The 576716-nt window shown below is 38.0% G+C and overlaps 1 protein-coding gene across 1 annotated transcript; it reads right to left on the bottom strand.

Annotated features, from left to right (window-relative positions):
• Window positions 1–131574: 131574 nt before the first annotated feature.
• FSTL5 (follistatin like 5) lies at window positions 131575–524545 on the bottom strand. The gene is made up of 16 exons (XM_063310578.1): window positions 524109–524545; window positions 485673–485813; window positions 420278–420311; window positions 370080–370328; window positions 291285–291481; window positions 280395–280515; window positions 238787–238953; window positions 212902–213022; window positions 190128–190289; window positions 186440–186574; window positions 177045–177071; window positions 172048–172166; window positions 162231–162380; window positions 154756–154863; window positions 153020–153144; window positions 131575–132946 (listed from the first exon to the last, which is right to left on the bottom strand). Exons 2-16 carry the CDS (start codon window positions 485793–485795, stop codon window positions 132244–132246), a joined length of 2541 nt encoding a protein of 846 aa, XP_063166648.1. The 5' UTR covers window positions 485796–485813; window positions 524109–524545; the 3' UTR covers window positions 131575–132243.
• Window positions 524546–576716: the final 52171 nt, after the last annotated feature.

Raw genomic sequence — 576716 nt, 5'->3', positions numbered from 1 at the left:
AATCATTTCCCGGTGTTATTACTGTCAGAACCAAGCTTGCCTCTGACTCAGAATTAGTTTCACTTTCTGAGTCAGAGGAGGAATTGGAAACTTACTGGGCTGGAATCGTAGAAATGAAACTCCAGCATGACTCAGCAGAGCGGGAAGAAGTTGCGACACTGATTGGGCGAGATCTGGAGGAGGAATTGAATGAGCCAATCAGTGCATGCCAGAGATGGGCTGAAAAACATATGAAGGAGAAGGGAGCCCAATTGGCTACAGGAGACTCAAAGTGCGCCAAAGATCAGGATAAAAGGCAGCCACTGTCCTGTTCAGAAAATGCACCAAACCAGTTCTCAATTAAACTCTTTATTAAGAACTATTTACAATCAATATGTCCTCACATGATGAGGCTGGAATAATCAAGATTAAGCAATGTAGCAAGTCCACTCTAGATTTTAATTGGAAGTAGGCTGAACCACTTGGGACACGAGCATTGGAGACAGCAGATCTCAAACTGGAATCAATCTGGTACAACACGACACCGGAAGGCTGGCTCAAGGAATCTGGAGACAAGGCTATGATCAACACACAAGAATACACTGAAGCTCAGGCATGAAACTTGAACTCAGGACAAGGCTGGACTCAGCTGGAATCACCGGACCAGACTGGATCTCCTCAGAAGATGAACTGGAGCAAAGCTTGGAACTAGATACTGGGCTGGACTTGGCTGGAATCCCTGGACTGGACTGGATTCACTGGATGGAAGACCTGGAACAAGGCTTGGAACTCTGAATTCAGCTCAGATTGGCTGGAAGTTTCAGACTGGGCTGGATTCTCTGGGTGAGAGACTGGGAACAAGGCTTGGAACTTGGAATACTGCTGGACTCAGCTGGAAGCCCTGGACTAGGCTGGATTTGCTGGGCAGGAAACTTGGAACCAGGCTTGGAACTCAGAAAACCTCTGGACTTGGCTGTAGATACCGTGTGGAGATCCTGAGCAAGGTGACCGACAGTCTCTAAATTCTGCAGGGGTTTGTGAAGCATGCTTACAGTAAGCTACTGATGGGCAATGGCACAGAAAACCCTTGAAACGGTTGCATGGCTGAGAGAAACAGTAACTCTCCAAGCTAGATGCTAAGTGCTAGCTACCATGCTCGGGCGATGCCAATTCCTCAAGTGCAGTGGATGCGAAGATTCCTCCCTCAGAAGTCAAGCTGGGCACTGCTTCCTCTTCGAGCTCAGATGCCACTTCTGAAGCCAGTAAGAAGTCTTCTTCTGATGCTGCAGGTCTTGAGGAGTGGTTGTCTCCGGCAGCACGCTGTCTGAGCTGCTGCCTTTTATCCCGTTCCTTGGCATGCTTGGAGTCTCTTGCAGCCAACTGGGCTGCCTTTTCCTCCACGTACTTTTCAGCTCTTCTCTGGCATGCACTGATTGGTGTTTTCAAAATCCCCTCTGGATCTCCCCCAATCAGCGTTGTGGATTCTTCCCGCTCTGCTGAGTCATGGTGGAGTTTTGTTTCTTCAACTCCAGCATGATAAGTTTCTAATTCCTCCTCTGACTCAGAAAGAGAAACTGAATCTGAGTCAGAGGCAGGCCTGGTCCTGACAGCTGCACCGAGAGTGAGCTGCTGGAGACAACTGATCCTCTAAGCCTGCAGGGTTGGCAGAAGAGTCCTTACTGGTGTCAGAGTCAGTGTCTGTGGCCGAAGAGGAACCAACGTTTGAGCTCCACTCTGAAGATGAATTGAATTCTGCATCTGCTGCCAGCGAGGAATCAGCATCAGCCATGCCCAGCAGCCTCTGCCTTGCTTCCAGTTGTGATACTCCACAATCTCCTCAGCAGCATGGGCAAGCCTTGATGTTCCAGTGCTGTCATTTGCCTCCAGTCCTGTGAACCCGCACTTCACATGCTCCATTGTGTTCAAGAATTTCACACCTATTGTATTCAGGATCTGCTTGCCAGCTTAGTCCAGGGCTTCCAGCTGAGTCCAGCTGAGTTCCAAGTTTCAAGCCTTGCTCCCAGCCTTCAACCCAGAAAATCCAGCCTAGTCTGGGGCTTACAGCTGAGTCCAGCCTAGTTCCAAGTTCCAAGCCCTGCTCCAAGTCTCTAATCCAGAGTATCCAGTCTAGTTTGGGGGGTTCCAGCCAAGTCCAGCCTTGCTCCAGTTCTAGGCCTTGTCTTCAAGTCTTCAGTTCAGAGTACCCAGCCTAGTCTAGAACCCACAGCAGAGTCTAACTTTGCTCTGAGTTCATCCTACTCCAAGTCTTCAGTTCATCCCTGTCTGTTTTTTGTAGTCCTGATCCAGTGAGTAAGAGATTCAGTGTCAGTGTCATTCCAGTACTATTCCAGTACTGTTCCAGTTCGAGAACTGTTGCCTCCAGCCTTAGTGTTCCAGTTGGATCCAGTCGGCCCAGTTGGGCTTGTTTAACCCAGTTTTGCATATCAAGGACTTACTTGTTGTAAATAGTTATTAATAAAGAATATTCTTTGAGAACCTTTCTGCTGCTTAGTCTGAACAGGACAATTACTTCCCTTCCCACCCCAAGCGAGGTGGCAGAACCAAGTCTTCAATTGTTTTCAGAAGGCTGCAAGAGATGGAATCTGTCTTATCTCTGGAGGAAGAGTGTTCCAGAAGGTGGCACCACTACAGAGAAGGCCCACTTCATGGACCCCACCAGATGGAATTCTCTTACAGACAAGGTCCGTAACATGCCCTCTCTGCATGATCAGGTGGGACTGGTTGATGCAATGGAGATGAGACAGTCCCTCAGGTACTCCAGTATAAGCCCCAGCAGGTGTTCTGAATTTGTATTATAAGCTCTTTATAATACAAGTATTATAGGACTGAGTGTTCCACTTTGTTTCTGTAATTACTTTTGAACTATACTGCTTATCTGAAGATAAGTGAGGCATTTCTGACAATTCACCCCAATTTTTTTTCTAAAAAGATCATCTTTGTTTGATTTAAAAAAGAAATCTTGCAGTCTACACAGATTATTTCTCTAATGATTATTTTTTTGTATATTTAGCTTCATATGGAGATATGATCCATCTGTGATCCAGATCAAACAACTGGCTTGATAAGATTTTGTTTAACCAGCCTCCCAATTCTCTCCTATTTTGCAAAATTCTTAATTTAATCCTTGGTCTTTTATTTGACCAAAGGAAGTTAATTATTTGTCTTTGTTATTCATTCAATACCTTTTTTTTACAATTCTTGTAAGAATAATTTGAAATAGAAAGCTGACCTTGGTAAAATATTATTTATATTGTTGTTATTCTTCATAACCTGGACTTTCCCTTTTTCTATCTTAAAATATCTGTCATTATTCTTTTTAAAAAAATCTGTGAATAGTTGTTCTTGAATAAATTTTTATTGTATTTTCTTAAGAAAATTTCTAGGTACTTAATCAATTTAATAGTGATATTAAACCCTGTTTGTGAAGGAACTATAACATTTGCTACAAGTATTGTTTTTCCTCTTCATATAAATTACATGTAATCATCCCTACTGCATTTTCTCGCCCCACTGCAAATACAGATACAGGTGTGAAAAAAATATGTGTGTAATCCTTCCAGGATGGATGAAGGGAGGGAGGGGAGAGGGAGAAGGAGAGACATATTTTTATATAGGCTTTGGAAAGCCTATATATGCCAAAGCAACTGCTTTTGCATTGATGATGATCTTGTTATAGATCCTTCACATATTCCTTATGGCCCTTCACACATTCCATATATCACTTCTTACATTCAGAACATACTGTTATATTGGCCTTGTAACAAAAAACATAAACAGCCAGCTCACAGGTGTGAAATGACTTAGCATTTAATAAATTTTATTCTTCAGTTTCGCTTGTACATTAGTAGAACCAGACAGAAAATATATTCTTTCAGCTTATGTTACATCTTATGGAAAGCCTTCAGTGCAATATCTATTAACCATTTCTCCATTTGTAGGATTCAACCCAACATGTTTCCCCCCGCACTTGGTATAATCATTTAGCATACTATAAGCCACCTAATTTCTTCTGCGCTATGAAAAATGCCCCTTTTCAGCATTTCTGTGCAACTATAGAAAACAATGGGTATTTTAATTTTTAATCTTGCTCTCTACACAGATTATTATTTCTACAATGATTATTTTTTGTATATTTAGCTTCATGAAAATAAATTTTAGTACTGAAGCAATAGTGCAATAGTACATATTAATGAGCACACAGAAGACTTTTTTTCCCTTTACTCTTTATTATCTAGTGTTTGCTGATTTCATATTCAGTGTTTGCATATATTATCTCCTCTATTCTTTTGTTTCATCATTCCTTTTGAAGATTAGAATATGCTGAAAGGAAAGGCAATGAGAAATTGTCTCTGTGTGTATTGTGTGTTGTGTGTGTGTGTATTGTAGGGAGATTTGCCAAAGTAATTTGAATGTTAAAAGTGCCTTTCTAACAAGGCTGTGACAAATTTGCAAGTAGGAGTATTATTTTCTATAATAAAAACCTGACAGGAAAATAATACTGTTTGGAAACAGATGCCTATAATACTTGGCATTAATATATAAAGCATACCATAGTGTCTTTAAATTTTACCTTCTTCCCCTTTTTTATCACATCTTAGTCTATAGAAAAAATGAAACTACAGCATGGCAAAATGATAGAGTCTGATGAAGTATGTCAGGCCAACATGATGCAGTGCCAGGTGACATTAATCAATAAGACCTTAGCAGAGAAACACAACAAAAGGTATTGGACATGATTTTAATATGACCAGCTTATAAGGAAATGTAATGCTTTGATATGCCAAGAAAACATAATTTTTTTTAATAAGAGGGTTTGATTTTATCAACAAACAGAAGTGTTCAGCTTTGTCATGACTGAGCATTAGATTACAATATAATATTGCATTACACAACTCCTATTTTCTCTCACTGATGAATAGGATGGATACTGCTACCCAAGAAAATTGCCTGGGAGGGGACAAAAGAAAACATGTGTGAGGGGAAAACTCCAATTCATGAAAAAGGTCTGGCCTCAAATGGCTTTCTAAAAGGGATAAAGGCTGGCAGGAGGGGAAAGAACTCAGAGCTGCTACCCAACTCTTCAGTTCCCCTTGAGTGACTTCAGCTATTTTTTCTTCTCTTTTTGACTGGCCAAAATTTAGGGGTTTTATACTCCATCTATCCAATAAGGCACAGGGGCAAGTTCACAACAAGTTATCCAGTTCATATTTTCCTAAAAAAGTAGCTATCTTCTTCCTTTTGTATTCAGGATAATCAGCACAGATGAGATAATCTACTTTTTAACAGGATCCAACATGCTTGGTCCATCTTTCCATAATGGAAGTTTCATTCCTAGAAGTAGCACTAGTTTTAAACTGAGCACTGTGTGGTTCCCCAGGGCTCAACATTCCTGCTATTCCTGTTCAATATCTACATGAAGTCACTGAGTGAAGCCATCAGATCGCACAGGATCAGGAATCACAATGTGCTGAACATATGTGTGTATATATTTTGGCTATAATAAAAGAAGAAGTTAGATCAGCAGTCCAATCATTACCAAGCAGGAAGGCTACAGGAACTGATGAAATATCCTCTGAAATATGGCAAACAACAGAAGAGGTAAAGATTCTAACCAAGCTATTTGCCAGCAAATCTGGACAATGACATAGTGGCCAACAGATTGAAAGAGGTCAGTCTACATTCCAATACAAAAAAATGGAGAATTAACAGAGTGTAAAAGTGTAATGTTATTGTACAATATCTTTAATTTCACATGCTAGTTAAATAATGCTTAGGATCATCCAATGCTGATTAGAGCCCTACATAGAAAAAGAAATGCTATATGTTCAAGCTGGGTTTGGAAAAGTCTGAAGGACACGAGTCAGTATGTACTTCATTGATTGTAGAAAGGCCTTTAAATGTGTTGATCTCATAAAGTTGTGGAATATGCTTAGTAAAATGGGAATTCCAGAACATTTCATTGTCCTAATGAGAAACCTATATACAGGTCAGGAAGTCACAGTAGGGACAGGACATGGAGAACCAGACTGGCTCCAGGTTGGCAAAGTACTGTAAATTCCTCCCTTATTTATTCAACCTATATGCTGAATATATATTTAGGGAGACTGGATTGGAAGAAGATGGCTATTGTTTTAAGACTGGAGGAAGAAGCATTAATAACCTGTACCATGCTGATAACTTTGATAGCTGGAAATGCAAAGGATCTGCAAGCTCTAGGAATAAAAGTTAAGGGGCACTGTGAAAAACATGGCACTAAAATTAAATAGAAAGAAGACCAAACTAAGGACAACAAATAGAACAATCAGCCTTAGAACTGACAATGAAAATGTTGAGTGGTAGATACTTTCTGCCTTTTAGGATCAACCATCAATGGTAAAGACCAAGCAGTCAAGAAATATGCTGTTTCTGTTTCCCAAAGTCATTCCCCCATACCATTACACAAACAGCCACATCTGCTGTTTGGAATAGAATCCCCCTCAGGGTTTTTACTGCAAGAACCCTACTGGCCCCCTTAGAAGGTCATTAAAGACTTGGCTGTTCCCACAGGTATTGGCTTAGGGACAAAGAGAATCTGACTAATTATAATTTTAATTGTAAACATGATGTTATAGAGGTTGTTTTGCTTCCCTGACATGGTTGTTTTTATTGTTAATTTGTTTCTTTTTATCATTGTTACCCTCTGGAAAATTGCCCAGAGTCATTGGTGGGCAATTTTGGCTGGCCTCAGCAATTTATCAAATAAATAATAAACTAATGCATTTGATGTGAGAGGAGCAGAGTAAGGTAAGGAAGACTTTTCATAAGAATTGCCCTGTAGCTACCCCATGTCTCAATTCATAGCTTATTATGAAGATTTTTCCTCCTGTTTAAGTCTGCAAAGGTGCTGTGCTGGGATTTCAGCCAGGAAAATCTCTCAGGAAAAGCTGAAAGGGAGATTTTTTTTAAAAAAAATCAGACTGGAAGCTTCATCACAAAAATGAAAGATGGCTGTAGTATATGGTGACTGTGTTTTCTTGGAAAAAATGAAGGACAAACCTGAAAAGGGGGAAATCTGAAAAGAGGTTCAGAAGGATAAAAAAATGTAATTTTGTTTATAAATTTGACAGCAAAACCAAGAAAAAAAATTATAAAAATACATATTCTAATAAAAATATGTAAATTCAAAGAGTATATGTAAATTTATTTTAAAAAGACAATTCAATTTCCATATTTTTCACATGAATGTGAAAGACTGTGCATTAAGTGACACCATTTGTATGGTAAAAGTTAAATGACAAAGTAAAGGACAAAAGTGAGTTTTTGAAAAATAAATCTAAGGGACAGCTTTCTGAAATAAAAGACTCTCCTTTGTAATAAATGATGTATGGTCACTGTAGTGTAGTAACAATCTCAGACTACATACCTGTTTCTTCAGAGAAAGTACAACCCCCTGCAGAGCAGATTATCTTTTCTAATTCTTGCTTCAAGAAGCCTACTTTTATACCTTATTGGCCCTCTATAATACAGTATGAACCCTGTCTGTTCTCATATGATGAACCCATACTCTTCACCAGAAAGTTCTCTCATGTCCAGCAACCAAGAATGGTCAGGTTGGTGGATATTCAGCCGGTCCTTTTCAATAGCAGAATCCTCATAATGGAACTTTATGTGGAAGGAGAACAAACTGAATTTGAGATAGACATTAAAATCTGTATAGTTTAGTCATAACTTTGATGGGTTTTATTGAACTTTCAATATGACTGATCTTTAGTCTCTACACTTCCTATTGAGACTTCTTTTCATTCCAGTTACCTGAAGCAGTTGCAAAAATCCCTGATATATTTACTTTTGGAGATTATGGTATAATGATGTCATAGCAATATGTAAACAATAAATCTTTATATGGCTTACACATAGTTTCACTAAGAGAAATGTGCTAAGATTAAATCAAGAAAGTACAGTTTCACATGATTTCCACACAGACTTGTCAGTGCCTCCTGTCATGTGCATTGCTATTTAAACAGAATAACTGTGAGTTTAAAATATGAACCAATAAAAGATTCTGTTCACAATCTGTAGCCAGCAACTGCCAGTAAACAAGATTGCCAGCTTTGAAGAATTCCAACGATTTGTTAATATACAAGAGAAGGAGAAGGATTTCTCATGAGCAGAAGGGTATTTGATCAGTATGCACATACACTGTTTCATTTTGCAAAGTCAATTAAAGGATGTTGTCACCCCAACTGATCTAACACTGGCATTAATTGGAATGCAGCTTTAGCAACATAGAAAGAAACCTGATAATGTTCAGCATTTTCATTCTGACAAAGAGCTAAGTTGTGCACAGGAGAGAGAGGGAACTGTGGAATGCATGTGTTAATTATACTGCTATAATGAACAGGAAGAAGTTAATAGTAACAACTTCGCCCCAGTGAGCCAGGCATTTTGTATAAAGAACTTTCTGAATGCTTAAAATAAAATATTTCCCACCCCCATATTTATTCTTTTGTACCCACACATTGCTTCCCCTCAGCTGCACCAGTTGTTGACAAATGTGATGTTCTCCAAGTTGTCTGAAAAACAGACACTAGCATTAATCTCACAAAAAAGCAGCTTTGTTAGGAATAATCCAAAGAATCATAACTAGGTGACGTAGTGGACTCTGCAGCAACATTAAGATTCAGAAACCATGCTCAAATTATTCCTGCTTTCAGAACTTAGTCAAGGATAAAAGGAAGTTTTGAATGGAAATTGGAGGGGAATTGTTTCATATGAAATATTCACTCCTGTTAACAGCATATATGTAGTTACACTGTCCCAGGAACATTTGGTTAAGATGAAATTCTAGGGGAATGTGATGTGTTCTTCAGATGAAATGCCTAGGGGATTTTAAAGAAAACCAATGGCATGTTGATAACTGTGGATTTTAAGATTTCTGTGCAGGACTAGGTAACATTTTGGGGCCAGTGGTCTTTTTCCAATTTCTGAGTGCATATTCTGGGTGCTGTCACAAAATGGCTGCCATGGAGAATTGCCTATTCAAGTAGTGATTGCCACCTATTTATCAGAAGGCAAACTCCCAAGGATACTCTCTGCTATCCCTCTAGCTTACCTTTGACATTTTCAGCAGGTGGGCACACTTCTAAACATAGGGATAAGACCATCCATCCTTTTATTTTTCAAGAATATCTATGGAAACAAATGCAGTTTCCTTTTCAATTGTTAAAAATAATAAAACAAATAAAATAAAAAAGGTTAAAACATTAGGCAGGGCAGATAGGTACATGCAAGCTAATTTCTAATCTGAAGAAAAAATCAGATCTAGGGTGATCCTTTTCTTTAAGGAGGAGCAATTCATGTTGTCTTCTGTCCAATATGTACAATCACACTTGCAGTGTTTAAGTCTGAAGTCAGCAGCCATAGCTACTCTGTCCTTCTGCCATCTTCTTTTCCTTTTACTGGTGTATTATCAAGCTCCAGCTAAAATGTGTCCACTTCTGCATTTCATGATAATGAGCAAATCTCAGGAAATCTTCCAGTACCAGACCTCTGCAGGAATGGTTTGGGCTTGCAGAAGGGCTCAAGTTACAGAGGAACAGAAAAAGGCAATTTTTATTATTATTATTATTATTTTAAGTGACTATTGGGTAAAGCTTTTAGAAAGCCATGGGTGACATGATTCAGTAAAATTGAGACTTGAGACTCACGAGCTAGCTGCTGGCTGCACAAGGATTTCTTCCCAAGGTCGTGCATGGCAGTTTCTTCACAACACTTGGGGAAGATGGCCTCACATGCCAGCAGCTGTATCTCGAAGGGCCAGGGCAGCATGCCACAGCAGCAGCAGGAGCAAGAAGTTGGTGAAGGTCAGCTGGGGTGGTGGAAAGCAGGACAGCAGGGTCTCAGAGTACAGGGCAGCAAGGGTGGCTGGGCTGGGGTGGTTAGGACTTCCTGGGGCAGCTGGGGCTTTGTGTCATGCTGCTGGAACAGCTGAGACTATCAGAGCCACAGTGTGCCAAGAAGCCCAAGACGCAGAGTGGCAAGGAGCCCCAGTTCAGGGGCTGCTTGCCACTCCAAAAGGCAGGGTGCAGGGCAGCCAAAAGGGTAGAGATGGAGGAAAACCGGCAGGTGGGGGGAGTTGAAGAGGGGGCAGTCCCTACCCTACCGAAGCCCGGGGCTGGGAGGGACCAAACCTGGGATGGCTTGTATTGGAGTGGGCCCTCCAGCTAACGACCAGTGGAATTCAGTTAATGATGGCAACAGAGGGTGCTGGGATTTTTGTTGCTAAGCAATGCAGTCATGTGACATCATGCTTTATGACTGCATCGCTTAGTGATGGAAATTCCAATCGTAAGTCAAAATAGTGGTCGTAAGTCAAGGTAGTACAGTTCATCGGTGATGTGGTTAATGATGTAGTTAGGAATTGGGATATAACTTGCTTTTGAATTCTTTAGGTGGCTACAGGGAAATGGTTTCCTATCTGATGGCTGGGTGCTGTCCCCAGGGCTATCAAATATCAGAGTCTAATATTTTTGATAAAATAATCAGGTACCTGGCAATTTACTTTAGAAAAAAACAATAAAGATTATGGAAGAAAAACTAGTCACAGACTTGGAAAAACATAATGACTGATATTTTAAAATACATAAAGTTAAATTTCTGCTGGCTAAGAATATCAGCTGTAAAAAGGAATATTTTACCACGGCTCAAAATTTTGTTCAGATAATTCCTATATTAATTGAAGATAACATATTAAATGAGAGAAATATAACCAATTTTTTATGGTCAAACAAAATACCAAGATTTACCCTTAAGAGGTCACAAGACCTAAATGAACATGGTAGATTGATAATAACAAATTTTAAACTATATTATCAAGCCAGCTGTATAAATCTGGATTACAGATTGTATTATATAACCTTATGGCTGGGTTACTTCTATTGAGGGAGCAAGAATCCCAGATGATTTTCTATAAATATATTTTGCTGGATAAAACCAGAAAGTATGAGAGAAAGACAGAAAAATAATTAGCTCAGACTTATCACCTGCACTTTAATATAAAATATTCATTTTTATGAAGATTAATGTGCAAAATAATTGATCAGTGGACAGATAAATCATACAGATTGCAAGACTTCTTCCTTAATAAAATAAAGATAAAATCTTTAGAGGCTTTCTCTTTGAATGGTCGGAATCGCCTCGCTGGTTTCAATATCTTCAAATAAGTACAATAGTGCAAAAGAAATTACAAAACAAGGCTGCATACTTAGAGACTTCACTGAGTTAAAATAAAACACATTATAATACATAATTTAGAACATCTCTTGAGACTTATTCACAAGTTGTTTTTGAAATGTGACTCAGTAACTGAACAAATTAAAGACTGTATGATTACATGGATGTAGACAAACAACAAAATTGATATGTAATGCCGAGAATATTAATGGAAGACAAATATTACATTTATCATTAATATCATGCTTAGAAAAAACTGGAACAAGGTTATTTTTACCATTGCTGCATTACTCCAGGACTGATTGCAAATATACGTAATTCATTTTCTAAAAACAGTTGGGAATGCAATAATCAGGTCATTATTTCACATTTGGTGGCAATGTCATAAAGATCAATAATTCTGGAATTCCTTCTTTTTGAAGGAAACCGAATTTAAAGATGGAATTTTCTTTCCTGCCAGGTGTTTTTCTGTTAAACATCACTAACCCCATATTCCTACAAAGTATATGGAACTGGTTCTATATATGACAACAGCTATCAGGGTATTTCATTCCTTACCTTTAAAATGTGAAAGAGTTATATGATCTGAAGAAGATAACCACAATATTTAATATATGTAAAAATCGCAATGTGATATTGAATTATATTCCTAAAATATGCAATTAGTTATCTTATGAAGAGCTTGGGATTTACTGAGCTTGGGTAGAGGAAAGATGAAAATTTATCTAACAGGAAAGAAAGAAAAAGGTATGCAGCACCCATTTGGGGGAAAAAAAAAAAGAACAGTGCCTGAGAAAATGGCATGGGTGAGGAAGAAACTCAGGATTGCCCCCCACCTTGACTGTCCTGGGTCATGAGTGAAGGAGAAACACTGTCAGCCTTTTAAGGTTATGTTATTATAGCCTATATAACACAAGAGTTGCTGGGTGTTGGGTGGCATATAAATTTAATAAATTATTATTATTAGAGATCTAGTATTTCTTAATGGTATTTCCCCAAACTGCTTTCTGCTCCTATTTCCATGAGTTCTCCAGTGCTGGTATCCCAGGTGGCTACAGGGAGAGAAGCTGAGGGTGACAATAAAGCCTCCTCCCCTTACCATTTCCTTAAAGGGCTGATATCAGTTTTGCAAGCCTCAAACTCTCTTCTGGAGAGGCATTAAATGGCCTTTGATTATGGTGCCGGCATCCAATCATTGTGACATCCCACTGTCCACTGAACCACTTGCTGAACCATATTATTAGAACACCAACAGCAAGTGGATTTATACACAACAAATTTGCACAATGCCATGGTACAACTAATACAGTATTTGGGACAAGGCTTGCTTCAGCCAGCAGCAGTACAGGAGCCAGCAGACCAGTCAATGTTTCTCTGCTCTCATGGGAATGTGCCAGAGAAGTTCAGAAAAGCCTAGGATCAGTTCCTGGCTTTCGTTACTCAGTGTGAATTGTTTATGGTGGGTTGGCCAGCAGAATTTCCTACAGATTGCACTTTGGTTCTGAGTCTGCTAAAAGAGCAACCAAACAGGTGATGCCCATCACTGAAGGCAATGATCCATTACCAATATTTCTTGCAAAGATTTAGAGCTGCATTTTACAATTCATCCAGAAAAGCAACAACAAATTGAAGATTCAGAAACTGAAAGAAATAAGTGTAGTTTGTGAATACGTATCAGATTTTCAATTATTTGCCAGAGATGTGGAGTGGAATGATTTCACTCAGACTGACCAATTTAGAGAACTTACTGATGAACCGGGATATGGGTTAGTGAGACAAGGCACCCTGGAAAATTTGGAAAAGTTCGTTCCAACATTGTGTGTTAATTGATTGGAGTTTGGAAATGTCGAGGCACAGAGGAAATAGCAAGAGCAGAAGATTTTACCCCTTTTCATTATCCCCAGGATCCTCCATGGCCTCCTCAGAATCCAGTGCCAAGAAAACCTATGCAAACAACAGCAGGAAGATAAAATAACAAGTACTTTTGTGGGAAACTGAACATTTTTTGGACATTTTGCTGAAAATGGGAAGAGCTAAAATTATGATTTTTAGACTGGATGATTGAAAAAGCTTTAAATAAGGGAAAGACGAGATTATGGTTATGTTTAAGAGGAAGGAGGGATAATAAATTTGACTGTAACTGCCATAATGAAGGTGAGAAGTCACTTAATTTCCTTCCTTCCTTCCTTCTTTCCTTCCTTCCTTCCTTCCTTCCTTCCTTCCTTCCTTCCTTCCTTCCTTCCTTCCTTCCATTTCTTGCACTTTTTCCTTTTTTTCTTCTTTCCTTTTATGTACTTCTTGTTTTTCTTTTATTCAAGTAAAAATTCCCAATAAAAATACTTTAAAAAAGGAAAATTGGTATAAAATGTTCTACAGATGGTTTACAAGACCATCAATATAATCTAAGATAGACAAACCATATAGTAGTAAATGTTGGAAATGACACAAAACAGAAGGAACATTTTATAACATGTGGTGGACATATAACCCCCCCCCAAAAAAAAAAAGTACTGGAAAGATATACATAGTATAATGCAAAAAAATTTGGAATTTTTTTTTTAATTATTAGGCATAATCTCAGAAAAAAACAAAACAAAAGAAACATAATTCAATGAGTTATATGCTTTCAACAGTGAGAATAAATTTTCCTCAACATTGGAAGAAAGATAAAGTTCCAACAATATCTGGTTGGAGACTTAAAACTTGAAGGATATGCAGCAATGGCAAAATTAACAATACACACACACATTATGTAACTATACAATGGAGACTTCAACACTAAATAATCAGCTCAAGACCAATACCTTATTGAATAATAAATACTTTGATGAAATCTGTAGCAGTTCCTTTTTTCTAATGTTATACTTAACTTTGAATGAAATTCCCAAATAGTTTTATGCTTGTAATATTGACATCCTAAATTGTAATTAATATTGATAGAATATTTCTTTCTTTTTTCTTCATTTTCAATGCTCAAAGCTATCTATATAATAGAATGTTAATAATTTTAATTAATATTGTATAAATATCACTGTATTGAACTAATATAATGTATCAAGATTTACAACAATATAATTAAAAGGAAAAGGAATAAGTCCTTCTGAAACCCTAAGATATTTTAGAAGGTTTGAAACAAATTCTCTTGTTTTTTTTTAATTAGTCATGAATAATGAATACATACTGTATGGATGAGAAACTCCATCCTAAATACATATATTCATTAGATCATGAATAATGAATGCTTGTCAACACCCTTTTCTGGTTTGTGTGCATTCATTTAAATATGTAGCACAGTACTTCTCTATCAAGATTTTCACAGATTATCCAAGATGATTAAAGGGTGAAAAGGCTAGCAACCCTCATCAATAAAGGGACAAAGAAAACTAAGAAGTCTATGTAAGCTATAGTATTAATCATGTGAAAATACATAGTTTTGTATATTAAACCTGCATTCCTGTAATACTTCCTTCCCCAATTCAGTATTTGTTTGTTTGTTTATGCCAGGTTTTATGCATTCTGATCTCCTATATTCAGCTAATAATTTGAAATTGGACAGTTTGGCTAATGTTATCAGTAACTGAAGAGAAAGAGTATCACTGTTAAGGAGCAAACTTGCAATTTCTTACAAACATGTTCTTTATAATGAGCAAGGGCATTTGTTTCACTGGGAGCTACAGTCAGTGTGTAAAGTGTGCACATAAATTGGGTCAGAGCAATTTAGTTGTGTTCATTTATCAGTTAATTAAATAACTGTTTGAAACAGCATGCAGCAGTAGTAAGCAGAGAAATTAAGGGCACTATTAAATATCTGCCTCAAAGTTAATGTGCATGCTGTTTGACTAAAATCAGCATTCTGGATCAGTACATATTAGTCACCTGCTGTGAAGGAAGGGAGATAATTCTAAGATTCTACTTGAAATGCTTAGCATCAAACCCACATGTCAAGGTTTAATTTTATGTTAAGGGCATGAAATTTGGAGTCACTGCTAAGTAAAGACATTCTATATAGATTACTTTCTAAATGAATGGATAGGAAATAGGGTGTGTTTAGGCTTACGCTTATCCACCCTGGAAATAGTTTAAAAATAATAGTTGAGTTAAAAAAATAAAGCTGCTATTTTCCAAGCAACATTTACCCAGTGTGATGCAAATAAAATCCATTTCTAAGTTTGCAATTGTGAACATATAATAACATTTCTATACTACTATATTTATTCTACTTGCATTTCAATAAACTTCCTACTGTTCTAATATTTTAGCTATGTCCCAGGCAATTCAAATAACCAAGGCTCTAGCTCTTTTCGTTGTCAAATAAGGGAACACAAAAATATTTTTTTAAAGGAAATTGGATACAGCTTGCCAGATATATACAAAATGTTATGCATACAATTGTTAATCACAAAGTTAATTCTGATTAACAGTTCTGACTGAATGACCTTACCTTCTCATAAAGGTCAAAAAAATCAGTGCTGCAATGAAAGAGTAGGATATTGAACCCAACTATGTACCAGAGTTTAGTACAACTCAGTTTTCTTAAAGAGATGATTATTAGAAATATTCCTTTGCTACTCACAAATGCTCATTCACCCAAGAGAGTTGGTCTTCTGTAAGCATATGGTGAAATATATCAAAGCTCAGAGCTTTTAGTTTAAGTCCCATAAACTTTAATATATTATCTTATAATTGTTAAAATATGCCGATTACCACAAAGTGAAATATTTTGAACACAGGATGCTGTCAGAGTTGTCTTTCATGCCTAATATTGCCTATTCTTTATTGAAGATAGATTTCTAAATCTAGGAAAAATATCTTTACTATCATTCATTATTTGAACATGGCCTTTCTTAGGATGGCTGTTGGAATTTTTCAGAACTCAACTCTTTGCTTTGCATCCCCCACTTCCTTTCTGCCCAGACTGTTCTGCTTCATCACTACATAGATTTCTTGAAAGTCAGTCAAGTCAGTGAAAGCCTTGGTGTGAAATCTTACTGCCTCCAAGTCTCATTGCATCAGATGTCAAGGTAGTGGGCTTACCATACTGCTACCAGGGAGCAATAATCTGGATGGCAGTAAAGATATATAGAAAATATTAGCTGCCATGTATGGTCATCTGGATCTTTTCTGCCCAAATCTGGTAGCCCTATGGGAGAAGAGAGAGAAGCAGGGCAGACAAACATAGTAGAGGTGGACCAAGGGCAAACTTTAAAAAATCTGGACTGTCCACAGGGTATGGTCAGAAAAAAGTAAAGATCATGAATGTGGCCAATTCCTTACCTCTTTTTATATGTATGCAACATATGTGGCACAAGAAAAAAGGGATGGCGTGGGAATTGTGTAGTTGTGCCCATCATCATGTTTTTTTGGCATCCCCCATACAGATGACTCTATTACCCAATATTAGAAGAGAAGAAATATCTTATGAAAGCAATAGCAATTAGTTGTTCTCCTTGAGGCATGATGTTAATCAGTAATAATGCCTAAATTAAAATAAAAACTAAATTAAAATAATGAATAAATTTAATCTTCTCTATAAGTCTCAACAGTTACATCACTCTTAAGTAATGTATTCCTGTATGACAAGTCACACAACACTTCCAATGACAAAACGTTTCCTTAGCTCTTGTATCCAGTTTAAATTTCACTGAAGGCCCTCAAAGGTTAAAACAGCATTCCATTCACCTTTCTTACTTACTGTACATTGTAAATAGAGATAGGATTCCAATAAACATATCTAATCATTAACCCTTTGCTGTTCTTTGTCAATATCCAGTGACTTGACTTTACATATTTTTATGCCGTATTTATGATAAATCTTCCCAAATGTATGGCAGTTCCAAGGCTGATATAGTGTTCTCCCAATGGCAATACAGACTTTCTGAATTGGTTATAGGTACCGTTTTTTATCATTTTTTCTCAGGTTTAAAAACTTTTATAGGGCCCTTTCATATTCTTTCCAGTGATATGTATTAAATGCAACTCCTTTGAAGATGTTGATGTAATTGCCATTTTCTGCAGCTTTTTTTTTTTTGTTGTTGTTCAGCAGAATGACATATATAAATGGCTTTTTCTAATGCATGCAGGATTTTCTTTTATTCAGCTCATCCTTTACATTTAAAACAGTCTTAACTTTCACCTTTTTAATCACCTTTTTAGCCAAATTCACACTGCTGATTTTACGTTTGAGTTCTGTAACTAACTTTTCTATACTGTGTTCTGGAGTCAGCATGTGGTTCCTTAACAGTTAATGTTCAAACCCAAAATTCCTTCAATGTGTGCAGTATGTTCTAAATTTCAGCAAAATCTTTTTGTCATCTGGAACCACAAGATCTGAAAAAGAAAAGAAAAAGAAAAGAAAGGAATGGAATGGAATGATGAACTGGGGGGACTTCTTCTCTCTAACAGTGTAACATGATAGCTACTTGTCAGTTCTTACAAACTTCCTTCAAACCAATTTTGGCTAAGTAAATATGAAAACTTTGTTCCAAGCATTTCCAATTCTGGAACATATTATTTGGTAATACAAGTACTGTAGAGGAAGAGGATTTAAAGAGTCCATACTCACAGACTCTACAGCACTGAGTTCCTGTTAAAATAAAATAAAAAAATCCAAACACACTTGTGATCCATATCATGAGGTTCAGTCATTAAAACTCAAATAAATGCTGAAATAAGAAATATTTATTTCCAGGAGACACATACAGACAAGGGTGAATGGTGAAGAAATGAAGTAGCATAAAACAAACAAAGTTGATATATGTATAAATACTATATCAGGATTCTCTTATAGATGTATAAAGATAGGATTCAGATGCATTTTGAAAACAATTCAATCAAATCTATGAACTGCATTGACTTTCTAAATCAAGTGCCTCCAATTTATGAAATAATTCTACTGCCTTTTGTACATATGAGAAATGTTCTTTCTTTCAGATCAAATTGGCCTTCTGAGTTGGATCAAGTCAATTCAATGATTTGAAACAGAGATTTGAACTGATGCAATTATTCTAATCAGATTGCTTCAATAATTTAGTCAGATGACTGAATCAGATTTTACCTGATTATTTTGGAAGACAAAACCTTCAAAAGATAAGATAATTTGAAACTGTCAACAGTTATGCAAGGTATCCCTTTAACTTATTTTCTTGCATGCGTTCAATTCCTAACAGATTCAGAATAACTTCCTGATAATAAAGTGAACATTCAATTTTGTGCATGAAGAACGGCTACCCAGTTGGGACAATTTCTTTATCTGTGTCAGAAGTAGGTTAATTGTAATCACCCATTCATTATCTGATATGTATGTATGTATAGCATTTATAAAGCCACCTAACTCAAACAGTGAGACTCTGGATGGTGTGTAACAAAAACAAAAACAAAAAAGAAATAACCATATGTCATTAGAAAAAAAAAATACTGCAATGATGAATTGAACAAAATAATCTAAACAACCAAAAGGCAACTCTTCTCAACTAGAACCAAACAACAAACTTCATTTATGTTACCTTTTCAAATCTCCCAATCTGGAAATCTCTTCTGTATGACAATGCATTACCTGTTTCACCCTTTATCTTTTGTCAATAGGTGAAGACAATTTTGTTTTTGTCTTTGTTTTGTTGTTTAACTTGTTATTTGAGGCTTCTTTTGATTTATTAACTGACTGCCAGGTTGTTTCTGGTGGGTTTTTCTTTGTTTCTAATATTTCAGTAGAATAACTATAGATAATTATTTTATGTTCCTTGAAATACCATGTGCTGCCTTGAATACTGTTCTATTACCTTTCAGTGCTCACACTGAAAGAGATTGAATGTCGAAAAGCCACGTGGATGCTCCAGTGATTTTAAATAAGAACTGAAGACAATTCAGGAAAGTTGGAAAAATATATTAATATTGTTATAATTGTTATTGTAATAATAATTTTCTCTTTGAAAAGGAAGGTATGAATACAACTAGAGCAAAAAGTTGAGTAATCAAATTAACACTTTTATTTTTCGGAATGATTTGGCTAGGCCCCCTTCCCAATCTTCAGAAGCATTGATTTATGAATCCCGTAATTGTCTTCCAAGGACATGCTGTTTAAGATTCTAAACAGTATAGCTCTGCATATCTAGAGAGTATTACTCTGTAGAAGGATGGGAATCAAGTGAAAACCTTTATTGCAATAAGCTTATCAACTTACACTAGTAACTTTTCTGATATATACAGTAGATATACTGAAAAATGAATAAATTAAAATTCACAAATTGACTTAAGAAGGTGTAGATGTTAAAACCATGAGGAAAATTTCAGGCAACAATAAGACACATTTTGTTATTATGTAGTGTCATTTACATTTGGGAGTAGAATTTCATAGCACTTGAAACTTGAATTGCTTTTCAATATGTTACATTAGCATATTTAATGTATGAAGAAATAAAAAGGAAAGCAATATGGAGGAAGCTCTTGAATTACTTTCTAAAGTGGGATGAAGTGGAGGCACACGAGAACCAGTACTAATACATTTTAATTACAGTTCTTCTGAAGAACAAATAACTATTTTTAGCACTGATTAATTCCATTTAAAGCAGGTGATTAATTTATTTCTTAGGCAACCATATTTTCATGGAGGCAGTGCACAGAAATGTTGCAAATTACTATTACTTTTCTAGCTCTCCCAAGCATTATTCTTAATTGTGAGACCTTTGATCTGCTATCCCAATGCATTATGAAGATTGCAGTTTCTGAATTGTATTTTCCAGAACCAAGGGAAAGTCATATGATTTTATATTTTAAACAGGTGACAGAACTGATCATTCAATAACTCTTTAATCTATACAGTACAATGCAGTTTCATCTCAAGCTAACTTACTTTAGTAGCAATGTTATATTTATTAACCGCTCATGGTAATTGAGTGATATATATTCATTACTTCAAAACTGAAACATTTTATGTGGAAATGGGGGAACTCAAAAAGTTCCCTTGATGAATCATCTTATTCTGTATTTATGTTGAGCACCATCTGGTACAATATGTTTGTAAATGAGTCATATGCATGGTGATTCATGGTTGACAAGTATTGGTCATTGGACAGGAATGGAAAAAAAGACACTCATTGGTGTCCTAGATGGGTTCATTCATCCTCCATGGTGGATGGTAAAAAAATTAAAGATGGTGTCTGCGATTGTGCAATAGCACTTTATTTTGATTTGTTTTTTTTGTTTACTTATTTATAAGGTGAAGTAGAATTGTACGTGGTGAGTTCTGGGCAAGCATCTGAATATTCCTATTGGCAGGAAATCTGTAATTCCAAATCCTGGACACAAAAAAAATGTTCCATTATTTTCAATGTAGATACATCATTGAATTTTATACAATAGATCAAAGACTTACACAATCTGAAGAGAAATCAGAATATGTATTATAGATTTATGCACATTTGGGAATAGAAATGTACAGATATATACATATCCCTTTATGATCTAACATGCAATTTGGGTGATATTGGAGAAGCAGAAGCAGTGTATACATAAAAGTTAGTGCAGACCTTTGTCTAGAAATGTATGAATCAGTCTAAATCTATTCTGCATCAAGTTCCTCATATTTACTTATTCTAGCAAGTGGAATATTAATTATTTTGTCCTGACAATTAAAAAAAATCAAGGAAATCAATATTTGTTTTCATATGTAATATTCCCTAACATTTATTTCTTCTGTATCTTGTACAGAACTATTATAAATGTTATTTCTATGGAACTTTCCTTAATATATGCAATTTTTAATAGAGCTACCTCAATGTATTTTTTTCTTAGTCATAAATACTGTTCAAATATTGCATATGCTGTTTTCTGTGAAAAGTTTAGGCTGAGAGCAAGGGATGTTAACATGCCCAAACATTATGATACTCTAGGATACAACCACCTATATTAGAGAATGTCTCTATATGGTACCTCTTAAAATAAATCCTTTATGGATTTCTTTTACATCTTTTGTTTAATCTGTCAGGCTATTATTTCCTGAATGGGACTCAGCAAGGGAGTTCCAGAAAACATTGCTTCTTCTGACTAGCTTCTTCCTTAGCCCCTACAGCAGTCAAGACATAAAGTAATTCATGACATTTTCTGTGGAAGTTCTAGCAAGACTCTGTCTCTCCCAAAAGTTCACATTATCATCACAATAGGAGAATTACTCAGTAAATAGCTGAGAGGTAATTTTCTTTTGTAGACCAAAACAAGAAAACAAACAAAATAAAAGCAAAATAATACAAAACCATATGACTTAACCAGCCACCAGCATCTATTATATTTAAATTAAAAACTCTATTTAAAATAGCTGGATTACTTGCAAAGCATTTTCATATTCCATAAAAAAAAAAAGTTAATACGCTTGAATGAATGAATGATGTGCTGCCTTAATGGGAAAGCTTGCTATCATGGGAGGTGATATAACAAATGGATTTTACTGCCAACTTCTACTGAAATAGTATTTAAGCCTTGGGAATATGTATAACATTAAGATTTCTGGTGGTGGTGTGCATAACTGAAAGTTCAGCAATTTCTTTAACTGAAAACTATTATAATTAAGGACTATTGGAATTTTTCCTAGTAGGAAAATTCTCTTTGTGATGTTTGATCTGCAACTGCCCAGTGTCATGACAGACTGCAAATTTTATAAATAAGTAAAGCCAAATGAAAGTGGGAGTCCTATTCACATATTATTTGCTTAGTGCCTTCCTAGTGCCTTCTTTCTGGACATATTTTTGTCCTTTAAGTATAGATAAACATTGTCACCCATCTCACTATTTCCTTTCAGAGAAAGCAGTGTTGTATTAAGCACAGAAAAGACAAGAAGTAAACAAAAGATTAAAGATAAGAGATATGGAAGTTTTCCTGGTTTAAAAGTATGTTTAGAACCTGAGAAAGTTCCATTCTGAATGGACATTTCCCTCTTACCATTTAAAAGAATGCCATCTTTGCCAGTGCACATCGAAGGTGTGGTTAAGAGAAAGTTCTCACCTGAGCAGGCTGGGAGATAAAATGGCCCTTAAAAGTAAATAATGTGGAGTTTTTGAGATCAATGTCAACATGATTCCAGAAAACTTGTTGAATCAACAGATGAGCTAACTCAGGAGAGCAGAGGAGGTGATGAGAGGAAATTAAATAAGCCATTTTAGAAAAATGGTCAACTACCAATAGAATGTCATTCAGGCCCTTGAAGACAGATAGTAATAAAGTCCCAAAAGACTGTGTTCCAAGGCCTAAGGGAGAGGAGAAGTTGCAGTAATTCAGCTAGCAAGTTGATGGGAGGTTTGGTACAGTGACTAGAGTGGCCTGTAGAAATTAAAGCCTTGATATCTGGGATGCTCTAAGAAAATGTCACCAAAAATTGTGGAGAAGGAGATGAATCATTTTAAGGAGTCCAAAATTATTCAGCTGGCTGGTTGTTCTGGCAAAGTGCAAGACTTCTTCTCTCCAAAGAAGAAGAATGCATAGTCAGTTGAGATAGAATTGCCCCCATTCCCAAGAAGAGGAAGAGGGAAAGGACAATTGGTCCCTCCTGAAGTTCATCTATCTGAGCATTCACATATGGCTTCTGCTTTTGCTGAGTACAGATTCAATACGTACTCAGGAGATTTAGTCAGCAAGAGGTTTCCATTCTGTCCACAAGACTTTTCATGTGGACTGACCTGGGGCTTACATCTTTTCAGGGGAACAGACTTTTAGCTGTTTTGCTACAAATTGAGACTGAAATGCATTTGCTCCATATTTACATTTAGTTCTGTCTAGATGGAGTCCTGATAGATCTCACCTTAGTAGCTTTAGCCTTTATGATTGAAAAGCATTTCATCCTTTATCTATAGTCAGAAGCTACTCTAAGACATAGCTTTGGCAGCTAAGTATAGTTTGAATTAAGTGATATTTTTCAGTGGCCATTTGGGAAACTAATATAGAGTCAGGGCAGAGATATTGTAATTCCTGGTAGTGCTATGCAAATGTTTCAAAAGGGATAATATGGGAATGCATACAGAGTATCTCTTTTCCAATTGTTAAAGCAACCATATCTTTTTTCATGCTTTCACAATGCATGCACAGTCATTTTGCATTGTATTTCTTCTTGTGTATTTAAAACATACCTTTCAAAAGATTTGCAATCCCTTAATGTCTATATGGCAGATTCTCCCTCTTTCTCTTTTTCTTACATATACTCACACATTTGCCCACACAACAGCAGCAATAGGACATTGCATGGAATCATGCAAAAATCTCAGGGGAAACAACAGTGCAGCAGATAAAACAATATGTCAAACGCAACAGATGGGGAACATCTGGATGTCAGTTATAACAGGAAGAATTACATGGTGCAAAACCAAGCATTTGATATGTGATAAATCCAGCAGAAAGAACGCCACACAACAAGACATACATGATGAGGGAAGTATCAGAATTTTACATGCAGCAATCAGAGTGGCAGGTGAATATATACAGTACATCAGCTAGAATGAGTACTGGGTACAGCATACAAGACATAGCAACAATAATGACAGGAACATCCATAGCAGTATGAATAATGATAATGAGTGCAGACAACACTACTCAAGCAACAGAAACAAGAACAAATGAATTTGGGGGCACTACATGCAAATCAGAAAATATGCCACAAACAGTAATAGAAATGATGGGTGCAGCAGGATGTCATCAACAAAAACAGAAATGGTAGGGGATTGTATTTAGTACTTCTGACCAACACTTTCTCTTCTTCCTTGTTCTTCACATTATAACTAGAACTGTTCTATCTCATACCATATTGTTCATGCAAATGAAAGCTTATTGATGGTAGCATCATATATTTATATTTATATTTATATTTATATTTATATTTATATTTATATTTATATTTATATTTATATTTATATTTATATTTATATTTATATTTATAGTCATGCTCATTCTTTCTGTTGCTATTTATTGCTTATGATGGTTTAGTTTTAGTCAAGAATGATGAACCTGTGGTCTTCCAGGTGTCCAAGTACAACTTTCAAGATTCCCACATCACCATCATTGTGGAGTTTCTGGGAGTGGTAGTTCAGCAATATCTGGTAGACCATTCATTCTCTACTCCATCTCTAAAGGAAGAATAAGGGCATCATTGTTATTATTTACCCTGCATCATCACTTACAATGTAACTGCAGAAAAAAATAATAAGTTTTAAATGAAAATGCTAATAACACACTCTGTTGGAAGTGGAACTCTGTAAAGCATGGTCTTTTGAATAACTTTTTGACTTGACTTGCTATCAACATTTTTGTTCAGAGGGTAGAGGAAGGCACAAGACTGTGAGTTGTTCTTGACTTGATACTAATCAATAAGGAAGATTTAAGTAAGAAAGTGGTTGCAGCAACATAGCCAGAAATTCACCGTGTAATGTTTGAATTCTTGAAGCTAAGAGAAACTGAGAGTAAGGGAAACATGAATTTAAGAAAAAGCTGAGCAAAAAGGAATGTATATCTCTGATTTCAAAAGGGTGCATTTTAAAAAGATTAAATTGTAAAAGAAGCCAAAAGGGAAAGGAACTACACACAAAGTTTAGCAATAATCTAAAAAGAAAGAAAAAAAAGTCACATGTAGGAAATGGAAAAGGAGAAGGATCAGCCAGGCAGCCTGACATTGCGTCAGAAATTCAAAGCTCAGAATGATTTGAGCTTGATGTAGGAAGCTAAGGGCTTCTTCAGATATGGTCAGAGTAATAGGAATTTAAAAAGAATAATATCAGTTGCTAAGTGAAGATAACAAAATGCTGAGGTATAACAGCAACCCCAGAATGACTTAATTCCTGTTTTAACTTAGTGCTCTCTAAAAAGAGTAGTTCTACTAGGCAACTGTGAAGACTGAAATTTTAGAATGAAATGAATTTAATTCTCCAGAGTCAGATAAATTACATCCTTGTGTATTGAAGAAACTTGCTAATGGCATGGTTGATCTTTTACTGTATATACTATCTGATCCTGGAGAATGAGTGAATTGCCAGATGACTGGAAGAGGACAAATGTTGTTCCTGTCTTTTAAATGGCTTAAAATGAAGATTGAAGGACCACAGATCAGTCAATCTGATATAGGTATCTGGGTAGATTGTAGATTAGATCATAGATTGATCTGATTGAAACAGTGCAGCAATTAACAGAAGTCAGCATGGATTTATCAAGAATAAATTTTGCCTGGCTAACGTAATTTTTTTTTGATCTGATAATTTTCTTAAGGGAATGCCATAGACAATATGTATCTTGATTTTAGCAAAGTATTTAACATTATCATTACCAAGGTAGTTAGTGTAATAATAAGTAAATGGATGCATAGTTGGTTCTAAAGTTGTACTTAAAAAGTGATCATCAATGGTTTGTCAGCAAATTAGAGTAAGGTATCAACTGAGTGTTATCAATTTCAATAAAGGGCCTGTGCTCATCAATGTCTCGATGATTGAATGAAGATGTAGAGGGAATGCTTGAACAAGATCAGATATATCAGAGGCAGAACAGGTATGAAATTCTCTCAGCTTCTAACCAGCTTGGATGTGGCAACAATTGGCTGACATTCTTTGCAAAGTTCTCCTTCCAAAAAGATAGACATGCCCATTAATATAATACTATGAATGTAGATCATGAAAGGTAAAGATAATTCATAAATATTTCAGTTTTACATGTTGTAAAGGCTTGGGAAGAAAACAGGTTGATGATCTGGAAACTTCTATGTATTTTTGGGATTTCATTTTTCTTTTTAATATTGAGGTCATATTAATCTCTCTTTGAATGTGAATGTGATTTATACTTCTTTTACAAAAATATTTTACTAATGAGTATTTTAATTATGATTTTCCTCCCAAGTATTATTCTCATTATGAAACAATAGAATGAATTCAAGTTTGATTCATTTTCCATAACCCTATTATGTATCAATAAAATTGTCATTAAAATAAAATCAGCAGGCTTTGGAAGTCCTCCAAAAAAACCACTGCTGAAGTATGATTAGAAGTTGTATAAAAATATATGAAAGCTTTCTCAAGAGTGCATACTTCTGATTTTGCACAACCTTTCTTGTGCTAATTGAGACTTCATATGGGTAAAGTCACAATGTATTTTGAAACAAAATGGAATGTAGTGGTAACTAGAACAGCTTCCCGTTGTTTTGTAGACATAGTTTAGAAAAATAAAACACTTCTACCTAGATTTTACTTTGTTAAATACATACCTTATTGTCTAAATTCATAAGAACTATGCAAGCAATAAACTAAAATTATTTATTTATTTATTATTTATTTATAATTATTTATTTGTTATGGTTAAAAAAGTAAAGATTAATAATGAACTCCAATATGATACAATGATTAATACATGTTTTTCATTTTGAACTTTTGTGTACCTTCAAGTTGTTAATGATCTTGTACAAAGGAGAGGAGTACACAGTGAAGACAACCTTTGTTGATAGGTGATATTATTACCTGGCATGTCTATGATGGATTCACCTCCAAACAGATTATTATAGTAATTTACATGTGATTTAAACTGCAGCTTGTTCCTGTCACAAAAGGTAAGGATGAGTAAGACCTTGCTATTCAGTAATGAAGTTATAGTTATTGTAATTAAACTGTACAACTTTTCAAGGGAATTTGCATTACTAGAATGCTAAGTGTTTACAACAATGGTTACACATTTGAATAGCTAATAGGCTTCCATGTATGACCTACCTTGAAAACATAGGATGGCACAAAACTACTTTACAGAATCACTGATAGGGTGGAAAAAATAAAGTTAAATTATAGTTCATTTTACTTTTGCCTTCATTTTTTAAACCTCACCTTCTTTTAATTGTATTTGCGTAGACATCTGTAAATTTGTAAAAACTTTATATCAAAATTTCTTTGGATGAAACCTGGAATTTACCAATGTCAATGCCAGCCCTTCAGGGTACACCAAATGAGGAAATGGAATCTACTGGAAGACTAGAATTATGTTATATTGAGATAGGCTGCAATAAAAGAATCTTACTTCCTCTTATATCCCAATGAATCAGGATGGAGACAGTCCAAGTCTCTTCAAAAAACCATCTTGTTTCTCATGTTTCAGTTCTCTTTGCTTATATAACAGTTCTTGCCCATTTCCCTCAAGGTCATCTCCCTGATTCTCTATAGTGAAGCAGCTAATGTTTTTCTAAAAGTTCAGAGTGGATCATGGAAACCTGGAGTAGCTTCTCTAATTTGCTGTTCAGTTACTATAAATAAATTCTTGTTGTACTGTGTGAATCTAATACTGCTAGATGTGGTAGACGTGGAACTCAGACAGTCAAGAGAAACCCAGTCATAAGAAGTCCCTTCTTCTGCTGCTGTATCTAAGACTGCCTGACAGAGACATACTACATGTTACATTTATTACACAACTTGTAAGCAATTCCCTTCCATCTTCCTTTACTTCCTGGGTGAGGAACTCATAACTCTCTAGATTTTGCCAAACTGCAAACCAGAATCCTCCCATTTTTAACCATGCTACCAGCTAAGACTGTTGGGACTGGTGATTTAGCAGCAGTTGGAAAATCAGAGGGTCCTTCCATGGTCATCTGCAGCAAGTACAATTTTCATCAAAGTGATGAAACATGTTCTGCTTCTTATAAACATGCACACAGTACCATAATGCACAAAAGAGCAAAAAAGTATGTTGCAGTATTACAATGCACATTTGTCATTCTTTCTCTGTCCTCCTCCTGCTGACTGTGGTGGTTCCTTCCCTTGACCTAAACACATTGTGTAAGATTTTTTGGGGGGAAGGGGGAATTGTTTCAGAGCTCTAGGAATGGCTTAATGCAACTTGAGTTCTTTCAGGGTTCTAACTCAGTCCTCAGCTTCCAAACAATTTTCAGAAAAATAGAAAGCTGTTCTCTCATATTCTAATAAGGTTACAAAAGTTACAAAACTATGAAACTTTTTTAGGCTTTAATGAAAACAAGATAAAGCTGCCCAGAATCTCTTGTTGAGATAGGCAACTATAGAAATTAATTAATTAATTAAGTATAAATAAATAAATAAATAAATAAAATTAGTGGACTCATTAGTCTGTTATGTAGGAAAGAAATTGGTCAATTTTCATAGCTGTTCATGTAAGTTTTTAGAACTATACTTGTCTAAAGCAGTATTTTTGAATGGCTTATACTTTGTTTTGGGACATAATGAAAATTGCACAATAACAATATGTATGGCCGAGACAATCCATGACAAATTTCAGAAACATCGATTTGGAAAGCTTTTGTGAAAATGGAAGGAGTATTTATATAGAACAAGGAAGTCTCTTCTGAATGTAGCAGAGCTGATTGTCAGAGTTTCAGTGGAAGTATAAAGAATGAAATTGTGGGGTTTGTGTTTTGTTTTTTTCATAAAATTGGTCACACTAGGCCAGACGAGATCAACTCATATAGGTCATGAAGTTCAGAAAAAGGTCAGATTTAGAAACAAACAATGAACTAGAAGCAAATGTAAGACCCATTTCTCCCTCTCTCTCCCTCTCTCTAATTTTTTAAAATAACTTTTGATGATGTTGTATTTAGGATTACCAAACACATTGAGATTACCATCAAATCACAAGGTACATTCTGATTTGAGGGCAGACCTGTCAGCTATTGAAATGTAATTTTTCTCACTTACTTCCCTCCTTCCCCCAACATTGCATTTTATGTTAAAATTTGTTGTTGTTTTGCCACTGCTGCTCTATTGCCAGCCTAGTTCCAGATAACCAGATTGGCACTAGAGGTTACTTGAGGCTCAGAATTGGAAGATAATGGATTCACACTTTCCTCTTCTACCGAGGGATGTGAACATCTATTCTGAATTATCCTGCTCCACTTTGGGATTTCAGCTTCAATGAAATTAATGAAATAATAGATGCAATAATAATAAACCCAGCCTACTTTAAACCTTTGTTAGCAAAATTTAAACAGGGAAAGGGTGTTTTAATTTCCCAGTCCAACCTTACAACCCTGGAATTTCTGGGTTGACATGCCTCCAAGTACTAACCAGGTCTGACTTAGCGTAACTTTCTGAGATCAGCCAAGATTAACTAAGTACAAAGATCTAGAGTGTGGGATACAATCTATGGTATGCTCTTGCTACTAATCTCATCTAGCTCCTACCTGGCTATCTTTTTCTATAAAACTAAGACATTTTTCTCATCCAACACATTTTCAAGTTTATTACTTATTTTTTATCATTTTCAATTCCTTTAACTTTATGGCAACTTTTACATATTTTTAATTTGCTATTTATCCATCTATTTATTAACCTGTCCAGATAATTTTTGTTATTAAGAACATAATATGTACATAAATAAAATTAATATTATGTATCAGTGTTAATGAAAACTACTCAATTCAACTGCAGGAATTAATTAATTTAGTATGGTAACCTAGACTATAATTAAAGTAGGAGAAATCCATGCACGTAATATTAGAGTTCATCAGGTTGGCTACATATCTCTCAAGCTATCACACTTTTAACATTCTTTTTAAATTTAAACATAAATCATAATTGTCACTGTAAGTAACACAAGGCATACACTCATTAAAGCTTGTCAGATCAGGACCATCAATTTTAGTATCACTTCTTATACAAAAGGTCAATCTACTATATAAAATTATGGACACTATAAATACAGTGAAACATGAACTTTCACTTGTCAACATCCTTTGGAGAAATTCCCTTTGCTTCAAACACTGTTACATTTATATAGCCATAAAACTCAACTGACTCCAAATATCTAGCCTCAAATGAATGACTTTGGGGCATATCTCAATTTTTTTTTTTAGTGCCAAATTGAAGAATATCTTATATAGTTCACATTTTTTCCTATGTTCCTTTTTTTGCCCTTCTTCTTACAGCATAACCTCATTTTTGGTAAGTGCATAAAAGAGTTATTTAACTTTTTCATTTGTCAGGTTTTCATTAAGCAGAATATAGTACAGTTTTAATAACATACTGAACTTCTGAACAAAAACACCATACCATAATTAACCATTTTTTTTCAAACAGCATGCATTTATGTTTTTAATTTGTTTTACTCAATAATTAAAACACTTATTTATCATTATATTCATATATATGGGAGTGGATGTTCTATTTGTATTACTTTTTCATTAAATATAGGGGAAAACTTTGCTGAAGATAATAGAAATGCATTCTGTATAAATAAAGCCCAGTAGCTTGGATATGAAATAATGTATAAAAGTTCAGTTAGAATTATTCCTAAAATAAATTTTGTAAGAAGTTATTATTGTTATAGTTATTATTACTATTGTCTTGATTAAAAACAAACATGGCAATCCATTAAATAAAAACTAAACTCTCCCTGTGATCATAGAGAACATTTGAATTGGATGGAGGAACACCTTTTATTAATGAGTCACTCCAGCTCATTATTACATGGTCATTCATTGTAAATTTCAGAATTGTTAATAGATTGATTTTCCTTTTTGTTGTTCAAAAAAGTCCCTGGCATCATTTAAGGGAGAAATTTTAGCTTTGAAAAATTAACTTAGAAAATAATTGCATAGTTTAATATTTTGAAATACTTCTGTTTTAATTCACTCATAGACTAATTGTATTTTAAAAGTTATTTGTTTATTTTTCATTGCCACTATGCTAAGGTATTAAAAATGTTAGTTCTATCCTAGTATTGGAGAACAACTAAATTATAATTTGAAAGTAGATTGAATGTGCAGATTCTATTCACAGATGGAACTTATTAAAATTAATTTCAATTTTACCTGGAAATGTATCCAGGTAATCTTATCAAGTGATTCTCTAAACCAGGGGTGAATATTTGGATTTCTGGAATTACATTGTGGTGCATCAATCATTGCTGGCCATGTTGAATAGGAGCTGCTGGAAATTGAAGTTCAGTGGCATCTAGAGGAATACAGGTTTATTTACTTGTCTCTATCTCTCTTCCCTACCCCACCCCCCACATTCATTCAACCATCAGCATTTTCCATTGTGAATGTTGCAAAATTGTCTTCTTATAGTTCTTTCTGCTTATCTGCTTTGTATTCTAGGATTCCAGGATCTCATGCCCAGACCATATGCTTCACTGCATTTTAACTCAGAGCATGTCATTATTCATCTGTAGTGCTCTGGGAAAGTCAAACATATTTTTAACTGGGATTGGTAACCTGGAAAATATTTAACCTTCACAGGTTAACCTTGCTTAACCTTCACAGAATAAGGTTAAGCAAGGTGTTTCAGACAACATATTTTAGGGAGATAGCTGAATGCATGGATTCTGAATAGTACAGGCGTATAGGTGGAGTAGGAAGGCAACATTTGAGAGAGCGAGCAAAATGTCTTGGCAGAGATGTTCGTTACTCACTGTGGTGCTCAGTCTATATCTATACATATTCAGGTTGGAAGAAGGCCTAACACAGCTCAATACTTCTTCCAAAAAGATACAAAAACACCTCCACAAAATAAACTTCCATGTGAAAAAGGGTCTTTTTCTGACATGTCTATTTTGTGGAATTTATTTACACAACTGAAGAATTTAAGAATCTGTTTTCCCAGCTGCACATTGAAAACAGAGACAGGTTTCTTGTTTTAATGGAAATTAGGTCTCAAAGAATTTATTTATTTAGTTGTTTTTTAAATTTATATCGCTGCCCATCTCCCCCAATGGGGGACTTACATGGATCAGTCATCCATGCAAACCAGTTATTTGAAAAAGTCTCAGAGGGTCTTTAACTGGGGTCATTTGAACAGCATCAGTGTCATGAAAGGCAGGGATATGAATAAAAGGATATTTATTTGAAGTTACAGTACATAGTTCTTGTAGAACTTCTAGGAATCTGATGGTAAATTGCAGATGCAGTGATGGATTTAAATTCTCTTAAAGTTCTGATGAATAATGAAATACATTGTTTCTGATAAGTTATTTATAGTAACTTATATATTTATAATATAGTATTTCTGTTTTCCTGAATTATATTCTCCCCCCACCCTCCTTTTTTGCATGATAAATACAAGAAAGAGGCTGTAGTTCAATGTCTTTGAACACCTTTGAAATTCAATTTCTGGCATCTTCTCATAGGATTAAAAAAGATATCTACTTGAAATCTTGGGAGTTGTTCCAAATCAGAGTAGACCTGGTTAAAGAAACTGATGCCTTCGAAGTATTTTGGTCTATGATTCTCATAACTCACAGGCAGTATACTGGTATAGAGAACAGCTGAACAAGTAATCACCACTGATGGACCGAAATTACTGTCTCTGTGTGTGTGTGTGTGTAATTTTGTTGCTTCCTGCTTTTAAAACTGCAAGCCCCCTAGAGTTGTATGAATCAGATGGATCTGAATCACATACATAAACAAGCAAAGAAACAAATCTATATAAGTCCCAATCGTTCATGCAACCAAGAAGACAGATTTCCTCCTGTTTTGAGAATCAAGATTTGTCTGCCATTTTGCATTACAAAGTAAGGTGCATGGGCCTGAAAAATTCTGTACATTCTGTAAATAAATGACATATAATTGAAAATAACTCTTCTAACCTATGGTTAGTCTTCCCAACATGAGGCCATCTAGGTTACGGTACCCAGATTTCTTAATTTTTGCATATGATGGGCATCTTGCCATTTTGGTCTCATGTCCATAAGTTTGTTAAGATGATTTTGGAAAAAAAAAAAAAAAAGGTTTAAAGATGTGATGCGATTCTGAACAATATACCCCAAATTTAGTACTATCATTATATTAATAAGTTTATATGTTTATAATGAAGAAGTTTATATAAGTAAAAAATGTTTACTTTTTTATGATGAAAAGACCATGGAACACCAGATTTACTCTATTAGATTAATACTATGTGTTCACTTCCTCCCACTGAAGATTAACCAATGTTACTCTGTGTGGTCAAGTTTTAATGCAGTGTTCATTGAAAACTTGCCAACTTTCTCTATTTTTTATAAAGAGAAATATTTATTATGATACAATATTTTTGTATTATAAAAAGCATTCTGCTTATTTTTCCTTTTTCTGTATTTTTTAAATTTCTATATATGCTTTAGGTCATCTGGAAATTGTTGTATAGTCAGGAAGTTATAACAACATAATGGCAGAATATCCTTTTTTATTATCTAGTCTGTCTTATAATTGTACCACCCAAGATGTACTAAAACCTTTGTCAGACATACAAAGCTTACCTCTTATCTGCTCAGTGTGAGATTTTTCTGTAACTGCTTCCTTTTATGCTGGTGAGAAAGGTAACACAAATGAACCATAAACATAAAACAGTTTCTACCTAAATCCTTTGTGCTAACCGGCAGCTTTTAAATATCAGCAATACTAACTTGAGCCAGAAAATAAACAAGAAATATATATATATATATATATATATATAGAGAGAGAGAGAGAGAGGGAGGGAGGGAGGGAGGGAGGGAGGGAGACATTTTGTATGAAGATGACAAGAAAGCAAATTAAAAAGTTTCCACATGTAAAACAACATATCTATATGTAAACATGCTTATATTTTATTTCTAAGCTGCTCAGAGTCACTTTTATAGTGATATGGGTGGTGTATAAATTTAATAATAATAATAATAATAATAATAATAATAATAATGTAAGCAACACTGAAAGTCACAGGGCCAAGTGATGTTTCTTATATCACATTTGTGTCTGTCTTTCTCTCTCTCTCTCTGTGTATCCATCCTTCAAAAGACTAGCCTTAGGAACAATATGTTGGTAGTATACTGCTCCCATTAGATTTCCTTAAAATGCTTAGGAAAACATTTAGATTTGTTCACAGCCAGCACAGCTTTCAGAAAGAGCTAGTAAATATATCCAATGACTTGTCATAAACTGTGATTGTTTTCAGTTACATTCTGTGGTTGAACCCCAAAGCTGAGTGAATATCTATAAAACAATGCTCACTTAGCACCTATGGGCTACTGGAAAACTGTTTCTGGGGTTTAAATTAATGAAAATGCCCACATAAACTGAGAAGATGGTAATGAAGTGGTTATTTCTTGGGGTTTGGGCTGCCTGAAATGAGGATAATGTATAAAGAAAAGAAGCAGACATATGCAAGAAGTTGAACATACTTAAAATTGTTCAAGAAAAAGAGAACATTTTCTTCTCAACAAAGATTCAGATCTTGCCTTATATGAGTTTACAGCTGTATAACTGTCTAGAACTTTCAAAAAGTCTGAATTCACCAACCTAAAAAATCTACAATTACTGCATCTAAATTTCTATTTTGTTAGATGTATTATAGTTGACCTAGAAATTATAGAACAGTGTTATCTTTCATAGTTCAGTTGTAGTCATATTCTTCCCATTATCTCCCACCAGCAGTTTTTTAGGTTTTGTTTTCACCATTAAAGATTTGGTGCTACAAGATACGTCCTTTGGGCTGTTTGTAGCTGGGAGATTGGCATCCACCTACCACTTACCCATGTATACACTTCCATGAAGCCTCCAGATTCTTTTTACTAGTTTCCAATGGCTCTATTTTGCTCTAATTCTCTCAGCAATTACTAGTCCAATTTGTATTTGCAGGATTGATACTATTTACTATTGTTACCATGGGCTTTCAGTACTGTTTCTTAAAGATCTGTCTTTCCTGAAGGATTTGGATTGTTAGTTCTGAGGGTGAATATTCAGATAGTTAGTCTCTGTGCACTTTAACCAAGAAAGGTCATGAAGTTCAATAGAATTTATTACCAGTTACATTTCCTCAGCACAGAATATTGTCTTTTGGTTGCCACAAGAAGTAGGTGTTTATTGTGGCTATGGGCCACAAGAGATAGGACAGTATGCTTATTTCTAATATACACAGTTTTTTTTTAATCCATTCAATTGTGTCAGATTCTCAGAGACTGCTTGGACAAGTCCCTGCAGTTTTCTTGGCAAGGTGTTTCAGGAGTGGTTTGCTATTGCCTCCTTCCTGGGGCTGAGAGAAAGTGACTGGCCCAAGGTGACCCAGATGGCTTTGTGCCTAAAGTGGGACTAGAACTCACAGTCTTCTGGTTTGTAGTCCAATGCCTTAAACACTACATCAAAGTAGCCTTCCTTAGTCAACTATAGATACATTTCTTTACATATACAGTATTTCTTTATAAAGCTTTTCCAGTTTAACTGTATTCCCCCTTCTCCTGATTCATACAGATGTTCCTTTTCACAACTCTGATTTTCTCACTCCATTAGATGTTTTCAGTATATTTACTGCTTGGGCTTGCTTTTAGTCTAGAAAGGAGAACATGGAAATAACTCTTTCCTGAGTTGCTTGGAATTTCACAACTTTCTCAGGCTTACACCTGCTCTGTCTTTTATAAATGCAGAGGTCTTTTTCACCAGCCAGTCCACTCTGCTGATTTGTCTTTCTGATTGTGCTTGTTCCTGCTGTATTTTCAGCTAGATTCCTCTTCTAGTTGTGCCTGTATTCACAGAACACAAACACAACACCAGCAAGATACCACAGCCTCTTCAGTTCTGCTCCTTTATAAGTTTTCACCAAAAGACAGATGTGCCTGCTCCCAGACATCTTTACTGGGTGAGAAGTTATAGGTGTTTGTATAATACTTATGTGGTTTTAGCAAATAGACCCCCCCCAAACCCCTCATCCCCTTAAATAAAGGAAAAAACAAAACAAAACAAAATAAAACTGTTTAACCTTGACACCAGCTTACAAGTCAGTACCAATCAGGGCATTTCACTCTGCCACAAACACATAAAGGAGGCAAAGGAAAAGAAGAATTCTCTGGCAGTTAATATCTATAAGTGAAAATGTTCCTGTAAATGCTTCCCGTGACATCAGCAGTTTAGGTGTCAGACTGACATTTTTTAAAACAATGTTCTATGATACACTCCTATGACAATGCCCAGCATGTCCAACTGGAGATTACTAGACTGCAGTTTTCTGAAGAATAAAGGAAAAATAAGAGCAAAGTGAATAACCAGGTACTGGTGTTATGGAGTGCAGAAATCAGCCATTACTCAGGTAAGTAGCTCACTAGTTTTTTAATCAAATAACATAGAAATATTATGTGAGGACTAAAAATGTAATAAAATCATCTTAAATGAGTGAACTTCTCTTTAAAGCTAGAGAAGCTCATTCATTTAAGTTTATTTTATTATATTTTTGAATATTATATTTTTTCTTTTTCTGGAGTTCTATACTACATAGGGCAGCAGATGTTTTGTTTTCATCTGTTACAGGCAATCCCTGGGGAAATGCTATCTATAGTTTGTAAATATCAATCATGACTGCATTTGGATTATGTATGACTTCAGCAGAACAATTCATGCATATCCTTGAATATTTTTTCTACTTAAAAAGAAATCTCTTTAATGGGATTCAGCGATATCTACCAATCTACCCACCCACATTTGCCATGAGAAAATTCTGACTGTAGGATTTTTTTAAAAAGATAATAATATAACCATCTGTTTTAAAATGACAGTGTAAGACAAAACTCATCTACTAGTCTAGTATTCTTTTCTCCCCTCACTGACCAATAAGATGCTCCTGAGAAGCCCATAATCAGGAAAATAAAACCAAGAACTTTCCTTTAGGTGTTGGCTGCCTAGCAATTTATTCAGTATCATACTACCACCTAAGATAATGGTTTCATTTAGTCATTCTGCTAATGAAATGAAAACTGATTATTTTTTAATTTCATTACAAATTATTCCAAAAGATAATTGCATATAATTTCATTTCCAAGGGAACTTCAGTTTAAAGCAATAATTCCAAGGAAACAATAATTTCTATTGAATCCCTTTCTTGTGTTCTAGGTAATAATTTATGTATCATGGGTTAAACTTGCTCCTATTACAAGGCCAGCACCTATGCTTTTCTTGCCATGCCAGCCTGCACATTGATTACAAGTTCTCCCTTTTATGGAGGTTCTCTACATGTCTATATAAAGTATGTCTAAGATCCTTTTTCATTTTCACCAAATGTGGCTGATTGCAGATATGATGAGTACAAAGTAAATGAGCATAACTATCAAACAACCTTTTTTTCCCTTGTCAATGCATGAATGATGTTTTACTGAACATTTCTCTAAGCTAACTGTGAAAATGCATGTGTATAGCATTCTTCTCATTGAAGCTTATGTGTATGAAAAGCTTTGCCAGTGCATCAAAATACCTCACAGCCTTGATTTGTAGTTAAAAATAATTTTAAAAAATAGTTAAAGATTCATGTCACCACCAACATAATATACTGTATCTAGTTAGTCTGAAATAAATGCAATTACTGAGAATGCTACTGACCATTTTAAATAGTTCCTTTCTTTACTAACTGGTGTTGCTAATTTTGCAACCACACAGATGGTGCATGAAAAGAATATGATGACTCCTTGGTTATTTGTTAAAAAGTGGAGCCAAGGAGATTTTCCTACTTTCTTCAATCATGTATGTAACTGTGATCTTAGGGCAAAGATAAAAGACAGAGAATTTTCAATTCCCAATGGGTATTAATAGATATTTTAAATGCAAAGCTTTCATTTTACTATGGCCTAAGGCGATAATAAATCATTTTCAAACAGTGCTTTGAATAAAAGATAAGTATAAATATCCCTAGGATCAATAGCCTAGGGTTTTATCATTGTACTATAATTGCCAACATAATTTAGCTCAAATGCTACCTAAAACTGAGTTTAATTGCCTAAAGAGAACTGAACAATAGGACATAGAACATAAGCTAAAAGTTATTTTTTGACAGAATACACACACAGCTGGAAATATTTGGAAATCTGTCTAGGACTTTTTAAGAGCTACTTGAATTCACAATATTATTTTCAAAGCACAAATACTACAAAGGCCAAGGAATTAGCAACAAAATGTTAAAGGTTTGTAGAGACAAATATTAACTGCATCTATACATTTTATATGTAAGAATAACCACAGCATTAGTTTGTGCAAATTTCTGAATGTTACATCTTTAATTTTCACAGCATTTACTGGGAATGATTGTATACTTCTGTTACATATTTTAATATAAAAAGAATGAATACATCAGGTTTCAGTCTATGTTGCATTCATTTAAGTTTGGATGCTTAAATTATGTATTTAATGTTGCAATGCAATTCAATAATGCATTGGATTGCGCATATACTGAGTTTGGATGCTGTAGCAGCTACACAGAAATGCAAACATTTAGGAAGAGATCTATTGCCTTTATATTTGGTCAGATTTATAACTGATGGATATAATTATTTCCAGATTATAGCTATTTAACCATAGTTTTCAGATCTGAAATCTAAGCAAAAATCTTAAAGTATAGCAGTTTGAACAGAATGCCATCTTACATATACCGATCCACTATTATTTTGTCTATAAAGTTCTCATATACCTATATCATATTATTATTAATATTGTTATTTATAAAACAGGAGTACTCATGGTCATAAGTAGGGTCGGCTAAGATACTTTGCTGCCTGAGATCAAGATGGCATTCCCTCTGCTGTTTCAAGTATAAAAGCTGACTGGTTTGTCAATTCAATCTTATTTCATTTCTCGTATGGAACTAATATTCACCACTATATATGAGCAGAATATGTTGTTCATCAGTCTTCTCTTCTAACAGAAGGGAAGTCCAGAAATAACTAGAAAGGCTATAATTATTTCTTCTTCAGCTTCTGTATTTCGAGGTAAATGCAGAATTATTGTTAGGGTTACCTTATTCTGCTTAATGATAGGGTGAGCTCTGACTGGGACCAAGGCAGGATAAGGAAGAATATCTTTTTGGGATTTCAGAGCTAACCAAATTTCCTTCTATGGAATCTTGTTCTTGTTGGCAATACTCCCCATTCATCATGATCCCAATCCTGCTTTTACTGCTACTTAAAAAAAAAAAAACATAATTGCAGATTTAAAGTAATATGTAGCTTAGTCCTAAAGCAATACAATTATGAATGAAAAGAAAGCAATTGTCTAGACATACATATTTGGCACTGAAATGCTGTTCAGAGACACAGCATGATTGAAATTCTAAAGAGTACCACAGCAACATGATTTAGATTGTGATTATATGTAATAGAGTTTTCAATGGCTGGTATTTTCTGCTGTCTACTTGCTTGGCTTAAGGAAGCCTAGGTATACTGAGGAGACTTTGTAAAGTATCTCAAAAGCCTGCTACTCTAGTTTCTACCAAGTATATGTATATAATACTAAAGTTAACAGAGACATGCTTTATGACACATCATATAGTATACCTCACAAATACACTCTATAAAATCTAGATCAGAAAAAAGCAGCTGTATGTTCTTTATAACTTTGGATTGCAATTCCCACATTGTGGAGAGAATCCTGATGCCTGCAGCTTATGACATTTATAGTTCAAATATCTGGAAGTCATCAGATTGTATAGTTCTTACCCAGTTGCACCATAGCACCTAAAATAAGAATTTTCCACTTAATATGGGAAAAAATAACTTTCAAAAATTATAAGGAAATGGGAGGGAGATTTTTATGTATTTTTAAAAAATATTACTTTAGTTTATAAGTTACTGATGGAAATGAGAGATTAGGGTTCCTTTTTGAACTGTGATCAACAACCTTAGATAAATATTTTTTTAAATAACTTTTATTGATTTAAAAAATAATAATAAAATACCATACAAACTAAACTCAGAAAGGAAAAGAAAAATAAAGAAAGTAGAAAGTGCAAGAAAAGAAAAAAGAAAGAATAAAGAGGAAAAAAAAGAAAAATAGAAAAGAAATATTTAATGAAATGACTTCCGATAATCACAACAATTACAAACAAACGTAGTAATTCTTCACTCCCTATAAGGTTAGATAAATATTGAACAATACTCCCAAAATGTAATATCCACATTCAGTTAAAATGACCCTTTCTATGAAATTACAAATGATGAGCTGTTTTCCAAACTGAAAATATTCTCAGTTTACTGATATACATTTAATATAAATTGAAATATACAGTATGTTTCATTTTTGTCACCAAAATATTAGACATTTCATCTGAAAAGAGAACATGTGATGTACATACTAGTTTACCTTATTACTTCATATACATGAAGGAGAAAGATGCACACAATTTGCATCAGCTCTAGGTTAACTGTTACTTCAAGAACTTTTTTTTTCAAGGTAGGTCATCTTTATCAGGAAAATAATTTTAAAAGCTCTTACTTTTTAAAACATGCATTCACCTATAAAATGCTCCATAGGAGGAAAAATCTGCCTTTTTCATTTCTCATGAGCACAGATGGCTGAAAGCTTTAAGTACATCCCTAGACAGACACTAAACCCAACCAAATGGTCCATAACTAAAGGGCTGAGGTTGTCAAATGCTGTATTGTCATAATACCTTCACAACCTAAGATTACAACAGTTATGTTATTGCACTAAAAAAAATCACCATGGAGAAATTCTTTGGTTTATTATTGGAGCAAAGGCATAGTCAGATAAAAATAATCTGATCTAATCATGAGGACAGAAAAAAAAAAAGACTTTATGGAAGCAGAGTAAGACCAATGAGGAAATGACAGTAAAACAATGAACCTCATTCTGAATAAGTTTTTTCTTGTACTCTTCCACTTCTCTGCTTCACAGGTATATCTGTGGTGAAAATTAAGGTTTAGAACTGAAGGACAAACCAGAAAGGACTACTTTTATATATACATCCATAGTGAAAACTTTAGTCCATGATTATCTATGTGTTTAATCCAAAATCTGATTCTATTCATATTATAGTGTACATGTTAAAATATAATAGGAGTCAAAATTGAGTTGATAGCACATAATCAATCAATCAATCAATCAAATACTAATATGTATATTATTATATTATAAACTATAGTATAATATAATAGTATACATTTTATAGCATAGTATATGTATATACTCATGGGGTGCAGAGTGGTAGGTGGCAGTATTGCAACCAAAAACGCTCCCCATGACCCGGGTTCAATCCCAGCGGAAGCTGGATTCTCGGGTACCCGGCTCAGGTCAACTCAGCCTTCCACCCTTCCGAGGTGGGTAAAATGAGTGCCCAGCTTGCTGGGGAAAGTGACGACTGGGGAAGGCAATGGCAAACCACCCGGCTATAGTCTGCCAAAAAAAAGTTGTGAAAGTGGCATCCCCCTAAAGGGTCAGACACGACTCGGTGCTTGCACAGGGGACCTTTCACCCTTTTTCATATATATATATATATATATATATATGCTGTAAATTGCTAACTTTGAGAACAATGGCAAGGAATTATTGCTCTTGGAAGGTTAAGATCATAAGCTTAGCAAAATGATTTAACTATAAATTTTATATATTTTTTTAGCTACAGGAGATGTAATTACAGCTATTAATTTTCTCCATCATCACCATGAAAATTATTTTACAAGGTCAAGTTAGGGACTTTTCCATATAATGCACTTTTTTGGGGGGTGCCTACACAAGCTCGAAACATTTGATTTAAATCTGTGAGATGAAAAGTTAGCCTATAGTATATGCATAACATTTTTTCTAATTATCCATAACCAATCCATGGATTAATTTGCTATAATGAGTTAATTGATCAATGAATTATCAATATAATAAATATTCAAATCATATTGCAGTTGCTAGTGGAACTAATTGCATTTTAAGGCTGTGAGGAATAGTTGCATTGCTTATGAGAAATGTACAGAAATTTACTAGGAGCCTCAGCACGAACATGAATTCATAAAAACAACTTGCAGGACACCAATGTTGGCTTCATCAGACTTAAAGGAAGATATATTTGGAATATATAGTACTTTGTAGAACTGTTAGCAGTTGTTGACTTTCAGTGGCTATAGCTTGACTAGTATCTATCTCTGACTTTTTAATTATCACACTGACCTTTCATCTCTTGACTTTTAGAAAGACTTGTCAGATCATGCTCCTGGCTATTAACTTTTATATTGCACAGTGCAACTTTGTCTCAGAAGGCTTACTCTGTTCATCAGTCAGGCAGTTTGCTGTCTTAATATATCATCTTAATTCTGTCCTCTAACAATATACATTCATGCCAATCATATATTCACAAAATATCATTTAACTAGGTTTCCAGTTGGCTTTAGATTTTTAATGACCATTCCTACTGTGCAGTTCATAGTCATATTTTTCTGCTCTAAATTACTTTTTTCTGCATAAGCACAATGATCATAGCACAGAATGAGTCCTTTTAACAAAATTAAGTCTCCTCCAATGTATTTCCTAGATGAATATAACAACTCTAGCTGTATTTTATTTCATAAAGAATGAAAGAAAAGTACCTGTGTGCACATGCACACACAGTAGTCTTATTTTTTTTTCCAGACAAATATGCCCTGATTACTGTATAAATTAGAACCAGATAGATTATCCAAAGGTCTTCCTCAGTATCAAGATGAAACTTTTCTCAATCTCTGTAGTTACAATAAGAAATAAGATGCTACAATTCCTCTACTAATTATAGATATAGTTGTTTATTATGGTTACTGGCCTGGATTCTGCAGGTTAACGTGGTAAATAAAAGTTTCTGTTTCAAAGAAAAGAAAAGATGAACATAAAATTGTAACTATATCATTGTGGCTATCAAGGCATGACAAGTGTTAGAGAAAGTATAACAAAAGGTTGCCACATTCAAGGAAACATGTTACTTTAATCACTAATTAACTCACACATTAAAAGTTTGAGTTTTTTTTTTTTTTAGCAAACTACATCTCAGTCACCTGCAGATTAGAAATACCTCATTTCTGATTGCTTTATTCTTTTACCTTTTAGCTAAGAATTAAGTCTATACCTTACAAAGAATGGTCTAGAATTAATATTTCCAACTTGCTGGATATTTCTCAACTCTATTTCTTAATAATTAAGATTAATGCTTACTTAGAGCAGTGTCCTATGTTAATTTCAGAGAATACCATGGTTCCTCTTTAAAATGTGCTAAGCTACCTGTACATTTGGAGTCCATTGAGGACTAGGACATGCTGAGGTATAACATCAAAGATGCATAGTTCAGTTTTGGCTCTGCCATGGACTTACTGGATGGCATTAAGGGAATGATTATCCTCACAGTCTTGACATTTTGAGATTTGTATGTGTATGTGTGTGTGTATGTGTGTATATATATATATATATAGTTCTGCCTTAGGCACAAAGCCAGCTGGGTGACCTTGGGCCAGTCACTTTCTCTCAGCCCTTAGAAGGAGGTAATGGCAATCCAATTCTGAAAAATCTTGCCAAGAAAACTGCAGGGATTTGTCCAGACAATCTCCAAGAATTGGACATGATTGAACAGATTAAAAAAAAAAGTAATTCCAATATGCTTAATCTACCTGGGATGAATGTCACCTAACTTTTCCTTAATTAAAACTCCCAAACCCTTCCCTGTTATTTATATAAAAAAATGAAAGACCCCTTCCTTCCTCCCTCTCTCTCCTCCTTCCTGAACTTTATGCCACATGCCACTCCAAAGAAACAGTTAGAAGTAGACCATTATAAATGCTTAAATGTGGAAGAAAGTGAATGAAGACACATCCATTCTCTTGCAGGTAAACAACAGTCAATACAATTAATATGTATCTGAATCCATCCTGTAATCAAGACTTATTAAGATCCAGTGCACATCCCTATTCTATTTTATTTATCCCATCCTGAAAACTGATGGGATATAGTAATGGGTCCAGATAATCTACTTCCTCCAGAGCTCTTTGAAGCTATAGAACTACCAGCTTCTTAGCAATCTTCCCCATCACAAAATATGACCACCAGATACATTTTCCTGCTGTGGTTTGAAAGTATTGCTTTCTCCTTATGTCACCTTGAATGCTGCTATTTGTTTCAACCTCAGTACGTTACTTCCTTACAGGCCAGCTCATTCATTCATTCATTGATTACTTCTCAAAGGAAGAAACACTCCTTCACTAAATTTCCAAAGTGTTTCTTCAAGAAGGTATTTTGCTGCCTCTGCTACAATCTTTGACCCAGCAGATGTTTTCTTTTTAAAACTACTGTTTTTCTTTTCCTCTTCTGCCTAATTTCCCTTGGCCTTTTTTTCTTTTTTAGTAAGTCAAATAGTACATGTGAATCAACAATAGTTGTCGTCATCATCATCGTCATCATTATCAGTATGTCATGTTTTGTCAGTAACCTATATGCTAGGCAAGGGTCATAGCCACTGCATTATTTAAGCACTGCTATTAAGGGAAGCTCCAGAAGATAGAGGAGACAAGAAAGGATTTTTTTTATTTTCAAGGTGATTGTTGTACTTCTGTATATGTATATGTTGATGCTTTAATTTTCTATTTGTAAACTTAATTTTGTACATACACACACAAATATTTAATTATTCGTCAAATTTGTATGGTGGCTGTGGAAGAGCAGGCTGTGGAACAAAATTGCAGGAACTTGTGTTGCCTTCTTTCCCTCCCATCTGAGCCTTCCCCCAGCATCAGCACAGCAGAGTTGCCAATAAAGCTGCAGCCTTGATACAGGTATGGGGAGAGAGGGAAGGAAAACAGAGGAGATGTGTTTTTTGGACCTCTGCAGCCACCAGCAGACAGAGTACAGCAGCCAAATGAAAGAAGGTGTTTTTCCTTCAGAAGAAGTAGATGGTCCAAAAGAGAGGAGAAGTATAGGGGCCAGGCAAGACAAAGCACAACATAAAAAAGGTTCAAGAGCTCTACATGCTGGCCATTAACATAAAAATAAAAGAAATCTCAGAGAGCGAGGACTTAAGAAATAAACATTGATGCATACTAGTAATTGTATAGAGCACGTATATAGGTAATGGTAATAGGTAATAGTAATAATACAGTAATTATCATAGTAATAATGATAGTGATAGAATAGAATATAGGAAGTACTCACATATCACTTTTATATGCTTATTTTTACAAAACAAACATATCTCCAACCCTTATAGGAAGATATAAAGAAACCACCTGTCCAGGGTCCAGTGCTATTATGTCTCTCTTGAGTCTGAGTCAATCCAATTGGGTATGGTTTAAAAAAAAAAAAAGGACTTGTGACAGCCACCCATCTCACATGAAGTGACTCTGGGCAGTATACAATAAAACCTACAATTAAAACATACTACAAAACCAATTAAAACAATAAAGGTGAATAAAAACAAGACCACAAGAGAGAAGCTATTACATACAATGGAGAGAACATGTGGGCTCTCTACTACCAGGAGATCTCCAGCTTGCTGAAAAAAATTGTGTTTTGAGGGCTTTCTGGAAGGCCATGAGGATTGGGGCTAACCTCACCTCAGGAGGGATGATGTTCCAGAGGGTGGGTGCCACAGCAGAAAAGGCTTCTCTCCTAGTTTCATCCGATGAAACTCTTTTGCAGACAGGGCCCACAGTTCGCCTCTCCTGCCAGACCTGATGGGATGGGTATATGCAATTGGGAAGAGGCAGTCCCTCAAAGACTACATACATACATACATACATACATACATACATACATACATACATACAAACTGCCTACAATAAGGAAAGCAATTGGCAATTGCAGAAAGGTGGGAGTTCACAGTAGCAAGGAAACTGCCAAATGGGAGGACATGGTAGCCTGCAGTCCAGACTGAAGACCTTGAGAGCTTGTCTGGACATCTTAGTCCCAACAAGATTTTCTTAAGATGACTTAGAGCAAAGGACAGGAGCAGTTTAAAGATACAGTGTGGATATGCTCCTAAAAATGAAATTCTACTGTGATCCACAGAATATAGCATTGTGGATTGTGAAAACAGAAGGAATATTAATAATCTGGGTTAAAAAAACCCAAACCATATTGAAGAATACATTGAATTAAAATTGTACCAAAAATGGATTTTGTTCCTGCAGATAACATAAAATATGACTGACCTGAATTAATACAAGTATAATATTACCCTCAGGGTTATGTACCCTGTTTCTACCAGCAACACATAACCAACAGTGATATCTCTTTCAATATAGGATAGCTAACAGTCTGGATAGTGCAGTCCACCATAGAATAATAAGATAATAAACACTGAGAGAGAAAGAGAGTGAGAGGGGGAAAAACATTCTACGGCATGAGCCAGCAAATAGTTAGAATCAAAGAGGGACATCTTCTCATAAAATAATTATTACCAAATTTGACATTGAGCCACAACAGTTAAATGGCAGAATAAATAGGAGTCAGAGGAGCAATGTGCTGAGAAGGGAATGAGGAACTATGAAAAATTAAAAATCTAGTAAGCTTCTGCAAACCCTTTATTTTTTTCACACTTCAGTTTCCATTGTGCTATTTTGGCAATAAATGTTTTAATATTCAATTTGGATATTTTAACCTATTTTTCTCGATTTTTTTTATAATACCCAATGCAGTATAAACAAACAAAATAATTCATACATGACTATACAGATATGAAAGAATTATAAGCCAGATATAGATGCAAAACTATAAAGCTATATATTGGTCTGATATCTTAGACGTTTCCTGTGTGTTTGTGTGTGTGTGTGTGTGTGTGCATAAATAAATAAATGTATGTATGCATGTATGTATGGAAGAACATGCCTTCCTCAAGTTTACTCCAATTGGCAGAACAATCCCACTGCCTAGTTGATGTGCTGTGAGGATAGAAGGCTCCAGGAATTCCAAATGCCCTGCTGGCAACACAACAAACTGAAAGGGTCACAGTAGGAAGGAACAACATTAACTGACCTTCCCAAGTGCTATAAAATAAAATTCATCCCATTTGTGTGATGGGAAAATAAATTTAAACTGGCACTCAAGATGGACTTAATTATTTTGGCATTTCAGGGTGTGGTAGAAAGCAAAGAGACTTTGTGTCAGGTTAATCTTCAGCCTCAGTTACCATGCTGCTGCCATGCTTTCAACACCCCCACTTACAGATTCAGAACTGTAGGTTATCAATTTGATGTTATAAGACTGTGCTACATTTCTCAAGGGCAGCATCATTGCTTTCACATCTTAATGCTCTTAATCTACTGTATACAAGGTAAGCACCACTGCTTGAAATACATTTCCATTTCTTCTGCCCAGAGCCACTGAATAATTTTCTCTAGTTAGGGTTTTTAAAACATACTGTATTTTATTCCTGTTTAAACTGTAACAGAAGAGAAAAGAAAACAATAATTCATGATACTATAAGAAGTAAAAGGATACCAACTAGATTATGTAGAGGGGAAAAAAAGAAAATGAAAACATTTGTTTTAAAGTAAAGTTAATGCATATTGGAATAATTAAATATGTGTTGGTAGTCAAATCTTAAACACTAAAATAAATTTTGACAGACTCATGTTGATCAGATTTCCCAGAGTATCAAATCAGTCTATGTAGTGTAATCATGTCTTCCAGCCAGGGTTTTAAGTAAGATACACTAGATTCTTTCCACTGAAATAAACAGTCTTCTTAGCTGCTGCCTACATACAACAAGTCCAAAGTACAATTGTAATTTATTGTTTATCTGTAATTGTATTTTTAGATATTGTAATTGTATTATATATTTATTGTTTTATTGATTATTTTGTTGTAAACCACCCAGAGTCCCTCTGGTGGGAGGAGATGGGTGGTGACAAATTTGATCAATCAATCAATCAATCAATCAATCAATCAAGTTCTTGATAGGTTGTACCTTTTAGGAGTATGATTCACATTTTGTTTTGTTTCATGAGCACCCTGTTTATAAATCTATGAGTATTAAAGCAATGTCAACACAGAAAGGAATGGCCACAGGGAGGTCAAAAATTCAAGATAGCAGCAACCACCATGTGACTACAGTTCTGCCCCTTTTGACATGCATCACATGTGACACACGTTAAAAAAGGGACAAGGTTACAATTGTGTGCTCAGGGCTGCAAACATGCCTGTTTGCAAACCCTCCCCCCACAGACTCCACTGAACATAAGCAGACCAAAAATATATGAGCCAGACACTTTTTCAGCATATTGTACTTCCAACCCAATCCTTCCCACTGGTTATCCAATATATTCAAAAAGAATAGTTTGTTGAATTAATGTCATTTTTAAGATCATATATTAATGTAACATTATTTTGGACCCTAATCCTAATAAATTATTTAATAAATACCTTAATTTATTAAAACAGGATATTCCAATTTCTTATTCCAAATCATCCCTATATATCTTAATATATTTATTCAGTTGTGAATAAAAATTAACTATAGGTTTAGGAACTTAAAAAATACTTCTTCTAGTATTAGTACTTTAGAAATTTCAGTGGCAGCTAATGCATCAGGTCCAAACTGTACAGCCAATACATGTTTTATTTGGCTTATATTGCTACTGGACAATTATAAGTAGGTCAAATTGGTTTTACAATGAGCTGCAATAAAATATGTATACCTTTATTTCTCATGAATTCCAGTTCTTGACAAGAACCAAAGGGGCTTCATATTGCATCAGCAAACAAAAAAGGAACAAACCTAAGAGCAATGTAAATGAGCTCAACAGCTGGCAAATACTTTATTACAACACTAACAGTCATTGTGCAAACAACACTAACATCCCTTGTATTGCTTGCTTTTCTCTGGGAGATCACTATTTAAAGTGCCACAGGGAAGCTCTTCAAATGCTTTTCAGAAAATATCCCTATGTCAAAACATTTTATTAATACCTGCTTTGGTTTGGTGCTTTTGTAGCTACAACTATCCCAACCAAAAAGATATCAGTGCTTCTAAATGTTACGGCACTGAAATTGTCCTCGTATTGGTTACAGCTGATGTCAATTGAATATAGAATTTTAAAGGGACATATTCTGTACGTCCTGTAATATTAGAAAAGCTCAAGGCCATTGAACATAAAGCTTTGACCCAACCCAATTTAGTAGCAGTGGCAGCAGCCATAGGTAAAGGCAAGGGCTCCCAAAATGAAGTAAGTAAAGTGAAATCCCACCCCACTGCTCATACACTGAAAAAATGAGGGGAGGGGAAAGGATCTGGAGGCTGCGCTACAGCAAATCTGGCAAACTTCACTCATTCTTAGTCCATTTAAAGTGTGGCTGAAGCTTCTTTTATTTATTTTAGTGTCAGCTACCAATTTCTTTCTTTTACAATGAGGCATGTAATTTCCTTAAGTACTTTCATCATAATAGTATGGTCAGTATTGGCACTGAGGACCTTGAGCTCTTGTCAGGAGAGGGATGCAGGAAAAAATTGTGACCCTGATCCCAAATTCAGTTGAGAGTAATTTCTCTCTCACCTGATTATGGCAGCTAAGCATGTTATCTGTTCAGGTGGAGGGGTGCTCACAAACTATCAAGAGATGTTCCTAGCTGTCTGGTGGAGATTAGGTTTGCAGCCAGCAGGATGAATGGCAGTGCACAGAATTGGGATCCAAGTCCAATGTTGTACCAACTTTGCTCTAACTCATAAAATTAAGGTCAATCACTTTTCAATTCTCCTTGTCTTCCTCCTCTTCCTCCCCTCCTCTTCCTCCTCTTTCTTTGACATGTAACGTACTGATATTTCTTTGCACACCCTCAGATCCTAGCTGCATTTAGTCTGACCCTTCATAAAATATTAGGGCCAAGGGTATATTATTATTATTATTACTATTACTATTACTATTACTGTTATTATTATTACCACCTTGCTGAGGCAGAGTACCTATTAAAAAAAAAAACACACAATAGATGTGGATTTATTTTTCCAATATTGTATCACAATTGTTTTGCTGCTCACCCCAGGTATGAAGGCTCTAAAAACTAATCTTAAGAGTATAATTACAAGCCCCATACTAACTCACTAGTCAGATAAAAGTCCTTAATCTCCTTTTAAAGGCCATCAAATTTTCACATAGATGAAGGGAAGAAGGGAGCTACTTTGAATCATGCTGCAATTGGTGACATACACAATTTATGAATAAATACATGCAGTGGATTCCAGAGTCACAAGGCATGGTCCCCAAAAGCATGGAATCTAGAGTCCATGACCCTGGAATCTGGGACAAAAAGAAGACTCTGACCAGAAGGATATAAAGAACAAACATGATTGTAGGGAAAATGAGGATTGACAGATACTGAGATTGTTACTGAAGAGTTCCAAACACAAGGACCAATAGTTTGAATTGGGCTCTGGTTTGAATAGGATGCCACTGAAGAGCCCTGCAGTGTAATAAACCATGGAAATAGCATGCAAGGTTCAGAACAAGGATAGACAAAGATCAGAGAATGAAGAGAGGAATCAGGAACATCATCCAAGAGACTATTGCACTACTCTAAGTGTTAGACCACTAAAATATATGCCAATAATGTTGCAGTTTCCTCCATCAAACACTCCTGGATCCTATGAATACTCATTAGATAAAAGTCTGTGACCCTTGCTGAAGATCAATAAATGAGTGAAAAGTCATCAGTCAACCCCTTGATTATGGGTCTTGAGCAAAGGTACCTGGAAAAAACTAGAAGCCCTGGAGACATAGAGGAGAAATCCAAAAGAGAAAAGAGAAGATTTATCAGGCCAAAACATGACAATCTCCATCTTATTCATATTCATCCCGAAATGATAAGAAGATCTGAGATGAAACACTGAGACATTCCATCATGGTTGACTGTGCATCATCATGAAGAACCATAAAGGACTTAAGCAACATTGATGTAATAAAGGGTAAACAAAATAGGAGCAAGGACTGATCCATGACCAACACCTAAAAGGTTGGGGTATATACATGTAATAACTCTGAAAGTCCTCTGTACATGAAATGCATTAATGTTCAAATCCTAACAACTGTTCACTAAAAGATCACATACTCAATTTCCCTTCATTCTTTTTACTTTATTTTCATGCCTATAGACAGAAACAAATGTATGGCAATTTGTTCTACTATCCTTTTCTAAAAGGCAAGTCACATTAATATGAGTCTCGCTAAAAAAAATCAGCTTTATGTGGGCAGACATTATTTTGCTGTCAGAATGTGTTGCTTCTATGCCTCATTTGCTGTTCTGTATCAGACTGCTCAAAACAGAATCTATGGCCTTAACATGTAAATATTCCCATACTAAGCTTTTTTGAGGATTATTTGATTTCTCAATCTGCTTCTTTATTAAATGTTTCTTCTTTTCCCTCCATAACAGATGCCTTTTGAACAAAGTTGCATCATTATTTGTTATACCACAACAGTGTATGTTGCTACTAAATACAATATGGACTTTCTTCATTCCTGAGTATGGTTAAAGAGAACCCTTCATTTAAAAGTGCTGAGTCCAAGAATTGCTTATCACCTTCAAGTATTTTGCTTACACAATAGAGGAAAAAGAAAACCAATGAGTTTTCTTTTAACCTGTTATATTTGATACCTAGACTGAAAGTAAAACTAGTAATAGTTTAGAAAAGTATGAATGAGACTACAAAAGTCTTGGGTGCATGGACTTTCTCCCTATTTTGCCTCCAGTCCAATTAGAAACATCAGTTTTGTATTTACCCTAGGTATACCTCAAAAAGACAACATTTTGCTAACATAAACTTTGGCTTATAAGTCATGGGGGTCATGAAACATAGTTCAATCCTGGTTTGTTTCAAAAATCTTATTTTACCTTAAGCAGAGTTTCCATTTTTTAAAAAAACAAAAATACTCTTATATACAAAAAAGAGAAAGAAGAAGGAAAATGGGAGAAGATTAAAAAAGAAGAAAAACTTAAATACAAATAGAAAAAAATAAAACAAAACATTCTGTATTATATGCAGAGAAAACCATTTAGCTCAATTTTTAAACACATATTTAAATCTTGATTACTCTTTCTATTGAAAATGTGAGGTCACAGAATGAAAAAGCTACATTACTTTGTACAAGCAACTCCTAGCCAGATGGTTGTACCCATGGGGGCATTAGTATTTTAATTCCATCTAGACTATTTGCCAGTCTTTACTTGCCTATTTTTCCACAATTCTAGGCATTACCTATAGTATTGAAAATTGTTGCCTTAAGTTTTTGCTAATTAATAGTTATCTTCCTCTCTACATACTTCAGTCTCAAACTAATGACACCTGGCATCTGTTTGAGGAAGGACTGCTTGGCTTGATAGGTTAGTATTAAAACTCCAAAACAGTTCTACAAGGTGATTCTAATGCCTGGTGGGGGCAAATGATAAATCTCTTTTCTGGCATTTTAATATCCCATATTTTTACTGTGACAATCCATTCCTCTTTCTATCGTCTGTTCTAAGAACCAAACCATTAATATTGGGGGATGCGCAGTTGGTTACCACATTTGGGCTACTGATTCCAAATGATCTGATATCTTTCAAGTTTAAGGAAGAACTCACTTTCTAAGGAGGGAAGGATAACTTTATAAATGTAATAAATTTTTACTATTGTTATTGTTAACATTATTCGTATTAATACTTGATTGCATGCTAATAGCTCATAAACTATTAACTATTTCTGTTCTTCAGTATACAGATGACATCATCATCTTATCTGTCCCTAATCAGACTCCAGTGAAGTTTATGTGCACTAGCATCATACTGTTATAATATAAAATTAGAAAGTAATCTAAAATGAAGGTGATTGTATTCTATAAGTATTGCACCAAGAGTTCCCACAACTGGAAAATTTATCAGTCAAATGGAGTAGGCTAAAGCCTTTAAATATCTAGGCATTTACTTCTAATTTTCTACCAGTTGAAAGAGCAAACCTGTGATCTTACAGTATGGGTAAAAAAGGCTATTAACATGATAATTAGATATACACATTATAAAAGCAATAGCAATGTTCCTGCAGCCAACTATTTAAGGCGAAGGTGGTAAGCCTTCTACTTTATTATGTTAAAAACAATGCACTAATAATTCAGAAGGAATTTGGTTACGGTTCTTGAGGATTAAGCTCCATGTCCCTTAGTCAGTAGCAAATGCATTGTTTCTGCTAGAGTCAGCTATAACCCTGTAGGGATCCTTATGGGACTCTGTTGTCTGAAACATTGGTTGAAATAATTATTTGGAGAGCAAACCCCTGGCTCATCTTATTCTGGCAAATACATACACCCAACCTCAAAGAAGCATTGACTGTCTCTTAGATCCAGCCATTCTCACCCTGTATTATAACCAAACTGGCTTATCTCACTTTGGGGCTTCCAGAAAGACTGTTTCTAGTACTACCAACTGAAAGATATTGTGTAATTATTTTATCTTCCCATCCTTTGTGTTTAATGGAAAAAAAAAATCCTCTACTTACAGCCATTGGTCCCAAACTGGATCATTTTACAGAAAATAACAAAAAGAAAGAACACCAATTTTTAATGCAATATAATTCGCTCCACAAAGCTCTATTTTTTTAAGTATTAAAAAAGTCACAAGAAATATACTCCTCCATTTAGCAGTTTCACAGTGATAGTATGGTAAGCCTGCAAAACAACCCCATTCATCCTCTGAAGGTCTTTTTGAAAGTCTCATTTGCTCCTCACTCAAGAAATAACAGGAAAAAAGAAGACTCAAGTCTTCTATGCTTATCACAGCTTTCTGCATTGTCATTCTTTGTGTCAACTGTCAAGTTATATTAACTCCACATTCTAGCAGAGCCACTCCACATGCATTCTTGTATAATGGTACATCACACACACACACAAACACACACACCTCAAATGGATACAGTCCTTTGGGAAATGTGCTTGGTTCCTTGTCTCTCCATTTTTAGGGATGATATTGAAATATGTCTCATCAGCTAGGCTTTATGGGATGGGTTAATAAAGATTTTAGATTTTAACTCAGTTTTAAATATATTTTTTTGTTTTGTTAATTGGCCACCTTGAGCATCCTAGAGATGAAAAGACAGGATGCAGATTAAAATACTAAACATATCTCCTCTCTTAGAATGGAATTATTGCTACAGTGTTTAGCACATACAAACCCCATCAGCAATATTGCAGTAATTTTATGGAATCCAATCCATGACAGAATGACACAGTAACAATACAGTTGAACTCTCTCTTTCCTCCCTCTCTCTCTCTCTCTGTCACTCACTCACTCACTCTGTATGTGTGTGAGAGAGAGACACAGAGACAGAGATTAAAAAAATAATAATGCTATCCCTAAAGGTAAATCTGAGTTCTCATTCTTCTTCAGATTAGTAAATTGGAGGATTAATGTTTATATAATATTTATTTTTTGTAATAGGCTTGGACTTATTAAAAACCAACACCAAGTATTATCATTAAAGAAGAATATTAATTGTCTCTACCGTAGGTATTAGATCTCTTTCTGCTTAACTAGGATAGTCTTCAAAGAACATGTCTGCAATAGTTCTCACTTCCAATTCCATCATCCAGCTATTTCAAAAGTGTAAGCTATTTGTCATGTTAGAAATGAAAGCAGACACCTATCAAACACCCTGCAAGTGGAACTTTGCCCCCAAGTCTTTCATTTCGGTTTTTCAATCTGATTTTCTAGTCTTGTACCAGTTTTGTGTTAGCCTGATTTTCATTGCACTGTGCAAATATCAGGCATACCATTTAAATAGCAAGTCTGCCATAAAATCATCAGCTTTAGGCACTCTGCAGCTATGTTCCACCTGTACAAACTGTTCTGTTTCTATTTTATATGAGCAGCTTGTAAGCAGAAAGAGAATGAAAAAACAAGAAAATTGAAAATGTAGTAGAAAGAAGGCTCTATCTTTCCATAACATTTGAAGATTATTATTGTATAACATTTTAACATATTAACCACTGAATGTTCATTATTATGTTAACATAATATATAGTATCATATCATAATTTGAATATGAATTCCATTACAAGCTCAGTATGAATACACTGGATCTGAGTACTAGATATTTTTAACCCTGGGCTGAAAAAAAGAATAGGAAGTAGGTTTCTGGAGTGTGCAGCATTTATTATAGAAATTAACTTGCAATGTTACATTATTCTATTATTATTATTTAATAAAAAATAATATCATAGTCCATTGGGTACCCCTAAAATAGTTCTGAGAAATTTATTTTGAATAAGTATCATAAGGGGTAGAAATTCCCCATAACTCTGCTGTGTATGAAAAATAAGGAAAACTTGGTTTTTAGGAGAGTTAGGATTGGGAGAATTTGTTGGTTACTACTTGTATGCCAGAACTTTATTATTCTTGTCAAAGCTTCCTCAGTGTTTTTTTTTTTTTTTTGGGGGGGGGGTTGCCTGATAATGAGAACACCAATTACCTGGAGCAATAAAAATAATGCCCAAGTATCTGTAAAAGAGAACTTGCTCTATATTATGTTCTCCAACTCTCCACTTGTGCCTTTTCCTTTGTCCCCAAATACCACCACCTTTGTTTTTTCAGCATTCACAATTAGACAATTTGAGGAGCCATAGCTGTCCAGTCTTAACTGTCTGCACAAGCCTATCTGAGAATGGGATATAACAATAAGTCATCTGCATAAAGTAATATAGACAAGTTCCTATTTCTCACCTTTACTGGAAAAAAAATCTGCTCAGGGCTGGAAATATATTAATTAATAAAATAAATAGTAGAGGTGCATGCACACATCCTTGTTTCACCCCTTTAAAAAAGTCTTGATGTTATGTGTCAGGTGTTCTAATGAAGTGCACCTAACCTATATATACAAATATATAAAGCCATGATTAAAATCGATAACCTTTTATCCAAATTCAACTGATCTAATTTAGTCCATAGCTTGTTTCTATTTATGAATCAACAGCTACACAGAAATCCACAAAGGCAACAACAGTTTCCTGTTGGCATGTTTTATATACTTATTTATCAGATGAGCCAATACAAAACCATGATCAATTGTTGAGTATTCTGCTCTAAACCCTGCTGATTCTTCTGAAGGCACACTGTTATCAATGACCCAGTCCTCTAATTTATTAGCTAGTGTTTTGCACTATTTTAGCCATGATGTTAATCAGGCAAATCGGTCTATAGTTCTCTGGGTGTCTATGATTACCGTTTTTGTATATTGGGATTGCTATGCTTGTACTCAATCCCAGGGGACGTTTACCAGAGGAATTAATGTTATTAAAGAGTATAACCAAAATAGGTTTCCACCAAACAATATTAGCTTTCAATAAATCACCAGGGATATAGTCTCCTCCTGGAGCTTTGCCTGATGACTCCACCAGGATCTGAGATTCAATTTCTTTTAGAGAGAAGGGGACCAGGTTGTAGCATCACCAAGATTTAGATTAATTAGAAAACTAACAAGAGTGGATAGGTAGCAAACAATCTAGTATAATTACCCTATGGACATTGTAGCTTCTAGGATGTTGTTATGTTCGCCCAAATCAGCATTTACCAGTTTCCAGAATAATATATCTTTAGAATCTGTTAGTCATGAGTGAGTACCAAAGAGTAATTTGATTACTCTTAATATGGCTACATCCCCTCATTGCTGCACAATATTGTGCCAATAATATTCCTTCACTGAATAGCCTATTAACAATTACGGCTCTTCCAGTTTGTAAGTATTTTATCAGAATGAGATTCTTCTGTCTCCAGTAAAAAAGGAACATTAAGCAAACTTGACGATCAATAATATGCTTCCTACTTTGTATAGTAATATCAAACTTATTCCAAATTCTCTACCCTATTATTTAACTAAATTTCTACACCACAAGTCTTCCATCAGGAAATATGTTATATTGCAAACTGTTCTTCTCAACAAATATCCCCCCCCCCAAGGGAGAACTAAAAATTAAGTCTGAGAGTCAAGCATACATCTCTTTTCTGTTCTTTCATATCTTCCACTAGTAAGCAATATATGTAACTCAGGGTTGAACTGTGGAGTCCTTGGTGTTCTCTGAGCTGGGTTGTTGGCTTGCAGATAATCTTACCTAGTCTGGTAATGAAACACTAGTGCCAGTTAGTGTGGGGTTTACTCCCTGTTTATGTACAGTAGCTTGCCCTGCCAGTGTTGGTAGACGAATGGTTTTCTCCTTGGTAGTTTCTTGATTATGGTATGTCAGAAATTTACATTAAAGGAGAAAAGAAGATACAATACTAGAGTAAAACTCAAAATCAATAATCAAATAATTATGCTTTCTCCATTTCCACAGGGAGAATTGGAGGTAAATGCACCACTATGATATTCCGTAGTCTGGAGCTACACAGTAGAGGGCTTCTACTGCACAGAGAATAGAATAGAATGAAATTGAATATTTCTACATAGAATATTCCCCTTATAGCACTGGCAGGGTATAGACCAATAGCCTTGTTTAAGATATGAATTTCCTTTAGATGAAAAGGAAGATTCCACCACCACTACCACCATCATCATCACCAGTGAGCTGCTGTTAGCATTCTGCAGAACATTTTCCTGAAAGTCACTCAAATTTGCCAAGGGCCTGACTCTTCCCGAGCAGACTCTGATCTGGTGCCTAGGACATCATCTAGTTCTGTTATCTGGGATTCCTTTTTGCCTGTAGACTCCCAGAAAAAATAAAGAATGCTCTCTGTGAGGATCCCTTAAACTTGTTGGCTTCACCTATGAATTTCCTGATTCCTATATAGGGTGGGCTAGTGTCATGTCCTGGATCTGGAAAATTATCAGGAGAAAATAATGCTAGCAAGCCTTAAAGGAGGTTGTGGTATGCCCCTCCTTAAGAAATCATCCCTGGATTAAGTGGTGTTTGTTAACTTATCACCTCCTGGACTGGCTACAAGAGTTAGGGATTGTGGGCACTGTTCTGCAGTAGTTCCATTCCTACCTCATTGGTTAGTTCCAGTCATCTGTAATATGGGAGGAGAGGTTGGCCCAGTGACTACTCTCTTGTGTTACAAGGTGAGATATTTTACTCCTGCTGTTTAAAATGTATATTAAACTGCTGTAAGACTTCATCCAATAGTTCTGGGTGCAATACCCAATATGTGCATGTGCACAGACACACACATATGCACACATACTAAAGCTGTGCATGCTTCAAAAATTATTCAGAAAGTTTCAGAACCATATCTCTGTTTTTTTCCCCCATGGCTCCTTTAATAGGGCTAAATGGCTGTTTTAAGAGTCACATTTTGCATGGAAGCCTGAAAGGAAGCTGTAGCTGCTTTAAGAATAGAAAAGTGGTGCTGGACTCATGCTTGCATCAGTTCAGAAGCACTTCCAGATATGTATATTGCTGCTGATTGTTAATTTTTACATTCAAATAGCAACTCACATTTATATATTAGATTCATCAGTACTATATGTAATCTTTAATCCCTGATAGCATCACTAGCACTGTAAAATCTGATGATACTTAGGTTTAACCTAAGTATGAAGAATTTGTCAACTGTATACATTTCCTAAGGTTAAATGCACAAACGTAAGAGTGTAAGAAACTGGACAAAGAAATCCTTGTAAAGTTGTGTTGGATAAAAATATTTTACTACCTTAAACTTCTGGATGAATTATGGAATACTAATATGTTTTATAAGCATAATAGCTACAGAATCCTTTTTTTACTTGTCATAAACAGCAGTTATGAGTTGTTATTTTAAATCACTCAATTCATGTTTTAATCAATTCATTTCCAGTGATTAAAATAACCTCTTTAAACAAATCTCTCACTTGTAGTTTACCAAGAACTTGCAAAGTAGAATTAGAAAATGACAAGTCATTGAAGTGAGCTAAGGAGAGTTCCACCATTCTTTCCTAAAATGTGAAGAAACATATTTTGGATTTCTCTTCAATGGAGTAATTCTTCTAACATTACTGTCATGATCTGGGAAGCAGCTGAACTGTAAGGCTTTTACAGTAATGATAGCACAATGAATGCTTAATGTGATATAATCACATTTTCTTCTCCTCTCAAAAAGAAAGATCAACAATTTCAAATTATGTTGCCTTCATTTTAATACAGTTGACACTCAAAACTGTGTAGCCATGGTTGTGACGGGTAAGTTATAGTTTAAAACTATATTTAAAAAAATGTGAGAAGGGAAAACATATTGGTTTACTGTCTTCCTTACCTGGCGATTTTCAAATAAGTTGAGCTACAGTTCTCATAATCCCCTGTCATCAAAGAGGCATCAAGCTGGAAAAATTGTTTTTATAAGTCTGAAGACAGAGTATTTTCTAGCCATTCTTACTGTTGATATTTAGTCAGAATGTGTTTTACATTATCTTGTTTAAGGGATTAGAAGCAGTTATCAAAATGAATTTAAAGTAGGACTGTCACATTACACTAATCTCACAATTAAAAAAACCCGACAACTTTGATTAGTTTACTTTTCTTATGATAATAATTTCCCCTAACACTTTTATTAATTATAGAATGTTGACGACCGACAGGAAGCTCTGGCATGGGCTGGTCCATGAAGTCACGAAGAGTTGGAAGCGACTAAACGAATAAACAACAACAGAATGTTTGGGAACTGTTTATCCAAAAGGACTTTTCTTTCTTTACAGCCCATCTGTTACTCATTTCAAAGCTCCAGAAAATGTAGACATGATAGGTTGTTGGTTTTTTCCCCCATTTAATTTAATTTATTTTATTTTGTTGTCTTTCAGTGAAAAAGAGTCTGCTGCTAAATTAACCACAGCTTCCAATTATTTTTTTGTACGGCCCATGATAGAATAGAACTATGTTTCTCAAACTTGGCAACTTTAAGACATGTGGACTTCATGACTTCCAGCCAGCCATGGAATTCTGGGAGTTGAAGTCCACACATATTAAAGTTGCCAAGTTTGAGAAACTGGTATAGAACGTGATCCCTTACAAAATGCATATTGATTCTTCATTAAGAAGTAATTTCTGCAGGAGTGCTCCTCCCACAAATTTACAGAGAAAAGGGAAACATGGCAGCTGTGTCAGAATTTTTTAAAATATTATGCCACCAATGGAAAAGAATAAAGTAGGTTACAAAATTTCCAGAGGGGAAACAGGATACCCGAAGTCTTAAATGTTCTATGAAATGCTATACTTCTTCAAATGCTTTACAAGGAAAAGGAACTCTATTAGGGAGAAGAATCCCTAGCTTAGAGAATTGCAGTGCACCATCTCCTAATTGCCCCTCTTTCCTTTGCTTCCTTTGAAAAATCCTCAATATTTCCTCAGTCTTTTAGCCTCCTTCAATATTACTTAGATGTTTGAGATTAGAATTTTAAAGGCAACATTTCCATGATATAATTTCAAGATAAAGCTGTTTTCATTTAACAAACAGGAAATTATTGTGGCATTTAACCAAAAATAATTATTTTTTTATCTTTTTGTATAAAATTGTGGAGCCTGATTTATCCAACTTTTTTGCAACATTTCTACAAAATATTTTTTTTTGTTTCTTTTCTATGTAAATATTTCTAGAAAACCTAATCATCTATTTCATCAATGATTGATAGTGTAATAACAGGTTATTGGAATATATTACAGTTTGTTATGATTTATGTCACTATTTAAGGAAGAAAATGCCGCTTTCAGGAATATGAAATGGGATTCATATGAACTGGGATGGTTGTGTGTTGCTGTATGTCTTTCTGATTTACTGCTAGAATTAAAAATAACTTTTTCTCCTAAATGCTCTGCTTTCTTTGAGAAAATTAAATAACTGTCTATTTCATTTATTGTAGCAACATGGTGTTGTAGATCCCATATATTTCTCTACAGTAAACATAAGATTGATTTATTTAAAAGATAAAATAAATCTGTAATTTTTAAGGAGGCAAGTCTACTTGCATGTTTAAATACAGAATGCTTCACTTTTAACAATGTTTATGGAGTAAAGTATTCTTACTAAGATACCTATATTACCTTAGTCACCTTCCATATTGCCTGACTGACAGACTGTGCAGAGATGCTCTGAACCTGCAAATGCCTTCACAAAAATAATGTCAAGTCTATCTTTCAGATGAAGCCAAAATAGCTTTGGAGAATAATACTGGAGGGAAGAGATGTCTGACCATCACTATATCATTACCAAGATTGTGAATGAGGCATTATCATTCCTTCATATACCAAGAGCTTTGTTGGGAGATTTAGCCAACAAAAAATATTTTTATTTATTTAAAATCAATTTTAAAACAGAAACAGGTAAGGATGAATTTAAATTGCCTACATGGTTGGGTATGAGACAAAGGTGTGTTGTGAGACATCCCATCTAAAAATGCTTAATTTTTGTACTTGTCATGCGCTGCCTACCTCTGAATAATGCTCAGACATTGGTTCGGTGGAACAGGCTCTGGTTTATTCACAGCGCAGGTACAGCATTGGAAAAAAGCTGAGAGTGACAGGAGCGCGCCGGTGCGGGGTTTAAATACCCCGCGCCGGTCAGCGCCCCCTCACTCGCGGTCACGTCACCCCCCTTTGTCCAACACGTTGACCTGCCGGTGGGTGAGGGGTTGCGAGGCCCCGCTGGCGTTCCGGGATCGCCCATCATCGGTTTCTCTATTCCTCCGGTGATTGCTGTCAGCTGGGCGATCTCCGTTGTATTAGCGCTAATGGCTTGGGTGTGCTCCGCGATCCGTTTAGCTATTGTTTCTTGACCTTCAGTCGTTGTGAGTTGATGGCTACTTATCTTGAGCCCCTTCCCCTGTTTCCTTGCTATTGTCATGTGTGCCATTGCGCTGATGACTTCAGCTCAACGGCACTCATGACATACTGCCCCCTGTCTGAATAGTGCTCCCCCCCGGTTTTCTGGTTTTTTTTTTTTTTTCGTGGAGCTGTCAAACGGAACTTTTTTTTTTTTTTTTTTTTAAATTTCCCGCCGGAGTAGTTCTCTCCCCTCCCTTTGCTCCTCCCTCTACCACGTGCCTTCCCAGGGTGTGTCCTTAGTACGCATACCCAGGTCACGCCCTGGCGTGCGCATGCTCCGGCCACACCCTGTTTGTTTGGCTCAGTTCGGCGAGGAGAGAGGCGTGGCTGGTCGGGAGCTTATCAGCTCCAGGTAGGGCCCTTCTTTTTTATTCAAAGTGCGTCGCCTTTGTTATTTGTGCTCCTGGGCGTTGCCCCCAGGTTGCCCTGTTGACTTGCTTGCCACTCCCCCGTGGGCCCGGGGCGGGGGGAGGGTGCTGGTGAACTCTTGTTACTGCCTCGTGGGCCCGGGGCGGGGGGAGTGAGTCCCGGGGGGGGAGGTCCACCCAAGTCGCGGGCTTGGGGGGGCCCTTTCCCTTGGGGCACGGTAGGCGGGGGGGGCCCGCGGGGGAGGGGTTTTGCAGGGGACGGCTTGCTAACCTTGGTTTTGGCTTGTCGGGGTATGCCCGGTGAAAAGCCCGGGTCAGGTCAGGCGCGTTAACATTGTGCGCCGCCACCCATTCCGGGTGGGGGAAGTGTTTCCACCTGACCAAATAGTGTAGAGTTTCTCGTTGCTTGCGGGAGTCGAGTATGTCCCTTACGTCAAAGTGATGTTGCCCGTCGATCATCACCGGTGAGGGCTGTGGCGTGCTTGGGTGCCATCGAGAGGTGGTTGCCAGTTTCAGGAGGCTGGTGTGAAACACCGGGTGGAGTCTCCGTAGGTTGTGTGGCAGGTCCAAGCGTATTGCCACCGGGTTCACTATTTGCGTGACTCGGAACAGCCCGATGTACTTAGGCCCCAGTTTTTTCGAGGGTTGGGGTGACTTTAGGAATTTGGTGGATAGGTAGACCATATCCCCCGCCTGGAACATTGGTTGTTGGCGCCGGTGCTTGTTGGCCTGCTCTTTGTAGGCTGCCTGTGCATCCTTCAGTGCCGCCGTGATTATTGGCCATGATTCCGCGATCTTCCATCCCCAGTCGCTAGCGTCCACCTGGGGTTCCGGGGGTTGAGGTAGCTCCGGTATGGGGATGAAGTCGTGCCCCGAGACTACCTCGAACGGAGTTTTCCCCGTGCTTGTGTGGACGGCGTTGTTGTATGCGACTTCGGCGAACGGGAGCAGTTCAGCCCAGTCGTCTTGGTGATAGTTGGTATATGAGCGTATGAATTGCTCTAGGGTGGCATTGAGGACCTCTGTGGCTCCGTCCGTCTGGGGGTGCCAGGCAGTGGATAGGGCCTGTTGGGTCCCCGTCAGCTTTAGGAAGGCCCGCCAGAATTTAGAGGTGAACTGTGTGCCCCTGTCGGTCACCACACGTGCGGGACATCCGTGTAGCCTGTACACATGGATGAGGAAGAGTTTGGCTAGTTGTTGTGCGGACGGGACCGACGTGCAGGGGATGAAGTGGGCTTGTTTTGAGAAGTAATCCTTCACCACCCAGATGGCCGTTTTCTTCTGGCTGGGTGGGAGGTCCACTATAAAATCCATAGAGATTTCCTCCCATGGGCGGGAGGGTTCTGCCACCCGTTGTAATAGCCCCGCGGGTTTGCCTGGTGCCCGTTTGGCCCTAGCGCACGTTGGGCAGGACGCTACGTATGCTTTCACGTCTCGCCTGAGTGCGGGCCACCAGAATTGACGCCGTGTTAGGTGTAGGGTCTTGAGGAACCCAAAGTGTCCCGCTTGCTTGGTGTCGTGTGACCTATGCAAGATCGCTTGGCGTTGCGAGTCCAGGACATAGATTCTGCCTTCCCCCCATGCCAGGTCCTGTGCCATCGTTACCTTGTCGGGGTTTGCCAGGAACCAGGGGTCGGTTTTGAGGGCGGCGGCGATGTCCATGCGTATTCCCCCTGGTAGTTGCGGTTGGCTTCGTCTGGTCGCAGGTTGTCCCGCCGTCGGTTGCGCCGTAGAGTCGAGCTGTCTCCGAGCGCCGCTTCGGGTGGTCACGGCCATCCCCAGTTGCGAGGCGGATAGGACCGTCCCAATGGTGTCTGGGGCGGGCTCTTCGTCTTGGGGCAGTCAGGAGAGAGCGTCGGCCAGGAAGTTCTTTTTGCCCGGCATGAACTTCAGCTGGAAATTAAAGCGGCTGAAGAATTGGGCCCATCGGACCTGTTTTGGGCTGAGGCGTCTGGGCGTTCGGAGGGCCTCGAGGTTCCGGTGGTCGGTCCAAACCTCGAATGGTTGGGTGGCTCCCTCGAGTAGGTGTCACCATGTTTCTAGCGCCGATTTTACCGTGAAGGCTTCTTTCTCCCAGACATGCCATCGCCTTTCTGTCTCGGAAAACTTCCTCGACAGGTAGGCGCATGGTTTCAGGAGTCCCGTGGGGTCCTTTTGGAGTAGGATGGCCCCCAGGGAGAAGTCTGAGGCGTCGGCTTGGACCACGAACGGCCATTCTGGGTCCGGGTGCGCGAGGATTGGCTCCGTGGTGAACAGCGCTTTCAGCTTGTTGAATGCGGTCTGGCACGCGGGAGTCCAATTCAATACTGTGCCCGGGTTCTTGGCGCGTCGGGTGTCCCCCACCCCTTTGGTTTTGAGGAGGTCCGTTAGGGGGAGGGCTATCTCTGCGAACCCCCGGGCGAATGACCTGTAAAAATTCGCGAAGCCGAGGAAGCTCTGGAGTTGGCGTCTGTTGCGGGGGCGCTCCCAGTTTAGCACCGCCTCGACTTTTGCGGGGTCCATTTCTATGCCGTCCCTGGAGATTCGGTCCCCCAGGTAGTCTAGGCGCGCTTTCTGAAATTTGCACTTTGTAGGTTTGGCATAGAGCTGCGCCCTTCTGAGCTTGTCGAGGACTTGCCTGACTAGGGTCACATGTTCCTCGTGCGTTTTAGTGTAGATAAGGACGTCGTCTATGTAGACAAGGACCCCATTGAACAGGTGTTCATGCAGTACCTCATTGATGAGCTGCATAAACACCCCAGGGTCCCCCGCGAGTCCGAATGGCAGCACTTTGTACTGGAAGGCGCCTAGGGGGCAGTTGAACGCAGTCTTCCATTCGTCCCCCTCCCTGATTCGGATGCGATAGTACGCCTCGCGAAGGTCCAATTTGGAAAAGACTTTGCCCGTGGACAGGTGGGCGAGCATGTCCTTCACCAGGGGTAAGGGGTATTTGTTGGACAGGGAAGCCGCGTTTAGGCCCCGGTAGTCGGTGCAGAGCCGTAGGGTGCCATCTTTCTTCTCCCGGAATAAGACGGGGGCTCCGACCGGTGAGCATGCTGGCTCTATGAATCCCCTGTCTAGGTTTTTATCGATGAACTCCCGGAGGGTTGCCATCTCCTTCGGGGTCATCGAGTAGATCTTCGGTCTAAGTAAGGGGACGTTGGGCAGCAGGTCGATCCGGCAATCCGTCTTGCGGTGGGGGGGTAGTTGGTCAGCTTCCGCCTCTCCGAAGATCTCGGAGAAGTCGGCGTATTGTTCCAGTAGGTCTGCTATGGTAGCGGCGTTGTCCTGTGTAGTCGCCTCCGCTCGTCCCACAGTGGGGTTGGTTCTGCCCACTGGAACTGGTGCCCGATACTCGCCGTCGCCAAATGTGAAGGTGCGGGTCTCCCAGTTGATGCGCGGGTTGTTTGTCGCGAGCCATGGCATTCCCAGGACTGCAATGGGCCGTCCAATGTGAGTGACGACGAACGATGTGCGTTCGGTGTGAGTGCCCATTTGCAGGGTGACTGGCTCGGTTTGCATCGTAGCTGGTTTCCCTCCCGCTGTAGAGCCGTTCAGCTGGTGGAATGCCAACGGCGTGGGGAGGGGGAAGCAGCGGAGGTCGAGTTTGGCAACTAAGTCGGGGTGGATGAGGTTTTTTGAGCACCCCGAGTCCACTATTGCCGCGGCCGTGGTGGCTCCGTTGCCGGCAGAGAGTTTAATTGCCGCCATTATTACGGAGCTTTCGCCGTTCCGTCGAGGTGGTCTGCGCTGCTGTCCCACCGCCTGCCTCGCAACGCGTTTCAGGGCAGGCGGGGAGCTTTTCCCGCCGGCTGGTCTGGGTCTACGTTGTCCTCTTCCCCCCAGTAGGCGTCCCAGCCTTTCTCTGGTGTCGCTGTGGCTACGGTCATTCGGCGGTGAGGGGGCGGCACCGGGTTAGGTGGTTTGGGGCTAATTTTCGGGGTGGGTTTAGGCACACTGGTCGGCAGTCGGTTGGTGAAGCAATCCGCCATCTTGTGCCCTAGTTTGCCACACCTCCCGCAGGGCTCCCGATTGAATTTCTTCTTTGGGTATGTGGGGCCGGCCGTCCCCACGTGTGGTGCGGGTACCTTTTTGCAGGTATAGTTCGTGTCTTCCGTGGTTGTCATGAGGAAGGTGCGGTGCGCGTGTTCGGCTTTCCCCGCGAGGTGGATCCACCCGTGTAGCGTTTCTGGGTCATCGCGGTAGAGGGCCCATTGGAGTACGTCGCGGTTGAGCCCCCTTTTGAACATTTCCAGCAGGGTGGTCTCGGACCAGTCGCTGACCTTCCCCGCGAGGGCTTTGAACTCAAGGGCGTAGTCTGGGACAGTGCGTGTGCCCTGTTTAAGTCTTTGGAGTGCGCTTTTCGCCCTCACTTTGGCTAGTGGGTCTTCGAAGTAGTTTTTCATCTCATTGATGAAGGCGGGGAAGTTGGCGAGGGCGGGGGAGCTGGACTCGTACAGTTGGACGTACCAGTCCGCCGCCCTGTCTTGTAATTTGATCGCCACGGCGGCGATTTTGTCCGCTTCGGAGTCGTAGGAGTGTCCGTGCCTCCCCATGAACTCCCTGGCGTTCGTTATAAAGAACGACAGTTTCGTGGGGTTCCCATCAAAGAAGATGGGGAAGTCCTTTGGGGCCCGGGCGTTTTGCGCAGCCCTTCCTCTCGCTTCCCGGCCTGTGGTGTTGTCCGCCTGGGCCGTCTGCTGACCTTCATTTGGCCCGTGGGGGTTCAGTGCTTCGCTCGGGGTGTGGGCCTGTGCGGGGACGTCATTGGGCGGCGCAGGGGGCATGAGTGACTGAAGCATGGTCCGGAGTTCCTCCAGTTGGGTCCGCATGGCCGCGAGTTCAGCTCGTGCTTCCTCGTCCACGGTCCGCGCCTCCGCTGAGGCCGGTTCCGTCGGTGTGTCGGCGGGGGTGGGTTGCCGGCGGGGTTCAATCTCCCTCTGCCATTGGTCCGCTTCCTCCGCCGTCTGCTGGGTGTCTCCATCGTCCTCCTCCGTGCTGACCGCCGTTGGGCTGTCGCTCCATGCCCGTTGCTGGGGTGCGATGTGGGGTGCGGGGTCCTCCGCTGGTTTCGGAAGGTATGTTGCTCCCTCCCATGGTCGGGTTGCCTCCGTCGCCATCTCCCCTTGGGGTTGGAGTTGAGGCTCGGGTCGGGTCGGGTTGGCGTCCATGGCTCCGGGAGTCCGCGGTGCCTCTGGCCTCGGTCGGTCCTCCTCTGTTTCTCGCCATGCGGCTCGCCCTCCTTGTCCGCGTCGCTCCGGCTTCATTGTTCTGGTCTTCTCGCCGTCTATTCCTCCCGCGGCTCGTTGTCGTCCGGTGGGGCTCGGCGAGGCTGAGTTTATGACTCTCAGCTTTATGTCTTGCGCTGCCTACCTCTGAATAATGCTCAGACACTGGTTCGGTGGAACAGGCTCTGGTTTATTCACAGCGCAGGTACAGCATCGGAAAAAAGCTGAGAGTGACAGGAGCGCGCCGGTGCGGGGTTTAAATACCCCGCGCCGGTCAGCGCCCCCTCACTTGCGGTCACGTCACCCCCCTTTGTCCAACACGTTGACCTGCCGGTGGGTGAGGGGTTGCGAGGCCCCGCTGGCGTTCCGGGATCGCCCATCATCGGTTTCTCTATTCCTCCGGTGATTGCTGTCAGCTGGGCGATCTCCGTTGTATTAGCGCTAATGGCTTGGGTGTGCTCCGCGATCCGTTTAGCTATTGTTTCTTGACCTTCAGTCGTTGTGAGTTGATGGCTACTTATCTTGAGCCCCTTCCCCTGTTTCCTTGCTATTGTCATGTGTGCCATTGCGCTGATGACTTCAGCTCAACGGCACTCATGACAGTACTGCAGTTAGCAGGATGTGAGCATGAGCTGCCAGTAATAGCAATCAGCATTTCAGGAAACAGAAGAGGCATCCAGTGAGGGTAGAGACACAAGGACACAACCTTCTTAGATCTCAGATTCCTGCAGGCTTTAATAGAACTGTCTTTCTTCATGAGAGAAAATACTCCAGCAACTCCCTCCTGTCTTATGTTGTCTGAGTCCTGTCTTGTAATCCTGACTTTACCTGATGTGGCCCTGCTGTACATTATTGATTCCTTTTCTCCCTGAACTTTGAGTCAAGCCAGAACACAAAAAGGACTACAAACTGAACCACCACACATTCTGAATAACATAACTAAGGACTGGATGAATCTAAGAAGTAAGCACTTACAAGATTTCAGGTTCAGGTTTGTACCTCAGTGATGTTGATAATAAAATGTTAGTAGCAGAGAATATTGAGAATAGTTCACACATATGATATAAAACTGAATTTGTGGATTGCCTTTAAGGGTTGGTATGCACTTGACCATGGATGGTTGGACATTGATTGTGTTTCAGAAGTTCTACAGTCAAATGTTTGAGGAAGATTCTTATAAAAGTCATAATGACTGTTTGGGAACATATTTTTTCTCCTTACAGTAAGCCTTTTGTACATTTCCAGCCTAAAGTAAAGCTCCATTAAATGTGCTTGAATTCAAATTCAGCAGAACAAAAAGAACTTCCACTGCTTTAATAGGATGCCTTCTACTGTATAGTTGACTTGTCCAAGCCTGCTTGGAATTGCTGAGATAAGGCACTTCAAACCATAAACGTGATGGAATGTACCTCAAGGGTGTTGAGGATCAGACTAAAGAGATTAGGGAAGACCCACAGATCAGCTAGATATGAGCTCACTAATATTCCTAAGGAATATGCAGTGGAGGTGAAGAATAGGTTTAAGGAACTGGACTTAGTAGATAGGGTCCCGGAAGAACTCTGGACAGAGGTTCGCAACATTGTTCAGGAGGCAGCAACAAAATACATCCCCAAGACAGAGAAAACCAAGAAGGCAAAATGGCTGTCTGCTGAGACACTAGAAGTAGCCCAAGAAAGAAGGAAAGCAAAAGGCAACAGTGATAGGGGGAGATATGACCAATTAAATGCAAAATTCCAGAAGTTAGCCAGAAGAGATAAGGAATTATTTTTAAACAAGCAATGCACGGAAGTGGAAGAAGACAATAGAATAGGAAGGACAAGAGACCTCTTCCATAAAATTAGAACCATCGGAGGTAAATTCTAGGCCAAAATGGGCATGATCAAAAACAAAGATGGCAAGGACCTAACAGAAGCAGAAGAGATCAAGAAAAGGTGGCAAGAATATACAGAAGACCTGTATAGGAAGGATAACAAGATCGGGGATAGCTTTGACGGTGTGGTCAGTGAGCTAGAGCCAGACATCCTGAAGAGTGAGGTTGAATGGGCCTTAAGAAGCACTGCTAATAACAAGGCAGCAGGAGATGATGGCATCCCAGCTGCACTGTTCAAAATCTTGCAAGATGATGCTGTCAAGGTAATGCATGCTGTATGCCAGCAAATTTGGAAAACACAAGAATGGCCATCAGATTGGAAAAAAATCAACTTATATCCCCATACCAAAAAAAGGAAACACTAAAGAATGTTCAAACTATTGAACAGTGGCACTCATTTCACATGCCAGTAAGGTAATGCTCAAGATCCTGCAAGGGAGACTTCAGCAATTCATGGAGCAAGAATTGACAGATGTACAAGCTGGGTTTAGAAAAGGCAGAAGAACTTGGGACCAAATTGCCAATATCCTCTGGATAATGGAAAAAGCCAGGGAGTTTCAGAAAAACATCTATTTCTGTTTTATGGACTGTTCTAAAGCCTTTGACTGTGTGGACCATAACAAATTGTGGCAAGTTCTTAGTGGTATGGGGATACCAAGTCATCTTGTATGCCTCCTGAGGAATCTGTATAATGACCAAGTAGCAACAGTAAGAACAGACCACGGAACAACGGACTGGTTTAAGATTGGGAAAGGAGTACGGCAGGGCTGTATACTCTCACCCTGCCTATTCAACTTGTACGCAGAACACATCACGCGACATGCTGGGCTTGAGGAATCAAGGCTGGAGTTAAAATTGCTGGAAGAAACATTAACAATCTCAGATATGCAGATGATACCACTTTGATGGCTGAAAGCGAAGAGGAACTGAGGAACCTTACGATGAAGGTGAAAGAAGGAAGTGCAAAAGCTGGCTTGCAGCTAAACCTCAAAAAAACCAAGATTATGGCAACCAGCTTGATTGATAACTGGCAAATAGAGGGAGAAAATGTAGAAGCAGTGAAAGATTTTGTATTTCTAGGTGCGAAGATTACTGCAGTTGCTGACTGCAGTCAGGAAATCAGAAGACACTTAATCCTTGGGAGAAGAGCAATGACAAATCTCGATAAAATAGTTAAGAGCAGAGACATCACACTGACAACAAAGGTCCGAATAGTTAAAGCAATGGTGTTCCCCGTAGTAACATATGGCTGCGAGAGCTGGACCATAAGGAAGGCTGAGAGAAGGAAGATCGATGCTTTTGAACTGTGGTGTTGGAGGAAAATTCTGAGAGTGTCTTGGACTGCAAGAAGATCAAACCAGTCCATCCTCCAGGAAATAAAGCCAGACTGCTCACTTGAGGGAATGATATTAAAGGCCAAACTGAAATACTTTGGCCACATAATGAGAAGACAGAACACCCTGGAGAAGATGCTGATGCTAGGGAGAGTGGAGGGCAAGAGGAAGAGTGGCCGACCAAGGGCAAGGTGGATGGATGATATTCTAGTGGTGACAGACTCATCCCTGAGGGAGCTGGCGGTGTTGACGACCAACAGGAATCTCTGGCGTCAGCTTGTGCATGAAGTCACGAAGAGCCGGAAGTGACTAAACGAATAAACAACAAACTGTCCACTCAAACTGTCTTTTTATACAGTATATTTGGCACATAAAGAATCTCCTGCATTAGTCCATGTGCTATTTAGGCTGAATGAATATCACCAGAAATGGGAAAAAAAAAAAAAGCAAAAAACTCCAGGACCCCATTATTGGTTTGAAAATCTTTTTAATATGGTGGCACAGCATGGTATTTGTTTTTAAATTTCTTGCCCTTGGTTCTTTGTATAAATAGGGAAGTATGTACAAAATAATAATAGGCCTGGGAAATGAAAAGAAGGTTACATAGTGACTCTAAGATAAAAGAAAGGCATATTTGTAGAATGCTAAAACAGAATGAATATCCAAGGTTTCCTTAAAGTTGTTTTGTGATTAATTTGATTTATGTGACTGCTCAAAGTTGCTGTATTCATTTGTTCATTGGAATCCTTTTTCCAACGTAGCAGCATGTTCTTTCAGTGCTGTGAGACATTTGCAACTTTGTTTTGGTCAGCCATACTTCATGCTTCTGTTTATTCAGAAAGTCCCAAACCTTATAATAGGCTAAAGAGCCTAGTGAGTATTACTATTCAATATATTTGTTTTTAAATGTGATTTTTGATGTGTAACAGCCAGCCATTCTTGAATAGGAATATATTCTGTCAGGTCATAGCTGATGTAATATTTTAAAGCAAAGTCTTCCTTTAATTAACTGGCCTCTTACATGGATATATCCATTTTGTTTTCTCATTAACAGTAGGGAAAAAAAGCTTATTGCTGCTCCCTTCCCTTCCTTCTCCCTCCCTCCCCCTCCCTGTCCCCCTCCCCTTCCCCCTTCCCCTTTTCCTTTCCATAGATTTTTGTTTTGTTTTCAATTTCTCAGTGTAGCACCCTGTAATTTTGCATCTAATTTAGTCTCTATCTGTGTACAAACCAAGTCTGTCCCTGCTTAGCTTTTTTGAGATTAGGCACGGTTGGGTTGGTGCTACCGATAATTGCAACATTTTCTTTAGATGAAGATAAATGTTTTTCTCACCATCTTTCTGATGCACAAGAGATGGGCAAACCCTGTGACATTTGGTAGGAATAAATGGAGCATAATGCAAATGTGATCCAAAGAACAAAAAGCTTCATTTGTGTCTGTCCCTTACAAATTTCCTTATATTTTATTCAAATCATTTATAAAGGCAATAATAAAACTGGGCTTAGAACAGAACCCTAGGGCAATCAGTATGCTTTATCTCTTGGTTGGCATGGAGGCTGTTTGGAAAAAGTCTATTAACGAACTGCAGATTCAGTTAATGTTAGCATACATTTAAAGTATATTTTATCTACGTGTCCACAAGAATATAAGTTGGAACTTGTTGAAAGCCTTTCCTTGATCTACCAAGCTAGTAATTATTATGTAATGATATAAGGATAGCTTAGTCATTAAAAAAAAAACAAAAAAAACTATGCCAGCTTTTTATAATTATACATTTTTTAATACATGCTAAATATTGGCTGCTTAATAATATGTTCTCACATCATGCTGGTAGCTACACTGGATCTCCCCACTCACCCATACTTTGTTGTAGTTTTTAAATTGGGAAAAATATTTGTCTTCCTCCAATTTTTAGGTATTTTATATGTGATAAATGTGATTAATCTAATAGTTGGTTTATCTCATTCCTTGTGAAGAGTGAAAGTGGGTGTGCATACGAGTGTGCTTTTGTTCACTTTGTTATATCGAACTGAGAAATGGGTATGTGAAGAGATACATAAACACTGAATGCAATAGGAATGGGGTACTTACATGTACCTATATGGTCATATAGAGAGATGGAATGAAGATCAAATATATGAAGAGATAGTCAATGGGTTGGGAGGAAGAGGAAGACTTAGAAAGTCATGGCTGACTACAGTTAATTCTCAAAAGTAAAGAAGTGAGAAGTTTTAAGAAGTAAAGGTAGTGCATGAGCTGGTGTATGGATTTACAGAAGCAAGGATAAAAAGAGGTGGAGAGGTATAGTGAATGGTATTTGTGTAAACTAGATTTAGCTACATTTTCTTAACTTGTCTTTAATTTCTCATGCCTTTAATTTCTTTGAGTTACTATTTCTTACTCCTTTTCTATGCTTTGCATAACACTGCTTATCCCAAACAGGAAGAGCATGTCGGGTTTGTATGTATGAATTTATTTCAAGAGTGGCTAGAATATCCTGTAACAGCACTTTTGCTATTTTAGGTTCTGTTATTTGAACTATTTAAGTCATATCAAAGAGTTTCATTTGGGGAAAATAATAAATTCAAAGTGTTAGAAAAAATGTTTTTGTGGGAAATAAGATCAAAAGAGCATGTTCAGACAGTACAATATTGCAGATGTCAAATAAGGTTTTGTGATCAAAATCAAAGTTTTTTATTTATAAAAAGGGTAAACTACACAAACTCTTAATAAATATCCCATATGAATGCATTGCTAAGCCCTCTATTTTGCCAGAAATCCTAGTTTAACTAGCCATAACTGATATCATGGATAACATTTTCTCTTGCCACACTTGGAAGTCCCATAATGCGTACATTTTTCATAAATAATTTGCAATAATGCACAGTTGCTGTAATAGATGTTTATGCATGCCTGCAATATTAAGGGTTTATCTTTTGATTTATTGAAGTTTATACCTAACAGGGAATCATATTTTTACATTTAGTTAAACTGCTTGTCATAGTATTTCCATTTTGTAAAAAAAAAAAAAAAGCATTTTCTGAAAGCTAAATATCATAGAATTGATTTGTAGCCCTAGTTCTGGAATTAATTTGTTTAAGGCAAAAGGGGACGAAAACAGTACCCAAAAGACTCTCCACATTGATCAAGTAGTCATAAAGCTAAAAGGTTTAACAGCTTTGATTTTATTAGTCAATTCAGACTACATAAAAAGTTCAATTTAATCATGGTATTTTTTGAAAAATGTGTACAATATTATTAGAATGATGGTGCAATCAAATCATCTCCAATTCACTGAGTTAATTCTTTAGGCAGGATTGAATGTCTTTTTGGAACAAAACCATTAAACACTTTTTTTTTCTTAAAGCCCATCACAAAAGGATCTGAATAAACTTAGCAGTCATGGCCCAAGAGGACAGGTTTCTGGTAGAATTAACAATTGTTACGAATAGGAAATTGACTGTGAGGTGAATGAAACACATTTTTGCTTCCATTGTGAGACTACATTCCTTTTGCACTTCAACTTTTATGACTTTCTTTCAGTGGATATTAGCTGGTAGGCCTCACTGGTGATTGTGCCTACTGTATCTTCCATTTCCTATACATGACCCTTCTAACTCATTTATTTATTTATTTCGATTTATATAGCCACCTATCTCACGTGTGCGACTCTTAGCCCAGTCAAAGGCTCCCTATGCATTCACAGTGTTTTCCTAAGTCCTTCCTGTTTTGTTTTGTTTTGTTTCTTCTTATTGAAATGGTGTACATCCAGTACCTTATTTTTGAGAAGTTCCCAAACCTCCTGTACTCCCTTGACCTAAGGATTTCTGTTTATGGGATCCTCCTAATCCTCTGTAATATGTTATCCAGATAGACACTTTTATCTGCCCTTTACTGTGCAAATCACTTACCTTTTCCACGGCCAAGCTTTACTGCAGCTCAGCAATGAGACCAGCCCATAGTGCTGACCTTACAATTTTTAATATGGGGTAATTCTGGGCAGGAATGGATGCATTTTCAGCTGTTCCTTTCCCATTCAGCATTACCTACCAGTGGGGAAAAAATACTACCAGTAATGTGTAAGGCAGCAGGGTTTGGAGGACTCAGGATCTTCCCTTCCACAGCAACTTTTTTTTGTGGGGGGGAGGGCGCAGCTGGTTTCTCCCATTGGTTTATCAGTTTCCTTTAAATCAATAGTTTGGGGAACGGGGGACAACAAACACAGATACAGAAAAAATTGAAAAGCAAAGCCCTGCTTGCCAATATAAGAACATGATTGAATGGAAAATAGTGCAGATGCTTCAAATGTCTGGAATACTTCCCCAGCCTCCTTTCCTATTGCTCCCCTCATTTTTTGTTTGTTTATCTTTATTTGTTTTCTTCGAGACACCTTTTTTTTCCTACTTGTAGCATTCAAGACAATTATTTAGTTTTGTGTCTTTGGAAACTTACAATGGGAGAATAATAAATACTCCCCCTCTCCCAGTTTTGACAAGAGTTGTTTTAATTAACCAGTGAAGGGGTAGTTTTTCTACCTTGTTTTCCTCATACTTTCCCTTTTATTTTTATCCAGGTCATTATCTGACCACAGCAGTTAAAATTTTCTGACCAATTTATCTGTCTATTTCTTGATCTTCCACCCTTCCTCTTCCAAACAAAACTTTTTTTTCCCACTTGAATAGTACTATCAATTAGCAAGAGACGATACCTGCAATTAGCCTGCAGCAATACCTATGAAGCAAAAAAGACACAAGCTGCTATCAGAGAGGATAGGGGGAAGGAAATATATTCAGTAGAAATACAGAATCCAGGTCCTTTACAAGCTGCCAGTCTCTCTCCACCTTCCCCTTTCTTATAGGTCTTCCTGTGCAGTAGATAGCGATAGTTTCAGGCTGCTGATTCATCAACCCTAGCAACAAAGACATACCCCTTTCTCCCCTATGCCAAATTAGACTGCTGAAACCTTGAATTAATCAGTTTTCAGTCCTCTTACTCAAAAGGAATCCCAGCATTCAGAAGCATCAAAATATTTCAGTCATCAGTCATGTCACCCATCCCATTCACCAAAAAAAAAAAAAAGCACACACACACACTAACCAAAACTATATTGATAGATAGCTAGAGAGAGATGATAGAGAGATAAATATCCTGCTTGAAGCCAGTATTCTATTTAAATATGAAACATGACACTCCACCATGAGATTGATAGACCTATGTTTCAAAGGAAAAAAAAAAAGGGAGAAGGGAATTTAGTACCAGTATAAAGCTGTTAGCTAGGGATTTCATGGGAATATTGACCCCTGTTCTGATCACCAAAAGTTCAATATTCCCATTAAAAAAGGAAAAGAAGAAGCTGACTGATCTCTTTCAAAGCCAAGGAAAAAATGTCAATATCACATTGCAGTGTTCAGTGACAGCAGAGATGTATGGTTAATAGGATTCAAGTGAATCACTGTCCCATACCAATTCATCCTCAGGCCTATCACCATTGCACTCTTGATTGCTTTATGGCAAGTTTTATGTTGGAAGAAGGGAAGTACCATTTTTATATTGGAACAATTAACGACACCTCTATGCTGCCTGCACAGCAGGGTGAGATAAGATGAAGGCAACATCATGAGAACATGCCTTAATATAATTGCTGAATAATCTTCATAGCACTATTGTGACAAACACAATGGATGTCTGGTTCTAGGATATCTTTTACTGACATTGGAAATGTGACAAGGACTGAGTCCAGCTCCCCACTTTACATAATCCTATTAAACATGAAGGAACAGGTGTAAGTCTTAGACAAAGCTCCCATTTACCCCTCTGAGCCAAAGAACAGGAAAATATTACTTATCGTTCTGTACAGGCAGGATGACAAAGGTGGTGGAGATTCCCCATGAAATTGCCTGAGGCAAGTCTTGATAAGGGGAAAGGCAATAATGTAATAAGACCACGAATGTTCCTTTGTCAATTAAGGACACAGACCTAATGACATCAATGTTGTACCCCTCATTAGCTAGAGATAATGGCTATTTCCAGCCTTGCTGCCACCACAGAAAAGTGGTTTCCTCAAATAATAAAACAGTTCTGTTTTTCTGCTTGCATAGAATAAAAATAACCCAGTTATTGACCCCAAGACCCTAACAGCAAATCAAGCCCTAGAAATTGCAACTCTACAATTCAGACTTTCTGTATAGAATCCTATCTTTCTATTAGCTCCTCCTCCTCCTCTTCCTCTTCCTCCTCTTCCTCCTCCTCCCTCTTCTTCTTCTTCCTGGAACACAATGTGTGCGATCTTCCTTCTCAGAGTTGTGCTCCATCTTTCACATCCACAACAGTACTCTGATCTAAAAGTTCTCATCTCAATCCTAATGCTTAGGTTCCTGGATCTGTATATTTATGCACTTTCTTCACATGTAATACCACGCCTTCCCCTTTGTTTCACCTATTTCTATTGAATAAGTTATATTCAACAATCAAGCAGAAAACAATACCCTAATCAAGGAACTACCATGGAGAAAGCCACATGCCCACCAACACTAGCAGGGCAAGCTACTGTATATAAACAGGGAGCAAACCCAGAACCACAACTAGGGTCTGTGTCACCCAGGGCAAACATGGATTCCATGCCCATTTTGGCACCCTGCTTCCCCCCCCCCGCCTAGTTGCAGCCCTGAGCAAACCCCACACTCACCAGCTCTGATGATGTTACCTAGCTGAGTAATGAAGCATCTGCAAGCAGACAACCAAGCTCAGAGAGCACCAAGGACTCCAAAGTTCTATCCTGAGCTACATATATTCTCTTCTATTGTAGGTTATATCTTTAATCCTTGCTTTCTGCTTGTGAATTTTGTCTGACAGGTTTTAATAAAGGGAACTTAGATTTATGTGTAAACATTGGTCCAGTCATGAAATTATCATTTTTTATTAAATGGTGTACAATGGATCTTTCAATAGAGAGTGCACCTCTAGAAGCACTATTTATGTGGGATTAGACATGGAGTACAAGTCTATTTACACTTATTTGGATTTAAGTCTCACTGTGTTAAATGGAGCTTAATCCATAATAAATTCTTGCAGCTTAAAAGAAACACACACAAATCTTTCACTGAAAAGCTTGACAAATACCAACATAATTCTCAAGGAATTTAGAAAGGACTAGTGCCTTATGTGATAGCACTTATTGGAGAATGAAATGAAATGATGCTACCTATACAAGTACCCATGTATCTTATTGTGTGCTTTGAAATAGAACAGCAAATTCATTACACAGAGTTTATAGTATTTCTTTTTCTTTCTTCTTTAAACTTTCTCCTCAAAACTAATTTTGTAAGTTCACAACAAAAATATATGGTGTTTTAGCTACAAACAATATTTGGTAACATGTAATTCTTGCTTTTCAAGAATTCAGTGGTCAGGTCTGAGTGTAAGATAGACACCTCAAGTGACGGCAATGGGGAGGTGGCAACAAGGTATTAGAGGAGATAAACAATCCCATTTTGGCTTCTGGAGATAGCCTTCAACCTTCTGAAGGGCTGCCCTACCAAGAGTATTGAAGACATATTTAACCACCAACAAATTGGCTTTGACTCATTGAATGGGAGAGGCAACAAAACATTTCTGGGCTGGCAGAGCACACTGTAGCAAGTGATCAAAAATCTTAAAGTCCAGTGGCTCTCTAGGCTGAATTAACATTTCAGTAAGTTAATGAGATAGAACAGCTCCAAGAGTAACTACAATAAATCTCCTTGCTGTCATTTCACCCAGAAAGAGAAAAAAAATCCGCTATAGAGATGTCCAATTCATTTATCTGGCCATTTTCCTAAACACCTTAGTTGTTGGCATAAGAAAAGAAAAAAAAAGGCCAGTCATCAAGACCACATTCTTCCTGTACATAAATTGCCATTGGAAGTTGAGATGATGGCTTGGCACCTTTAAAGATAGTGATAGCCTTGTATTTTCCCCTACAACTGCAACCATGGTTTAGATCCTCCATCTTTTTTTAGGTGGGCCAGAAACTAATGGCTTGCTTAAGCACAAAAGTGAGGAGCCAGAATCAGTAAAAAATCAGTCTGGGCTGCTTATATAAACAAGGAAAAAATTCCTAAATCCCAGAAAGCTCTCATCTTCCATATAACAAAATACAAATTTTGCAACAAGAGCTATACCAGAGCCAATCCTAGGGCTGCCAGTCAGGTCATTGTTATGAGAACATAGAGCACAACACTAATGCCACAGTATTTTGATAACATAACAGAATAGGGCACTAGAACTGCAACAAAAAAGGTAAGGCTATAGGAAGTCCATGTACTGTGGATTGCCCAGCCACATCATACATTATACACATTCTTTATGACTCTGTCTTCTAATTTCCTGAAAAAGCTTTTCCATATTTTCAACTTCATTCTCTAAATGTTTAGAATTTCTTTAAAACTTAACTAATATACTTGATCTGATCATGCCCCACACATCATAATTTCATTGGCAGTTTCTCTCTCTGAAAAATTATTACCCAACAGATGGTTTTTTGTCAAACTGAATGAGAACAGTAAAAAGAAGTGCAGAAATACACCTACATACCACAAAGGCATTGTATACTTTATTGTTCCACTTATATGTGCTGTACAACATTTCTGTGACACAACTTTTAACTCTACATATCAAAGGGATGAATTATTTTTGTGTTTTTACATTTGACAAGTAATACCAAGTGAGAACAAAAGCAAATATGTGCTAGAGAATAAAAGTACCTGCTTGTGAAAAGTGCTTATGGGAGAAGAGTCTTTTTTAGATCTGAATCTCCTTTGTGTGCTGAGCATGTCAGAAATAAAGCTCTCTTGTAGGATTGTGGAGTTGCTCCCTCATTCCCCAGTTAGCAGGGGTCAAAACTGACAACTCACTTAACTTCTTATGGAGACAGAGTATCTCTGACTCTTATAACTAAAAGAAAGCCTTCTGGCAGCATATAGAAGACAGGATCCACCAGGAGACCAATCCTTTCCTACCTACCTGATCTCTCTCTGATGCAAACCTTCAAAAGTGGCAAGATGAAAACAGATAAAAGAAAATTCTCCCTCCGGAGCTTTCCATCCCATGAATAGAGGCAGACCATAAGCTGAATCCCACCTTTGATTCAAGTATGTAGCCTCAATACCTGAACGAAAGAAGGAAGAAATAAATTATGTCCTTATAGACTATATATAGCCTGAACTGCAAGAACAATATCTGGTTAGTGACATTTACATATACACCATTTACTAACATAATGTTTTAATATGGAAGAATTCTTTCATTATTCTGTCTCTTTACATATAGAGCAAGATTAGCAATTTCTCCAGAGGCTGGCAAAGACATTTTACTACACTCTAGAGAGTTCCGTCATTAAAAATGATGTAGATTTGCAGTTTTATAGAAACCATTAGGAAGAAATGATTGCCAATCAGAGTCATCTGATGAGAAGATGGCATATCAATCATATTTTAAATCTTTCATGAAATTTAAAGAGTCATGCTCTTCACACTCCTGCATTCATCTTATAGACTTTATTTTGGAAGTGTACCTGACTGGGGTTTATAGAACATACTTCATTTTAGGGGTCATTGTCAGCCTCACTAGATAGCCCAGACTAGGAAATAAACTTGACGGGAAGGCTAATACTACTTTTATTTAGAATAGCTATAATAAAAGAATCTTGCACGTCTGATTTTACTGCACTTTTCCCCTTTACTTATATGCCAGTGAATCAGGGAGGCATCTACCTGAGCTGCTTATCCTGTGGCTCTGGGCTTAAAAAATCCCTTGAATCCCTTTTGCCTAGGTAATGATTCTTGCATATTTGCATCAAGGCCATCTTCCTTACTCTCTATACCACCACCCCTGTTAGCCTCAGTCCCCCCCTTCAAGTGCCGAGAGAATTCTGGTTCAGGGTTATGGGAACAAACTAAGGACTCACTGCTCTCTTCTTCTGCTAGCAACTCCCAGAGATCACTAGACAAGTCCTATAATGCAGCTGTACAGTGAATGGTTACTTCCCCCCCCCACACACACACACACTTCCTGTTGCTGTTTAGATTGAGTTTCTTAATTCCTTTCTGGCTGTTCCTGCATCTTATCCACCTGTCTTGCAATCCCAAAATAGATGGACCTGGGATCCTGATTCTGCCCCCCAACCTTTTACTCTGGCATTAAAGCAATTCTGCCAGTTGAAAGTTAATGAAACTTTCTGAAAAATATTTAAGTCAACATCACATAGAGTATTATTCAAGTGCCTTCCATGTATGCTTTAATGTGCCCTAGGAAAGGGGGATGAACTGAAAGTTACTGACTCAAAATCTCCCAGTAACTCTTGTGGTTAGATGCGGATTGATTTTTCTCACCTACAGCTGTACCTTTATGAGTCAGAATACATCAACTGTTTGGTTTAGGACAAGATTGTCATTTACTAAGTGGTATAAATTATAACCCGGGACTCTGCAGTTTGGTTCAGTTCAAAGATCAGGAATCTGGCAATTTATTTTGTCAATTTTATCCAGTTGTGAATTCTACCAGGATTTTGTTTTACACAAAGAGAATCATACAAGGAAATAAGCTGAAATCACAATTCTTCTCTGTAGCTGATATAGCTATCTAATCAAGTGCTTCAGGAATAAAGGCCAAAGGGAATTCAAAGAATTGACTAGATTTTCAAACAATTGAGTTAGCTTTACAGTGGAAAACAAGGGGAAGAAGATGGAATCATGAAAAGGTATTATCCCCTTTTCCTAGGGCACATTAAAGCAAACATGGAAGGCACTTGAATAATATTCTATGTGATGTTGCAGTTTTTCCACAGAGAAATGCAAGAAACAGTAATGACCACCACTATCTTTTGGGAAAAAGAATTTCTCTAGACAATGGGAAAATAAGTCATCTTGTCAACAGTGTGAACTGTTTAAAATGTTAACTTCTTTATGATAATTGATACATCATGGCCTTCATATACACTCTGCTTTGTGAGCACTATACTTTAAAAATAGTAGAATACTTTTATCTTAGCTGGTTTTCTTTCCACGGTGCATTCTGTACATTTTGCCCCCTGCTGTAAAAGGTGTGCCCCTTAATCAGAATTTTAAAAAGAACATTGCATGTACTATGGGAAAAATGCCACAAGGAAGCCTTTGAAATTATGTATTCCATCTGGGATATTGAAATATATTCTTTAGTTGCTACTTCCTTTCTGTAGTAAAAAAAGGGAAAGCAAGAGAGAGCCTATCAATATTCTGGAGAGGACATTGCACATTTCCATCACGAAAATTTAAAGTTTCAGTAGAATATATTTCAATACCAGCTATTCAGTCTTTTACAGGAAGAAACACAATAAAAAGGAACTCCAATTGGTTTCTTGGCTGGAGGCAAATCATTTGAAAAGAGATTTTAAAAAAATAAAGGAAAGAAAGAGGTCTTTAAATTTTAAGCCCAAATAGATGCTACTTAGGAATAGCATAGCCATGTCCAAGACCACTCACAATAATGGACCAAGGTGTTGTTGTAATGAAGTGTTATAAAGAATCAACTACAAAGTGTACAGTAAAAATAAAAAAAAAAATTGCTTTGAAATCTTGGAAGAAAGGGTCTTATGGAACAGTGTGTCAGCAAAGAACATTAAGTACATTGTTGTTTTTAAGAGAGAAAATGCTGCTACCAAGTTATGTCAATAACCTCAGGATTAGGATTAAATTGAGTTATAATTCAGATGTCGATTCTGTTAAATTCACATGAAATAAAAACAAGTATATGTCGTAAGTTTGACTCTAGGTGAGCTTCACGCCTATCACCAGGGATTGTTCAGGTTTTTTCAAATCTGGAACCACTTGGCATCTGCCTCTTTAAAATGAGAACCATGTTGAGTTTATGGTTCTCCACCCCACTCAGAACACATGCATTTACACAAATACTTTGGAAGACTTTAAACACATTTTTGTAGATCAAGAAATAGCTTTTCCTTTAAGAAAGAAAGAGGTCCTTGTGGGGTCAGAAGATAGGCTACCAACATCCAACTTGGATAAACTTAAAACAGCATAAAATACAGCAACAAAAATATTTTTTGTTAATCAAAAGGAAAGACTGCAGTTGCAAAGGCTGGGCTTGAAAGTCTCTTAAGAGAGCCCTCAGCTCCTCTTCCAAAAAGAAAAGGAAAAAAAGTGAACTGTAAAATTATTATACCATATCTTTTCAAATCAAATCACAATTCATTTAAACTCTTGCCTTCCTCTGGTCTCATGATGTTACAGAACATTCCCAAAATATTTATTACAAATTATTGTTGTTTCTTCAACAAGAAAAGGTAATCTCTTCTGGTTATCACCATAGCCTTGACATCCTGTCCCTCAGTTCCTTCTTTCTAAACATTCTAGCCTTGAATAGGAATCCTTTTTCTTCACATCTCACTTTCCCCCAATGTTGTCTTGATTAGGCTTTTCTCAAAAGCAAATTTGTCATTGCCATTTCTTCTATTTCATGACTTCATTTTTTCTTTTTTCTTTCTGAAGGCACAGATTACAAAGCCAGTCAATGTAAGGCTATACCAAACACTAGGACAGTGTCCTGTCCTGGTCTGTAACCATGTTACTGCAGTAGAGAAATATTTCGTTTTCACCTCATTCTACTTCATGCCTGCCTATTTACTGAACATACGTACAACAGAACTAGAGCTTGTAAGGACACAGCAAGAACATCATTAACAAGTATCTGGGAAGACTATATTGGATGACCTATATTAGTTAAAGGACAACTGAAAAGAGAAGAGATGGCCATGAGTAGCCATCCTTGAGCAGTTGGCTGCTATTTTATGGAGACCCCAAAATAAGGGAAATGTCATTGTTCTTGATAATTAGATTCAAGTATAACTCTACCTACTTGAAAAATGATAGAACAGGTAGGCATGTGGCACTTACAGGTACTAAAGATTGCTTCTGTTGGTTTCATGAGTGAGGATGGCGAGCAGGGGGCTCCCATCCAGGCTGTAAAGCGCATGCGTAGCACTGAGGAATTAGATGGCCATTCAAAGAGACACAGACTGGGCCCGCCTTAGTCTTTGGGGTTTATATGTCAGGGTTTTCCCACGCTTCTTCAGTTTGTTAGAATTCTCTGTTATGTAGCAGTAATAAACACTAGAGACCTACTCCTTGTCTCAGCGTGGTTCCTGGCGGTTAGGACAGTTGGCTATATATATGGAAGAGTTTGAAACCTTAATAGAAACTACAATTGAACAAATGATATATTGTATATTTTACTGATGATGTTAAAGAGATTGGAACTCAGAAGATAATGTATGGACACTGGACTATGGACATTGAACAGTGGATATTGTATGGTTGTTTCTTCCTTCATTCCTTAATTATTCTGTCTTAATAGTTATTCTTTGTGTGTGTGTGTGTGTGTGTCTCTCTCTGTGCTTTGTATGATATTGCTTAAACCAAAAACAAATAATGTGATAGCTATGTATGTATGGAGTTGAGAGTTAAAAGGAAAAATATTGGAAAATTAGGGCTGCGTCTGAAGATTATAGTCTTTTACTACCAACAAAGATGTCATCAAGTTAGAACTTTGGGAAATATATTCAAAAAATGTTCCATTCAACAGAATGACCCAGCAGAAGCTTTAATGAATCAACATAGCAGACATTACACTTCTTAGTCTAGTCTTTTCCAAGCCTTTACAGTGACACCCACTGATTATTCATAAAGTATTGGATGAAAGGAGATGCTAAGCAGTCAACATTAAATAGTAAAAGCCATCATACTTTATTAATTCAAAAGAAAATCAGTCAGACCTCCTGTCTAGCATTATAAGCAATTTAATATTTGCAGACATTTCTATAGTCACTCTATAAATCTGATAATTCTTCCCCAAAAAAAGCATAGGGGAGAAAAGCACTATGTTCCATCATCCAGCAATCATAAAAGCTCTAAATTTCATTATATATTCTCTCACCTTTGTACTTACATTAGATATCCTTTTTCCACCTGCCAATATAGTTATGGAGAACTTGGATAGTCAGGATATTCAGCTCTTCTTTGAGAAGAAGTTCTTTTTATTCTCTTTGTAAATATCACCGTATACAATGATTGAAACAAAGAATTATAAGGCAGATGGAGAAAAAATGGAAATCAGAATTTTGAAAGCAAAAATAGAAAAACGAAAATTAGAATTAGGAAAGCAAAAATAGAATCCTTAGTATAGGAGACAAAAACAGTATCTATGAGTGAGTAAAAGAGGCTATTATAAATTTAAGTCATACTATTAAACTTTGGGATAGAAGAAAATTCCGAAGGACACATTGGAAGCTTGTCTTTGCAAATAGGCATTTCTTAATTAATGATGTGAAAGCCCAGCATGAAACATTTTTTTGGGTGTCCAAAAGTTCTTGTAAAACTCCCTGGCAGGCAGCTTCTGTAAAGATAGATTCTCTTCTTGTCAACTGTATTACAGTCTCTCTCCCTGCTTTTCTCTCTTTGAATACTGAACATATACAGTATATTTTTCTTACTTCAGAAGAAACCATCTGCTGATTCCAGCTACTTTAAGGGACTATCTTAACTAATTGAAGGACATGGAATAAATCAAGAGTACTTATCTGTTTACTTCCTTTCTCTCTGCCTCAAAATTTAACTTCAGAATTTGTAGAAATTATTACTCCATGACAATAAGAGTCCTTATATATAAGAACAGAATTTAAAATACTTAACTATATCCTCAACATTACAAACTCTTCAAAGACAGGAGCAAGTTGTAACATAGCATGCCTTTCAAAAATCTTCCAATCCAAAAGTTATTCTCAGGTTTTAAATTATCTGATGTCATTTTCAGAGTATAGAAAATATACTCTCCTTCCCCCCTTCCACTTTTAAATTATTCAATGTCATGCAAAGTATTGTGCAATATTTGCACAAAGCATTACAAAGCATTGTGCAAAAGATGCTGTTTTTCAAATTCTTTCTATGCATTTGTATGCTTTCCTTCTTTATCACTATGTTAATATTGCAAAACTGAAAAAAGATCATGCTTGCATCACATTTTTCTTTAAGAATGTCAGTAAAATACTACATAAAAAGAATGTTGATACAATTGCAGTAGATGTTCATGTTCAGAAATGGATCTTGTAGGTTTAGGAAAGTCTTCTCAAAGGAAATGTAAATTTCAAAAGTCCATAAATTCTCCCTAAATGCAGGAAAATCTCAGTTGGCAGTTAATGCTGGGCTGTGACTTGCATAACACAAACTTTCCATTGGGTCCTCTGGCCTTCCATACCAGCCTTGCATGGCTTCCCTTCCAAGCATAAAAGTAGGAGATAAGTTTCCTTCCATACAGGAAGGTGAAAAGTAGGTTTTCTTCTTTTACCTCTCAGAGCAGTAAATGCCGGTAACTGATGAATTATGAACTTCTTCTGAAGATTGTTATAACTGAAGCAAATCTAAGCTCATGTTCCATCAGCCACAGCTCCTGAGAAAACAATACATCTTCATCTTCTACAAAACACAAGTTTTATACTCCTAGAAGCTGCTGATATTTTGACTGGTTGGTAGGTAAAGAAAGATGGTGGGTAGAGTAGGCCCACCTACCCATCTCAGAATAATAAGCAGGATTTTCTTTGGAGTGGCAAAGATCTCAGATCACTTCCACTAAACGAATAAAGAATATCTGGAACTTCACCTTTCTAATCACAGAAAATATTCATAAATAATTAAGTCTTATTATATCCTTTGGGGAGAGATGGGCAGTGATAAATTTGATTAAATAAATAAATAAATAAAGAAAGAATAAATTTAGAGGGTTTACTCCAGATAACTTTATATAGGAGTACAGCTGTACCACAGTAATTACTAACCATCCTATGGTACATCTTAAAGTGACATTCAGACTACAATTTTTCACCCTTGCAAAAAATTATCTAGTATCTCTGTTTTACTTGTGAACCATTCTTGCCCTAACAGTCAGAAATCACGCTGAGACGAGGAGTAGGTCTCTAGTGTTTATTACTGCTGCATAAAACAGAATCCTAACAAACTGAAGAAGCGTGGGAAAAACCCAGACAGATAAACCCCAAAAGTTAAGGCGGGTCTGATCTGTATCTCTTTGAATGGCTGCTTAATTCCTCAGTACTACGCATGCGTTTTCCACCCTGGATAGAGGCCCCTTCCAGCTCGCCATCAGTACTCATGACAATTCTGCATATTTGGAGTTGTTCTTATTCAAACCTCTGCCAGTGCCACAAAGGGAAATCTTATGGTTATATCCTTGCGATCTTGTACATATCACTGTATAAATCTCTAATTAGTAGTAGCTTTCTGATATATGTTTGTGGTTTTCACTAATAATAAACAAGTTGTATTTTGAAAACAATGTTTTTAATCAATGTGGATGGACATGCTTGGAGGCTAGAAATATGGGGTCCTTTGTATGGCTAATTATTTTTTCAGCATTGGAATGTTTATCTCTAAGGAACACACTTCTATTTTCAAGAGATCTAATTTTATAAAGTAATTTCTGACAAAACATCTAGACATTAATAATTATATGATATGGGAATAATAAACAGCAGTCCTTTTCAACAGATAACTAACATATTTTTAGCCATGCCCATATTGCCTAAACTTTTATTCTGATAAAAATTGCAATTGCTTTAAATAAAACTTAGTGTTTCATTTTATACTGCAGTCACAAAATGTATTTTGATAGGTGTCTTTTCTGGCAAAAAATATAGGAAACAAATTTGTCTCCAAGACAAATGCAAGTTATGCAACTGATCATTTTGGTTAAATCAGAGAGATTTTCTGAATGGCTTGTTCTGATCTCAATTTTTTTTTAACACACACACACACACACATACATGCATGCATGCATGCATGCACGCATGCACAGAGAGAATGAGAGAGAGAGAGAGAAAGAGTAACTTGCCTGCTATTGGTCTTCGAAGTGCATTAGTTTAGAAGGCTATAATATAATTAATGAAATCTGTCATGCCATTAGTCTTCTCCTTTGCTATGCATTGTTATATGTTAAAACCAACCATATTTAAATCACTCCCTCAAAAGCTGTCAGGTTAAAATTTGCAAACTGTGTCTTTAGCTTTTACAAAGGGTAAAGCTGTCTGTGGTTTTCACTTCATTTAGGCCTTACTTGAATCCATATAGGATTAGGATTGGGGTTAGGGTTAAGTTAATCAGTCGGGCTGCTGTGGTTTAAAAAGTTCTTTTCTCCTGCATTTGAGGGAATGATTTTAAAACTGCATAGAAATTAAAAAGAAAAAAAAAAATGAAAAAGGGGGCAAATGCAAACTGTGGGCTTCATTTTAAGGACTCCTTTTCCTGCATTCAAACTCTAAAAAATCAAAAACATCATTAGGCTATTATTTATTTCACAATGCAAAGATACATTGCATTGATCCCAAATACAGCACAGCCTAGGGTTCTGTTAATTATTCACTTTACTTAGTTTTGGTCTGAATCCACATAGGATTAGGGCTAAGGTTCAAGTTAAGCTAATCACACACTATTACCCATTTCTTGATGGGCTTAGATTCAACAAGTCATGTGCAGGAGGTCTCATGACCTTGTGACTCCAGCGTCATTTGGGGCAGGGGTATGCATGTTATATCCAGCTAGGGTCATGACGTGGTGACGTCTGCATCATGAGGGGTTTGTTTACTTTGATGACATCACTGATTAAACAAACAGATAAGCCACTGTTAAAGTTAGCATACTCTACTACTACTCTGGCCTATACAACATGAGAACCTCAGTGTTGATGCTGAAATTGGGAAAAAAAAACAACAACAACAAGGGACAAGAATAGAAAAGAAGAAATACAGCACTGTTCTCTTCTTTTTGCCCTGCTGGGACTAGCTGGGAGATCTTTGAATAAAGTGGTTGTTTCATGTCTGGAACAAAATGCTGCTATATTTTTTTTTCAAAGTTGCAGCAGACTGCTAGTATTCAGGATTCCAACAATTCCATTCCCCAGCATTTCATAATCATCAAGCCCAATAGGTTCTCACTAGGCTGCTAAAGGTGTTTTATTATTGTTGTTTATGTTTTTGTTTTGGTTATTCATGAGATTTCTTTCCATCAATGAAGAGTGCTCAAGTTTTAGAAGTTAGGCTATCCTGTTACTCCTTATTTTCCTTCTATACAAATCATTTCAAGTAGTAGATGGTACAAGGCCAGTCATTACAAGAACATGAAACTCTAGCTGTTCCAGCCCAGCCCTTTGCAAGGCAGCTGCTGGCCACATGAGGCTTTCTTCCCCAGGTCACACATGGTTGTTTCCTCACAAGACCTGGAGAAGATGGCCTCCAGTGGCCAATAGGTGCCTTGGGAAGGGTCAAGGTGGGCACGTCTCATCAGCAGCAGGAGCAAGAAGATGCCAAAGGTCAGCTGGGGTGACAGAGTGTAGGGTGGTGAGGGCAACTGCAGCTGGGACTGGGCTGGGGTGGCTGCGACTTCCCAGGGAGCAGCTTTGTGCCACACGGCAGGGCTGGGGTTTCCTGGGGCGGCTGCGGCTTCACACCACACTGCACTGCACTGCACTGCACTGCACTGCACTGCACTGCACTGCACTGCTGGGATGGGATAGGCCGTCTGTGGATTTGCACTGTGCTGTGGCTTAGGGGCTTCTTGCAGCCCCAGAGCTCCAGCACACCAAGAAGCTCCTGACCTGCAGTGCAGCCAAGAGACTGGGAACCATGTAGTTCTGGGGCTGCTTGCCACCCTGCAAGGCAGGGTGTAGGGTACCAAAAGGGCAGAGAAGCGGGGGGATAGACAGTTGGAGGAGTTGAAGACTGGTGGAATTTGGTTAATGATGGTGACAGGGAGTGCCAGGATTGCTGTCGCTAAGTGATGCAGTTATATAATATCATGCTTTACGACCGCATCACTTAATGATGGAAATTCCAGTCCCAATTGCCATTGTAACTCGAGGTCTACATGGAACAGGGAATCAGTGGATTTTTTTTTCAAAATGTATAGCTGAAATTACTTTAGAATAATGAGTAGTTCTAGCCTCTCTGTTCTGCTTCATAGCTAGAATGAGGAGATAAGCTACATAGATATATAGTATATACACATAAAAAATCTTGTGGGGATAAATATGTATTTTAGGGATCAGTTGAAATCACCTTACTACTGAAATAAATAATAATAAATGTAAGTGTTAATGTTGAAATGACATGGAATGGTGTTGAAAACAGATGAATGATGACTATAAATGGATTATTAAAAACAACAGATTGAAATTAATCTTTATACAACAAAATATAATTTCCATCTGTTCATGAAAACCAAATAATAGTGAAATGAAGCTTGAATTCAAAAAGGTTTTATTAGATTTCTGGCTTGGAAAAAAAAAATGCTTAATTGAAAAGAGGATTGAGCCAACCCACAGAACTCTTTGTTGTTAATTCGTTTAGTCACTTCCGACGCTTCATGACTTCATGGACCAGCCCACTCTCAGAATTTTCCTCCAACAACACAGTTCCAAAGCATCACCTTGATCATAAGGCTCCTCAGTTCCTCTTTGCTTTCAGCCATCAAAGTGGTATCATCTGCATATCTGAGATTGTTAATGTTTCTTCCAGCAGTTTTAACTCCAGCCTTGGATTCCTCAAGCTCAGCATGTCGCATGATGTGTTCTGCATACAAGTTGAATAGGTAGGGTGAGAGTATACAGCCCTGCCGTACTCCTTTCCCAATCTTAAACCAGTCCATTGTTCCCTGGTCTGTTCTTACTGTTGCTACTTGGTCATTATACAGATTCATCAGGAGGCATGCAAGATGACTTGGTATCCCCATACCACTAAGAACTTGCCACAATTTGTTATGGTCCACACAGACAAAGGCTTTAGAATAGTCAATAAAACAGAAATAGATGTTTTTCTGAAACTCCCTGGCTTTTTCCATTATCCATCGAATATTGGCAGTTTGGTCCCTAGTTCCTCTGCCTTTTCTAAACCCAGCTTGTACATCTGGCAATTCTCGCTCCATGAACTGCTGAAGTCTACCTTGCAGAATCTTGAGCATTACCTTACTGGCATGTGAAATGAGTGCCACTGTTCGATAGTTTGAACATTCTTTAGTGTTTCCCTTTTTTGGTATGGGGATATAAGTTGATTTTTTCCAATCTGATGGCCATTCCTGTGTTTTCCAAATTTGCTGGCATATAGCATGCATTACTATAATCATCTTGCAAGATTTTGAACAGTTCAGCTGGGATGCCATTGTCTCCTGCTGCCTTGTTGTTAGCAATGCTTCTTAAGGCCCATTCAACCTCACTCTTCAGGATGTCTGGCTCTAGCTCACTGACCATACCATCAAAGCTATCCCCAATATTGTTATCCTTCCTATACAGGTCTTCTGTATATTCTTGCCACCTTTTCTTGATCTCTTCTTCTTCTGTTAGGTCCTTGCCATCTTTGTTTTTGATCATGCCCATTTTTTGCCTGGAATTTACCTCCGATGTTTCTAATTTTCTGGAAGAGGTCTCTTGTCCTTCCTATTCTATTGTCTTCTTCCACTTCTGCACATTGCTTGTTTAAAAATAATTCCTTATCTCTTCTGGCTAACCCCTGGAATTTTGCATTTGATTGGCCCTATCTCCCCCTATCACTGTTGCCTTTTGCTTTCCTTCTTTCTTGGGCTACTTCTAGTGTCTCAGCAGACAGCCATTTTGCCTTCTTGGTTTTCTCTGTCTTGGGGATGTATTTTGTTGCCGCCTCCTGAACAATGTTGCGAACTTCTGTCCACAGTTCTTCCGGGACCCTATCTACTAAGTCCAATCCCTTAAATCTATTCTTCACCTCCACTGCGTATTCCTTAGGAATATTAGTGAGCTCATATCTAGTTGATCTGTGGGACTTCCCTAATCTCTTTAGTTTGATCCTAAATTGTGCAAGCAGAAGTTCGTGATCTGAACTACAGTCAGCTCCAGGTCTTGTTTTTACTGACTGTATAGATGTCCACCACCTTTGGCTGCAAAGGATGTAGTCAATCTGATTTCGGTGTTGTCCATCTGGTGAAGTCCATGAATAAAGCCGTCTCTTAGGTTGTTGGAAGAGAGTGTTTTTTATGCCGAGTGAGTTGTCTTGGCAAATCTTATCAGCCTATGTCCTGCTTCGTTTTGTTCTCCCAGGCCATGCTTACCTGTAATTCCAGGTGTCATTTGACTGCCCACCTTAGCATTCCAGTCTCCCATGATGAAAATAACATCTCTTTTGGGCATGTTGTCCAGTAGGTGCTGCAGATCTTCATAGAACTGCTGTACCTCAGCTTCTTCAGCATCTGTGGTTGGGGCGTATATTTGGATCACTGTGAGGTTAGATGGCTTGCCCTGAATTCAAATTGAGATCGTTCTATCGTTTTTTGGATTGTATCCGAGCACTGCTTTAGCCACTTTACTATTAATTATGAAGGCTACTCCATTTCTTCTGTTGTCCTCTTGTCCACAGTAGTAGGTCTGGTGGTCATTTGATGTGAAGTGGCCCATTCCAGTCCATTTCAGTTAGCTGATGCCCAAAATGTCTATCTTTAATCTTGACATCTCACCAATAACCACATCCAATTTGCCCTGGCTCATAGAACTTACATTCCAGGTTCCAATGGCGTGTTGATCCTTAGAATATCGGATTCGCCTTTCACCACCAGCACTGTCGGCCACTAGCCATCCTTTCGGCTTTGAGCTAGCTGCGTCATCATGTCTGGGGCTTGTTGAACTCATCCTCTGTTCCTCCCCAGTAGCATTTTGACCATCTTCCGACCTGGGGGTCTCATCTTCCGATGGTATACTGACATATCTCTGTTTGTACTGATCCATTTAGTTTTCATGGCAAGAATACTGGGGTGGGTTGCCATTACCTTCCCCAGGGATCACATTTAGTCTGACCTCTCTGTCATGACCTTCCCGTCTTGGGTGGCCCTTCATGGTTTAGCTCATGGCATCATTGAGGTGCTCAAGCTCCAGCACCACGACAAGGTAACGATCCTTTGCTGAAGACAGAACTCTTAAGAGATTAGAATATTAGTTCATTAAAGTAGTATTTGAAAACTGCTCGTACTTAAATGGTAGCTTCAAGAAAGTTGAAGAAAAATTCCAGAATAACATGCATTGACAGATATTTATGTAGTTCACATAAATATTCATAATGTTAGCATCACTTTAACAATGTTAAACGTCATGTTAATATTCATAATGTTCCTTTGGGACAGCCAATTTGAGGTGTAACAGGCATTCATATTCAGAAGAGAGTTCACAGAACCACTTTGTGTAACTTCGTAAAAATCCATCTTAGTACTTGGAGTATTATTAATCCATAATGCAAGGTAGAATAAAAACGAATGCCTCAATCTCCATAACTTGGAACAAGTGTTTATGTTCCTCTACAATATATATTTTGTACCATGCTTTATATTTGTAGAAATGCAGTTCTGGAATATACATACTTTTAATGCCATTCCTTGATTCAAACTGAACTAATTTACATTAGACAGAGATATTTAAACCAAGAAAACAGGCATCCTATAAGGCATTTTGCATTGTAATTCCTTTATAGGATAATGTTTGCTCATCTCAATTCAATTATGCATAAACTAACAATGATCAAAATTACCTATAGAGATATATAAATAGTTATTCTAATTAAGTGCTTCAGCAGGGATGTAGAGGAGTTAAAGAGCAAGGCAAATAAATTTTGTCAACATTTGTTTACCCTTATATTCTTACTGTCTAAAGTCACTAGGTTATACATATTTTGCAATTCAGAAAATGGATGAAAACTCTTCTAGGTCATTTTTTCACCACTATATTTTTTGGTTTACAATTGTTGGATCAGGATGGCACCTGATCTCAGAAGAGTGTCAGGTTACTGTGGGATTAAGAATCTGACTGATACTGTATACTAACATATGCCATCCCTCTTAACTAGCAGGGGAGAGGTAAAACTGTATATATAAATTGGACCGACTGCTATCAGAATTCCAGAGACAAATTTTCAAAATTAGTCTATCAGGATCTGTGGAAAATGAGAATATGTCACGATAAAAGCTAAAATTATGAACACACACAGGCACACACAGACCCACACAGACATATAAACACTAGGGACTGAGTTAAGGAGCATTCACAAAGTGTGACAAGTCATGCCCAATTCACATTTGTGGAACTAAACAGATCTAAACTAGAATGATTTGTGTGTGTCTGTGTGAAGTTGTCATACCATATATATGCCCCTTAATTTAAAAACATATTATCCTGGGAATTCATGGAATATCATGTGAGCCCAGAAAATGTATGACATGTTTAAGTAGGTGATGACAAGTGCACCAGTCATGCCAATGCCCCCTCTGAAGTATCTTTTCCAGTTTGAATCCAATAGCTGCACACTTCTAATTAGAATCCATACTTACCTTCCAAAGCAGTACTCATTAAATAAAATAGTAATTTAAAAGATAATCAGGTTCTGTCATAAAGATTATTACCAAAAAGGTAACAAACTAAAAGGAAACAGGAGATAAATTCTTCAACCAGAATAAAGTAGTGAACCATACAAATCATTCATATTTAGTTCAGATAATTCTAATCTTCTTTTCTTTGCTAGAATAATAACTGGTAACTTTGTTTTCTTGGTTATCAGATTAAGACAGACATTCCTTCACTTCAGATACTGAACCAAAGTTAGTAGACACTATTTCCATTTCGTAATTGTGATGTGCTCTACTTAAAATCTTGATCTTCTGCCAGTTTAAGATTTTTTTTCGCTACCTTAATTTTTTTAATTAATAAGCAGAGAAGTCCTTTTGTCTTTATTTAAATTACTCCTGTTTGATGATAAATTATGGTCCAAAGTTGAAAAGACAGAGAAAGCCAGAATCATGCCTGTCTCTTCATCTGAGAGTGTACAGCTTCTCAGAGGTGACTACTCAAAAGTTAAATTTACTTCTGATCCACAAGAGAATGTAAAGCAACAGAAGAATAAAATTATGTGCAGCTGCTTATCTCTTTAAAAGTTGTTTCTCATGATGTATACATGACCATGTTGGTCATCTAGTTGCACCATTCAGGAATTAATAGGTACTATTAAATCTATAAAAAGAGAAAAAGCTCCTGGTTCTGATGTTATCCTAGTATAAGAAATATATTGAACTTTTTTTTCTTCCTTTATTGTTGGAGATTTATAATTATGCTTTTCTGACTTTTGGGTTTTTCCAATGTCCTTGAATTATGCCCACTTATATAATTGTGATTTTGTAGGCTTGTAACAATTCTGATTGTATAAGCTATGATCTGATTTCCTTATTAAGCATTTATGCCAACATTTTAACAGCAGCCCTGGCACATAGAACACATACAATAGCACTTTTAATTATCTACTCTGCCCATCTGGCTTTATAAAATGGTGACCAGTCTTCAATAATATTAAATTGCTAGCTGATATTTTTGATATGCATTAAAAAAAAAAAAAAAAAACTGAAATGATGAGTAGTGGTTTTGTAAAATGTGAAGAATGTCTTTGATACGGTGCAATTCAAATTTTTGGAGCATGTTTTGACCAAATATGAATTTCCATCTATTTTCTATAAATTAGATTACAACATGTACTCTGATCCCTTATGTAGGGTTACAATATATGGAATTATTTATTTACATATCAAAATGTCTTGTGGCATTTAAGGATGTTCTTTATCTGTTCTTATATTTAATTTGACATTTGAATCCATTGTCAGACTTACCAGGCAATGGAAGGATATTATGGTCATAAAAGGGCTGCTGCTGACCTCAAGTCATTACATGTGATTATTCTATAATATATTATTGATAATCATGAATGTCTTTCACCATAATGTAGTGACATGCTCCCACAATTTGATCAGGTTACTCATCTAACTGGCATATGTCTCAACTACTTCCTGTATCCTCTTTTGTATCTATGAAAACAATAAAAATTGGGACTTTGAATTATTTAAAAACATATTGGCATGAGTATTGCAGTAAATAAATAATTTATTTGTAGATGTAAATATTTTAAATTGCTTGTCTCACATGAATACTGATATAAATAGATGGTTAAAAGTCCATGTCATTTTATGGGGAAAGATCAATAATATAAAAAATGAACTTTATTTCAAGATTGATACATGTATTTGAGATTTGCATGTTAATACCTTTAAGGTATTTCAAGCAGACAGATAAATTATTATAAAAGTCATTAAGTACACCTGTTCCTTCTCTTGAACAATAATATAAGTGACTGGATTGGCATTCCCATTCTATTCTTTTGAGGAGTAGGAGTATAGCCTTCCAATGGCCCTTAATTCTTAATGTGTTGCCTTTCACACAATCATGACAGAACTGCCACTTCTTTCTCTCTTTCTTTCCACTTTAAGATGTTTTGGAAGATAAAATGTCTGATGATAAATGGATTAATGGAATATAAAGTACGAATGAATGATTTTTTTTTTCATAAAAAACTTTAGGCATATTCCAAATGGCATAAATGCAACAAAAGGCAGATTAAGATAGCTGAAAAAGTAGAGATAAATGTAAGAAGAAACTAACAACATACAAGGTTTGGCATTTTTACTGAGGCTTTTTTTTTTTTACTGTTGGAGAAACAATGTGTTATTTTTAAACTGCACTGAAATTTGAAATTTTGGGGCTATAAAATTTACTGGGGTGTTCATAATTCTATGCTGATATGTTTATTCTCGTCAGGGATCTGATTACTTTTATAGGGATTTTGAAACGGCCAGGACAAGGAACATGAATGGTGCTAATTGCATATCCTTGTGCTATGTACATGTGTTTATAATCCCCACTATGTTGCATACCTCCTGAATTTTGCCAATAAAGCAACTGTGTATTTTTAAGTGGCATTATTTTCATCCTGCTTCCTCCAGAGTTGCTGTCAATACTGTCTTCCCTTTGTCCCTCAGCTTGACTATTTTTCACTTCAGTATTCTGATGTTTATTGTTCTCAAGTCATTGCACTTATTGCACAAGATTATAGTTAATTTTCTTTTTGGGCAGCAAATGGATTTCATTTTGCAAATGAAAAATAAAGCCATTCTGTCTCAAGAACCTTCAGCAGAGAAATACAGTGCTTTTTATTATACATTCAATGGACATTTAATTAAAAGGTAGAAAAATTACTTCAGATTTAATTATGCGGGAATAAATTAGAATGAAGCCAAGCCAACAGTGATAGATCTTTGCTCATTTTGGATCTGCAAGATATATATCAGATATGATCATCAGGAAGATTAAAAAATAAGAATAGTAATAATCTAATAGTAAACGTATTTTTATTTCTTCATCAAGAAAAATGTAATGTTAATTTAGATATTGCAGTTTTTCACATGCTGATTCTAAATATACTAAAAGAATTTCAGTTCACATCAGGTTTCTATTAGAAAAAAATCTGCCAGGCCTGTCAAGTGTAGCTCAATTGGAGGTGTTCATGTGGGAATAATTTTTCCATATTTTTAAAAGCACTGATGCAATCAATCATACACAACGTATGAGTTGACTAGTGAAATGGACAACTGAAATAATATATATGAAGGAGGAAATATTCAGATATTGGCAATGAGTTTTATAACAATGATGGGTTTCGTCAGATCCCCCCAATCAAAGGATTTGCAGAGCCCCTTATTGGGGCATCTGCCATCGTTTTCTTCTTAATGGGTGTAGACTCTGTGTCGCCAGAGGGGAGGGGGTGCGAGGTTGGAGTGTGAAGTGGATTATTATGGCTATGGAGGACATCAAGGACAATGACTTGAGATACACCAGAAACACCACCTGGATGGGAAGGGGGGGGGGTGACATACTTTCGTGGGAAAGGGAACCAGTTAAGGAAATGTGGTTTTAAATCTAGGTTTGAGCAGGAACTTTCCCTTCGCAGCTTGACCTCTGTACCATTCATTTTGCTTCATTAAAACAGTTAAAGGAACACAGCCTCCTGACTGTTATTGTGTGAATGCTCGAATGAACAGGTGCTGACATTAAGCTGTGAATCTCTTGTGTTCAAAAACTCTTCCTGAGAAAGTAACTCAGCTGAGAGTTAACGAAGCATGCTGAAACACGGGAAATCCCGAGCAAAGCAGCCATCACCTCTGCCATCATCAGAGAGGACAGTGCTGCATGCAAAGGTGGAAGAAGAAAAAATTGAGTCGGAAGAGAGCTCAAGGAGTGGGGAGAGTGAGAGTGAGATAGAACCCTGACTCAATACTATGGAGTTGGAGAGCGCGCTCCTCTCACTCAATTTTGTGCAAGACCCTCAGACTCCAAGCATGATAATAGAGGAACCAGTGATGGGACCTTCGCAATCAGGTGCCAAGGAAGAGGAAGGAAGGGCCCCTTCACCTCTAGATGCACAAGTAAGGGTGCTGAGCCTGGGTCAGACCACAATGGGGCACCACAGGAAATGCAGGGATTAGAGGCGAGGATGACTGCTATGGAAGTGGTGCTGCAACATGTATCAAAAACCCTTGAGTCCATGGCATATCCTCTAGCAGAGGTCTCGATCCAGCTCTCCAGAGGGCATCACCTGACTTGCAGGGAAGTTGCCGCATGCTAACCCAACCCAGGGTTTCAAATCCCCTGTGAAGTGCCAATGGAGTGGAGGCCACCAGGAGAGTGAAGGAGAGTGGAGGAGAGTGGCAACCAGCAAGACACCTGCAGTGGCTCCCAAAGAGATACAAGTCAAGTTCATTGGTGACCACCGGCAGCTGGCATTCTTTTTAACCAATGTGTCCATCTACATGAAGGAGTAATGGTCCTGCTTCCCCACCGAATACAAGAAGGTGAGCCAAGGGGGGGGGGCGAGGCTCCTCAGAACCATGGTGGAGTGGTATGTGCAGCTGCACGACTTCATGGCCCTGGAGCTGAACAACCTGCAAGATTTCATGAGGGCACTAAAAAGCGGTTTGAAGACCACTTGATAAGATGAAGGTGAGGGCAGCCATCCAGCAACTTAGGCAAGGGGGGAAAAGTGTGGCAGAATATGCCATGGAATTCAAAGTCCTGGCCAGAAAAGTTATGGACTGGTCGGAGACCACCAAAATCGACTACTTCAAAGGGGGCTTGCAGCCAGGGGTTTTAAGATGGGTGCTCTGCTGCAGAGGCCCCCCTACTTTGGAGGAGTGGATCTGCCTGGTGGGGGAGGTTGAGAATATGCAATACCAATTTCATAGACAACTCCAAGTGCAAGCGACAGGGAGAAATACTGGAGCACCGAGGCCATTCCCCTTTGCCCAGCGAAAGCTATTTTGTGACAAGGAGGATCCAAAAGACTGCAACTGGAAGAAAGGTGGTTGTTTCAAGTGTGGCAAAGACACCCATCAAGCAGCAGAATGCCCCCTGCGGAGACCCCAACGCATCCAAGGAAGGAAACAAGTAGACCAAAACCCCTCTGACTAAATGCAAGGCAACCGCTGTGACAGTGCTGGCATGCCGAGACCCAGATGCAAAATCGCTGATGGAGTCGAGCGAGGACTCTGACCAGGAGGAGCAGAAGCCAGCGGGAAATGAATTTCACCTGTTCTAAATCACACCCGCAAGCAGGTGGAAATCTCTGGGGGCAACATGCCTACTTCAGAAGAGGAAGACAAAGAAGACCCTCTGGTGAGTGATGGTTGCCCCACCTTGTTGGTCAGAGTAGAATTTAATAACTTAAGAACCTGACACAAAGCCAATTTGACAGTGATGTTAGACATGGGGTGTACAAAATGCTTAATACACCTCGCTTTAATTAACACACTAAGCCTCAAAACTAAGAGACTTAAGCAACCCATTGTTTTTACCCAGATGGACGGTTCTATTGCCCACAGGGGTCCCGTTGAGTTCTGGACTAAGACTGTAGCCATGAGGTTGGGGGGCATAAATTGCACTTCATTGTTGCCCCTATTGCCAACTACTCCATCATACTGGGACTACCATGGCTAAAGAGTCGAAAGCCACAAATAGACTGGGAGTCTGGTGCCTTATTGTTTAAAGATCATGCCAGCAACCTGTCCCCTGTACCACAGGGTGAACACATGTGGCTGGAATACTCCTCAACCAAATTCCAAAGGAAAAACCTAATGCACAATTAGACATTCCAACCGATTATTCCAATTTTCTTGATGTGTTTGATGAAAAGGAATGTGACCAACTGCCTCCTCACAGAAAAAACTGATTGTGCCATTGAAATTGACCCGAAAGCCAAACTACCCAAACAAAAATGTATGCTATGACAGAAACTGAGAAAAAAGTCCTCAGAGAATTCATAGACAAGAATTTGGAGAGAGGTTTTATTGAGCTGGCTAACTCCTCCTTAGCAGCCCCCGTACTTTTCCGGGCAAAGAAGGATGGCTCTCTTAGACTCTGTACAGATTACCGCAGAATAAATGCCATCTCAATAAACAATCAGTACCCTCTCCCCTTAATGAAGTACATGCTAGCCCACCTATCAAAGGGAAAGGTGTTCACCAAGCTCGATCTTAGAGAAGCATACTTTAGAATTAGAATTTGTGAGGGGGACGAAAGGAAAACTGAATTCAACTGCCTTTTGGGCTCCTACCAATACAAAGTGCTCCTGTGTGGGTTGGCTGGGGACCCTGGTGTATTTATGGAATACATTAATGAAGTCCTCCATGAACATTTGTACAAGGGAGTCTTGGTTTATTTGGATGACATTTTAATCTATTCTGACAGCTTGAAAGACCATGTTCCCTGTCCTAACAGCCAGGAACCACGCTGAGACAAGTAATAGGTCTCTAGTGTTTTATTACTGCTGCATAACAGAGAATCCTAACAAACTGAAGAAGCATGGGAAAACCCTGACATATAAACCCCAAAGACTAAGGCGGGCCCAGTCTGTGTCTCTTTGAATGGCCACCTAATTCCTCAGTACTATGCATGCACTTTACAGCCTGGATGGGAGCCCCCTGCTCGCCATCCTCACTCATGACATTCCCCTTGTTAAGAAAGTGTTACAAAAGCTGAGAAATGCCAAACGGTATGCTAAGCTCTCTAAATGTGAGTTTCACAAGTCACAGTTTGATTATTTGGCCTAAGCATTTCCTCAAATGGCATCGAAATGGACCGTACCAAAGTACAAGACACAATGGAGTGGGAACCTCCTCGTACCAGAAGACAACTCCAAAGTTTTTTTGGGTTTCACGAATTTCTATAGAAATTTCATATCCCAATTTGCACAAATTGCCTTGCCTCTCACAGATTTGCTCAAAACTAGGGGAAGGAGGGAAACACGAAAAGTCACTTCCCCTGGAGCTAAGTTTGCTTGGACTTCTGGATGTCAAACTGCATTTGATAGTTTAAAGCTCCTTTTCACCAGAGAACCTATTTTAGCTCACCCAGACCCCAGCAGACCCTTTGTTGTACAGGCTGATGCCTCTGACTCAGCTGTGGGTCCAGTCTTGGTGCAAAATGACAAAAACGGCTTTCCCACCCATGTGCACACCTCTGTCACAAATTTTCAGACTCTGAACACAACTGGCCCATTTGGGAAAAAGAGGCTGTTGCTGTAAAAACTGCTCTCACACATTGGAGGCATCTCCTAGAAGGTGCTGAAAATCCCTTTGAAGTGTGGACTGACCATAAAAACCTCCAAGCTTTACAAACTTCCAGAAAGTTAAATAGCAAACAAATTTGTTGGGCTCAATTTTTCAGCCGCTTTAACTTTACCCTGAACTACCTCCTTGGCAAGAGGAACTTTCTGGCTGATGCGCTTCCCGCCTTCCACAATATAATACTGCCCAAACTGAAATTGTAGACACAGTCTTCTCTCAAAAACAGCTTGGACTGGCGTGTGTAACACACAAACAAGCAGTAGCTGGGAAAGTGAAAGTGCAGGCAGACCTAAAAGAGGAACTGCTTCAGGCACTCCCTAACGATTCTTGGCTACAATGTAACAAAGCCCAATTAACTGAAATTGACAATGTCTGGTATTGCAATGGTAAAATCTACGTTCCTGAGTCTTCACCATATGGTTTTACACCATTCTCATGATGTTAAATCTGCAGCACATTTTGCCTTCACAAAAACTCTACACTTGGTAAGGTGCCAATTTTGGTGGCCCTCCCTTCATTCTGATGTACATTCATACATCACCTCATGCCACGTTTGCACCCAGGCAAAGAGGAAGGGGGGGGGACCTCAAGGACTTCTGCAACCCGTTGCCTCCCCCAAAGCCCCATGGAAAGAAATCACCATGGATTTTATCATTGATTTACCTGAGAGTAAAAATAAAACAGTAATTTGGACTGGAATTGATTTATTTTCAGAACAGGCACATTTTATACCTTGTGCCAAAATCTCAATGGCTCAACAACTATCAAAGCTGTTTCTTACTCACATCTATAGGATCCACTGGGGTACCACCCATGTAATTTCAGATAGGGAGGTCCAATTTACTTCCAAATGTTGGCACACATTTTTAAAATTAATTGGACTCCAACAATCCCTCAGCTCAACAAACCACCCACAGATGAATGGAGGGACTGAACGGGCTCAGTCTACTCTAGAGCAATTCTTATGCTGTTACATCAGCTTCCAACAGGATGATTGGGTCGACCTCCTCCCCTTTGCTGAGGTTGCTTATAATAATGCTGTACACCAAAGCACTGGATTTTCCCCATTTCACATTGTCTATGGCCAAGACTTTGTTCCCATTCCAGAGCTGCAGCTGCAATCTCTGCCTGATTCTTCAGTGGCTGACTGGGCTACCCAAATTGCCATGGACTGGCCTGCCATTTGCCAGGCATTAGATCATGCACATTGCACTCAGAAGAAAATTGCAGATCGACATAGGTGCCCTGAGTGGAAGATGAAGGTGGGAGACTTTGTTCATTTCTCCACCAAATTTCTCCGCTCCCAACAACCTTCCAAAAAACTTGATTTGGTCTTTAAAAAAGAAAGTGCATTGTGTTCTTCAATCATTAGTTCTTCACATTAACTAGTAGAAAGAAGCTGTGTCATATTTTTATCTTTAAAACAGATAAGCTCAGCACTGAAATCTAACAACTGCACTTGTTTTAGCATTTGGAATAAGAGTTGGGCATCAGTTGCCAGTCAAGAAGTAGGAATATTGAATGTGATTGGTGTTTTGGAATTTGTTGATAGTAGATCTCACCTCCTCATATCCATCTCTTTTCAAATTGGACATCCATAAAACTAGCAGCTAAATAATAGGGGTTATGTCTTTTGTTGTTTCTTATTTTTGTCATATTTATTAATATTTTATTTAAATATTTACATGTTAATATTCCTTTAGTAATCTAGAATGAGTGACCAGCTAGTACTCAGATCCATACAAATTTAGCTTCAATAAAGCTGCATAAGTGAATATTCTTAGAAGTTACATGTATGACTCTTTACTGACAGTCTGGAGTATACTCAGATAGGCAATCTCCGCCACTATAAATATTGGTGAACTACAATTTCCAGCCACCCCAGCCAGTATGGTTAATGATTAGAGAAGCTGGGACTTCTAGTTCAAAAATATCTGCAATGGTACAGGTTGCTTTCTATTGTCATACGATCCAAGTAAATTCAAAGTATTGGTTTTAAACTTTAAGGTCCTAACAGGTTTAGGACCAGATTAGTTTAAAGACTATTTGCAACCTTATTATTTTGCTGGAGTGGACCTTGAGATTGGTCATGAAGGTCCTACTGAGAAATCAATTTGAGTTGGCATGAAATGAGATGTGACATCTTTTTATGGCCCCTCATCCAAGAAACTCTCTTTTCTAAGAGATATAGTTAATTTCCTTTTTATTATCTTTTTAGGAAGTCCTGAGTTTATACTTACTTTAGTCTATATTTTGGGTATATATGGACTAGTTTAATTTTTATTGCATTTTTGTTAACTATTTTACAATATTTTATGAATATGAAACAATCTGGTAGTTATAATGTTCTTGATATTGCACTTTTAATCTATAAATTTTATAATAAAATATAACTATTTTAGTGCTTTGTAAGTCTCTGAAAAGTCTTATAAGCTTAAACAGTGGCATGCATATGCTTAAAATGTTTTTTTGTTTGTTTGTTTATTTGTTTGTTTGGTATCTTCAAGTCAGTCTTGACTCCTGGCAACTGGCTAGACAAGCCCATACAGTTTTTTGGGGCAGCATTTTGCCATTGCCTCCTTCCTAGGGCTGAGAGAGAGTGATTGGCCCAAAGCCACCCAGCTGGCTTCATTCCTAAAGCAGGACTGGAACTCACAGTCACCTGCTTTCTAGCCCAGTGCCTTTAACCACAACACTAAACTGGTTCTCCTTAAATGCTTTTAATCTAAACATAGACTCACATATTGTAGATTTATTTCCCTTATATATAAATACCTTTCAATTTCTGATCTCTTTATAGATGTTCTTTTGTATCTGAGCTTTAAATTGCTCATAAATGGGAGCTTACTCAGTTCTTATCTGGCCATTTATATGAAACAAAAAGCAGCATTGCTTTAAGCCTCTAGTCATGCAACACAGATATCAGTCCTTTATTAATTGAATCTAAAATTACATCATAGTTTGGTTTTGCCTTCATATAAATTCCCTTCTCACAAAGTTTCCACAGGACATTTTACACACACACACACACACACACACAGAGAGAGACACACAGACACAGACACAGACAGACACACACACACATATTTATATATATAAATCCCTTCTCACCCCTATGGGTGGCATGTGTCTTCCTCAGCCTTGGGTTCTCTACCAGAGGCCTGGGAGTTTGAGGGTTCTGTGCAGTATCTTAGCTGTTCCTAGCAATGCGCTCTTCTGGAAAGAGAGTTCTGATGTTGTTCTTGGGATCTGTTGGAGCCACTCTCCCAGCTTGGGGTCACAGCCCCAAGTGCTCCTATCACCACTGGGACCACGTTGGCCTTCCCTTTCCACATCCTCTCCAGTTCTTCCTTCAGGCCCTGGTACTTCTCCAGCTGCTCATACTCCTTCTTCCTGATGTTGCTGTCACTTGGCACTGCTACATCTATCACCACTGCTTTCTTCTAATCCTTGTCTATTACCACAATGTCCTGTTGATTGGCCAGTACCTGCCTGTCTGTCTGGATCTGGAAGTCCCACAGGATCTTAGCCCTGTCATTCTCCATGACTTTCTATGGAATCTCACATCTGGACTTCAGCGGGTCTAGCCCACATGCTATGCAGATGTTCCTGTACACAATGCCAGCTACTTGGTTGTACAGTTCAGTGTATGCTGTTCCTGCCTGCATCTTACACCCTGCCACTATGTGTTGGACTGTCTCTGAGGCCTCTCTGCACAGTCTGCACTTTGGGTCCTGTCTAGTGTGGTAGACCCCTGCTTCTATGGATCTGGTGCTTAGTGCCTGTTCTTGTGCTGCTATGATCAGTGCCTCAGTGCTGTCTTTTAGTCCAGCCCTTTCCAGCCACTAGTAGGATTTCCCAAGGTCAGCCAGCTCAGCTATCTGTTGATGGTACATCCCATGCAGGGTCTTCTCTTGCCATGACACTTCCTCTGCTTGATCTTCCTTCCACGTCTGCTGCTGCCTCAGGCATTCTCTCAGCAGCTCATCTTTATGTGCCATCTTAATGATGCACCCCTGGATGCTCTGGGTCTCATCCGGGACAGTGGCTTTGACAATCACTAGACCCTGCCCTCCCTCTTTCCACCTGGTATACAGTCTCCGGGTGTTGGACTTGGGTGGAAGCTTCCGTACATTGTGAGGAGTTTCCGGGTCTTCACATCAGCAGCCTCCATGTCCTCTTTTGGCTAGCTCGCTATACCGGCAGGGTATCTGATGATGGCAGGGCATACATGTTGATGGTGTGGATCTTGTTCTTCCCATTGAGCTGGCTCTTTAGGACCTGTCTTATCCTTTGGTGGTACTTGGATGTTGCTGTCTTCCTTGCCTCCTCATCGTGGTTCCCTTGTGTCTATGGGATACCAAGGTACTTGTAGCTGGTCTGTATGTCTGCTATGTGGCCTGCTGGTAGTTCCACCCCATCAGTCTTAACTACCTTCCCTCTCTTTACTACCATCCAGCCACACTTCTCCAGTCCGAATGATATCCCAGTGTCCTCACTGTAGATCTGTGTCAGGTGGATCAGTGAGTCAATGTCTCATTCACTCTTAGCATACAGCTTGATGTCATCCATGTAGAGGAGGTGGCTGATGGTAGTTCCAGTCTTAAACTTGTATCCATATCCAGTTCTTGTGATAATCTGGCTGAGGGGGTTCAAGACCATGCAGAACAGCAGTGGGGACAGTGCATCACCTTGGTATATGCCACACTTGATGGCCACTTGTGCAAACTGCCTTGAGTTGACTTCCAGTGTTGTCTTCCACAGTCCCATTGAGTTCTTGAGGAAAGTACTGAGTGTCCTGTTGACTTTGTATAGTGCCAGGCATTCACAGTTCCATGTATGTGGCATTGAGTCATAGGCTTTCCTGTAGTCAATCCAGGCTGTGCTCAGATAGGGCTGTCTAGACCTTGAGTCTCGGGCAACTGCTCTATCTATGAGCAACTGGTGTTTGGAGCCTCTGGTGTTGTTCCCAATGCCCTTCTGAGCTGTGCTCATGTACTGGCCTATATGGTCCTGCACTTTGGTGGCTATGATGCCTGATAGGACTTTCCATGTTGTGGGGAGGCAGGTTATTGGCTGGTAGTTGGACGGTGCTGTTCCCTTTTTGGGGTCTTTCATGATTAGCACTGTCCTACCTTGTGTTAGCCAGTCTGGATGGGAGCCTGCTGCTAGCAGTTGGTTCATCTGTGCTGCTAGGCGTTCATGCACTGCTGTCAGTTTCTTTAGCCAGTAGGTGTGATCATGTCTGGGCCAGGTGCTGTCCAGCTCTTCATGTTCTTGAACCACTATTGGATGTCTGCTACTGTGATGGTGACTGGTTCCTGCTCTGGGAGATTTCTGTGGTCTGTTCTCATGTCCTGTAGCCACTTTGCACTGGTGTTATGTGTCTTCTCTTTCTCCCATATGTTCTTCCAGTACTGTTCAGTTTCTGCTGTTGGTGACTCTGCTGTTACTGTGTTGTTGCACTGCAGTTGGGAGTACACCTTGGATGGTTCTTTGGCGAACAGGGCATTTATCTTCTTGGACTCTGCTTCTCTAGTGTATCTCCTTAGCCTGGTAGCCAGTGCTGTGAGCCTGTGTTCAGCAGTCTCTAGGGCTTCAGATAGAGTCAGACCCTTGTATTTTTTCAGTAGCTGTGTGTTATCCTTAATCTCCACACCATTCTGTAGTTCAACCAGCTGACTAACTTCAAGTTGCCTCGATCTTAGCCTCCAACCTCATTTTCCAGGGGGGATATGTACTCTTGTTCTTCTTGATCATGTAACCAAGAATCTCCAGGATTACAGCAGCTGTAGCATATACTAGTTCATTGGTTTGAGTTATAGTGGTAGTAGGGATTGTCGCGAGGGCTCTATTGGCATCTTCTAGCATACTATCTGATGGTACTTCTCCACTGAGCCTTGGTAATCAGTCTTGAGAGTTGACTGTAGCTAGTTTATCCATGATCTTTTGCCTCAAATCAGCTGCTGTGTTCTTTAATGGAGGGGGTGGCAGTGATGTTCCAGCTTCAGGTGTTGGCTCCACCTCCAGTTGCTCTTCTGGGTCTTCTTGAGTCTGGGATGTAATGTGTAGTTGGTCTATCTCAAGTTGTAAGAGCAGCTTCCTCTTCACTGTGTTGAAGCGTTGGGTAACTAGTTGTTTCTCAGTTAGTGTGGATGCAGGTCTTCTGTCCACCCACAGTTCCCTCATACATTCCATATATCCCCTCTCATTAGGTCTGCTGTTGTAGTAGCACTCCATCAATTCCAGGTTCTCTTGTCTCATCCATGTATGTTTGTTCCAGTAGCCCACTTATCATCAGATTGTCCTGGTTCCCCAACATCTGGCATGGACCTTGTTAATCTGGGCGATGTCCGAGCTGGCATGACTCTCTTAGTTTGTGTAACTCTCATATTTGAGGTAGGCAGGTGAAGTGTTAGGGGGTCTTTGCCCAAGGACCCCTACTGGTAAGGTTGGAACAGCTGGGATCTGAACCCCGGTCTCCTGCTCCAAGGGCAGCATTCTAACCACTACACTATCCAGCCACTCCAGCCATATTACTCCTTCTAGGTACACTAATTAAATTATATAATTTTCCTAGCTTTCTCTTACGACAGTTTTCTTCCATTACTTCTGTTCTATTAAGGAATTCTTGATCTCCAAGAACCAGGAACTTAGCACTTACAAACTGCTGAAATAATGTAGATTTTCTCCAAGAGCCACAAGAGCTCTTCAATGTGTCAAGCACTGTCTTTTTATTCTGCTGCAACATGAAGATAGGAAGAATTTTATGCTGTAATATTTCTCTATTTTTTTTTTTTTTAATTTCTATCTCTCTGCTTTTCACAAATGCCTCACTGTTGTTGGATTCCTCTTATATGGCTTGATCTCATATCACCTTGGCAAATACTGGAACAAGATGGATAGAACAGAAAGTTATAGTTCTATGAAGTTATATATCTGGTGAGAAGAAATCATATAGCACAAATAGAGCTAACCTTCTGAATATATTGTAGAAGAATGAAAGAAAATGCAGAAAAGCAGTTCTCTCTTTGCTGTTGGAACTACATAATCTGTGCTAAAAGTCAAAGTTGTGTGATCCAAAACCTATATGATAGGACATTCATGTGGCAAATATTAGGGCACTCTTGTAATATAAATTGTTGGACTTAAGATGGTTGGATGTCGATGCCCTCGTATGATTGCATGAAGTATGAAACATTTTTTGGGTGTGTGATATGCCATGTCTCTGCTTCCCACTATCTATCTGAGTCTCCAAAAATGCTGTGTGTTTACAGATTGGCCCTAAAGAATCCAATAATTATATCTTTTAACAGGATATTTATTACTAATCACCAGGTAAAAATGACTGAAGCAGCACTTGCTGCCAACCTGCTTAAAATGAAAATCAATAGGCAAAATGAAAGAGAAAGGGGAGATCAATAAAGCTTGAGAGATTTTCCAAAGAAGGCTATTTCTTCATGTGAGAAGATAATAATGATACAGTAGATTGCAGCCAATAGCTGGTTTACAAGTTAACTTTGAAAAATCCTCTGCTGTGTTAACATTGATAAAGAAACTGCTTCCATGTGGATTTAGATATTTTGGAGTATTTATTATAAAGAATTGGCAACAACAAAATAAACCATTTTTAAAGATCATAGCTGAGTTCAAATGACTTTCTGTAATCTTAGTTTTATACAGTCTCAAGCCCGCTGGCATCTACTAGGTTTCATATGTCAAACATGTTTTTCCCCTTATTTATACATACTGTACCTATACAAATCAAGGATTAGGCATACAATGTAGCATCAACAAAAGCAGGATAGTGATTTCAGCATATACATTATTTAATATTATTTTGATGTGTTTTAATTAAGGTAAATCATACCATTAGGAACTCTAACAATGTTTAATGACCATTAAGTTAGCACTGGCTTTCTTATCAGCTAGGATAGTAACAGTAATCCCTGATAATAAGACATTAGAATCTACTAGTTAAACAACATATTTATACTTTCTTTAGCAACTTGTGGAAAATGTGGGTCATTTTTTTCCTGTTCTCCCATTCTCAAAGTATTTTCTTTTTAACAGTGTGTGTGTGTGTATTATATATTTAATCCATCTTAAATCTTATTATAGATCTTCTGCTGAAGCCTTGATGTTAAACAACAAAGCTTTTCAAAATTGTAGGTTGCATTAAAAAAAAAAAAAAACCTTATCAGCAACCAGAAAATCAACATAGAAACTGTCTCATTGTCCGGGAATTGCTAATATAAGGAGAGAAATAAGATTTTGACGCAGTGTCATATTGAACCAGAAATGTAAAAGAACATGAATTATTGATTCTACTTCTTATGTGCCATAAGGGTGAAGATGATGAGCCATTGGGAGTTTGCAATATCTACTGGAACAGTTCTGAAGGAAGGACATTACAACAAACCCTGATAAAAGCCCAGTGATAAGTTGAATTGGTCAGAGAGTATATATAGGAAGCCATGCCTCTTTAATATTGCTTTTGGTAAACTACAAAAACTGTGTAGTCAATTCAAATGACATTATAGCTGAATTTTGAATAATTTGGGGGCAGAGTTTTAGCCTGAGACCAACCAAGTTTGCATAAAATGGTCTGAGAAAGGCCACATAAAAAGGACTTTCTTCCAAGTGGACTGGACAGTCTCAGGGAGTTGGGAGGTGTACAAATTTGCTGAGCTGTCGATCGGAAGGTCGGTGGTTCAAAACCGCGCGGCGGGGTGAGCTCCCGTTGCTAGTCCCAGCTCCTGCTCACCTAGCTGTTCGAAAACATGCAAATGTGAGTAGATCAATAGGTACCGCTTCGGTGGGAAGGTAACGGCATTCCAAGTCATCATGCTGGCCACATGACCCGGAAGTGTCTATGACAACGCCGGCTCCAAGGCTTAGAAACGGAGATGAGCACCGCCCCCTAGAGTCGGATTCGACTGGACTTTTCGTCAAGGGAAACCTATACGGAACTAAGGAATTTGGCCTGAACAAATTCCAGAGCACTTAAATTAGAATATGGAGCAATAACTGCTCCAAATAATAGTTGTGCTAAAGCCTTTGCCTGGTAAAATCTAATGGCTACAGGTAGATACCTATTGCCTTAGGTATTGTGGGACCACTGCAGTAGACTGGTAGCATAATCAGCATGAGCAGCCCTTCTGCTGTCAGCTTGACATATACAATATAAATATAAATGTTTATATTTAAACATTTTAATGTGTCAAGTTAATATTGTCAAGTTAAACATTTTAACTTGAAATATAAATATACATATACATGTTTATATTTAAACATTTTAGCTTGTCCTATCTTATGGCCATTAATGGTGCAACTAAGGTTGTTTAGGCTTTTTAAAAATGATTATTATTGCTATTATTATTTTGATAATTAGCTGTCAGATGTTCCTTATGACAGTGTTGGACCAGGACAATAATGCATTATTAAGGCCAGTACTTGAAAGAGAGCGAATGACAGCATCAGCCTCATAGACAAGGATTGAGAGGTGTCTATTCCTCATCTAAGGAGCCAAAATACCTATAAATCTAAGCCCTGAAGAAGAGAGTTAATATAAATATTAAACAAATTTGGTGCTAATACACAACATCGGCAAACACCCCCGAATGTCAAAATTGGTTTAGACGTAAAAACAGCTTGGTCGTATTGAATTCATAAAGAAGACCCTTCATGTAGCTTGTAGACAAGGAGCAGAAGGCATTTGTCAATTGAGGTGTTACTCAGTTTGGACCATAGCAAATTGTGATAAATAGTGTCAAATGCTGCTTTAAAATCAAGAAAGGTGGTAAACAACTGATTCTTATGTTTAAGGGCATATATCTGACTGGCCTAAATCCAGTTTGCTCCTCTTCGAAAAGGTCTTACTGAATGATCCAGTCTGTAATGATTGCCTATTCCAATAAAAGGAGTCTCATCAGTAGTTACTAGAGAAAACTAATTTATTGAATGAATAGTATGCAAAGTACAAAGACAGCTGAGAATGAGCAAAAGCGCGCCAATTACAAACTTAAAAAGCCTTGCTCCTGTTGCAAACCCTCCCCTCAGGCTAGCATAGCAACCACCCACCCCAGATGCTAGCAACCGTTAGAATCAGCCTGAGAAAGTAACCTTGAACAGCAGAGATAACCCAAACATACATTCCAGAAGATCACAAGTCAGCACAAAGGAAATTTACCAGCGTGGCCAGGCAGGCACAGAACTGCAGATATGACATGTGAAACGTTACGAGGAACCATAAACATCAGAACGGGAACATGACATACTGCCCCCCCACAAAGAAAAAAACTTAATTGTTAAGGCATGGGTTTATCAGGGTAAGCAGCGTGAAACTGAGCAACCAAGTGGGGAGAGCGCACATGCCATGCAGCGACCCAATCCGGATGAGGGAAATGCTTCCATCGAATCAGATATTGCAGAGTGGAATGGAAACGTCTAGAGTCTAATATTTCCTTGACTTCGAAATGTTGTTGACCATCAATCATTATGGGGGAAGGTGCAGCCGGCTCAGGATGCCAATAGGTAGACTCCACGAATGGTTTAAGCAAACTACAATGAAAAACAGGGTGTAAGCGCTTGAGATTGTGAGGTAAGTCCAACTTAAAGGTAACAGGATTAATCTGAGCAACAATAGGAAATGGACCTATGAACTTGGGCGCCAGTTTTTTGGATGGTTGAGGGGATTTGATGTATTTGGTGGAAAGGTATACTCTATCCCCTATTTGAAAAACAGGTTGTGGTGCCCTTTTTTCGTTGGCATGTCGTTGATAAGTGGCTTGAGCATCGGCTAAAGCTTGCTGTATTTTTGGCCAGGAATCTGCCAATTGTGAGGCCCAATCGGTCAGGGAGGTGGGTGAGGTAGACGGTGGAGGCAATTCAGGAATAGGGACAAAGTCATGCCCAAACACAGTACAGAAGGGCACCGCCCCAGTACTTTGATGCACAGTATTATTGTAAGCAACTTCAGCAAACGGCAGGAGGTCTACCCAGTTGTCTTGTTGATAATTAACAAAAGCACGTAAATATTGCTCCAACGTGGCATTGATAGCCTCAGTATTTCCATCTGTCTGAGGATGGGAAGCCGTGGATAACGCCTGTTTAGTGCCCAATAGCTTCATAAATTCCCGCCAAAAGCATGAAGTAAATTGTGTTCCTCTGTCGGTCACCAAGCGGGCGGGGCTACCGTGTAATCTGTACACGTGAACTAGAAAGAGGCATGCCAGCTGTTGTGCAGATGGTAGAGACGCACAAGGGACGAAATGAGCTTGCTTCGAGAAAAAATCCTTAACAACCCAAATGACAGTCTTTCTCTGGCTAGGAGGTAGATTGTAATGATTGCCCTAGCCCAAATACTCAGACTCACAAGAGGCTGCTATATGAAATCTGATTTATTAAGGAACTAAAGGCAAATACAGAGAAAGCTGAGAATGAGCAAAAGCGCGCCAAATACAAACTTAAACCCTTGGTGCAAACGTCTCCCGCCTCCCTCGTAACAGCCCCGCCCGGCACAGGTGCAAGCAATCGTCAGAGTTGCTAGCCTGGGAAAGTAACCTTGAGAGCAATAGATAATGCAAATACATTCCAAAGCAAAGCCAAAAGATAAGTACTCCCATCCTTCCGAGAAAGATGAAACACGCATCCTGCTAATGACATGCGAAACGTTACGATGTATCAAAGACATTGACATACCGCCCCCCTAAAAATATCCCTAGGGACCCGGCTTAGTGGGATAAGCAGAGTGGAAATGGGCAACCAGAATAGGGGAAGCCACATCGGGTGCAGCAACCCACTCTGGATGAGGGAAATGTTTCCAACGAACTAGGTATTGCAGAGCATTGCGAAGGCGTCTAGAGTCCAAAATTTCTTTAACTTCAAAGTGTTGCTGACCATCAATCATGATGGGGGTTGGAGGTGGAGGTTGGCAATGCCAGCGGTCAGAAGGAATAGTCGGTTTGAGCAAACTGCAATGAAAAACAGGGTGTAAGCATTTGAGGTTATGAGGCAAGTCAAGTTTAAAAGTCACAGGGTTAATTTGAGCGGTAATTGGGAAAGGACCCACAAATTTAGGAGCCAGCTTCTTGGAAGGTTGTGAGGACTTTATGAACTTGGTGGAAAGGTAAACCGAATCCCCTACTTGAAACGCCGGCTGAGGAGCACGCTTCCGATCAGCATACTGTTTGTAATCCAATTGTGCCTCAGCTAGTGCCTTTTGAATCATTGGCCAGGAGTCTGCCAGTTGCGACGCCCAATCACCCGCAGTGGCCAATCCGACCGAAGGATGCGGTAGATCAGGGATAGGTACAAAGTCTTTGCCTTGGGCCACCCGAAATGGGGTTTGGCCGGTGCTTTGATGCACTGCATTGTTGTAAGCCACTTCGGCAAAAGGGAGGAGGTCTACCCAATTGTCCTGCTGGTAATTCACAAAAGCTCGAAGGTATTGCTCCAGAGTAGAATTTAAAGCCTCTGTGGCCCCATCCGTCTGGGGGTGCCAAGCCGTGGACAGGGCTTGCTTCGTTCCCAACAATTTGAGGAACGCCCGCCAAAATTGTGAGGTAAATTGTGTGCCCCTGTCCGAAATTAAGCCGGAAGGACATCCGTGTAGCCTGTACACGTGTACTAGAAACAGGCGGGCCAATTGACGTGCCGACGGAATGGACACGCAAGGGATGAAGTGGGCTTGTTTTGAGAAATAGTCTTTGACCACCCAAATGACAGTTTTGCGTTGACTGGGTGGTAATTCAACAATAAAGTCCATGGAGATTTCATCCCAGGGTGAAGAAGGGGCAGCCACCGGCTGCAGCAGTCCTTGGGGCTTCCCCACCTTGCGCTTAGACATTGCACAAACAGTGCAGGAGGCAATATAGTCTTTGACATCCTTACGTAATGTGGGCCACCAGAACTGCCTCCTAACAAGGTGCAAGGTTTTTACAAAACCGAAGTGACCTGCCAGTTTGTCATCATGTGAACGTAGTAACACCTCTTTTCTGAGGCTTTCAGGGACGTAGAGGCGGTCAGATTTTCAAGCGAAGCCTCGGTCAAAAGTAACATTGTTTTTATTTGCGAGCAACCAAGTATCTGTTTTCAGTTCTTTTAGAAACTTTTGTTGCAACTGGGAAGGAATTGACAAAGCGCTCGGCTGGGCGGCGTCCGCAGCGGGTGGCTGCTGCACGCGCATTTGGCTACGCGTCACAGCCTGCATACCCAACTGGGGCGCTGTCCACAGGGTGCTAACCACTTCTGGCGCTGCCCCCGAGTCCTGAGGTTGCCTTGACAACGCATCAGCCAGGAAATTCTTTTTCCCTGGAATAAACTTCAAATGAAAATTGAACCGATTAAAAAATTGAGCCCAACGGACTTGTTTCGGGCTCAGTTTTCGAGGGGTGCTAAGAGCCTCCAAATTTTTATGGTCAGTCCACACCTCAAAGGGGTGATTCGCCCCTTCTAACAGATGCCGCCAGGCTTCCAACACGGCTTTTACTGCGAATGCCTCCTTTTCCCATACATGCCACCGTCGCTCAGTCTCGGAGAACTTGCGGGACAAGTAGGCACATGGCTTGAGGCATCCTGTCCCGTCTTGTTGCATCAACAATGCCCCAATGGAATAATCGGAGGCATCCACCTGCACCACAAATGGTTTGGAGGGATCAGGATGTTGCAAAATGGGCTCTTTGATAAAAGCTGCTTTCAGCCGCTCAAACGCCGTTTGACAAGCAGGCGTCCAACGCAACAGCGCCCCTGGATTCTTTACTCTCCGAGTATCTCCTACACCCTTGGTTCGGAGCAGTTCTGTTAGTGGCAAGGCAATTTCAGCAAATCCCCTTATGAATAATCTGTAGTAGTTGCTGAACCCCAGGAAACTTTGAAGTTGCCTGCGGGTGCGGGGGCTTTCCCAGTCCATGATAGCCTGCACCTTGGCAGGGTCCATTTCTATGCCTTTATCTGAAATTCTATATCCCAAATAGTCAATTTGTGTCTGGTGAAATGCACATTTAGACAGTTTGGCATACAATTCTGCTGATCTGAGTTTACTCAGCACTTTTTTTACCAGAGACACATGCTCTTCCATGGTTTCAGTATAAATCAATACATCATCCAAATACACCAATACCCCTTTAAACAGATGTTCATGCAGTACTTCATTGATCAGTTGCATAAATACCCCAGGGGCCCCAGCCAAACCAAAAGGTAACACCTTATACTGGAAAGCTCCCAACGGGCAATTGAAGGCAGTTTTCCACTCATCGCCCTCCTTGATGCGTACACGATAGTAGGCTTCTCTTAAATCAAGTTTAGAGAAGACCTTACCCTTAGCCAGATGTGACAACATGTCCTTGATCAATGGCAAGGGATATTTATTGGAAATTGAGACGGCATTTAATCCGCGGAAATCGGTACAAAGTCTCAATGTCCCATCCTTTTTTGGGCGAAAAAGAACCGGCGCCCCCACCGGTGAATTCGCTGGCTCGATGAATCCGCGCGCCAAATTTTTGTCCACAAAGTCTCGTAACAGAGTCAGTTCCTTTTGTGTCATGGAACAAATCTTTGGCTTGGGCAATTGGGTGTTGGGAAGCAGTTCGATGGCACAGTCCGTCTTTCTATGGGGGGGCAACTGGTCGGCTTCCTTTTCGCCGAACACATCAGCAAACATCCTGTAATCTGCCGGCAAGCCTTCCAGAGGAGGGGCCGGGCAATGCGGAGTCGCAGCTGCCGCAACCCCCACCATCTCCTCTGGGGCCCCCTTCCCCTCAGTCGCTTGGTAAAACCCATCCCTAAACGTGATAGTCCGGTAAACCCAGTTTATTTGAGGGTTTTGCTGCACCAACCAAGGCACCCCCAACACCACCAAGGGACCCCCTACTGGAGCCACGACAAAAGACAAACCTTCCCGATGGCTGCCCAGCTGCAAGGCTACCCGCCCTGTGAAATGGGTGACCGGTTTGCCCCCTGCCATGGACCCATCTAGCTGTGTAAAGGCGATGGGTCGCTGTAAAGGGAAAGTAGGTAGCTCCAAAGCCGCTACCCCGTCGGGGTGCATTAGACACCGGGAACACCCCGAATCAATCATGGCCCATACTTCTACAGTCTTGGATTGGGAGCCCAACTTCAATTTCACCGTGAGAATGCGGTAACTACCACTCACCGATGAAGGCTCGCTCCCTTCTTCCACCACCTGCCCTGCGGCGCCCTTTAAAGCAGGTGGCTGGCGTTTCCCGCCGGCTGCAGGATTTCGGGCTCACCCTCATCCTCGTAGAACATCGCATCGTCTCCCTCGGTTTCAGCCACCGCGGCTTTCTGCTTCCTCGGCAGGGCAGGGGACTTCGCCGGCGGTTTTCTGAGCCGTTCCTCTCCCTTTGCCTTCGGGCACGCCGCCACTCGATGCCCCTCTTTACCACATCTTAGGCACAGGCCTTTTGCATACCGCTTCTCTCGCTCCTCGTCCCAGGGTCGTTGTCCTGGTTTCCCCCCGGTGCTCGATGGGCGGCTGGGCTTCACCTCCCACCCCGATTTGGCGGTCTTTCGATGGGCGAAGATCTCATGGGCATGTTCAGCCCTTCCCGCCAGCAGGATCCATTCGTACAGCGTATATGGGTCGTCCCTCCCCAAGGACCAGCGCAGCACCTCTGTATTCAGGCCATCCTTGAATAGCTCGATAATGGTGGCTTGGGACCAGTCATCCACCTTCCCAGCCAGCGCTTTAAACTCCAAAGCATAATCCACCACGGATCTGAACCCCTGCTTAAGTTCCTTCAGGGCTCGCTTTGCCCTCTCTTTCGCCAAAGGGTCCTCGAAGTGTTGTTTCAATGCCCAGAGGAACTCATCGAATTTTTCCAGTTCAGGCGCTTCCGACTGGCACATCTGGACATACCAGTCTGCCGCCTTCCCCTTCAGTTTGGTGGCAATGGTGATGATCTTTGCCTTTTCCGACTGGAAAAGCGACCCCCATTCCTCCATGTAGGCTTTAGCATTCGTCAGGAAAAATGAGAGTTTGGTCGGGTCCCCATCAAACTTGACCGGGAAGTCTCTCATCCCGCCTCCCGCCAGGCTGCGCCCGCCACCGGTGCTGCAGGGGTTTGTGCTTCCCTGGCTCGCGGCGGCGCGGGGCCCCGGGGCGGTCGCCCTGGCGATGCCGCGATTTCCATCTGGACCGACTGGTCCCCTTCGCGCCTCCGCACCGGCCGTCGCTGCTCCGGGGACTGCCCATGGGACGAAGGGGTGGAATGCCGCTGGCTTGATTCTTCCCGGACTTCCCGCAACGAGGTCACATCTAAGCTCAGCTGTTTCAGTATAGCTTCTAACGAGTCCATTTTTGACTCCAGCACTCGGATCCGATCCGGGGTGGGGGAGCCCTCCGTTGGCTGCACCTGCACCACGTTGGGGGATAATGGGTATCTCTGCCTCCAGGATGGGCCCCCTGCCACCGTGGCATCCCCTTGGGTCTCACCCCAGGTGACCAGCTCGCCTGGAGAATTTACGGTAGTCTCCGGTGCGGTTTTCAGACCCTCGGCTTCACCCTCCGACTCGGAGCTCACCTCTTCTAGGATGGCTGACAGCTTCCCCCCCTGGGACGGTCGGTCGGGCCGCCTCACGGTCGAGTCCGGTTCCCCTTCCTCCATCATCACGATGTCGGGTTCGGTCATCGCTGGCGCTCTCCCTCACAGGGTTAGACAACTTGTCTTTTCCTGGACAGGGGCCAGCGGAGTTAGGATCTTAGATTCTCAGCTTTATGTAATGATTGCCCTAGCCCAAATACTCAGACTCACAAGAGGCTGCTATATGAAATCTGATTTATTAAGGAACTAAAGGCAAATACAGAGAAAGCTGAGAATGAGCAAAAGCCCGCCAAATACAAACTTAAACCCTTGGTGCAAACGTCTCCCGCCTCCCTCGTAACAGCCCCGCCTGGCACAGGTGCAAGCAATCGTCAGAGTTGCTAGCCTGGGAAAGTAACCTTGAGAGCAATAGATAATGCAAATACATTCCAAAGCAAAGCCAAAAGATAAGTACTCCCATCCTTCCGAGAAAGATGAAACATGCATCCTGCTAATGACATGCGAAACATTATGATGTATCAAAGACATTGAAACGGCGAACATGACATAGATCCACAATAAAGTCCATAGAGATTTCCTCCCAGGGGTGGGAGGGATTGGCCACTGGCTGCACAAAGCCCTGAGGTTTCCCCCCTTTTCGTTTTGCAGTAGCACAGACAAGGCAAGACTTGACATAGGCTTTTACATCTCGCCGCAGGGTTGGCCACCAGAACTGTCGGCGCACTAGATGAATAGTTTTTGTAAAGCCAAAATGCCCAGCTGTTTTATCGTCATGAGACCTGAACAGCATGGTTTTGCGCAAGGTTACAGGCACATAGAGGCGATCATCTTTCCATGCCAAACCTTGCTTCAAAGTAACCTCGCCCTGGTTGTTTTGCAACCAAGTATCCGATTTCAACTCTGCCAGAAGCTTTTGTTGCAAATCTGCAGGAATGGATACATGTATCGCGCTAGGACCGGCAGAAGTGTCAGGTTGCTGCGCTCACATCTGACTGCGAGTGACTGCTGCTAGTGCCATTTGGGAATCTGTCCAGAGGGTGCCCACCACATCTGGGGCTGTTCCTGAATCTTGGGGTTGCCGCGACAGTGCGTCAGCTAAAAAGTTTTTCTTTCCTGGAATGAATCTGAGTTTAAAATCAAAGCGACTAAAGTACTGAGCCCATCGCACTTGCTTAGGGCTGAGCTTGCGAGAGGCAGTAAGGGACTCCAAGTTTTTATGATCAGTCCACACTTCAAAAGGGTGTGCCGCCCCCTCCAATAGATGCCTCCAATTCTCCAAAGCGGCTTTAACCGCAAAAGCCTCCTTCTCCCAAACATGCCAGCGTCTCTCTGTCTCAGAGAATTTACGTGACAGATAAGCACAAGGCTTTAATTGTCCTTGCTCATCGGCTTGCAATAAGAGGGCACCAATAGAAAAGTCTGAGGCATCGACTTGCACCACAAATGGTCTGTCAGGATCAGGGTGTTGCAAGATTGGTTCAGAGGTAAACAGTCGCTTGAGTTGGTGAAACGCCTGTTGACAAGCAGGCGTCCATTTTAGGCGTGTCCCTGGATTCTTTGATTTGCGGGTGTCTCCTACACCCTTTGTTTTGAGTAATTCAGTCAGGGGTAAGGCAATCTCAGCAAAATTTTGTAAAAATGGACGATAGAAATTCGCAAATCCGAAAAAAGATTGTAGTTGTTTGCGTGTGCGTGGGGGTTCCCATACCAAAATAGCCTCAATTTTGGCAGGATCCATTTCAATGCCTTTATCTGAAATCCTATACCCCAAATAATCAATTTGTGTTTTATGAAATGCACATTTGGATAGCTTGGCATATAATTCAGCATTTCTCAATTTGGTTAGCACCTGCCTAACCAATTGCACATGTTCTTTCATGGTTTTTGAATATATTAACACATCATCTAAATAGACCAAAACCCCATTGAATAAGTGGTCGTGCAAGACCTCATTTATCAATTGCATAAAAACCCCAGGTGCCCCAGCCAATCCAAATGGTAACACTTTATACTGAAAAGCCCCAAATGCACAATTAAAAGCTGTTTTCCATTCATCCCCCTCCCGAATGCGAATGCGATAATACACCTCCCTTAAGTCCAATTTAGAGAAGATTCTCCCCCCCGCCAAGTGGGCTAACATTTCCTTGATGACTGGGAGGGGCGATTTGTTTAATAGGGAGACTGCGTTTAACCCACGGAAATCTGTGCAGAGTCTTAAAGTTCCGTCTTTCTTTGATCTAAAGAGTACTGGAGCACCCACTGGTGAATTGGCTGGTTCTATGAAGCCCCGTTGTAAGTTTTTGTCTATGAATTCATGAAGAGTAGCCAATTCCTTTGGGGTCATTGCATATACCTTTGGTCTGGGCAACTTTGCATTGGGAAGAATTTCAATGGCACAGTCAGTTTTCCGATGAGGCAGCAGCCGATCCGCCTCCTTCTCCCCAAACACATTGGCAAAGTCCTGGTATTGGTCCGGTAGCCCTTCCAACGGTACAGCGAGGGTATGCAGCGTTGACACTGCTGCCCTCCCCACATTGCTATCCTCCTCCTCATCATCCCCAGGAGGGGCTTTATAGAACCCATCTGCAAAAGTAACAGTTTGGTGTACCCAGTTTATACTAGGGTTCTGTTGAACAAACCAAGGCATCCCCAGAATGACCAAGGGACCACCCACCGGTGCCACCACAAAGGGCAACTTTTCCCAGTGGCTACCCAGTTGCAAAGCCACTAACGCTGTAGACTGGGTGACCGGTTTTCCCCCCGATATAGATCCATCCAATTGGGTGAAAATCATGGGACGTTTCAACGGGAAGGTGGGTAACTCCAAAGCAGCTACTACATCAGGATGCATTAAGGAACGTGAGCATCCCGAATCAATCATAGCCCATAGTTCCACAGTTTTTGTACGGGAACTGAGCTTAAGTCTCACGGTCAACGTTGGGAAATTTCCACTCACCGAGACATGATCGCGCCCCTCTTCTTCCACCTGCTCCTTGGCGCTTTTTAGAGCAGGTGGCTGGAGTTTTCCGCCAGTTGGGAGGCTTCTTTTTCGTCTTGCCCACCATAAAACAAGTCCACATCCTCCACCAGCTCTGCTACTGTCGCTTTCAGCTTCCTTGGTGCCACTGGTGATTTCCCCCCCGATCTGTCTCTCCGTTCCTCTGGTTTCCTGCGGGGACATGCAGCTGCCAGGTGCCCCTCCTTTCCACACCGCAGGCACAATCCTTTGGCAAAACGGCTTTCTTTTTCTTCTTGCCATGACCGTCTCACCGGTTTGCTAGCAGTAGCTGCTGGCCTTGTAGGTTTTCCCATCGCTTGTTGTTTGGGACCTCTTTTAGTTTGAGTATACTTAGCTTGGGCTTGCTCAACCTTCGCAGCCAATTGTATCCACTCATACAGTGTTGCTGGGTCGCCCCGTACAACTGCCCATCGTAGTATATCTGGTCTTAGTCCATCTTTGAACATCTCTACAAGGGTGGTGGCAGACCAATCCTCTACTTTGCCGGAGAGTGCTTGAAACTCCAGCGCATAATCCGACACTGATCTGGAGCCTTGAACCAACTCCCTTAGGGCTACCTTTGCTTTTTCCTCAGCTAGTGGATCACCAAAATGCATTTTCATTGCCCACATGAAATCATCAAAGCAATCCAACTCCAAAGCATCCATGTCAACCAGTCACACAAACCAGTCTGCTGCCCTCTCCTCTAGTTGGGTCGCGACAGCATTAATCTTAGCCCACTCAGAACGAAACACGCTCCCAAACTCTTCCATATAGCTGTGTGCATTAGTCAAAAAAAATGACAGCTTTGTAGGATCCCCATTAAACTTCACATTAAAGTCTCGATATCGGACCCGGGTTGGGCTATCGTGTCTCTTTTTTTGCTTAGCCTTTCATGGCTGTGGTGGCTCTTCCTCCTGCACCTCTGGCGCTATTTATTGAGCCTCTGCCAGTCGAACTTTCACACGTCTTCCCCCCTCCCAGCTCCGTCCTCTCTCCTTCTGCTCCCTACTTGGGGAAGGTAAAGAGGCTTTCTTTGGAGGCTTGCTCGGCGGGGGCCCTCCCCCCCAATATTTCCATGGCTTTCCCTGTTTGTCTACTGGGGGGGGGGTTGGGGATGCGGAGGTGTCAGGAGAGTCACTACCTTCTTTACCTCCCGTCTTTTTCTTTTTCTGAGTGTCCCTGGTAAAGGTTAACTTTGCCAACAAATCCTCTATGGATTTCATCCTCGCCTCCAGCTGCTGGGATTTCTCCATCTCCATATCTGTTGGTGTCACTGCTCTCGTCCTTTTGGTGATCTGCATGGTCGGAAACAGCGAGGAATACACCGGCTTGGCTGGGGCTGGTGGCGACCCATACAAGGGTCCCTCCGTCTTCTTGACTACCACTGACTTCACTGCCTTCTCCGTATCGCAACTGGAATCCGTTGCCTCGGAGAGGTCATCCGACCCTGGTGTGAGAGTCCCCTCTCTCCGCAGTCCCATGGGCTCTTGTTCCCCACCTCTGGAGAGCTGACTTTCCCCCGAGCCGGTGGTTGAGGTTGGGGCAGTTTCAGTCATCGCTAATTAAACTCCTCACAGGAAACTGGATGGATGCTAGCAGACTGATATTAAAGATTCTCAGCTTTATGTAATGATTGCCTATTCCAATAAAAGGAGTCTCATCAGTAATTACTAGAGAAAACTAATTTATTGAATGAATAGTATGCAAAGTACGAAGAAAGCTGAGAATGAGCAAAAGCGCGCCAATTACAAACTTAAAAAGCCTTGCTCCTGTTGCAAACCCTCCCCTCAGGCTAGCATAGCAACCACCCACCCCAGACGCTAGCAACCGTTAGAATCGGCCTGAGAAAGTAACCTTGAACAGCAGAGATAACCCAAACATACATTCCAGAAGATCACAAGTCAGCACAAAGGAAATTTACCAGCGTGGCCAGGCAGGCACGGAACTGCAGATATGACATGTGAAACGTTACGAGGAACCATAAACATCGGAACGGGAACATGACACAGTCTTCCATCTTAGTTACCAGATGCATGACATACATCTTTACTGATTGTGATGAGCAAAATAATGGACTTATAATTAGTGGGGTCATTCCTGATTCCTTTCTTATAGAATAGAACAATAATGGCTAACCCTCTGTCACTGAGGATAGATGCTGTTTTATTGATATATGTAAACAGCGAATCTAGAACTGGCATCCACCAAGAGAAGTTTGATTTAAATAAATCACAGGAACGCTGTCAGGCTCCAGTGCCTTACCTGAGGTCAAACATTTCATTATCTGTTCAACCACATTAACTGAAACTGGTGGCTATTGCTGTAAAGAATCAAGTACTACATCTAGTGAAAAGGAGTAGGTGTCCTGAATTTCATAAAGAGTGGTAAAATACATCTCCTTTAAACCCTTTTAAATATATTTCAACAAGTTATTTGGAAATGACCATGATTTCAGTAGGTAAAGCTATTCTCTGTTATAAATTTGTAATTATGTTGCTCGAGTTATAAGAAAATTCACACATATTACAAACTTTGGTGCTAATGCCCAGCTAGCCAGTCCCTAAATTGCAGCAGCCTCTAACTCCACCTGAGCAGAGCTCAGTTTTTCTTTGTTGGGCTTGCAGAGAAACAAAACACTTTCTTGACTGATAACTCTGAAAAGTCTAAACTGGTTATTTCATCTTAGAAGGTCAGTAGGAACCATGGACTACTTGGTCTGTAGGCTAGACTTGGAATTATGGCAATCTGCATCCATACTGTTGCCAAGAAAATTGCATGGGCATATCCATGAAATTATGAGTAGTTGAGCTCAGTTTGAAAGACATCTTAAAGCACATAGTGTGGCTATGTCTTTATTTTTGTTTATTATTCCCTTTAATTGCAGCATTTAATAAAAACTGACAGTGTCTTAGTATAGTTCTGCTGTAAATTTCTAAGTCTGAGATGCTGATTACTTCCAAAATTTCCCAGGCAGGCTCTTTTTCAGCTCTTATAGAATTTATTTTGATCAAGCCTGCTGGCAAAAACTTCTACCACTAAGGGGTCTCTAAGGCGTGAATCCTCTCCTTCCTGGAGCATCCAATAAGAAACAAAAAAAAATCTAATTTCTTCTTACAGATTTACTTCCACCATTAGCAAAGAGTATGCAGAAACATGAATGGTATTATTGTTGGAGGTTGAAAGATTCCATGTTTGTGTGTGAGAGAGAATTACTAAGAGCAGGAATCCCACCTGAGCAATGATTAATCAAGCACATGTTATAAGTATAACAGAAAAGATATTTATTTACAGGAAATAGATTTCTAGGCAAATCATAGCATGTAGCAAACTACATGCTAGCAGGAGAAGCCTGGGAAGCAAAACAGAAGTAATTCAGGCTAGTTATTCTTATACAAAGAACAGGCAGACTGATAAGCAAAGGGGGAAGCAAAGGATTAATCTTTAAGATTTTATCAAGATTTTACTAGGTCATAAGGTCTAAAAAGTCAGTGCCATTGTATTCATACATCCAATAATAACAAGGTAAAGTAAGAACTTTAAACAACATTAAACAATAGATTTCAGTAGGGAAAAAATCCTCAATGTCCTGAAGGGAGAAATGACTTCAATTAGAAGTTATCTTCTCATACTACAGACTGTGGCCTCTCCTTAAAGATGCAGTACATTTCAAAGCCCAATATATGTATTAAACCAAACCATCTTACTACAGTCTTATGCACAGAGTCTCACAGAGCTGTTTTCCCTTTTTACTAGCACCTTGTTCCCTTTTACATGAGTTTGACTGCCTTCCCTCTGGCCTTACTGAATTCATTCTCCTCCTGGCTATCCAAGCCTTGATTCAATCCCAGTTGATTCCTTCATGGGTGAAATTTTTTACTTCACATGCTCCACATTGGCTAAACTCCAAAATACTTTGTACCCCATGCCTTTTCCTTAATATCTCTTGCTTAAACACAATAGTCTTGCTGCTAGGTGTGTGGGGGGTTGGGTGGGGGAGAGATGAAGAGCAGGTGGCAGCTGTGGCCAGGAGGGCCTTTGCTCAGCTATGTGTTGTGTGCCAGTTATGCCCCTTCCTAGATAGGGAGGCCCTTCAAACAGTTACTCATGCCCTTGTTATCTCTCATATAGACTATTGCAATGCACTCTGCACGGGGCTACCCTTGAAAAGTATCTGGAAGCTTGGTCCAGAATTCAGTTGTGCGGGCTGTCTTTGGTGCCCCTTGAAGGGCACATGTAACACCACTGCTGCGCGAGCTGCACTGGGTACCAGTTTGCTTTTGGGTCCAGTTCAAGGTGTTGGTTATCACCTTTAAAGCCCTATATGGCATGGGGCCAGGTTACCTGAGGGACCACCTCTTCCCCATTACATCAGCCCGTCCCACCTGAGTGTGCAGAGAGGGCATGCTGTGGGTCCCATCTGTAAGACAATTCCGTTTGGTGGGGTCCAGAAAGTGGGCCTTCTCTGCAGTAGCTTCTGCCCTGTGGAACATGCTACCCCTGGAGGTGAGACTGGCCCCATCACTCCAGGCCTTCAGGAGGAGTCTGAAGACCTGGTTCTGCTGCCTCACTTGGGGCAGAGAGGGGAATAGTCCTACATGGGGATGGCTGCTATAGACCACTCCTCCCATACTTGGACAGTTGTAGATTCTCCTGCCATTTGGACTTTTTTACTTTTTTATTCTTATTTATATTTATTCATTAATTTTATATTTGTATATTTCATTTATTCTATGATTGTTGATTTAATTAATTATTATAAACTGCCCAGAGTTCCCTGATCAGAGGAGATGGATGGGGACAAATTGAATGAATGAATGAATGAATGAATGAATGAATTTCCAGTGCTTGCTTGCTTCTTCTCCCACACCTAGTTATGGTGCAGCATATAGCTTTTTTTCTTTCATTCTGTCACTCTCCCCCACCCCAGCCCGTTATCTGACCTCCCCAGGGCTGGATAAACTATAAGTTGGAGAAGCTGGTCTAGGAGGAGCTTTCTACCTCTTCCTACATTCTGCAGCGCCATTTACCTGCCTCTTTGAGGGTTATATTTCCTGCTTCCTACAACTTAGCTATTTATCTTAATTTTAATCTTTCATGCCCTGCACCAGCTTTGCTACAACCAGTGGGTTGAATCAGTACTACAGAAAAAATATAATGGTACTTTGGGGTGTTAGCCTAGTTTAGTAAGCAGTCTGCTCCTAAAAGAAAGTATTATTCTAGACCATGGTGACTGGAGAGATGTTCCGTGAAGTTTGCTTGCTAGGTGGTAAGCAAATAATGGAAATATTTCATTAACACAACAGTGGATGTTGTTGACAAAGAAATGAGTGATTGTTTAGGCAATCCTGTAGGTCCATAACACCTACTAGTGTCTTGAAGTAAAGAGAACTGGGAGGAGAATAAGTCTTCCATGAGCCAAGAAGCAAAAGAAAGAATGGGTTGGTGTGGGTATAGAATAAGAATTTTAGAGCCCAAGGATGTGGATGAATTTTCTTTTCTGTTTATATTAAGGGGAGTGATAAAATAAACATGGAAACTAAGAGCAGTATATCATCTCAGAAGACTGATTACTTCAGAAAGGGAATAAAAATATTTTTAAGAAAATATAATCTTGGAGATTTAGACATATGAAATCTCCAAGATTAGAGTTGACTGTAAAATAAAAATGGAACCCTAGAAATTTTACTAAGCAAAAGTCAAGATTTCTGTATATTAACAGTAAAATAATGGACTAGAAATGACATGAGGTACTCTGTGGCAACACATAGGGATATCCATATTGAATAAATTTTTGTAACCCTTTCAATGATAGCTGGCTAAAATATTTTTCTCTCTCCCAGATATAATTGTAATAAGCAGGTATTTGTTGCTATAATCAAGAAACATATTACAAAAATAAATGACTGAATAGTAGATATATAAGCAATTTCAGATTGAAGGATAAGTTTGAAAAGAAAGAAGCAAGTAGTATGGAAGATTCAATAGCCCTGATACATAACTAACTGCTTTGAAAGGGGGGAGTTTTGATCCTTGATTCATCTGCTCAGATGAACAGCATATGCAGTTCATCTGAGCAGATGAATGCAATTCATTCCAATCAGATGACTTTGCTACCTCATTTGGGTTTTGTTTGAGCTTACAGGTCCTACGAAGTATTGTGTTACCTATGGGCCACTCATGCCTTCAGGTACTTCGAATGGATGTGTATGTACTGTGTATGGTTGGATTTGAGAGATAGTCAATGCACCTTTGAGTGAGGTCATATTATTGACTGACCTAATGGAGTTGAGAGTGTGTTTCCTTCTGAAGAATGAACATCTTGGTTTAACCATATTGGATAACTTTTGTCTGTTCTCCAATCTTTCTTCCGGGATAAAGTTTTTGGAAAAAGTGACCTCTCCTATCGTTGAACATGAAATGCGAACTGTTCTGAAATAGTCACTTGTCAGTTCAAGATGAGATACAATTTGTATGTATCTACATACATCCATATAATATTCATCTATAATCTCTGCCCTGAGATGAGCTGTAAAGCCAGTGGATGCCCTTACTTAACCTAATATCTTGAGGCAATGAAATGGAAGTGGTAAAACGAAATAAAACTGAATATGAACAAAATGGAAGTATTATTCTTTCAGAAACTATCTGGCTCCTGGTTAGTTCCTGCTTACAAACTGGGGGTGGGGATGGATGTCACACACCTTATGAGCAGTCAAGTCTACAATCTGACCACCAGGTAGGACCACATGCCCAGATTCATGTAGTGCATTAATTATGGAATGAAAGGCTAGCAACACTAAGTTATGCCCTTATTGTTTCAGGCTAAACTACTGCAGTGCACTTCATCTGAGGCTGTTTTAGAAGATCTTCAATTTTGAAAATCTTCAGTTTGCATAGAATGTGACATTCTATACATATGGCTTCCTGGCATGTGAGAACAACTTCAGCAGTGTAACACCTATACTATGGATGTTACATTGGTTACTAGTATGTTTTCTGTTAAAACTTAAATATCTACTTTTGACCTATAAAGTCCTATGTAGCTTGATTGCCTGTAACATTCAGGAGTCACTTCTCTAAACGGAATCTGACCATCCTATACATTCAGTCTGGGAGAAAATTCTTTTGATCCCCAGCTAGAAATTTGGGTGGGAATCCAGAGGCAGGTCTTTGAGTGACTGTCTCATCTCTATGGAACACTTTACAACTCAAAGTGTGTGCAGGCCCCATAGTATTAGGATTTAGAAAGGTGGTGAAAATGGGGAAAAAAAATCTACCAGGCAGTTATGGTTTAAACACATCTTAACTAAATTTTAATTTTAATTTTCAACCCAATTCTGGTTTTAATTTATTTGAATTTTAATTTGATGTTCAACTATATTTTTAGATTGTTATATGAACTATGAATATCAATAAAGGTGTACATCTGAATGGAGAGTCAAGTGGCATGTCTGCAAGTATTTAGAAAGGAATAGTGCTCAGGAACCAGAGGGATTGTCAAGAACAAATCATGTTGGGTAGCTTTATGTACTGTAGCTTTCAGGGGTACAGGAGTGCTCCTTTCTGGTTGTTTGGGAACTGGCATGATGGGTCATCTGTGGGAGCTTTTCCTTCCAAGTTCTGGTCTGTTTTCCAATTAATTCAGTGCCATGAATGCCTCCATCCAGGTACAAAGAGTACTCTCTGTCTCCTCCTGGGGAAAAAAAAATCAAGGGTGAAGGGGAAAAAAATCCAAACTGCAGATGGTTTTCTTAAACAATTGAAACAGTTTTATTAACTATCACCCTGTCAAAACTTCCTCATTCCCTTCCCAACAAAACAGGTCTCCTTGCTCACATATTAATATCTATTCCTCCACTCCTCTTTTGTGGGGCTGTGTTTTTGTTTTCTGATAGAAACACTTTGAGTTGTAAAGAGTTCTCTGCTCCAATTAAAATCCCTTCTTTTTACACTTTTCCTGGATATTTCTTTCCTCTCTGGTTTGTATTTTTAGGTTGTTCTGAGATCTGTGAACCTTCCAGAGCCTTTTGAATAGAAAGGATATCATTTTTTGCCATTAAAAAATATTGCAGCAAATTTTCATTATGGTTCTGAAAACAACCTTTCTGTACCTAATGTTCCTTTTTAAAAAAAATCATACTGTAGCAAATTTAAATCATTGATAAATTTTATTTATGTTCCAAAGCAAAAGGAAGATGGACATTAGAGTAGTACAATGACGTTTACACTTTTCTTAACTTAAAGTCAACCAAGAAGTCTATCTAGGGTTCTTCCCTCCATAAATAGAATAGCTGGATTGCTCAGACAGATCAAAGAGATGAGACATCATTATCATTTTGGAATTATGGTTAGATTTATAAGCCTCTAATCTCATAACGTTCAATTGTCATGTGAAAAAAGCTTCTAGATAGCTACTGTTGCTATAGAGAATTTTGCTGCTATATAGTCATAGAATCATAGATTTAGAAAAGGGCATTTAAATCTTCAAGTCTAATCCCTTGTCCAATGCAGGGATCCAAATTAAATAATCTCCTACTGATAGCTATCAACTTCCACTTGAACACATCAGGCAAATTGGTTCCATTTCAAACTCTTACTGTTAGGAAGTCTTCTTTACAGCATTCAGTTCAGATTCACCTTCCTATACTGAAAATCAAGCATTCCTTTGGAATGATGGAAAATAGGTCTTGAATTTGTTCTGTGTGACATCCTATTAGGTATCTCAGAAGAGCTATCATATTTCTCCTCATTCATCTCTAAACATTTCTAATATCTTTCATTCCTCTTCATAGGACATAGTTTATAGTCCTCTGATTTTCATCAGTGACCCTCTCTAAATGTGTTCCAATTTGTAAGAATACTTTTTAAAGTACTAGAATTGGACAAAACACTTGAGAGAGTTTGACCAATACAAAGTAAGGGGGTACTGTTCTTTCCTATGATTCTGAAACTATACTTCTGTTGATATATGCTAAAAATACATTTGCCCTTTTTTGCAGTTATTTTGCACTGTCGACTTGTATTTTCAAACAAATCAACTCAGAAACATTTCTTTACAAATAGTATTACTAAATGGTAGAATTATACGGTTGAATATGCCAAGACAAATACCTGCTGTTTGAAAAAACACAGGGCAAAGCACTAACCATTACCAGCTATTTTCTGGATATTTAGCTGGGGTATTTTTTTCTGAAATTTTAGCCAGAACTATATGTGCAATTTGGAACAGTAGAGAAACATGTTTTTTTTTTTAAAAAAAAATCTTTTTCTACTATATAGTGTTACATATTTGAAGATTTCTTTATAATTACAGAGACTTTGATACATAGCAGTGTAAAAGAATGTCATTAATGTTACTTGTAGGACTGTATTAGAGTTTTACTTTAATTCATTGAGAGGAAATAAACAGTGGCCACTAGGAAGGAGGTATTCTTCCATCCCCCCCCCGCCCCATCTCCTTTTAGTTTAGATAAATATAGAGCTACTAAGTACACTGAGGACTGTTTTTCAACTAGTAGTGGATTCATATAATAATACCTAATTATTATTTGAATTGCTTTTCAAAATATCATAGACATATTTGTTTAGCTTTCAACTGCCAACTGAAATAATTTCCTTATCCAATGAAAAGGTATTTGCTACATGGATGCATTGGGAAAAAAAGGGTAACTTTCTTGACAGTTGTTCTACCAAGCTCCTCCATATAAGGAGTTCTTATTAAAAACCTCTTTTGGAAACAGTCTAAAATTCTCTTTGTTGATATATCAACTGAAACAACAGTACTGAGTTTATTGTAAGAGGTTTATTCTCCTTTCATCAAGCATTTTCTACATACAGAACATTCACATAGTGTTGGATAGATCAGAAAAATGTAGAAGAGATGAACCACTGTAAATCATAGAATAACAGGCTGTTCACAGAGTCTTTTATTTTGTAGTAATTACTGTTATTTATCACAATGGGGAAAATTGTTAAAATGATCCAGAAGTGAGAAATTTAAAGTCATTTTTGTTGTTCAGTTAAATCTATCTGCCACTTTCCTTAATCTAATGAGAACTCTGCTCTTTCACAGTCCAGGATACTAATGACACACAAGAAAAATACAATGCTAGAAAATTTCAAATTTCTAGTTAGTTTTACACATTGGAGAAGATGTTTGATTGCATTGAATAAAGAAAGATAAATTTAATAGTTTCAGGTACAGAAACCCAGATTTTAGAATTATAATAATAGTCAAACCCATCTATATCTTTCCTGAAAATCTGAAGAAAAAATTACTACTGGGTACAGGTATCCTTTTCTCCTTTTTTAGTGGTTACAATGATTCTAAATTTTAGAACCTTAATTATTTCTATATAGACATATAAACAATATCCCTAACTAAAGTGGCAGTTTGTAAACTAAAATAAAAATACAGTACCTTGAAATAGTAAGCTAATGGCAGAAATAAGCTAAAAAATTACTGACTTTTATCAAAAGTATTGACAAAAGGCATATATGAGAGACATGTAACATCTAGCAAGATAATCCAAAAACATTTATTTAGTTGTGAGTTTTATTGATTTCAGTGGACTGTACTTCCAGTAAGGGACTTGGAACATGCAATCTGATACACAACTAGGAGTAAGAAAAGATTGAACTCAGTGTGATTTACTTTTCAGTAGACATAGTACCATTATTCTCAATTTTTAAAGGCTGGAGTTCTTTGTCTGCTTATCTAGAATAAATCCCTTTGAGTTCAGTGGAACTTACTTCTGAATAGACATGTATAGGATTACCATGTAAAGTCTATTGTTAAACAGATGGTTTTAAAATGAACTTCTAGTAAGACTTTTTAAAAAAAAAAAAACTTTTTTGCCAATTTAAATAAAGTTTAATATTGATTTAAAAATAAACGTATTCTCCTAAGCAGCTAGATATTGTGTTTCTGTGCAACAAAATGAAACTATACCTATATGCTACGTATAGGTATAAACTATATGCAACTGTCTTACAGATGGAAAAGTAAGGATTAAAATAGATGAACAGCTAACAAAATTTTAACTTTAAATTGTAATAAAAATAACCATATCTTCAAGCTGTAGTAATAAAAATGATAGCACAAGATGTTGCAAATAAACTTTTTCCTATGACTTAAAACCATGCCTTACAATCTGATGGAGATGGAAAACTTTGAGATATCAAAAAATTTTCATAAGATAAACAGAACTTATAACCACAACAAGAATACATTTACATGTATTGTAGGCTTCTCTTTCCTTATGAGAAATTTCCCTTCAAGGCACAAAAATATTAAATAGTTGTCAGGACAGGGCGAAGTGTTTTAATGTAGAAAAACTAACTATGCACATGGTGTGTAATATTAACAATTCAGTGAAACTGATTAAGTGTTGTTGTTGCTGTTGTTATAATGAGGCATCATTTTGTCATCTACCCAATGTGTATATCATAATTTAATATTGTCACAAATTGGCCACTCTGCCCTGTGAAGGTTACCAAGAGTACATAGTATGTTTTCTCACAATTTCAGCATCTTTTATTTCACCAAAATTCCATTTCAGTCAACCACACAACATGTACAGAAGGGTCTAACATTTTTTAATAAAATAATAACAATTTGGAGGATGAAGATAAGTGCAATGTACTGTAAAACTATCCACTTGGGTGTTATCTAATATGGTTCCTTATGCTTCTCCAACCCAAATTACTGTGTTTCCTCTCTCAACTTCAGTGATTTCACAATTAAGCTTATTTAGTCGTCCATCTAGAATAAACAAGGATTCCTTGGAAGGTGTCATCAGGTATTGACCAAAGAGCCCACTGCCCTCAATTAATCGGTTCTTATTGTTCCAAGGCCATTCATCTGGTTTAAGAGGTTCCTTAAGATTCTTCACCATCTTCACCTTCCCAGAGAACAGTTCTACAAAAAGGACATCAGTCTGTGTACTAGAACTACCAAAGACATTATATTGATGGGCTTCAGTAAATGATGCTTGAAAAGCCACATCAGATATGTGCAAGTTTGTGTGAATGTCAAAGGCATCTTGTATTTCTCCTTTTAGTGTAATTGTCTGGACCCTCATGAGACCTTTCACATCATCAACGCTGACTATATAGTGACCATCTGGAGAAATATATGGAGATCCTGTTACATCACCATTATATCCAATAACTGAGTCAGTAACACTATCTACTATTATTTGCGGTGGAATAGCTCCAGTAGTGTCAGGCTTACAGTTGACAAAATAATATCCTCCAAGATGTGTATATGCCAGAGTCTTTGGAACACAGTTGTAATCCTTTAAACTGATTGTCTTGATGTATGACATCGTTTCAAGATCAATTTTCTGGAGTACAGGCTCATCCTTGTGAAAAATAAATCCAAATCTAGATGAAAGAGAAGAAAAAAAAATAAATATATACTACAGCAATTATACAGGAACCATGCATTCTTATGTGACTATACTCTGATTTGGAGATACATTAATTTACTTGTTTAGACCATATACCAGATGAATTATATTTGGATGTATGAAATCAATGTATTTAGGGAAAATATTCTGTCTTCAATATCATATCTGTATGAATCAAATAACAGGCAAGTTATGCTTTGGGGTTATAGTCTTAAGAAATGAGCATAGACCCAATTTGGTGTAGTGGTGAAAGTGCTGGCCTAGGAACCAGGAGACTGTGAGTTTAAGCCTCCCTTAGGCATGAAAGCCAGCTGGGTGACTTTGGGCCAGTCACTCTTTATCAGCCCAGCCCACCTCACAGGGTTGTTTTGGTGGTGAATAAAATAAATAGGTGGCAGGAATATTATGCTTCTCTGCAATTATACTCCACAATTATACTTTAATTCAAGGATAATCTTTTAGATTTCAAAGGTTGTTTTCAAGTTTAATTCAAGAATGTGTTTACCATACACTGTAAATAGAAGGAAATATTACAGTGTTTCTGAGGCATATATTTCCAATGAGATTCTGTTTATTTTAAACTAAATAACCTTCATAAGTTAGATGACATAAACAGCTTCAATGACTCACATCGTTTTATTCATTGCATTCTTATTCTTTTCATGAACAGGAAATGATAGTAATTATTTATTACTGTTTATATATTCAATCCTCATTTTAATGCAGACAAATTAAATTCCATAAATATTTAGGATTATGTCTTCAACTGTTAATGCATCATCCTTTATGTTCTGAAAGTACCTTTACACATAACAGTAGAGGAATTGATCCCAGAAATTAACTATATGGATATAAGTGAGAAAGCCTTGTACAGCAAGGCTGCTGTTAGTAACAGAGTCCTATACTCCATTTTATTAAGTTAACTGGATATCAAGCATTATAAGCATCCATCTAAGAACTTATAGGGAATGCTAAAGGACAATTGTCTGGATGTAGCTGAAGTATATAATCAATCAATCACTCAAAATGATGTAATTATTAATTTTAACAAATCATACTTGTCAGAAACCTCTCTAATATACATAAATTGGACACGAAAGAGAAAGCCATTCAGGATTTATCACTGTTTCAAAGAACAGTTGATAATAACAAATGCATCCAAAATCAAGCTGAATTGGAAAAGGAGGCAGTTCATGAAGCATGAGTATCTGGTCTAAGAACAGCTGAGCAAGATACCGATAAATCACTCTGTGAACCAGAGCTGGAAGAATCTGGGATGCCTCTAAGTTCACCAAAGTAAAGATTTTTTTTTACATTAGTAGCCAGAAATGGAATCTGAGAATTCGTCTTAGAGAAAAAAGAGGAAGGCTCAGACATCCTGAAATTACTCATAACTGAATGAATTGGAATGAAGTAAGGACAAGAGAAGTTATAAATACTTTTCAAAATTTGATTGGATTACTGGAATTCAAAAGAGTATCCTGTTATTCTAAGAATCAAATCCATTGACATTTAAGGTTTTGATCTATGTCTTGGTCCCTTTATCTTTTTCCTGTTTTCTGTTGGTCTGTTTGTGTGATCTTAATAACAAGTGATATAATAATTAATATAATGATTTAAAAAACAAATGATTCATTATTTTCTATACTTAAAGTACAATATTATTCTCACGGTCCTTTTTCTTAGCTATGTACTTCAGCACATAAATGGCTATCATTTTTAATCCTAACCCTTTGATCCTCAATGTTGAATTTCTCTCTATTCCTTCCTTATACATTTAGATATAGTTAAATATTGATCAATAGTGTCAATATTTTATAACACAAAATAAAGACTGGGATTACAATTTCATCATGTTTAACTACAATTGGCCATGACACCTGGACATGATGTATAACTGAAAGATTAGAGAAATCTGAATTATATAATTAAGTCCTACTGCAATGAACTGTAATATTATTGGAATTCTCTATTCCACAAAGGATCACAGTAGGATATGTGATTATTACCCCTTTACTGGATTATTCAAGGAGGTTTGATTGTATTAACACTGAGTGACCACTTCTTCACACGCAAAACATTTCAAGGCAATGGGTTAACACAGTTAATTATCTCTTTTGAGCCTGGGTATTTTCCAAGGAAAATATGTTTTTAAAATATGGATGTGAGACCAATAATATTTGGATGACTATGGGAAGAATTTAATTATGAAGGATAAAATTGCAAAACTTATTAATTTTGTGGATGCAAACAATTTTAGCATTTTCCCCCTTTCTTTCAGATTTAAGCCTTTCCTTTAATGTAGTACTCTTTTTCTTTCTTAGAACATTGCTGAGAGTTAATGAATTATTAAAATATGTTATTTTGAAACTGATAATTTTCACAAAAATAGAGATCTGAGAATTAATAAATTAATAGACAATAAAGAGTTTGGGAACCACTCATGTATACTTTTTAACCCAATAACTGTATAAAGTAATGATGTACAGTACTGTGTTGATTGATTGGAAACCAGCAAAACATAACAGTAGTTTAACTTTTCCAGAAAATGACCTTTTAGTATTTCAGCTAGGACATTTGTGAGCCAATGTTTTACTGCTGTCTGGCATTCCAGAACTTTGTAAAATATGTATTGATTTGTACTGCTTCTGAGAGTGTTATCTATAACCCATAGGTGAACATAAATTGAACCCTTCATGGATCATCTTAAACATTTCAGTCCTTGATTGAATTGGCAAAGATTTCACTGCTCATAACGGTTAACAGTCTTCTATTGCAGTTACAGCATGATACATACATGGGTATTTTTAAGAAGTCTCTGCATGACTGTTCATGCTTTGACTGTAGTTTTAATTGAAGGCTTTACATTTTCAGAACTATTAATCTGGTACCTTTCATAGGAATTTAATTTTTAAAGATTGCACAAATTTTCTTATATACTCATAATTATGTCAGGAAATTACCTGTGATCTCAGTATAATAATTCTGTTTTATGACTAAGTCTCTAGTAAAACAACAAGCAATATAACAGAGTGATTCTAATTTTTGCTGGTGATTTATATATTAGATGTAGCATGTTTAATACAAAACTCCATTTCATGCAACTGCTTATCAGTGGCCACCCAAAATTCATTACTCCCTAACTAATATTATGAGACTTCTAATTCACATGTTTTCTCTGTACAATTATGTCATGCACAGAGCCCGAAATGGAATAATGAAAATGATCTTTGACAAATTAATATCTGCTTCTTTTCACTATTCAGATAGTGAAATATGGGGATTCAACTCAAATATATATTGTGAAAAGTAAAACAGGTGAAAATGTTATAGACAATTAAATACATAAAAAATGTATCAAAAATGGCAAATGGCATTGTGTTCACTACCATGCCTGCTGAACTACAAAATAACATTACTATTTTTTTAAAGTAATCTAAGTATACAGTGTTGGTCTAGAAGACAGACTATGCACTTGCACTTAATAGCTTCTCATGGAATACCTGACAACCACATGATGGAATTCTCATCCTTAGAAACAGAGGTTCCAAAAATATTGAATTAACCCTATTTCAGCTGGACGATTTCCTAGCAGAAGCTGAAAATTAAGCCTAGATTTGCTTCTGAGAAACAAACTGGATGAAGAAACCCATGTTTCATCTCCTTCAGTCTTGTCATTTTCCTTTTGTTTTGCTGATGTGGACCAAGCGAAGGATCTGACTAAAGAGTAGTGTCAGCAAAAGTATGGGGGAGGATGAGGAGACATATATAGTGTATAAATTTCAGATGAAATAGGAGAGAGAGAAAGAAATGGCAAGTAAATCATTCAGTTCTACTGAGAAGCTCTGTAAGTCAAGGCTTCATCAGGAAAGGTAGCAGAATTCAGACAATTGAAGACTCTATGCACTTCTACAGCTTCCAGATTATAACAAAGGATACTACCTCACTCATTCAACTGCACAATTTATATCCAGCCCAGGGCAAATATAATTTACTTTAACTGCTAAGAAACACACACATTAATCTGGCATGCCTATGGATATTTTGTCCCACTCATTTTTCCTTTGAAGGATCTGAGTTACTCTGAGCAAGACTGCCAGATGGAAGTCTGAAGACAAAAGAAACATAGAGAAGAATATGTGTTTAATTATTGTCATAATAAATGTTATTTACAATGGTATAGGCTTTCATGACTGGTATCTGTTGGGCAGTGTTGAGCTTCAGGATTTCATTACTATGGTCTCGACAGCAGATTTTCTGATGTTTTGTCAGCAACTATGGCTGGCATCTTCATCAGTCTGAGCCATCAGGAACCAACCCCACCAAAATGACCAGTCAGGATTGGGCACAAACAAAGAACCAGAGAGTTGTACAATAATACTTTTCCCCCATGTAATCCAAATTTTGTTCATGAGATTTATGAGCTTAAAGGTAGATAGTCTGAGATCCTCAGCAAACTATAGTCCTGGAATCTTTATTTTGTGACTTCCATTCTGTAACTGCATTCTCAGAATTTAGTGGCAAAGTAAATCTTAGTGACAAGGCTTTATTTTGGTTTTGGTGTGAAATTATATAACTATTGCTTAATATTAGGCTAAAAATATAGATACTTCCTAAATAAGATCCTCCAAATCCTGTAAAATCTTCTCTGCCTACTGGAATTATTACCTGATATTGCCTTACAAGCTCTTTATTCACTAAGCATGCACTATTAATTATAGTATGCATAACCATTTAATATATATATATATATGTATATATATATATATATATATATATACACACACACACACACACACACACACCATCATTTTAATTCAGCTAGTTGCTCATTCTCATGAAGGCAATTGTGGCTTATATCACTACAAATAAAATTAACTGTAACTAAAATTAACCAACTAGTTGGGGAGGGGGGGGTAGAGGTTGCACCCTCAGCTCCTTTTATGCAGGATGCCCAGGGTCAACATTTTCTCTCCTCATGTTCAACAGCTACATGAAACCACTGGGGATGGTCATCAGTTCAGAAACCAGTATCATCAATATGCTGATAATACCCATCTCAACCCTGGGCTGGTCAAGCAGTGTCATCAGTGTCCTGTCTCAATGTCTAGAGGTTATGTGGATCTTAATGGGTAAATTGAGGCTCAATCTTTCCAAGACTGAGTGGTCGTAGATCTGGGGATTTTCCATCTTTAGTCTTGGATGGGATTGGACATCCCACTCAATATTGGTCTGCAATCTGGGGTACATTTTGGATCCATAGTTCCTACTCGAGGAACAGATGTCCTTTGCCCAAGTATAGTTGCTGCACCAATTGTGCCTGTTTCTGGATCAAAAGACTCTAGTCACCTGATAGTTGGACTATTGTAATACACTCTATGGGGCTGCCTTTAAAGACTTGGTTCAGAATATAGTGGTGTGGGCAATGTTTTGCCTTGTTATGTCCATGTGACATCTCTGCTCTGCAAGCTGCAATGGTTGCCAGTGGGCTTCCGGGTACAATTCAAGATGCTGGTTATGCCATGACCTATGCTATAGGTCATGGCAAAGGGTCAGGTTAACTGAGGGACCACCTATCTCCCATGGTTTCTGCCCATCTGGCAAAATCAGGCAGAGTCAGTGTGCTTCAGGTCCCCTAAATCAAACAAACCTATAGGTGTCTATAGGTACCCAGAAAGTGTGCCTTCTCTGTTGCAGTGGCTGCCCTCTGAAATGATACCAACCACCCCACCCCAAAATCCTTGTCACTCCCATTGTCATGAAGTTCCAGAAAACTTTAAAAACCTGACTGTTTTCCCAGGCCTTGGGGTAGGGTGGTTATGGAGGGCTGTGGGCAATGCTTTTGTTAGAGGAAATGTGTTTATTCAGAGGCATGGGATTTACATTTTTTTTTAATTGGGGAGAAGGGAGTTTTAATTATTGCTTTTATTTGATGTAAGCCATCCAGAGTCATTTTGGCATCTGTCAGTTTCTAAAACTCAAAAATAAATAAACGAAGTCCCATACTTACCAATATTGATATACAGCTATACATTTCATTTGTTAATTCCATGTGTCTCCCTTCAGTAAAGTACACTTTTTGCATTATATCGATGTCACTTTAATGTACCAACTGACAGGACTGTTAAGACACCCAACAGTGTAACTATCAAATACTACTGTGTAATATTGGAAATCTTTTGTTGTTGCTGTTGCTGTTACAAATACTTCATGTAGGTGTCAGACAATATCTCCATGCCTGGAAATACAACAATCTGCTATAAATCTATGCACCCAATTTTCCCCTTTTCTCAATCTACATTTCTAGTATTGTTGTGTTTTTATTGTTGCATCTTATAAAAGGAATAATTCAGTAATGTTTTCCAACAAAGAGCTAAAGAAATGACTGTTGAACTGAATGTTACATGGAAGGTGAACTGAAGAACAAACTGTTCACATAATATACAAAGAAATATAAAGAGAAACTCAAAAAGGCACAATGATTATCACTGCATACCTTAAGCTAGCATGTATTCTGAGTACTGATTAGGCTCTCCTACAAACATTTCTGAACCCTTCTGGTCTCCAGAACCCAGTAATCTAGACAACTTTATATAATTAAAGAGAGACAGACAGACAGAGAGACGTTAAAGAGTACTCATTGTCCCTGAGGTTAGAAAAACAGAGCGTAAGAGAAAAAATAAACTGATTGGTGTAGGTGATCTGAAATTAGAAACTCTGATTAGAAATGATGGAGAATAAAGTTGGAAATGCTTTTTGACAAGAGATCCAGTTAAACACATGATAAGATTTTGCTCTTAGCACAAGGAAATCAGAAGATAACAGACATGTTAATACCCTGTGAAACTGCTGAGGAATCAACTGAATCAATGCATAGCTCTTTTTTCACTGCAATTCTGTAAAACAGAAGAAGCCCACTCAGACTCATGATCTGAGAAATCACACTCAGTTTTCTTATCTGGAAAAAAGCTCATAATTTCTTATCTGGAGAAACACATTCCTGTGGGAAGTGTCATTTTCAGGCATACCTATATAAGTGGCACTGGTCAGTGAAACCCTATGCTGCTGTTGTACAATACTTTCAACTTTGGGGGTTAAAATAGCAATTTTTGCAAAACGAAGGGGACAAGAATATACAGAACTTGAAATATTTAAGCTTCCTAGTTCATATTTTTTTTCAGCAGCGTTCTGAAAAAAGCCAAATTGATGACCAGTGGAGCAGACTTACTATTTCAAATATAATATAAAAACATGTTTAAAAGCAAAATAATTGGTATTCAGAAAGGCAAACAGCAACCATGGGAGCTTTAGCTATGTATGCTTGCTTTTTAAACCCACTGAATCTAAACTGCCTTCAGCTCGTCTTGGCTCAGCTGAGTTACCTGATCTATGCAGTGGCTTATGCTTCAGTTACCTTACTTTTACATTCCAGGAAAACTAACTTTAACCTATTGTAATTTCCTATGGGTCAATTCTTCCTCACCTTTATCCCGACTCTAAGTATCACAAAACATTATCTCAGCAATTCTTAAAAATATTCTCAAGATGGCTAAGGGTTTCTTCCAAAAGTGCTGTAGAAGAGGCATTTACACAAGCATTTGGTTATAAGAACAACTCTGTACATTAATATTACAATAGGGTCTTTGGTGATAATGGAGTTTTCCATACTAGCACACTTAAAAGAATGATCTATTTTAAACATAGACACACAGAAAATGCAGATTCCAGCAGCCATCACAGTTAAACTAAGCACCAAAGTGACCCTATAGTTTCCCCCCAAAATATTCTATACTAAGAGACTTTGTGTTTTTTAAAAAAGTACAAACCACTATCTTCAGCGGTATTTACAAGAAATCATCGAATGACCTGCAGCTTTACAAAAATCAACATTCAAAGTTTGGTATGGGGTTTCTATTGACATTTGAAAGACATGCTGAAGGCTGTGTACCAAGACTAGTTATGTACTTTAAAAATAAATGAAGCTATTTCTACTGTTTTGTATTAAAGGAAAACCCATGGCATTTGTGCAAAATATAAATTCAGTAAGCATCTGTTTCTTAACAGGCCAGTGTTTCTGACATGATGACATATATTCACTTCAGAAGCTAAATAATGCAAAGAATTGCACAAAAAATGGAAACTATTTATTCAACTAGTAGCTTCATTTTTAAGCAACAATATTAAGCCAGTTTGGTCTAGTGGTTAAGGTGCCGGGCTAGAAACCAGGAAATTGTGAGTTCTAGTCCTGCCTTAGGCATGAAAGCCTTGGGCTGGTCACTCTCTCTCAGCCCAACCCACCTCACAGGGATGTTGTTGTGGGGAAAATAGGAGGACAGAGTATTAGGTATGTTCACCACCTTGAGTTATTTATAAAAATAATAAAGCTGGGATAAAAAAAATAAACTTAAAAAAATAAATAAATATTTCATAATGTGTGAGTTATTATTTCATGCAATAAGGCTTTTCAAGAATGTTCAGTAGCCTTAGGAATGCTGGGAAAGGGTTCTTCTACCCAATGCTCTCAAGTGTGTTAGAATATAATTCTCATCACCCTAACCAGCATGCCCATACCAGGTGGGGATGACAGGAATTGTACTCCAACCCACTGAAGAGCACTAAACTATTCTAGAATATGTTATCTACTCTCCTTGGGATTTGGTTTAGGATAACACTGAGTTCCAAATTAATTGGTTTATTTCAAATGGTTGTCTGAACAATACCACAATTAGAGCAGTACAGCAAAATAACCACTACCTTGTTTTTTAACCTAAATCACTTACTGCACTAGCTTAGATTCATCTATGCAAAAGCAAACACTATGTTTGGTTCATAGTGTTCATTCGGAGCATTATTACCTATCCAGTTAGAGGGAATCTCTGATAGAAAGTAAAACTACAAATGTTCAATGAAACTGGAAAAAAAGAAGATACCTTTGCATAGGCATGCTATTATTCATTAATGTTTTGTTATAACTGGTTTTTGCTGCATAAAATGCTTTCAGCTTTGAAATATTTGTGAAGTATGATAGACTGCTTATTTTATGACTGTTGAATATCTTCTTCAACGCCATCTCCTTCTCCTCTATGGGTGGGTTCCACAGAGGAGGTACAGCAGCAGAGAATGGGAGGAATCAGGTCAAGATCAAGATCTGTGCCACTTCTCCTTCCCTGCCTGGGTATATCATCCACATACTGACAATGCCTTAGCCCAAAATGATAGATGATCTCTCCCAGTCACTTCATATACCGTAGATGTTTGAAAGAATAATGGAGAGTTCTGAATCATGATCAACCTCCTCCTCCCTCTCCCCTAACTGATACCATTTAGAACTGCTCACTGGAACCATTGCAGAACAGTGTCCCCCAATCTCCAACCCTTGTAAGGTCAAATTTCCTTGAAAGATCAAACAGAACTAGAAAGACTGTCTAAATACATCCAGGTCCTGCTGCAGGTCATCTACAGGAATGCCCAATATAGTTTCCCGCCCCTGTTCAGGCTTCAGTCATGACTGGAAGGGATCGAGAAAATCTATCTTCTGTAGAGCTGTCCCTAAAACCTGATGCTTTCTGAAAGAAAGGACATACCATTGCCTTGTTCAAGGCCAGTGGCATCATACTCACCCCCAGAGACATGTTCACTATCTCACATACTCAGCCCATCATTCACTTTTTGAGCATATGTACAAGCCAAGAGTGTGATGAACGCCTACCCAAGTTTCCAACCAGACTCACACAAGAAGCTTATGGATATCTGATTTATTACTGGATAGTATGAAAGTTCAAGAGCAAAGCTGAGAATGGCAAAAGTGTGGGTCTTTCAAACAATTAAAGCTTAGACAGTTCCAATCCCTCCCCACAGAGTCAGAAAGAGTCCACTCCCCGCAGCCTGCAGGTGTTCCTAACGGTTCCTGCCAGTCTTCGGGAAGGTGTCCTTGAACAGGTGAGATAACCCAAATAGACATTCCAAAGTCTCTACATCAGTGCCTGGTACAAAGAACAAGAGCAGCGTCCTCCCGAACAGTAACATGTGTCAGCACCAGCATGGCATGGGAACTGATTACGATGTTCACAGGAACATTGAAACAGGCAATGACAGACAGGCAGAAGACTAGAAGAGTGCATCCATGAACACCAGCTGGCAGTCAGAAGACATGATGAAAATTCCCTAATCTCTCCACACATGGACAGACTCAACCACAGTTTCAACTGGGAAATGGTGAGCATCCTAAACATTGGAACAGGAACCATGACAAAAAGGGCCACAGATCTAACTTACAGGTAACTGAACTCATCCCAGCCCTTTCTATTTCCCAGGTGTCACAGACTTGAAAGAGTCACAGATGACATTGCAAGGCCTTACTTTTGTCATTTCACAAAACACCGCCCATTCAGTATCCAGCTTTGACTAGATATGAGCAATTGCAGTGAGGGACACAAACCTCACTCTTAAGAACCCGGACTGGACTTAATATTCATATATCACTATAGCATCATAGGGTATTAGGCTTAACACCCTGGCTTGAAAAAGTACAAATGCAGTGAGAACGTAATCATTTTCATGGTAATTGGAAAATCTAATTATTCCATTGACTTTCTTTTGCATGAGTTGAGATACTTCTACCCACACCCCCTTCTAATTATTAGAGGATCAGAACACAATTGCTAAATATTAAAAGTTTTAACTTGCTTAGTATGATTGCTGTTAACTTTCCATTTATGAAGGACATTAACACAACGTTTTGTAAATACAACCACTTTTTTTTTTTACTCTTGGTGACTGCCTAGACTAGTCCCTGCAATTTTCTTGGTAAGATTTTCAGAAGTGGTTTGTCTTTGCAGAATTTTAATTAGAAAAAAGAAAGTTTGTTACCATAAAATATCTCTTTGTGATGAAATTTCATATATACAGTTATGTATGTATGTATGTGTGCATGTTTATGTGTATGTGTGTATACACACACACACACACACATGCACAAGCACACACATATTTTTATATTTTAAATAATTTGGTTTATATCTGAATAGAAACTAAGATTCTAATGTTCTAATAACTGCTGTTCAGGAAGTTAGCTCAGTAGAACTCAAGAGTTACATGCACAGAATGATGTTGTAAACATGTGAATTCAGGTTTATGATGATACTGAAGATTGCATTTCAAGGGTTCCATAAAGTGAAGAATTGGTATTCGTCTAAATGTTTTTCTTCTATATGAATTATCAGTATGTTGGCTGAGATAGCCTAAAATTTATTTTGAAAAATTATCCTCTACATCTGAAATTCTAATGGTAATGATAAGACAAAATTATTAAACCATTATTTAACATAAACAAAGAAGACTTAGTTTTGAAAATACTGAAAGGAATTACATTTTTAATTGTTCGTGAATTAATATGTTTCCTATGACCAATAGTGCCTCAGACAAACAGAATGAGCTACTTCACAGATAGTCTAATTAATTATATTTAAATTCTAGGCTATCACACCAGTAAGATGATTGTTCATTCTTGTACATGTGAAGGTAACTGCTGTGTGATGTTCAGAACATCTGCCATAAATATTAAAGGAGCTGAAGATCAGGAATGAATATTTTACAATTGTTTAATTTAACACTGCTTTGAAACACTGTATAACATTATAATTACAGGCTTTAATTTATACCAATTATCTTACTTAGTTTTATGAACTGTGGTGCTGATTTCTAAAATATTTTTCTTTGGGTATTGTTTTCTGTCTTATTCCACACAAGGAATATATCCTTTGTTAAAACATAGGCTCTTTGGATATAATTGAGGACCTCCTGCTGTTTTCACGGATCTAGATTCAATCACTTTAATATACTGCCTGCATTAAATTAGTGGAAATTAGAGATTATTCCACACAAAGAGAAAGTTCAACAAACTTCATACCCATTTTTTCTTTTTATTCAGTTCCTTTAAGCTCCTTCATTAATCCACGCAGCATAGAATTCCTGTAACAAGTTATATCCCCTCAGTCAGAGTTGGATGCTTGGTTTTGACAAGTGAAGATGATTTTCTGGATTCCTGGGATTCTTTTTTTTTTTTGCATGGATGGGAGGAATGCAAGGTGCCTTGCAGTGGGACAGGAAGTACCCAGAGTACAGTGTTGAACTGGGGACTGCTTACCCCAACCAGAGGCCCACAGTGGTTCTGGCTTATTTCGTTTTGTGCTGAGGTCTGGGCCCTGGCCTATTGGTATCTTTCTCCTAAATTTGGGGGCTGGGTTTTTTGTTAACCTCTCAGATATATGTGATCTTATTGTCTACCTGGATGGGAAGCAGGGGTTGTTGTGGTCTGACAAGGTGTGATAGGAGCTAGGCACCATACCAGAATGAGAAATTCATTCATTCATTCATTCATTCATTCAAATTAATTTAATTTATTCAAAAGGCCCTTTTGAATATTTTGAGCAAAAGATGTTCCTCTGCTCACTTACGTAAGAAAGCTGGGTCTTTTATTTTGCATCCCTTTTTCTGCAATCTTCGTCAATGAAATAGAATGGACCTAAGACCTAAACCAGTCACTGGTTTAGTCTCTGATTGACCTGATATCAAGAACAGTCATTATGTTTTATAAGGGAAGCTGGATTGTAAGAAGATGAGCATGGTTTTAAAACTGGAGGAAGAAGTATCAATAACCACTGCTATGCTAATGACAGATCTAGATGCTCTAGTAATGAAAGTCAAGAAGCATGGTGAAAAAATGGGATTAAGATTAAATGTAAAGAACACCAAACCAATGTCAACAGATACAGCGACTACCCTTAGAACTGACAATGAATAGATGTTGAAGTAGTGGATACTTTTTGTCCTTTTGAATCAACTATCAACACTAAAGGAACCAGCAGTCAAGAATACACAACTGATTATCACTTGGTAGGGTAGCAATGAAAGCCTTCAAAAAGATATTCAGATGGTGTGATATGTCTATACTTACAAGGATCAGAATCATACAGGCAATGATTTTCTTCTGTAACACTATGAAAGCAAAAGTTGGACTCGAAGAAGTAGAATAGAAACAGTATGGAAGCTTTTGAACTTTGCTATTGGCAAAGACTTCTGAGAATACCATGGATAGCCAAGAAAACAAACAAATGGTTTATTGAACAAATTAATCCAGAATTCTCACTTGAAATACAAATGATCAGGCTCAGATTATCATATTTTGGACACATTAAGCAAAAACACAGCTCCATCAAGAAGCCTATAATATTGGGAAAGTAGAAGGAAAGTGAAGAGGATAACCAGAAGCAAGTTGAATGGGCTCAATTAGATGAATTGAGAGGAATTCGACTGGACTTTACGTCAAGGGAAACCTTTACCTTTACCTTAGTAATAGTAATAGTAGTAGTACATACATTTTAATATATTTCTTAGCAGTTGTTTATCCATACACATACCTTATCTTAAAGTATTTGTGTATATTTAGTTACTGACTTTATGATATCCCACCTTTATTCTGAACAACTCAAGGTGGAGTACATGCTCCCTCCTATTTTATCCACAACAACTCAGCCCAACTGCCAGGTGGGTTGGGGTGAAAAGAATGACTAACCCAAAGTCACCCAGCTAGCTTCTATGCCTAAAGGACTAGAATTCACACTGTCCCAGCTTCTAGTTCAGCCCCTTATATACTACTATATAAGCATTACTATACCAAACTGGCACTCGTATATATATATAAATAAAATTACTCAGGAACAAACTGACTCATTTCAAAGCAAATGCTAAGGGCTAAGTAAATCTGCCATGATACACTGTAAGAATGTAAGAAAATGACCTTAGCTTATGCATGTTAGGAAAGAGCTGAATATCTGAAGGATGCATGGATCAGAACAGCATTATATCAACGTGTTTCAGAGAAGGAAAAACATGTTTCAGAACTTCTCATTTTCTAGAGTATTTGCTGGAACCTATGGCTGATAAAGCACATGCAGTCCTTTAGGACCTTCATGCAGCCCACAAGGTGCTTAACCTACCAATACTGCCTCTTTTGTCTAGCATTATCATCAAGCCCACCATCATCATCAAGCATCATCATCAAGCCCACTCTTGATGCTTGATTTTTCTTGTGCAGCCTATGATAAACTTCTTCTGAAATTTCTTATGTCATCCCCTTTTGCCAATATATTTCTGTAGAAAAACTATAAAGCTGACTTTCCAAATATAGTTTCTAGAATGTTCTTTATCATTTGATTGAACCCAAACAGCACAATGTGAATTCTTTACTGTGGGATGGACAACTTGCTCAGTTTCATTTCACATATTCTGTTATTTGTCTATCCTTAATAAAATCTATCCCATTCCCCAACATTTTAGATTTTTAAAAGGTATTTGTGGGTACCTTTTCTTAACATAAATATTTTTCCATACACTTTTGGTTAATATACTTATATTTGTACACACTTTGTCTTAGGACAGATCTATCTTTTAGCTGAAATCAAAAGTGTGGACAAATGTGTGGATTTTGACTTATAATTGTGTTATGATTCATTAAAAAGTATCAGATGCATAACTTGGCTTTGTATTAGAATCTTAACTAAGGTGGTGGTGCAGAACGAGCTGAAGCGAATATATATATATATATATATATATATATATATATATATATATATATATATATATATATATATATATATAGTCTCTCTTTTTTACTGGAAGAAAAAGTCAAAGAAAAATGATGCTTTTTAACATTGCTCTACTTTTTATGACTGAACAGACATGTGTTGAAATGGGGATAATTTTGCTTCTTGTCATTTTTATCTCATGGTGATTGGGAGAGAGGATCAGAGCCATAGAGAAGTACTGTTTTTTATGTTTTTATATATAGGAAGGTAAGATGTTCCTTAATAAAGCCTGTCCGTGTATCAGAAAAGCTGAATTGCAGACCTGGGAGATGTCCCTCTTGCTTATCAGGAATGGTATGGGAACTAAAGGCAATTCAGAAGCTGATCTTACAGATAAGAAGGCTACATTTCAAAATGTCAGTGATAGACTCTTTAATATTCCTCAAGTATTTCTATGTTATATCTGTACTATGTCCAAAATCAATAATTTATGTGTTGCTATGAAGCTTTTTTATTTGCTATTTTATTTCCAAGTTTAGCTTTATTAAAGATTAGTGTTTTGTTTTGGTAATTTTAATCCATAATGAACAGTCATCACTTATTATTAATTCTTTTAATTTTTTTGTATTGTATTATTTGTTATGAGTGTCACATATAGTGATGGTAAGTGATTTTATGCTTCACATATTATTATATTTTAGAAAAACGGTACTCAAAATGAACTGTTTAAAAGGAAAGCCACAGTTCATTTCTTGGCTTTGCAAGTAGTCATACACAATCTAAAGTCTACTGTGTTTTATAACAGTGAAGGGAGTCTTAGAGAACCATGTATTTTGCTATGCGGTATTACTACTAGATGGCATCCAAATACTTTGATCCAACATTGTGAACATACAGTAGGTTCTCAATTGTTTATTAAAATAAAAAAAAAGAATTATTTGTTGAACATGGATGTTTGCTTTGTAACATCCTTTCTATGCTGATATTTTAATCAATGACAGATGGTAATCTACAGGTTATTCTTGCTTAGTGACTACAACTGGGACTGGCAACTCTGTTGATAAGTGCCACAGTCACTAAGTGGAAAATCATATGACCATGACAGGCTTATGCTGTCACTTCCCATTGGGTCCTTAAGTGAATCGCTGCTGCTGTTAAGTGAGACGTCATATGGTGACTTGTAATTTCACTTCTGTGTTATCCATTAATTCTGCTTGTCAGAAGCTGGTTGTGAAGCACACAAATGGTGATCACATGACTGTGCGATGCTGAGATGGTTGTAAATGTGAGAATTGGTTGCAAAGCTGTTTTTTTTACACCATCGTAATTTTTAATGGTCGCTAAACAAGGCAGTTGGTAAGCGATGACTACCTGTAGTCATATTTTGCCATACTTCTGCAAATAAAGCTGTAGTTAATTTAAAACATTATCTGCTGTGGTTAATTTACATTTCCTAATGTATTTCCCAAATGGTTCATATTTAATTAAACCATGAATAAAATTAGTTTAAGTTATAATTTGTGAAAATGGAATTTCCTAATTAGTGAATAAGTTGAAAAATTAACTATATAAAAACAAAAGTTCATAATTTAATTTAGTTTAGTTTATTGTCTAAGGCTAGTAAACTGATCTATAAGCAATGCAATACAATGCAACATTCAAGCATGCTTCTCTGGAAACTGAATTATTTTCTGTAAAAATGAGACCAAGGACAATATATATCTGACAGAATTAGCTATACTTTTTCCTTGTATAGCTGAAACTAATCAGAAAGATAATTATTATAAGTTGACATATTCAAAATAATTGCAAAAAACAAGGAACATATTTGTAAGAACTGAATTCTGAAAGGCAAAGCAAGAATGATGGTCAATTTCTTTGCATATTCTGTTAATTAGGGACAGATTTACTTAAGTGCTCAGATTCTTAACATGAGAACATTAATAAGACTCTATAGAAGTACTGTATCTATAGGCTTGCAAGGGACTATACATTCAGAAGATAAAATCTTATTTTAGGTTGGTTCTCTTTATTGGAGCTTAAGAAGAGGGCAATTATTGTGCCTAGGCCTTATTTTGCAAGCAAAAGATATATTCTGTGATTGAGTATTGAATCATTTAACCAAGCATTCAAAATATAATCACACCTCAAAATAATAAAGCCTGCCTGCAAGAATTGTCATCTTCAGTACAAAGGAAGTATACTAAAATGACTAGCCTGAATGCAATAGCCTCCAGTTCAAATTGAACAGTATTGGAGAGGTATTAAGGTAGAAAGCAATTTACAATAAAAATCATTTCAGTTCTATTCAGCAGTAAGTTATATCACATTTGGAGGTCCAAATGTATATAGGATTGCAACTTTAATATTCTCTAGCTAAAACACTCTTTGTTCCATTTGGAGTTAGTGGTTCTGTTAATCCTTTTTTCACTCACTTTCATGTCCTCATATTCTTCCTCCTATACCTAATTGTGCAGATAAAATCTGGTCTACAATAATAATAAAACATCAGGGGGAAAAATTAAAACAACATGCTTGTTTTTCATAATGGTTTTTACCCCAGGCCATGCTGTACTGTGCCTGTGCTTGGGTTGCAGAGCAATTGATCATTAACTTGCATTACAGCATGTGGAATAACAATATTATTTAGTCCTAGCTGTCTTTTTTAATATGCTCACAATTACTGAGCTTTGGGTGAAATGTTTGTGAGAGGAGGGAAATAGTCCATTTGTAACTAAATTCAACAACATCAAATACAGTGTTCCGAGACTGTAGAAGTTTTAATAAGTACCATGGCCTTGAATATGTGCTAAAGAAAGTATGAAATATGCTAAAGAAAGCATAGACTGAATCATATAAGAATAGGATTGGCATACTGACTTTGAAGAAAAAAAACATTATATATGTTGTCACACTTTTTGCACAACAGTAAAAGTCCTGTGAGCATGTCCAGTGTACTATTTGTAGTAAATAACTTAATCCTATACCCCCAAAGGTATTTTTGTCTACAAACTGAAGCAAGCACCATGCCAAGCTGTACATACATATCTTCAAATTCATGGATGTGAGTAAAAGATCAGCAAAAGGTCAGAGGTAAAAGAGTATTGAAAATATAAAACTCTGAACAATATCCATTTTCATTAGTTTATGTCACAGTAAAATATTTTTTTTTCTTATGAATGTCTTAATTGATTACTATGATTTTCCCCTGAAGTATAGGCTGATAACGCTACAGACCCATTGTTGTTGTTTATTCGTTCAGGCACTTCCGACTCTTTGTGACTTCATGGACCAGCCCACGCCAGAGCTTCCTGTTGGTTGTCACCACCCCCAGCTCCCCCAGGGATAAGTCCGTCACCTCTAGAATATCATCTATCCATCTTGCCCTTGGTCAGACCCTCTTCCTTTTGCCTTCCACTCTCCCTAGCATCAGCATCTTCTCCAGGGTGTCCTGTCTTCTCATTATGTGGCCAAAGTATTTCAGTTTTGCCTTTAATATCATCCCCTCAAGTGAGCAGTCTGGCTTTATTTCCTGGAGGATGGACTGGTTTGATTTTCTTGCAGTCCAAGGCACTCTCAGAATTTTCCTCCAGCACCACAGTTCCAAAGCATCTATCTTCTTTCTCTCAGCCTTCCTTATGGTCCAGCTCTTGCAGCCATATGTTACTACTGGGAATACCATTGCTTTGACTATGCGGACCTTTGTTGTCAGTGTGATGTCTCTGCTCTTAACTATTTTATCGATTGCTCGATAAATATAGTATCATTGCTCTTCTCCCAAGGATTAAGTGTCTTCTGATTTCCTGACTGCAGTCAGCATCTGCAGTAATCTTTGCACCTAGGAATACCAAGTCTTTCACTGCCTCTACGTTTTCTCCCTCTGTTTGCCAGTTATCAATCAAGCTGCTTGCCACAGCCTTGGTTTTTGTGAGGTTTAGCTGCAAGCCAGCTTTTGCACTTTCTTCTTTCACCTTCATCATAAGGCTCCTCAGTTCTTCTTCGCTTTCAGCCATCAAAGTGGTGTCATCTGCATATCTGAGATTGTTAATGTTTCTTCCAGTGATTTTAACTCCAGCCTTAGATTCCTCAAGCCCAGCACATCACATGATGTGTTCTGCATACAAGTTGAATAGGTAGGGTGAGAGTATACAACCCTGCCATACTCCTTTCCCAATCTTAAATCAGTCCATTATTCCGCGGCCTGTTCTTATTTATTGATTTATTTGATTTCTATAGCTGCCCATCTCAGCAAATGACTCTTACCGATGCTACTTGGTTGTTATACAGAGCCATACATCCCTTATTATAAAAGACAGTCCTTTATTTCAGTAAGCTGTTCTTTAGATTTATTTTTTTTCAAAAATTCACTTTTGTCCTTTATTTTGCTCATTTACTTTTACCATGCAAATGGTACCACTTAATGTAGTCTTTCACATTCATATGAAAAATATGGAAATTGAAAGGTCTTTTAAAAAAATAAATTTACATATACTGTTTTATTTTAGATATTTTTATTAGAATATGCTTTTTTGTAAAGTTTGTTTTAATTTTGCTCTTGAATTTTTCTTTGTAAAGCAAAGTTATAAAGATAAACAATTTTTTATCCTTATGAATCTCTTTTCATATTTCCCCCCTTTTCAGGTTTGTTCTTTGTTTTTTTCCAAGAAATTATGGTCACCGTAGTTTAAGCTCATGTACTGTTTGTGATATAGATTAACAAATCAGGCTAAAAATAGCTAGAAAAATACAACAAACTCAGTGAATGAATTAACTAGAAAGAGAAGGATTCAAGACTTGAGAAGGACTTTAATTTATGTTTTTATATTTTCTTAAATTTCATTTATGAGTTATGGAGAACAATACAGTCACTACATTTCATAAGAATTCAAGAGAGATTTTGGATCGGAAAGAGTCCCATTTTGTCCATCATCCTATTTCACAATGTCTGAATATGCCTATGCAAACCTGGTGAACAACGCATTAAATAAAATAGCATTTTTATACAACTCCTGTTACAGTAGGAGAAATACTAGCTCCAGGATTAAAGATAATATACAAAGATAGAAACCACTGAGTGGAAGAGTCTACTTGAAAACTTAAATCACTTTATGTAGGAGTAACTCCCACTGAGCATTGGATTAGATTTCTGTAAGATTGCATTAAAGAAGAGTTCAAAACTTCTGACACAAACATGAATCTAATAAGAACAACAACAAAAGTAAAATTCATATTTATTCTAATACCCATGTGTATAGTATAAAGTATATGATGCTAACCTTAGATTGATTTGATCAGCCATGAAGCTCACAGAATGACCTTCAGCCTGATAATATTCTTAATGTTATGAAAACAAATGTGACAAACTGTGTCCTCCTTAGGAAGGATGAGTTAATAAGTACAAATAAAATGTCTGGTTCAATTTCTGACACCCGACCGCAACAATATTATAGTTTGTCACCTACCTTATGTGGGTAATAAGAAGAGTTGTAGAAGGAATGAAAAAGTCATCTACTCTGTCAAACTGCTTCCCCACTGGTTGAGTGTGAATAGTATGATGAGAAATACTTCCACTGGCCTGGGTTATCACCTGGAAAACATTTTGTACATTTCGTTACATGTTTGGTAACTTTAGTTATCATTTGAATGTTAAAATTATCAGGAATAAAGCTAGCTAGCCTTGCAACTCTGGAAGTCCCCAAACAGAAGTTTTTAGAGTGACAGCCCAAACACATCTGGAGGACAGCATATTGGGAAATGCTTTATTACTGCCATATTTTCATTATTGTGATCCTCTTACCCCAAATGACACCATAGCAATCTAAAGCCTTAAGTGGTTTAATTTTTGATGAAATAGTTTATTGCATAATAGAAAGAGTCTTATTCAGACACCTAAACAAATTTAATATATGGATTTCTGCAACTGGTAAAACTTCCCTTCATTCTTGTAACTGAGATAACTTTGATTTGAAACATCATCTTTGGGTAAGTAGAAGTATGAATGGAGATAGGCTACTGTTAATTAATAATAACGTGCTAAATGTTGATGTTTAAAAGTAATGCAATAATTTCCACTAAAGTGAATAAAACACGTATTTGTACAAAAACAGTATTCCTATCTAGCACTTTTCTAAGGGATGGAATATTACTTAAAGTAGACCTCAGATACATCTGTCCTACCATAAAAACAGAATTAACATAAATATGTCTCTATTGTTCAACTTCTGAGATTCCAGTCATGGAAAACTTATATGCATATTCTAGTCAGATCTTTCCATTCAGTGCAAGAAGGAATTAAGGGCAGGTGAGGTAACCAGGGAACACTAAACAAATTACCTGACCAAATGGAAAAAAAACCCTGGTTAGATAAAAAGCTTGAACAGACTTTTTTTTAATCCATTCAATCATGTCCAATTCTCGGGGACTGCCTGGATAAGTCCCTGCAGTTTTCTTGGAGAGGTTTTTCAAAAGTGGTTTGCCATTGGCTCATTCCTAGGGCTGAAAGAAATTGACTGGCCCAAGGTCACCCAGCTGGCTCTGTGCCTAAGGTGGGACTAGAACTCACAGTTTCCCAGTTTCCAGCCTGATGCCTTAAACACTACACCAGACTTGCTCTCATGAACAAGGCTAGTGATATACCAAATATTTTACTCTGGAACAAACTATGTGCAGTATAAGGAAATTGAGGTTATGGATAATTTCAGCTGAGAAGCTTATGATTAAAATTTCCTCCCTCTAAAAGTGGTCTCCCCCAAATAAGGGCCATCTAATTGTAAACAAAATAAACAACCCATTTTTTTAACACAATTGTTAATTGATAAGGTACTTTAATTGGTCTCATGTATAACCTGCATCCGCATAACCAAACTGTTTTGCCCCCCTTTCCACTTTGCCTCACCCTAATTTAAATCCTGAATCAATCTGGTCACTCTATGCATCTGTTGGAGTGAGCTGATGCCTTTAGTAAAATTTGTTAGTTGGAAAAGGTGTCACCAGACTCCTCCTGATTCTTTGCCAACATAGACTAACATGGCTCCCTTCCTACTATGTCAGTGGTAGTTTCCTACAGATTAAATGCTCATGTTTTTATAACTATCTTCCTGACAGTTTTGTATGTGAATATGAAGTTGGGGTTCTGTCAAAGAAGCAATATTTTTCTAGCCATTGTACATGTCTGTATTTTATAGAAAAATAAACTTACCTGTAGTGTAGGAGAACTCTTATCAAAGCTTCCCCAACTGAGCACCCATACTTGATCATGTGATTTGTCATAATGTAGTTTCACTGGAACTGGATCTGTACTTACAGCCTAAAGAACATGAAGAATTAAGAAAATAGTTACTAATTTAAAATGGTGCAAATGTCGCAATAGGTATTTACATATTCATTTAAATACAAATGAATATTTTTAATACTTAAAATATTAAACAGTTGAGAATTAATTTGAAGCCCAAATTACATTTGTTTAAAAATGTGTTTGCTCATTATCTGGACAAGGCATGGTGCATCACGTACCTTATTAAATTTTATGTCACAGCAGAGCTACGAAGAAGCTCAATCATTTATTTGTCCTTTTAGTATACTGTATGGTTCTAAATTTGGGGAAAATTCTTGTTTTGTACAATTAAGAAAAAAAGTTGAACATATGAAATTCCTTGTGAACAGATGCATTTCATTTAACAGAAAAGAAACATAATAATTTTTGAAGTTTTCAAGATGCAATCACATAAATTAATGCAATCAGAATTATACACACACACACACATGCACACAAACACATAAAAACGCATACACACAAAAGCATACGTATACATTTCATTCCAGCCATTTATTTATTTATTTATTTATTTTTGCTGTTTTGGTCACACTATTACAGAACTGTGAAGCACAGCTTGTTTATCAGTTTGACAGAAAGAGTACCAGCTGGCTAATTAAGTGAATCTAAGTTAAAGTAATGATGTAGATCCTCAAGATAATGTGCAAATGGCTGGCAAAGACCACTGGCAATGTTTAACTAGACTCCTGAGGTGTTACAAAAGCCTCTGCATTCCCTAAAGCAAAAACTGTTTTTCTTCCAGATTCAGAGGCCAGTTGTTTACTACTACTCTTTTTTAAAACGTTAGTAGAAAACACTTGCAATAGGCTTTTATGCATGGATTAACTGTATATTGTAAATATCATAATAAAGAATTAAACTAGGATATTTGATAAAGAGTCACAAGAAATGCGAATCTAGATATTTTAAAATAATTTTATTGAAGAGTACATGTATAGATAAAACTAATACAAAGTATAAGAAATAAAAAGGTAAAAATAAAAAAGTGCGGGGGGAAAAAGAAAAACATTAAAAGAAAGAACAAAAAAAGTAAATTCCCCTTTCATCTTAGCAAGTATAAGCAACTTTAACAACTTATCACCATCTCTTAAAATACAACAATCTCTTCATAGCTTCTCATCTTATTTTCTATCATTAAACATATCCCCCAAACCTTATAATTCAAATCTAGTCAGTAAAAATCTAATAAAAGTTACCAGAGATAACAATATAACTATTTTAACCTTAATCAGATAAATTTAAAATACAGCAAATGAACTCTTTCTCACAAAACTCATATCTATAAACAAAACCTTAGAACCTTGTCACCCAGTCCTGGTCAAATTTCCAGAAATAACAATCTTGGTCAAATAAACTAACTTTATATTCCTTCCCCTTGCTCCCAACAATCTCAGTCTTCAGTCCCTTTAAATAGTGTCAATATTTGGCACTTCGGCAAGCTATTTTCCAGAATATGTGTATGCGCAATTATCAAAGAAATATACATTCCTTGTGTATTTTGCATTTTGATTTGGGCATTATTTAAATACAAATCCTGTTGTTTCACTATATGTGAAATGAATTCCCTATCACAAGATGCAGCATGTCCAAAAGCAGTGATACTAAGTGAGAGGTCTAAAATAGCTACTTCTACAAGACTGACAACACTGGATTTATTTAGCAGGAAAGGAAAGGAAAGGAAAGGAAAGGAAAGGAAAGGAAAGGAAAAGGAAATGGAAAAAAGGAAAAGGAAAAGGAAAAGGAAAAGGAAAAGGAAAAGGAAAAGGAAGGGAATTTTAAAAGTCTTTTGCTTATATAACTAAAGAAGAGTTTTTACATATGGAAATAAAAAACAAGGGTAGATATATTTATTGCTCATTATAACAGGAATATGAGTTCTCACAATGTCATCATACCAAAGATTAAGTGAAATGCCCATTAAGAGGATTTCTTAAGTTTTCTTGGCAAGACTTTCGGAAGTGGTTTGCTATTGACTTCTTCATAGGACTGAGAGTGAGTGACTGGCCCAAGGTCACCCAGCTAGTGGGATGAGAGCTCATGGTCTCTCGGTTTCTAGCCCAGTGCCTTAACCACTGCACCAGATTGGCTCTCATTAAGTGTTGTCTTAATATTGAATAGATGGAAATCCTAGTTTTGATAAACCAGTCTTATTTACAGTCAATTCATTATGTCCACTTCCACATCAGTTCAATAATTTTATCATCAAAATGGTCCAGTGAAAATTTTCATATATGCATTTTTGTACATATTTTTATCAAACACAGATATTTTTGCAATCGTTTTGTGTATTACTTTAGCAGAGACATTCAGTATTCTTTTATTCTTTACTTTTATTTATATTATTTATTACTGTGATTTTATATTGTGGTTTTTATACTTCTTGTTTTAATTGATTACTGTAAACCACCCAGAGTCCCCCAAAGGGAGGAGATGGGTGGGGACAAATTGGATAAACAAACAAACAAACAAACAAATAAATAAATAAATAAATAAATATTGTGTACACTTCTTCTTTTCCTCTTGCAATAGTATATATGGAGAAAGATAAACTGTGAAGATAGAGCTGGTCATGTCTAGCACAGAATAGTCACAGAGACATCAGCATGAAACAGAGCAGAGTCTAGATAGGGCTGCTTTCAAAACACGGGTAAATATATTCAATGTATTCCTGCTTCAAATTCCCCAATGAACAAAACAAAGCATCACCACCATTTCCCACAAGAAATAAACAGATAATAGTATGAAACAAAGAAGCAAACCAAATAATAGGAATTTACATACAAATATACAAAACTGTAAGTTCTGGAGCAGTATGTATTAATGCATGTGTCACCAGAGAACAGGTTTATATTCAAGCTGCCCAAAGTGTATTATATGTATCTGTGTATTTTGCAATCAAGATGTTTCCTATGGAGTATTTTTTTTCAATGTATTCCTTTTGAGTTCTAAGTATACACAGCATAAGGCTAGATGCACAGGTCTCATCATCTGAGCTGTAGTCTTTCTGTGTTATATTCTGCAGGGAGATAACCATGCAGCATATATATATATTCTCCAGTGACATGGCAGGATGGTCATTGACATGAGCGAAGTTCTTTTTCTAAAAGATTTATTGCCATGATGGAAAATTCTTTGGGCCTTTTTGGTGCTGGTGTAAAGCTGTATCATAAATAATGGAATAGCCCACTACATCACTCTTTTTCAGCTCTTAGTCATATTTTTTCTCCATAGCAGTATTTTCACAGACAAAAAGCTCCCATTTTGGTATGATCTACCAGTTCATTTATGTGTTCCAGTGCTTTATAGCTATATGACCATTGTTTTTATTTTGATGTAATTGGATTTGGATTTTATAATACACCTATCTAAGAATCTGGGAGAGATAACTATAGGGTAACCCTGAATTTAATCTGGCATAACAAGTATATTGCATTCTAAAACATACTTTCTTATGCATTCAATTATGTTTTCACAAGATCACATCTTGTAGTATTAATTAAACGTGTTTGCCAGGGCATGCAAATTTGGGGGTAAGTTTCACTTTCACAGTAATTTGCATATTTGAAACATTTTGCCTGCCTGTACTAAAACATGTTATGTGGAAAAGGAAAATACATAGTTCTAATCAAACTGGACTAGAGGAAAATAAATTAATTTATATATCAGGACTACATATTCACTGATTTAGATCTAAAGAAAAAGTTCTCATTCTTGAAAACTAAATGCCATTGGATATTATTTAATGATAAGGGAAGTTTCTATGATATTACAAATAATGCTGAGCTAGCTTTTTCACTGAAACTGCTAAAGTACTGCTGAAACTTCAACTATAATATGGCAAAGACAAATTGATATTTCTTCCATGGCTGGCAACTTTCTATAGAAATTCTACAATAGATTTTATCAGCCCAGGGAGAGAAAAATCTTAACACTCTTCTAGTTTTCATATAGAAATTAATTTAGTGTGCCAGAATGAAAAGTACATCATACTATTTTTTAATAAAGAAATCTCTCCACCTTTGAGAACTGTGCATGCAAAAATGTGGTGTGCCATTCAGGCAGGGAAAAGCTGTGAGCACAGCCAATGTGAACTGCAAATAGATGGTATTAGCCAACCCATGACCTGTTAGGTCATCCTTTCAGAGATATTTCTTTACCTAAACAGAAAAACAGAATGACCAAGGGTGGGCAAAAAAAGCGGTGGGAGTAGAAGCCACTTACAACTTCCTGCTGGCTTCTCCACTGACTTTCCTTATGGGAAACTGGTAGGGAGCATTGGAAATGACTGTCACATGACTGCGGCTGACTGCAGTGGCATGGCAGTGTGGCAGCACTGAAGCAGGCACAACTTTGCCAAATTTCTATCCCGTTTCTACTGAAAATGCATTTATATTTCTTTCTCTTTTAAATCTTTTATTGTAATAGTCTAAACTGGTTCTGAGCAGAAAAAAATTCTGTAGTTCTTTTTATATTAGCTTATATTATATTATAATAGTCTTTGCTTTAGAAATTATTTCAAAGGAGAATGGGTATAATGTGGTGTTCTGACATTTGATTAGCTGTGAACTGGCAAAGGAGTTATATGAATGGCCAGTTTTCAATACACAGTTTTCTCTCACACAGCCTTTCTGGTTTCCATGCTTCCATTAAATCCTAAAGGAATAGATCATTAAGGATATTCTACCCCTTTAAGATCTCCCTTGAGCTTAGCTACTGTCAATGCTAAGATAGAAGTTTGCCCATGAGAAATTGCTGGAGAATTTTGTCCTTTCCATGGAGAGTTGTCCACACAATTTCCCTGGTCCACAAATTGGTTAGACAATTTCAAAAGGCCACTTATGTCCAGCAATTTGTTGTGCCCAAAAAATTTCACATGCTTCCAAGCTACTATCAAAAGCAAAAAGTGAGTTAGTGTATTTTGGTGGTGGTGTTTCTTTCCAGTTTCCAATGTTCCAATTCATCCCAATTTCGTACTAATTTTAGATTTATTTTTTTTTAAATGTTTGATTTCTCTCAGTGTATGCATTTTGGCTGGCAATTGCCTAACGTACTGTAAAGAGTAAGAAATATGACTTTGATAAAGATCCGAAGGATCTGTTGCCTAGGCAAAAGGAACTAAAACATTTTTTAAGTACTGAAAATCAACATAATATTTGGAAGCAGTTCAGGCAGATGCCTCTCTGATTCACAGATGTATAAAAAGGGGACAAAAGGTAGAGGGATGCACCACACAATAAGACTTGCAAGATTCTGTTACTATGATGAATCACAATACAAAGTAGTTTTAGCCTTCTTGTGCAGTTGATTCCTGGTCTGGTCTACCTAGTGGGGCCGACATATACACAGCTTTGCAAAGCATTTTCAGTAAACTTTTTATGATTGTTACCACACTATAAGTAGCTAAGCAAACTTTTCCATAAGACTAAGGTTGCTGCTTTAATAGCAGAAGTGCATTGAAGAAAGGTGTAAATATCAAAGGTTAACTGAGTAAGAGTTTGAGTGTTAATTCAGAATAATGATAAATTAGATAAATTGATACACAAATATGAAGTAAATTATTTTCTCCTTAATCCATAGTTGATATGCAGTTCTATACATTTCTATACATATATAAGCCACACTGAATTCAGTAGGATTTACACCAAGGGAAAGATGAAATGGTAATTTAATTTACATTTTAATGCAAACTGAATTCTACAGCAATGCACAAACCAGTCATAATACTACTGTGCCATTTGTATTTTCTCCAAATTTTGTGATGCATTTCTCCATCAAAAAACATCACAAAAATGCATATATTCAGAGAAATAATATGAAAAACTATTTTCATTAGAAAACATTTTTCAAGATACAATACACACACAGACACACAGACACATACATACATGCACACACATACATACATACATACATACACATATACATATATATACACACATACATACATACACACACACACACTGTGTGTGTATGTGTGTTTGTGTATGCATTCAAAATGCATACCTTACCATAAATAATCACAAAATAGAAATTAATTTTAACAGTGATTTTCAAAAGTTAAATTGATGGGAAAATGGAATCAAACATAAAGTTTTGACAAATCAAACTGTTTTGTCACCCAAAAAGTTCACCTGTCCCCACTGACTCCCAGGAAAACATAGATTGGTTGCCTAAAACAAATATGTGCGCTTTGACTCATTATGTCCCATTTAATCACATAAAGGCAATTGATAAAAGAGTTTATCTATTATTCTTATAGCAGGATAATGTCCTAATGGATTTGCCAAAGCATGTGAGCAGCATTTTGTCATGAGTGGTTTGTGTATATATTTTAAGTCTGCACAACATCTATGCAATTCTCCAGGCATTTGTGATCCCTTATCAGGAGGCTTTTATACTTCCGTTAGGGATTAGAAGACTGGAGGGATTACTGTAGAAGCATGGAGGGATTAGAAGAATGGAGGGTTCCTAAAACTTGTTGGTAAGTCGCAATATATGGCTGATGAACTGCACTCAGTTTGTTAGGTTATAAAGTAGAGGGGTGATTTTTCTTAAACCATTACATTTGCATTAGGCCTGAGTGAAATATAGAAAATCTAATCATTCTTGGCTACTAGAATTAAATAACTGACTTGTGAGTATAATTCCAGATTCCTAATAAGCATGACAAAAGCAATTTTAATGTTCTTTATTTTAAAATCCTGCTTTACCTAATATAAATCAAATCAATAATCAATGAAGACAAATTGTCTTGTCTCTCACAATAAATACTTGCAGGTACTTACAGGAGGCTATTAGTACACTCTCTACAGAAAACAGTATCAGCACAATACAATAAATGGAGTTAACTCTGAAAGATATAGGATCATTTGCACTTCTCAGGCCATACTGGAAGCCTTATGACAATACAATAATAAAAACTCTTTGGAATTTCACAAACCAGGTTAGTCTGATGAAGCAGCCACTCCTTAGTCATAGTATACAAGCTTTGCTTGAAAAAGAGCCCCAAATTCAACCCAAAATATCTCCAATTAAAGCTGTAAAAAGTCCATGGTATGACTTAGAATAAAAGAACATTTTCCAACCCCAAATGTTTGAATCTACAGCTCTCAGAAATATTTATATTGGCTGGAAATTCAGAGTCTCAAACATCTGGAAAGTACCAGGTGAGATAAGCATTTCTGGGCAGACCTGACTGTTTCTTCTTTTGAATATGGGTATATACTGTGCTATATTATCTGAATAATATTTTGAATGCTACTAGTGCTTTGTGAGAAGATACATTTCTTTAAAACTTGGCATTTTAAATTAGTTAATTACTATACAATAAGATAACTTACCTGCACAACCTTCTGAGACTGTACATCAACAATTACTACTCTGTCTAAAGTTGGCTGAGTTACATATATGAATTTATCCTTTACATTGACAGCAGATGCCCAGACACATCGCTGGACTTCATCCCCATCAGTTTTTGGACAGACTTCATCCTAGAATTAAGATAAAATTTGAGGTGAGGTGAAGGAAGAGGCAGTATATAACTACTTTAGAAAGCAATCATTTTGAAGGAACTCATATATCTAGAGAAAATGAACTCATATCTGCAACAAGATAAAATGAAATTTAGCTATTATTATTCTAGTTGCAAGTACAAAATTATGTTTCATGCAACAGCATCAGGATACCTTCCCTCTTTAAACAATCTAGCTTTCTTTTGAAATTACTTTTAAAATGTTTGTGAAATCATGTTCCTTTTTATATGAATAGATTAGATGTAAACTCTCTAAGATTGTAGATATACACAGAATACTACCTTATAGTTATATGTTTATTTCAGGTAACAAGATGTGAAAGTTACTAGAATTATTTGCCAATAACACCAGGCAGAATATGAAAAAAAACCCTGCTAGATTCCAAGAAGTATACAAGTTTCTTGTATTCCTGGAATATATCTGATGTTCTATCAATACATTTTAATCATCTTTATACTTCACTTTATTAAAAAAAGTTATAATGTCCTACCTCTAAATAAAAACACAACGGCTTATAAAATATTAGTAACCTCAGTGCGTTGGATTTAAAACAACATTATGCTCAGGTGAATACACAGAAATGAATAGTTCAGTTAGACATTATGACTGAATTTCTTTTTGATGTAAATGAGTTTACTTAAATATGACAAACATGTTCCATGTGGCAGCTTTAAGCTGGAATTTAACCTAGCTTAAGAAATCACTGTCCAGATTTCAAGTTCGTCAGATTCTGGCTAGACATTCAGTCCCAACAGTGGCTAGTGAAGCCCATGATTGATGAATATACCTGCTTCCTTACCCAGCCTAACCATGGCAAGAAAGCAAGTATTGATTGTTTTCTTTTCTCTAGCAGATCTTTGGGGACAGGTGGTTTCTATTTGCATGAGCAAGCAGCATTGAGCAATTATAGTATCATAAAATTGGAAAGGACTTCAGAAGACTTACAGTACTAACATAGGCTGATGAGCACATTAGCTGCTTGCTCACAGTGAATATTTCACAAGTCTGCAGGTGGACTGGTAGAAAAAAGGCCACACTGCCTCATTTCACTGTTCTCTCTGTCAGCTGAGCTAGAAGGGGAAACTGGCAAACACTTGCCAAGTTCATCCCAGCCTTTTTGCTCTATCAAAATATCTTATCTGAGCATTTAGCTTTGCAAGCCTATTACAAGAACTTCAACAAGCCAAAACATTACTGGATTCTAATCCAGGAGATCTGGGAGGTATAACTGCACTAGGAAAGAAAGTGTGTGTGTTTGTGTGTGGGTGTGGGTGTTTTCTTCCTCTGGTTTATGATTGTCAGGAACAAGTTTGGGGTTGCTTGCTGTACTTGCCCACCCAAGAACATCACATAAACACACAGGATCCTTCCCTTCCCAAATCCCTCTCCTTCTTGAAGCCTTCCATTTCTTCCTACTAGCCACACCCAGACTCTTGAACCTCTATCATTTTTCTGCTTTTAAGACATTTGTTAGACACTATTTAAAAATCCATATTTCACCAGTTCACTGGATAAAAAGAAAAATAAACTAATGCCCACTGCTTCACTCTTCCACCAGTCCAGGATGAAATAGCCATAAAGACCGGCAACCAGAAGCGAGTGGCTGTGCCCACCATAACACACACTGTCCAAATGAAGCACACACTTTGCCTATGTTGACATGAAGGCAGACAACACAGCATCACTGGCAAAGGTTGAAAAGCATTACCCTTGACACAAGCAAGAAAAGATGGCCAGAGTTACCCTTTATGCAGGCTAGGGGCAGGTTCATAATAATCTTGCATGTTCATGTTAGGGTTGTCCTTTCACCAGGGCAAGCAGGATGAGCTCTAATCCTGCATTATTACAATATTATGAGATAGGACTATACCTATCTCATGCATATTACCAAATATATAGTCATGTTTATTGTATTTGTACAAGTAATGCTGAGAATGCTTTGCAATTATGTATGTCATTCTTATTAATGAAGTAGCAGGAACCAGAAGAGATCCATTATTTTAAATTGAAGCATAATATTAATAGAGTTTTCATGTTGCTATATATTCAAGAAATACAAAAAAACTATTTTTTAAAAAAAAATCCCAATTGTGTACAGTTCTAATTTAATGACTAGTATGGAGAGAAAGATACTACCTAACAATTCATATATGCAGCATTGGATCTGTATGTATGTATCTGTGTGTGCGTGTTTGAATGTATACACACACCCACACACACATATGCATTTGTTTGTTTGTTTGAAGGCAAAAATATACTTTGGAATTCATGATTCTAGGAAAAGATAACAGCTACGTTATGGCGAAGGCCAGATGCTCCATGAACATCCCTGCATGCTTCTAAGAACCCTTTTAGTTTCCAAATCTAAAGTGCTGCACAGATTTATACAGTATATTCTCTTTTGGTCATTAGTAAATATCAAATTCCTAACAATGCATTTTAAGCTATTCAAAACCAAATATGAATAGAAATAATTTAAAAATTCTGGTGCTAATAAACAAAGAAACACAGACCTGTACTACTGATTTAATTTTATGTTGAATAATGCAACATTTTAGAGCAGTTTTAAAGAATCCTTAATGCCTATTTTTTTTTTAAAGGTTAATTCAGAATTGTGGCACATATGTATGGATTTCTCTTCATCATATTCTTAGGGACAGCTCATCAAAAATATTTCAACATAGATATGATACATATTCCTAATATAACAACTTCTATTTGATGTATTCTAGCAAGGTGCTGTAACAGCACTTATGGGGTGTCAAAGGATTATGATTTCTAGTGAAGAATAAGCAGCAGGCACTGATGAGTTGGTAAACAACTTTTTTATTTCCATTCACAGGAACTTCTTTGATATAAAAAAGAAGAAAGACACCTGTCACATGCAGAATTGAATATTTTAAGAGACACAATGTATAGTTTATTCTAGCATTTTGTAGACTCCATGTTTGTCAGTTTTGCTCTGATGCACAGTGTAGGCACAATCTGAATCATCACATGTCAAAATGAAATACAAATAAATTTTCTAGCCCATGGGGTATAAAGAGAAGGCTGGCATTAAATATAAATTTATTTATTTATTTATTTAATGTATTTATTTATTTATCGGATTTATCACTGCCCATATCCCCCACAAGGAGGGATTCTGGGTGGTTCACAATAAAAACATTCAACCACAATATAATATACAATAATATACAACAATATCAATGACATAAAAATATTAATATATTAATATAATAATATCCAGATGGCTAAGATATTCTCTCTATCTGCAAGCAAACAGGGCAATTCTGTGGAGCTAACCATCCTCAAGAAGAACTATTCTCTTTCCCACCCCAGGCATGTTGTCAGAGCCAGGTTTTTAATTTTTTTCAGAAGTCCAAGAGCGAGGGGACCTGCCTCAACTCCTGGGAAAGAATGTTCCAAAGGGACATTTATATCTCAGGATAACAGCTATCAGTTAGAAATAATTTTACATTATAGGATATGTCCTCTAGATTAACTTTATACTGATTGATTTGATTAAGCGTCTATAGAAATCATTCATGAGTAAAAAAACAAAATACTTGTGTCTTATTGTTGACTCTATGCTAGGCACTTCTCACATAGACAGCAGTGCATCATTTGTCTATATTATATTAATAAAGAAGTAAAGGAACATTTTTTTGTGTTTGTGATCAATTGACAAACATAGTGGAGAAAACTTTTCTGAATCTGTCATTGACCTTATTCAGAAATATAACCCTGGCATGAAGATTTAGGAGGACAGAAATATTATTATTGGGCAATATCAGAGATGGCAAGCTATATCAAGGTATGAACAACAAAGCTTACATGATTACAGCAGCAAGACTTTTGTATGCCCAAAGATGGAAGGAACCACAAATTCCTACAGTGGAGGAATGGATGATTAAATTGATGGAAATGGACTAAATGGCAAAGTTAACAGTGTTGATAAGAGAAAATACCATCTATCTATCTATCTATCTATCTCCATCCATCCATCCATCCATCCATCCATCCATCCAACCAAAATACTGGATTTGTTTCTATTTGGCAACCACTTTTAGACTATTTGCTTGTGTCAGAAAAAGATGAAGTTTTCATTTTGGGTTTTTATGATTAAATGGTTTGATTTGATAGAAATAATGTTACTAAGGTTTAACTAATAGTAAGAGATTGTATTTGTATCTGTATTGGAGAAGATTGGAAGTCACTTTCTCTTTCTGTTTTCTCTCTATTTTGCACTTTGATATTTTTTTTTCTTTTTTCTTTAGCCCTGTATTTTAGCTTTCTATGCTCTATTTTAACTATACTTTGAAAATTAATGAAGTTGTTTTTTTCAAAGTATGAACAACAAAACTTATCCTGTGTGATGAATATTCTCTGAACTTGATTGGGAAAAAACAATATGAATTATAGCCTTCATGCAGCGAAGTTCTTCAGTATGGTTTACATATTTTCTTTTCAGCACCTACTAGAAATAGAAAGTGTTTCAAGAGAATATGAAAGATCACCTTTAAAAAATTATCACCTTTAAAAATTTATTGCAAACAAGATGGCTTTGCAGAGTTGTCACCAAATACTAGTTTCGTACTAGGATGGCATTTTGGAGGAACTGAATGATGCTGTGAATGATTCCAAAGAGAATATGGTAGTTAGAACCAATAAAGCCAGTTAAATAAAGCTGAAACATAGAAAATGATTTTCAGAGATAAGACTGCCAACAAAATCTTGCAAAAATCAGCTTTGTTGTGTTAGGAACTACTTTCTTCTCTCATCACTTTTTGTAACACGTTTGTGTGTGTGTATGTATGTACATATATATACTATACACAATATATAGTGGACTGGACTCCTAGCTTTCCTGAGGGCATAATGGGCTATAAGAATAACCTTGAGGAGCAAGAGCTGCAACCAAGACAACATTCATATAAAAGAAATCTGAGCCCAAAGCAGGAAGGTAATCTAAGAAAGCGTCTCAGATGTGGCCCTCCCTGGTTCTCACAAAGATGGAGAGGAGAGAAGTGTATTCAGACTTGCAAGATTCTGTTACTGTAACAATATAATAAAAGTAGTGTTAACAGTCATAACTTTGATTTTCCAGTCTGGACTGCTTTGAAGGGCTAACAGTACCTGTAGGAGGGCAAGGAAAACAAATGATGAAATGTCATGATACAAATTCTGCCCCTTTGTATATGCATTGTGACTTCATATGCCAGTGTGTAAGGAGCAGGGCTTGCTTTGCAACTTTGCAATGTGCATTTTGTCATTTGGACAAAACAGTTGCTCTTCCGATGCCCCTGCATGAAGGAATCTCCACTCACAAAAAGATGCCATCTGCCATCATATACTTTTTCCAGAAAAAATCTCTTTTTGCTGGTTTATTCAGGAAAATGAAAGTGGTAAACCTCCTATTCTTTTATAAGATTTCTTTAAAAATTTCCCTAGTATTTGCATAATGGGATAAAATCATGATTTTTTTTTCCAATCCTTTTTTGCTTTTTAATTTTTCAAAATAAGAACATATGATAACATCCAATAATATCTTTATTGTATATAAATTATATAATAATTCCTTAAGCAAAGTTTATTTATTTATTTTATTCATCACATTTTTCCACCACCCATCTCAACAATGACTCTGGAAAAATTCATTTCATATTTTTTGAGTTACAAATTCTTCACCCTTAAGGTGGGGGGGGGGGGAGGTTCAGCCTCATTCAGCAGATTAGAATGGTTTACTTTATTTAAGGAACTGGAGTCCTTAAATAAAGGACTCCAGTTCCTTGAATAAAGTAACCAATTTATTTTATTTCAATAGACTTTTTTATATTATAAACTAGCTTATATAACTTGTTAAATAAATGGACTACTTCTGTTTAGAATATAGTATCAGAAAAGTTAGAATGTTAGACATTTCTATTCAAAGAAGATGCCATAGCTTTTGTGTTCAGAGGTTTTGTTAGAAAGGTGCATCAGATTTAGATAAAACCCAAATCCAGAGGCAACTGCAAGTAAACTTAAGATATCTTGCAGGGACCCATCTGATTTGGTTACTGCACTGTTCTGGTCCCATCAAACTCTGACCCTGGCCTATAATCACTTATTCTTTACACCAAGGTTTTGTTTTGTTCTCTCTCTGATCCTTAATTAATAAAGAATAAATCACTCCATAGAAGCACTTAAAAAAACAACTTTTTCAGACAACTGATAGGAAGGTGATGTTCAGATTTCACTGACAGGCAATGTCATTACAATTCAAATGCGCCCAATACTAACAAGATCGACAGAATTTCATAGTGATGGACATAACTCTCTCTTAATTAACAAATTATCAAAGATACTTGTTTGTTCCAGCTCAGGCTGGCTATTAGCTATTTTGGCTTGCTTAATTAAGTAACATTTAAAAATGTTAAATTGATTGCTTCTTCTGCTGTACAGTCCCTCCCTAATTGTTTGATTATAGTTGCCCATTGAAGATATCCTGTAGGAATATTTCTTCTTGTTCTTTTAGTCAAACATATTTTTTAAAATTTCTATTATCATTGCATTATATTACTATTGTTATTTTTGTTGCTACAGGAACTGTCATTTTATACAGACTTTTTGGCCACACAGTTTAGGTTTACAGTTTTATCTGCCTTGAGTTTTGTTCTAATTTTATTCTAAATTTCTGTGTATTGTGTATAGCTATGTATTTCATTCATTCAGTCAGTCAGTCAGTCATCACTATCATCATTATTTTTTATCTATAATAAAGTCAGATTACTGAAAAATAATGAAAACCAACTTTAGTCTGATTGTGTAAAGAATGCAATTATATTATCACTATAAATATTATATTATATTTAAAGTATTATATTATATTATGAAATATAAAACAGTTTGGTCTAGTTGTTAAGGTGCTGGACTAGAAACCAGGAGACTGTGAGTTCTAGTTCCACCTTAGGTACGAAAGCTGCCTGGATAACCTTGGGCCAGTCACTCTCTCTCAGCCCAACTCACCTCACAGGGTTGTTGTTGTGGGGAAAATAGGAGGAGGAAGGAGTATTAGGTATGTTCGCCACCTTGAGTTATTTATGAAAATAATAAAGATGGGATATAAAATAAAAACAAACAAACAAACAAATAAATAAATAAATAAAAATCCAGTTAATTCTCCTGCTCTAGGAATAATGTCACTTCTAAGATGCCCCAAATACCCCATTTTACCCTATTAAGAAGTTCAATATTTCTGGCATCAATCTGTTTCCAACAGCAGTAGACAGAGATATATTTGAAGAACATGGTTGGCACCAGGTCTTCATTTTATAAGTTATAATTTGCAGACAAAGCATATAATTGCCTATATAGGATTAAATCTCATTAAGTTTATATTGGTGTATTCCTATGTAAGGCTATAGAGAATTAGAGGCTTGAGAGTATTTCTGTATAAGGGATTAAAGGTTTCTGGTTTTAATCTCCAAGGGTGAAAATCTATACACAGTTATCTAGGAGTAAATATTATTAATTTCAACAGGACATCCTTTTAAATTGACAAAACTGTACACAAAAGAATCTGAGTAAAAAAAAGTTATGTTTCCATATCCAACCTTATTTATTTATTAGATGAGACAGAGAGGCAGAATTTATCTGGCTGCACAATTCAAACATTATGACTCTAGGTAGTTTACAGCAATCCAGAAATCCAAACAAAACAACAACTTGAATTAAAAGCAAGCAATCATTCATAGATTCGCAGCTCACTTTAAAACCCTTTCCCTCCAGATGGGAACTCTACTCATCCCATTCCTCAATGCTTGAAGAAAAGTATGGTTTGTTTAAACAAATGAATACATTAAAAGTATATATTTATTAACTAGGTACTATATTTTACAATGTGCGGCAGTATGTGAAGCACCTGCCTCTGAATCATTAAATTGACCACATTTTTTTCCGGGATCCTTGGCTGTTTTGAAAAGCTAAGTCCTAATAATTTTTGTATGTGTGCAGATATACTGCTATGTCACTTTGATTTTTCTCAAGGACCTAACTGGCTCTGCATGCAAGAATATGTGGAACTGGTCAAGAACAGTTTCATGAGCCTGGAAAAACATGTGGATGCTTGGGTCACTTGAAGAGGAACATTATGTATTATTGCCATGTGTACGAAGTAGGGCTGTGAAGTGCTTTGGATTGATTCCAAAAAGGTTCTTCAGAACACTGCTAATCTTTAACACAGCTGTGTCTTTCCATGGAACTCCACAATGGCACTCTTCATAGGAAAATCACTTCAGAATATGAGGCTGCTTTAAAAGAAGTTGCAGGCAGTTGCAACATCTTTGCTCCTATGAACCTTTAAGCACCATTTTGAAATCAGATCTGAAGTACTACACAGCATTATTGTGATGCACCTCATGAAACACTTGTATTGCCCTATTTTCAGCATTCTTTCTTCAGTAAAACATACATTCATATGTAAAAAAGAAGGAGAACAAGGCTATTTTAACTTCTGGTGTGCTTACAGCCACATAAAAAATCATTCCTGGTATATATATTCCTTTTTAGTAACTCATTTCTGTGCAAGCTTTTTGGCTTCCCATTTCCCATTTCCCTTTCCTCCTGTATATGATTCTGAAATCAAAAGCTTTCATTTTGTTAAGTGGAGAGGGTTTTTTTTAATGTTATATATGGGGAAATTGTTGTAGTTGAAATTATGGTTTGTTCAAACAAGCCAGAATAAAATTACTAGATCAGAACTATATAATCTACAGTAGTTAGTAATTTGCACATTAATCTAATCAATAATTGGATATTATATTTGGTTTAAAAGTAGATGCAGACTCTTCTAAGTCCTTTGGGTCACATCAGATCTGAGAGAGGGACTGTGTAAATTCTTTCCATATTTAACATAATTTGTATTGAAAAGTGCACTTCTCAGTAGGTACTTTTTGCACCTTCTGCTATAGCCTGGCATGATAAAAGTCATGATCTATCCTTTTATTTGTGCTAAAGCTGCCACCAATGTTTGTATAATTTTTGTTAATTAGAACAATAATATTGCATATAAAACCTTGTTCACTGATGTATAAATCAACCATGTGCTTATTAATGGTGCAGTTTCTTCTTTCTTCTTCCTTTCTCTTTTGTTTTTGTTTTAAAAACAACAACAACAAAAAAATGTTTCTTCTTTCTTGAGGCCCTTGGCCATATCCATATCCATACCCATACCCAAACCCATATCCATATCCATATCCACATCTATGCACAGAAACCTGACATGTCATTCAAAAGCCAATGATAGGCCTTAATGCTACTCCAAGTTGTGCTCCCACCCTTTAACACTATCTGATGATACAACGTTTTGCTGTGACACATTATTTGCAAGTGCTTGAGGAAGCCATCATAGAACAGCATTAATACATCTATTCTGTTCTCACTTATTTGGGTCCAAGATTTTCTCCTGGAGAGAGAACCATTGATAAAACCCCAAGCAAAGCCAACTTCAAATAACCTTAAACAAATACAATGGTAATTATTGTTTTATCAGGATGTTTGAAAGAACATCTTCAGTGTTTGGCAGAGTTCGTTACTAAGGTAAAAAAATAAAAACCTACTACTGTATTTTAAGAACACTTGCCTGAAATCCAAGGAGCTTTTCATTGGGCTTAATGTGTCTCTGGAATTCACACTCTACTGGTTGTATCACTTTGATTCCATCTTCATAAAACACATAGAACATATTACCAATTCCCAGACCTTGGGAACAAAAAACATGTTAAAAGTACATTAAACCACCTAATGGATAGTGATTAAATAGAAGCCTTGATTATTTTAACTAGAGGTTGATTGGTTAATGCATGAGAAGTAAATATGTCTTATTCTATAGGGCTTTTATTAAATGTAGAATCAAGAGTTCATGTAATATCCTTAATGAGAAACAAATGACTTCATGAATATCACTCTGAAACTATATGTCACACTCAGGAATTAATTTTTAAGTAAAATGGAAATAAATTCCTTATACCTATCACTATCCCATTTCTGAGACTAAAAGAGATTAAATAGTTCTGTGATGTCATAGAAAAAATAATGGAAGAATTGTGCCTTTTTAAAATAGCATGTTATACACAAACATATATTATGTATTGCAGCCAGTGTTGACTTTATTTTAGGAGAACACAGTATTGCCACTATAAGTATTAAGGGACCATCTGTATAACTGGATAGGTCAAATCTGAGAGCTAGAGTTTCAGGTATCATATGGTTTAAGATAATATATCTGAAAGGATACCAAAATGATGACTTGAGCAGGTTGAGCAGGCCATATACTTTTAGGAGTGGATTTCTGACCTGGTAAGTTTTTGTACAACAAAGTCTTAGATCAGATCCAGCAATGGAAAGGAACTGAATTGAATTTGTCAGATGGCTATAGAAAACACCAAAAAAGACTGCTGTAGCTGGATGTAACTCAGCCTTTTTAAATATTAAAGACAGATGGAATATACCTCCTGGTCACAGTGCATTTTAGGAGGTGCCACTTTTTCTATGGAATGAAAGATATTAGATACAATTCCTTCTGACTAGCATTCATTGGGTAACATATACAGGGACAGTGACACACCAAATCTACTTCCCACAAAATCTTATTTAACCTCTTTTGGTGACAGGATATAATGGGAACCTCCTGCTTCATAAATAGATTTACTTTAAGACAATATTTGTATTCAGTTCTATAGCCATTCATAAATCTAGCAGAATGATCCAGCAGAAAAATAAACACTCAAGCAATTTTTTAAGGAACAAAGCAATTTTATCATCATTTGGAATGACCAGATTGGGTTCTTGGTATTCTCTGGGCTTAGATGTTTTTCTGCAGATGTTTCATTACCAGGCTAAATAATGTTATCAGTTCATGATCAGATGTTATTTTATTTTCTCTCAAATTTTTATAAACCACTTCCTTATTCAAAGATGATAACAAGGTGCACTTTCAGAAACATGTATAATCCCTACCATTACAGTAATAAATAACTGAAGCAGAATTAAAACACAATAATGTGATATAAACTGTCTTAAAGAAAAAAAAATATCTCAAAAAGTAATAAGCCTTAGAGTTTATTGTGAATCCTATAAATCAGGGTGCAAATTACACCAGTCCCATTCAGAAATCCATACATCCCTATTTTCAATCCAGTACCAAAATATATTTAATCCTATATTCTATTATAGCCCTTTATGTTCAGTCTGCATATCCAGTATTAAACGGATTCAACTCATACCTCAAACATTTCTGGCAATTTGACATATTGTCCCTGTTCCAGACTCAAGGAGCAGTAAAGCAGGTTTATGACAGTAAACTAACTGCATTCAAGTGAACAAGATTACAAACTTCTCTCAAACCTTGCCATGAAGTATTAATATATGTTAAACCCTCAACAATTTAACCAAGAAAACACAAATCACAAACAAAGATGAGTGGCAGATAAAAAGTGGTTCACCATGCTTCTATGAATGTCTAAAAATCCACAAGCCCAACATAACACTTCATCCAATCATATCACTACCAGGGCCTCCAACATGCAACATAGCTAAAAACTCACCAAATTTTTTGGACTCCTCATAGATAGGAGTGAATATTCTATCAATTTACCACTACAGTGCCTTCAGAAAATCAAAGACCTAAGGACAGAAGAGGATGAAATTATGTTTGTTTGTTTTTTAAATATGATATCCAGCACTCTTCATGTCCATAGATACAGAACTAGCAATAGGATCCATTGCAACATTACTATACAACACTTCCAACCTAACAGAATACACTAAGATTGAAATACTAAGACTCATGGAACTCATAGACTGACCTTTGCCTCACCACCTATTTTCAGCTCGATGGGCAAATATACCTACAAACAGAGGAACACCCATGGGATCACTACTTTCAGGATTCATAGCTAAGACCATGATGCAATGTCTAGAAGCAATAACACTTTCACACATACATCCAAAAATATGGTTCTGCTATGTAGATGACACCTTCATAATAATAAAAAGGAACAATTAGAGAAGACACATCAGACAATCAACTCTTAGTTAAAAGTATAAAATGTACAGGAGAAGAAGAAAACGACAATACACTACCTTCCTGGATATTCTCATCAGCAGAGGAAATGATACCAATTAGAGACCCAGGTTTATTGAAAAACAACTCACATTAACCAAGTACTTCACTAACAAAGCCACAACTTAACCATCCACAAAAGGAACTATCTAAGAGCAGTATTCATACAAGCACAAATACATTGCAGTAATCTGGAACATCAAAAAAAGAATACAGATTTTGCAATGTAATGGATACCCACACAGCTTCGTCAAAAGTGCCTAATTTCACAACCCACTGCAACACAACCATTACGACCTACAAAAAGGGTAACACCCTGTATATCAAAAGCTGGAATTATAGTCTACTTGAATGGATGGCCATAAAAAATTAATGAAATAAATAAATGAAAATAACTGTAAGACAACCAACAAACTATTACAACCATTCAACATTACTGTAGCACACAAACCAACAAACTGCCTCCAAGCAAACCAAACTCCATCTTAAGCAAACCAAAAGATTCAGTAAAATCTTTAGTAAAAACCATAAAAACAGGACTCATCTACAGCATACAGTGTAAGAACTGTAACAGCCATTATGTAAGACAGATGATTAAGATGAAGGCTGGCAGACTGCATCCACACCAACTGGCAGTAAGGACTCATGATGAAAACTTAATCTCGCAACAGACGGACAGGCTCAACCAGTTTCAATTGGGAAACTGTTAACATTTTAGATCAAGCCAAATCCAAAGTGTTAGGGAATTTCTAGAAGTTTAATATTCAGACAAATCAGTCATCAGTAGACACATAGAGGTAAACCTCATTTACATAACATTTTAAAAATACAATCAAAAACATAGGAAGGAAACAAATAGCCCAGAACACATCCCAGCCCCAGCCCCCTCCCCCAGCAGCCAACACCCAAATAATCAGGAAACAGCACCAGATAACCAATCAGGGGGGAAACCATACCCTAATCAAGGAACCATCAAGGAGGAAGCCTTACCCTCATAAGATAGGCAAGGCAAGCTACTATATATAAACATCCAGCAAAACCCACTCTCCCTCACACTGATGGCATTACCTAATCTGGTAATGAAATGTCTACAAGAAAACAACCAAGTTTAGAGAACATTAAGAACCCAACAGTTCAATCCTGAACTACATATGTGCTCTTCTATTGGACTATAAAAGTAGAAAAAAAATCACCAACAGCAGAGACACATGTAAAGGTAGAATGTGCCCTCAATCTTTCTCCATGCTGCTGTGGATTCATTTTAACATATCCAAGTCTTATATCAAATGTAGAAATTAAATTAATGCTTTAAATTAATAAAATGCTATAGTTAAGGACTAGCATGGGTTGGAAGACTCTAGGCAGCTTCTATAGCTTTATTCAAAGAAATCAGCAAGTTAATATTTTCACACCATGGAATAGTGCAAATAATGTCTGCAGATCAAACTGCTGATAAATACAAAGGAGTAGGAGATAATAAAAAGAAGATAACCTTATGAATGTGTCTCACTATTAGATTCAATAAAGCATGACATTTCAAAATCACAAATCTCTTAAAACACATCTCTTAAAATGTTTTATTTGTGTTACATAGGTTCTATGGTTTATCTCTATCACTTTCACTGTTATTTAAACTTCAGTCCTATTCATCAGCTTTTTGGAATCTGTTGTTCCAAAATTTTAACTACTCCTTTACTATATTGTACGGTAGAATATTGATGCTTAAAATACTTCATTGGGAAAATCCAAGTAGGTTTTGCACATGAGAAACACCTATTTTAAATTTTTAGAGATAACAATTATCATCTGACTCTCACATATGAGCAGAATGAAACTTTAATTTAAAATCTTAACTAATTAAGATGCTAGCACACTTTTTAAAAAGGAATAAATACAGAATTTGTTATCTCTAAGTTTTAAGTTAATACATTGCAATACGAATACAAGAAATATTCTGTTATTTTCTATTTTTAAAATAATAATTCTAAGTTTTAATTCCATTCTTATATGTCATCTATCAGAAACAATAGATTTAGCCATTAAGATTTCTAACTTCATTGTTATCTAGTATTTGCAAAGTTTGCAGGCTTTAAAGATCTACAGGTTTGTAAGTTCAAGTTATCAGACAACACAAATTCTGTGTTACTCTGAAAGATTCACAAGATAGTGTTCTTTTCAAAATAAAGATGATTTATATCCCTCAGTCAACATTCTGACAGTAGATAAAATGATTAGCTGGATGATTTATGAAAGCAGCAGGACAAATTTAGGGGAAAATCCTCCATTGGAATATTTAGCTGTGATAATGCTTGTAATATGGTCCATAGACCATGCATTTTTCTCTGAATGAAAATAAACATATTTCATTATTTGCAATGACAAGCTATTTAAACTGAAGTAGTGAATGAGACATAATTAAAAAAAATAGTAACTATAGCTATAGTCTGCTTGAAAGAAATGTAACATGTATGTGAGACAAGTTCAGCATTACAAAAAGGAGAAAAAGTTAATAGTACCTTCCTCTCTCCATAATATGTTTGCAACTGCCGCATGTAAGGGACAAAGAACAGAAGAAATAAATGAGTATAAAAATTAAGTGCAATAGTGCACCAGTTTTTAAAATAATGACTGATATGCATATTTTTAAATAATACACATGAATAAAATGTATATCAGACTCATTACTGTATTTTAAAAACTGTATATTGTTCATTATTATATATATTCTTTTTTTACTTCATTCTGGCAATTTTCAGTAGAGATTATATTTTGTCAAAATAACATTTATTTAGTTATTTTTCAAGCAAACACATAAACAATAGGATTAGAAACTATATGCTGCATCTTGCTTTAAAATGACCAGTAGAATTTAGAAAGGAAGATTTCATTACAATTTAGGGAGATAACATTTCTACCTATAAAATTATAGTTCGAATTGTTGCAGATGAATAGGATTTATTTTAAAGTCTTTGGATTTTTCTGATTCAAAACAACTACAGCAAAATATTTTTATCTGTAAGTGTGTGTGTGTGTGTGTGTGTGTGTGCATATACACAATGATCAGATTTAAGCTGTAATTCATAGTGTTTGGGTTTTTACATTTAACAAAAGGAAACAAAATAAATCTCAATTTAACACACCATATATTTACTTTTCTAATCTGAAAGCATAATTGCTTCTATCTATCTATCTATCTATCTATCTATCTATCTATCTATCTATCTATCTATCTATCTCTATTTGGTGCTGCCCAAATACAAACAACTTTGGGCAGCTCACAATACAACAGATAACATAAAAACTATATAATAAGAAACATTAACAACAACAACAACAAAAACTAGAACAGAAGAAAAAAAGAAAAAAGATGAATAGTATTTGAATATTTATTTAATATTGTTTAAATACAAACACACATACATGCATGCACAGGCTTAGGGAGACTGCTTTAGAAACTGTTGAAAATAGTGTATAACTACTAGGAATGAACAGCTAAAGAGACAATGAAATAAATTGATTGTCCTTGACATCCTTCTGGAAGTTCCTTAAAACATGGCTATGTCAGCAGGCCTGAGGATCTCAAGGAAATGGCAATTTGATGAGATGGCTGCATTGTTTTTAACATAAGTTTTCCCACTATCTTGCTATTAATAATATCGTTGATGTCTTTTAATTGTAGTTTTTAACATTTAAGTTTTTTTTTTAATGATGGTCTTTATTGTAAGCCACCTAATATCACTTTACTGTGAGATGGGTGGCTATATAAATGTGATTAAAAATAAATAAATAAATAAATAAATAAATAAATAAAACAGATAATAATGCAGTATATAATTCATTTTTATTACATACTAGTCATATGAGCAACTCTAACCAAAAGGATAATGGGTATCAAATTAAGACTACAATCCTATGTACTGTATATTTATTTATTTATTTATCTATCTATCTACCAAATTTTTATCACCGCCCATCTCCCCCAGATGGGGGACCCTGGGCGGTTCACAATAAAAACAATTTGATAATTTATTTTCAAACAAATATTCACAGCAGTCAGAAATATACAACATAAATGTACAGAATGCTATGCATGACCTATATAATGTATCAGATAAAACATAATCCTAAACTCCTGTCACATAACATAAACTTAGGCCAACGAATAAGCAAATATACTTGTATTAAAGCACACATATCTATCATTCAGAATACATAATGAAACCAGCTGATATTTCTTTTTTATCAGGAAGGACTCTAAATCCTTGTTTAGGATAGGACTTTACGTAATGATATTGCTCATCTTTGATGCACTAATATCTAAATAGTAGGATCCACTTAGCTTTATGGACCAAGAATTATGCAGCTTTGGTTTAGGATGTATACCACTGTAATACTATGTTACCAGCATAGCTACCATATCTCGGTTGCAAAAAATATGCATAACTATTTGATGACAAAAAGGAGAATCGCCTGTACCATTTTGCTGCCATCTAATATTTATCCAGATTTTAGCAACCCAAATTTGGTAGTATGTCTAGTTACTACTGGGACATGCAACATCATATTGTATCCAAAAGATGATGAAGGATCCAACTTGCCTAAGCAGGTGTAATGCTTTTTGAGCCTCATAAAGATTTTCCAGGTGGCAAAAAAGGGATACCTGCTACCATAATATAATAAAACAAAAGGTTGGGGCTAGCTGCCAATCCTGAATCTGAAGTGTTGTATCTCTCTATCTCTATCTCTATCTCTATCTCTATCTCTATCTCTATCTCTCGATCTTTCTTCCTTCAATTTTACAGATATCTGTACTTTGGTATACTTCCTTAAAATGTGCACTTTATAATGCAATTTCCTTTGTTGTGGTCTCATTTTGCTTTTAGAATAGAATTCTCTACAAGAAGAAGCAGAAGCACATGCATTTTTGGAATTAAAAAAAGTCATATCATTTAGGTTTCTCAGACTCAGGGTAATAATGATGTTAATATACAGAAACATATTTAATTAGAGTTACTTTGGAATAACATTTACTGAAGAAGATTTATCACTATTTCCTGACTGCTGCTTTAAATAGCTGTTCAACTGGGCAAATTTGCATCTGTTGGGATTTGATGTCAGGAAACAATTATGATCCCAAGCATACTACAAGAATGAATTTTCATCAACCTCACTCGGATATAATTTATAACTTAAATATCTTTCCATTCAAGGTTTAATCTAATTTTAGTTAAGACTGATCTTCTAGTCTTTACCAAGTCAATTGGTAAATGAGTGAATTGGAATGTTCCAGATTGTGAAAAGAAGAAGAGAAGCCAACTTTGAGCAAACATAAGACAGTAAGAAATATATATCCCCTAAAATAGGAAGAATATAATTTTAGAGTAGCCTAGACATTTAAAATGCATTATAAGGTGGTAAGAAATATTCTGGGGAAAAAAATCCGCATTCAGCAGATTTCATGGAAACTCAAATCTTCACAGCCAAACAGATGATAAGGGAAAGAATTAAATATTGCAAACAGAAGAATTGTTTGAATCTGCTGATGTCTTGGAAATAGGGGCTTGTAGTTTTCTTTGTTTTTTGTTTCTCCAGAAGCAGCTTCTGGGTGTACTGAAATTGCCCTCTCTTTATAGCATTATCTGGAAAGCTGATTAAACTATAGGAAAATAGAATCAGTTAATGTGATTGATCCATTTTCAGTTCTGGGTCTATTGTAAATTAAACCAGAACTAATACTGGATCAGTTGCAGTTAGCAACTGCATTTTCAGTTGCTGGGCAAGATTGGGGAATTGATGATAAAGTGATAGAACTGGCAGATATGGTATTTCTGCTTCTGGCCATCTGTCACTTTGGTTTAATAGGTATGCAAGAGATGTACACTTGGTATACATCCTAAACCACAGCTGCACTTCCCTTGACCGGTGAAAGAAATCTGTGATACTCTGTGATATATAATATTTGATATCATTAATGGATTTTAGCAGCTTACTATAATTTATAAAGTAATCACTTTATACTAATGGTATATATAAAGCAATCACTATAATCACTCAGATTTAACAGTAAAGACGTATGGATAAAATCCATTTTCTCTTAAAATTCTATAGATCCTACAATAATAACTCATGAGTTATTCCTAGAACCTAGGACATTAAAAGCTGCTGTTTACAGAAATCAGTTAGCGACCTCAGAGCTAATCCTTGTTTAGCTCTGCTTATTTAGACATGACATCAAATTGGCAGCCCAAATTATTCCTTCCTGAATGAGACAAATAAATATTGTTGAAATAAGATGCAACAGACAGTTTATATATATATATATATATATATATATATATATATATATATATATATATATGGTAAAATACTTTCAGTACATGCTACAGAAGTCACTTATGCACTAAATGAATCAAAATAGCTCTTAGCCTCATGCTGCATTAGATGAAACAAAGGGTAGTTATAAACCTAGAGATTCCTAGCATTCAGATCACATAACCTCTTCCTAGGTGATAAGACTTTGGGATGGGGGAAAAAAAGCCTTTCTATTAGAAAATTATCTATTGAATAGAATGCAGGAAGTAGATAATTTCTGCAGTGAGCGAACAGATGAAAGGATTTATAGAAGCTACTTCATTAATATTACAGAGTCACAGTTGCTGAATTGGGCAATGTGAGGAACCAAATGTAATAGGTGGTAAAAAGTAAAATATGTACGATCAATATTAATTCAACATCAGATATTAAAGCCATCTAGAAATTAATGCAAAAGTTTTGCCCAACTGTTAGCAGGGAAATAATTTGAACTGTAGATAACCTATATTAAAACAAGGCCATAAAAGTTAAAAATAAATGTTTGAACATTGCCAAAGTAATAGACATACCCATAGACTTATAAAAAAGAAAAGCTCAGTGCATGCTACAGCTCAGTGAATATTGTGTAACATCAGGAACCATACTTTGTCATTAGCATGGCAGGTATATTGAAAGTTCTGTTCTCATACCTATCAAGCTGGTACTTCCAGACATAGGGCTGTTAAGACAATCAAAGTTATTATGAAGCTATTACCCAATAAAAACCTAAACTAAGAATATCCTGAATGTGAACAGTAATAATGAAACAGTATAAATAAATTGTAATTGTTTAGTGTATAAGATCTATCTCATGTCTTCACATGATCTAGATTATTTATATTTTAGCCATGTGATGGAAAACATGATTGTTCGGATAATCCTTTGGAGACTGACATTGGCACTTTGCCTGTCATCTGTTTGATGGTATGCTTTCTTTTTGGAGGGAGGGGATATAGATTGTTTTAGTGAATTTTATGATGTGGCTTTATGGTTTTACTATTTTACTATTTTGGTTTGTGAACTACTATGGAAGTGCACCCTGTGCACAAGTGCTAAGAAAGAAAGAAATGGGTCAACTATGGAGTGTAATGGTTAAGGTGTTGGAAAAACTAGATTCAGGTTCCTAATTCATGTTGAAACTCACTGAATGTTTTGGGGAACTCACATTTTCTTGTCCCAAACTTGTAGGTCTATTATAAAATTACAGAACTCTCTCATGGACACTGCCTTGAATTCCTAGATAAAAAGTGGTATATAAATGCAACCAGTAAACAAACAAATAAGGTGAGATTATTCTTGATCTTTTAAAGAATACAAAGTAAAATTTGATATAGAGAAATGTATTCATGGGATATCTTAAAAAGATTTATCAATTACAGATTAAAGCTTACTTCTAATGTCATTTTGATAATCCATTGTTTCTCCACTGCTACTTCTGAAACCACTGACACTTTGGAGGAATACACATATATCATCCCTAGAAGCTGTGTGTTTGATGAGAAGTCATAAATTCCTTTTCTCATCAAACCTCATCAAACAACAGAAGAACTATGAACCACTAATGAATCATCATTTTATGTTTTGATTAATATATTACTTGGGAGCACTTGTTAGGACTATATTCCCTTCTGTGATTAAATTAAATTATATAAATGCAGCATCAATATATACTTCCATTGATAATGTGTGAGTGTAATTAAAAACATGTTAGTCAAGGTTATAAGACTGTAGGGGTTCATCCAATGTGGTCTTCTCATTTATGACAGTGAGGGAAGAATATGGCTTTATAATACTTTATTGGATGTGTTTTTAGGCTTATAAAAATAATAGTTTACTTATTTACTTATTAAATATTAAAAGATAATATTTAATTCAAACTTTACAAATAATTGCAATTTTATTTTGTTAACTCAAAATCTGTATATTAAAATATTTGATTGTCATTTAGTCTAGGAAGATTATCTTTGTAGTCAAAGGATTGACAGAAGATGCATGTTCTTTTTGAGGTAAAATGGAAGTCATGATTAGTCAGATTAAACCAAGATTAAAGTCAAATTAAACCCACATTTAGATCTGAGTCTAAAGATCCTAAAGTTTGGTGCTTACCAATAAACTTTTTATATCATTAATTATTATACTTCCAAATCTCAAGTTATACTATGATTTCTTAAATTGCATATGTGTTATTCCTAGCTAAATAACAGCTTGTTACCTGTCTATGTAGATGTGTTTGTGTAGTAATAATAGTGTCCAAAAGGTTTACCATATTTTGTTAATATTCTACAAAGCTGACAAATAAACGGCTGTTCAGAAAAAGTGCTTTAATGTTGTTATTCATTTATTTTAATCTGAATAATCCATTTCTTTGGATGATGAATCATTGTCATTTGAGGCACATTGGATTATTCTTGTGGACAAAATTTGTCAGTAATGTGTTTTCTACAGGAAACTTTAAGTTTGTATCTGTCTTTACTCAACCAGAACCACTGCTAGCTAGCCATCTACAACTTACCTTGTTAACAGCAACAAACATTTTTATGTTGGTGTTATCACCTCTCCCTTTTTTCAGACTGCTATGAAACATTGTATATTAATCTCCCAACAAGCAACTCTGTAGTATATTATTAAGCCTTAGAAATCTAATCTCAACTTTAAAATTTAACTTTAATGTAAATGCTTCAAAGATTTGTGTTATGTTAACAGATTCAATTATTGAAGAAATCAAAGGGATAAGAAATTGAAGTTTTATATCTTTCACTTCAGTAAATCCCAGTGAAACATACTGTAAGAACCTTTATCACAGTCAGCAAAAGCTAGCTTTCTCATGACCCACTTTAGTAGCAAAGTGAATGATCTCCAAGCTCTGGTGAGAATGTAAGTAAACTGGCACTCTGTATTGGGAAAGATTTTACTATAGTGCATTCTGTAGTAAGAGAACATTTCAAAGCATCAAGATTATATAGTTAACATGCATTAATTTGCCAAGCAAAGTGGATAATTAGGGCCAGTTTTATAGAAAGGGCTCTCTAATAGTGGCAGGAAAAAAAATGTGACATAAAAGATACATTAGTGATTTGTAAGGCAAGATGGCCATTAGTGTTGATGGCTCCTGCAAGTACATTGGGGAACTTCGCAATTGTCCCAAAGTGCTGATGAGAGGCCTATGCTGTTGTTTTAACCTTGTACACTGCCCAGAGTGTTGTGAGATGGTCAACAATATCAGTCACTTAAATAAATAAAACAAAACCTAAGATTAACATTTTTTAAATCTGCAATGTTATCTATTCAGGAAGGCTGTAAATCAATATTTGATAAATACTTTGATTGCAAAGCTACTGAAAAGTTAATTTCTATGGTAACTAAATAATCCTACAACTTTCTATACAACAATCCATTTCTTTAAGATGCTGACATAGCAAGAAGAAGTGAGTAGCTGGGATTTATAGTTTATCTTGAGTTAGTCACTATGAGATATTACCATTTTAGACAGGACATGATGTTGCTTCTATGAAATTTCTGTGCCTGGAATGTGAGTATGCCTTGCCCACTTTGGCTAAGCTAAGAAAAGACAAATACCCACACAAATAGAAGGGGGCGGGAATGCTTGCCTCATCCTTTATGTCTTATCACAAGCCCTCAACAAATACCAAACACTTTGGAAGAAGCTTGTCATCATTTTATTTCATTTGTCATTTGTTTCATTCTGATTCTAGTGGAATTTTGAAACATGGGGACTATACTTTATATATTCATAGTTTTGAATTCAGATTTAGGCATGATTTAGTCCAGTGGAAGCACACTTGTTTCTCTCCTAGTTTCCACAGAGGGGCAGTTTTAGTGGTTCTTGAGCTTTTTCCTCAATCTCCTGCAACACTGAGCCAATTCAATAGGCTCTCCAGCCCTCTGTACAATACGTGGAAGGTCAGGGGGGCTGCTGACAATAGGCAGGAAAAGTTTGAATCTGCTAAATCCATTGCTCATGCCTACATTTGGATGCAACACATTGCCTGTATCATCTACCAGGTTAGATGGTGATTATTTTATTTAGGATAGAGCAGGCAATTTATGGCTCACAGAGTACTAGCAAGTACCAATACCTTTTTTGTACCTCCTTAGTGGCTCCCACCGTTTGACTACCATTATCTGGGGCAAAATGCAAATAAACAGCCAAATAATTTTCAATGTTTTTAAACCCCAAAATTATTGTACATGCCTCTGAAACCCTAGGAGGAAACAAACAAATAAATATGTTGCAGTAGCAGCAGTAGCAACAGCATGCAATTGCTGAAGGAAAAACAAAAAACAAAGCCCAGCCAATTTGATCAAGGATATATAATTTTTGGAACACGATTATTGAAAGAGAACTCTAAAATAAGAGATTTATTGTGAATATTGGTGAAGAGACTCAGAAAATCATGTTATCATTTGTTAAGGAAAAACGTTTTAAGTTTACATTATTGCTCACCATGAGAATAATCTAATTTGACTTAACTAATGGGAGAATTAAACATATGTAAGTGGGAGCACAGACTCAGCCATGGCTGATTACAAAAAGCTAAGCAGGGTCAGGTGTAGTTAATGGGTGGGAAGCCAGGTAGAAATCTCAGTTCTATAAATTAGATTGGGAACTTGAAAAATACCCTGGAAGGCAGCCGTGGCAAACCACTTCTGTACAGTTGCCAAGAAAACAAAATGAGTACCACCAATAGTTAAATTTAACCCAGAGGGGAACTTTACTTTTTAAAATTCTCTGTGAAATCAGTTGGAATAAGTTTAAAGCCCTTGGCATAACTGGACTATATCACATATTTACAATAAATTAGAAATTCTGCCATCCAATTGAACAACAACAACAAAAAGAGTAAATAAGCAACTGAGACAGTTGGCGTGATTAACAAGCATGTTTTAGCAAATGGCTCCTTTAATCAATAATACTTTTCAGATTTGCAATCTGTATTTTAATCATTTGCCATAAAAGTCGTTATGTGACTGACTTCCACTAACAAACAAGTAAGTTAATATAAAAGTTTGAAATTTACAGACTGAAGTTCATCTGCTAAGTTCTCTTGGAAACTAAAATACTGTGACAAAATTTTTAATGTTATCAGGTCTGAGCTTTATAATTACAGTCATCTGTACAGGAAGGTCCTTACAGCTGATTTATAGTGTATATGCTGACTGGTGATGCTTCAAATTAGTTTCATATATGGATAGAAAATGTGGGATGGAAGTATGCCCCATATCCACAACTTTCTACTATGTTCTCTGGACTTCAGGGGTGGGTGGGGGGAAATCAGTGCTCTTACTTTTTATGGCCTGAACGTATTGAATTAGTTATAAATTTAGACTTCACTTAAATTAATAATACTAGGATAAGGACTATATTCTCTTTCTTTTATCATATTATTAATTTGTATTAGTGAGAGCCACTGAGAGAGAAGCTTCTTAAATATTTCTTTCTGAATCAAACAAACATAACATATGAAAGAATCTTCTGAAACAATGCATATTGTTATATATCCTTCCTTGTACATAAAATGAAACAAGAAATACTACATACGGGTCTTCCGAGCAGAATCCTCTACAAAAAGGGAAGATATGTCTTCATCAACTCCTGCTTCATTCTTTGCAATACAAGTATATGCTCCTGTATCTTCATAACGTACATTGCTAATGTGGACCTCACTGCCATTTGCTGTAAACAGAATTAAAAATATGGATATACATGAGCTATTATTTTAGTCATGTTATTGTGGTTACAGTATTAAATGTATGGCTTTTTGCATAATCCAACCCATTTAAACTGTTTCCACTTCTTATACATATAGTCTTCACTTAACAATTTCAACTGGGATTGGCCACTCCATCACTAAGCAACACAGTCCTAAAATGAAACATCACATGACCACACCCAACTTATGACATCAGTTAATCAGTTCCAGTTGTGGTCATTAAGCGAATCATCACAGCTTGTTAAGTGTGAAGTTGTGTGACCATGACTTGTGATTTCCTGCAAGCTTCCCCATTGACTTTGCTTGTCAGAAGCCGGCTGTGAAGGCTGCAAATGGCGATCATGTGTGTGATCATGGAATGCTGTGACCATCGTAAATGTGTGCCAGTTGCCAGGCACCTGAATTGCAATCATATGACTGTGGGGATACTCTGATGGCCACAGCTTTGAGGACAGAAAGTAAATCTCCTGTTTCAGAACCACTGTAACTTTGAACAGTCACTGAATGAGTGGTCAGTAAGCAAGGATTACTGTATTTTGTTTTGGGGAATACAAAATTTGGCTACAATATATGGTTTGTTGGTGAAAATACCCTTTCTCTTACTATTAGGATTTGAGAATAAACATAAATACTGTACTAAATCAGTGCCAACATGCACATTTCAACATAATTCATCTAAGTCCTAACCAGATATATTATTAAAAAGTGTAGAATATTTCCCTAGCCCTGACAATATTTTTGAGGTAATAAAATACTGTAGTTCCTGAATGATAATATAATTATATGTATAACCCATGGTTACAGAAAGAAAGCTGAATTCTACTATCGAAGTCTGACTGAAGGTGTGGGCATTTTCCCCGAGTTGTGACTCATAACTCACTGCCTCAATAAAATCAGATATTGCAGATAATGTCACCAAGGTTTTTGCAAGAATTTTAGTTATTTTTGTTTCTGAGATTTAAAGCAGAAATGGGAATAGGAATCCTTTGGACAAGTATTCCAACTTCTATCCTTCAAATTTCTATAATCCTCATATCTAAATTGAAATACATGGCCTTTCTGTGCCACTGAATGACCTTGGCCAGCAGTTTCATGTAGATGTTAAAGGTGAATGATGAGAGACCTGAACCCTGAGGCACCCCACAAAAGAGGGTCCTAGGTTTGGGCATCTTTCCCCCCACCAACACCAACTGGAACCAGCCACTGAGGAAGAAATAGAACCATTGCAAAATGGTGGCCCCCCACTCCCACATCCCCAAATTGGTTCAGTAGGATACAATGGTTGAGGATATTGAAAGGCATCAAGAGATCCAGGAGGGCAAGGACAGTCGCACCACACCCATCCTAAGATTTCCAGAGGTCATCCACAAGCATGATCAATGCCATCATAATACTGTAACCCAGCCTGAAACCAGTCTGAAAAGGGTCCATGCTACTATGATTTGTGTTTAATATTTTTTTTGCTCTGCACCTGTACATGCCAAAAATATTTCATTTGAGTTAAGTTCAGTTTTTTTTTTCCTACTCTGACTTAAAATGCATGAAGGGAGAGGAAAACTTGATTGCTTTACACTCACAACTGAAATACTGCAATATGGTATGCTACCCTCTCCTCAAAAGGGCATTGTTGGACCCAACCATTTTCAGTGACTACCAACTAGTGTCCAACTTTCCCTTTCTGGGGAAGGTTGTTGAGAAGGTGGTTGGTCTGCAGCTGATGAGAACCTGGAGGAAACAGATTGCCTAGACCCATTTCAGTCATGTTTCAGGCTGGGATTTAGTACTGACACAGCTTTGGTCATGCTTGTAGCAACATCTACTCTCTGGAATGAGATTTCCCCTGAGATCTAAATGATCCCCACTCTGCTGTTGTTCAGAAGAGTGATGAAGACCTGGGTCTTCACCCAGGCCTTTGGCAAGGGAAAGTGAGGCCTCCTACTTTATTCCATCTAGTCTCTCATGCTTGCCATATTTTATAATTTATTGATTTTATTGCAAATTCTTTTTCTAATTGTTTTGAGCCACCCAGAGTAGTTGGGAATCAGGAAGCATGCAAGTTTAATATGTTGTTGTTGCTTGTTGTCATCATCATCTAAGGAGAACAAGGATGCCTAAGAAGTTAAGGCCCAGACCTTCTGAGTATCTTGTGTTAATGAAGAGTGTGTAGTGATCTGCATTCATGTGAAAGTGCTGCTGCTCTTATGGATTGGTAACTCTCTATATGGGAGGCTGCATAATTAAGTACTGTTATTTCCTTATTCTTCATAACGTTGTATAAAAATGTAATTGGTAAAAAACAAATCTATTTTCCTATGCTCAGCACAAATTAGTTGTGCTCAGTAATGAAAGAGTTAAGAAACTTTTCTAATTTCCTAAGAACTGAAGGGCTATCAAAAGTGCAATTAAGTCTACAAATGACAGAGAAACAGTAAAGGCACTGTTAACTCTTTTAGAAAATCTATAGATTCTAAAATGTATTCATCAGAATGTGTCTCAAAAGGTTTCCCAGGCAAGTTCTCTATACCTTACCTTTCTGTAATACATCACTAAATCTCCCTAAATCTGACATTTTGAGATTTAGCACTGATTTTTTTCTGATAGCAGGGTAACTCCTAGTACTGTAAGTATCTTCAAGGTTTTTAAGTGGACTAAAATGTTAATTAAAGGGGAGGGTGTGTTTGTTGATAAAACTATCCAAGTAAGATATTTCTGTCACTTATAGTTTCACTGAACTGGACTTCACTCTTAAATAAATGCCATGCTTGAAGCTATAGTGTTCTAGATATTCTGTATATGCTAATACTTTATTTTTAAAAATGTGGTTATCTGCATTTTTTGTCATGCATCTGAAAATGGGCATATGTTCAGCCCATGCTAAGAAATGTCCCAAAATGGTTATGCTAGCACAGGAAATATAAGAACACTGAATTTTTCTTATGATACCAATAGCCGGTGTAGCATAGAGGTTTAAAGTGCTAGAATAGGACCAAACCCATGTTCAGGTCTACTTTCAGCCATGGGCAGTCAGTTTAAGACAGTCACTATCTCTCAGCTAATTCTATGCCACAAGATTATTTGTATAGGGAAAAAAGGGAGGAGTCGCTCTGTATGCCTCCTTAATTCCTGGAAGAAAGGTATGCTTATATCCATCAGTCAAATAAACAATAAGTAATTCAAGTAATTGAGTGCAGAATAAATTGAAGTAAAATAAGCTCACTGGAGGAAAAGTATCAGTATGCTCAACTGAATTCTAAATACCATGCCATTCTAGAGACCATAACATACAGTATGCCCCTAAAGAACTATGGGGAAATAATTAATAAATGTACTTGTTTAGCAGACCCACAAAGTGCCAATTTTACTTCTGAGGTAGTAGATTAATTTATCATACCTTATTCAAGGTTGTACCTGAATTACATGAAAATAAACTTTCATATTGCACTCTGAAGCCTTTGTAATACATATTAAAAATACATGTCTTTCTTATGACAATAATATTAAAACATGTTCCTTTACCTTGAAGAGTTAACTGTTTGGATAACTTTGGGGTTATATCAATTCCGTTCTTCAACCAACCAAGCACTGGATTTGGAATTCCCTCAGCATGGCATCGAAGACTAGCTGTCACTCCTGGCTCCCTAGCTTGGCTTTCAGGGAAGACTCTTATGACAGGTGGAACTGTATAAGAAAAAAAAAACATAATTCATCAAATGCAAAGATGATGATTAGAAATAGAAATATATCCTACAATAAGCAATGGTAAGAATAAGATTCATATATCATGTCAAAGACAGGAGCAATGGAATATTTTTCTATATGATAATTAACCCTAGACAGCTCTGTCAAGCAATCAGATATATGATTTTTAGGTCTGCAAATCAGCCTTGATTTGATTCAGATCAGAGATTCATGATTCAGGTTTATGGCTGACAGTATATATATGTTCTTGATCTGAGTTCAGATTGGGAAAATAATTCTTAGAATATAAATAGCTATATACTGCATCATTTCTGTCATTTTGGGACAGAATATGATGAAAAGAGCAATGATTATTTATGCAAACTTCAGCTAAATCTCTAATAGGTTCCTAACAGTAATTTTGATACATATCCTATGTACTTGCTAGGGAGAGCTAGTAGAAATGAGAAAAGAATAACACAGCAGCCCTCAAATTGTTCAGGAAAGAACCTAAATCATGCTGAACCAGTGTAGGAAGTTTCCTACTCCAAAACTGTTTAAGAAGTAAGATTTATCACCAAGTAAGAATAACCACTGACATAACCCCTGTGGGCCAATGTGCTGTACTGCCTCTGTTTATTGGTTGGTGAGCTTGGTCTTTCTCATCATTACTTCAATGGGGCAATATTAACCATTGACTCACTCTTATGCAGTATGGAGCTTTGCAACTTCTAGTAGCTGGTTTCTTAGTGACAGGGGAGTTGATGTAGGTGGTTGGCAAACTTGACCCCAATTGAAGCAAATATTTGAGCACAGGGTTCAACTGTGGAGTCCTTGGTGCTCTCTGAGCCTTGTTGTTTTCTTGCAGATGTTTCATTGCCAGACTAGGCAACATCTTCGGTGCAAAGAGAGAGCGGGCCTTGCTCTCAGTTTATATACTGTGGTTTGCCCTGCTTGTGTTGGTAGGGGTGTTGTTCTCTCCTTGGGAGTTCTTTGATTGGGCTGTTGTTTGCTGCTTGGTTGATTGCCTGAGTTAATAGTTCCTGATTAGGCTGTATTGTGCTGTTTGGTGGTTCATCTGGTGTTAATCCTAGTGTTGATTTTTGCATATCTGGGTGTTGATTGCTGGCAAGGGAGTGTGCTGGTCTTTTCAGTCTTAATGCACACATTAAAAAAGTTGCACAACCACCCTACAAGCAAACTACCCCCTTATTTTAACATTTCTCTTACGCCATTTATATTTGCAGCCCTACATCTTTCAACATTCTCATAGCATTTCTGACTTCCTTTTAAACATTTACTTTTTTCTTCCTGACTAGTATTTATAGTTTATAGTTTTCATTCCAGTTCCACCCTTTGTCATATCACTACAGTCCTATAGAAATTTTTAAAATGTGCTTTCCACATTTCCTCATTTTAGTGTTATCCTAAGTAATATAATTATTTTTTATTTTTTATTCCATTCACTTAGGTTGAGTGATGAACCTTCATCCTTACCCTGGCCCTGGAGATTCTTCGCTTGGACCTTTTTTGATTCCCATAAAAATCATTCTGTATTTCTCTGCCTCTTTAAACCATTCTTGCTCTCTTTCAATACATTCTTTGCAACTATATTTTTCTCTCAACTGTTCACCATCCAATATCTTTCTCTCATTGCCATCTTTTTGCAGCAATATCATTTTACATACATTATTTTTCATCCAGACTTTTTCACTTCATAATTCCACTTTATTCTAGTTTTGTTTACTTCTTTCCTTTCCATCCATGTCTTTTATTCCCCATGGTCCACTCCTGACACTGCCAAAGAATTGTCTGTCCCATATTCAGAACCTATCATCACTCTTGTATCCTTCTCTAATTCTCCATTTATTTTCATAATAAATGCTCAGTTATGTTTTTAAATTCATTACATTGTCAAATGTACAGAGGAAATGACTTCCAGCTTTTTTTCTAAGCAGCTAATCATCATTCTCATTCATTTCTAGGTTTCTGGAGAGTAAAATAATGTTTAAAGTAATAAATCATTTATTTTGGTACTTTCTCATTTTGTTTCCATTCTTCCATTCATGTTGTCTAACAGAATGTTCCCTTCTCCCTGTATATTATATAGGCTATAATAACATAATCTTGAAAGCCTGACAGTTCCTCTTATACCAAAGAGAGTCAAGGCAGGGCAATCTTTAGTTTCTTTCTCACACTTTCATGTTTCTCCACAAATCTGAAGACTACCTTGCAAGCCAAGGTATTGTTGCTTACATTCCAGAAATTTGGTGGTACTGGCACCTAATTATAATGACAGTGACAATGACAAGGACAACACACCATGCTTTACATCCAAAAAGTGATATTGATCAGCTGTATTTGCCAAGAGCTGAAGTGGGTAGAGGTCTCCTGCAGGTGAAACAAATCGTGGAGACAGAAAAGCATGGCCTGAGTGACTACATTAAGAAAAGCCAAGAACCCTTGCTGAAGGAAGTCAGTCAAGGAAAGCTCTTGCAAACAATGAAGGTGAAGGCTGAGTATGGAAAAGAAACAATTGAAAACCAATTTGTCAACTGGAAGAACAAGCCAATGCATGGTCACTATTTGAAGGATATAGAAGGAAAAGCCAATAATAATAATAATAATAATAATAATAATAATAACAACAACAACAGCAACAACAACAACAACAACAACAACCCGATGGAACTAGTTAAGATCAGGAAAGGCTTTATTTTAGCATCTTGCCAACTAATTGCATGAAGGTGAAAATTCAACATGTAACAAACAATAGCAAATGTCACCTTTGTAGTGAAAAGGATGAAACAGTTGACCATTTGATCAGTGGCTGCAGCAAAATTTCACAAACTGACTACAATCACAATCTTTCTAAATTAAAATAATTAAATATCTACTGAGAAAAATATTAAAAAAAAGATAGTAAAAGAAATGATAAACTGTTCAATAGTAGCTAAATGCTTACTGTCAAAAACATTTACTAAATTTTCTGCTCATTGCTGTAAATAAATATATAATTTAACAAAAGTAGCTTATTAAAATAATTGATAAGGCATACTTTAGTCCTAAATTACACTTTTAAAAGCAGAAAAAAATGTTGGCATTAATGATAAGTTCATTAATGAAATATGTCTTTCCTTTTCCCCAAAGCAAAGTGCCCACCTTCCATAGAGGAGCACATGACACTGTTACATGGAGGCAACTTCTAAAAAAGCCCAGTTGTTGATATTTATTCAGTTCTGGAAATGTTGTGCTAGTCACACATTCAGCTCAGAAGTACTAGTCTATTTTCCCCATTCAAGGCCAAATGCATTTGGAAAAGTGATTTGCATGCTGCTAAATTTGTTCCAGTTTGTTTTCTCCAAACCTGTCTCTCAATAGCAGCAACCAAGAGTGATTCTCCTTTTCTCCATCTCTTAGATATGCAACACAATAGTCAGGAATTGTGCACACTTCCAATACTGTATCCTCTACTAGCATTTGCTTTCTGCTAATAGCCTGTGCTGTGCTTTACCAGACAGGACTGTGTTCAGTGAAAGTACGGCAAGTATCAGTTTGTTAAGTGGTAGTTTATAGTAGAATTTGTAGGAATATTGCTCTCTAGGCTTGTATGAGTACATTAAAGTCTAAGATTCAAAGTCAATACAGAGTTATTGAACAAAAAATCATCTCATTGCTGAGTGGTAATCAGAGGATTAATCAGTATTTAGTTCTTTATGACTACACTGTTAGAACAGCTGCTTTCAGACTGAATGACAAAGCTATTGTGTGATATAACTGTAAAGTACAACTTGTCATGTACAAATGAACCTCTGAATTACAATGAAGCTTCCTAATTAAAACTGATGGTTTACTCAAATGAAAATCTAACTTCCGGTGTTATAGTTTACAATATAAAACAGGGATAAAGCACTTCTGGCTACTAAGTCATTCTAGCTCTTGTCCCCTCTACAAACCTCATCTTTCCCACAGCTAATGGAAATAGTGCTGAAGTGTTATGCAACAGACTGTGCCATAAATGAGGCTGCTTTCTTCCACACTCTTTATTAGCCGAGGAGGGAGCTTTAGCTGATACCCTATCTCTGATCCATGGGATGTTAACATGTACATATATAGTTCATTGCAGAAATTCAGAAACTTACAGGCCTTGCATCAGACAGAGCAGGAAAACAAAAATCATGGATTATAGTGAGAAGGGAAATCTGGCAAAGTCAGGCTTATCTCTTAAATTTTATTTACGCATCTGTGCACATACACATGTGCACACAGACAGACACACCAATGTATGTATTTGTTGTGAGCCATTCACATGGTTCTTAAATTCTATCTAATACTGCATATTTTTGGAAGTCCTGAACTGACAAATTCCCACTGGACTATGGGTGACTTTGGGCCAGTCTCTCTCTCTCTCTTTCAACCCAAGATATCTCACAAAAAATGCTACTGGGGGGACAAAATTAGAATAAATCATCATGTACATGGTGAGTTCATATATCAGTTAGATTCTGATTATATTAAAGTTTGAATCAATGTGGCTTGAAATGTACCAAAAGGATTTATTATTCTAGGATCAAATTCCTTTGAATTAAGAAGAAAAGCTTGTAATTGCTGCCAGGTAATATGTTTGGTGTCATGAGTACTGATGGCGAGCAGGAGGGTGTCTCTATCCAGGGGGGGAAATGCATGCGTAGTACTGAGGAGTTAAGCAGCCATTCAAAGAGACACAGATCAGACCCGCCTTAACTTTTGGGGTTTATCTGTCTGGGTTTTCCTACGCTTCTTCAGTTTCTTAGGATTTTCGGTCTTATGTAGCAGTAATAGACACTAGAGACCTACTCCTCATCTCAGCGTGATTCCTGACTGTTAGGACATCAATCCTAACAAACTCTTACTCCCATCGAAAGAGGGAGGAACAAAGAAAAATAAAGGAGAGACATTTGGAAAATGTCTTCGGAAAACCAGGAAATTCGGCAAGACATCCAACAATTGGGAGCAGCCCTGCAACAACACCAACAACAAGTAGATCTCCAGATCAACACAATACAAGCAGCCATGCTACAGCAGTTACAACAACCAGCTCCGATTAACCCACAACCGGTGCCAGCAGCAGCAGCAGCTCCGCCAGTAGTCTTGAGATCCAGGGCAGTCTACCAGAGAAGTTTGGAGGAGAAGCAGGACAGTTGAGAACCTTTCTCACACAGTGCACAGTGTTTTTCGACAGCAGACCAGCAGAGTTTCCCACAGACAGAACCAGAGTCACCTTCATTCTAAGTCTGCTAAAGGGCCCAGCTGCCAAATGGGCTATTCCCATGGTGGAGAACAACGACCCAATTCTCAACGACTACCAGAATTTTCTGGCAGGGTTCCAAGCAGACTTTGACGACCCAATCAAAGAGGCCGGGAAATTTGGAAGCTCAAGCAAGGCAACAAGAGAGTGGGAATCTACATTGCTGATTTCAAGGTGTTAGCAGGAGATTTGGATTGGAATGAGAGTGCTTTGAAAGACCAATTCAAACAGGGGCTGGATGAAGAAATTAAAAATGAATTAGTGCACCAGGGAACACCAGCTACCCTAGAAGCCTTATATCAGTTGTCTGTGGTCATAGATGCCAGGCTAGAAGAGCTCAGACAGATGCAGCCGGGGAGAGGCAGGGGCCTCAGGATGCTTCCAGGATTTCCAGCTCTCTCCACAGCATCTGCTTACTCAGGAGTCGATGCAAATCAGGGTAGGCAGGAGGCTTATTTCTGAGGCTGAGAGACAGAGAAGGAGAGAGAGAGACCTCTGTTTCTACTGTGGAGTCCAGGGGCACATGGTGAGAGCTTGCCCAGTGAGAAGCCAAGAAAATTCCGTAAGAGCCCCAGGGCAAGCAGCTGAAACAAGAGCTGCCTCTGCCTCTACTTCCAACCAGGGAAACTCCGTTGGTCTCCCTCCACAGAGCTCAGCAGGGAGACCATCAATCAATTAAGAACGGCTCATTCCGAGGATTCCAGGCAATCCTTTTACTACATACCAGCCATAATGCATGTAAACCCAGAGCATCAGGTCAAGCTAGAGGCCCTCATGGATTCCGGAGCTTCCACCAATTTTATTGGTGTACAGACCGTACAAGACTTCAACATCCTGACCATAGAATTGCCATGTCCCATAGAAGTGGAGACCATTGATGGCCAGCCCCTCAAGGCAGGGCGATTAGAAGGTTCACAGAACCTTTGCAACTAACAACGGGAGACCACACTGAGTGGATCCAACTTTATGTTGCGGCATCACATAATGTGCCTATAGTCCTGGGCACACCTTGGCTGAAGATCCACAACCCATTGTTGAACTGGACTATGGGAGCAATCTCCTTCCCAGCTAAGGAATGCCAGCACCACAAGATTCAAGCTGCTCTCCTCTCTCCAGCAACCAACAAAGCCATGGAAGCAGGGGGGGTCCAGTTGCCAGCCAAGTATGCAGATTTCGCAGACATTTTCAGCAAACAAGAGGCCACAGCACTACCGCCCCCCCCACAGGGACTGTGATTGCACCATTGAGTTGATACCAGGAGCCAAGATTCCAGCAAGGAAACAATATCCCATGTCCCCCAAGGAACTAGCCACCTTAAAGGATTACTTGGATTCTAATCTCGAAAAAGGTTTCATCCGACAATCTACTTTCCCAGCGTCTGCTCCCACCTTCTTCGTACCAAAGAAGCCTGACCCATTGGCACCGGCAAACCAGGAGGCAACCATGAGAGTGGTCCATGATTTCAGTTCTCTAAATAAACTCACAATAAAAGAAAATTATTCCCTCCTGCTAATTTCTGATCTGCTGGATTGCTTACAGAAAGCACACATTTTTACTAGGTTGGACCTCAGGAATGCATACAATCTGATCCGGATGAAAGAGGGGCATGAATATCTGACTGCCTTCGATACCAGGTTTGGTAAATTTGAGTACCTTGTTTTGCCCTTTGGCTTGTCTAATGCAGGAGCCATATTTTCCTGATTTATGAATCAAATTTTCTCTGATTTACTAGATAAGTATCTAGTCATTTATCTAGATGACATATTAATATTCTCTGAGGATGCTACAACTCATGTCTTACAAAGACTGAGAGAGAACAAGCTGTTCGCCAAGCTAGAGAAGTGTGCCTTTGATTTAACTGAATTACATTTCCTGGGCTATAGAATATCAACAGAAGGCATATCCATGGATCCTTCCAAGGTCCAGGCAATTCTCTCTTGGCAACCCCCCCGAAATGTGAAAGATGTAAAAAGGTTCCTAGGGTTCTGCAATTTTTACAGGAGGTTCATAAAAAATTTAGTGATAGGGCTAAACCCCTCACACAGCTTTTGAAGAAAGGATCAAAATTCATTTGGGGGGAGAGGGAGCAAGCAGCCTTCCAAGAATTTAAGCAACTCTTTGCATCCCAGCCACTGTTAAAGCACCCTGATCCCACAAAGCAATTCATAATGCATTCAGATGCTTCCAATATTGCCATTGGGGCAGTGTTATTGCAATATACAAACAAAACCGAGAATACATTGTTTCCTTGTGCCTTTTTTTCATGCATGCTCTCACCAGCAGAGAGAAACTATGATGTTTTTAACAAGGAGTTGCTAGCAATTAAAGCAGCATTCCAAGACTGGAGGCACTGGCTAGAAGGTGCAACCTTTCCTGTGAAAGTTTGCACCGATCACAAGAATTTACAGCTTCTACAAAACGCCAGATCCCTCACCCCACACCAAATCAGATGGAGCCAGTTTTTATCCCATTTCAATTTTGTTATTTCTTATGTTCCCGGGGCACAGAACCGTTTGGCAGATGCCCTGTCTCGATCCATTCAGGCAACTCCTGCTACTCACCAGGAGGTACAGGCTACTATATTACAACCTCACAACTTTGATCAGTCTATGAGGGGGAACCAGACAGAGATTTTAGCAGCAGGCAGACAAGCAGAGGACCTATTTACAACAGTCAGAGCTCAGCAGCAACAGGACCCGTATGCCAGGGCCAGGATGGATGACCTCCAGAGGAACCTGCAAGACACTGCCCCCCCATTCAATGTGGAGGCAGGAATCCTCTGGCATAGCGGGCGATTATACATTCCCCCCTCATTGAAGGAAGAAGTACTGAGACTTTGCCATGACCATCAAGCGGCAGGCCACGGAGGTGTTTTCAAAACTCTCCATAGAGCTCTGAGAGACTACTGGTGGCCTAAGGTGACTGCAGACATAAAGGGTTACGTGGCTTCTTGTCATAACTGTAGACGAGCCAAGCCTCTCCCAGGGAAGCCCACAGGACTCTTGCAACCCCTACCCACCCCCAGTAGGCCTTGGGATACAATCTCCATGGATTTCATCACTGATTTACCCCCGGTCCAGGGGCTGACTTCATACTAGTGGTGGTGGACCTTTTCACTAAAATGGTGCATTTTATTCCTTGCAAGGGCCTCCCATCTGCGCAAGCCACAGTGCAGTTGTTCATGGACCATGTTTTTAGGTATAGAGGCATGGTAAATCACTTGGTAACTAACAGAGGTCCTTAGTTCACTTCCAGGTTCTGGAGGGTGCTTTTCCAGTCATTAGGGGTCCAGATCCAGCTATCATCATCTCATCATCCAGCTAGTAATGGGCAAGATGAGAAAATTAACCAATGGTTACAGCAGTATCTCAGGTGATACACCACTTATCAGCAAGACAATTGGCCAGCCCTGCTCCCCATGGCAGAATTTACCTATAACAACTCTGTGCAATCCTCTACTAAGAAGTCTCCTTTCCAAGCACTTTACGGGGTTAACCCTCGGGTGTTGCCCACCTCCTCCCAGCAGGGAGCTGTTCCAGCTGTGGCTGATTTTCTTAAAGAGCAACAAGCCACACAGGAGTTGTTAAAGGAGCAGCTGAACAGGGCAAAGAGTGCTTACAAGAGAGCTGCAGATGCTCACAGACAAGAGGGGCCAGTGATTGCGGTAGGAGACAAAGTGTGGCTCTCTACCAAGTTTTTGACCTCTACCAGACCCTCCAAGAAGTTGGACTCTAAGTTTGTGGCCCTTTCACTGTGGTACAGCAGATAAATCCAGTGGCTTATCGCTTAAAGCTGCCAGCATCCATGAAATTCACTCAGACTTTCACAGAGCCTTGCTAGCCAAAGACCCTCCCCCAAGTTCCTTGTGATCGCAAATGCCCCCTCACCTCCAGTAATTGTGGAGGGGGAGGAGGAATTCGAAGTTGAGGTAATTCTGGACTCTAGGAGGAGGGGAAGGGGCATCCAATATTTCACACACTGGAAAGGGTACCCTGAGGAAGAGTGCACATGGGAGAATGCCAGAGATGTGCATGCACCAACGCTGGTTCATCGATTCCATCAGCTTTTCCCTCACAAACCCAAGCCTCACACTCTACCAGAGATTCCTCACTTGGCTGAGCAAGCAGAGGAATCCCAAGCAGAGGAGTTCGTAAGTTTGCGGTCTCCACCCCCGCCTGAAGCCTTGACACCAGCAACAGAGGAGGGTGGAGAGCCACAGCCCTCCACCTCGGGCTTGCATTTCCCAGGGGGAAGGGTGTCATGTTCTCATTTCAATGTGCTGTTAACATTGTAACGTTTCACATGTCTTCTTCTGTTCCGTGTTCCTTCACCCGGGGGTTTTCCATTCCTTCACCCTCCGTTGTTTTGAGGGCTTGGAATGTATGTTTGGGTTTGCGCTCCTGCTCAAGGTTACTTTCCCAGGTGCGTCTAACGGCTTCTAGCACCTGGGAGGGGGAGCGTCCTGACGAGGGATGGGGCGGAACTTGCTTACAGGCAAGGCTTTTAAGTTTGTATTTGGCGCGCTTTTGCTCATTCTCAGCTTTCTCTGTATTTGCATACTATTCCTTTAATAAATCAGTTATCTTTAAGCCCGAGCTTGTGAGACTGAGTATTTGGGATTAGGCAACCGTTACATAAAGCTGAGAATCATTTCATCCATTTTCCGCTAGCGCCATCCAATCGTTGGATAAGAGGGAACACTAGCGATGACAGAACCTCAGCTTCGCGCAAGTGAGGGAAGCGAGGAGGAACGGGAGGCGGCCAGAATCTGGCCAGCGCTAACCTCGAGAGCGCAAAGAGCAGCACGTCGGGAGTTGCGAGATATCCAATTAGACGAACTGCTGATATCCATGCAGGAGAGTCTCAGGAGTGAACATAGAACTGTTATGGAAAGAGCACCGGGGAGGGGGTCTCCACAATTGTCCTGGGAGCCCGAAGTCCCCTTGTCACCGAGGGTGGTGGTAACCAACCAACCTCTGGAAGAGCCGGTCACTCCAGCCCGAATGAGGGCATTAGAGGATAAAATGGATTTAATAGTGACAATCCTTAAGGATCTACCCAGAGAGGCAGAGCCCACCCCGGAGGATTGGGAGGAAGAGCCGTCACAGTACCCCAGGCACAGTACCCTATTAACCCGGGGGAGAAGCAAGACTCGATCAGCCCGTCAAGGGGGGGAGCGAGAGGCAAGACCTCCTAGGGATCGACCACCCATGGGGGCTCGGCGTACGCTGACATTCGCGGCACCGCCACAGCCAGCTGAGCCGGCGAGAACCTTCCCACCATTTGGAGTGAAATTCGATGGGGATCCCACAACGCTCTCCTTCTTTATCACTAATGCCAAGCATTATATAGAAGATTGGGGTTGGAACTTTCGGTCAGAACATGGCAAGATCAATTTCATTGCCAACAAGCTGAGAGGAAGGGCAGCGGATTGGTATGTGCAACTATGCCAGGCTGAGGCAACTGAGTTAGAGGACTTCGATGACTTTTTGTGGGCACTTAAACAGCATTTCGAAGACCCCCTAGCTCAAGAAACAGCTAAAAATGACCTGCGGAAACTCTACCAAGGGTCCCTCTCAGTTGCCAAATATGCGTTGGAATTTAAAGCTTTGGCAGGAAAAGTGGAAGACTGGTCTGAGCCAACAATAATTGAATTGTTCAAACAGGGGCTAGAACCCGAAATCCTTCGATGGGCACTAGGAAGAGATGATCCCAAAACGCTATATGGGTGGATTCAGTTGGCGGGCAGCGCAGAAAATGCCCTACAAACCTATGCCCATACCAAAGAGCTTAGACAAACGTGTCTTGCTAGAGGAGCGCGCACATCTGGACTTGCCAGCCGCCCCAAACCGAAAACCTGGGAAGAGGAGAGGGAGCGACGGTTCTCCAAGGGTCAGTGCATCAGATGTGGGAAAGAAGGGCATCGAGCCACGTCGTGCCCGAGACGCCGTCCAGAGGAACGACAGACGAAACCTACGGTAAAGTCGCCTGCTCCTGCTCCACCGCGGAAACTGAAAGCAGCCGTCGCGGAACTGGACCCCCCAGAACTACCCTTTGGAGAAGAGGAAGAAGAGTTGCAATTCGAGCAGCCGGCGGGAAAAGCCTACCACCTGCCCTGAAGGGCACCCTAGGGCAGGTGGAAGAAACCGGGCGTAACCACGATTCGGTGAGTGGAAATTTCCCCACACTGACTGTTAAAGTTAAACTGAGCTCAAAAACCAAAACTGTGGAAGTGTGGGCCATGCTAGACTCGGGTTGCTCCCGTTCCCTTATGCACCCTGATGTCGTAGCGGCTCTGGAACTGCCCACGTTCCCTTTGCCAAGACCTATGATTTTCACCCAATTGGATGGAACTATGGCGGGAGGGAAAGCAGTCAATCATTCCACGGGACTGGTCGCCTTGCAGATGGGCTCCCACCAAGAAAAGCTGCCATTTGTGGTAGCTCCAGTGGGGGGTCCTCTGGTAATCTTGGGGATGCCTTGGTTTGTACAGCAGAACCCTTTTATCAACTGGCTGCATAGAACTGTGACTTTTGCAGATGGATTTTACAAAGTACCCGAAAAGGACCTACTGGAAGACATGGAGGGTGGAGGGGTAGCGTATACTAATGTGCAAACGCTTCAACCTCTTGAGGGACTACCCAATCAGTATCAGGATTTTGCTGAGGTATTTGGGGAAAAGGAAGCGGATCGCTTGCCACCCCACAGAAAAACGGACTGTGCCATTGAGTTTTTACCAAATGTAAAATTGCCTCACCCAAAAATATACCCCATGTCTCCCAAAGAGCTCACTACGCTAAGGGAGTTCATTGACAAAAACCTGGCTAGGGGTTTCATTGAGCCGGCTAATTCCCCGGTGGGAGCCCCTGTCCTATTCAGGCCAAAAAAGGATGGGTCATTAAGACTTTGTACCGATTTCCGCGGGCTCAATGCGGTCTCAATATTAAATAAATATCCTTTGCCCCTGATCAAAGATATGTTATCACATCTGTCCAGAGGCAAAATTTTCTCAAAACTGGATTTGAGAGAAGCTTATTTTCGTATTCGCATAAGGGAAGGGGATGAGTGGAAAACAGCATTTAACTGTCCTCTTGGGGCTTTCCAATACAAAGTCTTACCATTTGGTTTATCCGGAGCACCTGGGGTTTTTATGCAACTAATCAATGAGGTCTTGCATGACCACCTATTTAAGGGGGTACTGGTATATTTGGATGATGTATTGATTTATACTGAAACCATGTCAGAACATATCCACTTGGTGCGTCAGGTACTGGCTAAATTGAAAAAAGCAGAGTTGTACGCAAAACTGTCAAAATGTGCATTTCATCAGTCACAAATTGATTACCTAGGCTATCGAATTTCATCTCAGGGCATTGAAATGGACCCTGCAAAAGTAGAGGCTATTGTGGCATGGGAGCCTCCCCGTACCAGGAGACAATTACAAAGTTTCCTTGGATTCGCCAATTTCTATCGGGCATTCGCCCAAAATTTCGCAGAAATCGCCCTCCCCCTTACTGAACTGTTAAAAACTAAAGGACAGGGGGATACGCGACGTTCAAAGAACCCAGGCGCGCTCCTTAAATGGACTCCTGCCTGTCAGCGAGCGTTCGAAGCGCTCAAACAAATATTTACCACAGAACCAATTTTACAGCATCCAAACCCCTCTAAACCCTTTGTTGTACAAGTTGATGCTTCTGATTTCTCCATAGGAGCAATTTTGTTACAATCTGACCAATCTGGCACCTTAAAACCCTGTGCCTACCTCTCTCGCAAATTCACTGAAACGGAGAGAAGATGGCACGTTTGGGAAAAAGAGGCTTTTGCTGTAAAAACGGCTTTAGAAACATGGCGACACCTATTGGAAGGCACTTCAAGCCCTTTTGAAGTCTGGACCGACCATAAAAATCTGGAAGCTCTAAGCACCAGTCGAAAACTCAGTCCCAAACAGCTGCGCTGGGCTGAGTTTTTCAGCCGCTTCAACTTCACCCTTAAATTTATACCAGGCAAGAAAAACTTTTTAGCTGATGCACTCTCCCGCAGACCCCAAGATGCTGGCCCAGGGCCAACGGTCCAAGGCACCGTCTGGACCGACAAACAATTAAGTTTGGCAGCAGTGACTCGCAGCCAGACCCGAGTGCAATCAACGCAACCTCCAGCCGCTCTGCCTTCCAGCCGCTCGCCGCACTTGTCAATTCCCTCCGATTTGCAACAACAGTTGCTTTCCCACCTTAAAACAGATACTTGGTTGCAAACCAATAGACACATTTTAACTTTCACCGACGATCTTGCCTGGCGCAACGATCGCCTTTATGTACCCGATGCTATGAGAAAAACCATACTCCAGCGCTGCCACGATGACAAGCTGGCTGGACATTTTGGCTACGTAAAAACTTTGCACCTTGTGCGCCGGCAATTCTGGTGGCCAACTTTACTCAAAGACCTGAAGGCATATGTGACTGCGTGCCCTGTATGTGCGGCGATAAAGCGCAAACCGGGCAAACCCCAAGGTCTCCTTCAACCCGTTGCCACCCCATCTGTCCCTTGGCAGGACATTTCCATGGACTTTATCGTTGATCTACCCCCTAGTCAACGCAAAACTGTCATTTGGGTGGTCAAAGACTTTTTCTCCAAACAAGCCCACTTTATCCCATGCGCGTCTATCCCCACCGCACAACAGCTGGCACGCCTCTTCCTCACCCACGTGTACCGCCTCCACGGTATCCCCGCCCGTTTGGTGAGTGACAGAGGCACACAATTTACGTCACAATTCTGGCGGGCATTTTTAAAACTTTTGGGTACAAAACAGTCACTTTCCACCGCCTCGCATCCGGAAACGGACGGATCTACAGAGGCGGTTAATTCCACACTGGAACAGTACCTCAGGGCTTTTGTTAACTACCAACAGGACAATTGGGTCGACTTACTCCCATTTGCTGAGGTCGCTTACAACAATGCCGTTCATCAAACCACTGGTCAAGTTCCTTTTAAAACAGTTTTTGGACGTGAGTTTGTTCCTATTCCTGAACTTCCTCATCCTCAACCGCTACCAGCCTCCCTTACTGACTGGGCGGACTCTCTACAAGACTCATGGTCTAATATTCAACTGGCTCTCCTCCATGCCCAGGCTACCTATAAACGCCATGCCGATGCAAAGCGTTCCCCAGAACCATCCTTTGCTGTCGGGGATAAAGTCTACTTATCCACTAAGTTTATCAAGTCCCCACAGCCCTCTAAGAAACTTGGCCCTAAATTTGTCAGACCTTTTCCAATTATTGCTCAACTCAACCCTGTTACGTTTAAACTTGATTTGCCTCACAACCTTAAACGTTTACATCCTGTTTTCCATTGTAGTTTACTCAAACCCTGCCTGTCGTCGGACCGCTGGCATCCACAACCCATTCCACCACCTCCCCTCATGATCGACAACCAGCAACACTTCGAGGTGACATCCATCCTCGACTCCCGACGCCAGCGCTCCACTTTACAATACCTCGTCCGCTGGAAACATTTCCCTCATCCTGAATGGGTTGCTGCTTCAGACGTCCTTTCCCCTCGACTCGTAGCTCAATTCCACTCTGCCTACCCTGACAAACCTGCTCCATAGTTTTTTTTTTAAGGGGGCAATATGTCATGTTCTCATTTCAATGTGCTGTTAACATTGTAACGTTTCACATGTCTTCTTCTGTTCCGTGTTCCTTCACCCGGGGGTTTTCCATTCCTTCACCCTCCGTTGTTTTGAGGGCTTGGAATGTATGTTTGGGTTTGCGCTCCTGCTCAAGGTTACTTTCCCAGGCGCGTCTAACGGCTTCTAGCACCTGGGAGGGGGAGCGTCCTGACGAGGGATGGGGCGGAACTTGCTTACAGGCAAGGCTTTTAAGTTTGTATTTGGCGCGCTTTTGCTCATTCTCAGCTTTCTCTGTATTTGCATACTATTCCTTTAATAAATCAGTTATCTTTAAGCCCGAGCTTGTGAGACTGAGTATTTGGGATTAGGCAACCGTTACAAAGGGGGGACGACTCTTCTAATTAACTAGCTATTTTTCAGCAGCAGCCACCTGGGCCAGAAGCGTTATCAGACCTGGAGAGCAGCACTGATTCGTCCTTGGAGGAGTTTTCCTTTGAAGAATTTCCATCGTTGCCCAGTTCCCATGGGAGCTTAGAAGGAGACATGGACTCTTATCAAACCTCTGGAAGGGAGGGGGCTGAAATGGAATGTGTATCTGGAGGGGAGGGTGATGTCATGAGTACTGATGGCGAGCAGGAGGGGGCCCCTATCCAGGGGGGAAAACGCATGCGTAGTACTGAGGAATTAAGCAGCCATTCAAAGAGACACAGATCAGACCCACCTTAACTTTTGGGGTTTATCTGTCTGGGTTTTCCCACGCTTCTTCAGTTTGTTAGGATTTTCGGTCTTATGTAGCAGTAATAGACACTAGAGACCTACTGTCTTCTCAGCGTGATTCCTGACTGTTAGGACATTTGGATATTCCAAACCATCTGCTTTAGTTGACCTATAGGTAGCATCTGATACTCTATATCATTTATCATATCTATCTATATCTATATCTATCTACAGTATATATATTTATCATTGAAAAAGTCACTACTAATTGTGTTTTAAAAAATAAGATTTCTAGCAGAACATTTATTTTTATCACAGACATTCTGTCAAGATACAATATTATTAACTGAATCCAGCTTGCCAGATCTTGTTTTACTTGCTGAAAATGTTTGTTGTAGCTAATATCATAGTAATTTTCAGACTGGGTCCAATCCAAATATCTAGATATCTTATTGGTGCTTCTCTCCAGGGTCATAAAGAAGCTTCTGATGTTCTAAAGTTAATTTTCTTTTCTGTATTTAATCCCTTCCTTTTAGAGATAGATATAGTTTTAATTAGAAATTTGATCAAATGTTTAAATAGGCTACTCACATTAACAAGTATCTTTCAGGTTTGCTTATAAGCAGAACTACCATTATCTGTGTATACATTACCTTAACCATTTCTTGTCATCTTTGAATTCATTTTAAACTAACTTTTATTGCACATGACCTATAGCAAGCAAAATTGCAACTTAGGCTAAAAAATCAGTTTTGTTTATCACCTCCTGTTACTGCTGTGGTAGGATTTTTAAAGATACATTTTATTGTGCAATAAACAGTACATTTCTCTAAAACCCACTTTATTTTAAAAGTTTAGTATAAACAGACAAGAGGGTTAATCAAATACTGTATGAGAAGAATTTTGCAAAGAAAAACACTTTGTTCAAAGAATAATTTCCTAATTATTTTATATTTATTTTGCTTTAAACAGACAAAGATTGCATTCCCGATTCCAATTCCATCTTGCAACTCAGTTGTTGACATGTGACAATATGAATGATAAAAGATAATAATTAATACTGTCTATATTAAACAGAATCTTCAGATCTTTCCCAACTGTTTAAAGGAAAAGGGCTCAGCTTGATGCCTACTTTAAATATGTAGTTTTAAAAAAGAAATTAGTTTGATGTATTTTGAATCCCAAAAATAATTATACACTAAATGATAATAATTTTTGAAATACAAAAATAATGAACTTTAATGCTGATTTTTACTAGCTCTTACTAATTACCTGGCAATGGCATTGTTTCACTGTCTAGAAGTTACATTTCAAAGTAGGAAGTAGTCATTTGTAAAGCAGTTATAGATAAGTGCTCTGGTAGCATCAAATGCTTTCTTTGACATTTCATCTTATGCTGAAATGGCAATATGTATACTGAACTTTCGATTATACATGTTAGGATAAATATTTTTCTAGTATATCCAACTACATCAATGGAAGAAGTACAGTATACATGAGAATAAATTAGTACATTTACTAATGTAAAATTTAGTATTTTACAGAATGTAAAATACTAAATTCACCAACATGTGTTTTATAACTTTAGGAAATCAATATCTTTAGCAGCATGACTCATTTTATTTTATTTTTTTCTTATAGTATAGTGTTCCTTTATATTTTAATACTTAATTTGTACTGTATATATTCTTTTTATGGTTAGGTTCAGTTCTGTTATACTGTTCTCCCCTGAATTCTATGTACAAGAATGGAGGAAAAACATATTTTAGGTGTCAATCATATTGAATGACTGTGGACAATTTATATTGAAAAATACACTGAAGGATTATTAATTGAAGAATTCCAACAAAGGAAATTAATAGTTTGGGAGATGGGAAGCTGATATGCATAGAATTTAAATTAATGGTTTTATGTTGTTCTTTTTTTGCAAACACAATCCTCTGTTACCAAATTTAAGAACAGTGGAGTGGTAGTCTGCTTACAATATTTAATAAATCCTAATCTGAAATCAGATCAAATGAAAGTATTAAAATACATAATTTCTGAATTAAGATGCAGGAACTAATCTTTCATTATCTTTGATTATCTTCAGAAAGTAAGACATACTTTACTTATTGGATGAAACAATTATTTGTTTTTTACTTTAGAATATCAGATAGATTATTGATCTAATCAGGAATTAACTTAAACTCTCTTTACATGGAAGGGTTAAAATCTGTCCTTTACTCTAGTGAAGGATTATTAGAGCTTCTGCATTTCTTTGCTGCTTTAACTGTGCTCCTAGGTAAGTATCATCTGTATTTTTGCAGACCTGATACAATAGTCCTGACAACAGTACATTTCTGAAGAATATGAAAATTATTATGTCCTGTACCAGTCATTGTGATAACTACCCAGACTGGGAGATTTTTCCTGTTTACATAGATTTAATGGAATCTAGTATTTCTAAGAAAGAAAGAATTGTCATGTGTAATCTTAGAAAGAGATATATATTATAAAAAATTATTCCCCTTCCCTGCCTGATTACATTCAGTATTATAAAATAATGAGTAAAAATTTGAAACACATTTATTTTTTGAGTCAGAATTATTTTATCTTAGTTATTCTTAACTGTAGAGATAAAATTACCTTGTTGTAATTATTTTAGCCTAGATGTTAGTAATTTTCTAAATATTTTTTCTCACTCCCAATATCTTTGCTTTATATGATTCACTGACTATTCCTTTTCAAACATATAAAGGGAAATAACTTGCCACTGTCATTCATAAAAGCTTTAGATACTTCTGATGCAGGTCATCTTGTGCTCAAAAGTTCCTTAATTCCCATCCATCCATGTTTTCTTGTTTAACTTTTGAATGTTTGCATCACTCAGTTCTCTGAGCTCGGTATTTGGGTTGCAGACATTTCATTCCTTACTAGGTATCATCAGCAGTGCAGGTGATTTGGTGAAGTGAGGTTAATTGGTTAAGTATGTTTATGCACTTATTTTATTTATTCATCAAACTTTATCACCACCCATCTCCCTCCCAAGGAGGGACTCTGGGCAGTTTACAATTAAAACCAGAACAGTTATAAATGCAGTAAGTACAATGAAAGTAGAATGAGATTGGATCTAGATGGCCAAGAGTTCTTTATCAGACCGTGAGTATAATAGGTCCATCAGAAGTCACTGTAGGGTGCTAACCATCCCCAGGTATGGCTGTTCCCGCTCCCATTCCAAGCCTGCTGGCAAAACCAGGTCTTTAATCTTTTTCAAAAGTCCAGGAGCGAGGGGCCCTGTCTCACCTCTGGGGAAGGATGCTCCAAAGGGCGGGAGCTACTGGTGGGATGGTCATATAGATGGATTTTGCTTTGCTTTTTGGGGAGGTAAATTATTTATCTGGCTGATAAGTTGGACATTCTGACATATCTCTGTTGATTGTTTCCTGTGTGATTAGTCGTGTTGATAGTTATTATTTTTATTGTTTCCACAATAATTTTTACTTTTACATGAAGCATAAGCATGTAATAACACTGTGTGTGTGTGTGTGTGTATCAATGAGTGCCATAAATCCACACCAAATAATACATCTGCAGAATATGTATTTGTAAGAGAAAAAAAAAATCTTAAAACACTTGTTCCTTTTTTTTTTTTTTTGTAAAAGTGAATCCTTTAATGAGGATGCCATCTAGAAAATTGGATGTCAAAGTTTCCTTATGCAATACAGTGGAAATTTCTTAAACAAGTCTAGTAAAATACGAATTTTCTCCTTTTTTATTACTTATATCAACATGCACTACTTTACTTCCTTTGCTAGGGTTATTACAAATTGAATTACCTCTTCATCTATGAAAATGTATCATGGAATTTATTAAAGATGTCTTTTAAGTCCTAATATATTTAACATGATGCTTGCCCTGTTTTATTAGACAAAGGACAACACATTATGGAACACCTTACCTCCTAAGATATGGGAACCCTTTTATAAGATGATGAAGACATTCTATTCTGAGGAACATTTACTATGAATAGTGGACCTGGGCTGCCTGCTTACCCACCTATTAGAAATGATGTTACTACTATGTTAGAAAGTTGTTACTATATGGTGATATATATTTGATTGATGAGAGTTATTGTCTATATACTAGAACATTCTAGCCAAAGAACTTGTGAGTTGTGCATCTTTAAAAGATTTTAAGAACAAGCTGTACATCAACCTCTCAAGAACAATTCAAATGGTTTTCCTGCATATTGCAGAGGGTTGGACTAGGTGATCATTGTGGTCCCTTCCAACTTCACAATTCTCTGTTTCTATACTAAACATAGTTGGTATATGGTGATATAGTGCTGATATAGTGCAGTGCTTTATTTATCAGGTTATTCAGTTAATTGGAATAAGTCTCATTTAATTTCTATAGGCTCAACATCTTTATCTTGGGAAGAGAGGTTAATTGTGACTTACTTTATTTTAAATATCTGGGAATAGTTATTCCAAAGGAGTTTTTTTTTCTTTTGTAGATGTAAATATACCAATTTTTAAATCTCTGAGAAAAATCAAATTATTACATAAAAATTGATACATTTATGGGCAACAATAAATATTGTAAAAGTGAATATTACTTCATGATTCACATATTTACACAGAATATTTATATGCTATTTAAGTATATTTATCATTTATTACATTTTTTTTAATCGACAGAATAAACCCAATATTTTTTAAATATCAAAATTATGACCATTGAATGATGGGAGAGGGGTGTAATTTTTCTGGTGTTCAGCTTTATCACTGTGCTGATGTATTACAGACTACCAAGCCTAGAAAAAAAAATCTGGTTAATGTCTTTTCTAGACTGGGTTACAGGATTTTGGAAGATTTCAAGTAACTGGACATCCATTAGCAAACCAAATTAGCCAAGACTGCAAGATCTCCAAAACTCCTCAGTGGTTTTGCTGACCATTTCATTTTCTAGAAGACCGGGGAAGAGACAAGTGGGTTCGCTCTCCCACATCTGATCCTAATGATTTATTAAAAAAGATATTTCAAATTTGGGCAACTTCACATTAAGGAGGTAAGTTTCATTCTTTATTTTTAGTTTAAGAACACTGCTAATGCATATATGCAGGATTACACATGAAACAAATAAAATAATTTTGTAACTTCTGGCCTATATTTGATCCTGAATGTGCAGGGGTTCCCTGGGGCCTGAAAAATATTTCAAGGCTTCCTCCAGGGTCAAAAGGTTGAGAAAGGCTGGCTTGGAGGCTATAAACTGCCTGGTTGGATTAATTCCAATTTAGTACCAGAATATAAGAAATACCACATATCAATGTTCTTGATGCAAGGAGTCATGTTGATTCTATCTGCCTTTCTTTTGTATGTCAATATGATGAAGTGATAAGCAAAGCCTGTAGTGAGAAGAAATCAATGAGAAAACCTCTTTATAGTTTACCTTTGCATTATCTCTTATCATTACCATTACCCTCTATGTATATGGAAGCTAGTGGAGAGTTCTGGGTAAATATGACATTTCTGCACTTTTTGTTTTTGTTTTAATCAGAGTTAATGTTAATATTTAATGAAATTAAATTTACACTTTTTATCTCTCATGTATCTTATTATTGCTCACATATATTCCTGCTGAAAAGTTAATATTTCATTCAATATTTTGATTCATCATAAAAATATAAATACCTACTGTAACCTACACTGAGATACAAGAGAATATAAAGTTACAATACAGAGGGGAAAATATAGAAAAAAAAGGTAACAATGAATGACAAAATATTAGTATTCAAAATCATAAAAATGGTTGCTGATTCATATGAATCAAAAGATATATATACTGACAGTGCTTACAATCCAATCTAGTCATTTTAAAAGTATACCATACTAGATATTAAAGATCAACTTAACTTTATTAACTCATTAATCTTCTACTGACTCTTCTATTACATAAATGTCATTACATTAATTAATCATTTTGATTGGAATAAGTACTGACTTACAGTACTTGTCTGGCTTCAGAGGCAGAATGGCTAAATTACAAACTCAACCCATTTAATCACCTTTATCTGAAAAAATCACTGATCTTCCTCTTGTGGTCCCTTTTAGCTTGATATATAAATCTTTTTAAAAAATCTTCAATATGCAAAGTGTTTTTCAGAAAAATATTAAACCAAATAATTAATAAATGATAACACTGTAAATTGCAACCTGCTTACCTTTGTATTATTTTTCACACTTTTTTCATCAACAACTATTTGGGTGGCATACAAAAAGGTAAATGAGTTTGCTTCTTTGATCTAAGGACAGGTAATGACATCCTCTTCTTAGCATTCCTTTAGATTATCAAATTCCAAAGTATCTAATGACTCTTGATTGCTTCCTGCCTTTATAGGAAATTACAGTGATTCTGATCATTTTATCTAGGAAACTAATATGCAAATTAGATAATTTTATCTTCTGGGAAAGATCTTCAAATTCTAATCTAAACATTAGCCTTAACAGAAGAGAAGGTATCCGGTGCTTTTAAGTTTCAATAGCCTTCATTGCTCATCTTAAGTTCCATTTTTCTTTAATAGAGGATGTTTTTAATGGATTAAGCTTGTTGTGTTATAAAAACCCATCACAGCCAGAAACAGATTATTCATGGGCTATGGAATCAGAAGATTAAGTTATTATCCAAAGCCACTCTTTTTCATAAATACCGATAATTCTACAGATGGTATATTAAGAAAGGATATTGCTTACTGTATTAAGAACTCAAGGAACGTAGTAAATAAACTGTGCACTCTTCCTTTCTTTTTTCAGTAAGTATAATTTTTTTAAGAATGCTACATGTGCTAAATAAGTCTATTTTCTGCAAGTTGTTAATAGAAATTATTAATCAAAACTTACTATCCATGTCTCTTTTTTCCAGATTGCAATTAAGAAACCCAGTCTTTCATATTAAATTTGAAGTTCACTCCACAACTTAACAAAAATAACATTTTTTCTTACCATTCACTTGAAGAATATGAGTCTGATAGATGTTATCATAGCCATCTGCATAGCAGCTATAATTTCCCATGTGAGTTGTGGTAATCTTAGTAATATATAGGGACCCATCGTCTCCAAAATCCTTAAGAAAAAGAAGAAGAGGTGATCACAATTACCTCAAGAACATTATCCCTTCTACTGAATTTGTCTAAGAAGGACAATTAAGTGTAAGAGTTTATAATCTCTTTATTATAAATTATACCAGAATTAAACCATGTTTAATTCATAAGGCCTTCAAAACATACAAGCCATACAAACCTGATTCAGTAGATATTGACTGCATTTTGCCATAGGACTATGTTTCACCCTCCAGAATATTCATGGTCCCAGTCAGACTAGAATATTCATTTTTTGAGCTGTGGATGGAGATGACTTATATATTGTATAGTGTGACAAGTTGTTCAGACCCACCTCTAAATGCATTTAACTCTTTATCTGTTGGGTGTTGTATGCTTCAACAGGGTCCAGACCACACAAAATGATATTAAAAATAATGAATGTATAGAAAACAAAATAAATAGTTGAAAGCTTCAAGAATTATAGTGACAACAGTAAATCATTTTATGATTCTAAGTGTTCTGCCATACAGCAATTAACTATGTTCCTCTCTGAAAGTAATACTTCTTCCAAAATCAGTGTCCCTTTTTAAGCTATTGTTATATTTGTAGCTACAAGGACATTTGTCTTAGTATTAATCAATCAATTGCCAGCTAAGCTGAAGATAAAACTTAGCTGGCAATTTCTCAAGGCTAGCAGAATCTTTCCCTTTAGGACAGAGTAGAGAGATCTCTTAAAGTTATCATTCCATCTTTGGCGATCTTCTTTCCCTCAGAAACTGTTGAATTGATATACAGTACATCAAAAGGTTTCAGGCAATCTCACATGGCCTTAATAAACACACTGGGTTTTAACACATTATAACTGTTAATTGATTAAGTACTTCTAATCTGTCTCACATGCAGACTAGCACAGATCTCTTGCTATAATATTTTTCAATTGCTTAATGCTTTTGAACTGTGGTGTTGGAGGAAAATTCTGAGAGTGCCTTGGACTGCAAGAAGATCAAACCAGTCCATCCTCCAAGAAATAAAGCCAGACTGCTCACTTGAGGGAATGATATTAAAGGCAAAACTGAAATACTTTGGCCACATAATGAGAAGACAGGACACCCTGGAGAAGATGCTGATGCTAGGGAGAGTGGAGGGCAAAAGGAAGAGGGGCCGACCAAGGGCAAGATGGATGGATGATATTCTAGAGGTGACGGACTTGTCCCTGGGGGAGCTGGGGGTGTTGACGACCGACAGGAAGCTCTGGCGTGGGCTGGTCCATGAAGTCACGAAGAGTCGGAAGCGACTAAACGAATAAACAACAACAATAGTGAAATTGTGCAAATTCCTCTCCTTCATTTAGAATTTTGCTTTTTTGTAGTGATGGGCAGCAGAGGATAATGCTACTTTTGAAGACCACCCCAAAATGGCAGCTGGTTCAAAATGTCAGAGGATGAGAAAGAGGGATGAGAACATTCCAGACACACATGTTATTCTTCTCTACATTACAGTGCTTATTGTTGTGGTGCTTTTAGGTACATATTCTTTGCATATTTACAATGGACCTGGCTAACTATACATATACAGTTCTACACAGAAACAGTCTTTTAGAGTCTCTTTTATGTTTCACTCCTTCCCTCTCTGGTGCATGCAGCTTCTCTCACTATTTTCACTTCTGGACTTACTTCTAGCTTGGGGACAAATGTAAATAGGGAAAAATAACTCTTTCCTGAACTTCTAGGATTCTGGCACCTTTCTCAGGCTATCTTCACCACTGTTCCAAAAATGCAGTCTTTTCACCAGCCAATCTGCTCAGCAGATCATTCCCTTGCCCCTGCTTGTTCCTACTGGGTCATTAACTGCAGATTTTCCTTTCACCATGTTCCTTGATGCTCAAACTATTTCCAGGCCACTCTATTCAGAAATAATTCTATCCATGTCCAAAAACCTCTTCCTCTACCATTTAATACCCCTGCCTTTTGTATATTTTCAAATATAGGCAGACAAGCCTGCATCCAGTGTTTAAGTGACACTGAGCCTGATGTTGGTACACTAAAATATCCATTTAAGACTATTACACAAATCCATGTCCATCAGGGCAACTCACCCTGGCACAGACCCACTTATTTTACAGGATCTGCCTTGGCTGCCAATAGGTTTCCAGGAGAACTGAAAGTACTAAATGGCTTATAAAGCTTTGTGTAGTACTGCATATTCAGGACAAATTCCTGGGAAAAGCTGCCATCTCATTTTAGTGAGGTGAGGTGGGCTAAGGCCAGAAAACATTGTTAAGTTATGGCATTGATACTTTGGAACCCCTTTCCTATGGAAGGGAGTTTAGCCTCTTTGATAATGTCCTTCCAGGAAGTGATGAAAACTGTATTTTCTGGAGGACCTTTACTGAATAATATTTGCCACTGAATTAACAGTTTTAAGTTTCATCATGTTGTTTATTAAGAAGTCAGTTTTGTATTCTGTTTTTGTTCTGGGGTATTTAGGTTGGTTTGGGTTATTATCATGGACAATTGAACATGCATGCATGCATGCATTAATGCATTCTTCCAGAAATGAAGCATATTGCCCTTTTGCTTTTACCTATAAGTGCAGAAAAAGAAAGGGAAGCCTAAATAAATCAAATGTGTTCTAAGGGAACATCCTTGAATTATGTCATGTCCCAAAATTATGTTGCATTCATCTTATTTAGTAAATCTTTAGCCTTTCACCTTATTTAGTAAATCTTTAGGCTATACACAGTCTTAAATCATATGAATAAACAGCTTTATATCCACTGGTTTCATTTTGCAAATGTTGTGTTCTTAAATGCTGTTGGCATGATGATATTATTATTATTATTATTATTATTATTATTATTATTATTATTATTATTTTGATCAAGACTTGAACAGGCACATACTTTTCTGATATTTATTGACTTCACTGGTATGGAACAAAATTTAGATATATGGAAATGAGTTAACAGTAATGGATTCCAACCTACTTCTGGCCTTTGAAAATGGTATCAGATCATGTGACACCAGTGAATGTAGGACGATGATGCATGATTCTCTGTTAACCTTAAGATTTGTTAGGTCTCAATATTATTGTTTTAGTTGGTTTGTAAAAAAAATGACTTATTGGAACTAAAATGTATTTTGGCTTTTATGCTTAACTAATGCTTTTAATAAGCTTATTACTTTGGGGGTTTTAAATATTGTTGATTTGGTTTACCATTTTGAAATGACTTTCAGGGAAACAGATGTGATAAAGCTACAAAAATAAACTAACTAAGCCTAAAATAAAAAGAGGCATATTTTTTCTAGATTGTTCCCAAAGTATCCAGTTAAATGCCTATGTAAAGCCTACAAGTAGGACAAAGTATGTAATTCAATCAATCTGCTCATGTTTCTTAGCAGCTTACACGGAGAAGCATGACATGCAGCTTGATATTAGAGGTCACCTTGATTATAAGTATTAATACCCTTATTGCGTATATACAAAACTAAGTAGAGCTGAATTGGAGAACACCAGGAAATAGCAGGCTGTAGACTAGACTATGAAGTTTAAAAAATCCAGAATAATACAATTTAGAGCAAAAACGTTACATAGATGTAGACATGAAGTATCAGAAGTGAAGCTTCATTGGAAGAAGTCTTGATTTTACTTATCATAACTCAATAAATATAACTTTATATTTGATCAGTTTGTAACTCTCTTCCTTCAATGTGGTGTATCTATCCTTTTTTTTTTTTTTTTCTTAGAATCTAAATTACTGGTCCACTAACTTTTCACAATTAACAAGCCTATGTTAGGTGTTACATACCAATTTGAGAGTATCATTCAAATTCAGTCTATAATGGCCCCTAGAGTCCATTCTATAGTGGATCCTCTGTTTTTTGTGCAATACTCACAATATTGGAACATGCACATACACATACTTAAAGGAAAAACCTATTTTATATCCAGCAACAATGCAAAATCATTTAGTATAGGATAGAATGGAAAATGCTACTGGGGAGGAACAGAGGATGAGCTCAACTAGCCCCAGACGTGATGACGCAGCTAGCTCAAAGCCGAAAGGACGGCTAGCGGCCGACGGTGCTGGTGGTGAACGGCGAATCCGATGTTCTAAGGATCAACACACCATTGGAACCCGGAATGTAAGATCTATGAGCCAGGGCAAATTGGATGTGGTTATTGGTGAGATGTCAAGATTAAAGATAGACATTCTGGGTGTCAGTGAACTGAAATGGACTGGAATGGGCCACTTCACATCAAATGACCACCAGATCTACTACTGCGGACAAGAGGACCACAGAAGAAATGGAGTAGCCTTCATAATTAATAGTAAAGTGGCTAAAGCAGCGCTTGGATACAACCCAAAAAACGACAGAATGATCTCAATTCGAATTCAGGGCAAGCCATCTAACATCACAGTGATCCAAATATACGCCCCAACCACAAATGCTGAAGAAGCTGAAGTAGAGCAGTTCTATGAGGATCTGCAGCACCTACTGGACAACACGCCTAAAAGAGATATTATTTTCATCACAGGAGACTGGAATGCTAAGGTGGGCAGTCAAATGACACCTCGAATTACAGGTAAGTATGGCCTGGGAGAACAAAACGAAGCAGGACACAGGCTGATAGAATTTTGCCAAGACAATTCACTCTGCATAACAAACACTCTCTTCCAACAACCTAAGAGACGGCTTTATACCTGGACTTCACCAGATGGACAACACCGAAATCAGATTGATTACATCCTTTGCAGCCAAAGGTGGCGGACATCTGTACAGTCGGTAAAAACAAGGCCTGGAGCTGACTGTAGTTCAGATCACGAACTTCTTCTTGCACGATTTAGGATCAGACTAAAGAGATTAGGGAAGACCCACAGATCAGCTAGATATGAGCTCACTAATATTCCTAAGGAATATGCAGTGGAGGTGAAGAATAGATTTAAGGGACTGGACTTAGTAGATAGGGTCCCGGAAAAACTCTGGACAGAAGTTGGCAGCATTGTTCAGGAGGCGGCAACAAAATACATCCCAAAGAAAGAGAAAACCAAGAAGGCAAAATGGCTGTCTGCTGAGACACTAGAAATAGCCCAAGAAAGAAGGAAAGCAAAAGGCAACAGTGATAGGGGGAGATATGCCCAATTAAATGCAAAATTCCAGAGGTTAGCCAGAAGAGATAAGGAATTATTTTTAAACAAGCAATGCGTGGAAGTGGAAGAAGACAATAGAATAGGAAGGACAAGAGACCTCTTCCAGAAAATTAGAAACATTGGAGGTAAATTCCAGGCAAAAATGGCTATGATCAAAAACAAAGATGGCAAGGACCTAACAGAAGAAGAAGAGATCAAGAAAAGGTGGCAAGAATATACAGAAAACCTGTATAGGAAGGATAACAATATCGGGGATAGCTTTGACGGTGTGGTCGGTGAGCTAGAGCCAGACATCCTGAAGAGTGAGGTTGAGTGGGCCTTAAGAAGCATTGCTAATAACAAGGCAACAGGAGACGACGGCATCCCAGCTGAACTGTTCAAAATCTTGCAAGATGATGCTGTCAAGGTAATGCATGCTATATGCCAGCAAATTTGGAAAACACAAGAATGGCCATCAGACTGGAAAAAATCAACTTATATCCCCATACCAAAAAAGGGAAACACTAAAGAATGTTCAAACTATTGAACAGTGGCACTCATTTCACATGCCAGTAAGGTAATGCTCAAGATCCTGCAAGGTAGACTTCAGCAGTTCATGGAGCGAGAATTGCCAGATGTACAAGCTGGGTTTAGAAAAGGCAGAGGAACTAGAGACCAAATTGCCAATATCCGCTGGATAATGGAAAAAGCCAGGGAGTTTCAGAAAAACATCTATTTCTGTTTTATTGACTATTCTAAAGCCTTTGACTGTGTGGACCATAACAAATTGTGGCAAGTTCTTAGTGGTATGGGAATACCAAGTCATCTTGTATGCCTCCTGAAGAATCTGTATAACGACCAAGTAGCAACAGTAAGAACAGACCACGGAACAACAGACTGGTTTAAGATTGGGAAAGGAGTACGGCAGGGCTGTATACTCTCACCCTACCTATTCAACTTGTATGCAGAACACATCATGCGACAAGCTGGCCTTGAGGAATCCAAGGCTGGAGTTAAAATCTCTGGAAGAAACATTAACAATCTCAGATATGCAGATGATACCACTTTGATGGCTGAAAGTGAAGAGGAACTGAGGAGCCTTATGATGAAGGTGAAAGAAGAAAGTGCAAAAGCTGGTTTGCAGCTAAACCTCAAAAAAACCAAGATTATGGCAACCAGCTTGATTGATAACTGGCAAATAGAGGGAGAAAATGTAGAAGCAGTGAAAGACTTTGTATTCCTAGGTGCAAAGATTACTGCAGATGCTGACTGCAGTCAGGAAATCAGAAGACGCTTAATCCTTGGAAGAAGTGCAATGACAAATCTCGATAAAATAGTTAAGAGCAGAGACATCACACTGACAACAAAGGCCTGCATAGTTAAAGCAATGGTGTTCCCTGTAGTAACATATGGCTGCGAGAGCTGGACCATAAGGAAGGCTGAGCGAAGGAAGATCGATTCTTTTGAACTGTGGTGTTGGAGGAATATTCTGAGAGTGCCTTGGACTGCAAGAAGATCCAACCAGTCCATCCTCCAGGAAATAAAGCCAGACTGCTCACTTGAGGGAATGATATTAAAGGCAAAACTGAAATACTTTGGCCACATAATGAGAAGACAGGACACCCTGGAGAAGATGCTGATGCTAGGGAGAGTGGAAGGCAAAAGGAAGAGGGGCCGACTAAGGGCAAGATGGATGGATGATATTCTAGAGGTGACGGACTCGTCCCTGGGGGAGCTGGTGGTGTTGACGACCGACAGGAAGCTCTGGCGTGGGCTGGTCCATGAAGTCACGAAGAGTCAGAAGCGACTAAACGAATAAACAACAACAAAGAATGGAAAATATACTGTATTCTGTCCTTTCTTGAGAGCAAATGACTAATGTTTCCTATAAGTAAAAATACTGCCTAGAGGAGGGGAGACCAAGCATTGGGTTTAAATAAACAGAAAGTCCCATTTTCAGAGAAGTGGTTCCTCTTTACTTCTCTCTGTGTGAGCTACCTATACTACCCACATTCAAAACTGTTGATGGGCACTGCAGCCCTTTAATGGTTCTTTAGTTTCACTGCATCCAAATATCAAGCCCAAGCTATAATATTTCCATGTGCAGTCTATAATCTGTATCTCAATAATCCTTGAAATCTTGCAAATTTAAAAACACAAACTTGATCTCTTTTAGTAATCAAGTTCTCTATGTTCAGCTGTAGAAATTGTAATTTGGTGTTAGAAGCTAAGATTTTCAAACCCAGAATGTATACTACTAACCAAAATGAAACTCTTTATCAGGGAAAAGCCATGAAACATAAATGCACAAGTGCTGCAACATTATTAATCTGCAATAATCTTAAATGGTCATCTTGTGACAATTCAGTGTCCTATTTTCCAAAAACCAAAATGAAATGTTACAGAGTACAACAGTATTATTGAAAATATATATTGAATAAAATTCTATTAAATATTGGAAATATTAAATGCGTACACAAAAACCTTAGCCTTTTCTTATAAGAACTTTCTCTCATGCCCAGAAAATAGTGGAAAAGTGTACAGTAGTTTGGGTACTTAATTATATTCAGGACTTATCCAAATCTGACACTGCTTATAACTTTCCTCTTAGGAAAGACTAAGCAGCTTGAATGAATAGCTTAATGCACTTCAGTGAGAATTAAGAAATTGACATTAGCTGCAAGAACCATCTAGTTATAATATAAATGCAAAATCCAAAGCAAATTCTTAATATACCAATTAAAATTCAAGGGTGCTAAATATAAATGTTTAACACTGATTTTTAGATTAGGACATGAATAGTTGTATTGCCTAATTTAGTGGTGCAATACTGCACCTTACTGTGCAGTTGAATGGCCTTAATGTTATCTATTTACTTGGTGTATTGGTTTCTACAGTAGTTTGGTTTGTATCTGTTAATAGAGACTAATATATTTCATATGTATTTAAAACATTAACACTGGCTCACAAGTTTGTTAATAAGTCTGCATAAGACATCAGATCACTCTATATTTATCCAATACTGCAGGGAAAAAAAATGAAATGAAAGAAGCACTAAATAAATAGGCAAATCCCAAATGTCCTGAAGGAAACAGTATGATTTATTTATTAAAAAAAAAAAACACTCCCATTTTCTAATGTCATGTTAAATACATTTCATTTATATCTTTAATTGGGGTCACAACTTATTATGATAATTGACACTTTTTTAATTAATCAGTTTTCTATTTCAGGTTGAACAAAAGTTGACAAAGAAACACCTCCTAGAATTATTAGAATATATTTATCAGACTCCAATTCCCAAATAGCTAAAAGGTCTGAAAGAATCTTATGACTGCAAGTAACAGAAGTCACAAAAAGACAGGGAATAAGCAAAGTTATACTTGTTCAATCTTGATTCTAACAAGTTATTCAGTTATTACTCATATGTTGTCTATGAATCCCTCTATTCAACTTGTTAGTTTTCAAGGGTTTTCGCGGGAACTCATGCAAAGCCTACTTTTGAACCACTTTCCCATTAACCTTTTGGTATAATGGGAAAATAGAGGAACTGAGATGTGAATGATAGTTTTAACACTCTAGCAGGAATGTGATGCTTCTAACTATGATTACCCTTGAGAAGAATACCCTTTTGACTCTGAAAAAATGCATCAGGATGTAGCTGTTAAGGGCTATTTTCTGATCAGCAGGATGAAGTAAGACAGGCATCAGAGGTCATGGGACATAGTTACAAGGCAGAACTAAATACTAGGACAGAGCCAAAGGACAAATGAGAAAGCATGAGACATGAATTGAGGAGTGAGACATGAAGAAGAAATTAGGACCAAAGAATAACTCTGGTATCTAGGAACAAACCTAAAAGAATAACCAAGTCTACAAGAATATACCAGACCTCATGAAAACCTTGATGAATTGGAAAATGAAGTTCTTTAAATTTTTTCTTTAAAAGTATTCAAATGACAATTCTCCATATGTGTGTCATTAGTTGTTGTTGTTTTTTTCCTTTCCCTCTGGGGGAATATACTAGGCTGTTTGCATAGTGTGCTCCTGGGTCCCAGCTCACAGCACAGTTGGGCTTCCATTACCACCATAGTCCTTTTATCGTATATTCCCCATTGTGTGCCTACTTCCTCTCTTGTAATCCCTTCCTCTCCAATCTCTCTGCTCTGCAAGGGTGTGGGAGTGCCGGGGAGACAATGCAAGTCAGACGTAGGACAATGTGTACTGACTAATGGTGATCGCATGACTGAGGGATACTGTGAAGGTAGTAAATGCAGGCATTGGTTGTAAAGTTATTTTTTTCAGCACCGTCATAACTTCAAACAGCCCTGAATGAGGCAGTCAGTAAGTGAGTTCTACCTGTAGTGTAATGGGTGTGTGTGTGTGTGTATACACACACACAGTCTGTGTATACTGTATGTGTGTCTGTGTGTGTGTGTGTATGTATGTGTATGTGTGTGTGTTTATGTATGTATATGTATGTGTTTGTATATGTATGTATGTGTGTGTATGTATATGTGTGTGTGTGTGTATGTGTGTGTGTGTGTGTGTATGTATGTATGTATGTGTATGTATGTATGTATGTATGTATATATAATTGTACAACCAAATGCATAAATTTCTAAAGTCATGTATCATATTGAACATGCATAAATACGATTATGGCTTTCTAAAAAATGAAAGTAAATTCCTTGTGGAGTTAGGCAGCTAAGAGAAGGTGTTTGTTGGCAAGGAAGTAGCATTACTCATGAGGGATATATCTATCCATATTGATTTTTCTCAACTCCTATTCAGTTTTTCTCCTAAAATGTCAATTCTAAATGTCATGATGGGAAACATGATTGCACTGTGTCTTTCCCGGCATTGTCATTATACTTTACCCATGGGATATTCAGGAGATATTCCAGTTCTGGAACACATCTATTGTGTGTGGTTCTTCTTGGCTTCAGTTTTGACTTTGAAAAGTTATTTAATATGTGTACCAAGATGGGCCTTTTATAACCTTTGGCTAATAAACTAGTTGTATCTCTAATGGGAAACCTTGCCTCCTTAACACACATGCTAGTAATATTAATATTGAATTATTGTACTCTTCATGGGTCTGTAAATTTCAGCTGACCTAGTACATTGCAGTGTGGGTAGGGAATGCTAGCTCTCAGATGTGCCACATCACCATGATTTTAAACAGCAACATTGGTTGACAATTGCTTTCTTAGCTCAATATGAGGTGCTCACTTTGATGAGCAAAGCCTTGAATGCTTAGGTCCAAATAAACTGTAGATTGTACACCTACTTATGTACCATCTACCTTGTGCTCTCAGGTGTAGAGAATCAGGGAGATGACCATGAGGGAAATAGGCAAGAACTATTCCTTAAGTCCTGGAGTCAATATAGTATTTGGGAGAGATTCCTCTTTGTCAGGCTCCTCCCTGATTCATCAGGATACAAAAGGATACAACAGGATACAAGAGTGAGGTAAAGCACAACCAGTCTTGCAAGTTTCTGTTATTATAGCCTATCTCAATAAAATATATTTCTAGTTTTCCTATGGAGTCTGTTTCTTGATCTGGTCTACCCCAAAGAGCTGACATCAGTGAAGCATTTTATGCAAGTCTCACCATGGGTAAATTTAATATTGGTAGTCAATTCTGCTTCTTTCTGTGATGAGGCATATCATGGAGTAAATTACCATTGGAGTTGAGGCTTATGCCTTCCTTATCACAGTTTAAGAGGGAGCAAAATGCATAGGCTTACTTTTTACTTAAATATTGTAGAGTTAAACTTATGCTGATGTCTGTTGAGTTTTGAACATTTGTATTTCTGTAAACCACTATTTGGAGAGGCAGCTAGGTGTACAAGTTAATGTACCAGGCTAGAAACTGAAATACTGCAAGTTCAATCCCATCTTAAGCACTAAGCCAGCTGGGTGAACTCAGCCAGTCACTCTCTCTGAGCCCCAGGAAGAAGGCAATTGCAAACCACTTCTAAACATTTGCCAAGAAAAGTGCTTATCCAGGTAGACTTATCCAGGTAGATGCCAGGAGTCAAAACAATGTCAAACAAACAAACAGTCACCACTTGAGTGTTACCAAGCCTATTAATGTACAAAACAAACAAACAACTAAATAAAAACTGACTGCAGTGTAAACCTTTTTCTATCTATTGAGGCCCAGCCAGAACTGTAAAATTAGATGAATTTATATTAAAATATTAAATAAACAAATTTCTCTCCAACCCAAACTGTTACTAGGCAGAATTGAGAAAGAACTGTCATTTTTTGCTTTTAAAAAAATGGGGGGGAGGGTCCCAACAGGATCAAAACCTCAATTAACACAGGATTGTTAATTAAATTAAACAAATCATGGTAAAGGGTCATGTTAGAATGCTTTTAATCTATATTATAGTACCTCAACAATTTACCTTTGCTTCCTAAATTCCACACTACCTAATTCAAAGCTATTATTATAGAAGAATAAAAATATTTAATGCAATATATATTTCAGTTACTGAAATACAGACAAACCAACTCATTTAGCTTAATCCTTACTCTGTACAAGAAAATGCAGACATTTCATTCTATTCCACGATGTCACTAGTAACCTCTCATTTCAATTACTTGTAATTCTAGTTATATTCCTAACAGCAATATAACTCATTACAGCAACAACCTTTTATAAAGTGAAATAATATAGTAGGAAAGTTGGTTTTAAGAATTTACTTTCTAATCCCACAAATTATATAAAAAGTAACACATAAAAGCTAAGACTATTTGGCTTTCTGCCCCAACAGTCAAGCAAATACAGTACATTGATTTGCTGATCCATACTTAACTTACTTTAAGATAAAATTCTTATAAAGCTTTGTGAAAATTACTGTCTTGTAAAAAGCTAGTGAGAAAACAGAAGTTTGGTTATCAATGGGAACATGGGGTAAATAAAGAAAATAGTTTGGTAAGAACGTATTAAATGGTTATAGGCTTAAAAAGAACCAAAAAAAAAAAAAAAAGACAATTTGGTATATAAGTCAAGTCTGAAATTTGAAAGTCTTAGAAACAGCATTCAGTGTGTTAAGTAATTTGATTAGCACATATGGCCCGCAAGAAATAATACACAATAGAACTGTGAAAGGCCACCCAACCAACATCATGGCCAGATCTTTAACTCCAGATGTAGCTAACTTTCTTGTGTTGGTATGGATTCTATAGGTCATCCTGACCTAATTTCAATTCCTCAGAATAAGTTGGAAAGGACAGGTGTCCTTCTCCTTAATATCTATCATGGGAAAACATAAATGCTAATGGTGCCCATATTTTTTTTTTAATCAGGAAGGGATGAACTTTAAAGGAATGATAGACCCATATAATGAGGTACGACTATAGTAATATTAAATATATGCATCTACCTTTATTTTCAAATCAAATTTCATCAACCATACCCAAAGGTTTCCACTAGGAAAACCAAACATGTCTCTCTGATGTGGTGACTGACTTGTTCATCTTTGAATCAAATGCTTCTATTTCCATTCCCTCTCTTTCTACTGCTGTATATCAAGTTGTCTTCTTAAACAAATGCCAAAAGTTCTTTATTTTTTCCCCTGTATTGGTATATGGCACCTGCAGAAGTGTACCCTGCATCTGTAGAAGCAGACCCTGTACCTGGGGAAAAATGCTAGGTAGAAGAAGGTTGGTATGTGGCACCACACAACATGCTGAACTCAAGGACTTCATATGGAAAGGAAATTCCATGAAGGCTTTGGAATCAGGAGCAGGCTTGTTAGATACTCTGTCTCAAGCAAGTTAAAAACCATCCTAAGTTGCCCCATTCTACACCATGTACAGGCTTTACACCTAGTAAGAGCATATTCCTAATATTCAATGTTACTGATGAAATGAATTAAATAAAAATGAAATAAAACCACATATCCCATCATACCTTGAAGACAAAGTTTGTATGCACAGGATTTGATGGATTAAAGTCCATTTCATCAGATATATTTAAAAGCATAAAGGAACCTTGATCTGCCCAATGGCCTATCTGGTCTTGCATTCTGGTTTGCATAATGGTCAAGAAGGTATCCCTAAGCAAGTTACAAATAACATAAAGTCAACATTATGCAGTAATTCCCCTGCAATTGATGTTGATTTCTCATTAAACAGTACCCAGTCAACAAAACTTTATACCATTATGAATTTGTGTTAGTCATTAAGGTTACAAGATCGTTAGTTGTTTCTACTGGGGATAAAAGGAAGATACAGAATAAAAGTAATTACATAACTTTTTGGTTTCCTATAGGTAAAGGCAGATGAACAAAATGGTAAGAATAAAAAGTTCTGAGAAAAAAAGCATTTTCAAGCAAATTCATTTAAAGATATGATGGACAGAGACACATTTAAAAAACAGACATTATTAACAAGATAGTACAGTTATAAGGATAAATAAGAAGCAGGATAATATTGCCAATGGGCACACCAAAAAGCAGGGAATTGAGGATATGAAGCAGCATTAGAAACTTTGTCAACTTCTACATATTACTCAAGAGATAAAGATAATAAATGTGACAGAAACAAGGTGATTTGAAGTGGTCTTCAGGCATATGGAATGCAAGTTTCATGTATAGAGTGAAGGAAAGAAGACAGACACTTTCAGACACTTTTGTAATATATCACAGCAAAGAAATCAAAGGGTGATTGAAAACATGTGTCCCACATAACTACTAACAGTTCATCCATGGAACATGCTTTGTAGGTACAAGTGATTCAATAGCCACAAACTTTGAAGATTTGACCTCATTTGGCATACAATGTAATTCCAAATTAGCCTTCCGGTTTTTTTTGTTTTTTCAACTTGTATGCAAATTATGTAGTAATGCAAAATTGTAATGTGGGAAGCCACCCTCATACAATTTAGAGTAACTTGTCTATTATATATTTAATGGTACTATGTTAAAGAACAAAAAAAAGCCAAAAGAATATTTCTCTAAACCTACACTAAAAATGTAACAGGGCTTATCTACTTACTTTTTTATAACTTGCTTACACAGGAAGAAAGGGTAATATGGCATAAATTATGAACATTTTTTTAGAAATGAAATATAGTAGTTAAAACTGACTAAGCATAACACATAGAGTATTATCAAACTATGACTGCGGTACTCTATAACTTGTGACAGTTGAGCTTGGTAAGCTGAACAACTACTTTGAGGAGAAGAAGGAATCAGATAGGAAGCTGAGATGCAGCCTGTTGAGATGTGAGCAAAACCGTATGTAGGAAATAATGCCACAGCTGACATTTATGAGTTATCAGGCAGTATTTCATGATGATATGTGGGGAAAAAATGTGTTATGTGTTTTGTGAGGAAAATAGACTATATTGGATTTTTTTGGGGTATATGTATATGTATATATTTATTTGTATATGTAGATTGACTGACTTCTCATGTGCATTTCTGAACTGGAGCTCTCTTTTCAGTTTTTTACTCCCTGTCTGTTATATAAATTGGTACTGCACAAGTAAATTAATTTAAATTCAGAGACATTTGGCTATACGCAAGCACAATGATACCATTATGAAAAGGAAACTGCAGTAAATAACTATCTGTATCGAGATCATGGGTGAGTAATTAATGATCAATAAGGCCAGTAAATTTCTGGGGAAAAAAATACTTCGCTATATTTAAATCAGGATATGATTTCCTTTAAAAAATTGTTTGCTAACTTTTTAAAGTAAAAATAAGTACATTCTTATCTGAATGTGATATTTAACACATTGATCTTAAACATAACATGCAGCATTATATTTATATATATATATATTATTTTGAGGTGTTTTCCAGTACTGTAAAGTCTTTCTTGTAATACATCACCAAAAATAGTTTGCCAAGAAAAAGTTGTTTTACTTTGACATTGGAAGTACACTTCCTTCTTCTGCAGTCCATTCACTTCTAGTATTTTAGAAGTTGGAAACTATAGCATTTTAGAAAAGCAAAGTTTTATCTTAGAACTATTCCACTGCAACTGTGACTCTAACAATATTATATGTAACTACTGTCAATATATGGAAGCTGATTTGCAACATATGATGCTTTGAACAAGCCCATATGGTTATATAATATTTGAAAGAAAGAGTTAAATAGTGATAATTCAATTTATGTAATATTTCAGTAAATCATACTAACACCTCAAATCGTATCTGTTTAAATCCAAATGGAATGAAAGCGAGATGGATGAATAAAGGAACTACTTTAGGAATTATTGCACAGATCCTGAGAGTAAACTGGAAACTGCAAACATTTTTAATATTATCAGTTTTGAGAAACAATTTGTCATGTAAGTTGAATTTAGGTCTCCCACAAAGAACTGGTCGATGCAGTCAAAAAGTGCATGTCCAGCCATTTGTTGGTTAATAGTACTCAAACCAATATTATTAAGGCACAAACATAGGTCTTTACACATAATAACATATGAACAGCACATCATCACCTTTAAAGCCCTTCATGGCTTGGGACTGGGTTACCTTAGGGACTGTCTTTTCCCAGTTGTATCTACCTGTCCAATCCAGACTGGCAGGATGGGCATGCTCTGGGTCCTGTCAACCAAGGAATGTTGGCTGGTGGGAACCAGGACATGGGCCTTTTCTGTTGTGTTGCCTGCCCTCTGGAACATCTCCCTCCTGAGATTAGGATGGCCCCGACCCTTGAAGACCTGACTTTGTGCCCGGGCCTGGGGCCCTGAGTGTGTGAAGGGCCCCATTTCATGGTTGTGTTAACACCAATGGATTTTAAGATCTCTCAGCTGTATTTATATTTTATTTAATTTTGGGGTATTGTTTTTATTGTTTTTATTATTGTTAGCCACCCAGAGTCACTGGTTTGAGATGGGCAGCTATATAAATTGAATGAACGAATGAATGAATGAATGAATAAATAAATAAATAAATAAATAAATAAATAAATAAAATTTTCTCTTTGGGTTTTGGGTTCAATCTATATAAAACATTAGCAGTGTCACACCAGTATAAACTCAAAAAGTATACCAGATGAATACATTTGAACTGAATAGCAAATGTTTTAAAATATGTCATTCAGAGAAATCAAGATATCAAAACCGTGCAATGGGCTTGGTTTTTCCCTCCATCCTTTTACCAGAGTATGCATATGAGAAGTTAGTTAACAGGGAGCATTTGAATATGAATGGCATGCTGTCATTGAAGTAAAACTCTGCCTGTGAATGAAGCCTGTTCAAAATGCAAAAATGAAAAAAATGAGTACTATGGTTTTTAGATGGATTTTAACTCAGTGCAAAAATGACAACTGAGAAAGAATGCACAGGGAACTGATAACATTTACATATGCTGGGGAACTTGAAGAAAGAAAAATCAGTTGAGTGAAAGGTGATCATCAATAATGTTTAAAGCAACTGGAATGTGTTTTACTAGCAGCAGAGGCATATAGATCAGTGAGCAGATTAATTTAGAAAAATGTTAAACACCATTCACTGAAAAGTATGCCAGATATCATGTCTATTTGAGCTACAATCCTATCAAAGCTTGCAAATTAAGAATGGATTAATCTAGCTAACAAATTCATTGTGTGTCAGTCTTGCAAAGCCTGGTGCTGTTGATTTTACATGCATTCTTCCTGACTGTTAACTAAATGTGGGCAAAACATTTGTGTGAGTGACCTCTGGCAGCAGCTAAAGATTGCATGGTGGTTTGGAAACATTTTTATAAATGTTGGTCCTGGTCACATTCATGCATAAACTGCTTCTGTATCTTTGAAAATACATTATAATTTTTCTTAGTATAATTTTAATTCCTTATCTTATTTCCGATTGTTGCTATGCTTAATAAACCATGTATTCTTGTCAGAACAGCTACTTGAAAGTTTGCATTTGGATATATTTAGAATTAAACAGCAAAGCAGGCAGAGCTCTCAAACTGTCTTTTATTGGAGAAAGACCTTAGAGAGAGTTCACCTAGGCTGAATATATTTCTCCTGGATGTCTGCTTGATGACTGGGAAAAAATAAAAATACCCATATCCATGCTAACTTGGATACCATAATTTGAAAGGGTCCAGGTGACCTAAGTCTCTTGCTTGTCCAGTTATAAAGGATAAAACCTGCAAATGTGAGAAAGGTTATTGTAAAGGTAAGACATTTATGTGCTAGCCCCTTACACTTCTTAGTTTATAAAAATGACTGAGGACTGAATCAATAAATATGACTAGTAAGATATTTTTTATGTCAAGATGAATTACATCATGCCTAAAAGCAGTGGATGTGATACTTAAAATTTATCTGTGAATTCCACTATATCAAGCTAGACTTTAGAAGATCTGATGACATTTCGGATCAATCAGTTTGGGAATAATGTTTATTATTTAGTTCCATTTACCTATGGCTTCAGGCCTGATTATGGGATGCGGGAAAATTTGCTGTAGTTACTTCAGTGGTAATCTCTGTCAGTATTTTAATAGGGAGAATGAATCACTATTACTTTTGCTGGATATCTGTATAATCCTTCTGGAGTATGAGGTCGGAATGGAATTTAGAATCATTGTTTTGCACTGATAATGGTTCTTGTTCAAGGGATGATTTGAGAAATTGGCACCAGGGTACTTCTGCTTCAACCATGGCCATAAATCTGTGGTGTCTCACAGAGTTGTATCTGAAGCAAATTAAAAAGATGTTTCAGACTCTGTGGAGAAAGATTATAAAAGGTATGGTGGCAATATAAATAGATAATGAATAGTTTTAAAAGAATAATTTGGATAAAAGTAATTCTGGGGGAAGAAAAAATTTAATTGTTTGATCCTTGATCCCTTACTGAGGAGGGAATAGCACACATTTCTATGGAAGTAAAACCAGCCAATTGTTGTTGTCTTTCCTGGACTTAAAAATAAAACAAGAAGAACAGGCATTAAAATAACACAAAATTGCATAGAAAACTATCTGCATAAATGCACAGAATCCGAAAACAGCTTTTGCTTTGTTTAAGAAAAGGACAAAACTAGATCTATAATTGCCAACAGTGTCAGAAACTTTTTTAAACAAAATGGAAAGTTTAGTGAGAGCAAGAGAAAGGGACCAAGAGAGAACAGGAGAGAGAAGTTATTCTTCTCTCCCCATCTCACAATTCAGTTATTCCCCTACACCCCACTTTTCTTTTCTTCCCTTCTCAGTACAATTTTGGTTTCTGCTGGAAGTAGAGAGGGAGATGTATATGTCTGCCTGTATTTATCTGTGTTTTTTTCTGTGTATAAGAGACAGTATGCACGGTTTATGAAGATGTGAATCAGTTAATTTTATAAATGTGGTGGTCTATTTTAAAAGCAGTCAATTTTAATCAGTCATTTCTTTATCTATACTTATAGTTTCATGGCTACATGATTTTGGGGAGTGTAGTTTCTGGCATGATTGACTGACCGAAACACACACACACACACACACACACACACACACACACACATTGGAATAAGTGAACATACAATACCAAATGCATTGCATTCTGAGTGGGTGTCAGATAGAATGTGATAAAATATAGGCAACAGTGTTGTGATTAGCAAAGTAATGTAGTTTAGCAAAGTAATGCTATTCTAGAAAAGTTAAAGTTGTTAACTTTCCTAGAATAGCATTAAATATGCTTGGGTAAACCTGGGTTTTACTTGCACTTGTGGTATACTGGATAAAATATGCCCCAACATTTTTTTACTGTTAGCAGGATACATGTATTACAAAGGCTAATAACCCTGTCTGCATCATCTCTATCTTATGAAACAATATTACAGTATGTGAAAGTCTTAATTCACCAGAGTTATGCCTGGGGGAGGGGAGAAGGTAGAGTTACATACAGTATCTATAAGTTTATCTGGGAAAACAGTGAAAGATGGAAGATTGTGATTTGGAACATCTATTAGGTGACATGAATGGATGTGTGAGAATGGAATGCAATAGCACAGAAAAAGTGGCAGCTTATTCAAAGACCCATTAATAAATGAGATTGGTAACTAGTATCTATCTGTTTATAAAAATGTTTTGAATGCATGGTTTAAGCATGTCTATTTATTCAAAGATATGAGAAATGTATAAACATAACTCTGAAGAGTGACTGATACAATCATTTATGATAAAAACTCAAGGAGGATACATGGGTGATGAGAGGCTCTGAATGTGGAATAGACTATTTTTGGTCCAATCTTGGGAAAAATGGGTATGAATGAAAAGGGAAGTGAACAAAAATAGAACAAAAATCATGTGACTGCAGGAAGAGAAAGCAATAGTCCTCTATGAAGAACTATTAGATTAATATCCTAAGAGAATGAGTAGAAAATGGATGTAAGAATATGATGTGGAAGCTGCTTGGAACTGATTGAAAAAAATGCTACAGAGTGCTGCAGAAATATGTAGAGTTACAGTAATGAGAAACACACACACACACACACGTATGCATGTATGTGTGTGTGTGTGTATGCATGTGTGTGTGTGTGTGTGTGTGTGTATATATATAAATAAATAAATATATATATATATATAATGCTTAGTAGATGTGAAGGGTGAGCTACCCAGATATACATGGGTAGAGGTTTGCTTTCTTTCTTCCTCTAGTTATCCATCACAAACATTCACACACAGACACACACAGACACCAGATCCTCCATCTCCCTTTCTTCTTTTTGCAGCCTTCTTTTCCTGGCTATCAGTCACCCTGGCTTCCTGCTCCTCCTGCTTTTAGGTCATTACAATAAAACCAATTTTAAAAGAAAAGAAAAAAAAAAAACTCCACTGTTTCCCTGGTTCACAGGAAAAATAAAGGCACACTGTTTCACCCGTTCACTACTGGATCAATGTCAGGCCAGGCCAGGCCGAGCCCCCCAAATCACAGCCACCATATTGGTAAAGCAACCCAGGACAAAATGTCCATTGAAAGCAGCAACCAGTAACTGAAAAAGATAGGAGCTTGTCAGTCACAAACACGCTAGCCAACTGGAGTGGAAGCACAGACTACAACAAAAGGAAGCATAGCAGACAGAACACATTGCATCACTTGTGCTAGCAGCAGTAGAAACTGCTACTTGATGAGAAGCAAGCTGGGGACAGCCTGAGAAAAATGTCTTGCATTCATGACCTCCAGAATCAGAAAGTGGCCAGCAGGATTTATGGGTGAGCCCTCAGTGGAATTTATATGCAAATAGCCCTGCATAGGAGCGGAGCACATGCCATACTTTATGATAGCTATGAACAGAATTTAAATCATGGTTGTAGAAATAAAGCAAAATTAAAAAGAATAAAAAGGGATGGGATTATGCAGAAAGGGGGTAGGCTCTGTTTCATTCAGCTACATGAAATAATGTAAACAGACTGCAGCCTAAATAAAAGAAATAAGGCATATCTTCTCCAATCAAATAGATTTGTTAAAGCCTCAATAACTTGAAATAATTAAATATTTATCAGCACTTGAAACCCAAGCCTAATTTCAACAAGGAATATATTTTCACTTCATATCCCTGAATCAATCTAAGTCACTTGCAAAAATTCATTTAGTTTTTGTGAATGATGCCCATTCTTTCATCTGAGGCAATAAAACAAATCAAAAATAAATCACCTTTCTATATGACAGAAATGTTCTAGATGACATTCTTCATCACCTATTGTCTGCCTATCTTTTCTGATCATTTGTCCTGATATGATCACTATACTTATTTCATTGATGACATGCTACATCTGACAATACAGTTACATGTGGCTTTTGTTCTGTGATGTAAAGTCAGCTGTCACTGCTAAACAATGTACCATAATTCATAAGTAGAGCTGCAAAAACAGGGTACCACCTCCAGAGACATAAGCAGTTGTATCAGGGCAGAGACTTTTTAACTGCTGAAATTGCCTTTGAAAGTACAATAAATGAATAGGTATTTACAGTGCTTCATAAACCACTGTACAGCACATTCTCCCTGAATGCATTTATTTGAAGTTCTGCATCTCTAACTGCTATATTCATGTTCCACCATGCAATTTAGAAGTACAGTTCTCCTCAGTGGACTTATCCAATTACTCTGCTGCTCCCTTGGGCTTTGATTTCTATTTAAGCAAAAAGTAAAGAAATGATTTTATCATAGCTATGTACACAAAAGTTCAAAGCTGGAAATTTTAATAGGTGTCAAAATTTAGGAGGGTATTTAATTTATAACAGAGCTGCAACAAAAGCCACAACTATATACAAAAGAAACATTACAGCTACACTTCAGATAGCTTCACACACTGCAACTAGAGCATGCACACAATGATGCTTCAGTTTAATTTACCTGGATCAACTATATTCTTTGTTCAAGATTAAAAACCCTAAAGCAGATTGTATCTCAATTCATAGGTATGCACTGAAATAATTTATCCACCTTTTGCTTTTTAATATTTGTTTCTAGCAACTGCTACATGATTAAAGTGTGTTAAAGAAAAAAATAATCTACATCAGACTGCACTCCTGTGGGTTACTGACTAAGGAATAAGCCTCACTGAAACCAATAGGATTAAGGCCATTCTGTAAACTAAACTGTGTATTTTAATGGGAGTGAATTTTGAAAAATACTTCAGGAGATCTTTGATGATATAAATCTGACTAGCAATTGTTCCTTTGGTGGAATAGTTGTCCAACATTTTTGGATCCAAGGCAGGCCACAAGGAGGCACTGACTACAGCCTGTGTCCAAATCCTTATTCTCTTTACTACCCAAGAAGGAAAGGGATCATGTACACCAATTGCAAGACAGAGGTAAAATCTGCCATCAAAAAAGACTCTGTTTCATTAAAATACACAGGTTCAAAAAGGCAAAACAAAACCATAGTTATCATTGCCATTCTTGTCATGGACTTTTGATTCTGAAGCTGAAGAGGAAAACCTGATAGACTCACAGTTGGGAAGTCAATAAACTGTTAGACACCTGAAAATAATGTCTCAAATCCCACACAGTTAACTACCAATTCAGGGAATAAAGCATCAGATCCTTAACTTGGGAGAGTTCCAAGGCCTAAAATGCACCATCAACTAAAAAGGACTAAGCAATGGAGATCAGCATGTCTCCTTGACAAGAAAGAGTGCCAACTCGTCTAATTAGGAAAGGCATCACACTCCAGCTATTTAAGAATATCTCCTATGTTCTGTCTTCTCATTGGAAACAATTCTCCACATGTGTTTCTCTTTCATTTCTAATTTCTCTGATTTCTTACCTTGAAAATGGAACTTTGACCTGCATATCATGGACATCTTTGGCCCCAGACTATCAAACTGCAAGGCACTTGCTCTTCTTGGCTGTATTTAAAACTGCAAGCTTCAGTTGTTTCTTTGCCTAATTTACACTCCACAGACCTGGTGTTACCTGTCAATGGATTTGGCACTCAATCTTGAATAGGACAGAGGTTTCCTTTGTCATCTCAGGAAATCCTGTCAATCCAGCTTCCAGCTCAGACTGAATATGAGCGATTTTATCAAAGAAATGATAGCTATATGATCACCTGCTACACTTCGTAGATTTTCCAGACAGTCCTTTCCTGATATGACCCAGATCAAATGGTGCAACTGTCTAGCATTCCACAGATACAATGATATCAGAAACTGTAATTAATCCCAGTTTGCTGTTTTTATTCCCCCAGAAAAGGCTTGAATTTCAGCTTGTAGCTATGTCTGGTCATAATCTTTCTTCATTTTCAAGCCTCATCACTCCAGGCATCTCTTCATCTGTTTCATTTCACAAACAGAATAAAAATCCTCTTGTACCAGGTGGATGAGAAGAGGCTATTCAAGTGAATGCTGTCTAGCACCTGAGTCATTTCTATCTTCCAGAGGTTAACCAAGCATCCAACAGAACTACCCTGCAGATGGTTGGGAAGCTCACGTTTGGAAACTGTGGTGGATTCTGGCACTGCCACTGGTTCCCAGGGAGAGAACACATTCCAGACAGATAAGAGGCTTTGCAGCCCAGACACTGTTACTGGGAAGGTTAAGAGGTTCAAGGTAGCTCCGCCCTAGAGCTCTTCTAGGTTATTTCCCCTTAGGTTAGTTGAGTAGCCTTAGTCTGGCAAGATTCTGTCTATATGGTGAGAACAATAAAGAACTAGAGTTGGAGATATCAGCTCAGCGTGGTTCTTGGCCTGGAACCTGACAGAAACCCTCCATCAAGAACATGAGGTCAGCCATCCTAATCAGCCTAGCCTCCTTCCAGAAGTTGGTGGCTCCAGTTAACGCCATGGTCACAAGCAAGTGATCTGTCCACAGCAAGGTACTGACAGAAATTCACCACGAACCAGATTACATTTCATTTGCTCTGAGGTAAAACCCAGACTTAATGTTTGGCAAGTGATGTTGTCAAGATTGTCATGGCAGTCATCAATTCCTAAGATTCCTCAGATGATGAAAACAGCAAATCAGAATCACCCAGGATAAACAACATTTATTTTTTACATAATGCTAAGAATCTTTTTCTAACTTTATGCTTAAATAATTGCTGAAAAACACCACACACTTATAGTAGTGCTGAGATCTGTGAAGAGGAAAAACTATATGGAAAAATAATTGAAATATTAAGGATACCCTAATGTCCTTACATTAAGTCAGAAATGCTAAACCTGTAATATAAGCTTTATTTTGTTTATATACTATATGACTTGTCCAGGGTTTGCCCTCTGTTAAAATACTACCATTATTTTTTCAATACCTTCTTAAAAGTCCATTATTGCATTGTAAACATTTGTAATTTAACTTCTATATGACTCAAGATTATTTATCATCTCTCTCCAAGCTCTGATAAATTTGCAAGATTTCACTGAATGATATTTATCACAGGGCAAATAAATGGCAATATGGAATAAGAATTCTTTATATTTGCATCTTTGATGGCTCACTCCATAATTAAGGGCTATAGACAGAAGAAATGTTGTGATGGCCTTGGAATGTCTCTGTGTTTCCAAAGTCCCGAAGTGTTGTTTTTCCATGATGGGGCCAGCCCTCTGAAATGGCCTCCCTTGGAGCATTGCTTGTCTCCAATATTATCAGTCTTCTGGAAGAAGCTGAAAACAGAGTTTTTCCAAAGGACTTTCATAGTCTGACACTATGTATTGTTTTGGGCTGTTTTAATATATTTTTAGATTTTTTGTTTGTTTGTTTGTTTATTGCATTTTGTTTACTATTTTGAGCTGCTGAGGATCTTCTATGATTGAGGCACGTGATTGAGGCATAGATTAAATAAATATGGATAAAAGTTTGATATCTTTTCATAGATAAATATGCAAATATAAGAATAGTTTATGACATTAAAAAACTTTGAAGCTTATATTAATGGGCAAAAGTGAAACCTTGCTTATTATAAAAATCAATCAGGAAAACTTCTCCATCATAAAGATGGGGACCTAGTTTGTTCAAGAACAATGTTAAAATGTGGTGCCTTGGAGAGTCCTCGCTCTTATCATTAGATTTCATGGTAATATCAGGCTAGAAAAACTTTCAGCAAAATGTTAACATAGAGGATGGCCCAGAACTATACATACGATTGTATTTGGCAGCCATTTGCTGTGCTTATTGAAGTAAACTGGAAAGAGTGTGGCAGAAGCCAAGAGTCTGCTCTTCTGTCTGCTGAATGACTTTTAATTCCAGGAGAAGATAGATTATATGTGTCTATCTAGGCAGATCCAGGCAGTTCCATAGCTATTTCCAGTTGACCCAGGATGTTCATTTGTTTAGCCAGGACAAAAAGACCTAAGCTCATGATGAAAACAAGGGCTGCATCATGACAGTGCAGAACTCCAGATCCAACATAATTGGCAAAGGTGTGATATGAGTAGAATGCTCTAATTTTAACAATATCTGCATATAACTTCGATTTTTAAATATGCTGTATATATAAGATTGTAAGCGTTTTAGAGCAAATGTGAAAGAGTGAGATTTTCCTTAGCTATGAAGGTACTATGACTGAAAGGTTGATGGTAGGTATGTTGTGACTTGATCCTAAACCTCTGGGATAAAGTAATGTGAATTAAGACTGAGGAACAACAGTTACTTTTTTCTGTCTGCTGAGAATAACAGCCACAGCCTGTTAGCAAACAAGAAATATGGGTTCATCATCTTGTTAAATTCTGTGATTTCTTAACACATTTCACATGTGAAGAATACTTTTCTATTGGCAATGCTATGGTTCATGAAAGGAGAGGAACTCTTTAGTTAAGTTTAAAGCATGTTTTCCTCATAACAGGATTTCCCTACCCCCACCTTTGAAAAATGGGGATCCATATAGTAGAAAGACAAGAGTCACATAGAAAATGTTTTAAAAATACTGCTTAATCTATTCCCAAGTTTGCTACTTAATGCTATGAAGTGAATTTAGTTTTTTCTTTATTCAAAATCCTTCATCTTCTCCCATTTGCTTACAACAGAAATACAAATATCCATACTACCAATGAACTAGAATTTACATTTTACATATGTAAAGTACCATACAGTTCTAGTAGTGGTCATTTTATTCAAGCGCAAAGTGGAACAAGATTCAGGACCACATGTTGATTTAACATATGTGATTGCTCTAGTTTGTATGGCAAAACATTATTATAATTCAATAATTACAATTACTATAATAATTACTATAATTATTATAGTAGCTCGGTTGCCCTTAATCACTTACATTGATGTCTTCTAAATCTAAACTCTTCAGAGCGACATTGTTCCGCTTCCAGATGATTGGAGGTCTCAGGGTCCCCTGGATGGCACAACTTAGAACTGCACTTTGTCCAACTATTGCAGCTGTAATGCTTACTTTCTGATCTTCTGGCAGGCTCAGTTGTATTACTTCTGTAAAGGATACGTTACATTTAATGCTGATTCGTATGTCGAGTGTCCTAAAGAATTTGGAGGTTTTAATTTGTACCAAAGGCAAAATAAATTCCAAATAAAAGCAGGTATGATAACTGTTTCAAGTTAAAGTTCATCATGTCATTTCAAGTTTGACTGAATGACTAGTAAGAGAGAGCCTTTTAAAAAGAAAATTTCCAGAAAAGAACATTATATTCTGCTATAAGTATATTAAAATATTGTCCTTTTGTATCACACATTTGTACTATGTGTATATTTCCTTTTTTTCATTTTGTAGGAGGAATATTTTGGATTAATTCATATGGTACAAGAGTGGCTTGCTGAAATTTCTACAGCACCTATATGGAAAATAGATGGGGAAAAAAAAATCTACTATGGAGCTCTACCCAACCTTATTTTTTTCCATCTACAATTTCAGGCACTGGTTTATTCTAGGGCAACCACATCTTGGTTGTAAAAATGACTAAATGGCAGCAAAGTAATATAAAAAAAATTAGCATGTAATTGCCCACTAATAGCTGGATGTTTTTTTGCAGTCCAGAATTTGTATACCCAGCTTACTTCCAGGATGCAAGGTGAGCTTAAGGAGAACAGAAAAAAATTAAGATAGAGAATGATCTGCAGAGAGGTAAAGTCCTAGAGAATTGTGCTCCTATGACCTTAGTACACCTTCCAACATTAATATTAGACCCACTCATTTCCATGATAAAGCAGACCAATAGATAGCAAATTGGCTGCAGTCCACAATGTTGAACTCTAAACTCTCAGCATGATGTTGCACTTACTTCTATAATTTAATGCTTTTATTTTGTTAATGTTTGAAGGAGTAAAACAAATACCTGAACCAAAACCTCCAAACTACCAAGACCCCTGAACTCAAGTAAGCCTCCTTAATAACTTGCTTAGGCATTTGCAGATGCTGGCTCACGAGTTATTTTAAAGCAGCACTTGTATTTTTAAACAGGAACTAGGAAGTCACTAACTACAAAACTGACTAGTGCCAATCTCCACTTTGATTATTCTGCTTATCTCACTATAAGCAGAAAATCTAACCAATGTTATGGTTTGACATCATTATTGGTCAGCATTTATTATACAACTATATAAAGGGTTATATACCTTCGTTCAGTGGGCAGAACCTTGTGGTCTGTCTCCAGCACTGTTCAAATAAACTTGGCTAAAGCAGATTGTGTGGTCCCCACTTGTAAACTGGGTCATGAGGAATTTTTTTCCTTCATTTTATCACAAGATGTCTTGTTAAACCAAGGGTGGAGATTACCAAAGAAATCATGATACAGTGAAAATTCTTTCCATTGGTAGCTATTTTATAATTTAAGTAATGAGTAGAATTCCTTACCCAACCTATTTAATTTCACCAAAGAGTATTCTCTTTGATTTTTCCCCCCAGAACCATTTGTTTTTGGGAGTTGAATAAGATAGTTGGAAAATATTCAGCATACTTGACCAAAATGCAAAACATAGGGCCTGGCATAATACCATAAAATGTTATAAGCTTTTTTGTCTTACAGAGATATAACACTGAAATTAAGCTTACATGCACATATTAATTCATAACTGTAACTTTATCATCACACCTTTACTGTGTTTTCTGGAATATCTTGTCTACTTGTTTCTATGTTTCAGTCTGAACTTTAAAAACTCAGCATAATTTCAATAGTACATATGCACAATCCCTTCACAGACCACCCCAAAACTCACATATAATGTTTTCAAGGGAATCTATCATACAAAACACATTTATCAATCACATTTTATCCTTATTTTTAAGGATCAAACTACTACATTCCAATAAATTCAAACTTTGATTTTTATTTAATTTCCGCTTCCCAATATTACTGTATAATAAGAAAGAGAACACAAAAGCAGGACTATTCATCATTTAAGGAAAAAAAAAAACATTCAGACTTGATTCCCCCAATAGCTATCATTCTTAATATTTTACATTATCTTCTTTAATGGAGTGGGAAATTGAGAGAAGCATTCTGAAACCATGTAAACCAACAGAATGTACATTCTAAATTTTGCAAATAAAAAGTAACCATTTGCTTCAGGCTCCTTTTATCTTGTATACCCTGGTTTATTAATTATTCTTATTTTTGGTCTTATTTTTTTATTATTAAACAAAGGCCACCCAACTGACACACAGTGACTCTGGGCAGCTTACAGAATTAAAAACTATAAAAAACACAATAGACACCCCTTGGCAGCAGCAAACACATTCATATCAGTCACTTTATTGGCTCCGAAGCAACCTGGGGTCCCCAGGCCTGCTGACAAAACCACATCTTCAGGGCCTTCCAGAAATGGAGCAAGGAGGGGGCAAATCTTTTATCTGGGGGAATGATGTTCCAAAGGGAGGGAGCCACTAGGGAGAAGGCCCTTTCCTTGGCCCACTAGATGTACTTCCTTAACTGAAGGGACCTGCAACATACCCTGCCTCTCCACTCTGGTGGGCTGGGTGGATGTAACTGGGGAAAGGCGGTCCTGCAAGTAACCTGGCCCCAAGCCATGTAGGGCTTCAAAGGTGATAACCAGAACCTTGAATTGGACCCAGAAGCTTCCACAAAAGAGGTGACACATGTGCAAGTCTAGGCTTATGCAAGACTATGCAGGCTGCTGCATTTTGAACCAACTGAAGCTTCCACATACTTTTCAAGGCCAGCTCTATGTAGAGCACATTACAATAGTCCAAACGGGAGGTGACTAGGGCATGGATGACTGTGAGAAGGGCCTGTTGGTCCAGGAATGGGTGTAGCTGGCACACAACATACCATTGTGCAAAGGCCTTCCTGGCCAAGACTGCCACCTGCTCTTTGAGCAGGAGTCGTGAGTCCAGGAGAACCTCCTGGTTATGTACCGGATCTCTCTGGGGCAATGCAACCATCCAAGACCAAAGATGGTAATTTTCTGGAAACCAAAGAGCCCCAAACCCACAGCCATTCCATCTTGCCAGGGTTCAACTTCAACCTGTTGCTCCCCATCCAGACCTCAACAGCCTCCAGGCACTGGGAGAGGGCGGTTGCAGCATTGCTTAACTCACCATAGGCAGAGATGTACAACTGAGTATCATCAGCATACTGATGATATCTCACCCATGGTGAGGGATGATCTCACCCAGCAGCTTCATGTAGATGTTAAACAGGAGCGGAGAAAGCACCAACCCCTGCAGCACCCAGCAAAGCAGAGGCTAAGGGTGGAACCTCTTGCCCCTGATCATTACCGACTGGAAATGTCCCCAGAGGAAGGAGGTAAACTAGGACAACACAATGCCCCCAACCCCCAAAGCCACTCCAGAAGAATACCATAGTCGATGGTATCAAAAACCGCCAAGAGGTCAAGTAAATTAAGGATGGTCTCACACCCCCCATGCTGCTCCCACCAGATATCATCAAAAACCACCACCAATGCCATTTCCATCCCACATCCAGGCCTGAATCCTGACTGAAAGGGGTCCAGATAATCCATTTCATTCGGATCCTCTGCAGCTGCAGCGTGACCACCTTCTCAACAACCTTCTCCAAAAAGGGGAGGTTGGAGACAGGATGAAAACTGCCCATCAGGCTGGGATCCAGTGATAGCTTCTTAAGGAGGGGGTGAACTACAGCATCTTTAAAAGGCTGGGGCACTACCTCCTCCTCTAGAGATGCATTAGTCACTGCCAGTGCCCACCGACATGTCACCTCCTGGGAGGCTTTTACTAGCCAGGAGGGATACAGATCCAACACACAGGTGGCTTTGCTCACAGTCCCTAGGATCCTGTCCACTTCCTCAGGAGCAACAAGGTCAAAGTGTTCAGAGATAACCCGGCAAGAACCTACACCAGGCATCTCCACTGGACCATTATCCATGTTGGCATCCAACTGGGAATGAATCTGAGTGATTTTATATGTCAGAAAATCCACAAATTCCTCAGTGTGTCCCTGCAGGTACACCCCTGAATCTTCCTTACCCAGAAAGAGACGGGTCACCTTAAAATGAGCCACCGGGCGATTATCTGCAGATGCAATTTGTGCAGAAAAGTATTGCTTCTTCACCAAAAGAATTGCCACAAAGTAGGCTTTAATAGCAACTTTCATCTATGTCTGGTCAGATTTGTTCTTCATCTTCTGCCAGTGATGCTCTAGACATCTCTTGATCCATTTTATCCCTCTCAGTTCCTCCGTATACCATGGAGCACAATGAGGTCCACAGGTTGGGAGAGGTTGCATGGGTGCAACCCTGTCTAAAGCCTCAGTCACCCTCCTATTCCAGGTGGTGACCATGGCCTCAACAGGACTATGCAACAGATCTTCAGTTATAACCCCCAACTTCCTCTGGAACCCAAAGGGATCCATCATTCATTGGGGTCAGATCAATCTAATAAGTATTGCCTCCCTGCAGAGGGGTGTGGCCCTAGAGAAGCTCATAGCCACAGTTACTCTCTCCTTTGGGAATAAGAATAAATACTTTGTTTTGAAATTGAATATATAACTACTTCATGGTATTTTTGCAGAAGAATAGCCATTCCTTTCCATAGGTTTATTTAGCCATCACTTTAGCTTTTTTGTCCTGTAGTCATGGTGAAAGCTAATAGGTGGTCCTTCACATCCCTGCATTGCAACTAAATGCAGAACATTGTATGAGAATCTCTGTTTCATCTTAATCTTACTCCTAAAGCCTCTGTAACATGGAACAAAACCTAAAAATGCATGAGTAGGAGATGTACTATGCTATAGTAAACAGGCAGGAATTCAAAGAATGGTATGTGAATTGGCCCATTCTAAATACATACAGGGCCATTTTTCCATTAATTGTGTAGAACAAGATTGTTTAAGATTGGTGTTTACATAACAAAGACATTCATATTTGAAAAACTCTTAAGGGGGAATGTTCTGCCGTAAATGTTTTGTGACAAGTGGCCTAAAGGAATCACGAAGAGTTTTGAGCGACTTCATTATTGCTTAAATAACAAATTAGTCTCAAGAAAACATTAATCTTTCAATTGGATGAAGCACATCTATCTATGAATGTGCAGAGATCTTTAACAGGTACTTTTTACCCAAATTAAGAGACAACTTCATAATTAGTAGAATTAAAGAGATAGCACATTTGTCTAATGTGTTTCCAGAAGAAAACATCAAATAAACATTTCACTGCAACTGGCAGAGAGACAGAATGAGGGAAAATTTTGTTGTTGCTGCTGCTAAAACTGAATAATGGATTTTAAAATGTACAAAATAATAAATAATGTAAAAATATTTCAGAGAAAAAAGACAATTTACTTAAACATTGTAGCAGCACAGAGCATAAAATTCACTTCCCTTTACTGTTGCATTATATTTGCGTATAGAATATGAACCTTAATTATGTATCATAGCAAATAAATAGAAACCCCCTTCAGTATTATTGTTTATAAATACTATACTTAATAATAGCAAGTGGCTCCAATAGGTTATTGTACAAACTATAGAAAAGATTTGTCCTTTTAAACTCAAGATACCGTATCAATTGTTTTGCAATGGGAGGTGTGTAAACACACACACACACACACACACGGACTTTTATTTCAGTGACATATAGGTTGCAAACGTTGCACTTAATGCAATAAATGGTCATGTTAAAAGAAGCATCCATATGTTCATTGCTTTGAATCAAAGAAAAGAAAATCTAAAATTGTATCTGGAAAAGGAGTAAGATGAAATTTTGCAGCACAGTTTGCTAACAATATACATTTTTATTGATTAATATCTATCCAATTTGTATTGGTTTTGTTAGCCCAAATCAATAACTGTAGGATGAAGTCATCTTCACTGAAGTTTGATCTTAGATCAAATTAAGTTAAAAGAAAAAGAGCTTCAATCAAAGCCATCTGATGAGGAAATAAATCGCCAAATAACAATTTCGCAACAACAATTAAAAATACAACAGATGAAATTGAAAGGAAACTTCGAACATGCTAATAAAGCGGCTAAATGCTTGGCATATAAATTAAGAAAAGATAAGGAAAAAAATACCATTACCAAAATTTGAGAAAATGGGGAAGAATTAGTTGACAATGAAAAAATTAAGAAGGCATTTCATAACTTTTTTACAAATTTATATAAGAAACAAGAAATATCAATTGACAAAATTGAAAACTATTTGCTAAAACAAAGAAACTAACTAAAGATCAAAAAGCAACAATTAACAACCCCATTACAACACAGGAAATTATAGATGCTATTAGAAAACTGAAAACAGGTAAAGCCCCAGGACCAGAAGGTTTCTCTGCAGGATACTATAAACATTTCCAAGATCAAATACTATTACCATTCAAAGATTTATTGAATATGATTGTATCAGGAAATCCAATACCTAAATCTTGGTCTGAGGTGAATATTATATTAATCCTGAAAGAGAAACAGGATCCGACATTATGTAGAAATTATAGGCCTATTTTGCTACTGAATAATGACTACAAAATATTTAATTCTAACCAAAAGATTAAAAACTATATTACAAGAAATAATTGATCACGATAAAGGCAGTCAAAGCAATCTATACATTCCAAAAAGCCAAAATTGTGATAAACGAAGATACAACACAAGAATGCATAATAGAAAAAGGTACCAGGCAGGGCTGTCCGCTCTCCCCCTTACTATTCATATTGGTTTTGGAAGTCTTAACAGAAAATATTAGAAAGGAAAATCAGATTGAGGGAATAAAGGCAAAACAAGAAATATATAAATTAAGACCGTTCACAGATGATTTAGTTATCACCCTACAAAATCCGCTAACATCTCTTGATTACTTATTAAAAACACTACAAGAATATGGAGAATTAGCTGGCTTCAAAATAAATAAACAAAACATGAAAATGATAAACTTAAATACACCACAAAATATTCAGAATATATTAGAAAATAAATCAGAATTCTCTAGTTTTAAAAAAGTCAGATATTTAGGGATAGAGATTACAGCAAAAACTAATGATCTATACCAAAACAACTATGCAAAAATATGGAAGGAAATTCAACAAGACTTAGGGAAGTGGGAAAAACTAAATTTATCACTTATGGGGTGAATTTCTGTAATCAAAATGAATATTTTGCCAAGGATGTTATTTTATTTCAAAATATTCCAATATTATTAACTGACAAAACTTTTAAATCATGGCAAAAAAACCTTTCAAAGTTCATTTGGCAAAGGAAAAGACCAAGAATTAGACTTAAATTAATGCATTTCTTTAGTCAAAGAACGAGGAGGCTGGGGTCTTCCAGATTTTAAATTATATTATGAAGCATGTGGATTACTATGGGTAAAAGAGTGGAATACTTTACAAAATTATAGATTATTAAATCTAGAAGGCCACAACCTGAAATTTGGTTGGCATGGATTCCTATGGTATAACAAATTGAAAGTAAATAAAGTATTTAACAATCATTGTATTAGAAAGTCGCTTCTTAGAATTTGAGAAAAATATAAATCTACCTTAACACCCACTCTACCATTATGGATCTCTCCGCAAGAAGTGTATAGTAGGAGAGAAAAAACAGGAATTTGCAAGTGGCTAAGATATTTGGATCTAATAAAATTTGAAGGGGCTATATGTAAAATGAAAAGAAGAGATGAATTGGAAAATGAAGGACATCCATGCCAAAGGTTTTTGTACTTTCAATTAAAGGAACAATTTAAAATTGATGCCCAAAGTTACAAATTCACAAAAGATCTAACCTGGTGGGATAACTTAGTTTATGCCAACAATGACCACATGATTTCCAAAATATATAAAATGTTATTACAAATAAGAATGGCAAATGTACAAATTAAACAATGTATGATTAAATGGGAGAGAAATCTTGGACATCACATTGACTATGATGTTTGGGAAAGAATGTGGACCAAAGGGCTGAAATTTACTTTAAATTATAACTTAAAAGAAAATTTCTACAAAATGATGTATATGTCACACATTACTCTGGACAAAATATCCAAAATGTTTCAGAATACTTCAAACGTCTGCTGGAAGTGTAAAAAAGAAACAGGAACATTTTATCATATGTGGTGGACTTGTAAGAAGGCGAAAAAAATTTGGTCATCTATACACAATATAATTTGTAAAATGTTGACTAAAGAAATTAATAGAACACCGGAACTCTATTTATTGGGCATCATGGACAAGGATTTGGAACATGAACATGGAAAACTTTTACAATATTTGATCACTGCAGCTAGAATTAAGTATGCATCAAAGTGGAAGGAAGAACTAACCCCCTCAATGGAAGAATGGACATTTAAATCCCTGGATCTGGCACAGATGGCAAAACTTATGGACCAGTTAAATGATAAAAATGTGGAAGATTTTCAAAATGACTGGACCCCCTTTTTCAACTATGTAGAATCAACCCAAAAAATTAACGTGAATGTGTAAAATATATGTATATAATACAAGATGTAAATATTATGTATTTGATTCATATAATCTTAAAAGAACTGTAGAATTATTGAAACCAAATTAGTGAACTGTGAAAAGAAATTATTTAGTTAAGGTATAAAATTGTACTACTTAGGGAAATGGAAATCAATTTATTTTCTTTTAAACCTCTTTTTCTTCTTTCTCCTTTCCTTTTTCCTTTTTTCTTGTTTTTGCATCTTATGTTTATTGTTGATTGGTTATTGTATGTCTGTATTATTTGTGTAAATAATTTAATAAAGACTATTTAAAAAAAATAAGACAACTATATAAGATCTGGGAGAAATACACATGCACAGAAAACTGAAAATGCCCTCAGAATTCCTAAAGGTTGGAGGAAAAATAGCATGATCATTTCAGGATTGTTTCCGTCCCTTGCACCCCCCAGTGATTAACACAATTCACTGAACAAATAAATAAAGGGAAAATGGAATAAGTATTTTGCCAAAAAACAAGATGAGAACAAAAGGTATTATAACAAACTTTCTGTATATCACATTTCAATTATTAAAATACTAAAACAGGAACATATTATATAGAATATATAATGGTTGTATTTTTAGATTAAAAATTGTATGTTTTGAACCTTCCCATTTAGCTGGCTCAGTTATTCACTTGCAACCACAAAATACCCCTCTGTGTCTCAACCAGCAAACATTATCCAGATAGGACTGACTAGAAAGAATTAAGACCACATTAAGCCTGAATCCATTTAGTTTGCCTATTTAGAATGTTATTTAAAAGCAATCACCTCCTCAAATGATATAGAAACAATCCTCTGCATATAATCTACAGCAAGATTCAAACTCTTAATGGAAAGACCATAACGACCTGAAATAACAACAACAACAACAACAACAACAACAACAACCAGCGGAGCGCAGAGCAGCGAAGCAACGGGGCGCGGTGGAGTGTGGTGGGCCCCGGCGGACCGCCTGAGGGTTGGGTGAGCTGGCGATCCTCTATTGCCCCTCAACTGGCCCTGGTGGAACCTGGTGGCCTCAGAAACGTCGGTGGGCCATCCACGAGACAGCGAAGTGGGATAGGCCCTGCCGCAAGGCCCTGTAGAGTGTGATGGAGTGCAGCGAGGCCTAGTGAAGTGGAGGCCCAGTGGGAGAAGCATGGCAGGCGGAGGTGCAATAAGTTGAGGTGGAGTGGTGGAGCCTAGCGGACCTCTGGCAGGCCTGGTGGATTGGTGGCTGGGGAAGAACTGGCGGACCTCTGGCAGGCTTGGTGGACTCAATGGCTGGGGTAGAACTCAGTGGCTGGGGTAGAACCTGCAACCCCTCCCTCCTGCGGTGAATCTGTCTGCTGGAACCTCACTGAGATGGTGCTGCTGCCTGCTGGAACCTAGCTGATCCCAGCGGTGGGTCCCAGTCTTGAGGAGTGGGATGTGCCAGTGTGATGGATATCTTAGTGAACATCATAGTGGACTGGTTGCTTCTCAATTACTGGGAGGTGGCAGAGGGTTTTAGGATCCCCTCAGTGTGAGTGGGGTGCTCCCCATTGGGTGAGAGATGGGTGGGGAGCCCTTTTTATTTATGTAAGAGTATTCCCCCTAAGTGAGAGATAGGGGAAGTAGGAGTGGGTTGGGTGCCCCCATGATCAGTGAGAGAGGTTGGGGGGGTGCAGTGAGTGTGTGTATAAGTGTATGGGTGGTGGCTAGGTCCAAATAGTGCCGAGACCGAGAGCTGGTGCACTGGGAGGGCCTGCCATCACTTGAGGCTGGTTGTGTGTGAGAGGTTGGGTGCATGGGGGAGGGGACCCTTGTTTCAATCTAGGGATTCTGGAGGTCTGGGAATGGAGGCAACTGGGCTTGGAAACTCTGGGGGCTGTAGGGTGGGTCACTCTTTCGAGGTGGTGATGGGCCAGGGATGCTATGGCAGGAACTGGAGGGCAGGCCATCTTCAGGGAAGATGCCCCCGGTGTCTGTTACTGGTGGTGTGTTCCAGCCCTCCATGTTCAAACCCAGGCCCTGGTCAGTGGATCCTTGAGGGCCCTGGCTTGTGACTGCTGCTGCTTAACACCAGGTCAGTTAACAACAAGGCCCTCCTCATATGTGATTTATTCACAGAGGAGGGGGCTGATCTGGCATGTATCACTGAGACCTGGCTGGGCCCAGAAGCGGGGGTAGCCCTTTCAGAAATGTGCCCAGCTGGGTTTCAGGTGTGGCACCAGCTGAGATGCCGAGGCAGGGGAGGAGGGGTAGCAGTTGTGATCCGAGAGTCTCTAGTGGCCTTCAGGGGTGCTGCTTCACAAGTGGCTGGTTGTGAGACCCTGTTCTTCAAGTTGGGTGCCCAAGAACAGTTGGGAGTGTTGCTGCTGTACCAGCCTCCCTGCTGCATGGCAACCTCCTGCCTGAGCTCCTGGAAGCTGTCTTGGGGCTGTCGGTGGAGTATCCCAGGCTTATGGTTCTGGGGACTTCAATCTGCCATCCCTGGGGCATGCCTCAGAGGTGGCTCGGAAGTTCATGGCCACCATGGCGGCCATGGGCCTGTCCCAGATTATTTGGGACCCGACTCAAGACAGTGGCCTCACCACAGACTTGGTTTTCTTGTCAGAACAGTGGCAATGTGATCTGAGGGGAGAGTTGGATCTGTCCCCATTGTCATGGTCAGATCACGCCCTGGCAGCCTTGAGATTCTCTGGTGCTGCCCCACTCAGCAGGCAGGCAGGACACATTCGACTGGCCTGCCCCTGGCAACTGATGGACCCAATGGGTTTTCAGAAGGAGCTGGGGGTTATACCCGAGGATCTACTGCATGGTCCAGTGGAGGCCTAGCCACGGCCTGGAATAGGGAGGCAGCGGGGGCCTTGGACAGGATTGTGCCTGTGCAACCTCTCTTGCCTCATCCAACCCGGCACTCCCCATGGTTTACGGAGGAGCTGCAGGTTCTGAAGAGGATTAAGAGACATCTAGAGTGCTGCTGGAGAAAGACAAGGAGCGAATCTGACTGAACACAAGCTAGAGCCACCATTAAGGCCTACCTTGTGGTGGTAAGAGCGGCAAAATGCCAATATTTCTCCATGCTTATTGCATACACACAATGCCGCCCAGCGGCCCTGTTTAGGATTACCTGATACCTCTTGGGTAAAGGGGATTTGGTGATCCATTTACAGGGCCGTGTGAAGGCGTTTTGTGAGCATCTGCAGGATAAAATTGCTCAGATTCGTTCTAAGCTGGACTCTAAGCATGAGGCAGTCTGGGGAGATGCCGAGGGGACGTACTTACCCTGTTATCTGGGAACAGTTTGATCCTGTTGGGCCTGAGGAAGTGGACAGGATCCTCTGGACTGCAAATGCAACCACATGCCATCTTGCCCCTTGCCCCTCCTGGCTGGTAAAATCAGCCGGTGAGGTGACTTGTGGTTGGGTCTAGGCAATGGTAAATACATCCTTGAGGGAGGGGAAGTTTCCAGCTGCCTTTAACGAGGCACTGGTACACCCCCTCCTCAAGAAGCCATCCCTGGACCCTACTATACTGGGCAATTTTCACCCAGTCTCCCACCTTCCCTTCTTGGGAAAGGTGGTTGAGAAAGTGGTTGCATTGCAGCTCCAGAGGATTCTGGAGGAAATGGATTATCTGGACCCCTTTCAGTCAGGTTTCAGGCCAGGATATGGGACAGAGACTGCATTGGTCACACTTATGGATGATCTCTGGCAAGAGTGGGATGGAGGGAGTACCTCCATCCTGGCTCTTCTTGACCTCTCAGCAGCTTTCGATACCATCGACCATGGTATCCTTTTGGGTCAGCTCAGGGAGTTGGGGGTGGGTGGTGTAGTTTTGCGCTGGTTCACCTCCTTCCTCCAGGGCCGGTCCCAGTCGGTGGTGATAGGAGAGGAGAGATCTGCCCCTCGACCCCTCCATTGCGGGGTGCCACAGGGCTCGGTTTGTTCTCCTCTCCTATTCAACATCTACATGAAACTGCTGGGCGAGATCATCCATCACCATGGGATGAGGTATCATCAATATGCCGATGATACTCAGTTATATATCTCCATCCTGGGTGAGGTAAGTGATGCGATGACTGCCCTCTCTCAGTGCCTGGGGGCTGTGGGAGTCTGGATGGGGAACAACAGGCTTCAACTGAACCCTGGTAAGACGGAGTGGCTGTGGGTTGATGATTCCTCTGTATCTGGGAAGTTATCGTCTTTAGTTCTGGATGGGGTTGCAATGCCCCATTCAGACCCGGTGCATAATCTGGGGATCTTCCTGGACTCACAACTCCTGCTTGATGAGCTGGTGGCAGTTATGGCCAGAAGGGCCTTTGAGCAACTTTGTGTTGTGCACCAGTTACGCCCTTTCCTGGATCAAGAGGTCCTCCGAACAGTCACTCATGCCCTGGTCATCTCCCACATAGACTATTGCAATGCGCTCTATATAGGGCTACCCTTGAAGAGTATCCAGAAGCTTCAACTGGTCCAGAATGCAGACACACGAGCAGTTATTGGTGTCCCAAGATCGGCACATGTGACACCATTGCTGTGCGAACTGCACTGGGTACCAGTTTGCTTCCAGGTCCAATCCAAGGTGTTGGTTATCACCTTTAAAGCCCTACATGGCATGGGGCCAGGTTACCTAAGGGACTGCCTCATCTCCATAACATCGACCCGCCCCACCCATTCATGCAGAGAGGGCATGCTATGAACCCCGCTGGTAAAGGAATTCCACCTGGCGGGGTCCAGGAGGTGGGCCTTCTCTGCAGTGGCACCCGCCCTCTGGAACATTCTGCCCCCAGAGCTGAGACAGGCCCATTCACTCCCGGACTTCCGGAAGAACCTAAAAACCTGGTTCTGCTGCCTTGCTTGGGGTGGGAGGGACAGTAGTTCATCTTGGGGGTGTCTATTATAGATCTCTCCCCAACAAACAAGATCTACGCTGCTGGATTTTATATTTTTTACTCTATATTTATTTTATTTTTATAGAGTATTTATGTTGTAATTTATGTGTTTTAATTTTGATTGTAAACTGCCCAGAGTCCCCTTTTCGGGGGAGATGGGCGGTGATGGAAATTTGAAATATAAATAAAATAAATAAATAAATAAACATCAACAACCCATAGAGTATTGGGATGGGATAGCTCTTATCTTTTATTCTGTGCTTTTAGTATCATTTTTCATATTGTAATCAAGCTATAGTGTTACTATATATGTTCTTTTCTCCCTTTTATAGCTCCCTTTTGCTTTCAGTTCCCATTTTGTTCAACTGAAATTTAACACCTTTAAACATATGCAGAACAAAAAACAGACTGCCATCAGTGGAACCCAGACATGATTTATGTTATTTAGAAAGAAAGTGATATTAACCTATTTTAAAATGTAATTTTAAAATGGCAATTCAGAACAACTCAACCCTTGGAACAAAGCTCACAGAACAGAAATAGTTCTGAAAATATCGTCTGCATGCCAATCCTTGATCTTGTTTGTCTCTTAAAATGTGAGCTACACTATAATAATACAACTAGCTTGGAATCTTTATAGTTTTTTTTTTTACAGATTTCACAAAAAGCACGTGAAATGCATTTGAGCTTTGCTTTCTCATTCTTGGTAAAGGACTTTGATTCTGTGTATCCATTTATTAATAGTGTTAACTATATGCATGTAGGGATAAAATAGAAGAACCTGCATACTAATACAGAGCTATACAGAGAAGCAACATCTACACTGGGCTCTGAATGTAGATAAAGTGCTGAGCAGAAGACAATAGCTATATAACACTATGCATCAACCACCTGCTAGTGCCAGATGACCCAAACACTTTTAAGATAGCAAAATAATAAATTAAATTTCAGCTCTCATGCTCCCTTCCCTTTCCTCACACACAGTTTTTTTTCCCCTTTTAATCCATGATCATGAGTACTGAATATTATCTGGTCTGGCAACTGAAGGAGCATGACATGACATTTTCTCCCATTTATTTATTTATGTATTTATTGTCTGGGAGAAATCCATTTCTAAAAGTGGATTGCTCCACAGAAGTCTTTAATAACAAAAATGGGTATTAATACAATACTAAGCAAGCATAGGAGTTTCAAAAGTGTAACTACTGTTTATCCGTAGTATCTGTGGGCAAAGGATGTGTGGTAAAGAAGAAGAAAATATACAAAATAAGATCTCTTAGAAATTGATACATGAATTTAATTCTTATTCCATGCTGGGTTGAAAATGAAAGCAAAACCAAAAATAAGATTTTTTTTTCAGTTAAGCAGTTTGAGAGGCCTGATAAAAATGTAAATGTTTCCTTAAGAACAAGAGAAAATAAAAATACAAGGTGAAATACATGGCTTATATGAGATATATTGTGCCCCTTCCTGGATCAGGTAGCCCTCTAGTTACTCATGCTTTTGTCACCTAATGGCTCAACTATTGCAATGTGTTGTACATGGAGTTTTCCTTGAAGCTTCCTTCTTGGAAGCTTCAACTGGTCCAGACTTTAGCAGCATAAGCACTGGAGGGCCTTCCCTGGCCTTCCCACATGGCACTGCTGTTTTGTGAGCTGCACTGGTTACCAGTACAGTTCCAGGTGAGATTCAAGGTGCTGTTTATTACTTATAAAGCCCTACATGGCATAGGACCCAGTAATTTGAGGTTTGTCTCCTGAGGTTTCTGCCTGGCTGGTAAAGGCCAAGAGAGAGGGGTTCTCGGTATCCCCTTGACCAAACAGTGTCATCTTTTGGGACCCAGGAAGCATGTCTTCTCTATCATAGCACCTGCCTTCAGGAATGAGGTACCCCCTTAGATCCGGATGGCTCCCATTCTATTGGTGTTCTGGAAGGACTTAAGGTCCTGGCTATTCTCCCAGGCTTTGGGGTAGGGGGATGGAATCCCCTCTATCTATCTATCTATCTATCTATCTATCTATCTATCTATCTATCTATCTATCTATCATCTATCATCTATCTATCTATTATATGTCAATGATGTAGTCTGGATTTGCCATTTTATTTATTTCCCTTATAGTATTTTACTAATTTTGTTGTATGAGTGTCGCTTTTAAATTGGGAACTGCCTGGAGTTGGATGGCATTGAAGTCAAAATGAATAAATAAATATTGGACTTCCAGTGGGGACATGGCAGACTGAACAGCTGTGCCCACAGGCTTAGTGCGCGGAGCTGACAATGGGGCAATTTTTTTCAGGCTCAGGAAGGTTTTCTTGAAGCCCTAGAGTGTTCTCTGGATAAAGGAAAACACCTGGAATCACCCCATCTGCCCTCTGGATGGCTGCTTGTAGCCAGAAGATCACAAACAGTGTTTCACGTTCGATTGGTAAGAACTAGCAGGGAGGTGGGGATGTCATCATTTTCCAAGCCGCGCTGCAGCCTTAAAGGGACATTAAGACTGGACACCCCATTTCTAAATCACCAAATTTATTTTATTATATATATATATATATATATATATATATATATATATATATAGAGAGAGAGAGAGAGAGAGAGAGGGAGAGAGAGAGAGAGGAGAGAGGATGCATACCCTAAGAGAGGCTTTCTACAGTGAGGAGAAACTGGCTCTCTTCATACTTAAGTTATTTTGGGGATTACTTTTTAATTTTTTTTTAAGGTTTGGACTTCATTCTCCTTCCAAATATTAAGGAGGATTGGGAGTAAACAATTCTCTTCCTGTTATTATTTTCGTACTACATTTGGAGATATTAGCATTTTCCTACACGTTGAATTGGCTGATTTGAACTTTCAGGTTTCTGCTTCTACTTTCTCTTGGGAACTGTCTGCTTATCTCACTCTCACTTTGTGTAAAGACATTTCTGAACTTTTTCAAATCTTTGGCTTTTACTGGTTAAGCTCCTGGGGGTCCCATAATCTACTTCGTGGGACATGGAAGACCTTAAGCAGATTTCTTCTTACTTTCACAAAGATTTTAAACAGATTCTTTCTGACTCCTATTGTCATGAGTAAGGATGGCGAGCAGGGGGCTCCCATCCAGACTGTCAAGCGCATGCATAGCACTGAGGAATTGGTCAGCCATTCAAAGAGACACAGATCGGGACCACCTTAACCTTTGGGGTTTATATGTCTGGGTTTTCCCATGCTTCTTCAGTTTGTTAGGATTCCTGTTAAGTACTAGCAATAAATATTAGAGACCAGTTCCTTGTCTCAGTGTGTTTCCTGGCTGTTAGGACACCTATCAATCTTTTATGCAAGACATTCAGGACATTGTGGAAAATATGAGGTCTGAAATGAGTCATCTGTTTGGGGATGTAGTGGATGAAACTGAAGAATTCAACAGTGATAGAAATGTTTCTGCTAAGAGTGAGATCAAGATTTCTATCGAGATGCTTGGTGAAGATTGGATAGTGGAATTGGAGAAATTTAAGGGACAGAGAGATCTGCAAGCAACAAGTGAAAATGATTTTGTGGTGGAAGGCCATGAAAAAGAAGGGGTCATTATGTATGGGAGGTTTTCTGAAGAGAGGTTGGAATTTTTGAGCGGGGCAGTTGGGCTGTTTGGTTTTCCTAAGAAAAAAGCTTTGTGCACATTGTGGGAATATGTAAATGCTCTGGTTTATTTTGAAGTGGGATAAGGGTTTAAGAATATTTACTGTATCTGGATTGGTTTTAGGGTTTGGGTGATGTTGTCTTTAAGGATTTGGATTAAGATTATTAGAGTAAAATGCTTTGGTTTGGGGTTTATTAAGATTATTAAAACTGTTGTACTATTAAGTATAATGGCAAACAATTTATGTGCTTTTTAGTTTGATTTTTATTATAGTAGACAGAAACGTATAGAATAGTGGTAGGGAGGGAATAATTAAATAAGTGCTAACTTTTTTGTGGAGGGAAGTTGTTTAGGAGGTTCATATGATTTTTTTTTTCTTTATTTCAATATAAGGGAAGGGAGTAACTGTACTTAATAATTTTTATAATGTGCCAAAGTGGAATGATTTATAGAGATAATGTGGTTTTGGTTTATATTAAAGAGTAAGAGATTGATAGTTTTTTGTATGTCCTTGCTGTTAAAAGTCAGAAGTCACATCTTTCTGTAACTTTGATAAAAAAAAAATTCTCTTGTTTGTTCACATCTTTTTAGTTTTTCTTTTTTGTAGTTTTTTGTTTTTTCGTAGCTTTTATCTTTGTCCTGAAATGTAATAAAATTCTTATAAAAATAAATAAATATATTTTTTAAATGAATTAATGTATAGGAACTATAACTTTTAGTTCTTCAAGGAACAACTTTAGCTAGTAGATATTCAAAACTGAATAACAGTAACACTGATGACAGAAATTTTGTTGACACTTTTTATCCTGTTGAAGCCCTTCAACTGTATACAGTTAACTTTTTGTAAGTGTTGTCCTAAAAAAAAGTTATCAATAGTATTAGCAATATGTAAGAACCTGCCAAACAAATATTTCTTTCTCTTTAAATGCTTCCCTTCCCCCCGATATGGAAAAGATAATTTTATGAGGCAGAGAGCTTGAACTACTGAAGGTTACATTTCAAAATGTAATTCCCCAGTAGTGATATGGTAAATGTATTACTAGAAATAGTAATACTAAACCATCCAAGATAAATTAGTATCTGTTAATAGATAAGCAATCCCAGGAATCCAAAAACCCACTTCTCCTTTCCCAAAGAGAAAAAGACAGAATAAGCTTAAAAGTGAATGATAAAATACAAGTCCAGTGGGAAAATATGCATAAGTCTGTGCTCTACTAAATGTTGTTTCTGGATGGGGGTGGGGTGGGGGAACATTCTTATTTAATTTGATGAGAATTACTTTCCAAAATTATTTTTTTCAATAGAGAATAAACATTCGGTGAAATTTTCAGTGATAGGGTGCACTGCTATTGCACTTACTTCACTTATATGATGACTAAGGACTGTATGGAAGCAAACTCTCTTCCCCTGAAGAATTCTCTCTCTAGCAGTATGCAGCTTCCAAAACTTCAGTTCAATCCCAAGGGAAGACATCATGAGATAATTCCCATTGGGTCTTTTGAAATCAAGAAATGCGCAATCAGGAAGGATGCAATGTAATGGAGAGTGGTGAAAGGAGACAAAAAAAGTAGCACTTTGGATTTGATGTTGAAAAGCTGCTTTGGAGTAGGCATGGGCAAGCTGCCATGCCTGCTGATGCCTCTCAGAAAATCTGCATCTTTTCTTCAGTCCCATGGCAGCCGTAGGATCCCAGGAAAATATGCATGTGAATTAAAGAGACGTTGACAGCTTTGTTGTGAAGTACCATTTTGGCTTTTGATTCAAAGTACTTCATATCCCTATATCTGGGAATGATGCTTCTTTCACAAGGAAATAGATCTTTAGAAAACTGAAGGGCAGACACTGGCATATACAAGTATCTTTGTACACATAGCTACTTCATCTGTGTTCAATTAATTATAAAATTTACCCTTATAAAATGTCATAGTGCATAAAAACTACATTTTCCTCAAAAGAAGAAGGCCCTGAATTTAAGACAGTAATCCCCACTAGAATGTCCACACAAATCTAAGACAACTACTGCATTTTAGGGGTGGGAAACTAAACTTCCTTTTACTGTATTATAAATTTGCTATATGCTTCATATATAAATGCATTGCCTTCATATTTATAGGAGCTTCAGTACTGACATATTTAAATTTGAGAGCAACTGCTGTTTTCCATGCACAAGGCCAAACAGCTTTTTTTTGGGAGGGGGTTAAAACTCTTTTTGGAAAAATAGACAAGAACTGTCTAGGGTAAAGAAACAGCAATGCTGATTCTAGTCAGATATTGTAGCTCCTCTTTCCAACAAGTCTGATAAAAAGTGGGCTAATACAGAGGAGGAGAAGAGATAAGGCAATGCAACTTGTTTTCAGATTCAACCTTTACTGAAATGGGTGTTTCCCTCTCTTCCCATGAGAGGGAGATAGGCAGTTTTATCAGTGTTATTTTGCAGAGAAGACCTAAATAAGCTGCCTGCAGCATTCCTGCCTGTCTGGTGCAATAATGACAGTCAAAAGTTAGACCATTCTGCGTGATATAAATAGAAAATGTGTTTCAGTATGGTTCTCTCAAAATTCAATGGTTTCAGCCTTCTGACATTAAGGTAGGCTACCTTGTACTCCCTTGTCATATGGTTGGCCAGCTTTCTCCCCAAAAATCCTATAATATTGTTCAGACAAATAATTGAAAAATAGTACTCTGAAGACACAGATAGCAACAATTTTATCACCCCTTCCCCCCGACTGGGAGAAAAAATGAAATATTCATTTGAGTTTGTGATTCTTGTACTGTATAGGGCAGGAAAGTAAGATAGGCTGGATAACTCAGTTTTGGTTTATAGAAACACTAGATACGTGTAATCCTCATCATCTGGATAATTTAGAGCTATGGTAAAAGAGAAGTGTGAATGGCATCTGGGCAGATCAGGCAAAGATGTTGAAAATGCTCCATAATTGTGTTGCATCATAATGAATTAGAGCATTTAATGAAGTTTCAGGAAAAAGCAAATAGCTTTAAGACATTCAGAAATCTATTCAACTGGGGTTCTTTGCTTTGGAAATCCTCTCAGCTGTCCTGAACTACAGCTTGCACTACAACTGGCTGAGTCATGAGTTGTGAAGTATTCCAGAATGCGAGCTGTATGCCATCAGCCTGTAACTCCCATAGTGCCCAACAGGAGTCTCCCAGTTTAACCAATTTCTCCCAGGTTAAGCAATTCCTAAGTCCATCAAAGTTTCCTACTTTGGTGAACTCTGTTTGAAACTGTTGTCAGAGCTTTTTCAACAAGAAAAAGAAACCATCTTCTTAAATGTTGGTTGTCTCTCCCAACTACCTACCAGTTGAGAAAATACAGAAGAGTAAGAGGACAGGTTCTTTTGTCTTACTGGCCTCCTCCTATTGGAAAGAGATCCCTTTCTGCCACATGTCTTCACCCAGCAGCTGCCAGAGTATGAGAGCATCTAGTGATATGGAAAAGCTCCTTTTGACACCTTGTTGATCACAGTCAATGGCCAGCTGATTAGAGGCTGACAGACTCAAGCAACTTTACAACCTTGTGTGGCAAAGGCATCAAAAAATCAATACACCTTCTTCAGGGTGTGCTGTGGGAGAAATGAAAGGACCTTTCTGCAGCACTGTCCAATGCTCTGAGATTGGGTAGAACTGAAGTTCCCAAGCTTGGACCTTCCTTGTTGTGCAGCTGATCAGTTAAGGCTTTGGGCAGCCTGAAGCACTTTGGGCAGCACTAGAGAAAAGAGTGACCTTGAACTTCACCTGAAGTCATCAGAACTTCATTGTCTTTTTAAAAAAAAATAAATTTAAGTGCACAGAACAAAGAAGTAATGTTTTACTGTATATAACAATTTTCAAATATGTTAAATATACAAATAAACAATACAACTGAATAATACAGTGCTCAATTTTTAAAAAAAAACTAATATAGACATAACATATATTATGGAGAAGTATATAAATTGGTGCCACCCTGAGCATATTCAATTAAACAATCAAACTGTTAGGAAATAATCTGGAGCTATACCAAACCTCCTTCTCCTTGTGTAGCAAAGTCATCAGACAGTTAATATACCTTCACCCCACAACCCACTCTTTTTCTTTATTCCCTCAGTTTCTTCATTAGTGCTATATGCCAACATAGTTAAATCCAGAGTAATATTAAAAGATTATTTCCTGTCTTCCAACTATAGATTATAAATTGTCTGGCAAAAACATTATCAATTCTTTTTGCAGCAATTTTTCATTTGCTTTCTCAAGAGCTAATAATAAAGCTAATTAGGATCTAGCACAATATCTTCATTAGTCATTTTCCCTTTTTCACTGAAACTTTTTTCCCAAAAGCTTTAACTTTTTGCACAAATTTACTGTTCCACCACAGCTCTAGCTTCACATATATTCAAACTATTCAATTTGATCTGAACCCAATTTGGAAAATATTCTGAGATTGTAATAACTATCAGATTATTCAACTGTATTTATTGGAGTACCATTGTAAACTGAAAATATTTATTCCTTCCTTATCTGAGTTGCTGTACATAATTTTAGTTTTAACCTATGCTCTTTACCTCCAAATATAGCTATTCAGTATTTTCTGCCATTTTTGGATAATTTCTTTAGAAAGATCCATAGGGAGGGTTTGAAATAAGAAATTAAAAAAAAAAAGTGGTAAAACAGACACTTTGATTGCAACTTTTTTCCCCAGCCAAGATATTTTAATGACTTCTATAAATTAAGCTTTTGTATAATATTCCTAATAAATTATTTATACTTTAAAGAATATAGCTTTCCCATATCTTTATGCATCACCACTCTCAAATAACTGGGACATTTTCTACTATATTTTTCCAGTGTTGTGAGATGGAAAGATTTCGTTTCCAACAACCAAATATCCCAGCTGATCCCTTTTATCTCAGATGACTAGAAAGATGATGAAATAGTGCACCACAGCATTGAAAACAAAACACACACATGGAAAAGTAGGAAGCTCAGGAACAGAACAATAGTAATTTTTAAAAAAATGTGAATTTCAAACCTGTGCCATTGGCATTCATGGTAAAAGGCATCTTAAAAAAATATTAAAGAGCATGGTAAACAGTAACTTAGCTGACAGGGTGTTCTCTCTTCTGAAAAATATCCAATAAACTGGTTTCATTTGGAATAAACTCAAATGTACTATCTGAAATGAGCAAGAGCACTTGATATAAAATAACATAGAAATGTTTACTTTGGAAGTAGAGCAGAAAACATGCCTTGAGATCACCCTGACAGTGAGTGAGTGATTAACAGAAAGTGGCATCATTCATATCTGCCCTCCAGAAACAGTTCCTTGACTGCTCTGGTGATGGGGCAACCACACAGTAGGGATAAACTCTTAGTTAAGTTGCATCAGAAAAAAAAAACTCCAACAGCAAAGATTGGTTGCATGGAAGAAAGGATTCCTCCTTACTCCTTTATATTTTTTATAAGCCACTCATAGCTTTTGGAAGGGGTATATATAAAGCTATAAATAAACAAATAAACAAGGGTAACAGTAAATGTGCTTTTAATCTGCTTAATGTAGAGCATGAATTATGCTAAATGTCTATATACAATAGTTTATTAAACAATATTATCAGGATTTATTGGTAAGCCATGTATCTGAATTAAATTAAGAATCATTCTGAAATAATACAAATAATGCACAATATCTCCCTGTGCTATTTCATCATCAAGGCAGGCATAGGTCAGTGATGCTCTACAGCTTGTGTTTCAGGACAGATTAAACAAAAGAAAGTTATATTTCAGCCACCAATGAGACAAGTATGACTGCCTCCCAACAATCAATACTGAACCCCTGACTTATCAGGGAAATACAGCAATAGTCTTAACAGAGGCATGTCCAGAGTGCAGTTTACAGACAAATGGTTTATGATAAAACAGCACTGCATTCAGCAACATGTCACTAGAATGAAGGTTGAAGTCTTGGGTACTGACACAGGTGCAGAATTTTGTATAGTGCTAGAGAGAAATAAATATACATACAACCTCAAAACTTCCAATCCAGTCCAATCCAGTCCAGTCCAATCCAATCCAATCCAATCCAATCCATAACATGAAACTAAGATTCAGTTTATACTGGAGTTTTTATTATTATAGGATTTGTAGCAAATTTCAGGGCCCCAAAAAAAAGCCAATCTGAAATGTTTTCTGACACTTTCAAGCATTCATAGCATGTCTAGATATAAGAAAAGTTTGATAAATAAATATCCAATTATCTTTTGTATTCATAGTACAACAAGAGACAGACATATTTACAGTAGAATCAAAGTGACTTTGCTTTACTTGATAAGATAATGAATGGCTTAATCATAATGTCAAGGTTTTAAATAATTATTTAAATAATTATTTAAATTTATATTATTATTTAAATTAAAAGATATAATTTTATATTGCCACAACCTCATAATTCTGAGATCTTTTATCTTATTCCAATATGACACCGTGCATAGCATCAGTCCCTGGTTTCCCACATGGAGTTTCTTAAACTAATTAATCAACCAAAAAGTGAAAAGCCCCCTGCTGTGACCCAATACCACCAGAGTTATTGAAGAGAAATGCTGATTGGTAGGCCCTATCTTGGCCTTCCTTTTCACCCATATGAACACACCAACACTTTAGGTGACTAAATCTAATTTATAATAATTCTCATCCTTAAGAATCACAACAGCACAAATTCCTTACGTTATCATCCTGTTGGCCGAATAAGTGTGCCTAGTAAACTATGAGCCTACTTATTATATAATAAGTTAGTGGATTGACTGGACCAAGAGAAACATCTAGCTGATGAGCAAACAGGATTTAGGGAGCACAGTTCTAGATCTATCATGGATCAGTGTACTATCTTTTAATAGAGGAATATACAGTACATGTGGGCAAGGCTACCCCTTTTATGTTGCCTTGGCTGATTTAAAATTGGCCTTTAATTCTATTCCAAGGGACAAACTCTGGTGGAAGCTATTCCTTAGATCTATTGATTAGCTTTTCCTAATTATGATGCTGTATGAAAACACAGTAATCCAAGTTAGAAGCAATAGAGCTGGCTTCTTTACTGCAGTCATTCTAATCTGTTGAGGCATATATTGAAGCTCACCTGTTGCTTAATATCTATGTGAATTTCAGTGGTAAGTACTTTAGTACAAAAGAAATCCCATCGTCCTAAACTGATAGGCATCTGGCAGTAAAGTAGTATGCCTGTGATGCAACAATTCTGCCATTAATACAGATGGGCTTCAGGAGAAGTCTGTGGGGTTTAGTGGGATTCTATAATGAGGAATGGCTTCAATTAGTCACTCTAAGACTAAAATTATGGCTTTCTTGGGAAGGCCTAGGTGTCATGAGTACTGATGGCGAGCAGGAGGGGGCCTCTATCCAGGGGGGGAAACACATGCGTAGTACTGAGGAATTAAGCAGCCATTCAAAGAGACACAGATCAGACCCGCCTTAACTTTTGGGGTTTATCTGTCTGGGTTTTTCCCACGCTTCTTCAGTTTGTTAGGATTCTGCTTAATGTAGCAGTAATAAACACTAGAGACCTACTCCTCGTCTCAGCGTGATTTCTGACTGTTAGGACACTAGGAGCCGCAAACCTCAGTGGCAAATTGGAAATAATAGTTAAGCTTTTAAATACCATGGGGTAATTTTCAAAGCCTCCGGAGCTTGGCAGGTACAAATTAGAGCCAAAGCTAAAAATAATGCCAAAGCAATTCTCAGCTTTTTTCATATCAAATGGGATAGACGGACATGTGCCAACAACAAACATTTTAAAGGTAAAAATATATCCCAAATGCTGTATGGTACATAAGTATGTACCTACAATGATTCAAAGCCCTTAGACTTTGTTCAATCAAGGTTTTTATGAGCACTTTTCTGTGCCCCATAGTGCATTTCAAACATTTTAATCTTCATGGAAACTGGCATGATTCCACTAGAGGCAAGAGGTGAGAGTCCATGATTGCCAACTCTCTTATTGTCTTATATTCCTGTTTTCCAATGGCTCACTGGCCCTCTTAATTCTCCTTGATGGTGTTCCATCAAGGTAGAAAGAAAAAAAATCTCAGCTGACTTACATTATTTAAGTCTTTCTATCTACTCTCTGCTGCCTCTAGGTTTAGACAGAGCTAAAACTGAAATCTGTCAGAGTCTCTGACATCTCACAGCAAACAATTTGGGTACTATAGTCAACTTTCCAACAATATCCAATCTGGAAACTATACCTGCAAACTACTTATTCAACCTTGTTTGTCCAGCATAAAGTAGAGCTTTTTTTTTTTTTAATTCATTTCAACAACTTACCCTCAGCAGTACTAGATGGGAGGTGCAGTATCCAGTTTACTGAAAAATACACTAAATACTTGTAATTGTATGTGGGAATGACCTTGGGAGACAAGAAGAAGAGATGCAGCATAGGGAATGGTCAGATAAAAAATAACTTAGCCCACCACAGGAATGTGAGTGGGGCAAGCTGCTCAGAAGGGGCCCTTCCTAGTTTCTTGGGCTGTAAAGGGGATGGGGGGAGAAATGTACATTCAGACTTGCAAGATTCTATTAACATAATCTTACAATGAAGTAGAATTAGCTGATCTGGCTATGCTTCCTGACTGACAATGTAATAGAATTTTATCTGTAAGATCAACATTTGCCATAAATTGCATTTATTAAAGTTAGAGGACAATAGTTCTATTTTACAGAGAACAGTGCCTCTATGTTTGTGATATCTTTTATATGCCACCTCTCAAATAAATTTAAAACCATTAAATAGCAGTGTTAATAGATTGCTATTATTAGAATCGTGTCTATCTGCTTTTTTCTGACATCTACACATAAATTTCCCTGTACTAGTTTTCCTGTATTCTTCAAAATGAATAGTTTTTTCCATGTGTTTTTGTCTATGTGGTTTGTAAAATCCAGTCTTCCTGTTAGAAGTTCTTCTCTAAGAACTTCTGAAAATATACAAATGGTTCTTACTTCACCACTGAACAATTGCAAAATTCTACTCATCCTCACAGTACTGGATCTGATGCACTGTGAGCACAGATTTAGCTCAGCATTCTTAATATAGTAGTAGTGCCCACATTTCTCCCACCATATCCATTGTAGTATCCCGCCTTATTCCTTCAAACTATTCTCATTCCAGCTGCTTAGCTCACATATACCTCACCATTTATCTGCTGCTTGGTTTTTTTTTTTTTTAAATCTGGAGATGTCAGATGTTGCAACTCTACTCTTGCATCCATCATATACACTAACATTGAGGCATGTTTCCTGAAAGAAAACGTATCACTTTCTTTGTGAGAATCCATCTTCACAGATCTTTTTCCAAAGATTCAGCTTTAACTAGCTATAGAAAAGGAAATCATTTTGTCCAGTCGTTATATTACTCTACCCAGTTTGTACTTTCTGAACTGATTCATAGAGCAGACAATATTTGTGTCCCAGATGCTGCTTTCCAGGATTCTGTAATGCAAAATGAAATTAAAATCGTATAAAAAGGTATAGTAAATAAAACTGCATACAAAATGCATATAGCTTTTGAAAAAATACTAGGAAATAAGTAGAAAATATTTACATTAAAAGAAATGGGCACAAAAATCTGTATGGGGTTTTCTGCTTCAGATACTTTATACCATAGTACACTCCAGAAAATGAGAACATGGTTTTTTTCCTATCCTTCTTAATGAAAGTATGTTTCTTTACAAAATATAAGAAAGTGACATTCTTTTAAGTAAAAATTAAAAGCATGTTTATTCTGCCTCGGGAAAGAGGTCTAAATGTGGTCCAGAGCTAGTCTGAAAAGGCTGAGATACAAGATTCTGTAATTTCAGCTTCTTGGAGGAAGAAAAATATTCTAAAAAATACTTCCTGGGGATATTAAAATAATAAAAACATTAATATTTTCTCAAGTACTCTCATATTATTCAAATTTTAGAGAGATAAATGGGAAAATGGAACAAATAAACAGATGGGCTGGAGGATATTTGGCTTGGCAGTAATACTTGTATTGGTAACTGTGTGGCTTATCTCATAGCTTTTTACCTTTTATACTTTAATTTCCAATTTCTTTTGGGTTACAGCCCTGCCACACTACAATTCACATGATCTTCACATTATTCCAAACCTTTTCTTGCTCCATATTGTTCTCATCGCCTGGGGATCAAATGTGGTACTCTACGGCTGGAGAGGTGGGGAACTACTGGAATTTCCCATGGAGGCAATTGCAAGTGAGTCTTTAAAACTTTCTTTCCAATTTGTTGCAGATTAGCATTTCTTGAAGGGTAGGCAATCAATAAATCCTGAGCCTTTACATGGCAGCAGCCTAGTTTATGATTCTGGTGCTTGTCATCGGGCTGGGTAAGAATTGGAACCTGGAGCTAACAAAATGTCAAGTAGGCTATCCAGTTTAAAAAAAAAAAAAACCTGAATCCTAACAAATGTGAGGAAAATATTCAAGAGTCATGTTCCACGTAGAGCATAGGAAACATAGGAATCCTTACTCATGACAGGAAGCATTGTAAAACTTCTTTCTAGACTTTAAATTTTCCATGGCTCCAATGCACTGTTCTTGGCTTGCTAATAATAGTTTTTAAGGTGCTGTAGTAGGACTTGTAGTCCCAAGCTCAAGGCCACTATCAGTCATGAAAGCTCATTCATGACTCTGCCTTGTTACTCTATCTTAGTCCAACCTACTTCACAAGCATGCTTAGGAAAAATGTAGGAGGGAGAGCTCCATATGCCACCTTGAGCACCTGGATGAAAGATGACATATCAAACAAACAAATAATAAATCAGTGGGATGTATTTTGTAGGGCTGTTCAAAACATTCAAAGGGACAGTTTAGTTGAGTATAGCACTCTGTAATGCCATTGTTGAAGATCTGAGGTAGTCATAGCCTCCTGAAATGTCTGAGAATGACTGTTTTGGTTCATATTCTCAGTATTTTAAGAACAGATATATAATCAAATGGACAATTTAAACTTGGTTGAAGTCCTCTGCCCCTGAATAGAGAAGGTCAGGCTACCTAAAATTGAGTTTGGTGTAACGTTTATGGTAAAATTAGGATATACAGCTACAAGAAATTCTTTTTAAATGGCCCATCAAAGCTGTGATTTGCCAAGAGAAGAAAAAGGCCATGTTAATTTAAAGCAATTTGTTGTACTCCAGAAAGCAAAAGCATTTTGCTTTCTGGAAAAAAGCAAAGAATGCCATACTTCAAAACAAGAACAGCAACAAATGATACAATTAATAGTTGGAATACTTTAGGATAACTGATTTTTAAACCTACTTGGGAATGCAGGGAAGAACAACAGCCTTCAGTTGCTAGAACAGTGCAAATTTTTTGGAAGAGCTGCTTTGGAACACACAAAATCCACCCCGCCCCCCAGCTTCTGCAGCTGCTCTGAAGGCTGTTCCCATCTCTATTAGGGAAAAATGAAATGAAGTGGCTATGGACTCCAGTGGCTGAAAAAAATGCAGCTGCTCTAACAAAAAATTTGGGGGGGGCGGGGAGGGATTGAAAGGTGTTGCATGAACATTTATCTGCATTCTAAAGCATCTTTGGCATAAAAGCACCAACTAACACTATAACACAAAGATTCATTTTTAATTGTTGCTCAGAATGTATGTTTAAAACTTGCATTTATTTTCTTACTAGCCTTGATGGCTTTAAAAGGGAATTACACAAACTCAATAGTAGATCAGTTAGAAATCTATGGACAACTTTTTTGTCTAACCCAAAAGTGGTAAGAGTGTTGAAGGTTGAACCTTAGTGTTCGAAATGAATGTTTCAAAAGAATGCACTGCCCTCCTACCACCTTCTTCTTACTCTTCAAAATTTACTGCAAGTTAGATAGAGATTTATTGATGATAGTTTTACTTTTAATTTGGACAACAAATTTAACTCAGACCACACAGAATAATATGGTTCAATTTTGCCTCTCTAGTAATACAAAGCTAATTAAACATTAGCCAATTTCAGATGTTTTTGAACACCCTTTCTTTCACTATCTGTAATGGGCACAGGAATCCTCAAAACACATTTTGGCAGCCTTTGGACTGAAAAAACAAAAGAGAAACAAAATCCTTTGATTTCTTTTAAATGAAAGATGAACAAATTAGAATGCTTACAGTACTTCTGCTCCTTCCAGAACAATTTTTGTATGCATGCAGTGTGATAATGGAATCATGAGCCACAAAGAGATCTAGGCAATCAAACTTCAAGAGTTCATATTTCATCTGGCAACAGAGCAGCTACTATTGAAGAAATCCATATACCAACTGAATCTCTGCTTTAAAGCTTCTGCTCTGCAATTATTTATAATAGGAAAACGAGAAGTTTCCTTGACACAAAATTCCCTAAGGATAATTGTCTGTATTTTCTGCCTGTAAGTAAAAGTAGAAGAAATAAGAAGGGGAAATGTATATAACAAACCCTTCATGACCTACTATGGAAAGTACAAAAAGCAGAGCTGCTAGTCATTTATGTATCAACTTCTCAACACTTTCTTATAATGAGTTCATCTACCCAGAGTCAACAAGACTAAAAGCCTGAAATTTCTTACAAAATGCAGTGTCTGGTTTACTTCTATTTTATATCTTGCATAGACTTTAATGCCAGTGTAAATTGGCTGAATAAAAACTGTCACAAGAAGAAATTTAACTCCTGTTTTGCAATCTTGTAAATATTTGTACCAGAGCAAGTATTCAATATTTTCCTCTTCTGTATATAGGCTGAAGTTTTATTGTGATTAAGAGATAATATAAGAAATGTGAGCAATGACAAATCTCGATAAAATAGTTAAGAGCAGAGACATCACACTGACAACAAAGGTCCGCATAGTTAAAGCAATGGTGTTCCCCGTAGTAACATATGGCTGCAAGAGCTGGACCATAAGGAAGGCTGAGCGAAGGAAGATCGATGCTTTTGAACTGTGGTGTTGGAGGAAAATTCTGAGAGTGCCTTGGACTGCAAGAAGATCAAACCAGTCCATCCTCCAGGAAATAAAGCCAGACTGCTCACTTGAGGGAATGATATTAAAGGCCAAACTGAAATACTTTGGCCACATAATGAGAAGACAGGACACCCTGGAGAAGATGCTGATGCTAGGGAGAGTGGAGGGCAAAAGGAAGAGGGGCCGACCAAGGGCAAGATGGATGGATGATATTCTAGAGGTGACGGACTTGTCCCTGGGGGAGCTGGGGGTGTTGACGACTGACAGGAAGCTCTGACGTGGGCTGGTCCATGAAGTCATGAAGAGTCGGAAGCGACTAAATGAATAAACAACAACATAAGAAATGTGGGGATTGAAGAATAGGAACTATCTGAATGCTCTGTGAAACCACTGAAGGAATATCTTTAAGCATAACATACTGTAAGACAAAATCATAAATTCACACAGATTAATCTATTGATTACTAAAAACTGTATGGTTCAAAGTCACAACATTTCTTCCAAAGACATTAAAGTAAGACAGAAGTAAGACAAGAAATTCCAAAAAAATATGCTACTAAGAATGTTGAATAAATTATAATAGTGAGGTTAAAGGTAGAGAGCACCATTCATTACTAATCTAGCTGTAACACTTTGTAGATTTTTTAGTCTTTAATAGAAAGTTAAACCTACCAAACATGAGAAGAAATGTATTTAAAAATAAATATTGTGGGTAATCTCAGAACTAGAGGGCCAGTTTGGCGTAGTGGTTAAGGCATCAGGCTAGAAACCGGGAGTCCTGAGTTCTAGTTCTGCCTTAGTCATGAAGCCAGCTAGGTGACCTTGGACTAGTCACTTTCTCTCAGCCCTAGGAAAGAGGCAATGGCAAATCAATTCTGAAAAACCTTGCCAAGAAAACTGCAGGGGCTTGAGAATTGGACACAATTGAATCGATTAAAAAAAAAAAAATCTCAGAACTAGGGAATAGAAGAGCCAGACAATAGAAAACCTTTGATTATGACAATATGTACATTTCTGTATCTCTTTCACTGAAAAAAAAATCCACATAAAATAAAGAAGTTTCTGTGTGAGAATGGAGATTTTTCAATTTCAGAGATAGACAGGCTTAAAGAAAAAGAGAAAGTCAGAACTGTTGCTAAGAAAACCCTAGAGGATTGTGTTTCTGTTTATTGATCATTTGATTTCTGGGGAGAAAAAAGATTTTTAAAAAATGCAGGTTGCCCAGCTTCTGTATTGGTAATATATGTTATGTATGGTCTGCAGCTGAGCCAAAAATTTTCAGAAGAATTATTTTTCTCCCTGTCTAGAGAAAAAAGCAGCTGTACAGAATTCCATATATATATTTTCTATCATTTGTTTATGTAACCTCCCCCACCAATGAATTAGAGCAACAGTATAAGATGGCAACATGGGAAATTATTTGGAAAATATAAAGCATTCATTAGGATTATGAAACTGTTAAAGGTCCTTATTAATTTTAATCTGTACATTGATTTTACAGACTTTGATTTTACAAAGAATAACGCCCTGTGTCTATCCTGCATGTAAATGTCAGTTCACAAAATAAATAGCAATAATTGATTTTAAAGGGTAACAATCTCCTGCCAAATGTATTATATATTTTCATGTATTTATTCAAGTGGAAAGGTGAATGTATGCAAAATTCAGTTCCATTATATGTTTGTTGTGTTTGCACATGGCTAGCTCAGGCAAATCATTTCACTTAAATGTCATCAGTTTACCCTAGTTATTCATAGTCATTCTGATTTAAGCATAGTCAGCTGCTTAATGACTGTATGGATCCCAAGTTAAAATTTATTAAGCATATCAAAACCAAATATCAACATCAGCATTAAAAATTCAATCTAGAAGTTTCTTTCAAAAAAAAAGTTAATAATGAAATGGAAAGTCAAAGAGAACACATGTCACATCTTAATAACACATGGTTTTAAACAGATAAAGTCCAAATATATATATGTACATGTATATGTACATGTACATGTATATATGTATGTATATGTGTGTGTATGTGTGTGTGTGTGTGTGTTCTTTCTTGATTTTAATTATCAAGACAAAACCTTCAAGCCACTTATTTAGAACATTTTTCGCTAGAGAATTTCTAATATGAAGCTAACTTTCTCCATATACTCCTAGCAATGCTAAAGACATTCATTGTGAAAAAGTGCTGAATTTGGAGAGGAGGAGCAGGAATTATTAGACAGGGATGAAAAAAATTGGAAATACTGCTAGCCCTGTAGAATACTAGCAAAAGATTACTAGGTTACTCCATGAAATAACTCAGCATCACACCTACCATTCGTTCTTGATATCTTCACATGCATTACATATGTCTGCTATAGTGTAAAGCCTTTACATAAGTATTTGTATGTTCAAAAGGCCTTCTAATCAGAGATATCCATGCTATGTGCCCAGATGTCTCAAAAATATTAATCTGCAATATTGAGGGAATAGAGCTTTAGGCATCTGTGCTTTTTTTCCATCCTTTGTCCTCCTTATATGATGCAGAAAAATTGCATTAACTTTGAATATACAGATTTTATACATATTGACAGTTTGGAAAAGGGAATGTATCCTGTAATTCTTAGAGTAATTTCTTGTGTGTTTTACTAATTTCTAATTACTATATAAGCTCCACGTTATAGCATAGAATCTTCCTGTTCAATATGTGTTGGCCAAGAAGATAAGATGCAAGTTCAGTTTTCTGATATTTAATGGGATTGGGAGTATGAAAGAAAGCTTTCTCCACTGCAGCCCTCCTGCAACAAGATAGCCAAAGTTTCAATTAACCTCTTCTCTGTTGTATTGTGGAAGGCTGTAAAGTCCATGTTTTCCCAAACAGCTTTAAGTTCAAGCTGTGCCACTTGTAATGGCATGTGGGAATGACCTTGAGAGACAAGGGGAAGAGCCGCAGCCAGGGGAATGGTCAAATAAGAGGCAGCTTAGCCCACGGCAGGAACTTGGGCATGGCAAACATCTCAGAAGGGACCCTCCCTAGTTTTTTGGGCTGAAAGTACATTTCTTCCCAATTGCCTCTTATCTGACCATTCCCTCACTGTGGCTCTTGCCCCTGTCTCTCAGGGTCATTCCCACATACTGTTACACAGGAAGAGATTTGGGGGATAGGATGTTATAATGCTGCTTTTGTTGTGTTTTTAACAAGGTTTTTATTATTTTTTGTGGAAGTAAGGTGCTAGAATGCCTATGATTAGATAGCATAGAAGTTATGATAAATAAATAAATACATATGTCATGCTCCCAGATCAAATGTTCCCAGAACATCTGATCCAACCCACATGCATGAATGGAATCAACACATGTTGAGACTTGTGAGTCAGTAGCAGTGGGTGGGGGGACAAGCCAGGAGTGTGAAACCATCTTGTTTGGGCTATCTCTGGCATCCAAGGTCAATTGGCAGAGCTGTTGGAGACATCTGCACAGAACTGAACGGACTGGAACAGAAAGGGGGGCTGCATACCAAAGAAGGGGGAGGGGGTTGAGTTCATTGGGCTGTTTAACTTGGAGAAAGCATGGGAACTTCAATTCACAACTTTATCTCTGTACTGCACACTACACTCCATTAAAGAGAATTCTACTTTATCACATATGAATCGAATTTAATGGTAAGCTGAGTAGGCAGTCATCACAATATACCCATTAGCCAAATGAGTTTGTGTCAAAACCTAAAAATGTGAGGTTCAGTACAAGAAAAGTGACTGAGAAATTAAATTAATATAACTGTTAAAATAGGAGAAAGGTTTTTTTTTCCCTCTTATTAGATGTTACTTGCTCCCTGATTATATATGGAATAAAACCTTTTCATCCTCATTATTTTCCAACAGCCAAGATTTCATTTTTATTTTCCTGCTGATGTCTTTGAAGAAATTGAAATCGAACAAATAAAAATGACAAACAATAAAATGTACTTTATAAGAACTCAATATAATGTACACATTGTATCAACACTTACAAAACCATACAAGAATATGCCCAAATGTTTTTTTTTCCCCATGTCAGAGCTAAGTTAATGTGAAATTATCTGTGCTCTGTGCTATATTGTGGCTAAGACTGACCATTACTGCTTGTTTAAAGTTCTTAATGACCCCTGTTTTTCCCTTTTCAACTGATGCATATCAACAGTTCTGAGATACTGTAACTGAGAATGATGGGAGCTAAAAACAATAAAAAGTGTAATAACATAAGCCCAGGACTGCAAACCTCCACCAATGCAGACAAGCCATTGAGAACTTACACACTGCTGATCAACATAATCTCTGTGAATGATCCAAATAATAGGGTATTGAGTGATCTAAGATTTTGACTATCCTAATAAATAAAATATTTCCACCTCCTCAATTGACTGGCTAGCAGGAGAGGAGCTACAATCTATGCCAAAATTGGCAACAGAATACCAAACTCTTCTCTCAGACAAATCTACCACTCCTTATTAGCTTTTAATTGATTGTGGGGGTAAACAATGTCTTTTGACTGCTCAGGCAGTGATTTCTATCTCTTAACAACTAAATACAGAATGTAATAAATTGGTGAGCTTGGTAAGCTTTTTGATGAGCATGTACAAAAGTATCTAAGCAAGCTGGGTGAACACCAGTTCAAAGGAGTGAGACCTGATCAAGTGAAGGAGACAAAAAAATAAAACCCTTGAGAAGAGGGATAAGAAGGTAGATGTTCAAAAGAGACAGAGTACAAAGGAGGAAAGTGAAGCACATATAGATGTTTCCACCCCTATAGCTCCTATCTTGAAGAATAACAACAGGTTTAAATTTCAATTGAAGAGTGATCTTTCCAGTGAAATCAAGACTTCCCACAGACATGCTTTGCTTTCATTATCATTGTTCATGAGCTGGCATCCATACCGTAACACTCAAGTACACTTACTATTTTAAAATGAAAGTCATTACTTTTGGAAATGAACTTTGTAATGAAATCATCCAAAAGTGCATATTTGGGCTTATTAAACTATAGAATGAAATCCCTTGTGAACCTTCTAAGGTTTTTCACAAAGAAGGCATGTCTAAATCATTCTGTAAAATGTACGCATATTTTATTTACATTTGTTTTCTACACAACACTTAATGAAATTGTTTTCAGTATATAAAGTACAGATAGTTTGACCTTTGATTTTTAAGAAATCACATCCCCTCTCCCATTCTGATGTAGAGAGTAAATGTCTAATTTTGTCTTCAGAAGAAATAGGCATTATGTAACAGAAAGGAGTTGCAGAAACTGGCTACATGAGAGACTATATATCTCCTGAGCAGCAGCTTCCTATCAGAGATGGATAGTTGTGAAAAAGCCTTCTTCATTAACCTATTTCTTGATTCTGTTCTGCATTTTTGCAGATAAATCAGTTGTGCAAAACGTATATCAGAAGTATATCACTACCAGGGAACTGACTCCTTGAAAGTTGCCATACGGTTTCTTGACATTCACAGAAAAGAGGAACTTCAATCTTCTTTCTGTTTTGAAATCATTATTCGGATGTTCTGAGATGACTAGCATTCAAAAGTGGAAAAGAATGATTATAAGCAACCTCTTTTCTGGAAAGCATTCCAAGAGGCTGGTCTCTTCAGCTTAATAGCAGCAATACATAATTGTGTAAATATATCAGAATTGATAACAGTGCATTGAGAAAAAAATAATTTAAGTTATCAGAATTAATGCATAAATATAAGATCAAATGAGGTAAAGATAGGTGAGGGAGTACACCAATATATTATAAATAGATACAGAGACTTGGGATTATGAATAAATGTTCGAAGGACATTTTAGGATTGAAATGTATCTCAGTTCTGGATGTGAGAATTTTTTGTTGATCTTCTTGCCTTGACTCTTTAGTCAACCCTAAAGTTTAAAAGTATCTAAATTACTGCAATAGCAAAATTTTGTTTTATTGTTGACTCTTCTCATTCAGTTTGCTGGAAAGAAATATTTTCTTTTTATTTTTTTATTTTGTAAGGACAGAATTAAACTCTCATGGATGGGATGTAATTTTGGCATCTAATTTTTTTTTTTTTTAGAAATGGCAGAAGGATGAACATGAGTATTCTGTATTTTTTAAAATGTTTCCCTGACTTTAATTAAACCTCATAGTGTAGCCACCATGAGAGAATTCCTCCCATAAGGTTTGTTGTTGTTGTTGTTGTTGTTTTAAGGTTCTAAAGTGTAAGTGACCAGTTTTGCTGCAAAATAATAAAGAGCTGTGCAACAGAACAATACACAGACAAATATACAAGCATATATCATATATGTGCATACATATAAACACACACACAAATGCACACAAAGGAAACTTTAAACACTGCTAGACAGGTTTCTGAAGGAATTCTAAAATACCCTCCAATGAGACAGAAAAATAAAAACTGAAAGGAAAAGGAAAGGAAAAGGGGAACAAAAAGCCTTTCAGAAAATAAAGGACAGGTTTCAGACCAGTATTCATACAGAATTCTAAAAAAATGTATTTGTGTGTGTGTGTGTGTGTGTGTGTATGTATGTTTGTATTTGAGGGAAAATGAATATTATGCATCACAACTAAAAAAAAAAAAAATCCCAAGTAATAACATTGGGTAGGGATCAGATTTTCTTCAAAAACAGACAATTGATTGAAGTCTAAACATAAGAGGAAGGATTGCATTTCAAAATCCTGATGATTATTAAATTGAATTTTCACCCATCAGCTCTGATCCAATATACATTTGAATATTTATAGATTAATACTATAGGTCAGAGGAAGATCATGGGGTTTCCAAGAGCACCAATGCACCATAGATACCTCCCTTGCTGCCTCTGGAGTCCCTGGTCTACTTCTTTAAAAAAAAGATAGAAAGCAAGGCACCATCTTCCAGAATCACATTTATTTACAGGAATGCCCTTGGGCCTACAACATTCTCAGTGGGATAACAGGATAACATTTATCTGAAACACATTTTGTCCTTTGAATCCAAAGCCTTGCACACCACTCAGACAGACAATCCAGGATGCATAAATGGTGCCTACACAATTTGGTTAATGGGTGTTTTGTGACTTGCCATACCCTCCAGGTCAATTTTATGAATAGGTTATTCTTCCATGTCAGCCATTTTATGCATGCCCACTACATGTTCTCAAACTTCTAAATGTCACCCAGGCTGAAAAGGTCACCTAAAGATTTAAGGTCCTTTTTCTGAAGCCATATCCAGTCATAAAATGCTGGCAACTAGCCTTCATTTTACTCAAATACATTTTTTCTGCCCAAAGCAAAAGAGAGCAAAATACGATCCCATGACATCAATTTCCAACTGCCTCTGAACATGAGTATTTGACGTTCACTTTGAAATAGTTAAAACTCTTACAAATGGTAAATTAGCATCCTCCACAATCATATGAACTAATCTCTGTTTACCCAAAATGGATAGCTCATCAAAATATTCTTATCACGTAGTCTGAACTATGCAATACTACACCCCCTAGAAAGAGAGGCCTTTCAGTGGTAGAAAGATGTCAATGAAACTAAAGGAAAACACATTTGTAAATACCTGGTATACTGTAGGGGGGAAAAAATGGAACAGTGCCCCTCTGAGGGTTAACAGTCACAGGATAACAATTAAACATAGGAGCTTTGCTAAAAGAAAGATGGTTTTGAAGACTTATTTCCTCCCCTAGTAGAACAATTCTGTAAGTACATGTGGGCTAAGGATGATTTTATTTTCTTTTTCCAAAGGTTATATGGGGCAGCAATTCTCAGGCTTTATTCTCACATTCTCTTCATACCACAAAGTCATAAGTAGTTGATCAGCAATTACTGGAGTTGACATGTGGGTGAACAAATGCAGAAAATATCATTTTTTAAAAGCTAGATATTCTGCTTGCAAATCCCTTGGAACATTTATACTGATATTCATTTATGGGTAGCTGGTTCCTATGCCCCACATCTTCAATTCACTACATAGTTGTTGTTGTTTTTTTTAATACTGTTTGTTTCTCTCTCCCTCTCTCTCTCTCTGTGTGTGTGTGTGTGTTTGTGTGTATGAGAGACAGACAGAGGTAGAGATTGTTTCACACAACGGCTAAAAGTATTTCCTATTTATCTCCAATGAATGGCACAGAGTGAAAATCCTGTCAATGCTTTTCTTCACTTAACATGGAATCATTTAAGGAATGTTGGGTCCATTGTATATGATAAAGTCTTCTTGTTTATATTCACTGCATTCAATCAGTTCTGTTCTTACAAACCTTTTGTTTTACACTACTTCTGTAGGGGCATGGAGTTACAGATACATTTCCAGTGTGTTTAAATGATCAAAGATGTTGTACACTTATTTGTTGCAAGCATGGTACATTTCCTCAGTATGGTCCACTGAGAGTTACTTTAGATAATTACTGTGATTTTTATTTTACAAAGACTTGCTGTCTGAGATCGCAAATTACTTTTCTGTCACTATCAAACTGACTGCACCAAGATGCCATAGGAAGCATTCAAAGCCTAAGCAGCCTTACAAAATGAAGTATTAGTATACATCTATTCAAACATGAAATATAGCTAAGAAAAAATACAAGAAGATCTATTCTTGCTTTCAATTTCATATGATAACTGTAAGCCTAGCAGTTAAACATTAACGTGCCCTGTCTCTCTGACATATGTGGATTCAGCAGAAGGACACTCTAAGAAACTGAATCACACAGATCCCCAATCTGTGGCCAGCTCTCTTTACATACAGCAGTACATTTACATAAGCCACATTTATACTTTCTATTGAAAGAATAGAGTTTGAGAATGGAGCTAGAGAAAGAACAAAGATGAGGGTAGAGCTACTGTTGATTCTATACCTCTGTGAGTTCAGTCAATACACAGAAAAACAACTTCCACACCAACATTGATTTCCACACCCTCCTTATTTAATACACAGTAAAGCACTTAAAGGAGACTGAAATCTCTGATTTCTCTGAAATCTTCAGAAAAAACGTTCAGGACTGTGTCTAAATTTTTCTCTCTCAGCAGTTTGTGTACTGAAGATTTTTCTCCAAAATCTTTTCAATCCTGACAGTGTGGTTCTTTATATTTTTCAGACTATTTCAGTTGGAAATGATTAGGTAGATGACATGTCAGCTATCCCAGGAAACTACTCTCAGTGGCTACTTTTCATATAAAGAAGGGACCCTTTCATTTATGTGTTTATTACCCTTAAAACTCACCATTCACTCATTTAGCTTAGGACAGCTGCCTTTCCCCATTTTCTGTACATATCGTCACTATCTAACAGAGAACTACAACTCTCTAACAACTGCCCTACTAACTACTGATTGCAAAATACAGAACAAATTGCCTCATGTACAGTTTTTTACCCCTTGCAGGGTGCTGGTTAGAACAGAAAACGATACGAATCAAGCAGACACTGATTAGCTACTTCATATTATTGCTTCTGATGTATTTTTAAGAAACACATGGCTTCTCCTGAGAAACAATGGTTGATTGAACTTGTCAGGCAACAGCCTAAAGGCATGCATTGCACATTGTCTTAATAAATGCTAATACATCATAATACATAAACATAAAGATTCACTTGAGTTTAACATGCATCCTTGATATAGATTTCTGGGAACAACATGGAAGTAGTTTGCCATTTCCTTCTTGCAGGATGTTTTTCAACTTTCAAGTCTATCCTATAGGTCTTGGAATTTCCTAATAGTCTTTCAATAGTAACCAGGTCTGCCTTTTTTCCCTAAATAGTATAATAATGTTAAAATAATTAGACTTCTATTTAGCTTCTCTTACCTGGTATCCAGATACTGTCAGTGATATATTACTCTGTGCCTCTGTATAACTACAAAGGCTAACACTTTAATTATATGTGGGTATACACAAACACACGTGTGTGTGTGTGTTACCTAAATAGGGTTTCCTTTATTCTGAATTGGTTTGATTTGTCCTCAGTGATATTATCACATAGTAGACTATGATTAGCTTTATTACATTTCATCCAAAAATGGTTCTGAAGATTTAGCTAGTCAGAACTGTGAACAGTAATGAAGTAGCATAAAAATTATTGTCTTTGGGTGGATATTTTATTTTATATTTTTTTCTTTATTGCACTGCACATGCTGTCTAGGAAGGATTTAGCATAGTACCATATAAAACTCCATTTAAAAGTTGATTTTTTATCTGCAAAATTTATTGCTTAGAGATTGTAAATCATGATGCTCCCAAAGTAATTTTCAGTTGTGTTTCTTTATGAACTTACTACCTATAATTGATAGACAAGTTTCCAACTTCATTGTTTGAAAAAAAGTATGCAAATAGGAAATATTAGTGAAACAATAGTAACAATCATACCAGTTTCACTTCCAATCCTGTTTAAACAGAATTAATTGTCTAAGATTTTACAAAATATATGAAAAAATGAACTGAACTATTAACGGTTCTGAATTTAAAAACACTCTTTTATGTTAGCAGACTTCATATTTTTCCACAGGCCACTTTTTTCAAATATGTTTCAATCAATTCTTTTTCATGCTACTGAACCCTCCTAAAGCAATGACCACCAAAAGTAAACAAAGTCTTGCTAAAATAAAGATTGTTTTACGTAAACTGTGTAAACTCTAGCTGTTGCACTGGGGACTAAGCTCAGCACCCAGCACTGTTAGGGAAAAGAAAAGAAAAGAAAAGAAAAGAAAAGAAAAGAAAAGAAACCTGAGGCTAGGTTTATTTTAATTCTTTTTAACTCAAGAAATGGGCATCATCAGTACTGCCTAGGTAGCTATATAATCACCATTATGTTTCCTCCACAAACAATTGTGGGTCCTGCCTGTCCTCAGTGTGGTAAAGCTGTAGTGGGGGCCACATGTACCTGAGAAAGGAAAATGATAGCTGCTGCTGTGTGAAACAATCATTTACCTAAATGATGGGAAGAAGAATGAAATTGTAGAACCTGCACTTAAAAAGAGAGAGTTTTCAGCTAGCTGGGAAAGAAGAAGGAAATAGTGATTTTTTTTTAACTGCTGGGTTTTGAAATAGCAACCTTTCATATACAAAACAAAGTTTTTAACCTCTGTGTTATTTTAAAATATTGATAGTATATAGAATTTCATTCTCAGAGATAAGGACATTGCCTCAGTTGAGGAAGCCTTCCTGCCTTGCAAAAGAGTCAATGAATTGCTGGGGTAGTCTACAAGAAAATAAAGCATCCCAGCCAAAATGGACAACAGCATTAGAGGCAACATCAGAGGAAGAGACTTCCTTCAAGTTGCTGAAGGAAAACACACCTAAAGGTTGTATTTGTAATGGGAGGGAGGTGAATAAAGACTGGTGTCTTTCATTTTTACCTAAAAAAATAGTAGTTCTCTCATTTTTGGCAGCAGGGCAGCTAGGCTGTCCCCCTTAGTACTAGGCCAAGTACTAAGACTTAAATAAAGGAGGGCTTCCATTGCAATGGGATTCATCTTCAATATAAGAGTCATAATTGTACATATACCATTTCTAAACTAATAACTTCGTATGGAATAAAATCAGGAATCATACTCACGAAATGCTCTGTAGAATTCTTCCAGGCCAAGATGCTTGTCACTATTATAATCATCATATTTCAACAGATCAAAAAGAGAGCAGTCAGACATATCCTTGCCAAGTTCATCTTGTTTTATTACCTGACAAGAGAATTTGTAACCATGAAATTACACTGGAGCTGTAAGAGTTGAATGGTATAATTAAGTATTTCTAATATCATTTAACAGATCATTTTAAGGATGTTATAGGCCAATGAACTAGACTGTGTAAAAGCAGAGATTTCCAGTTCTTTTGTAATTATAAAGTTTCATTCATACATTTTCATTTAATATGTATATAGATTTAGAATTCTGTGCCCATGCAATAGGAAAAAACAATGAAATACTAGAAATATTCTGGATGGTTGAATCCCCCCCTTTCCCCCCAATATAATCAGTTTTCTCTTTATTCATACATAAAATGAAAACTATATGTACAGTATTCAAGGAAAATTAGCAAGTCTAACAAAAGACATATCATGGACATACCCATACACTATTCTTGGCAACTTCCCCTTCTCCACTTCTTCCTTCTCTCCCTCCACCCATCCAGTCTTTCCAGTCTAATTTACAGCTTTCTAGTCTAATCTACAGCTGTGGTATATCTTGGTACTGTCCCATCTAAAGACTGATCAGACTTTACTTAGCTTCCAAACAACAGTGCCACATAATGAGATGCCTGGTTACTCATATATTAGTCAGTAAAAATCAAGTCAAATTATAATTTCAGTTGGAATTTGTATTTATTTTGATTTGGATTTCCTATTTGATTCAGAAAATCAGTATAATTGAATTGTAATAGCAAATTGATTTGATATTTACTTCCACAAGAAAATCTTCATATGTGCAGATCATCAAAATTATCCAAATCAATTTGGAGTCATCCAATTGACTGATTGATTTGACTTGCCAGTTCATGTCAGAAATCTGGTTCAAAGTGATAGAATCATTCTTGAGTTGAATCTCAGCATGATTCTATCAAATATCCATACAATCCTGGTATTTATAACTTCAAATATTCAAAATAGTTGCAAAGCTTCAAACATCATTCATGTCTCAATCAATCTTCCATTGTGCAATGAAATTACTGAAGACAAAGCTATTAGAGAAAGCTGTTTCTAATAAAGCATACATCTGTATGCTGTGCAGTGGTCTGAATCTGAAGGGAAAAAAAGGTGCTTTAGAATATGTCAATGTGCCTATATAGCTGTAATAAGTAACTTTTTAAAGCAGCTGCTTCTTTTCCTGGGATTGCACAGTTGTCCTCTAGTACTATACACAGTTAGGAAAGACATGTGTGATGTAAAGACATGCCAACAAGTGGTACATCTGTTCCTACCTGCCCTTAGGAAGAAAAGCTATCTACTCTGGATATTGTTTGTTCTGAATAAAAGCCAAGATTTTCTCCTACCCTGGTGTGACCATGCTTTTATTAGTGGTTCTAATGTATGTATGTATGTATGTATATGTATGTATGTGTGTGTGTACATATACATACATACATACATATATATATATATTCATACTGTTTTTAATCTTTGTAAGTGACTCAGCATTGTTGATGAGTGGGCAACCTTTGAAATTTGAATAAATGGAGATAATGTTTTTCGCCCCTTTTATATCAGAAGTGCTGCACAGCCATACTTTCTTTTAATGGGACTGACTTGAAATTCTCCACATTATATTTTGCTCTGTTTACAGGCCACTGTTCCACAAGGTCTCACTGCCAGTAGCAATGGAGCTCTCCTAAATCTATAGTCTCCCCTCATCCCAAATCATGTAGGGTTATTTCCAGAATGCTGGTAACTGGTAATTAAGTTCTGCCAGAGAACTAATTATGACAAAAGAAGAAGTGATCTTTAAAATTCTGCTAAAAAATATTAGTTGAAGTTAGAATTTCTTTGGAAAAGATGGGAAAAATGTGTTCATATTTGAATGTAAATTTATATAATTCATATTTTTTACATCTTATGAAAATGAAATAGAGTTATATTTCAATATTCAGACTATTTCAAATTTGTGATGCAATTCTCCAATAATTGTAATGGGAAAGCACATACCTGAGAAATGTGTAGCATGTTATTGTAGGAGGAAACTGCTTGAAAAATAAATCAAAAGCAGACTTTGCCATCCATGACATCATAATATGCACATATGACTGGCTGCACATTGGCTAGGAAAACTGGCAATACTGAAATAGCAATATAACACTGAAGCGGCAGCTGGAGCTAAAAAAAAATGGCATGTGGGCACCAGCAAATTGACAACAGATGCTAATAATCAGTTTTATTTTTTTAATTGTTCTTACTTTTAACTTCCCAGAGTCATCAGGAGTCAAGCAGCCTAAAAATGATATTAAATAAATGCATAAATAAATAATATTTGGTTTGATTTTTTTTTTTTTTAAATCCTTTCCTAGTTCCCTTTTTTGCACCAAAAATGTTTATTAGAGGAGAATCAGCCAGTCCCAAAGACTATCAACATCTTTCAAATAAAAGCAGCTGGTTATAAGCACAAAAAGCAATTAACATATTTACATTAGTTCTGTTTATCAAATGTAAAAGTCTGTCAATCAGGGACTTCCAGGGAAGCAATGGAGGATTTAATATGGCTCCACTTTTGCAGAGCCAGCAGCCGTGCTGGATTAGAGGAGCCATCAAAGGGATCAGCTCTTCAGAACCCTCTCTGGAACAAGGAGAGGACTAGATCACCCACTACTTCGTACTGAGGCTCCCATGAAGAAATCACTTAATAGTGATCTCCAACAGGTTGAGTGCTCTGGAGGTCACAGGGAACAGCTTGCCTATGCCATGGTTTGGTGCCTTCAAGTGGACATTAGATTCACTCACACTTCCTCTCTTAATATCAGAAATTACTTATTAAAGATTTTTTTTAAAAAATAGGAACCTTCTGAAGGGCAAGTACTACACCAGAAGCATTTCCTTCTATCCTGGATGAAGGAAGATTTTTGTAAGTGTAAAGATTAAAAATAAAAAAAATTAACTGTTTTTCAAAACTGTTTTTGAAAAACAGCAACAGGGAGTTTATAATGTTGATTCTGAAGAGTTAAAAGTGCCAGATGGACCTGTAGGTACTTCTTATGGATCGTTAAAAAATTTATAAAATTATATTTGAAGACTCTGAAATTAATTGTAAGAACCCCCTCATGGGAAAGTTCTGGCAGTGTAAAATATACATATGATAAGAATGGACTTTGAATGTTAACTAGAGGGAACCAGAGAGTAATTAAAGGGGAAGATACCTATTACCATAATGGAGCAACATTATTTGTCTATAAAACAAATTAAGTCTGTTTGGGAACAATATAGACAGGACTTAATTTCCAAAATATCTGCTACTATAAAAATGGATCAAACAGGGGCTATAGAAGAAGGACAGATGTTATTGGATAAAATAGAGACTGAAGCTGTCCTGGATATGGATTCAAAAATGGATTTTAAAAAAAATGCTAGACCATAAAAGAGATATGGGAAAAGAAGATGTACTTTCAAAATTATCTGCTACTATGAAAATGGATCTAATAGAGGCTACAGAAGAACAGATGTTACTGGTGGTGCCCTGGATGTGGATTTGAAATTGAACTTTAAAAAATTGCTAGATTATAAAAGAGAAATGGGAAAAGATGTGGATTTCAAAATGGATTTTAAAATGTCAAATTACAAGAGTGATATGGAGAAAGAGGCCACACTGGACTTACAAATGATACTGGCTGAAGTTTCAATAATCAAAGGAGACATTCAAATAATAATCCAGAAGTGTGATTTTGAGAGCTTTCCTATTTTGGATTTACAAAAGAGATGTATTAAATTATCGCAATTGTTCCTGAGAACAGACAAGGGGAAAATGATGAGATACCAACTTGTGGGACTTTATTCAAGTAAGCAGAAGATATATATAGTGAACTTATTGATCAGGGTTAAATATATGTTGTGTTTTTTGGTTGCTATTAATGGGATTTCTTGGTGACCAGGCCTGAATGATCTGTTTTAAGGATCTGTTTATAAATGGGAAGTGATATCCTTTGCTTTAGATTTTAGAGTAAGTGTTAAATTGGATTACTGAATTTTTTTTTTTTTTTTAGATTAAGCTTAAAATACATACATTATAATTTCTGGTAGCTTTTAATAGACCTTTGCAGATTAAGATTGAATGAGTTTTTATGATTGCTTATTGATAAGGGATGTGATATGGGAAGAAGAGATTTTCTTTTTTGTTGTTGTTCATTGAAATACTAGAGAAGGTGTTAAGTTACTGTAATTGTTTATACTTGTCTAGAGGGAGAAGGGAGTAATCTTTTATAGATCGGCCTTTTTTTTTTTTTCTGCTCTCTTACTTTCTCTCTTCTCTCTTCTCTTACTTTTTTTTCCCTTTATTTCCTATACCTGTTTTAGTTCGTATTAGTTTTTTTATATTTGTATTTTTAAATTCTAATAATATAATATCATATAATATCATATAATATCATATCAGCCAAAATAATACAATAGAGAATGCCAGTAATTTTAGATTACTAAGGATGTTTATATAATAGGAATTCAGGGTCATTTATATAAGTACATAAATCTGCCCTATCAAGACACAGATTATGTTTGTTCAATGATTTGCCATGGAATGAGAAAAAAAAAAGATGCTGATTCAGTTTCTGAAAATGGATGTTTCTGATGAGTTCAAAAGGATTATTAAGATTTTGCAATTTTGATTCAGACTGACTGTCTTGTCTATCCAATGTGGCCTGATAAAGTCATAGCATGGAACTGCTAACATGGGTAAATATGTGTTCACTGATCACATGAGGCAGAAGCCAACCATCCCAACTACCTCTCTGTATAAGCCATCTCTATCTTCAGTTTCAAACCTTGCAGTGTTGAGCAACAAGACTTCAAGAAAACTCAACTTGACTTCAACTCAACTCAACTCAACATAAGGATTCCCACATGATTGTGAGCCCTGATTAGGTGATCCTGTGAAGCTGTGTATGCTTGCATATGACCTTTTTTTTCCTTCCAGAGGCTCACTGCATATTACAACATGCCATGAAAGAACACTTCTGGATTCTCTGGCTCTTAGAATCCCATCAAAATGATCCAGTACATAAAATAATGCAGGTCTTATCACTGAGTTGCATTCATAATCAGTAATTTAATATACTATGATTTTCCCATCAAACAAGTCCTCCAAGAATCCACCTCAGAGCATTAAGCCATTCACATTTGGCACATATAATAATGAAAATTGAATGTACATTTATGCAAGAAACTGCTTCTGTGTCAAAAAGCACACAGGACTATTTGTCACAGTAAACATTCATAATGCACAGTGAAGAAGTTTTTCAAAATGACTTGTCATACAAATAATATGATAATTAAATTATACCATACCAAATAATTTGGTAATTAAATTTGAATAATAATAAAAGTGAATAAATAAATAAATAAATAAATAAATAAATAAATAAATGGAGTGACTATTATGCTGAAGGTCTGATTCTGGGGTCTCTAACATGTCCCGATTGTCTACTAATTAATCATATTATAAGATCTTTGGGGGATTTTATTTTACCATTGCATCTGACTAGAAGAGATGACAAGAATCATGTTACTTAGACCATATCATTCAAAATGCTTATTAACTAACTTCTTAATAAATTAATTGTGCTCCACAATTAATTTATGACAGCATACTGCATGTAAAATGGCTCATTTCTCACTGCAGAGAATTCTGTTTTATACCAAAGGGGTAATTGTAATTCAGATGACTACTTCTTTTGGAACTATTCATTGTAACAAATAAGTTAAAAGGCAGTATGACCTTGTAGTAACAAAACAAAATCTGAGTCTAGATCTTGGGTTCATCGTGATTTGGCTATTAGGACCTAATAACCAAAATTCAGAGAAGAACCAAAAGAACAATTGATACCAATTAAATTGATCAATGGTTCATAGATGAGCATCATCTTCATGAGTTATGATTCTCCAGACCTGTCATCTTATAAATAGCTAGCTCAATTTGCCTTAATTCATCTTAGGACTGAGCAGCAGGCAGTACAATTTTTATCAGTTCTCTTGATGCCCAGAGGGCTAGTTCAGTCTGGACTTTTTACCTTATAATACAATCCTCTTTTAACACGCTTTTGCTCCTTCCCCTCCCCATTGTTTTGGTACTTTATGCAGAATTTGCATTTTTCACTGGAAGAATTATATAACTTTTCTGCTCATTCCTTGTTTAATATGGCACTTGTACTCCAGGTGACATAATGATAATCTGTAGCTTCAGAGATTTTTTCTAGGGCCATGAGAACTGAGTTAGATTTGTCTTGACAAAGAGGTTTTTGTGTTTTTTTTTACTTCATAAAGTTGAAAAGGCAACCCAATTTGTTTCAATCATATGCTTTGTATTGCCTTGAAAGCTCAGCTGGCACTTTCAATAGCCAGAAGAGACTTCCATACATGCATTATACATGGACAGAAACATCTAATAATCAGAAGTGTTGGCTGGAGTATGTGAAGCACAACCATATTGCTTTTTCACTTCACTCTTGGAAGTGAGATGGCCACACTGCGGCATGAAACAGTTCCAAAGGGATACTTCACTCAAACCTTTATCTAAGTGAAAAACCCTTTAAGAAGTCTGCAAAATCCCAATATTTAGTACTTTCTATCACAATTTTAACCTGTGACTGAGATCTTCAGAACTGCTTAATATTGTAACATGTAAGTGTATCTGAATTTTTTTTTGCCAGTGTTTTTTTTCTGCTATTTCTGCCAGAAAGATTTATTTTCATTAATAATTGTAACATTTATTTATTTATTTATTTATTTAACCATTCATATAGATCACTACACTCCAGTCAGACTCCTGGTGGCTTACAGCATTTTCATTTAAACAATTTAATCATATTAATTGCTTAAATACAATTACAAAAAGAAAAAGAAAAAAAGAAAAAACAGATTTTATGAATACAAAAAGACAAAAGCATTCAGTATATAAAACAAAACAATAAACCGATAGGTAAAAAAACAACAACAACCCAGAAAGCTCCCAATCATCCATTAACAGCAACAATCTGTCATTTAAACCCTCTGTGAAAGAACTTTACCTTCAACACTTTCCAGAACGACAAAAGAGAGGATGCCATACAAATAATGGAGGTAAATAATTCCAAAGGATGGAACTATTACTGCCTATCCCATGAACCTCATTTGAGGTGCAATTCACAACATCCTGACTATTATGAATGGACTAGATAGGTTGGTTTGAACTGCTAGAATCCTGAGTGATGTGCAGCATCCGCACACTTGTGTTATACAGTATGGTTAAAGCAGTTTTTACCTACCAATAAGTGTGATTCTGCATTTTTTTTTACCAGCTAAAGCTGTATTCTTCAATGGTAGGCCCATGTAAAGTGCAATTGATGTCTCTTTGTGGCCTTTCTATGGCTTAGGAAGAAAGTTCATCTGTTCTTGTAAATGTATAAGAGCCACTGGGAGTTGAGCAGCATATAAATTTAATAAATTAAATTAAATTAAATAATTAAAGAGTTAACAGCTCTGTTCATTGAAGAGCTTCTTTGTAGACAGAGGATAGAATGAGATGTTCCAGGGAGGTATTCAAAAATGGATGCATTAAACAGTGAATCTTGATAACTAGCAAAGTTTTTAACATTTTTCTTTATTTTCTACAATTGGAACATATACTTAATTTGATATGCAAATAAGAGTGCAAAAAAAAAAACATATTCCATGAAGACCACCTTCACAAGATGAAGATGGTGGATAGTAGTTCAGACAAGCTTAATTGACTTTGCCAGCTGCTTTTTTGGAGTTCACTAGAACCTGTGAACAATATATATCCTTTTCATCTTATCATAAAGGGTTGGGCATGTAAATGCTCCAATATGCTCTTTTGTTCTTGGAAAATCAGCAGACCTTTCCTTTGTTCTAACAAAAGCTATCTGACTTGAAGACTTGCAGCTAGACAGGTAAGACAATAATTAGAAAAAAAATCTAAAATGAAAATGATTGTACAAAGCAAGAATCATCTAGAATGTTACATTCTGGTTTGTAGCATATCTTAAACTGCAGCAGTTAAATTCCCAGGCGATTACCTAGAAGTGAGGAGGAAAATATACATATGATGCTTATAGCATTCAAATCAACCCCTATAACTGTGTATGAGACTTTCTGGAACTCAGAGGAATTTGAGTAATTTGTTGTAAGTCAGGAGTAGGATAGACTTAATATATTGGTATTTACTAGTACCCATTCATTTGAAATAGTTTATAAACCTTGGCTATTTTTTCTGGTAAAAGAAATAAACAAATGCAAGACATGAATGGTTCAGGTTCTGGGGAAGTTAGATTAATTTAGGCCAGTGAAGTGGGTTTGTATTAGACTATCAACTGAAAGACAGTTAACTGCTCTCTGTTATTCACTGTTTGCATACAGTATAGTCAAACTGGATTCATTTTTTCAGTGAAAGATATTCCATGTATAGATCCTCAGCAGTGCTTGTGGGATTATATTCTGGCAGATGAGGAAAGGAAAATTAAACAGAGATTTTTCCCTCATCTATGGCAAGAGCTAACACAGGCAGTGCCAACCACCCAGAGACCATCTGACAAAAGTTGTATACAGCCCCAAATCAGCAAAGGAATAATCCACTTCAGCTTGAAGTGCTAAATGGAATAACCCTGAGTAAAAACATGCTTTTAAATATACTTAAAATACAAAAACAGGTATTTTTGTTCCTGTACCAGATTGGGTACCCCCTTCCCCCCTTTTTTTTTGATTGGACCATGAAAAGCATAGGATGTTATTCTATGTAATCCATGTCAATAGTACTTAAAGTTTATTTTAAATTTTATTGTTTATTGTGAGCAGGGACCTATAAAAGTTTGCATATTTTCAATTTCCTCTTCCAAGACAAAACTACTTAGAAAAGGGTATACAGAGGGCCAAGTCTGCCCTTCCTTCCTTCCTTCCCTCCCAGAAAGTAAACAGTGATGCATTTAAAACTCTTAAGATTATACATCCATGTAACAGCTCTTTCAGTACTATGGTGTTGTAATAATGCATTTGCTATGAAGCAGTAGGACAGAATTCTAAAGGACATTGGCTTGACCTAGTTGTATCTAAATTTACCTGCAGCATTCAGCAAACCCTTCCCACTCTTGACTTTTTGCATTACTACTGATTTTGCTATCTTATTCTGCTTGTATAATGCTGCCAATCATGCAAAATAGTATCTTGGATGTGTAGTGTATACTCTTGGGCAGAGGTGGAATGACTATCATTTGTTTGAGTAAATAAAGATGGATTTATTCTCCAGTGCTTTCAGTGAATTAATTATCCACAGGACTTCCTACTTCTTATGAGATCAGAATATTTGTATAGATTCTATTTGCTCCGAAGACACAAGAACCCTGATTAAACTCCCATAAAGAATTTTAATAAGCAGAAAATACAGACTAAGAAAAAAATGTATTTTTCTAAAATGTTGAGACTGTAACTGAAACATATTAGTGTACTGATTCAATAAAATCCTACAATTAAGAATATAAAACATACTGTATTATTCTAAATCAAAACATATTTTCAGATTTTGGCTTGTTTTCATACAATACTTTAAACTAGATTGTCCCAGTCTGATACTCTCCTGGTACATAAGATAAATTTCCTATAATCAGTAGAAATACAGTGGAAAACTGTGATTTTTTGGGAAAGTTTTTTTTTAGTATATTTGTATATGTATATCTTATAATATATCTCTTTTAATCAATATTTATTTTTTTACTGTTTTAAATTCGCTTGTAAACCGCCCATAGTCATTGAGATGTGTGGTGAAGAAATGTGATAAATAAATAAACAAATAAATAAAGTAAGCAAGCAGTGAACACTGAAGCAAATAAATAGCATCATTTATCAGGTTCTTTGAATGCATTTATCAGTTATTGGAATAATGAGCATTATAACCTTCCATGCTGCATTTGGTGTAATGTCTGAATGAGTTATAGTCACATGTACCCATTTATGTCATCCTTTCACAGAGAAGATTAATAAAATCAAAGATACGTATACATACACACACACACACACACACACATACATATACATATACATATGCATATACACATTACACATTAACCAATATTACTGGAGTTAATTCCCCATATCTGGTTTACTAATATACTGGAGCACCTTCAACCCAAAATAAAATGAAACGAACAAGCAAAACTCCAGAAAAGCCTAAACTGGTGTACACAGACAGCAAAGATTCTTGTGACATTTAAAAAAATGAGCATCAGTTGTGTTATTAGTTTTGTGTACCTGTACTTTTTTGCACCAGATGCAGGAACCATTTTTAGTTGATGTTTATCATCTCTGTCCTCTCTATCTTTTATACCTACATCAAATTTGAAATGCTGCAGTCAGAAAGCCAGAAAATGCAAGCAGGTCAGTAGGCTTGTGACATCTCTATGCAACTTTCAGTGGGAAAAGTGACCATTTACAAAAGAGCATGCTAGCTATGCTTATTTTGTATTGTTATGTACTTTGTTATGTTATCAATTAAAAACTAGAAGACCAAAATTAGATAGGCTGATAAATTTAAAGTCAACAATTTCACTTGAGTTTCTTTCTAAGACATTTCAGTTTTTTAGTGTTTTATTTTATCCATCATTATTAATATGGAAAATAATATTTTGCTTGGTTAAGGCTCCACAGAAACAGTGCTCCAAAAGTAAAATGAAGATAGTAACAGATGCTACTTATCTCATGTGGCAAAGTCAAATTTCGTCCTTACTGTCTTCTATCTAAACTATGTAGCAATGAACATGTAACCTAAGCATTTACCTGTGTTAGTTCGTTGCTATCTACAAGTCCATTGTTGTCTGAATCATAATATTTAAACATCTGATCCACCAATAATTTCTTCAAAGCCATTTTATCTTCAACAATGCTTTCTTTTGTTTGTAGAATATATTTTCTGTTCTGTAGATCCAGCAGGAAATTTTTCATTTTGTTATAGTCAATAGAATTGCAGTTGTCCCCTGTCAAGATAATACATTTTTTTAAATAATAATCATACTACTTTAAAAAAAGAACAATTTTGTTCCATTTCTTTTAGGACAAATATCACAGTTGGATCCTGATTCTTAAATATGACTAAATATATTCAGACCAATATGTATGAGGCAGAAATGGAAACAAAAACAAGATAATATGCCAGCTCTGATCAACTGTAAAATCTGAACTGAATTTACAGATTTGGATGGACCAAAATCCAAGATGTCCAATCAGCAGTTCATCATATGCCAGTGATATTGTTTTCTAGAAACCTTTAAGAATTGGGCCACAACTTAAATGGCACTCAGAAATGATAATAGAAAGTCAAACTATATAGTATAATGGCATCCACATTTAAAGAATTAGAAATTAAATGCAACTCACAAAAATAATTACTTTTTCAAAAGAACATAACTTTTCAATTTGAATTGGAACAATAAAGCTCAATAAGCAGGCAGAAGGGAAATGCAAAATTATTTTCTCTTAAATTATTTCAAAGGGAAGAAACAGAAATATCTTAATTAAAAACCAATCAGTAACATCCATTTTGTTAAAAACAGCAATTACACTCACACTGAGTGTATGGATGGTAAGTTAATTGTGGTTGATAGCCACCAATTTTATTTAGCTGAAATGGTTCACAGTGATTATCAAATGACTTTGTGAACTTGTGATTTTGTTAAATGGATATTTCAACACCAAACACAGCTATTTCACATAGTATATGCAAAAAAAGGAGCATTGTTGGGAAACTACTCCTGTTAACTGTTTAAATTCAGGTTTAGAGCTTATAGACTCAGAGACCATAGATGAGACCACTGTGCAAAAGTTTAATTTGCCCATGCAGATATTAACCTATGTTTGCAGAAACAATTGATGGGCAAGTTCTTTGCGATGGTCCTTTTTTACAATGCACTACAGCTTTGCAATTGACAATATGGAATCACACAGAATTCTTATAGTCTATGTTACAGCTTCCTTACATGTACATTTAGTTCTAGGTATTAATTGACTGCAAAACATAATCTAATGTTCATTTGGGATAATTTCTTTTCCATTCTCAAAATGTCAACTTCACTATTTGAAAGCATCACACTTTCACCCTTCAATCTCTCCTGCTCAGCTCTTTGACATGCCAGAAAAATATGTGGTGGTGGTGGTGGTGGTGGTGGAGAAGGAGGAGGAGGTGGAGGAGGAGGAAATATTGCCTTATTCCACATATGACTGTACCATCAATCTGAAGTCAGAAGGCCAGATTCCAGCTAATAGACAATACCCCATATCTACTCAAGAGTTAGCCACTTTAAAGGAATTTTTGTATGACAATTTGAAGAAAGGATTCATTCATCCTTCTATATTCCTAGCATCTGCACCTATATTTTTCATCTCCAAGAGGGTTAATTCTTTTAGGACTGTGCCTGATGCTTCTGAACCATTGGGGATCACTACCCATTGCCTCTTATTGCAGAATAAGCCGTTTCACAAGGCATGCATTTTCACAAAGTTGGACTTAAGAGGTGCTTATAATTTTATCAGTATGAAAGAGGGACACAAAAACTTCATTTGACATAAATACGGCAAATCTGAATACAGAGTAATTCCTTTTAGCTTGGTTAATTGTGGGATATGGCTGCGAGAACTGGACCATAAGGAAGGCTGAGAGAAGGAAGATAGATGCTTTGGAACTGTGGTGTTGGAGGACTGTGGTGTCTGAGAGTGCCTTGGACTGCAAGAAGATCCAAACAGTCCATCCTCCAGGAAATAAAGCCAGACTGCTCACTTGAGGGAATGATATTAAAGGCAAAACTGAAATACTTTGGCCACATAATGAGAAGACAGGACACCCTGGAGAAGATGCTGATGCTAGGGAGAGTGGAGGGCAAAAGGAAGAGGGGCCGACCAAGGGCAAGATGGATGGATGATATTCTAGAGGTGACGGACTCGTCCCTGGGGGAGCTGGGGGTGTTGACGACCAACAGGAATCTCTGGCGTGGGCTGGTCCATGAAGTCACGAAGAGCCGGAAGCGACTAAATTAATAACAAATTGTGGGATGGCCATCTCCATATTCTTGAATGAAATATTTTCTGATCTTTAGGATAAATATGCAGTGGTATACTTAGATGGCATATGGATATTTTCAGAAGACTCATCTCTGTACAACTCACATTAAAAATGTCTAGAGTGATAAACTCAGACCTTTTGCTAAGCTAGAAAAAATGTATATTTGTTCTTCCCCAATTGGTCTGTTTGGGTTATCAGATCTCTACAGAAGGAAAACAGATGGATCCTGCAAAAGTACAATCCATACTCTAATGCCAAGCACCTAGAAATGTGAACGATGTTCAGTATTTTTTGGGATTTGCAAATCTTTCATTTCTAACTTTGCAGAGTGCCTAAGACCAGTGTCTCAACTCCCTAAGAAAGGACATGGATTTAAATGGTTTACTCAAGAGCAGCAGCATTTCAAGAAGTGACAGCACATTTATCTTTACAGCAATTGCTTGAACATCCAGACTCATCTTTCCCACTGGTGGTGCAAATGGATGATTCAGATGTTGGGGCAGGAGTTGTTCCCGAAGCAGAGAAGGAGGGAAGAGATATCTTCTGCCAAGTACATTCTAGTCCAGATTGCTTCTTCCAGATGAATGAAAGTGACATTTTCGGTAAAGAGACAGAAGTGACATTTTCGGTTGCTTGCAGAAAAGTCAGAGTTCCAACAATGGAGGTATTTCCTAGAATGATCAATCCATCCAGTAAAGGTATGTACAGATCACAAGAATCTGGGCCCTACAGACAGGTTGGGGACAGGCAGATATACTGTGGATCTTCTAGCTTCCATTAGAGTGTAGTAACAACAGGATGCATATGCCAGGGCTTCAACTGATGACCTCCAGGGTGTCATGTTCACTGTTTCAATGTGCATTGTACATCATAATGTTTCACATGCCATGGTGCTGACGTACATTTCTGTTGGGAGGGAGCTGCTGTGAAACCTTGTGCCAAGCTCTGTATCTGTGTTCATTTTAATGGAATGTGTTTGGGTTATGTGCTCTGCTCAAGGTCTTTTCTTGTGGACCATCAGAAGCCGTTAGGAGCACCTGGGATTGTGAGCCTGGGAAGATTCTACAGGGGGAGGGATCTCGTTTGTACCGAGGGTTTTTTAGTTTGCATTTGGCATGCTTTTTCCATTCTCAGCTTTATTTGTGATCCTGCATACTATTCTTTAATAAATCAGATATCTTTATGATCCTGTTTATGAGTCTGATGGTGTTTTAGAATAGGCAATCCTTACATAAAGCTGAGAATCACCAAAGTTGTACCGTTAGCTCCTACCAAGATTAGTTTCTTGTGAGGAAAAACAGTTAATGATGGCCAAATCCAAACCCACGTCCGGAAGACTCGAGGAGCCGACTAGCTTGATGCCCGAGTCAATGGTCAGGAGCGAAGAACTGAGCCTCACCGTAGAACCTTCAGGTTCATGGCAGCATTCGAGTTCCAGCCCTGACGGAGAGGAATCCGAAGATGGGAGAGCACCAGAGCAACCGGTACCCAGTGAATCACCCGCAGAGTTGATCACCTGGGATGAAATGGGAGAACCCCAGCCAGGAACATCCCAGGCATCCTGGAAGTATCGGTTCCCACTGGCCCCAAATGTAGAATCTACCACGGTATCAGAAGGGAGACAGCCTAATGCGCAAGGGAGGGAGGAATCTCAAGCCCCTGAAAGGCTAAGAGTGGTAGAGGCCAAATTAGAATTGATGGAGTACATGCTAAAAACCCTGTCTCTGTCATGGGAGGGGGGCAGCCGAGGCACGAAGGAGATTCCAGCTCCACGCAATCATCCTCCATCCCCTCACCCAGACCACTGGCAGAGCGGGGCTGGAGACAGAGCTGGGATGAATCTCCACCCCACAAAGCTTGTCCATCAGTATCCCCACCCCAAGACAGGAGAACTACTGTAACCTGGGGCCCAACCACTCAAGCAGCCGCTAATTCAGCTCCAACAGGAGCGGCGGTGAAAGACTTTTCTGTCAAGTTTGACAGGGATCCAACTAAGTTGTCTTTCTTCCTCACTAATGCTAAAAGTTATATGAAACAGTTTGGACCCTGCTTCCCTTCTGAAGAGGCTAAAATAACTGTCATTGCCACCAAGCTGAAGGGACGAGCGGCTGACTGGTATGTTCAATTAAGCAAGGCTAGCTCCCCTGAGCTTGCGGATTTCGAGGAATTCATGTGGGCATTAAAGCTGCATTTTGAGGATCCTCTAGCCAAGGCAAGGGCTAAAAAGGCACTGAAGGATCTTATCCAGGACCAACTGTCTGTAGCTGATTATGCCCTGGAGTTTAAGGCTTTAGCTGGGAAAATCCCCGACTGGTCTCAGTCAACCTTAATAGAACACTTTAAAGAGGGACTCAACAGGGACGTCCTGCGGTGGGCATTGTGTAGAGACGACCCAGAGACATTGTACGAATGGATCTGTCTGGCCAGCAAGGCTGAGCATGCCCAGCATACCTACATGCAAACCAAACAACCTGAAAAGCAACCAGCCACCATGAGGGGACCCCGAAGTGCCGCAACTGCTACCCGGCCAGGCTATAGAGCCTGGGAAGAGGAGAAAGATCGGCACTATGCGATAGTGGAAAGGAAGGCCACTGAGCAGTTGATTGCCCAAAAGCCAAGGCTGGAGACCAAGCAGGCAAACTGCCGGTCAAATTGCCACCCTCATCGCGGCGGATGATGGCAGCCAAGGGGGCGACCGACACTGAAGAAGTACCGTACTTCTCAGGAGAGGCTGAAGATGACTCTAAGGAGCCGGCGGGAAATGCCATCCACCTGCCATGAGAAGCGCCTGTGGGCAGGTGGAGGAGGATGGGCGTGAAGATGGTATGGTGAGTGTTCTGTCCCACTCTAGCAGTAAAAGTGAAATTGGGCTCCCGCACAAAAACTACAGAGATCTGGGCTTTAGTTGACTCTGGGTGTTCCAGGTGTCTGATTCACCCTGATCTGGTTGCTGCTTTGGACCTGCCTAGCTTTCCCCTCCAGCAGCCTTTGATCTTCACACAGTTGGATGGTTCAACGGTGGGGGGGGGGGCGACCCATTTCACTGGAACTGTTGAAATGCAAATGGGCAGCCACCATGAGACTTTAAAATTTATAGTAGCACCTGTTGGCAACCCCTTAGTAATTCTGGGAATTCCCTGGTTGACTTATCGAAGCCCCCATATAAATTGGAACACAGAACTCTGACTTTTAAGGATGGGTTTTACCAAGCCCCTACCGCGGAGAGAGCTTCAAGTGTGGGGGTTGGAAGGGCTGCAATTGCCATGCCGCACCCTAATATGGCACATTTAGAGGGCTTCCCTGATTGATACCAAGATTTTGCAGACGTTTTTGGAGAAATGGAAGCAGTTCAGCTACCTCCCCATCGGAAAACTGATTGTGCCATAGAGTTGGTTCCTAACGCTCAATTGCCCAAGCCAAAAATTTATCCAATGACTCAGAAGGAGCTAGGGGCATTATGGGACTTTATTGACAAAAATCAATCAATCAAGGGGGTTTATTGAACCTGCAAATTCCCCAGTTGGGGCCCCTGTGCTATTCTGGGAAAAGAAAGATGGCATGCTTCGACTCTGTATGGACTATCAGGGGTTAAATTCCATTTCAATCTGCAACAAATATCCTCTACCACTAATGAAAGACATGTTAGCCAATTTGTCAAAAGGCAAGATTTTCTCCAAGCTCGACCTTCGTGAAGCCTATTTTCGTATCCGCATACGAGCTGGAGATGAGTGGAAAACTGTTTTTAATTGCCCATTGGGTTCCTTTCAGTACAAAGTCCTCCCTTTTGGGTTAGCAGGGGCGCCCGGGGTCTTCATGCAATTGATTAATGAAGTATTACATGATCATTTGTTTAAAGGGGTCCTGGTTTATTTGGACGATGTGCTCATTTACACTGAATCTGAGGAGGAACACGAACACCTTCTCAAACAGGTGTTAAGTAAGCTTAGAAATGCCATGCTTTATGCCAAGCTTTCCAAATGTGAATTTCACAAAACCCAACTTGTCTATCTAGGCTATAGGGTATCTGACAAAGGCATTGAGATGGACCCTGAAAAAATTCAGGCGATTTTAAGTTGGGAACGTCCCCGCACCCAGAGGCAACTACAAAGTTTCCTAGGGTTCAGTAATTATTATCGGCAGTTTATCCAGGGATTTGCTGAGATTGCTTTGCCCCTTAATGACTTGCTATGTACCAAGGGTTTGGGAGAGACACGCAAGGTGAAAAACCCTGGGGCAGTGCTGAATTGGACACCTGAATGCCAGGCAGCATTCAAAAAGTTAAAAGCCCTCTTCACTGCTGAGCCTATTTTACAGCACCCCGATCCTGAACGCCCCTTTGTGGTCCAAGTTGATGCTTCTGACTCCTCAATTGGGGCTATATTGTTACAGAGGGATTCTGACAATCACTTAAAACCCTGAGCTTATTTGTCTAGAAAATTTTCTGAAACTGAACCCAAAAGGGAGGACTGAGGTGGCTTACAACAATGCTGTTCATCAGAGCACTGGGCAGACCTCTTTTCGTGTGGTTTCTGGTCACGACTTTGTTCCCATCCCTGAGCTGCCACAAACCCCTCCCCAGTCCTGTTCTGCCTCTGACTGGGCTGTTAAGCTGGCTGATTCCTGGCCGGTGATTCAACAGGCTTTGGCTGATGCCCAGGCTGCTTACAAGTTCCAAGCCGACAAACGTTGTTCTTTGCAACACGATTTCGAAATTGGGGATCAGGTTTATCTTTCTAACAAATTCATAAAGTCCCCACAGCCCTCGAAGAAGCTTGCTCCCAAGTTTATTGGTCCTTTCCCTATTGTTGGTCTTATCAATCCAGTTACTGTTAAGTTGGACCTGCCTCACAATTTGAAATGCTTGCACCCTGTTTTCCATTGCAGCCTGCTCAAGCCAGTCCACCACTCTTCCTGCTGGCATCCCCAACCTCCTCCGCCTGCTCCAATCATGATTGACGGGCAACAGCACTTTGAAGTCAAGGAGATTGTTGATTCTCCAAAGCTTCGGGCACCCTCCAGTACCTGATCCGCTGGAAACATTTTCCTCATCCTGAATGGGTGCCTGCTTGCCATGTTAATGCTCCTGATTTAGTTAACCATTTCCACTTGGCTTACCCGTTAAAACCTTCCACTTAATGTTTTCTTTCTTTTGGGGGGCAGTATGTCATGTTCACTGTTTCAATGTGCACTGTACATCGTAATGTTTCACATGCCATGGTGCTGATGTGAGTTTCTGTTGGGAGGGAGCTGCTGTGAAACCTTGTGCCAGGCTCTGTATCTATGTTCATTTCAATGGAATGTGTTTGGGTTATGTGCTCTGCTCAAGGTCTTTTCCTGCGGACCATCAGAAGCCGTTAGGAGCACCTGGGATTGTGAGCCTGGGAAGATTCTACAGGGGGAGGGATCTTGTTTGTACTGAGGTTTTTTTTAGTTTGCATTTGGTGCGCTTTTTCCATTCTCAGTTTTCTTTGTGATCCTGCATACTATTCTTTAATAAATCAGATAACTTTATGATCCTGTTTATGAGTCTGATGGTGTTTTAGAATAGGCAATCCTTACACAGGGAGTCCCATGAACTGCTGCTTTGCCTTTCTCTCTGAATGATAGGCTGCTGTTTTTCAACATCAATTTATATGTTCTCCTTCTTTTAAGGTGAGAGATATTGAAACTCTGCCATGACAATAAAACTGCTGGACATAGAGATAGTTTTAGAAGTGCATCATGTACTCAGAGTTCTACTGGCCAAGGGTCAGAATAGGTGGTCTCACAACATGTCATGCTTGTTCCCAGTCCAGGTCTGTTCCTGGAAAGCCATCTGGCCTGCTTTAGTCCTTACCTTTGCCCTCATAACTGAGGGATTATGTTTCAATGAATGTTATTATAGGGGTCATAATCATTTTTGTGGAGGTGGATTTAATCACTAAGATGACTAATTTTGTTGCTGGCAATGGCCTTCCATCAGCTCAGGTAACAGTGCAACTTTTTCTAGGCCACCTTTTAAGGTACAGAGGCTTGACCAATCATGTGATCTTGGATCATAATCTCAATTTACATCCAGGTTTTAGAATATCTTCTTCCAGCTATTACAGTGTAGATTTATTTGTCATCCTCAAGTTATCTGGCTTCTAATGGCAAAATTAATTTGTCATCATCAAGTGATCTGCAGAGTGGGAGAGTGAACCAATTATTAGAATAGTAGTTAAGGCACTGTGTCTCTTATCAACAGGACAATTAGAGTAAACTGTTGCCTCTTGCAGAATTTGCCTATAACAACTCAGTGCATTCCTACCTATAGTTTTCAGCCCTGAATTTTGTCCTGCAGAACTCCTGCATCTGCTCTTCCTCAAACCATGGACATTCTGCAGGAGAGGTAAGCTGCTCAGCTGCTCTTAAAGGAACAGCTAGATTTGGCAAATTCTGCATTCAAGCAGGCCACTGCTTATGGTTGAGGATTTACCTCTGTCCTTTGCATCCTACAGTTGTTCTTCTCCCCACCCAGATTCTAGCTGATGTGGATGAAGAGTATGAAGTAGAATGTATTCTGGACTCTAGATGCAGGGGGAAATGATTGGAATATATGTTTTACTGGGAGCACTACCCTGAAACCAGATGTCCCACACTACACATCTTATATTCCAGTTTCTTCTGAAATCCTGTGCAAACCATGTCTTATTATCTGCCACTGCTACCTATAGACAGTAAGGTCAAAGATGTTGAACAACAAGGGCCTTCCTATTAATCAGGATATTGCACAGACCACCACAAGATTAAAATCTCATAGGCCAGCTTGGAAAACAGCCGTACATCTAACATCTATCCAGTTCAACCCTAAGAATGCTTGGAGAGAGGAATGGTCCAAGTTGTCACATCATGGCTTGGGCATTAGTGATCCCTCTTCCAAACCTCCTCGCTTTAACCTGCCTGTCTGTATGGATGAAATTGAACAGAATCAGATGTGATACTGGAAGGAGTGCGTCTGCTCTGTATCAGTGGGCTGGAAAGATTCTCCTTGTTGCAACTGTGGTGCTGTTATGCAAACTATTAAACATATTGTGCAAGACTGCCCACAACATGCATTCCCTGGCTCCTTAGAAGATCTGCATGAAGCAACACCAGAAGCAATTGCCTGGATAGCTGAACTGGACATCCAGTTTTTGTGGACTGTGTGTATATATTTGCCCTTCTCTTGTCATGTACTCATCATACTACACACACACACACACACACACACACACGTGTATATCTATCTATACGTGTGTGTGTGTATTCACACATACATATGTGTGTGTGTGTATAGATAGATAGATAGATAGATAGACTGACTGACTGACAGACAGACAGACAGACAGACAGACAGACAGTGAACCCCAGGATGAATCCATCCATCCATCCATCCATCCATCCATCATGATAAACTCTCCAGAACAAGCCATCATGCAATAGGAAAGAAGGGGAGGAGGTGCTATCTAGCTTCATCTGCCTCTGCATTGCAGGACTTGTCTAATGACTTCAGGGAGCTGCCAAGTGAGGGTGGAAGGATGATTCTGTAGTTCATTCTCATAATACTGTCCCAATGTTTTCTTTCCATGCAGGAGGCAAGACTAATTGAACAGGGAGGTGGTCTCCTTTTCTACCTTTTCTATCTACAAGGTCTAATACTTAGAAGACAGGTGTTGGCAGCAAGGACAACTATGCTACTACCCCAAGGGGCAGGAGTTTTAAATAGGCTGTGAAGACCTGAAAGGACTTCTGTGGGATGAATTTTGATACCACTTCCACTATAGGCTCATCCATGGCATTAAAGAAGTTTTGTTGTAATTATTATCTCTACATAATTTAGCTGTCTACTTTAAAAAGAGGAAGAGGACAAAAAGAGTTTGTTGGGATATTTTTCTTTCAAGCAAGACTTGCAAATAATCTCTAGCAGCTAACAATTCAAGAAGTAGCAATGCATTAATAAAAAATACTTTGGCTATTGAATCTGTATCTTCCACATAGCTTTCCAAAGGTAGAGTGTATAGCTCAGGATCCCCTTTCTGTCAGTACTATGTAAATGTTATGCTATTTACCAAGAAAGTTAGAAAAAACAAATTATGTAAGATTAAAATATTTTCTTCAAGAATCAGTTCTGTGCCTTTAAAATATTATTTGCTCAATCCTGGGCTATACTTTCATGAAATCATTTGTTCCTACTTTGATTGGTTTACTTATTTTTTTCAGTCTATAAGAATTTGATAGTAAGTTCTTACTGGGATTCACAGAGGTACTGATCAGCAAGACTGTTAATGGCATGTTAATTAAGTGGTTATAAAATTGGCTCCAAAATTGTATTCAAAGAGTGCTCATTACTGAATCATCATCAGAAGCAGTCCTGAGCTCTGTATTCTTCAACATATTTATTAATGACTTGGATGTGGGGGATAAGGTAGTGCTTCTCAGATTTGCAGATGGCACACAATTGGGTGGGATAGCTACATAGAAGTCAGAAATAAAATTCAAAATAATCTTGATAGGTTATTATAGGAGAAATGATCCAAAAGTAACAGAATGAAATTCAAAAGAGGTAAATGCAAAGTTTTTCACTTGGCTCTCAGAGCAGCAAGGCAACTATGCTACACTCTCATTTTCCCAGGTGAGAATGATTAGTATCTGGCTTAGTAATGGTACTTGCAAAAAAAAAAAAATCCTTGGAATAAAAACTGATTGCAAACTGCATGCAATTGCAGTGTAATGTGACTGCAATAACAACAAATTCAATTTTAGGGTGCATCTAAATATAGGTTCTAAATTTTGGGAATTATTTATTCTGTTTTACCTTATGCTGATTAGAGTATTGTGTACAATTATTGGCATCACATATGAAGAAAGATTCAGACAAATTGAATGGATTTAAATGAAAGCTAGAAATATCTGTTCAGGATGTTTTAATTTGGATTCCTGCATTGAGAAGCTCGTTAGGCTGTATAAAATTTGGGGAACCTAAATAAAGGTCATTCAGGAAATCCTAGAGCCATCATACCTATTGTACTATACCCTTTGGGAATAAGCAGCAAATAAGCTTAGCAACAGCAACAACTTCTAGTACAAACTCACTAGGTAACTTTAGGCAAAGCATCTTTTTAAGTCTTATTCTCATCCAAGTAGCAATTAACATACCACCTCTCTGAGCTCTTACTGGACAGGTAGATTCAGCCCAGAGCAGGTGGTCTTGGATTGCACATGGAAGGAGACTGGCAGCTCTTGTAGTAATGGTGTCACATAGGTGAATCTAACTGCCAGACTGCCACATGCTATACCAGCTGAAGCTCCTGGATGGTCTTTAAGTACAGCCCATTTGCAAGAAATTGCAATATTACACGTGCAAATTAACAAGGGCATTCCTAATTCCAGAATGGCTGCAATTGTCATACCAGATCTGATTGCACAATTTAGCTTCCACCTGCTATTCAGATAGGAGCTGTCAGTCCAGGAGCAACCAAAACTGTGAGCCACTTCCATTCAGTTGAGCACAACCCACCCAGAACTAAAAAATGGACCAGCTTCAAATTCTGTTAGTCTTTGAATCAACAGCCACTCCATATTACTAGGACCCGGTCTGAATTTCTTTTCCCCCCTCCAGGCAATAGGTCAGGACCTGCATCACATTTCTTGTCCAACCAGAGACAAAGATGTATAATGGTATAATGTGCATATGGATATTACCTTGCCTCACATTAACAGTGACTTCACCCAAAAGCTAGCTGGCTAGCAAAGATACACATGCACATACACATACACATATACCAAGGAAAAAAGGGCTGAGTCTGGCAGCCTGCCACATTGGATGACCCTAGCAGTTATTGTCCTCCCTTCCACAAGTGGATCTGGTCACTTGAGAAAGAGAACCATTACAATACTTATAGTGAACCCACCTCCCAACCTTCACAGCTGGTCCAAAAAGATACAATGGTTGAACATAGTGAAAGTTGCTGAGAGATCCAGCAGGACCAGGGAGTTTGCTTTCCCCCTTTCCTATCCAATAGGGCAACCAATTGTTTCCAACCCATTTGTATTCTGTCTGCTTCAGAGGAACACAATTCTTATTCAGATGTCTTCGAAATCTGTCTGAACAAACCCAATTCAGTCTGAGATTCAAACATATCTGATGCACCATTTAAGTTTGATTACATCTGTCTACTTCTGCAAAACAGTATTGTTCCTTATTCTTACTAATTTACTATGCATGTCATACTGATTTACAATCCAGAAAGGTATTGGATATGGAACATCAAAAAATAGAGGCTTCCTAGTCAATTACTTGTAAGATAACGAAGTCTGAACTCACTGGAGAATACATTTTCATGGATATGGTTCCCTGCTTATGATATTCTCACCACAAGAAATATTCCTTGCCCAAGGCTATATTTTAAGTGTTTTGTGAAGCCTTTTCTTGGAGAGAAGGATTCTTAAATCTCTTTAGATAACTGGTATTATTTAATCCATTTTCTCTGGATCCAATTAATTCTGTTTCTAAAGGCTATATTTTTATATTAGATTTTCTAGCAACATTTAAGCATGCTATTTGGATGGGGTTTTTTGGATCATTCCAGTCAGATAACAGTAGTAATTTCCTGCATCATGTACTTGTTCACATCACCCTGCTTCTTAATAATAATTGCAGTCAAGTTAGTAAAGAAGTATGTTTTCCAGCTCAGTCAGAAACCTATGCAAAGTAAGTCAATATTTAAAAAACTTGCTTGAAAACCTATCATCATACACATAACATACAATAACAGTGATCATTTGAGAGAGAAAAATCCTAAACTATATCAACTACTATTGTATACAATAAATCTTCATTTTTCATTTCCAAAGAATCATAGAATGTATGTGAGTGAATAGAGCTCTACAGACTAACAAATTCAGCCCCCTGCTCAGTGTGGGACTCCACTAAGCCATCCCTGAGAGTAGATATGTGATCCAGATCAAAAACCTCTAGTGTCCATACAGATGTCAGCAGATTCTTAAGAGCTTTAACTGGGATTTTCCTCATATTGCACCTGAACATTTTTTTTCCCGAAATTAAACTTGTTGATCATCATTTGATGTGCAAATTTTAAAGACTGGGAAAAACGTTCTAACCAAATTCTCACTAGATCTCAGATTATGTTTTATACAACAAAAATCATATTCTAGGCTTAATGGACACTGTTGTGTTTGTAGAACAAGGGGATTAGTAAAGATTATGTTGCTAGAGATGCAACTAGAAAAATATTTAATTAAAGCGCAAATTTTTACAGTGTCCTAAAGTTATTGTGTTCTGGGAAGAAGTAATTACATATCTCAGTTTATATTTATAGTATTTTAGATGCACACTCTTTGTCTAAATATGTACTACATGGAAAATGACTGTTAAACAACAGAAATTGATTCTTTGTGCCCTTCTCTGTGCCCTTCTTATTGCCAAGAGATTAGTTCTTAAACACTGGAAAGAAAAAAATATGGTTCCAATTACTCAGTGGATTGAAGACCTGATGTTATTTAAGATTTATGATTGAGTTGCCTATATACATAGACTATGTATGGATGATTACAGTGAAATACGGTCACCTTTTATTGAATCTGTTACCTAAAATTTAAATATATGCATGTATATGCATGATAAGACTGTATTTACACATATAATATTTCATTTTTAATCCTGTTTGCCTTATCCAGCCCTTTATTCACTATAATACTACTGCAGTCTTGATTAGACAGTGTCATGTAATAATCCTAATTAAAATGCCCTGATTCTCATTTCCAGCTATTTTTCATAGAGCCGAATGCATTCCTTTGACTAAACTGTTTTCTTTCCTCCTTTTTTGAGTAACTCACTTCTGTAATACTGAAGCAATATTCAGCTTTACAGGGAAAAGACCCTTCTAATTTACTCACTCAGTTTTCAGGTTTCCAAACAGGAAATGTGCTAAGTACAATTAATGAACTTACTTTCAGAAGCAAGAACAAAGAGCTAAAATGTATGCTTTTTCAATTATATTTAGTGACAATAGTCTGAATGCACCTCTTAGATGCAAAGAATAGGGCTAATCAGATTCAAAGGGAAAAGGGTGCTTCAGAGTGTGCTGGGGTCAAACATACTATAGCATCTAACTGCAACTCCTTAAAGCAGTTGAGCCTTTTCTTAGGAAAATGCAGCAGCCAGATGCAGAATGCTGGAAAATACATACTTGGTTTAAGAAGCTACAGCTATGAGTACTAGCATGAGTATTCCATACCTGTGTGCTCCCTACCAAGTTTTTGACTTTAGATCTGAAGTGTTGCACAGCCCTAGTAATGAATACTTAGATCCCATTGAAATTATTAGAATTGAAAATCCTGGCAAATTTCATTGTTATGTAGTCCTAAGGATTTCCCACTGATATGGATGAACTCTGAATCCCAAAGTGAAGCAGTGTAAATTAACATCTTCAGGTGAAGCAAGCTTACCCAGTGCATCTCTGTCTTGTGTTTGAACTGGAAATCTAGTCTTATTTGTGCTGGCAGAACTTGTGTGCCCTGGAAGAATTCTTAGAGAACTCAATTTCTGATAAGGAGAGGCATAAGGAACAACAGAGAGAGTATCTGTCACATATCAGTGACAGAAAGTATACATTTAATTCAATGTGCAGCTAGTAATAGGTGAAAGGGCCAACCAAACTCAATATTTCAGAGATGGGTGGAATCCTTTTATTAACTCTTCTTAGGAAGAGATAATAGAACACATTTTACAATATGTTTTGAAAATTATGAATGAAAGCTTGAACAGTTTCAGTTAAATTTTATCTACATCTACAAATTTCATCTCATTCTGCTATAAAGAAAAAAAAGGTTAAGATCATGTGAGCTTCTCCTATACTAGAGAATGGAATGAACAAACCTCTGTTTTAATTAATTTCTCTTCTGATATTTCTGGAGAGAACTGAGCATTTCTGACTATCTAGATTAGAACCCTGATATGATATTCTAATAGGTTCACTTATCTTTCTCTGGGTTCCACATAACATATGTGATGTATGCTACTGTTGGCAAAAGTGTTAATTATTCAGACTTGGTTTGGAACTGTTAATTTGTACACAGACTACGTTTGAATTAGATGGCTAAAAAGGGGAGATCACTTTTTCTCCAAACAACGCTGTTAAAACTTACTCTACATAATGCCAGTCAAGTGTTTTGTATAAACCCAGCCAGTCTCCTTGCCTCACCAACAGGATCCTCAGAAGATCAGGATTAAAACTTTATTCTTCCTAACCAAGTCATAATCAAAATAATTCTTTCATCTGTGATATTAGTAGGCAGAAATGGGAGGTGGCATTTGTCTTGAGTTAGAAAAATATGATCAAATATAAAAGCAATACAACATGAGAATAACTGAAAAAAATAAATACATTCAGTATTTTAGAAATGCCAAGTAAATCTCCACCCAACATCCACAAAGAAATAGTGCGGCAGAAACTTTTTTTAAAAAAATCATGCTTGAGATCCCTGCAGTGTTATAACATTAAGGAGTTTGCCATGGAAAAATGGGCCAAAACCTCTATATAGCTAATTAAAGACTGATATGTAATTAGAAGAGACACTTGGTTGCAGTTATTGCAGCTAAAGGTGGTTCAACCAGTTACTGAGGGGGTGATTATTATTTTTTTTTATATAGCTACCCAACCTCAGCATTGAGGTTGGGTGGCTATATAAAAAATAAATAAAACATAAAATAAATGAAAAAAGCATGAAATAAAATATAAAATAAATGAAAAAAAAAACATGAACATTGGCATTATTTGTTCACTCAGACTCCCTTGCTCACCAGGATTTGCAGGAAGTTGAACATAACAAAAATATGCAAAACTCAAAAAAATCTGTAAGAGGCAACTGTGTAACTACAGTTCTGGTTGTCATTTCTGGAAAAAAATGGTGTAAGTGTAGTTGTTAAGGTGCTGGACTAGAAGTGAGGAGACTACTACTAGTCCTCCATTAAGCATAGGAGCCAACTTGGTACCTCTGGGCGAAGTCAGTCTCTTTTACTCCTAGACTGGGAAGTCAAAACAAAAAACAAAAACATAACTATCTCCCAAACCACATTGAGCTAGTGTGATAAATCATGGTCAATAACCTTCAGTGAAAAGGCCTCCATCCTGTTGCAGATTGAGTCAGGCTGATGCACATGCACACACACACACACACACTAAAAGAAATGGGTGGGAAAAATCTGAATTTTGGTGATGATATGGAAACAGTGAAAAAAATGGCAATAGATTTATTTATCAAACTTTATCAGCGCCACATCTCTCCCCAATAGATCCATCACATGTTTTTTCAAATAATACACAAAACTAATTTATAGAAACTGTTGCCTGAAAATCTGATAATGGCCACTGGTTAGATGAATTTTAAAGAGCAATAAACCAATTTTCAACAAATACATTGAGTGTGAGAACCTCATCATACCTTAATATTCAGAACTGTTATTACTCTGAATAATATCAGTTGCTGGATTCAAACATGGAAAAGAATGTAACTTTTAGATAAGCCGCCCAGAAGAATCCCATTAGTCATTGTTGGAAACAAATATATGACTTAGTAAAACTGTGATTGGATCCACCAAGTCCACTAATGACCTTTACCCATCACTGAGAAAACACTGCATTAGCTACAGAAGTTCCTAGTGCCACTTGGTGGGATACACTCTTTTTTGTGCCTACCAGTTTACAGAGGGGTTGAAACAAGTCATGTTCTTGAGACTTATTTCCTAATTATTACCTAAAAGTAACTGTCTCAGACCTTCTGACAGCTATCCCAGGTGATTTCAGGCAGGAGGTTCATATACCAGATTGGGACAGAACCCTTATCCCAGCAGAGGTAAGCAGTCATCCTGGCACTGAGTTGAATTAAGAACTATTTCAGCCTTTCTTACATCAGCAATTATGGAGATTAATTTTAGGCACAGCACACATTAAAGCCTATATTCATGTTATAGTGTCTTTTACTATAGCAATATAGTTGCTATATTGTTTCTAGAAGCAAGACATTATCTGTCATTTAACTTAACATACAGCAATGTAAACAGATTACTACAAGAAGTAGGGAAAGTGTCCTGTTTAATGTGATTGCTTTTGCCAGCTGTTCATATTTTTCATCCTTTAAGGAAGCCAGCGATATAAATAGCTGAAAGAACACCACTCTAAAATAATGGCCATTTTCAAGTCCCACTTCATGTCCCTTAGGAAGATTTGCTCACTGAAATACAGTGATTTCATGGCCAGAAAACACATCTAGGAAGTATGTCATGTATGTTCACTGGCTGCCCAAAAAAGCATGAAAGTGAATTCCTGCTTGTACAAAGGACCAAACATCCTTCTCTTTTCTTTCTGCAGTGTCTGCCATCCCTAAAATCTGGTCCAAAATTTCACACACAAAACATCTGAGCAGATTTTGAGACCACACCGTGGCTTTAGCCAAAAAAAAAGAAAAAAAAGAATCACTTCTTAATTAATGAATTAATCAATGAAATTAATTAAATTGTACATTAAATGTCTTTTATGCAGAGGCTGTCATATTTGGCATTTAAAATAATGGAAACCAAACAAAACACTATTATCAGATGGTGGAATGTACAACATTGCAGATGGGCAGATGACAGTGATCTTGGCAATGACTAACTATTCCAGATGTGTAGGGGTTTTGTTTGCTTTGTTTTGTTTTCTTTTGTTTGCCTGTAATTCAGCCTTGACTCCTGGTTGGACTCCATGGATAAGTCCATGTGGTTTTCTACACAATGTTTTTGAAAGTGGTTTGACACTGCCATCTTCCTAAGGCTGAGAGAGAGTGACTAGTCCAAAGTCCACTGCAGCTTCAGTGCCTAACGCATGTCTAGAGTTCAGGTTCCCCACTCCTACTCCAGCTCCTTAAATACTATACCAAATTTCCTTCCTATTCCAGAGCTTGTTCTATTCATGTTATATTTCCTGAATATATTACATTAATTAAATTAAATGTCTAATTACATTGCTTATTATTAAACATCTGTAAAAGAATGGAAACTCAAATAAAAAGTCCTAAAATTATTCTAAACAAAAGAATAAATGACTGTGTTAAATAAAACTCCTAATGGAAAATAACACTGCTAATGTTTTCATCTTGTACTCTTTTTCCATATTTTTCAGGTTTTCCCCAAATGATTCAAGATTTCAGAAATTATTTTTTTTTTACTTTTTAATCTTATGAATTGTTTTTCAGTACTTTTGATTCACATCACACTTTTTATCACTTTAAAATAACAACATGGATAATAAATGCTTTCTTCCATTTCTTTCATATTCAGAAACAAAAGAATATCACTGAATCACTAAGAATGTCATTTGTTTCCTATTATGTATATGAATGATGATTTTAAAGTAATGCTCTTGTATCACAGTATAAATATGTTACAAGGTATTTTTCCTTTTATATGCTACTTCACCTGCAATAAATTTCACTTGAGTGTTGTTTTGCAACATTCAGCTATGCTATATGAATCTTACAACCATAGCTAAAAGATGGATATTTAACAAATTTCCCTAAGTCTTCACTTCGTATTAAATATTTATTTATCAAATCTGTCACTACCTAACTTCTCCTACTGGACGGACTCTGGGTGGTTTACAAATATGGATATGGTTGCTGTGTTAAGTTTAAAACGTAAGGAATTAATCATGAAAAATATTGGAATTGAACACATTTTTAATATTATAATTAGGTTATAGATTTGTTACTGATTAAGTAAAAAGAAATTTTACCTAAATTTCATTTTTAAAAAGATTGGTAATAGCATTGCATTTTAGGTTTGGAGGCATTTTTGGATGCATTCTTGCTATTTCATTAAGTGCTGCATAACTCATAGGTGATTGGCTTAACTGTACAACTCATCTTCATTCCTTTTCAGTACATTTTTAAAAACTCCTAACCCTTCTCCCTACAATGGTAGATAAGGCAGTCTTCCTTTCAGAATAATTTTATTTTGGAAAGGGATAGAAAGATTTGGGGTGATGCTTAAGAAAAATCTGAGTACTTGCCTAACTGCTGAAGAAAAAAAAAATGGTTGGGCAGATAACAATAAAAGGAGAACATGCTGCCCTTATATATGTTCAGAGCATGCAATATGCCTGTGCAAATAATGCAATATGCAAGGCAGTCCTCTGAATCTACTGCTTGAAGCTGCAAAGCAGTCACAGCTGCTCAAAGACTCAGTGAAATTGTTTTAAAGCCCTCCTGAGGTTCTGAGCAGCTGCTGCTGCTGCTTTTCAACTTTGACCAAAAGATCCAGAGATGAATCATTTTGCCAAATGATTTGCACAGTTCTTAACAACTATTCTTGCTAGAAAGCATGCCATGCTGTCACTTTAAAGCATGAACTTTTAAACTATTTTATTTATTTATTTATTTTTAATCACATATTCCATGTGGCTGACCAGTCCAGGCAAGTTTTAGGCTTATTATCTAATCACTAACTTTAAATAATGATTTGATCATGTAGTGATAACTAATCAGATGAAGGCACCCAGTTTCCTGATTTCTCACATTGCACCAAATGCTTCCACTGGATGCCTTACTGTAAATATATTACACATTAATCTGAAAAATGGTTACTGTTCAGCGACAGTTCTAGAGGCCACACATCATAACTATATCAGGTTAACCACCATTAACCACCACAGAATATAGAAAATAAGCTTTTAAGCAGCATGTATAGTTAGAGTGACAAGGTAATACTAGAAAATAGTAGCAAAGGCTACCAAATTGATCGTGTCACTCAAATGATCAAATGTCCCAAATAACTAAAACAGTCTGCTATGAAATCAATGTAGCACATGGATAGAATTTTAGAGAGTTATAAGCATGGCAATCTAATAAAACCACTTTATCAATAATCTAAATTAAAAAACTGAACTAAATTGAAAATGTAGGGCAATCAATAAACAGAATAATCATGCAATTGTTTAAACTGATATGCTTTGCCAAATGAATAAATTATATGGCATCAATAGCATTTTTTATTATGAAGGAAGTAGCCTCTACAATTTTCAAAATGAAAAATATTAGTTCATTCTGGAAACTGAAAGTATGATTTGTGCATAGTGTTTATTTATTTACTTACTTAACTTTCATAATTGTTCAGCATTGCTTTATACAAGTCTAATCATCTGAAGTGATACTGCTATGCAAACAAGCTTGTCGATTATTTTCTACTTCTATTCTTATTCAGGTTCCCTCTGGAAGTTGTAATAAGCTTTTTTGGCCACAGGAAGTGTTCTTTATATGTTAATCAACTCCTTGTGAATGAAAGGGAATATCAAACATGATATGAAAGATTATATCAAACAGAATTCATAGTTCTTAATTATACTACAAATCCTGAGGGGGAAAAAAAAAAGAACTATCAGTGTCCAATTAGAGTTTGCTGGAAAAAATAAGCAAAGTGTGAATTTAAATACACAGAGGAATCCTTATTGCACTTTTCCACAGTCCGCTATCTGCCAGATCTATTGGGACAACTTGCTAACAAGGAATTCTGGAAGTTCTGGTGGAGAAAGTTTACTTAAAGCAAATACATTACCAAGGTGTATTTATCTGTTAGTTTTTACTTGTTACATTTCTATACTGCTTTTCAAACCATGATCTCATGGATATATACTGTCAATATATTCTATCTTCAGCAAAGGATCGTTACCTTGTCATGGTGCTGGAGCTTGAGCACCTCAATGATGCCATGAGCTAAACCGTGAAGGGCCACCCAAGACGGGAAGGTCATGACAGAGAGGTCAGACTAAATGCGATCCCTGGGGAAGGTAATGGCAACCCACCCCAGTATTCTTGCCATGAAAACTAAATGGATCAGTACAACTAGAGATATGTCAGTATACCATCAGAAGATGAGACCCCCAGGTCGGAAGATGGTCAAAATGCTACTGGGGAGGAACAGAGGATGAGTTCAACTAGCCCCAGACGTGATGACGCAGCTAGCTCAAAGCCGAAAGGACGGCTAGCGGCCGACGGTGCTGGTGGTGAACGGCGAATCCGATGTTCCAAGGATCAACACACCATTGGAACCTGGAATGTAAGATCTATGAGCCAGGGCAAATTGGATGTGGTTATTGGTGAGATGTCAAGATTAAAGATAGACATTCTGGGCATCAGTGAACTGAAATGGACTGGAATGGGCCACTTCACATCAAATGACCACCAAATCTACTACTGTGGACAAGAGGACCACAGAAGAAATGGAGTAGCCTTCATAATTAATAGTAAAGTGGCTAAAGCAGTGCTCGGATACAATCCAAAAAACGATAGAATGATCTCAATTCAAATTCAGGGCAAGCCATCTAACATCACAGTGATCCAAATATATGCCCGAACCACAGATGCTGAAGAAGCTGAAGTAGAGCAGTTCTCTGAGGATGTGCAGCACCTACTGGACAACACGCCTAAAAGAGATGTTATTTTCATCACGGGAGACTGGAATGCTAAGGTGGGCAGTCAAATGACACCTGGAATTACAGGTAAGCATGGCCTGGGAGAACAAAACGAAGCAGGACATAGGCTGATAGAATTTTGCCAAGACAACTCACTCTGCATAACGAACACTCTCTTCCAACAACCTAAGAGACAGCTTTATACATGGACTTCCCCAGATGGACAACACCAAAATCAGATTGACTACATCCTTTGCAGCCAAAGGTGGTGGACATCTATACAGTCAGAAAAAACAAGACCTGGAGCTGACCGTAGTTACGATCACAAACTTCTTATTGCACAATTTAGGATCAGACTAAAGAGATTAGGAAAGACCCACAGATCAGCTAGATATGAGCTCACTAATATTGCTAAGGAATATGCAGTGGAGGTGAAGAATCGATTTAAGGGACTGGACTTAGTAGATAGGGTCCCGGAAGAACTATGGACAGAAGTTCGCAACATTGTTCAGGAGGCGGCAACAAAATACATCCCAAAGAAAGAGAAAACCAAGAAGGCAAAATGGCTGTCTGCTGAGACACTAGACGTAGCCCAAGAAAAAGGAAAGCAAAAGGCAACAGTGATAGGGGGAGATATTAAATGCAAAATTCCAGAGGTTAGCCAGAAGAGAAAAGGAATTATTTTTAAACAAGCAATGCATGGAAGTGGAAGAAGACAATAGAATAGGAAGGACAAGAGACCTTTTCCAGAAAATTAGAAACATTGGAGGTAAATTCCAGGCAAAAATGGGTATCAACAAAAACAAAGATGGCAAGGACCTAACAGAAGAAGAAGAGATCAAGAAAAGGTGGCAAGAATATACGGAAGACCTGTATAGGAAGGATAACAATATTGGGGATAGCTTTGATGGTGTGGTCAGTGAGCTAGAGCCAGACATCCTGAAGAGTGAGGTTGAATGGGCCTTAAGAAGCATTGCTAATAACAAGGCAGCAGGAGACGACGGCATCCCAGCTGAACTGTTCAAAATCTTGCAAGATGATGCTGTCAAGGTAATGCATGCTATATGCCAGCAAATTTGGAAAACACAAGAATGGCCATCAGAGTGGAAAAAATCGATTTATATCCCCATCCTAAAAAAGGGAAACACTAAAGAATGTTCAAACTATCGAACAGTGGCACTCATTTCACATGCCAGTAAGGTAATGCTCAAGATCCTGCAAGGGAGACTTCAGCAATTCATGGAGTGAGAATTGCCAGATATACAAGCTGGGTTTAGAAAAGGTGGAGGAACTAGGGATCAAATTGCCAATATCCTCTGGATAATGGAAAAAGCCAGGGAGTTTCAGAAAAACATCTATTTCTGCTTTATTGACTATTCTAAAGCCTCTGACTGTGTGGACCATAACAAATTGTGGCAAGTTCTTAGTGGCATGGGGATACCAAGTCATCTTGTCTGCCTCCTGAAGAATCTGTATAACGACCAAGTAGCAACAGTAAGAACAGACCATGGAACAATGGACTGGTTTTGTCCTAACAGTCAGGAACCACGCTGAGACAAGGAATAGATCTCTAATGTTTTATTACTGCTACATTAGACAGAAAATCCTAAGAAACTGAAGAAGTGTGGGATAAACCCAGGCAGATAAACCCCAAAAATTAAGGCGGGTCTGATCTGTTTCTCTGTGAATGGCTGCTTAACTCCTCAGTACTACAGATGCATTTTCCCCCCTGGATAGGGGCCCCCTCCTGCTAACCATCAGTACTCATGACAGGTTTAAGATTGGGAAAGGAGTACAGCAGGGCTGTATACTCTCACCCTACCTATTCAACTTGTACGCAGAACACATCATGCAACATGCTGGGCTTGAGGAATCCAAGGGTGGACTTAAAATCGCTGGAAGAAACATTGACAATCTCAGATATGCAGATGATACCCCTTTGATGGCTGAAAGTGAAGAGGAACTGAGGAGCCTTATGATGAAGGTGAAAGAAGAAAGTGCAAAGGCTGGCTTGCAGCTAAACCTCAGAAAAACCAAGATTATGGCAACCAGCTTGATTGATAACTGGCAAAGAGAGGGAGAAAATGTAGAAGCAGTGAAAGACTTTGTATTTCTAGGTGCGAAGATTACTGCAGATGCTGACTGCAGTCAGGAAGTCAGAAGATGCTTAATCCTTGGGAGAAGAGCAATGATAAATCTTGATAAAATAGTTAAGAGCAGAGACATCACACTGACAACAAAGGCCCGCATAGTTAAAACAATGGTGTTCCCCGTAGTAACATATGGCGGTGAGAGCTGGACCATAAGGAAGGCTGAGAGAAGGAAGATAGATGCTTTTGAACTGTGGTGTTGGAGGAAAATTCTGAGAGTGCCTTGGACTGCAAGAAGATCCAACCAGTCCATCCTCCAGGAAATAAAGCCAGACTGCTCACTTGAGGGAATGAGATTAAAGGCAAAACTGAAATACTTTGGCCACATCATGAGAAGACAGGACACCCTGGAGAAGATGCTGATGCTAGGGAGAGTGGTAGGCAAAAGGAAGAGGGGCCGACCAAGGGCAAGATGGTTGGATGATATTCTAGAGGTGATGGGGGAGCTGGGGATGTTGACCAACAGGAAGTTCTGGCATGGGCTGGTCCATAAAGTCACGAAGAGTCGGAAGCAACTGAACAAATAAACAACAACATATTCTATTTATTTATCAAGATAAAGCACTTCTGTTGACGGAACTGTCAATGACAAGGGATGTAAATGTCTGAGTGTTTGATTCTTAGATTCGTAGTGCTTAAACACAGTTAATTCTCCAATTATTTGTTTTATGTTCTGGGAATTAATGTCAGAAGAAATGGTGCTCCTATACAAACAGGAAAACTTTTTTTATAATTTGTATTACAGAAGCTTTTCAACTTTCATTAACATCAGAATACTAGTTAGACAGAAACAGGAGTTAAAATAATTATTCCAAAAGGAAAAAAAAATTGGAAGAGACAGTACTCTTCTTCAATTCAAATTCCTTTTATTCAAATTAAATTTTAAAAACTTGATATCTATGGCATACTATTTCCCTTGAAATGTCTCATAATGTAAGGATGATTAATAAAGCTATCCCATGTTTTTACTATCAGACCACCTTTACCACATTGTCACTTATGCACAGAGCCAGCTCATATTATAGTTCTGATGAAGATTAAATTTATTCTCTTTAATTAAATGAATTCAAAGTATGATTAATGATTATGAAACTTATTAGGGAATTAAGTTTCATAATCATTAATCACTACTTTGAATTCATTTTGTTTTAACAATAACAACTTTTAGCTTCATATTATGTCCTTTCCACTTCAGAAGTTGATTAAAGATGGGATCAAATTGAAAATATGATAGGCCATCTCTCCCAAAGATATTATTGTTAAAAAATGAAGGCCAAGAGAAGAGTTCAGATTAGTTTTCTATTTTCATCCACAGTGGAGTCACCCCAGCCATTGATGTCAGATCTACAGTAGGTAATTTTTACCAGTCACTATTTATTCAGAGAGGTGACATAAAAGAGAAAATGCAGCAGATATGTATTTCAAGATAATAAATGGTTAAATTAAATCAATCTGCCTTAAAGTTTTCCTCTGGACCTTGGATATTTCTGACAGTTTTTGGTTAACTGATTTGACTTGAAGACCCTACTTGGATTAGGTGGCTTGTGTTTTATCTTCTTGCGGCCACATCCAAAGTGTGATCTGATCAGCAAAGCAAACTAGTGTCTGGAAACCAATAATTCCTAGGGATGCACAAGAACTGCTTAACTTGTTTTGTTACAGATCTTAGGTCCAAACATAGCTAGACCTATTATTTCTCAATTTCAGAAGATAGCTCATTCTGAAAAATACATAGTTCTGGAGTATAATTGAAAGTAACATTTCTACTCTTCCATTATCTAGTAATAAATAAATAAATAAATACCTACCTACTTATCTACCTACTTATCTACCTACTGACTTTGTTTTTTAGTGCCTTCAAGTCAGCATTCCTGCAGTTTCCCTGGCAAGGTTTTTTTTTTTAAATGGTTCTCCTTCCTTCCTAGGACTGAGAGAGAGTGACTGGCCCAAGGCTTTGTGCTTAAGGTGGGACTAGAACTCATCTCCCAGTTTCTAGCCCAGTGCCTTAACTGCTACACCAAACTGGCTTTACCTTCCTACCTACCTACCTACCCACCCACCCATTTGTTTATTTATTTATGTTTATTTGTTTATTTATACCAGAACTGGACAAGATTTGTAGGTAAATTATTTCTCTATGTTCCATGGGAACCAAGAGTTACCCAAACAACTTCTCAGTATACCAAAATGTCACTGCTGCTATGCAAGCTGTATTGGTTGCCAGTCAGTTTCTGGCTACAATTCATGGTGCTGGTTGTTATCTACTGTATAAAGCCCTTCATGGCATAGGGCCTGGATATATGAGGGGCTTGCTATCTCTAATTGTTTCTGCCCACCAAGTACATTCTGGCAGAGAAGGTGCACTCCAGGTTCCCTCTATTAAATGTTGCCATCTTAAGGGACCAAGGAAGCATACCTTCTCTGTTGTAGACCCTGCCCTCTGGAATAGCATCTTCCCAGATATATGGAAGGCACCCTTTCTCCTGGGTTTAGGAAAAGCCCTTAAGACCTGTCTTTGGTCTCAGGGCTGGGGTTAATGTATTTGAGTGGGTCCTGCCATGATTTTTTGCTATTGTTACGGTTGTTTTAGCCTGGACTATCTGTGCTGTTGCATGTTTTTAACTATTTTATTGCTCTTGGATTTTGTAAGCCAGCCATAGTTTACTGGATTAGGTGTCTATAACAAATTTAATATAATAATAATACCAACAATAATGTAAAGGTGTTCTGTGAAATGGTGCCAAGATCCAAGGGAAGTGATGTGGGATTTCAGACATTTGGTTTATTAGTTAAATAAGCATCCTATTCATAAATGAAGAGGTGTGGCCTATCTTTCCTCAGATATCACACTGAACAACTAAAAAAAAATAGACTTTTGGTGAAAGTTCACAAATAATATTAATGTTTAAGTGACAAAAATGCTGAAAGTTGTACCTCATTTTTCTTCAATTTATCTTTGTAAAATGTTTTCTCACCAAAAATAAGACCACATGTCAAAATAGGCTGAATATTTCATTGACTCAAAAATATTACCGATGATATATGCCATTGTACAAAAACTCACACATTATTTTAGGATTTGTATTTGATGTTCTCAAATTATTTTCCCCTTTTTTAAACAAATAATTTTACATGGAGAGAGGAAGGGAGGGAGGGAGGGGGTGACTTTGGGCCATTCACTCTGTCTCAGCCCTAGGAAAGAGGCAATGGCATACCACTTTTGAAAAACCTTGCTAAGGAAACTGCGTCCAGGCAGTTGCCAGGAGTCAACACTAATTGAAAGGCACCAAAAACACTAAGTAAGAATTTTACCAGCTGCCTCTTTAAACTATTGTATTTATCCTTCATTTGCGTGTTTTATGTATAAGATTTTACAAATAACCCAAAGTTAATGAGAAGAAAGGCAAGCAGAAATTGTGCACATTCTTTCTCCCTGCCCGACCCCCCACAATTTTCAGCCATATACACTTTCAACATCTCTAATTGCTTTTTGAAGGAAGTCATGATCTCTAATCCTGTTTTTTTTATTACTATCTTTTTACCTCTAAAAATATTTTTCACTGCATGTTAAGTTATATTTGCTATGGTTTTCTGTAGATTAAACCTCGCTTTAGCAATATCATCTGCCAAATACCTTATTCATAGATCTTGCTATGATTTAATGACCCCAGTGTAAATGTTAGCAGGAGAACATGGGACCAGGATTTAGTGTCAACCAGGAGGACCAGCAGGATATATTCCTTGATGAATCAAGGGATATACAGTACATAGCTAATCTGATTTGCAAAGTTATAGTTATCCTTTCTGAGCTTGTTGTTTATTCGTTTAGTCACTTCCAACTCTTCGTGACTTCATGGACCAGCCCACGCCAGAGATTCCTGTCGGTCGTCAACACCCCCAGCTCCCCCAGGGACGAGTCCGTCACCTCTAGAATATCATCCATCCACCTTGCCCTTGGTCGGCCCCTCTTCCTTTTGCCTTCCACTCTCCCTAGCATCAGCATCTTCTCCAGGGTGTCCTGTCTTCTCATTATGTGGCCAAAGTATTTCAGTTTTGCCTTTAATATCATTCCCTCAAGTGAGCAGTCTGGCTTTATTTCCTGGAGGATGGACTGGTTGATCTTCTTGCAGTCCAAGGCACTCTCAGAATTTTCCTCCAACACCTTTCTGAGCTACTATATGACAAAAAATTCTAGCACAGTGGTCTGACAGGCCCAGCTTCTATATGTCTGCTTGCCTACCAAAACTCTTGTTTTTGTTTTCATGGCCCAAAAAATTGCAGATAACAAGATAATAGTTTTGCATGGGTTACAGCAAAGAATAGAGAGCGAGTTCGGTCTAGTGGTTAAGGTTCTGGGCTAGAAACCAGGAGTCTGTGAGTTCTAGTTCCACGTTAAGCATGAAAGCTGGCTAGGTGACCTTGGGCCAGTCACTTTCTCTCAGCCCAACTCGGTGCAATGTAGACTAGCCTCCTAGTGGTGTGCCATGGGCAATGTGACTTGTCATAGCTAAATAGTCTACACATCTGGATGCTGGACCTCACGAGGATTTTCCAACAAGAAAAAGCAGCATGAACACTGAACTGCTATGCCATATGATTAAAAAAAAAAAAACTGCAAAGAAGTCTATATTTTTTAATATTATTTTTGAATATTTTTATTAGCTACTCATAGATATTTCCTTTTTCTCAGCTTGACTGAACTAAAATCCCTCAAGCTGTTTTCCAATTTAATCATGAAAAATTCCCTTGAAATATATATATATATATATATATATATATATATATATATATATATTCACATGTATTTCCAATACTTTGGCATCACATATTTCTTTTAGCCTTCCCAATAGACAAGAAGCTTTTGTTAACTAGCTGGCTAGATTACTTTAGTTTTTCAAATATGAATTAATGGAAATAAAAAATAGAAATTATTGAGTGATGGAATATGGCTGGAGGATTTTGTAGAGGTGTGGCTCATCTAATTTACAACAAGACTGAGCTCAACCTCTTGCTATGGGTAAAAGGTTTGTTCTGCTTTATACTAGGAGCTTTTTCCTTGATTAAATGTCAGGAGAGAAACAGAAAATGCTCTTTGCTTCTCAAATATCACTATGTTGTCTAAAGATGATGCCTCGTTGACTAAAAAAAAACATAGAAGTTTGCTTAACCATAAGACTTTATAATACTTCAACATTTTCAGCTTTATGCTTCCATGAATAGCTGTTCCATGTACTCCACCTAATGTCACTTGATTCCTCATAATCGTGTATACTGTATTAACTTCCTAATCTTGGTTAATTGATACTTTTTCTCTTTCATGATTCTAAGAACACAATATATGCTTTGACATTGGCCTGTCTGACAAAGTTATGAAGCTGAAAAATGGTGAATAACCCAGAGAGGAAGCTGAGATAGCACAAGTCCATCAGTTAACAGACCCTCAGGTAATAGGGAAAGGAACTCAAATAGCTTCTAATGTATATTCCAACAGCAGTTATATATTTTTCTATACCTAGAGTTCATATGAATGGGGAGGAAAGACAGATCATAGTAATGAGATACAGTTTTGTTTATTCATGGTCTTAGTTTGAATTAGAATTATTTCCTGTTATATATTTATGTTCAAATAAGAATTCCTGTGTGATGACTGGAACACTCGTCTTCCCATTTAATTATGACTCATAAGCTATTGCTTAGAAATCTGTTTTAATGGTGCAAAGCATTCAGTACAGAGAAAAAGTTCTGAACGGAAATTCCTGTGTGTTTCTACAATTAAAAAGTATCAGTAAAATCAAATTGACCCCCACTGCCCCCTTCAGTATGCTCCCCTCCTGCTCGTGCCAGCAGGTGGCTGCAACAGTTCTCTGAGGATGACCTTGGTGCTGAAAGATAGTCCAAACAAGATGATTCACACTCCAGCCCGGCTACCCTTCCCTGATCATCGACTCGCAGGTTGACACACATTGCACCAAAATGGATGCGAGTACAGTAAGATGTTCTGGGAACATTTGATTGGGGAGCATGACATCCTGTAAGTGCCAATAAGAATTTTCCCGCCATTGTGATTTATTGGCGCAGTACTTCCTAATTTGAATTAAACACAAATTACTCCAAATTCAGATCATCAAATATTCTCACCAGCAATAGATACCATGATCCCAGTCTGCTTTTGTGTTATGTTTTTTTTTTTTTCTTCAGCAAAGGATCGTTACCTTGTCATGGTGCTGGAGCTTGAGCACCTCAATGATGCCATGAGCTAAACTGTGAAGGGCCACCCAAGACGGGAAGGTCATGACAGAGAGGTCAGACTAAATGCGATCCCTGGGGAAGGTAATGGCAACCCACCACACTATTCTTGCCATGAAAACTAAATGGATCAGTACAACCAGAGATATGTCAGTATACCATTGGAAGATGAGACCCCCAGGTCGGAAGATGGTCAAAATGCTACTGGGGAGGAACAGAGGATGAGTTCAACTAGCCCCAGACGTGATGACGCAGCTAGCTCAAAGCCGAAAGGATGGCTAGCAGCCGACGGTGCTGGTGGTGAACGGCGAATCCGATGTTCTAAGGATCAACACACCATTGGAACCTGGAATGTAAGATCTATGAGCCAGGGCAAATTGGATGTGGTTATTGGTGAGATGTCAAGATTAAAGATAGACATTCTGGGCGTCAGTGAACTGAAATGGACTGGAATGAGCCACTTCACATCAAATGACCACCAGATCTACTACTGTGGACAAGAGGACCACAGAAGAAATGGAGTAGCCTTCATAATTAATAGTAAAGTGGCTAAAGCAGTGCTTGGATACATTCCAAAAAATGACAGAATGATCTCAATTCGAATTCAGGGCAAGCCATCTAACATCACAGTGATCCAAATATACGCCCCAACCACAAATGCTGAAGAAGCTGAAGTAGAGCAGTTCTATGAGGATCTGCAGCACCTACTGGACAACACACCTAAAAGAGATGTTATTTTCATCATGGGAGACTGGAATGCTAAGGTGGGCAGTCAAATGACACCTGGAATTACAGGTAAGCATGGCCTGGGAGAACAAAACGAAGCAGGACATAGGCTGATAGAATTTTGCCAAGACAACTCACTCTGAATAACAAACACTCTCTTCCAACAACCTAAGAGACGGCTTTATACATGGACATCAACAGATGGACAACACCGAAATCAGATTGACTACATCCTTTGCAGCCAAAGGTGGCGGACATCTGTACAGTCAGTAAAAACAAGACCTGGAGCTGACTGTAGTTCAGATCACGAACTTCTTCTTGCACAATTTAGGATCAGACTAAAGAGATTAGGGAAGACCCACAGATCAGCTAGATATGAGCTCACTAATATTCCTAAGGAATATGCAGTGGAGGTGAAGAATCGATTTAAGGGACTGGACTTAGTAGATAGGGTCCCGGAAGAACTCTGGACAGAAGTTCGCAGCATTGTTCAGGAGGCGGCAACAAAATACATCCCAAAGAAAGAGAAAACCAAGAAGGCAAAATGGCTGTCTGCTGAGACACTAGAAGTAGCCCAAGAAAGAAGGAAAGCAAAAGGCAACAGTGATAGGGGGAGATATGCCCAATTAAATGCAAAATTCCAGAGGTTAGCCAGAAGAGATAAGGAATTATTTTTAAACAAGCAATGTGCGGAAGTGGAAGAAGACAATAGAATAGGAAGGACAAGAGACCTCTTCCAGAAAATTAGAAACATCGGAGGTAAATTCCAGGCCAAAATGGGTATGATCAAAAACAAAGATGGCAAGGACCTAACAGAAGAAGAAGAGATCAAGAAAAGGTGGCAGGAATATACGGAAGGATAACAATATCGGGGATAGCTTTGACAGTGTGGTCAGTGAGCTAGAGTCAGACATCCTGAAGAGTGAGGTTGAGTGGGCCTTAAGAAGCATTGCTAATAACAAGGCAGCAGGAGATGATGGCATCCCAGCTGAACTGTTCAAAATCTTGCATGATGATGCTGTCAAGGTAATGCATGCTATATGCCAGCAAATTTGGAAAACACAAGAATGGCCATCAGATTGGAAAATATCAACTTATATCCCAATACCAAAAAAGGGAAACACTAAAGAATGTTCAAACTATTGAACAGTGGCACTCATTTCACATGCCAGTAATGCTCAAGATCCTGCAAAGAAGACTTCAGCAGTTCATGGAGCGAGAATTGCCAGATGTACAAGCTGGCTTTAGAAAAGGCAGAGGAACTAGAGACCAAATTGCCAATATCCGCTGGATAATGGAAAAAGCCAGGGAGTTTCAGAAAAACATCTATTTCTGTTTTATTGACTATTCTAAAGCCTTTGACTGTGTGGACCATAAAAAATTGTGGCAAGTTCTTAGTGGTATGGGGACACCAAGTCATCTTGTATGCCTTCTGAAGAATCTGTATAATGACCAAGTAGCAACAGTAAGAACAGACCATGGAACAACGGACTGGTTTAAGATTGGGAAAGGAGTACGGCAGGGCTGTATACTCTCACCCTACCTATTCAACTTGTATGCAGAACACATCATGCGACAAGCTGGCCTTGAGGAATCCAAGGCTGGAGTTAAAATCTCTGGAAGAAACATTAACAATCTCAGATATGCAGATGATACCACTTTGATGGCTGAAAGTGAAGAGGAACTGAGGAGCCTTATGATGAAGGTGAAAGAAGAAAGTGCAAAAGCTGGCTTGCAGCTAAACCTCAAAAAAACCAAGATTATGGCAACCAACTTGATTGATAACTGGCAAATAGAGGGAGAAAATGTAGAAGCAGTGAAAGACTTTGTATTTCTAGGTGCGAAGATTACTGCAGATGCTGACTGCAGTCAGGAAATCAGAAGACGCTTAATCCTTGGGAGAAGAGCAATGACCAATCTTGATAAAATAGTTAAGAGCAGAGATATCACACTGACAACAAAGGTCCGCATTGTTAAAGCAATGGTGTTCCCCGTAGTAACATATGGCTGCGAGAGCTGGACCATAAGGAAGGCTGAGAGAAGGAAGATCAATGCTTTTGAACTGTGGTGTTGGAGGAAAATTCTGAGAGTGCCTTGGACTGCAAGAAGATCAAACCAGTCCATCCTCCAGGAAATAAAGCCAGACTGCTCACTTGAGGGAATGATATTAAAGGCAAAACTGAAATACTTTGGCCACATAATGAGAAGACAGGACACCCTGGAGAAGATGCTGATGCTAGGACGAGTGGAGGGCAAAAGGAAGAGGGGCCGACCAAGGGCAAGGTGGATGGATGACATTCTAGAGGTGACGGACTCGTCCCTGGGGGATCTGGTGGTGTTGACGACCGACAGGAAGCTCTGGCGTGGGCTGGTCCATGAAGTCACAAAGAGTCAGAAGCGACTAAATGAATAAACAACAACAACAATTTTTTTAAAAAAAAATTATGAACATTGGCATGAAAGACGTGAATATTACATTTAGTTTAGCCCTAAGCAGATTCAGTAAAATAATGAAGCATCATGACAATTAAGGATTGTATCTGCCAAGTGTACAGCCAGAATTTAAAACTGCTATAGGCTTGAGAGGTCATTGACTCTGCTCTGATAATCACGAGTGTGACACTACTTCTCTGCTTGGCTTGACTGACGTTCCAAAAAAGCAAAGTACATCTTCAATGTTCTGCATAGCTCTCATTATTGCTTCACATTTATTTAATGATTTTCATTTGCTTTCCCATTATAAACTATAATTTGGGCAACTTTCAGTCCAGGAAGGAGTCAAGAAGCAATACGTAATTTGCCCCTGTACCTCTCTTCATAATTATTCAACACTTCGTCTCAACCTTACTAGATGTCTTCCCTAATCCACTCTACCATTCCTGCCTCCTGACTCCCAATAAACCTTCCAAACCTTTATGGTGTGACCAGTCAGGAGGCTTGATGTTGTGAAGGTACTGAAAATAGAAATCATAAATGATGGGAGGTGCCAGGAATGATCAGTATCCATGTGGTCCTTCCAATTAATCAAATGTTCAAGCCAGAATGTCCTACATTTTTAAAATTAAGTTACAGAATCACTACAATATACTATAGCTTTAATGCCTTGAATTTATATATATTAGTAAATACAATGTCCTATTTATTTATTTTGTCAAATTTTGTTGATCTGTATTTATATGTATATTTTTATTTAAGAATATTATTTTTTATTGTATTTTTATCTGTATTTATCCTAGTTTTATTGTAAGCTGCCCAGAGTCACTCTGTTGGTGAGATGGGCAATGACGAAATTCAAAATATAAATAAATAAATAAATAAATCTTGTCATTGATCATGTATGTACCTGTTATATGCTTTCTATCTCAAATTCTTAGATATGATACTTTCCATGTAAAATGCTCAAAGCTACACAAATAAGTAACTGTCATACTGAAAAGCACATTGTTATATATATTTATATAAACTGTAACAAGAGAATATTTAATTGTGACTCCCCTCCAATGGGATGGAACACCACTATTTTCCAACCTAAGTACTGGAAATTAAACAGATGATTTTTTCCCATTTTGAAACACATGGTTAAATAACTGGCTTTTATAAATTGTTTTAGATAATATTTCCACAATTCATTTCCTGCTCAGATGAATCTAGGCTCTTTAAGCTTGATTAATAACTACGCTCTTAAATAATTCAGCAAGGATAAAATGCTACAATGTTTATCAAAATATTAATGAACATTAATATGCCTTGTGAATTCCCAAAAGAGGGTGAATGTTTATTTTGAAAACTACCTCTCACAGAGTTGTACACTCAGATATGCAACCAGCAATGGGCATACCACAAACTGTGTGAATTAGTTTGAACTTCCCATCTCTAGGAACTACTGGGGATAACAGTATATGTATGGTATGTGAGTATATTGCAAGTAAACTAATATTATCTTGCTCACTTTTTAAAGTGTATTTGACAGATTTTAATGTATCATTATTTCAGTTGGAACTGAGGCTAGATTCATTCCCTAGAAGACACAATGGATTTTTTTTTAATCCATAAACTGAATATTCAAGATTTTCTTGCATTAATTTGGCTTTATTTCTTATGCTAAGTGGAAGTTCTTCAACATTTCCTAAGATTTTCAATATTTCTAGAATCCATGTGAAATGTATTCTTAATTAGTGACTGCTAATGTCATATAAAATTTACAAAAATCTACTTCCAGTTACCAGCTTCTCAGCATTTAGTATTCATTTCCATTATCAAGTAAGTCATGTTTGTTCTGAATATTATTTGATTTGGACTACAATCCAAGTTTGTTTCTCACTTTATTTCACCTTGGTGTCATGAACAGTAACTTATTCAAGAAGCAATAGGAAATACTAGTTTCTTGGGAAGCAGAATTTACAATATGAGAGAAGCACAGTTGAAACTATTTGTTTCACTGCAGAATGCCTTATGTCAAACCTGATCATCTTCCCTGAATGCTACTCTAGCAGCAAGTAATAACCCTGTTTCAATTGCCCTATGATCCAGACCAGGAATAGAAATGATGCACAGAAAGAATACTGGTAGATAGAGAAACTAGAAATGAATAAAGGTTTGAAACTTATTCTGTTCCTTGGTTTCAAATTTCATTCCTTGCTACTGGGCCCAAATTTTGAAACTATTCTCAAAGCCTCAAGTTATTTTCTGATTTTTGTCTGTCTGTCTGTCTGTCTGTGTGTATACATATTATATATTATATATGTATACACACACACAGAGAGAGAGAGATACACAGCTACATACATACATACATACGTACATACATACAGAGTGGTAGGCGGAGTATTGCAACCGAAACTCTCCCCCTGACCCAAGTTCGATCCCAACAGAAGCTGGATTCTTTCTTGGATAGCCAGCTCAGGTCGACTCAGCCTTCCATCCTTCTGAGGTCGGTAAAGTGAGTACCTGGCTTGCTGGGGAAGGTGACTACTGGGGAAGGCAATGGCAAACCACCCCACTATAGTCTGCCAAGAAAATGTTGCAAAAGTGGCATCTCCCCAAAGGGTCAGACATGACTCCGTGCTTGAACAGGGGATCTTTCACCTTTTCCTGCATATGTATATGTATATGTATGGGGTATATGTGGGGGAAGCAGCTAAGTGTGTCAAGGTAGCTCCACAATCAGCTAAAATTTCATCTATAACTGCTTTGCTTGTTATGAAGACAATTTTGATTTCATTGTAACGAACACAAGAAATAAAAGTTCTATTTTTTATTATGGATTTCTACAGCTTTATGTCAATTTCATGCTCACGCTCAACATGTAATTCCATTTGTCTTTTGATGTCTGGCATCATTATTTTTTCGCATTCTGACAATTAATTGCATAAAGAAGGGTCAGAGATGCTGGGCAGGGAAAAAAAACATCAGCTATGAGAAAAGCTGTATTATTCATGCTATTATGGCTTTATTATTGAAATGTTTATAGAACAATGTATTTTAAAAATATTAAATATGTAGATTAGACATGTGAATTATGGATGGAATATTGGCTTATGCCATTCAGTGAGCAGGTGCATACAGTAAGATCAGAAACACAGAGTGATTATAGAACATGCTGATAATAGCCTTTAAAATAATTGAATAGAAAGACTAGGAAATGAATTTTCAATTCTTTATATTTTGCTAATACAGGATATTTGTTTTACGGAAAGTCATTGAACTTGGTATAATATTGTGGATTATAGAAATCATGGATAAAAATAATTCTGAAAAGACAAAAGAGATTTTTGGAATCCTTCAAGGAAGCACTAAAGTGATTATATTTCCTAATGATTGTAGCCCAGATGATGGATTCCCTACTACATCAATTTTCAGGAAAGTTGTTGAAAGAATTTAGATCCTAAGAACTGTAAGGTCGGCTGAAAATAGTATCAGATAGTGATAATTATATGTGAAGGCAGATTGGAGATAATCTGGAAATCTGGTTTTTAAATAACCTTTTAGAAAACAATCTTGTGCTTTAGATCATGATATGGCAACACCAACAATTACCATGATATGAACGAATGCAATGTCAAACTAAGTTTCAGTGCTAATTTTTCCTCTTTAAAGCAATTAGTATCCATATAACCAACAGAAGCATTACCACCTTATCTAATAACTTATTCACCAGACAAAAGTAAAAATGTTAAATGTCAGGATCATATTTACAATTTTAGATAGCTTTCTTTGGTAGTACGTTTCAAAAACTCTGGGAATTTTAGTTATTGCATTGCCAATAATTTTGAAATAAGCAGTATTTAAAACTGCTTCAAATGAATGCAGCTTCCTATATTTTGTTCTCACTTCATCAAGATTTTGCATACATTTAGAAGAAGCATTTAGAAGAAGCATTTTAATATAAATTCATAGATAGCTTTTGTAAGGAAATTAAGAATATTTTAATTTCTTAAAATATTTTCAAGTCTTTTAAAATGTACTGTTTTACTTGTTTAGAAAAGTGCAGCATAAAGTCAGAGGTGATTTTGATCAGACTTTACTAAAACACAGCAATTATATTATCCATGAAAAATGAAGGATAAATGTTATGCTTTAGAAAATTGTTCTTGCAGTATAACACTCCCTGTGATTTTGTATCTATGAATGTTTTAACCCACTGTGTTACTCAGAAACTCTAATTCTTCAAAAGACAAATGACAATGGTCATGGAGCAATTCGCCCACCCTAAGTAAATCTAATATATATGAAAACATGAACTGGAAAAGTTTAAGGGCTGAACTTCAGGACTTCAGCTGCATTATCCTCTATGCCACCATTACCAAGAGAAGGACTATTCCAGACTGAGACTTTAGCATGGAAATACTGCAGTGCCACCCCATCAAGCCCAATCCCATGTTACTGTATGAACAAACTCTTGCTATCTTCTTCTGTCCTTAGTGATAATCAGCAGTTGTTCCAAAGACATTTCAGTGAGCTCCATGACACTATCTAACCTTCTTATCCATTAACTTCCCCTTATTTTACTTCTCTTATTCTCACCAAGCATAATAGTTCTTTTTTCCCAGTCTTTCATCTATTTATACCTCACACACATGAAATGGGGTCTGTGTGTATGTATTTGGTTTAGGCAATCCACATACTGTATATAGCATGTTCCAGTATCAGCATTTAAAAATAGATTAAACAAGCACCTGATGTGCACATTTAGATAAAATCAATCCTGCTTAAAGAATGGATAATCAGCTAATAAATCTTGCAGCTAGGAACTTCATTTGAGTTCTAATAATGTGATATGATAAAATAATCAGTACATTTTAGCCCATAACAATATATCAGTAAGTATGGCACTACTGTCAAGGCCTATTCTTATAGTAATCGACTGGAATAGAAAATACTTAACAGTTGCAGATATGTTCATTTCAAGTGAACCTTGACAGTTGTCTTCAGTTAGAATTTTTTCTTGGACAAAGAAAAGAATTTTCCTTACAGAATTATAGGATCGCAATCTCCAACAGGACCATCCATCTGAGTTCTCAGCAAGAGAGGGAAAGATATAAGAACATGGCATCATTCACTCTGGTGCTTCTTTTGGAAATGAACAGTTTAATCCTCATTTCATGGACCAGCATATAAACAATAAACAAATTTCCACTGAAATCCAGATTTCACTGGGACTTAAAAGGAGCTAATCTTGTTTAATCTTGTTTAAATGATCACTATAAAGTACACTTTCATCCATGTAGTTAATGTGGCATGCCTTTACTTGATTGCCTGTGGACTTATAATAAGGTTTACCAGTAAATCTTATAGTGAATCTTTTCAACAAAAATGTGCATATATTCTTTAGTATCAGTTATGTTTGTTATTCTGCTGAACTATTTATCAGATAAAATCAGGATTTGCCTAGTGGACAAGGACTGCAGCTTTGCAAAAGCCCTGTGTCTAATTAAGAAAGAATTGTAAACTTTCTGTAGGAACAAGTGAGCTGCAATAGTGTCTTAGAATATTTAATATCAAAATTACATAACCTATAAGTAATACAGTTTGGTCTAGTGGTTAAGGCAACAGGTTAGAAAGCAGGAGATGGTGAGTTCTAGTCCTGTCTTAGGCATGAAAGCTGGATGGATGACCTTGGGCCAGTGACTCTCTCTCAGCCCAACCCACCTCACAGGGTTGTTGTTGTGGGGAAAATAGGAGGAGGAAGATTAGGTATGTTTGCTGCCTTGAGTTATTTATAAAAATAATAAATGTGGGGTAGAAAATAAATAATAAATAAATAAATATATAAAAGACTGAGGCCTTTGTTTAACCCATCATGGTGAAGAGAAAAAGCAAAAATGCTATAAAGATACAGCATGGAGCTATATATCCGTTTTTGTTTTAACTAATTGCAGGTAATTTGAAGCAGATGATCCTTACAGAAGTGAAACATATGAACAAAACTGATTTATGTCTATGTAGGTCATTCTAAACACAATTGGATCTTAAATCACTACCCTGTGGAAAGGTATAAGGCAAAAAGGGGGGGGGGATCCCATTGGTTCTGTTAGGATTATGTTCTAGCATTTTGCTGGCAGGACTAATTTAGACATTGAACTATGAACCTTCCTTCCTCATCATGCAGTTTTAATGTCACTCAAAATCATTAATGCAAAAATCGGGCAAGTAGCTGTGTGGTACACATAACTATAGAATGGCGTTGGCTATAAATTTCCTGTTTGGTAATTCTTTGCTTATATTCCTACTACAATATCTAACAATTTTCTATATGATGGCATTGATTTATTTTAAACACTTTTCTCCTTGGTTCTTTTCAGGAACATGTTATTATTCACTTTTATCTGAATGTCTCAATAGTCCTGTGGTTCGTCCAGAAGCTGTAAAAACTATGCATAGTCTATCTGAGCTGCACAAATCCAAACACTCCAGATAAAAGAATACTACAAGAGTCAGTTGCCTGTAACTCTTTGCTGCTATTTCATGAACATCTTGATGTTTGCAGTCCATATATTATATGCCTGGTCAAAATTGGTATCTCCATTAGTTTTTGTTTTTTTAATCGTATGGCATAGCAGTTCAGTGTTCGTGCTTCTTTTCTTGCTGTTTAGGGGACAAGAACACAAAAACACTACACAGGATGGAAAGAAAGTCTACATTCCTTAAAAATCTGCTTGTGGTTATTTACATATTTAGTAGATCAAGAAAGAACAGAAAGAATATGTTCAGGGAAGACAGGTATTTATTACTGAATTTGCTTTGAATGGGAAAAGCTATTATAGAAATGAATAAATGAGTAATATCTATAAACAATATAGGAGTGATCACAGAAATTTCACCATTCAATAATAAGATAACATATCTCTATTCTTCACAAATGGCTTATGTTGGTTCATGAAAGACAGGAAGGTATTATATATATATAGAGAGAGAGAGAGAGAGAGACAGAGAGAGAGAGACAGAGAGAGAGACAGAGACAGAGAGACAGAGTCTAGTTATCCATATATATTGTATACACATGGATAACTAAACTATTTCAGTATAACAACTGAAAACCTCAGTAATAATTTTAATTCTGGATGATCCTAATGCACTGCTTATTTAGCTGGAAGATAAGACAGCCAAAAGGCCAGCTTAGGACAGTCAAAATCCCAAATGGGGAAGAGACATGGGGAGAAAACTCAAATGGTCCCTTGAAGTATATATTCAAGACACAGCTGAAAGGCAGTATGTAAATCACATACCATCACAACAATTAATACTTTCTTGTAACTTTGGATAATTGTTTAAAATCCTCTGTAAATAGGCTAATGAGCACATGTGTGTATCTGCATTCCATGACTCAATGAGGATCATTTCTAAGATACACAAGTAGCCTAAAACTAAATGACCTTCCCAACTCAAGAGATCTTGTTGCAGCTTGATCCAGGATACTTCTTGTACAGGTTTAGAAGCCTTTCTCCAAAAAGTCAAGTTATGCTGTTGCAGATCTCCTTATGTAATTCACAACTGCAGATCTTATGGGATATTGAGATAAATAAATATGTCAATCTTCAAATCACACACTTTCTTATATCTTGCAAAATAAATTGTATTTGTGCCAATTTTCAGTTCAGTTTACGAATTCTCCAAAAGTTGTCATGCAAATTAATATAAATATTCATACACATTTCTGCTACTATATACCACTCAGCCTGAAGCTCTGCCAACTTTTGTCATCCAAGATGCCAAGGTAATATAGCTGTTGAAAAGGACTAGATTCTTTACTGCTGCGGGAAAGGATGAATTAAATGATTTTGCCAAATATCCTGTCTTGAAAAAATTGATTATCTGGATCCATCCTAGTACACAATTAGGTTTAGATCATAATTAGTCTTGGTTGCCTTGTGCATTATTTGTTTGTTCTGCTAGACTTCTGAATGTCATATTATTCCATCAGTTATAGTATCCATGCCAGGATAGGACTTGGAATAACTATGGTTTTTAAGGTTCACAAGAAATCAGCCAGAATTTGAGAAAGGGGTATCATCTACCAAAGTCTAACTTCTTTTTTATTTCAATTATTTCCAAGAGTATACTAAATTGTTGTCTGAGATATGGCACTTGGGGGACCCTAAATGGGAAATGCTTGCTCTATCCAAAATGGATGTCCAATTCAGTAGTACAAGCAACCTCAGCTTAACTTTCAATCCATCTAAAGGAAAAAAAATAAATGTGACACTTGGACATCCTTTTGACCTCTATGCTGGTCCTGAATGGTCTGAGAATAGAGAAAGGTGTATTTAAAGATTCAGCAGGTGCACCAAAATAATACAATCTTTATTTTTTGTAAGAAAAACCCTATGTATTCAACTTATTCTAATCTAGACACTTAAATTACTCTAACACACTCTACTTTGGTTCCTTTTACAAGAATGCTTGGAAAACATAGCTATGACAAAACAAAACAGTGATTATCTGTTGTGCATTATATAGACTACATAATACTTTAAAACGTTTCCATGATTTCCTTTTTATTTCCATTTCTAATTAAACATTCATGTTCTGATTTATAAAGTGATAAGCTGCTTGGGTCAAGACATATGAAAGAATACTTCCTTCCATATGAAATTTTCTGAAAATCATAAGGCACTGTTACATGACCCATTTCTTAGAGAGTCGAGTTGGCAAAGATCCAAACAGCTTTAAATGGCTAATAAAAACTTTATTGTTTTGCTTAGCAGCATGCTGAAATAGTTCAGGGATTAAATCATTCTATGATTTTAAAGAGTTCTCCTATTTTATCCAAATATCTGCATTTTATCTATCTTGTTTTAATTTTCTATTTCTCCTCTAGTATAAATCAGCAAAAACACTTAGAACAGTAATTAAAAGTTATATAACCAGTAACTCTTAGTACTTGGAACAAGGTCTAAAATATGCTTCTGAGATAAGGACTGTGGGATTTCAGCATACATTTTTTCCCATCTGTAAAACAGGACTTTTTTTATGTAGTACAAACATTGAAGTGAGGAATGCAGGTATGTTGATTTTGGTATGGTGCCACAGTGAGCCCTAAAACATCAAATAAATTGATGCCTTGTTGAGAGACCTGAATAAATGGGATTTACCTTTTCTTTCCAAAAGATTCTCACCTATGTAATCCCATTTATACAAAGGCAGAACTGGTGAAAAGCAGATTGTGCATTTATAATTCCATCATTAGCATGGATATCCATGAAGAGAGGCAGAGATGAAAATATGCCATCATCATGCAAATTCCACAATTTACCTAAGACATCAGAATGCAAATATGTAATGGCGATCATACACGTGTCATCCTTTTACCATCATCACAATTCACAACAGACTCTGCTGGTTATTAAAAGGTGGATTTAGTCACCAAATATTTGATTTAGTGGGATCCATGATGTGAAAGATAAAGAGTTACCTTTGATTAGGCAAAACAACAATCAGACTCCTCAAAGAGGCTGGCATTCACTTTTCCTACACATTTTATAAAATTGAGGGAAAGAGTTCAGAAGCTGAGATAAGAGCAGAACAAGGAGCAGCTGCCTGGGAATGATTAAGGAGGACAATGTACTGATCTCTTGCAAAGCATTCTCTCTGCTATGAACATGTGATGATATCCAAGTCACTATTCAAGAAAATAATATGTAATTAGTTTAGGTAAGCTGATGTACTTATTTTAGTTTAAACATGTGGATTGCTGCCTCTCTTAGTTTTTCCTATAGTCCCCTTTTTGCATTAAATCCCTTTTTATATGTGGAGATTCATCTTGTTAGGTTTTATAAGGGAAATTCCTATTAAAACCTTTCTATGAAGTGATATAGCTATGTCATGTGTTTCAGAATTATCACAAGGGCAAAAAAAGGAGAGAGACTGAGGAGGAAAGCCTGTGAAAATAGTCTAAGAACTCCTGAGCTGGATAGTTTAGGGTAAATTAAACCATTCAGCCTGAATAATGACAGTTTTTACTAGGGTATAAGTGGAATAAAGGAAGTTTTACATTACCCTTCTCAAGTTGTAATGACAGGTTTTTTAAAACTTTTCTACAAGGCTAGCCAAAGTGGGCCATGGAAGTTACAAGTAGGATTGCTTGAATTAGCCCATATAACCTCTGTGTGTTTCTGTAATTCCCAAAATATTAGGTCAATGCAGATGCTATATGTATTATGCATTTTGTAGAGAAGCACTTCATAATTTTTGAATTCAGAATACATTGGAAAAATGTATTTTGCCATTCATTTCTTGTTCTATTGTTGTGGATACGTGAAGAATTTGATTTTCTTTACTCTCACCATTCATCAAACTGATCCACACTTTCTAGAATAATGTGCTGATGAGGACAGAATTATTCCATTATATGTGTATTGTTCCTAGTTTTGTGACACAACTATAAGCTAAAAATGTACTGGTATGCATAAAGATAAAATATTATAGAAAATACATATTGTGTGAGCTTTATAAATATATGCTTATTATTTTTTAATTTATTTAATCTTTATCCTGCCTTTATTATTTTTATAAATAACTCAAGGTGGTGAACATACTTAATACTCCTTCGTCCTCCTACTTTCCCCACAACAACAACCCTGTAAGGTGAGTTGGCCCAAGGTCACCCAGTGTCATGAGTGCCGTTGAGCTAAAGTCATCAGCGCAATGGCACTCATGACAATGACAAGGAAATAGGTGAAGGGGTACAAGTTAAGTAGCCATCAACCTACAACGACTAACGGCCAACAAACAATAGCCAAATGAATCACGGAGCCACCCAAACCATCAGCGGCAATACAACGGGGATCGCCCAGCTGAAAGCAATCAGCAGAAGAATGGAAACCTGATGATGGGCGATCCCGGAAACCCTCACCCACCGGCAGGGCAACGCATGGGACAAAGGGGGGTGACGTGACCGTGAGCGAGGGGGCGCTGACCGGCGCGGGGTATTTAAACCCCGCACCGGCGCGCTCCTGTCACTCTCAGCTTTTTTCTACCAACGCTGTACCTGCCCTGCAATAAACCAGAGCCTGATTCGCAAAACAGTGTCTGAATGTTATTCAGGGGGAGGCAGCGCATGACATAAAGCTGAGAGTCATAAACTCAGCCTCGCCGAGCCCCACCGGACGACAACGAGCCGCGGGAGGAGTAGACGGCGAGAAGACCAGCAAGATGAGGCCGGAACGGCGCGGGCAAGGAGGGCGAGCCGCGCGGCAAGAGACAGAGGAGGACCGACCAAGGCCAGAGGCACCGCGGACTCCCGGAGCCATGGACGCCCACCCAACCCGACCCGAGCCTCAGCTCCAACCCCAAGGGGAGATGGCGACGGAGGCAACCCGACCGCGGGAGGGAGCAGCACGACTTCCGAAACCAGCGGAGGACCCCGCGCCCCACATCGCACCCCAGCAACGGGCGTGGAGCGACAGCCCCACGGCGCTCGACACGGAGGAGGACGACGGAGACACCCACCAGACGGCGGAGGAAGCGGACCCGCGGCAGAGGGACGACGAACCCCGCCGGCAACCCACCCCCGAGGACGCGCCAACGGAACCGGCCCCAGCGGCGACGCGGGCTGTGGACGAGGAGGCACGAGCTGAACTCGCGGCCATGCGGGCTCAGCTGACGGAACTCCGGACCATGCTCCAGGCGCTTATGCCCCCCGCGCCACCCAACGACGTCCCCGCACAAGCCCACACCCCGAGCGAAGCATCGAACCCACACGGGCCAGCGGAGGGCCAGCAGACGGCACAGGCGGCCGACACCACACCCCGAGAAGCGAGAGGCGGGGCCGCACAAAACGCCCGGGCCCCAAAGGACTTCCCCATCTTCTTCGATGGGACCCCCACAAAACTCTCGTTTTTGTGACCAACGCTAGGGAGTTCATGGGGAGGCACGGACACTCCTATGACTCCGAGGCCGACAAGATCGCCGCCGTGGCGATCAAACTCCAAGACAGGGCGGCGGACTGGTACGTCCAACTGTACGAGTCCAGCTCCCCCACCCTCGCCACCTTCCCTGCTTTCATCAAAGAGATGAAAGACTACTTCGAAGACCCCCTAGCCAAAGTGCGGGCGAAAAGCGCACTCCAAAGACTTAAACAGGGCACCCGCATGGTCCCTGACTACGCCCTGGAGTTCAAAGCCCTCGCGGGGAAGGTCAGTGACTGGTCCGAGACCACCCTGCTGGAAATCTTCAAAAGGGGGCTCAACCGCGACGTTCTCCAATGGGCCCTCTACCGCGACGACCCAGAAACGTTACACGGGTGGATCCACCTCGCGGGGAAAGCCGAACACGCGCACCGCACCTTCCTCATGACAACCACGGAAGACACAAACGATGCCGGGAAAAAGGTACCCGCACCACACGGGGGGATGGCCGGCCCCATATACCCAAAAAAGAAGTTCAACCGGGAGCCCTGCGGGAGGTGTGGCAAATTAGGGCACAAGACGGCGGATTGCTTCGCCAACCGACCGCCGACCAGCGCGCCCAAGCCCACCCCGAAAATTAGCCCCAAACCACCCAACCCGGGGCCGCCGCCTCACCGCCGAATGACCGTGGCCACAGCAACACCGAAAGAGAGCTGGGACGCTTACTGGGGGGAAGAGGACAATACCGACCCCGACCAGCCGGCGGGAAATGCTCCCCGCCTGCTCTGAGACGCGTGGCGAGGCAGGCGGTGGGACAGCAACGCGGACCACCTCAACGAAACGACAAAAGCTCCGTAATATTGGCAGCAATTCAACTCTCTACCGGCAACGGAGCCACCACGGCCGCGGCACTAGTGGACTCGGGGTGCTCAAAAAACCTCATCCACCCCGACCTAGTCGCCAAACTCGACCTCCGCTGCTTCCCCCTCCCCACGCCGCTGGCATTCCACCAGCTGGACGGCTCTACAGCGGGAGGGAAACCAGCCACGCTACAAACCGAGCCGGTCACCCTGCAAATGGGCACTCACACCGAGCGCACATCGTTCGTAGTCACGCACATCGGACAGCCCATTGCAGTCCTGGGGATGCCATGGCTCGCGAAAAACAACCCGCGGATCAACTGGGCGACCCGCACCTTCACATTCGGCGACGGCGAGTATCGAGCACCAGTACCAGCTGGCAAAAGCAACCCCACGGTAGGACGAGCGGAGGCGACCACACAAGACAACGCCGCTACCACAGCAGACCTACCAGAACAATACGCCGACTTCTCCGAGGTCTTCGGAGAGGCAGAGGCGGACCAACTACCCCCCCACCGCAAGACGGATTGCCGGATCGACCTACTGCCCGACGTCCCCTTACCTAGACCAAAGATCTATTCGATGACCCCGAAGGAGATGGCAACCCTCCGGGAGTTCATCGATAAAAACCTAGACAGGGGATTCATAGAGCCAGCATGCTCACCGGTCGGAGCCCCCGTCTTATTCCGGGAGAAGAAAGACGGGACCCTACGGCTCTGTACCGACTACCGGGGCCTAAACGCGGCTTCCCTGTCCAACAAATATCCCTTACCCCTGGTGAAGGACATGCTCGCCCACCTGTCCACGGGCAAAGTCTTTTCCAAATTGGACCTTCGCGAGGCGTACTATCGCATCCGAATCAGGGAGGGGGACGAATGGAAGACGGCGTTTAACTGCCCCCTAGGCGCTTTCCAGTACAAGTAGGCGCTTTCCAGTACAAGGTACTGCCCTTCGGACTCGCGGGGGCCCCTGGGGTGTTCATGCAGCTCATCAATGAGTACTGCATGAACATCTGTTTAAAGGGGTCCTGGTCTACATCGACGACGTCCTTATTTACACAAAAACACACGAGGAACACGTACCCTTAGTCAGGCCAGTCCTCGACAAGCTCAGAAGGGCGCAGCTCTATGCAAAGCCTACAAAGTGCGAGTTTCACAAAGAGTGCCTAGACTATTTGGGGTATCGAATCTCCGGGGACGGCATCGAAATGGACCCCGCAAAAGTCGAAGCGGTGCTAAACTGGAGCGGCCCCGCAACAGACGGCAACTACAGAGCTTCCTGGGATTCGCGAATTTCTACAGGTCATTCGCCCGGGGGTTCGCTGAGATAGCCCTCCCCTTAACGGACCTCCTCAAAACCAAAGGGGTGGGGGACACCCGACGCGCCAAGAACCCAGGCACAGTGCTGAATTGGACTCCCGCGTGCCAGACCGCATCGACAAGCTGAAAGCGCTGTTCACTACGGAGCCAATCCTCGCGCACCCGGACCCAGAACGGCCGTTCGTGGTCCAAGCCGACGCCTCAGACTTCTCCCTGGGAGCCATCCTACTACAGAAAGACTCCACGGGGCTCCTGAAACCATGCGCCTACCTGTCAAGGAAGTTCTCCGAGACAGAGAGGCGATGGCACGTCTGGGAGAAAGAAGCCTTCGCGGGGAAATCGGCACTAGAGACATGGCGACACCTACTCGAGGAGCCACCCAACCATTCGAGGTCTGGACGGACCACCGGAACCTCGAGGCCCTACGAACGCCTAGACGCCTTAGCCCAAAACAGGTCCGATGGGCCCAATTCTTCAGCCGCTTTGATTTCCAGCTGAAGGTCATGCCGGGCAAGAAGAACTTCCTGGCCGACGCCCTCTCCCGACTGCCCCAAGACGAAGAGCCCGCCCCAGACACCATTGGGACGGTCCTATCCGCCTCGCAACTGGGGATGGCCGTGACCACCCGAAGCGGCGCACGGAGGCAGCTCGATGCTACGGCGCAGCCGACGGCGGGACAACCGGCGACGGAAAGAAGCCAACCGCAACTACCAGGGGGAATGCGCACGGACCTCGCCGCCGCCCTCAAAACTGACCCCTGGTTCCTGGCGAACCCCGACAAGGTAACGATGGCACAAGACCTGGCATGGGGGGAAGGCAGAATCTACGTCCCGGACTCGCAACGCCAGGCGATCTTGCATAGGTCACACGACGCCAAGCAAGCGGGACACTTTGGGTTCCTCAAGACCCTACACCTAACACGGCGCCAATTCTGGTGGCCCGCGCTCAGGCGAGACGTAAAAACCTACGTGGCGTCCTGCCCAACGTGCGCTAGGGCCAAACGGGCACCAGGCAAACCCGCGGGGCTATTGCAACAGGTGGCAGAACCCTCCCGCCCATGGGAGGAAATCTCTATGGATTTTATAGTGGACCTCCCACCCAGCCAGAAGAAAACGGCCATTTGGTGGTGAAGGATACTTCTCAAAGCAGGCCCACTTCATCCCTGCACGTCGGTCCCATCCTCACAACAACTAGCCAAACTCTTCCTCATCCACGTGTCAGGCTACACGGATGTCCCGCACGTGTGGTGACCGACAGGGGCACACAGTTCACCTCCAAATTCTGGCGGGCCTTCCTGAAGCTGACGGGGGACCCAACAGGCCCTATCTACGGCTTGGCATCCGCAGACGGACGGAGCCACTGAGGTTCTTAATGCCACCTTAGAGCAATTTATACGATCATATACGAACTACCACCAAGACGACTGGGCTGAACTGCTCCCATTCGCCGAAGTCGCATACAACAACGCCGTCCCACACGAGCACGGGGAAAACTCCGTTCGAAGTAGTCTCGGGGCGCGACTTCGTCCCCATACCGGAGCTACCTCAACCCCTGGAACCACAGGTGGACGCCAGCGACTGGGGACGGAAGATCGCGGAAGCATGGCCAGTAATCACGGCGGCGCTGAAGGAGGCACAGGCTGCTTACAAAGAGCAGGCCGACAAGCACCGGCGCCAACAACCGACGTTCCAGGTGGGGGATATGGCCTATCTATCCACCAAGTTCCTAAAGTCAACCCAACCCTCGAAAAAACTGGGGCCTAAGTACATCGGGCCGTTCCGAGTCACGCAAATAGTGAACCCGGTAGCAATACGCCTGGACCTGCCACACAACCTCCGGAGGCTCCACCCGGTGTTCCACACCAGCCTCCTAAAACCCGGCAACCACCTCCCGATGGCACCCAAGCACGCCACAGCCCGCACCGCTTATGATCGACGGGCAACACCACTTCGAGATAAGGGACATCCTCGACTCCCGCAAGCAACGAGGAACTCTACACTATCTGGTCAGGTGGAAACACTTCCCCCACCCGGAATGGGTGGCGGCGCACAACGTTAACGCGCCTGACCTGACCAGAGCATTCACCGGGCATACCCGACAAACCGCAACCAAGGTCAGCAAAACCAACCCCCCCCCCGCAGGCCTCCCCCCGCCTCCCGTGCCCCAAGGGAAAGGGCCCCCCCCAAGCCCGCGACTTGGGTGGACCTTCCCCCCCCGGGACTCACTCCCCCCGCCCCGGGCCCACGGGGTGGTGACAAACGATCGCCAGCACCCTCCCCCCGCCCCCCGGCCGCAGGGGAGTGGCAAGCAAGTCAACAGGGCAACCTGGGGGCAACGCCCAGGAGACACAACAAAGGCGACGCACTCTAAATAAGAAAAGAAGGGCCCTACCTGGAGCTGAGAAGCACCCGACCAGCCACGCCTCTCGCCTCGCCGAACTGAGCCAAACACAACAGGGTGTGGTTGGAGCATGCGCACGCCAGGTCAGAACCCGAGCATGCGCACCATGGACACCCCCTGGGAAGGCACGTGGTAGAGGGAGGAGCAAAGGAGGGGCGACAACTACTCCGGCGGGAACTTTGAAAAAACAAAAAAAAAACACAATGTGGCGTTTTGACAGCTCCACGGGGAAAACCCAGAAACCCGGGGGAGAACACTATTCGGACAGGGGGCAGTATGTCATGAGTGCCGTTGAGCTCAAGTCATCAGCGCAATGGCACTCATGACAATGACAAGGAAATAGGTGAAGGGGTACAAGTTAAGTAGCCATCAACCTACAACGACTAACGGCCAACAAACAATAGCCAAATGAATCACGGAGCCACCCAAACCATCAGCGGCAATACAACGGGGATCGCCCAGCTGAAAGCAATCAGCAGAAGAATGGAAACCTGATGCTGGGGCGATCCCGGAAACCCTCACCCACCGGCAGGGCAACGCATGGGACAAAGGGGGGTGACGTGACCGTGAGCGAGGGGGCGCTGACCGCGCGGGGTATTTAAACCCCGCACCGGCGCGCTCCTGTCACTCTCAGCTTTTTTCTACCAACGCTGTACCTGCCCTGCAATACACCAGAGCCTGATTCGCAAAACAGTGTCTGAATGTTATTCAGGGGGAGGCAGCACATGACACCCAGCCAGCTTTCATGCCTAAGGTGGGACTAGAACTCATGGACTCCTGGTTTCGAGCCCGTTGTCTTCACCACTATACCAGACTGGCTCTCTTTATATCTGTAAAATGGACACAGACTGGAAATAGGGTCTAAGGAAATAGATGGTCAAAATCTGACTGGAATAGATCTTTGGCTACTGTACTAAAATTTCATATGAACATTTCTGACCATTTAAGAGAAAAGCACATTCTCTTGAATCTTTCAACAATCAATGATTAACCTTCCCAGCTCTTTCATAAGAAGTTCTGAATAGATGAAAAGAAACCCACACATAATGTTCTCCTTTTTAGTTCTAGGTAGCTTAAAAGACAGTGACAAGAAAAGGATGAAGTTAAATTTACTGTGAGTGTTGATTTGCCCTTTGAAAGGAATCTAAATTAACATTAGCCTTGTACAGATGTTCATGTTATTTGAATACTGTAGACTATTCAACACTAAAGAGAAACAGTGGAGGAAAATGCCTGTTCAAAATCTTTCCAGTATACTTATATTTTTCATCCTCAGTCTTTCCTTTTATGTCTTAATAACTTATCAAAAGATTAACTAACCTTTAAATTCCCACTGGGAGCCAGAAATTCTGTAATTTGTTTCTTGTTCTACACCTTAGTGAAATTTCTTGCCTTAGACTCAAGCAAAATGTGCATAAAAATTGCTCTTAAATCCTTATTCTTTGGTCTTTTTCATTAACAGTTGGTAAGACAGAGATTTTAGGCTTTAATTTATACTTCTTTTATTGTCAGCCTTTAACAGAATAGGAGAGTCTTGCCGTAATGTTTGTGATATGCTATTTTGCTGTTTTCTGGTCAAATGGCCACAACAAACTGTTTACAACAGATTTTCATTTTTTCTTGAAGAACCTTTACAACAGAAATAGCAACTAGAACAACAAAAAACTGTCAGCTGGGTGGAAGAGTAGAAGAACAGTAGAAAAGAAAGGAAATAAACGGAAAAACAGAGGTACAAAAGACTAACTTCTAATTGATAAAATGGTTTTGGAGAATTGCACAAGCTGAAAAACCATTTACATATGGTCTGGATTTATTATAAAAAGGCATTTGATTCATTACCACATAGTTGGATCATCAAATGTTTGGGAACAACTGGCATCAGTAAAGACATTAGAATGAGAGCCAATTTGATCTACTGGTTACGGCACCAGGCTGAAATCAGGAGATAGTGAATTCTAGTCCTGCCTTAGGCATGAAACCGGCTGGGTGACCTTGGGCAAGTCACTCTCTCTCAGCCCAATTCACCTCACAATTTGTTGTTGTGGGAAAAATAGGAGAAGGAAGGACTATTAGGTATGTTTGCCACCTTGACTTATTTATAAAAAGAATAAAGGCAGGATTAAAAAATCTAAAGAAAATGTTTATAGAAAAAATAATGAAGCAGTGGAAGACAGAATTGGTGGTTGGAAATGAAAAATATGGGCTCATCAACATTAGGAGAGGCATCTTTCAGGGTGACTCATTATCACCCTTATTATTGGTCATTGCTATGATATGACTTTCAGTGATTTTGAAGAAAACAATTCCTGGCTATCAAACAGCAAAAACTGCTACTAAAACATCATATTTGCTTTATATGGATGATCTGAAGCTTTATGGAAAATCTGCAATCAAAATCCAGTCATTGACTGTAAGAATTTTTATCACAGATATACAGTAGCAATTGGATTTGGCCTAGAGAAAAGTGCTACAGTAGCAATAAATCAGGGTAAAATCACAAACAGTAATGGAATTGAAATGCTGAATGGCCAAACCACCAGCATCCATCAGGATGAAGCCTACAAGTATCTGAGCATTTTACAGTTGGATTACATCAAACATGGACAAGTTAAAAATGTGGTTAATAAAGAATACATCCACAGAGTGAGAAAACTGCTAAAGACAAAATTGAACAGTGGAAACACCATCAAAGCCATCGATACCTGGGCCATGCCTGTTATATGATACACTGCTGGAATTATTAATGGACACAAGCTGAACTGGATAGTTTGCACCTAAGAACAAGAAAACTCATGGCTATTCACTATGCATTATAGCTCTGTAGTGATATTGATAGATTATACCTGCCTGCAGAAATGGAGGCAGAGGTTGACTTCAAGTCAAACAAACTGTCAAAAAAGAAGAGCATGCATTGGCTGATTATTTAAAAGACAGTCAGGAACAAGCACTGGTACAAGTTAAAAATTGGAACTTATTGAATGTACAGGAAACAAAATGTGAATATCAAAATAATGTAATAAAAACATGAACAGAATGCTGACAAGGAAAAGCATTACATGGTCAATTTCTACAAAAAGAGTGAGGTGAAAGTGGATAAAGATAAAACCTGGCAATGGCTGTGAGGAATGCCTAAGCTAAATAAAAGACCCAGACTATAAGCAGAGTTAAGTTCTGGCTTTTATTCAGAATAGAGTGCACACCAGTAGAAAGCTGAGAGTGAGAGAAGTGCGCCAAGAGTAGAGTTAAATAGCCTCGCACCAATTAGCGCTCTACCCCCACATTCCCCGGGTGTGCCCCACGAGTTCCACGGGGTGACTGGCCATCCATGCTTTGTTGGGTGAGAGGTCGTCCATCCCCAATCGCCTCGGACATTGCTCCATCTCTCTTTCTGCGGCGTAATGGTTCGTTACCAGGTGATTAGGCTTCAGAATTCCTCGAAAGCATCCGGACACACCCTTCCGATCTTTGCCCCGATCTTCTCCTTGCTAGTGGTGTTAATTGCTGATTACCGGGCGATGAGGGCTTGTAGATCTCCTAGACCCATTACTGCCTTTGTCCTGTTTTATCACCCATCCCAATCCAGTCATTAGTAAGCCTCCGTGCTTTGTCATGCGAGCCGTTGCGATGTCGCCAACATCGCACTGGCGATCATGACATACCACCCCCCCCTGGAGAAAATCAAGCTGAGGGTTTGAAGGGATATGCCACATGGAAGTTGCAGATTAGTTCGGGTGCCTGGATGTCACAGGCAGCGACCCATTCAGGATGGGGAAAGTGTTTCCAGCACACTAAGTATTGGAGGGAGCTACGAAGCTTGCGGGAGTTGAGAACCTCCTTGACTTCGAAGTGCTGCTGTCTGTCGATCATGACAGATGGGGGGGGAGTGCGTGGATGCCACCAGGAGGGGTCACCGGCCGGCTTGAGTGGGCTGCAGTGGAACACCAGGTGCAGCCGCTTTAAATTATGAGGCAGATCCAAACGTACTGTGACCGGGTTCACAATTTGTGTAACCTGAAAGGGGCCAATAAATTTGGGGGCCAGTTTCCTGGAGGGCTGGGGTGACTTAATAAATTTAGTGGAGAGGTAAACCATGTCCCCTACTCGAAAAGGCAGCTGTTGGCGTCTGTGCCTGACAGCTTTAAGTTTGTATGCGGTCTGTGCCTCCTTGAGAGCATCCTTAATGACGGGCCAGGAGTCTGCGAGTTTAGGACCCCAATCACAGGCCACCACTACTGGGGATGGGGGTTGTGGGAGCTTGGGAATGGGGATGAAATCCTGACCCGACACCACCCCGAAGGGGGTTTGTCCCATGCTTTGATGCACCGTGTTGTTGTATGCCACCTCCGTGAAGGGGAGCAAATCCACCCAGTCGTCCTGGTGGTAGTTTATGTACGAGTGGAGGAATTGTTCCAGGGTGGCATTGAGGATCTCAGTGGATCCATCTGTCTGGGGATGCCAGGAGGTTGACAGTGCTTGCTCGGCGCCAATTAATTTCAAAAAAGCCCGCCAAAACCGTGAGGTAAATTGTGTGCCCCTATCAGTCACCAAGCGAGAGGGACAGCCGTGAAGGCAGTACACGTGTACCAAAAACAGCTTCACCAGCTGTTGCGCCGATGGGATAGAGGCACAAGGGACAAAGTGAGCTTGTTTGGAAAAGTAGTCTTTGACTACCCAAATGACTGTTTTCTTCTGACTAGGCAGTAAATCCACGATGAAATCCATAGAGATTTCGTCCCAAGGGTGTGAAGGGTTAGCCACGGGCTGCAGCAGCCCCTGGGGTTTTCCAGAGTGTCGCTTAGACATAGCGCAAACAGGGCAGGATGCCACATACGATTTGACATCCTTCCTCAGGGAGGCCACCAAAATTGGCGTTGGGTCAGGTGGAGGGATTTGAGGAACCCGAAATGACCAGCCTGCTTGCTGTCGTGAGACCGGCTGAGGATAGTTGACTGTTGCGAGTCAGGGACGTATAAACGACCCTCCACCCAGGCGAGGTCTTGTTCCATGGAGACCTTGTCTGGGTTGGCAAGGAGCCAGGGATCAGATTTTAATGCAGTGTAAACTCTGCACGCAATGCACCCAGCATCTGTGGTTGCCGACGGCCCAGAGCAGGCTGCGTTGGAGTCGTTTGCAAGGTGGGGGGAGGCTGTTCCCGAGCGCGGCTCCGGGTGACAGTGGCCAAGCCCAATTGAGACTCCAAGAGCACAGTTCCCACGATGTCGGAGATGGGCTCCGCATCTTGGGGTAGTCGGGAGAGTGCATCTGCCAAGAAGTTCTTTCTCCCTGGGATAAACTTCAGCTGAAAATTAAAACGGCTGAAAAATTGAGCCCAGCGAATCTGCTTAGGGCTGAAGCGCCTGGGCATGTGGAGCACCTCGAGGTTGCGGTGGTCAGTCCAGACCTCAAAAGGGCAAGTCGCTCCCTCTAACAGGTGACACCACGCTTCCAGTGCTGCTTTTACTGCAAATGCCTCTTTTTCCCAGGCATACCAGCGTCTCTCCATCTTGGAAAATTTCCAGGAGAGATAGGCACGGGGTTTCAAGAGTCCGGCAGGGTCCTTTTGCAATAGGATAGCCCCAATTGAAAAATCCGAGGCATCAGCTTGCGCTACAAAAGGCCGTCCGGGGTCAGGGTGTGCTAGAATTGGCTCCGCTGTAAAGAGCGCTTTCAGCCGGTTGAAAGCAGTCTGACAGGCAGGAGTCCAATTGAGCACGGCCCCTGGGTTTTTTACCTTGCGCGTTTTGCCGACTCCTTTGGTCCACAACAAATCGGTCAAGGGCAGGGCAATTTCTGCAAACCCTTTTGCGAAGGATCTGTAGAAATTTGTGAATCCCAGGAAACTTTGGAGTTGGCGCTGGGTGTGTGGGTGCTCCCAGCTCAAGACAGCTTGGACCTTAGCAGGGTCCATTTCGATGCCCTTATCTGAAATCCTGTAACCCAAGTAGTCCAGGCGCGACTTGTGAAATTCGCACTTGGAAAGCTTAGCATAAAGTTTAGCATGCCGGAGCTTGGTGAGAACCTGTCTGACCAATCTTTTGTGTTCTTTCTCAGTTTTGGAATATACCAGGACGTCGTCCAGATAAACCAGTACCCCTTTAAACAGATGGTCATGTAGGACCTTGTTAATTAGTTGCATGGACACCCCCGGGGCCCATGCAAGACCAAACGGCAGTACTTTATACTGAAAGGAGCCAAAGGGACAGTTAAAAGCTGTTTTCCATTCGTCCCCCTCCCTGATGCAGATGCAGTAATACACCTCGCGGAGGTCCAGTTTGGAAAACACCTTTCCACTTGACAAGTGTGCCAACATGTCTTTCACAAGGGGGAGGGGGTACCTGTTTGACAAGGAAGCTGAATTTAACCCGCGATAGTCTGTACACAGTCTTAGGGTACCGTCCTTCTTTTCACGGAATAGAACAGGCGCTCCGACCGGCGAGTTTGCTGGTTCGATGAAGCCCTGTGCGAGGTTTTTGTCGATGAAGTCCCGCAGTGCCACCAACTCCTTTTGGGTCATCGGGTAAATCTTTGGCTTCAGCAATGGGACATGCGGGAGCAGTTCGATGGCACAGTCCGACTTGCGATGGGGGGGTAACTGGTCTGCCTACTTCTCCCTGACGTCGTCTGCGAAGTCCGTGTATTGTTCTGGCAGCCCCTCCAGGGGGGAAGCTTGAGCTTGAGGGTCGATAATCTCTGCCCTCCCTACCATCAAATTGGGGGATTTCCCCTTGGCTGGTGCTTGGTAGAACCCATCCTTGAACATTATCGTATGGGTCCTCCAGTTAATGTAGGGATTGTGACGAGTTAGCCAGGGGATTCCCAGAACCACTATAGGCTTGCCCACTGGGGTAACCACGAATTCAATGGTTTCCCTGTGTGTGCCCATTTTTAGAGTAACGTTCTCTGTGCCCTGGGTAGCCGCCCCCCCCCCCCACTGTGGAACCATCAAGCTGCTGGAAAAGCAGCGGCTTCGGGAGCGGGGAACAGCGTAACATTAGCGCCTCGACTAGGTTGGGATGGATCAGGCATCTGGAACACCCAGAGTCCACCCAAGCCTCGACTTTGATGATCCTGGAGCAGTAGCTCAGTTCAATTGTTACGGTCAGGATGGGACAGTCCTCACTCATCCTGGTGGTATTGCGCCCATTCTCTGCCACCTGTCCAGTGGTGCTGTTTAGGACAGGTGGAAGGCATTTCCCACCGGCTGCTCCAGGGTGGCCAACTCATCCTCCGCGATGTAGGCATCCTCCTCTTCATCCTGGGTTGCTAGTGCTGCTGTCAGCCTCTGGGGGGGGGTGTTGGGCGGTTTCTGTGGAGCCTTCTGCATCGGTCTAGATGGGCGATCCGCCATCCTAGCCTTGTGGCATTCCGCCGCACGGTGACCAGCCTTACCGCACTTGATGCACTGCCCACGGGCAAAGCAACATTGTCTTTCAGCATTCCATGTTGGGCCCGGCTGTGGCGCTGGCCCTTTCCTGCTGGGAGGAAACCTGTCCCTCTTAGCCACCAGCATGAAGGTGCACTGGGCATGTTCAGCCTTCCCAGCAAGACAGATCCAGTCATGTAGTGAGTCTGGATCGTCTCTGTACAGCGCCCACTGCAACACCTCCTGATTGAGGCCATCTTTAAACATGTCAATCAGGGTGGCCTCCAACCATTCAGGGATCTTCCCTGCTAAGACCTTAAATTCCAGGGCATAATCTGCGACCAATTTCTGCCCCTGATTAAGGTCTTTCAGTGCGCCTTTAGCCCTCTCCTTCGCCAAGGGGTCTTCGAAGTACTGTTTCAAGGCAGTCAGGAAGGTGTGAAAGGTAGCTAGGGCTGGGGCTCCGGACTCTGACATTTGGACGTACCAGTCCGCGGCTCTGCCCTTTAGTTTAGTGGCAATAGCTGAGATTTTGGCCCCTTCTGATGCGAAACAATGTCCGTATAGTTGGATGTAGTTTGTCGCGTTTGTTAGGAAGAAAGATAGGTTCATGGGGCCACCGTCAAATTTTACTGGAAAGTCTTTTGCGATCCCACTGACTGGAGTGGCCCCAACCTGTGTGTGAGTAGGGGTGATTCCCACTGGAATAAACCCATGGGGTCCTGGGAGTGAGTCCCACGTCTGGCCCCTTCCTCTCGGAGTCGGCGATAGGGTGGGTGGAATGCCTAGACCCCTCCCTACGCCCTGCGCGGCAGCATTCTTTGTGAGTTCACTCACCACATTTGTCAGGGATTGCAGCTGGTACTCTAATGACTGCACCTTGGATTCCAGAGCCCTGATCCTGTCCTGTGTGATGGGATCATCCATTCTCGGTGCTGCCGGTTGTGGCCCGATCGGCGATCCTGCGACTTCCCTCTTGGGCGTCTGGGGGTATTGGAGTCTCCAGGTGGTGTGGGATGTTCCCGGCCAGGGGTCCGCGATGACGTCCCACCTGAAGTGTTGACTCCCACCTTCATCTTCCGTCGGGGCCCTCCACTCCATGCTGGGGCTCCAGGCTCCCAACTGGGGTGCGATGTGGGTGGAGAGGGGGCTCGTGTCCCATCTCGGGAGTGTCGGTTCCAGAAGCGGTCTGGTCACCTCCCTCCCTCGTGTTGAGCCTTTTGCGCCTCCGCTCTGCAGCGCCGACTCCAAGATCGTCACCGGTTCAGTCATCGCCAGCTGCGTCTCTCGCAAGAAATTTTTTTTTCCGGTAAAGGCTGGCGAGGTCCATTCTTGATGACTCTCAGCTTTATGTGAGAAATGCCTAAGCTAAATAAAAGATCCAGACTATAAGCAGAGTTAAGTTCTGGCTTTTATTCAGAATAGAGTGCACACCAGTAGAAAGCTGAGAGTGAGAGAAGCGCGCCAAGAGTAGAGTTAAATAGCCTTGCGCCAATTAGCGCTCCACCCCCACATTCCCCGGGTGTGCCCCACGAGTTCCACGGGATGACCGGCCATCCATGCTTTGCTAGGTGAGAGGTCGTCCATCCCCAATCGCCTCGGACATTGCTCCATCTCTCTTTCTGCAGCGTAATGGTTTGTTACCAGGTGATTAGGCTTCAGAATTCCTCGAAAGCATCCGGACACACCCTTCCGATCTTTGCCCCAATCTACTCCTTGCTAGTGGTGTTAATTGCTGATTACCGGGCGATGAGGGCTTGTAGATCTCCTAGACCCATTACTGCCTTTGTCCTGTTTTATCACCCATCCCAATCCAGTCATTAGTAAGCCTCCGTGCTTTGTCATGCGAGCCGTTGCGATGTCGCCAACATCGCACCGGCGATCATGACAATGGCTAACAACTGGAATATTAAAAAAATAAACTGAAGGCTTGATATTGGCTCAAGAGACAGGTATTCAAGCTAATGCAATCAGGGCCAGAATTGAAAAATCATCCAATGATTCAAAATGCAGATTGTGCAAAGAAGCAGAAAAAACAGTAGATCATATTCCCAGCTTGTGAAAGAAGATCATACAAACTGACAAATACAAACTGATAAAGTCTTGGCACATAACACACCACATTTAACTGTGGTTGAAAAGAAGAAAGTGTGGATAATTGATGTGGCAATACCAGGGGATAATAGAATAGAAAAAGATCACAAAGTATCAAGATCTGAAAATTGAAGTTGAAAGAAACTGGCAGCAGTGGTCAAAGTGGTTATTGGTTCACTGAGTGCCATACCAAAAAGCTTTGGATAGCACTTAGAAAATCTGTGCATTGACAAAGTTTCCTTCTGTCAATTACAAAATGCCTTGCTGCTTAGACATCTTGGACATCTCAGTAGATGTTTAAGGACTGGGATCAACCTAGAGAGATATTGTATTTGGAGGGAGAGTCGTCCTGCTTGGGACTGGTCTTCAAAGTACTGTTAATTTTGCAAAGAGAAATAAGGTTGAAACATGATTTTTTTCAAAAAGAATATTCATTCATTTTCAGTCCTGGGGATTTTGGGTGGTTTACAATTCCTCCTTTCACTAAGATAAAAAAAAGAAAACTACAAAGAAAACTTTAGCCACCAAGGAACAATAAACATCCAAACACAACCCAGAAAGAGATGCACAAGTCATCCAAACTTCACTTCCAGGACTTACTTAAAAAATCATATGTATGTAACACTGAATCATATATACCAAATTTGAAATTCATCAGTCTCATAAAAAGTTTTGGATTCATAGACTTGGTATATAACAACAACAACAACAACAACAACAACAACAACAAAATGGTTTTGCTTTGTTGGAAAGAAACTACTCTTCCAGATTTAAAATTGTGGTTGGAAGACACTTTTGAGTTCGGTCTTTATCAATGAAATAAAGACTGATCAGTATGATTCTGTATAAACAATATATAATTTGTCCAAAAACTAAGCTGACATACATTCACAAACACACACACACAAACATAAAAAACATTTGTTTTGTATGTGTATTTATCCGGCTTTTTAAAAAAAGTTTCTTTTTTTCTTTGTAGGTGCTTTTGTGTATGTGTGCATATGTATATGTATGTGTTCGTGTATTTCCATTTGTTCCTAGTGATTTGTATATTAGCTCAATAAAATAAAAATAAATAAATAAGTCACCATTGGTTTATAGTAAAAAAAAAAAAAAGGAAGTTTGAACCAGCCATGTTTTTTAAAAATATTTTCCAGCACACTTTATATACAATACATAGAATACAGAAGAACATTGGAGGTTTTTTCTATATAAATCATGAAACTTTTGGCTAATATCTAATTGCAGAGGGACCTGGGAAATGTAATATATGGCATGTTCCATGTCTGTTGGGTGTTATAAATCCTACTTTACAAAACAGCAGCCTAAATAAGTACCTTCCCAAGCCATTATATCAGTTTCTTCTGCTCATAGGAGACTCCCCAAGGAAGTGTTATGAATATTAAAGAATTAGCATATATCATCTTTTGGAGGATATATCCCAAGAAAAGCACATTCTTTTCCTTCAGTCTTTACCAGAAAAGAAATGTATTTACAAATTGAAATAAAATAAACAGTTACAGTCTATAATTTATGCTTCAAATTAAAAACGTATTTGTATTTGTAATATTAATTCTAAAAGCCACACCTTCCCCAACTATAGCAAATTTTAGGAGAAAGAAAAGCCACACGCACTAACAAAATTATCAGTTTTGCCATGTTTAAATTTTATAAATACACAGTACTTCAATGGCCAATCTATATTTATTTATTTTAAATAAAACCAATTTCTCCTAGCTTTGGGTATGTCATGTCATAGAAAGGGTACCAGTTTTTATCTGTGTGTTCCTTGTGAATTTAAATAAAACATATATCTGATATCTAAGGAGGAGTATATACTGAGTATGAGTATAAGGAGCAGTATACTGAGTATAAAGTGAATTCAAAGTTAATTGGTCTGTTTATCATAGAGGTTCTCTTTTGTCATGAGTGCCGTTGAGCTGAAGACATCAGCGCAATGGCACACATGACAATAGCAAGGAAACAGGGGAAGGGGCTCAAGATAAGTAGCCATCAACTCACAAAGACTGAAGGACAAGAAACAATGGCTAAACGGATCGCGAGGCACACCCAAGCTGTTAGCGCTAACGCAACGGAGATCGCCCAGCTGACAGCAATCACCGGATGAATAGAGAAACCGATGATGGGCGATCCCGGAACACCAGCGGGGCCTCGCAACCCCTCACCTACCGGCAGGACAACGTGTTGGACAAAGGGGGGTGACGTAACCGCGAGTGAGGGGGCGCTGACCGGCGCGGGGTATTTAAACCCCGCACCGGCGCGCTCCTGTCACTCTCAGCTTTTTTCCTATACTGTACCTACACCGTGAATAAATCAGAGCCTGTTCCACAGAACCAGTGTCTGAGCATTATTCAGAGGTAGGCAGCGCATGACATCTTTTGGCTAAACATTTAAGTGGGGAGAAATTAACTTCAGTAAGACTTGTAAAATCTCTCTCCCCCTTTGCCAGTGTGATGGAGTGTTACTTCTGTGTGCCATATTCCAAACAATTATTACAGGATTATTGGCACTTGGAATTAACACCCATGAATTTTGATTACAATACTGCCGTCATGAAATAGGTATATAAATTATAGAATATCCTTTCTTACAAATAATCTTATATTGTGTTATAACCAAATAAAGGAAGTCAGAAAGAGACAAAGAATAAAACAGATGGGGCAGTGGTGACCTCAGATTGAAATTCCAGGGATTCACAGCAATAGACAACAGGATTACAGCATTAAAAAGATCTGGGGTGAATGCATAAGTAGACAAGGGCGTGGCAGGTATGTCCAAGCTGATAAGCATAAAATTATTTCTTGTGGTTACATATAGATCATGAGAATAATAATATTTAAATACAGTAATTAAAATTTCAAAGGATTAAAAATAAATATCAAATCATATGCAAGAAAATATGGTGGGAATGGAAATAAAACATCCTTAACATTTACAAGGGAAAGACTTAAATGAAGAAATAAGTCTTTAATAGTTAAATGAAAATATACTAGTGAGGGTGACCTTGCTTAGTATTACTGAATCCTATGAAGAATAGAAATGATAGTTAAACACAGTTCCTGAGTGAATTAATGTAGGTATATTGAGAAGAACTGCTTTGCTATTTCCATCTTCTTCAAGAAAGAGAATGTAGCCCAGTGCACAACAGTAGAGCCTTAGAAAGTTTTCATGCCTGAGTATGAAGTAATTTACTTCTAACTGGTAAATCTATTGCTTGAGTCATAAAGATTTTCAACTGAATCTTAGTCAAAAACAAAGTAGTAGTTGACACAAAATTAATCTCCACCAGATTTCTAATATTTCTGTTCTGTGAATTCTGGAACGTCCTCTCTATGGAATTATTTAAAATCACAATATAGCATTAAAAAAAATAGCATCTATGCTTCCCTACTGTGGGCATATTTTCTGAGGGACAGCAACAACAATCTTATAGTTCTTCCTATTTCTTAGGATAGAAGCGGAAATTGTCAGAACTCTTGTCAATTTCACCAATATCATACAACACAATTTTGAACTAAGCTGAAATTTGGATGGGCAGAGTGGATTCAGATAAAGCAATACAAAACCACAAATAAATTGACTTATCCCCTCAAACTAGCCAATATAGTAAGATCAGACAGATCTGAACTTGTGCAAAGCCTTTGTGTGGAAATACTCCAAACAGTTTTAAGAAGTTAGATTGAAAATGGCACTCTTAGTAAGCATAATATGCTGCACAATTCACACTTTTAAAATAAGAAAAGACAAAAATGCTTGCACAATTCTTGAAGTCACTGTTTGCAGACACTCAATTTTGTTCGCTGACTCAGTAGCTGTAACATTATGTTACTGCCATAACAGCAAGGAATGTATCTGAGGAATGATACAGCTTGTCAGCCTAGGAAATTGAAAACAGAAGAATTGATGGGTGCCTCTTTTTAATAGGTTTGTGCTCCATTTTTTTAAAAGATAAGGCAGCAAAGTTGTTATTGTGGATGGAGTTTTAATATATCATTAAAATGCATACAGTCTGAGGAAATAAAGCCCAAAGTAGACCACATTATTATTATTATTGAAATATATTATTGAAATCCAGATATTCCAAACTACATAAGGATTTTTATACTATGCCCTGCGTGCATTTTTTTTTAAAAAAACTGTCCTCATGATTCTCTCTATGCAGAAAATATTCATCTTATTGTAATGCTTTTATTTTGTTCATAATATTTGGTTTTTGTCTGTTTTTTTTCCAGCAATGATACATGGCAACCATATCAATGTAATTTGGGTTGTATCAAATAATTTCTGATATTATATTTTAGATTTTCTCAAATTGGTGTCATCCAAATGTGTTGGGATTCTGATTCCCAGGCTTTATGATCACTTAGAAGTACCGAAATGGAAAAGCTGTTTTATCTGGTTGTTCCAGCTAGAATAGCCAAACAGAAAGGGACAGATTCTGGGTGTTTACCATAATCTGTTTTCAGAGCCTTCTTGGTCTCATAAATTGGGTTAGAGTGGGCTAATCAGAAGATTCATAATCCCAGGATATAACTGTGAGCAGCATATCTACTTCTTTGCATGTCTACAATTATCACAGAGAGCCAATAGCCAATCACTTATTGTTCTTCCTGGCCACAGATGAGCATGACTCAGCTAATCAAAGTTCATCTCCTGGCCAGCAAGGAGTGCTTCCTCCTGCCCCTCCCACCCTTTTCAGTATTTTTTTAAACCTTCTGTAAAAATAGCTATAAAATTCTTTTTATATACTTTTCTTGGTGGCAACTTGCCAAACCACCTACACTGCCCTGTGCAGAACTTCACTTTGATAAAAGTTCAAACAAAAGCTGAAGCTTCTTCATGAAGCTATGTGACTCTTGCACTGAAGTAAAGCAGCTTTTAAAAATAATGGCTAAATAAAAATCAGTGGCTGAAAAATTATTAAAATATTAAATAATGGTTATTTTCTGCCTTCACAGAAAAAGTTAAAATAGCAGTTGCCATACTTTCATAATCCTGGCCATTACTGTCAAATGCTCAAGTTCCAGTGTTGACAGCTTTACAGAAACAGCCACAATAATGTTTAGTGATAAATGCGAATTCATTTGCTGCAGATGTCATTAACATTCTCAATTCCACTGAGAAACAAACCCAAATAAATTCAGTCGGTCGAACTCCCAGTTATATAAGATTCCAACCCACGCCCATAATACAAGGAGCCATAAAAAATGCTATAAAATTGCTACTTATTAAATCAAAAGGATTAAGTTAGTCTTCAAAAATAATGCAACAAAAATTGTAACTACAGATAAAAATCCTCTGTAGTGACCAGTCTCAGCTCTAGCTGAAATCAGTCCGGTAGATTTCTTACCATCACCAATAAATATGTGACTATGACTAACCTGTATATACTTCTATGTAATACATGCACATACCTGCCAGAAGCTGCACTCCAAAACCTTTGGTGAAAACAAAAAGTAAATTAAAACAGTGTTCTCTATTCTCAGAGAATGTAAGATAACCCTCACAGTTTACAGTTAATTACTTAGGTGAAAATATGTTTCTTTATATCTTTATATCAGATAACAATGGTATTATATCGCTTTATATCACTATATTAACTTTTGCACAAGCTCCCACACCCTTTGCAAGCACCTCTTGGAGGAGTCAACATAAAGCCATCAGTAATTATATGATGTTGCAGATACTGCTGAATGCAGTGCCCTTTCACAGGTGATAATCTGGATACAGAAGGTACTTCCACATGGAGCTTTTAACATGTAACATTTCATCCCTCACTCACATTATTGATCAGTATTGTTCTCCATATATCACCCTCCATTTCCCCCATGATTTAATCTTTTCCCATACAAAAAAACTATTAAGCTGTAAGAAAAAAGGGAGCAAATGCATTGTGAGTACAGTGAAGACTTATCTGTTTGGAGGCACCATAAAACTATGAGTATAAGTACATCTGTGTGTTACCCATTCAGGAAGCTTGATTTGTAAGCAAAGCTAAGTACCCTAGGTTATTAAAATGTTAAATTATTACTTCATTAAATATTAAATGTAAAAGTTCCTAGACTGAGAACAAGCAATATCTATAAAGTCTTCTTGGAAATAGGCAGTGATTTTCTAACTGTATCGAACATAAGTTGAAATGGAAGTTCAGAATGAAAGATTGTGGTTTTGCACATAACTTCATAAGAACCTTTGAGATCAAAGAACCTTTAAAAACTTCAGTAGCAGCTTAAATTAATGCTATTCAGGCCATGTGCTTTTCATGTCCAATAAAAAGTGTGCTACACACATACACACGGACACAGGTCCAACATAAGACTTAATAAGAGACACAAAAGAGCTGAATCATTTATTTTTCCTAAGTGGAATAATCAAAAGGTTTTAACAGAAATGGGAAGTGAGACAACCCTTTATGCTACTGTTACAGACTTTATAACAAAAAAAAGGCCTTTTTTCTTCAAACCTTTTCCTGAAAAACTGAAAAAAATATAGAGAGATGCCTGTGAACATTCACAAAGCATTTTGTCTATATGAAAAGTTGCCAATCATGGGAGAAGTTGAAAAGCACACACCAGGATATATAGACAAGTCTGTGTGATTTGAATTCCAATTCATTTGTTTTCAGCATTCTGCTTATATACTGACCTGTGCTGTCTAGTCTGAAGATTGCAAATGTTTCAACCAATGTATACTTAAGGAAAAATCTAATGAGTGATATCACATGAACATAGTGAAACGGGTGAGCAACATTAATAACAGACTGCTGCACAGAAGGTGCTAATGGTCTAAATGAAGATCTACAGTAGATCAGGGTAAGCAACAGGATTTTACTAAGGAAAGAGAGAAGTTCATACAGATATGAATTCTATAAACAATAGTATAATAATCATCGCAGAGATTCATTCAACAAGACTGGCGCTAAGCACATAGTTCCCTTAAGGAGATGAAATAGCCTTCCATTTATTCTATTTTGCACGGGCTAACTAGATTTGAAGCTTAAGCTAACTTTAATATGTGATATGACAGTATTCCCCATTTTGCATAAGCCAGGCCATGTGGAACACAGATATTTCTCCTTTATGAAAAGGCAATAGGCAGCATGTTTCCATCACTGATCTTCATATCACCCTTTCTTTCCTCTCTGAAGTTCTGGCAAATGATAGGTCAGTACCACCAACTGAATTACCAAATAGGTATCTAATCCCTCTCCCTCTCCTGGATCTAATTCACTTCAGATTGCTTTACACAGTTATGTAGCAGCAACTGTTGTTTTTACATTCATCAACACTGAAGTGCTAAAAAATGATGATTGCTAAAAAGGCACAAGGAATAAAAGAAACCAGTAGGTTGTTATGAATCTCAGGGCCAGTTATGGCTGCTTCATTCATTTAAATGGATAAAGCACTGAATAATACACAAACAAATGTCCTTCCACCTTCATTCAAAGGTCTACATGTAGAGATTTGTGAAGATACCAGTCTGCATTTTGCTTTGCATGACTTTTCACAATAATGCACAAATATGATGTGAGCTACTGGAATTATTATTTTTTTTTTAAAAGACGAACAACAAAAAACTGTCAAATATGTACTGCCCTAGATCATCTGGATAAAACCTAATTACTAATTTTGCAATATTACATGAGACTTGCATGTCGTTTATTTGCCCAAAAGATAAGAAAAACTGTCTAGGAAGATAACAGTAAGCACTGATAAAACCAATGAAGCTTCATGGCACAGATTCATTTTTTTTCTCTCTCTCTGTATTTGTGATATCATATTGGTGTTATATACCATAGTAATTTGTTCATACAAAATTGATCATGCAGATCTGTATTTTCTGTCCACCATTATGAAAACTTCTTTCTTAAAACTTCATCATACAATAAAGAAGATGGATGGAGTCATTCACCATCTGCTAAAGCAAATACACTTAAAGGATGCTTCCACAAATGTGATTAAGTTACAGCAGATCTAGGAGCAAAAAGTCCCCAGATTTCAAAATGATGATTGTACAGCTGTAGCCAGCCTCATTAGGGAGCCATAAAAGTTTATGTTCCATTTGGATGGCAAGGACTTTTGTTGAAGATTCAGTGGTTGGGCAAATCAAGAAATGATCCATTTAGTGGTTGTTGTAAATTTAGAAAAAGCTAATGAAATAAGGATCTTGAGCTGTAATTACCATTTGCTATCCCAAAAGGTTTTTCCTCCTTCCATGTTCTGTATACATGCTAAAAAAAAAAAAATCCTAATACAATATCTAGGTTCTGAATAGATGATTCCCAAAATACAGCCATCAGAAATAATAGCAAACATTGATAATATAGCACAATCTGTAGCTATATATTGGAGTAAGGACTAATAGGTTTATTGTTGTAGTGATAGGTCATAACAATATAGCATAGCACAAAAAACAACAAAATGAAATAATAATAAAATAAAATGAAGTAATAAAAAGAGTATTAGATGCAAAGATTTTCAATCTTAAATATTCACTAGAGATAAGGTACTATAAATCCTTAACAGATTGGAAAGAATAATTCCACTGTTTGATTCTCAGATTCTAAATGCATGTGTTTTATTGGTTTGGTGTTTTGTTTTGTGTTTACTACTCTTTAACTCTCACCCACCTGTTCAAGTCCTCAGAAAACAAGCTTTTAAAAAGATGAATACAAAATACTTCCAATGCTACTTTATAGTGAATTAAAGGTTTTGCAAGGCTCTGCCTAATCAGTTTTATTTCCAAGGACATCCTTCTTAACTTGGTTATGACTTTGTTTTTTTTTTTTTTTTGCTTTTAGCATGTGCCAAACAATTTCAATAAATCAATCTTAGTGTTACTGAAGAACAGAAAACCTATAGATCTACTTAGTTCTCTTTATTGGTCCAATTAGTTATCAATTTCATTTAATGTAGATTTCAAATGAAGAGATGGAGATACATTAGCAAAGATCATTATAAACAAATGTTTTCTTGGTCTTCAACAACAGCCAAACTTTATTAAAGTTAAATAGAAAGAGAGTGAATGATTTGCAGTTGTATGAGCAATTCCTTTTCATTCTACATGCGGATCAAAGGACCATAAATAAATATAAAAACTAAGCTTTTTAATGACTACGGCGATCTTAAAGTCTCATGTAAGATATAAGTAGATATACTGTAAATTAAATACCTATGGGACTCAGAAGGGCTGTATCCTCTGGAAGACCATATGAAGGTGACTGTGAACCACTCCTGGTTCAGAAGATTAATTTTCAGAAAACAACTAAACCATTCTGGAAAATTGAAACCAGTGCATTGAAACCATTCTTATGTATCTCCACAAGGAAAAATATAATAAATCAAGTTTTTAATCTCACTACTTTTGGTGTGGCTGTACCATCCTCATAAAAGAAACACAAAGAAAGCCCTTTCATCACTCTAGCAGTTTTTGAGGCCAGACCAACACTGAATGAAATTTCCAGCATAAAGATGCAAGCCATCAAGGCTACATGTAAGGTCAAGCAACCATACACTGGAACCTCTTTAAATGCCAGCCATGACTTTCTTTCCAGTTCCTACCTAAAGTGTTTGGAGTGCAGCTCTTGATGATATCACCTACTACATTCACAGTTCATTGTCACAAGGGGAAAAAAATGTTAATTCCCAAGATAAAGTTTTCAGAGTCAAGTTTCTGAATGTGTAAGTCAGCCATTAACTGCTGACAAAACATACAGTTAAGGATGCTGTCATAGTCAGAGTGGAGCATTTTCTAAATCACTTGCAATCTCCACCCACAGCAGGTTGTTAATGGCACACTGGCACCAATCAATAGCATGTGGCTTATTACTGCCATCACATGCTTCTCTGTTCTCACTAGACAAGCCAACAAAAATACTGGAGATAAATACATGGCTGAAAATCAGCTGAGAAAATGTCCAGTGTGGCTTTTTCGTATAGTCAAAATATCTGTCTTTTCAGCTGACTATAGTTATTGTTGCAGCTTTTGCATTAGAGAAAAATATTGCAACTATGCAGAACTCAAGTTTTAGTTACAGCAGCTAAGTATTGAATCTACTTACGCATTCCCACTGGAAGACTGCAGGAGATAAGACTTCAACTAAATTTTCTACTTACTGTACAGCATGCCCGGCATTTTGGAGCAGAGAAGTCAATGCCATGGGAGAGGATAAATAACAACAAGCTTTTCAAGGCAGTATCTTCTGAATTTTTTACTAAGAATTTTATTAAGTTTCAAGTAAAGATAAAAGCTAACAAAAAAAAAACCCTACAAAAACAGAGAAAAAAAATTAAAAAGGTGTGAAAACACAAGAGAAAAAAATTTCAAAATTACAGAAAGATGTGACCTCCAACTTTTAAGAGCAAGGATATACAAAGATTTTCCATAATCAATTCATTACTCTATATTAAACCAAAACCACATTATTTCTATAAATCATTCCACATTGGCACATTATAAAAACCACTAAGTACAGTTTGCTCTAGTGGTTAAAGTGCTGGGCTAGAAACCAGGAGACTGAGAGTTCTAGTCTCTCCTTAGTCATGAAAGCCAGCTGGGTGACCTTGGGCCAGTCACTCTCTCTCTCAGCCCAACTCACCTCACAGGGTTGCTGTTGTGGGGAAAAGAGGAGGAAGGAATATTAGGCATGTTTGCTGCCTTGAGTTATTTATAAAAATAATAAAGGCAGGAAAATAAATAAATGAATGAATGAATGAATGAAATGAAATGAAATGAAATAAAAATAAAATACTCCCTCCCCTTATACTAAAAGAAAAGAAAAAAGAAAAATTCATATAAACCTCCTAAATGACTTTCCTCTCCCCAAAGATAACATCTATTTAATTATTCCCTTCCTACTACTATTCTATACATTTCTATCTACTATAATAAAAATCAAACTAAAAAGCATATAAATTGTCTGCCATTATACTTAATAATACAACAATTTTAATGATCTTAATCTTAATAAACCCCAAACCATCCAAGCAGACATTTTTTTCCATATACCTTATTAACCTTAATCCAAATCATTAAAAATAAATGAAATCAGCTAAACCTTAAAAGCAATCCATATAAATATTCTTTAACCCTTCAAAATAAACCAGAGCATTTACATATCCCTACAATGTACACTGAGTTTTTTTTCTTAAAAAGATCAAACAGCCCAACTGCCCCCCTCAAAAACTCCAACTTCTTTTCAGAAAATGTCCCATACATAATAACCCCTTCTTTTTCATGACATTCCTCCAGAAAATCAATTTCACTTCTGACTTGCAAATCTCTCCATTAAATTCCTCCAACTCCACTATCTCATCTTCATCCAGCATCTCAATAGAAATCCTGATCTCACTGTTAGAAGAAACTTTTCTGTCACTGTTGAATTCCTCAGTTTCATCCATGACATCCCCAACTAGATGACACATTTTGGACCTCATATTTTCCACAGTATCCTGAATGTCTTGCATAAAAACTTGGTAGGGGTCAGAAAGAATCTGTTTAAAATCTTGGTGAAAGTCAGAAAAAAATCTGTTTAAAATCTTCCATGTCTCACACAGTAGATTATGGTGCCCCCTAGGAGCTTAACCAGTGAAAGTTGAAGATATGAAAAAGTTCCAAGACATGTTTATACAAGCAAAGGGAGATATGCAGACAGTTCCCAAGGGAAAGTAGAAACAGAAAGCTAAAGTTTCAAATCAGCTGACTCAACATGTAGGAACATGCTAATATCTTCAAATTTAGTACAAAAGAAATAACAGGGAGACAATTATTTACTCTCAATCTGTCAGGGTCTAGGCGAAGAAATAATGCTGAGCCAGGAATTAAGCTCTAGTCTTTATAGTTTCTACCATATGAACATAATCTTGCCAAACTGAGCAAAACTAGCAGGTTCTAAGGAAAAACTCCAGAAACTCTAAGGTTGGTCCTGCCTGATGTTATTGGCTGGGTGCCCAAGGTCTTCCACACTGTGAGTGCATTCTTCCCCAGAATGCTCCCCCTCCTTCCTTGCCTGCAATCTCCATAACACAATCCTCCTTAATATTTGGAGGGAAAACAAAGTCCAAAACTTAAAAATCCCCAAAATAATGATAAGTACCAAGACAGCCTACTTCTCCTTGCTGTAGAAAGCCTCTTTTAGGGTATGCATACTTATATATATATAAATAAATATAAATTGGGTGATTTAAAAATGGTGTGGCTGGTCTTAGTGTCCCTTTAAGGCTACAGCACAGCTTGGAAAATGGTGAAGTCCCCGCCTCCCAGCTAGCTCTTACCAGTCAAACGCAAATGCTCTTTGCAATCTTCTGGCTCCAAGCAGCCATACAGAGGACAGATGGGGTGATTCTAGGTGTTTTCCTGTTTCCAGAAAACACTCCTGGGCTTCAGGAAAACCTGCCTGAGCTCAAAAAAACTGCAGCATTGTCAGCTCCACCCACTCAGCCCATGGGCACAGCTGCTCAGTTGGCCATGTCCCCACTGGAAGTCCTCAAGGCAATTGACTTCTGGTGGGGACATGGCTGACTGGACAGCTGTGTCTGCGAGCTCCATGGACAGAACTGACAGCAGCAGGTTTTTTTTGGGGGGGGGGCATGGGAAGTTTTTTTCCCAAAGCCCAGAGCATTTTCATGGACAAAGAAAATGCTCAGAATCTTCCCATCTGTCCTCTGGAATGGCAACTTGCAGCCTAAGGATTGCAAACAGCATTTGCACTGATCAGGTAAGAGTTGCCGGGAGGTTGGAATGTCATCATTTCCAAGCCGTGCTGTAGCCTTAAGGGACACTAGGTTGAGCCACCCCATTTCTAAATCACCCAATTTATATATTGTTTAAGTTATGTACCTTAAGGGAGACTCTCTACAGCAAGGAGAAACTATCTCTCTTGGTGCTTGTTGTTATTTCTCAGATTAATTTTCAAAAATCTTTTAAAGCTTTGCCTTGTTTTCCCATTAGTATAGTAAGGAGGATTGAAAATAATTGTCTCCCTGCTATTATTTTTGTATTGAATTTGAAGGATTTAACATTTTCCTACATGTTGAATCCGCTGTTTTGAATCTTAGTTTTCTGCTCACTTTCTCTGAGAGCTGCTTGTTAGCATGCTTTCTCCTGTGTCAACAACTTTTGGAGATTTTCTATTAACTCCTATGTTTGCCAGTCAAGTATCTGAGGGGACACCATAATCTACTGCCTGAAACATGGAAGATTTCAAGGAGATTTTCTCAGAGTTCCATTGTGAACTTTGCTGTGAGTTTAAACAGATCTTTAAACAGATCTTTTATGATACCTGTCAAGCTATTCTGCAAGATATTCAGGACATTGCAGAAAATATCAGCTTTAAAATGTTTCATCTGGCTGAAGAGGTTGTGACAGAAGTTGATTCTAATGAAGAAGGAGATGTTTCTACCAACAGTGAAATTGAAGCTCTTGTTCTGCCAGATGACCAGATTTTGGTGTTGAAGGAGTTAAAAGAACAGACTGAATTGCAAATCACAAATGCAGTTTGTTTGTTTTTTGATGGAATGTTATGTGAAAGAAGAGGCTCTTTTCTGTTGGAGGTTTTTTTTTTTCTTTTCTTTTACTGAGAAGTCTGAGTTTTTAAGGGAGGCAGTTGGGCTGTTTGATTTCTGTATGAAAAATGCCTTTTGTGTAATATGGAGATATATAAATGTTTTGGCTTATTCTAAAGTGGGGTAGAGAATTAAGAATGTTTATTTGGATTGATATTAAGGCTTTTATGATTTTATCTTTCTTTAATGTTTGGATTAAGATTTATTGGATTGCTTTTAGATTTGTTTGATTTTTAAGATTTATAAGATATAATAATATTTGCTTGGTTTCAGGTTTAATAGGGTTAAGATTGTTATAGTATTATTAATTATAAAAGTAAATAATTTAAATGTTTTTTATAATTTGATTTCTATTATAGTGGACAGAAATATATAGAATACTGGTAAGAAGGAAAAAAAATAAAAACATGTATTTTGTGGGGAAGTTGATTTGGAGATTTATATATTTCTTTTTATTTTAACATAAGGGGAAGGAGCAATGTTTAGTGATTTTTATAATGTGCTAATAGAATGATTTATAGAAATAATGTGATCTTGGTTTGATATAGAGTAAGGGATTTATTATAGAAATTGCTGTATATTCTTGTTGTTGAAAGTTAGAAGTCACCTCTTTATGTAATCTTCAAAATTATTTTTTTCTTGTGTTTTATACTCTTTTCATTTTTTTCTTTTCCTTTTGTAGTTTTTTGCTTTTTTGTACTTTTTATCTTTGTTTCAAACTTAAGAAAATTCTTATATAAAAAAGGCAGTATCTCCTGAATTAACAATATATGAGATTCTCTACAATAGAGCTTCCTATGCAGTATTTGATAGAGACAAACATGCTTTCACCCGTGAGATATTAAGAAATGAGAAAATGAAGTTATTTACATCAATCTGCAACCTAGTTCTTGGATAAAGAACACAGATATACAAAACATCCCTTATAAAGTCCTTAATTCTCAATACCGGCTATCACTAGTTGCAAGGAATTATTTTATAAGGGCTTCCCTGATTACAATCCAGTCCTAATGACAATTTGCTCTTTTTGAATGTTAACACATTGGAGTTCTATCTTTACCTAGCTCAGGCATCCCTTGCTCGTGTATAGATTATCTGGGCAGTTTTCTACTACTACTACTTACTAATTATCATCCCTCTATCAGAAGTATGGATATTTAACAAGAGATCTGAACGGCTATAGATTTCAAAATTTCACCATGTCTACAGTGTGTTCTTCACCCTCTCCTATCAATGTAAGGATGTGAATAAATATAATTTTATTCAAAAAGTGCAGAAGGTATATTCATCTTTTTCATTTTATTTCACTCCTATAATATATATACCTTCCCCATTACTTTTCCCTTCACAGCACTATCTTCTGGCACTGTTTTTCTGCAATAGGATCTATCCAGCTATATTGTAACCTCACTTTACAATGACTTTCTTCACATTGTACTTTATAAATAAATTATCTACTGTATAGTTGACCTGGGTTCTCTTTTAACATATCTATTGATTTTTCCCATCAACTTTTATATACTAGTAATGCATACTAATATTTACATAAAACTGCAATGTTCATAAATGGAAATTAATTTACTCCAGATGTTTTGGCTTTAAATTCCCATAAGTCCCTGACATCATAGCCAAAGGTCAGGAATTATCCAAATTGCCTATCCCTGCACAACACCAAACAGCTATAACTTTTCAAGATGTGTGTGCGTTTGTGTCTTTATGTGTGTATTAAGTATGTAGAAAGCATTAGAAAGAGATACTTTGCCAAGCACATTGACAATACTTTTCTATGAAGTGTTCAAGCAGCCATATCTTCTAGACTGGTTAGTGCAGCAGCTTCAAAAGCTTTTCCAGGCTGTCTGCAAATGCATGTGCATACACAGCCATTTCATTTCAGTTCCAGTGGAATGTTGTCTGTGCATGTACACACATGCCCAAAGAGGCAAACAGGGATTTTGAAGCAGCTGTGTTGCCCCTTCCAGAGGATGTAGCTGTTTTAACATACTAATGTATTTACATTATCTACATTATGTTTTGCACAAGTACATAATCTAAATGATAACTACTTCCTGTGAATCAAAGGTTTTATACAAGCATTCAACTCATTATGAGCAATTTAAAGACACTTGCAAATTCCTTAAAAATAAAGTTTTAACTCACATGATAAAGATTGCATTTTTGTATATTTTGCATAATTACTGCTTTTAAATTTCTGTATTCTTAAGAACACACCTGGAATTCATTCAATAATGCAATGAAATATGAGACTGCAGTACATTCATATATACACACTTGGTTGCAATATATAACAGGATCCAGGATTTTCTGCAAGTTCAGTGACTGATTCATATGTTCTACAAGCCAGCAAAATAAAGGGATAAGAAATTTTGCTGTGGAAATGCAAATCACAATCTACACTAGGTGGACAACACCTCCCTTATCTAGATGAGTGCAGTCCAGTAACTCTGTCTATTGTTGAGTTAAAATTGCACCTGAAAAAAAAAAAATCAGGTTGGGTACTAGAGACAGAAAGGAAGCAATTTATCATATTTTCTCCTGCCTCAGATACACTGTGTGCTTTACAAAGGAAGAGGAGTGATAAAATCACTCCTTTATTCCTAAATATGGGACTGGAAGAGAGAATGTAGCAGCGATTATATAAACAGCAAGATTCTAGATGAGTTCCCTACAGAGCAGAAGCTGGACACATTTTTGTTTTTCTTTTCTTTTCTTTTCTTTTCTTTTATTTATAATTCAGACTGACCTCATGTGATCATGCCAGTGTAGAAATACCTGTAAAACATTTCCTGCCATGTCTGTTGCCACATCTGGAAACCCCAGAAGGTCTAAAAAGCAGCACACTTGAATAGCTGGCTTTCTGCTTTCACTGATAGTGATAACTGATCCCTGGTGTGTCTTCAAATATACCTTCCATGTATTTATCCTAATAATTGCCATGTATTATGTCCTATTATTAATCCAATGTTACAAAAGCTTCATATATATAACCATTATTTGAACAATACAAGTTTTAATTTCTTTTTTTTTTTAAATGCTGATATGTACTTATAATTTTGGGTGGCTATTACACACACACAGAGAGAGAGACAGAGACAGAGACAGACACACACAAGAGTTGTACAAAAAAGAGAATGGTGGATGGTACTAGATGGCATGAATTACTTTTATCCACACTACAAAAGTTTGTACTAGTATATTATGAAGTTCCACTAAGAAGAAATCTTAGGCTGATTTCTTTTCCATCTCCAGTAGCTATATTCTACCTTAAACATGTATCTGAATAGCATTTGCTGGAGAACAGTAGGGGAAGAAGGCTGTTGCCCCATTTGAAGAAGTATCTGGGTAATGTTGTAAGAAGAGGATGCTAGACTAGATAGGTCTTTGGTCCTACCTGGTAGGTCCTTGTTAGGTCCTTTTTATTCTCAGCAAATTGCAAATGAGTTAAATTAAATGAGAGGCCTAATGATAAGCTCCATAGAAAAAAGTATACATCTAAATAATGCACATTAATAGCATTTACAAGGTTTCCTATTTATTTATTTATTACTTCTTTATTTGCTACTGCTTCTATGCTGTTCAGTTTGCAATGTCTGTGAGCATCTTACTTTAAAAAAAGATTAAAAATGGAAACCATCATAATCTAGCAAAAACATCACCTGTATCATGTCATTACCTCCAATGCTTTCTTTTTAAAAAAAATATTTTTTATTTAAGAAATTTTCAACTGAATAAAATAATACAAATTTTGAATTAAGGAGAAAAAGAATAGAGAACTGTAACAAGAAAGTGAAAAAGAAATAAAGCAAAAGAAATAGAAATAGAAAAGAAATAAAAATAAGAAAAAGAAAAAGTAATAAAGAAGTGGCTTCCAATCTTAACAGCAGTTATAAGTACATTTATATTTTACCCTTTCTCTCTAAGGTTACATCATTTCCTTCTTTCCATGATCTACCCTTTCTAAACATCAAATCGGTAAATCACCAGTTCATTTTTTTTCAGCAAAAAGTCCATAAGGAGTTTCTAATCACTGATAAATGTAGTAGTTGATCTTTCTCTAAGCAAACAAGTTAATTTTGCCATCTCTGCTCGTTCCATCATCTTCACCAATAATTCCTCCTTTATCTCCAATGCATTCCTAAAGACCAAAGTCTTTAAAGTTCTTTGGAAATCCAACTAAGGAGTCAGACTGGATAAAGCAAAGTCCAATTATGAGTCCCTATAGATGTCATCCCTTTGGAGGAGATCCCCTAATAAATATTTTCTGTTAGTTCTTACTGGATGGGAAGACTTAAGCTGAAGCAGTCTCAAAGGCATCTATGAGTCATGTAGGACTTTAAAAATGACAACTAGGCCACAGATGAGAAAGGCATCTGTGAAAATACAGAAATTTTAATTAATTGCACCTTTTCAGTAATTCCACATTCCTTCTAAAAAGGCACCTTACCATATAAAATTGATAAAAATGAGATGGAATTCTTATTACTCCTGAAGACATAAGGAGAAAAATAATGTTTAATGTCCACATGTAACTCATTATTATCCCAAGCTTTGTATCACATCTCTTGCTTGGATTTCATGGATATGAATTAGCATCAGTAATGTAGATACAATCCTGGTATAATGTGCTCATGCAGTTTTAATGATATAATCTAATACTGAGCAATAGCAGCCATAGTGTTAAAGTTACATGTAAATTAGGCCTCAGAAATACATCATTCTTATGCAACTGGCTGCCTTCCCAACAAACACTTCTGTACTGACCTTTGCTTTAATGCATGAGTCTCAAACTCATATCTGAAAGGCTGTGTGCAGCCATTCAAGTTGTTTTCTGTGCCCTGCACAATATTTTGGAAATGATGAACTTGGAGAAAAAGAAGTAACAACTCAGTAATAATCCCAGTTACTGGATTTCTAATTAATGAAAAATGCTTCCAGTTAAGTGGCCAAAGTAAAACAACTCTGTTTTACAGTTCCATTTGTAGTTTGTTTAAGAAATAAATATATGTTTGATGATCCATTGATATTCTCTTTATTTTCTTTATTTTTGACTAATTAGAGACTTTTGACTCACCAGAGTATCAGTAAATAAAAAGCTTCAGTACTATGGCCCGCAGGCCAGTGAATTACTCTTCATGTGGCATTTGTGATAATTTGCAACCCATGATTTGGTTCACTACAGGACTGGATAATGATCAGAATTCAGAATATTATTTTTTAATTTATTACTTCCCTTCCTGGCTAATCAGGACAAAATCTGTGTGAAGCAGAACACTTGGTAGAACGCCTCCATCTATGTGGTATTTCTTCTGTGGATTCCTTCCTGCTCTTATAAAGTTTTCTTATGTCCCATAAAACTATCAAATACCCTCACTCTTAATTTATAGCTTTTTAAACCCCTCAAAGTTTTATAAAGAGAATATAATACAACCAGTTATTGAAATAAACATAACTACATTAGCTAAGAAAAAAAAGTAAGCAGCAGGATCAAAATAGGGACAAAAAAGAAAACAGCAGATAAAAATGAAATAAGGACATTTAAAAGTTATTAAAAAGCTACAACAGTATGGCCTATGATGCTTACTCACTATAGCCATACCATTCAAGTTTCGTAGAAGTCTCTACATGTAAACTGTTCCACTGAGATTTGAAGCTGCATTACTTATAACACAACTTTGATCATGATGGCTACCTCTCCAAGTTGAAGTCATAGAATTCCTGGTTCCAACAGTCCTTTCAAGCATACAATTTATCTTCAATCATGTTTTTTTCCAAAGAGATAGTTGAAGATTGAACACAGCTGGAAGACTTCTCCAGGGAAAAGAGCTTTGTCAAATTAAACTTCCTCATCATTTCTTCACAATACACTGTATAACATTTCCCAGAACCTTAATCAAATTAACTTCAAAATATGTGATTTATTAATGTTTTTAAGATATTATCCCAAACCACTTGCCTTTGAAGAAGCAGTCTTCATTGTGGACAATAGTAATCTTCTGCTTTTTCAGACAGGCAGCCCGGTGCACTTCACAGTGGTTTTCATAGAATTCACCATCAGAACCACAAACAGGCTTGTAATGAGGCTTGCAATTTTCCATGCAGACACATTCTGCCTGTCCTGTTTCTCTGTTGGCAACACAATGCCTACCCAAGCCACAATACTTATTTTCACATGATCCAAGAAGGACACCATGATTCACAGATCCTGAAAAGAAATGGAAAAAGACTGTTAAATTGTATGCCACAATCCCACAATTCTGTCATATGTACAGTACCTATGGTGGTGTGAAGATTGCTTTGTTGGACAGTGATATATTCCAGTGAGAGAAATCATTCAGATGGTGTCACCAGGCAACGGGCTATAAACCAGGAGGCTGTGAGTTCTAGTCCCACCTTAGGCTTGAAAACCAGCTGGGTGACCTTGGGCCAGTCACTCTCTCTCAGCCCAACTCACCTCACAGGGTTGTTGTTGTGGGGAAAATAGGAGGAGGAAGGAGTATTAGGTATGTTTGCCACCTTGAGTTATTTATAAAAATAAAAATAATAAGGGAGGGATAGAAAAATAAATAAATAAATAAATAAAGATGATAGATACTTGGAATCTGCAGTAAATGTTGTCTTGAGACAAACTCACTTAGGAAGTGATGCATTGACCAGTTTTCCTTGGTATGCAAAAAAATTCCTTGACATGTCATTGAGAATGTTCATGTCTTTACCAAAGATTCTAGTCCTCATGGCACCAGGGAAAAAGACAACAGAAGTGCATAGTCTAATGAACAGTAAATTAAACTTGATAGCATTATTAATACACTATGAATTCTCTTATCAGTTCACATTTGTTGTGATGGAAAGCCAGATCTTGTGTATAGCAGCTACAGAGGCTGAACCAGAGACTAGCCCATGCCTTTCATGGTAGCCATGAATTCTCCAGACCTGTCTGAGACCATGAATGGGGACTGGAGGTGGAAAATGGTCTTTTTAATCAAATGTGACAAGGGGACAAGAAAGGCATAAATGTGGAACATCAAATAAATAGATTTTTCAACAATGTATCTATATAAAATAAATAACAGAACAATAAGTTATAAGAAAAAAATCATCTTACAAATGATTATAGTGATCAAATAACCTCAGAGTTGGAGGAAAATTGAAATAAAATCATTTAAATTACCTAAACTACAGTAATAGAATGACATTTAATATATACAGTAGGCTAGATAAAGCAGGCCAAGAATTATTATTTATTTTTTTATTATACTAAAGCTGTTAAAACACAGGCCCCAAAAACACTTGGAAGTAAAAGAAATTGAAACAAAATAACAAAAGAAATACAACACTTTCCTTTTAGTAAGTATGAGTTAGAAGTAGAAAAAAATTGTAATGGAAAGCAGCAATGATTAATATATATTGCATCCATTTTTAGGGTGTTACTGTACATTCATGGAAGCTTAAAAGTCTAGATATACTCGAAAATATGTTTCAAGGCAACATTACACTCAACTAAACATATAATACAAGAGCCAGTTTGGTGTAATAGTTAAAGGCACTGGAATAGCAATGGGAAAATCAAATTCTAGTTTTGCCTTAGATACAAAAACCAGCTGGGTGACTTTTTTGTTCGTTTGTTTGTTTTTAATTATATGGCATAGCAGTTCAGTGTTCATGCTGCTTTTTCTTGCTGGGAAATGCTTGTGAGGTTCAGCAGCCAGATGTGTAGACTATTTAGCTATGACAAGTCACATTGCCTGGGGTGCACCACAAGGAGGCTAGTCTACATTGCACTGAGTTGGGCTGAGAGAGAGTGACTGGCCCAAGGTCACCCAGCCGGCTTTCATGCCTAAGGTAGGACTAGAACTCACAGACTCCTGGTTTCTAGCCCAGCACCTTAACGACTAGACCAACTGGCTCTCAGCTGAGTGACTTTAGACCTATCATTCTCACTCAGTCCTAGCCCGAGAAGTTGAAATATACCCCAGAGAAGTGCCAGAAAATTGCTTTTTAAAATGTTGCCAGAAAACAACAAACCATCTAATAGGAAAAGCTGAATAAAACACAAATAATATGCACCTTCAGGCTGCACCAGATTAAGAGTGATGTACGCATTGCTATGGTGAATGCTATATGGAAAACTGGAAAAAATAAATTCATTTTCATTAGGATGGAATTATTTACATTTGAGTTCAAAGACTACAGATAATTATTATTACTGAATTTGAAGCTACAGAATAGATTAGAATTATTATTCAGTTTTGTGAGAAACATAATGTATGCACTATGAGTTGTCTAACTTCTCTCTGAAAATTGTTTAGTTAATGAATTATTTGTATGATTGAATTATACTTGGAGATACTGTATATGCTGTATAAGCAATATGTTTTTGGCTTGGAAAACTGAAGGAGGTTGTAAAAAAGGCAGGAGAGGGGTTAAAAATAAAAAGGCCCTCATACATATTATGGAGCAAAAAAAGTTTGAAAACAGTTCTAGATGCCCTACAGCATTATGTCTTTTGTGGACATTCTGTCAACAATATGGTTCTGCAAGAATGTTGAAGTAGAAAGAGGGTAATTTCACCTGTCTTGTTTTGTGTGCGCCTAAACAAAATGCTCCTGTCCAAGCCTACAATCTGAGCATCATGCTTATTTCTTAGATCTCATGCAGAGAATAGTGTTTAGTCTGCATTTTTAAGTGAACCCAGAATTGTTCACATCTCAAGTTCTGAAAATTAATTTTTGGTTTAAAAACTGTACTTAAGGATGCATTAATAAGCAAATTTTTCTGATAAATACTATGTGTTTGAAAAAGTTGCATAAAATGTGCATTTGGAATAAACTGTTCATGAATTATATATCTTAGGGGGAAAATACAACTAACGACAATAGTATATTTCTTCAGTTTTAAAAAAACACATAAATGTACAAATGGAATAGAAATGACCTACGAAGAAAGTATATGAAATTCATATGGCTCAACAACATTTTTATTTGATCTTTACACAGATGAATGAATTTGTTGATTTTATTTTCTCTCAAGTTCCATTCTTGCTTTCTTCATAAATGGTGAAATATTAGTAGAGTCCTTCAAAACATAAAATAAAAACTTACCCATTTCTAAGAGGGTTAGTTTAGATAACTTGAAAAGCTAATTTTAACAATTTTTTTTAACAATGACAGTTCATTGGTTAAGCAAGTATTTACAAAAAAACTGTAAAACTATACAATATTTACAAAATACTGTAAAACAATCACAAAAAGGTATGTAAGACTCTTGAAAGATTCCATGTACTGCTATTTTTGTCCTTTTGCCATCTATCCAAGTGGTGGGAAGTTAATACTGATCATGAACAAAATGCTGGGTGTTTCCTCTGAGAAAACAAATGACTTTTATCTCAACCTTTGATATCATGACAGCAATTTGGATTACCTTGACAGCCAAATACACAAATGTTTGGGGATTACTGACCACAGAAGTGTCTGTAATGCACGTATTATGCTGCTTGTATGTAACTCTGAAAACTATTAAGTAATTTTAGCTTGCCACAGAAAGGGTTTGATACTAAAAATACAATAAATAAAGCTATTGAATAATTAATATTTTGTTAATACTGAAAATTAAAAGAACCCAGTCCCATTTAAATGCCCTTTATAGGGAAAGCCATGTTGTATAAATAGCACTGCAGATTATTAAATCTGAAGTAGTTCTCCAAATGGATTATAACTCAAGATGGTAGTCTAGCGATTAATTTCATTTCTATCATAAACAATTAGCAGAATGCAGTTGTGCTTTGTTTACTATTAATTTACATCAGAACTGATTAAAAAAAACTGCATTGCTTTTATCCCCAAATTTACTTCCCAAAACATAGCTATACCACAAGTATTTAAATGTAATGAAACTAATTAGATGTAGAAAGGCAGTAGCTTTAGGTATCAAATTACAAACATTATGCAGGTTGCAAACTTATACCCAGTTTTCTAAGGGTATTCCTTATTGTTCTCAGTGGTACTTCACTTTAAGTAGTTACACATAGGATTACATTTAAGAGGAATGAATTCTCTTGTCTTCCTGCAGTGCAATGTTCTTAAAATATTCATATGGAATGTTAGCTACTATTTACTTCCAGTATCAGCCAAGGGAAAGTATGGAGATTTCACTGAAAATTTCAGGAATTATGTTTGTGTGTTTGTGTGTGCTTTCCCTTCCAGAGAAGAAAAAAAGGATAAGCTTTTTATTTTATGGAGACAACATTTGCAAGCAGAAACTATCTTTCAGTGGGACAGGTTTGTAAAGTTTCAGATATAATAAGTTCAAGATGTTTTGTGCAATAGCATATTTAACAGCTTAGGAATTTCTTTGTTAAAGGGTATGCTTGCCATCTTACATATTTAGTGTACCATTCTTTTTTATGGAAAGAATATGGTGCATAGGAGCAGATAAGCAACCTGAAAAACAATATTAAGGGGATTCCCATCCCAACTTCCATGTTTTTATTGGATTTTGTTTTTATTGGATTTTTTTAGAGAGAAAATGATTTGTATCAATTGTATCTAAGTGATAAAATGGAAACATTTCAGAAGAATAAATGTAGGGTTAGAGAGCTATGATGAATGTAAACAATTTGATGTTTTCTGTTGTTCTGTGTTAATGTATTTCAGTATTTTGTGCTTACAGAATATTCTTAGAGTGACTTTTGTCAATGTGCTGTAATCACTACCATTCTGAAGAGAAGAAGAGAAGAAAATCCACCAGGATAATAATGTTAAACAATTTATTTTAAGCAAGTATCTGCTGGTCATTATTTTTATTTCAAAAGATATTATTTAGTAAACTTAAAAATAATTTAGTAAAAGGAAACCTTAGTTCCTTGCTAATGGTCCTTTATCATTTCCTAAAGCTTGCAAATATTTTGTTCCATCTCTTTGCTACTGTTTCAAAATGTGTTTTCCTTCCAAATAAACTGCTATTTTTTACATCCTACATTATACAGAAAAAAGGGGCTAGTTGAACCAGAGACAATCCATGTTTAATCAAAATGTAACATCGTTCTAGGTTTGATGACCTTTTCTAGTGATCATGATAGCTAATACTATATGATAAATGCTCAGTCTAATAAAGTGCATACAGTCCATAGGTGTATAATAAATATAATAAAGTGCATACAGTCCATAGGTGTATAATAAATATAATAAAGTGCATACAGTCCATAGAATGCATAGGTGCATGGACATGCAACATTATGCTGGGGGGAGACTAAAATAATAGTGTGCCAAAGCCTAGGAAATCAAAGTACGGCAGATCAAATGCAAAGAGTCAGGACTTTTTGACTGCTACTATTCTTGATCTCTTTTCCAGACCTGGAAGTCTTTCTGGACTCAAACAGCTACAAAACAAATTTGGTACTACCTAATTAGTAATTTAGATAACCTCTCTGTTTACATTAATTGAGAAAATCACATTAATCAGTGAGGTGTACCTTTAATTAAGTGGAATCCAGGAATGTACTAAAGAAACATCTGTATTCAAGTTTTGTTCAATAAATCTATGTAATTGTACTGTGCACTGTTGCCTTCTGTGGTAATTGTGCCCACTGGGGCAAAGATCCTGAGAGAGGAGGAAGCAAGTCCTCTTTGTTTTTCTTCTCACCTCCCAGATGTAGAGCCATCCTTTTTCAGCAAGCTATTTTTGTTTGGTTTCCTTCTTTTTCTAAACAGAAGTTACTTCAATTACATGGGAATGTTTGCAGCTAATCAGCATAACTTTCTACAATGAAACAGTCTAAACATGTTTTAATATGTAGCTGAAATTTAGGGCTGTTTATTTAAAGTAAACAGTAAAAGCCTAGACCTTATAATGGCATGATTGAATATCAGTGTTATTATCTTGGAAAGCCAGTTTTGTTTTTCGTGCAAAATGAAAAAGGAGCAGGTCTCCCACATTATAGAATATAACTTTTCCACAGATGCATCTTACATGTTCACTTCTGGCACTCAAAGACATTAAATTTTCCCTTTTTAAGTAGGTATTTAACATCTAAGCTGTATTGGGGCGGTGGGATATCATTGTAACTTTATTGCAAAGGAAGTTTTCAATTGAGTTTTAATTGGGGTAATTGTTAGATGCCTTTTTAATAACATTTGTACATTACTTAGTATCTTTACAGTAGATTGTCCAGTGTGAGAATTGAGAAATAAATAAATAATAAAATATGCTTATTAAAAAAATAACCATGTCCCTAAATTATTTTTTTAAAAAGAAAATGAACAAGCAAAAAAGGAAAAAAAGAAAAGAAGAAAGAAAAGAAGAAAGAACAATTGATGCAAAAATATAATATCAGTAAGTGGACAAAGAAGTAAAAGAAGTAATATAGTTAGTGCTCAGTATATCATGGATGAAAAATTAACCATAAAAAACAACATATTAAGCTATTTTTAACAATAAAGAAAAGGTTTCAAGATTAAAGATCTTTTGGATCTCTAAGCTGAATGCCAAGGTCTCCACTATTTTGTTTAAATATATACCACCACCCAAAAACAAAGAGAGAGAAGAACTACTAAAAACATTATAGGTTAATATTTAGTTCTTAATTTCTCTTTGTTGTACTCCAACTGATATACAATGTTTATAAACATTTAAAATTTATATATTTCTGATTTCAGTTTGTTGGTCTATTCTTCTTTCCCCTTAAAACATACTCTAAATGCTTAAATGTGCCTTGCTTTGTAATATGTAATATATACGGAAGCCATTCTTGCTTAAATTTGGTCAAACCTTATCACGTTTTGTCTTATAATATGACCTCTTAAAATTTTGTCCTCTTTCATGTCTCTGTACCATAAATACCTATGAAGCCTATTAGATAGGTCAGCTCCTTCCAGTAATGATGTTCTACTGTTCTGGGATTTTATCCATTCTGTTAGCCATGCAGACAGCTTGTTCTATAATATAGTTTGGGAGAGCAAAACCACCTCTGTCTTTTGAATCTTGTAAAATTTTGAATTATTTCTAGATTTTTTTTTTACTCCAGATACTTTATTGACAGTTTTTTGACAGTTCTGTAAAGTTCTTTGTGGGATTGGAATTGGTGCTGTTTGAAACAAATAGTTTATCTTGGGTAATAGGTAAAAGTAAAGGTTTCCCTTGACATTAAGTCCAGTCGTATCCGACTCTAGGGGGCAGTGCTCATCTCTGTTTCAAAGCCGAAGAGCCGGCATTTGTCCGTAGACACTTCCGTGGTCATGTGGCTGGCATGACTAAATGGAATGCCGCTACCTGCCCACTGAAGCGGTACCTATTAATCTACTCACATTTGCATGTTTTCGAATTGCTAGGTTGGCAGGATATCTTGGGTAATACATTCAACTTAATAGTCACAATTAATCCTAACCAAGAAAGTTTTAAATATTTACACCTTTCAAGATCTCTTTTAATTTATTTACTTAGCTTAACATAATTGTTTTGATATATTTCTTCATTTCTGCCTATCAAATTCAAACCCAAATATTTAATTGAATCTATTATCTGACAGCCAGATTTCTTCTACAGGAAATCTTTTTCTTCTTGCATTTTCATCTTGCAATGTCTTGGAATTATTTTGTTTTTTGAGCATTACTTCCATATCCAGAGAATTCTGTAAAACCTTGAGTTAATTTCATCAACTATTTTACTGTGCTTCACAGTTTTGTGATAGTTAATACTACAACATCTGCATTCAGACCAATCAGCCATCAATAGACACATAGAGTGTCTATTTACACAATTACACACCATTCAAAAGAGACAATAAAAAGCTAAAAAGTAAATAAAAAGACTAGAATACCTTCTCACCAGCAGTCAACACCCAGATAAGCAGGGATTAACACAAGGATTAAGACCAGACAAATAATCAAGCAGTAAACAACAGCCTAATCAAGCAACTACCAAGGAGAAAAAAAACACACTCCCACCAACACTAACAGCTACTGCATATAAACAAAGAGCAAACCCCACGCCCCTTCTAGCACTAAAGATATTACCTAGTTGGGCAACAAAATGTCTGCAAGAAAACAACCAAGCTCAGAGAACACCAAGGACTCCAGAGTTCAACACCGAGCTACATATATTCTCTACTATTGATATAGCAAACAATGGAAAGCGAATAGAAACCAGAATACAGGTTTAGCAGTAGTGGGATTAAATAAATCCTTTTCAAATTCCACTTAAATTTGTGTTAATATTCTCTAAGTGCACTTAAGGAAAGAACAGCCTTTACCCACTCAGAGTTATAATACTTGAAAGCACTGAAGGAGCACCATAAAACTCAGTTACTCATCCATCTACTATAATTCTTCATGAAAATGCAAAAGGATCTAGATATAACAACAAAAAATATGGTGTTTATAATTTTCAGTGTATTTTAATTTCATAGGCATCAGTTGCCACTTAATCCTTTCAATACATGACCCTCTGTTGCCTGTTGGCATTACTTTTTGCATTGCCCAGAATAATAACTGGTGGGAAAGAAACTGTTCTGCTGTGCTAGAACCAGACTTATACACAGAAGTCAAATTCCACATTCTCCCTAATTCTGGAGCTATTACAAGATTCCTAAAATGCAGCTATTACAAGTCATGTTGAATATTATCATGCTTGTAATATATTGCCCAATAATATAGCATACCACAATTTATGAAAGCAAATCTATTGTTAATCAAGCCAAGATCTCTTTGAAAAGGAAAAAAAAATCCATACCATTTTTTGCTGTATTAAATCATGCTTATATCAGGAGGTTTACTTATGCCATGCTGTTCCTGCAATTACATTAACATGAAGATATGCAGAAATATTCTGATGCTGGCAGCTGGTACTTATGGTAAAAATGCAGCTCTACCACTCAGATAAAATCAAAATCCATCTAGCTAATGAAGCAAAGCTGTGTTAACATGAGATATCTGAGGGTCAGAAAGACTTACAGCATGCAGGGTTTGTTTGTTTTTTAACAAAATCCCTGAGTTATAATATAAAAACCCAGTCCTAATATAAAAGACTGGTTGAGAAGCCAGACAAAAACATACTGACTATATGGAGCTGATTGCTCATCCTTGGAATGTGTAAGTTACATATATAACTTGAGGTTTATATCTAAGAAAAAGCAGATAACAAGTCTTCTCAAAATGTTTACAAATTTTACAATTCAGTGACAATGTCCATGTTGTTGGGATTGATGAGTTGAAATCCAAATTTCTGAAGCCCAAGAGATTCCCTTCATCAGATCTAAATGAACCTGACCCCAAACTTCACAATTTACCAACAGAACTAAGCAAAGACCTGGTTACAAGCAAACCATTGATAATCATATTTCACAAATGAGAAATGATCAGGTTCAGACAGAAGCAGTGGAACCAAAGGTAATAATTGTTCAGCAACTTTTTTCTTCAGTAATTTTTCAATAAAGAGTAATTATCATTTACACACACACACAGAGTGTATTAGCACATTCAGTCATGCTATATTTTACAATTATAAGTAATATAATCATATATTACTATATGATTATAATATATAATATAGTAAGTAATATGTATGTGTATACACACACACACAAACACACTCACATAATGATGTGCATGAGCACATTCAGTCATAAGTAATATTTTACACTGGAAAACAATGAGCTATGCCATTTGGTTCTGGTTTACCCCATACTGTATTTACTTGCAGCCCAATTTAGGAGTGCATAGAGACTTAATGTTAAATAGTTTTAAAAAATTACTCAGCAATTCACCAAATGCTTGATTTAACATAAAAAGCATTTATGCACAGTGTACATTGTAACCAATCATAGTCATATTTAACCATTTAAGTTGCAATATTTATGCCCAGAAGAACTCTCATGGAAATACGCCCCAAACAAGAGTAGTGGAGGAAGACTGTGTAGTCAGCCATTTTTAATGATTTATCATGTATTTATTAAAGAATGTCTAAACTGTCTACCAGAGTAAATTAATCTCCCATTTGTTTACAGAAAAGAAAGAATGTAAGAAAGAAAAGAAAAGAAAAGAAAAGAAAATACATTTTCAAAAATTAGACAACAGATAAACTGGAAAGCAAAATTAATGTGACCATCAAAAGTAAAACAGGGAAGGGGAGAACACATCACTAATTATTTTTTTTTACCTAGGAGTTGTTGTTGTTTTCCTTATTATGTACTTTGCATCTTTAACTTTCTAAAACTCTGTTAAAAACTTAAGTTAAAAAAAGTAAATAGTTGTCCAAAGGCAAAAAAGGAAATAGCTTCAAGACATAATGGGAATGAGGACAACCTGATTTACTTCTTTCAATTTGTGTGCAGTGGGAGAGAAACACTAATCTGGTTTCTTTAGGCTGCTATAACCTTTTTGCTGCTTGACATTGCAATTTGTTTTTCTCTCAAGTACAAGTACCTTGAAATTATACTACATTATTGTACTATAGTATCATTCCAACAAGCATTCTGAGGAAAAAAATGTGATCTATGGAAGATCTCCAAAATTTTATTCCACCCGTAGTCCATTTATATCCCAACTCCAGAGAGTGATTGCGAATATTTATGAGGCCAAAATATTTTTAGCAGAAGCAGAAGTTATCACCCAGAGTTAAGGAAATAACAAAGGGGAGGGAAGGGGAGGGGAGGTCTTTTCCACATTGTGCAGAGCAAGAGGTAACTGGATATCCTCTTCATCTGTCATGGGATACCAGAGACCCAGGGCAGGAAGAAATCCACAGCCAGGACCATCCAAAGCACCCAGAAAGTGGCACTTGAATGTCACAGGAGTATATCAGCCCAGCATCAACACCTAAGCTGAAATTGTCATACCGGAGCCCATTAGTATTAATGCTGCTCATCCTGGAATATTTTTTTTCTTACTCTATGCACACATTATACAAATGCATACTTATAGATATAATTACAATTTTTCCTCCCTCCATTGTATCCTCAGTTTGACTCAACAGTCAAGCCAACAGATCAAAATGGCTGATTGTGGAAAAAGAAGTTCTCTTCTACAGAAAAAAAAAAAAAATGACTCAGTGCTAAAAGGAGTTTGCAAGGCCTATGTCATTGGGCAAAGATCTCAGTCTGAGAAAAGGTAGATGCCTTCCCTTCGATGACATCCCTGGTACAACAATTCTAGAAACAACAGGAAATAATGATTTTAAAAGGATTCCAAGATGACCTTTTCAAATTAAGACATCTCCTTAAACTCTTCATATTTGCACTGTTAATTGCTAAGTCTTGATAAAAGAATAGAATATGTAGCAAAAAGGGTATCTGCATAAGGTAATGTTACCAGAGCCCTGATTTTTTCCTGGGCATTTCTTTAGTTATTCAGAGCAATAGCAATATGCTCTTCAATGACTCATCAGCTCCTTTTTAGAACCTATTTTTGTTATTCAAAAGGAACCGTAATTTTTTTCAGGGCCTTCAACTTTTTGCCAAGTGTTTTGTACAGACCAGGAAGGAAAACATTAATCCAAGCCAGTCACCTGGCTTATTCCCCCCACTTTTTAAAATTTCTGATCCTTTTGTTCATTTTGAACCCATATTTTATCCCCTCTCCCATTTTTCTGAGCTAGGGCTTGTACTAGCAATACTTTTGCCTTAGTACACAAATTCTTTATAAAAACATGGAAGGATAATCTCAGTCCTCTTCCTTTCTTTTTTTCTTCACCTATAGGGAAGCTGCTCAAGAGAACTGCAGAGAGATATGGTCAGTCTGAGTGTTTCCCTTTACTTGTCAACCTTTTGCAGGGAAGGCTGTTTGAGGCATCTGAAACCAGACTCCCTCACACAGACTGGACCTGAGCCTAGCCAGTGTGACACTAAAAGAGGCAGAAGTCTCCACCAAGTTGGACTTGCAGGACAGTCCCAAGGAGATTGGTGGTTTAACAGGACCTGAAGTAAACTGCTTCAGTATATTGTCTTCCTAAAGTTTGGAACAACAGTCTTTGGGGGTTCCCTAAAACAGCCCCAGTGAGCTGGGGTTTACAGCCCAGAAGAACCAGCCAGCTTCACCTGATCACCTACATAGATTCAAACTAAGAAAAGAGTGCCAATGCCAACTCTGTGAATTGGTGTAGCCGAGAAACTAGGCAGAGACAACTTTAAAAACATTGTGTGATTTTAGTTGCTAATTGAACATTGTTTTTCAACATTAATAGATTTGTGAGTAAGATTTTTAGAAACCTGCCCTCAGTGCTCACTCGCACTCTCTTTCTCAAAGCTTTCCCCCTTGCATAGTTGTCCCACCACCAAAACAGGACAGCAGCCACTTTTGAGAACACATACACCAGACTTTACTCACTTCCTTCCCTTTGCAAATGTGTCCTCTGGCTGCATTTTCCTACTGAAGTTTGAAAACAGCCTTTCCTGTTCTTGTCTTGTCTATTTCAGTTAACAGTGCTTTACGTCCATACAGGGTAGAGCAGTTCACTGGCTATTTCATAGAGGAAGAAATTCTCTCTCAGTGGAGGAAATAGTTGCCCTGATCTAAGAGGTTCTAAAACCTTGACTTCACCATTAGTATTAAAATAGCATAGTGTCTAAGAGCTTTTCTTAATAGAAAGGGAGTTGCTGGTTTGAAACTCAGCAGGAACTTCTTTAATTACCATTTTTCTTTCCTTCAGCTATCTAGCCTGCTCTCTCTAGCTGAAGAGGACTTTTTTACAAAAAGTTTTGTTTGCTTGCTTGTTTTCTTAGTACAAGTTTCTAGTGTTTTATTGTTTTTTTTCCCATGCACTTAAGGAAAAAGTATTGGAGAAATTATGAATGATGGAATCTTGTACTTAAAAAAAAAATAAGCAGATTAGGGAATCCAGCAATCATAGTCTTGTTAACCACAGTCCAGACACAAATCTTGGCCCATGCTATGTCTAAAGTAGAGGACGATGGTGAAATCCAGAAAATAATATCTTAAACTTTTCCATTTTCAGCTGGTTAACAAAAGGGAGTCAATAGGCTTTAAGACCTTAGATACTACACTTGTGAAAGTGATGGATTGTCTGGCAGTGATTTAAAAAGAAAATTGTTGTCATGTGGGATAAGCACAAATACACAATGCCACAATAGCATTCTGCAAAAAGGCATGCAGCTGCTGATTTAGCAACTCAGTGGTGTTAGCAAATATGAGTAGAAGTACTAGTAATAAAAAAATGATAATAATTCTATTACTATCAATGTCAGTTATGTTGCAGTCATTTAGATAATGGGTATTTCCCAGCCATGGAATAATGACATGTAATCAGATGCCCTCATGCAGGAAAATAATTTTGTAGATTAGGACAACAGCAAATTTTGCAGAAATAAGCTTGTCTGAGGACCTCCTATATATTCCATTATTATTATGCTTGGGTTTTCCTCTAATAAGCTCTTAGGACCAATTGAATATAGGCATATTTAAGCACCTGGCAAATAACATGAAATGAGTGCATGCAAGAATATGCATTTTGAATTCTGATGTTAATGAAAAATGGACTGTGTTTGCCTACATTTAAAGAATCTACATATAATACTTAAGCAACACAAATACTTCAGAGATATAAACAACACCTACAGGTAATGTGTGGTTTACAGGAAATATAAATATCACTACCTTTCTGAGATTTATATTATAAAAAAGTAGATTATAGGAGCTTACTTAGTGATATACTGTATTTGAAGCATTATTTATGCATCTTATTGACACAATTATGTGTAGTCCTCTGAATTCCAATAATATTTGAAGTCCTATTTACAAAGACTTCAGCAAAGGATCATTACCTTGTTGTGGTGCTGGAGCTTGAGCACCTCAATGATGCCATGAGCTAAACCGTGAGGGGCCACCCAAGATGGGAAGGTCATGACAGAGAGCACAGACTAAATGTGATCCCTGGGTAAGGTAATGGCAACCCACCCCAGTATTCTTGCCGTGAAAACTAAATGGATCAGTACAACCAGAGATATGTCGGTATACCATCAGAAGATGAAACCCGCAGGTCAGAAGATGGTCAAAATGCTACTGGGGAGGAACAGAGGATGAGCTCAACTAGCCCCAGATGTGATGACGCAGCTAGCTCAAAGCCGAAAGGATGGCTAGCAGCCGACGGTGCTGGTGGTGAACGGCGAATCCGATGTTCTAAGGATCAACACACCATTGGAACCTGGAATGTAAGATCTATGAGCCAGGGCAATTTGGATGTGGTTATTAGTGACATATCAAGATTAAAGATAGACATTTTGGGCATCAGTGAACTGAAATGGACTGGAATGGGCCACTTCACATCAAATGACCACCAGATCTACTACGATGGACAAGAGGACCACAGAAGAAATGTAGTAGCCTTCATAAATAATAGTAAAGTGGCAAAAGCAATGCTTGGATACAATTCAAAAAATGATAGAATGATCTCAATTCGAATTCAGGGCAAGCCATCTAACATCACAGTGATCCAAATATATGCCCGAACCACAGATGCTGAAGAAGCTGAAGTAGAGCAGTTCTATGAGGATCTGCAGCACCTACTGGACAACACACCTAAAAGAGATGTTATTTTCATCACGGAAGACTGGAATGCTAAGGTGGGCAGTCAAATGACAGCTGGAATTACAGGTAAGCATGGCCTGGGAGAACAAAACAAAGCAGGACATAGGCTGATAGAATTTTGCCAAGACAACTCACTCTGCATAACAAACACTCTCTTCCAACAACCTAAGAGACGGCTTCATACATAGACTTCCCCAGATGGACAACACCGAAATGAGATTGACTACATCCTTTGCAGCCAAAGGTGGCGGACATCTATACAGTCGGTAAAAACAAGACCTGGAGCTGACTGTAGTTCAGATCACGAACTTCTTCTTGCACAATTTAGGATCAGACTAAGGAGATTAGGGAAGACCCACAGATGAGCTAGATATGAGCTCACTAATATTCCTAAGGAATATGCAGTGGAGGTGCAGAATAGATTTAAGGGACTGGACTTAGTAGATAGGGTCCCGGAAGAACTCTGGACAGAAGTTCGCAACATTGTTCAGGAGATGGCAACAAAATACATCCCAAAGACAGAGAAAACCAAGAAGGCAAAATGGCTGTCTGCTGAGACACTAGAAGTAGCCCAAGAAAGAATGAAAGCAAAAGGCAGCAGTGATAGGGGAAGATATGCTCAATTAAATGCAAAATTCCAGAGGTTAGCCAGAAGAGATAAGGAATTATTTTTAAACAAGCAATGCGTGGAAGTGGAAGAAGACAAGAACAGGAAGGACAAGAGACCTCTTCCAGAAAATTAGAAACATTGGAGGTAAATTCCAGGCCAAAATGGGTATGATCAAAAACAAAGATGGCAAGGACCTAACACAAGAAGAAGAGATCAAGAAAAGGTGGCAAGAATATACAGAAGACCTGTATAGGAAGGATAACAATATCAGGGATAGCTTTGATGGTGTGGTCAGTGAGCTAGAGCCTCATGAAGAATGGGGTTGAGTGGGCCTTAAGAAGCATTGCTAATAAGAAGGCAGCAGGAGACGACGGCATCCCAGCTGAACTGTTCAAAATCTTGCAAGATGATGCTGTCAAGGTAATGCATGCTATATGCCAGCAAATTTGGAAAACACAAGAATGGCCATCCTGCAAGGTAGACTTCAGCAATTCATGGAGCGAGAATTGCCAGATGTACAAGCTGGGTTTAGAAAAGGCAGAGGAACTAGGGACCAAATTGCCAATATCCGCTGGATAATGGAAAAAGCCAGGGAGTTTCAGAAAAACATCTATTTCTGATTTATTGACTATTCTAAAGCCTTTGACTGTGTGGACCATAACAAATTGTTGCAAGTTCTTAGCGGTATGGGGATAGCAAGCCATCTTGTCTGCCTCCTGAAGAATCTGTATAACGACCAAGTAGCAACAGTAAGAACAGACCACAGAACAACGGACTGGTTTAAGATTGGGAAAGGAGTACGGCAGGGCTGTATACTCTCACCCTACCTATTCAACTTGTATGCAGAACACATCATGCGACATGCTGGGCTTGAGGAATCCAAGGCTGGAGTTAAAATCGCTGGAAGAAATATTAACAATCTCAGATATGCAGATGATACCACTTTGATGGCTGAAAGCGAAGAGGAACTGAGGAGCCTTATGATGAAGGTGAAAGAAGAAAGCTGGCTTGGAGCTAAACCTCAAAAAAACCAAGATTATGGCAACCAGCTTAATTGATAACTGGCAAATAGAGGGAGAAAATGTAGAAGCAGTGAAAGACTTTGTATTTCTAGGTGCGAAGATTACTGCAGATGCTGACTGCAGTCAGGAAATCAGAAGACGCTTAATCCTTGGGAGAAGAGCAATGACAAATCTCAATAAAATAGTTAAGATCAGAGATCTCACACTGACAACAAAGGTCCGCATAGTCAAAGCAATGGTATTCCCAGTAGTAACATATGGTTGCGAGAGCTGGACCATAAGGAAGGCTGAGAGAAAGAAGATAAATGCTTTGGAACTGTGGTGCTGGAGGAAAATTCTGAGAGTGCCTTGGACTGCAAAAAGATCAAATCAATCCATACTCCTGGAAATAAAGCCAGACTGCTCACTTGAGGGAATGATATTCAAGGCAAAACTGAAATACTTTGGCCACATAATGAGAAGACAGGACACCCTGGAGAAGATGCTGATGCTAGGGAGAGTGGAAGGCAAAAGGAAGAGGGGCCAACTAAGGGCAAGATGGATGGATGATATCCTAGATGTGACGGAATCATCCCTGGGGGAGCTGGGGGTGTTGACGATCGACAGGAAGCTCTGGCATGGGCTGGCCCATGAAGTCACGAAGAGTCAGAAGTGACTAAACGAATAAACAACAACAATTTACAAAGAATAGCCCCAAGCATAGAATAAAGAATAATTCTATATTTAAGTAGGTAAAAAAGTAAAGTTCCCTTTGATTTTCCTACTGGTTTTGAAGACTCATCCATTAAGTTTCCTTTGCAGTAATACAAAAAGGATCTGCTATTTCCTTCATCGGGAATATTTTGTTTTTGTTTTTTTTACTTCTGAGTCTTGTTTACCATCCTTGTATTTATTGGATATCTTCCATCCAAGCACTAACCAGGGCCAGCTTGCCTCATTTCCACACCCAGACAAGGTTAACTAGATGCTGCTTCCTGATTTAATTTATGAAGAGCATTCTAAAAATATTAGGCACTTTTGAATTTCTTGTAGCTTTTGAGGAAGTAGCTTGTCACATCTCCACTATCAAATAATTCCATATTTAATGACAAATAAATATATTTGTCATTAAATGACAAATAAGTTACCAAATGATCACATGACCATATCATATGAGTCAGTGAACTCTCAAATGTTTTTACATCTTCAGCATAGAAAAGCTGATGTCCATCCTTTCAAAAATATTCTTAGGGGAGTCCAATACCCCCTAAGTACAATTTTTTGATGAATCAACTTTTAATCTCAGATCTGCAGATACCATTTTAATATTTTTGAGAACATGAATCCATAAATGTAAACTTAGGGAATTTTAGGCAAAAGTATAATAAGCAAGTAATATTTATTTATTTAAAACATTTATATGGCCACCAACTCAGACAAAGTGACTTTAGGCAGTGTACAAGAAATCATGAAACAAAAATACATACACACAAAATTCCCATTAAAACCCCACTAAGACGATAAAAAGGTGACCAGAACTAAAATATACTATAATTCATTAAGTGGAAACTTTGTTCATCCTAAATCCAGCAAGCAAGGAAAGAGCCAGGTTTTAACTGCCTTTCTAAATGCCTGTAGGGCCAACAAGGTATCAGACAGAGATTCATTCCAGTAGGCATGTTTCCCAGGATCCACAGGATGACATTGTACACTGATGAAGGGATCCAGAGTGTAGCCTTTCTGTTGGAGATACCCTGGACTGCAGGCAATCATGCTGACTTCCATACCTGACGGAAGACTAGAACTCATGATCTCCCAGCTTCAAAGCCTTTAACCACTACACCAAATGGGCTCTTATTGTATATGTATACACATATACACAGACGAAGAGAGGAAGAGAGGAAGAAAACTGCCTTTGAATTTTTGAAAAAATGTATTTCTTATCACTTTCATTTAAGTTTTAATTGTGGTATTTTGGCCACTGATTTTCTTTATTTTTTAGGTTAATTGTGTTGAATGTTAATTATAGAGAAGTATAATATAAATTAAATCACAATAAAATTTCTCCCTAGAACACCAGCATCAACACTTTGATCCAGAGCTTTCTTCAATTACTATGTTCTCCATTAAAAGTATGGTATCTGTACTGAGGATATTTCAGATCCTCTTCAACTAAAGAATGCATTTCCTTCCCTTTCAGGTATGCTAACCATACCATAAGTGGCATTTTTTGTTTCAGGAAGAAACTGATACTGTATAGGATCTTACAGTGTAGTATATCCACTGCTTACATTTATCACACTAAGTCAGAAGAACTTATAAATACAAAATTTGCCCTTATTAATCTTGGCTACCATGTTCATTGTATAATAAATTGATTTTTTTTTCTGAAATCAAAATATTCAAGAGGTGTGTAGTTAATGCCCATAAAGAATATGTAAGAAAACAAATAGGAATTTATACTACAAAATCTATATTTTTGCCATACTTTCTGATATAATTTTTGGCTTTAATTCAGTTTTAATCTGATTTTAAAGGGGTTATTGTTTTTTAATTGATTTTGGTATTTTGTTTTTGGTTTTGTTGTTTGGTTATTTAACTAAGTGAACTGCTCAGAATTACAGATTAAAGATGGGTGGCTATACTTTAATGAAAAATATTATAATATATTTGCCAATGGCTGAATGTTCTTCAGATAGCATTATTCTCTTTTTTTGAAAAAAGGATATTTGTATAAAATTCAATATTTGATTTAAAATACTAATGTTTTTTTTAAATTCCTACATTGTCATTAACATCTTAAATGCTACATTTTTCCAGTCCTATTAAGGAACATGTTTATCCATAAAGAGAGTTGAAATCAGCATTTCCAAACACTTTATAGTGTGATCAGGATTCACATGAAAAAGGAACAACTTAGTGGCATATGTGCATCTGCTGTTTAAAACATTTTATAGTTTTCTGGAAAAAAAATATTTTTATTGAAACATCTTGTTTTTTGTTCTGTGTTTTAATAGTAGTGGGGAAATAAAAATGTTCATTGTGAAAGCTTACATCTCAAGTAATTCAGCCCTAAGAGCCATATTAAATTAAATGTTATATCCATTGTTCCTCATTTTCTAATGTGCAGAGAACAGCCATGTGTCTGTATGTGAGTGAAATTACTGGGACTTGGGGAAAATGGGAACTGTAAAAACATGTAATGTAAGAAGGAAAATAAACTGAAGTCGCTGCCAGTCTCAGAAAGCTAATTGGATGCAGTGTGGTACTGTATATGGACAGGAGAATTACCACAGTGGTAAACTAATCTGAGAATCCTTTGTAAGGAATTTTAGAGTATTTGTGAAGAAATAACTGTTTGCCACCAAGATATGATATCAGTTTACCTTCAGTGTGTCTGTTCTCCCCTCACCTCCTCAACATTTCCATAACAGTACTAACTAGCTTCACTTGAACTTGGAGTTTGTTGTTTACCCGTTCAGTCACTTCCGACTATTCATGACTTCATGGACCAGCCCACGTCAGAGCTTCCTGTCAGTCATCAACACCCCCAGCTGTCCCAGGGACAAGTCCATCACCTCTAGAATATTATCCATCCATCTTGCCCTTGGTCGGCCCCTCTTCCTTTTGCCCTCCACTCTCTCTAGCATCAGCATCTTCTCCAGGGTGTCCTGTCTTCTCATTATGTGGCCAAAGTATTTCAGTTTTGCCTTTAATATCATTCCCTCAAGTGAGCAGTCTGGCTTTATTTCCTGGAGTATGGACTGGTTTGATCTTCTTGCAGTCCAAGGCACTCTCAGAATTTTCCTCCAACACCACAGTTCCAAAGCATCGATCTTCCTTCTCTCAGCCTTCCTTGTGGTCCAGCTCTCACAGCCATATGTTACTACAGGGAATACCATTGCTTTAACTATGCAGACCTTTGTTGTCAGTGTGATGTCTCTGCTTGAAGTACTTCTCCGTAAAAATAAAGTTTTATTTTTAAAATGCTAACATTCCATTATATATCATCCTACTCCATGTCTAATAACGTGCTAACAAGATTAAAAAGGATATGAATGTAGCATTCTGAAACAAATTTATTTATTTATTTTTATTTATTTATCAATTTTTTATCACCGCCCATCTCCCCCACATGGGGGACCCTGGGCGGTTCACAATAAAAACAGTTAAAATTCCATAAAATAATTAATGCAGCCATTAATCAATCAGAATAAAATGCAATAAAATCCAAGCCATGGCAGATCTAATTTAAATTTTAATATGTAAAACACATAACATACATTTTTCAGATTTAAATCCTCCCTGCAAGACATGCTCTGTATTCAGAAAGGGAAGACCTGAGTAAAGTGAGATTTTGAAGATGTATGTATAGCTTTATACCAACTAATTCATTTAAAAATGAGTCAGGATTAGTAATCTAAATGATAGCCTTTGCTACCTTATATCAGAATATGTGATATATTGCCATAATGGAAAAAAAACAAAAAACTAACACATGCTATTCAGTTATGGCAGGGCCAAGCCAAACCCCTACCTTTAAAAATATCACATCAAATTTCTATGTAATTGGACTTCACTTCCCAGAATTCCCCAATCACCATGACCATTGCTGAGAATTCCATCAGTTGCAATCTAGAAGTTTCCAAGGTTGGGGAGCTCTGGTTTAGATGATCTCTACACAATCTCTCTTTTGCCAGAAAGCCCTTGGCTTTAACTAGTTCAACAATCAATTAGACTACACAAATGAGAAAGTTAATATACACCAATAACATTAATAATAAACTCTGTGATAGTTTTGGGTATTTGAACAAACAGCTTGGTTTCCATTGTAAAGCAGCCAGCCAGCATCCAAGTCTGAATGTATGTTGAGTTTTGGCGCAGAGGCACAGAGAAATCCCTCCTTCTCCAGTATCAGGAAAAAAAAAAAAACTGTTTTCTTTTACAACTCAAGTCTGAAGTTGCTGGATCAAGGAGGGCAACAAGTGGGATTTAATGTCTCTTCACAGCCTCAGCATTAACTACCTCATATTTCCAGGAACAGGATAATCCAGGTAATGGAAAAGAAGAGGAATATCTGTTTAAAGAGCTTTGTTTATTTCTGTAGACACAGATAAATCTTTTTATCCAGGAAACTGCATTAGACTGTAGATTTATTTTGTTGTGGGTGTTTGTTGTGGGCCTTATTATTTCTTATTCTGATTCTCTACAGGTGAGAACCTGCAGAGAAATTACATTCTGTGTAATTTCAAACTGGGAGCTGATGAATAGCATGAAAGCCATTTCTTCTCCAAGACCACTCATTATAATGAAATCCCATTGATTTATGGCCTGCCAAGAGTGTTGCATACATTTTTGTATATATCAAATCCTTCCTTCCTTCCTTCCTTCCTTCCTTCCTTCCTTCCTTCCTTCCTTCCTTCCTTCCTTCCTTCCTTCCTCTGATTTTATCTCTTGCAAGACCTTTATCTCTAAGAGAAAAATGACTGTGTACTTCTAGTCACAAATCTTGACACAATATGGTCAGAAGGAGGAGCTGTAGCAAATATGTATATATACACATACACACCCACACAGGTAGGTACACTGTTTTATCTTTATCTGTTATTAGCCAGAAGGTTATAGGAGCCCTTTCTCCCACATATCAAGTTTAGGAGGAGGACCCTGGAAGAAAAGTGATTGCAGTAGTAACTACTAAACAACTACACCAAAACAGGAAGTAGGACCAAGGTGTGCATCTTATGGGCCTTCTATGCTGCTACAATTTCTGAATAAGAATAAAAATTTATCATAGCTAAAAGAAGAAGTAAAGCTGAGATATAAACAAGAGAAATAAATCCAATGCTCATGCTTTTTTTTCCACCAACTTTCAAGATAAATAAGCTCAAGTTTTATACCAACTTGAAATATTATACTTCCTTTTCTTCACAAAGTCACACATCAATCCAGCCAAATTTCACACATATATTCAATGGAACTTAACAGATCTCATCCTGACTTCAAACTGCCACAAAAAAAACAGCATGTATAGAAAGGAGATGGGGAAATTTTACTTTAAAAACTAGTGTTCAGCCATGCTCTGAAATAACAGGTTAAAACTTTAAATCTCACATACAGTTTACTGAAGTTAATTTAGTTCTGCTTCTATATTAGTTGCTTTAACAGACAAACAGTATATAAAAATATGTCCCAAAATGAAAATCCATGTCATTTTTCTTACTTCCTAGAATAGCCACCCTACAGCTTCTATGGGGTATTTTATATTGGATCACAAAATTTCAGATTTTGTTGATATAGATGCAATGTTGTTATTTTACCAGAATAAGTATGTGTGCATGTTTACATACATATGTATGTAATCTGCATTGTTGAGTCCTTTTACCATGTTTGATGAGTTTAATTAATTATATTTTGAAATGGAGTATTAGTATCATTGTGCCAGGCTTCTACTCCATGGTTTAGTATATACAACTTTCTATCAAAAATGTTCTATTACTGTTCTATAACTGCCTTTGTTTTGCTTTGCAGGAAAAAAAAAATGTATTAAGCAGTACAATGAAACTTTTAAATTTAAGGAGCTGATTTTCTAATTTAAACCAACTATCTCAAATAAGAGATAACAGTGCTACCAAATTAGCTGACCAGTGACTGATCAGTAGAAAAAAATAATTATAAAGCAAAATAGCAGATAAAATCTACTTTTTATTATAATAGATTCAAAACAAAGAGCATATTTTACTTTTTGTTGTTTGTTCGTAAGAAGGGATTTTTGGTTGCTTTAAGTAATGGTATTGCTTAACTGAAAGCACATGCTGCTTCAGACTGCCAAATAATTTAACACAAATAATTCAACTGGTATCATCTAACTTCATGTAATAATACATGATATAACTTGGAAAACAAGGCTATGTCTAAAATGACAGAAAAGCTGCACATATTAAGTGACTAGTTTTCATTTTATAATGTCCAAATTATATATTAACTCTCTTTGTCAAAGTGTATTCTGTATTTACTTTTAAGTGTCTATTATTTATTTTCATCAGATTGAGCTGATAAATATAGGTTGGTTGTTGTTGTTGAACATTGTCAGTTGATAACTGGGCAGCATCACTAGTACTTCACTTGTTAATTTTTACTCTTTTTCCAGAAGATCTATTTGCTAATTGGAGCAGGGTGATGGATGAAGAGCAAAAGCCTTATGCACAGTGGGGCTGTGCCAATATTCAAAGGAACTTGTTTACAAAGCACATTAGCAAGATTGAAGCACCACTCTTCAAAGCATTTAAGCAGCAATCATAATAAAAAGGAGGTCTACAATTTATTGGAGCTAATGGTAAGCACTGGCTCAGTGGAAGAGATGCTCTTCCTCTGCAAAGTAAGCAATAAGCTGAGGGAGCTAGCCTGTTAGAAAATAAAGCAGATGAAACAGTAAACAGCATATGAGGTGGAATAGGAGTGGGGGGGGGAACTATTTTCAAACTGCAGCAGGAAAACATAAAATAATGTTGAATTTACCATAGGAAGGAAGTATCTAAAGGCAGACATCATCCAATCCCCCCCCCCAAAATGATTGTTATTCCATTCTGATAATGGGGCAATCAGGCAGCATGGATACATTTTCCCTCCTGACAAGACAGAAATGCATGTTTTTGGAGAAGGATAGTGAAAGTTAGGCAGATATTTGGCGAAGGAACATTTGGTTATACAGGATGGAATACTGTTATTTCTATAGCCCCTGACCACTAGTTATTCTAACTGGGAGTTAAATATTTAATGGGTGCCAGTAATCTATTTGTGTTTTAGCAATTATCCTTGCAGAAATCCAGAAACATCTGAAGCTTTTTACATTCATTTGAAGCTAGTCATGAAACAACCTCACTCACTGTTGTTCTAAAGTCATTGGAGAATTTGAGATGTTGTCTCCTAAATGTAAACAAGATAATCATGCCAGTACAGATATCAATAACATATTTGTGCTCCCTTCTCTCTATTGCTCCTCAGATAATACTGCTGGGCACATGTATATTTAACAGAATGCAAATATTGACTTTTCTGGTAAGAACTTGATTAAATTGCTAACATGTCTGATGGGAGACCATGATCCTTTTGTGGAAAAAGGTACTGACCTGCATGCCTAGTGTGACAAGCATGCATTCAGCTTGCATTTATGATTTTGCTAACCTTTCAAGAGTTGCCACAGTTGAAAGACTGAAGGAGACATCTGGAAAAGGGCAGGCTCTGTCAGTACAAGAAAAATCTTGAAAGAAAGTAAACAGACTTCACATCTCATAATGTGTCTCCAGAGAGGCATAGCTAGGGAGAATGGCAGGCTGCAACTGACTATTTGGAATGGCAAGCCTATACACGAAAATGTTCTTCTTTCAGAATAAGCAATAATTTAAAGGTCAGCAAACTGTGCACCCACTGATCAAAACAGACAGCAAATATAATGGCTCATGCAAACACATTTAAACATTTAACATTTAGAAAATCCTAACCAGCCTTCTCTGAAGGAGTTATGTTCCCTTTCTTTCAGTATGTTGCACAATACTGGAGTAGAACAGTTAGCATGACAGCACAGTTTTTAAAGCTGTCTGAAGTCAAATCCAGAGAAATGTGCATCAATTTAGAAGTGCATTTATCATCAGAGTATGCTTCATCCAACATTCACAAACAAAATGACACTCAAAGATGAAGGTAGAGATTTTCCATCATTTATTACTTTTCAAGAATAATTTTCATTGGTTAGAGAGAAGCTTCATTATTTAAAAAAAAGCTATTTGACATTGTTACATATGAGTGTGTAACAAGGATGAAATAATCTAGGCCCTGGATTTTAAGTATTTACTTGACAACTACAAGAACATCACTTCTTCAAGTGTTTGCCAGTGTTGTAATCAGTTTTAGAAGGTCTGCCATTTGCAGAGCACACCATTCAGCATAAGAGAAGAAAGAATAAAATAACTGAGTCAAGACCCTCAATGTATCAAGGATCAGCTGATAAGGCCTGTTCATGGTCCTACCTGTGGATCTGGATTACAGTTTTGTGGCAAGGAGTTGTCACAATTCTGCAGCAATAAGCAGGAGTGTAAGAAAACAACCAATGAAGCAAGTCTTCTGAGCTCTGATTATTTAAATTTATTAAGAAAAGGTAAGATGACACTACAAGAATTCTGACTAGTACCTTTGTTTTAAAAAATGTGAGTTATCTCTGTCTGTCTGTCTATCATCTCTATCTATCTATCTATCTATCTGTCTGTCTGTCTGTCTGTCTGTCTGTCTGTCTGTCTGTCTATCTCATTTAAAACAGTTACCATCTAACATTCTTTCTCCTGTATTTCTGGGACTGTTATCTGGCTTGCACCTGGGCAAGGTTATACAAAAGTTACCATCTTTCTTATCAGTGTACTAATTCACTTTTAAACAATCAGGATTGAATAGGATGATCAACACTACTATTATCACAATTCAAAATTCAATTTAATGTTTTATCTCATGAAAAAAATGAAACCTAAAGATTGGGATAGATTGGATAAATAGTTTGTTTCCCCTAATAAAGCCATCATTTGCTTCCAAATTGTACTATCTTCCCCCTACCCTTTAGGTGAAATAATCCAGGAATATATTTAGCCAAACCACCTGCAGATATCTTATCTTCTTTACTGCAAAGTGTTTTGTTTTCTCTATCTAAATATTTCAAATGGAAAGTTGCAATGCTTGTTCATATTGACAACATAGGTGCTTGGCAGTAAGTCAGGTTTCCTCTTAAGGCTCTCGAGAGCACTGACTGGTTCAATATCTGTAAGGCAACCAGCAGTGATCCTAAGTCAGTAGCTAAGGACAGCATTAGAAGCAGACATTAATACTATTTTAGGCCACTGTCTAGACATTGTATTAGATATGGATTGCTTCAATTTTAGTGAAGCAGACATATATTCCTACCTTTAATTTATGTACTGGATGATCTATGTAGATTGATGAATACTTTCCATCTTCTGTCCCTTGCTTCTCTTCCCCAGTGTTGTTAATGCAAGCCACAGATGTTAAGTGTCATTGTCCTTAGGTATTAAATTAGTGTCTAAGAACTGACTATAAATCCAGGAACATCCACAGAAACTGTAGATGTAAATGTGTATGTAAACCACAATAGTTTACATACACATTTGCAGGGCTCACTTTTATGCTTACAATCACTGAACACCATTTTTTGTTTGTTTTGTTTTTACATTATGAGAAGTAGAATATTTTTGATGGCCAGCTGAGAAAGCACAAGACTGATAGTGCAGTTATTTCAAAAGCAGTACTGAAAATACTGTAGTTGATTCTTTCAGGGAATAAGGAAAAAATGTGGTATCTAATATTCCCTGTGACAGGACCAGATCTGCTCACAGATTCATGTGAGCTATAAAATGGAGAAGGGAATCAAAAGAATGTAATAGTGTTTGGGCTTGAAACCTTACATTTAACCAGACTGGTTTGCAAATGTTTGTATAACTGGCTTTTAAGAAAAGCATTTTCAATTGTACATCTTTTTCATTTAGCCTTCTGATGATTTTAATACTTCAATATCCTTAAAAATGTGTGAATTAATTAATGGGGAAATACTACTGATATCCTGCAAGTATTGTGATTATACTACGTTATCCTTTAAAAAAAACATTAAATCAGGTATGTTACCTTGCTTTTCTAGGCATGGTTACATAGATGAAATAGAAAATATTCAGCTAAAGCAGTATCTTCAGAATTAATTTGTTCATATGTATCTTTGCTCTTTTATCATAGAAGAGCTATGGTATATAAAGATAGGCCATGGCCCTGAATCAGTAAAAATAAAATAAGATTGAGATTGTGGTACCAAATTACTGTAAACTATTATAATTTGAAAGACCTTATGGATAAACTACAATTTCAGTTTTCCAAAGATTATATAACAAATCTGAAAAACGTTTATGTTCAATTATTAAAGTGCATCCATGAAATGTTGCTGGAGTTTCCAATGTATAAATGAAATGTATTCTCTTATAATTCACTGTGCATATCTATTATGGACAGACATAATATAAATCTACAGAAATAATTGTAATTAGCAAGAAAAGAAAAAAATAAACAACTCTGCTAACACACTAGATATATTTATGAATCTTTAAAAGCATTTTCATAAAAACAGCAATACCATAACTATGAAAGAACACTATAAAGAAATTAAATATATAACTACATACTTTAAGTCTAAAGTAATAGTATCTTCAATTTATTGTCCTTTTCATTGACAGAAAATAGTTAGAAATCTTATTTCTGCAATTAAATTTAAGTGTGCTAAAAATCTACAGAATGATTTATTTAATAGTTTTTCCTTTAGATTTCTCTTTAGATTATATGGTTCAGTACCAATTCTGCTCTTCAGCAAAGGATCGTTACCTCGTCGTGGTGCTGGAGCTTGAGCACCTCAATGATGCCATGAGCTAAACCATGAAGGGCCACCCAAGACGGGAAGGTCATGACAGAGAGGTCAGACTAAATGCGATCCCTGGGGAAGGTAATGGCAACCCACCCCAGTATTCTTGCCGTGAAAACTAAATGGATCAGTACAACCAGAGATATGTCAGTATACCATCGGAAGATGAGACCCCCAGGTCGGAAGATGGTCAAAATGCTACTGGGGAGGAACAGAGGATGAGTTCCTCAGAGGATGAGTTCAACTAGCCCCAGACATGATGATGCAGCTAGCTCAAAGCCGAAAGGACGGCTAGTGGCTGACGGTGCTGGTGCTGAACGGCGAATCCGATGTTCTAAGAATCAACACACCATTGGAACCTGGAATGTAAGATCTATGAGCCAGGGCAATTTGGATGTGGTTATTGGTGAGATGTCAAGATTAAAGATAGACATTTTGGGCATCAGTGAACTGAAATGGACTGGAATGGGCCACTTCACATCAGAAGACCACCACATCTACTACTGCGGACAAGAGGACCACAGAATAAATGGAGTAGCCTTCCAAATTAATAGTAAAGTGGCTAAAGCAGTGCTCGGATACAATCCAAAAAACGATAGAATGATCTCAATTAGAATTCAGGGCAAGCCATCTAACCTCACAGTGATCCAAATATACGCCCCAACCACAGATGATGAAGAAGCTGAAGTAAGCAGTTCTATGAGGATCTGCAGCACCTACTGGACAACAGACCTAAAAGAGATGTTATTTTCATCACGGGAGACTGGAATGCTAAGGTGGGCAGTCAAATGACACCTGGAATTACAGGTAAGCATGGCCTGGGAGAACAAAACGAAGCAGGACATAGGCTGATAGAATTTTGCCAAGACAACTCAATGTGCATAACAAACACTCTCTTTCAACAACCTAAGAGACGTCTTCATACATGGACTTCCCCAGATGGACAACGCCGAAATCAGATTGACTACATCCTTTGCAGCCAAAGGTGGCGGACATCTATACAGTCGGTAAAAACAAGACCTGGAGCTGACTGTAGTCCAGATCACGAACTTCTTCTTGCACAATTTAGGATCAGACTAAAGAGATTAGGGAAGACCCACAGATCAGCTAGATATGAGCTCACTAATATTCCTAAGGAATATGCAGTGGAGGTGCAGAATAGATTTAGGGACTGGACTTAGTAGATAGGGTCCCGGAAGAACTCTGGACAGAAGTTGACAACATTGTTCAGGAGGCGGCAACAAAATACATCCCAAAGAAAGAGAAAACCAAGAAGGCAAAATGGCTGTCTGCTGAGACACTAGAAGTAGCCCAAGAAAGAAGGAAAGCAAAAGGCAACAGTGATAGGGGGAGATATGCCCAATTAAATGCAAAATTCCAGAGGTTAGCCAGAAGAGACAAGGAATTATTTTTAAATAAGCAATGTGCGGAAGTGGAAGAAGACAATAGAATAGGAAGGACAAGAGACCTCTTCCAGAAAATGAGAAACATCGGAGGTAAATTCCAGGCAAAAATGGGTATGATCAAAAACAAAGATGGCAAGGACCTAACACAAGAAGAAGAGATCAAGAAAAGGTGGCAGGAATATACAGAAGACCTGTATAGGAAGGATAACAATATCGGGGATAGCTTTGACAGTGTGGTCAGTGAGCTAGAGCCAGACATCCTGAAGAGTGAGGTTGAATGGGCCTTAAGAAGCATTGCTAATAACAAGGCAGCAGGAGATGATGGCATCCCAGCTGCACTGTTCAAAATCTTGCGAGATGATGCTGTCAAGGTAATGCATGCTATATGCCAGCAAATTTGGAAAACACAAGAATGGCCATCCGATTGGAAAAAAATCAACTTATATCCCCATACCAAAAAAGGGAAACACTAAAGAATGTTCAAACTATCGAACAGTGGCACTCATTTCACATGCCAGTAAGGTAATGGTCAAGATCCTGCAAGGTAGACTTCAGCAATTCATGGAGCGAGAATTGCCAGATGTACAAGCTGGGTTTAGAAAAGGCAGAGGAACTAGGGACCAAATTGCTAATATCCACTGGATAATGGAAAAAGCCAGGGAGTTTCAGAAAAACATCTATTTCTGTTTTATTGACTATTCTAAAGCCTTTGACTGTGTGGACCATAACAAATTGTGGCAAGTTCTTAGCGGTATGGGGATACCAAGTCATCTTGTCTGCCTCCTGAAGAATCTGTATAACGACCAAGTAGCAACAGTAAGAACAGACCACGGAATAACGGACTGGTTTAAGATTGGGAAAGGAGTACGGCAGGGCTGTATACTCTCACCCTACCTATTCAACTTGTATGCAGAACACATCATGCGACATGCTGGGCTTGAGGAATCCAAGGCTGGAGTTAAAATCGCTGGAAGAAACATTAACTATCTCAGATATGCAGATGATACCACTTTGATGGCTGAAAGCGAAGAGGAACTGAGGAGCCTTATGATGAAGGTGAAAGAAGAAAGTGCAAAAGCTGGCTTGCAGCTAAACCTCAAAAAAAACCAAGATTATGGCAACCAGCTTGATTGATAACTGGCAAATAGAGGGAGAAAATGTACTAGCAGTGAAAGACTTTATATTTCTAGGTGCGAAGATTACTGCAGATGCTGACTGCAGTCAGGAAATCAGAAGACACTTAATCCTTGGGAGAAGAGCAATGACAAATCTCAATAAAATAGTTAAGATCAGAGATCTCACACTGACAACAAAGGTCCGCATAGTTAAAGCAATGTTTTTCCCTGTAGTAACATATGGCTGTGAGAGCTGGACCATAAGGAAGGCTGAGAGAAAGAAGATCGATGCTTTTGAACTGTGGTGTTGGAGGAAAATTCTGAGAGTGCCTTAGACTGCAAGAAGATCAAACCAGTCCATACTCCAGGAAATAAAGCCAGACTGCTCACTTGAGGGAATGGTATTAAAGGCAAAAATGAAATACTTTGGCCACATAATGAGAAGACAGGACACCCTGGAGAAGATGCTGATGCTAGGGAGAGTGGAAGGGAAAAGGAAGAGGAGCCGACCAAGGGCAAGGTGGATGGATGATATTCTAGAGGTGATGGACTCATCCCTTGGGGAGCTGGGGATGTTGACAACTGACAGGAAGCTCTGGCGTGGGCTGGTCCAGAAGTCATGAAGAGTTGGAAGCAACTAAACGAATAAACATCAACAACAACCAATTCTGCTAATGTTATTTACATTTGCATAGTTACAGATAGCTCTTTTATTTTGAGGTGTTTGATCACTTAATTATAAGCTGTAGCAAGAATTATTCATTGTTTGGAAAAGAAGGTCAACAAACTGCTAATTATTCATATTGCATATTGCATAAATAAACCTCAAGGGATCAAAATTATGATAGCAAAATATTATTTTTATAGGCTTTCCCAATTGTAGTCCATTCTAGTGGGCAATTATCCTTGTGGTTATGAAAACACAGATTCTAATAGGAGAAAATCAGTGTGTATACTAATTAGAACCTCCTTAACATATGTCATACAATGAGGTTGGTCCTGATTATTTTTTAAAGCTATAAGCTTATGTTTATATCCTATGACACTTCATCTCTGCACTACAAATAATAAATAGGAGCTAATCAAAATATTAATAGTATCACATAAATAAATATCTTCTTATATAAATTATGTTTATCTTTGCTTGCTATGTAAGCATTTATATCAAGGAACAGTTTTTTTCAGCATAAGTGCCTCTAGTATCAGGTGTAATATGGGAAGTATTGAACCCTACCAGACAACTGGTTAACTCAATTTCTAGCCTGATGGCTGTAATAGGTGATTTGATTTGATTTGGTTATCTCCATAGCATTAGAAAAACTAAAAAGTAGGTCTATAAATTGCACACTACCAGTTCTGATGGTGAGTTTCTTTCAAATATAAACTTGATCAAAATCTTTCTACTTGATCAGAGATCTAAAGAGTGAGTTGAAAAAACATGTTATCCTTAGGCGAAACATCTGTGGCCTATAAGCTATATGTTTTCACACCCCATTGGCTTTCCTCCAGCACTTAAGTCTGTGCTGCTACAAACAGAAACAATAGATTGGAATGTTAATAGACTGGCAAACTACATGGGAGACCTCTGGGAGGCAGCATGGGCAGAAACCATTTTGGCCCTGAATTTTGGTTTATTAGCTCTTTCACATATACACAAATGAATATAGAAAATACCTCTATCTCATATTCATTCCTAAACTTTTATTTCTCTGAGCATTTAAAAGCACACAATAGTTTGTATTTAATGTATGAAATGCTTAACAACAGAAATGCCAATTATTTTCTGATCTTCCTTGTGAGATCAGAAATACTCATATTACTCTCATTATACCAAAACTATATATATATATATACACACACACACACACACACACACATACATACATACATACACATACACACACACATGCACACACACACACATATACACACACGCAAAATACCTATAGTCTGACCATTATCCTAAGGATGTCTTACACTCCATTAAATTGATAAGCAAATACAATGAAAATTAAGAAATTTTTAAAAATTGTCCATAGAGATTTTTGGAGAAGGATATTGGACAGGCTATAAATATTTTGATAGACATAGAGATAGAGACAGAGATAGAGAGATGTTGATAAAATGAGAATAATGTGAGCATTCGTGATCTCACAAGAGTGCTGTGAAAATAATCCACAGGGCTGCTTTAAGGCATTTTGTACATTAAACAATATCATTAAACCTTGCTCCAAGAAATAAAGTTTAGGGATATACGTGAGACAGACGTACTCTCTGTATATGCGTGTGTGAAACAGAGACACCTAAGTGACCTAAACCTGTGCCAGTGGCTATCACTGTGTCATGTAGTGGCACTGTAAGTAAGTAAACATTCAACTCAGAAACGTTTGTATACAAAGCACTGTAACATAAAACATAATAAACTTTCCATCTGCAAAAGCTCTATGCACAATTACTCCCATTTTCCTTAATAACAGTAATAAGGTTATTTATGTATTAAAGACCAGTTTTTCAGCAAATTTATTTTTAAAATAACCAAAATGTATTATGTGAAGCTTCAGGGTTATATCATTAAATGATATTAAAAATGCAGACATTTCAGGAAAAAATATTTGTGTGTTTGTAAAAGCTGTATATAAGTTTTCAAAAGTAACTTTAAGTTACCTTATTTTAAATATCACAATTCTCTTTTCAAGTTTTCACCCAAAGAATCACCATCACTAACCAGAATAAAGAATCCAAGAGTCATGCTCTTTGTGAAAAAGCAAGACAAACTTGAATGATGTCAGTCATCAGATTAGTTCTCTCTAAAAAGGATCTTAATAATACTGATTGAAACTGCTAGTCAGAACAAATGCATTCAGCCCTTGTAAAGTCTCCCTAGAAATGCCAGCCTTTAAACAGAATGAAAACAGACAGTTAGGTCCAACCTTTATGCTAATGTGCCATGAAGCTTTATTAATCTGACCTTTGGAAAGAAGTGAGAAATAGAATAGTGCCCTGTTATAATCGTTAGCAGCATTTTAGCAGCCTTTAATTTGCACTTTGGTTTAGTATTGCACTCAGTTATGATGTAAGCATTAATAGGATCTGACACTTTTCTTAGTGTTCCAATGTATTAGTGGCAAACAGATTTTGAAGTAAACAAAACACAGCTTAAGTGGGTAATGAAATGCATCACCTAAACCTATGGAAAGAATAAGTACCAGAAATGAATACATTGATTATTTCAAGAGATATCTATATAATGTGCACTCCTGCAATCTTGTGATTGTGGGAGGAGGGATATGCATTTCAAGGTAACTTGAGTTTTGATTGTATCTACACTCAAATCTACACTAGGGATTCAGGAGACTGAAATCCCTACTCGACAAGTCCAATAGACAGATCAGTAGAGCCAGATTGATTTATAAGGAGGAATTCTTAAAAGACAAACTACACACAGACACCAGAACAAGAGGACACCACTACTTGTCACTTACAGCTCACAGCTCAAACTATTCAAATACATTATTAATAAGCTACCGCTTATACTATACAATGACACTGTACTCTCTCAGGCACTGGGTAGCAATCCCATACTTGTATACAGGATCACCCATCCTGAAGCAGATTCTCACAAGCAACAAGACAATGATGCTAATACAGGAATTAAACTCTCAAACAAACCACATATCTATTCTGTCCACACATCTACACCAACAGCACCATCACACCAACATGTCATACACAAGATTAGAGGCACCGTCACATGTGCCTCCTTTAATGTGATATGCACTACTGTTTGTCAGCAATGCCTCTCTGGATTCTATGTAGGGCAAATGGGACAAGAGTTAATGGATACAAGTTATATCAGAGCATTTCAACCTATCAGGACACTCTGCTACAGATCTCAAGGTGATCATTTTTTGGAAAAATGAGATGTTAATAGCACCACTGAATGAGAGACTGCTGAACTCAGGCTCAAAAAGTTTCAAAAAATCTCAACAAACAGAATGGGTTTTTAATACATTTACAATTATTAACTGATAAGGTACTTGTAATCTGTCTCACATGTAACCTGCATCTGCATAAACAACCTATCTTCTCCATAATGCCTCCTCCTGCTGTATCCCAATTCAAATCCTAACCCCATCAACCCACTCTATACATTTGGCAAAGTGAGTGCAGCTCATTAAATCTTTTAATAACATTGATTAGTTGGAAGAGGTGCTATCATGCTCTGATTTGTTTGCTACCATAGACTAACACGGCTTTCCTAAAATTATTTCTAGTTAGTGGAGGGTTGTAATAGAGTTGGTGGTTATGATATCAACAGTTATAATGGGTATGTAATTAGAAGTTGTAACAATGGCATGGTGACAAGAAAGGATTGTGAGCTACAGGAAGGAGCAGATGATCCCTGATGGATGATTACTGTCTGGAGAGTGAAAGCAAGAAGAAAGACAGGAACCTCTGGATGCCAGAACCTAACCAGTACCAAGGAAGAATGAGGACTAAAGAAATCTTGTCCTAAATTGATCTGGCTTTGAATGCAGCACTAGATAATGAGATGGGAGCACCCACAATGGTGAAGGCTACCAAGCTTCTTTGAATCTCAGTTATAGGGAAATGAGGAGGCAATACAGTTGCTGGCATTGTTGATAGAGAGATCAGAGGAGACTGAGACTAGAAGAGAGGCACCTGAGATGGAAATCTACAGATGGTGTGCAGGTGGAGCAGAGTGATAAGCAGATTCCAAAAGAGGGCGTTCATAATCCTCAATAGCTTGCCAATTCTGATGAAAACTACAGATGGTTTAAGAGTGAAGCAGATATTTCTACTTGTTCATTATAACAATACCAGAGGAAATTGGAGAAGACAGTATCAGAGGCCTAGGTTTGTTCAGGTAACATTAAACTATAATTCAGTAGCTTTTACCGATCCTTCCTTCCTTCCTTCCTTCCTTCCTTCCTTCCTTCCTTCCTTCCTTCCTTCCTTCCTTCCTTCCTTCCTCTGTTGCATGTACTATAGTTACACATATGTAAATATATGCATAAAAAAACAACAACAGACATGCTGTTCCTATATAAAAGCCATCTTGAAAGTGGGACACTAAATGACAGAAGATACCGAAAGAAACAAGAACTTCTCTTTGTCAAAGGCAAAGGAATGAGAAAAAGAAGAAAAAAAAAATAGGAAAATGTTATAATTGTTTTAAGATGGTAATGAATCCTTTGCTTTTTCCTGTAAAAGCTTTGGTTTCTTTCCTTATTGTAGTTAGCAATTTTACTATATATCAAACTGATGAGAAAATATTTTGCATTCTTCCCCAGAAACTATGATTTTCAGGATAGATCCTGCCATCCATGCTTTTTGTACTGCAGGAAAGAAAGGATCCATAAAGTTCTAAGTGAGCTGTAGTAGAGCAGAAAGACACTGGGTGAGGGGCAATACTTGCTTCCAAATGTTACTTTCCTTTAAAAATAAAGAGAATACCTTCATCCTTCATGTTATGAAATGGATGCTGAATGGCTTCTATATGACACCATTCTTTGATTTCAGAAATAGATAATTATTCAGCTGAAGCCTGAAAAGGCACTAGGAGGTAATTCAGTTCCCCCAAAGTTTATGTTTATACACACACACACACACACACACACACACATACATACACACAGACACTGTATATATATATAAAAATATAAATATATGTATATATTTCAAATTTCATCCCCATCGACCTCACTCAAAGAGTGACTCTGGACAGTTTACAATAAAACTAAAAAATAAATACAGATTAAAATACAATAAAAACAGTACTTCTTGATCAAACATTGATCAAAACCAATTTTGATAGGTGGGTTCTTCTTCTCTACATTATTATTTTAGCTTGCAGAAAAGACAAATCACTAATAGTATCCAATCAGTCTTTTAAGTGCTAGCAGTAACATCTATGTCAGGCATTTTTACTGGAACTATTAGATTGGCTGGATTTGAGAAAAACAGCAGGATTTAGAGCTGGTCTTTCTATAAAGGACTGTATTATCTCATAGAAAAATATACCACAGCATCTATTCAGCAGTGTTTTAATCCTTCAGGCAAGCTGTTGACTCAATTTCTAAGGAAGACCTATGACAGAAGCTTATAACCTCAATAGGTCACTGTCTGCTTTATCTCATCTACAAATTACATGTCAGTAGTAGTTAAGAGTAGGATGCAACACAACAAAGCATCTGTCAAATGTGATAGCAATTAAGAAAAGAGTACAGCAAGGATTCATCTTTGCTCCACTATTTATTTTTATGTAAATTCTCTAATTGTGATGGAATGTGAGGGTGACCTTGGAAAATAGGGGGAAGAGATGCTGCCTAGGGAATCACGAGATAAAAGAGAAAGAAGCCCACAACAGAGTAATGGCCAAAGAAAGAAACTTAGGAAGGACCCACCCTAATTACACAGATGGTAAATAGGGAGGGTGGGAGATTTGTACTTTCAGACTTTCAAGATAATGTTAATGTAGCCCAGTTGTGGTGAACCTTTTGGACTTTGAGTGTCAAAATTTTGGAAAATGCCTAACTTGACTCTACTGACATGTTACACACACATACCTCCAAACAAAAGTGAAACAATTCTTTACATACTCATTTATCTTAAAAAAATACAATCTAATTTTGGGCGGCCAAAAAGGCAGAGATGGGGGGGATATAGGTGGGTGGGGGGAGTTGCAGTTCCTTTTGTTTGTTTGTTTGCTAACTCAAACAGGAGAATAGTTGTTGTCAGGTGTTGGTGAATGCTGGCATGTTGTGGCATGTCACCTTTGACATGCATGTCATATGTTTGCCATCACTGATATAGCCTTACAATGAAGTAGAATTATCTTGTCATGTTTCCTGTCTACCTGGGAGGGCTGACATCAATGACATCACTCTTTAGATCAAGTGGAACATCGTCCCCTTAAGGTATGAATAAACACAAATTTGTTTTATGGGATAACAAATTATTTTATCATAGACCCCAGCTGTGTTAATGAATGGGACGAGGGCCTTAGTTTTCTTTTGTAATCTGCAGGAAGATTACAGGTGAAGTACCAGAACACTGGAGAAAAGCAGATATAGTCTCACGAAGTATAAGACTTGGGAAGCTACAGATCAATTTAACATTTAGCTTAACATTTCTATTAGGAAAGACTGTCAAGCAGAATAGCTGTGAACATTCAGAAAATCATGCTACGATTAACAACAGTCAACATGCACTTGCCAATAGTGTGTTGTCTCAGGCTATCCATATTTATTCTTATGATGTTATTTGTTTGGTAGATCAAGGGAATGCTGTGGACATATTATGCCTTGATCTCAGTAAAACACTTGGCAACATCTCTTCCAATATCTTTATGGTCCAGATGGCTGTTTTAGTTTGCAAAACAGATTAATGGGAGACATGAGAATGATCTATAGATATCCAAAATGCTGCCTTTTGGAAAAGGAAGTGAACCTACTAAAACTGAGAGCAAGACAAGAAATAATGGGTTGAACTTAAAAGAAAAGAGATTCAAATGAATCTGAGGAGGAATTTCCTGACAGTAAAGCCTATTAAGAAAAATATGCCTAGAACTGTGAGCAAGGGATTGGACCTGATCACATATAAAATACCTTCTAATTATACTTTTAAGGTAACCATCTGGTGCCTTCTAGTGTCCAACCTTCAAAATTTTCTTATCAGTTTCCAAGTATAAACAAAGGAATTTTTCCGTGAGAAAGGAACCTTACAATTAACTTCAAAGTCTTAAATCAAGTCCATCTAGCCCTTAATCCATTTAAAACTTTCTAAAGCCAACAATAATCTTCTGTAATCACCCTTTTGCTGAATATTCCAAAAAGAACATTCTTACAAAACTTTAAACTCGTAATTTTGCAATGGCTTAAGAACAGGTAAAAAGTAGGCTCCATTCCTCTTTTGTAGTCTGATATTTACCTCTTCCAGAATCCTCAAAAATTAACTGTCTAGTCAGTATCATGAATTTTATAGTATGAAGAAAAGAAATAAAAAAAAAAATAACATAATATACATTGAACTTAAAAATACATATCATTTTAAAATAAAATAAAAAAATACATTCACAATTAAGAGCTTTGAATGATGATGTAATGGATTAGTGAATGTGTTGAATACACCACTACTATCCACTGGGCTGTGCTAGGCTTCAGCTTGACAGTGGACTTCCCAAGGCTGGGGGTCCTTTGGGAACTTTAACTTGCCTCCCTTGGTAAAGAAGTTAGAGGTAGCTCAGGATCTGAGTATGTATGGGACTACCTACTTTCAGTGATTTCTATCCCATAGATCCCATCCCTTCAGCAGTGACATCCATATGGAACTTAGAATCAGGCAATCTCTCTCACTGGCCCATTTTCTGGAACAGCATTCCAACAATATTGGACAGTGTCCAACTTCTCTGGCCTTCCACAAAGCTATTAAAATCTGGCTTTTCCAGTGGGCCTTTGGGATTTGAGCACTGGTCTTGTTCCCTGTTGGGAGCGAATGTGATATTACTCCTCAGTTATTGTTGTTATGTAGATTCATGCATATTGTTTTCATTCCACTATTGTTTGTAGGTCTATAAGGTACTCAGAGTCAGTTATGATTGGAGTGGCATGCAGTCCTAGTAAATACGTAGGCAATTAAAAAATAAATAAATACTAGGAACATTCAGAGCAATTCAGCTCTTGGCATGGTAGAAATGATGCCTTTGTTAAAAAGTTTCAATAAAAAAATGTTTTTCATTTATCTATTAATGGGTAGACCTGGTTTATTTAAATATTTTTTTTAAAAAAATATGATCTGTAAAATATTATTTTAAAGAAAAAACAAAAGGTGGTGGGAGTAACCATCTTTAAAAAGCATCTTTACTTCCAAAGATATCTGTCAGTTCCACATGATTTTCAGAGATATTACAAAAAAATGAAATAGTAATTAGCTGCAGTCCAGGGGTTTAAAAAAAAAAAGACAACAGTTACCTGATGTGGTAGTGAGCATCCTGGGAAGCCAGGGGTAAAGGGGAGCAATTGCTATCCATTTTCCCCTCCCCAAAATTGAAAATTTTTGGAGTAACACTTTGTGCAGTAACTATGAATCTGTTATACAAATCTAAGAAGCAGCAATAAGAACATTTCAACCCATAATTCTCAATGATATTCAAATTAGAGTATAGGAATACAAGGTAGAAAGGTCATACTTTCTTCCTTTATGTATAATTTTACATTTGCTCTGATATCCTTCTAGCTCTTGGGCATTCTTTCTTTATGAAAAATAATTAAATAATTTCCATCAGTGTCCATGAAATTATAAGGAGCCAAGCTCAAATTAAAAGAGACATTGTTATCTCTTGTTTAAGGAACTCACATACATCCTGATGACATTTCTCTATTAGTTTCTTCTGCCATGTGATTGTATTTATTATTTATTAAACTCCATTTTCTTAAAATTCAAGCCAGATATTTGGTTATACTTTCCCCTAAAAATCTGGCATTAAAAGGTCATTTTACCAAATTATTTCTACTACTTCCACTTCATCAACTGAGTCTTCCCTACCTGTTAGTGTCAAATCAAGTATAGCTAATTCTCTCTAACCTTCTCCACTGTCCTAAGGAAGAAACTACAGGTCAAACATTTCCTGGAAGGACCACATTTCACAGTGTTTGTTTTCCAATAAATGTCAGGGTAATTAAGATTGCCTGATTAGAACCTTACAACAAAATGTCAGACAGAATACAATTACTGTGATGTGAAGTCCTAAAGGCACAGAGTAGTTATGATTTAAATCACTGGTCAAGAACATACTGTAGGGTAATCACACTTTCTAGCAAAAGTGCTTTACTGTGTTTGATACATATTTCTCAGTACACAGAAAAAGTTGAAGATTTCACCTTTAGAAGATATGTACCATATAACACAAATTATTTCATCAGTTTTTCTCATCTCCCTGGGGGGGGGGGGGAAGAATTGTGACCTTAGCACCACGGACATATACACTCTGTAGTATTAGTAGCTAGCTGAGCCAACTGCTGTTCAGTTAGCTGTTCTGAATGTCTGGAAGATATATTTCCCATGATGTTGAAGAATAACCATCTCCAGAATTTAAAATATATTATCATGTACTGGTATTATACTAATTATTTTGTTTATTCTGGATATACTTCAAAACAAATAATAATTTATGTTAAAAAAGGGACAAGCAGTTTTGAAGTAACTTTTTTTATTTGTAAGATTGTAAAATAGGCAAATTCAGGTAAGTCAGCAGAGGGAACTTAAAGTATTAGGTGGGAAATGGTTTCAGTCTTTGTGCCTGCCTATTTATTGAAAATCTGTAAAATAAAGACAGGTTTTCCTGTGTATTTTTTTTCCCCCAGTTTACAAATTGTTTTTTGAGTGTTGAATGAATTACTCTGGTGTAAAAGGTAAAAGGTCCATTCATCCTATAAGGCCCAACATAGGACTATACTATTTTTATGGGCTATTAAATACAGTAATCTCTGAATCCAAACACTTAAATGATATCCGTTAGCTAACAGATGTGAAGTCCTTTAAAATATTTTTGAACTGATGTCTTTGTGCTTATTATAGTTATTATTATTATTGAAGGATTTCATAGCATTGACTCTTTCACAGCATTGACTTTGTATTGAAAATAATGGCAAGAAAATAAGATGAAAGGAGTACTTATTTCATTATTTTAAATGCCTGTAGTTTAACTTTCTAGGTGCTTATTTCTCTTTTCAAGTTTACTTTTAGTGCTTTCAAAGCCACAGTATTGGCTTCATGATAGCTCCTGAAAGCTTTTCTTTAGAACTCTCTCCCTGCCAATTCTATTTATTACTACATGATTTTGTTCACGAATTGCCATAAAAATAAGCCAATTCATGACACAACACCCTAGACTATCCACTAAAGTATTCCAGTGGTTTGGTTTGTCCTATTGTTGTTTTTTCTCCAGAAGAATTACTGCAAAATGTTTATTGCAAAATAATATGTTGCAACGTCTACTAGAATTGGGGAATCATAGAGTGGCTGAGAGCCATATAGGTCACTAAGTACAACATCCTGTTCATTGTACAAGTCCAGGTTAAAACGTCTTTAATAGATTACTATCTAGCTTCCAGCTGAACCCAGCCATTAAGGGAAATTCACTACCTCCCTAGATAATCCCTAGATGTTACTGTTGAATTGCTGTTACTGTAAATAATTATTTTGTTATTGTTGTTTTCCTAAAATTTAACCAGAATTTGCCTTCCTATAATTTGAATCCATTATTACGTCCTACATCTTAGAATAAGGAAAACATGTCTTGACATTCTGTATGGTAACCTTTAAGGTACTTAAAGAATGCTATCATACCCTCAGTATTTTTTTAAAGATAAACATTAATTATTCCATCAATTTCTCTTCATACACCTTTCCTTTTAGTCTCCTGGTAATTCCTTCAATGCTTCTCTTTTCCATTTAAAGCATTAGTATTTCCTACTTCTATTTATTGATTAGGTTAATACTGGATTACACCAAAAAGAACCAACATTAGAAATGTATCCACTTACATAATAACATAATAATGACATTTCTATGCTAAAGCAAAGGAGATAAATTTTCTTTAAAGGGATCAAATGGTCAGAACTCTCAAGTGACTCCTCAAGCATTTCTACATAAATGAAAAATACTACTAAACTATAAAAGGAGAGGACATGAGGTGACCTAATTTTCCTTTGTGATTTCCAGTTAGCCCAAGCATGCTTTTCTAGCTGACCTACTATACATTAGGAAACATCACTAAAAGGGCATCATCTTTTCAAATGAATGGTTGTGGTAGATAGCTCCCTGTAAAGCAAATTTAAATGGAATTGAAGTCTTTTACACATAGGTCATTTAAAAAAGTTATTTTAAAACCACTCAGAGGTACTTCACATTGATCAATGTTTATATAGGCTCCTAAAATTATCCACTCAGACCAAGGGATATTGCCAAAAAATTTCCCCATATAATAATAAGAACCAAACTTTCAGAGTGCATAACTGAACCAAAACTCCTGCATTGTATTATGTGGGGAGGAGGATAACTGTGTGTGTGTATAAATACTGCAATTCAACAGTTTTTTGTACAGTATGAAAAGAAATATCAATAATTGACAATTATGTATTGTTTATATATTGTTTACAACACCCTTACAGTTTCATTGATATTAGAGCATTGGAAATAATTAGATTGGACTTCTTAACATTTGAGTCTTAAAGAAATACTAATTTGGTCCAAAATCTGAGATATCACTTGACTTATACTAGCAATCTACAACAATTGTAAAGGTCATATAATTGGAGTTCATATCCTATCACATTTTACCATGTTATGAGATAAGAGGATGTCTATTATATCTGGTGCTATTTATTATGGTTATGGAATCTTGTTAAAGTTAATGTTAAGACAGAGTATGTATAAAATACTATGTATTGAGATGAGAAATTCTAGTATCTTAACAGAAATAACAGAAATAGGGGAGTGGAATGGTAAAGAATACATATTATAGTAATTATCTTTTGTGAGCCAAATGCAACAAAATGTCATTTTAATGAGCACTTGGTGTACCATGGAATGACAATAAAAGTCTATTCTGTTCTATTCTGTTCTATTCTATTTGGAAGATAGATTTAGAATTTAGGAATTCAGGAGTGAACCAAACTGTGGCTGAAACTTCCTTATAAATAAATATTGTCACAAATCAAAGAATTATTTCTGAAAATTATTCATTGCTGGCATAATACTGCAGTTTGGTAACCACACATTGGTAATTAGTTAACATATGATTCATGTAGACAAGGAAAGTTTTTTTTAAAAAAATCATAAATCAAGGACAAAACAAATAATGTGAAAAATTATGGTGAATGTAAGAAATATTTCTGTTATAAAAATGTATAAGCCCATATTTTGAGCTGGTATATGTACAGAATTTATACCTTTCATAGTTAATACATTTTTAAAATAGATGCAATTGTCTTTAATTCCTTATGCAAAGAAATTTTAATGATCACCACTGATGAACTGTTTATCACATCCTTAAAATTACCACCAATGCTTCAGCACTGAGTCCTTTCAGATCCATTTCATCAGTTATTTAAAAGCAGACAAGCTTTCTTCTGCTTCCTACTATTACTAATCAACTTTTGTCCTATATAGATTTTTTTAAAAAAAGTTAGAATAGAGCTGGCTCTTGATCTTAGTTCTATACAGATGCCTCATATTGTTTTCAAAGAAGTGAATGACAGGCACATAGCAAGTAATTCCCATATGGCCTCTTCTTTATTTCTGGTAGATAAAGATTGGTAAAGGAACAGACGTTTGTTAATGAAATCAGAAAAGGCAAGCAATGGGTTCATAATAATGTAGAATTACATTTTTTAAACAGATCAGGAAGAAGTCACATGGTATTCTCATTGATCAATTTAAGTAAGTATACAATGAAAGGGATCTAACAATTAAGATACCTGAAGTATAATTAAAAAGCTGTCTATCAATAGGCTACTGCTCCACCTAATTTTGCCTGTGGATGGCAGAGTACATATTAATCAACACTTGTAGATCCTAAAATTATATTTGGAAGGGCAGATGAAATTGTCCTACATTTTTGGAAAGAATGTAAATGTGTACACACACACACACACACAAACACATCATTGTTTCATTAACAGGAAACCCTTCCTTTCTTGGACAGTCTTTGTTCAAACATGCCTACCAAATCACCAAAATTAATTACTTTACAAACAATAGATGAAAAAAAAATATTGGTAAGAGAAAAGGACACAAATACATTTAGAATAACCAAGTACTTGTGAATGCTAAACTGGGAAATCTAAGTAATGTTTGTCTTTTTAGTAAAGGAATTATAAAATCCAAAGATTAATTTACAAACTGAGTGACACTTACATATTTTCTAGGAATTCCAATAGCTAGACATTACAATGTGTACTCATATAAATACTGTTGTAAATGAATTTTGAGTTTATTTTTGGGGATAAATTGTTTATTATTTTTAAGATAAAGAAAAAAAATATATAGCTTCTGCCATTTTTGTTTCTGAACAATGATCTCATTGTTATTGATTATGAGTTCTGTATATTCCCCAAACTTGAATATCCCTAAAGTTGTAGCAGCTGCTTAGGACAAAGACAAGCAAGCAAATAAGTCTCCAATGTATCATTCATTATGAATCATTAGCTTCCAGAACAAATAATAAATAGCAGAGGCCAGAGTACAATCAACAATATTGTTTAAAAACCCAACATTTTTTAATGCCCAGACCACATTAAAAGAAGTTGTTTTTAGAACTGTTATCAAGACAGAGGGGGATTTAAGACATTATTTCCTTTTTGAATCTCTGTATCTGATAAATCCAAATACATCTGAGATTTCTGTAAACTTCACTGATACTCATCCATCCTCTACCTGTAAAGAGATTCAATCCACTTCAGTAATCTTATAGTATCTCTCGGATATCATTAAAGGCAGCCAAATTTGGACAATTTGTATGACATGCAGTATTTTCCACAAATCTACATTTCTGTAACATTTCTAAAACTCAAGAAAAGCTTCTCATTTCTTTTGAGAACGCTTCATAGTAGGTTCAGAGAAAAATATTTGATTTAAGAAAATATTGAAGAGCTTACAGGAAAACTGTAGTCATAACTTTCTTTTTTATGCAAATCCATTAATTCCTTGTAGGTATCAGTGCTCTGTGAGCATATGTGCTAGTTTCCATTAACTTCAGTGAGTGGAACAGCTTTGCATATCCAAAGAGACAAAAACAGTGAATTTTCCTCTATTAAAATTAATGGGGAAACTCTTGCTATGACATGTTATTACTGTGCCTTAATTTTTAAAGGGACTTGTACTTGAAATATTGAATTACAGAAATTCCACTTGGTTTTTGACAAATATATTGTCTGTCTTGTTTAGTTTTTCACAAATAGTTAAGCAGAAATAAATTAATTATTTATTAATTGTGGAGGGCTTGTCAAAGATGTTAGTTGGCTTCTCATTAGTTGTGTGTGATTTCTTCCCCATTGCTAATGTATACCAAGTCTGTTCAAGAGCTCTTATTAGAGATCAAAAATATAAGTCAAACCGCCATCACTATAAAGAAGTATGAAATTTCTTGACAAATCCTAAAAACAAAAAAAATAAGTGTATTCAGAAATATGAGAGAACAAAAAAAGACATGGAAGTATAGTTCATCTGTAATATTATCCATCCAACCATCCATCCATCCATCTGTTTTCTGCTGGATTATTGAGGTTGTCTGAGCTTGGTTTTCTTCTTGCAGTTGTTTCATTATTGATGTGGAGGAGATAAGATTTGTTGCCTGTTTATACACAGTGGCTTGTTCTACCCATTTGATTCAAAATGTGCACAATTTCATCTGGGAAAGTGTATACATTTTAGATGAACTGATGCCTAAAAATACAAGATGATTCCTAGAAGCTTTGTGACAAATTATGCATCAACAGACCTATAGAAATAAATTCCATTTATAAATTATTCAAATAATAAGTTCCATTTATAAATCATTCAAAAGGTACAGCCAGAGGTCAAAGAAAGGGCAAACAGCCTTGAGCACATCCTCCCCTTATCACACATTCATGGACCAAACCTAAATAAGAAGGAATAAATAAAATAAGAAACAATACCCTAGTGGTAGGAATTAGGTGCTATTTATAAACAGCCAACAAGCCAAATTACTCCACATCGGAACACTGATGGTGTTTTTGTAGACTGGTAATAAAATGTCTGCAAGAAATCCAACCTCAGAGAACTCAAGAGTCCACAATTCAATCCTGAGCTGCATATACAGTATCTTCCACCATCGCAATACAGTCCCTCTGTTTTGAGGCAACAAAATATTTTATCTACATTAAAACTAATATACTCAGCCTGCAAAAATCCAGATGACCACTAGAAGGCAGCAAAGATACATAAAAAAAGTATTTATTTTCCTCTTCTGGAGAGAAAAGTATTCTGTATTTTTACAGCCCAGATATGGTAGCCCTGCCTAACATTATTATGAATGCCTACAACTAATAGCAAACATTATATACTAATTCAAATGAACCAGATGAATATAATGATAAATCAGTTCAAACATCTTGTATACTTTCTTTATGAAACTGCCCAGAGTCCCCCTGATGTGAGGAGATAGATGGACAGTGACAAATTTGATAAATAAATAAATACTTTATCAGTTATTTAATATACCATTTTCCCCATAGGTATTGCTAGACCCTTCAGCAAAGGATCGTTACCTTGTTATGGTGCTGGAGCTTGAGAACCTCAATGATGCCATGAGCTAAACCATGAAGGGCCACCCAAGACGGGAAGGTCATGACAGAGAGGTCAGACTAAATGCGATCCCTGGGGAAGGTAATGGCAACCCACCCCAGTATTCTTGCCGTGAAAACTAAATGGATCAGTACAACCAGAGATATGTCGGTATACCATCGGAAGATGAGACCCCCCAGGTCGGAAGATGGTCAAAATGCTACTGGGGAGGAACAGAGGATGAGTTCAATTAGCCCCAGACGTGATGACGCAGCTAGCTCAAAGCTGAAAGGACGGCTAGCGGCCGACGGTGCAGGTGGTGAATGGCGAATCCGATGTTCTAAGGATCAACACACCATTGGAACCTGGAATGTAAGATCTATGAGCCAGGGCAAATTGGATGAGGTTATTGGTGAGGTGTCCAGATTAAAGATAGACATTTTGAGCATCAGTGAACTGAAATGGACTGGAATGGGCCACTTCACATCAAATGACCACCAGATCTACTACTGTGGACAAGAGGACTACAGAAGAAATGGATTAGCCTTCATAATTAATAGTAAAGTGCAAAAGAAGTGCTTGGATGAAATCCAAAAAAATGATAGAATGATCTCAATTCGAATTCAGAACAAGCCATCTAACATCACAGTGATCCAAATATATGCCCCAACCACAGATGCTGAAGAAGCTGGAGCAGTTCTATGAGGATCTGCAACACCTACTGGACAACAGACCTAAAAGAGATGTTATTTTCATCACGGGAGACTGGAATGCTAAGGTGGGCAGTCAAATGACACCTGGAATTACAGGTAAGCATGGCCTGGGAGAACAAAACAAAGCAGGACATAGGCTGATAGAATTTTGCCAAGACAACTCACTCTGCATAACAAACACTCTCTTCCAACAACCTAAGAGACGGCTTTATACATGGACTTCACCAGATGGACAAAACCAAAATCAGACTGACTACATCCTTTGCAGCCAAAGGTGGTGGACATCTATACAGTTGGTAAAAACAAGACCTGGAGCTGACTGTAGTTCAGATCACGAACGTCTTGCACAATTTAGGATCAGACTAAAGAGATTAGGTCAACTAATCCACAGATCAGCTAGATATGAGCTCACTAATATTCCTAAGGAATATGCATTGGAGGTGAAGAATAGATTTAAGAGACTGGACTTAGTAGATAGGGTTCCAGAAGAACTATGGACAGAAGTTCGCAACATTGTTCAGGAGGCGGCAACAAAATACATCCCAAAGAAAGAGAAAACCAAGAAGGCAAAATGGCTGTCTGCTGAGACACTAGAAGTAGCCCAAGAAAGAAGGAAAGCAAAAGGCAACAGTGATAGGGGGAGATATGCCCAATTAAATGCAAAATTCCAGAGGTTAGCCAGAAGAGATCAGGAATTATTTTTAAACAAGCAATGCACGGAAGTGGAAGAAGACAATAGAATAGGAAGGACGAGAGACCTCTTCCAGAAAATTAGAAACATCGGAGGTAAATTCCAGGCAAAAATGGGTATGATCAACAACAAAGATGGCAAGGACCTAACACAAGAAGAAGAGATCAAGAAAAGGTGGCAAGAATATACAGAAGACCTGTATAGGAAGGATAACAATATCGGGGATAGCTTTGACGGTGTGGTCAGTGAGCTAGAGCCAGACATCCTGAAGAGTGAGGTTGAATGGGCCTTAAGAAGCATTGCTAATAACAAGGCAGCAGGAGATGACGGCATCCCAGCTGAACTGTTCAAAATCTTGCAAGATGATGCTGTCAAGGTAATGCATGCTATATGTCAGCAAATTTGGAAAACACAAGAATGGCCATCCGATTGGAAAAAATCAACTTATATCCCCATACAAAAAAGGGAAAGACTAAAGAATGTTCAAACTATCGAACAGTGGCACTCATTTCACATGCCAGTAAGGTAATGGTCAAGATCCTGCAAGGTAGACTTCAGCAATTCATGGAGCGAGAATTGCCAGATGTACAAGCTGGGTTTAGAAAAGGCAGAGGAACTAGGGACCAAATTGCCAATATCCGATGGATAATGGAAAAAGCCAAGGAGTTTCAGAAAAACATCTATTTCTGTTTTATTGACTATTCTAAAACCTTTGACTGTGTGGACCATAACAAAGTGTGGCAAGTTCTTAGTGGTATGGGGATACCAAGTCATCTTGTCTGCCTCCTGAAGAATCTGTATAACGACCAAGTAGCAACAGTAAGAACAGACCACGGAACAACGGACTGGTTTAAGATTGGGAAAGGAGTATGGCAGGGCTGTATACTCTCACCCTACCTATTCAACTTGTATGCAGAACACATCATGCGACATGCTGGGCTTGAGGAATCCAAGGCTGGCGTTAAAATCGCTGGAAGAAACATTAACAATCTCAGATATGCAGATGATACCACTTTGATGGCTGAAAGCGAAGAGGAACTGAGGAGCCTTATGATGAAGGTGAAAGAAGAAAGTGCAAAAGCTGGCTTGCAGCTAAACCTGAAAAAAACCAAGATTATGGCAACCAGCTTGATTGATAACTGGCAAATAGAGGGAGAAAATGTAGAAGCAGTGAAGACTTTCCATTTCTAGGTGCGAAGATTACTGCAGATGCTGACTGCAGTCAGGAAATCAGAAGACACTTAATCCTTGGGAGAAGAGCAATGACAAATCTCGATAAAATAGCTAAGAGCAGAGACATCACACTGACAACAAAGGTCCGCATAGTTAAAGCAATGGTGTGCCCCATAGTAACATATGGCTGCGAGAGCTGGACCATAAGGAAGGCTGAGAGAAAGAAGATCGATGCTTTTGAACTGTGGTGTTGGAGGAAAATTCTGAGAGTGCCTTGGACTGCAAGAAGATCAAACCAGTCCATACTCCAGGAAATAAAGCCAGACTGCTCACTTGAGGGAATGGTATTAAAGGCAAAACTGAAATACTTTGGCCACATAATGAGAAGACAGGACACCCTGGAGAAGATGCTGATGCTAGGAAGAGTGGACGGCGAAAGGAAGAGGGGCCGACCAAGGGCAAGGTGGATGGATGATATTCTAGAGGTGACGGACTCGTCCCTGGGGGAGCTGGGGGTGTTGACGACCGACAGGAATCTCTGGCGTGGGCTGGTCCATGAAGTCATGAAGAGTCGGAAGCGACTAAATGAATAAACAATTGTTAGACCAAACTGGTTTGATCTTGTGATCATTATTTTTCTCTTAAAAATAGCAATGTAATATATAAATACACACACACACACACACACACACAATGTTTTTATTTGTTGCAGATTTGGGAAACAGATTATGCCACTGTTTATACATTATTTCATACAGATATGAAGACATCCAGGTTAGGTAAGGCTGGCATAAGAGATGGAGTGAGGCCCAGAGTCCATGCTGATAGGAGCAGTCTTTATAAATCTAAAGTAAATTGAATTAATAAAGCCAACTAATATATTCATACAGAATAAATCATAGGAGAATGTTTAAAATCCAGAAATAAAGATTTATAATTCCTTAAAAGAACTTTTCTTGGTATCTTCACACATTTCTAAGTAAAACTCACATTACTCTGAAGTACTTAAAATTTAATGCCATTATTGTAAAATTGCAATGTTCCACATTTGTCTTGTATTCATATTGATTTGAAAGGGACAGAAAGCAAACACAAATATACTTTGTGTTCCAGTTAATTATGAACATTACCTTTATTTCTTGAATTCTCTGGACTCCTTTCCTGCTGTAATTGAAAACAAAGAGAAAAGCAATAATTACTTCATTTATATTGTTTATAAGTAAATAAATACTGTTGATGAATATGTGTTTAAAAACTGCAGTATGAACTTTACTGAACTCATCAGGATTAGATAATTTTAATAATACATACAAAAACATTGGGACTGACCTAGTATGTAGAATGGTGGCTTTAAAAATACTTGAACATTCATTCATTCATTCATCCTCCTATTTGCCAAGGGATTCTGAACATCTATTTAAAAAATCAGCACTTTGTTCTGACTAACAAATTTTATTAAAAGGCATACACTTTTGTGAGCTGCATCTCCCTTCATCAGACACTCATGAAAGTTTATACCTTTTAAAACATCTGTTAGTTGGAAAAGGTGCTACCAGACTCCTGATTTTTTGCTACAATAGACTGACATGGCTCTCCTTCTACAAAGTATTCAAACATCTCTCACAGGAATGGATTTTTTATTTTATTTTATTTTATTTCTATCCCACCTTTATTATTTTTATAACTAACTCAAGGCGGCGAACATACGAAATACTCCCTCATCTTCCTATTTTCCCCACAACAACAACCTTGTGTGGTGAGTTGGGCTGAGAGAGAGGTATAAAAAGTATAAACTTTCATGAGTGTCTGATGAAGTGAGATGCAGCTCACAAAAGTGTATGCCTTTTAATAAAATTTGTTAGTCAGAACAAAGTGCTGATTTTTTAAATAGATGTTCAGAATTCCTTGGCAAATAGGATGAATGAATAAATGAATGAATGAATCTCAAGTACAGTATGTTTAAAGCCACTATTCTAAAGTACATTTACTGAAAATAGACCTCACTGAAGACCATTGGATTTACTTCTGAGAAAGAATGTAGAACATTTGTATATAATTTTATGTAGTCATTTCAGTGCAGGTTCATAATGCTAAAGGACCAGGACATATATCCAGGAAACAATGGGGAGGCAGAAGTGGGCATTTTTGTCTTTTTCTTGAATTCCCCATGCAATGACATTTCCAATTATTTGAATGGTTCTCCCCACCCCTAGCTAGATTCTGAAATACAATTTATAAAATAAACCTTACTAAAAAGCAAAGAAGATCAGAAGCTGCAAAAAAACTAACTCTTTCATTCCCTATGAGTTCAGGATCTATACAATTAAGAACATGCACTTTCTGAAATAATATCTAGTTAAGTAATAACAACTAAACTATACCCCAAAGTTAGTTTATATATCCTGAGCTTCTTTCTACTGTCTTTTTTTTATTATTTATTTTTGTAATGAATGGCTTACAGTCCTTTTCTCACATTGGCTAGCTGGATGCACCTGGACAAGACCTGAAGCAAGCACCGAAAGGGTATATAAATTATTTTATCACATTGAACTTTGACAGGTATCTTGAAAGTCTTATGGACCAAAATAATTCTGATGATGACTTATGGAGCTGAATTATGGGGTTTAAATAAAGCTACCCCACTCAAACAAATTCAAACATGCTTCCTGAGGCACATTTTAGGAACCGATAGGAACATGTCTGCCTCAGCAGTCAGAGCGGAATTAGGCTTTTATCCTCTAAATAGTTATCTAATGATTACAGTTTTTACATATTGGCTGAAGATTTAAACAATGGACCTTAATAGACTTCCTAGAATCTGCCTGATTGGACAGCTAAGTATGACGCAGCCTAATACATGGGCTTGTCAACTTTATGGTGTTATCTCACGTTTTGGGCTCTCTATTCAGCACTTATTATGCAGGGGCCCCCAAGCAAGGAAAATTATTATGCAGAGAGTTATGGATATAGGTGCCCAAACTTTTAGCCAAAAATAGATCTTTAAAGTGGTTGGCTATTAACAAAACAAATTTTCAACCTGAAAAATACCTTTCAATGAGTCTGCCCCAATCTTTAAGAAGGGCTTTTTCCAGAGCAAGATCTGAGTTGTTGGATCAAATGGCCAAATATGGACGCTTTCATAATATTCCATACTATGAGAGAACTTATATATGTGGTTCGCCTGATACTGAAAATATTTGTCATATCCTGTTTAATTGTCAACTATATGGATCTATCAGACTTAAATATCTATCTACACTATTGGAAAGAACAGCATACTGCGACCTGAATTTTAGATTGTCTTATTTTCTCCAGGGTAATAATATATTTACTGTATGCAGAACTGCTATGTTCATACTGAAGGCTGGGCCTTTAAGATCCCAATATATTGAACAAATTGGGGTACCCTGTAAAGGTGACACTCTCATCTGATTACTGCCTCTTTGTACATGATCACATATATTTTATTTATTTATTCATTCATTTATTAAATTTCTCTGCCACCCATCTCCTGCACAACGACTCTGGGTGGCTTACAAAGGACAAGAATAATATATATTTATAAAACATATAAATGCCAATACACATATAAATACAATACACATATACAAAATAAAATGTATAATATATAAAATTCAAGATGGGCAAAGATCTTATCCTTGCACCCTCATGGGGCCAACCATCCCCATGAAGAGCTGTTGCCCCTCCCATCCCAGGCCAAGTGGCACAACCATGTTTTTAATCTCTTTCAAAAGGCAGGAGAGTGGGGGCCTGTCTTAACCCAGGGGGTAGCTTGTTCCAGAGGGTGGGTGCCACAGCAGAGAAGGCCCTCCTTCTGGACTCTGCCAATCGGCAATCCCTCATAGATAGGGTCTGCAACATGCCATCTCTGCTGACTGGGTATGACGGGTCAATGTAACGGGGTTGAGGTGGTTCCTCAGGTAACCTGGACCCATGCCATGTAGGAATTTAAAGGTGATAACCAACACTTTGAATTGGACCTGGAAGAAAACCGGCACCCAATGCAGCTCACACAGCAACAGTGTTATATGTGCCCTTCTAGGGGCTCCTAAGACTGCTTGCGCGGCCGCATTTTGCACCAGCTGAATCTTACAGATACTCCTCAAGGGTAGCCCCATGTAGAGCACATTACAGTAGTCTATGCAGGAGATGACCAGGGCATGAGTGACCATTTGGAGGGACTCCCGATCCAGGAAAGGGCATAGCTAGTGCACAATACGAAGTTGTGCAAAGGCTCCCCTGGCCCTGACTGCCACCTGCTCTTCAAGCAGGAGTTGTGAGTCCAGTAGGACTCCCAAGTTCCACACCAGGTCTGTCTGGGGCAGTGCAACCCCATCCAGAGCCAAAGATGGCAAATTCCCAGATGCCCGGAAGCCCCCAACCCACAGCCACTCCATCTTACCAGAGTTCAGCTGAAACCTGTTGTTCCCCATCCAGATGCCTACAGCCTCCAGACACCAAGAGAGGGTGGACACAGCATCACTTATGTCACCCGGAATGGAGATGTATAATTGAGTATCATCAGCATTTTGATGATACCTCACCCCATGGCATTGGATGATCTCAACCAGCAGTTTCTTGCAGATGTTAAAAAGGAGCGGAGAGAGCACTGAGCCTTGTGGCACCCCACAAAGGAAAGGCCGCAGGCTGGATCTCTTACTCCCTATCAAAACCAATTAGGACTGGCCCTAGAGGAAGGAGGTGAACCAGCGCAAAACTGCACCACCCACCCCCAACTCCCTGAGCTGCCCCAAAAGGATACCATGGTTGATGGTATTGAAAGCTGCTGAGAGGTCAAGAAGAGCCAGAATGGATGCACTGCCCCCATCCCGCTCCTGCCAGAGATCATCCATAAGTGTGACCAAGGCTGTTTCTGTCCCATATCAAGGCCTGAAACCTGACTGAAAGGGGTCCAGATCATCCGTTTAAATATATAAGTATTTTGTTTTATTTTGTTTTATTATTGTATCCCTTCCTATTATTTGATTATGCTTTGTTTATATTTTAATTTTTCTTGCTGTATTGATAAGGTCAATTCGACTAATCAATAAAATGAAATGAAATGGTTGCACCTGGACTGTATTTACAAAACAGCTCTGTCTGGCCACAGACTATTTTCTGCCTTATCAGCTCTATATGTATCTAATGAAAACACAAACAATAGGGCAGGTAGTATATGAGTGATTTGGGACTTTTCATCAGCATTTCCTAGGGAAAATAATATTGTCCAAGAACTATTGTATTAGCTTGATTGAGATCTCTAGAAGCCACACTTTGGCTCTACCCTGAATCTATTTTTAAATCCCCATAATTCATATTATTGAAATTCAAAGGAAACCACTAAAATGAGAAGCAATTTACCATAAATGTTCAGAGTAAACCAATACAAAAGAAGTGCTGGAAATACATAAAATGTCACATATATACACAACCTGAAACCACACCCATAAATAATGGATCTGCCAAACTGTATGATATCTGAGTTTTATTCCATTTACTTTGTCTTTGCCTCCACTCTAACAACAATGTTTTTACACATCGTTGGTTCCCCATAATAATCTGGGCTGATATGATACTTTTAACCATTAATGAACCATACATGCTGCATTACACTGAATTAAAACATGATTAGTTAGTTACCTTGTGGTTTGGTATTTTATTTAAATCCAGCCATTATTTTCCAGAAAAACAAAAACAAAAACAAAAATTTGCAGATTCTAAATATAAAGCAGCGCCACCATGATATTTAATGGTTATAAATATTTGGGGAAAAAACTTATTTCAAGGACTGTTTTTTTTTTTTTTAATATGATCCTCCACTTTGCTCAACATCTATTAATTAGCCCTAGGTTTCTAAAGAACAAAAGGCAGTCATATGAGCAAGCTCTTTCTTGATTGCAGCACAATGGTTTTAGAAAGCAATCCTTGAAAACATTCTGTTCCTCAAGCTCATTGTTGCTTGTCACAGATAATCTTAATCTTTAATCTAAAATCTTGTCTGCTGTTCAAATTGTATTTTGCTGGGTAGCTGTTACAGCCAGCAGTAAACATTTAACTAAAATTATCATTCAAAGGTTTCCTTTCATTTAGTATTTCATTGTAATAAATAACATTATTATTGAATGTTTATCTTGTAGTTGATCATTTTAAAAATTCACTGATGTTAGAGGTATGATCCTCTGTAAAAGCAACAGCAAAGTCTCACTGGCCTGATGTATTGGAAGTAGAAAGAAATGTTTAAGAGAAAATTACTATTCAGTGATTCCATTTTCATTTGGTATTTTATTATGAATATTTATATTGTAAACCACCCTGATCCTTCACAATATAAGATTTGATTTTTTAAAAAAATCCTAAATGAATCAAAGTTAAACAGAAAAGTTGACTAAGTATCCAAAAGACTTGCAAAGTATACTGATTAATCTTGCATGTCATCTATCTTACACACCCTTACCCATGCCCTTATCACAGTGTAAACCTAAAGTTGACAACTCATTTGCTCATTCATTTACATTTCCATCCCTCTGTGACACACATCTTATTAGTAACCAGGCAACCATGAGATTATTATTTCTCACTGAAACATAAACTGACATCATATTGTATTCTTCAAGTTTAATTTCTAGGCATATTTTACTTTGATAGACAAGCCAATTCTATATGAAATAGAATACTATGTTGTTATAAGAATCTGGAAGTACATATGAAGTACAAGTCATGTGAAGTTGTGAATCATTCTGTTGGTGCACAGCAATTTTAACACAGAGACTGTCACTCTAATACTCCTCTTTACCCTATGCTTTCCATAGAAGTAAATTCTGCTGCTTTGCCACTTGCATTCAATATAGTAATACAAAAATCAGTCAACTTAACATCCATAACACAGTGCATGGTTTCAGCTCTGCTTTTTGAAAAGAAGTTGATTATTATGACTGAAAATAAAACTAGCAATTACTCTGCTTGTAAGGTTTTTTTTTTTTTAATTGCTTTAATGTTACTTTATGTTGCAACTTACTTTGAGCTTATTATAAAAACAAAATCTAGATGTTTAAAATAAATCAATAAAGATTTCAGGCAAGAGTTTGGTCTAAAGTTTGGGAACATAGAGTTCAGTCTTTTCAATATCTTATCTGATTTAGCATTTGTTATTAGTTTGTTCATAGTAAGCCCACTGTAGGTTTTTGGCTGTTGTTCCATAAATTTGCAATGGCAATAAAATAACATGAAACACACTTATAACACATAAATACATATTATATATTAAAAAAAAATCCCTTCTCATCCATATGGGTGGTATGTGTCTTCCTCAACCTCAGGTCCTCTTCCAGAGGCCTGGAGTTTCTGGGTTCTGCGCAGTATCTTAGCTGCTCCTAGCACTGCAGTCTTCTGGACAGAAGGCTCTGATGCTGTTCCTGGGATCTGTTGGAGCCACACTCCCAGCTTAGGAGTCACAGCCCTGAGTATTCCTACCACCACTGGGATCACTTTGGCCTTTACTTTCCACATCCTCTCTAGTTCCTCCTTCAGGCCCTGGTACTTCTCCAGCTTCTGATACTCCTTCTTTCTGATGTTGCTATCACTTGGAACTGCTACATCTATCACCTCTGCTGTCTTCTGGTCCTTGTCCACTACCACAATGTCTGTGGTAGTATCTGCCTGTTTGTCTGGATCTGGAAGTCCTACAGGATCTTAACCCTGTTATTCTCCATGACCTTCTTCAGAATCTTCCATCTGGACTTGGAGGATCTAGCTCATACACTGTGCGGATGTTCCTGTACATAATGCCAGCTTCTTCGTTGCGCTGTTCAGTATATGCTGTTCCTGCCCGCATCTTACACCCCACCACTATGTGTTGAACTGTCTCTGAGGCCTCTCTGCACAGTCTATACCTTGGGTCCTCTCTAGTGCGGTAGACCCCTGCCTCTATGGATCTAGTGCTTGATATATATAGAGGTATAGATATGCCAATATATGCATCAATTATATATAAGAATTTATATTTTATATACAATTTAAATATTTTTCTATATTTTACATTTCATATTTATATTTCTGTGATGTATTTGTTTTTATGTATTTAATTTCTTGTATTTTTAATTTCTTGTTATTTTAACTGAATTGTAAACTGCCCAGAGTCACTTGTGAGATGGGTGGTGCAGAAATATGAGAAATAAATAAATAAATAAAATCCATTTTATACAAAAATATAAAATGGAATAAAAATATCAGTAGGAATCTGTTAGCATCTTTTCTAACTACAAATATTATTCAAAGGCATAAGCTTTTTAATAAAAAATTGTTAGTTGGGAACGTTGTTACCTGACTCCTGGGTTTTTTTTTGCCACTACAGATTGGCATAGCTATTCTCCTACTATATCTACAAAAAATCCTTTCCTAAACTATTACACCACGTCCTATTTATTTTTTTCACACATTTGGCATAGGTTAAAACAGGCTGTACACATGCAAGTCTAGCTTGCTATGTTATAAATAATAATTTAAAAAAACACCAGAAACTGCCTGAGTTTCTCAAATAGTATTAAAGCTCACACCTTATCCTAAACCATGTGTTGCTTTAACTATGATTTTGTATATATCTCAAAGTGGCTAGGCATTTACATTGGACAAAGCCATAATGTGGCTTGGTTTTGGCTTATACAAAACCTGAACATGGTTTACAAACCATTGTATTTGTGAATACAGAGGTTGCAATTTATTTAACAACTTACGGTAAGAAAATAATTACTAAGCAAAATGCACAAAGCCATGTTACAGTACATGGTGAACCTATCCACTTTGCACAATGTATGGACACATTTCAATTATGGCTTAGTTATATAGTAATTGTGATTTACAGCTATGGCATAGTTAAAAAAAAAGTAAAAATCATGATTTACTGAGCTGGATAAGACCAGCCAACTAACTCATAAGTCATTATTTTTAACCCAAAATTTTGGGTTCATACAACAAATACACACAAAATCAAACATTATAATAGCTTATCATGCTGAGTGAACCAAATCAGTGAGTAATATGAAAAATATGCTACCTTTTCTATTCTATTTTTCTGGAATAGTTGCACCATGAGCTACTATCTAGAATCTTTCCCCCTCTATGTTGGAGTACTTCCAACTGTATTGAATATAACACTTCTATATAGATGCATATAAGATACAGCTGTAAAATATAATCAAGATTAGGCAGCAACTTCTGCACACTTTATATAATTTTAGCAGATGTGTTACAGGAATGCTTCAGGTGATGAGGTTTTATTTATTTTGAATTCAATGATAAGAAAAGCTGTTTCTTTTAAATATCTGCCTGAGAGATAGAAATCAAAGAATATGAAGCTGTCAGAAGGTGGAAAACATGCAATCCATAGTTCATGAACAAGTTATTTACTCATATTTACTTATAAACGAGCTTGTGAAAAATTTGAATACACAGTTATCCATCTTTGGTCCTGGGAAGCATATCAAAAGGAATTAGCTGGTCATTGTATTTATTTATTTATGACATTTCTTCACAGCCCATCTCAACAAATGACTCTGGGTGGTTTACAAGTGAATTAAGACGATAAAAGAATAATGAGCAGTCTACAGTATAACTATAAAAGCGGAAAATTTAGAAGTAGATTCTTTCTTTCTTTCTTTCTTTCTTTCTTTCTTTCTTTCTTTCTTTCTTTCTTTCTTTCTTTCTTTCTTTCTCCAATTTGTCCCCATCCATCTCCTCCCATTGGGGGACTCTGGGTGGTTTACAACAATCAATTAAAACAACAATCACAAATATACAATATAAAAATACAATAATAAATAATATAAATAAAAGTAAAGATAAAAAGTCCAAGTGGTGAAAGAATCTAAAACAATCCATGTGTGGGAGGAGTGGTATAGCAGCCAACCCCATGTAGCTCTATTCCCCTCTCCACCCCAAGCAAGGCAGCAGAACCAGGTCTTCAGACTCCTCCGAAAGGCCAGGAGCGATGGGGCCAATCTCATCTCCGGGGCAGCATGTTTCACAGGGCAGGAGCTACTGCAGAGAAGGCCCGCTTCCTGGATCCCTCCAAATGACATTGTCTTAAAGACGGGGTCCGCAGCATGCCCTCTCTGCACGATCGGGTGGGATGGGCTGATGTAATGGGGAAGAGGCGGTCCCTCAGGTAACCTGGCTCCATGCCATGTAGGGCTTTAACGGTAATAACCAACACCTTGAATTGGACCTGGAAGCAAACTGGTACCCAATGCAGCTCGCACAGCAGCGGTGTTACATGTGCCCTTCTAGGGGCACCAAAAACAGCTCGTGCGGCTGCATTCTGGACCAGCTGAAGCTTCTGGATACTTTTCAAGGGTAGCCCCATGTAGAGTGCATTGCATTAGTCTATATGAGAGATAACAAGGTTATGAGTGACTGTTTGAAGGGCCTCCCGATCCAGGAAGGGGTGTAACTGGTGCATAGCACATAGCTGCACAAAGACTCTCCTGGCCACGGCTGCCACCTGCTCTTTGAGCAGGAGCCATGAATCCAGGAGGACCCCCAAGTTATGCACTGGGTCTGTCTGGGGCAGTGCAACCCCATCCAGAACCAGAGATGTTAATGTCCTGGATACAGAAGAACCATTAACTCACAGTCACTCAGTCTTACCAGGGTTCAGTTGAAGCCTGTTGTTCCAGGCCCCACAGCCCCCAGACACTCAGAGAGGGTAGTCATGGCATCACTTACTTCACCCGGAATGGCGATATACAATTGAGTATCATCAGCATACTGATGATACCTCATACCATGGTGACAGATGATCTTGCCCAGCAGTTTCATGTAGATGTTAAAAAGGAGAGGAGAGAGTACTGATCCCTGTGGCACCCCACAAAGAAGGGGCCGTGGGGCCAATTATCCTACTGGCATCTACCTACAAACCCGCCTTAATCTTTCTTCCTCTCATACCAAATCTAGTAATAATACATTTTTATTGTGGTATTTGCTAACCAGCTTCTTTCAGTTAGCTGAACAAAATGACCAGAGCTAATTCTATGTATTTATACATTAGGCTGGCTATATAAAAATAACCAGAAATAATAATAAAAGCACATTATTCAACATTGTTGAAGATAAGAAAAGAAACACATAAATTACTGTGTGATAAATCTCTAAGTCAGGGATGAAAAACCTGTAGCTTCAGATGTGGCTCACCTGTTGTTTCTCCACCTTGGCAGCTTTAAGATGTGTGGACTTCAGCTCCCAGAATTCCCCAGCCAGCAAGTCCACACGTCTTAAAGTTGCCAAGGTTGGGAAATGCTGGGATAAACTATAATTCCCAGCAGCCCACTGGCAATTATATGGGATGGTGGGGTGAGTGGGGAGGGAGTTAGATTCCATTCTGTCTCTACTTTAAGAAAATAAGGTTTTCCAATCACACATGATTGTATTGTTGATCATAGTGGGTAATCTGTAGGACAAACAAACAGGCTTTCTCATTTTACACCTTTAATGACTATAACATTTCTGGCTAGCATTAGGTTAAATTCTCCAAGACTTTCTTCAAGATTTTCTGGTGATCCTCCCAAGAAATTTAGGGGAAAAAGAAATAGGAATAATTGGTCTAAGCCATCCTGAATGTCATAGAAAATTAAACCTGATGCTTTTCTCACTTTCAATCAAAAAGGGGTAAGAAAAACATTTTTTCCCCTCTTCCACACACATCTTTTTTGCCTCCTCTGTTTTCAGAAAAGATAATACAACAAAGAGAAATCTTTCTCTAGTAGAACATACCCCAGACCAAAAACAGTAGAAAAAATAACACACTGTCACATTGCCTCTGTATACACAATATATTTACCAATAGCTAAGTCAACCACATTTTCTCAATAGCTGCATATTCTGGATGCGCACAATACATTGACTCATTAATTAAGCACATAGGTTATATCCACGTAAGACATTAGGTAGTTAGATAGCTTGCAGCTCAGTGTCTCATGCAGACACAGACAGTGTCTATCTCGGAAGGCCAAAGCTGCCACTGCAACACCTGCCACTGCCGCCCAATTCTTCCCACAGAAAGATGGCATTACTTTTTTGTACTATTACACTTTCTAACAAAATGTATTTTCAAACAAGGACTCTTTGAAAGAATTTTCACAGCAATTTCTAGCATTTAAGTTATAATTATTGAGTTTTAATAACTCTGATCACAAATTACAATAGTTTGGAGTGGTCCACATTGTTAGTTGCCCCCCCCCTCAAAACTTCTACCTGTTTTAACTCTTCCTGTCATATAATTATTAGATACTGAGCCTTTGTCACTTAAAGAGGTGCAGGTCATCTTGTATCATCAGAGTTAATTGATGGTTAGCCTAGTGTAAATGAAATCAGAAATGGCTCCTCAAAGCTCCAAATTAATGTTTCAGCTCCTTAATTTCTATTTTGGTCTGAAGAACATCCTCAGATCTATCTTACTAGTATAGATTTTATCAGACCCACTTTAGTTAAGTCCTGCTCAGTATTTAAAACAAGCAGAAGAATGTGAATGGATTATGATCCATTGCCAATCAAACTCTGTTTAATGAAAGGAATTGTTTAAACTAAGTCTGCCTAATTTAATATAGTAGATTTTCCCTTTCACTTGGCAAAGCCAAATTAATAAGGTTTTACAATGTAAGGAAAACAATATTCTAGAGGAAAATTGATTAATTGTCTTATTGTACTATAATCTTTGGATTTCATTTATAAAAGTAAGATACTTGTAAATATTTCTAAAGACATTAATTTTATCTATTGTTTACTTAGGGATGTTTCTAGCACCTATTCATAATATATATGACTTGGGGGTTGTGTGGGAAAGCGTTACCATGGGATATGAACCCAGGCATTGCAATTTCTAACCATGCTTTATGATCTTAATAGTATGGGAAAAATACTATAGTTCATTGTACAAAGCATGGTAAACATAAATTATGGCATAGTGTGATTTGTTAATTCAGGCATATGGCATATAATAGTTGTGGATGTGGATGTGTGTATTAATTATCTGTGTGTGTATATATATACTATGTGTGTGTGTGTGCATGTAGTGTGTGTGGTTTGTGTGTATATATATACTATGTATGTATGTATGTATGTGTGTGTGTGTGTGTATGTAGTGTGTGTGTTGTGTTGTGTGTGTGTGTGTGTTGTGTGTATGGTGTTGTGTGTGTGTATATTGTGTGTGTATACTATATATATATATATATATATATATATATATAGTGTGTGTGTGTATACTATAGCTATCTATCTATCTATCTATCTATCTATCTATCTATCTATAGTGTGTTTGTGTGTTTGTGTGTATAGTGTGTTTGTGTGTGTATAGGGTGTGTATGTATGTGTGTGTGTGTATAGTGTGTGTGTGTGTATATATATTGTGTGTGTGTATACTATAGCTATCTATCTATCTGTAGTGTGTTTGTGTGTGTGTGTATAGGGTGTGTATGTATGTCTGTGTGTGTGTGTGTATAGGGTGTGTGTGTGTGTAGTGTGTGTGTGTGTGTGTGTGTACACACACACATACACAAACACACAGAGTGTCTGTGTGTGTGTGTGTGTGTGTGTGTATATTCATTCCATCTCTATTGGCTTGAGTCAGTCCACTGCACGATGAAGGCCTCTTCACTTAAGGTTATGGACCACAGTTTAACAAACTGGTTCAGCGTACATTGGTACTGTAGACTGAGAGAGAATTACTGAGAATTACTGGCCCAAAGTCATAGCCAGCTTCCATGCCTAAGAGAAGACTAGAACTTGGGTATCCCTGCTCTTTGTCTAGCACTATATCACACTGGTTCTCATATCTATATAACTATATATTTCTCTATTTAAAAAATCTGAAATTGCTATTAATTGCTGTAGTCCCTCAGGAATTAGCACCAATGCTTCTCTTAAGTATCTTAAACAGATTAGAATTCTGACTAACCAGACAAATTATTATCAAAGGAATTGCACTGTGTTACATCATGCTGTGTTTCATCATCTTCCATCAGCCAAAAGCAATAAGGAATAGCAATTTATGACATATTAGAACTGAAAAGAAGACTCTTTTGTTCATCAGGCAGGCTGTATTCATTCCTGACTTTTCAGTGCCCTGTCAGTGAAAAGGAAAAAAATAAAAATTGTCTACAAGGTTTGTGATGAGAAGAGATTCTGGATGGATGGCCACACAAATTGCTATTTTGGTTTATTCCAAGCTTTGACTTGCAATATATCTAACCTGACACTGTAAAAATAGAACAAAATTAATTGTATTTTTAGTGATTTAGCAGGAGTAAAAATATAATCATTCTGTATTGTATACAGGTTACTATCCAGAGCACAATTACTTGGAAATAAGTTACTTTAAATCAAAGGAAATCACCTCCATGGATTGGGGCCATGCTGGCAGATTTCACTTAATGATGCATTCTATGTATTTTAGGATAGTTTATATATATTAACATTATCACCAAGCAGCAGTGTTCTGCTAAAAGAATACCAAAGGCATGGCTTATTTTTCTTCCTTTAAAAATATATGCAACCTCTTGGCATTAAAAAAAGAAATAATCAGAGTTTCAAGGGATATTTCACAGTGATTAAAGCCACATTCTTTCATAGAGATGGCTGCTTTGAAGACATCTCATATCGTCAGTAAACATTTGAACAAGGGAACACTGAATTGTTCTTAGCTAATTGTAATAAGCAATGTCTTCAATATTTGTTTAAATTCAGAATTGTGCTATGTATACTACACCGTCATATCATCTCCTAAAATCTAAGTATGGAAATATCTTTTCTTGAAGATAATAATGGTAGAATCCATATACTTAGCAAGGTGTAATATTAATTAGCAAATCCTATAGTTCATTTTAGACATGCAGATGAATTATTAGAATGTTACTGACATAAATAACTGGTTAAAAGGAAATTAGTGGAAGATGATAACAAACTTATTTTGTTGATTAACATACTTATAATATGTTATAATAATAAAAGCCAGTTGTCAACCATATTTTATTTATTATTAAAATTTAATTATTAAAATTTAATTACTATGCTATAGTTATGATGCAAAAAATAAATTTTCGTGATCATTAAATTTTATTATTTTTTCTAGAATTTACATTACTAACTTTATAACGAAAATGCTCTAAATTTTATCCTAGTTCTGCAAGTGAGAAATACAAATGGAGCACTGAGCATAGATGTCATTACTGGATAAGGAAATGCATAGCTTGTTTACAGAAGTCCATTTAAATTTTCTTCTTGGGCATCCAAAGCACTGTAGTATAAACTTGCATAGGCCAATACCTATTTCATCATGACTAATGTCAGGTAGTAAGTTATAAATACATTAAATACATAATACATTATAATTAAAAGTGAAGCTGCAATACTGTATATAAATATATTACATACACAGTAGTGTTATAATTAAAAGTGAAGCTGAAAGATACAGCAGTGTAACATAAGTTTTTTACCTTGGACAGGACAAATGCAAATGAGAATTAATCAAAAGTAGAAGAATATCCAATCAGATTACATCAAAATCACCTTCCAATGGTAGTGAATCAGTGAAGCAAGGTGAACAGTGTATATATGCTTAACAATAGACGCTTACTTTCTGTGTTAAGCTTTCAAGCCTTTATTTATCTCATGTCAGATAATACAAATTTTGCATATGAAGTCCAATAACAGCTTCAAAATCTTGTTACTATTTTCTTTTTTTTGCCATTTTGTATTGCATTTTTACTGAATAGTCAGTACTGAAAGTATTGCATTTTTACTGAATATTCAGAAAAAATCATTCACTGATACAGATGTGTATTCACATCCATCTTGCAGTGAAAATAAAATAACTGAGGCTATATACTGTACCTTTTGATGTGGCAGTATAATTGATACACAGAGAGCTGGAAAGTACCTCCAATGCTTGTGTGTTTGTGTGTGTTAATCTGGAGACTTAAATATGCAGTAACAATGCAGATTTGCACCTTTTATTATTATAGAAAAACTAGAATCTCCACTCATTCATACATTAAATCATACATACCCAACTCAAAAGCTTGCTGGCCAGAAGAATTAAGGCAGAATACCTACCATGCATAAGATTTTGTTTTGTGTGATGGCTCCAAAAAACCATATCTCCCATACATTTTTATATTTTCCAACAAAGTCCATCAATAGACTTATTCTTACCTGTAACCAGGGCATACTGTTTTTAAATGAATGTCCTTATGATTTCACCCTTCATCTCATCCCCAGACCACTCTGAAAGCAGTACATATTTGTCCTTTTCCCCTCTTCTCTCAATGTAAGACCTGTAGAATGAATTATATACAACACCTCTTTGGCAATACTGTTGGTGACAGAGGGGCTGAAATTTGTCTAACTCATATTGGTGAGTTGGTTGGCACTGCCCTCTATAGTCATTTTGGCTTGGGCTGGATGAAAGACCAGACACAGCTGTGGGAATGGGAAAAGGAGCCTCAGAAGGAATTTTTGAATCAATACGGAATGAAGCTCCATCAAGCTTAGTGTGTGTGCATAGGACTGCATTACATGGGAAGGAAATTTGCCCTCTCGATCAGGAAATGTTTCAACCGCTGAAGCCCCTTTACCATAAAATTTAAAGGGACTTGCTCTTGCCTAATAACTTATTTGGAAGGCACTGTTAATAATTATAGTCCCAGCAGCACAGTTGGAACCAAACAGGCTGATTTGCAGTTTGTGATTGTTTGTGGGTTGCTATATTTATTCATTTCCAGTGGCTATAACTATAGCAGTCTGGAGTGAGCCATTTGTCCCTTTCAGCCAAGGTGGTATTCAAAACAACAACAATATCAAATAGTGCACCATTTCTCCTCTTTCTCTTCAGCAATTAGTCTACATGACCAAAATAACTGGGAGTTTTTTCAAAGTGATGTTCCAAAGACTTTCTCACAATCATTTGGCCCTCATTTTTAATATTCTGCATTAGCAGTGCTTACAAAGATGTTCTCTTTCTCTTTACTGCTCTTTTATCTCTTTCACACCACAGATTTGAAGGCAATCATTTGAAAACTATTTTCAAACATGGGATTAGTGGTACTTTAGAACAACAATATTCCAGAATATAACTACTTTAAAACTTTTGAAGACCTGTGCAAACAGTTGTGCAAAATCATTGCAAGTTTGACAACTGCTGAATCCACCAGTCTAGCCACCTATTAAAACTCACTACCTCCTTCCCAATTCCAGCACCATGTTAAGAAGGATAATTAGTGGATACTTTTCTTGCCAGCTATTGATGTCTGGTGAGAAGGCAAGAGAATAAAACAGAGGAAGTCACCTGTTACTTCCCTTAACTGGTCCCACATTCAAACTGTAAGGTAGCACCATTCCCATTCACCCTCACTGAAGTAAAAGATGGTTCAGCATTCAGGACAGTGGAAAGTATGCCGAAATACTTTTCTGCTACTTCAAGGCCTGGAGGAAAGCACTTTAATTCAGATGTGAAGAAGAGTCCAACATTTAACCAGATCCATGTTGGTACTTTTCTCACTCCTGATACTTTTCTACCAGAATGCCATTCCCTCATCCAGTTCACATGGCAACTATTATAACTATTATTCAGCTTTAACCCCACTCCTTCATTATTAAAAACATAGCCATTGTGAGAGCCGGCTACAGCAGCAAATTCTATATGAATACTTTGAGAGTTAGGATAAATAAAAGAAGGAAGTATGCCAAGTTCTTGAGAGTCTAGAAATCTGTGTTCCACCCAGATCTTTCTGAGCCTGGTACAAGAAGAAAGGAAAGTACTAGCTGCCTGAATAGTAATATCAACATTTTCAACATTCCTTTTCAGTGCTTTTTATTGTTTGTCTTTTTTTTTGAAAAAATTAAAGTATATATTTATTAGTATAACAACCAGAAGATATGATAAAGAAGAACCAGAAAATAGCAGTGCTAAGAGGATCAGGAAAAGTATAGAATAATGAATAAATTAGTAACTTTTATAGAGATTAAATTATATCCATAAAATGTTGATATAGAACAGTCTTTTAACATATTAATTCTAGCTATATAGACCATATATTGCTTTATCTTCTCAGTTTTAGTACAATATGTTATCTTAATACAATGGTATTTATATAATATGCTTAGATTCTTAATATTCTATTATGTAGGTATCTTAGAATGTTAATTGTAGACAAGAGTTGTTGTTTATCTTGAAGTGTAAGAGGCACCATTGGAGAGAGGCACTCACAACTTTGCAGGGACTGTTACTTGCTTTTCCTGAGAATCTGTCATCCTCAGATGTTTTGGGTCTCTATTAAGCAGAACCATAGGCTTGATGTAGATGTATGAGTAAATAGGAGTTTTGGAAAACACTTGATATCAAAATGTTTTGGGGAGTATAGTTTCTCAGTCTAAAAACCTTCTCAGCAAAGAAGAGAACATGTACTATTGCTTAGTGAGAATTGTGTTTATAGGGTAGGAAGACCCTTGCAATGTCCTTGAATAGGATAACCAATGTGGACAGAGAATGAATAAGATGGAGAAAGTAATACTTTGAGTCAGTTAACTGTATCATTTTAGATAATTAAAGCACACTAGCTTATTTTTAACAACGTGTAAATGCTGGACAGAATTATTTGCCTGTTTTAGAGGGCAAAACGTGCTAGAGTTGGTAAGAGTTGGGGCTCCATAGTGAATCTTTCAGGTTTTCTTCTTTGTTGTTTAAAAAAAAACTGCTCTCTTAAGTTAGTGTAACTCAGCAAGCATGCTATGGTTTTCATATTTATTTATTTCTCAGATTTGTGCTACCGCCCATCTCCCTGCAAAGAGGGACTCTGAAGAATCTCTTCTTCTTAAACTGTTCTCAAACTGCTGGGGCAATTCTCTATGATTGGTCACTAGCCTTCTGGCTTTCTTGTTGTCAAAACTGAGCTTACCTTTTCCAGGATCACTTCTTCATACAGAATATTTGGATAGATTTAATCAAATTGTTTTCAATATATATATATAGTATATGATGAGTACACGAGAAGAGAAAGGCAAATACATACACACAGTCCACACAATTATATACAAAACTTCTGAGGGGATACAGTAGTAGCCTTCTAACTGGATGTCCAGTTCAGCTACCCAGGTGATCGCTTCTGGTGTTGCTTCATGCAGATCTTCTAAGGAGCCAGGGAACGCACGTTGTGGGCAGTCTTGCACAGTATGTTTAATAGTTTGCATATCGGCACCACAGTCGCAACAAGGAGAATCTTTCCAGCCCCATTGATACAGAGCAGAAGCACTCCTTCCAGTATCACATCTGATTCTATTTAATTTTCTCCAGACAGAGCAAAGCAGGTTAAAGCCAGGAGGTTTGGAAGAGGGATCACTAATGCCCAAGCACCGATGTGACAACTTGGACCATTCCTCTCTCCAGGCATTCTTAGGATTGAACTGGATAGATGTATGAAGTGTGGCTGTTTTTCAAGCTGGCCCATGAGATTTCAATCTTGTGGTGGTCTGTGCAATATCCTGATGAATAAGAAGGGCCTTCTTGTTCAACATCCTTGACCATAACCAGGCAAGGGCTTGTTGTCTTCTGATGTGGGGTGGTATAACATTGCTGAGTACTGGTAACCAGTACACAAGGGTAGAATGCAGTGTGCCAGAGATGATGCACATTGTCTGGCAGAGTTGAACATTGACCAATTAGAGTTGAACATTGACCAATTAGGGATGGGAGCTGTTAAGCCACACACCAGCACAATACTTGGCTGTGGAATAAACCAGGGCCAAGGCTGGTTATTTTATATTTATATATTTATATATACACACACACACATACACACACTATAATATATATATATATATATATATATATATATATATATATATATATATGTGTGTGTGTGTGTGTGTGTGTGTGTGTGTGTGTGATACTATATAAAATATACTATACCCAAACATACACCCAAACAATGTGTATGTTACTTACTTTTGCCAGTGAAGCTAAAATTGATTCTCCTTTCCACTTCCTGTGCCATGTCCATGTATTGCTAGTGTGAAAAATAATGCAATATATATATATATGCTAGGGCTAGGTAGCACTTGAGTTTGATTCCAAAAAGATGCTTTAGAGATGTGGGAGAACAAGCATAGTCCTTTTCAGTAACTCTTTAAAGCTGCTGCATCTTTTTGCAAGACTCTGCAATCTACAACTACCCCATCTTCCCTGGAAAATATGCCACTTCTGTAGTTCTCTTTAAAGAACTACAGAAAGGTGTTGAGTTCATGCTTCAATGCATGTTTTGGGGGCTGAATCCAAAGCATTGCACAGCAGTCAGTATGAGTTTTATAGCCAAATAGTATATAAACTCTGATGTGAAAATGACCTTAAGTCTGCAGAACTGAGAACTTCATAGGAAAAAAAATGGTTAGATAAAATAAAATTGTGAACCCTTCTAAGGGTTTAAGCTGAGCTACATGCCATATGCCTGAAATCCTGTCCTGGAACAGTGTTACAAATATCTTCCTAAGATTGCATTGGATTTATAACAGAATACACTTCCTAGAGAAAGAAAAATCAAGATATTCTTCTTTCATCTAATAGTTAGCAGGATGCAATATTACTTTGCTTCTATTAGTAAAAGTCTAAGTTTCCTTTTCTCATTTTATTTTTGGTTGGACATAAACAGCCAGATAAGAAGAGCACTGTTTTTTTACTGTTCTTAACTGAAACTGTTGTTTATACAACAGAACACACCACTGAAATAGTTTATGAGAGCTAGAAAATCATTTCTTCTGGAAATACTGCCTAGATGAGGAGACATAATAAGCTGTAGGCTGCCAGAGTTCCTAAAGGAATTGCATTTACCAGCTGCACTTAAACTCATTTGCGCTGATTAACTCCACAATTAAATGCAGCTGCCAGCATCTCCTATTTTTATCTTGTTTTTAAACTCTAAGACATAATACCACTAGATCATGCCAGCATCTCATGTTGATTTCTCATCATGCCTTGTATATATGGAGAGCCAGTTTGGTCTAGTGGTTAAGGCTCTGGGCTAGAAACCAGGAGACTGTGAGTTCTAGTCCCACCTTAGGCATGAAAGCCAGCTGGGTGACCTTGGGCGCGCTCTCTCTCTCTCTCTCTCTCACACACACACACACACACACTCAGCCCAACTCATATCACAGGGTTGTTGCTGTGGGGAAAATAGGAGGAGGAAGGAGTATTAGGCATGTTCCCCACCTTGAGTTATTTATAAAAATAATAAAGACAGAATAGAAAATAAATAAATATAATATATTCAACAGGATGGACAATATTTTTGTGGGGGGTTGCTATTACTTTATATTAAAGCGCCGTATCTGAGACTGAATAAGCTACTTAGTTTCACAATGTTCCAAAACAGTGTTACACTGGGATAAATTTAAAATGCCAGCTTTTGTAAATAACCTAGAAACTGAGTAAATAAAGTACCAGTAAACTTTGCCATGGCCTTCAAATGTTGCCCAGTACAGACATCACTGTTTGATACTGATATATTTTAGTGCTATAACAGAAAAAAAAATGTATTAAAGTCATAAAGTTACATAATTTGTATAGGAAGGACATTATTTTTAGAAAATATTTGTGAATATTATTGGCAATACAAAATTGACATAAAGATTCTCAAGGTTCATATAATGTCACCATGAAAATACATACATGGTACTGTATTAAGCCTTTGGAATTTATGTATTATGGAATTTGTTTAATGATTTCACTGCCATAAGGTTTCTTCTGATGCAATACAGAAGAAATAAATTTACTCAATAATCTGACTTCGGCAAGCCCTTTATACAGAGCAGTTTCATAAGCACCTTTCATCTATCTCTATCTCTATCTCTATCTCTATCCCTTATCTATCTATCTATCTATCTATCTATCTATCTATCTATCTATCTATCTATCTATCTATCTCATACTCTGGACTGCTTAGCTGCATGGAACCCAGAAAACTTGACCTTTATGCAAACTCTAGAAAGTGATTCTTTATGATTACTCATGAAACCCTCAAATAATGTAGATGGTCAAACAGTAGTGTACATTAACTAATGCATGCTTGCCCACCAGAACCAAATTATACCTTAGCCACAACAATTGTGCTTGCCAAGTGTTTCTGGGCACCAACAGGTAATTACCTTAAAATTCCTAATCAGGGTGTATCTAAGAAAAAATAAAGAGATGCCTCATTTGCATAGCTTTGCACACTGTCTGAGGTCCAAAAGAAAGACTTATTTTTATGTCCCACCTACCACTGTTTTTAGTAATAGAATTTTTATATTAGCTGCATCAATAAAACTTAAATAGATCTGCTTTCAGTATATTTTGCCACATAGAAAATAAGGCTTTGTTCTTATTGCACTAATAAAAAGCTACAATTTTGTTTTTAAGTTTTGACAGGGCTGTATAAATAATGATAATTAATGTGTATGTAATAAATAGAAATATATATTAAGACAATCTCTAGCCTTAAATGGATTTTGATTTTCCAGTAAAGCAAGTAACACCTAGTTTAGATGGTCACTTAGATAAAATGGGCAGGCAAACAAATCTAATGAATGATGAGGATGATAATGATTAAATGGAAAGGAATAAAAACTTTTTTGTTTAATCAATTCTCTAAAATGACAGACAGCTTCCCAAATTTATTGCCAGGATGGAAGGAGGCAAAGCATTTGAAAAAGTAGTAGTCCTAGCATATCAGAGAGTAGCTCACCCCTTTTGAGACAAGTATTTTTATTTATCGTTTGTTCAATTTATATAGCTGCCCATCTCACATACACTACATGGCTCATGCAGTTAAAACAACAAAAAAAAAAAAATAAACAAATACAAATACAAATAAACAACCAAAACAAAACAAAAAAAATGTTTAAAAAGTTAAAAACAAATAAAAGCATAAAGCATAATCTAGGGGAGAGGGCAGTCCATACATTACAAACAGTGCAACCATTTTGCAGGCTCCAGACCTCCACTAGATCCCCAGGCATGATGGCAAAGCCATGTGTTCAGGGCCTCCTGGAAGGCCATTGGGTTGGGGGCAATCTAATCTCAGAGGGGATGATGTTCCAGAGGACAGATATTGCAGCAAAAAGGCTCTCCTCCTGGGTTCTATTAGATGATATTCCTCAATAGATGGGACCTGTAACATGCCTCTTCTGCCAGACTTGATGAAATGAGTATATGTAACCAGGGACAGGTAGACCTGCAGATAACCTGGCCACGTACCATGTGGGGCTTTATAGGTGATTACCAGCACATTGAACTGAACCCGGAAGCAATCTGGCAAACAATGCACGTCACAGAGTAGAGGAGTAACATGCACTGATCTAGGAGCACAGATATCTGCCTGTGCCACCTCATTTGCACCAGTTGAAGTTTCCAGATGCTCTTCAAGGACAGCCTCATGTATAGCACATTACACTAATCCATTTGGGAGGTTACTGAGTGCATGAGTAACTAAGACTAGAGCCTGACAATACAGGAATGGGTGCAACTGCTGCACAACCTGAAGTTGCACCAAGGCCCTCCTATCCACAACTGCTACCTGCTCATTGAACAGGAGTCATAAGTCTAGAAGGATCCCCAGATTGTGCACAGGCTCTGTTTGGGTCAGTACCATCCCATCCTGCACCAAAGATGTTAAGTTCTCAGATCCTGAAGCCCCCTTAATCCAAATCCACTTAGTCTTGCCAGGGTTGAGCCAAAGGCTGTTGTTCCCCATCCAAAACCTACAGACATTGAGAGAAGACATCAACAGCATTGCTTAATTCACTGGTGGGGGAGATTACAGCTGAGTATCATCAATATTAAGTATATAGAATTCAATATGATATCACACTTTCCAGAAAGCTATCAATTCTTTGGAACTGTAGAGGGTTTTTCTTTCCTTGTCAGATTAAGAGATTAATACCATTTTGTTTTCTTCCGCTATGTGTCCTGAATTTCTTATCCACTTATCTCCTTTTCTAAGATGTATAATATCCCAGTAATCACAATGGTTAACTTATATCCTTGTTCTGACAAATGGTTTTCAGTTGTAAACTTTCCCTTTCTTGCCTTGATCTGCCACTTTCTATGACAAAAAAAGATAAGGCATTGAACTATAATTCAATGTTTTGCAGAACATTTGTAGCACTTGCATGTGTTATTTCTTTTGCATGGAGAAAGTAGACGTATTCTAATTCATGCTGAAGTTTTCCACCACTTTTTTTTACATAAAAAAGGGATACAAATATCAGAGGAAAGGGATCCTAATTATACATAAATGTCTTTATTTAGCTACATGACAATAATGGTTATTTTCAGCACAGCATTAAAGAATTGCAGAAACAAGGGGGAATACTGAGAAACCTGACTGAAATAAACTATCTAATACACAATTTGAAAGATTTGTTGATCCTGATTTATAAATTGCTGGTGAAGTACGATTCAAAATCAAACAAGTCAAAGACTATACAATTAAATGGATGCAGAATTTGAATGCAGTAATACAACATGGGAATGTCAGAGGAAAAAGAATATTTAATTTACTCAGAATATTGTATTCAGAGAAAATATATTTTATCATTGGCATATTATCCCAGTCTGGACTGCTAAAATGGATAATTCATTCTCTAAAAACTTTTGGAAATGTTATGACCAGGTCAGGGTTCTTTTTTCCATATTAGGTGGCAATGTTCTAAAGATCAACAATTCTGGAAAATAATTCATACTAGTATGAAATAAATTTTAAAAGTTGAATTCCTATTTCAATCTGAAATATTTTTATTAAACCTTAGGTAAAGGTAAAGGTTTCCCTTGACATTAAGTCCAGTCGTGTCCAATTGTAGGGGGCGGTGCTCATCTTCATTTCAAAGCCGAAGAGCCGGCATTTGTCCGTAGACACTTCTGTGGTCGTGTGGCCGTCATGACTACACGGAACGCCGTTACCCGCCCACTGAAGCGGTACCTATTAATCTACTCACATTTGCATGTTTTCAAACTGCTAGGTTGGCAGGAGCTGGGACTAGGAACGGGAGCTCACCCGTCACATGGACTTGAACCGCCGACCTTCCGATCGGCAAGCTCAGCAGCTTAGCAGTTTAACCCGTAGCGCCACTGCGTCCCTTTTTATTAAACCTTACTAAACTTATATTCCCTCTAAGTATTGTGAATTAGCTTTGTTCATGCTGCCACAAGGATATGATATGCTTCTTTCTGGAAAAATGTCTGATTCCCTCTTTTGAGGAATGATTAACCAAGTCCTGGGAGTATGCTTCAATGTCTAAAATATTTTTGTACTTAAAAGTAAATCTGACATAGAATTTAATTCAAATTGGAAACCATTCCTGGACTATAACTTAATTCATAGATCTGTACTTCATCCCAAATTTAGGTTCTATGTATAGAGTTTATATTTTAATTGTATGGGATATTTAAAGCTGAACAGATTCTCAGTTTAGATCTTTTATTTTTGTACTAATTTTTATTAAATTTCAAGAAAAGAATAAAAACTATGAAAAACAAAAAAAACTACAAAGAAAGAAAAAAACTAAAAAAGTGCAGAAACACAAGAGGGAGAAAAAAAAATTAATTTACAGAAAGATGCAGCTTCCGACTTTTGACAGCAAGTATATACAAAGTTTCCATAATCAACTCTTACTCTATATTAAACCAAAATACCACATTATTTATATACTGTAGGTCATTCCTCTTTTATTAACACAGAATAAATAACTTTTATTAACACATAATAAAAATCAGTAAGTACAGTTATTCCTCCCCCTTATATTAAAATGAATAAAAAATAAAATTCATATAAACCTCTTGAACATCTTTCTTCCCTCCAAAAAATAAAATATATTTAATTATTCCCTTCCTACCACTATTCTATACATTTCTGTCTAGTATAATAAGAATCAGATTTAAAAGCACATAAATTGTCTGCTATTATACTTAATAATACAAGTTATAATAATCTCAATATTCAAAACAGTGAATCCAAATCTTTAAAGGCAAATAGCATCAGTAAAATCCTTAAAGCAAACCAAATGAACGTTCTTCCCACTTTGAAATAAACCAGAGCAGTTACATATCTCCACAACGTATACAGAGTTTTCCTCTTAAGAAAATAAACAGCCCAACTGTTCCCTTCAAAAATTCCAGGTTCTTTTCATGGCATTCCACCAGGAGATCAATAGTTGTATCTTGCATATCACTCTCTCCCTTGGATTTCTCTAACTCCATTATCCAATCTTCACCCAGCATCTTGATAAAAATCCCAACCTCAGTCTTAAAAAAACCCTTTCTATTACTCTTAAATTCCTCAATTTCATTGTCCACATTCTCAACCTGACGGCACATTTTAGATCTCTTATTTTCCACAATGTACTGGATGTCTTGCATAAAAGTTTGATAGAAGTTGAAAGAAATCTATGTAAGATCCTGGTGAAGGTCAGAAAGTATCTGACTCCTCCATGTCTCATGCAGTTAATTATGGTACCCCCTAGAGCTTAATCAGTGAAAGTTGAAGATATTAGAAAGTTGTTTACTTAAGACAATTGTTTACTCTCAATCTTTAGAATTTCCTTTGGAAGAAAAATGAAAATCCAAAACTTAAAAAAGAATTTTAGTCCCCAAAATAATGCACCAAGAGACCCAGCTTCTCCTCACTGTAAATACTCTTGGGGTACATATATTTTTAAAAAATGCAAATTGGTGATTTAGAAATGGGGTGGCCAGTCTTAGTGTCCCTTTAAGTCTACAGTGAGGCTTGGAAATGGTGACGTCCCCACCTCCCAGGTACTCTTATAAATTTATAAGCTACTATAGATTAGATCTAAACTGAGAATCTGGACTTCCGGTGGGAATGGCAGACTGAATGGCTGAGCCCGTTGGATCGGACGATGGAGTGGACATTGTCGTGGGTTTTTTTGGGGCTCAGGCAGGCTTTCCTGAAGTCCAAAAACATTCTCTGGATTAAGGAGAATGCTTAGAATTATCCCATTTGTCTTCCAAAGTGGCAGTTTGCAGCCAGAGAATCATGTTTGCTTTTAACTGGTAAGAGTACCTGGGAGGTGGGGACGTGACCATGGTGATTAATACTGATCCTTCTTCAAAGCTTACTACTAATTTTTAGTCTTCTAAAGCAGTACATTATATTCAGTTATTCACAATTAAGTAATGACATGCTGGAAAACTACAACCTCCTTCACATGTGTAGATTCTTTGCTTTCTTATTTGTACTTTCTTATTTTATACTTTTTACCTGATTTCTATTTGTGTTTATTTATATATTTTCTCTAAAAAGCTTAATAAATAACTAAATTAGAATAAATAGCTATTTTCCACTGTCTATTATCAATATATCAAATAGGTAACAGAAATATGATACTTTGTTTTTCAGTTAACATAAAGTTTTAGTCATCATCTAATAATTAATTAATAGAAAAAATAAAATCCAACTAAATAAAGGCTTTAATAGCCCCTACGGTCTCCCTAATCAAGGGTCTAAGGATTATTTGAGCTGTTTCCTGAAATATTGAAAAAATAATTATAAAAATATGCACCTGCATTGATTAACCAAAAAGTATCTAGAAAACCACCTATTAATTATTATTTATGCCACTGGTCTGTGAAATGGCTGATAAGGTAGTTTGGAGAAAACTATATGTGCATGTCATGAATATTAATCAATATTTGTCCTTTGAAAAAGCACTGTATAAAATGTTAACAGGATGCAGACAGATTCTAATATAAGATTTGAAGAGAGATTACATTACAATATTATATTGCTTCCTCTGACATTTCAGAAGCCAAAATACAAAGTTAAGATATCTTTTTATTAAATCTGAACATTGCCAGCTTCATTTCATGTATGAAAGCTGCATACTAACTACCAACCATTCAATACGGATGTAAAAGAAATCTGCCATGGCTTTCTATAGGAGAAAATGGTGTATCTGTCAACCTAGACTTCACTGAGATCTTGTATTTATTGCATCATTATTTGCAGCATCACACTGCACTGAAGCTGTAGTGGAAATCTCTGTGCCAACAATTCAGGGATGCCCTTGTGTTTGTGCCAGGTGTAATAGATTGCAAGAGATTATTTTAAGGGCTCTCAAAAATTCTATTTCAGCTCTCCAAGCAGAGAGAAATCTCTGTTGATAAACTATCTCAGTCTCAGTGACCAGATTTTCAAAAGATAAAGTTTATTTTTTATTAATTTTATCATGATATTAATAAACAGAAGAAAAGAATGAGAGATATACACAATAATATTAGTAATATAATAAAAAATCAGCATTAATGATCATGATCTTTAAAAAGGGAGAAAGGTCTGGAAAAGTATGTTATAAACAAAACAGCTCCAAAATATTTGACCATATTCTTGAAAATATTTTTCCCAATCCACATCAATCTACTGCTGCAGAAGGATGTTTCTAAAGAAGAATTCAGGACAGTCAGTTCTTGTTTTATTTTATATGCCCTAAGTTTTCAAATAAATAAGAGAAGTTGGATATCCAATGAATTGCACATAGTGCTAAAATTCTGTAAGAGGTACAGAATTTTCATCTTGCCATAAGGATATAAATTTTGATTCAAGTGTCAATAAGTTGGAGAAATGAAGTGTATTAAGGATAGAATGTACAGTTTGAAGGAATGGCACTCACACTTACCTGTAACTGCAGAAAATGGAAATCCTGTCATGTTCAGTCAATGGAAAACCATCCCAGAATATTAAGTTGGTAGGCACAATAGTCTTTTTTCAGAGTTTAAGGGCTGTTTGAGAGCTTAAGGGACAATGAAAAGGCCTGGCTAAGTGCTAATTAAATAAATAAGTCAAATAATTGTTCTTCAAATCATCTGAGAAATGGCTTGCAGAGAAAATAAAGGTGGGGCCTGCCTCACCTCCGGAGGCAAGATATTCCAGAGAGCGGGGGCTACCACACAGAAGGCCCGCTTTCTGGACTCCGCCAGATAAAATTCTCTTATGGATGGGGTCCGTAATATGCCCTCTCTGGATGATTGGGTGGGGCGGGCCGATGTAATGGGGATGAGATGGTCCCTCAGGTAACCTGGCCCCATGCCATGTAGGGCTTCAAAGGTGATAACCAACACCTTGAATTGGACCAGAAGCAAACTGGCACCCAGTGCAGCTCACGCAGCAACAGTGTTATATGTGCCAACCTAGGGGCACCAAAAATAGCCCACGCGGATGCATTTTGGACCAGCTAAAGCTTCCGGATACTCTTCAAGGGTAGCCCCATGTAGAGTGCATTGCAGTAGTCTATATGGGAGATAACCAGGATGTGAGTGACTGTTTGGAGGGCTTCATGATCCAGGAACGGGCATAACTGGTGCACAACCCAAAGTTGCACAAAGGCCCTCCTGGTCACGACTGCCACCTGCTCTTTGAGCAGGAGTCGTGAGTCCAGGAGAACCCCCAGATTATGCACTGAGTCTGTCTGGGGCAGTGCCACCCCATCCAGAACTAAAGATAACAGTTTCCTGGAAGATGAAGCCCCATCAATCCACAGCCACTCCGTCTTACCAGGGTTCACTTGAAGCCTGTTGTTCCCCATCCAGACCCCCACAGTCCCCAAGCACCGAGAAAGGGCAGTCACTGCATCACTTACCTCACCCGGGATAGAGATGTATAATTGGGTATCATCAGCATACTGATGATACCTCAACCCGTGGTGGCAGATGATCTCACCCAGTGGTTTCATGTAGATGTTAAACAAGAGAGGAGAGAGAACCGAACCCTGCAACACCCCACAATGGAGGGGTCGAGGGTCGGATCTCTCCTCTCCTATCACCACCGACTGGTACTGGCCCTGGAGGAAGGAGGTGAACCAGCGCAGAACTACGCCGCCCAACCCCAACTCCCTGAGCCGTCCCAAAAGAAGCCACTGAGAGGTCAAGGAGAGCAAGGATGGATGCACTCCCTCCATCCCGCTCCCGCCAAAGATCAATATAAGTGATTTTGTGTGACTATAAGGTGAATAGTGAGGCTTAGAAGGAGATGATTTGATTTTGCAGGAGTAACGTGAAAGAAAATACCAGACAATTTAGAAGGAAAAGCTGCCCTATACTTGAAGTAGAATAACTTTCTATCAGTTCCACTTAGAATACTTGTAATTATAATTAAGCTAGTATACTCCAGTGATGTTTGAACTGCAATGGGTTATATATGGGCTACCATTGAAGAAAATCACAACACTTAACTTAGTTCAAAATACTGTAGCAAGTTTACTAATTGGAACCGAACTTCATGAAAATATTACATCAATTTTGTATGATACTCACTCACTCTCAATTCATTTCTGGTACCAGTTCAGGATGCTGGTATTAATCTAGAAAGCCCATCATGGTTTAAGACCATACAGTTCAAAAGAATGTGTCTTTCCATATATTCCTACTGGATAGCCGACAATCATCTCCAAAAACTCAAGAATATTCCTAAGTTGAGATACAGAAGTAGCTATTGAACTGCAGCTCTATTCAGTAGTTCTTCCCAGTGATATAGTAGTTTTTTAGTGCAAGGCAGAGACTGTTTTCTTTTTTTTTGTTCTTTTTAATAATTAATTTGTTAATCTTAATTTCACTCAGATTTTTAAAATTATTCTGATTGCTGCCTCCCTTGTTTGTTATTTTAATTATTGTATTTTATGGTATTTAATTATTATTCAAAAATTAAAGTGTTTTAAAATATTGTAAGCTATCCTGGGAAAACTCAGTTTTGAATGGCACCACACATATTTTAAAAATAAATAAAAATAAACATATTTATCTACTTCTGTAATTTCTGTTATTTTTCTGGTTTATTTCCTTGAAGGAAAAGTTGTCATGAATACTGGGTTTTAAAACTTGCTTAGGGAAAAGGAATAATGAGAAAGAGAATGGAATTCCCTTTTACTGTTTTCTCTTTACACCATTGTTGTTAACTTGAGTAATGACATATATTTTTCAGGTCCACTGCCACAAACTCCTTGAAAAAATGGAGGATATGTACCTGCAAATGTATTCTTATCCATTTTACACCACTGTATCTTATTATTTCTTACTTAAACCATATTTAATTCTTTTCCAGGGAATATCAGAATACCTCTCATCCCAACAACATTTCTTGCAATCATTTTTACCCTATTGTTTGTAGATTCTTCATCTATTTGCTTCTTCCCAGTGATGGATTTATTTTGTTCATTCTGTCTTCTAAATAAATAAACAAATCACTGTTTTATTTTGCTTTAGGCATTTTCTAATATCCAGGAAACTTGTATTTCAGTTTTTAACCCTGCATATGAGGTCATCACACAAATGCTGCATTATGACACAATTAAGTGCTGCATGTAATTTATATACATAATTTATGTGATCACATCATGACACAAATGTTGTTATCTGTTCCCCTTTGCCTCCTGTGCAGGTGCCTGTGGTTATTAGGTACACTGAAAATTATCTATACATAATTCATTTATTTTGAACTAGTTCTTTAGTTTACAATAGAATCTATAAATCTAATGCACTAATGTTTTTATAATCAAAAATATACAAATTTATAGATAAAGCTATAGGCTCCCTTGAGTTAAATTCAAGTCCTGGGGCTACATAGGCATAATTTTGGATTGCAATATAGAAATTCTTTACCCTATTTTTTTTTGGCATGTATTTCTGACTTTCCAGTCTAGCATACAGCAGTGATATCTTTTGGCTGATCTCTCATCTAAGAACTAACAAGTTCTAATCCTCTGCTTAGTTTCTGAGAGATTAGACAAGGTTGGTCATATACATATTATCTATAATCATTAATACTTAGTGATACTATTACATAACTTCACAATATTATTGGGGGGATTGCCTAGTTGATGTCATATTATACATAGGTAATGACTGTAGTCAACTTTAGAGAATATAACAGTGAGGTGTTTTACCCAGCCATACTAACAAGTCCATGTCAGATTTTTGTAGGAGTAAAAGAACAAAGAGATGGAGAATATGGAAGATACAGCTGTGAGTATGAAAACCAGTGGAGCTACTGCTGAGTTCAAAAGCTAGAAATTATATAGGATAACTTCTCCAAAACTGAATAGAATTCAACTATTGGCCAAAAGGTAGGAGATTTGCTGGATGCTTGGTGACATCAGCACCTGCAACTTGGCCAGAGAGTTAAAGAACCTTAATACAGTTCATTAGACATTAATAAAGGAAATGGTTAATGCAGGCTTATCTCACTTTATCTGAATTCACTATTCTGTGATTGATAAGTTTTATCCAATAATTATCTTTATGCAGGAAAAAAAATGCTATTATGCAATACGTACTAGCAAAGTCAAATTATTCCAAATGTCTGGAAACATTGCCAAGACTTCTTCCCACAAACAATGCTTGAACATGTTCCCTCCAAAACCCCTTCTGCCCTCACTTGCATATCTACCATTATACTTTGTGGTTGTTCTAGTTGTGCATTCTGTGTTACCACTTACTTCCATATCTGAAATAGCTACTGTATTACTGTCACTATGTGGTCAAAATGGTCAGCAACATTTGTCCAAACACCTTATCCAAAATGAGAAAAGAAAACACACACACACACACACACACACAAACACAAAAAAATAAAGTTGCTCATATTTCATTGTAGCAATGCTGCTGATTCTCAGCCCTAGGATGAACACAATGTTTTTAACCTGGGCAGAACATAATGAAGAATGCTTTTTTAAAAGGCTTCCTTGTATTCTATCTCTGCTATAAGAACAACACACAGGAATCCAGCTATAGAAAATACAAAGACACTTTTACTGTACGTGAAACATGAGACAAGGAAGAAAACATGTTTCAGGAACATAGCGCTTAAGAACAAGCTATAACAATTTATGAGCACATTTGTCAATGCATTTGGGTTACAACATTTGACACCATACCCTACAACCCCTTTTTTCCACTGATTCAATGTCTCACTTTATGCAAATTCACTTTATATGAGTTTTGGAGGGAAGCTTGTATTTATAATGCCAATCATATCCTGATTCTGAGAAAGTTGACGTATCTCCACTGAGATGAACTGCACAAATACCTTTCAACTGATACAAACAGAAATAAACAGTATGTACAGGATTGATTGATTGATTTACATAGATTTTTTTAAAAAAATCCCAATAACTCTGGGAACTTTATATATTGAAAGGTAGAACAATATATTAAAGAACAAAGAGATGTTCATCCAGAAAAAAGAATCATACAAAACAAAAGCAAGTCTTAACAGAAACTCACCCCACTTCACACCAAGGCCTTGGAAAAAGGTTTTCAATCACTTTCTGAACACCATCGGGATGGCAGCCATATGGTTTGATGGGGTTATTCAGTGATAAGTAGCATATTAAACAGGGGCTCCTCTGTGTCTGGAAATCTACCATTGTTAGTCCTTGATGGGGTTGCACTGCCCCAAACAGACCCACTGGGCAACTTGAGGGTCCTTGTGGACTCACAACTACTGCTCAAGGAGCACGTGGTAGTCATGGCTATGAGACCCTTTGCTCAACTTCATGTTGTGCACCAGTTGTATCCTTTCTTGGATCAGGAAGCCCTTCTCTCAGTCACTCATGCCCTGGTCATCTCCCATATGGACTACTGCAATGTGCTCTACATGGGGCTACCCTTGAAAGGTATCTGGAAGCTGCAGCTTGTACAGAATGTGGCAGCATGGGCAGTTATGGACACTGCTAAGGCGGTGCATGTAACACCTCTGCTGCACGAGCTGCCTTGAGTGCTGGTGTGGTTCCAGGTCCAATTCAAGGTGTTGGTTATGACCTTTAAAGCCCTTTATTGCATGGGTCCAGGTTACCTAAGAAACCGTCTTGTCCCAATCACATTGACCCATCCCACCCAGTCTGGCAGGAAGGGCATGTTACAGACCCTGTTGGTTAAAGAATTCCAACTGGCGGGGTCAAGGAAAGTCTTTTCTGCCATGGCCCCTACCCTGTGGAACATCTTTCCCACTGAGGTAAGCTTGTCTGCCATTCTTCTGGCCTTCAGGATGAGCGTCAAGACCTGGCTCTGCCAACTAGCTTGGGGATCCAAGAGTGATAGGCAGCCCTGTGGGTGGTTGGTGATTTGAAGATGCTTTTTCTGCCTTTTAGTTTTCTTCTTTTATCTTTTTCTATCTTTTGTATTTTTTTGTATTTTTATAATGGTTTTTTATGACTTTTTATCCATAAGCCACCCAGACTCACTTTTATAGTGAGATGGGTGGTGTATAAATAAATAAATAAAATAAAATAAACATTTGGGATAAATACAGGAAAAAAAAATAGTACAGCTTTTCACATCTTACCTTGTTATGGAATATAACACAGAGGGTGAGGCAGGGGTATATTTTAGCCCTTTAATTTTCAATTTGTATATTAATTCAATTATCTAGGCCCCCTTAGTTCCTAATTACCCTCCTGTATTAACAGGTAAGTGTCCCAGCTTTTTGTACCTGATACTTTTGTAATTATTTCTGTCTCCTAGGCTGAAATGAGAATGGCATTTAAGTCATTGGTCTCTCATATTATAAATCATCAGGAAATAGAAGTTCTAAAAATTATCATAAAACTACTTCAAAATCCAAAATTTGTGGGGATTCTATCATGTACCTATAAATATCTTTGAGTGATGTTGCAGTTCTCACTGTCCTGGAGAGAATACTTTTCATATATGGCTGGTGTTGCTGGTCATAGTTTTCAGTTACCCTGAGATTTTTCCACTCAAACGGTGCACATTTCATCCTGCAGCTTGCAAGGTCTCTCAGACTTTCTATGGCATTCAAGGTAGGTACTTTAGAAAGCTTGACATCCTTGAAGTAGTACAGTCAAAGTTTCTTAAAGCTACCTGGCAGTCCCAAAATAACGATATTAAGAATGATACTCTATGTTTAGAGATGGGCTTGGTCTCTGTAGATGCTAGAGTTTGGTACTATATTCTTAATTTCTTCTTAAAGCTAATTTCCTTTCCAGGAGGTTTGGTCCTACTGGTTCTTTGATTCCATTTTAAGTCAAGCTGGCTAAAAAAGGTTATTGGCAAGCTCTACTCCCTTGGACCCTCATTGGAGGGCCTTTAACCATTAGTCTTTGAAAGTTCCAGCAATGTTCTAAAGCAGCTCATCTGGGATATTGATTTTCAAATCAATCTAAGTCTGGTTTCTAACCTTACAGATCATGGGATTTTTTTTTTAATCACTATGCATCAATTTTGTACCTTGCTTCCATTACGTTTTTGATGCTTCAACAGGCATTATATTGGCCGGGTAGGATGCATTGCCCTTGGCTTTTTTGCTGGGACATTACACAAACATCCTCTTATGTCAGCACATATACTTTTGTAGAGATGGTTCAGTAGAGTATTTGAGCCACAGCCTTCTTTTCATCATCCAATCCTTATGAAATTTCCAAGCAGAGAACAGGACTTCTATCTGTTTCTTCTTTAATCTGACCAGGGTTCAGATCTATCCTCCAGGTTTGCTCAATTTTGTGCCTTTTCATCTACCATCCATCTTTTGTTGGAATTGAAGAATTGTAATAACATTTACCTACTACATTTTGTTTTGTTTTATTTTATTTTATTATACCTTTTTATTTCTATCTGTATAATCTATCTATCTATCTATCTATCTATCTATCTATCTATCTATCTATCTATCTATCTATCTATCTTATTTGACTTCTGATTTATGGCAGTAATAATAATTTTTTTTATCTGAAATCCTTAATCCTATAAGATCTTCTGCCTTTCCATTCTCTTTTTGGCAGAAGAGGAGAAAGATAGTAGCCAGAATGTGTTTCTACCTTTTCAAACTATTAAGGATAAATTTTAAATATGGAGCTGTGATAGTTGCTTAATTTCTTAAATTAGAGAGAAGATTTATTGCTTTAACAAACTGAGAATCCAGGCTAACTCAACTTGTAGCCATTGGCCATATGTGAATAATATAAAGCAATGAGCTTACTTAAAAAAATGCTCTTTAGATAATTAGAGGAGAAGACATTTCTCAAATTTTTGCTACATTTAAATCCTACCATTACCTCCATAAGTCTTAGATTAGACTGCCTTTCCTTTCCTAAATTTGCCAATGCCAAAGTCAGAACCCCAGAGGCATTTTCTTTGGGCCTGAAGCCAAGAAGAAAGAAAAGGAAGCACATTTTCTCACATACACACACAAGATGTCAGGAAGATGAGTAACATAATCTATTCCCATTCTGACTTGGCTAGTACAAATAAAAGCAAAAGTAATGACAAAATATTATTTTCCTCCTTAACCTCTCCCCTTCACATATATTTTAAGATTGCCTTCATAATTAAAGTTCAGCAAAAACTATTAAACTCTAGCTTGGGTTTAAAAAAAAATGTGACTCTCAGGATTGTTATTATTATTTTTTTTTCAAATGACCCCACAGTACTGATTTGGAAAGGAATTATTTTAAAAATGCATGGATTTCAGAGTGAGTTTATAACTCAATTTTGGTAGATAGGGACTGAAATACATATTTTATACAGGGCAAAAACATTTAAACAATCACAAAATGCCAAGTTTATTCATAAAAATTACAGCTTGGTTATGGTTCATTTCTCCAGACCCTATCCATAGGTCTGATACTAAATCTTGTTTTGGATTTCATGGACATAGAGTTCAATTTATTACCATTTTTTTTTAATGTACCAGGTACATGAATTCAGGTACAAGAACAGTAGTTATCAGTTCACATTAGAACATATTATTTAATTATATAGCTTTGTTTTTATATCAAGTATTTATTTTTTACAGCTTCACATGGGCAGCTAAGTATACAAAAACTGTAATGCTGAAACAGTTTAGTAATTTGGGAAGCAAACCTCTTAGTACTGGTACTTTTTAAAGTAACAGCTTTGAAAGACTTTTCTTGGTTGTCAAACTAAGATTCATCAAGTGCAAAGAACAAATTGATGCAAGTGTTATTAATTTGAACCTAAAATTTTTTTTAAAATAAAATTGGCTATTGACTGTAGGCTACTCAATGTAGTGTAGAATTTTGACAGCAGTTTTTAATCCAATAATACATTCGTAATGACACACAGAAATATTTTCAGCAAATTGTAGCAATATAACAGTTTTGGAAGGGAAGTGGGAAGCTACTTTTTAACTATGACTAGAAAACTGTCATGAGTGCCGTTGAGCTGAAGTCATCAGCACAATGGCACACATGACAATAGCAAGGAAACAGGGGAAGGGGCTCAAGATAAGTAGCCATCAACTCACAACGACTGAAGGTCAAGAAACAATAGCTAAACGGATCGCGGAGCACACCCAAGCCATTAGCGCTAATACAACGGAGATCGCCCAGCTGACAGCAATCACCGGAGGAATAGAGAAACCGATGATGGGCGATCCCGGAACGCCAGCGGGGCCTCGCAACCTCTCACCCACCGGCAAGTCAACGTATTGGACAAAGGGGGGTGACGTGACCGCGAGTGAGGGGGCGCTGACCGGCGCGGGGTATTTAAACCCTGCACCGGCACGCTCCTGTCACTCTCAGCTTTTTTCCTATGCTGTACCTGCGCTGTGAATAAACCAGAGCCTGTTCCACCGAACCAGCGTCTGAGCATTATTCAGAGGTAGGCAGCGCATGACATAAAGCTGAGAGTCATAAACTCAGCCTCGCCGAGCCCCACCGGACGACAACGAGCCGCGGGAGGAATAGACGGCGAGAAGACCAGAAAAATGAAGCCGGAGCGACGCGGACAAGGAGGGCGAGCCGCACGGCGAGAAACAGAGGAGGACCGACCGAGGCCAGAGGCACCGCAGACTCCCGGAGCCATGGACGCCCACCCAACCCGACCCGAGCCTCAGCTCCAACCCCAAGGGGAGATGGCGACGGAGGCAACCCGACCACGGGAGGGAGCAACATACCTTCCGAAACCAGCGGAGGACCCCGCGCCCCACATCGCACCCCAGCAACGGGCGTGGAGCGACAGCCCAACGGCGGTCAGCACGGAGGAGGACGATGGAGACACCCAGCAGATGGCGGAGGAAGCGGACCAACGGCAGAGGGAGATTGAACCCCGCCCCCAACCAACCCCCGCCGACACACCGACGGAACCGGCCCCAGCGGAGGCGCGGACCGTGGACGAGGAAGCACGAGCTGAACTCGCGGCCATGCGGACCCAACTGGAGGAACTCCGCTTCAGTCGCTCATGCCCCCCGCGCCGCCCAACGACGTCCCCGCACAGGCCCACACCCCGAGCGAAGCACCGAACCCCCACGGGCCAAATGAAGGTCAGCAGACGGCCCAGGCGGACGACACCACAGGCCGGGAAGCGAGAGGAAGGGCCGCGCAAAATGCCCAGGCCCCAAAGGACTTCCCCATCTTCTTTGATGGGAACCCCACGAAACTGTCGTTCTTTATAACGAACGCCAGGGAGTTCATGGGGAGGCACGGACACTCCTACGACTCCGAAGCGGACAAAATCGCCGCCGTGGCAATCAAATTACAAGACAGGGTGGCGGACTGGTACGTCCAACTGTACGAGTCCAGCTCCCCCGCCCTCGCCAACTTCCCCGCCTTCATCAATGAGATGAAAAACTACTTCGAAGACCCACTAGCCAAAGTGAGGGCGAAAAGCGCACTCCAAAGACTTAAACAGGGCACACGCACTGTCCCAGACTACGCCCTCGAGTTCAAAGCCCTCGCGGGGAAGGTCAGCGACTGGTCCGAGACCACCCTGCTGGAAATGTTCAAAAGGGGGCTCAACCGCGACGTACTCCAATGGGCCCTCTACCGCGATGACCCAGAAACGCTACACGGGTGGATCCACCTCGCGGGGAAAGCCGAACACGTGCACCGCACCTTCCTCATGACAACCACGGAAGACACGAACTATACCTGCAAAAAGGTACCCGCACCACACGTGGGGACGGCCGGCCCCACATACCCAAAGAAGAAATTCAATCGGGAGCCCTGCGGGAGGTGTGGCAAACTAGGGCACAAGATGGCGGATTGCTTCGCCAACCGACTGCCGACCAGTGCGCCTAAACCCACCCCGAAAATTAGCCCCAAACCACCTAACCCGGTGCCGCCCCCTCACCGCCGAATGACCGTAGCCACAGCGACACCAGAGGAAGGCTGGGACGCCTACTGGGGGGAAGAGGACAACGTAGACCCAGACCAGCCGGCGGGAAAAGCTCCCCACCTGCCCTGAAACGCGTTGCGAGGCAGGCGGTGGGACAACAGCGCGGACCACCTCGACGGAACGGCGAAAGCTCTGTAATAATGGCGGCAATTAAACTCTCTGCCGGTAACGGAGCCACCACGGCCGCGGCACTAGTGGACTCGGGGTGCTCAAAAAACCTCATCCACCCCGACTTAGTCACCAAACTCGACCTCCGCTGCTTCCCCCTCCCCACGCCGTTGGCATTCCACCAGCTGGACGGCTCTACAGCGGGAGGGAAACCAGCTACGATGCAAACCGAGCCAGTCACCCTGCAAATGGGCACTCACACCGAACGCACATCGTTCATCGTCACTCACATCGGACGGCCCATTGCAGTCCTGGGAATGCCATGGCTCGCGACAAACAACCCGCGCATCAACTGGGAGACCCGCACCTTCACATTTGGCGACGGCGAGTATCGGGCACCAGTTCCAGCGGGCAGAACCAACCCCACGGTGGGACGAGCGGAGGCGACTACACAGGACAACGCCACTACCATAGCAGACCTACCGGAACAATACGCCGACTTCTCCGAGGTCTTCGGAGAGGCGGAAGCTGACCAACTACCCCCCCACCGCAAGACGGATTGCCGGATCGACCTGCTGCCCAACGTCCCCTTACCTAGACCGAAGATCTACTCGATGACCCCGAAGGAGATGGCAACCCTCCGGGAGTTCATCGATAAAAACCTAGACAGGGGATTCATAGAGCCAGCATGCTCACCGGTCGGAGCCCCCGTCTTATTCCGGGAGAAGAAAGACGGGACCCTACGGCTCTGCACCGACTACCGGGGCCTAAACGCGGCTTCCCTGTCCAACAAATACCCCTTACCCCTGGTGAAGGACATGCTCGCCCACCTGTCCACGGGCAAAGTCTTTTCCAAATTGGACCTTCGCGAGGCGTACTATCGCATCCGAATCAGGGAGGGGGACGAATGGAAGACTGCGTTCAACTGCCCCCTAGGCGCCTTCCAGTACAAAGTGCTGCCGTTTGGACTCGCGGGGGCCCCTGGGGTGTTTATGCAGCTCATCAATGAGGTACTGCATGAACACCTGTTCAAAGGGGTCCTTGTCTACATAGACGACATCCTTATCTACACTAAAACGCACGAGGAACATGTGACCCTAGTCAGGCAAGTCCTCGACAAGCTCAGAAGGGCGCAGCTCTATGCCAAACCTACAAAGTGCGAATTTCATAAAGCGCGCCTAGACTACCTGGGGTACCGAATCTCCGGGGACGGCATAGAAATGGACCCCACAAAAGTCAAGGCGGTGCTAAACTGGGAGCGCCCCCGCAACAGACGCCAACTCCAGAGCTTCCTCGGCTTCGCGAATTTTTACAGGTCATTCGCCCGGGGGTTCGCAGAGATAGCCCTCCCCCTAATGGACCTCCTCAAAACCAAAGGGGTGGGGGACACCCGACGCGCCAAGAACCCGGGCACAGTATTGAATTGGACTCCCGCGTGCCAGACCGCATTCAACAAGCTGAAAGCGCTGTTCACCACGGAGCCAATCCTCGCGCATCCGGACCCAGAACGGCCGTTCGTGGTCCAAGCCGACGCCTCAGACTTCTCCCTGGGGGCCATCTTACTCCAAAAGGACCCCACGGGACTCCTGAAACCATGCGCCTACCTGTCGAGGAAGTTTTCCGAGACAGAAAGGCGATGGCACGTCTGGGAGAAAGAAGCCTTCGCGGTAAAATCGGCGCTAGAAACATGGCGACACCTACTCGAGGGAGCCACCCAACCATTCGAGGTCTGGACCGACCACCGGAACCTCGAGGCCCTCCGAATGCCCAGACGCCTCAGCCCAAAACAGGTCCGATGGGCCCAATTCTTCAGCCGCTTTAATTTCCAGCTGAAGTTCATGCCGGGCAAAAAGAACTTCCTGGCCGACGCCCTCTCCCGACTGCCCCAAGATGAAGAGCCCGCCCCAGACACCATTGGGATGGTCCTATCCGCCTCGCAACTGGGGATGGCCGTGACCACCCGAAGCGGCGCTCGGAGACAGCTCGACTCTACGGCGCAACCGACGGCGGGACAACCGGCGACCAGACGAAGCCAACCGCAACTACCAGGGGGAATACGCACGGACATCGCCGCCGCCCTCAAAACCGACCCCTGGTTCCTGGCAAACCCCGACAAGGTAACGATGGCACAGGACCTGGCATGGGGGGAAGGCAGAATCTATGTCCCGGACTCGCAACGCCAAGCGATCTTGCATAGGTCACACGACGCCAAGCAAGCGGGACACTTTGGGTTCCTCAAGACCCTACACCTAACACGGCGTCAATTCTGGTGGCCCGCACTCAGGCGAGACGTGAAAGCATACGTAGCGTCCTGCCCAACGTGCGCTCGGGCCAAACGGGCACCAGGCAAACCCACGGGGCTATTACAACGGGTGGCAGAACCCTCCCGCCCATGGGAGGAAATCTCTATGGATTTTATAGTGGACCTCCCACCCAGCCAGAAGAAAACGGCCATCTGGGTGGTGAAGGATTACTTCTCAAAACAGGCCCACTTCATCCCCTGCACGTCGGTCCCGTCCGCACAACAACTAGCCAAACTCTTCCTCATCCACGTGTACAGGCTACACGGATGTCCCGCATGTGTGGTGACCGACAGGGGCACACAGTTCACCTCTAAATTCTGGCGGGCCTTCCTAAAGCTGACGGGGACCCAACAGGCCCTATCCACTGCCTGGCACCCCCAGACGGACGGAGCCACAGAGGTCCTCAATGCCACCCTAGAGCAATTCATACACTCATATACCAACTATCACCAAGACGACTGGGCTGAACTGCTCCCGTTCGCCGAAGTCGCATACAACAACGCCGTCCACACGAGCACGGGGAAAACTCCATTCGAGGTAGTCTCGGGGCGCGACTTCGTCCCCATACTGGAGCTAACTCAACCCCCGGAACCCCAGGTGGACGCTAGCGACTGGGGACGGAAGATCGCGGAATCATGGCCAATAATCACGGTGGCGCTGAAGGATGCGCAGGCAGCCTACAAAGAGCAGGCCGACAAGCACCGGCGCCAACAACCAATGTTCCAGGTGGGGGATATGGTCTACCTATCCATCAAATTCCTAAAGTCACCCCAACCCTCGAAAAAACTGGGGCCTAAGTACATCGGGCCGTTCCGAGTCACGCAAATAGTGAACCCGGTGGCAATACGCTTGGACCTGCCACACAACCTACGGAGACTCCACCCGGTGTTTCACACCAGCCTCCTGAAACCGGCAACCACCTCTCGATGGCACCCAAGCACGCCACAGCCCTCACCGGTGATGATCGACGGGCAACATCACTTTGACGTAAGGGACATACTCGACTCCCGCAAGCAATGAGGAACTCTACACTATTTGGTCAGGTGGAAACACTTCCCCCACCCGGAATGGGTGGCGGCGCACAACGTTAACGCGCCTGACCTGACCCGGGCTTTTCACCGGGCATACCCCGACAAGCCAAAACCAAGGTTAGCAAGCCATCCCCTGCAAAAACCCCTCCCCCGTGGCCCCCCCCGCCTACCATGCCCCAACGGAAAGGGCCCCCCCAAGCCCTCGACTTGGGTGGACCTCCCCCCCCCGGGACTCACTCCCCCCGCCCTGGGCCCACGAGGCAGTAACAAGCGTTCGCCAGCACCCTCCCCCCGCCCCGGGCCCACGGGGGAGTGGCAAGCAAGTCAACAGGGCAACCTGGGGGCAACGCCCAGGAGCACAAATAACAAAGGCGACGCACTTTGAATAAAAAAGAAGGGCCCTACCTGGAGCTGATAAGCACCCGACCAGCCACGCCTCTCTCCTCGCCAAATTGAGCCAAACAAACAGGGTGTGGCCGGAGCATGCGCACGCCAGGGTGTGACCTGGGCATGCGTACTAAGGACACACCCTGGGAAGGCACGTGGTAGAGGGAGGAGCAAAGGGAGGGGCGAGAACTACTCCGGCGGGAATTTTTTTTTAAAAAAAAAAGTTCCGGTTGACAGCTCCACGAGAAAAAAAAAAAAAAAAAAAACCAGAAAACCGGGGGGGAGCACTATTCGGACAGGGGGCAGTATGTCATGAGTGCCGTTGAGCTGAAGTCATCAGCGCAATGGCACACATGACAATAGCAAGGAAACAGGGGAAGGGGCTCAAGATAAGTAGCCATCAACTCACAACGACTGAAGGTCAAGAAACAATAGCTAAACGGATCGCGGAGCACACCCAAGCCATTAGCGCTAATACAACGGAGATCGCCCAGCTGACAGCAATCACCGGAGGAATAGAGAAACCGATGATGGGCGATCCCAGAACACCAGCGGGGCCTCGCAACCTCTCACCCACCGGCAAGTCAACGTATTGGACAAAGGGGGGTGACGTGACCGCGAGTGAGGGGGCGCTGACTGGCGCGGGGTATTTAAACCCCGCACCGGCGCGCTCCTGTCACTCTCAGCTTTTTTCCGATGCTGTACCTGCGCTGTGAATAAACCAGAGCCTGTTCCACCGAACCAGCGTCTGAGCATTATTCAGAGGTAGGCAGCGCATGACAAAAACCAACCATTGGCTATGCTACTGGATGTGTCTTCAGATAACTGTGCAGTTCATTTATCAGTTGTGATTGCAGATTATAAATAAGACATCCATTAGTCATGTCTGGAGAATAAAACAAGGGTGTTATTCAAAGGACATGTTGTGACCACAATATTATCTTATCTATTTGGATAATTTTCATATATAGCATAAAAAAAGCATTTTAGGCTCATGCCTAGTGTTTCTTGTAAAACCTCAGTACTGTCTACAGTAATTTATTTTTGGAAGAAATGACAAACAACCCATTATTATATACTAAATTTCCATAAAACAACATACAACATATATTTATGTAACATAAAACATTTTTTCTTTTATTTATTCATTTCCTTATTGAAAATTATTGTGTCTGCTATTCTTTGATGTCTCCAGAAATCCTGTATATTTTTGTTACTCATACAAACATTTAAAAGCAAATACCAATATTCAAGATGGCTTAAAAGGAGAATTATATATAAGGTTCCTTCCAAATATAAATATATTTCTTTCATTCAGTAATGGTTAGCTAGTAAACAGAAAGAAAAAGTAGTCATGAATCTTACTCAATATTTAAAAACTACTATATTGCACCACAAGTATAATATTATTCAAATGGAAAAGCTGAAGAGTGTGTGTGTGTATGTGTACACATACACAAATCACACAAACACACACATACATGCTCCAACAAGAACACTTGGTGCTAAAATAATATTTTGTACAAGTTAGCAGGGTTTAATATGAAAAATATTAAAACACAATTTAAATTGAAGAAGACTGTTTTTATTCTGGCTAAATTCATGGAACAGGGAATAAAAATTTGTAAGAATTTTAACAGCGAAGAAAGGAAATTATTCACCTTTAAAAACACCTATTTCAAGAATCAGTTATGCTATCAAATTGCACATTTGCTTGGGGTCGCCAATGGTCCAGAGTCCCCTGTTGGGGGAGAAGGGCAGTGATATAAATTTAAATAATAAATGTCTGTCTGTCTCTCTGTCTGTCTGTCTGTCTGTCTATCTATCATATTTATGTAGCCCCCCATCTCACATAAAAGTGGCTCTGGGAAGCTTACAACACTTAATTTTTAAAAAATCCCTAAAAAGCAGTCACAATTAAAAAATAACTGTTAAAAGGCACCCAAAAAAGAGGGGATGATATTAACCCCAGTAAGGTAGCCATTGAAAATGAATTGAAATGCACATCAAGGTTATATGCTTATGCCGCTGCTCCCATCACAAAAATAAATCAATGGAGAGTAGCTGAATGTTAAAAGACAACCCAGACAGTAAAAAAGAGTGAGCTGGACAAATAATTTGTAGCATAACTGAATGGTCTTACCATTAGAAAGGGTTTTTTGTTTTGTTTTTTGTTTAATGATATTCAACAACAATCTGTTTAGATGCTCATGAGTTTGCCATATCTGACACTTCTTCAGTGTTTGATTTCATATTTTCCCTCCCAAGCTAAGGGACTGCAGCATTGCTCTGCTGCTTTATGTGGACGATGCTGTCGTTCTTTCCAGAACACCAATAGGCCTTTAAAGAGCTCTGAGAGCACCGGCCCAATACGTCAACAATGATCATCTAACAACAAACTATCAGAAAATCAAGATTATGGAGCATTAACGGTCACAGGGTATACTGCTTCGAGTTTTCAGGTGTATTTACACATGGAAAGCTTACTGTGAATATACCGCTGCTACTGGACAAAGATCTGCCAATGCCATTTTTCATTTTTTTTTTGGTCCAAGGGTGGATATTATGTCCCAGCTGCACCTAAGCTTTTTGCATGCTAAGGGACTAGCCCAGCTCCTCTATGGGACTTTAGTTGGCCCTGCAGCATCTTATTTAACCATCTTGGAGAGTGTACAATTCAAATTCATCAGAGCTGCTCTCCAGATACCCCAATGTGTCTCAAATGCATATCTATGACTGGAGACAGGTATGATAAACGTTGAGACAAGGGTGTGTCTTTAAACCTTTAGTTAAAGGTTAACTTTTATCCTCAAAGCCTGGCACCATTAATTCTCCAGGACAACTTTCAATCTATCTGGATTAAGGCTGTTGAATCTAAACTTCTAAATCTGGGCTTCTCTCTCTCTCTTGCCTCGGTTCTTAAGATGGAATATGATCTGGCAAAACAACTCTGAATCAGAGGGTAAAGGATACAGAGCATCAGGCTGATCTAGGGAATGTCCCAGCCTTCCTGTCATCAGCAAACAATAGATATATTGTCACTGCTGCTGGCTATCTCACACAGCTAGAAACATCCAGCCATTGGAAAGCTTTCTCTCTTGTCCAATGTTATACTCTGCAGTTTGTTTGTTTTTTATCCATTTAATTGTGTCTGATTCTTGGAGACTGCTTGGATAAGTCCCTGCAGCTTTCTTGGCAGGTTTTTCAGAAGTGGTTTGCCATTGCCTCCTTCCTAGGGCTCAGAGAAAGTGATTGGCCCAAGGTCACCCAGCTGGCTTTGTGTCTAAGGTGGGACTAGAACTCATGGTCTAGCAGCATGTAAGGTCCACTGGAACGTGATGGACCAAGTTCCTGCTATACAGATGTATTTTATGTAATTTTAGATGTTACCTTTTTTTTTGTAATTTTATGTATTATTACATTTTACATAAATTTTAGATATCATCACATTTTTGTCATGTTAGATGTTATCACATTTTATATAATTTTAGATATTACCTCATAACCTGAACATAGATTGTTCCTTTTGGACTCCACTCACGGATTCTAGTCAGGTTGCTTTATAGATGCATTTTAATTTTGTCTTAAATTTTATTTACTGTCTCTTAAGATAGATTTATAAGTACTTACAGAGCAGTTGTGGACACATTGCTTGTAGTGGTCTGAGGTAACTGACTGACTGACTGATACTTTCAGTTGTTTTTTTCTCAAGGCTGAATATGCTTATAATCTCTTCTTATAGAACATCCCAATGATCATCCCTATTACTATTCTATGTACTTCTTCCAGTTTGATTGAATCCTTCTTAAAGAATACTACATAGAATACTACATACAACTGGACATGGGACTGTGGCAGGCATTTTGTTGTTTATTCGTTTAGTCGCTTCCGACTCTTCGTGACTTCATGGACCAGCCCACACCAGAGCTTCCTGTCGGTCGTCAACACCCCCAGCTCCCCCAGGGACGAGTCCGTCACCTATAGAATATCATCCATCCATCTTGCCCTTGGTCGGCCCCTCTTCCTTTTGCCTTCCACTCTCCCTAGCATCAGCATCTTCTCCAGGGTCTCCTGTCTTCTCATTATGTGGCCAAAGTATTTCAGTTTTGCCTTTAATATCATTCCCTCAAGTGAGCAGTCTGGCTTTATTTCCTGGAGGATGGACTGGTTTGATCTTCTTGCAGTCCAAGGCACTCTCAGAATTTTCCTCCAACACCACAGTTCAAAAGCATCGATCTTCCTTCGCTCAGCCTTCCTTATGGTCCAGCTCTCGCAGCCATATGTTACTACGGGGAACACCATTGCTTTAACTATGCGGACCTTTGTTGTCAGTGTGATGTCTCTGCTCTTAACTATTTTATTGAGATTTGTCATTGCTCTTCTCCCAAGGATTAAGCGTCTTCTGATTTCCTGACTGCAGTCAGCATCTGCAGTAATCTTTGCACCTAGAAATACAAAGTCTTTCACTGCTTCTACATTTTCTCCCTCTATTTGCCAGTTATCAATCAAGCTGGTTGCCATAATCTTGGTTTTTTTGAGGTTTAGCTGCAAACCAGCTTTTGCACTTTCTTCTTTCACCTTCATCATAAGGCTCCTCAGTTCCTCTTCGCTTTCAGCCATCAAAGTGGTATCATCTGCATATCTGAGATTGTTAATGTTTCTTCCAGAGATTTTAACTCCAACCTTGGATTCCTCAAGCCCAGCTTGTCGCATGATGTGTTCTGAATACAAGTTGGGTGAGAGTATACAGCCCTGCCGTACTCCTTTCCCAATCCTAAACCAGTCAGTTGTTCCGTGGTCTGTTCTTACTGTTGCTACTTGGTCGTTATACAGATTCTTCAGGAGGCAGACAAGATGACTTGGTATCCCCATACCGCTAAGAACTTGCCACAATTTGTTATGGTCCACACAGTCAAAGGCTTTAGAATAGTCAATAAAACAGAAATAGATGTTTTTCTGAAACTCCCTGGCTTTTTCCATTATCCAGCGGATATTGGCAATTTGGTCTCTAGTTCCTCTGCCTTTTCTAAACCCAGCTTGTACATCTGGCAATTCTCGCTCCATGAACTGCTGAAATCTACCTTGCAGGATCTTGAGCATTACCTTACTGGCATGCGAAATGAGTGCCACTGTTCGATAGTTTGAACATTCTTTAGTGTTTCCCTTTTTTGGTATGGGGATATAAGTTGATTTTTTCCAATCTGATGGCCATTCTTGTGTTTTCCAAATTTGCTGGCATATAGCATGCATTACCTTGACAGCATCATCTTGCAAGATTTTGAACAGTTCCGCTGGGATGCCGTCGTCTCCTGCTGCCTAGTTATTAGCAATGCTTCTTAAGGCCCACTCAACCTCACTCTTCAGGATGTCTGGCTCTAGCTCACTGACCACACCGTCAAAGCTATCCCCGATATTGTTATCCTTCCTATACAGATCTTCCGTATATTCTTGCCACCTTTTCTTGATCTCTTCTTCTTCTGTTAGGTCCTTGCCATCTTTGTTTTTGATCATACCCATTTTGGCCTGGAATTTACCTCCAATGTTTCTAATTTTCTGGAAGAGGTCTCTTGTCCTTCCTATTCTGTTGTCTTCTTCCACTTCCGCGCATTGCTTGTTTAAAAATAATTCCTTATCTCTTCTGGCTAACCTCTGGAATTTTGCATTTAATTGGGCATATCTCCCCCTATCACTGTTGCCTTTTGCTTTCCTTCTTTCTTGGGCTACTTCTAGTGTCTCAGCAGACAGCCATTTTGCCTTCTTGGTTTTCTCTTTCTTTGGGATGTATTTTGTTGCTGCCTCCTGAACAATGCTGCCAACTTCTGTCCAGAGTTCTTCCGGGACCCTATCTACTAAGTCCAGTCCCTTAAATCTATTCTTCACCTCCACTGCATATTCCTTAGGAATATTAGTGAGCTCATCTCTAGCTGATCTGTGGGTCTTCCCTAATCTCTTTAGTCTGATCCTAAATTGTGCAAGAAGAAGTTCGTGATCTGAACTACAGTCAGCTCCAGGCCTTGTTTTTACCGACTGTACAGATGTCCGCCACCTTTGGCTGCAAAGGATGTAGTCAATCTGATTTCGGTGTTGTCCATCTGGTGAAGTCCATGTATAAAGCCGTCTCTTAGGTTGTTGGAAGAGAGTGTTTGTTATGCAGAGTGAATTGTCTTGGCAAAATTCTATCAGCCTATGTCCTGCTTCATTTTGTTCTCCCAGGCCATACTTACCTGTAATTCGAGGTGTCATTTGACTGCCCACCTTAGCATTCCAGTCTCCTGTGATGAAAATAACATCTCTTTTAGGCGTGTTGTCCAGTAGGTGCTGCAGATCCTCATAGAACTGCTCTACTTCAGCTTCTTCAGCATTTGTGGTTGGGGCGTATATTTGGATCACTGTGATGTTAGATGGCTTGCCCTGAATTCGAATTGAGATCATTCTGTCGTTTTTTGGGTTGTATCCAAGCACTGCTTTAGCCACTTTACTATTAATTATGAAGGCTACTCCATTTCTTCTGTGGTCCTCTTGTCCACAGTAGTAGATCTGGTGGTCATTTGAGGTGAAGTGGCCCATTCCAGTCCATTTCAGTTCACTGATGCCCAGAATGTCTATCTTTAATCTTGACATCTCACCAATAACCACATCCAATTTGCCCTGGCTCATAGATCTTACATTCCAGGTTCCAATGGTGTGTTGATCCTTAGAACATCGGATTCGCCGTTCACCACCAGCACCGTCGGCCGCTAGCCGTCCTTTCGGCTTTGAGCTAGCTGCGTCATCACGTCTGGGGCTAGTTGAGCTCATCCTCTGTTCCTCCCCAGTAGCATTTTGACCATCTTCCGACCTGGGGGTCTCACCTTCCGATGGTATACCGACATATCTCTGGTTGTACTGATCCATTTAGTTTTCATGGCAAGAATACTGGGGTGGGTTGCCATTACCTTCCCCAGGGATCGCATTTAGTCTGACCTCTCTGTCATGACCTTCCCTTCTTGGGTGGCCCTTCACGGTTTAGCTCATGGCATCATTGAGGTGCTCAAGCTCCAGCACCACGACAAGGTAACGATCCTTTGCTGAAGGTGGCAGGCATAGTGGACCTAATTATTGCTGCAGCCTAAAATTGCACTGCCAACTCATTTTCAATTACAATTCCAGAATGCTTCTAAAACATACTATTACTAACATTGGGATTACCCATTTCAACAAAAGTTTATATATTTTTCCAATCAAATGTTCATCATTTTTACACAGTTCATTTTCAAATTCTGTCTTATGTTGTCAGTCCCCATTACCTTTTTTATCTATATTAATTTTTTATCTTAATTGTGCAAAACCATTGAAAACTAAATTCCTCTGCAATTAATTGTTCTCTTGACTTCATCTTGAGCTGTCCATCTTCCATTCATCTGTCTGTCCATCTGAATTAATAAGTCTTGATATGTTAATCATTTCTCTTTGCCTGCTGTTTCTTTTCTATGAAATGCTTCCTGTGTTAAGGTCAGTAAAGATATTTTCGGGTACAACCTGGGTTTATATTTATTCCATAACCTTAATACGTCACTTCTCTCATAATGATTTTTAAAATCTACATTAACTTTAACTTAATTGTACCATAAAAACCCCTGCCATCGAAACCTCAGGTTATGTGCTTCTAATTCTAACATTCTTTTATTTCTTATAAAAACCCACTCTTTAATCCAAATGCAGCAGGTGCAAAATACTGTGACTATAAATTATGGAAGATACTATCTAGCACATTTAAAGAGGCTTAGGTTTGACAAAGTGAATTATAATCTAAGGCTCAAGAATGAATGAAGAATAAGCAAACAAACAAACACATGCAGTATATAATCTTGGATGTTTGTCTATAGAGCCTTAGTTTATAATTGTAAGTAAATCTAGGCAGTTTACGTTACAGTAAAATCCAAAATCATTAAAATCTGAAGGATAAAAAGATAACAGCCTAGTCTGACCTCAGAAGGTAAGTTGTTCTAAGGGGAAGGCCCTGCCTTAGACAATGCCATCTTCTGGGCTCCTACCTTCTTGACCTCACTGAGGGTGAGTAACATTCTCTTCCAGACTGATCATATAAGGTGAAAAGATTTCTCCTTGAGAAGACAGTTTTGCAAGTAACAAGTGACAAAGCCATAGACATAAAATGTTCCTAACAGAATTCTCATCCATCTTGTATAAAGTAGAAATATGTTTCTATGTTTGAAAGAGACTGAACACTCACTGCACAGTTATCTGAAAGTTCATTTTACATGACCTACTGTTTTTGATTATGAAATAAATGGATTGTGGAGAGTTAAACTTAACTGCTGAAACTTAAAACTCACATCTGTAGTTGGAACAATTTAAGTTAACATCTGACAAGTTGAAGTAGGACAGAATGATGAAAGTGGACATCCTGAAAGCCAACCATTTATACCTCAAAGGCAACCAAAAAAATGGAGAAGATATGGAAGTCCTGGGAGAATGTAAATCTGAAGCAAGGCTGTTGATAAAGGAATCTAACGTAAGTTGTCATAGAGAAAAAAGGAGGGAAGAGAAACCTTGACTTCCCAATGAAAATTGGAACCAGGAATGTAGCCTGCTACCACCCCTCTGAATTAATATCAAACAGTGTTGATTTCTGAGGTCATTTAAATAACAGAGAGAATATTTTATATACAGTCAATGGATATAGTTTATTATTGCAGCAATGATGGTGTTTTAGAATGCCCTGAAAACCTGGCTGTTCCCCCAGGCCCTGGAGTAGTATGGAGTATGTTTTGTTGTTGTTTTTTGTATATTTTATACTGTATGTTATATACTTTTGTTTGTCTTTGTTACTTCGCAATTAGGTAGCATTTAAATCTAATGATATCTAATGAAATAAGCAAACAAAGGAATTAAGACTTCAAAGTTCTCTTGTATGTGTTATAATTTATAGCATTACTTAAATAAAATTAAAGAGATACTTAGAAACAGTAACACTGAATGATTTGGAATCAACAGCAAAATAGGCAATTCAGGGAGTTAAATAATTCATATAACCTAAAGAAAAATTCTCTCTTTTCCTTTCTCTTAACTTCAAAAACATAAATTGTAGATTAAAAAATGAATGTATATCACCTTTAGGAATGTCATAATAATAATTATGATTCCTAAATTCTGAACCAACAAAGAAGTAAATGGCATTAACAGACAGTGAATGTTCTATAGGGTTCATTCCTGCTTGCCATCTCCTACTTTGTCCCACATACATTTCTATTTTCCTTTTCAGAATAAAATTTATTTAGGATTATGACAGCATGAAGAATAATTCTAGTCATAGTTTCAAACAAAATGAATACATCAGCTGTCAAAAAATTAATCTCCTTGCAATGATTCCTTTGCAGACATAGCCATATAACATTATTTAGGTGAAAATGGAAGGTAGGAAAAATATGAAAAGTATAAATCAGCATTTGGCCATAGCATTTTACTTAAGACTACATGCTATTGAAAAGAAGAAGAAAGGGCAGGGTTCTAAAGCCTGAAACTTATTCACTTTCAAAATAACCTAACATTTTTTCTACAATCATTGAGTTTATACATCTATAAACCATTGGCATGAAAGATTCTCATGAGAGCATTTTTATTGATTTATGGGGTTTCTGAATCACTTATTTACACATGAAAGTAAACTAAAAAACAGGAGGAAGGGTTCTTTCTCTTGGTAAAAATAAAAGCAAAATCATTTACCTTTAAAATTAGAGCTATGCCCTCACAGGACTTCTATTCCAATACTAAGGGAAAAACAATCTGTCTGTATGGTGCTGGTTGTTCCTTCAGCACAGAAGAAATATTAGTTTTTTCCCCAAAAAGATACAGTATTTAAAACAACCCACGCTATTCAAAATTAAATCAAAACTAAAGTTCAAAGCTACGTTTTTTTAAAGAAGTACATCATTCATATATCCCAGCAAACAGTGCTCAATATTGGGTATTGTGACAGAGTTTTAAAAAGCATTTGGCTAATTTGAATAATAGGAAGGTTTATACAATGAAAAGTATGCATGTTGGACAGCTCGTCATTAATTTACAAAGATAGAGACAAGGAGGGAGAGCAGTTTGTCAATAACTGCCACCATCTACCACAACAATGTACTTCTTTTATTCTAAGGCTCTCTTTTTCTCTCTATTTGCATGTTTGCAATCAAATCATAAACATGCTTATCTCTTGGTTTAAAATCATTTACTCTAGACAGCGATATAACCCTTTTCCCAGCTGTATATAGGAACTTAGCAAAGTTATTATCTTTCCTTTATGTTATCCAAATATGTATTTGATAAAGAATTACTGTGATGAAATTTCAGTAATAAGATTAGTAAGAGTATTATAATGGATGTTTCTTGTAACTTATCACTATTAGATAAGAAGCCAGGCTTTTTAAAAATATATTTATTTGAAAACACATTCCGATAGAAAGATGTCTACAGCTATCATAGCCCAGCAGTTCTGATGAGCAGTTAGGGTGAAACAATTATGCAGAGTGCCATCATGTGATGATTTTTCCCTGCCACTCATTTTGTACTGTCCCAGTTAATCACATTTAACAGAAAGTCAGCAGTAATAAGGTGCATAGGAATAAAAACTTGCTTCCTCACCAGTCTTTGAAAACCAGTTTTTGTTTTGTTTTGTTTTGTTTTGCTTTGCCCTACCCCTCTCTTTTATTGATAACGCTTGTTTTTTATCTGGCATTCACAGGCACTGGACAATCTGCTAAACTGCTAGTTATGCTCTTTTCCAGCCACCACACATTTTTTTCAGCCCAGCTCAGGAACAATCTCCTGAATGCAGGTTTGCTGACATGCTACATTTTCATGCTTAGCTTGGAGAATAATGGGGGCTTTTTGAAATAACACAACGGGCTTCGTTACAGGGCTTCTCGGAATAGCACAATGGTGAACTGAAGAGTTGTCTGCTTCTCCTTTTATCAGGGAAGAAAGAGGGGTTGTTTCTCATTCACACAGCATTGGAAACCCTGTGGGAGTGGGAAGGAAACTTCAAGATTGCAGCAGAGTGATTGCTGTTTGGCTGACATTCTCAAAATTCAGCTTTTGGCTAGCTGAGGCTTAACAAGGATTGGCTGAATGTGCTCCTTGTGCACACCAGACCCAAGCTAAATGTATAAGGGATATACAGATGGTGAAATGAAACAGAGGAACTGTAACTGAGATTTAAACTGCACTGGGAATTATTTGCAAATGATACAGATGGTGCTGCAGCAGAATTCATAGAGTATCTGCTCAAGTTTAGCAGGAAAAGAGGTTCTTAGCCCTCATTCTTGTGAAAACTCAGACTATAGATGGTCTGAGCCATCACAGAAGTCTGTTTAAAAGTAAATAATACAAGGTGTTTGTTTAAAACAACACTTCTCAGAAGGAAGCAAAAAATATGATTGTGTATATAAATATTACCATATCAAGCACCACTCTGTATTTTTTTTAAAGTAAGAAACCATTGCTGCTGGCTGTTTAGTATTCTGTTCTAATGAAATTCTGAACTCATTCCCTTAAATCTGAAAATCGCACAGCATGTGCTGGTTCATTGAAGTAATGCTTACGCATTGACACAAGCTTTAAGTGGCATCAACAGACAATTCAGAAGGATGCCAAAAGTACTTTCTACCTATTTCAGGAGGGAAACATTTTAATAAATGATCTGGAACAAGTCATTAGCAATTCAAACTATTAACCAAATGGAAATGCTCTTATAAATGCTATCACGGTTTCAGTTTCTTTCTGGGAAAGCAAGAATAATTTGCAAAGCCAAAAAGTATTTGATCAATTGTATCCACATATTTTTTTTCAAATATTGTTTGAGCTAAGAAAACTTCTATCCCAACTAGACAAATATATTTATTTTCTATTGTTGTTAACACTAAATTTCTGTAATATTTAATTAATATTTATAATTCATAAATGAAAATGTGGGCTTTGAGGTTAAAAAAAAAAGTTTTCAAGGGAAATTCATTCAGTATAGATAAATTATCTGTTAGAACTGTGCAAGTATATGGGGAAAATGTGGTTTGGATTATGCATACAACTGCATCTTTTCTTGAACTCATGAACTGCCTTCAGCAGTTGCTTTGTGATCTCAAGAAAATATGTATGTGATTTAAGGTGTCCCAGATACTATGTACATCCACATGCATGTTCTCAATCACATTTTACCCTTTAAATTTAGATCGATCCCCAGCCTTATATATTCATACGTGCTCCTGTGTTTGAATCATAGAGGATCCAAGAGTGCAATAACAGTTTTAAAAACACTACATAGCAATCCCAAATAAATCAAATTGCTATTAAAATTAATAGTTTAAAATTAATCCAAATCCAAACAGACTAGAACTGGAGTCATGGCCTGTCTTAGGCTGAGTAAATATGGAGCAAACCTGATCTCTTAGGCAAGGAATTCCACAATGAATGTTCAGTTGTTCAGATACTTCATTCCAAATAATTCTGGAATTTATTGATCTGAATTTGTATTTGGCCCAGAAACAAATTGGAAATTAAATTATAGGATGGAGATTATTCAATACAATTTCCCTGTTATGTTCTGCATCCACAGCAGTACCCAATGCTTTTGAAAGATATTATGCTTTTTGATTGATCATCTCCATCTGTCATGTTCACCGTTCCAATGTTCCTGGTACATCGTAACGTTTCGCATGTCATTTACCTGATACGTGTTTGATCTGGGAAGGGAGGAGGATTCCATCTCAGGGAGTTGTTATCTGTTGGCTGTTGGTTTGGAATGTGTTTGGGTTATCTCATGTGTTCAAGGTTACTTTCCCAGGATCAGCAGAAAACGGTTAACAGCACCTGGGGGGGGGGGGGAGTTTGCTACGGCCAGGTGAGGGGAGGGATTACATTTTGAGCCAAGGGTTTTTAGTTTGTATTTGGCATGCTTTTATTCATTCTCAGCTTTCTCTGTATTTGCATACTATTCTCACAATAAATCAGATATCATTAAGTACCTGCTTGTGAGTCTGGCTCTGTTAGGATAGGCAATCATTACATAAAGCTGAGAATCTAAAAAAAAAATTCCATTAGCCCCTTTCCAGATTATTTGTGAGGGGACATGCTAGCGATGAGCAAACCAAATCCACAAGCTATGGAAAGCGAGGAGTCGAGCGAGGGGGAACCCAATTCTACAGTGGTAAGAACGGAAAAAGTTCCCCCTAGAGAGACTTCAGAAGTTCGGGAGGGGTCGAGCTTCAGCATCAGGGATGAGGAGGTTGGAGGCAAGAGAGTCCCTGAACCAACCGGCGAGTCGCCAGGTGAGTTGATCACCTGGGATGAGACACAGGGAGCCCTACCTGGGACGTCAAGAATGTCTTGGAAGCAGCGGTACCCGTTGTCCCCAACTGTGGTGAGACAAGAGAGAAAGGAGGGATCCCAAACCCCTGAACGTATAAAACTGCTGGAGGCTAAATTGGAGTCCTTAGAATTTATGTTCCGAAAAATGTCCATGGACTGGGGTCCCCGAGAGAGGAGGAGAGAGGAGTCCAGTCATAGGTACTCGACTCCTTCCTCGCCCCCACCTTCCCCAGAGGAAAGGAGTAGGACCCGACACCGAGAGGAAGTAAGAGCACTGAGGGTGAGAATTTCAAGGTCCCCTCCTCGAGAGTGGAGATCTTTGGGGGCTACGAGGAAGGCTGATCATCCAGCTGTGATGAAGGGACCGCCTGGAGTGGGGATAAAGGATTTTACTGTTAAATTCGATGGAGACCCAACCAAGCTGTCGTTTTTCCTTACCAATGAAAGAAGTTATATGGACGAATAGGAACAGTGCTTCCGTTCAGAAAGGGCTAAGATTAATGCCATTGCCATTAAGCTCAAGGGGCAGCCAGCCAATTGGTACATGCAGTTGTGTCAATCGGAGGCCCCTGAGTTGGAGGAGTTGGAGGAATTCCTGTGGGCATTAAAATTACACTTTGAAGACCCGTTAGCTAAAGAAAGAGCAAAATGGGCATTGAAGGAGCTGTGCCAAGGGCCACGATCGGTGGCAGACTACGCTCTGGAATTTAAGGCTTTGGCTGGGAAAGTTGAGGATTAGTCCCAATCCACCTTAATAGAACTTTTAAAGGATGGTCTAAACACGGAGGTCCTAAGGTGGTCGCTTGGGCGAGACGACCTGGACTCCCTATATGAGTGGATACAGCTGGCAGGGAAGGCTGAGCATGCCCAGGAAACTTTTGTTCACCAGAAGGTGATGAAATATGCTAGGCTCAGCAAGGGTTCCCGCACTGCTACACCCACTGGGAAGCCTGGGCAACATACGTGGGAAGAGGAGAGCGCCGCTACACGAAGGGACAATGCCTCCGATGTGGGAAGGAAGGTCACCGAGCGGCGGCGTGCCTGAGAGGAAAGACCAAGGAACACCCGGGAAAGTCTTCGGGGAAGTCACCCTCTTTACCCAGGAAGATGAAGGCGGCTTTGGCTGAGATCGAGGCAGAGGAAGTCCCTTATTTCGGGGACGAGGGGGAGCTTGAGCTGCTCCAGCCGGTGGGAAAGGCCAGCCACCTGCTTTAAAGGGTGCCGCTGGGCAGGTGGTAGAGGAAGGGCGCGACCACATTTCGATGAGTGGCAACTATCCTACACTGACAGTGAAAGTGAAGTTAGGCTCCCGCACAAGAACTGTTGAAGTGTGGGCGTTGATCTATTCAGGGTGTTCATGTTGCTTGATGCACCCTGACGTGGTGGCTGCTCTGGAGTTACCCAGGTTTCTGTTAAAACGTCCCATGATTTTTACCCAGCTGGATGGTTCTATGGCAGGGGGGAAGCCAGTCACCCATTCCACGGGCATGGTGGCATTGCAAATGGGCAGCCACCGTGAAGGGCTGCCATTTGTAGTGACGCCTGTGGGGGGTCCTTTGGTCATTCTGGGGATTCCTTGGTTGGTCCAGCAAAACCCGTATATAAACTGGGGGCACAGGACTTTGACTTTGGGGGATGGTTTCTACCAAGCCCCTGGAGAGGACGATGCTCCGCAGGCTGCAATGGGGAGCGTGGTGGCAGCAACCCCGCATTTCACTGCCACCCCACTGGAGGGCTTGCCGGAGCAATACCAGAGTTTTGCAGATGTGTTTGGTGAGAAAGAGGCGGACCAACTCCCACCTCATCGGAAAACTGACTGTGCCATAGAGTTGGTCCCTGATGCACAACTACCCAAGCCAAAAATCTATGCCATGACACAGGAACTGGCGGTGCTGCGGGAGTTTGTGGACAAAAACTTGGCCAGGGGTTTTATTGAACCAGCGAATTCGCCAGTAGGTGCCCCCGTTTTGTTTCGTGCGAAGAAGGATGGGACATTGAGACTTTGTACAGATTACCGCGGATTAAATGCGGTATCAATATTGAACAAATATCCTTTGCCAATAATAAAAGACATGTTAGCACATCTGGCCAAGGGGAAGATCTTCTCTAAGCTGGATTTGAGAGAAGCCTATTTCCGTATATATATACGGGAGGGGGATGAGTGGAAGACTGCTTTCAATTGTCCACTGGGCTCGTTCCAGTACAAGGTTTTGCCGTTTGGTTTGGCGGGGGCACCTGGGGTGTTTATGCAATTGATCAATGAAGTGTTACATGAACATTTGTTCAAAGGAGTACTGGTCTATTTGGATGATGTTTTGATTTATACTGAAACGATGGAGGAACATGAGCGGTTGGTGAAACAGGTGCTTAGCAAACTGAGAAAGGCTGAGCTTTATGCTAAACTATCTAAGTGTGAATTTCATAAGACTCAGCTTGACTATTTGGGGTACAGAATTTCTGACAAGGGTATTGAAATGGACCCTGCAAAAATTCAAGCTATTTTGGAATGGGAGTGCCCGCGTACTCACAGGCAGCTCCAGAGTTTTCTTGGCTTTTCCAACTATTATTGCCAGTTCATCCAGGGGTTCGCAGAAATTGCATTGCCTCTCACTGATTTATTAAGAACAAAGGGGCTGGGGGACACACGGAAGGTGAAGAACCCAGAAGCGTTGCTCAATTGGACACCTGAGTGCCAGTTGGCGTTCGACAAACTAAAGAGCCTGTTCACTGCTGAACCTATTCTGCAACACCCTGATCCCACTAAGCCCTTTGTGGTTCAAGTGAATGCGTCCGATTTCTCCATTGGAGCGCTCTTGTTGCAGGCGGATGCTGCAGGCTGCCTGAAGCCCTGTGCCTATTTGTCCCACAAATTTTCCGAGACAGAAAGGTGATGGCATGTTTGGGAGAAAGAGGCTTTTGCAGTCAAGGCTGCTTTGGACACATGGCACCACCTCTTAGAGGGGGCCAAATGTCCTTTTGAGGTTTGGACTGACCATAAAAATTTGGAAGCGCTTAGCACGCCCCATAAGCTCAGCCCTAAACAAATCTGGTGGGCTCAATTTTTCAGCCGCTTTGATTTTAAACTGAAGTTCATTCCGGGAAAGAAAAACTTCCTGGCTGATGCGCTTTCCTGCCTGCCCCAGGATTCGGTCCAGGTACCTGACGTGGTGGGGACGCTGTGGACAGAACCCCAGTTGGGTATGCAAGCTGTCACACACAGTTGGACTCATGCGCAGCTGCCCTCAGCTTCAGTTTCACCGGCTGGGGGAACGCCGGTGGTTCCTTCGCAATTGCAACAAAAGTTTCTCTCCGAACTGAAATCTGACACTGGTTGCAAGCAAATAGAGACAATGTTACGTTTGACCGAGGCTTTGCATGGAAGCAGAACCACCTCTATGTCCCTGACAGTTTGCAAAGGGAGATTTTGAGTCGATCTCATGATGTTAAGGTGGCTGGTCATTTTGGCTTTGTGAAAACCTTACATCTGGCACGCCAGCAATTCTGGTGGCCTACATTGAGACGTGATGTTGCTTCTTGTCCTGTCTGTGCCATGTCAAAACGGAAGGGGGGCAAACCGCAAGACTTGCTTCAACTGGTGGCCAGTCCCTCCCGTCCTTGGGAGGAGATTTCCATGGACTTCATTGTCGATTTGCCCCCTAGTCAGAGAAATACTGTGTTTTGGGTGGTGAAAGACTACTTCTCTAAACAAGCCCATTTCATTCCATGTGCCTCCATTCCGTCTGCTCAACAATTAGCCCGCCTCTTCCTAATCCACATCTACAGGATCCACGGGAGCCCCTCCCACTTGGTCACAGATCGCGGGACCCAGTTTACTTTCCAATTTTGGTGGGCATTTTTAAAGCTGGTGGGCACTAAACAGGCGTTGTCCACTGCGTCGCATCCTGAGACTGACGGATCTACAGAGGCTCTTAATTCCACCCTTGAACAATTTCTGCACGCATTTGTTAACTATCAGCAGGACAATTGGGTTAATCTCCTGCCTTTTGCTGAAGTGGCTTACAACAACGCGGTTCATCAGAGCACAGGGCACACCCCTTTCCGTGCTGTTTTTGGCCAGGATTTTGTGCCCATTCCTGATCTGCCTCAGCCCACTACACCGCCTTGTTCTCCTTCAGATTGGGCTGCACACCTGGCTGATTCCTGGCTGGTTATTCAACAGGTGTTGGCTGATGCCCAGTCCGCCTATAAACTGCATGCTGGTAAGAGACGAGCACTTCAACCTGCCTTTAAAGTTGGGGATAAGGTCTACCTTTCCACCAAGTTCATTAAGTCTCCTCAACCCTCGAAGAAATTAGCTCCTAGATTTGTTGGCCCTTTTCCCATTGTGGGAGTTGTGAACCCTGTCACATTTAAATTGGATTTACCACACAATCTTAGACGTTTACACCCTGTTTTTCATTGCAGCTTCCTCAAGCCTATCGACCACTCCGATCGCTGGCATCTCCAACCTACACCTCCTGCACCAATCATGATTGACGGGCAACAACATTTTGAGGTGAAGGAGGTCCTGGATTCTCGCCAGCTTCGTGGCACTTTGCAGTACCTGATTCTATGGAAACATTTCCCCCACCCTGAGTGGGTGGCTGCCCGCGATGTTATATCTCCTGTTTTAGTTAGACGCTTTCATGTTGCTTATCCGATGAAACCTGCTCCTTAGTATTTTTGGGGGGGCGGTATTGTTGAGGTTTTTCCTATTAGATTAAGACTGCTATATGTGCCTAATCATTTTGGCTGGGTTAAAAAGGTTGTATTAGATTGTCTCCTCTCACGTGCTTCATGCAAATCACCTGTGGGGGGAGGAAACCTGCCCGGACTTGTTCTCACTTCCTCTTTTTCTCTCTGCCGGCAATGTAGGCGAGGAAGGCTTGCTCCAAAGGGAGCTAAGTCCTTTAAATGTTTTGCTTTTGTTTTTGCTTTCTGTAAATAAATTATTTTTATAGAAATGCTTGGTGTGTGACTTTTTTGACCTCTCCTGGGCTAAAGGCTTTCCCAGCATCTGCCAACAGGTATGTCATGTTCACCATTCCAATGTTCCTGGTACATCGTAACGTTTCACATGTCATTTACCTGATACGTGTTTGATCTGGGAAGGGAGGAGGATTCCATCTCGGGGAGTTGTTATCTGTTGGCTGTTGGTTTGGAATGTGTTTGGGTTATCTCATGTGTTCAGGGTTACTTTCCCAGGACCAGCAGAAAACGGTTAACAGCACCTGGGGGGGGGGGAGTTTGCTATGGCCAGGCGAGGGGAGGGATTACGTTTTGAGCCGAGGGTTTTTAATTTGTATTTGGCGCGCTTTTATTCATTCTCAGCTTTCTCTGTATTTACATACTATTCTCACAATAAATCAGATATCATTAAGTACCTGCTTGTGAGTCTGACTCTGTTAGGATAGGCAATCATTACACCATCCTATTATCTAAAATGGAATGAAAATGCTGTTATTTTAGTAGAACTGTGTTATGTATGATTTACAAGTTAACATAGTAGCTAACCAGTCTAAATCTCTGAAAGAACTAGAATATCCCAGATTGCCCGATAGTAGGACTCTTTCTGAATTTTTATATATGAATATAATATCATAATAGTGATATTAATCCTTAATATCAAAAGCTCAGTGCAGCCTCTGATACCTTAAAGTATTACAAGTCAATAATCTGGGCCCTTACTCCTGGTTATTTTCACAATTATTATAGGTAGCATTAATTTAATTCTGTAGAAAATATTTTCTAAAGCATAAGTCCCCAAACTCTTTAGTTCATCCACCCCTTCATGAAGTTTCAGATTGTTCATTGATCCCACAAACATTTATTATATGAAAATAATGTAATAAATACTACTTTAACCAATAGTACTATGAATAGTAATAACAACAACAACAATCACAATAATTGATAGTCCTATCAAGTGGTCAGTACTGACCACATTGGAGACTCTATTCTAAAGACATGCATGAGGAAATTGTGAATTGTAGTTTAGACTGCTTTGATTTATATACTAATGGATGGATTAGAAGAGAAAAGCAAAGCTAAATGGAATCAAAGATATCACTATATGGATATCATTATATCATTACTGCTACTTATTTGATTTGCTGCCTAATTCCAATTTACTCTGGGAGGCTCACAGATAAAACCAAACTATAAATAATCCAAATAAACAATAAATAAGTTGGTGAACAGTATGTTACATGTATTTATTTATTTATATTTAAATATACCCTACAAGGGGCTTCAACCACCCTTCCCTAAAGCCTAGGAGAAGAGCCAGGTCTTTAAGGTCCTCCAGAAGGCCATCAAGGTGTGAGCCACATGGACCTCAGAGCAAGCCTCATTCCAGAGGGAAGGCACTGCAAAAGAGCTGTGCTTCCTGGTCCCAATAGATTACATTGCTTAGTTGAAGGGATCTGGAATGTGCCAACTCTGCTGATCAAACTAGCCAGAATGATACCACAGGAGATACGTGGCCCCACAAGTAACCAGGCTGTACAGTATGTCATGTAGGGCTTTATAAGACATAACAAGCCCCTGGAATCATTCCTAGAAGCAAACTGGCAAACAATGCAGCTCTCAAAGCAGTGGTGTCTCATGAGCATACCAAGGCATGTCTGTCACTGCCTATGCCACTGTATTCTGGATCAGTTAAAGCTTCCAGAACGTCTCCAAGGACAACCCCATGTGGAAGGCATTGCAGTAAAGCTCTGAGGTGATTAGGGTGTAATTGACTGTCTGAAGGGCCTCCCGATCTAGGAAAGGGCACAATTGGTGTTCCAGATGAATCTGTGTAAAGGCCTTCCTGGCCACAGCTGTCCCCTGCTCATTGAGCAGAAGCCATGAGTCCAGAAAGATCCCCAGATTGCACACGATTCTTGAACGGGGAAGTGCTGCCTAGCCAAGGTTAAAGATGGAATATTCCCAGATTCAGGCGGCCTTAATGCTAACAGCCACTCAGCCTTGGTAGGATTAAGTTAGAGTCAGATCCTTTCAGTCCAGGCCTGCACAACCTCCAAGCACTGGAACAGAACCTCGACACCCTCACTTGACCAGTCTGGGGTTGACAGATGTAACTGATCCAGAATACAGTGGCATAGGCAGTGACAGACATGCCTCGGTATGCTCATGAGACACCACTACTTTGAGAGCTGCATTGGTTGCCAGTTTGCTTCCAGGTATGATTCCAGGGGCTTGTTATGACTTATAAAGTCCTACATGACATACTGTATGGCCTGGTTACTTGTGGGATCACCTATCTCAGTGTGGTGATGAATTAAGCTCACCCTCTATTTCTTAGTTATATCCAGGTTGTAACCCATGGTACTTGGGGCTATCTGAATAATCTATGGAAACTACAGAATATTGAATGATGGTGACTGCATGCATGCATGTAGGTTTCAGTCCAGGTTGCCCAAGGACTGCCTCCTTCCATCTCAGCCTGCTTAGCAGCTAAGATCTGAAGGAGAGGCCTCTATAAAATGGAATGGGGCAGAGGTACATTTGACTGAGAAAAGAAATAGAGCTTTCCCAGTGGCTGCCCCTAAAATAGGGAACTACCTGGCAATCTTTCTAATTGCAATGGGACAAGAAGTTCCTTCTTTGAAAGGCATTCACTAACCCAGCAATGTAAGTTGTGGAAGATGTTATTTCCTGTTCCCGCTAGCGTTATAATTTTTATTAATGCTTTCATAGATTTGTCCTTTTTTTCTTTAAACACTTTGAAATCTGTACTGATTGTAAACATTGTAATGCATAGTCTTTAGAAAGAAGCTATATTAAATAAAACTATTATTTGAATGCAAATAGACCCTGTTCTACATTACATGAAAGGAGATTGAAATTTTGTTCAGATCCCCTGTGAGAGGCATGGAGGTCAGGAACTGAATGGGCAGAGTGAATAGCATAAAGAGAGGGCTAAGAGTCCAACCTTTACAGACTCGTGCACAGTTTTCAGTCCTCACCTTTTCAGATAAACACCTAGAGACAGTTAATGTGACTCTTTAAATGATAGGCTGCCACCTAATAACCATAGCCTTTCCAAATTAATAAGTCGAAGCTCTTGATTTTTCTTCATGCATTTTCTTCTTTTAATGCTACTTATAATATAAATACCACAGTATATTATATTTCTGAATATATGCATATAAATAACTATTGATGGATACAGATTAAATTGGAAAAAAAATTATCAGTGCATGTCAAGTATTACTCAAAGATATTACTTCTAGTATGAATTCATGCATAAATATTGTGTATGGGGGTTATGATCAAGTCTTAAAAGTTCTCTTTGCTTCTTTGTTTCTTGTATATTAATAATTTATATTTGCACAATTCCATAAAATTTGAAGATACAGCATTTTGAAGATATAACAAGTATTCAATTCTACCGGTTATTTGTAGAAATAGACTTCCCTCTAAGAGTTATTCTCTTTTTTGTTGTCTCTTCATTTTAAAGAGACTAAAAATCAGTCCCTGTAAATTCTTTTTTGTTTAAAATATTTTATATCAGTTCTGATATTTTTTAAAGGAAATAAAATATTAAACATATGTTCATGCTACTATATTATATCTGATAAGAAACAATAAAAATCATTTCCACCTTGTAATTTGTATTTCATTAGTAAGGCAAAGGCTGAAGCAAGAACTGACTCTAGCTTTTAGAATCTCATTGTATTTAAATCTTATGTGATTCTGTATATAACCCATATTTAATATGATCCACTGAATACTAAAATTAGAAAGACATCTCTGTACTTAATTACATTTTTTTAGAAGTTAACTTATTTTAGAAGTTAACTTATCAGGATCACTTCTATATTAAAGATGAGTTCATAATTCTCTACTGTATTTTCATGACAAATGCATTTCCAAAAACACATAGTAAGAATGCAGGTATGGATATCAGCTATTATTTGCTTTAAGGTTTTACTTAGTCACAGTCATGTGCTTCCCAACTACATGGTACAGTTGTTAGCCAAACGTTATGTAATATGTAAGATTCTTAGTTTGTAAAATGAAATATATATTGTCTATTGGTTCCACGTGATGAAATGAGACATTATGAACCAGGACAACAGTTTTGTAAATAGAAATTATTTTCAATTTATTAATACAACTTATTTGCAATTACTAATAATATTTACACACTTTAAGATTTTGTGTGATGTCATCCTAGCTCTATACCTCATACCAGGCACAATGTGATCCCAGCTCCACACAGTTAACTGTTTCAGGGAACTCAGGAAATTCCAAACAGCCTTGTCCGTCTCAAGCCATTCAAATTTTGACATCAATTAAATACATGGACCCCACTGATGTTCCTTCAGTTCATCTAATCCTACTATGCTAACATATCATACCTTTCTCACACCCTTCCAACTTATTTTATATGCAATTTCATTTAGCAAAGAAAAAGAAAAAAAAACTCAACTCAGAAAATGAATCTGGGGAAAAAAATGTGATATTCTTCTTTCTTTTAATCCTGGAAAAATAAGTTCGCAATTTTTTTCTAAGTGTTACAAGGACTGAAAAAAATACTTAAAAGAAAGGTTTCTTCAATCTCTTCATATTTCTACTTTTAATGTAGAAATAGAATGCATTGTAAGGATGCATTCATATGAGGTAGAACACAGTGTTCTCCAGTTCTTGATTTTCTAAGCAATACTGTCATGAGTACTGATGGCGAGCAGGAGGGGGACTCTATCCAGGAGGGAAAACGCATGCGTAGTACTGAGGAATTAAGCAGCCATTCAAAGAGACACAGATCAGACCTGATGTCATGAGTAATGATGGCGAGCAGGAAGGGGCTCCCATCCAGGGTGGAAAACGCATGCGTAGTACTGAGGAATTAAGCAGCCATTCAAAGAGACACAGATCAGGCCCGCCTTGGCTTTTGGGGTTTATATGTCTGGGTTTTTCTCACGCTTATTCAGTTTGTTAGGATTCTGTTTATGTAGCAGCAATAAACACTAGAGACCTACTCCTCGTCTCAGTGTGATTCCTGATTGTTAGGACAAATACCTTCCTATCTTACTATGTAAACCTACAATCAATGGGAAACTCATAGTTCTCAAATAATACCTTTTTACGATTTCCAAGAATAAAATTTAGACTACCAAAGCCAACCCTGTTGATAGATTAACAATACCTTGTGGCGTAATCGCATAAGAGGTTGAAATGATCTGAAGTCATGTCCTTCTTTTGCTTGCCATCCTTCTGAACCCAATAAAATGCATCCAAGAGAAGAAACAATTGTCCACCACATCAACATATTTTCAATATTTTCTTCCTAAAGAAGAAAGTAAATTGTTACTGCCAGAATCACATATATAAATGAATAATTTTTAATTTGAATATGTCTTTCATTGGATAAATATTAATAGTCTAATAATGTTGATATTAAGAATAATAGGATTAGGATCTAATATAACAGGTTTACATGATACCACATATCTTCTAATCAATATTATGAATCTGTATCCTAGCAAAACTAGAAAGTAAACCAATGTAATCACCAAAAATCAACCAACCAAGAGAGACATGAACTGCAATGGGAAATGTTCTAGAAAATCTCTGAGGGATCAAGAAGATAAATAATATGACTTAACCTCTTTTGTTTATAGTCATATTCTTTTGTGGTAGTCTTCTCCATTATTCCTGATAGAAGACAATACAAATATTTAGTAAAGAATATAAGAGATTTTCCCTGTCAAACAAGCTGCTGCTAATGAAGCATTTTACAGGGGGATCATTTATGGGAGATAGGTGATTTTTCCAAGATGATGAGGAATCAATGGAAGTAGCTACTATAGATTGAAATTGCATATGTTTCCAGGAAAGAATATACATTTTAACTTCTATTGTATAGTCCGAGTATAAAGAACTTCCTTGATGGCTTCAGTACCATAATCAGGTGGATTACCATGTTGATAAAAAAAAGGTGAGATAGGCCAAAGTAGAGAAGCTGGTGTGAAAAAGGGAGCAACAAGACAGGATCTGAACTGTAGACCAAGATATTGAGATCAATGATTTGGTAAAAAGCCAACCAATCCACACACTTTCTTGGGATAGTATGTTAATGGTGGAGTGGGTAGGGCATTGCATACATTCCCTGAGCTGAAGGGCACTCTGTATAAGAGCAGTTGGCTCTGACTGCCCAAGAGTAGCTATTGTCCCTGCCAACCAACATCCTAAGTGAAAAGATATTTCAGTGGTAAGTGGCATCTTTACAACAGCTACCTGGATCCTAAATAGTTAGCTAACATAATTATTTTTCATTAAAATAAAAGTTACTGCCTTGGCTTCTTCATTCCAGACACTTCTTAGTGAGCATTATATTCCTTCAGTTGCTGCTGCTTGCTTCCACTGTATCTCCCTCTCATATTTAGTTAATTGTTCAGTTTTATTTTATTCAGTATTTAAAATGGTGTAGAAGCTCAAGTGTGACAAAGACGTTGCTAATTTTCAGTTCAGTAACTGAACTCAGGACATCAAACACTTGGTTCTTTATGCATGGTACCTTTGTATCAATTTGGAATTATACCAATTTAAAATAAATACATACATATGGCTTAGCTGCCTACCTCTTTTTGTCTGCCTAGTGCTAGTATTAAGCAACAGGGATGAATCGGTATCATGCTGAAAGTATTTAGCAGATACAAGGTCATTACCACTTCAAGCTGCCTACCTGCTTCCTTTGATGCACTGCACTATCAATGTAACAATTCAAGTCTTAGAAAATGCTTATTAGGATTATGCATAATTCCCTGTAGTAATGCACAACCTGTGCCTGCTTGATAGACGTGTATTCTTCTCTTTGTGCTTATCTCATGCTAGGAAGAAATAGCAAGGCTTGGTAATATTCAAACAGTCTGTGGGAAATCATACATCTAAAGTATTTCTTTGTCTGGTACTCACTGAGTACTATTATGGCCTTGGTTTCCATTTGCTGATGTATATACAGTATGTACCTAAGTAAAGAAACATAGGCATATACCCACCCACATACATATACAAAGATTCCCTTGAGTTCAGCTTGACTTCTGTTAGCTAGGTTTCTTGACAGCAGAATTTAAGCAGTTTTTGTCCTTGACTTCTGCTGGAATGTTTGTTCAACTTTGCAGTCTAGCCAATATTGCTAGGTGGTCCCCTACTCAAAGATTTATCAGGTCTAAGCTCACTTAGAGTTTTGAGGTCAGATATATGCTACAACTTTGCTTAGCAGTGAAAATTCATGAATTTATTTCTGTAAAAAATGGCAGGCTTCATTTACTATATTGGAAGCTGTGTTATGATCCAAATTTTATTCAATTAGACATACAACAATGTGTGAATTTCTTATGATAGTCAATGGAAGATACAAAGCATTAGTTTCCAAATATCATGTGGGATTTGTCCCCAGATCAAACTGATTGTTTTCTGAACTTAACAAAAACTCAAATTAATAGCAATATACTGTAAGTATAATAATCATGCCCAGTATGTTTACTGAGTTATATATGTGCTTTTTAGTTAAGGTAAAGGTAAAGGTTTCCCTTGACATTAAGTCCAGTCGTGTCTGACTCTAGGGGGCGGTGCTCTTCACCTTTTCAAAGCCAAATAGCCAGCATTTGTCTGTAGACCCTTCCGTGGTCATGTGGCCGGCATGACTACACGGAACGCTGTTACCTGCCCGCCGAAGGAGTACCTATTAATCTACTCACATTTGCATATTTTCGAACTGCTAGGTTGGCAGGAGCTGGGACTAGCAATGGGAGCTCACCCTGTCACGCGGATTCGAACCGCCAACCTTCCGATCGGCAAGCTCAGCAGCTCAGCGGTTTAACCCACAGCACCACCATGTCCCCTTGCTTTTTCTTTAACTTTAATATTAATTTTCATAAATAACATGATTTTTTTCATATGTCAGGCAGTATTATGCAAATGAGAAACCATAAGTTTCCTGGGCAAGAATAATGCAGGTTGCCTAGAACATACCCTGCAACTTCATATCAGAAATGTTGAATTTAAACAGAATATGAACTTAAATTCTTATTCACCAATGCATATTTTGGGCAGCTTCAGGCACAGTTTCTGATCTATAAAATGGGCATATTAATGGTTGTCCCTCAGGTACTTGTTTGAAGAAAGATGATATAATTACTATGCAATGGCTTTGCTTATTCAGAAATTCCATAAAAAAAAAAAAAACTAGCAGAACAGATTTATCTTGCTGGTGTGCAGGATGCTAACGTAACTCTATTATGCAAGTCACTCTACGCATAACTATAGGATCGAGGCAAAAAATAGATTTTACAGACCACTAGATAGCATATTTTCTGGAATGTCACAAACAAAATTTCATTTCAGCTAATGATGCTTAACTAGTAGGTTTCATTTTGAGGAATAATTGAAAAAAAGCAAATCAAGGAAGGTAGCTTCTTTTTAATTTAAAGTTCACTTACTAAGTTTAGTAGTTTTTTTTTAATTAAAAGGTGCCTGATATAAGCATTTACAATGCTGAATATAGACAGCTCTTTGCATAAGTAATCGGCAGCTAAGCCTCTTAATAGCAGAATTCTGACAACCATGTAAATTATCTACTAGAGCTTTTTGCAGTGTACTAATATGCCATTGATACAGTTTAAATTATTAAAATTTTGCCTTTTTCTGTCACCATACAAAGATTATATTGTTTTGATCCAGAGCAGTGATTACAGTCAATATATTTATTTTAATTTTAATAGGCTAGTTGAAATGATTTGCACCTTAATTAATTATGTTCAGGCTCTTTGATAATTAAATTAGAAAAAACAGGACTAAATATAATAATACCGAGAGATGTAAACATACAAAGAAAAATCCTTGTTTTCATCCCTGAAATGTTGAGATGGGTATTAACAAAGGGATACCAATATAGATAAATATATAAAGCATCAAATAATTCAAATAGCCTTTCATCTGCACAGCACCACAGTACAACTATGAAATGTAGATCTGCTAGGGTACAAAACGTTGTAGAACTCTTGAATTTTCAAATGGTAAAATAGAAACAGAAGTTCAATACTTTTTAAATTAAATGTTTGGTCCAGGTACCTCACCTATTAGGCCTTATAAGGTGGTCAGCTGCAAAAGCATGGCTACTGTACCTTTTTTCTTTCTCTTTTTTTATTGCTTTAATATTTAAAAAAAGAAGGAAAAGTTTAAAATAATCTAAGGAAGAACAACAGGAAAATAGTAGATCTCAGGAAGCTCACAACAGCGTGACCAGGGGTTGTTTCCTCCACAAATGGAAATGGAAACTTACATAGCTTCAATTTCAAGATTATGCTATGGTTCCAGAGATAACATCTCACATATTTTTCCCACAAAAATTGCTAAAGGTTGATCTTGTTCAACATTGGACAACATTGTAGAAATGCTATAGGCTACAAATACTGTACAACATTTGAATGAGCTAGAGTTATCTTGGAATCTTTATCCACTGAAAGAAGCTGCACACAATGGGCACCTCTGAAGAAAAAGGAAGAGAAGATTGCTGCTGAACTTCTCTCAACATTCAGAGCACCCTGGTTGATATGAATGTGTTGCTTCTCCACATAGTATAGCATGTAAACCAAATACTGAAAACAAGGCACTTTTCTATTTTGTATCCTTCAAGGGTCCAGTGGAATTTTTTGAAGCCCATCACAAAATGCATGCCCTTGGTTTTCTTATAGTTAATCTGTAATGAATGTGCTCTACAGAAACGAACCACTGCTTTCCTGGCTCTTTTAATACCTACTTAGGGCACCTACCATTGCACTGATAACACTAATTTAAAAAGTTAGTGTGGCCAAAATACACCCTTGTTTAATGCCCTTACTAGTTGGCACTATGTTTGAGAGGTGTACAGCTATAGTTCATCTCACCCTCAAGTGGTCTCATTGTGGAGTGCATATAATGAGATATGTAACTGTCTATCAATTGTAGATGCTTTCAGAGCATTCCAAAGAGTTTCTCTAGAGACGGAGACAAAGACCTGCTTAGATATACAAACAGGGCAAAAAGGTCAAAATATATATTTTTCAATCACTTGGAAGAGCATCACTTCTTGATCTAACACAGAACAACCTGCATGGAATCCTACCTGCTCCTCTCCTATGAGGTTCTCTTTTTCCAACCAGTCTGAGTTTCCAGGAAAGGTGTCTAGCATAATTAGACACCTAATAAATAATTAGATATTACTAATTAAGTTAAGCAGACTCAGAGTGATAATTGGCTGAGTCTTCTTTCTTTCCCTTCTTCCAAATAGCTCTAATTTCAGTACCCTCACAAACTCAACAATCTGGCCACATGATGGCATTTCTGCTGCTGCCAGTGATTCTAACTCTCAGGAGAAGAGGGGTTTTATTAAAGGCATGAAGCCAAGGACAGAAGCCAAGGACAGAAGCACTAATTTCCTCATTGTCTCTTAAAGTGGTTTCTTATGGTAGGGTGTTCCTGGGCCTGATGCATCACAGTCCTCAGTAACTTTCTGGTATGTAGAAAGTCAGAATCAAACCAATGAGAACTTATTTGCTGTCAATCTCTGGTGGGGAGTTTACCTGTTAAGAATTTTCTCAGTGAAAGACATAGATCAGCATATTGAGTCAGGAATTTATCTGGACTTTGGATAAGGGAGGAAATTGAGTTTCTCTGAGTCTGGACCTGTTCTAAGTTCAGAAAGATGGATATTGCCTTAGTATCTACCTTGGCCCAATTGAGCCTTCTATTCTGCTTCACCTCAAGATTAGCTAGTAGCCTCTTATCGTGAAGCATGGATAATCTAGTATCAAATCTGCCTTAGAAATGACCTGCAATTGGTTTGTGATCACTATCCTCCCTCACCTGGGTTGTATGTCTGAAAACAGCCCAGTCTTGTTTTGTGTAACACGTGTATTATCTAAAGCACTGCTAGAGTGTCCTGAATGGTATGTAAAGGTAAAGGTAAAGGTTTCCCTTGACGTAAAGTCCAGTCGTGTCCGACTCTAGGGGGCGGTGCTCATCTCCGTTTCAAAGCCTTGGAGCCGGCGTTGTCCATAGGACACTTCCGGGTCATGTGGCCAGCATGACTCACGGAACGCCGTTACCTTCCCGCCGAAGCGGTACCAATTAATCTACTCACATTTGCATGTTTTCGAACTGCTTGGTGTGCAGGAGCTGGGACGAGCAACGGGAGCTCACCCCGCCGCGCGGTTTCGAACCGCCGACCTTCCGATCGACAGCTCAGCGGTTTAACCTGCAGCGCCACCGCGTCCCCGAATGGTATGTAAAAGGATGTATAAAATCAGGTTCTTTGCCTCCTAAAATGTGGAGGTTACTTTTATAGATCAAGGAGAACAGTTGTGAGCCTGCCATATTTCTTTTGGGATCTCTAGAGTGCCAGGGTGGTTGATTTTAAGATAGTCCTCAGGGATAACACCCAGATGTACAAAATCAAAAAAGGATTTTTGAAGTCTCCTGTTAGAATTACAGTAGCTTTAGATTTGAGCTTATCTTTAACACTGTATTTTCTAGATTCATCAAAATATTAGGGGAAAAATGTGGAGATATGTGGTGGGGGGTAGATATATGTTCAGTAGCACCATTTCAGAGAATTCATATAAAATTTAACAGCTAAATAATGGGGAGAGTCATCTCTGAGGACCAATTCCTGTCCTTACCAGCCCAGCTCTCCTTTGGCAATTGTAATCAATCCTCCTGATGCCCACCCTTTAGTCTTGTATTTCCTTGCAGGAATAGTCTAGGAACTAAAGCCTGGTAAATGAACCTTTTCATCATCTGTGGTCAGCCATGTTTCTTGAAGTATTATGAAGTCAAAGTCAGGGAGGAACTCCACCAGGTCCCCATCGGTTACTGTGTTCTTCTAGCTAGCACTATTCCAAGTCAGTAACTGGATAGAACCCTTGTGTGTAATATCAGTGGGGGTGATTGGAAAAACATTGGAATTTTGGGTTAAAGAACATGAGACTTTCAGTCACTCAGAAGGAGTGATATTATCCAAGATTTTTTTGGTGTTGAAAAAAATGCACTGGTTTGAAATTTGTCTACCTTCAACACTGCTTTGCTGTTGTATGAGCTCCAACAGGTTTGGAGGTGAGCACAATTTGGGTGGGGTCTTTTGTGGGTTGGTAACCCAGAATAGTATCAACATCCAAAAGGGATAGCTTAAGCCTAGGCAATGATGATTTTCCTGCCTCAAGTTCTCTCCTTAACCCATTTTGGACTGCTTTGTAAGCTGTAGCCCTAACATATGATTTGGGACTTGTGTCTATTTTTAGAAGCATTGAGCTAAAGGTATCCTCCTTGTAACTCAGTCCTACTCTGTGGCCAACCTCTGTTGGGAACTCACAAAGATTTGGGCTACATCTTGCTTCCTCTTGTCTATCAGCCCCAATTTTGTTTTCATTTCTTACATTTTCTGTGTGGTGTAGTATTTTATCAGGAAGCAGGGGGTGTATGGTAGAAATTACTCCTGAGGACTCCTTGTTATTCTTTTCCATAAAATAGGAGATAAACCAGCAGATGGTTTCTCAAGATAGGTTCTTGAGCAGTTGGGGTGACCAGCTCTATTAAAGGATTAGCAGCTTTACATGTTATTGCTAATATTTCCCTCCAATCATCTAGCCTTTCATTAATACCCACTTGTTCAATATCTGGCAAGGTACTGAAAGAGTTAATCAAATTTGTCTCTAAAGGTTTTTTAGAAAACTGACTTGCTGTGGGAGGTACAGATTGTTTGCTCAGGCTGTCTCTTTTCAAGGACAGTGGTGATAGAATGCCCTTTGAGTTACCTACTTTTATGTTGCTACAATTAAACTTTAAAGTAAAAGCATTATTATTGCCAAGATGAGTTATTAATGAACTAACTCCCTCTGTGTGAAACACATGTAGTGGGAAGATCTCAGACTTGTTCAAAAAAGGCTTCATTTTGAACAACATGCTGGCAATAGTAGGATATTTAAATGTTAGAAGGATTCATTTAGAGTCTCTCCGGGATGGAAGCCATTCAACCTTCAGAAAATGAACTTCCTTTCACAGTGTAAAAGCTGTCTGAGAGAGAGAATGGCTGCACTTCTGTTGTGTTGTTGTTGTTTATTCATTTAGTCACTTCCGACTCTTCGTGACTTCATGGACCAGCCCACGCCAGAGATTCCTGTCGGTCGTCAACACCCCCAGCTCCCCCAGGGATGAGTCCGTCACCACTAGAATATCATCCATCCACCTTGCCCTTGGTTGGCCCCTCTTCCTTTTGCCTTCCACTTTCCCTAGCATCAGCATCTTCTCCAGGCTGTCCTGTCTTCTCATTATGTGGCCAAAGTATTTCAGTTTTGCCTTGAATATCATTCCCTCAAGTGAGCAGTCTGGCTTTATTTCCTGGAGGATGGACTGGTTTGATCGTCTTGCAGTCCAAGACACTCTCAGAATTTTCCTCCAATACCACAGTTCAAAAGCATCTATCTTCCTTCTCTCAGCCTTCCTTCTGGTGCAGCTCTTGCAGCCATATGTTACTACAGGGAACACCATTGCTTTAACTATGCGGACCTTTGTTGTCAGTGGCTGCACTTCTGGATCACCATTAATTTATTCCTCACTCTCTTTTTAGATTCCAAAGTAGGATCCACCTTTCCACCGCTATGATCTGCTTTTGAGACACAGTTGTCTCTGGATGAGCTTGTTTTTATTCAATCAGCAGTAGTATTTGGATGACTGTGTGAAGGTGTTTAAGCTTAATAAGATACTCTTTTAGAGTGTCCACTTTCTTGTTAACTGTGGCTAGAAGCTCAAATATTGACAGTACTGTTTGTGTCATCAGTAGGCATTGTCTGGTTATAAAGTCAGTAACATTTTCATTTTTAAGTCCTTATCCCCTTGTTGTATAAGCCTTGAAGCAGCTGGACAGCAGATGGCTGTGATCTGTGAAGGGGAACTTCCTCAAGCATAGAAGCAGAAAAATCTAAAAGTTGGGCTCTATATCTTCGCTTGTAGATCCCATTCCAGGGGGTCATATATATTAGACAGGCTACCAGGAAAAGTAGTGAGGGTTTGGTTACTTACAGCAAGTAGCTGTTTCCTTTTTAAATAACTGTCAGCTTTGAGCTGTTTGGTAGGCTTGAGTGAAGTCTGAAAAGCACACTGACTCTTATTCCTTTTCCCCATGGCAGAAATGGAAAGAATACAGGTCTCCAGCAAAAATAGTAAAAATACGGGTCTCCAGCAGAACAAGAATAAAAAGAAAATGAAATAAAAAGAAGAAAAAATGGAATGGAATAAAAGCAAAAGAGCTAGTTAAAAATTTAAAAGTGGCTTTATAGGGAGCTCTTAACAACAAATGTTACCTCGACACCATCTTTCTGGGCTCCTCCATCTGTAATTGAAATTGCTCAGCTCTTGTACTTTTGTTGCTTGCTTGCAAAGAACTCTTTCTGGTGGCTATCGCTTGCAGGAAATTTCTGTCTCCTCACTTCCTCTCCTCACATAATATTCTTAGTGTAGTTTACAATTCCCACACTAATGCCTAAACCAACTCTTCAGCAGCATTTACCTACTGGCTGCATCTTGGCTGCAGAAATTGGATGACAACTAGATGACAGCCAAAATATACAAAAAAACCCCAACTCTTTGCTATTACCTATTGTTTGGTCAAACCATAGATGCAAGGATTTAAAAAGAAAGACAAACATTCAAGGGTTAGAAAGTACAATGGAGAAAGAAAGAAAGAAAGAAAGAAAGAAAGAAAGAAAGAAAGAAAGAAAGAGGGAGGGAGGGAGGGAGGGAGGGGAGGGGAGGGAAGGGAAGGGAAGGGAAGGGAAGGGAAGGGAAGGGAAGGGAAGGGAAGGGAAGGGAAGGGAATTGCAGTGCATAGAATTGCAGTGCATGGAATAACCTAAGCATTTGCTGTGCCAGTTGAGAGGTCTTTCATGGGCTGGTTGGCATTGGGTGGGTCTAGAATTCTAACTGAGGGAACCACTCATTGCAGCACTTATGATGTTACGTGTTAAAGCTGTATGGACAGCACTGCCACACGGATCCATTCCAGGTACATGATAAGGGTGTGCTGTGGAGGCAGCAAGATACAGGCAGAATGTTTTTTTCTGCTGGCTCTGGAATGGAAGTGCAGTATGGCAAAGCAGCTATATAGATGTGGCCAGCAAAAGAGCTGTAAAATGGTGTATGCCTTGCTATCTCTGGCCAAAGAATTAGAAACAGTGATGAAGCAAAGGGGAAACACTGCCCCTTTCCTGCTGGTTATACTCAAGTGGAATGAGGAATAGGTCATGTCCTTCTAGATACTGTACATGTGGGGGTAGGGAGGAGGTAAAAAAAAAAGGGGTGGATGATGTGAGACTTAAACTGTGAGCCAGCAGCAACTGCCGTCTCATCTGTTAACCCTATGTTTATCTGGATATTATCTGACCAATGGAGATTAAGGTCTTCTCTGGAATACAAAGGAAGGTTTTTTTCATTGTTCTCTAACTCATAGATGCTTTTCTTCACTACAATGCCCCTATTGGTTTACAGAGCTTCTTTCTTACTACAAAACCATTAGAAACTATACTAGCATTCATTAAGGCATCCATGCATGTAATGTAATAGTAAACTCTCCTGTATTTGATGTAGGCAGCTCAGTATAGATAACATCAGTGTAATGAAGAGTTCTAACAAACAGAATGGAATTTATTCTGCCTCAAGATATATTGTGGACGTCTAATCTTAGAACCTGAACATTAGATCAAATTACAAAGTTGGAAATGCTAATCATGGAAGAAGACAGGATTTATCTTTTGACCTTTGTATTTTCTTAGATGTGAAATGTTAGCATTTTTTTAAAAAAGCAACCCAAATCTAATCATTAGATAAGTTTTTAGAGCATCTGATTACAGTGATTTCTTAAGAAAACCAAACACTTATTTCCAAGAAAAGGTATTGTACTCCTGTATAGATTTGATTTACTGATGATTGTAAGATTGTGTATGGTACAATGACATCTTCTGTTCCTTGTCATATTTGTCATATTGTACAATTAAGGCAGATGCTGTAGAACGTCGATTCAAATAACCTGACATATAATACTCAATAGCTACCTTGTTTCTTGCTATTTAAATTAACACAGAAACCAATATAAAACCAAGACACCAATGGGCATAACATATCTAGAAAATTCTATTTAGGTTCAGCTCAGTCATCTATCTGTTCAGTTTGGATAATTTATATTTGCCACATTTTCATAAGAAAGGAGGGTATTACAGAAAAGACAATAAATACATTTGTTAGTGACTAGAAACCCTTTATGGATTTTTTGCTGAAAGTGGACAAAAATGAACTTGTGATTTATGGGTTTGATGATTAGAAAGGGTAAATGATGGAAAGAAAGGAGCCATGACATACTTTAGAGAGAGAGGATAAAATATAAATGCATTTATAACTGCTGTAGAGAAGATCAGAAGCCATTTATATCTTTTTTTCTTTTTCTTTTTTCTTTCATTTCCTTCATATTTATTTATCATTTTTCTTTTTCTTTACCTTCTTTTTTCTTTAAGTTTTTATTGTTTTTAACTGTGTAAAAATGTTTTTAACAAAAAAAATTTAAAAAAAAGCATTACAAAATGCATTCAACAGGAAAAAGTAGCAAAAAGTAGCAATATTTCATTAATTGTAAAAAAATTGAAATTTTATCATAATAGAATAAATAGTGGTCTAGTGGTTAAGGCAACAGGCTAGAAACCAGGAGACTGTGAGTTCCAGTCCCACCTTAGGCATGAAAGCCGACTGGGTGACCTTGGGCCAGTCCCTCTCTCTCAGCCCAACTCACCCCACAGGGTTGTTGTTGTGGGGAAAATAAGAGGAGGAAGTAGTATTTGGTATGTTTGCCACCTTGAGTTATTTATTAAAATAATAAAAAGGTTGGATTATAAAATTAAAAAAATAAATAAACTCTATACACCGTAAAGAGAACACACATTCTGTTTGTTGACTGAAGTATTTTTGTTTTAGCCATAAAGTATTTCAGATACATTTATCAGAAGCATTCTTCTTTCAATTATTTTATGACAAGCAAAGGCTACAGAAGGCATAGTGAGAAGCATGATTACTGCAAAGACAGAAGCAGTAGTTATATCAGAGCTAACCTCCTTTAAAGTTAAACATACCAAAAGCTTTGTTTACTCTGATTTTCCAAAAGTGTTGTGAGGTTTGCTTATAAGATTTGAAAATTTTATTTTATTGGAAAATAGTATAAAAGTACATTTCTTTTAAATCTTATGATGAAAGTTACTGTTTCCTTTTGTAAAACAGTAATCTGCTTTGTTGTAGGTGAGCTTTGAAATTGTGACTAACAGCCTTATTAATAAATAAAAAAAGCTCTTTAGATATTGCCTTCAAAGACAAAACCAATTGTTCACCTACAAAAATTATCATTAAACGTATTGTATAAATATTGTAGGTTCACTTAAAATCATATCTGGAGATTAGCAATATTACATAAAAGAGCTAGGATAAATTATTTCACTGGATTTTCTAAACTGCGTATATTTTAATGTCATGAAAGAAAGCCTTAAGGTGAGGTGTGTGTGTTTGTGTAAAGGGATTTTCCTTCTATGCTGGTATCCTGGGGAAAGGGAAATTATTATTACTTTCAGTCCTCTGACTTCATTGCTTTTTACCTTAATAAGCATTTAATGTGTAAATTAAAGAACATTCCTGTTAGGGCCAAGTTTGCCTAAAGTCCCAGTTCTGCAATTGCTATCTGTTGCTCTAGGAAGTATATTATTTCACATTTTATCAAAGTCATACTAAATGTTCTCGAAATTTATTGCATGCTTTATTTTCAAGTTGATCATTTTCTTCCTGTAAAAGCCATTGAAAGGGAGTTCAGTTATTCCTGAAACAATATCCAATTTTTATTATATCTTTATTGTGTATATCATGGTTGGCATATTAATTCAACTTCTCCTTAAAGACTGTGTTTCTTAATAACAGAGTTATCTTGTTTAGATTAGTTACAGTGAGATGCTAAATTCAATTTATTTCTGTTCCTTTCCTGAAAGTACTACACAGCAATATAATTTGGGACTATATGCTGAACCAAAAAGTTTCAAGCGGCCTTGAGCAAATAATGCACTGCAAATAATGCATTCCAGGCAATATTCTTATCATGGAGGACAGAACAGAATAGAGTGAGGCACACTAAACTGGAGATATCCTGTAAAAAATCCTTATTGTTATAAACTAAAAAAAAAAAACTAACTGACTAATACAATTTATTTATTTTTCTGGCATAATGGAGCCAACATTATAAATACTTACTGGAAAAAATAGAATTAATTTTATCCACCGTTCAACCTGAGCATCCTATTCTAGAACAGAGATAAAATCACTTAGAAGATACAGTAGGTAATACCATCCATTACATTATCTTTGTTTATTATGTTCCATGTTTATTACATATTAATGGAAATCATTGGGAGTTGGGTTGTGTAGAAATTTGATAAATAAATAATAAATAAATATTAATTGGTCATACGTCTGAAAATAATAACATATACAACAGTCCTGTTATGTCAAAGGAATTAGATCAAAAGGAAAAGTATACTCCAAATCATCCAGCAATTTAAAGCACCAACTGCATTAAATGACAAAAAGAAAACATCAGATTGACATACAAAATCTGTTTCATTTAGTTTACCCTCACACTTCCAAGGAGATAGACAATGTATTTGTGAGACCTAAATACTCAGAGTTGGTTGAGTTGAGTTGAGTTGAGTTGTTTAGTTCATTCTACAGTAGGCACTGCCTGACTCCAAAATGACTGGGCCCTGTACAATAGAACCAAACAAAATGCAAAGCACATAATATAATAACAAAGGAATAAGGGAATAAAGAAGAACAGATGGTGGGTCAAGTAATTGGGTATCATCAGTGTGGTGATGGAAGCTCACCCTTTATTTTCATTTCATAATATTAAAAACAAACATTGCATGATACCAAGGCTAAAAAGTCAATGTACTGATTTCTTTCTTATAACACCAATTGATTTAAATGTACCAATGATTTAACCCCAGATTCTTTAGTTCCTGTGCCAGATTTAAATGGAGTTAATGAAAGCAGAAACACTCAGACTTAACCCCTTCTCATTACACTGTTGCGATGTAATCTCAAAGCCATTTTTTTCAATGCTCTAAGGAGAGAAACATGATAAAAGTATTATCCTTCAGAGGTCTCAGGAGAGTTTTTAAAATAGAATTGACTTCTGTCTGTTGATCTCATTTCCCCTTAAAGCTCTACAGCTCATTTTCATGAAACTGTAGTAATTACCAGCAACAATACTTGGTATCAAGACCACCAGATAAAACCAATATAGTCACACTCTAGGAAACTCCTTTTTTTCCTATTCTAAACTGAGTTTCTTTTTGATACATATATAAGTGATAGGATTTGCAGTCATGATGCCATTGTAGCCAGCATTTTACAATATTAGAATGTTAATTTGATGGGTTCATACTTGAGAAACAGTCTAACATCTTTGTAACTGTTTTTCTTTTTCAAGGTTGGCTCTGATGGAAGGAGTAACCATTTTTCATACTTGCGAGGATCTAATTATATCTGATTTACAGAAGGTATATTTGTCCCTAATCTTCAGTTATATTTCCAAGTGTAAGAAAGTGGAGATAAATATAGGTGAAGTTCAGACCTAAGAAATGCTGGAATAGGTGAGCTTTGGTTGAATTCAGCAGGTACCAGATGTACATTTTTCCCATTGACATAGCAGACATGGGAGAAAGGGATTATAATGCTGTTCATTGAGAGGCAAAGAGTTACAAACCATTGCTTCTATTTTATAATCCCAGTTTGGTTCATTCTCTCTCTCTCTCTCTCTTTCTTCAAGTGAATATCAACTCTACATGAGAGGCAAAGTTTATACAAAGTAACCAATTTAAAGAAGATCCAAGAAAAACAATCCATCATAGCTGTACACAAGCAAACCCCAAAGTAGGCCCTAGTGAAAAAAAAAATGGTGAAGAAAATAAGCCACTCCATGCTAAAAAGGAAATTGGATCTATGTAAGAAGGAAAAGAAATAGTAAGTAATGAAAAGGAAGCAGACCAAATTTCAGACTTAGAACAACCAAAGAAATGATTGAGATGAGATATAGTAATGAGAATTGTTAGAAGTGAAGAAACAATTTTTAAAAGTTCGGTGTATTAAACAGCTTGTGTAAGAAAATAAAGTCCGTAAGACATAGCTGAAGAAGAAAGATTAACATATCATAAAGGACTGTTCCAAAAGACTTTTGCAGCAGGACAGAGGAAATACAACAGTTCTCCTCCCTCAAAGTATACCATTCATTATCTGTCACTTCTATAATTCCTTCATATATTATCTGTCACTTTATAAGAAGAATGTAAATATACACCAATGTTAGTACACACCAGAATGAAACGCTAACTTGGGCATCATTTTATTTATCATTATCATTTTATTTTATTTTATTATAATTTTATTTAAAGTAAACAGATCCAGATTTGCAACACTCAGATTGCCCATTTCAGATGCAGTGCAATGAGGCAGAGAACGAAGCTCATAGACCAACTATTTCATCAAGTAGTATCAATGATTCCATATTAAACAAAATAGCTCCAGGATTCATAACTAAGTCAACACTACCATGTTACTTTACCTATAGTTTGAAAGTATTGAGTATAGTAGCTTTGTACAAAAATAAAACAAAATATTTATATAATGCACCTATTAATATTAACAGCTTCCTGTGGATCATCACTTTGCAGGTACTGTTACATCTTGAGATTCCTTAGAACAAGAATGTGTAACTTCTTTTGGGATACATAGTGTACTCGGCCTTGCATTACACAGATGTAGTGCCAGATGCTGTAGTATGAAAAGTAGGATGCATAGCCAAGTCAAATATGAAATGTAATTTCATTTCATGTTCATTCAATGCAATTCAATATAGTTAAATTTGTATTCAGTCAGGTATTTAATAATGTTTCCATTTCTGTCACATTAAAAATTATGATTTGGGAGTTTAACAACAAATCAAGATTTAAATCAAAATTTCAGGGCTTTAACAACCCTGAAGGCCTTCACATTGTGTGTGTTATCTTTGGAGATGATGTTAATGTCACAGTGTATTATACATAAAACACTGAATTCTGTATTATATACAATTACAATAATCTTTATTTTAGTTTGGTCTAGTGGTCAAGGCCTCGTGTGGCACAGAGTGGTAGGCAGCAGTATTGCAACCGAAAACTTTCCCATGACCCAAATTTGATCCCAGCGGAAGCTGGATTCTTGGGTAGCCGGCTCAGGTCAACTCAGCCTTCCATCCTTCTGAGGTCAGTAAAAAGAGTACCCGGCTTGCTGGGGAAGGTGACGACTGGGGAAGGCAATGACAAACCACCCCGCTATAGTCTGCCAAGAAAATGTCATGAAAGTGGCATCCCCCCAAAGGGTCAGACATGACTTGGTGCTTGCACAGGGAACCTTTCACCTTCAGTGGTCAAGGCACCAGGCTAGAAACCAGGAGACTGAGAGTTCTAGTCCCACCGTAGGCATGAAAGCGAGCTGGGTGACTTTGGGCCAGTCACTCTTTCTCAGCCCAACTCACCTCACAGAGTTGTTGTTGTGGGGAAAATAGGAGGAGGTGGGAGTATTAGGTATGTTTGCCACCTTGAATTATTTATAAAAATAATAAAGGTCAGATAACAAAATCATATATATATATATATATATATATATATATATATATATATATATACACACATACACACACACACGCGTCTCTGTGTGGTGTGTATAATATTAATTTGTAAGGACAGTCTATGAGTACAGATGCAAATATGTAAATCCTAAGCAAATACCAATATAAGTATAAATTATCATATGATTTGTTTTACAATTAATAGTCTTATGATGCACATACAAATGATACAAGAGTTGTTGTTACCACTTAAGCTGTTCATTGCACTGTTTCAGCTTGTGATTGAACTGTGCCACTGTAATTTTATTTATATTTTATTTCAAATATCTATCACAGTTTCTGTTTAATGTTTTTTTCTTCCAGGCCATTCTTTATTTTGTTTAGATATCTGTACTATTGTCTGTTTTGAAACACTGTAATAAAAAAAATGTAGCTGATCAATTTATTTTTGGATAGTTTTGTCTTATATGTTTAAGTTTAGTCATAAAACCAAGAATATGTTGTAAGATTTCTAACAAATGCTAAATTACTGGTGCCTTTGTCTGACACATGCAACTATTTCAGTCACAGGGGACTAAAGCTATTCCTTTTTGAGATATATGGAATACATATGTTTGTGATCTTGTTACCTTAAAATTTTAAGGCATTTCTGTGTATCAAATAACCAAAGCAACATGATTTTGTCATATTAAGAATCATTAACGTACAAGTCATTCTTCCACAGAATCAGATAAAGATTAAGATTATATTGATTTGAACAATGACAGCTATATTGTTCTAGGAATTTTAGGATAAAAAAAGTCTATGCAATTAACCATTAGTTGGAAATTAATTCATTAAAATAATAGAATTTATTTTTAAAAGATACCTAGAAGCATTTTATTCCTTATTTAATATGTCATCCATGTTCATTTTTTTCATCTAATACAGACTTTATGGGCCAGACTAAAAATGAACGTGTTTCAATACAAAGATGTAGCTATTTTTTCCAGTGTCTGATGGTGACTAAGTAAACAAAATATGTACAAGAGTATATACTTTATTTTTTTCAAGTGCATGGAGGAAAATCAAACTGAAATGGAGGAGGAGTCAAATGAAAAACAGTATTTATTACATTTATTGTAAATACTGTCAGGCAGGAGAAAAAGAATTCATAACATGTGTCAATATTCTATTACATATTCATCCTATAAATCAAGTTCCAATGTATCATTTCAAGTCTGTTACAGTACCTTATTCTTAGGCCATAATATAAGATATAAAAATATATCTTCTTGTCATAAATATAAACTTTTCCCAAATCAGCACATTTTTTATATATGAAGGATAATTTCATCTATTGATCATCCAGTCTGCAAAAAACATCAGATGTTTCATGATAGGATAGACATTTGATTTCATGCATCATACTACAAATGAAAATTCTTGCTCTAAACTTAAATGGAATAATAAAGCTATTTCAGTCAATTTAAAGCATATATTACTAAGTGTTGTATAAGGGTTACATGTTCTTTCTGTAAAGTGAACCAAGCCTTAGTGTTGCTGATATATACACAAATAATTATTTCCTTTATTTGCATTTAGTTTAATGAATGTTATGGCTCCTTCCTTCCTTCCTTCCTTCCTTCCTTCCTTCCTTCCTTCCTTCCTTCCTTCCTTCCTTCCTTCCTTCCTTCCTTCCTTCCTCTTTTGTTCTTTAAACTTATAACCTCTCACTTTTTGAGAATTTAATCAACTCCATCCAACCATAGCTTCCTCAGTCTTCCATTTCCTGTCAGCCTACTCTTTCATATGTTTGATTTGCAATTAAATCCTCATTCATTCCCCCTATGTGACTATTCAACTTGATATAATACTTTTGTATGAGTCACTCACTTTTGTATTCAATCCACATTCATTCAGTGCTCATCTATTCTTGAACTAATTTCTTCTTAGTTTACTTAAAAAGCATGATCCATTCCTATCATACTGAGCTTACTTTTATGTTTCTCGTGACGTACCAGGTATTGCTTCCAAATAACAAGATGTGCAGAAGCACATACTTATATGCCACTTTCAGTTCTTGTGATAAAAGATCATTCCTAACAATAGATCAGGTACCACCCAGTACTTTTCTACCAGTATTTGCAACCCTTAAATCTTCATCCATTTTTCTCATTTCAGTAAACTTTCTACCAAAGTTCCAGTTGCTCCAATTTTTCACCATTTATGTATCACTTGTGGCCATATACTCAATTTTCCCTTCAAGCACAATAGTTTTGATTTTGATACATTAGTGTTCAGATACATACTCCTCTATCATAATACAATCTAATTTAACTGCAAATAATTTGGGTTCTCAGCTAATAATATGGAATGATCTATATCATCTATCAAATACATGCATATTCTCATCTCCTCAAGTATTACATTTATTCATAAAAGGGACATTCCACATCCTTGTCTTATACCATGGGATCAAATCAAAATAAAAACCTTTATTATGATCTTAAGGCCAGAGAACTTACACCATGGTATATGTTGAACTTTTGCTAAACATTCAATTTATTCTCACACAATGCTGCATTTCCTACTGTTATTGCATTTGGTAATTAATCTCCAGCACATATTTGTGCAGAATATTTCATCATTCAAGCTTATTCACTTCATAATAAGCTTGCTCTAAATCAACAACTCACAGTACATCCTCATTCATACATTTCTGAATGATACTCCAAAGAGCTAAAATTTGGCTGCACACTGCCTTCCCAGTATAATACCTCACTGTACATCCCATATTTTATCAGTCATTATCTCTCATATCCTTTTGTTCAGAATTCTGCCAAACATCTTCCTGGACACAGGTTTTTGTTGTTTGATAACAAGCAAATCCTTATGGAAGAGGTTCTTTTATATAGGGGAAGAATAATTCACCTATACATTAAATAAGTTGCACAGCCATTGCATAAACAAACCACATCCATGTTTTAATGATTTTCCATTTATACCATATACTGTATACCTGCAGCTTTGCCATTCTCACAGTGTCCATGACTTCCTTTGCAAAAGTTTTTCTTTAGACATTACTGTTTATAACATTGTCTCAATTGGACTTTTTGACATATCATGATAATACCCATACAGATCTCTAAAATCTTCCTTTTGCATTCCCTCACTTCAGTTTAATCCCAAAGCATTTCATTCCTTTTCCTTTTCATTTCATGTTTAGACCTCTTCAGTCACTTCCCAAGCATTTGTTAATTTCTTTGCATTCTCTCTACCCCTTTTAACTTTAACCATCCTTTTTTCTCTTTTACTACAGTTTTGGAGGGGGGTACTTTTTTCTATTCATATGAACTATAAAATATATTTCATCCCATTTTTCCAGCAATCATTTTCTCACATGCATTTTTTTCTTATCCACATTTTATATTTCACCTTGTCTTCCTCCCCACTGACATACTTCTGTAACATTCTGTAACATAATTCTTTTCACTCTATTCAAGCAACTTTCGCCTCTTCTTTCCTTATATCCACTTTCCATTAATAGTGTTGGGAAAGTAATCTAGTATTTTTTCAAACAAGATTCATATTTTATTTTCCTGCTGTCATTCTACTTTCATTCTATTTTTTTCACTTCTTTCCTTTTCTTCCATGTCCATTTTCCCCAAATTATCTTTTGACATTATCAAAAATTAGTTTCCACCTCTCATCAGCCTTGCATTTTTCATTAATTCTCTTAGTCTTTCATCATAAGCAATCAAATCAATCAATCATGCTTTCAGAATTTTTTTTGCTGTAAGTATATGTGAAAAGACATGCTTAAACCACATATTTGAAAACACAAACAAACAAACAAACAATTTTATATTCACCAAATACTCAACATTTTCACTTATTCTTGGGTTTCTGCTCTCTTATATCTCTCTCATCCATTCATGTCAGCTAATAGAATAACATTTTTCCTGGATTACATTCATTCAGAATAGTGCAAAATTTTCCCTGGAATTTATTCCTGCTTCTTTGATTATCACTCTTCCCTTGAGTATAGCATGTAATTATAAACAATATATAGCTTCCACAGGATCAAACCACTTTCCAATCTATTATATCCTTCCTTTTTTTCTTAGTTTCATAGACACACAACATATCCTTTTATTTTTATTCATTAATTCATGTTCTTTACCACTTATTCCTCTTATTTTCCAAGACACAGTCTTCCTCATGCTGTGGTCACCACAGGATGGGTCCATATTGATCTCTACTTCCCTCATAGCTTTGGCCAGTCAAAGCTTTCACATTACTTATTTTAGTAAAATAGAGAAAGTGCAGGCTCAATCACCAGACTTAGTTGTTCCCATGACATATGCAGCACTCATAACTAGCAGTAAGGATGATATTAGTCAGTTTTTGGCACATTTTGGCAATATGTGAAATAGCCAATGCTATGTCTCATCCCAGCCATGCTCATACTATTCCTTAAAAGCCAAGACTCTAATCTAGAGACTACCTTGCAAGCCAATATACTGTTGTCTGTACACCACAAGCTGGGAGGTACATGAAGCATACTGACACTTTCTCAAAATGTGACATTGTTTGATATTCAGTTGATTTTCATGGAATTTCATTGTCTGATACTGAGTATGTTAATCCATTTGGCATATTATCTAAAATGGGTATATAATAAATCACTTGATATGTGCAATTTTAATATTGTTTAGTTTTAATGTTGATTTATTAATTTAGTTTAAAATGTATTCTTCTATTGCAAAGTAGAGTTAAGGCTCCTGCATTTAACCAACTCTAGGAAAAATGTTGAATGAATTCATATTGAATATGGAAAGATGCATTCTCAAAATACTAACTTATTTTTTCCCTTTGTAGAATATGTTAGTATCCCAATATAGAAACAATAAAGTGTCCAGACAAGTAAATCATCTACTTGACTATTATAATAAGTTTTAGTTCAGGATAAATGTAGTTTTACAGATAAAAAAAGAAAGTTAGTACCATTCAGGACATTGACTTCAGTCAATAGCTCAGTATAAGAATCACAATTAAAACATCCACACAAGTCTTTAATCCAGACTTTCTCAATTTTTTGAACCTGAGGACCCCTTGAAGTATTTTTCAGGCCTCAGGGAACACCTGCACACTCAGGCTCAAATATAGGCCAGAAGTTACAAAATTATTACATTTGTTTCATGTGTAGGCCTGTATATATGCACTAGCAGTATTCTTAAATTAAAAAGAAAGAATGAAACTTACCTCTTTAATGTGAAGTTGCCTGAATTTGGGGAAAAAATAAATAAATTGTGACCTCCCATGGAACCCCCAGTGATCTATCGAGGAACCCTAGGGTTCCATGGAACCCTGGTTGAGAAACCCTGCTCTAATCAGATTTTAGAAGGAATCCACCACCTGTTTAGGAAATTGGTTCAATTTCACACTGCTCTTGCCATTTAGGACTTTTTTTTTAACACAAAACATGCTATGTTGTAACTTAAACTATTATTCCATGTCTTTCAGTCTATGATCATAGGTTGTCATCTTCTCCAGTATGACACATCTTGGAGTAATAGAAGAGTTCTATCATACTGTATATGTAGGCAAAACTTACCTACTAGCAACTTCATTGTCTTCTTTTGGCCTTAGTTTCCAGTTCCTTTATAATAATCTTCATTGCAATTATTTGACATGTTCTAGTTTTCCATTATGGTCCTTAGAATGTATTTCATGTCTTCCAGGATTTGGTTTGGCCAAAGGTTTTCAGTGTAATCCAACTGATCCTAGAAATCTGAACTTATTCAACATATCTGGAAACTCCTGTAAGTCCTACCTGCCCTTAAACCTGTCCATTCATTTATATACTATTGTACTTCTTGATTTCAGCCTTAGTATATCAATTTATACTGTAAATTTGTTCTAAACACCATACTTCCAAAAAAAAAGTACAATTATCTTGACTGCAGAATCTGGGATGATGAGCAACTATGTTTTTAATTAATTATGAATGTTAACTAGAGTGCACAAAGACTCTACCAATGTTTTTAGCATGGAAGCCGAAATCCCACAAATTAGCTACTCAAGAATCAGATCTATGAAAGGTTGAGCAATTCACACACAGCATGCAGCCTCAAAGCCACTCCCCCCCTCAAAAAAATGAATCAGACACGTTATAAATATTTTCAGAGCTGATACAGAACAGGGTAGGATTTCTTAGTATTTTATTATAGCACAGCAATATTGCAGAAAGTATGTATGTACAGGCAAAGGCAAATTCTGTTTTGCCATTTTCATTAGATAACACTAATATAATATTGCTGGGGCATGGTTTCCTACATTGAATACTTTATGAATCAAGTTGATCACATTAATTTTCTGATTTTTAATGGCGGGTGAACTTTTTTCTTCCTGAGCCCAGTAGCAAATTTAGAAAATCATGCTTTCTTATTGAGAGCATGACATTTCTAGGACCTTTCACTGTTTCCTTCTCAAATAATTCAGAGGTACAGTAGTAGCAGTTACACTGTGAAGGCTTCAGCAGCAACATACCTGGCACATGAAATCCCAAGAAATGGATTTCCAACACTGAGTAGAATGATAGAGTAGCAGTGATTACAGCAAGACTGACAGCAATATCTCTGTTCAGATGGAAATGGTTACAGTATAACACTACCTGTGAGAAGAATCTGGACTAGTGAAATTCCTGTAATTAATAAGAATTTGTCTCCTCCTTCTCCCTGCAGTTTCTTCTAAATCTATTCTGGAGAGTTGGAAAAGCCAGAGTTTGTTCTGGAAAGTGCATACAGATGTTTTAGTGTCATTCCATGTGTGGATCTCACTCCCTTTATTGAATCATAAAGTTTGATTTCATCTTGCCTGTGGTTGCAATATGCTATCATAAGCTGCCTTGAAAAAAAGAAATAAATATAGCATAGAAATATTTTAATCAATGATATTTTATAGAAAGCAAAGTTCTGTCAGGTGATCAGAAATTGCAATCCAGTAGATAGAATTATGGATAGAATTAACAATCTACTGCATGTGGCAGTTACATATCAGCCACATCCTATAAACTCAGATCAAACAACTAAAGTTCCAAGTCTACCAATTAAGAGAAAAAAATAAAGATATATTAGCTGATGGAGAGAGAGAAGTATAGGAAAATGAAAATCAATATCCAAGGCTGGAGCTGCTTAAATTACTATGGTAGCCAAGTTCACCATAAGATGTAAAAATCCACAAAGACCAGGTTTCTTTCCCTCTGTATGTGTGTTTGTTTATATTTATAAACTAATTACTTGTTTTAGAATTAAAGTACTTCTCAAACTAACCAGATAAAGCCATATTCCTATAGCTTTATTTTTAAGTGGAATGAGGGAAAACCTTTAAGAATGATGATTGGATTAGAAGTGGATCAGCCAGGATCCAATGTAAATGTGTGAATTGATTAATCCTTTTGATTCAAATTTGTGATGAATTAAAGAAGTTGGCTTGACAATTATTTAAATTTGTGATGTTAATTGAAAAATTAAATTGATGTTATGATTTTATAAAAGTGCATGTGCACATGTTCCAAAGGCCATCAAATCTTCACATCAATTCGAAGACATCCATAATGTAGTGGCTTAAATTGAAGAATCAGATTGAGAAGATGACTCCACTGAATCATCTTCAGATCAGAGCTCCCAGCCCTAGTAAAGATGTTATTGGTTCAGCATACTCAAATATGTGCTGAATTACTACAAAGATCATTGTGGGGGTTGGAAGGTAGGCACAGGATATTTGATACAGAAAAGCCCTTAATTCTGTAAATTCCAGCAACTAAAATCCACTTGCTTCCATTCTGTGTATGATATATCAATCTGTTGCTGGCTGAAAGTGGAATAGACATTAACTAGAGAGTTTCTGACAAAGCTAGAAATGTGTTGAGTCTATTGATTTAAGTCAAAACCAAACTGAGTGGTCATACTTAAGTCATAGCATAGTCATAGCAATGATATAAAATCTTCTTGAAGAAGAATCTTATGCAGTTTTCCTGCTCCATATCTGGATCCAACCTAACATTTCGAATTTAAGATACAGGCATTTGCATGTATACATCTACTAGTCCTATCTACTGTAGTTTCAGCAAAAAACAAAACAAAACCTCAAAATAAAAGTTAGAAAGTTAGAAAGATTACAAATTACAAGTTAGAAAAACCCAGACGCATATGTGTTCCTAAAACAGAAATAACTGATATGAACAGAGTTCAAAGGCACAAGCAAGGTAGCCATTCCAGGTAGCCACATCAAGCCAATTACATTCTTCAAATACTTTTGTAATAGTCTACTCCCCTAAAACTTTATGCATGAGAACCAGTTTGGTGTAGTGGTAAGGCATCAGACTGGAAGCCAGGAGACCATGAGTTCTAGTCCCACCTTAGCTACAAAGCCAGCTGATTGACCTTGGGCCATTCACTCTCTCTCAGCCCTAGGAAGCAGGCAATGGCAAGCCACTTCCAAAAATACTTTCCAAGAAAACTGCAGGGACTTGTCCAGGCAGTTGCCAGGTGTCAACAATGACCTGAAGACACCAAATATATATATATCTTCAAACTCTCCTGTTGGATTCATTTGTTGATACATTTGCTAAGAGAACACACTTGGGTAGATCCTGGGCAGCCTTTTCTACTCCTGGGGGTGTTGTTGGACCACTGCCGTTTTTAGTATCCATCTAGCTTGCTTCCTATATGCATGCTACCAGTCTACTGGCCACCTCCTTCCCAAGAACAAGATGAATCATGGAATTAGTTTCCATTGAAGTTCCCCAATGTGGCCTGTTCATGACAACAGTGGTTATACTAAACAAAACTTAACAGTGGTTCCTTGGGTCCGAAATCTCTTTTCACTGCATTCAGAAAGCCAATATCTTACCCTTTATTCTTCAGAGGATTTTTTTTTTGCTGGTATATGGCCTTGTGGATCTCTGACTTCAATATAAAAATCAGAACCCTTTTGAAACAATAAAGCTTCAATACTTATATATGCAAACAATTCCTTATATGGTTGACAATAGAAATGCAGTATTAATGAAGACTGATAACAAGCTTAATATTCTACAAAGATAAATATATTTAATGGTGCCTAAATATACATGGAACTAACAAACAACAATTGGGAAATTGTTCCCATGAAGATAATGTGTGTTTAGAATAAGTGGAGACTTTCCAAAGATACTTTGGTAGGAGTAGATATCCAACAGTTTTGTACATGGAAATAAAGTAGGTTCTAATCAGAAAGCAGGGGTCCCCTAATTGTGAAGAGAACTACAGAGATGATCTTGCAGAAACTATGCCATGGCAAGAATAAAACATTATAAAGAAATTCAGATTAGCTCTGCCTTAACTCTCCTAACAGGGAGAGAGGGTGGGAAAAGGCTGTCAGGATTCCATTCAACACTTTGCTACTATAGCCTGTATCAGTAAAGAAGTGTTTCAGTCAATCTTGTGAAATCTGATTCCTAACCTGGCCTACCTCAAAGGGGTGACAAATTGTAAGCAACAATGCTTTTAGATTTAGAGTCATTCTTTAAAAGAGGAATTTAGCATGTTTTACTGTATCATTCCTTCCTTTGAATAAATAAGATAATAATATGCAAACTTTTAGGGGCAGTGGCCACATTTAGAATTTTCAAAGCATTTTGTGGGCATTATCATAAAATGGTTGCCATGGGAGTCTTACTACTTGCAAAATGGTTACCATGATAAGTATAATCAAACATTAACCATTTTTCCAATCTTCCACGATGGTTCCCCCACCAACACTCCTGCTTACATTTGTTCAACCCTTATGGTGCCTGCATGGAACCCAGAAGCATTGAAGTTATGCAGAATGTCACATTTCCATTTTTATAAAATGGAAAGAAATGCAGAGAATGGAAGAGAGAAGGAGGGAGAGAGATAATTTATGGTTAATGTGTTTATTGTCCTGTTTTACTTGATTTTATATTTATATAATCAACCATCAATAGACTGCTAGGTAATTATAGTGATATATATATATATATATATATATATATATATATATATATATATATATATATATTGAGAAATAAGTAAATTACAAATCTGTCCAACCATTAAAATATGCAGAGAGGCTGTTGTGAAAATGCTGTCATAGCCTTATCTTTCTAGTATGTAGAAGCCTTCCATCATGGAACATATCCCCTTAGAAGTCATTTCTAGCTCCTTCTATCCACAGTTAAAAGATCTATATTCAGTTTTAGCATTTAATTTGATTTTTCCTTCTGTATTTTTCAAAAAATTGGTTATTTCAGTTGGGTGCTTGCTGATCAAAAAGGAAGTTTACTTTTGAAGTTTTCATAAAGACCTTTAAAACAAAGTCTTCAAAGAAAGTTAACTCAGTTAACTGACTTCTCTTTTTATACTAGTTTATTTTCCTTTGTAGGCTGAAACCAAATAACAATATGACTAATCCTGCACTCTCTAGGGGCCTTTGGGTATACATGTTTTTGAAGAGCATCCTCCCTCAGCTACATTGCAAATTGCTTTTGAAATTGAGAGAACTTTGAAAAGCAATATATGATACAACATAAAGGCGTGCTGTTAAAAGAGGAAAAATGTTTAAAATTTCACAGCATGCTTTAAGTAGCATTTTGGAACCCAGCCATAGCTCTTATTTGTGTTTACAGAGAAAAAGAAATGCAAGCCTAGAATCCTAGATTTATAAGCTTACATTTTTACTGCTTCAAGTTTTACTCATCTTAATATTACATTTAAATCTCACAAATGCAGAGTTGTAAAAACGGTACTTTTGGAGCTTTTAATTATGTTTTATTGCCTACATTTAATTTCTCATGAGAAGACGCAGTGAAGACATGGACAATAATAAAATTGTTATGCATTCTTATTACATTTTTACACTGGACAATCATTTTTACTAGTAGTTTGGACAAGGATGACACCAGAATATCAGAATGATAATGTACTGCATAGTGTTGGTGTACTTCTTATATCTAATGAAATTAAATTTTACTAATATACAGTATATACCTGTCCTAACAGTCAGAAATCACGCTGAGATGAGGAGTAGGTGTCTAGTGTTTATTACTGCTACATAAACAGAATCCTAACAAACTGAAGAAGCATGGGAAAAACCAGCCATATAAACCCCAAAAGTTAAGGCGGGTCTGATCTGTGTCTCTTTGAATGGCTGCTTAATTCCTCAGTACTACGCATGCGTTTTCCCCCCTGGATAGAGGCCCCTTCCAGCTCGCCATCAGTACTCATGACAATACCCTTCCTTCCTTCCTTCCTTCCTTCCTTCCTTCCTTCCTTCCTTCCTTCCTTCCTTCCTTCCTTCCTTCCTTCCTTCCTTCCTGATTCTATACAATTATGCTGAGAGTGTTGGTAAAATAACACATACACTCTTTAATTCGAAGATGAGAAGTTAATTGTAGGGTTTTACATGCATCAAAAATTATTTGGGAGGAGTGATTCAGGCCTTCTGCAAACACAACATCTCTCTGTTATTCTGTACAGGCCAGAAGGAAGGTGTTCCTTTAAGAAGCTGAATCATAAAAGTCAAAATGATTCTTAAAGCAGTGACATTTTTTTCCCTAAAGCTTGGTGTCAGATCCCCCCAATCAAAGGTTTCACAGAAACCCTTATTGGGGCATCTACCATCATTTCCTTCTCTAAGGAATGGAATCCGTGTCACCAGATGGGAGGGGGTGTGAAGTTGGAGTGTGAAATGGTTTATTATGGCTATGGAGGACATCAAGGACACGGGGTTGAGATATGCCAGGAATACATCTGGATGGGAGGGGGGATGACATGGTTTCATGGGAAAGGGGAATAACTAAGAGAATGTAGTTCTTAAGTTAGGTTTGAGCGGGTAATCTTTATTCACAGCTTGCCTTCAGTACCGTTCATTATGCTTCATTAAAACAGTTAAAGGAATCCCAGCCTCCTGACTGTGATTGTGTGAGTGCTCGAATGGTCAGGTGCTGACACTTGGAAAAAAAAAAAAAAGAGGGACTGATTTAATGAATAGGAGAGAGGTGCTGTGTTTGTTCCCATATGAGGTCTGAAGCAATTTCTCATGCTATTGGTCCCCATCATTGCAATTTCCTTTGAGGAGAATATTTCTCTGTGCAGAAAGATGGGTATGTGAAGCTGTCTCTGTCTCTTTTACTGAACTGAAACAAAAGTGAAATTTCTGGGTGAGATATTACATCTAAATGGACTAGAAACATGCTTTTCTAGGAATATATACTAAAATTATGCAGCCCACTTTCTGTGTACCAGAAACCCAGTTAGATACACAAAACTAGTTTTTAAATTCTCCTGAGTATAAAATCTATTTGTAGAAACAGTACTGGAGCCAATAAGCAAGAAACTGAATGAGTAACGCTGATGCTCAGTTTGCATAGCACTTGTATATTGTCAATATCCTTCACTAAACCAATGATTAAAACTAAATAGAGCTACAATTTTTCAAAGGTTGACAATATGAACAAAAGGGAAGCTATCATGCTGTGCCCCCCTCTCTGTCTCTTTCTGTGTGCATTCCTTTTTAAAAAGAGTTGTAAATATGTCTTTTATGCAAAGGAAATTTATTAGCTATGAGCATGTTGCACTAGGTAATACCAAAAGAAGAAATAAAAATATATAAAGGGCACAAATATATTAATACATGAGTTACTTGGCCTATGGGGATGTTACTTTTTAATTCCAGTGGATAAAGTATTCAGTTCGTATTTTAAATGAATGCTGTAAGGTACAGTAGCTGTAATATCTCACTTCCCATTGAAAGCCAAGGATCATGAAAATGCAAGTCATTTCATTATTTCTGCTTCATAATAATATTTATTTGAATAACATTCTGGTTTGCACCTGGGGACCTGAAAACCTAGTAAACAACAAAATCATTGGAGACAGTCTCATCAGTCCAGGCACTATATAGTTTAATATAAGGATTAAATGTTAAGTGCTACATTACTCTGATCTTAAATGTCTCAAGTAAAGAAAGAAATTACACAAAAGATGTCACTTAAATTAAGCATAAACTGACTATCAAAACTAGCAGTACAAAAACATACACATTTTTTTTTTATTGGAATCAGCAAGAAGAGAACTATAAACATACCCTTTGATTTCAACCAGCACATTAGCACTTACTGAGTTGAACTGATCAAGAACTTTAATGTAGTGCTAATGGATTAGAAGAGCAAAGGAAAACCAAGTCTCTAAAGATTAATATTTTGGAACAGCATAGTATCTTCGTAAAGTCTTTTTTTTTTTTCCCTTAAGAGGCTGCAATGTTACATTACTTGATATATCTTGATACGTTGTGAACTGCTTGATATATTAAAAGAAGGTCTGGCAATGGATTTTATGTATAGGGATATCAGAACAGGGAAAACATGTTTTTCACATTTAAGCAATTATATTTGTTTTACAGTTGGGTTTAAAGCCTCTATAGCTGAAAATCATTCTGCCATTTGTAATAGCAGTGATAAAATCATAAAAACTGAATATAATTATTTTGGAAGACAGAAATAAAAAAGTACTCTCCATTATTACATAGTATTTCTAAGAGAACATTTCTGTAATTAAGTTTCTTTACCCTTGCTTCTGGCATAGAAGTTTGCTCAAACATTCAAAAATCAAAGCTGGGGAGCCAAGGTGAAAGTACCAAATTTCCTGACAATATAGAAAAATCAGAAGCAGTGCAAGAAGCAACTTCTGGATGCGTTGGAAAGCACCAAAAACTAAGGGAAGAAATGGTATATTGCACATTTTGGGGGCTTCTACTGTATTACTGATTGCAGATGAATCTTGTCTGAGGCTCTAAGATTTTACTCTTGCTCTAGGAAGTCGATCTTATGTCAGATACTCATTCTGAGTGATTAAAATAGAAAGGATTTAGGAAATAAGGCCTCATTTTGGGGCTGTTTTTGAATACATCATTTATATCCAGTCTACTTCCATCTGGGAAAGATTTAGAACACCTAATCACATAGGGTTGCCACAAAAGGCTGCAAGTGTCTTCAAGTTCAAAAAGAATCATTGTATCTTATTCCTCCCAGAGTTATCTTTGTTTTGACTGACTTTGATCTCTTGGGTTAATATTGCATCATCTTTCATAAGAACACAAAGTCTACTAGGATCTATTCCACAGAGATTCGTTGGAAACTGTCTTTTAAGTAAGGCACTCAAAAATTAAAATTAAGTAATAGGTTACTCATTACTGAAATATGTCTGAAAAATGAATAACAAAGGGAGGAGTGCATAAATAAAATAAAATGAAAAATCAATACTCTAAAAGAAAGATAACCATTTTTCATTTCTTAAAGAACATTTGCCTTTTTTTTAGGAGAGGAAGGATAAAATTACTTATTTCCATATATACCTAGTGTTCTTATCCTTTGGAATACATTGTGGAGAAGTTGCAACTGCTTGAAGATAAATTATTTCTCTCATTTCTGTGGTAGTATTCATCTCCCATCTCCCATATCTATCACTATCCATAAAAGCTTCAGTTATATATAGCTTTAGAAGAACATGCCCTTAAAAGAACTGTAGTAAACCTCATTTGCATCTATCTATTTTTCTATTTAATGTGTAATTGGAATGTGCATCCCCATGAAGAATTATTTTTAAAATAGATAATCAGCTCTCTATCCACCTCCCTCTGGGCACACACACAGAGACACCATTATACATTGCATTAAATTATAAAATATTCGAGACATAAAATATTTTTGACCATTACATTTAATGATAAATTCAGTCTGGCTCAGTATCTGGTACATCACACTGATTCAGACAAAGTAGGATAGAAAAACAGTGGACATACTGTATAAACATATGGAATCATGATAATTTATAGTTTCATTGGTAACTTTATTTTGCTTTAAGATTTTCTAAACCTCAGCCAGACACAGAATTTTTTCCTCTTTATGCAGAACCTTTTGCTGTTCTAAAAAAACATGATTGCCTGAAGTGAAATGATGCATAAAATACTCAAAACCACTCGATTTTTTTTCCACTTCATAGAATAAAAAGGTCCATTATCTTTTGTAATTCTTCCATTTCATAGGAGTTTCTGTATCTAGTGTGAAATGTGAGTGTTTGGATAGGAGGAATAGGTGTGTCCATATAATCTAGGCGAATTATTATTTCTATCATTTTTCTTTTTTTAGAACTTTGTTTTAAAAAATTATACCACACCTTTGTTTTTCAGTTCTGCTAAAGAGTTATTTTCCATGGAATCAAATAACAGTGAACTCTCATAATTAATTACATGTTGCACAAAATGTACATTCTCTGTGTAAAAAGCATTCTGGTTTTAGTGAGTTAAGTATCTTTTGCAATATGAGACAAAATTTAGGGGAGTGGGGAATGAATTTTGAAATGGGAAGAAAAATGAAAATAATGTGGTAGCATCTTTGGACCCATACCTTGCAAGATTAATAGTATAACTCTTATTCAGGGGCAGCAAAAAATATCCAGTTCCATTTTTGTAAGATAGCTCAATGAAAGTAGCACTTTTCTGCCAAGCTGTTTGAGGTCCCTTCAGAAGGGATAGTAAAGGATGACTGATTTACAAGTCCATCAACTTCATGTTTAATTTAGTTTAGCTTTGCTTTTGCAAGGAATTCTGCCTTCATGTTTTTCTCTTGTCAAGTCAGAGTAGGTCATTAAATTGCAAGCCTAGGCATGCCATTATCTAGCTGACATTTTAGAATAGATAAAGAGATGCCAAACAATATTTTCAAAACACCACAATATGCTGAATGATGATGAGAACTAAATGAAGTAGAAGCTTCATGCACAACCACCCACCCACTACTGTTTCACAAAGCTAAAACCCTTTTATTTAATTTGCACAATGTTTGTGTGTGTGCGTATCTGTGTGTTTCAATCTTCCCACTTTCAACTCTTTGGTAACTTGACTGACTGCAAGGTCCTGACAAGAACAGACAAGGGTTTTCCAACACAGATCTGATTATCGTCATAGGAATCAGACAAACTTTCTGTTAGCCCATTTATGATCCCATCAAAACTCATATGTGGCTTGATATCAAGTTAGGACTAATTCATACATAAATACTTTCTTATCTTTAACTTTTCTGTGAAACACAATCCATTGATTACAATTCCTAAGGTAAGCATATCATTTTGTACTCAGCTGGCTCTTTTTGTACTCAGGACAACCCAATCGTAAAGACTTATATTGAGAAAGAAGGCCATACATAAATCCAGACAATAAATTTGATAAAATTAGCCACTTATAAGCAGTTCTTCATTAACTTCAGGAGAGAGGACAGCTCATTCTGACAAGGATACTGTATCTCTCTGTAGCCACTATGCTTATTCCATTGAAGTAAATTGGAAAGCTTGGATGCATAGGAATTCTATGTCTGCATCATGTAGGGATAGGTTGATGGCTCCTCGGTATCCAGGAAATTGTCATCTTTAGTTCTGTATGGGGTGGCACTGTCCCATTCAGAACTGGTGCAGAACTTGGGGGTCCTCCTAGACTCACGACTCCTGCTTGAAGAGCAGGGGGCAGTCATGGCCAGGAGTCCTTTGCACAACTTCATGTTGTGCGCCAGTTACGCCCTTTCCTGGGTCACGATGCCCTCCGGACAGTCACTCATGCCATGGGACTATCTGGAAGCTTCAACTGGTCCAGAATGTGGCTGCGTGGGCAGTGATGAGTGCCCCAAGATCAGCACAGGTGACATCACTGCTGCACAAGCTGCACTGGGTGCCAGTTTGCTTCTGGGTCTAATTCAAGGTGTTGGTTATGACCTTGAAAGCCCTTCATAGCATGGGACCAGGCTGAGGTCCTGAGGGACTGTCTCATTCCCATAACATCAACCCATCCCACACAGTCCTGCAGAGAGGGCATGCTATAGATCCCATTGGCAAGGGAGTTTCACTTGGCAGGGTCCAGGAGGGGAGCCTTCTCTGCAGTAGTGCTCACCCTTTGGAACATTCTGCTCCCCAAGGTGAGGCAGGCCCCTTATTTCTTTTTCTGTTTTACAACCAACAATTAGCTGTAGTATAGAATATTTATATTACAACTATAGGCTGGGTGAACAATGGTTAATAATCATTCTATCCATCCTATTTCTGAAGTGGAAATTCCCTCCAAAGCTGATATTTACTCCTATTGAAAACAATTGATTATTTTGGAGATAAAGATTTGATAACTGGCAGCTGTGACTAACCATTGAAAAGGAAGACTTTTTTTCAGATTTTTTATCCCACCTTTATTATTTTTATTAATAACTCAAAGTGGTGAACATACCGAATACTTCTTCTTCCTCCTATTTTCCCCACAACAACAACCCTGCAAGGTGAATTGGACTGAGAGAGAGTGACTGGCCCAAAGTCACCGAGCTGGCTTTCATGACTAAGGTGGGATTAGAAATCACAGTCTCCTAGATTCTAGTCTGAAGTCTAACCACTAGACTAAACTGACTACATATTTGAGATGTGTAAGGTAAAATACCATTTGTATTTGGTGTTATTTCTGTAATGATCTATCTACTCAGATAGCATTACAATTGCAGTGATCAAGTAAAGTATTTAGATTGATATAATGACTAGCAATAAGGAACAGCTCTTGAATTTCTCTAACAGGCCAACAATAATTTATTTTTCAAAATTATAAGAAAGGCAGGCCAGATATTCTACTATTCTCTCTTGGCATCACTTCTGAATGCCTCTTTTTATAGTTATGAATATAAGGCTTATTTTCAGCATTTTTGTTTGGGTACTACAGTATGGCTTTTTATAACTTGGAATTCCAAGAGAACAATTGGTTCTTAATATTAAAACAATATTATGTATAGCTGTACTTGAATCTGATGTTTGACTGAATTAATTTATTCAGTCAGATTTTAGACTATTATGTGTGGTACAGCCCTAGCTGCTAGGATTACTCATACTGTATTGGCCATTGAGATAAGGATTAGCTATTAATTAAACAAAATTGCTAGTTATATCAAATTGTAGGTTAGAATTTTTTTCCTAAATATTCATTGTAGAATACCTATATAAGAGAATTAAATTTTTAAATAAATTAGTCTGCTTTAGTGATTCTTTAATGACCAAGGAGAGTAAAATTCAGACATTTAAGTTCACTGAATGACATTGAACAACACCATATTCTTTTAGTCTAATCTGCCTCACTGGATGGTTGAGTTAATGGAATAGCAAAGGCTGTAATCATATTTGCCATTCTAGAGTAAGAGTGTAATATAAATATAATGTTAAAAGAAACAAAATAATAACTTGACCCAAATAACAAGTTTATACAATGAGAACCAATCATAATTCAGCCCACAAAATCACCTTATGGTTTGTTATTGGCCTTAGCAATTTTGAGACAATTGATATGAAGCTACTGTATATACAAGACAAGAATTCATCAACTCATAACATCTCAGTAGCTCCAAAACGTACTTCTGAAATTGTAGGAATAACTGAAATAACTGAAAGAGGGTTAGAAATATTTAATGATTTGCCTGAATCCATGAGCTTGCCTCACTCAATTTCAGGTCAATGAATGAAAATATGTGTTGAATTCGTTCATGTGGATGTGAGCAGAACAGTCCCTATTAAAGCAGGGTCTCCAGTCATGAGCTTTACCTTCCTTCCTTCCTTCCTTCCTTCCTTCCTTCCTTCCTTCCTTCCTTCCTTCCTTCCTTCTTTTCTTTATTTGTTGCTCAACAAAAAGGAGTTCATAATGACAGGTAAATGGAAAAACAGATCCAGATCCCTACACAATACAAGTCCTCATGAGTTCAGGCAAATGCCTTAAGACAGTTTACATATAATGTGCTTCTTATTGACAGAGGTACCATTCTAAATAGTTGATGGCATACAAATCAAACTTACTTTCACAAGTTATAGAATTAATTATAATTCCCTGTTGAAAATAGATTTCAGTATTTGTTCTACAATAACAGTATTACTTTCAAATGTGAGAAAACTTGGCTTAGCCTTTTTTTCCCCTAGTTCCTTCTAGGAAAACGTTTCTTAGAACACATTTATTTAAATTAAAAATCATAGCTGGTCAGAGTCCCAGTTATGCAGGATAATGTTGCACTATAAAAGGATAGCAGATTTTTCAGTGTATTATTCTTAGCACTTGAAGTAGTAGTTTATTACAGTAGAGGTTACTTTTTAACAGTCCTTGGGCAATCTTTGCAAGTGGAAACAAAGGAAATTATTTCAGAACTAAATTCACAGATTGCTTTAATACTAGATTCAACAGTGATGAATGTAGATCAACAGAAAACCTTCAATACTCAGGGTAGGAAGGTGCTATAGTTGTTCAAATCTGTACCTTTCAAAATAATTTCTGGAGCTTTTTCTTCATACATTTCTAGCTGCATTGTGTTGATAAGGTAGCCAGCAAGTCTAAGAAGGTTACAGCTAGAAAGTAGGAAAATACACTCTAGCTACACATTTCCATTCCAGCTACCTGATTAATTAGACTGTACTGGGCAACCATTTTGTCTTATGGATAAACTAATAGCAGAAGGCAAAGAACAAACTTCTTCTATTTTCCTTCTTCCAGAGACAGTAATATTACAGCCTATGCTCCCTTTCACAGGAAAAAGCTTCACCGAACTTAGCTGGACTAATTTCTGAGCAGTTACATATAGGATTATGCTATAAATTCTTACTCTGACACCTGTAACTTTCTAGGTCATAGAATGTTTTATGGAACTTATAAACATATAAATTAAAAGACATATTCAAGAACAATGTGCATATTTTGACCTATAGTGGCAGAACATTAAATCTGCATGAGAGTAATAATCACTGAAAAAAAAATGCTTATAAGCTTGGGCCCTCTACATGTCTATACTGGCACTGCAAGACACCTAGTGTGTTTGTGTGTGTGTGTGTTTGTGTGTGTGTGTTTGTGTGTGTGTAAACTAATGGTAGTTTTCTTTCCATTGCTGAAAACCAACATCCCAGCATTCATATTCCTCTCTCATAAGCAAATGAAGAAAAGGGATACTTCAAGACTGCTGTTTTAATTTTTCACCTGGAAAGTTATAGAAACTTGGAAATAAGCCTTTTTTTTCAGGACTGAATAAGAATCCATTTTAAAACTGCATATATGTATTTGTATATATCATACAGAAAGGAGAAAACTGCTATTGGAGAAGGAGCTAATAAGCATTTTTCTTTTTCAAGCTGAAACTTCAGTATTAACATAAGTCCTTGAGTTAAGGATTTATCATCAAAACTTTTCTTCACTGAATTAAGCAGCTGTTAATCTTACTTCCTGCTGTTTCAGAATTGCTGTCAACCTTGAAACTATTATTTTAGCAGATGTTTGGTACTAGCAGATATTTCAACTTTAATACAGAACATTAAAGTAAAACAAACAAACAAAGCAAAAAATCTCAAGTTGCTTTGGAAAACATTGCAACTGATTTTTTTTTTCCATTTTTCCCAACCCAAATGTTTATTTGTTTGTTTCAAAACAAAACAAAACAAAACTGAATTATGCAGAGGGGAATATGCAAAGTGTTTTAGTATCATGTGTGTATGGGGAAAGATTATCAAATAATCTACAGTGTGATGCAATACTGGCTAGGAAGTTAATTTGCTTTTCTGTTGAATTTAGTCATCCGCCTTCCCACCAGCTATAAAATCTTCACTTTTGGGAAAACATTAAAATCATATATAAAATACTCCAGCTTCTGTTATGTGCAGAAAGAAGTCTGGAAAGTCACAGAAACTAGCTTTCTTTGGGAACAAAGCTCTGAATGAAAAAAACTGTTTATGAGATGTTTCAGCTGCCTCTGTTTCCAGTTCTCCTCAGTTAGCTTACTAACTCTGTTACAGAATTGGGACTTCATATATGCATCATCTTCTAGCCTGATGGAAGGCCTGACACTGACCAATCAATATTGCAGAACAAACAAGTCAGAACTTTCAGTCCTTAGGGCTGACCTTGAGGACTGTAGGGTAAGCCCTTAATAAAATGCAGTTCTGTGAGTCATGTATTGAAATATCATTATTTACTATATAAAAATAACAATAATCAGTATGTTGTTCAAAACCTCTAAGGTTCAAAACCGTAAGAACCTCACTCTTCATATGTTTCTGTCATACCAAGATATACACATAAAGAGGGGGGCAAATCAGGCATTTATTTTACAAACCATTTTTAATTCCTGCTTTGCTCACTGCTTCCCCAATTGATTTTATATACTCCTTCCCCGCCCCCACCCCATGAAAATAGAAATGCATTCATCCCAAATGTTTTCACTGAAATTTGGAAGAGATCTTTTAATTAAAATCCATAAATGAATTAATCCAGACCTCTTGATCCTCCCATCCAGGGCTGCAACTGGGGGGGGGGGGAAGTGGGGCATGTGCCCTGGGTGCCATGCTGGGAGGTGCCAAAATGAGCACTGAGGGGGGCGCCAAAATGGGTGCAGAATCCATATTTGCCCCAGGTGACACAGACCCTAGTTGCAGCCTTGCTCCCATCCATTTGTATACAATTAAATAACATTTTTAAAAGCCCCAGGTCGCATCTAAAGGATTGTATGTGGGAAAACCTTTGCCACTGAGTGACCCTCTCCCACTTCACTAGGGCTCTCACTTCAACGTAAATTCATCTCTTGTTTACAAATGTTTGTTATTCTCCTTCAAAATTGCTGAAATAATTTCTCATCCCCTGGGTTGCCTTGGATCAATCAGAGGATTAACCAGCTCATAACTTTCTCTTTTTGATTGTGTTTTCTCCAAACTTTGCTCCCTTCACCTGAAATAATATTTTGAATCAGAAAGGAGAAATGCATTTCAAGTCCAGTTTCTTCCTTACCTGACTGAAGTCACTAAAGTCCACGAAGGAAGGGGGAAAACCGTTCTGTCCCTTTTGTTTTTCTTCTTGTGGAAAGATTGCACTTAATTCTTGTCAATGTCTGTTTAAGACCAGCAAATAAAAATATTGAAATGTAAAATGTTGCAAAGGTAGCAGGTTGAAAGGAACCCAAGAGTCCAGGATAAACTCCGAAGAAATTTCCACGTTTAGTAGGGCATGAGGGACCAGAGAATCTCCTTGACATCCGATAAGCTCCTTTGCCAAGTTGCTTCTGTGGGGTGGACGAAAAGGGGGAGGGGAAGCCTCCCGGCGCAGTCGAAGCCAACAGGACAGATCCGGAATCCCAGATTCAGCACCAGCAGCCCGGTGGACAGCACCAGCTCCTTCCCTCTCCAGGTCGCCTCACGCACTAAAGCCGGCAGCTGCTGCTTCTCTCCTCACCCTCCTCGGTGCTGCCGCGAAGCCCCAGCGGGTCCCGCCTCACGTCGCCTCCCCCGCCCAAGCCTCGCGTCACCCCAAGCTCTTCCTTTATTTGCATATAAGCCGAGAAAGGGGGCAGCTGCAGACGGCCCCGTGACCAGCCGCCGTGTAATGACAGGAAAGGGCTGCCGTCAGGTTCTGCAACTGGTAGCAGCAGCCGAGGAGGGAACCCGCTTTGGGGGATGGGGGATGGGGGATGGGGGACGGGGAGCCAGCAAATGCTGAACAATAAACGCGGCTGTCGGAACTACGACCGGCGCTTCTGTGCTGGAAGGAAAAGAAAGCTGAGCGCTGCCACTTTTGTTGTGCACGCGGAGGTGGGGTGGGAGGAAGTAAACGAAACCTCTCTTCTCCTCCAGCAAAAGAAAGAAAAATAGAAATGAAAAGAGGAAGAGATCCCGTGGACGGGGAGAAGCTCGGAATCTTTCTCCTGCCTTTCCCTCTGACCTAGGCGCTTTGGAGGAAGGGCAGGAAAGTGGCCGAGACAAGGCAGCCGCTAATCCTTCCCTCCATTCTCTTCCTCGCTCCCTCTGGCTGAAGGTCCCCTCGGAAGCAGAGGCATAAATAGACCCTTCGGATTCTTCCTTGCTGTCTCTCTCTTTCAGCTGAAAACTGAAGGAGCAGTTTCTTTTTCCTGTCCTTCACTTGAATTCTTGATCCAAGTGTATTGTGATATAACCTGCTATTGAGACAATGAAAGGACTATAATAAGTAGAGGGCAGGGATAGGCAATAAATGATCTGGTTTCTGCACATGTGGATCTTAACTAGCTTACTCTCCATTTACCACATGAAAGAGTCCAGGAGAGCAAACTGAGAGGATAGCTACTCTTCAAGCCACAGGCACCTTTTGCTTCTTCCTCCTTACCGACGAAGTCCATCTTAACCTCTGCAGACCCTCAAAAGCTAGGATTGGCAGGAAGGTAAACTATTCTAGAGGGAGAAAGAGAAGATGAGCAATAGCCATCATTTGCTCAGTGCTTTCTGCTAAGAGAAAGAAGAACTGAATATTGTATGAAGATAGTGAATACTTCTGAGGAATAAAACAAATATAATGTCACTTATCTTATTCTGTGTTTACTCTCATTCTGTCTGGGGGAGTCTCTGCAATCAGATAAGATTCTCACAAAGAAGAAATTCTTCTATTTTAATCTTGCTGTGCCTAACTGGGAAGTGTGGCAAGATGGACTGGCTCTCTGGTGCTGGAAAGAAACAGTGCTGCTCCTTTTAGACATTACAATTTATGGCCCTGTTCATAGAAGGAGGAGCCACCAGATCTTATTTGCTCAACTGAATTATTCCTCTGGCAGCATGAAATCAGGGACCCTGCTGTGCTACCCAGAGATAGACCATGATTGAGAGACGGCAGATAATGTTTCCACACAATCACCCATTAAAAGATTGTACAAGTGATGGTGGCCAATATTTATGACTGCTTTCTTTTCTCTCTGAGATATGCAACTTGCCTCTATACCCATCTCTTGCGGTAATGAAATGTAAGGAACTAGACTTAGCAGAGCAATTCAGAGGAAGCAAGTTACTCAAAACAAGTTGTGGCCTAGGAGTTTATAAATCTTCTTGACAATTTCTCCTTGTTGGTAGTGATAAGAATTGAGAATAGTTGGGCCCAATCTTCACCACAGTACCACTTAGAAAAATCTTGTGAAATGAATTAAACGACAGCCAGGACCTCTTTCAGATGGAAAGGTAGGGATGGACCAAGTAAGGCCTTATATATATTGCTGGGCATCAGCTCAAACCATACAGCCAATGGTGAAGGTGTTGTGAATTTCAGCAGCAACTGGAGGGTTGTGGGTTATTCACTTCTGAGCCATAAAGAGCACGGGCCAGCAATTAGGCAAAGCAACTGTTCACACTGTGACTCTAAGCAAAACTTTGGTATCAGTTTTACCTAACAAGGTATCCATAATGAGTGATGAAAATAACAGAGATAAAATCAGCTATTGCATTATTTCCAGTATCCACTCTCCAATAACAGAAATAGAGGAAGGGCCCAGAAGGTTTTCTTGATTTTAAAACTATCCTTTCCTATCTTCCTTGAACTCCCTTTCCAGAGAAGGGGAAAGTACAGAGCTTGATATTTATTGCACTTTCAGAATCATCTTTTCTAACTCAATCTACTGGTTTTCCTTCAAAATAGAAATGGCTGTGTCAACCATTCTTTTTCAAATTGGTATCTACCAGCTTATATAATTAGGGATAAAACTGTGTGTCTTTCTTCTTAGCCTGGTAGAGAAAGAAAAGAAAAGAAAGAGATGCCAACAAACTATGGACAATGAAGTCTTGAAATAGAGATTCCTTTCTTTTCCCAATTGGGAAAACAGAGAGATTTTGACAAGATTGCATTAAGCATCTACAAGATTACTACATATCGAAGTGGGCAATTATAACTTCCTACAGACATACAAAAGATAACTTCACAGGATAAAAATGGATAAAATGGTGATTTAATCCAATAGGATAAAAATGGTCATTTTATCCAATGCCATAGATAATGATTGGCCATCATCTTCCAACTCTTGCTCTTTTTTAAACTGAAAATACCAAGAGCTTCTACATACAAATTATGTATGCAATCATTGAGCTTTAAAACTGATGGCTAACAGTCTCAAAAAGGAAAAAGGAAATAGCTTTATATATTACAATATTTATTCAAAACCAGTACAAAATCAGAAATATAGCATTTATATATATTAAAAGCATAGTTAAAATCATGAAACATCGACCTGCGACATGCCGTTGCAACTCAATCAATTTCCTCATCATGGATTATCTTTTCATATTATCTTTAAAGGGGTAGGTGGAATGGGTAGTGCTAAAACATTTTTTTTTCCAAACTGCATTGTTAATATTAATAAAATTATTATTATTATTATTATTATTATTATTATTATTATTATTTGTGGAAGGAATCCATAAGTGGGAAAATAGTATAGCAGAAAGAATCTATGACCCTTAATACACAGCACTATACAATGACTGGAATGTACAGCTCAGGAAGAAACTGCAGCATGAACTTTTCACTTGGAGCAATGGACCTTATCATTATAGTGGCTCTAGGCATGAGAAAATAATACTGTATTATGAAAATAAAATTCTGGATTGTAACACTTTAGCAAGCTATCATTTATTGCTGCAATGACATATGTAGATTTCATATACAGTATGTATGCGTGTGTGTGTGTGTGTGTGTGTGTGTGTATTTATATATATATATATATAGAGAGAGAGATACACACACACATACATACATACTGTGTGTGTGTGTGTATACACACATACATACACAGTATATGATTTTAATTACAATAGTAAAATCTAGTACAAACAGAAAGAAAGAAAGAAAGAAAGAAAGAAAGAAAGAAAGAAAGAAAGTGAAAGGTGCAAAGGAGAAGAAAAAATGTAGAAAATAGAAAGACAAAATAAAAAGTAAAAAGAAAGAGAAAGAGAAAAGAAATATATAAACAAGTGATTCCAACCTAAATTACAACAAGTATAAACAATTTTTGTAACTCTTTACCCCCTCTTAGTTTACACTTTGTATTCTTTCCTTTTATTTGTAACAGTCTTAATTTTTAGTCCATTCAAAATGTCATAGAATTTTATTTCTCTTCTTCTTTGTCCCTTCTCACAAGATTCTTCAAAGTTTTAACAAGCCTCTTTTGTAAAGTCAATATAAAAAAAATATCCAGGTCATTCACTTGGTTTATTATTTGTATTTCACTTTAGATGTTTAAAACATCAACTGGTTTATTTTATACGTTCAGTAAGACATCCTTTTCCATGTCATTCTCATTGCCTATCATTTGTAGATCCACTTTCAATGCCATCTCTGTGTTTTCAATAAAACTTGTTGCTCATCTGCCATTTCTTCCATAACATCTTTTGGACACAGTCTATCCATAAAAGCAAACATCACTATTGACCTTGTTGATACTAACTTCTGATTCCATTTTTCAAAAGTATCCTTCAATATTTTCAGTGTTAAAATGTTTTGTGAGTCCCAGTTAATTAGCTGTTAATCAGGCTTGTGTATTTTTCTCCTTTACCTAAAATCTTTAGCTCCCTCTAGTGTAAAATTGCTTATTTTTATTTTGTCTTGCAAAAGTCCAAACAAATCTATTTCCCATGGGAAGGATTCTTTATAATTAATTCCAAAATCGTATTCCAAATTCATCTGGACCCTTAATCCATGTTTAACTTCCTAAGATCAAAGTCTTATTTAGCTTTTTGCTGTTTATTTCAATTTTTAAAAAAATCCTTAAGCTTATGATTAACAATTTGTTTTGTTAAGGATCAAAAGCAGACTCACCCAATGCTTTCAGACTTGTTGAACTTAAGATCTCTAATAGCTTAAAAGTAGTTAACAAGCAATTTCTGAATGTGATTTAAAAAGGAAGTTTGTGAACTTAGCATCCTTTAAAAAGCACCAACTGCAGTTGCGAGCAAAATGGCTATTCCTATCATCTCCCAGTGCTCAAAACCTGCTGGAAACTGCTGTCTTGCAGTCTTCTCACAAGGAACAACTGTTTGGAGCACATGCGAGGGATCTCCCATCTTGTCCTTGTCCAGAGAGGTTCTGAAGAGAACCTTCTTTATTCTTTACCACGGTCATTAGCTCCACTTTTCGCGGAGCCATCTTCAGTCTGCTATTTCTTCCTCCAGAAGTCAACATATGTAGATTTCCATTAAATGTACACTTACTTGGTTTGATTAGTGAGTATTATGACAAACTCTTCATAAATATTATGAAGGACCTTTACAAAATATTTGCAAGCTTACTTTTAAACTTAGGTTGAAACTTAATACAAAAACATATTACTTTTTTCATTAGATTTGCACATTAATTTGTAAATATAAATATTCATCTTCAAACAAAGGCATTTTATAGCTGATATGTTTCATCTAGTGATGATTTGTATAAGTGAATCAGCCTTCAGAAGCACAGACTATCAGCCTACACTAATAGTCACAATGTGTCTATCATGTTTTTATATCAGAGAATTTCAACTCAGATATAACACTTTACTGTGAAGATTAATGAGAGTCTTCTAGTGATGCCACAGTAAGGGATTATTGACCGTATGTGGTTAAATCTGTTTTGAGTAACAGGTTTAAATGAGAGGAAAGAAATATTCTTAAAAATGCTAGTCTTCTTTGATTAACCAGGAGAAATTGTATTTTAAGTAGTCAGATTTGCCAGTCTTGAAATCAGCCATACAACAGCAGTATTATTATATCAGTTTCAGGGTTTTCTTTTTCCCCAATAATCCCTCTTCTTTCAGTGAATGATATCTCCATCCTTTTAGTGCTATTGTCACAAGCAGGTGGCATATTGTTTTCCCAGATGATGGTGGAAACATCAGCAGGTGTTCACCTGTCTAGATTCAAATAAACACACACAGTAAGAATAAAATGCTTGAGTAACAAAGAGCAGTATTAAGCTTAAATTTATATCAAATTGGGCTTTGTGTTCTCTAAAAATGTCTGTCCTATACTAAATATTACCTAATACTTAATATATAAAATACATAACTCATCTGTTAAGCAAAGTTTATTCATTTGTATGTCTGTACAATATGTATTGAATACTGAAACCATGTTTTTTATTGAAAATAGAAATAAAACTTTATTCTCCCCTTCGTATTTTGAGTTGTTAACTTTGCTTCTCTGAGAGAAATGGAGAGATGAATTCAACAACAAATGGACAGTGGCTTATTCCTAAAAGCTAGTTTTCAACAAATTCCCCTCTTTTTAAAAATGAAATTAACAGAAAATAGCAAATAGCTTCCAGCTTAAATTATATTCTGTTTTCATTCTACATTAGTGAAATGATAGTTATGAAATATTTGTTAAGATCACAGTAAAACATCAGCTGGCAAACGGAATAGTCAAGAATGCAGCTGGAAAGCATTTTAGCATTTTGTATTACTAATACTATTTCTATTGTACTGGGTATTCCAGTTCAGCATCTCCCTGCTGAATCTAATTATATGATAGTTATCTCCAGGTATGAGAATAAACTTGTACTGAATAAGAATACTAAAAACTACAGGATGTTGCAATTATGTTACAGCAGGGTTTTTTTTTTGTTTTGTTTTTTAATGTGGTAACCATTTGCTGAACTTTGCTCAGTTAAAATAAACATCCTGGCATTGCTAAATAGTGTGTGTGCACATATATCTGATAAGGAAAAAGTTTCAAGAGAGGCAGAGAAAAAAATAATGTGCCTTTTTCATTTGCATTGGCAAGACCTGCATTAACCTGAATTAGTGACAGGAATTTTCTTACAATTATTTATAAGGATTGTCTCACTGCATGTCTATCTCAATTGGTGTCCTGTCTAGGTCCATAGATATGTAGATATTGCCCACAAGTTACTATTTACCTTGTTTGCTTCCCGCTTCCATTAGTTAGTGTCTCTTTACTTTTACATCTTTCTTGTTCTTTCCATCTTAACCTATAGCCACTGATGCTTAGATATAACAGCAAAACATTTTAAAGAAAGCAATAGAACCTATGTGAAAGTATTCTACTTCTTACTTTCCATGTCTGCTACAGTTTTATCATTTTAGACAGTAAATTTACACAAGATAATACAATAAGCATGAATTAAAAGAATTCATAACCTATTCCCTCTGAATGTACAATGAATTATATTACTTTACTAACCCTATTTTTCTTGTTTCTTTTCTAGTTTGGACTTCTACTGTGACATCTAATTTTACAAGCCGCCATTTAATTATGGTTATTTCTGCTCATTTATTGTACACAAACTTTGTTAATCCTTTCCTTTTTATGAATTGTTTACTGTAATAACATTTATTGCTGGTGGGTAAAAACCATTATTATTTGTCATGTGGTGGGTAATGGCTCTGAATATTACATCTGGACAGCTATGTACAATTTCTTCTTCTGGCACATTGTAAGAAAGCAAAAGCTGGAAGAACATGTTTATGCAAATGAATTACTTGGCATGTTGGTGATTGTTAAAAACAAAGGCTAGCTTACGCCGCTGTTACATACACAGCTGAAAGTTGAGTTCCACTAAGCCCTGGCTATACTACACCATTAACTTTATTTTGGTTATATATTTGTGCTTTGTTCTAATATAAGCATCTATAATGTATTTTATGGCAAATATACACAGTGTTTCATAATTAGCCATTAGGAAGAATTCCTAGTAGTGTACTTTGTTTCATGTTTTGTTTGTTTGCGTTTGGAGCTCTTTAATTTGGATTGTAGTTGACAGTATCTTGCCAGATGAAATGTAACATGCTACAGTTTGTAATATTCTTTACAATTTATTCTTTTTTTACAGCCCCTGTGCACGCTTTGGGGCTGTTCATGTTTGCTTTGTTTTCATTCAACAATTGCTATAGATACAAAAACAGTACAAGTTCTATGCAATAGCTGATGCATCTTCTTTTCAATATATTGTTTTATGATGTCTTATAATGAATACTATAATAGTTGTACTTCTCTGGTACAGCAATTTATATAAAATATAATTACTCTTATAATAAATGTTTAGTAGGATTTGATTTTTAAAGAATTAAAAAAGCAGTAAGTCACTGCTTGATAGACAAATGTAATGATCAATTAAACTGGAAGGGAGACAGAGAAGGAATTTTTTTTCCTACATCCTCTTTTCACAGGACTTTCAGCTGAACAAGTTGTCGCAAGTATTTATAGATTATTTTTTTCTTCCTGTTGGGACAGCTGATGCAATTTCAGCCACAGAAGTGTAGGAATCTATTTTATATTTTTCTAAACCATGGCACCACATAAGTCATCTAACGAAGTAGATACAAGTGAATGCACATGGACTTCCACAGCTCTGGTTGTGTTCATCAAAATGAAAAAAAAGCAGTGTTATACCATTATGCCACAAGTTCTGCCTCTTTTAGATGTGTGTAGAATGTCACAATCCATGTATAAAAGTGTGGGGCCTGTACTGCAACAGCACAACATGTTTTTGTCAGTTTCATGAACCTACACAGACACCACAGCTAGTGCTCCCAACATGAGAAATATGAAAAGTCTGAGTCATTCTACACCTGTTCTCTGTGATTTGAATTAACCTATTTGATTTTGATCTCATTCAAGCGGATCAGCTCTAAATAGTCTAAGGCCCTAAATGGAAATTGCCTCTATCATTATACATCAGCCAGGTCTTTGGGAATTTGATGGATCCTCTGCAAGTGATCCTGCCTAAGGGACAATACCTAGAAAGCATTAAGCTTAGTAAGAACTTCTTGTGTGTGTATGTATGTATTCATGTAAGTGTGTGTGTGTGTGAGTGTGTGTGTGTGTGTGTGTAACCGTCAACTTTCAAAATTTCTCAGTGTCACAGGTTCTTTTTTAAACTGTACCCAATTAGATTTACCCAGACTCAAGAGCCACAAAAGCACTGGATCCTGGACAGGTGGGTTTTTTATATCTCCGTATAAGGTTTGGAGAGATGTTTTATTTTGAAAAAAACAAGATATAAAAGTGAAATATGAACCTTACTAATCTATATGTGACTGCTTTCTATTTCCTCTACCCTATATTCTATTCTATCACTATTATGTCTATATTATTATGCTAATCACTATTACTATAACAATTACTATACTCTTACTATTCAATTACTATTACTGTATATACTATACTGTATAGTATAACTATTATATTATTATTGCAACATCTCCTCTTTACTTTTCCTGTACTCTATAGTATTCCTATTATAGAGCAATGCTCTCTTCTTACAGATCCTCTTCTGCCTTCATTCCTCTCCCTGGGATTTCTTCTGCTTTTTCCTTCTTCTCTGTTTATGGCCAGCACGTAGAATACTTCCACCTTTCCACATTGTGCTTTGCTTTGCTTTGCCTCTATACTTCTTTTTTCTTCTGGACCATCCACTGCCCTTCAAGTGCTTTCTTTGGTTGGGCTGCTTTACTCTATTTGCTGGTGGCTGCAGAACTTCTAAAACATGCATCTGCTCCCCCACCTGTTTCAAGGCTGCAGCTTGAAACTCTGGTTGCATCTCTGCCATGCTGATGCTGGGAAAAAGGCTCAAACAGGAGGGGAAGAAGGCAGCACAAGAGTCTGCAATTTTTTTAAGCAGCCTGGTCTTCCATACTCAGGCATCTTCAACAGTTCAGTTTGGTCATCCAGGAGAAGGAGGAGGAGGAGGAGGACATTGTTTGCACTTCTGCTTCACTAAAGGGACATACGGTATTACATAGACTTTTCTGTTCTGATATGCACCTTTTTTTTTTTAATGGCCTATGATTTCTGTTTTTATTTCTGTCTGTGACTCACGTTCTGATAATTAAGAACAGTGTATAAATGGAATTATAACAACAATTTCAGTAACAAGAGTAATGATATGTATCAGAAACTTTCAGATACTGTACATCTCTACAACCACAGATTCACTCATTCTTTATCTCTACTTCTCTATCATCTCTATTTCTCTATCATCTATCTGTATTTGAATTCTCTCTGGTGTTGTGATCAATGAGCAGGAAGAAAGAGAATTAGTAAACCTTGATTGTCTGATCCTCCCACACTTGTTGATGATGAGTATAAATGGCTGCGTTAAAGTGACAAACTTCAATCCTAATCCTGCTCGTTAATTGCCATCATTTATACTAAAAGTTTTTTGCACTGATACATCAAGTAATGCAAAGGATGCCTCCTCATTCAAGACAGCGACATTCCTAGCTCTATTGCATTTTCTTTGTCATTAATCAAATCATACAAAATAGATGGAAAGCAGAGATTGGCCAGAAGATACTTTCCTCTTCTCAAGAAGTCAGAAGTCTGGTAGAACTCTTTCCAGCTAAAAGAAAAAAAATAAAATACCAAAATATTTAAGTTTTCATGAACTGCAGCTTGCTTTATCAAATGCCTAGAGTGACTAGACTGATGTAGGATCAGAATTGGGATGAGATGGTGTCCTGACTCCCAGGAAACACTCTGAGACAGAGAACTGGTCTCTAATGTTTTATTGATAATACACAACAGTAATCCTAACAAACTGAACAAACGTGGGAAAACCCAGCCATATAAACCCCGCAGGTTAAGGCGGTCCCAATCTGTGCCTCTTGGAATGGCTCACCAATTCCTCAGTGCTACGCATGCGCTTAACAGTCTGGAAGGGAGCCCCCTGTTCGCCATCCTTACTCATGACAGATGGGAAGGGAAGGGAAGGGAAGGGAGGGCAAGACAGGTTGAATATTCAGATGCAGGTTACTGGAATGATCTTTTTGCTAAGGAACAATGAACATATAGTAGAAGTGTGCACTGTAATTTAGCTTTATTTTAACACACACACACACAGACATACATGCACACACATATGCACACACACAGAGGCATGGAGAGCTAACTATTCAAGTTACAGAAGAATAAATTGGTTGATTAGAACTTGAACCAATTTACTAATTCTAATAAACTTAATTTTAAAGAAAATAAGGAAAGGATTTTTTTCCTATGTGTGGAGTGGAAGAAGACAAGTGGGCTTGAAGTATAGTGAAAAGGGCAAGCTTAGGTGCTACTGAAAATGGGGGATTTTAGTAATGGGATTATAAATACTAATTTGCCAAGCCTTTAGTTTGGGATTATTTACAGTGAGTTTAAAAGAGATGCCGTGTAAAGTTTAAATTTATCTAATTACTTAGCATAATCCAAAGCTCAGCTCTCTGGAAAAAGCCTGGAGCAGTTTTCCCAGTGGGCAGCAGAAAGAATGCTAAAAAGCTCGTAACTAAAGTGGAAGCAGGAAGGTGTCTAGGATTGCATAGAAGCCTTTGCTTGTAGAATTACACTGCATGTATAGACTGACATTGCAGCTGATGGAGGTGGGTGATTATAATGTAGTGTCTTACAGAGGAAAAGGGCTGTTTGCTACTTCTTATATGTGTATTTGTATTGCCTGAATAGAACTATAAGTGAGGAAGCTCTGTAACAAACATGCTTCTGATGTGGATTGGTTTACATAATCAACACTTCAGATTACAAATGAAGAGCCTCATGTTCAAATATTGCTCCAAAATACATGTTTCAACATGTGAAAACTTTAAATATCTGGGAAACAGTTAATATTAGTCAGTCTAAAATGTTTTATTATTTTATGGTGCTATTGGGAAAAATATTCTTCATTATTTTTTAAAAAGAAATTGGAATTAAAATTAAAATTAAAATTCCAAGCAATTTACATGGATGAAATGGGAATGGCAGGAAACAGTCTTAACTGAATCAAACATAAATTTGGGCCATAAGACACACTTTGGTTAAATAACATTTATTTGCTTGCTTGTCAATTTTATAAGGCATCCCAACTATCCAGGAAAACTGGATGGTGAACAAAAAATAGAAAACATTAACAATCATAAAACACACAAAAAAAAACCAAGTTGAGGCCTCCTCATTAAAAATCTCAAGAGATACACATGCTATATATCCACACCAGAGTTCTAATAACTAACAGCCAGGCACCAGCGCCTGGGAGGAGCCAGGCCTTTACAGCCTTCCAAAAGGCCAGTAGGGTTGGGGCCATCCATATCTCTGGGAAGAGGCTGTTTCATAGGACAGGCACCAGGACAGAAAAGGCATGCTTCCTAGGACCCACCAGATGATATTGCCTCTCCAAAGGGAACCAAAGCATGCCCACTCTGCTAGATCTGGTAGGGTAGGCTGAAACCATTGTGAGAGGTGGTCCTGCAAGTAACCTGCTTAATCCATGCAGGACTTTAAAGGTGACAACCAGTACCTTGAATTACAGCCAGAAGCCTACTGAAAGCCAGTGCAGCTCACGTAGCAGTGGTGTTACATGGATGTACTGTGGTGTACCCAATGCTGCAGAAGACACTGCATTCTGGACCAGCTGATACTTACAAATGCTTTTCAAGGGCAACCCCATGTGGAGTGCATTGCAATAGTCCAAACAGGAGGTAGTGTGAGCGACCATGATCAGGGCTTTCTGATCTAGGAACTGGTGCAACTAGCACTGTTAGCCCCACTAAGTAGACCAGACCAATAAATCAACCTCACAGGAAAGCCAAAACTACTTTTATTGAGATTGTCTATAATAACAGGATCTTGCAAGTCTGATTATATTGTAGCTCCTACTACTATTTATAGTTCAGAGAATTAGGGGTGTGTGTGTCTGAGCCTCTTCCAAATAGTATCTGTCTGTTGTGGACTTAAAATACATTTTAGCCTATTGTCAGCTGGCAATTTTATATCAAGGTCAACTTCCTTGCTTTCTACAGGCACCCAAGATAGATTTGTGCAAAGGCCCTCCTGGCCACAGCTGTCACCTGCTTCTTGAGGAGGAGCTGCAAGTCCAGGAGGGTCCCTAAAGTGCTTATCAACTCTACCTGGGGGATTTTACCACTTTCAGAGTTAATGATAGAAAATCACCAGATACGGAAAACCCTCAGTCTCTCAGTCTTGTCAGGGCTGAGCTGAAGCCAGTTACCCCCCATCCAGACCCACACAGCCTCCAGGCACTGGGAAAGCAACAACATTACTTACAATTCTGCAATCTAATCCTAGCATTTCCAGTTATTAAAGACTGTCCTGTAACCTTTACAATTTTCTCTAACATTTTTAACCAAAATAAGTAATTAAAGGATTACTGCCATCAGAAATGGTAATATGCACTTTAATTAATATAATTTAATGATTAGCCTTCCAATATTATCAAAAATATAAAAAATATAGTGTATAATATATAATGATACAATGTAATTTTCAAAAGTTGCAGGATCTGCTGTAAATTACTTTTACAGCCACTTCTTGCTTGCTGAAGAAGAATTGTTTACCATAAACAACTTGAATTTCATTTATCAAAACAAAATCCTAAATCTTCTTCCCATATTTTAATACTTCCCAGATTAATATATAATTATCTAGCCTAATATCAGTAGACTAAGTGAATGAAACACAGCCTTATCTTATAATTCAAGTTAGGCATCTGTTCAATAACAGAAGGAATTCAATAAAATTAAAGCTCTATTTTACGTAATTTTATTATAAAAGTAATAGTATACTTACAACAGTACCAGCAATATAATGTGACATTAAAATGAATAATATTCAAAACATAGAAAAATACCTGCAAAATTACATGAGACTATTTTTTTAAAAACTGCTCAAAAGTCCCTTTTCTTGCCTTTTTCAAAGGAAAAAAAAAGATATTGATAAACAAAATATTAGCAAGCCAGACAAAATATTAGCAAGCCATTGCAAGTATAGATTTATCCTCCCAACGTTGAATAATACTTTCACTAACTCCCATGCCCCCAAAGTGAACAATTCTTGTTATTGTGCTAAATTGCAAATGTTGTTTAATCTTGATTTAACATTGCAGTAGATTTCTGAGATGCCGCAAGTTGGAGATCCTTTTTGGTTCAGGGATAATCAGAAGCTTAGTTTGTTTTCAAGACTTAGGTCCATTAAATCAAGGATCAGGTTACTAATCTTATTTTATCTTTTTCTCTTCAAGGAATCATCACTATAGTTAAATGTATAAAACTGAGGAAGACTACTGGCCTTGGAGGCTTTCAGTTTGATTGGGTTTTGGCTTTCAGTCTTATTTCAAGTATACCAGAAACTTTTACCAGTGAATTCCTACTATTTAACTTTAATGAGACAAATTATTCCTAAGCAAGGTAATTTCCCTACTATTGTGTTTCAGTTATAGACTTATTTCTTAGAAAAAATGTAGATGCCAAGATTTTAATATCTATCTTGCCCATAGATAGAACACCTAGTTTTCCTAACTATTGCCCATTTATCTCAGGCAGGTTTTATAAGGGGATATCAACATTCTGACAATATTAGACTATTAACTGAGGTACATGCTACAGATACACAATATGTTTCATGAATAAACCAAAGAAACATAAGATTGTTTTCATCTTTATCTGCAGACATCTTGTGGTAGTATGGATTTCTGCAGATGTAGTAACCCTATTAGTTTTTTGCTTCAGTCACTGCTAACTAAATTAAGAGACTTTAAAACTGAGCTCTTTGTGTCCATTTTGTTAGATATTATATCATAAGACATCCCAAGTTTCAAAATCATACATAAATCAATGTGGGGGATAAACTGGATCCTAATAAAAGTATTATTTTAGATCTACTCATCTAAAGTTCTAATGAAGCTGTTTTTAAAGCTTTTGTAGAATTTGAGTTCTATAAGACTAGAATCTTATTCAGCTCTTAGAATGTTATTGTGCTGTTTAGTCCTACTACTATTCTTGCTTTTGAAATTCCACTGAAATTGGAGGTTCTGGGGGAATTAGTAACCTATTTGTATACACCAATAAAATAACTTGATGAAATTTATGTTAATTATTTACATGACCTCTGAAATAATGAGCTTGAATGTCCTGCCTTGATAAATCAGTGGAATGCTATTTTAATTAATGTGAAATTAGTTTCTTTTGCTCTTAAAATGTGGTTGATTTAAAAATGAACAATAAATGCTTCTGTGACAAAATTTCTGTGTAACCTCAGAGCATATTTAATGAAGATTAGTTGCAATTGCTTTGCTGTTAGAGGTGGAATCCAGGGGTTGGAACATTAACTCATATGTTTTGGACTTGCTCTATTACCATCAGTTTTGGGCAGAACTAAAATTGTTAATATGACTTTGGATTAATCACTGCCTTTTAAAATGCATATGACCTCCTTTGCTATATCGCCTACATTTGCAATTTAGCACAATAACAAGAATTGTTCACTTTGGGGGCATGGGAGTTAGTGAAAGTATTATTCAACATTGGGAGGAGAAATCTATACTTGCAATGGCTTGCTAATATTTTGTCTGGCTTGCTAATATTTTGTTTATCAATATCGTTTTTTTCCTTTGAAAAAGGCAAGAAAAGGGACTTCTGAGCAGTTTTTAAAAAAATAGCCTCATGTAATTTTTCAAGTATTTTTCTATGTTTTGAATATTATTAATTTTAATGTTACATTATATTGCTGGGATGTGATGGTGCTGCGGGTTAAACCGCTGAGCTGCTGAGCTTACCAATCGGAAGGTCAGTGGTTCGAATCTGTGTGACGGGGTGAGCTCCCGTTGCTAGTCCCAGCTCCTGCCAACCTAGCAGTTCGAAAACATGCAAATGTGAGTAGATTAATAGGTACTGCTTCGGCGGGAAGGTAACAGCGTTCCGTGTAGTCATACCGGCCACATGACCATGGAAGTGTCTACGGACAAACGCCGGCTCTTCAGCTTTGAAACGGAGATGAGCACCGCCCCCTAGAGTCAGACACGACTGGACTTAATGTCAAGGGAAACCTTTACCTTTACCTTATATTGCTGGTACTGTTGTAAGTATACTATTATTTTTATAATAAAATTACGTAAAATAGAGCTTTAATTTTATTGAATTCATTCTGTTATTGAACAGATGCCTAACTTGAATTATAAGATAAGGCTGTGTTTCATTCACTGGATCAACTGTAATTTCCATAGATCAGCATTAATTGTATAATATTCTACCCATCTTTTTCTTTTTTAATCCTGTTTATATAAATAGCAGGTAGCTGAACTAATCAACATTGTGTCTGTGACCAATGAGGGCCCTGGTACAGTGATAGGCCCTCTTCCTTGCTACCATAAGGATTTTACTGGATGCATGCCATCTGATTAGTTAAGCTGCTTTATGTAGTTTGTTATCCTGGCAAAGTGTTTCCAAAGAGATATGGAGGTCATCAGATTGGGAAAGGATGATAAGTAATTTTATTAGAGGTTGAAATACATTTAGAAATGATGTTATCTAACTATGATATATACAGCTGCCTATTGTCACTATTTGAAACTGTGGCTTTGAAATTGCTTTAAATAATACATCATATGCATAAAATCTGTACTATATTTTAGACCATTGTAATTGAATATTAATCTTGTGATATATGGGAAACATACATACATACATACATACATATAATCTTACTTGGGGTAATAGTTTAATTTATCAGGCAGTGTGAAACGGGAAAGCTCTATGACCCTAGTAGTACTACTGAATGCAAACCTACTTAGTAGATCTTACTGATTTAAAGGAACTTATTCCATAATAAGTGTTCATAGACAGCATTTCATTTTAGGGATATAAAACAAGACACTTCACACATTCACATAAACATATATACAGAAACTGAAGCTAAGCAATTTCTTTGGTAACAAATAATTTACTTTAAGAGATATCTTAGGGCATCTATTGGCAAATCTTAGTATTGCACAGGAAAAAAAGTATAGTTTGCATTCAACCATTAATATTAGTTATTCTATAAATTTATTAATACATAGCATGGTCTGACTTCCATATAAATAATCATATATAAGCAATGTAGAATTTTGCTCTGGAGCATACGTTTTGCCTCTTTATGCTTTTTTCTATATAATAAAATACAGCAACAGTTTTAGTTTTATTTCTTTTTAATAAATCTTCAACAGATTATTCCACCTTTGTTATCCACATTCACATATATTCTAACAAAAATTAGGAACTCATGTGTTAGATGTGGTTCTCAGTACTCTTATCTCTGATCAAGTGAGGAATCCAGTTAGTTTTATTTCCTTTCAAAAATGAATTTGCTAAGATAGAAAGGTGCCCTATACTGGAGTCAAACCACTTGTCCACTTAGTGTAGCATAGCCTAAATGTCTATTTAGAGTCTCAGGTAGAGATTTTCCCCATCAGCTGCAAGCTAATATTCTAGCTGAGAATTTCAGGGGTTGAACATTTTTATATACCTCTACCAAGAAGTGCTACTTGCACATACTGAGATTGCTGACTAACAACTGGTAAGATGCTTGATTAAATCTGCATTCTAAAATACTTTTACCAGGAATTATACCCCAGTGAACATATTCTAAGTAAACATGGGTAAAATTCTGCTGCCTTGGCATTGTTTTCTTATCTTGAAAATAAACTTACCCTAGAAGTATCTGAACCACAAAACATCTAAGTTACCTTCAAAACTACCTTTGGTTCCTTTGTATGACTGCTTGTTTTGCCCCTCTTGTGCTTCTTGGCCAGTTACAGATTCATTCATTCATTCATTCATTCATTCATTCAATTTCTATAACCACCCATCTCACATATGAGATGCCTATGATTGCACTGCTTAGAAAGAGCATGATGCTGTACATCATGTTATCCTTCAAGATGGTGTTTATTCAAAGCTGCCCAGAAATATGAATGGGACAAAACCATAAATTTTATTCAGCAATTTTTAAAAAAATTATACCATGCCAATTATTGGCCATTTTTCAACATGCATCCATTCAAAGTAATGTACAAATAATCAAAACAATTTAATGACAACAACAATCTTGTTTCACAAAGTTGTGGTAAAAATAGTAGGAGGAAGTACTATGTTTACCACCATGAGCTCCAAATTAAAACATGGAATCTGTATCTGTTAATAAATAAGCAACACTAGGAAAACATGGGTAGTAATAGAATAAGGACTTGTTGTCCTAACAGTCAGGAATCACGCTGAGATGAGGAATAGGTCTGTAGTGTTTATTACTGCTACATAAGACAGAAAATCCTAACAAACTGAAGAACCGTGGGAAAAACCCAGACAGATAAACCCCAAAAGTTAGGGCAGGTCTGATCTGTGTCTCTTTGAATGGCTGCTTAATTCCTCAGTACTACGCATGTGTTTTCCCCCCTGAATAGAGGCCCCCTCCTGCTCGCCATCAGTACTCATGACACTTGTATTTACAATAAGTAAATCAGGACTTAAACTGGAACACGCAAGCATGTGGAAATTGGGCTGCATTATTCTACTCATCACTACCAGCTGATAGGGGTAATATTATATCTGACTAATAAGGATAATGATGGAGGCATGGTGGGGGAGGTGCAGGACTAAAACAGTCAAAATGGCAACCTTGACCATTTGATCAAAGCCATACTCCCTTTTTTGCATGTGTGCAATGCATGCACACATTAAAAAAAAAAATGGGATGTCTCTGTGGTTGCACTCACCATCTTGACTTCTTTGATCAACCTTGGGAGTCCCCTGGATAATGTTTTTTATTAATTATCTGCTTGGTGCTCAGAGTCTGATTTTTTGAGGGACTGTAGCTACCATAGCAAAACTGGCTGTTTAAATTTGCAGCAAGGACTTCGACAGGTTTTTATTGGCATACTTAGAAGAGAGTTTCCTCCCAGCACAGGATAATTTTTTACCTGAGAAATCATAGATTTTCTAAAGATAGAAATATGTAATGTAGGAATACCATTAAAAAAAAAAACCTTGGGATGACTAGCATCTTGTAATCTGAATCTTTCTGCACCTGAGGGCTAATTCACTTAATAAGTTAAATTTATAGGAGAAGAGAAGGGCTCACAGTATTCTCCCCATTATTTTACATCATTGTGCTGGCCTCCAATCATGCATATCAAACAAAAGGAAAAGTTACTTCAAATACTGCTGCTTTATTCTGAAATAAAGGTTTTCATAGGATTTGAGAAACCAAGTAAGGATTATTTCTGTTATGTTAACTGCAGGTCTTCCCATAAGATCTATTTAAGGTTTGTAAGTAAATGTCAATGGAAAGAATCATTCTGAAGAGGTCATACATATTTGTCCTTGACATCACTACTATAGTTTAGCCAGGATGACAAACAAGTGATTTATTGGGTCAAATAGGTTATTCCTGCAGAGCTACTTTCCAGCTTTATCCTTTATGCACAGGTAATTGCTTTGGATCACATCTTTTATCTGCAAGGTGTTTTCTACTTTCTCCATGTTGTCAATATCCAGGAGATGGAATGTTATGTTGAATAAAATATCTGTCTAACCTGTTTGTCTTGTCTCCACTCCTTCACTCATGCTATTTCCTTCAAGAAAATAGAGGCAAGAAACTCTATCCATATACAATCCATATCATGTTCAATTTTTTTATTGTAATTTAATAATAGAGCTTAAACACTTTTTCTCCACACCACAGTTCCAGTTAAGGCCACTTAGTCTACTTTTATTTAGCCATCAGTATACTAAATGATGCATAATTAGAATTCCTTCCTTAATCTAGTGCCCTAAACTAGAAATTCCAGAATTCACAGCCAGATTAGGAAAATCTTCTTTACAGTAAGGTAAAAACATGAAGATACTCTCATGTTGAGATCATCTGATATGGTTCTGATGACTATAGGGACTTTCTATGTAATTTAATGCCAGTAATATGAAAATGATTTGTGACTGCCTTCTTAACAGGATTAAAACAAAAAACAAAAAAACCCTTCCCAATCTAAGACTGGGACCTTGTTCAGTTCTTTTCAAGATAAGTAAACTTGGTTGGGTGCTGCCACCTGCTAGATTAAGGTAATTTAGGCATAAAACAGTCTGGCTAGAAATTAGAGGGCATTACATATCTATAGAAATGGATGAGCAGAAAACTACCAACTTCACTCTATGCAATGTGGTGCATAAAGGTTACACTTATGCTTTTATTATCTGCGAAGTAAAAGGATTTTTTTCCCCTTTTATCATGTTAGCTAATGATGCAGAAAAAGCACCTCATTAACACATCTGAACAATTCAAGACATTGGCTCAAAGGCAGAGAGCAAATCTTATTTCCAGTGTTGGAACTAAGTATTACATTTTCAGAAAGCGGTGTGAAAAGCTGTATTCAATTTGTTGTTACAGATCTTTAATCTAAATATCTACAATATGTCATGATTTTGTTAATATCTGATTTCTTGTTTCTGAGTTTTTAAACCTTGATGGACAATTTTACTGATTATTGATCATAAATGTTGTCTCTTATAAGTATTATTTGAAACAAATGAAGACTGATTTGACCCAATATTGATCAAGGCATTAGTTTCACCTTTAAAAGAAGGATAGAATATCTCTCTTAGCCTTAAGATAAAATTTCAATTTGAATAAATTAGAGGATAGGGGCAGGTGGGAGATATCATAGCCCTGAGTGGGGCTAAAGTCAAAGTGGGTGGGGCAAAAGGTCACATTCTAACCATCCCACTCCTATTTCAAATAGAAATCAGTCACCAGTCAGCCAATTTATATCAAGTCAGAATTCAGTCTAAAATTTTGAGTGAAAAGCAGGCATTCAATAGCATCCCCAACTCAAATGCAATAAAACACCAGAAATCAAACTCTTTTGACTTCAGAATAACATCTTCAAACTTTTATTCACTCTCCTTTAATACATAATTGAAACACACTATTCATTTGACTTCATTGACGCTTAGTCATTACTATGTGTGAGCATCACAGGGAAATATTTAGTTGTGACAGAGTCCAAAAAAATAAGTTAAGTTTCAGAACAATGAGGAGCTCTTAATCCTGTTCTAGAAAGACCTATGCAACACATAAACATTTACTTATGAGAATAAAAATATATGCCCACTGGAAATAAGTATGATCGGGAAGGTGCTGGAATGGGCGGGAACAGTACTAACTAGCAAACAACAATTTGAAGAAATAAACTCAGGCTTTACATCAAACACTGCATACACCATTACACAATTCTCCAAGCAGATTTAGGAACATATGCAGATGTTAGTGGAAGGACCAGTTAGTGGAAGGACAGACAGTCTTCTGGTGGATGAAGCCTGTATTTTTTTGTGACCCTGAAAACCAGAGTATGTGGGACAGCTTTCCCCACCCCTTCAAAGGAGGCTTCTGTGTTTTTTTCAACTATCCTAAGCATGTAGCTTTTATGTTTCCTGCTTCAAAATGGTGAAGCACTGCCACCAAGTTATGGTCAGAGAAGTGTAAGGCAATCAGTCCACATCAAGCTGGAGGGAAGGCTGAAGTGGCATACTGTAGATCTCCATTCTAGGGCCCATGCTATTCAAACAATGTATACATGACCTGGATGAGGGATTTCAAATATAATTATCTGCAGCTGACACAAATAGCAACAGAATAGTACTAAGATTCAGGAAAAACAATGGGCAGAAACAAGCAAGATGAATTTCAATAGGGACAAATGTTAACTCCTTCTTTTGGGTAGGAAAAAGTCAAACCCATAAGAATTGGATGGGGGGAACCATGCTAGGCACCAGTATACACAAAACGGATCTGGTAGGTTGGTAGATCACAACCTGAATATGACCCAACAGTGTAAGCCAACTGGTATAGAAACAAATTCAATTCTAGGCTGCATCAATAGAAGTATGGTATCTTATCAAGATCGAAAGAAGTCATCATTCCTCTTTATTCTGTGTTGGTATGACTGCACTTATAGTATTGTGCCCATTGTTGTAGGAAGGACACTAACTAATTAGAAAAATAAGGCTGAAATTGTCAGCCCCATTGAAAGTAATCAGCATAAGCAAAAACCTAAAAGAAAAAAAAAACTGAACCAACAGTTGGAGGCACTGAGTACATTTAGCATGGAGAAGAGCAGATTGCAAGGAAATATAACTGGCTCTGCCATCTTGCTTGGGGCAGGAAGAGAGATAGCCAGTCCTGGTGGTGGTTAGCACCCTAAAGAGGCTCCCATGAATTTATGAACTTACACATTTAAATTAAGAACTTTTAATATCACCATCTTGGATTTTATACTTTATATTTATTTTTATATTTGTATTTATATTTTAGAAGTACAGTTTTTAAGTGTATTTTCATCTGTATTTGTTTTTAGCTTTATTGTAAACTGCCCAGAGTTGCTTCATGCTAGAGGGGTGGTGACAAAATTTGAATTATAAATAAAATAAATAACTGTCTTCAGAAATCTGAAGGACTGTCATGAAAAATATAGGACAGAATTGTTAAGAGTTGTTTCAGGACACAGAACAAGAAATGATTTATTTGAATTACAATGAAGTAGATTTCAGTTGCTACTAGGAAAAAAATTGAGCAATGATAGGAGCAGTTTATCCGTGAGAACAGATTGCCTTGAGAAATTATGGATTCCCTTTCACTGCTATTTAAACAGAGGATGGATGGCCATCTTTCAGCGATATTCTGGTGGCAGATTCTTGCACTGGATTAGATGATCTCCAAGATATCTTTCAACATCTACATTCTTTGATTCTTTGATTCTATTTTCTCTGAAGTGACATGATAATATTACAGTGGGCCAAATCAGGGACAAGTCACTTTGAGGGGGGGAATCTTTGAGCCACAACTACATCTCTTTGATCCATGGGCTGCAAAGATGTACGTGATGGTGCAATTATTTAATTGCAACAGATCAGGCTGACATTTTCAGCCTTATTTTTCAACAATTTGGAAGGCCAAGGATTTAAAACTGTGGAGCCTTGTAGTGTCTCATTAGATCCATTATCTCATATGATACACAGAGAAAAAATGAGAGAGAAATCACATATCTGAAAATTATTATTTTTGTCACCAAATTTCACTGGCATGGATGCTTTAGTCTGTTCCAAATAGGTATGGTAAACTGCATGCAGCATATAAGTTATATGTAACCCATTCCTGTTCTAAAATCTTATATTGGAAGCTTCAAGTGTTTGAAGAAATGGTTGAGGAACTGTTGTTTGCAGATATTGTGACTTAGTAGGTAGTTTTCAAGAGATATATACAAGTAGTGATGGATCATTTTTCAGCAGCATGTATACTTTTCTCTTGAGCTAATCATTAGCCTGAAAAAGAGAAGTTTTATATCAAACAACTCAGGTAAAGATTTATGTTCCACCACAAATTACTATTGGAGACCAGCTGGGGGATATATTCGCATACTTGGAAAATGCGTTGTCTCATGAATCAAATATTGATGATGGAATCACAAATCAAATGGCCAAAGGTAGTATAACTTTGGACATATTTCATGAGCATCTATTGAAGAAGATAAGGTAAGCCATGATATTGCCTACACTGTGAAACATGGAGAGCATATTAAGATACAAAACCATTTTTATTTAGGCAGTTTGGAAAAAAAATAATTACAACTTATTATTATTTGTATGTAGGAGTACAGCATAATACTCCTATGATTAGTTTTGTCAAATACCAGGTTAGAAAGCAAGAGCCAAAGTTAGGCTTAATCATAAACTTAATTATGATAACCTAAAATCTCTTTTGAATTTGTAATAATACCCTTCCAAAAGATATCCTTCAGGGACAATGGATGCATGGGTGAAATAATCTCAAGAAGGCTGACAATATATTTCAGGCTTTTAGAATATGCTCCATTTTTAGACATTATTTTAAAGGGTTTCAGGGAAATTCTCATGGGTTCGGTATGGCATTCTTGCCTTTTTTAGTTAGGAGATCACTAAGGAGCATGTTTGAATGTCCTGGTTTTTGTTGTTGTTGTAGAAAAAGCTGTAGAGTGTTATAGCACTCTACAGCTTCCCTGGATCCCCATAAAAGCCTGAGAGAAGACATTATGCAGGAATACCTGGAAAGTATTTGGGTGGGAGCAAATCATCTAGGTCCGTTCATGTTAACCATATTCATTATTTTCTTGCTTCTTCCAGCAACTTTTGGAAAAGCCCTCAATGTAATATAGCACTTTTTCTATATGTCATAGGAACTATTCTGCAAGTCTGCAATCTATGCCCATAACTCCGTTTAAGACAGAACTCCCATGTTCAAAAGCTTACATACTGTTTTGGAAATCTTGAGTTAACACAATAAAGAAACTGTACATTCTTAATAATGATTTGGAGGGGGTGGGTTGCTACTCCTGGCTTTTTCTTTTTCTCAGTCATACTGTATGCCCACTATTGTCTAATCTGAGTGTGAAAGGACACAATTGTTTCTACCCAAGTGCCTATATAAGCATTGCAATCACACCATATAATGTCATCGGGAAATGTTGTCCTAATAACCACAAAGCCGTATGCAAGAGGTCTTTGAAGCTGGACATTTCATGTATCTCAAGATTTACATAATACGTATTTTTTTTCTAATAAACCTATAGACTGAGACTTTCAGAGACAATTTCATGCTGGGTGATATTAATATACAAATACATGCACAAAATTAGCTATTTCTTCTGACATCCTGTGTACCTTGAATACCATAGCTCTAATTTCGTGAGAAAAAGTTTTCTAAGGAAAACATACCATAAGAATCTGGAAAAAAAGCAATCCACTGTAATATGAGCCAAAGCTATGGAGATCTGAAATCAGGCTCTTTATTAAAATACTCTAAAACTGGGCTCCCAGCCAACCAACCAAATATAGCTCTGAATATAGATTTGCAAAGGATTATATAAGAGATAGAAAAGATGCATCCACAGTTATTAATAATGAATTACATTTGCATAGGCAGGAAAATCCTCAACTCTATATCAGCAACAAAGCAATCACCCAAATCCAGACCTAGAAGCTGATGCCATAATCTCGCATTTACACCTTTTACACCACCCTTTGCCTGACCTTTGCACACCTTGCTATCTGGCTTCTGCTCCCTCCCACAGGGTCCCTTAGTTAAAGTTACAGTATCAAAGGATACAGTACATTTCTATAATTCTATCTAATAATGAAATTTTCTACTCACACTGGAAACATGATTTAAACTTAAAAAGCAAAGTCTTAACTAAGAAAACCCACTTTTAAACAATTTTAACTTTTAAACTCCACACAGTGGGGGGGGGAGCACTAACACACTAAATTTTTTAGCTGCGATAGGTGCACCTAGTTATTCATGGCTCAATAATTTACACTAATCCATAGCTTTCATTTCATTAGTTTTTCCTGTGTCTCAAGACACTCTGTCAACTGGATTCTCTATTGGACCATCAATAAGAATATGTTCCTTTTCCCCTCAGCAAGGAGTGAGTTACAGCCATTCCACTGCCTGTCTCCAATAGTAAGGAATGTATTTGAAATTCTAAATCAATATTATGTTTATTCTCTTTCTCTTTTAAGATAAAGCTTTGGGCTTTCTCTTGATTATCATGAAGATAAAGTATCATTTCCTGTAACGGTGGTCAAAACAGTGCATCAAAAATCTATTAGCATAACAAAACAAAGCAAATTAAAATCCTGCAGTAAGTATCATTTGATATATGAAAATACATATCAAATTATGGATTACAAACCCTATTCAGACAATGTTTTAATTGTGTGAAAAAGGCATTGTTCAAGGGCAAAATATTTTGTGAGCATCATGTAAATATTAGAAGATAACAATAGGTCATATAGAATCCTTTTCTGAATGTACTTTCCATGTTTCCTTGTGCTTCAGAAAAGTTTCAACCTTTTTATATACTGTAAATCACTCAACATACTAAATAACAAATGCTGGCAAGATAGCAATTCCACTTCCCCTCCCAAAAAAATACATTTTCAAAGGACTTCATAGGAATATCAAATCTCAGAAAAGTCCTAACCAAAAACATATGTTTTTTGTACTGAATAGCTATAGCATTTTCAGCTAATTTTATATATTTATTTTTAAGATTTATTTGGCTGCCCAACTGGTGTGATTGCAATTGTGGATGGCATACTTCAATGAAACCAAAGGAAAACCCAAATTACAATTAAATCCAAATAACAACAACAACAACAACAACAAAGCAAATCAAACAATCAATGTAACAAGATAATACAACTGGGGCCCATCAACACACATTCCATCTTCCAAAGACAGATGCATCTATCATCCTGGCCTAACACCTGGAGAGAAAAAAATGTATTTTTAGAGTCTACCTAAAATCTAACAGGGCTGAGGCTAACCAAATTTCAGGAGTGATGTCATTCCAAGTGGCAGGTGCCACAACAGAGAAGGTGTGCCTCCCAGCTACCATCAGATAGCATTGCTTCAGGAAAGGGAGCTGAACCATGTCTATCCTGTTGGAGTGTATGAGAGGGGTAGAAATAATTGGAGACAGGAAGTATCATAAATAACCTGGTCGTGATAACTACCACCATCATCTGAAAGTCTAGTGGGAGCCAATGTAGCTCATGTAGTGATATTACATGGGCATACTGTGGCACACCCATAACTACTTGTGCCACTGAATTCTTAACCAACTGAAGATTGTGGAGCAATTGCAGATTCAAGGGCAGCTTCATATAGAGTGCATTAGAATAGTCTAATCAGGAGGTGACCAAGGCATGAGTGACCACAAACAGGGCCTCACAATCCAGACTGAATAGGTCCTTCTTCCCTTCCAGGAACAGCCACAGAAAACTTCAGAGTTTTCAGGGAGTGATCTCTCATGACAAAAACTGATGGTAATATTTCCCATCTCCAGATCATATTGCTACTGCCCTGAGACAAAAAAAATAAGTCAAGCACATGACTTCCTACTTTGATTCAGGCCCTCAGTAATCTAGGTTAGGTCCATGGTTATTGCGGTAGCCATGCATTCCCAAGCTGTCTCCAAATTCACATCCAAGGAAGGGAGGCTGAAGTTCCCAAGAACCTTAAGCCTGGGGAAGTCCACTATCAACTGTCAGTTCCTCAGCCTTTTGCACAACAGGGAGGCTGGAGCAGTAGCAACAGTCACATCTGATCTGTAGCACCCAGCTTTACAAATAGGTTTCATACCTAGTTATCTGCAAATTACCACCCTTAACAACTACAAGAATCTCCTGAATAACTGTAGCCACTCCACCACTCCTGCCATGGGGTTACACCTAGTGCCATGCTCAATATACACATGGATACATTCCTGAGAAAGGAACCACCACTTCATGCCCAATCAGGTCTTGGTTAAACATGCCAAGTTGGCCCTTTCATCCATTATTAACCCTCAGATGAGATAGGCTTTCTCATAGACCAATCTGGCATTAAGTAGCAACAGTCACAGCCCAAGCCTTCTAAGGCTTGATGACCAGGCAGAAACAGGGGGCTGGGAAACAGCACTGGCACAAGACACTAAAACTTGTTCCCTGAGACCCTTCACCCCAACTTCCATCATATCTTGTCTTGCCCATCACCACCATGATGTTTGTGTTTGCCCCCAAGCTCCATAATGCACTACGTCTGCCACACTCCTGCCATCCCTCCCTCAGCTCCAAGGGCTCTATCTGCACTTAATCCTACAATGCTTCCAACAGACTTGCTTTGAAGTCTGGAGAAATTTTCCTACACTCAGCACCCTAAGCTAAGGTGACCAGCCACTCTCCCATCATCAACAGCACTGACACCCCTCCCCGACTTTGTGCTCTCAGCAGAGTACACAAAGGCAAAAACAACCAGGAAACTAATGGGAAAGCTGGAGTAAACCTGTACTACCATCCTCTTCATTTCTCACTTGGGAAGAGAGTAAGCAGCAATATCCCAAGCAACTCAAACCCTATAGCACTTTCCATCAAAGTACAAGCTGAATTTTCCAAAGGGAAAGCTGCAAAACTTCAGAGTATTCAGTTCAGTACACAGTTGGCTGCTTTGGCATCCACAAATCCTATCACAGAATGCAGAGGGCAGGATGGCTGCTGTTGTCTCATCTAGTGCAGCTTGTGTCAGCCACAGGATTCCCACAAGACCACTACCCAGCTCCCATTCCTACTGATGCTCAGAACCATTGCATGGATGTTTGAAACCTCTGAGATACTGAAGATAGCAAAATTAGGCCAACAGCCTCACCTTTTTATCTCCTTTACCAGGAGAACTGATAATGATGAACCTAACTGTGATTGCAAATGCCTCAAATATACAGCCCAAACCCATCTACCAGCTTTCAATCCTGGGACTACTGGAACCACATGTTTTTCTAAGAAAAAATGGATAAACAAGCTGCCTGCATCTGATTATACTTTTTAAAAATATATATTTTATTAAAGAAGTTGCAAAGTAAAAACAATACAAATTTAAAGAAAAAAGGAAATAAAGAAAAGTAAAAGAAAAGTGATAAGTAAATAGAAAAGAAATGAAAGAAAACATAAAAAATAAAGAGAAAAATAAAGATATAACTTCCAATCTTTTTTACAGCAGTTATAAATGCATTTATATTTTACCCTCTCTCTCTCTAAGGTTACATCATGGCTCCATTCTTTCCATATTCCATCCTTTCTAATAATCAAACCCATAAATCACAAATTCATTTTTTTCTGTTTTCATCAAAAAGTCCATAAAGGGTTTCCAGTCACTAGCAAATATAATTATTGTCTTTTCCCTAACCAGACAAGTCATTTTTGCCATCTCTAAAAATTCTGTCATTTTCACCAACCATTGCTCCATTGTGGGTATTTCAATCTTTGTGCATATAATAATCTCACTGCAGTTACCATGTACAAAAAGAATTATCCATAAGTCTTTTCTAGTTGTCTGTCCATTAGTCCCAGCAAGAAAAGTTCTGGTTTCAGTTGAATATTAATCTTTAAAATTCTTTGTAACACTGTGTGTATTTGAACCCAAAATTTTCTAGCTTTTTTACAAGTCAACCAAGCATGATAAAATGACCCTTCATGTTTTCCACATTTCCAACATTGATTTGAAGTACCTTTATACATTCTAGGAAGTTTTTTCTGGTGTCATATACCAACGATACATCATTTTGTAAAAATTCTCTTTTAAATTATAACATAATTTAAATTTAAAATTCAGTCCTATTATCTTCTTGATTTTAAATTATTGACATTTTATAAAACTGCATTGGAAAAAGTTGCACACTCCCCACAATAATTAAATAATAATTCAAAATTTTATAATAACATGAGATGCAAATATAATTAGCACTATATTTGGCTGGTACTGCTTCATATTCATACTATGGGCTATGTAGGAGATTATACCAATATCTTGACTCAATGCTGGGAAGCCTCCTGTATCTAGAGGGGATAAAACAGGCTGAAGCTGGCAGAGTTACTGTTTGTACATCTAGAAATTCTTTTAACAGCTCTCAAATGGTCTCTTTATCAAGTTTTCTTGAGAAAGCAGGTCTGTGTCTTGAGGGTGTCCAAGACTCACAACTACCACTGGCTGAGTAGAGGTCATGGTTAGATGAGCCATTACCCGGGTGTATCTGATACCCCTACTGTAACCCCATATGGAGCAAAAGGATGTCACAAAGGTGACTCATGCCTTCATCACTACTTGATTGGACTACTGCAATGCACTCAATGTAAGTCATTGTCCAGAATGAAGTGGCCCATTTCTTGATTAGTGTACATCAACAAAAGTACATTACACAGTACTTCAAGCCCTGTATTGGTTCCCTTGCAGCATTGTGGTATGATTTTAAGTGCTACTTTTCTTTTGGTCCATGCTGATATCATCCTGAAGTACCTGTAGAACTATCTTATGCAGTTGAATTCAACCCATCCAATTTGTTCATCTTGGAAGAAATGACTTTTGGGTTCCCACTTTTATAAGGTGAGGAGGCTGAAGCTTGCAGGAACTGCTGCTTAAGGTGCAGGCACTTTTACAATGAAACAGTCACCACTGGAAACTAGATTTGTTCCCTGATATTGGCTGTTTGCAAGCATTTAAAACTGAATTGTTTTGAGAGCTTTGGAGGATGAATGCCACCATTTGTGTATTATTGCTAATTTTGCTTGATATTATTTTATTTTACAATTTTAAATTACTATTATGGATGTTTTATTCTACTTCAATTGTAATTTGATTGTATTGTTGATTACCATTTGGTTATTGATAACCACTGAGAGTCTGCCAAGATTTTTGAGGTGTTTCACAGATTTTGCTGCTTCTTGGGTTGCTATAGATAATAAACAATGACATTGCTTATATATACGAGGATGGTCAGAGCTGAATGATGTTGATTATAGGCAAAGAGTATGAATGTTTTGCACTGCAGACATTCTGCAGGCAAACTGTAAGTGTGGTAACTTCCATACAAACCATACCGTCCATACTGTATATGCCTGACTTTAATCAAAGTCATAGAATAACGTTGTAATGGGTAGGCTGTTGATGTATAAGTTTTATTAGTCTTAAATATGTCTGTATGGATCTAAACTTACACCAATTTATGAGACTATTGATCTAAACTCCCCACCTTATGAATAAGTTGAAGCACTCAGAAAACTAATAAAAGCAAATATTAAGAGGCACAGACAACATGTAAGATTAGCCTTGAAACAAATTTTGAAATGATGCTAATACTTAGATCACTTATTATGTTACTACCAAACATGAAAACAATATTAATCCAGTAATCAGGGTTAAAACAGATGTCAGACAAAGGTTTAGTGGAGCAAAAAATGCAGTGAGCGAGTACAAGCTGGAGGATCAGATAACAAATAAAGTAAAGAAGTACATCAGAGGAAAACAAAATAGATGCAAGAAAAATTATAATCCACATTGTTCGTGTCATTTATTCCACACTATTTTCCCTCTTCCAACTTATTTTTCAAGAAAACCTGTGTATATTTGAAAATGTTAATAGTGCATAGTCACTGCCTACCAGTGATGATAACTCTCTGCAGTTTGTAGCCAATGAAGTTTGTACTGTGTGACAAGCCTGCAGATTCTATGGCTTTGGTAAAGGGTAGACATATATTCTCACATCTGTGTGAATTCTGAAGTGAGTATTGGGAAAAAGAAGAGTACCTAAACAAACTCTGTTTTTGCTCTGTATTTTGCTTTGCTAATACGATATGTCCAGGCAAAAATGGGTATGATCAAAAACAAAGATGGCAAGGACCTAACACAAGAAGAAGAGATCAAGAAAAGTTGGCAAGAATATACAGAAGACCTGTATAGGAAGGATAACAATATCGGGGATAGCTTTGACAGTGTGGTCAGTGAGCTAGAGCCAGACATCCTGAAGAGTGAGGTTGAATGGGCCTTAAGAAGCATTGCTAATAACAAGGCAGCAGGAGATGACGGCATCCCAGCTGAACTGTTCAAAATCTTGCAAGATGATGCTGTCAAGGTAATGCATGCTATATGCCAGCAAATTTGGAAAACACAAGAATGGCCATCAGAGTGGAAAAAAATCAACTTATATCCCCAAACCAAAAAAGGGAAACACTAAAGAATGTTCAAACTATCGAACAGTAGCACTCATTTCACATGCCAGGAAGGTAATGCTCAAGATCCTGCAAGGTAGACTTCAGCAATACATGGAGCGAGAATTGCCAGATGTACAAGCTGGGTTTAGAAAAGGCAGAGGAACTAGGGACCAAATTGCCAATATCTGCTGGATAATGGAAAAAGCCAGGGAGTTTCAGAAAAACATCTATTTCTATTTTGTTGACTATTCTAAAGCCTTTGACTGTGTGGACCATAACAAACTGTGGCAAGTTCTTAGCGGTATGGGGATACCAAGTCATCTTGTCTGCCTCCTGAAGAATCTGTATAACGACCAAGTAGCAACAGTAAGAACAGACCACGGAACAACGGACTGGTTTAAGATTGGGAAAGGAGTATGGCAGGGCTGTATACTCTCACCCCACCTATTCAACTTGTATGCAGAACACATCATGTGACGTGCTGGGCTTGAGGAATCCAAGGCTGGAGTTAAAATTGCTGGAAGAAACATTAACAATCTCAGATATGCAATGAAACCACTTTGATGGCTGAAAGCGAAGAGGAACTGAGGAGCCTTATGATGAAGGTGAAAGAAAAAAGTTTAAAAGCTGGCTTGCAGCTAAACCTCAAAAAAAACAAGATTATGGCAATCAACTTAATTGATAACTGGCAAATAGAGGGAGAAAACGTAGAGGCAGTGAAAGACTTTGTATTTCTAGGTGCAAAGATTACTGCAGATGCTGACTGCAGTCAGGAAATCAGAAGACGCTTAATCCTTGGGAGAAGAGCAATGACAAATCTCGATAAAATAGTCAAGAGCAGAGACATCACACTGACAACAAAGGTCTGCATAGTTAAAGCAATGGTGTTCTCCGTAGTAACATATGGTTGCGAGAGCTGGACCATAAGGAAGGCTGAGAGAAGGAAGATCGATGCTTTTGAACTGTGGTGCTGGAGGAAAATTCTGAGAGTGCCTTGGACTGCAAGAAGATCAAACCAGTCCATACTCCAGGAAATAAAGCCAGACTGCTCACTTGAGGAAATGATATTCAAGGCAAAACTGAAATACTTTGCCCACATAATGGGAAGATAGGACACCCTGGAGAAGATGCTGATGCTAGGGAGAGTGGAAGGCAAAAGGAAGAGGGGCCAACCAAGGGCAAGGTGCATGGATGATATTCTAGAGGTGACGGACTTGTCCCTGGGGGAGCTGGGGGTGGCGACAACCAACAAGAAGCTCTGGCGTGGGCTGGTCCATGAAGTCACGAAGAGTCGGAAGCGACTGAACAAATAAGCAACAACAATATAATATGAGAATAAGGCTATGAGTTTAGCTTCTCATAGAAGGGAGAGGGGTGGATACAGAGTTAACCTAAAGGGAGGAATATTTAAAACACTTCCAGGTTTTTAAGATCACAGAGGATTCTGGAGAAAAGAAACTGAGTTATGGGAGTTCTGGCTGGTAAGTAACAGTGTTACAACTTAAATGGATTGGACAGCTGTAGTAGTTGTTGTTGTTATTTGCCATCGAGTCATTTACAACTCATGGTGACCTTATGTATAACAGAACAAAATGCTGTTTGGTCTTGCGCCACATGCTGACTGTTCCAATGTTTGCATCCATTGTTTCTGTAATTGTATCGACCCATCACATTGAAGGTCTTCCTCTTTTCTGCTGGCCCTCGACTTTACAAACATGATGTCCTTTTCAAGCAATCTGTCTTTCCTGACAATGTGCCCAAAGTATGAGAGTCTAAGCTTAGTTATTTTCGCCTCAAGGGAACATTCTGGTTGTATTTCTTCTAAAACTGATTTGTTTGTTCTTCTGGCAATCCATGGTATTTTCAATAATCTTCGCCAACACCACAATTCAAATGCATCAATTCTTCTATCTTGTTTTTTTAATGTCCAACTCACAGGTATATGTGGCAATTGAGAAGACCATGGCGTGAGTCAGACACACCTTTGTTTTTAAACTGACATCTTTACTTCTGAAAACTTTAGATAGGTCTTTGAGGCTGTTAAAAATGAACTATTGGTCTGGTGGTGTCTATCCATAATGAGGTTGGCTGGTAAGCCTAAAATGGACCGAGCAGTTCACATGAATTAGGATTTATGGAATGTTGGGTGAGACCAAGAGAAGACTCACTAAAATGGAACAAAACATAATATGGGACATTCAGTTAGATGGCTCTGGGGCTGGATTGAAGAAAGATGGAATAAAAAATACTTAAGTTTTATCTAACAAAGAATTACCAGCCAAACCAAGGATACCTGTCAGTTCCTCCATCTGAAAGTGGGTGATAAAATCCCAACTAATATTGTGGGCCCTTTCCTTGAACCTAGATTGATACATAGGAGTAGTGCTAGTAAATAGGAACATAGGAAGGAGTGCTTATATATTGAGAACACACATGTTAGGCTCACTTATATTTTGTTAAGTTTTGTACACTTAGAATGCTTTTAAAGACGATCACAAGAGAAAAATAATGGGTAAAATGCAAAAGGCTATTTTATACTTGGCTAGATAAGAAGGGAAATGTCTGCTGGAATTCAAAACAATTAGCTGGGAAAACAGAACTGCTTGACTCTTCTAATAACATTTGGCTACTGTGTACTTCTATCTTTATTTCTGGAAAGAGAGAGAAAGAATGAGAGAAGTATCCTCTGCTGTCTGGCTCATTCAGCTAGATCTTAGAAACCATGTTTGTGCATCCTGGGTAATACACTGGTTTTGCACCTGTGCCTTTAATGGCATCAGCAGCACTGACTGGACACTACAAAGGAAGAAGCAGGGTGCACAGGTATGTAATAAACTGAAGGCAAGGGAAAACTGCTACCCAGAAAGAAAGCTGATTTAAAAAAAAGAGCAATTCTATTGAGGCAGGGTGCTTCAGGAATAGTGTTTGATTGTGTGAGAATTGGTAGTAAAGTGTGATCCAGAATCTTTCAAAACACTTATTACTGGTTCAACCAAATAAGGATTGTGGAAAGGAAGCCTTCTGGAAAGAGATTATTTTAAAATCCAACTGATCTCTTGATACTTTCATTTTATACCTTGTAAGAAAAGCATCTTAAGCATGGTCAATTTCAGGACAGCAGAATTAAAAATGCAAGCCATTAATACTGATGTGATTCTTCTGTCTTGTATTCAGAGCTGAATAGACAAGATGCGATTTTGGTAGCATTCCACAGATATCTTAGCTGTTCTCCCAAATGCTACCTCAGTTAGAACTAGTGTGCCGTGTCTTCAGCAATTAAGTACGATGGAACCATCAAATGTCATTGAGAGAGTCAGCATTTCCTACTCTCTTGAAGAACAGTAGCACATCCAGCTAGTACCCAGAGGCAAAATTATGCATAATTATATAGCAACACATTTACATGTAGCCACATGGTCGCTTTCTTTTTCTTCACTTCCTGCAGTGAGTTTATTTGTCCCAATGACTATATTGCTGGCTGAAAAATAACTTCCCATATCAGAATGATAAACAAATACTGTCCACTGACCCAATAATGATTTAGTGATGGGCAAATTTCTTTCAAATCCTTTAATTTATAATCAATTTTCATACCTTTTTGTTAAAAAAAAGCTTTCTAGGAGAATGTTAAAAAATGTATTTTCAGAATCACTGAGACATTGAAGGTACACATTCCCTTGAAAAGAGGGTATTTGGGAAGGAGGAAGAAGCTATCAAGTCATGATTTAGGCAAAAACAGAATCTTGGCAACTTCAGTTGCAGAACTTCTGCCCTTTCTTTCCAGGCCTTTTGCAGCCTGGACTGAGTTGCTGTTTACGAGGTAAGCTTCTAATGAACTCCTCTCCTATTAGCTTACTATTTTTGTCTAACGTTCTTTTTGTTACTTTCTCAGTCTTCCCACAATTTCTTCAAGAGGCCTGCATACTTCTGCTTAATGGGTATGTTCCTACTCAGTATGGCAAGGGCATAATTCATGCTAGAGAACATAACGTCCTCCCACTTTCAACAGCAACAAATGCTGAGTGTGGGAATATACTGGAATCTAGATGAGCAAATGAATTCTTTATTAGTTATAAATTATTAATTACCCTCCAAGGACAGTACTAGTTTACAGTATTGTAGTGGCATGTCTCAGCCCACTGGATAAAAGGCTAGAGATCTCAAAACTCCCCTCAGTTTACACAGCTCAACCTCACCCTGACGCCTTGAGAGATCTGTGAGATGGGCAGCTATACAAATTTGATTAATCAATAATAAATAAATAAATTCTAGACACATTGGATGATCTAAATATTAATATATCAAAAACCAAGACATCTGTGTCTGACAAGAAAAATCAGGTGAATGATTGCAATCAATCAAATCAACCAAATCTTTATTATGATCATAGACCAGCATATGAATGATTGCAAGTTATAAATAATTAGAGAAAAACTAGAGTAACTGATGGACTAATCCATTGGAAGAAAGTTTACTAAAGATGGGAACATGGATGGAGAAATAAGACATGTAAATGCTGATAAAAATGTAGTGGGTATTTGGACGCATCTGCAGGATTCAATGTTTTTACCAAAATAATGACAGCAGTAGTGATATAAGCTTTGTCCCTTTTATAATGAGTGCAATGTCACAAAATCCATATAAGCAATAGGAACTTACACTGTGAGCACACAATGCTGCTTTCATCATTTGCCCCGACTTGACAATCACACACCCTTACCAATGCTTCTGCAAGTAGTATGTGGTCTATTGCAAAGAATGAATGCTTGTCATAAGAAATTAAAATAGCTGTGTAGAAGAATGTGCTTCTGCTCAAATTGTTATATGTGAGAGTTAAGTATATCAAGAGGAACATAAATAAATTCAGTGATATGACTCTGATTACTTAAGAAGTGTGTGTGATGGATCAAGAAGAAAAAGGGTAACAAATGAATGGGTGCTGAATAAATGTGGATTAAATACAAAAAATAGTTACCAGTATGAAAGAAGTAGTTTGAGGTGATTTGGTCATATGGACAGAATGAATGAGAGAAAAGAGAGTATGGATTGAAAGGAATGGGAAGACTGAAAAATTCATGATTTTAAGATCCTTAAAAAGAACTGTAAGAAATTCTCAGGTCCTACCATGCTGCCTTATCAAGGTGGGGGTCAGTGTTCCTGGGAATGATGAACAAACAATGCTCATGTGTATGACAAACATATATAATTCCAGCAGGGCCATCCAAGTTGTGAAAGTTATCCCAACTGTTAATATAAAGCAAGCAGGCACCTATATTGGACAACAGCAATATAGGAAAATGCTGGAGGTGGATTTACTTACAACAGCAAAGGTTTCATTTTGTACTGCACAAGAAAAGGCAATGGTAAACCACATAGATAGAAAATAGAAAAGTATTAGCAATATGGTATGGGATAATGGCAGGTCTGATGGTAGTCAATATGATATCGAAGAATTTCTGAGGATTTTTGTTTGTTTGTTTGTTTTGTTTTAGTATTAATGGTGTATGACATGGCTGGGTTAAAGTCTTTGGGATGTCTAGTCCCTGATGTTGCCATGCAGGAAAATAAATGCCAAATCTGCAAAGGCAAAATTTCATAGTGAAAGATGAAATTAATTGACTACACATTGACATTTTAAGTTTTAGCAAATTGAAATGCATTGGAATTGGACACTTTCAGTCAAAAGGTCATACTATTCACTACTCATGAGAAAAAAGAAAAACAATTGCTTTCTTGATCAGGAAAGATATACAGTAGCAAGGACGGTATTTGAGTACAAAGCAATCCATGAGTGAATAATATCAGTTAGACTTTATGGACTCTCTTTTAATATGATGATTATCCAAGTTTATGCTCCAATCACTGACTCAGAAGAGGAGGCTGATGGGTGTTATGGTCAAGTTCAACCTGAAACTGACAAAAGAAGTAAAATGAGATGTTTGTGGTTGGAAACTGGGATGTCAAAGTTGGAAATACTGTATTAAGGAGGAAAATGTAGTTGGACTATATGGCCTAGAAAAATAAAAAGGAAACAGGAGAATAACTTATCAGTTTCTGCCAATCTATTTATTCATTGCTAACACAGTCTTCAAACAACCAAGAGGACATCTATATTCCTGGACATCACCAGAAGGAGTACACAGAAATCAACCTATATTACTGGTACAAGGAGGTGGAAGAGCTTAGTTATAACAGGGAAGACAAGGTCAGAGGCTAACAGTGGAACAGATTACAAATTGCTCATGTGCAAGTTCCAAGTCAAGTTAAAGCAGAAAAGGAAAGCCAACCAGTATCCATGATATGATCTTGAATGTGTACCCACAATTTGCAAGGATATATTAGGAATCACTTTGAAGTCCTGAACCTCATTGATAGGGAACCAGAGACTGTGAAATGAACTTAAATAAGTTGTTAAGGATAAATGTAAAAAGAAATTGCTAAAGACCAAAGAAGAAAGAAAACTGGATGTCAGAAAAAATGGTGGAATTTGCTAAGAAGAGAAGAGACAGCAATGTCAAGAAAGGCACAGAACTTAACAAAGAATTTCAGACAGCTGTTAGAAAAGACAAGAAGCAGTATCACAATGACATCTGTAAAGACATTGAAGATGGAGACAGACATGGAAAAACAAGGAAAGTCTTCCAAAAGGTCTCTGATCTCGGAAGAACATTCCAGACTCAAACTAGTATGCTAAAAGGTACCAGTGCACAGATAGTAAATTATTCCAAAAAAGATAAAAAAAGATGGAAGGGGTATACAAAATCCTATACAATAGAGATGTCAACATTCAAGCTACCTTAGAAGATATTCCTTACTTATGTCATGGCCCTTGCCAATAATAAGCACTTTTGACCCAGACTGGTTAGGAATACATAGAAGGATTTTATTGAGCAGTGATCCAAAGCAAACTAAAGATCCAAATGATCACAGTTTCTAATTGTCAACATAAATACATTCACTTCCCCCTCCCCCCAAACATTCTTTTAATCTGGAGGCACCTTTCATCTCGCACCTCCCCTTTCCGACTTCACTCTCTGGTGCACCATTGGTCCAAGGTGCAGAATCATGACAACTTACAAGAATCTCAAGTATTAGAATATGAAGTTAAATCAGCACTCTGGTCATTACCAAGTTGGAAGGCTAAAGGAAATATCTACAGAAATATGGCAAGCAGCAGAAGAAGAATCTGTAAAATTCTAACCAAACAACGACAGCAAATATGGAGAATGACACAGAGGCCAACAGATTAGAAGATGTCAGTATACAAGACCAAAGAAAGGAGACAACAGAGTGTGCAAGCAATCATACAACGTCTTTAATTTCACTTGCTAGGAAAATAATGATTAGGGCATGGATTAGAGCCCTACATAGAAAGGGATGTGTCAGATGTTCAAGATGGCTTTAGAAAAGGCTGGGGAAATATTTATGTATATATGTTATGGGTGCTAGAAAGCAAAGAATACCAAAAAGAATAAATGCAATATTAAGGGAAGCTGGATGAAAGAAGATGAAAATTGGAAAATTGGTTTTAATAATTGGAGGAATAAACATTAAAAAAAAAACTGTGCTATGCTGATGACACTACCCTGATAGCTGAAAATGCAAATGATCTTCAAGGTTTAGCAATGGAAGTCCAGGAATGCAGTTAAATCTGTGACTAAGATTAAATATAAAAAAGGCCAAACTAATGACAACAGGTACACCAAATGGCCTTACAACTAACAATGAAGTGGTGGATCAACTATGTTTTTTAGGATCAACTATGAACTATGAATGAGCAGTCAAAAAATACACCACAGATTAACTCTTGGTAGAGTAACAATGAAGACTTTTAAAAAGATATTGCCTTGCCATGATGTATAACTACGAAGATCAGAATTGTGCAGGCAATGGTTTTCCCTGTGACACTCTATAGAAGTGAAAGGTGGACTTTGAAGAAGCAGGATAAAAATATTATGGATGCTTTTGACTTTTCATGCTTAAGAAATCTCCTGAGAATACCATGGATAGCCAGGAAAATAAACACATGTATCATTGAACAAAACAGTCCAGAGTTCTCAGTCAATGCACAAATGACCAGGCTAAAATTGTCATATTTTGAACACATTATGAGAAAACCCAACTCTCTAAAGAAAACTATAATGCTAGGAAATCTTTAATGCTAATGGAAGGAAAGGGAAACAGAGAACAACCAGCAGCAAGGTAGATGGACTCCAAAACAGTTATGTGTGCACCATTAGGAGACCTGAAGGACCAGGTTGGGGACAGATCATCTTGGAAAAGTTTTACTTATGTAATTGCTAAGAGTTGACACCTGAATTGATGGTATCATCATCACATTCAGGGTTTTTGGAGCTACATTTGTTTATGTAGTAGTGAAGTTTATTGTTGTAACCACAGGTCATAACATAAGAATGCAACAAAATACAATAAAATATAACATTAAAACAATAAAATGATGAAATTGTAAAATAAAATAATAAAGGAAGCATTAATTATAAAAAAAGGTTACAACAAAATAGAGCCAGAGCTACAACTAAGAACTTAAACATTTCTTCATAGGTTTAAATGAGAGCAGAGCAAAAATAGCAACTTGGTTGCTAACAATTGGAAACACATCTGCAAGAAGATAAATTAGTTTTTCAACATCAGAGCCCTTGAGTTCATCTGCCCTGATCTCATTGTAAATGGGGCAGTGGAGGACATAATGGATAATGTCCTCCACTTGACCAGAACCACAAGGACAGAGGCGTTGTTCGACAGGGAGCTTACAAAATCTTCCTTCGAGATATGCAGAGGGCATGGTCTGCAGGCGTAGGGATGTTAAAGCCCTTCTCAGTGATGCACTGGTTATGTTAACCAGGTACTGGGAGAGTCTTCTATGTTTTTTTATAATGATGGTACCAGGATGAAAATTTGGATGATTGTACCACAATTGTGTCTTTATTAGCATCCCTCTCAAAAAGCCAATCTCTAATATATATTTTTTTCTATTCCAAGTTCTGAGTTCTCCCAAAGATGGTAGGGAATACATTTGTAAAATAAGTGACAAAAGTTTAGTCCACTGATTTCCAGCTGTGTAATGGAGAAACAAGAATTTGGCAAGATGGGATTCTTGAAGACTTTCTAATTTCTTATAGTGGTCCAACAATGCAAGGTGTATTCTAACAGCAATGGAAGGTAGTCCTACCTCCATCCTTAAATAGGAAGCAGGGTTGCTACATTTGTTTATGGGACTTCACTTGTGCATACCTACTTTAAAATGGTATTAACGGTAAAATAGAATATTAAACATAGTAATTCTGAGTGTAATTACCTTGCCACATTAAAGGATTTAGTATTAACCAGGAACGTATATCATATTCTAATATCTTGTAGAAATCAGATTTTGAATTGATATGTGAAGCATTCTGAAATTGCCAGTTAGTGTAATGATTGCCTTATCCCAACGAAGTCAGTCTCACCAGAGTTTAGTGAATAAAACTGATTTATTGAAAGGATAGTATGCAAATACGAAGAAAGCTGAGAATAAGCAAAAGCGCGCCAAATACAAACTAAAAACCCTCGCTTCCAAGCCGATCCCACCCCCCACCCCAACATCGCAACCACCCCCTCCCAGCATTGGCAAGCGTCACACATCTGCCTGGGAAAGTAACCTTGAATACATGTCATAACCCAAACACACATTCCTTCAGGGTAACACAAAGATAACAGCCTGGCAGGGCTGGAATTCCCCACCCCGCAGGTGATAGACATGGATCAGAAACATGACATGCGAAACGTTACGATGTGTGCAAACCATTGGAATGATGAACATGACATATCGCCCCCCTTAAAGAAAGGAAATGACCTCACGGAGCAGGCTTAGCGGGATAAGCAGCGTGGAAATGGGTAACTAGAATAGGGGAGTGAACATCGTGGGCAGCAACCCACTCAGGATGAGGGAAATGTTTCCAGCGAACCAGGTATTGTAAGACAGAACGACATTGTCGAGAATCCAGGATTTCTCGGACTTCAAAGTGTTGTTGACCATCAATCATGATAGGTGCAGGGGGTGGCGGTTGTGGATGCCAGCGGGCTGATTCGTGGAAAGACTTAAGCAGGCTGCAATGAAAGACAGGGTGTAAGCGTTTAAGATTTGCAGGCAAATCTAATTTAAAAGTAACAGGATTAATTTGAGCAACAATAGGAAAAGGACCAATAAACTTAGGTGCCAACTTTTTTGAAGGTTGCGTAGACTTGATGAATTTGGTGGAAAGATACACCTTATCACCCACTTGGAAAGGTGGCGAAGTGGATCGTTTGGAATCTGCATGTCGTTTGTAAGTGGCTTGAGCATCAGCAAGCACCTGTTGTATTGTTGGCCAGGCAGCTGCCAGACGTGTAGCCCAATCAGCAGGTGAAGACGGGGGGGAGGCTGGCTGAGGCAGTTCTGGGATCGGGACAAAGTCACGGCCAAAAACGGTATGGAATGGCACCTGGCCAGTGCTTTGATGAACAGCATTGTTGTAGGCAACTTCTGCAAATGGTAGGAGGTCGACCCTATCATCTTGCTGATAATTGACAAAAGCACACAGATATTGTTCAAGGGTAGAATTGACCGCCTCCGTATTTCCGTCAGTCTCCGGATGCGACACAGTTGACAATGCTTGGTTAGTACCCAGTAATTTCATAAATTCCCGCCAAAACCTGGACATGAATTGTGTACCTCTGTCCGTCACCAAGTGGGCGGGGCATCCGTGAATTTTGTACACGTGTACAATGAAGAGGCGGGCCAGCTGTTGTGCAGATGGGATGGAGGTACATGGGATGAAATGGGCTTGTTTAGAGAAAAAATCTTTCACCACCCAAATGACAGTTTTCCTCTGGCTAGGAGGTAAATCAACAATGAAGTCCATAGAGATCTCCTCCCAAGGGCGGGAAGGATTAGCCACTGGTTGTAACAAGCCCTGGGGCTTTCCCACTTTTCGTTTAGAAGCAGCACATACTGGGCAGGAATTGACGTATTCTTTGATGTCGCGCTGGAGCGTTGGCCACCAGAATTGGCGTCTAACCAGATGAAGGGTCTTACCAAACCCAAAATGCCCAGCCATTCTGTCATCGTGGGATCGTGACAGAATGGTTTTGTGCAATGTCTCAGGTACATAGAGATGATCATGCTTCCATGCAAAATCTTGTTTAAAAGTAACCTCGTTGAGGTTTGCTTGCAACCAAGTGTCAGTTTTCAGCTCGGAAAGAAACTGTTGTTGCAAGTCTGAGGGAACAGGCAAGCGAGGTGAAACTGAAGCGTCTGTACGCTGCGCTCGGGTTTGGCTGCGAGTCACAGCTGCCAGACTCATTTGGGGCTCTGTCCAGAGAGTTCCCACTAGATCTGGCACCGTACTGGCATCCTGAGGCTGGTGTGAAAGTGCATCAGCCAGGAAGTTGGTTTTTCCAGGTATAAATTTCAGTTTAAAGTCAAAACGACTAAAGAATTGAGCCCACCTAATTTGTTTTCGGTTCAGTTTACGAGAGGCAGTCAGTGCCTCCAGGTTTTTATGATCAGTCCAAACTTCGAACGGGTGGGTAGCCCCCTCCAATAAGTGATGCCAGCTTTCCAAAGCAGCTTTAACAGCAAAAGCCTCTTTCTCCCAAACGTGCCATATCCGTTCTGTCTCTGAAAATGTACAGGAGAGGTAAGCACATGGCTTTAACTGTCCAAGGTTGTCCCTTTGCATTAACAGAGCTCCAATTGAGAAATCAGAAGCATCCACCTGTACCACAAATGGTTTGTCAGGATCAGGATGCTGCAGAATGGGTTCAGATGTAAACAGCTGTTTAAGGGTCTGAAAAGCCCTCTGGCATGCGGGTGTCCATTTTAGCAGTGCTCCTGGATTTTTCACCCTCCGTGTGTCCCCCAAACCTTTAGTTTTGAGCAACTCAGTGAGGGGTAGCGCAATTTCCGTGAACCCCTGGATGAAGGGCCGATAAAAATCCGCGAATCCAAGGAGACTTTGGAGCTGCTTACGTGTGCGTGGCGGCTCCCATGCCAAAATGGCTTCAATTTTAGTGGGATCCATTTCAATTCCCTTATTGGAAATCCTATAGCCCAGATAATCAATTTGCGACTTATGAAATGCACATTTTGACAGTTTAGCATTCAATTCTGCCTTTCTCAGTTTGCTCAGAACTTGCCTGACTAGATATATATGTTCCTCCATCATTTCAGTATATATTAAAACATCATCTAAATACACAAATACCCCTTTAAATAGGTGGTCATGCAAGACCTCATTGATAAGTTGCATAAAAACCCCTGGCGCCCCGCCAATCCAAATGGTAGCACTTTATATTGAAAAGCACCCAAAGGACAATTAAACACAGTTTTCCATTCATCCCCCTCCCATATGCGAATACGGAAATATGCCTCCCTCATGTCCAGCTTAGAGAATATTTTCCCCTTTGCCAGATGTGTTAGCATGTCCTTTATCAGGGGCAAAGGATATTTATTTAATATTGATACTGCATTGAGCCCATGGAAATCTGTACACAGTCTCAAAGTGCCATCCTTCTTTGGTCGAAACAGTACAGGTGCGCCTACTGGAGAGCTGGCCGGTTCAATGAAACCCCTACCTAGATTTTTGTCAATGAACTCTCGTAGTGTTGCCAGCTCCTTCTGGATCATAGAATAAATTTTTGGACTAGGCAATTTCACATTAGGAACAAATTCTATGGCACAGTCAGTTTTGCGATGAGGTGGCAGCCGATCCGCCTCTTTTTCACCAAACACATCTGCAAAGTCCTGGTATTGCTCCGGCAGCCCTTCCAGCGGCTTGAGGACTTGCAGAGAAGTGGTTGCTGCCCGTCCCACCTCGTTGTCGTCTAGTTGGTCTTTCGCAGGGGCTTTATAAAATCCATCTGCGAACATCACCGTTCGATGCACCCAGTTTATGGAGGGATTTTGCCGTACAAACCAGGGCATCCCCAAGATGACCAAAGGTCCCCCTACCGGTGCCACAATAAATGGTAATTTTTCCCAATGGCTGCCCATTTGCAAGGCAACCATCCCGGTAGAGTGGGTAACTGGTTTCCCCCCTGCCATGGTCCCGTCCAACTGGGTGAAGATCATCGGCTGCTTTAAAGGGAACGTGGGTAACCCCAATGCAGTAACCACATCGGGGTGCATCAAGGACCGTGAACACCCCGAATCAACCATGGCCCACAGTTCTATGGTTCGGGTGCTGGACCCCAACTTCACTCTAACAATCAGGGTAGGGAAATCCCCACTCACCAAAACATGGTCGCACCCATCTTCTTCTTCTTCCACCTGCCCCACAGCACCCTTCAAAGCAGGTGGCGGGCGTTTCCCGCCGGCTCCTCGGTCTCCTGTCCCCTCTCTTCTCCAAAGAAGGGGATGCCTTCAGGTTCCGCCTCGGCCAGGGCGGCTTTCATCTTCCTTGGTAGGGATGGCGATTTCCCAGCTGGTTTAGCTGGGCGATCCTCGGCTCGTCTTTTTGGGCATGCCGCCGCCCGGTGCCCTTCCTTCCCGCAGCGCAGACATTGCCCCTTAGCAAAGCGACACTCCCTCTCCTCTTCCCACGCACGCTGGCTGGGTCATCCTGAAGAGATCGGAGCACGGGCGCTTTTGATGGTTTTGCCTTGCTTCACTGCCTTATGATGTGCGAAGGTTTCCAGGGCGTTTTCAGCGCTGCCAGCTAGTTGAATCCACCCATACAAAGTCTTTGGGTCATCACGCCCCAGAGCCCACCGAAGGACCTCAGTTTCCAGCCCATCTTTAAATAGCTCTTCTAGGGTGGACTGGGACCAATCCCCAACTTTTCCGGCCAGTGCTTTGAATTCTAACGCATAGTCTGCCACTGAAAGCGACCCTTGGGCCAGATTCTTCAGAGCCCGTTTCACCCTTTCTTGTGCAAGAGGGTCCTCAAAGTGTTGTTTTAGCGCCCACAGGAACTCCTCAAAGTCTTCTAGCTCTGGGGCCTCTGCTTGACACAACTGGACGTACCAATCCACCACCCTCCCCTTCAGCCTATTTGCAATGGCATTGATTTTCCCCCTCTCGGAGCGGAAGCTCTGCTCCCAATCCTCCATGTAGCTATTAGCATTAGTAATGAAGAAAGACAGCTTTGTAGGATCGCCGTCAAACTTCACAGGAAAGGGGGGGGGTCTCGCCGCCTCCAGCCGTTCGGCTTTTCCAGTCACGTCTAAGGTCCTCCTCCCTGTCGCTGACTGTCGGAACCGAGTCCGACCTCTTCTCCGCGGAGATGGGGGTGGTGATTCCGGGTTAGCGCTCTGCTCCCTAGCGCCCTTTTGTCTTCCCTCAGCCGACCCCGACTTCCCACGGCTTTCCTTTAGCATCACCGCCAAAGACTCCAACTTCTCCTCTAAAGCCTTCATTCGCGCGGGGGTGACCGATTCTTCGGCCGCACCGGTTACCACTACCACTGTAGGTGACAATGGAGGTCCTGGTTTCCAGATCTCTTGGGCGTCCCCTACAGCGGAGTCCTCGTCCTCGTCCCCCGTTCTATATTCGGCCCCTGATGTGCCCGTCATTTCCGACGTTACCAACTGCTTGCCGGGTTGTAGCCCCAGCTGTTCCCAGCGGGCCGCCCTCTCCGTGCGGGCGCTCTGGGCCACCCGCACCGTTGTGGTGTCCAGCTCCTCTTCAATCCACTCAGCTTCTCATAGTACAGACATCGCTAGCACTCCCTGTCACAGGTAACCTGGCTAGGGGCTAGCGGGGTAAATTTCTTTGATGATTCTCAGCTTTATGTAATGATTGCCTTATCCCAACGAAGTCAGTCTCACCAGAGTTTAGTGAATAAAACTGATTTATTGAAAGGATAGTATGCAAATACGAAGAAAGCTGAGAATAAGCAAAAGCGCGCCAAATACAAACTAAAAACCCTCGCCTCCAAGCCGATCCCGCCCCCCACCCCAACATCGCAACCACCCCCTCCCAGCATTGGCAAGCGTCACACATCTGCCTGGGAAAGTAACCTTGAATACATGTCATAACCCAAACACACATTCCTTCAGGGTAACACAAAGATAACAGCCTGGCAGGGCTGGAATTCCCCACCCCGCAGGTGATAGACACGGATCAGAAACATGACATGCGAAACGTTACGATGTATGCAAACCATTGGAATGATGAACATGACAGTTAGGAATGGAAAAAGCATCATTCATATATAAAAGCAGTTTGTGTTCATCCCTCATTTGAATGCCTTTATTTTACCCAAGACGAAACCTAAAGTTCAGTCATCAAATTAAATTATAACAGTTTCCATTTAATATCAATTTAATTTAATTCATTATTGCTTTGAATGAAAGAAAAAGGTGTTAAATTTTTCTGATTGATAGACTATGGGGAGAAATTGTCTGCAAATACATTGTATATAAAGTTCAAATGTATCATGTTGAAAACATGTTTGTAATTAAGTTTAATAAAGTCCCTTTTCCATTGCTGATATCAAGTTTAAAAAGAATCCAACCTCTGATTTTTCAAACAAATCGTATTTGATCTGGATGAATAACCTGAGTGAGAATCTTTCATTCTCACTCAGGTTATTCATCCATAATGTTGGAAGAATGTATATGTCATCTTCGATTAATGACAATGATCTACAGTATAACCAGAAAAAAATCAAGGCTATCTGGTTTAATAAATACAGTCACTGGCCTTGTACACTGAGTTTGATCATTTGTTTATCTTTCTCACTTCATATTCTACTGTAACCAGAAGAGAACAGGATAATCTTTCAAGATATAATAGCATGTTGTGCCCAAGGGTCACTATAATTTTTGCTAGGAACAAATGATTCTGTTAATTTCATTTTTGCTCCATTGTTCCTTATTCAAATAATTTTCACCCATTTTCCCTATTTTCTGGTATTCATAATTCTTCATCGTTTTTCCAGATTCAGAAAAACTGAGCAAGAAAATGTGTATGCATTTCAAGCACATTTCTCCTAATACACTTATGTTGGTAGGCTAGCCTTAAACACTATTTTATGAACCATTTATCCATAATTGATATATTTTGTATGTGCTGTACCTTTATTTACAGAAGTTAAATTTTATAATAATATATTTTTTTAATTGCAATAGGACAACATTCTGTCACTCCTTCACCTGACCTGAAGTGCTGTGTAGAAAATGAGGACATAACCACATCTTCCTGTCCTAACAGTCAGAAATCACACTGAGATGAGGAGTAGGTCTCTAGTGTTTATTACTGCTGCATAAAACAGAATCCTAACAAACTGAAGAAGTGTGGGAAAACCCAGACAGATAAACCCCAAAAGTTAAGGCGGGTCTGATCTGTATCTCTTTGAATGGCTGCTTAACTCCTCAGTACTACGCATGCGTTTCCCACCCTGGATAGAGGCCCCTTCCAGCTCACCATCAGTACTCATGACACTTCCATTATCATAGTAGCAATTAAGAAGGGAGGCAGTAACTGATAAGAAAGTGACTGTTTCATTAGCCAATAGCCTGGCTAATGAAACAGTCACTCTCTTATCAGTTACTGCCTCCCTTCTTAATATATTTATAGTCAACTCAAGGCAGCGAACATACATAATACTCCTGCCTCTTATTTTCCATACAAGAACCCTGTGAGGTAGGTTGAGTTGAGAGAGAGTGACTAGCCCAAAGTCACACAGCTGCTTTAAAGCCTAAGGGATGGGGGGGCTAGAACTCACAGTCTCCTGATTTATAGGCCAGCACCTTAACCACTACACCAATCTAGCTCTCTAATGCTTTTCTATAAATGGAAAATTTATATATATATATGTATGTATGTATGTATGTATGTATGTGTATATATATATATGGAAAATTTTAAACAGTAGCTAAACCCAAACACTTAATTTGGCTCAAAATATTGTCTCCAGCAGCTGCTGAAAAATTGAAGTACCAATGATGTCATTGCTTCCTCTTTCTAAAGTGAGATGGTACTAGCAATTGGTAATATTTAAGCCATTCCTGGGACATGAAGTAACCGCCACTTCATTGTGTAGAGTGTAAGGAAGATGACATTGATGAAAATATGCAGGAACTATTACCTAGACAAAAGTGGTTGAAACATTTTCAAGTCCAGAGCAACAAGATAACATTCACAAGTGGCTGTGGTAGATGCCTCCCTAATTCAGTGAAGTATAAGAATGGGAATCAGCCCAGTCAGGCTTGCAATATGCTATTATAGCCAATCTCAATACAAGTAGTTTTGGCCTTGCTATGGAGTTAATTTCCTGGTCTGGTCTACCTAGGGGGCTGACTTATTATGATCTACCTGTTCTGGAAGTATTTTAGCTAAAAACCATGAAAACTACTGTTTAGGTAAATAACTAAATAAATAAATAGATTACACTGAAGGCAATATTCACCACTAATTGATAAAGATAATGATAATAAAGATGATGATGATGATGATGATGATGATGATGGAATAAATATGGTTACTGAAAATGTTAAAGGGAGTTCCCCAAAATCAAAGTTCATTAACATTTGCCTGGAGACTGTGAGGGTCTGGATAGGGAACAACAAGCTTCAGCTGAAACCTGGCAAGACTGAGTGGCTCTGGATTTTGGGGCCCACTGGTTCTGGGACCATGCCATATTTAGTAATGTCCCCCAAACAGATCCAGTGTGCAATCTGGGGGTCTTCCTAGACTCACAACTCCTGTTTGAGGAGCAGGTAGCATTCGTGGCTAGGAGGGCCTTTGCACAATTTTTTTTTGTGCAACAGTTGTGCCTTTTCCTGGACCAACAGGCACTGTTTACAATCATTCATGCCCTAGTCACCTCCAGATTGGACTTCTGCAATGCACGCTACATGGGGCTGCCCTTGAAGAGTATCTGGAAGCTTCAGCTGGTACAGAATGCAGTGGTGTGGGCAATTATGTATGTGTGCTCCTAGAACAGTGCATGTTACGCCTCTGCTCTGTGAGTTGCATTGGTTACTTCTGGATCCAATTCAAGGTTTTAACATTTAAAGCCCTTCATGGCATGGTACTGGGTTAGATATAATCAGGGAGATGCAGTCCCTCAGATATTAGCCCACACTATCAGATCTAGCAGAGAAGGCATGCTACGGACATACATTTGGTGGGTCCCAGGCGCCGGGCGTTCTCTGCTGTGGCTCCTGCCTTGTGGAACATTATCCCCCCCCCCCAGTATTAGATTACCTCCATCCCCTTTGGCCTTCTAGAAGTTCCTCAAGACTGGTTATGTCCCCAGGTCTGGGGTTTCCAGGGAACCAGAGACATGCTTAGATGGCTCCATTGCTAAGTTAGCTACCCCTATGCTATTTGACTGATAAATAAATAAATAAATAAATAGATTTGTCTATGGAATGTGTTAAGAGAACATCCTTTATTCATATCCCTATCCCTATCTATCTCAGTAGTCATTACCTCTGTATTTAGCTTGCTTCTAGCATTTTCATTAGTGACCTCAAATAAACATTTCTACTTGTCAAACTGCTTATTTTTATACACTTTAAAAATATTCTCCATTTGCAAATTCTGAATAAGATTTGATTACTACTTTCCACGACCTGTGGGGATTAAGCCTGATCATGCTGATCACTGTTCTAAATAGTTTATTCACGTAACCTCATCTATATATCATTTTTATTATTCAGCCTTAAAAATAAACTTCAAAACTATTTGTCTATATGTAGGAACAAACACTAATCCAGCAAATGGCCTAAATACACTCCTTAAATAGGAGCAGTTCATTAAATGGCATGTGAATATGTGCACTTTTGCAAATAGAGATGAATTCAATCAGAGTACTGATTATTGGCATGTAAAACATAGGACACTGGTTGGTTGTGCTCACTATAAAGCTTATTTCCTAACAAATTATTTTTATCCCCCCCTTTTTTTAAAATATTTCTTTGTGAAGAGACAGCAGATGAACAGATAAGCAAATCTGACAAATACCTTCCCATCTTCATGTACTTCACCATTACCTAAGAAAAAATATTTTAACAAATTCACAGTATTCATAGAAACTGGCCATGTATTCAATTTGCTTGTGCTAGAAGCTGAATAGAAAAGATTTTCTTATCTTCCCAAACCAAACCATGGATATACTCTTCTCCCATAGCAGCATAAGATAACCAAGCCAGATCTAGACTAAAGGCTGGTCCAGTCTAGCATTCCCTTCCCACTCTTGCCAAGCAGCAACCTAGGAGGGCAACACAAATAAGATATGAATCCAAAAGCATTTGTTTGTCTTCCCAAGGAAATAATAATAATAATAATAATAATAATAATAATAATAATAATATAACTTGTATGCTGCCTGATTATCAACAACTCTGAGCATGGTATGTCTTTCTATTGCTTCAAGTGATAGACTCATCATATGGGAGAACTTTATAATTAACCTATTATCATCCTTTATTTTCAAGGAAACTACGGTATATTCATTTTAACCCAACATTATCACTTTAATCTGACAATGTCTTTTCAAATGTAGTCACTTATTTACTTTATTTATTTAAATAGCTTTTAACAAGAAGGGTGAAGGTTTCCATTTTAATTTAGCTTATAGCTGAACAATATTGATTTTCTTTTTGATCTTATTGTAAGTTACCTTGAGGCTCTCATAAAAGTGTTTTGCATAATGTTTAGAAATCCTTCATAGATTTCAAGTATCTATCAACAGATTTAAGTTTTAATAGTAGCAATAACATTTCCATACGAAATGTGGCTTTTTAAAATTGCATCCTGTATTTTGTAGGACCAAAAGTACATAATTGCTTGAAAAAGTACTGTCATATTCTTATACAGTATATTAAAGAGGCTATGGTAAAATTTGTTAAATAGTAAATAAAGTTCTTCAATAGACATCATCTTTCCTGGAGCTCTTTTTTCCCCCCCCTAAACTAGAAAGAAGTGAATGCCCAACAGTCTCCCATCATTAAAGTAAATAGGAAACTCCACATACAAGGAAGCTCCATTGTAGCACACAGAGAGCCTCTAAATCTTGGTGAGGGTCTAGGTCAGGTGTGTCCAACCCACGGCCCATGGCCCTGAACAGCTAGTAATGCAGCCCAAAAAAATCATAAACTTTTAACATTATTTTGCTATTTTTTTTGTGACTTGATCACATGGTGCTCAAGTGTGGACTGCGTAGATAGAAACAATGGAATGCTGTGTAGGGGAGGGGGCAGTGCAGTGCTAACACTGCCACTGCCTGCTACACACATCAGCTTGTGGAGACTTGGCATTATATATAATATTTCAACCTACCTACACGTGTTCTGTGATGACAGGCTTTTATTGTTATTATTATTAAGTAGGCATGTAAGTTTTCTTATTTGATTATTAAACTTTGCTTTGTTTATTTGCCTACCTAACAATTTACGATGGGCTTGTTGTGTTATTTCTTTAAAATATATATTTATTCCTAAATAAATTTATTCTAGCATGGCTTCAATGTCGTTTCAACAAAAAATAGAACCCAAAAAAGAAAAGAAAAAAAGAAAAATTGTGGATCAAGGAAGAGTATTCAGTGAAAAATATACAGATGAGTACTTTTTTGTCGAGACAAATACTAAGGCACTATGCTTAATTTGTAGGAAAAATGTGTCAGTTTTCAAAGACTACAATTTGAAAAGGCATTATACAGGAAATCATGCTGCCAAATTTGAAGCGTATCAAGGAATTTGTCATAAAGACAAATTAGCAGAACTGAAAAAAAATCTGTCATCTCAACCATTTTTTTGAAAAAAAGTCACAGCTCAAAAGGACTTCCAGTCCAGCCTTGTTGTGTGCCTAGGTTCCAACCTAGTCAGGAATCTCCAGCTGAGTCCAGCCTTGCTTTCTCAGCTTTGTCCCGAGTATCCAGCCCAGAGTGCCCAGCCTAGCCCCGTACCTCTAGCTGAGTCTAGCCTTGCTTTGAGTTCTCTGCCTTGTTTCAAGCTTCCAGTCCAGAATTTCCAGCCTAGCCCAAGCCACCACACCCAGTCCAGTCCTGCCACTGTAGCCAAGACTTGCTCAGAAGGTCCAGTTCGGTCTTGCCCAGCTTCCCAGTGCCAGCCTAGTTCTAGTGGTGTTCAGGATTGTGGATATTTGTCTCCAGTTTCAGCATTGCCATGTGCCCTGGCTTCTTCCAACCTTCCAGCTTCTGTCAATAAATCCTGCTCTGCTGTTCTACTACAGTCTCTTCCTGCAACCTTGCCGGTTTCCTCATTATTACCCAGTTGATCTTGATCAGAACCAGATTATAAGGACTTATTTATTGTAAATA

The sequence above is a fragment of the Candoia aspera genome, chromosome 8 (genome assembly GCF_035149785.1).
Source record: "Candoia aspera isolate rCanAsp1 chromosome 8, rCanAsp1.hap2, whole genome shotgun sequence".
Lineage (NCBI taxonomy): Eukaryota > Metazoa > Chordata > Lepidosauria > Squamata > Boidae > Candoia > Candoia aspera.
This window is presented reverse-complemented; position numbering and strand designations above follow the sequence as displayed.

What these genes read in the sequence shown, in the direction of transcription:
- FSTL5 (XM_063310578.1), bottom strand. Translation starts at nt 485,795, where the DNA reads ATGTTGATGTGGTGGACAATTGTTTCTTCTCTTGGATGCATTTTATTG. An exon ending in AGAGAATTCAAGAAATAAAG is followed by an intron (nt 370,329 to 420,277) that starts GTAATGTTCATA and finishes ATTTCTTTTCAG; the next exon opens with GATCTGTGAATCATGGTGTC. An exon ending in ATAGCAACGAACTAACACAG is followed by an intron (nt 280,516 to 291,284) that starts GTAAATGCTTAG and finishes TTCTCTTGTCAG; the next exon opens with GTAATAAAACAAGATGAACT.